General features: G+C 44.2%; 4 protein-coding genes across 7 annotated transcripts; 3 read left to right on the forward strand and 1 right to left on the reverse strand.

Moving 5' to 3' along the window:
- Window positions 1-19,055: 19,055 nt before the first annotated feature.
- Window positions 19,056-411,154, forward strand: PDSS2 (decaprenyl diphosphate synthase subunit 2). Of its 3 annotated transcripts, none has more exons than XM_077289618.1 (9): window positions 19,056-19,336; window positions 29,008-29,285; window positions 147,090-147,224; window positions 244,088-244,286; window positions 342,122-342,196; window positions 354,835-355,008; window positions 386,428-386,556; window positions 391,761-391,796; window positions 409,279-411,154. In XM_077289618.1, exons 1-9 carry the CDS (start codon window positions 19,208-19,210, stop codon window positions 409,435-409,437), a joined length of 1,314 nt encoding a protein of 437 aa, XP_077145733.1. In that variant the 5' UTR covers window positions 19,056-19,207; the 3' UTR covers window positions 409,438-411,154. The 3 variants fall into 3 exon arrangements, with proteins under 3 accessions (XP_077145733.1, XP_077145734.1, XP_077145736.1); XM_077289619.1 differs by lacking the exon at window positions 19,056-19,336 and adding an exon at window positions 19,604-19,729; XM_077289621.1 differs by lacking the exon at window positions 19,056-19,336 and adding an exon at window positions 19,769-19,939.
- Window positions 84,812-88,096, forward strand: LOC143809888 (uncharacterized). Its single transcript, XM_077292861.1, has 2 exons — window positions 84,812-87,017; window positions 87,110-88,096. The coding sequence occupies exon 1, from the start codon at window positions 85,761-85,763 to the stop codon at window positions 86,775-86,777; it is 1,017 nt and encodes a 338-aa protein (XP_077148976.1). The 5' UTR covers window positions 84,812-85,760; the 3' UTR covers window positions 86,778-87,017; window positions 87,110-88,096.
- Window positions 411,155-490,433: 79,279 nt separating the features above from the next.
- Window positions 490,434-518,379, forward strand: BEND3 (BEN domain containing 3). Of its 2 annotated transcripts, XM_077289613.1 has the most exons (4): window positions 490,434-490,696; window positions 507,414-507,470; window positions 512,419-512,612; window positions 515,783-518,379. In XM_077289613.1, the coding sequence occupies exons 2-4, from the start codon at window positions 507,431-507,433 to the stop codon at window positions 518,012-518,014; spliced, it is 2,466 nt and encodes an 821-aa protein (XP_077145728.1). In that variant the 5' UTR covers window positions 490,434-490,696; window positions 507,414-507,430; the 3' UTR covers window positions 518,015-518,379. The 2 variants fall into 2 exon arrangements, with proteins under 2 accessions (XP_077145728.1, XP_077145729.1); XM_077289614.1 differs by lacking the exon at window positions 507,414-507,470 and having other exon boundaries at window positions 490,445-490,696.
- Window positions 518,380-538,847: 20,468 nt separating this feature from the next.
- On the reverse strand, window positions 538,848-540,785 carry LOC143803943 (protein FAM200C-like). Its single transcript, XM_077281697.1, has one exon. The coding sequence runs from the start codon at window positions 540,783-540,785 to the stop codon at window positions 538,848-538,850; it is 1,938 nt and encodes a 645-aa protein (XP_077137812.1).
- Between the last annotated feature and the right edge of the window lie 2,361 nt (window positions 540,786-543,146).

Consider the following 543,146-nt stretch of genomic DNA (forward strand, 5'->3'; position numbering starts at 1 on the left):
CACACTATATAGCTGAAACCACCCCCATAAGTGGGCGGTGTATGTGTGGTTAATCATTCGCGGCCAGCTCTCCGACTAACCCTATAAGCCCCCCTATCATAACTAAGCAAAACTCATGGAACTACAAGTCCCAGCACAACAATATTATTTCGGGCTTACAGCACAGAGGACCTCTGCGACACATACCGGCCATTTACAATCCTGCCGGTCACTGTTTCACCATCATAATCACAGATACACCTGCAACTACCACGCCATCTCATGGGCCCAATACGCCTCCGTGTGTGGCAACCCAGAAGTCCGGTTGCCACAGCATTGCCTCCCTCACAGGCGATGATGACATGCCTGGAAGCAAGGAGGGTTTCCCTGACTAGATAACACTTACATCCAACATCCTTCCTACTTCAGACCAGAAGGGGAGCTCTAACACCTGATTTCAGAGGAGCTTCCTGATATAAGTTCTGGCCTGGAGGCAGAGTTAGTCTAAAGAAGACAGAGAGGAGAAAGGAAGTCAAGAAAGAACCTGAGGGGTTTGAGCTGCGACTGAGCTCACCCCAGGACTGAGCGCCAAAGACCAGACACCGGAGTCTGTGGTTGTGTGGGAACTGTAAGCCCCACAACTAAATCCAGAGGGCAGGGGACTGCAGGTCTCCTGGCCCATCATAATACCTGCAGGCACAGCAGCAGATGAGAGTCCGGAGCCACCATGAAGAGTGACACCTGTAAAAGGCTCAAGCTGCCTGCCATACAGGCAAGTACTACAGACCAATAAGGAACAGAGGACTGAGCATAGTTTTAGGCAGCAAGGACCTCAGAGTACAGCGCAGTAAGGAGGCCTCAAAATCCATCTGGTTAGCGGATCCTAAGTTACTTTCAGGCTCCCCGGACTTCCATTGTCACCTGTAACCAGTGCCCCGGCCTGCACTTCAAACTGTGAGTAAACTGTGGAAACTGCACCCTGCTGTGTCCTCTGAATTATTGCTGCGCCACCTGCACTATAACATTCACTTCTATCATTGACTTTAACAATGTAATTGCCCTGGGACTAAGCTCTACCTGTGGAGAGCTGTAACAACTCTGCTGCATCACCATCAGCCCCAGTGGTCCCCTTTAAGCAGCGTCAGCCATTCCTGTCCGAGTACCACAGGTGGGGGTCACGAACAATACCCCTATAAACTTTTATTTCCCCTTTCAATTTATTGACTCTTTTATTGGACGCTCAGGGCCACTGACCGGGTCACTGCTGCTGTGACCACATGCCTTTAAAAACCGACCCAGTACCGAGTATCCTCATGGCACTGGCGGGCGTTCCACGTGGGCATACACAGCGACCCCTAGCTACACCAGGGGTCACTGCCTCACACACAATACAAACTATTTTATAGAAAAAATATTATTTTTCCATTGCTTTATTCTGAGAGCTATAACATTTTTATTTTTCCACTGATGGAGCTGTATGGCAGCTTGTTTTTTTCCGGGACAAGATGGCGTTTTTCAGCAGTGCCATGTTTATTTATATCCGTCTTTTGGATCGCGCTTTATTCCACTTTTTGCTCGGCCATATGATGATAAAGCATTGTTTTTTGCCTTGTTTTTCACTTTGTTCACTAAAGGGGTTAACTAGTGGGACAGTTTTATAGGTCGCAGACGCAGCAATACCAAATATGTGTACTTTTATTAATTTTTTTTCATACAAATATTTATTTATGGATAAAATATCTTTAGATTTTTTTATTATTTTTTTAAAATATTTTTACAATTATTGAAAATTATTTTTTTACTTTATCCCACCATGGGACAATCATTTTTTTTGCAGGCAAACTGTTTTTAACGCCTTTCTGACATTTGAGGTACTATCCCGTCGAGGTGACCTGGGCCTGTATGACCATCGACGGGATAGTACGTCACGGGGGAGCGCAGCCGGGTGTTAGCTGATTATCACAGCTGACATCCGGCACTCTGTGCCAGGAGCGGTCATGGACCGCTCCCGGCACATAAACCCCTGGAACACTGCGATCAAACATGATTGCAGTGTTCCGGTGGTATAGGGAAGCATCGCGCAGGGAGGGGGCTCCCTGCGTGCTTCCCTGAGACCCTTGGTACAACGCGATGTGCTCGCGTTGTTCCGAGCGTCTCCTCCCTGCAGGCCCCCGAATCCAAGATGGCCACAGGGTCCTTCTGGGTCCTGCAGGGAGGTGGCTTGTCAGTGCCTGCTGAGAGCAGGTGCCGGCAAGCCTGTCAGATCGCTGATCTGACACAGTGCTGTGCAAAATGTCAGATCAGCGATCTGACACTATATAGTGATGTCCCACCCTGGGACAATGTAAAAAAGTTAAAAAAAATTACACTGTGTAAAAATATATATTTTTTAAATTCCTAAATAAAAAAAAATAAAATAGATATTGTTCCAATACATACATTTCTTTATGGAAATAAAACAAACAAACAATAGTACACATTTTTAGTATCGCCGCATCCATAATGACCTGACCTATAAAACTGTCCCACTAGTTAACCCCTTCAGTGAACACCGTAAAAAAATAAATAAAAAACGAGGCAAAAAATAATGCTTTATCATCATACCGCCGAACAAAAAGTGGAATAACATGAGTTCAAAAACACAGATATAAATAAACATGGTACCGCTGAAAACGTCATCTTGTCCCGCAAAAAATGGGCTGCCATACAGCGTCATCAGCGAAAAAATAAAAAAGTTATAGCCCTCACAATAAAGCAATGCAAAAATAATTATTTTTTATATAAAATAGTTTTCATTATATAGAAGCGCCAAAACATAAAAAATGATATAAATGAGGTATCGCTGTAATCGTACTGACCCGAAGAATAAAACTGCTTCATCAATTTTTACGAACGGGAACGGTATAAATGCCCCCCCAAAAGAAATTCATGAATTGCTGGTTTTTGTTCATTCTGCCTAACAAAAATCAGAATAAAAAGCGATCAAAAAATGTCATGTGCCCGAAAATAGTACAAATAAAAACGTCAACTTGTCCCGCAAAAAACAAGACCTCACATGACTCTGTGGACCAAAATATGGAAAAATTATCGCTTTCAAAATGTGGTGTCACAAAAACTATTTTTTGCAGTAAAAAGCGTATTTTAGTGTGTGACAGCTACCAAATATGAAACCCGCTATAAATAGTAAATCAAACCACCCTTTATCACCCCCTTAGTTAGGGAAAAATAATAAAATAAAAAATGTATTTATTTCCATTTTCCCATTAGGGTTAGGGCTCAAGTTAGGGTTGGGGTAAAGTTAGGGTTGGGACTAAAGTTAGGATTACATTTAGTTGGGTTTGGGGTGTGGTTAGGGTTATGTTTGGGATTAAGGGTGTGTAGGGGTTAGGGGTGTATTGTGGTTAGGGGTGTGGTTAGCGTTGGGATTAGGGTTAGGGGTGTGTTGGGGTTAGGGTTGGGGGGTTTCCACTGTTTAGGCACATCAGGGGCTCTGCAAACGCAATGTGACGCCCGCAGACCTTTCCATCAAAGTCTGCATTCCAAAACGCCACTTCTTATCTTTCGAGCCCTGACGTGCGCCCAGTGGTTTACCCCCACATATGAGGTATCAGAGTACTCAGGACAAATTGGACAACAACTTTTGGGGTCCAATTTCTACTGTTACCCTTGGAAAAATTTGGGGGCTACAAAATCATATTTGTAGGAAAAAAATGATTTTTTTATTTTTACGGCTCTGCGTTATAAACTTTAGTGAAACACTTGGGTACTCAAAGTTCTCACAACACATCTAGATAAGTTCCTTGGGGGTCTAGTTTCCAATATGGGGTCACTTGTGGGGGGTTTCTATTGTTTAAGTACATCAGGGGCTCTGCAAACGCAACGTGATGCCCGCAGACCATTCCATCAAAGTCTGCATTCCAAAACGCCACTTCATCCCTTCCGAGCCCCGACGTGTGCCCAAACAGTAGTTTTCTCCCACATATGGGGTATAAGCATACTCAGGACAAATTAGACCATTTTTGTGGTCCAATTTCTCCTGTTACATTTGGGAAAATACAAAACTGGGGGCTAAAAAAATCATTTTTGTGGAAAAAAAAAGATTTTTTATTTTCACAGCTATGAGTTATAAAGTATAGAGGAACACTTGGGAGTTCAACGTTCTCACAAAACATCTAGATAAGTTCCTTTGGGGGTCTAGTTTCTAATATGGGGTCACTTGTGGGGAGTTTCAACTGTTTAAACATCAGGGGCTCTGCAAACGCAACGTGACGCCCGCAGACCATTCCATCAAAGTCTGCATTCCAAAATGGCGCTCCTTCCCTTCCGAGCTCTGCCATGCGCCCAAACGGTGGTTCCCCCCACATATGGGGTATCAGCGTACTGAGGACAAATTGCACAACAACATTTGGGGTCCAATTTCTACCGATACCCTTGGGAAAATTAAAAAATGGAAGCGAAAAGATCATTTTTGTGGGAAAAATTTTTTTTTTTAATTTTCACGGCTCTATGTTATAAACTTTAGTGAAACAATTGGGGGTTCGAAGTGTACACCACACCTCTAGATAAGTTCCTTAGGTGGTCTAGTTTCCAAAATGGGGTACTTGTGGGGGATTTCCACTGTTTAGGCACATCAGGGGCTCTCCAAACGCGACATGGCATCTGATCACAATTCCAGCCGAATCTGCATTGAAAAAGTCAAACGGTGCTCCTTCCCTTCCGAGCTCTGCCAATGCGCCCAAACAGTGGTTTATCCCACATATGGGGTATCAGCGTACTCAGGACAAAATGCACAACAACTTTTGGGGTCCAATTTCTCCTGTTACCCTTGGGAAAATAAAAAATTGGGGGCGAAAAGATCAATTTTGTGAAAAAATATGATTTTTTTTTATTTTTACGGCTCTAAATGATAAACTTCTGTGAAGCACTTGGGGGTTCAAAGTGCTCACCTTACATCTAGATAAGTTCCTTAGGTGGTCTAGTTTCCAAAATGGGGTCATTTGTGGGGTTTTTCCCCTGTTTAGGCACATCAGGGTCTCTCCAAATGCGACATGGTGTCTTATCTCAAATCCAGCCAATTCTGCGTTGAAAAAGTCAAACGGTGCTCCTTCCATTTCGAGCTCTGCCATGCGCACAAACAGTGATTTACTCCCACATATGGGGTATCAGGGTACTCAGGACAAATTGCACAATAACTTTTGGGGTCTAATTTCTCCTGTTACCCTTGGGAAAATAAAAAAAATTGGGGGAGAAAAATCATTTAAAAAAAAATATTTTTTATTTTTACGGCTCTACATTGAAAACTTCTGTGAAGCACTTGGTGGGTCAAGTGCTCACCACACATCTAGATACGTTCCTTAGGGGTCTACTTTCCAAAATGGTGTCACTTGTGGGGGTTTCAATTTTAAGGCACATCAGGGGCTCTCCAAACCCGACATGGTGTCCCATCTCAATTCTAGTCAATTTTGCATTGAAAAGTCAAACGGCGCTCCTTCCCTTCCGAGCTCTGCCATGCGCCCAAACAGTGGTTTACCCCCACATAGGGGGTATCAGCGTACTCAGGACAAATTTTACAACAACTTTTACGGTCCAATTTCTCCTATTACCCTTGGTAAAATAAAACAAATTGGATCTGAAGTAATTTTTTTGTGAAAAAAGTTAAAATGTTCATTTTAAAAAAAAAAACATTCCAAAAATAACTGTGAAGCACGTGAAGGGTTAGTAAACTTCTTAAATGTGGTTTGGAGCACCTTGAAGGGTGCAGTTTTTAGAATGGTGTTACTTTTTGGTATTTTCTATGATATAGACCCCTCAAAGTGACTTCAAATGTGATGTGGCCCCTAACAAAAATGGTGTTGTAAAAATGAGAAATCGCTGGTCAACTTTTAACCCTTATAACTCCCTAACAAAAAAAAAATTAATCCCAAAATTATGCTTATGTAAAGTAGACATGTGGGAAATGTTACTTATTAAGTATTTTGTGTAACATATCTCTGTGATTTAAGGGCATGAAAATTGAAGTTGGAAAATTGGAAAATTTTCGCCAAATTTCCATTTTTTTCACAAATAAACGCAAGTCATAGCAAATAAATTTTACCACTATCATGAATTACAATATGTCACGAGAAAACATTGTCAGAATAACCGGGATCCCTTGAAGCGTTCCAGAGTTATAACCTCATAAAGGGACAGTGGTCAGAATTGTAAAAATTGGCCCGGTCATTAACCCCTTCATGACCCAGCCTATTTTGACCTTAATGACCTGGCCATTTTTTGCAATTCTGACCAGTGTCCCTTTATGAGGTAATAACTCAAGAATCCTTCAACGGATCCTAGCGATTCTGAGACTATTTTTTCGTGATATATTGGGCTTCATGTTAGTGGTAAATTTAGGTCAATAATTTTTTCGTTTATTTGGGAAAAAAACGGAAATTTGGCGAAAATTTTGAAAATTTCACAATTTTCTAATTTTGAATTTTTATTCTGTTAAACCAGAGAGTGACACAAAATAGTTAATAAATAACATTTCCAACATGTCTACTTTACATCAGCACAATTCTGGAACCAACATTTTTTTTTGCTAGGAAGTTACAAGGGTTACAATTTGACCAGCGATTTCTCATTTTTAGAACACAATTTACAAAACCATTTTTTTAGGAACCACCTCACATTTGAAGTCAGTTTGAGGGGTCTGTATGGCTGAAAATACCCAAAAGTGACACCAATCTAAAAACTTCACCCCTCAAGGTACTCAAAACCACATTCAAGAAGTTTATTAACCCTTCAGGTGTTTCACAGCAGCAGAAGCAACATGGAAGGAAAAAATGAACATTTAACTTTTTAGTCACAAAAATGATTTTTAGCAACAATTTTTTTATTTTCCCAAGGGTAAAAGGAGAAACTGGACCACGAACGTTGTTGTCCAATTTGTCCTGAGTACGCTGATACCTCATATGTGGAGGTAAACCACTGTTTTGGCTCCGAAGGGAAGGAGCGCCATTTGACTTTTTGAATGAAAAATTGGCTCCAATCTTTAGCGGACACCATGTCGCGTTTGGAGAGCCCCCGTGTGCCTAAACATTGGAGCTCCCCCACAAGTGACCCCATTTTGGAAACTAGACCCCCCCAAGGAACTTATCTAGAAGCATAGTGAGCACTTTAAACCCCCAGGTGCTTCACAAATTGATCTGTAAAAATGAAAAAGTACTTTTTTTTCCCCAAAAAATTATTTTAGCCTCAATTTTTTCATTTTCACATGGGCAACAGGATAAAATGGATCCTAAAATTTGTTGGACAATTTCTCCTGAGTATACCGATACCTCACATGTGGGGGTAAACAACTGTTTGGGCACATGGTAAGGCTCGGAAGGGAAGGATCGCCATTTGACTTTTTGAATGAAAAATTATCTCCATCGCTAGCGGACACCATGTCGCGTTTGGAGAGCCCCTGTGTGCCTAAACATTGGAGCTTCCCCACAAGAGACCCCATTTTGGAAACTAGACACAGCAAGGAACTTATGTAGATGCATAGTGAGCACTTTAAACCCCCAGGTGCTTCACAAATTGATCTGTAAAAATGAAAAAGTACTTTTTTTTCACAAAAAAGTTCTTTTAGCCTCAATTTTTTTCATTTTCACATGAGCAACAGGATAAAATGGATGCTAAAATTTGTTGGGCAATTTCTCCTGAGTACACCGATACCTAATATGTAGAGGTAAACAACTGTTTGGGTGCACGGCAAGGCTCGGAAGGGAAGGAGCGCCATTTGACTTTTTGAATGGAAAATTACCTCCAATCGTTAGCGGACACCATATCGCGTTTGGAAAGCCCCTGATGTGCCTAAACATTGGAGCTCCCCCACAAGTGACCCCATTTTGGAAACTAGACTCCCCAAGGAACTAATCTAGATGTGTGGTGAGCACTTTGAAACCCCAAGTGCTTCACAGAAGTTTATAATGCAGAGCCGTGAAAATAAAAAAATCATTTTTCTTTCCTCAAAAATAATTTTTTAGCCCGCAATTTTTTATTTTCACAAGGGTAACAGGAGAAATTGGATCCCAAACGTTGTTGTCCAGTTTGTCCTGAGCATGCTGGTACCCCATATGTGGAGGTAAACCACTGTTTGGGCACACTTTGGGGCTCGGAAGGGAGGGAGCGCCATTTGACTTTTTCAACGCAGAGTTGGCTGAAATCAATGGTGGCGCCATGTCGCGTTTGGAGACCCCCTGATGTGCCTAAACAGTGGAAACCCCTCAATTCTATCTCCAACACTAACCCCAACACACCCCTAACCCTAATCACAACCCTAACCACAACCCTAACCCCAACATACCCCTATCCCTAATCGCAACCCTAACCACAAGCCTAACCCTAACCCCAACACACCCCTAACCCTAATCTTAACCCTAATTCCAACCCTAACCCTATGTGCCCACGATACGGAATTGTGTGCGGATTTTTCAGAACCGTTTTTGAAAAAATCCACAGGTAAAACGCACTGCGTTTTACCTGCGTATGTACCGCAGATTTCCAGGTGTAAAACGTTGTGGAATCCGCACAAAGAATTGACATGCTGCGGAAAATACCGAGTGGTATTTTCAGTACCATGGGCACAGCAGATTTGGTTTTCCATAGGTTTACGTGGTACTGTAAACGTGATGGAAAACTGCTACGAATAAGCAGCGGCCAATCCGCTGTGGATCCACAGCCAAATCCCCACCGTGTGCACATAGCCTAATTCTAACCCTAATTCTAACCCTAATCCTAATTGCAAACCTAACCCTATTTCTAACCCTAATTGCAACCCTAACCCTAATTCTAACCCTAGTGGAAAAATTAAAATAAATATATTTTCTTTATTTTATTATGTTCCCTACCTATGGGGGTGATAAAAGGGGGGTTTATTTACTATTTTTTTTATTTTGATCACTGTGACAGGATCTATCACAGTGATTAAAATGAACGAATCTGCCGGCAGATTCGGGAGGCGCACTTGCGCATGCGCCCGCCATTTTGGAAGATGGCCGCGCCCATCCTAGAAGCCAGATGGACACCAGGAGAGACCCCGGGACGGTGGGATCGGACAGCGGGGGGGGGCCAAACAGGATAGATGGGAGATGATTATGGCGGGGGACATAACGGAGGGGAGGAAAGACTGACGGCGGAGGCAGATCTCCGCTGTCAGTCATGGGGGGGGTCAGATCGGGGTGTCCAGCCATGGCCGATGATATTGCAGCATCGGCCATGGCTGGATTGTAATATTTCACCAAGTTTCATTGGTGAAATATTACTAATTGCTCTGATTGGCTGTTTCACTTTCAACAGCCAATCAGAGCGATCTTAGCCACAGGGGGGCTAAGTACCACTCCCCCTGTTCCTGTAGGTTGGGTGAAATTGGAGTTAACCCTTTCACCCGACCTGCAGGAACGCGATCCCTCCATGACGTCACATAAGCGTCACAGGTTGGATTGGCACCGACTTTCATGACGCCTACGTGGCGTTACAGGTCGGGAAGGGGTTAACGTGCAAACCACCCTTGGGGGTAAAGGGGTTAAATAAAAAAGGAAAAGTGTTTTGGTTTTATTCCAAATAAAGACGCCTATCCATTACTAATCCGTGGGCTTGATGTCACTGGACAATACAAAAGTGACATCAACTCCACTTGCCACTGTTACAGGGCAAATGGGAAGAGACGGGCAAAGCGCCAAAGATGCACCTTTTCTGGGCAGCTGCTATTTTTAGGCGGGGGGGGGCAATATCCATGGCTTCTTACCAGCCTGAGAGTAACAGCCCCCAGCTGCTTGCTTTAGCAAGGCTAGTTGTCAAAAATCGGGGGACTCCATTTCATTTTTTTTTAATTATTTATTTAAATAATTAAAAAAAAAAAACAGTGTGGGGACTCCTCTATTCTTAATAACCAGCCTGGCTGACAAATGGGGGTTGCAGCCCACAGCTGTCAGTTTTGACTGGCTGGTTATCAAAAACACTGGGGAACCCACAAAGTTCTTTTTTATTTATTTTTATTTATTTATTAGATGGAGGCCCAATGATATCGAATCGGGAGGGCGGTAATGTCATGTTGGGGGCAGGCTTTGCATCATTGAGAATCTCTCCCCCCATGTATTCACCCACCTACCACTCTCTCTTTCCCCATGTGCTGACTTCTCCCGTCTGTGCTTTCTTCTTTGACCTGTCTACCCCTTGTGCTATCCCACTTGTCTGCTCCTTCCTGTGCTGTGTTCTCCCCTCATGTGCTGTCCCGTTTGAGCTGTCTCCCCCCCCCCGTGATGTCTCTCTCACCCCTGTGCGCTTTCTCTCTCCCCTATCTGCTGTCTTCTCTCATCTCTTCTTTGACCTGTGTAATACTGACATTACAGCAGATCACAGAGGATACATTTTGTGAGGTAAAATATTGTTTTAAACAGTCAATGAAATATTTTACCTGAAAAAAAAAAATCCTCTGTGGTTCCCTGCTGTAATGTCAGTATTGTCTTTTGCATCCTCCCCTACCAAGGACATGTGGTATGCTCTTTACACAGTCAGACAAAATTTTTAACATTAACTTTCGTTTGTGGGAAAACCCCTTTAATGTGACCGGCTTCCTCTGCCTGTAGACACGTCGCGCATCTGCCCCCGGGATCAGCTAAATAATTCACTGTGCTTGCATGGAATTCACGCAGGCACGGTAAATCAGACTGCCGCCATCTTTGTGCAGATAGCAGCGATCACATTAAAACTGAGCATGAGCTCCTCCTGTACAAAGATGGCGGTGGTCAGTGAATCATTCTGGATCGCTGGCAGGGTGAGACCGCTGCTTCCCAGATGTCATCAGTGTGCATGACGTTTTGCAGCCCGTGCTGCTGTTAAAAAAAAGGACAAATCAGCGTGTTTTGGCCACGGACACTCGGTCCGTGGAAACACACTAACATGTGCACACATTGACTTGAATGGGTCTACGTGCGTGTCTCCAGTACATGTGAAAACTGTCACCACACGTACCAGACACACTGAAGTGTGAACGCGCCCTTACACACACAGAAGTCACAGGCTGCCTTAGACAGACGGCAGCACAGCATCTGAGCAGACTAGTGGCAATCTAAGCTAGCTTGAATTGCTGTTGTCAACCCCTTAAACACCACTGTAAATAACTGAAAGCCTCAGCATCCTGCACCCGATTCCTCACCACATAACGAGATTGCAAGACGCCTATAGGTTACCCCTAGCAGATGAAGGCCGGTTGAAGGTACTCATGGCTTCCATGTTGGTACTCCTGCGAAGCCCGGGCTTTATAGGAAGATGTGATTGGACTATATACTGGAATATTTTGGAATGGCAGTATACAGAACAAGCAATAGCTGCTTCAACTCCTTATGGAGATAAAAAATAAAACTGAAAAAAAAAAATTCCAATTAGTAAAAATCAGATCAATGAAACTGAACCTGGAAAATTCTAACAGCTGCTGGATTGTTCAACCACAGACAGTTCCTACAAAAAAAATTGAAAAATAAGCTTTTTCTTACTGTTTGACACTAAAAAAAAAAACTAGTAACAAAAATAAAATTCACAATCACAACCCATCAGCTGACGCCCTGTAACCTATGCCCTACCCTATAGCCGATGCCCTACCCCATAACCTATACCCTATCCTATAGGCTATACCCTAACCTATAACCTATGCCCCACCCTATAGCCAATGCCCTACCCCATAACCTATACCCTATCCTATAGGCTATACCATAACCTATAACCTATGCCCCACCCTACAGCCAATGCCCTACCCCATAACCTATGCCCCACCCTATAGCCAATGCCCTACCCCATAACCTATGCCCCACCCTATAGCCAATGCCCTACCCCATAACCTGTGCCCCACCCTATAGCCGATGCCCTACCCTATAACCTATACCCTATCCTATAGGCCAGAGGTCCCCAACCGCCGGTCCACGGACCAGGACCGGGCCGTTGGGGTTTTTCAGCCGGTCCGCGGCGCCGCTGACAGCTACTTAGGCAGAGGGCACACACCCGCGGGCTGAGGCGGCTGTGGCAGGGGCTGTGTGCCCGGAGCGGCAGCTGCTGCTGAGAGAAGGTGGGCGCCTTAGCCGCGGGCTCCAGAAGGTAAACACCGGCCACGCCCCCCACAGCGCTCTCCCCAGCGTGCAGCATGGGGCCGGCCAGTACATTTCCAGCAGCCCGCTCTCCTCCACCTGGTGCTGCCCAGGGCACTGCCAGCCATGTTACGTGTGCCACACAAGTGCACATGGAGGGCGGGCTGCAGCAGCATGGAGCCAGCCTGTGCCCGGGCGCTGCACCGAGGATGACGGGGCAGGAGGTGCCCAGTGCCGCAGTCATTAATAAGGAGTTTAGCAGTAAACAAGCGTGTGCGGGAACAGCGGGCTGGGCCCCTCTGAATGAAGGTATTACCGGCGACTGTGCAGGGTCCATGTGTGGGGAGCTGGGGTATATGTAGCAGTGCTGAATATTTTTTTGTTGATAGGATTTCATGAAGTGGCCATGAAACTTAATAAATAACAAACTCAGCTCTGCTACATCAGTAAAAAACCAATTGATTAATCATTAATCAATTGGTTTTTTACTGATGTAGCAGAGCTGAGTTTGTTATTTACGGTTTGTTACTCATGTGCTCTCAAAAGAAGTTATCGGTCCACACTGCACTGATAAAAGTACCACAAAGCTTTAGCATGAGGCCAGATGTAGCAGAGAGGAATGTGTCACTTGTAGATTTCATACACAGAGTGATTCATTTGTCGGGTTTATGAAACACTGAACACAGATGTAGCAGAGCTGATGGTCTCACAGCAGAGTACATTCATTAATGATTAATGAATGTACTCTGCTGTGACACCATCAGCTCTGCTACATCTGTGTTCAGTGTTTCATAAACCCGACAAATGAATCACAGATGTATGGCCTCATGCTAAAGCTTTGTGGTACTTTTATCAGTGCAGTGTGGACCGATAACTTCTCTTGAGAGCACATGATCAATGACTAACACAGGTCTGCTACATCCGCACCGCCGTGCCGGAGGAAATGTTATGGAATGATCAGGAAACTGTCAAGGAGCGAAAGAAAAAGAACAAATCCAGCCCTGCTACATCTGAGTTACAATATTATTAGTGAACCATCACACAGCAGAGGGTTCGTCATAATGTATCAGTGCAGGATAGTTATAATATAAGCTCCATCCCTCCATAACCCCACCCCCATATGACCAAAGCTCCGCCCCTGCCCCACCCCCACCGGGCCATGGAAAACTGGTCTTGCTTAACCCCTTCCCGACCCATGACGCCTATGCGGCGTCATGGAATGATCGCATCCCTGCAGATCGGGTGAAAGGGTTAATTCCTATTTTACCCGATCTGCAGGGAGAGGGGGAGTTGTACTTCAGCCTAGGGGGGGTGGCTTTGCCCCCACGTGGCTACGATCGCTCTGATTGGCTGTTGAAAGTGCAACAGCCAATCAGAGCAATTTGCAATATTTCACCTATGAAAATGGTGAAATATTGCAATCCAGCCATGGCCGATGCTGCAATAGCATCTGCCATGGCTGGAAATCATGTACTGGCCCCCCCCACCGCCCCCGATCTCCTCCCCAGTCGTCCGTTCTGTCAGGTACCCCCCTCCGTCCCCCTGTTCGCTCCCCCGTGCTCCTGTCCGCTCCCCCGTGCTCCTGTCCGCTCCCCCCGTCCTCCGATCCCCCCCCCTGTGCTCCGATCCACCCCCCCACCACCCCCTCATACTTACCGATCCTCCCGGTGTCCGGCCGTCTCCTCGCTGGGCGCCGCCATCTTGGAAAATGGCGGGCGCATGCTCAGTACGCCCGCCGAATCTGCAGGCTGGCAGATTCGTTACAGGTACATTTTGATCGCTGTGGTAGGTTCTACCACAGCGATCAAAATAAAAAAATAATAAATAAACCCCCCCCTTTATCACCCCCATAGGTAGGGACAATAATAAAATAAAGAAAATATTTTTTTTTCTTTTACCACTAGGGTTAGGGTTAGAACTAGGGGTAGGGTTAGGGGTAGGGTTAGGGTTAGGGGTAGGGTTATGGCATGTGCACACAGAGCGGATCGGCCGCGGATCCGCAGCGGATCGGCCGCGGATCCGCCACGGATCGCAGCGGATCCGCAGCGGATCGGCCGCGGATCCGCAGCGGATCGGCCGCGGATCCGCAGTGGATCCGCAGCGGATTGGCCGCGGATCTGCAGCGGATTGGCCGCGGATCCGCCGCGGATCGGCAGCGGATCCGCAGCAGATTGGCCGCGGATCTGCAGCGGATTGGCAGCGGATTGGCCGCGGATCTGCAGCGGATTGGCCGCGGATCCGCAGCGGATCCGCAGCAGATTGGCCGCGGATCTGCAGCGGATTGGCAGCGGATTGACCGCGGATCCGCCGGGGATCCGCAGCGGATCGGCAGCGGATCCGCAGCAGATTGGCCGCGGATCTGCAGCGGATTGGCAGCGGATTGGCCGCGGATCTGCAGCGGATTGGCAGCGGATTGGCCGCGGATCCGCAGCGGATCGGCAGCGGATCCGCAGCAGATTGGCCGCGGATCTGCAGCGGATTGGCAGCGGATTGGCCGCGGATCTGCAGCGGATTGGCAGCGGATTGGCCGCGGATCCGCCGCGGATCGGCAGCGGATCCGCAGCAGATTGGCCGCGGATCTGCAGCGGATTGGCAGCGGATTGGCCGCGGATCTGCAGCGGATTGGCAGCGGATTGGCCGCGGATCCGCAGCGGATTGGCAGCGGATTGGCCGCGGATCCGCAGCGGATTGGCCGCTGCGAATTCGAAGCAGTTTTCCATCAGGTTTACAGTACCATGTACACCTAAGGAAAACCAAATCTGCTGTGCCCATGGTGCGGAAAATTCCGTGCAGAAACGCTGCATTGTATTTTCCGCAGCATGTCAATTCTTTGTGCGGATTCCGCAGCGGTTTACACCTGTTCCTCAATAGGAATCCGCAGGTGAAATCCGCACAAAAAAACACTGGAAATCTGCTGTAAATCCGCAGGCAAAACGCAGTGCCTTTTAGCTGCAGATTTTTCAAAAATCGTGCGGAAAAATCTCACACGAATCCGCAACGTGGGCACATACCCTTAGGGTTAGGGTTGGAATTAGGGCTAGGGTTGGAAATAGGGTTAAGAATAGGCTTGTGGTTAGGGTTACGGATAGGGTTAGGGGTGTGTTGGGGTTACAGTTGTGGTTAGGGTTGGGATTAGGGTTACGGTTGGGATTAGGGTTAGGATTAGGGTTGGAATTAGGGTTACGGTTGTGTTGCGGTTAGGGTTGTGGTTAGGGGTGTGTTGGGGTTAGGGTTGTGATTAGGGTTATGGCTACAGTTGGGATTAGGATTAGGGGTGTGTTGGGGTAAGTGTTGAAGTTAGAATTGAGGGGTTTCCACTGTTTTAGGCACATCAGGGGTCTCCAAACGCAACATGGCGCCACCATTGATTCCAGCCAATCTTGCGTTCAAAAAGTCAAATGGTGCTCCCGCCCTTCCAAGCCCCGACGTGCGCCCAAACAGTGGTTTACCCCCACATTTGGGGTACCAGCGTACTCAGGACAAACTGGGCAACAACTGTTGGGGTCCAATTTCTCCTGTTACCCTTGCAAAAATAAAAAATTACTTGCTAAAACATAATTTTTGAGGAAAGAACAATTATTTTTTATTTTCACGGCTCTGCGTTATAAACTTCTGTGAAGCACTTGGGGGTTGAAAGTGCTCACCACACATCTAGATAAGTTCCTTCGGGGGTCTAGTTTCCAAAATGGGGTCACTTGTGGGCTGTTTCTACTGTTTAGGCACATCAGGGGCTCTGCAAATGCAATGTGACGCCCGCAGACCATTCCATCAAAGTCTGCATTTCAAATGTCACTACTTCCCTTCCGAGCCCTGACGTGTGCCCAAACAGTGGTTTACCCCCACATATGGGGTATCAGCGTACTCACAACAAACTGGGCAACAAATATTGGGGTCCAAATTCTCCTGTTACCCTTGTGAAAATAAAAAATTGCTTGCTAAAACATCTTTTTTGAGGAAAGAAAAATGATTTTTTATTTTCACGGCTCTGCGTTGTAAACTTCTGTGAAGCACTTGGGGGTTGAACGTGCTCACCACACATCTAGATAAGTTCCTTGGGGGGTCTAGTTTCCAAAATGGGGTCACTTGTGGGGGGTTTCTACTGTTTAGGCATATCAGGGGCTCTGCAAACGTAACATGATGCCCGCAGACCATTCCATCAAAGTCTGCATTCCAAAACGTCACTACTTCCCTTCCGAGCCCCGGCATGTACCCAAACAGTGGTTTACCCCCACATATGGGGTATCAGCGTACTCAGGAGAAACTGGACAACAACTTTTGGGGTCCAATTTCTCCTGTTACTCTTGCAAAAATAAAAAAATTCTGGGCTAAAAAAATATTTTTGAGGAAAGGAAACACATTTTTTATTTTCACGGCTCTGCGTTATAAACTTCTGTGAAGCACTTGGGGGTTCAAAGTGCTCACTACACATCTAGATAAGTTCCCTTGGGGGTCTAGTTTCCAAAATGGAGTCAATTGTGGGGAGTTCCTACTGTTTAGGCACATCAGGGGCTCTGCAAACGCAACCTGACGCCCGCAGAGCATTCCATCAAAGTCTGCATTTCAAAACATCACTACTTCCCTTCCGAACCCCGACGTGTGCCAAAACAGTGGTTTACCCCCACATATGGGGTATCATCGTACTCAGGAGAAACTGGAAAACAACTTTTGGGGTCCAATTTCTCCTATTACCCTTGGGAAAATAAAAAATTGTGGGCTAAAAAATCATTTTTGAGAAAAGAAAAATTATTTTTTATTTTCATGGCTCTGCGTTATAAACTTCTGTGAAGCACTTGGGGGTTCAAAGTGCTCACCACACATCTAGATTAGTTCCTTGGGAGGTCTAGTTTCCAAAATGGGGCCACTTGTGCGGGAGCTCCAATGTTTAGGCACACAGGGGCTCTCCAAACGCGACATGGTGTCCGCTAATGATTGGAGCTAATTTTCCATTCAAAAAGCCAAATGGCGTGCCTTCCCTTCCGAGCCCTGCCGTGCGCCCAAACAGTGGTTTACCCCCACATATGGGGTATCATCGTACTCAGGACAAACTGGACAACAACATTTGGGGTCCAATTTCTCCTATTACCCTTGGGAAAATAAAAAATTCTGGGCTAAAAATCATTTTTGAGGAAAGAAAAATTATTTTTTTATTTTCACGGCTCTGCGTTATAAACTTCTGTGAAGCACCTGGGGGTTATAAGTGTTTACTATGCATCTAGATAAGTTCCTTGGGGGGTCTAGTTTCCAAAATGGGGTCACTTGTAGGGGAGCTCCAATGTTTAGGCACACAGGGGCTCTCCAAACGCGACATGGTGTCCGCTAACGATTGGAGCTAATTTTCCATTCAAAAAGTCAAATGGCACGCCTCCCCTTCCGAGCCTTGCCGTGCACCCAAACAGTGGTTTACCCCCACATATGAGGTATCGGCATACTCAGGAGAAATTGCCCAACAAATTTTAGGATCCATTTTATCCTGTTGCCCATGTGAAAATGAAAGAATTGAGGCTAAAAGAAATTTTGTGTGAAAAAAAAGTACTTTTTCATTTTTGCGGATCAATTTGTGAAGCACCTGGGGGTTTAAAGTGCTCACTATGCCTCTAGATGAGTTCCTTGGGGGGTCTAGTTTCCAAAATGGGGTCACTTGTAGGGGAGCTCCAATGTTTAGGCACACAGGGGCTTTCCAAACGCGACATGGTGTCCGCTAACGATGGAGATAATTTTTCATTCAAAAAGTCAAATGGCGCTCTTTCCCTTCCGAGCCTTACCATGTGCCCAAACAGTGGTTTACCCCCACATGTGAGGTATTGGTGTACTCAGGAGAAATTGCCCAACAAAATTTAGGATCCATTTTATCCTGTTGCCCATGTGAAAATGAAAAAATTGAGGCTAAAATAATTTTTTCGTGAAAAAAAAGTACTTTTTCATTTTTACGGATCAATTTGTGAAGCACCTGGGGGTTTAAAGTGCTCACTATGCTTCTAGATAAGTTCCTTGGGGGGTCTAGTTTCCAAAATGGGGTCACTTGTGGGGGAGCTCCAATGTTTAGGCACACGGGGGCTCTCCAAACGCGACATGGTGTCCGCTAAAGATTGGAGCCAATTTTTCATTGAAAAAGTCAAATGGCGCTCCTTCCCTTCCGAGCCCTGCCGTGCGCCCAAACAGTGGTTTACCCCCACATATGAGGTATCAGCGTACTCAGGACAAATTGGACAACAACGTCCGTGGTCCAGTTTCTCCTTTTACCCTTGGGAAAATAAAAAATTTTTTGCTAAAAGATCATTTTTGTGACTAAAAAGTTAAATGTTCATTTTTTACTTCCATGTTGCTTCTGCTGCTGTGAAACACCTGAAGGGTTAATAAACTTCTTGAATGTGGTTTTGAGCACCTTGAGGGGTGCAGTTTTTATAATGGTGTCACTTTTGGGTATTTTCAGCCATATAGAACCCTCAAACTGACTTCAAATGTGAGGTGATCCCTAAAAAAAATGGTTTTGTAAATTTTGTTGTAAAAATGAGAAATCACTGGTCAAATTTTAACCCTTATAACTTCCTAGCAAAAAAAAAATTTGTTTCCAAAATTGTGCTGATGTAAAGTAGACATGTGGGAAATGTTATTTATTAACTATTTTGTGTCACATAACTCTCTGGTTTAACAGAATAAAAATTCAAAATGTGAAAATTGCGAAATTTTCAAAATTTTTGCCAAATTTCCGTTTTTTTCACAAATAAACTCAGAAATTATCGACCTAAATTTACCACTAACATGAAGCCCAATATGTCACGAAAAAACAATCTCAGAATCGCTAGGATCCGTTGAAGCGTTCCTGAGTTATTACCTCATAAAGGGACACTGGTCAGAATTGCAAAAAACGGCAAGGTCATGAAGGGGTTAAAGCCGGTCCCTGGTGCAAAAAAGGTTGGGGACCTCTGCTATAGGCTATACCCTAACCTATAACCTATGCCCCACCCTATAGCCGATGCCCTACCCCATAACTTATACCCTATCCTATAGGCTATGCCCTAACCTATTACCTATGCCCCACCGCCCAGATGTCCCTTCTCTCACTGGACACAACCTCTCCTCCTTTCCTCATTCCGCTGCTGTTCTATTCTATGGCTGTTTAATTGCGCATGACTAAAGAATTCTTGTGGAAAGAACTCTACTACGCACGCTCCAGGAAATCCCGCGTCCTCCGGCGGGAAGAGATGTGGCGAGCTAAGCAATCTCGCGTTGCTACGTATTCTCCGAGCGCATGCGCGGTGAGTATAGTTCACGTGTGACAGATGCCGGTACGCCGCGAGTGTTCGGTTTGTTCGGAGAGTGTCACGTGTCTGCCGGGCTTTCTGTTATCTCCGGTGTAATAAAATAAGACTCTCCCGTTGCTTCCAGCAGCTTGTTAACCTCTTTGGCGGTGTGTCTGCATAGTGTGTACAGGGGCGGGCTGCCAATGGTAAAAGTGCGGAGGGATTGAGTAATGTGGACGTCTCCCAAATCTGCTCAGTGCGCATGTCTGTACACTTAGCTGCACGGTACTGACCTCGAGCACGTGGTGCTGGCACACATCAGCTGTGACCTTCATAGTCATGGCCTGCCCGGGCTTCTGTACACACGTGAGCCAGAGCCACCACCGTGTCCCATCGCCTTATACTCGGGTCTGTCATGTTCTCGTTTTGAGCTGTTCACAAATGGTGGAATCAATGTGTCCATAAAGCCAGTATAATGGAGCTGTCAGGTTTTCTTTTAACCATTTAAACTGGTCGTCCCTAGTTTGGCAGTTATCTGTTCTTAGGACAGAGGATGACTTCTTGATCGCTGGGACTCCAACCGATTCTGAGAAGAACCAGAGCTCTGTAGCACCCCAGGTGGGCAGAGCGGAGGTCCATCCTATGTACTGCAGTCCCATTCATTTGTAATAGGACCACCTAGACCAGAGGTGTCAAACTGCATTCCTCGAGGGCCGCCAACAGGTCATGTTTTCAGGATTTCCTTAGCATTCCACAAGGTGCTGGAATCATTCTGTGCAGGTGATTAAATTATCACCTGTGCAATACAAGGAAATCCTGAAAACATGACCTGTTGGCGGCCCTCGAGGAATGCAGTTTGACACCTCTGACCTAGACCGTCTCCGGCGGTGCGCATGAACGACCACTTCTCTATTCACAGTGAGCTCTTCAGAACCTCGGTCTCTGAATCAGAAAGCTATCCCCTATCACGTACCTGGAGGATGACTCCTAAACCTGGTACCACTTAAAATGAATGGGCGAGAGGCGCACACCTTCACTTTTTCCTCCCCCTTTTCCATTGACATATGAGTTCTTGCGGGATAAGTTGTAGTGTTATTTTACCAAATAAGAAAGCCCCTCCATAATTCCAACATTTTTTTTTTTTTTTATGACTTTCATTGTGCGGTAAAATGATCTGGCAATATGATTTTCTGGGTCACTATGGTTGTGACAATGCCAGATTTAGGCTACGTTCACATTTGCGTTGTTGTGTGTTGCGTCGGCGACGCGTCGGTGACGCAACGCACAACGCATGCAAAACGCATTGTTTTGTGACGCATGCGTCCTTTTTTTGCATGATTTTGGACGCAAAAAAAATGCAACTTGCTGCATCCTCTGCGCCCTGACGCGTGCGCCCAAAAAGACGCATGTGTCACAAAACGCAGCACAACGCATGTCCATGCGTCCCCATGTTAAATATATGGGCGCATGACGCATGCGGCGACGCTGCAGCGCCCGACGCTGCAGCGCACAACGCTAATGTGAACGTAGCCTTATAAGGTTTCTTTTTCTATTTCTGTGGTTAAAAAATATGTGCTGTATTAGAAAAAAACTAACTTGGTTTGTTTTTGTTATAGTCTGCATCCCATAATGTTTTCATTCTTTTGTCGGGATACCTGTGTGAGGGCGCGTAGTTTTGCATGCCGAGCTGTAGTGTTTATTGATACTAGCTTGTGGTGCATATGATGTGATAGCTGTTTGGCTATGTGCACACATTGTTTTGTTTACTATGTGCACACGTTGCGGATTGGTGTGCGGACTTTTTCACACTGTTTTTGCAAAATCCACAGGTAAACCGCACTGCGGATTACCCGCGCTTTTTGTGTGGATTCCACCTGCGTTTTTACGCCTGCGGATTCCTATTGAGGAGCAGGTGTAAATCGCTGCGGAATCCGCACAAAGAATTGACATGCTGCGGAAAAAACACTGCTGCGTTTTTGCGTGTTTTTTTCCACAGCATGGGCACTGCGGATTTTGTTTTCCATATGTTTACATGGTACTGTATACCGCATGGAAAACAGCTGCAGATCCGCAGCGTCAAATCCGCTGCGGATCTGCAGCAAAATCCACAACGTGTGCACATGGCTTTTTTCATCTTAAAGAAGGTAAACAAAAAAAAATTGTTTCAGTGTTAGTGAATTTTTAGATTTTATTACTTTGGGCAATTCTGCACATGGCAATAACAAATCTTTATTTGCATTCTGCTATTTATGTTTGTAATATATGGGGGTCATCTAAATTTTTATTTTTGTTTTTCATACATACTATATTTTTCGCTTTATAAGATGCACCTGATTATAAGACGCACCCCCAAATTTGGTGAAGAAATACAGAAAAAAATAATTTTATGTTAAATGGGGGTTTGTCTTATAATGCCAGTATCCGTCTTACAAATCATATATATGTCCCTCATCCTGGTATCTATATAACCCCCATCCTGGCACAACCCCCATCCTGGCACATTGCCCCCCTGTGCTGCTGGCACACTGCCCCCCATATCCCATCCTGCTGGCACGCACATGGCCCCCCCGGTCACTATATGCCCCCCTGCTGGCACGCACATGCTCCCCTGGTCATTCTATATGTTCCCTGCTGGCACTCACATGGCCCCCTGGTCACTATATGCCCCCCCCTGCTGGCATGCACATGGCCCCCCTCTCTCTATATGCCCCCTGCTGGCACGCACATGGCCCCCCGGTCGCTGTATGCCCCCCTACTGGCACGCACATGCTCCCCGGTCACTATATGCCCCCCTGCTGGCATGCACATGATAAAATAACAAACACTTACCGTAATTCACCTTCTGATGATGGATCCATGTCCCAGCTCGTCGTTTGTGCTTCCTGTTTTCCAGGCATCAGATCATGTGACCTGGGCACACAGTGATGACATCACTATGCTGTGCCAATCACATGATCGGATGTTGGCACGGACACAGGAAGAGCCATGGGGGAACTGGGAGCACGGAGCCATCATCAGAGGGCGAGTTAAAGGGAACCTGTCACCCCCTCCCCCGGCGGTTTTAACTAAAAGAGCCACCTTGTGCAGCACTAATGCTGCATTCTGTCAAGGTGGCTCTTTTAGTTGGGGTCCCTTCCAACGCTGAAATATTCGTTTTTATAATTTGCCTGCCTTACCTGTAGACTGTCCGGGGGGGCATGTCTTTTTTTGGGGGGAAAAGACATGCCTCCCGTACACAAACACCTCCCAACCATCCCTTAGCCCCTCTGCTTCCTTCATTAACGTCCCCGGCGCCTGCGCTGTAAGTTCCGATCATGTGATGTGAGTCGAAGGGCAGCGCAAACTGCGCATGCCGTAAAAAAAAAAACCTTACAGCGCAGACTGTAAAAAATCAAAGTGCGGTGAAATTGCAAAAGAAAAGAACAATTCCACAATTGTTTTTTAGGTTCTTTTTTTTTTTATCATGTTCACCAAATGCTATAACTGACATGTCATTATGATTCTCCAGGTCATTATGAGTTTGCACATGTCAAGCATGAAAAGGATAGGAGAAGCTTTGTAATTTTTCCTGATGAAACACTGATGGTAAAAACTAACAATGTCCAAACACTGATGAATCTGACATCCAAAATACTGATGACACTTGGACCATTTTTATGCGTATTTGAACAAACATGTCTGAGTGCGGCCTAGCTCCAATCACAAGTTACTCTCAGATTGAACCCAGTCCATATAGTGATGGCACACAGCTGCCATCCATCTACAGAGGCCCTTGCCAAGGTGTTAAAAGGTGTTTGCAAGAGATGTGACTGTCCGCACATCAAAATCCTGTTGCAATACTACTGTGGATTGGTGCATTTTTTGTGTTCTAGTTAGTAGATGCACTGTTTTTAGAGGTTAATGCAGCTATTTTAAATTTTTACCTGTAAAACCATATGGCTAAAATCTGCAGCAATTCACCATAAAACCTCTTGCTGTTTTTGATGCAGTGTTGAAATATGCAAATTGCCTCTTCCGAGAGGAAGAGGACAGGAACTCTAGCTCCACTTATTGAATGTAGCAATCTTAAAAGTCAATATCAATCCTTTAGGCCACTGTCACATTATCATTATTTGGTCAGTATTTTACATCAGTATTTGTAAGCCAAAATCAGGAGTGGAACAGTCGGAGGAAAAGTATAATAGAAACATATGCACCACTTCTGTATTTATCACCCACTCCTGGTTTTGGCTTACAGGTACTGAGGTAAAAAGCTCACCAAATACTGAGCATGTGAACGTGGCCTTAATGAGCCTTGCCACGTGACTTGGGATAAGAAGCAAAACCAGACACTCATTTGAAGACATGTTTTGGAGTGTTTTCCCCTCATCAGTGCAAAACGGGAGATCTAATGTGGCTGGGTTAGAGGCCTCTGACAAGTGGTCTGAGGGGTAAAGTTTCTGCTCATTCAGAGTGCCGAATTTGCATAAAGACTCTTAGGATTACTACATTCAATAGGTGGCACTAGAGTTCATGTCCTCTCTGAAGAGGCAAATTGCATATTTCAATTCCAAGAGGAGCTTTGCGTGTCGTAGAAATCTCCAGATGCCGAAAAGAAGAAAAGCACTACTGTAAGGCATGCATACTACACCAAAATAATAAAATATAATAATTTTATTGACCCACAATTACAGAAACAGAAAACACAAGTAAAAACATATGAGAACAGCCACTCAAACCCACTGCTATAAACAGCTACAATAAGTGTAATGCAATCTTATAACCCTGAGGCAATAGCTCCTAATAACTATTTATCCAATGCACCCTGGGATGTCAGTAATCAGGACATGTCAAAATTTGGACGATCCCTAGTATACCCTAAAAGGGACCAAATAAGGAAGAAAAAACTCTGTGTTGGAGAACCAGCACAGAGCATCGCTACAATTAGGGTAAATGTAAGAAACACCCAAAAACCTGGGTTTATACTATGAGCGCTGTGAGTAGCAGGTCAGTCAGATAGGATTGAGAATGATAACCAATGACTGATGAACAACTGAAGGAGTAATAGCCAAAAATGGCCAAATGTACCAGAAAAGACTCAGAGCAGGAAAGCCCGGAAAAAATGACCCAGGCAGGAACGTTCAAACAGCAGGGGATATGAGTGGGGGACCCCGGAATGACCCCACGCGTATCGCCGTAACCCGTACGGCTTCGTCAGTTGAAGTCTCCTTACGCCGACATAGCGTTTTCCACAGGTAGAAAAGATCTCCATGATGCAGTATTGAATGTGCAACAAAAAAGTCTCTTGTACATACAGTGGCATGTAAAGTTTGGGCACCCCTGGTCAAAATTACTGTTATGAAAAGTTAAGCAAGGTTGAAGATGAAAAGATCTCTAAAAGGTCTTAAGTTAAAGATAACACATCTCCTTTGTATTTTAGGAAAAAAATATTGTCTTTTTTTTTTTTTTTTTCATTTTAAAAATTACAAAAATGCAAATGTTTGTGCACCCTTGGAGATTTTTGTGCTCAAATAACTTTGACCAAGGTTTCCGACCTTAATTAGCTTGTAAGGGTATGTGCCCACGATCTGAAATAGCAGTTCACCTGCGCTGTGTCCAAAACCCTGTGTTAAGCCGGTTTCACACGTCAGTGGCTCCGGTACGTGAGGTGTCAGTTTTCTCACGTACCGGAGACACTGACACACGTAGACACATTAAAATCAATGTGTCTCTGCACATGTCATTGATTTTTTGCGGACCGTGTGTCCGTGTGCAAAACACGGAGACATGTCAGTGTTCGTGGGAGCGCACGGATCACACGGACCCATTAAAGTCAATGGGTCCATGTAAAACACCTACCGCACACGGATGCTGTCCGTGTGCAGTCCTTGTGCCGTGCAGGAGACAGCGCTACAGTAAGTACTGTCCCCCCAGCGAGGTGCTGAAGCCGCCATTCATTTCTTCTCTCCAGCAGCGTTCGCTGGAGAGAAGATATGAAAAATCATTTTTTTGTGTGTTTAAAATAAAGATCCCTGTCACCACCCCCCTCCCACCCCCTGTGCGCCCGCCCGCTGGAAGTAAAATACTCACCCGGCACCCTCGCTGCTTCCTCTCAGCGCCGCAGCTTCTTCCTGTATGAGCGGTCACGTGGTGCCGCTTATTACAGTGATGAATATGCGGCTCCACCTCCCATAGGGTTGGAGCCGCATATTCATCACTGTAATGAGCGGCACCACGTGACCGCTCATACAGGAAGAAGCAGCGAGGGAGCCGGGTGAGTATTTTATTTCCAGCGGGCGGGCGCACAGGTGGTGGGAGGGGGGTGGTGACAGGGATCTTTATTTTAAACACACACACAAAAAAATAATGATTTTTCATATCTTCTCTCCAGCGAACGCTGCTGGAGAGAAGAAATGAATGGCGGCTTCAGCACCAGATGCAGGGGACAGTGCTTATCTCTAGCTGTCTCCTGCACGGTCCGTGTGGTACCCAGTCGGCACACGGGCGGCACACGGCTGCCGCACGTGTGCCACACTGATGTGCCACGTGAGCACACGGACACGGATAACTCCGGTACCGATTTTTCCGGTACCGGAATTATCTGGACGTGTGGGACAGGCCTTATACAGTGCAAACACAGTGGATGAGATTTATAGAAATCCCATGCCCACTGTGCTTCGGTTTGATGCTGCGTAAACTCACCTGTGCTGTGGGTTTACAAGCTGCAGCATATCAATTTCCACAATAGGATGCATTGGATGTGATAAATCTGTGTGCTTCAATGAACACATGCAGATTTAACTGCGTGATTGAACTCGGCGAAAATACATTGCCTCCCTTTGGCTGTGTGCACACAATGCGGATTTAGTGCGGATCCGCAGCGGATTTTTCCGCGAAATCAATAGAAACAAAATAGCTGTGCTAATGGTGCGGAAAAATCCACATGAAAACCGCTGCGGAACAAAAGAAGTAGCATGTCACTTCTTTTGTGCGGAACTGCAGCATTTCTGACCCCTTCCATTATAGAAATCCGCAGGGGTAAAAAACGCATAATATCCGCAACAAAAACGCACAAAATCCGCATAAAAAAGACGTCAAATCACACACCTGCGTTTTCTGCCAGGAGATGCAGATTTTGTGCAGAAAATTCTGCAACCCAATCCGCAACGTGTGCACATAGCCATAGGTCTGGATCACACATACGTGAGATACGACCGAGTCTCGCAGGTGAAAACCCAGCTCTGGCGCTTGCACTCTGGAGCGGAGTGTGCAGCCGCACAGCAATACATGGAGCTGCACGCTCCGCTCCGGACTGCCCGGCGCCAGAGCTGGGTTTTCACCTGCGAGACACGGCCGTATCTCACGTATGTGTGATCCCGGCCTTATAGGGTTATGGTTTGTTCATTATCGTCGTTAGGAAAGGTCAGGTGATGCAAATTTCCCAGCTTTATAAAAACCCAGCCTCCTCTAACCTTGTGCCAAAAAAGCAGCTGAAGGTTTTCCAATGGCCCTCACAATTCCCTAATCTGAACATCATTGAAAATCTGTGGCCAGACCTTAAAAAAGCAGTGCATGCAAGACGACCCAGGAATCTCAGAGAAATGGAAGAAGTTTTCAAGGGATAATGGATGAAATGAAAATCACTCAAACAAGACATGAAAGACTCTTGGCTGGCTACAAAATGCAAATTACAAGCTGTGATAGTTTCAAAAGAGGTACTAACCATGCAGGGTGCCCAAACTTTTGCTTTAACCCATTTACCTTTTTGTAATTTTTAAAATGAAAAAAAAAAAGACTATATATATTTGATAGATGATGATTTCATCTTCAACTTAATTTTGACTAGGGGTGCTCAAACTTTTATATGCCACTGAACACCCAACTTGGTTGTAAAGAAATAAATCATACGAACAGAGTAACAGGGTATGTTCACATGTAACGTTTTTGATGCATTTTTTTCTGCAGATTGTGGCCAGAAATGCACTATGGAAATTAGACACATTTGTTTTGATGCAGGTCTGCGTTTTTGGGATAGGTTTTTTTTTGGTGCCATCCCATTTTGATCTCAATGGGTAATAACTATGGTAAAACGCTAATTGACATGCTGCATTTTTTTTAAAAACCGTACTGTATGTCAAAAACGCATGAAAGAAACACACACCTTGTGAATGTGATTTCAGAAGTTTCATTTATTTTGCCATCATTGTCAAACTGATGTAAGAATGAACAGACAAAAAAAAACACATCAAAAACATAGTGCCTATTTAGAAACTTTTCAGTGTGTTATTGTTAGACATTAATACAGTAGTTTGTTTTCCCATGCGCCATGCATTGGTTTAGGGCTTGATCACGGGACCGTAGTTTTGGTTCGAGTCTTGTTTGTGAAAACAAATGGGCTGCACTTGGACCAATGTTATTTACTGGGGCAGTGCAGATAACCGATTTTTTTTCACTGACCGAATTAGCATGTGAAAACAATCGCAGCATGCATTAGTTTCTTGTGTAAATCAGATGAGACTCCCTCATTCAGGTCTATGGGTGCGTAAAACTATCGGATGCCATATGGAGACGCACAGCATAACATCCAAGTTTTACAGATACAATTCTGTAACATAGGAAACTGAAAATGGTCCTGTAATTGATTAACACCTGCTGCTGTAAAAACAAAAACCGCAAAAGAAACACCACAAACAATCCCACTTGAAACACAAAAGCAATGGAAATGCGGTGGCTTCATTCTCCCGTCCTTGTACCGCAGTCCATGTATTGACCATGATTTGTGACTCTGGTTGCAGGCCTCTTAATTCAGTCTCTCCACATTCATATGTGACTATGAGGCTGCAAAGGTTGGTTCAGGAGACCCCGTGGTCAGTTTTTAATTCTCGGTCATCTGAATAATACAGCCTAATGAAAAGAATGAACGCTTCCAACCAAGTGTAGAATAAGCCATGTCTTTTTCTTACAGCATGAAATCGTGTGATCCACGATGGTCTCCTCTAACTTGTATTAGTTTGATTTAAAAAATCAAGACGAGCAACCAAGGAACCAAGTGAACACTTCTTCCTGTGCCCAGTTCTTTTTAATGCTAGGGCGGCAGCATTTCAGCTAAAAGTAACTAGAATGAGGGAGCCTGCTTGTCTTCTCTGTTGCCCATGTTTAGTAGCGTTTATCTGTCAGATTCACTCTGAATATATGAATGGTGCTGTTAATAGAACGCACACACAGATTGACAACATTCGTTTTCTTAAAGGAACTAAGGAATATAACAGATGCACTATACCTCCCAATGCCTGTCCTGGCAGGTATTTGTAGACACACAGTCATCAGCGCCCCTCACCTCTCAATGCTGAAATGAGCTGTGTCAGACAAACCCTTTAAGGGTATCTGCACAGGTTTAGTGCTTGCTCACTTTGCTAGCACTGTATAAAGCTGCTTTTCCCCCCACAGCAAAACTGCAATATTTCAACAAGTGCTCCAGGGGTAAGTGACGCAGCCAAGCCGCCACTGGGGTCAGTACTTCATCTATGCAGCAATTGGAGTAATTAATACAGAACGCACGCACAAATATGCATACCTGTATGTGTGTGTATATAAAATATAAAGATATATATATATATATATATATATATATATATATATATATATATATATATATACAGTACATATATATATATATAATGATTTGTACATGTTTCTGTTTTTGCCAGGTGCACAATACAATGTCTTTGATGAAGTGCGCTATATGGCCCCTGCGGATTTTTAGACACAGTACCAATGGTTTTTGCACAAGAAGGAAAATCAGCCTCTTTTCTGGCTCTCCTACAACGACACAGTGGAGCAAAGTTGTTTCTGATGCAGAAAAAATAGTGGGTTATCCAACGTCCTTTATGAGTCTCCGTTGCCTTCTGAGTGATGAACTCAGCAACATTGCAATGCAAGTCCGAAAACTGGTGGGAACTAAGCATCCTTTACTGAATACAGCCAGGTAAGTTACTGTGTTCTTACACTAGACTCAATACAGAAGCCTCGTCTAGATGAATATCTGCCGATGAGCTATTTTCTGTATAATATTTGTGGTGCCTTCACTTCTTATATTACCATATATACTCAAGTATAAGCAGAGCCAAGTATAAACCGAGGTACCTAATTTTACCTCAAAAACCAGGAAAACTTATTGACTTAAGTACACGCCGAGGGGGGGAGATGCAGCAGCTACTGGGTCCGGGAGTCTCCCCTCTCCCCATAGCGATTCTTCCCCTCCCCTGTTATCAGTGACAACAGACATTGGAGCAGTAGTCTCATCAACCCACGCCTGCTGACTTGTCACAGCTGCGGGGTGACGCTGACATCTGACAGCATGACCCCGCAGCCCTCTGACCGACAGTCTTATTGGCTGTAGCGTTACCGCAGGTCACAGCTGCGGGGTGACACTGACATCTGACAGCATGACCCCGCAGCGCTCTGACCGACAGTCTTATTGGCTGTAGCGTTACTGCAGGTCACAGCTGCGGGGTGACACTGACATCTGACAGCATGACCCCGCAGCGCTCTGACCGACAGTCTTATTGGCTGTAGCATTACCGCAGGTCACAGCTGCGGGGTGACACTGACATCTGAGAGCATGACCCCGCAGCACTCTGACCGACAGTCTTATTGGCTGTAGCGTTACCGCAGGTCACAGCTGCGGGGTGACACTGACATCTGACAGCATGACCCCGCAGCGCTCTGACCGACAGTCTTATTGGCTGTAGCGTTACTGCAGGTCACAGCTGCGGGGTGACACTGACATCTGACAGCATGACCCCGCAGCACTCTGACCGACAGTCTTATTGGCTGTAGCGTTACCGCAGGTCACAGCTGCGGGGTGACACTGACATCTGACAGCATGACCCCGCAGCGCTCTGACCGACAGTCTTATTGGCTGTAGCGTTACTGCAGGTCACAGCTGCGGGGTGACACTGACATCTGACAGCATGACCCCACAGTGCTCTGACCGACAGTGTTATTGGGTGTAGCGTTACCGCAGGTCACAGCTGCGGGGTGACTCTGACATCTGACAGCATGACCCCACAGAGCTCTGACCGACAGTCTTATTGGCTGTAGCATTAACGCAGGTCACAGCTGCGGGGTGATACTGACAGCATGACCCCACAGCTCTCTGACCGACAGTCTCATTGGCTGTAGCATTACCGCAGGTCACAGCTGCGGGGTGACACTGACATCTGAGAGCATGACCCCGCAGCACTCTGACCGATAGTCTTATTGGCTGTAGCGTTACCGCAGGTCACAGCTGCGGGGTGACACTGACATCTGACAGCATGACCCCACAGCGCTCTGACCGACAGTGTTATTGGGTGTAGCGTTACCGCAGGTCACAGCTGCGGGGTGACACTGACATCTGAGAGCATGACCCCGCAGCACTCTGACCGACAGTGTTATTGGGTGTAGCGTTACCGCAGGTCACAGCTGCGGGATGGAACTGACATCTGACAGCATGACCCCACAGCACTCTGACCGACAGTCTTATTGGCTGTAGCGTTACCGCTGCAGAAACAAATTGAATTGACATGTTGCAAAAGAAATGCATTACAAGTACTCATAGGAAATTTACTGATCATGTGCACAGCACTTCAGGATTGTCATTGAATTAACTTGCAGAAGGATTCCATAGCGTTTTTGGCCCATTTCGGTGCAGAAAAAAACGCCGCAAAAACGCATAGTGTGCACACAGTTTTACCTGTATGCCTCATAGCTGTGGTCTAGATGTTGAGAAAAGCAGTTATAATGTTTTATGTTAATGATTTCTTCTAGGCTCCGGGGCATACGATGCCTGGAAGAATTCTCTGCCGCCTCTCTTCATTATAATATCACCCCCTTCCCATGCACGTCACACTGGCCTGTGATGTGCAGTTGCGGCGCTGTAAGGCTATGTTCACACGCTGCGGATCCGCAGCGTTTTTCTGCAGCTGCGGGTCCGCAGCAGTTTCCCATGCGTTTACAGTACAATGTAAACCTATGGGAAACACAATCCGCAGTGCACATGCTGCGGAAACGCAGCGATTTACATTCCGCAGCCTGCCAATTCTTTGTGCGGAATCTGCAGCGGTTTTACACCTGCTCCATAATGTAAAACCGCAGTGGAATCCGTACAAAAACCGCGGTAATTCCGCAGGAAATCCGCAGGTAAAATGCAGTGCCTTTTAACTGCGGCTTTCACAAATCTGCTGCGGAAAAATCCGCAGACCTCAAGAATACGTGTGCACATACCCTAATTGCGTGCATGCGCCGTCCACTCGCACGGTTATGTGAACCTTATCCGCCCTTCTGCCTATGGGCAGAGACTTCATCCATCTTCTGCGCAGGCGAGTCTCATATTTGCAGCACTTTACAGACATTATCATCACTGTATAAGTATGCCTTTTGAATATGGGAGGAAACCGGAGAACCTGGAGGAACCCCACGCAAATACAGAAAACATACACACTGCTTGCAGATGTTGTCCTTGGTGGGATTTAAACCCAGGACTCCAATGCTGCAAAGGAACCAAGCTAAAACGTGTTGCCCCATATTTTTAGGATCCTGAAGCAGTTTAATGATGTTCAAAAACCTGACTATAGGCACAGCAAGTCATTTTTACATAGTAATGCATATTTTCAATCATCCATGCAGCGGTTTTAATGGCAGAATCCACCTACAAAGACGACTTTAGCACACACCCTAACACATTAGGGGGTCTAATGCAATGTATTGGGATACAGTCCTTTTATGAGATTGTTGTGAATACCACAAGCATCGATCATGCATCACATTCTTCATTATTAAACCACTCTGTATACTGGAGCATCCAAACAGTAATCTTATTTTATATCATATATTGGATGTGTCGCTTCTTAAATGGGTTGTTTGAAGCAGGGCTATGGAGTCGGTAAGCCAAATTTCTCTGACTCCCTACTACATGGCTCATGTTTAAGTGACACATTTACTGTAGTAAAATGGTAACATCAGGTTTTTAATCAACAATATGATATAATAATTAAGCTTTTTACATAAAACATAAAATATATTTATTGGAATACAACTTTAGAACACAAAAAGCTTTAATAAATTGTTAATATGCAATACACTATGTAGTAAGTTGATCGGTACTTTTTTGCTCTCATCTGTAGAGAAGGAGCTTTACTACTGAGCATGTGAATAAAGTGCAGCACAGATTCATCTCAACTGAAAGCCGAGATTCTTAGATCAGGAATAGAACAGACATTTATAGGACACTAGCTGAAGAGCCCGGCGTTGCCTGGGCATAGTAAATATCTGTGGTTAGTTATAGCACCTCACTTCTCTTATTTTCCCATCACGCCTCTCATTTTCCCCATCACATCTTTCATTTTCCCCCTCACATCTCTCATTTTCTCCCTCACACCTCTCATTTTCTCCCTCACACCTCTCATTTTCCCCCTCACTCCTCTTATTTTCCCCCTCACTCCTCTCATTCCCCCCTAACACTTGTCATTTCGACCTCACATCTGTCATTTTCCGATCACTCCACTATTTTCCCTCACCTCTCATTTTCACCTCAGTATATACATGTTTGTCATCTCCCTTATATATAGTATACACCTGTATGTCATCTCCTGTATATAGTATATACCTGTATGTCATCTCCCCTGTATATAGTATATACCTGTATGTCATCTCCTCCTATATATAGTATATACCTGTATGTAATCTCCTCCTGTATATAGTATATACCTGTGTGTCATCTCACCTATATATAGTATATATCTGTGTGTCATCTCCTCCTGTATATAGTATATACCTGTATGTCATCTCCTCCTATACATAGCATATACCTGTATGTCATCTCCTCCTGTATATACTATATACCTGTAGGTAATCTGCTCCTGTATATAGTATATACCTGTGTGTCATCTCCTCCTGTATATAGTATATACCTGTATGTCATCTCCTCCTGTATGTAGTATGTACCTGTATGTCATCTCCTCCTCTATATAGTATATACCTGTGTGTCATCTCTCCTGTATATAGTATATATCTGTGTGTCATCTCCTCCTGTATATAGTATATACCTGTGTGTCATCTCCCCTGTAAATAGTATATACCTGTGTGTCTTCTCCTCCTGTATATAGTATATATCTGTATGTCATCTCCTCCTGTATTAGACCTCGTTCACACGTTATTTGGTCAGTATTTTTACCTCAGTATTTGTAAGCTAAATTGGCAGCCTGATAAATCCCCAGCCAACAGTAAGCCCACTGGCAGTATATATTAGCTCACACACATAATAGACTGGTCATGTGACTGACAGCTGCCGGATTCCTATATGGTACATTTGTTGCTCTTGTAGTTTGTCTGCTTATTAATCAGATTTTTATTTTTGAAGGATAATACCAGACTTGTGTGTGTTTTAGGGCGAGTTTCGTGTGTCAAGTTGTGTGTGTTGAGTTGCGTGTGGCGACATGCGTGTAGCAACTTTTTGTGTCGAGTTGCATGTGACAGGTTAGTGTAGCAAGTTGTGTGCAGCAAGTTCTGCGCATGGCGAGTTTTGCGCGTGGCGAGTTTTATGTGTGGTGCCTTTTGAGTATGTGCAAGTTTTGTGTGAGGCAACTTTTGCATGTGTTGCAACTTTTGTGCATGTGGCAATTTTTCCGCGTGTGCAAGTTTTGCGTGTGGCGAGTTTTCCATGAGGTGAGTTTTGCACGTGTGGCGAGTTTTGCATGTGGAGAGTTTTGCGCGTGGCGAGTTTTGAGCGGCGACTTTTGTGTTTCGACTTTTATGTGGCGAGGTTGGTGTATGTGTGGTGAAATGTGCGCTGAGGGTGGTGTATGTGTTTGAGCACGTGGTAGTGTGTGGCGCATTTTGTGTGTGCGTTCATATCCCCGTGGTGGTGTGGTGATTATCCCATGTCGTGGCCCCACCTTAGCAACTGTACAGTATATACTCTTTGGCGCCATCGCTCTCATTCTTTAAGTCCCCCTTGTTCACATCTGGCAGCTGTTAATTTGCCTCCAACACTTTTCCTTTCATTTTTTCCCCATTATGTAGATAGGGGCAAAATTGTTTGGTGAATTGGAAAGCGCGGGGTTAAAATTTCACCTAACAACATAGCTTTGACGCTCTCGGGGTCCAGACGTGTGACTGTGCAAAATTTTGTGCCTGTAGCTGCGACGCCTCCAACACTTTTCCTTTCACTTTTTCCCCATTATGTAGATAGGGGCAAAATTGTTTGGTGAATTGGAAAGCGCGGGGTTAAAATTTCACCTCACAACATAGCCTACTAGCTGAACTATCCGGCTTCGCCCGGGTTAATGACTGCTGTTAGCAAAATAGAATGTGTTAACAAAAATTTATTCTGCACACAAAAAACACAAAACAAATAGATAGAAATGTAATTATTAAAAGGCAAAAACTAAGCTAATAGAAGAATTTCACAACATATATTAGCTTTGTTATACTGAGAATGTCTTTGTTGCCTATATTAACCAATCAGAGCTCAGGTTAATTAACTGTAGCAAAATAGAAGCTGAGCTGTGATTGGTTGCTATTGGCAGCCTGATAAATCCCCAGCCAACAGGAAGCCCTCCCCCCTGGCAGTATATATTAGCTCACACATACACATAATAGACAGGTCATGTGACTGACAGCTGCCGTATTTCCTATATGGTACATTTGTTGCTCTTGTAGTTTGTCTGCTTATTAATCAGATTTTTATTTTTGAAGGATAATACCAGACTTGTGTGTGTTTTAGGGCGAGTTTCATGTGTCAAATTGTGTGTGTTGAGTTGCGTGTGGCGACATGCATGTAGCGACTTTTGTGAGATGAGTTTTGTGTGGCGACATGCGTGTAGCAACATTTTGTGTGTCGAGTTGCATGTGACAGGTTAGTGTAGCAAGTTGTGTGCAGCAAGATTTGTCCGTGGCGAGTTTTGCGCGTGGCGAGTTTTATGTGTGGTGCGTTTTGAGTATGTGCAAGTTTTGTGTGAGGCAACTTTTGCATGTGGTGCAACTTTTGAACATGTGGAAATTTTTCCGTGTGTGCAAGTTTTGCATGAGGCGAGTTTTCCATGAGGTGAGTTTTGCACGTGTGGCGAGTTTTGCGTGAGCCTAGTTTTGCATATGGCGAGTTTTGCATGTAGTGAGTTTTGCGCGTTGCGAGTTTTGAGTGGTGACTTTTGTGTTTCGACTTTTATGTGGCGAGGTTGGTGTATGTGTGGTGAAATGTGTGCTGAGGGTCGTATATGTGTTCAAGCACGTGGTAGTGTGTGGCGCATTTTGTGTTTGTGTTCATATCCCCGTGTGTGGTGAGTATCCCATGTCGGGGCCCCACCTTAGCAACTGTACGGTATATACTCTTTGGCGCCATCGCTCTCATTCTTTAAGTCCTCATTGTTCACATCTGGCAGCTGTCAATTTTCCTCCAACACTTTTCCCTTCACTTTTTCCCCATTATGTAGATAGGGGCAAAATTGTTTGGTGAATTGGAACGCACGGGGTTAAAATTTCACCTCACAACATAGCCTATGACGCTCTCGGGGTCCAGACGTGTGACTGTGCAAAATTTTGTGGCTGTAGCTGCGACGGTGCAGATGCCAATCCCGGACATACACACATACATACATACACACATTCAGCTTTATATATTAGATATACCTGTATGTAATCTCCTGTATATAGTATATACCTGTGTGTCATCTCACCTATATATAGTATATATCTGTGTGTCATCTCCTCCTGTATATAGTATATACCTGTATGTCATCTCCTCCTATACATAGCAAATACCTGTATGTCATCTCCTCCTGTATATACTATATACCTGTAGGTAATCTGCTCCTGTATATAGTATATACCTGTGTGTCATCTCCTCCTGTATATAGTATATACCTGTATGTCATCTCCTCCTGTATGTAGTATGTACCTGTATGTCATCTCCTCCTCTATATAGTATATACCTGTGTGTCATCTTCTCCTGTATATAGTATATACCTGTATGTCATCTCCTCCTGTATGTAGTATGTACCTGTATGTCATCTCCTCCTCTATATAGTATATACCTGTGTGTCATCTCTCCTGTATATAGTATATATCTGTGTGTCATCTCCTCCTGTATATAGTATATACCTGTGTGTCATCTCCCCTGTAAATAGTATATACCTGTGTGTCATCTCCTCCTGTATATAGTATATATCTGTATGTCATCTCCTCCTGTATTAGCCCTCGTTCACACGTTATTTGGTCAGTATTTTTACCTCAGTATTTGTAAGCTAAAATGGCAGCCTGATAAATCCCCAGCCAACAGTAAGCCCACCCCCTGGCAGTATATATTAGCTCACACATACACATAATAGACATGTCATGTGACTGACAGCTGCCGGATTCCTATATGGTACATTTGTTGCTCTTGTAGTTTGTCTGCTTATTAATCAGATTTTTATTTTTGAAGGATAATACCAGACTTGTGTGTGTTTTAGGGCGAGTTTCATGTGTCAAGTTGTGTGTGTTGAGTTGCGTGTGGCGACATGCATGTAGGGACTTTTGTGAGATGAGTTTTGTGTGGCGACATGCGTGTAGCAACTTTTTGTGTGTCGAGTTGCATGTGACAGGTTAGTGTAGCAAGTTGTGTGCAGCAAGTTTTGCGCATGGCGAGTTTTGCGCGTGGCGAGTTTTATGTGTGGTGCCTTTTGAGTATGTGCAAGTTTTGTGTGAGGCAACTTTTGCATGTGTTGCAACTTTTGTGCATGTGGCAATTTTTCTGCGTGTGGCAATTTTTCTGCGTGTGCAAGTTTTGCGTGTGGCGAGTTTTCCATGAGGTGAGCTTTGCACGTGTGGCGAGTTTTGCATGTGGAGAGTTTTGAGCGTGGCGAGTATTGAGCGGCGACTTTTGTGTTTCTACTTTTATGTGGCGAGGTTGGTGTATGTGTGGTGAAATGTGCGCTGAGGGTGGTATATGTGTTCGAGCACGTGGTAGTGTGTGGCGCATTTTGTGTGTGTTCATATCCCCGTGGTGGTGTGGTGATTATCCCATGTTGGGGCCCCACCTTAGCAACTGTACAGTATATACTCTTTGGCGCCATCGCTGTCATTCTTTAAGTCCCCCTTGTTCACATCTGGCAGCTGTTAATTTGCCTCCAACACTTTTCCTTTCATTTTTTCCCCATTATGTAGATAGGGGCAAAATTGTTTGGTGAATTGGAAAGCGCGGGGTTAAAATTTCACCTCACAACATAGCCTATGACGCTCTCGGGGTCCAGACGTGTGACTGTGCAAAATTTTGTGGCTGTAGACGGTTCAGATGCCAATCCCGGACATACACACATACATACATACATACATACACACATACACACATTCAGCTTTATATATTAGATTTCATATCTTTCCCAATTATTCTGAAAAAATATTCAGCACATGCTGCATTGAACTACTGTACGGTACCCAATGTATTATATATTTTAGAAGTCTGAATATGTCCACATTATACCCATTCTGACTCCACCAAAATGGACACCGACTCCTACTTCACAGCCCTGGTTTGAAGTCATAACATTTATCTGGATGCAATTTTTGAAAAAAAACATTTTTTTGCTTTTTTTTAAAATATATATTGCAATCATATTCCGCAGCACTTTACAGCGCCTTATATACATTATCAGTTTCTACACCTGTTGGGACTCACAATTTAAAGGGAACTTGTCAGCAAGATTGTGCAGAGTTACCTACAGACAGTGTCAGGTTGGCGCCGTTATGCTGATTGAAATTATACCTTGGCTGATGAAATCTGTCTTGTGGTTGTTCTTTAGTCTTTATGCTCGTGCTCCGGGGCGGCCTGTGGGGGGTCTTCATGTGGTGCTCTGATCAGATATTCATAATGCAGACTGCTAACAGGTCACTGATCCCTCACTGACCTGCCCCCTAGTTTGCATAATGCATATCTGTACATACCGAAGGAAAAAAGAAAAACCCTTCTGCAGGAAGGTGAATATCTAAGCAGAGTCCTACATGAAGATGCACCACAGGCCACCCCGGAGCACGAGCATATCATTAACTCAAAACTGAAAATAAAGCTTAAACAACAACCACACAACGAATTTCATCAACCAAGGTATCATTGTAATCAGTATAATAGCGCCGACCTGACACTGTATGTAGGTTACTGTGCACAATCCTGCTGACATGTTCTCTTTAAATTTTTAAATTCCCTATCAGTTTGTCTTTAGAGTGTGGGAGCAAACTGGAGATTTGAATCCATGATCCCCCGGCACTGAAAAGCAACAGTGCTAACTACTGAGCCACCATGCTGCCCAGCTGTTAATATACTTTAACCCTTCACCCAGGGCTGTATTCACCTTCAGGACCACATTTTACAATTCTGACCAGTGTCACTTTATGAGGTTATAATACTTCCGTCTGATTCTGATATTACTTTTTTGTGATATATTGTACTTCATGATAGTGGTAAAATATATTCGTTATGACGTGTGTTTATTTGAGAAAAAATTAGAAATTTGGGGAAAGTTTTGAAATTTTCAAGCTTTTAATTTGTATGCCCTTAAACTAGTTAAGTCACACAAAATAGTTAATAAATAACATTTCACACAATTTTGGAAACATCCTTTTTTTTGTAAGGAAGTTAGAAGGGTTAAAAGTTTACCAACGATTTCTCATTTCTACAATAAAATTAGCAAAACCATTTTTTTTTAGGTACCACATTACATTTTAAGGGACTTTGAAGGGTCTGTATGACAGAAACTGCCCAAAAGTGACACCATTCTAAAAACTGCACCCCTCAAGGTGCTCAAAACCACATTCAATTAGTTTATTAACCTTTTAGGTGCTTCACATGATTTAATGGAATGTGGAAGGAAAAAATCAGCAATTAGCTTTTTTCCCCCCAAAATTATTTTAGACCCAATTTTAAGGGTAACAGGAGAAAATGAACTGCAAAATACGTTGTGCAATTTTTCCTGAGCACGCTGATGTCTCATTTGTGGGGGAAAACTACTGTTTGAGTGCACGACACGGCTCGGAAGGGAAGGAACACCATTTGACTTTTGGAGCGCAAAATTGGCTGGAATCGTTAGTCGACGTCATGTCCCGTTTGGAGAAACCCTAATGTGTCTAAACAGTGGAAGCCCCTGCAAGTCACCCCATTTTGGAAATTAGACCCCTCAAGTTATTTATTTAGACATGTGGTGAGCACCTTGAACCCACAGGGACTTCAACTAGTTTTGCAACGTTGATCTGTGAAAATGAAACAATATAAATAATTTTTTCCCCAAAAAATTTTGTTTTAGCCCCAAATGTTTTCATTTTCACAAGGATAACAAGAGAAAAAGGCCCCCAAATTTGTTGTGTAATTTCTCACGAGTACGCCAATACCCCATATGTGGGGGAATACTAGTGATCATATTGACACTCTAGTTGTATCACAGAATTTTCTAAAATTGGGCAGTGAAGAAATGTTAATTACATTTTTACCACCAAAATTTTACATTTTTACACTAGAAAATGAGTAAATTTACTCCAAAGTTAGTTCCACAATTTTTGCTCAATGTAGAAATACCCCATTTGTGGCTGTACTGTACTGCTTAGCCACACAGCGATACCCTGGAGGGACGGAGTGCTATTTGCCTCTTGGAGCCCAGATTTTCCAGAAATAGTTTAAGCACTCAATATACAGAGCCACTAAGTGCTAGTAGAGCAGAATCCCCCCCTCAAGTGACCCCATTTTTGTTAATTATTTCCTTTGGGGAATTTATCTACAGATGTAGTGACAATTTTGACTCCAAGGGTGTTTTCCAGAAACAATCAGTAGTGCCCAGTAAGGCTACTTTCACACTAGCGTTAACTGCATTCCGTCACAATGCGTCGTTTTGCCGAAAAAACGCATTCTGCAAAAGTGTTTGCAGGATGCGTTTTTTCACCATTGATTAACATGAAGCGACGCATTGTGACGGATTGCCACACGTCGCACCCGTCGTGCGACAGATGCGTCAGGCTGTGGCGGACCGTCGGGAGCAAAAAACGCTACATGTAACGTTTTTTGCTCACGACGGTCCGCTTTTTCCGACCGCGCATGCGCGGCCGGAACTCCGCCCCCACCTCCCCGCGCTTCCCCGCACCTCACAATGGGGCAGCGGATGCTCTGGAAAAATGCATCCGCTGCCCCCGTTGTGCGGCGGAGACAACGCTAGCGTCGGGAACGCCAGCCCGACGCACAGCGACGGGCCGAGCCCGACGCTAGTGTGAAAGTAGCCTAAGTTGTAGTCACCAGTACATTTGGCAGGCTCTTATCGCTATAGAAATTCCAAAAATGTGGATGCTAAATGTGGTTTATCCACACTGGGGCTCAGAAAGAGGTGGGGCGTTTGGATTTGGGAGAGCAGAATTTGCTGAATTTCTTTTGAGGGGTGAGGAGCCATTTCACTTTTCCAGAGTCTTTGTACCTACAGTAACATGGAAACCCCCTATATTTCCGTTAACAGATTACGGACCTGAGTGGGTGATTTGCTTTTTTTGTGGAATGAGTTGAAGCTTTTTTTTTTGGGAACATTTTACATTACATTTGGGATCACATTTATCATGTCGAAGTAACTCGATTTATATGAAGCCCCTGAGGGACCCATTCACCATAATGAGGCAGCAGAATTACTCTGGACTCTGTCTGGCCTCTTTTCAGCTGTGTCCTTCTTTTCAGCAGTACACAAAACTGTGGTCGACCGTGCTTTTATGCACACCTGAAAAGACTGATAGCGCTGGATCATAAGACAGACGGAGTCCACAGTGCCTCCTTCTTCCTCATAGGGAATCTTTCTCCAAGGGTTTCATCTGAATCTCATATTTCAGAGATTCTCACGGAAATTCGGTGTAACCGCTCAGTGCAGAATGCAGGATGAAGAATTGGTTTTTTTTTTTTTTTTTTACGCCGTTCCTCGTGCAGTAAAAGTGATTAGATGACGTTATTCTTCGGGTCGGTGCTATTACAGTGATACCAGATTTATATCTTTTTTTTTATGTTTGGCTGCTATCACACTCTAAAGGACACTTTTTTTTATTGCATCCCCATATTTTGATAGCTATAATTTCTCCATATTTCGGCCGACAGAGTCATGGGATGGCTTGTTTTTTTGTGAGATGAGTTGACGTTTTTTTCGTACCATTTTCCGGCTCGTGACTTTTTACCACTTTCTATTCCGATTTTTGGAATGCATAATGAACAAAAGCCAGCAATTCAAGAATTGTTTTTTTATGCCGTTCCACATGTGGTAAAATTGGTAAGGTAGCTTTATTCTTTGGGTCAGTAGAATTACCACAATACGACATTTACCATATTTTTCGGGCTATAAGACGCATCGGACCATAAGACACACTCCAAATTTTCAGAAGGAAAATAGGGGAAAAAAATATAATGTGTCAAATGGGGGTCCGTCTTACAGTCCGAATTCAGCTTACCAGGGGGGGTAGCGGCACAGGTGTAGGAGTGGTCACAAGGGTTGTTCGGTGGTCCAGGCTGGTGCAGTGGCCTCCGGGAAATCCCATCCCAGGCTGGTGCGGCGGTGGTGCTGTGTGGGGCGGCGGCAGTGGTGGTGCTCCTCTGTGAGGCGGCGGCGGTGGTGCTCCTCTGTGGGGCGGTGGTGGTGCTCTGTGGTGCGGCGGGGCTCCGCCGGCATTTCGTGAAAGCCTGGAGGCCCCCGCAGATCCAGTGCTGCAATGAGGTGGAAGTCATTTTCCCGGAGGCCACCTCATTGCAGTGCATGGTCAGATTCAGATCTCAGCAACGAAATTTTGTCCTGAGATCTCGGGACAAGATCTCGTTGCCGAAATATGAATCTGGGCATTTGGTGGCCTCCGGGAGAATGGCCTCCAGGGGTGGCGCATGCTCAGATTCGAGATCTGAATCTGAGCATGCACCGCCCCTGGCGACCATTTTCCCGGAGGCCACCGCATCACAGCACTGGATCTGTGGGGGCCTCCGGGCTTTCATGAAATGCCAGCGGAGCCCTGCCTCTCCACAGAGGAGTACCACCGCCGTACAGAGGAGCACCACAGCCCCACCAGCCTGGGAAGGGAGGCTGCATCACCCTGCAGCGCCGGACTGGGATCGCCGCCATAGTAATTGTAAGTATATTCTGAACATAAGTCGCACCCCTATTTTCCCCAAAATTTTTTCGGAAAAAAGTGCGTCTTATGGTCCAAAAAATGCAGTATATCGTTATTATATGTTTTGTTTTTTACCAAAAAATAGAATTAGTCTTACCGGTAATTCGGTTTCTAGGAACCTTCCATGACAGCTGTACAGGCCCTAATAGGGGGACAGGAAACACAAGAGGTTAAATACCCTACCCTTCCTGCAGCCTCCAGTGTTTTTTCTAGACACAGTAGCATGTATAATTACCACTTAGGTGCAGGAACCATTCAATAAGTATCGTTAATAGGGAGGGAAATTAGTGCTGTCGTGGAAGGTTCCTAGAAACCGAATTACCGGTAAGACTAATTTTATTTTCTCCAGTCACCTTCCACGACAGCGGTACAGGAGTAGTACCAACAATTTAATTTCTTAGGGGGGGGGGGGGGACAACAGCCTACAGAACTCTTCTGCCGAATGTTAAATCTCTGTTAAAGTCTAGTCTGTAGTGCGTGGTGAACATGTGAACCGAAGACCAGGTGGCAGCTCTGCATATCTGCTTCGTAGATGTGTCGCCTCCCTCTTCCCATGATGTTGACACTGACAGTGTAAAGTGGGCCTTTAGTGATGAAGGAGGAGATAGGTTTTGAGATGAGTATGCGAGTGATATGCTTGATCCAATTGGCGATTGTGTTTTTTGCCGCCTTTTTGCCTCTGTTCCTTCCTGAGTGTTGAATAAATAGGTTTCGATCAATCCTTCAACTCTCAGTCTGTTGAAGGTAATAAAGAACCACCCTTCGGACGTCCAGGTTGTGGAAGGACTCTTCCTTCCTGTTGCAAGGATCTGGGCAGAATGAGGGCAGCACTATGTCCTGACCTCTATGAAAGTCTGATGTTACCTTAGGTAAGAATGTAGGGTCTAGTCGGAGGACTATACTATCTGTTGTTATCTTTAAATAAGGCTCTTGCATGGATAGGGCCTGTAATTCTCCTATCCGTCTGGCGGAGGTAATGGCCACTAAAAAGACAGTTTTGAGGGTAAGAACCTTTAAAGAAGTTTCCGATAAAGGTTCGAATGGATCTTGTGTAAAGGTACCGTCACACTCAGCGACGCTGCGGCGATATAGACAACGAGCCGACCTAAACTAGATCGCTGGAGCGTCGCTGTTTAGGTCGCTGTAGAGACGTCAAACACAGCAACTCCAGAACGATGCAGGAGCGACCGAGTGACGTAACGGCGACTCACTTCTCGTTCTCGCTGGTTGTTAGCTCCATGTGAAACAGTTGGAGTGTACCGACTGGCTAGAAGGAGACGCTGCGACGCCCCCTATGCTCGTTGCTGGCGTAGTTGCTTTTGATGTCAAACATGACGATACACGCCGACCTGGCGACGAAATAAAGTTCTGGACTTCTAGCTCCAACCAGCGATTGCACAGCGGGATCCAGATCGCTGCTGCTTGTCAAACACAACGAGATCGCTATCCAGGACGCTGCAACGTCACGGATTGTTGTCGTTCTCTTTGCAAAGTTGCTGAGTGTGACGGTACCTTTAGACTATTAAGCACCAGATTTAGGTCCCAAGGGGGAATACGGTTATGAACTCTGGGACAGATCCTACTGGCTGAGGTTATGAAGCGTTTTATCCAACGATGATTGGCTAAGTTCTGGTCAAAATATGAACTAAGAGCTGAGACCTGAACCTTTAAGGTACTAGGTTTAAGCCCTAAATCTAGACCCCTCTGGAGGAAGTTTAAGATCTGGGCAATATTCGGATGGAATGGGTCTGGAGTGTTCAGAGAACACCAAGATGAGAATTTCTTCCAGACTTTGCCATAAATGCGTTATAGTTAGTTATCGGTTTCCTACTTCTCTGAAGAGTCTGAATTACTTCATAGGAAAGGCCTCTTGCTCTTTGTATCTCAGCTGTAGTAGCCATGCTGCGAGGTTCAACCTATGTAGGTTTGGATGTAATAAGGGACCCTGGTGAAGAAGGTCGCTCTTCTGAGGTAATCGTATTGGACCCTCCTGGGCCATGTCCAACAGTGCACTGAACCAACTCCTTCCCAGTCACATGGGGGCGATCAGAATTGTAGTGACCCATTCGGATCGGATTTTCTGTAGCGTTTTTGACAGAATCGGGATTGGAGGGAAAGCATAGGCGAGGTTGAACTCCCAGGGGTGTGAGAAAGCATCCATGCCCAGTGCTCTGTCTGTCATGTTTGTGAATAATATGCTTGTAGTTTGGTATTCTGGCTGCTGGCAAATAAGTCTACCTCCGGGATCCCCCATCGAGATACTAGGGAGAGGAAGACTTCCTGATCTATGCACCATTCCCCTGGATGTACATCCCTTCTGCTGAGAAAGTCTGCTTGAGTATTGGCAGGCCCCTTTAGATGGACCGGTGTGATAGGAGGACAGGAAAAAATTCTTGAAGCCAGAGATTTTAATTTTTCGAACTTCGTGCCCCCCCCCGATGACGAAGGTACGCTACAGTGGTCATGTTGTCGGAGTATATTCTCACATGGTGACCTTGGATGAGAGCTGATGCGGCCTTTAAGCCCTCTTCCACAGCCTTCAGTTCTCTGAAGTTTGATGAGCTGGCTCTGGTGTCTGGAGGCCATATTCCCTGCAAGTGAGTTTTCTCTACTATGGCTCCCCATCCCCTCCGACTGGCATCTGATGTGAGCATCTTTAGAGGGACCTGGTCCCAGCTAACCCCCTGTTGGAGGTTCCGGTGACACAGCCACCATGCCAGGGATATTCTGACATGGTTGGGGAGGAGAACTTTCTTAGATAGGGAGTTCTGCTGTCTGTCCCAAGAGGACAAAACATGTGTTTGAAGAACTCTTGTGTGCGCTTGGGCCCATGATACCATCTGGATACAAGATGTTAGGGACCCCAGAATGGACATGGAGTGTCGCAGAGTGGGAGCCTTCAGGGCTCTGAATTTCGTTATCTTCTATACCAGATCGAGCTGGCGCTCTCTGGGTAGGAAGGATTTCCTTAATTCTGAGTTCAGTAGGACCCCTAGGAATTTCTTCTTTGTGAAAGGCAGCAGATCCGATTTCTCTTGGTTCGGGATCCACCCCAAGGATTCTAGGATTTCTAGAGTCCTTGCTACGTCCTTATTTAGACGGGAGATGGATGGAGCGACAACGAGCAGGTCGTCTAAATATGCTATAATGCAAATCCCCTGAAGTCGTATGAAAATAACTGCCTCCGTCATGATCTTTGTGAACACTCGAGGTGCCGACGAGACTCCAAACGGGAGGGCGTTGAACTGATAATGTGTTATCAGCTGGTTCTGAGAAATTGCAAACTTTAGGAACTTTTTGAATTTTTGATGGATGGGGACGTGATAATATGCGTCCCTCAAATCCACCGTAGCCATCACCCAGTCCTGACCTATCAGGGGAATCACAGACCTAATTGATTCCATCTTGAATCTTCTGTATGTAATTTACCCAATTTAGGGGTTTTAGGTTGATAATTATTCTATGCTTCCCTGAAGGCTTTTTGATTAGAAATAGGCGAGAATAGTGTCCCCTGCCTATCTCCTGTTGAGGTACTGGGGAAATCACTCCTGCTTGGAGTAATTCCTGAAGGCCAGAAAAAAATGCATGCCGAGGACGGATATTTTGTAATGGGGTGACCCTTAGGCGGCAAGGGGGAGGACTCTCAACTCTAGTTTTAACCCATCCTGAATGGTACTGAGTACCCGCTGGTTTGAGGAGATTGACCTCCATTGGCTGATAAAGCTCGAGAGCCGACGCCCTGGGTGTAGTCACTGTTTGTCAGGAGTCTGCTGGGTTTGGGGGACGAGGATATTCCTGCCCTTTGCCCCTTTTGGATAGCTCCAGTGGCCCGATTTGCCTTTCCCCTTGAATTTTCTTTGAGAAGTCTGATCTTTTGAGGGACGAAAAAAACCGCTTTTTTGGATTCCTCTGTTCAGGAAGCGCTTTTTGTCTGTGGCCTTGTCTAATATATCATCCAGGGCCTGACCGAACAAATGGCGACCCTGAAACGGAATGGCGCAAAGCTTTGCTTTGGAAGTGATGTCGCCAATCCAGGATTTCAGCCATAGAGCTCTCCTGGCTGAGTTGGAAAGGACTGCAGACTTGGATGCCACTCTAACAGATTCTGCCGAGGCGTCGGCAAGGAATCCCGTGGCCTTCTGGAGAAGGGAAAGGGAATCAAGAATCACCTCCCTAGATGTTCCCTGGGTAAGGTGATCTAGAGTGCGGAGCCAGCTGAAACAGAGACCTAGCAACACAGGTAGATGCTATGTTTGATTTAAGGAGGTTCGTGGAGGTATCCCAAGATCTCCTTAGCAGACTTTCCATTTTCCTATCCATGGGGTCCCTGAGTTGGGATGAGTCCTCAAATGGCAGGGCTGTCTTTTTCGTCACTCTAGGCACCTGTACATCTACTCTCGGGGTATCCCACAGAGAGGTGTCTCCATCTGAAGGGAAGTGTTTTTTTAATTCAGATGGAACGCTAAGCCCCTTCTCAGGGGACTCCCATTCATGCAGAATGAGGCTCTGCACATTTTCATGCATCGGAAATCCCTTTAGTTTTCTAGGTTTTAGGCCCCCAAACATTTTGTCCTGCACTGACTGCTTCACCTCTTCTTCCTCAACACCCATTGTCCCCCCGACCCTACTAATTAACTCTCATATATCTTCAGCGGAAAAATAATATTTTTTATTATCCTCTTTGGGGGTAGAAGTTGAGCCCTCATTCTCCCACATATCATCTGAATCAGAAGAACGTAATTCACCAGAGTCTGAGTCAGACTCTATCCTCGATAATTTCCTCTTTTTTGGAGGAGGCAGCTGCGGTAATAGGGTCTGGGAAAGGGCCGATACTGAGGACTGTACTTCCTGTTTAATAAGGGATTTAATGCTTTCGAACAGAGATGGTTGTTCGGTGCGCAACACCTCATCAGTGCAGGATTGGCAAAGCTTCTTCTTGTATGAGGAAGGAAGCTTTGATGCACACACACAACACTTGCGGTCTTCCGTTTTCCTGGAAGTTTTATCTTTCTTAGGGCCAGGAGCCTTGTCTCCCTAAAAAAGAGAGAAAAGGGGACTAAGTCTAATTGCCACCTAGAAGTAAAAGGACCTTCGTCCGCTACTCACGGTAGGAGGGAGGACACTGGGCTCGACAGATGCAGAGAGGGGTCTGTCACCATCCATAGTCTCAGTCCGTCACAGTCACACACAGACAGGCAGTGGGCCTTACCTGGAGGTGAACCCTGACCAGGGTTAAATAACCGAGGTCACAGCGTCTGGAATAGCGTGCTCCTCCTCTCCCAGGTCCGCAGGTGTTGGGGGGAGAGGGGAACCCAGGTGGGAACGTCCCACGTGGCAGCCGGCTCCATTGTACCCGCAGCGGTGCTGGGCGTGTGTTAAAAAAAAAAAAAAAAAAGTTAAATGCAAAACTGTACTTACATCAAATGATGCGCCAAATAGGGATACCTGTAGTATGGTCAAAAAGGCCCAACGCGTTTCACCCAAACTTTGTCAGGGTGCTCCGGAATTGAGAAGTTGAGAATGAATGATCCATCCTGGAAGGGAAGAAACAGATTTCTCTTACTGAATAATTCATCAGGCTCGATTCCATCAAAGCCTGGAAGATGACATAGACATATGACTTACCATTACGTCCTATGTCGGTAAGGGGTTAATTATTGCTTTATATCCATTAAATGCAGATGCCATATAGATAATATCCGTATGACATTTACTTTTTTTTGCGCACCAATATAAATTGTAAATATATTTGCTAGTCTCTACCGAAAAAGTGGACATGTTGCAATTTTTTTTCTTGCACATTATTGTTAATCTGGGTAGAATATGTCATTGATATGGGTGTACCCATGCAATAGCATTGATCTGCGTGTGGTCCATTTTCCACATGGATAGCACTAGGAGCTAAAATAAGTGCTTTTGTATGTACCCTTAAAAATATCAGGAAGAATTTTCTTTAAGAAATTTAGCATTAGTTCACACACACACTTCTATAGCAAGAAATCAAGAAAGGGGCACTGCTTAACCTAGGATTAAAACAAAATGAGCACATACCCTGTAGTAAATAAATGGTAACAGCACATGTAAATAACATATAATTCTGTACGCATAAAGTACACAAAATAAGCAAAAGCAAAGAAATGAGCTGGGAACAGATTTTGGTATAAGCGAAATGTGTAGGTGCACGGGTTAAGAAAAATAGTTTAGGATAAAAACAAAATGAGCAAATACCCTGCAGTAAGTAGTAGTAGTACATGTAAATAACATGGGGTACTTAGTTGACACTATTTTGATCAAAATAGTATAAAAGCCGTCCCACTGCGTCAAGGTGTAACCAATCAGGATTGTCCTATCTCTAATATTAATCCTCTATGTACCAGCAGGCCTCAATAGACGGGGGCAGAGTAGGACCAAGGGTACCACTTTTTCACTTTTGTTCTTAGATATTTCTGAATTAATTAGGAAATATAACAAGATTTTTGGAACTCCAAAATATGTGATATGTATTTTATTAGCCAATCCAAAAAAAAGGGTCAGTGACATTTCTGCCCCTAGGCATGGGTCTTCATCAAAATCGAATTGCTGAAAAAATGTGATAGTCTCTTGAATAGCGGCACTACAGACGATGCTGAGCGCCACTGACTCCTTTTCTCCTATTGCCTAATAAAATGCATGTCACGTATTTTGAAGTGCAGAGGGTCGTGTTATATTTCCTGCACATAGAGTGGAACCCTTGCTCGAGCACCCACATCGCTTTTTGAGTGCTGTATATCTATTGATGTTTCTGAATGAATGTCAGGCTGTGTTCACATCTCCAATTATCTTTTCCTTTTGTCTAGTAGCATTTAGACAGACAGCGGAACTATAATTGGAATTAAGGTCTGGCTGCTTTCTGCTTGTTACTTATCAGACAGAAATATAAAGTGCGGCATGCAGAACTTTCTTCTGCTCTAAACATAAACCACTAACGGACAGCAGGCGCACTTCATATAAATCTATAGGGTCCCTCTGCTTCCATGTGATCCAGGAATGCACAGGACGGTAATTCCGTTTATTTGTTCCATTTGTCCGTTCTAAGCATAAGGGACAAACAGAAACGATACTGATAAACCACATGTTTACACAGTCTTGTTCCTGGAAACAAAAAGAAACATTGTTAAATTCCACTGACACTTTGTAAAACAGTTATTTAATTTTTTTAATCATTGTTTAATTTAAAGGTGTTTTCTGAAACCTGGAAAACCTCATCTCCCAGCTATAGTTTGTATTAAAGAAAATGCTTTCCTAATGTCCCGGGACCAATCATGAGTCTGCATTGCTGATCATGATGTTTGCTATTGTCTGCCAATAGCTAAAGTGATGGACTGCCTGAGAGGATGGCATGAGCTAGCTACTCAGAGCCGCTGAGCTCACTGATTGGCTGCAGCGCCGTCAACTTGACAATAGCTCTGCAGGCAGTAGCAAATACCGACAAGTCTACTGTAAAATATGCATGTTACATGCAGATTTACCCAAGCATTGCTAATGCATTTAAGTCCACATGAAAATATGCATGTTACACATAAGGATTTTCCCGTTAACGATTAGCAAAAATGAAAAATCCGTGTGAGTAAAAGATGAGAACTACTAAACTTTCAGGAAGATGCACCACACATACAGCGGCTTGCGAAAGTATTCACCCCTTTGCATTTTTCATCTTTTGCTACCTGACAACCTGGAATTTCACTGGTTTTTGAGGGTTTGCATCAGTTCATGTAAAGAACATGCCCATAACGTTGAACAATTGGTTTTCTTTTTATTGTGATGCAAACAACAAATGCGATAAAATAACTGAAAACTTCAGTGGGTATAACTATTCGCCCCTCTAAAGTCAGTACTTTATAGAGCCTCCTTTTTCAGCAGTTACAGCTGTAAGTCGCTTTGGATAAGTCTCTGAGCTTTTCCACATCTTGCAACTGGTATTTCTGCCCATTCCTCAAGGCAAAACTGCTCAAGCTCCTTCAAGTTAGATGGTTTCCTCTGGTGAACAGCAATCTTCAAGTCTGAGAACAGATTTTCAATTGGATTAAAGTCGTCTGGGCTTTGACTAGGCCACTCCCAAACATTTACATGTTTTACTTTAGCCCCTTCCGAACATTTAGGCTATGTGCACACATGAGGATTTCTTCTGGATTTTTCACATTTTTTCCCGCGTTTTTTCGCTATAAAAACGTGATAAAAACGCTTAAAATACGCATGCATATGCATCCCATCATTTAGAATGCATTCTGCAATTTTTGTGCATATATTTCTTTTTTTTCCGCGAAAAAACGCATCGCTGAAAAAAACGCAGCATGTTCATTATTTTGCAGATTTCCCACTATATTATTGCATCCCAGAACCTCTGGAAAAATCCACAAAAAAAAAAAAATCGCGAAAAATCCGCATGCGGATTTCTTGCAGAAAATGTCCGGTTTTGTTCAGGAAATTTCTGCAGGAACTTCCCGACCAATGCAGTACATATACACTATCGTTCAAAAGTTTAGGGTCACTTAGAAATGTTCTTATTTTTGAAAGAAAAGCACAGTTTTTTCCAATGAAGCTAACATTAAATGATTCAGAAATACACTCTATATATTGTTAATGTGGTAAATAACTATTCTAGCTGCAAATGTCTGGTTTGTAATGCAATATCTTCATAGGTGTATAGAGGCCCATTTCCAACTACCATCACTCCAGTGTTCTTCTGGTACTTTGTGTTTGCTAACTGTGTTAGAAGGCTAATGGATGGTTAGAATACCCTTGAAAACCCTTGTGCAAGTATGTTAGCACAGCTGAAAACAGTTTGGTTGATTAGAGAACCTGTAAACCTGACCTTCCTTTGAGCTAGTTGAGAATCTGGACCATTACATTTGTTGCTTTCATTAAACTCTCAAAATGGCCAAAAAAACACCTTTCATGTGAAACTCGACAGTCTATTCTTGTTCTTAGAAATGAAGGCTATTCCATGAGAGAAATTGCCAAGAAACTCAATATTTCCTACAATGGTGTGTACTACTCCCTTCAGAGGAGAGCACAAACAAGCTCTAACCAGAGTAGAAAGAGAAGTGGGAGGCCCCGCTGCACAACTGAGCAACAAAACAAGTGCATTAGAGTCTGAAGTTTGAGAAATCGACGCCTCACAGGTCCTCAACTGGCAGCTTCATTAAATAGTACACGCAAAACGCCAGCGTCAATGTCTACAGTGAAGAGGCAACTCCGGGATGCTGGCCTTCAGGGCAGAGTGGCAAAGGAAAAGCCTTATCTGAGACTGGCTAATAGAAGAAAAAGATTAATATGGGCAAAAGAACACAGACATTGGACAGAGGAAGATTGGAATAAAGTGTTATGGACAGACGAATCCAAGTTTGAGGTGTTTGGATCACACAGAAGAACATTTGTGAGATGCGGAACAACTGAAAAGATGCTGGAAGAGTACCTAACGCCATCTGTCAAGCATGGTGGAGGTAATGTGATGGTCTGGGGTTGCTTTGGTGCTGGTAAAGTGGGAGATTTGTACAAGGTAAAAGGGATTTTGAATAAGGAAGGCTATCACTCCATTTTGCAGTGCCATGCCATATCCTGTGGACAGCGCTTGATTGGAGCCAGTTTCATCCTACAACAGGACAATGACCCAAAGCACACCTCCAAATTATGCAAGAACTATTTAGGGAAGAAGCAGGCAGCTGGTATTCTACCTGTAATGGAGTGGCCAGCGCAGTCACCAGATCTCAACTCCATTGAGGTGTTGTGGGAGCAGCTTGACCGTATGGTACACAAAAAGTGCCCATCAAGCCAAACCAACTTGTGGGAGGGGCTTCTGGAAACATGGGGTGAAATTTCTCCAGATTATCTCAACAAATTAACTGCTAGAATGCCAAAGGTCTGCAATGATGTAATTGCAGCAAAGGGAGCATTGTTTGGTGAAAAGCAAAGTTAGAAGGAGAAAATTATTATTTCAAATGAAAATCTTTTTTTCGAAACCTTGTCATTGTCTGGACTAGACTTTCAATTCATTTGGCAACTCATTTGATTAATAAAAGTATAAGTTTTCATGGAAAAACAAAATTGTCTCGGTGACCCTAAACTTTTGAACAGTAGTGTACGTCATGTCGATCACACATGCATGGGGAATGTGTGCCGGTGATCGCCGCCGGGTGTCAGCTGATATTGACAGCTGTCATCCGGCTCTCAGTGCCATGAGCGGTGCACCGCTCCCAGCACTTTAACCCCCTGTGTTGTAATCGCAGCATTTACAGAGCAGACAGAGGGAAGAAAGCCCCTCTGCCCTTGGATCGGAGACCCTGTGACTCTTCGCGTGGTCCTCATCTTTGCCATGGTGACTTGATGACATCATAACCCTTTTAGTGAACACCATTTAAAAAAAGGGCAAAAAATGATGCTTTATCATCATACCACCGAACAATAAATGGAATAAAACGCGATAAAAAAGACAAATGTAAATAAAAATTGTAGCCTTCCTCTTGTACCACAAAAATCAAGCTGCCATACAGCTCCACCAGCCAAAAAATAAGTTATAGCTCTCAGATTAAAGTAATGCAAAAATAATCATTTTTTTCTATAAAATAATTTTTATTGTATAAAAACGCCAAAACATAAAAAACTATGTAAATGTGGTATCGTTGTAATCTTACAGACCCGAAGAATAAAGCTGCCATATCAATTTTACTATACTCAAAACGGCATTAAAAACCCCCAAAAAACAATTCCTGCGTTGTTGGTTTTTGTTCTGCCTCCCAAAAATCGGAATAGAAAGCTATAAAAAGTGTCATAAGCTCGAAAATGGTACCAATAAAAACATCACTTTGTCCCACAAAAAAACAAGCCTTCACATGACTTTGTCAGCAGAAATATGAAAACATTATAGCTCTCAAATTATGGTGAAGCAAAAAGATGGTATTTGAAAACAAAAAAAAAAGCCTTTTAGTGTGTGACAGCAGACATACATAAAAACCTGATATAAATCTGGTATCGCTGTAATCGCACCAACCCAAAGAATAAAGTTGTCTAATAACTCATACCGCACGAGGAACGGCGTAAAAAATAATTACCAATTCTTCACCTGCTGTTGATTTGTTCATTTTGCCTCCCAAAGATTGCAGTAAGGCTTGGCTCACATTTATCCTGCGCTCTAAGCTGAGAGCTTACACAGAGGTTTCTGTATAAATCTCTGAAATACGTGATTCAGACAGAGCCCCCAGTGAAAGATTCCCTATAATGAGGCAGATGGAGGCATTGTGAACTCTGTCTCGCCTGTGATCCGGCAGTGTCCGTCTTTTGTTAAGAGTGCATAAAAGTGCAGTCGGCCACAGTGTTGTGCACTGCTGAACAGAGGCCAGACTGAGCCCAGAGTAACCCGGCTGCCTCATTATAGTGAGTGACTCCCTTGGGGGTTTCATCTGGATTGCGACCCTGAAAGATTTATATGGCAATGCCAATGTAAGTTGTCAGTGTAGAGCGCCGGATAAATGTGATCCAAATTGTTATGTAAAATGCTCCCGATAAAAGCTTCAACCCAATCTACAAAAAAAGAAAGTCCCCACTCAGATCTGTCATCTGTTTAAGGAAATATAGAGGTCTTCCCCATTACTGAAACAACAAGGGCTTTGCAAAAGTGAAATGACTCCTCACTCCCCAAAAGAAATTCCGCACTAGCGGCTCTGTACATGCAGTCCACAACTATAGAAAATTCTGCTCTCCATGATGCCTCCTGTATAACAGTACTGCTTAGTTTTCGACCACTTTTGGGGTTTCGGCATACTCAGGAGAAATTTCACAACAAATTTTGGGCTCCATTTTCTCCTGCTATCCTTGTGAAAATAAAAAAAAGTTGGGGCTAAAATAACATATTTGTATGAAAAATGTGATATTTATTTTCACTTCTGTATGTTATAAACTTCTTTGAAGCCGTTGGGGGTTCAGTGCTATTGGCGATAGCTGCTATTGCATTGGCGCAGGCGGCGCCATTTTGGAGGACATTTTTTTTCTTTTCTAGCAAGATGACCTCGCCTGCCCAATAGCAGCTATCGTATCCCCTCTATACCCCAATAGCTGCTACTGCTTAGGCGCCATTTTCAAATTATTTTTTTTTATACTATCAGGATAACCTCAAGCAGATATATTATTAACACAGTAACCATGTGATTATGCTGCATGGCTGGCACCTGCCTGCAGAAGGTGTCGTTTGTTTTTCCTAGTATGTACATATATTTATAATGTTAACTAGGGGGCAGGTCAGTGAGGGATCAGTGACCTGTCTGCATTCTGCATTATGAGTAGCTAATCAGAGCACCACATGTAGACACCCCCCCCCTCCAGGCCTGTGGCACGAGCATATCAATAAACTAAAAACTGAAAATAAAGATTAAACAACAACCACAAGACGGATTTCATCAACCAAGGTGTCATTGTAATCAGTATAACGGCGCCGACCTGACACTGTGTGTAGGTTACTGTGCACAATCCTGCTGACAGGTTCCCTTTAAGGGATTGTATAATGCGTATATATAACTTGAGTTTGAGTAGGGAACATTTTACTTACTCCCAACTTCATAGTCCTTTGTTTTAGCTGAATGGATACAAAATTGGCTAACTCCATTAACCCCTTCCTGACATCAGACGTACTATCCCGTCGAGGTGGGGTGGGCCCGTATGACCACCGACGGGATAGTACGTCATACGCGATCGGCCGCGCTCACGGGGGGAGCGCGGCCGATCGCGGCCGGGTGTCAGCTGCCTATCGCAGCTGACATCCGGCACTATGTGCCAGGAGCGGTCATGGACCGCCCCCGGCACATTAACCCCCGGCACACCGCGATCAAACATGATCGCAGTGTACCGGCGGTATAGGGAAGCATCGCGCAGGGAGGGGCCTCCCTGCGGGCTTCCCTGAGACCCCCGGAGCAACGCGATGTGATCGCGTTGCTGCGAGGGTCTCCTACCTCCTTCCTGGCTGCAGGTCCCGGATCCAAGATGGCCGCGGCATCCGGGTCCTGCAGGGAAGGAGGTGGCTTACCGAGTGTCTGCTCAGAGCAGACACTTGGTAAGCCTGCAGCCCTGCACAGCAGATCGTCGATCTGGCAGAGTGCTGTGCACACTGCCAGACCAATGATCTGTATTGTCCCCCCCTGGGACAAAGTAAAAAAGTTAAAAAAAAAATTTTCCACATGTGTAAAAAAAAAAAAAAAAAATTCCTAAATAAATAATAAAAAAAAAATATATATTATTCCCATAAATACATTTCTTTATCTAAATAAAAAAACCAAAACAATAAAAGTACACATATTTAGTATCGCCGCGTCCGTAACGACCCAACCTATAAAACTGCCCCACTAGTTAACCCCTTCAGTAAACACCGTAAGAAAAAAAAAAAAAAAACGAGGCAAAAAACAACACTTTATTACCATACCGCCGAACAAAAAGTGGAATAACACGCGATCAAAAAGACTGATATAAATATCCATGGTACCGCTGAAAACGTCATCTTGTCCCGCAAAAAACAAGCCGCCATACAGCATCATCAGCAAAAAAATAAAAAAGTTATAGTCCTGAGAATAAAGCGATACCAAAATAATTATTTTTTCTATAAAATAGTTTTTATCGTATAAAAGCGCCAAAACATAAAAAAATGATATAAATGAGATATCGCTGTAATCGTACTGACCCGAAGAATAAAACTGCTTTATCAATTTTACCAAACGCGGAACGGTATAAACGCCTCTCCCAAAAGAAATTCATGAATAGCAGGTTTTTGGTCATTCTGCCTCACAAAAATCGGAATAAAAAGCGATCAAAAACGGTCACGTGTCCGAAAATGTTACCAATAAAAACGTCAACTCGTCCCGCAAAAAACAAGACCTCACATGACTCTGTGGAGCAAAATGTGGAAAAATTATAGGTCTCAAAATGTGGAGACGCAAAAACTTTTTTGCTATAAAAAGCGTCGCTGGTTTCACACTTTTTTGTCTGCAGCGTTTTTTGCACAAAAAAACGCATGCGTTTTTTCCCTATATTTAACATTGAAAACGCATGCGGTTTTTTTGTACGCGTTTGGTCGCGTTTTCAAACGCATGCGGTTTTTTCCTGCATGCGTTCATTTTCAGAAATACAACCTGCAGTATTTTCTTGCGTTTTTAAGCACATGCATTTTTATCGAAAAAAAACAGAAAACACACTGAAAAGCCACCCACCACCATCAAGGTGATAAAGGGATCCAAACCCTAACCCTAACTCTACCCCTAACCTCACCCCTAACCGTTTAATGAACATTTTCTGACAGTCATAGTGCCACGTATTTCAGTGCCACGTATTTCAGTGCCACGTATTTCAGTGGCATGTATTTCAGTGCCACGTATCACGTATTTCAGTGCCACGTGTTTCAGTGCCACGTATTTCAGTGCCACGTATCACGTATTTCAGTGCCACGTATCACGTATTTCAGTGCCACATATTTTAGTACCACGTATTTCAGTGCCACGTATTTCAGTGCCACGTATTTCAGTGCCATGTATTTCAGTGCCACGTATCACGTATTTCAGTGCCACGTGTTTCAGTGCCACGTATTTAAGTGCCACGTATCACATATTTCAGTGCCACGTATTTAAGTGCCACGTATTTAAGTGCCACGTATTTAAGTGCCACGTATCACATATTTCAGTGCCACGTATTTAAGTGCCACGTATTTCAGTGCCACGTATTTCAGTGCCACGTATTTCAGTGCCACGTATTTCAGTGCCACGTATTTCAGTGCCACGTATTTCAGTGCCACGTATGACGTATTTCAGTGCCACGTGTTTCAGTGCCACGTATTTAAGTGCCACGTATCACGTATTTCAGTGCCACGTATTTCAGTGCCACGTATTTCAGTGCCACGTATTTCAGTGCCACGTATTTCAGTGCCACGTATTTCAGTCACGTTTAGGGTTAGGGTTAGGGGTAGGGTTAGGGTTAGGGCTAGGGTTGGAGGTAAAGTTAGGGTTGGGGCTAAAGTTAGGGTTGGGGCTAAAGTTAGGGTTAGGGTTTGGATTACATTTACGTTTGGATTAGGGTTGGGATTAGAATTATGGGTGTGTCAGGGCTAGGGGTGTGGTTAGGGTTAACGTTGGGATTAGGGTTAGGGGTGTGTTTGGGTTAGGGTTTCAGGTAGAATTGGGGGCTTTCCACTGTCCAGGCACATCAGGGGCTCTCCAAGCGCGACATGGCGTCCAATCTCAATTCCAGCCAATTCTGCGTTGAAAAAGTAAAACAGTGCTCCTTCCCTTCCGAGCTCTCCCGTGCGCCCAAAAAGGGGTTTACCCCAACATATGGGGTATCAGCGTACTCGGGACAAATTGAACAACAACTTCTGGGGTCCAAGTTCTCTTGTTATCCTTAGGAAAATAAAAATTTGGGGGGCTAAAAATCATTTTTGTGGGAAAAAAAGATGTTTTATTTTCACGGCTCTGCGTTATAAACTGTAGTGAAACACTTGGGGGTTCAAAGTTCTCACAACACATCTAGATAAGTTCCTTGGGAGGTCTAGTTTCCAATATGGGGTCACTTGTGGGGGGTTTGTACTGTTTGGGTACATCAGGGGCTCTGCAAATGCAACGTGACGCCTGCAGACCAATCCATTTAAGGCTGCATTCCAAATGGCGCTCCTTCCCTTCCGAGCTCTGTCATGCACCCAAACAGTGGTTCCCCCCCACATATGGGGTATCAGCGTACTCAGGACAAATTGGACAACAACTTTTGGGGTCTAATTTATCCTGTTACCCTTGTGAAAATACAAAACTGGGGGCTAAAAAATCATTTTTGTGAAAAAAAAAAAGAATTTTTATTTTCACGGCTTTGCGCTATAAACTTTAGTGAAACACTTGGGGGTTCAAAGTTCTCAAAACACATCTAGATAAGTTCCTTGGGAGGTCTAGTTTCCAATATGGGGTCACTTGTGGGGGGTTTGTACTGTTTGGGTACATCAGGGGCTCTGCAAATGCAACGTGACGGCTGCTGACCAATCCATTTAAGTCTGCATTCCAAATGGCGCTCCTTCCCTTCCGAGCTCTGTCATGCGCCCAAACAGTGGTTCCCCCCACATATGGGGTATCAGCGTACTCAGGACAAATTGGAAAACAAATTTTGGGGTCCAATTTATTCTGTTACCCTTGTAAAAATACAAAGCTGGGGGCTAAAAAATCATTTTTGAGAAAAAAAAAAAAATTATTTTCACGGCTCTGCATTATAAACTTCTGTGAAGCACTTGGTGGGTCAAAGTGCTCACCACACATCTAGATAAGTTCCTTAGGGGGTCTACTTTCCAAAATGGTGTCACTTGTAGGGAGTTTCAATGTTTAGGCACATCAGGGGCTCTCCAAACGCAACATGGCATCCCATCTCAATTCCAGTCAATTTTGCATTGAAAAGTCAAATGGCGCTCCTTCCCTTCCAAGCTCTGCCATGCGCCCAAACAATGTTTTACACCCACATATGGGGTATCAGCGTACTCAGGACAAATTGCACAACATTTTTTGGGGTCCAATTTCTTCTCTTACCCTTGGGAAAATAAAAAATTGGGGGCGAAAAGATCATTTTTGTGAAAAAATATGATTTTTTATTTTTACGGCTCTGCATTATAAACTTCTGTGAAGCACTTGGTGGGTCAAAGTGCTCACCACACATCAAGATAAGTTCCTTAGGGGGTCTACTTTCCAAAATGGTGTCACTTGTAGGGGGTTTCAGTGTTTAGGCACATCAGGGGCTCTCCAAACGCAACATGGCGTCCCATCTCAATTCCAGTCAATTTTGCATTGAAAAGTCAAATGGCGCTCCTTTCCTTCCGAGCTCTGCCATACGCCCAAACAGTGGTTTACCCCCACATATGAGGTATCAGCGTACTCAGGACAAATTGTACAACAACTTTGGGGGTCCATTTTCTCCTGTTACCCTTGGTAAAATAAAACAAATTGGAGCTGAAATAAATTTTGTGTGAAAAAAAGTTAAATGTTCATTTTTATTTAAACATTCCAAAAATTCCTGTGAAACACCTGAAGGGTTAATAAACTTCTTGAATGTGGTTTTGAGCACCTTGAGGGGTGCAGTTTTTAGAATGGTGTCACACTTGAGTATTTTCTATCATATAGACCCCTCAAAATGACTTCAAATGAGATGTGGTCCCTAAAAAAAAATGGTGTTGTAAAAATGAGAAATTGCTGGTCAACTTTTAACCCTTATAACTCCGTCACAAAAAAAAATGTTGGTTCCAAAATTGTACTGATGTAAAGTAGACATGTGGGAAATGTTACTTATTAAGTATTTTGCGTGACATATGTCTGTGATTTAAGGGCATAAAAATTCAAAGTTGGAAAATTGCAAAATTTTCAAAATTTTCGCCAAATTTCCATTTTTTTCACAAATAAACGCAAGTTATATTGAATAAATTTTACCACTAACATGAAGTACAATATGTCACGAGAAAACAATGTCAGAATCGCCAAGATCCGTCAAAGCGTTCCAGAGTTATAGCCTCATAAAGGGACAGTGGTCAGAATTGTAAAAATTGGCCCGGTCATTAACGTGCAAACCACCCTTGGGGGTGAAGGGGTTAAAATAACTATTTTTCTTTTTTTATTTTTTGTATAGTAAATGAAAACCGTTTTGAAAATCATTTTGCATAGTGTTTATTTTAATTCCAGCATCCATGCTGCTTTTTTTAAATACTTATTCTTGGACTGAGAGGTAAATCTGTGACCCCCGAGCCTGAGCTTTTCTGTTGGTTAATGATTTGAATTGACATCACACGTTCATGTTGTCATGGTTACAGAAATGTAGAATGGATTTTCTTTTCCTTTAATCCATGGGGAATTTGTATCCCTTGGTACCTACACTATGTTCTAGTTTGTGACTTTCAAGCCTGTGAATCCCATTGGAGCTTATACCCTGAGCCATGTGTTACACATATCTTGCACCAGGGGCATTAGTGGCTGCTGTACCTGTGTTTGATAGTGTTCTTGTTTCTTCTCAATACCTAAGCTCACTTCAGAGATATTTAGGTTAAAGTATTGTCTACATTTTTTGCACTAAAAGAAACTCTAAAAAAAAGGCTTATATTTAAACATATTTCATATTTAAAGCTCAGTTTACATGGATCGACTGGTAGTACTAAGCAGCCAACGGTCAGTGAATAGTTCACTAATCGGTAGAGATGGGCGAACCTGAACAGTAAAGATTGGTGTCCGTACTGAACACCTACTGTTCGGGCACAAACACCAAACACGAACCTCACCAGGAAGTCTTTGTTACTGTTCGGGTTCCCCCCCCAAACTCTGGGTGCATGACAGCGCAGCAAACACTGCTTCTGATCGGCGGTAAAATCATTACTAGTGGTCAGACATCCGCGATACATGTATCTCTTTATAATCTAATCCACACGCTATTGACACACCACATGGCACATAGATTATATCAAAAGAAAGATAGCCCTAATAATAAGGGTACAGACAAAATTTGTCACGTCACGTCACATCCCACCCATCAGCGACCCTGTCGTGACCACGGGGCATCAATGGACTATCATGACAGCTGGCAGTCCAAAGAAGACCCCCGTGTCTGTCATTACGATCATACTGTGAACGCCGGCTAATGGCCGGCATTCATAGGAGATCGTGATTTCTGCTATTGCAGACTCGCTGCTATTTGCAGCACAAGCGATCGGACGGTCGCGGCTTCAAGTGTCCTACGGTAACTATTAAATAAAGTAAAAAAAAACAAAAGTTTTTTAAAAATGTGAAAAATAAAACCACAAAAGTTGAAATCATCTCCCATTTTGCATCAGTGAAAGTAAAACAATTTTTAAAAAAATACACGTATTTGGTATCGCTGCATTCAGAAATGTTCGATCTATCAAAATATTTTAAAAAAAGCCAATCAGTAAAAAGTGTAACCAGAAAGAAATTGAAACGCCAGAATTACGTTTTTTTTGGTCACCGCAACATTGCAATAAGAAGCGATCAAAACATTGTACCTAGCCCAAAATGTTATTAATGAAAACATCAGCTCAGTGCACGATATGAAAACCAATGGTGTCGTTCAAAAGTACAACTCATCCCGAGAAAACCCCAAGCCCTCATACTGCTATATTGACGTTAACATAAAAAAGTTATGGCTTTTGGAAGAAGGGGAGCAAAAAGTGAAAATGACAGAAAAACAGAAAATGACCCAATTGGGTGAAGGGGTTAATAAAGAATTTCTTTAATAAATAAACTGCACATTAAGGGAAATCCTTAATGGCACTAAAAGTAGTAGCACATTGCTTTGTTATATAGCCAAGACTGGCATTGACAGCTGTGATAAGGGATCTCTGAAGCGCAGGAGTCTCCAGCAGGCCGGCTGACAAAGCACAATCTGTGGGTGGTGAATGTGCTTTTTGCTCTCTAGTACTTAAGTGGCTTATCTATTTTGAATGTTTTTTCCATTGAACTTTTTCCTATATGTCTCTGATTTGTTTACACAATAACTGTAATTGAGGCCCCGTTCACACTACATTTTTACCATATCTGTAGCAAGAAAAGGCACATGCATCCTGAATGTGCCCATAGGGCTCCATCATTTGGAGGAGGGTACAAGTGTGTCTTTTTGGCTTGCGTCTGACTGCCATATGACATTATATCGAAAAATAGGCCTATGGAATAACATAGCAGGATATGGCACTAATTTCATAAAACATAAGCGCTTAATGGATGCCATAGTAGCTTATAGCTGTGAAACGTTTGACAGATTTACAGTGGCCTCTAGCACCTATAAACTATATATGACATACGTGTAGCATAAACATCACACATTGTATGGAAGCCATTGTAGCAGAAATCTACTGCCAGGTCAACTCCATATTCATGAACTAGGTATAACCCCGTCCACTGTTTGACAGCTTTCTGCCTATGCATAGTGTTCACAGAAAGCTGCCAATCAGTGGTGGGCGTGGAGTTATACAGAACTTAGCATTCATAGAAGTGGTCAGTCTGCAGCAGTGATTTTATTAAATGGAATCTGTCACCCCTTGGGACGTTTTTAACCTCTTAATATGGGTATACAGGTGATAGAACGGGTAAAATAGTCATCCCTGTATGCCCATATCTTTGATCTTGTTGATGAGAAATCGTCTTTTTTTTTTCTTTATGCTAATGATTTTTTTCCAGACTTGGGGGTGTGTAGTGCCTAGAAGAAAACTCTACCTCAGGTCTTCAATTGCGTACCACCCCCCATCAGAGGATAAGGAACGTTGAATCGCTCTATTGCAGGGTGCAGACGCAAGATTCTGGGGCCGTAATACGTGTCACTGGGCACTGACACGCTGATGAGGGGGTGGTACGCAAATGAATACCAGAGGCAGAGATTTGTTCCAGGCACTTCACTCCCCAGAACCTGGGAGAAATCATTAGCATAAATAAAAGACGATTTCTCAACAAGACCGAAGATATAGGCATACAGGTATAACTAGTTTTACCATTCCATCACCTGTATGCTCATATTGATAGGTTAAAGACGTCCCAGGGGGTGACAGATTCCATTTAAATCTGCAATATACAGTACATCGCTAGAATCGGGGTCTCTGTCCCTACATCATGCAGCTGTCAGATGAGGTAGGAAAAACCTGGTGACAGATTTCCTTTAAGCATCCATGATAGCCTTTGCTTACTGTATATATATATATGTATCTATATATATATATATATCTTTGACAACCCTTTTCGGCCAATGGATCATTACATATGGCACCGTAGAATTCTATGAACTTTGATTTCACTTACAAGTTGTTGGCATCAGCACACAGTAGTGAACTACAGACTTCAAGATAACAAACCATATATGTAGTCTGATGCTGCAGTTAGGCTACGTTCACATTTGCGGTCAGCGCCGCAGCGTCGGGCGCCGCAGCGGCGCCGCATGCGTCATGCGCCCCTATATTTAACATGGGGGCGCATGGACATGCGTTGTGCTGCGTTTTGCGCCGCATGGCCGCAAGCGTTGGACGCAAGAAACGCTTCAAGTTGCATTTTTTTTGCGTCCAACTTTCGGCCAAAAAGGACGCATGCGGCGCAAAACGCAGCGTTTTAGCGTGCGTTTTGCCGCGTTTTTGTTTGCGTTGTGCGCTGCGGCGCCGACGCTGCGGCGCACAACGCAAATGTGAACGTAGCCTATTCCTCACATTTATTTGTCCACTACTTTTTCATAGCATACACTTAATATATAAGCAAAAAGAAGGGGACAGAGCTAAGACTAGTTTCACATTTGCGGTTGAATCCGAAGCATATCTTCCGCAACCTGAAACGCACAATAAACCACATGCAAATGTGTGCAAACGCAGCGGTTTTTAGACGCATCAGCTTACGCATGCGGTCAAAAAAACGTAGCGTTTGTATGCTTTTTCATGCGTTTTGCATGTGTTTGCGTTTTTTTAAGCGCATGGTGGAACATTTTACAGGAGAAAAATTTAGATAAACAGACGCCAATGGGACAACAGTGGGCGTGTGTTATGGGATATCTTTATATAGACCCTTGAACAGCTGAAATCTTCAGATTTTTCTCCTGTATCACGATGGATCTTCGCATGGAGAGCTTTTATTTCAACCTGGATTTAAGTATAAAGCTGTTTCTTGCCTGTGCGTTTGCTTGTGAGCAACAAAGAAATAGAGAAAGACAGAGAAGAACACGGCGTCGGTGTTATCGGAGACACCCAATTATTGAAGTCCGGGAGAGCCGTGGAGCCTACCACACCCTATACATCGAGCTCAATGCCAACCCAAAAAATTTCTGGAATATACCAGGATGTCTCAAGAGACCTTTCGGGATTTGCTTGGTCGTGTCCTAGGAGCCACCCGGAGACAGGACACCCAGCTCCGTAGAGTGATTCCTGCAGAGGAATTTCTCCTGGCCACATTAAGGTACGTAATAATTGAAAACAAATGCCTGTCATAATTATTATTGTTCTGCATTGTATTAATTTTTTCTCCTTTATCTGTTTAGCTTCTTAATTTTTTTTCATTCTCTGTTTGGCAGATTCCTGGCTACCGGAGAAACCCCATCATCGCTCCATTTTCAGTACCGGCTAGGAATTTCCACCCTGTCTGGAATTGTTGCAGACACCTGCCGGGCTTTGTGTTACGTTCTCCAGGATGAATTTATCCCCCTACCCACCGCGGAAATGTGGCTGGAAATTGGCAACAAATTCTGGCGAGTGTGTAATTTCCCCAACTGTTTGGGAGCAGTGGATGGAAAGCACATACGGATTATCAAATCTGGATCGGAGTACTTTAACTACAAGAAATATTTTTCTGTAGTGCTCATGGCAATAGCAGATGCGGACTGTCGCTTTATCGCCGTGGACATTAGAGCTTTTGGCCGTGGCAATGACTCCCAGACTTTTAAGAACTCGGATATGGGCCGACTTTTGTATGGAAAAAATTTTAATTTCCCCCTGCCATGACCTCTCCCCAACACTCAAGGCCCACTGATGCCATTTGTTATGGTTGAGGATGAGGCCTTTCAGATGGGTGAAAATCTACTGAAGCAATATTCCAGTCGGGACTTGAACCACACTAAAAGGATTTTTAACTACAGACTGACCAGGGCCCGAAGAACTGTTGAGTGTGCCTTTGGGATTCTTGTCTCAAAATGGCGCATTCTTGGGACAGCCATTAATCTAAAAATGGAGACAGTCGATGAGGTTGTCAAAGCCTGTGTGGTTCTCCATTTTAGCCATTACATAATGGCTAAGGAGCGACCCAACATTGAACTGGATAAATTTGTTGCCAAACCCATTGCCTGATTACCAGCATCAACCTCTGCTGTCAACAGTTGAAGTTGCCCACACGAGGGACCAATTTGCTGCCTACTTTGTTTCTGACATCGGACTTGTGGAATAACAAGATGATATTGTGTAAAATGTTCTGTTGGGTTTGGGTCTGTACCAGTCATGTTTACAATGTTCCTAATGTTTGTTGTAAATAAACAACGTGTTTTGATACCTGTACCGAGTCTCCTATGTCTTTCCTCTCAAAACCACTTATGATGGTAGTTGACATCATTACATCCTGCGTCTCTTCTGCAGTATCTATTGGATGCAGACTGAGGAGAATATAGAGGTACTAGATTGTGGCCCGATTCTAACGCATCGGGTATTCTAGAATATGCATGTCCCCGTAGTATATGGACAATGATGATTCCAGAATTCGCGGCAGACTGTGCCCGTCGCCGATTGGTCGAGGCAACCTTTATGACATCATCGTCGCCATGGCAACCATTATGACATCTACGTTGATACTGTGCCCGTCGCTGATTGGTCGAGGCGAATTCGCGGCAGACTGTGCCCGTCGCTGATTGGTCGAGGCAACCTTTATGACATCATCGTCGCCATGCTGTGCCCGTCGCTGATTGGTCGAGGCCGTCAGACGCGGGATTTCCAGGACAGACAGACAGAAAAACCCTTAGACAATTATATATATATATAGATAATACAAAGCAGATCTATACTTACCAGGTCATGTGTCAGAAATAATGAGTTCATGATGCACCAAACCCAGCATCATGAATTCACTATTTCGGACACCTGTCCAGGTGAGTATAGATATGCCTTGTATGACCTCCATCATCTCTTCAGTTTGTGTGAAATAGATTACATAGACTGAAGAGAAAATGGAGGTAATACAAGGCATATCTATACTCACCATGCCATTTTTCAGAAATAGTGAGATCAGGATGCTGGGTTTTGTGCAAGTCATATTAGTTTGGTATGACTCATAGCTCCATACCAAACACAAGAAGCAAAGCTGCAGTGTTCTACTTGTCTCACTCCAGGAGCTATGAGGGGGCAAAAACACAAAGTATACGGCGCAGTGTGCGTAGTCGGCGCACGGTGTGTGTTGCCTGCGGCAAAATACACAAAGAACCAAACAGTATTTGGGGCAAATTTTTTTTTTTTTTTACAAAAATTAACTGCGGCGGCTTGGGGTTGAGTGACGGAACTGGGGGGTGTTGAGCTGTGAGGCCTGGTTGGCTAAAAAAGATGCAGGGGTTGCAGGAGAAGGGGCAATTAAACTAGTGGGGTTAAGGAGTTCAGGGATGGTACTGGAGGCGTGGGACGGGAGAGACACACTGGAAGGGCGAGACAAACCTGACATCACAGACTCATTGGGAGGTGAGGGGGAAGGGAGTGCAATAGTCCACGGTTTTTTTTTTTTTCGTTGCTGTGATCTGCGCTGCTGTGTGCCTGCGGCCCGGTGATGGTGGCCGGCCTGTCATGGTCCGGGTGCTGCTGCATGCTGGTGGTGAAGGGCATGCCAGGGTCCGGGTGCTGCTGCAGCTGGAACCTGGTGATTGTGGCCCGCCTGTCATGGTCCGGTTGCTGCTGCATGCTGGTGGTGAAGGGCATGCCAGGGTCTGGGTGCTGCTGCATGCTGGTGATGGTGGTGAAGGCCATGCCAGGGTCTGGGTACTGCTGCGGCAGCTGGGACCTGGTGATGGTGGCCAGCCTGTCATAGTCCGGGTGCTGCTGCTGCATGGAGGATGTCCAAGCCGGAGCAGCACTTGGCATGGTGGTAGCGATGGACTGTCCAACAGCACTCGGCATGGTGGTGGCGCTGTAGTGGTGTCCGGCAGGGCTTGGAAAATGGTGGTGGCCATGCAGTGGTATGCAGCAGAGCTCGGCATTGAGGTCAAGTGTGCCAGTGTTGGCACAGGTGGAAATGCCACCACTGGCTGCTAAAAATACAGAGTCTGCTGCATAGCCTGCACGTAAGCAGCATTGCTGGAGATCAGGAGTAAGGTGTTCCAACATGCCCTGTTCAATTTGATTGAAAAAATTATGTGCTGGCCTCTGGAGGACGGCTTTCACTTGGTCAAGCCTTCGGGTGACATCCTGGATAAGCGTATTCATAAGGTTAAAACCACTATCCTGTCTGTCTCCCATCGCCTTAAGTCCATCATGAAAGATTGAGCTCAAGTGCAAAAACTCGGGCATGAGTGACCTGTCCTAGGCCCTCTGCCGCTGGCGGGAAGAGCCCCCCAAAAAAGAGGACTGTGACAGGGGAACACCTGATGGACCAGCTTCCTGATCTCCAGTCTGTGTTTCAGGCCCACTTGCTGCTGCGCTGGTGGATGGCTGGGACGGATCCGTGGCTGTTCGATGAAGGACCGCTCCAGAACCAGGCTCAAGGGTGCTGCTCCAGGTGCTGTGAAAAGAAAAGAAAAACATTAGTACCAAACATTTACAATAGTAAAAGCGCCAACTCCTGTGGAATAGAAAAATACAGATTAGGCAATACAACACAATCCAATACACCACAAAAATACTTACGTTCTCTAGGCAAGGACCAGTCTCAAAAATGCCAGCATGCGGTGATGTTTATATTTTCTGATCCTTGCTACAGAACCACTGGGAACCCGCCTCTTGACGAAGGTCCTTGTTGAAGCGATCCTTCATTGAACGCCAACGTGTTCTGACTTTGAGCACTGTTTAAAAAAAAAAAATGGTTACACAATGCACTTTTGGCCGGGATCACACAACTGTGTGTGATGAGAGAAACTCTCAGGATTTTCTCGCATCGCACACAGTTGTGTGATCCCGGCCAATGTCACTGCTGCATCACACCACATTGCAATACTTACGAAATGCCTTGCGGACCCGAGCTGGGGCGTCGTCCCATCGATCCATCATCGCTTGAGCCACCTCATTCCATAGTCTCGCTCATGGACCAGGGATATGAGGATGTCATTATCAATGAGGTCTTCATCCCGTTCTGGAACCTAGAAAAGAAAGAAAGACATTAATGTTGGAGAGATTAAAATAAGGAAAAGAAAGAAAACAGAGACAGAAAACAGGCAAGAATAATTAAAGTCAACAATAAAAAAAGGAGTAAAGAACAAAAAGGTAAAGAAATAAGCAAAGTGAAGAAATGAACAGGCAAGAATAGTACAGTCAGGATACAATAAACAGAGTACAATCAGTCAGGTATACTTACACGCCGCCTTGCCACACAAACTTGTCCATGCTTGGCCTTTGCTGCAGTTAAAGAACTGTTCTAAAAAAAGAAAGAACTAAATTGTCACATGTGTAGATGTGACAGAGAATACTCACCAATCTGAAGAGGTGAGTACTCACTTCACTTTCGTGTCCACCATGTTCAGGACGACGTTCTGATGAATGCTACAAGAAAAAAGAGACAGATATTATTAGTACATATAAAGAGAGAAAAAAGAAAAGACAGACATTGGCTTTTATACTCACATTGTCCAAAGTGGAGATTCCTCACAGGTTCAGAGCTTCTTCTTCCCAGTCTCAGAGCTTCTTCTTCTTCCCAGTCTGCAGAGTTGTGGACTGCAAATGCCCACTCCCTCTTTTATCTGTCTGTGTGTGGGGGGTGGCTAATTAGTGTCTAGACAGGTTTACTCTGGAAAAACACATGCGTTCACAAACGCAAACAAACGCGTGTGCTTGTGAATGCATGCGTTCTCATAGACTGAAATGCATTATTTCAACGCATTCCTTCCGCAAACAACCGCATATGTTTCTAGGCGGCAAATTGACGCCTCCAAAATCGCAACATGTTGTGTTTACCGTGCCAAGCCGCAGACAACGAAACGACACTTGCATCGTCAAACGTGCCATAAAGCATCCAATCGCATGTACCTGCGTCCCCAATGTTAAAGATAGGAAAACACGACGCATGCAGAAGTATGCAGCATAAATGCTGCGGACACAACCGCAAATGTGAAACTAGCCTAAGCAAGGGCAACTGCAGAATTAGACTGCATATAATTTTGGCTTGCAGTCATTTCCATGACAATTGACAGTCTTCGGTAAGGCAGGAGGCCTCAAACTGTTCCTGGAACTGGGACCCTAACTATCCCTGTCCCGATGGTACTCTTGAAGGTGAAGGGGCCTGAGTGCTCCAGTTAACCCCTGATCTGTCCCCTCCACCGCCCCATGAGGCCTGGGAGAAAAATAAAAGGTAAACAAGACACAAAAACAAAACCGGGATAACAGAAAGCAACAAACACTCACCAAAGGTATATAGACAAGGATAGGAATGTACCAACCAAATGGGATTAGGACAATGGGGAAAGCATACACCCCAAAACAGCATGCAACAATCTCCAACAGCAACAATGATCTCCTATTCAGCACAGCGTCTCCAAGGAGCAAGGAAGCAAAGCTTTCACTATCAAAATAGAGAAGGTATATAGGGAGAGGTAATAGCCATATCAGAAGCAGCTGAAATAGAGCTGCAAGTTTCTGACCAGCATAAGAAGGGTCGTTAACCTTTTCAGGACCAAAGGAAACTAGATCCATTTAGTATGAGACAAAAACTCACATGCTAAATGGAAGATCTGCGATTCACAATACATAGTGATCTTCTAACCCCAGATCTCCCAGGAGGATGTGACACACTTGTGACAGCGATACATTGGTATGCATAGAAGGTGTAAAGACAGAACAGTAGAATATTTTCCAAGTTGTTTCATTTTTGTATCTAGGAGAAAAAAATGGTACCAAATAAACTGTTCATTTATCTAAAAAAAAAAAACAAACAAACTATAGTCATTGTTAGACAAAATAACTTGTGTTTTAATGACTAAAATAATCAGATTTTACATATTGCCTAATTAAGTGATCCCAAACACATCAATTGGAAAGATAACTTGGCTATTGTGTTAGGGATTCAGCCATGCAGACTTTAATATCTACAATTAAAATCTGTAAGACATCAAAACAGCAGAATCAAACATGTTTTTAGATGGTGGAAGCTTATAATCAAGTATAAGCAGACTAATAGCCCCACTTATCTACTGAAAGAACTTTATCCAGATTTATAGGAAGAACTCCAAGGGATGTCAAGTTGCCAAATATTAAGCAGGACCCTCTAAAGAGAAAAATGGTACTCTTGGGAATCTAGCGATATCGACTTCGTTTTATGTTACTTATTTCTTTGTGGGAACCAACAGGTGCAAAGATGGAGGAGTTAGGCCCCTTTCACACATCCGTTTTTTGCCATCAGTCGCAATCTGTCAATTTTTTTTTTTAAAAACTGATCCGGCGACTGATGCCACCGGATGTTTTTTTTTCTCATAGATTTGTATTAGCGACGGATTGACTCAGGTTTCATCAGTCGTTCGCTGGATCCGTCGAAAATTGTTTGACCGGCGGCCGGAGACAACGGACAAAGTAACGTTTTTTGTGTACGTCCAAAAAACGGCCAGCGACAGATCCGTCGCTGTCCGTCCTTTGCTAGATTGGAAGCCTATGGCGCTGGATCTGTCAAATGACGGAAACCGGCGACGGATTCCGTTTTTTTTAACTGGGCATGCTCCAATCCAATTAGCCAGATCCGTTAGTTGGATCCGTCCAAAAAACAAATCCGTCGCATCAGTTTTTCACAATCGTCGAGCTAACGGATTGTGACTAACGGCAAAAAACTGATGTGTGAAGGGGGCCTTACTGCTTACACAATGTGTCCCTGTCCTGGCAAACATCTGATTTTGCCAGGGAAGTCACAGCCACCAAGTCATAATATTTATATTATATTATGGCCATCAGTCAGACAGGGCTGTGCTTGTAATACAAAGATGGCTCAGGACCACCAGGATAGCTTTCTGATGGGCTTATAATGGGGTTTCCAAACAGAAGACTCATGAGACACCCCCTTTTTCTTCCTATAATTGTTAAAAAATGTATGGAAGTAATAAGCAAAGAAAAAAACACATTTTGGCAGCAGTGATGTTGATTCTTGAAATGATTGTGGGATCCTCTTGGGCAAAAGTTGTCATGTCGGACGCTGTTCAGACCAGGTCGTTCGACAGACAGCGGTAATTCCGCTTTTGACCATTATGTGCTCATTGGCGTCGGCTAGATTTTATCTAGCTGTTCCGGGGTTAATTTACCTGATCCTCGGATTGGAAGCTGGGCCATGCCCATTGCCTTTAAATAGTTCTCCTGATCATTGGGCGTCGCCGATTATAGCTTCTGTCTTGTGCGTTGTTATCTCGGTCTGGAGTAGAGAGCTGGTTGTTGGAGATTCGTTGCTGGTGGTGTATTTTCCTTTGTCTTATTTACTCCTTCCTATATTTGTATTTATTTTGCCCTGCACATTTATAGTGTATTCCTGAGTGACTGCGGCGTGGTGTATATTTTCCTTTATCCTTGTCTGTGCTAACTGTGGGTATTGGTGTATTACCTCTTCACTGGGTGGTGGGCGGAGGTTTCAGCCTAGGGTTGAAACAGGAGACAGGGTGAGGTTCGAGGCCTGGACATACACACCATCAGTGTAAACTCCAGGTAGAGGGTCAGTCAGGATTTCCCTAGTCTGAGGGAAATTGCAGGGGCCCGGGTTATTAGCTCTCGCTCACCTAGTCTCCCCGTGACATTATAATCGGCCCAACAACAAAAAAGAAAAAAAAAAGGGTTTCTTTTTTTTGTGTTTTGTCATGGATCCCATGACTTCCATAACCCGCCAGTTGGAGGCGCTGTCCCTACAGGTCACTGAGTTGAGGGGGGCAGTACAGCAACAGGGACTAGCAGTATCTAATGTGCAAGCTGGAGCGACAGGAAGAGTTGCTGAGCCTAAATTCCCTTTGCCTGAAAAATTTGCTGGGGAACGCAGTAAATTTGTTTCTTTTCGTGAAGCTTGCAAACTATATTTCCGTATGCGCCCGATCTCGGGTAATGAGGCTCAGCGTGTGGGCCTGGTGTTGTCATTGTTAAGCGGGGATCCCCAAGCATGGGCATTTTCTTTGCCATCTGATTCTGCTGCATTTGACTCTGTGGAGAGTTTTTTTTCCTTTCTTGGAAAAATCTACGATGAACCTGACAGAATGGCTCTAGCAGAATCTAAGATACACACTATTTGCCAGGGGGAGCGGGTTGCAGAGGATTACTGTTCTGAATTTCGTCGCTGGGCGATCGATATACAATGGAATGATCCAACATTGCGGAGTCAGTTTATTCATGGGGTTTCTGGAAGGGTTAAAAAAGCCCTTCTGATGTACGAGACTCCTGCTTCTCTAGATTCCGCAATGAGTCTGGTTGTCCGCATTGATCGCCGTTTGCGTCAGGGGGAGCATGAGACACCGCCTATGGGAGAGGGTTTAGGTTCACGTGAGGTTGCTGCAGGTGAGCCCATGGAGCCTATGCAAATCGCAGGGGTGTCACATGTGAAGCGTCGAGCCCCTGAGCTCAGGAAGCAGGGAGCCTGTTTTTACTGTGGTAAAACTGGTCATTTTATTAACATCTGTCCTCTGCTGTCTTAAGAGAAACGCAACGGCGGAAAACTAAGCTCAGAGGGTGTGGAGGAAACCAATCTGAGCTTATGTATATCCTCCATGGCGGTTTCTCAATGCATGCTCCCTGCTAAGGTTTTTATCGCTGGCAGTGAGCTGCCAATTACTGTTTTTGTGGATAGTGGTTCAGCCACAAATCTCATTAATGAGGAGTTTGCGCGCACAGCAGGTTTTAGGATTGAAAAACTGTCTCATCCTATCCGCGTGGTCACCATCAATGCTGCTCCTCTCTCTCAGGGGGAGATTACTGAATTTGTGGCTGAGGTGAAACTCCACATTGGGGTTCTACATTCCGAGCGGGTTACATGTAAGGTGCTCAGGAATCTTCCTGCTCAGGTGGTTTTGGGTTTTCCTTGGTTGTCTATGCACAACCCGGTAATTGACTGGAAAACTCAGGACATAATTCAATGGAGCGAGTTCTGCCAGGAGAATTGCCTGGCCACATGTGTGGCTGCGGTGACTTCAAGCGTTCCGGAGTCACTTCTGGATTTTGTGGATGTGTTCTCTGAGAAGGGTTGTTCAGAGTTGCCGCCACATCGTCCCTTTGACTGTTCTATCAGGTTTAAACCAGGGGCCAAGTTGCCTAAAGCAAGGATGTTTAACCTCTCCGGTCCGGATAGACAAGCGTTAAAAGATTATATTGCTGAAAGCTTGAGCAAAGGGCACATCAGGCCGTCATCCTCGCCGGTGGCAGCAGGGTTCTTCGTGAAGAAGAAAGATGGCGGATTACGCCCGTGTTTGGACTGCAGGGAGTTGAACCAGATTACGGTTCGTGATCCATACCCTATGCCACTGATACCAGATTTGTTCAACCAGGTGGCGGGTGCTAAGTGGTTTACCAAGCTTGACCTCAGGGGGGCGTACAACCTCATAAGAGTCCGTCAAGGTGATGAGTGGAAGACAGCTTTTAATACCCCTGAGGGTCATTTTGAAAATTTGGTGATGCCATTTGGGTTGACTAACGCACCAGCAGTGTTCCAACATTTCATCAATGATGTGTTCTCGCATGTTTTGGGGAAATTCGTTATCGTGTACCTAGATGACATTCTCATATATTCTTGCGACCGTGATGCTCATTTAGATCATGTCAGGCAGGTGTTACAGCTTCTCAGAGAGAATAAGCTGTATGCTAAACTTGAGAAATGTGTATTTTTTGTTCAGGAGTTGCCTTTCTTGGGTTATATTTTGTCTGCTTCTGATTTTAAAATGGACGTCGCTAAGGTGCAAGCGGTGCTGCATTGGGAACGTCCTGATAACCTGAAAGCACTTCAGCGGTTCCTTGGGTTTTCTAACTACTATAGGAAATTTATCAAGGATTTTTCCATCATTTCTAAACCGCTAACTGACATGACTAAAAAGGGTACCAATTTCTCCGTTTGGCCTGAGGCTGCTGTGCGCGCATTTGAATTTCTTAAGAACAGTTTTATTTCAGCCCCCATTCTTGTGCAGCCAGACGTATCAAAACCCTTTGTTGTGGAAGTCGATGCGTCTGAGGTTGGTGTGGGGGCGGTACTATCTCAAGGCTCATCTTTGAGTGGTTTGCGTCCGTGCGCCTATTTCTCCAAGAAACTGTCGTCCGCCGAACGTAACTACGATATCGGCAACAGGGAGTTGTTGGCTATTAAGTTGGCCTTTGAGGAATGGCGACACTTCTTGGAGGGGTCGGTATATCAGGTTACTGTTATTACCGATCATAAGAATCTGCTGTATTTGGAGTCAGCCAAGCGTCTGTCCACCAGGCAGGCTCGCTGGGCATTGTTTTTCACGCGGTTCAATTTTGTTATCACTTACAGACCGGGGTCTAAAAACACTAAGGCGGATGCTCTGTCCAGGTCTTTTCCGGGGGGAGAACCTCGGTAGGATCCAGTACCCATCCTCCAAAAGGGTGTTGTGGTTTCGGCTCTCACTACCGAGGTTGAGGCTGAGATTGCCGAGGCTCAGGAGGAGGTACCATCTGAGCTTCCCATCAACAAATCTTTTGTACCGCTTCATCTCCGCTTAAAGGTTTTGGCAGAGCATCATGATGCTGTCCTGGCTGGCCACCCAGGGGTTAGAGGTACCTTGGAGGTGGTGTCACGTCGGTTTTGGTGGCCCAAGATCCGACAGGACGTGGTCTCATACGTGTCAGCTTGTACCACGTGCGCTAGGGCTAAGACGCCCCGCTCCCGTCCTGTTGGCACACTACTTCCTCTTGAAGTACCTAGTAAGCCATGGACGGAAATATCCATGGATTTCATCACTGATTTGCCCTCATCAGCTGGGAACACGGTCATCTTGGTGATAGTTGATCGGTTTTCAAAAATGTCGCACTTTGTTTCTTTGCCTTCGTTGCCTAACGATAAGACTCTGGCTCAGGTATTTGTGCAGGAGGTGGTCAGACTTCATGGGGTTCCGTCTGACATCGTGTCTGATAGGGGGTCTCCGTTTGTGGCAAAATTTTGGAAAGCATTTTGCTCACGGCTGGGGATCAAGTTGTCTCATTCTTCGGCGTTTCATCCTCAGTCAAATGGTCAGACTGAGCGTATGAACCAAAATTTGGAACAGTACTTACGCTGCTTTGTCTCTGATAACCAGGAGGAGTGGTCGAAGTTCCTTCCTTTGGCTGAGTTTGCCATCAATAATCACCGCCAGGAGTCGTCTGGGGAGTCTCCGTTTTTTTGTGTTTACGGGCTACATCCTCAATTTTGTACTTTGAGTCAGAGGGGCTCTTCCGGCGTTCCGGAGGAGGACCAGTTAGGAGCACAATTGTCGTCAGTCTGGAGGAGAGTTAAACAGCGCCTGTTGAGTGTGGGTGCTAGGTACAAACATGTGGCTGACAGTAGGCGTGTGCCAGGTCCGGATCTGAGTGCGGATGACTAGGTGTGGTTATTCCCCAAAAACATAAGACTCAAAATACCGTCCCTTAAATTGGGTCCACGGTTTATTGGTCCATTTAAGGTCAACGCCGTCATTAACCCAGAAACACATGGGCCACTTGCACATTGAACAAGTCTGTAGGAACCTGTTCACACCACCAGAAAACTTGAAGACACAAAAGAGCACAGTGAGGTAAAAAATACTCTGTTGTAAAAAAATCACAGTAATCAGCAAGTGCTAGTCAAAAGATGTAAATAAAACAGGGTATTTAGTTGATACGTTTTTTTGCAAAAAAATGTATACTAAGCTGCTCCACCAAATCGTCAAGGTATACCCTTATAGAGCAGTCCTAACTAATGTATATAAAATCCCTATCTGATGTATTTAAAACCTGATCATCTGTATAGTACCTGTATAAGCAGGGTTCAGAGAAGGACTATCCTTGTGGACATGCAGGATGGAACAGCTTAAATGCAAATGACCCACAGAGGAGTGGTGGACTCCCCAGTCTTGTAGAAACAAGAGAACAATTATAGAACCAGAAACACATGGGCCACTTGCACATTGAACAAGTCTGTAGGAACCTGTTCACACCACCAGAAAACTTGAAGACCCAAAAGAGCACAGTGAGGTAAAAAATACTCTGTTGTAATAAAATCACAGTAATCAGCAAGTGCTAGTCAAAAGATGTAAATAAAACAGGGTATTTAGTTGATACGTTTTTTTGCAAAAACAGTATTTTTTACCTCACTGTGCTCTTTTGTGTCTTCAAGCTTTCTAATTGTTCTCTTGTTTCTACAAGACTGGTGAGTCCACCACTCCTCTGTGGGTCATTTGCATTTAAGCTGTTCCATCCTGCATGTCCACAAGGATAGTCCTTCTCTGAACCCTGCTTATACAGGTACTATACAGATGATCAGGTTTTAAATACATCAGATAGGGATTTTATATACATTAGTTAGGACTGCTCTATACGGGTATACCTTGACGATTTGGTGGAGCAGCTTAGTATAAATTTTTTTTGCAAAAAAACGTATCAACTAAATACCCTGTTTTATTTACACCTTTTGACTAGCACTTGCTGATTACTGTGATTTTTTTTACAACAGAGTATTTTTTACCTCACTGTGCTCTTTTGTGTCTGCCGTCATTAACCCAGTAGGGTACCGATTGGAGCTCCCTACGGTGTATAAGATACACAACGTGTTCCACAGGTCTCTTCTAAAGAAGGTGGTGGGTTCTGTGGACGCAGCGCCTATGCCACCTCCAGTCTTGGTGGATGGTAATTTGGAATTTGAAGTCTCCAAGGTGGTTGACTCTCGTGTAGTGCGCCGCACTTTACAGTACTTGGTTCACTGGCGTGGTTATGGGCCTGAGGAGAGGTCCTGGGTACCAGCCTCGGACATTCATGCGGATCGGCTGGTCAGGTTTTTTCATCGTCGCCATCCAGACAAGCCGGGTCCTATAAGCCGTGAGGGCCCTGGGGTCCCTCGTAGAAGGCGGGGTACTGTCATGTCGGACGCTGTTCAGACCAGGTCGTTCGACAGACAGCGGTAATTCCGCTTTTGACCACTATGTGCTCATTGGCGTCGGCTAGATTTTATCTAGCTATTCCGGGGTTAATTTACCTGATCCTCTGATTGGAAGCTGGGCCATGCCCATTGCCTTTAAATAGTTCTCCTGATCATTGGGCGTCCCCGATTATAGCTTCTGTCTTGTGCGTTGTTATCTCGGTCTGGAGTGGAGAGCTGGTTGTTGGAGATTCGTTGCTGGTGGTGTATTACCTCTTCACTGGGTGGTGGGCGGAGGTTTCAGCCTAGGGTTGAAACAGGAGACAGGGTGAGGTTCGAGGCCTGGACATGCACACCATCAGTGTAAACTCCAGGTAGAGGGTCAGTCAGGATTTCCCTAGTCTGAGGGAAATTGCAGGGGCCCGGGTTATTAGCTCTCGCTCACCTAGTCTCCCCGTGACAAAAGTATTTTGGGGTGAGGATGAAATAAAAAGCACTTATCAGTTCTGTCCTTCGTTTTATGGCACCCTGGTGTCCGTTTTCATTACCAATTAGAAAATCAGCAGTAAAATAGATCTACTCGCAGGAAAGGATATTGTAGGGTTTGATTAGCAGTTGAAGTGTTACGAAAAAATATATTTCTTTTTTTTCTCTGATTTTTTTTTTTGCATAAGCTTTATTCAGCAGACAGAAGGGAACTACAAACAGGCTGGATTCACACATCCATGTTTTGCAGTGACCTACCTGCTAATTAATTACTAAGGTCTATCAGTGCTGCATTGATATCTATAAAAAGACTTTGGCTGTGTAAGAAGAAGGACCGTGCCGCTGGTACCTTTTTTGTGCCAGCTCCGGAACTGTCCGGGCTATCTCCTCTGTTGGTCCGGTCTCTTAAGCTTTCCCCCGGACAATCATTGCAGACGGAAATAGGGGGAGTAGCTAAGGGCTTACAGGCTCAGTGCACGCGGAAACAGGCAGATTTGGCCGGAAGAGACAGCGCGCAGCAGGGGGACGTGAGTGCTCCGGCCCTTGAGCATCAGTATAGTGCAGGTCCGATCTCGAGCTTCCCCGCCACTGCTGACAGAGACTGTGAGGAGGGACGTGCAGTGTGCCCGTTGGTGACCACAAAGCGCGGTGTTGAGCATTCCGGGCTAGTGAGTACTGCACGCGTGCTGCCAGAGAGAGACCGGGTGCAGGACTGTCATCTGGGCCCTGATTCACCAGTGTATGTCTGCGGATCCCGTCGGCCTCAGACAGTGCCGTGGTCCACGCTCTTCCGGCCATATCAGTGCATGGACTAGGGGCTCAGCAGAAGGTAACGGAGACCAACCGCGGCCACCAGAAGATGGATCATCGTTACTTCCAGGACCATATTGGACAAGCGCCGCATCAGCCGTTGTTGGCGCCATCACCTGTTCCGGGACGACCACGTCTTGATGAATGTCTGACAGGATAAGTTAACCCCCCAAGAACTGTTAATACCTTTTTTCCACTGTTTCTTAACCCCTGCATCTTACCCATATTTTTGAACTGCCAACCCAACCCCCCAGGTTAACCTTTAACCTCCCTGTGTGGAGTATCCCAGTGTGAATTAAAATTGTTAACCCTTGCTCTGTCTCCTGTCCGTCACTGCATCCCGCAACATGCTCACAGCTGCATGGCCCTGTCCATTGGCATACCCATTGTTGTGTTTTTCTCAGTTTGTATTTAGGACTCCCTGGTAGCAGGAGTGGGTGATCATGTGACCGTAAGTATGCGATTTTCATACTTCTGGACACATTCCAACTTTACTTGTCCAGTCTCCTTCAATACACTTGAATTGAACACATCTAGTCAGCATGTGCTGTCACATACTTGCGGTCACGTGCCCGCCACTCCTGACCCATATGAATTCTTACAATGCACAGACTCAATTCTGAGGTAAAATCTGTATTAAGTGATGACACTTTCCCATTACTGATACATGAGATGGCGGCTGGAGAACATTATATGTAGATAGGAGGAGGGGGCGGAGCTCTGCCTACAGGTCCTCCCATCTACATAAAATTATATGCTTAGCAGCTCTCATCTCCTATCTCAGTCACAGAAAAGTCTATCTTCACTGAATACAGATTTTACTTCAGAATTGAGAATTTTGATAATGTCTGATCAGTCCTGGCTGAGAAAGAAGCAGATCTCTCTGATAAGACATAATACAACCTTAGTATAGGTCATGAATGTCTGATGATTGGGGGTGCAAAACCCGGCACCCCTGGCCATCAGCGGTTCCCGGTATTGTCGGTGGCTGGAATTGCTCAGTTATGTAGCTGCACAGCTCCATCGACTGTATAGTGGCCGTGGTCGCGTACTGCACATCCTACTACCATTCAAATTAATGTTAAAGCTTGGAGAGAGCTGAGTCTGCACAGAGAGCTGGCAGCATTCAGATACCAAATCAGCCCCGCCCACCCATGCAGCAAACCTCGCCCACCGACATCAGTTTCCAGAGCTGAGAATCTGACATCACAGGAAGCAGGAGATTCTCGGCCATAGATCATGCGGCCAGTATAGCCGCTCAGGTTACAGCAGGATTTGGCAAAGTATTTAGTGAATAACTTATCTATGGCAGTTAGTTCACATGAAAGGGGCCTGTAAGGTAGTGGCCAACCCCTTTAATAATGTGTAAGGATTTTTTTACTTTACTGTAGAAATTAGTTAATGTGAAAGTTTCCTAGAAATTCTAACAGCTGCTTAAGTATTTGGCTTACTCTCAGAACTGTTGAGATCATGGTCTTCATTTGGGCATTTCTCTGACTTCTCCACGGCTGGCAAAAGTTGTCCTCTTCCCAAATTGGCAGCTTAGTCAAGACAAACACCTTGATGGAAATTGGCTTTGAAAGCAAGAAGTATATATTTATGATATCTGGTGGATTGATTAATCCTTTTCAAACATACACTAAAATGAAGTACAATATAGTTGTAAAAAGAAGCACCGATTGTTCAAAATATGCATAGTAATGAATATAAAGCCAACGAGAGAATGTAGAGCAGGATCAGAGTAGGAAAGGACATCACCACATTTCATATATTAGGGATACAATCACTGAATCACTGGTTCATGGGACCCATACAAATGCTTTGTTTACACCACATTGAACTTAACCCCTTAACGACCGCCGATACGCCTTTTAATTAACGGCGCTGTGGAAAAAGTGAATAGCGCCCCCCAGAGTCGGATTTTCTCTGGGGCCTCGGTTAGCGGGGGTAGCCGAGACCCCAGAGAACATGATTCGGGGGTTTTTTATCGACCCCCCGAGTTGCGATCGCCGGTATTTAACCGTTTACCGGCAATCGCAAAAAACAAAACGCGATTTCCCATTTAATTTCTCTGTCCTCCGATGTGATCGCACATCAGAGGACAGAGAAATGGGGTCCCCGATGGCCCCCCGATGGCCCCCGATACTCCCCTGTCTCCCCCGGTGCTCCTCGTGGCTCCCGATGGGCGCCACCATCTTCTTCTGGCAAAAAAATGGCAGGCGCATGCGCAGTGCGCCCACCGGCCGGCACCCAGGAGATCTTTGGGGTCTCGGCTGCTGGGGGTAGCCGAGACCCCAAAGAACATGATCGGGGTCGGTTTTTACCGACCCGTGTTTTGCAATCGCTGGTAATTAACTGTTTACCGGCAACCGCAAAAAAAAAAAAGCGATGTGTAATTCTCTGTCCTCTGATGTGATCGCACATCAGAGGACCGAGAAATAGGGGTATTCGGGGACCCTATCATACTTACCGGTGTCCCTGGGTCCTCCTGTGTCCTCCCCTGCCCGCCGGCTTCTTGCTATGGAAAGAAGATGGCGGGCGCATGCACAGTGCGCCCGCTCTCTGCTGCCATCTGCCGGCCGGCAGGAGAGAGGAGTTGGGGCTAAAATTAGGGCTAGGGTTAGGGTTGGGGCTAAATTTAGGGTTAGGGTTGGGGCTAAATTTAGGGTTAGGGTTGGGGCTAAATTTAGGGTTAGGGCTGGGGCTAAATTTAGGGTTGGGGCTAAAGTTAGGGCTAGAGTTAGAGTTGGGGCTAAAGTTAGGGTTAGGGTAGCGGCTAAAGTTAGGGTTAGAGTTGAAATTAGGGTTTGGATTAGGGTTGGCATTAGGGTTACGTTTGGGATTAGGGTTAGGTTTGGGATTAGGGTTAAGGTTAGGGGTGTATTGGGATTAGGGTTAGGTTTGAGGTTAGTGTTGAGATTAGGATTAGGGGTGTGTTGGATTTAGGGTTCTGATTAGGGTTATGGTTGTTTTGGGGTTAGGGTTGCGATTATCCTTAGGGTTGTGATTAGGATTATGGATCGGGTTGGCATTAGGGTTAGGCCTCTTTCACACTTCAGTCTTTTGGCGTCAGTCTGAAACCACCATTTTCGTCAAATAGCGGATCCGCCATTTTTTTTTTGGCGGATCCGCTATTTTCCCATAGACATGCATTAGCGACGGATTGTGGCGGACGGTCGTCCGTTCCATCCGCCATGCGACGGATCCGTCGAGATTTGGCGGACGTAATCTAGACATTGACGGCCATTGTAACGGTTTTTTGTCTGCGCCGAAATGGCGGTTCGCGACGCATCCGTCATTCCATAGAATGTCCGCCTATGGGCGACGGATCCGTCGTTACCGTCATTTCGGCGGACCCGTCGCCCCAATCCGCTTTTTCAATTGCGCATGCTCCAAAAAGTAGATACTTTTCCCAGACAACCCCCAAGTAACGGATCCGTCAAAAAAAACGGATCCGTTAGAACCGTTTTCTCAACAATTGTGACGGATCCGTCGATCCGTCACTATGTCGGAGCTGACTGACGCCAAACAACTGAAGTGTGAAAGAAGCCTTATGGGTGTGTTGGGGTTAGGGTTGGAGTTAGATTTGGGGGGTTTCCACTGTTTAGGTACATCAGGGGGTCTCTAAACGCCACAGCCAATTTTGCGCTCAAAAAGTCAAATGGTGCTCCCTCCCTTCCGAGCTCTGCCGTGCACCCAAACAGTGGTACTCGGGATAAATTGGGGTCCAATTTCTCGTGTTACCCTTGTGAAAATAAAAACTTGGGGGCTAAAATATCTTTTTTGTGGAAAAAAAAATATTTTTTATTTTCACAACTCTGCATTATAAACTTCTGTGAAGCACTTGGGCATTCAAAGTTCTCACCACACATCTAGATAAGTTCATTGGGGGGTCTAGTTTCCAAAATGGGGTCACTTTTGGGGGGTTTCTACTGTTTAGGTACATCGGGGGCTCTGCAAACGCAACATAACGCCCGCAGACCATTCTATCAAAGTCTGCATTCCAAAACGGCGCTCCTTCCCTTCCGAACTCTGCCGTGCACCCAAACAGTGGTCCTCCCCCCACACATGGGGTATCAGTGTACTCAGGACAAATTGGAAAACAACTTTAGGCATCCAATTTCTCTTGTACCCTTGTGAAAAAAACTTGGGGGCTAAAAAAAAATTTTTGTGGAAAAAAAAATATTTTTTATTTTCATGACTCTGCATTATAAACTTCTGTGAAGCAGTTGGGCATTCAAAGTTGTCACCACACATTTAGATAAGTTCCTTGGGGGGTCTAGTTTCCAAAATGGGGTCACTTGTGGGGGGTATCTACTGTTCAGGTACATCAGTGGCTCTGCAAACGCAACATAATGCCCGCAGACCATTCTATCAAAGTCTGCATTCCAAAACGGCGCTCCTTCCCTTCCGAGCTCTGCCATGCGCCCAAACAGTGGTTTACCCCAACATATGGGGTATCAGCCTACTCAGCATAAATTGCACAATAAATTTTGGGGTCCAATTTCTCCTGTTACCCTTGAGAAAATAAAAAATTGCAGGCTAAAAAATCATTTTTGAGGAAAAAAAAAAGGATTTTCACGGCTCTACTTTATAAATTTCTGTGAAGCACTTGGGGGTTTAAAGTGCTCACCACACATCTAGATAAGTTCCTTAAGTGGTCTAGTTTCCAAAATGGGGTCACTTGTGGGGGGTTTCTACTGTTTAGGCACATCAGGGGCTCTCCAAACGCGACATGGTGTCCGATCTAAATTCCAGCCAATTCTACATTGAAAAAGTAAAACGGCACTCCTTCTCTTCCAAGCTCTGCGGTGCGCCTAAACAGTGGTTTACTCCCACATATGGGGTATCGACGTACTCAGGAGAAATTGCCCAACAACTTTTGTGGTCTAATTTCTCCTGTTACCCTTGTCAAAATAAAAATTTGGGGGCAAAAAGATCATTTCTGTAGAAAAAATGCGACTTTTTATTTTCACGGCTCTACGCTATAAACTTCCGTGAAGCACCTGTGAGTTTAAAGTGCTCACCACACATCTAGATAAGTTCCTTAAGGGGTCTAGTTTCCAAAATGGTGTCACTTGTGGGGGGTTTCTACTGTTTAGGCACATCAGGGGCTCTCCAAACGTGACATCGCGTCCGATCTCAATTCCAGTGAATTCTACATCGAAAAAGTCAAACGGCACTCCTTCTCTTCCAAGCTCTGCGGTGCGCCCAAACAGTGGTTCGTTTTAAGATTAACTCCTCCTGCTAAAATTCGTGTAATTTACATCCCTCTAGGATTTATTTGGGATGCCCCCTCCATCCTTCTGCCCCTCCATTTACCATATACCGTCTTCTCATTTGAGGTGGCTACCTTGGCTCCTCTTTTCTTGTATTCCTCACCTCCCTGTCCCTCGGGTGTCCGCTCCTGGCCCTCTGCGCGTGCGCTTCATTGCGCGCGTGCGCGGGGCCCGGGGTGGGCATCTTGGGACAGGGGATTATTACCTCAGGTGCATTACCACGCATGCGCCCATTCTCCGGCACCTGCCCTTGTATCTCTTGTCCCTCCATGCCCGCCTGCATATAGTGCGCGTGCGCACTCCAGCGCATGCACACTTGCGCCCCGGCACACGATCTATTATCAGCACTTTATTTCTACTGCGCAGCCGCCGGCGTTTGTGGGACACATCCGGCCCTGGACGTATGTGCACATCCTTAATCTAAAGCCCGGACACCTCCGGTTCCCAGCTGACCCCACTCTGACAGTTATTTTACAGGTATTTAACCACAGTCTAGGGACACTTCTGCTATCGCCCCTGAGGAAGCCAGTTCGCTGGCGACACGCGTTGGGCATCCTTGCCCGGTGCCACCTGCCCTTTTCTCCCCTTTTCTATTGCCTTGATATGCTCTAGTGGGAGGCCACTTGCGAGGCCTGGCATTTTCTATCAGGTAGTATGGTACATCCTTGGGTTTGACTGCTTGGTAGCTATGGGGGAATTCTCTATTTGACTCTGCAGGTGCTTTGTAGGGTGGCATTGTGGCTTGACCTTATCACAGGTCTAGTTTTCATGACTTGCTTTGTTATGCAATCTTTTAAGTGTTTTTAATAATCATGCTGTAGTGTATCTAAGGATTGTGGTTTAATAAAAGTGTTATTTTTTGGTAAATTACCCTGGTGATCCCTTTTTGTTTGCATACTACCCTTTTCTTTGTTTTTTCTAATGTGCCTTTTTGTAGTATGCTAGAGGTGATCCCTGACGGTGGTGCCTGCCTATACTACTTGGTGCAGACAGTTTTGTGTTGAGAGCCTTGCGGTCTCTCATTTCTTGGTGTGTGGCACACCGTGTGTAACTTATATCTATTGTGTTTATTGATACTTTTGGATCCATTTATTTCTATGGATCTACATACTAGGGAGTCGGCTTGGAGCCAGAGGACTCAGGGGCTTTTTGATATTGGTGACAAAGGTGTGATGGAAACAGCAAGTGTTGATGGGGGCTTCTCTAAAGTTTCTAATGAATTGACCAACTTACACAAAACTCTTACAAAGGTGTGGTGGAACATAAGAAGCCTAGAGGAATATAAGGTCACAGGCTTTGTTCCTCGAGGCCTCAGGGTGCAGATCTTCCCTGCATGGGAAGTGGACTCATCATTTCAGAATTCTTGGGAGGCTGGCTTATGAAATGCTCCTCCATTCTAATGGACATGTTAATAGCGCATGACCAGGCTCTCCTAATTAGACTCAAGGAGGATATTAAGGATAGAGAGGCTTTACTTGCTACCTTTGAAGCATCTTTAGTTGTTACGTTCAAACAACAACTCAAAAATAATATTGACAAATTTGAAAAAGAAATTATTGAGGGCAAACGACGCAAATTTCATAGGGACAAGATGGACTATACGGGTGGTCGGGCCTATAAATGGGGCCATCGGGGCAATAGAAGAGTCACATCCTCTGAGACAAAGACCCATACAAACACGCATACTAGACTAGAGGTTTCCTCTAGTGATTTTTTATCATCAGATCCGAGCGATCTAGAAGGGGCTGTAGGCGGGGCAGACGTAAGGCCAGGAGGAATTACAACCAAAAAACGCACCAGGGGGTTCAAGAACTCGTCCCCATCATACAAACGGGAAACGAGGTTCAATCACAGGAAACGGTAGACTTATCCCCTCAGTCTGCCCTTGAGCATCTGAACCAACACAATGGTCCAGGTAATGTACAAATTATTAATTTGTCTACACATGTACTGACTCCTGATGAAAAACATGTTCTGGAGAAGGGCCTTTCATTTGCTCCAATGAACGTCCTTGATAAGTTTACCCTGGTCAAAGATGTCTATCTATTCTGCCGCCAATTAACATACAAGCTTTTATATCACCACCCTTCCTCACTAGATCTGCTCCCGAATGATGAGCGACAGGTACTCAGAGACCTCATGGACCTCCTTCACGAGAACGAAATGGCACCTACGAGGAAACGGTTTGGTGGAAGACTACCTTCGCAGGCCACCCCCTCTTTCTCCCTCTTTCCGGCGGTCCAGATTTTCTTTAACCAAACGTGCAGAGAGATCCAGGCCCTGCATATGGACGGTAATCGTAATAACAATCTAAGTCTATCTGAACGCAGAGCTCTTAGGGATTTACAGAACAATAGAGAGTTCCTTGTACGTGAGGCGGATAAGGGGGGCAATATTGTTCTGTGGACTTATTCCCTCTATTTACAGGAGGTTGGACGACAACTTGGTGACTCCACTTGCTACTCCCGTCTTCCAGCAGACCCTACGGGCTTTTTTAAAGGAAAATTGGATCAACTTATTGGACAAGCAGCTGGCCGTGGCATATTGAACAAAAAAGAGGTGGACTTCTTGACAACGGACTTTCCTGTTGTGCCGACCTTCTACCTTCTTCCGAAGGTGCATAAGTCATTGATCAATCCTCCAGGTAGGCCAATAGTGTCTGGCATTAATGGCCTATTTGAGAAGCCATGTACCTATGTAGATTTTTTTCTACAACCATTTGCCATGAAACTTACATCATTCCTCAGGGACTCAACACATCTTATACAACTCCTTCAAGATCTCTGTTTACCACCTGGTACGATCTTGATCACTTTAGATGTTGAGTCCCTTTACACCAACATCAATCATGATGTTGGTCTAAAAGCTATTTCGTTTTTCCTAGATTCAAACACCACGGGGGACAGGGAGCATGACCAATTTCTTCTGGACCTTCTATTCTTTATCCTTGACAAAAACTATTTTGTTTTTGATAGGAGTTTTTACAGGCAAGTAAAGGGGACCGCCATGGGGGCATGATGTGCGCCCTCCTATGCGAATTTATTTTTAGGATGGTGGGAGGAGCTAGTAGTGTACAAACACGAAGCATTTGGAAAATGTTGTCCCAAATGGCTTCGTTATATTGACGACATTTTGATGTTTTGGACAGGCACCGAAGATGATTGTAACCGGTTCATTGCTGATCTTAACGAGAATTCTTTCAATATCAGGCTCACATCACATGTTTCATCTACTTCGGTGGAATTTCTGGATCTTAAAGTAAGCCTGGTAGATTCAAATGTTGTCACTACTCTTTATCGCAAACCGACAGCGACGAATAGTTTGTTACACTATTCAAGCTTCCACCCTAGGCACCTCAAGAATGGGATACCAACTGGCCAGTTTCTGCGCCTGAAGAGAAATTGCAGTCTGACCTTAGACTTCCAGGATGAAGCAAAACTACTAACGGATCGTTTCAGATATCGGGGTTACCCTAAGAAGATCATTTCCTCTGCATATCAGAGAGCCCGGAATAGCTCACGCCCAGACCTGCTTCAAAGACAAACACGTGAGTTGGATATGCCACTCGGCATTGTGACCACTTTTAATAATCAGTGGCAAGACATCTACAAGATCTTGGGCCGTAGCTGGGGTACTTTGTTGAGCGAACCCAGGCTGACACCATTTATTTCACCTACCCCTAAGCTAATAGCCCGTAGGGCTAAGAACCTGAAAGATATGCTCTGTCACAGTCACTTCACACGGCCTGTGGTTAGAATCAATAGGGGGTCTAGGGTTTTTGGTACATTTCCATGTGGGGGCTGCAATATCTGCCAATACATGGTGGCGCAAGATGGTCTTTCACTCACCATTTCTCCTTTTCAGATTATTCCAAATAAAGCCTATTTTAATTGCAAGACGCGTTTTCTCGTCTATGCCGTGGTTTGTGATTGCCCGAAAGTTTACGTGGGACAGACCACGCAAGAACTGCGTAGAAGAATACAACAACATCTATCAAATATTTCCACGGCATCCAGGGACCGTGACAAGGGCAAGAGCATCTCATCTGTTGCTGCGCATTTCCTGGACTTTCATAATGGACGGATTAGGGGACTAAAGGTCATGGGACTTGAGGCAATCCCGCACAATATCCGAGGTGGTGACGCCGCCCGAAAACTGTTAAGATGTGAATCAAAATGGATTCATAATCTAAATACCTTGACCCCACATGGACTGAATGAGGAATTGCTTTTTACTGGATACTATAAACAACTTTAAAAATATTCAGCTGTGGGATCACAGATGTGCATTACTTCATTGTAATTTTTCTTCCTTTTCTTAGGTCCTGAGTACTGCAATACCTTCTGTAATAATATTTAAATATATTATATATATATTATTATTTTTTTTTTTTATTTTTTTTTTTCCGGATGAACTAGTTTCTATCCGCTAAAAACCATGGTTTTTAAAACAAGAAATTTTTTTTTTTTTTTATTTTTTTTTTTATTTTTATATATGAGCTCCACTTAATATCTATAAAAAAATCTTTTTTGTTACACCTATTATCATGTCAGGTTTTGGTAGCCATCAGACTTGTACAGACATAGTATTTTTCAATCTTTAGTACTATGTTTATATATGTTTATTTATGATTATGTATGTAGCATCAAGTCTTTATTTCTCGTTTTTGTATTTTTTTCAGGTATTTTGCTATGTCATCACTTATCTAGGGACCTAAGTTAGGACTTTTGACCATTCATGTGCTTTTGTTTTTGTTTTTGTCTTCTTATGTTGACATTTTTCCATCATCTAGTAAACATCCCTTTCTTCGAGATTCTCTATCTCATTTTCTCAGGCTGTTTGTATATCCGCCCGTTTTAAGATTAACTCCTCCTGCTAAAATTCGTGTAATTTACATCCCTCTAGGATTTATTTGGGATGCCCCCCCCCCCTCCATCTTTCTGCCCCTCCATTTACCATATACCGTCTTCTCATTTGAGGTGGCTACCTTGGCTCCTCTTTTCTTGTATTCCTCACCTCCCTGTCCCTCGGGTGTCCGCTCCTGGCCCTCTGCGCGTGCGCTTCATTGCGCGCGTGCGCGGGGCCCGGGGCGGGCATCTTGGGACAGGGGATTATTACCTCAGGTGCATTACCACGCATGCGCCCATTCTCCGGCACCTGCCCTTGTATCTCTTGTCCCTCCATGCCCGCCTGCATATAGTGCGCGTGCGCACTCCAGCGCATGCGCACTTGCGCCCCGGCACACGATCTATTATCAGCACTTTATTTCTACTGCGCAGCCGCCGGCGTTTGTGGGACACATCCGGCCCTGGACGTATGTGCACATCCTTAATCTAAAGCCCGGACACCTCCGGTTCCCAGCTGACCCCACTCTGACAGTTATTTTACAGGTATTTAACCACAGTCTAGGGACACTTCTGCTATCGCCCCTGAGGAAGCCAGTTCGCTGGCGACACGCGTTGGGCATCCTTGCCCGGTGCCACCTGCCCTTTTCTCCCCTTTTCTATTGCCTTGATATGCTCTAGTGGGAGGCCACCTGCGAGGCCTGGCATTTTCTATCAGGTAGTATGGTACATCCTTGGATTTGACTGCTTGGTAGCTATGGGGGAATTCTCTATTTGACTCTGCAGGTGCTTTGTAGGGTGGCATTGTGGCTTGACCTTATCACAGGTCTAGTGTTCATGACTTGCTTTGTTATGCAATCTTTTAAGTGTTTTTAATAATCATGCTGTAGTGTATCTAAGGATTGTGGTTTAATAAAAGTGTTATTTTTTGGTAAATTACCCTGGTGATCCCTTTTTGTTTGCATACTACCCTTTTCTTTGTTTTTTCTAATGTGCCTTTTTGTAGTATGCTAGAGGTGATCCCTGACGGTGGTGCCTGCCTATACTTCTTGGTGCAAACAGTGGTTTACCCCCACATATGGGGTATCAACATACTCAGGAGAAATTGCACAACAACTTTTGTGGTCTAGTTTCTCCTCTTACCCTTGTGAAAATAAGAATTTGTGGGCAAAAAGATCATTTTTGTGTAAACAAATGCGATTTTTTTATTTTCACGGCTCTACTTTATAAACTTCTGTGAAGCACTTGGGGGCTCAAAGTGCTCACCACACATCTAGATAAGTTCCTTAAGGCGTCTAGTTTCCAAAATGGTGTCACTTGTGGGGGGTTTCCACTGTTTAGGCACATCAGGGGCTCTCTAAACGTGACATGGCATCCGATCTCAATTCCAGCCAATTCTGCATTGAAAAAGTCAAACGGCGCTCCTTCTCTTCCAAGCTCTGCGGTGCACCCAAACAGTGTTTTACCCCCACATATGGGGTATCGACGTATTCAGGAGAAATTGCACAACAACATTTATGGTTAAATTTCTGTTTTTACACTTGTGAAAATAAAAAAAAATGGTTCTGAAGTAAAATGTTTGCAAAAAAAAAGTTAAATGTTCATTTTTGCCTTCCACATTGTTTCAGTTCCTTTGAAGCACGTAAAGGGTTAATAAACTTCTTGAATGTGGTTTTGAGCACCTTGAGGGGTGCAGTTTTTAGAATGGTGTCACACTTGGTCATTTTCTATCATATAGACCCCTCAAAATGACTTCAAATGTGATGTGGTCCCTAAAAAAAAATGGTGTTGTAAAAATGAGAAATTGCTGGTCAAATTTTAACCCTTATAACTCCCTAACAAAAAAAATGTTGTTTCCAAAATTGTGCTGATGTAAAGTAGACATGTGGGAAATGTTATTTATTAACTATTTTTTGTGACATATCTCTCTGATTTAAGGGCATAAAAATACAAAGTTTGAAAATTGCAAAATTTTAAATTTTTTTTGCCATATTTCCATTTTTTTCATAAATAATCGCAAGTAATATTGAAGAAATGTTACCACTAACATGAAGTACAATATGTCACGAAAAAACATTCTCAGAATCAGTAGGATCCGTTGAAGCGTTCCAGAGTTATAACCTCACAAAGTGACAGTGGTCATAGTTGTAAAAATTGGCCTGGTCATTAAAGGGAACCTATCACCCCGTTTTTTAAAGATTAGATAAAAATAGTGTGAAATAGGGGCAGAGCTGGGCTTTACATTACTGCCTTTTTGGTGCCTTTACACCCCCGTTAGGCTGCCGAAATACCTTTGTGAAGTGGCCGTTTTCTGCTGTCACTCAAGTTGGTCAGGTCGGATGGGCGTGGTCACAGCGCTGTTTCTCCCCCAGATCAGGCTCATCATTACGTTGGTGGCGTAGTGGTGTGCGCATGTCCAAGGTCCCGAATCCTGCACAGGGGTGTGAAAATAGCAGCGATGTCCGTTATTCCATTGGTGGTCGGTGGGCGCGGCCATCTTGCTTTGGCCGCGCGTGCGCAGAAGTGGCGCTCTGCTGGCCGCGGCTTCAGGAAAATGGCCGCGGGCATCCGCGCGTGCGCAGATGGCTATCGCGGCGGCCATTTTCGTGAAGCTGAGATGCGAACTCTGCTTCACGAAAATGGCCGCCGCGATAGCCATCTGCGCACGCGCGGATGCCCGCGGCCATTTTCCTGAAGCCGCGGCCAGCAGAGCGCCGCTTCTGCGCACGCGCGGCCAAAGCAAGATGGCCGCGCCCACCGACCACCAATGGAATAACGGACATCGCTGCTATTTTCACACCCCTGTGCAGCATTCGGGACCTTGGACATGCGCACACCACTACGCCACCAACGTAATGATGAGCCTGATCTGGGGGAGAAACAGCGCTGTGACCACGCCCATCCGACCTGACCAACTAGAGTGACAGCAGAAAACGGCCACTTCACAAAGGTATTTCGGCAGCCTAACGGGGGTGTAAAGGCACCAAAAAGGCAGTAATGTAAAGCCCAGCTCTGCCCCTATTTCACACTATTTTTATCTAATCTTTAAAAAACGGGGTGATAGGTTCCCTTTAAGTACCAAATTGGCTCTGTCACTAAGGGGTTAAATTGTAGTACAGAAAGGCTGTTCAACATATAACAGAAGTTTTATGGAAATAATGGCATTCTATGTATCTACCATATTTTTCGGATTATAAGATGCACCCCAAATTTTGAGGAGAAAAAAAAAAAAATATTTTTTTAAATAAAATGGTGGTGCGTCTTATAATCCATGCATCTTATTGCTTACCAGGGGGTGGTGGCTGGTGGTTCCCAGGGTCGCTACTGGAGGAGGCAAGAGTGGGGTGATGCTGCATTCCACAGGCTGGGACGAGGTGTTCCGCAGACTGGGTGTTCCGATGTCCGGTGCTGCTGGGGGTGTCCTGCTTCTGCGGGTGCCCAGCGGTGCTGCGGGTGTCTGTTGTGCTTCGGGGGCTCTGCCGACATTTTGTGAAAGGCCAGAGCCCCCTGCAGTTCCATGGTTTGCTGTGCGGTGGACTCCGGGAAAATGACTGCTGGGGGTTGCACATGCGCAGATGGAGATCTCAGCACCAAGATCTCGGGCGCTGAGATCTCATCTCCCGAAATCTTGTTGCCGAGATCTCCATCTGCGCATACGCTGCCCTCCGGCGGCGATTTTCCCAGAGTCCACCGCACAGGAAACCATGGAACTCTGGGGGTGATCTCTTAAAGTGAGATCTAAATGATTGCCTGTACCTGACCTAAATATGAGCCGAGTGCGTGCATAAAAGAGAGATATCAGACACAGAGTTGGATATGCTCCTTACTCAGAGAAGGCTAGCACACGACTGCACCTTATTTTTTGGAACAAAAAACCATTCTACAGACAGGAAATGGGTGTTGCACAACTTCTGAATAGTAATGGTGTCGGTCTTTAACTGGTCCATTCCAACTTCACTTCCATATATGGTGTCTTCATCCAATGTTCAGTGACTTCATAACATTCCAAAAGTTCCTTCCAGATGCTGCTCAGGACATAAGACGCCATCTTTGCCACAACATATCTGAACTAGCTCATGTAAGGGTTCATAATCGATTTCATTAGCCTCTCTCTCCTTCACAGAACTACGGGGGCTCTGGCCTTTCACAAAATGTCGGCAGAGCCCCAGTAGCACCGGAGACACCGGCAGCACCGCTGTACACCCCCGCAGCACCGCTGGGCACCCCCTCATCCCAGCATGCAGCCTGCAGCAACTGTACCGGTAAATCTGTATTATAAGACGCACCGCCATTTCCCCAAAAAAAATTTTGGGGAAAAAAGTGCGTCGTATAATCCGAAAAATACGGTATTTAAGTTAACTAAATGCAATATCAGTCTAGTTGCTCATCTACATATATAACATATATGACATATACAGGTACTAGGTGATAGAAATGTTAAACTAGTCCTACCTGTATGCCTCACCTTATCGTTGCTCGCACCGGAGGTCACAGTGACTTGCAAGCGCAGAAGATCCCTGATTGTAGCGCCCATAGAAGGGAGGATGAGGTACGTATTGTGGAGAGGGCGCAGGATTTCAGCATCAGAACTGACGTGCATGGGAGGGGGATAGTATTATAATGAAGGCAGGACTTCATTCAGGCACCGCATGCCCCGGAACCTGGAAGATACATACAGAAAGAATTTAACTATTCTCAACAACAACGTAGGACTATTGTAACATTTCTATTACCTGTATGCCCATATTAATAGGTTATATACGTCCCGGGGGTGACAGATTCCATTTAATAGCTTGTTTCGACAGGTTGACTGCACTTTAATGCAAACAGAACGATCGTTAATAGGATGTGCATTGCTCTTGACAGCATATGTCTTTCCTAAGTAGAACATATGCTGCTGATAATGACGCTGCTGAGAATGATGATTTTTAAGCAGACTTTAAAAATAATTTCACCTAAAGAACGAGCACATTGCTTGTTCATCAAGGGATTGGCAGTCTCTTTAGATGGAGAAAATTGGGAAACAAGCATTCCTATGAACACTCGCTCCTGATAATGCACAATTTTTACAAAACCTACTTGACTGGGATGAGTTTTTTCAGCATCCCCTGCTTGATTTTTGATAAGAGACTTTTAGAGTACCGTCTTCAAAATGTTTCTTACAGCTTAGCTGATGCTTCCTACATTCATTTTCTGTGATTGAAAATAAGTGGCTGACAGTTACCATTGTCAGTAATGTTAGGCTCTGTTCCTGTCTGCGTTAAAGGCTACTTTCTGAACCTCTGTCATACATTAAGCCCCAAAATACCAGCCTGAATAATGCAGCATTCTGCGCTATTTTGTTTTGGCAAGGTGCCAGACACATTAATGGAAAACCAACTGCCCCCATGATTGTCATTTTGGGTCTGCTGAGCGCTGCTGATTTCTTGCATGACAGGTGACTCCTGTTAATTTTGTTGTTTTATTCCTGTAACGGAGCAGAACACCAAGTGGATTAAAAAAACCCCACAAACATTTATGTGATCAGAGTCTGTGCTCTTGTGTAGAGGGTGAAACGAGATTTTTGTATACTTATATTATACACTCTTTTCAAATCTAACCCATAAAAGAGCAGCACAGGTGAGCGTAGATCAGTGGTATTCTCAGTGAGGGAAGGTATGGGGCAGCACGGTGGCTCAGTGGTTAGCACTGCAGCCTTGCAGCGCTGGTGTCCTGGGTTCAAATCCCACCAAGGACAACATCTGCAAGGAGTTTGTATGTTCTCCCCCTGTTTGCATGGGTTTTCTCCGGTATCTCCGGTTTCTTCCCACATTCCAAAGACATAGGGAATCTAGATTGTGAGCCCCATCAGGGACAGCGATGACAATGTGTGCAAACTGTAAAGCGCTGTGGAATATGTTGGCGCTATATAAAGAGATTAGGCGCCTAATCCACGTTAGCACAATAGTGCATAGCAACGTAAGTCACATACATGAGCATATATTAAAGTCTGTAAAGATTAAAGATGCTGCTTCGTGATATACTTGAAAAAGGTTTAACCCCTTCCCGACCTTTGACGCATACGCTGCGTCATGAAAGTCGGTGCCAATCCGACCTGTGACGCAGCGTATGCGTCATGGAGGGATCGCGCTCCTGCAGATCGGGTGAAAGGGTTAACTCCAATTTCACCCGATCTCCAGGAACAGGGGGAGTGGTGCTTCAGCCCAGGGGGGGTGGCTTCACCCCCTCGTGGCTACGATCGCTCTGATTGGCTGTTGAAAGTGAAACTGCCAATCAGAGCGATTTGTAATATTTCACCGAAAAAAACGGTGAAATATTACAATCCAGCCATGGCCGATGCTGCAATATCATCGGCCATGGCTGGAAAACCTAATCTGTCCCCCCCCCACACCCACCGATCTCCTCCCCAGTGCTCCGTTACGTGGTCCGCCCCCCTAAGTCGTCCTGTCCGCTCCTCCGTCCTCCTGTCCGCTCCCCCCGTGCTCCGGTCCCCCCTCCCTGTGCTCCGGTCCCCCCCCCGTGATCCGATCACCCCCCTTTCATACTTACCAGGCCTCCCGGTGTCCGTCCGGCTTCTCCATGGGCGCCGCCATCTTCCAAAATGGCGGGCGCATGCGCACTGCGCCCGCCGAATCTGCCGTCTGGCAGATTCGTTTCAGATGTATTTTGATCACTGCGATATAGCCTATCACAGTGATCAAAATAAAAAAATAGTAAATGACCCCCCCTTTATCACCCCCATAGGGACAATAATAAAAATAAATAAAATATATATATATTTTTTTTCTACTAGGGTTAGGGTTAGAACTAGGGTTAGAATTAGGGTTAGAATTAGGGGTAGGTTTAGGGTTAGGGGTAGGGTTAGGGCATGTGCACACAGTGCGGATTTGGCTGCGAATCCGCAGCGGATTGGCCGCGGATCCGCAGCGGATTGGCCGCGGATCCGCAGCGGATTGGCCGCTGCGAATTCGTAGCAGTTTTCCATCAGGTTTACAGTACCATGTACACCTATGGAAAACCAAATCCGCTGTGCCCATGGTGCGGAAAATACCGTGCGGAAACGCTGTGTTGTATTTTCCGCAGCATGTCAATTTTGTGCGGATTCCGCAGCGTTTTACACCTGTTCCTCAATAGGAATCCGCAGGTGAAATCCGCACAAAAAAACACTAGAAATCCGCTGTAAATCCGTAGGTAAAACGCAGTGCCTTTTACCTGCGGATTTTTCAAAAATGGTGCGGAAAAATCTCACACGAATCCGCAAAGTGGGCACATAGCCTTAGGGTTAGGGTTGGAATTAGAGTTAGGGTACCGTCTCACAGTGGCACTTTTGTCGCTACGACGGTACGATCCGTGACGTTCCAGCGATATCCATACGATATCGCTGTGTCTGACATGCAGCAGCGATCAGGGACCCTGCTGAGAATCGTACGTCGTAGCAGATCGTTTGGAACTTTCTTTCGTCGCTGGATCTCCCGCTGTCATCGCTGGATCGTTGTGACAGCGATCCAGCGATGCGTTCGCTTGTAACCAGGGTAAACATCGGGTTACTAAGCGCAGGGCCGCGCTTAGTAACCCGATGTTTACCGTGGTTACCAGCGTAAAAGTTAAAAAAAAAAAACGTACATACTCACATTTCGGTGTCCTTCAGGTCCCTTGCCGTCTGCTTCCCGCTCTGACTGTCTGCCGGCCGGAAAGTGAGAGCACAGCACAGCAGTGACATCACCGCTGCGCTCTGCTCTCACTGTACGGCGGCACTCAGTCAGAGTGGGAAGCAGACGGCAAGGGACCTGAAGGACACCGAAATGTGAGTATGTACGTTTTTGGTTTTTTTACTTTTACGCTGGTAACCACGGTAAACATCGGGTTACTAAGCGCGGCCCTGCGCTTAGTAACCCGATGTTTACCCTGGTTACCCGGGACCTTGGCATCGTTGGTCGCTGGAGAGCGGTCTGTGTGACATCTCCCCAGCGACCACACAATGACTTTCCAACGATCACGGCCAGGTCGTATCGCTGGTCGAGATCGTTGGTAAATCGTTATGTGAGACGGTACCCTTAGGGTTGGAATTAGGGCTAGGGTTGGAAATAGGGTTAAGATTAGGCTTGTGGTTAGGGTTAAGGATAGGGTTAGGGTTGTGTTGGGGTTACAGTTGTGGGTAGGGTTGGGATTAGGGTTAGGATTAGGGTTAGGGTTGGATTTAGGGTTACGGGTGTGTTGGGGTTAGGGTTGTGGTTAGGGGTGTGTTGGGGTTAGGGTTGTGATTAGGGTTATGGCTACAGTTGGGATTAGGGTTAGGGGTGTGTTGGGGTTAGTGTTGAAGTTAGAATTGAGGGGTTTCCACTGTTTAGGCACATCAGGGGTCTCCAAACGCAACATGGCGCCACCATTGATTCCAGCCAATCTTGCTTTCAAAAAGTCAAATGGTGCGCCCTCCCTTCCAAGCCCCGACGTGCGCCCAAACAGTGGTTTACCCCCACATATGGGATACCAGCGTACTCAGGACAAACTGGGCAACAACTATTGGGGTCCAATTTCTCCTGTTACCCTTGCAAAAATAAAAAATTACTTGCTAAAACATAATTTTTGAGGAAAGAACAATTATTTTTTATTTTCACGGCTCTACGTTATAAACTTATGTGAAGCACTTGGGGGTTGAAAGTGCTCACCACACATCTAGATAAGATCCTTTTGGGGTCACTTGTGGGGTGTTTCTACTGTTTAGGCACATCAGGGGCTCTGCAAATGCAACGTGACGCCCGCAGACCATTCCATCAAAGTCTGCATTTCAAATGTCACTACTTCCCTTCCAAGCCCTGACGTGCGCCCAAACAGTGGTTTACCCCCACATATGGGGTACCAGCATACTCACAACAAACTGGGCAACAAATATTGGGGTCCAATTTCTCCTGCTACCCTTGTGAAAAAAAATTGCTTGCTAAAACATCTTTTTTGAGGACAGAAAAATGATTTTTAATTTTCACGGCTCTGCGTTGTAAACTTCTGTGAAGCACTTGGGGGTTGAATGTGCTCACCACACATCTAGATAAGTTCTTTGGGGGGTCTAGTTTCCAAAATGGGGTCACTTATGGGGTCTTTCTACTGTTTAGGCACATCAGGGGCTCTGCAAATACAATGTGACGCCCGAAGACCATTCCATCAAAGTCTGCATTTCAAATGTCACTACTTCCCTTCCGAGCCCTGACGTGCGCCCAAACAGTGGTTTACCCCCACATATGAGGTATCAGCGTACTCACAACAAACTGGGCAACAAATATTGGGGTCCAATTTCTCCTGTTACCCTTGTGAAAATAAACAATTGCTTGCTAAAACATCTTTTTTGAGGAAAGAAAAATGATTTTTTATTTTCATGGCTCTGCGTTGTAAACTTCTGTGAAGCACTTGGGGGTTGAACGTGCTCACCACACATCTAGATAAGTTCCTTGGGGGGTCTAGTTTCCAAAATGGGGTCACTTGTGGGGGGTTTCTACTGTTTAGGCACATCAGGGGCTCTGCAAACGTAACATGATTCCCGCAGACCATTCCATCAAAGTCTGCATTCCAAATCGTCACTACTTCCCTTCCGAGCCCCGGCATGTGCCCAAACAGTGGTTTACCCCCACATTAGGGGTATCAGCGTACTTAGGAGAAACTGGACAACAACTTTTGGGGTCAAATTTTTCCTGTTACCCTTGGGAAAATTAAAAAATTCTGGGCTAAAAAAATATTTTTGAGGAAAGAAAACACATTTATTATTTTCACGGCTCTGCGTTATAAACTTCTGTGAAGCACTTGGGGGTTCAAAGTGCTCATCACACATCTAGATAAGTTCCCTTGGGGGTCTAGTTTCCAAAGTGGGGTCACTTGTGGGGAGTTCCTACTGTTTAGGCACATCAGGGGCTCTGCAAACGCAACGTGATGCCCGCAGAGCATTCCATTAAAGTCTGCATTTCAAAACGTCACTACTTCCCTTCCGATCCCCAACGTGTGCCAAAACAGTGGTTTACCCCCACATATGGGGTATCAGCGTACTCAGGAGAAACTACACAACAACTTTTGGGGTCCAATTTCTCCTGTTACCCTTGGGAAAATAAAAAATTGTGGGTTAAAAAATCATTTTTGAGGAAAGAAAAATAATTTTTTATTTTCATGGCTCTGCGTTATAAACTTCTGTGAAGCACTTGGGGGTTCAAAGTGCTCACCACACATCTAGATTAGTTCCTTGGGAGGTCTAGTTTCCAAAATGGGGTCACTTGTGCGGGAGCTCTAATGTTTAGGCACACAGGGGCTCTCCAAACGCGACATGGTGTCCGCTAATGATTGAAGCTAATTTTCCATTCAAAAAGCCAAATGGCGTGCCTTCCCTTCCGAGCCCTGCCATGCACCCAAACAGTGGTTTACCCCCACATATGGGGTATCATCGTACTCAGGACAAACTGGACAACAACATTTGGGGTCCAATTTCTCCTATTATCCTTGGGAAAATAAAAAACTCCGGGCTAAAAATCATTTTTGAGGAAAGAAAAATAATTTTTTTGTTTTCATGGCTCTGCGTTATAAACTTCTGTGAAGCACCTGGGGGTTTTAAGTGCTCACTATGCATCTAGATTAGTTCATTGGGGTGTCTAGTTTCCAAAATGGGGTCACTTGTAGGGGAGCTCCAATGTTTAGGCACACAGGGGCTCTCCAAACGCGACATGGTGTCCACTAACGATTGGAGCTAATTTTCCATTCAAAAAGTCAAATGGCACGCCTTCCCTTCCGAGCCTTGCCGTGCACTCAAACAGTGGTTTACCCCCACATATGAGGTATCGGCGTACTCAGGAGAAATTGCCCAACAAATTTTAGGATCCATTTTATCCTGTTGCCCATGTGAAAATGAAAAAATTGAGGCTAAAATAAATTTTGTGTGAAAAAAAGTACTTTTTCATTTTTACGGATCAATTTGTGAAGCACCTGAGGCTTTAAAGTGCTCACTATGCATCTAGATAAGTTACTTGGGGGGTCTAGTTTCCAAAATGGGGTCACTTGTGGGGGAGCTCCAATGTTTAGGCACACAGGGGCTCTCCAAACCTGACATGGTGTCCGCTAACGATGGAGATAATTTTTCATTCAAAAAGTCAAATGGCGCTCCTTCCCTTCCGAGCCTTACCATGTGCCCAAACAGTAGTTTACCCCCACATATGAGGTATTGGCGTACTCAGGAGAAATTGCCCAACAAATTTTAGGATCCATTTTATCCTGTTGCCCATGTAAAAATGAAAAAATTGAGGCTAAAAGATATTTTGTGTGAAAAAAAAGTACTTTTTCATTTTTACGGATTAATTTGTGAAGCACCTGGGGGTTTAAAGTGCTCACTATGCTTCTAGATAAGTTCCTTGGGGGGTCTAGTTTCCAAAATGGGGTCACTTGTGGGGGAGCTCCAATGTTTAGGCACACGGGGGCTCTCCAAACGCGACATGGTGTCCGCTAAAGATTGGAGCCAATTTTTCATTCAAAAAGTCAAATGGCGCTCCTTCCCTTCCGAGCCCTGCCGTGCGCCCAAACAGTGGTTTACCCCCACATATGAGGTATCAGCGTACTCAGGCCAAATTGGACAATAACATTCGTGGTCCAGTTTCTCCTTTTACCCTTGGGAAAATAAAAAAATTGTTGCGAAATGATCATTTTTGTGACTAAAAAGTTAAATGTTAATTTTTCCCCTCCATGTTGCTTCTGCTGCTGTGAAACACCTGAAGGGTTAATAAACTTCTTGAATGTGGTTTTGAGCACCTTGAGGGGTGCAGTTTTTAGAATGGTGTCACTTTTGGGTATTTTCAGCCATATAGAACCCTCAAACTGACTTCAAATGTGAGGTGGTCCCTAAAAAAAATGGTTTTGTAAATTTTGTTGTAAAAATGAGAAATCACTGGTCAAATTTTAACCCTTATAACTTCCTAGCAAAAAAAAAATTTGTTTCCAAATTTGTGCTGATGTAAAGTAGACATGTGGGAAATGTTATTTATTAACTATTTTGTGTCACATAACTCTCTGGTTTAACAGAATAAAAATTCAAAATGTGAAAATTGCAAAATTTTCAAATTTTTCGCAAAATTTCCGTTTTTTTCACAAATAAACTCAGAAATTATCGACCTAAATTTACCACTATCATGAAGCCCAATATGTCACGAAAAAACAATCTCAGAACCGCAAGGATCCGTTGAAGCGTTCCTGAGTTATTACCTCATAAAGGGACACTGGTCAGAATTGCAAAAAATGGCAAGGTCATTAAGGCCAAAATAGGCTGGGTCATGAAGGGGTTAAAACAAAAATCACAATTGCAATACATTATAAAACATACTATTTAAAGGGGTAATCCCATCTCCAAGATCCTATCCCAACATATGCGGTAGGTGTAATATTAACCCCTTCCCGACCTGTGACACAGCGTATGCGTCTTGAAAGTCGGTGCCAATCCGACCTGTGACGCATATGCTGTGTCACAGAATGATCGCGTCCCTGCAGGTCGGGTGAAAGGGTTAACTCCAATCTCACCCGACCTACAGGGACAGGGGGAGTGGTACTTCAGCCCGGGGGGGGGGGGCTTCCCCCCCCCCCAACCCCCGTGGCTACGATCGCTCTGATTGGCTGTTGAAAGTGAAACAGAGCAATTTGTAATATTTCACCTATGAAATGTGGTGAAATATTACAATCCAGCCATGGCCGATGCTGCAATATCATCGGCCATGGCTTGAAACCCTGATCTGCCCCCGCCACCGCCACCGATCTCCCAAGTCCTCCGTTCTGTCCTGTACTCCCCTCTGTCCTCCTGTCCGCTCCCCCGTGCTCCGATCCACCCCCCCGTGCTCCGATCCCACCCCCTCATACTTACCGAGCCTCCCGGTGTCTGTCCGTCTTCTCCATGGGCGGATCTTCCAAAATGGCGGGCGTATGCGCAGTGCGCCCGCCGAATCGGCCGGCAGATTCGTTCCAGGTACATTTTGATCACTGTGATAAAACCTATCACAGTGATCAAAATAAAAAAAATAGTAAATGAACCCCCCCTTTATCACCCCCATAGGTAGGGACAATAATAAAATAAAGAAAATATATATATTTTTTCCACTAGGGTTAGGGCTAGGGTTAGAATTAGGGTTAGAACTAGGATTAGGGTTAGAATTAGGCTATGTGCACACGGTGTGGATTTGGCTGCGAATCCGCAGCGGATTGGCCGCTGCGGATTCGTAGCAGTTTTCCATCAGGTTTACAGCACCATGTAAACCTATGGAAAATCAAAGCCGCTGTGCCCATGGTGCGGAAAATACCGCGCAGAAACGCTGTGTTGTATTTTCCGCAGCATGTCAATTCTTTGTGCGGATTCCGCAGCGTTTTACACCTGTTCCTCAATAGGAATACGCAGGTGAAATCCCCACAAAAAAACACTGGAAATCCACGATAAATCTGCAGGTAAAACACAGTACCTTTTACCTGCGGATTTTTCAAAAATGGTGCGGAAAAATCTCACACGAATCCGCAACGTGGGCACATAGCCTTAGGGCTAGGGTTATAAATAGGGTTAAGAATAGGCTTGTGGTTAGGGTTATGGTTAGGGTTAGGGGTGTGTTGGGGTTAGGGTTGGGATTAGGGTTAGGATTAGGGTTGGGATTAGGGTTAGGGGTGTGTTGGGGTTAGGGTTGTGGTTAGGGGTGTGTTGGGTTTAGGGTTGTGATTAGGGTTATGGCTAGAGTTGGGATTAGGGCTATGGGTGTGTTGGGGTTAGTGTTGGAGTTTGAATTGAGGGGTTTCCACTTTTTAGGTATATCAGGGGTCTCCAAACGCAACATGGCGCCACCATTGATTCCAGCCAATCTTGTATTCAAAAAGTCAAATGGTGCTCCCTCCCTTCCGTGCCCCGACGTGCGCCCAAACAGTGGTTTACCCCCACATATCGGGTATCAGTATACTCAGGACAAACTGGGCAACAACTATTGGTGTCTAATTTCTCCTGTTACCCTTGTGAAAATAAAAAATTGCTTGCTAAAACATCATTTTTGAGGAAAGAAAAATGATTTTTTATTTTCACGGCTCTGCGTTGTAAACTTCTGTGAAGCACTTGGGGGTTCAAAGTGCTCACCATATATCTAGATAAGTTCCATGGGGGGTCTAGTTTCCAAAATGGGGTCACTTGTGGGGGGTTTCTACTGTTTAGGCACATCAGGGGCTCTGCAAACGCAACATGACGCCCGCAGACCATTCCATCAAAGTCTGCATTTCAAAAGTCACTACTTCCCTTCCAAGCCCCGACATGTGCCCAAACAGTGGTTTACCCCCACATATGGGGTATCAGTGTACTCGGGACAAACTGGGCAACAACTATTGGGGTCCAATTTCTCCTGTTACCCTTGTGAAAATAAAAAATTGCTTGCTAAAACATCATTTTTGAGGAAAGAAAAATGATTTTTTATTTTCACAGCTGTGCGTTATAAACTGCTGTGAAGCACTTGGGGGTTTAAAGTGGTCCCCACACATCTAGATTAGTTCCATGGGAGGTCTAGTTTCCAAAATGGGGTCACATGTGGGGAAACTCCAATGTTTAGGCACACAGGGGCTCTCCAAACGCGACGTGGTGTCCGCTAACGATTGGAGTTAATTTTTCATTCAAAAAGTCAAATGGCGCTCCTTCCCTTCCGAGCCCTGCTTTGTGCCCAAACAGTGGTTTACCCCCACATGTGAGGTATCAGTGTACTCAGGAGAAATTGCCCAATAAATTTTAGGATCCATTTTATCCTGTTGCCCATGTGGAAATGAACAAATTTAGGCTAAAAGAAATTTTTTTGTGAAAAAAAGTACTTTTTCATTTTTATGGATCAATTTGTGAAGCACCTGGGGGTTCAAAGTGCTCACTATGCATCTAGATAAGTTCCTTGAGGGGTCTAATTTCCAAAATGGGGTCACATGTGGGGGAGCTCCAATGTTTAGGCACACAGGGGCTCTCCAAACGCGACATGGTGTCCGCTAACGATTGGAGCTAATTTTTCATTCAAAAGTCAAATGGCGCTCTTTCCCTTCCGAGCCTTGCCGTGTGCACAAACAGTGGTTTGTTACCACATATGAGGTATCGGCGTACTCAGGAGAAATTTCCCAACACATTTTAGGATCCATTTTATTCTGTTGCCCATGTGAAAATGAAAAAATTGAGGATAAAAGAAATTTTTGGTGAAAAAAAAGTACTTTTTCATTTTTATGGATCAATTTGTGAAGCACCTGGGCGTTCATAGTGCTCACTATGCATCTAGATAAGCTCCTTGGGGGGGTCTAGTTTCCAAAATGGGGTCACTTGTGGGGGAGCTCCAATGTTTAGGCACACAGGGGCTCTCCAAACGCGACATGGTGTCCACTAAAGATTGGAGCCAATTTTTCATGGAAAAAGTCAAATGGCGCTCCTTCCCTTCCGAACCCCGTCGTGCATCCAAACAGTGGTTCCCCCCCCCACATATGGGGTATCAGCGTACTCAGGGCAAATTGTACAATAACTTTTGGGGTCCAGTTTCTCTTTTTACACTTGGGAAAATAAAAAAATTGTTGCTAAAAGATCATTTTTGTGACTAAAAAGTTAAATGTTCATTTTTTCCTTCCATGTTGCTTCTGCTGCTGTGAAGCACCTGAAGGGTTAATAAACTTCTTGAATGTGGTTTTGAGTACCTTGAGGGGTGCAGTTTTTAGAATGGTGTCACTTTTGGGTATTTTCAGCCATATAGACCCCTCAAACTGACTTCAAATGTGAGGTGGTCCCTAAAAAAAATGGTTTTGTAAATTTCAATGTAAAAATTAGAAATCGCTGGTAAAATTTTAACCATTATAGCTTCCTAGCAAAAAAAAAATTTGTTTCCAAAATTGTGCTGATGTAAAGTAGACATGTGGGTAATGTTATTTATTAACTATTTTGTGTCACATAACTCTCTCGTTTAACAGAATAAAAATTCAAAATTTGAAAATTGCAAAATTTTCAAAATTTTTTGCCAAATTTCCATTTTTTTCACAAATAAACGCAAAAATTATCAATCTAAATATACCACTAACATGAAGCCCAATATGTCACGAAAAAACAGGAACGCTTCAACGGATCCTAGCGGTTCTGAGACTGAGTTATTACCTCGTAAAGGGACACTGGTCAGAATTGCAAAAAACGGCCAGGTCATTAAGGTCAAAATAGGCTGGGTCATGAAGGGGTTAATAATATTAGCAAATACCTCCAAGTAGAAATGTATAGTTTTCCTGATTAGCTGCGCTGTTTACCCCATGTACAGGGCATTGCAGTAGCTTGGGTATCCATGATTACGACCACTAGCAACTAGCTAACTAGCTGTCATTATATGAGTGGATACCTAAGTTACTGCAATGTCTACTACATTTCTGAGCGTATGTTCTCACGGTCAGGAACCGTTTGGATGCAGCACATGTCCGCTCCATCTAAAACGCTGCCGGCTTTTGAACCCAGGTGACCTTGCATTTGTCCATTGTACCGTGCAGAATCAGCACGTCCAATACATTGTACAGGTGACATTTATCTTGCGAAGGCTCGCGTCTTTGCAAGCTAAATAGACATGCTGCGGTCTGGAAAGACACGCCACATGTCCTACTCTGCAGGGAAGCCACAGATGCCGGTGCACGCATAGTGGAGATGGGATTTCTTGAAATCCCATCCACTATGCTGTAACATCTGGACGCTGCGGATGTACACAGCGTCCAACCTGCAGCGTTTACTGATTGTGGGAACATACCCCAGTTGGAGGTATTTGCTAGCATTATTATTATTACACCTACTACATATTGGGATAGGATCTATGAGGCAGGAATACCCGTTGTTTAAGGCTTCATCTGATTTTTGTTAATCTTTAACTGTTTTGGTTTGTTTAACATATTCAGCATTTCTTTTTGTTAATGCTATATTAACCTAAACTAATCTACTAACCTAAAATGTATGTAAATCTAATACATAAAGCTGAATGTGTGTGTGTGTATGTGTGTATGTCCGGGATTGGCATCTGCACCATCGCAGCTACATCCACAAAATTTTGCACAGTCACACGTCTGGACCCTGAGAGCGTCATAGATATGTTGTGAGGCAAAATTTTAACCCAGCCCGTTCCAATTCACCAAACAATTTTGCCCCTATCTACATAATGGGGAAAAAGTGAAAGAAAAAGTGTTGGAGGCAAATTGACAGCCAGGAGGAGATGGCATACAGGTATGTACTATATACAGGGGAGATGATAAACACGTATATACTATATACAGGAGGAGATGACATACAGGTATATACTATATACAGGGGAGATGACATACACGTATATACTATATACAGGAGGAGATGACATACAGCTATATATTATATACAGGAGGAGATGACATACAGGTATATACTATATACAGGGGAGATGACATACAGGTATATACTATATACAGGGGAGATGACATACACGTATATAATATATACAGGGGAGATGACTTACAGGTATATACTATAAACAGGGAAGATGACATACAGGTATATACTATATACAGGAGATGACATACGGGTATATACTATATACAGGAGATGACATACAGGTATATACTATATACAGGGAGATGACATACAGGTATATAAAGGAGATGACATACAGGTATATGCTATATACAGGATAGATGACATACAGGTATATACTATATACAGGTGACATACAGGTATATACTATATACAGGAGATTACATACAGGCATATACTATATACAGGAGATGACATACAGGTATATACTATATACAGGGGAGATGACATACAGGTATATGCTATATACAGGATAGATGACATGCAGGTATATACAGGGGAGATGACGTACAGGTATATACAGGAGATGACATACAGCTATATATTATATACAGGAGGAGATGACATACAGGTATATACTATATACAGGGGAGATGACATACAGGTATATACTATATACAGGGGAGATGACATACACGTATATACTATATACAGGGGAGATGACTTACAGGTATATACTATAAACAGGGAAGATGACATACAGGTGTATACTATATACAGGAGATGACATACGGGTATATACTATATACAGGAGATGACATACAGGTATATACTATATACAGGGAGATGACGTACAGGTATATAAAGGAGATGACATACAGGTATATGCTATATACAGGATAGATGACATACGGGTATATACTATATACAGGTGACATACAGGTATATACTATATACAGGAGATTACATACAGGCATATACTATATACAGGAGATGACATACAGGTATATACTATATACAGGGGAGATGACATACAGGTATATGCTATATACAGGATAGATGACATGCAGGTATATACAGGGGAGATGACGTACAGGTATATACAGGAGATGACATACAGGTATATACTATATACAGGAGATGACATACAGGTATATACTATATACAGGGGAGATGACATACATGTATATACAGGAGGAGATGACATACAGCTATACAGTCATGGCCAAAAGTATTGACACCCCTGCAATTCTGTCAGATAATACTCAGTTTCTTCCTGAAAATGATTGCAAACACAAATTCTTCGGTATTATTATCTTCATTTAATTTGTCTTAAATGAAAAAACACAAAAGAGAATGAAGCAAAAAGCAAAACATTGGTCATTTCACACAAAACTCCAAAAATGGGCTAGACAAAAGTATTGGCACCCTCAGCCTAATACTTGGTTGCACAACCTTTAGGCAAAATAACTGCGACCAACCGCTTCCGGTAACCATCAATGAGTTTCTTACAATGCTCTTCTGGAATTTTAGACCATTCTTCTTTGGCAAACTGCTCCAGGTCCCTGATATTTGAAGGGTGCCTTCTCCAAACTGCCATTTTTAGATCTCTCCACAGGTGTTCTATGGGATTCAGGTCTGGACTCATTGCTGGCCACCATAGAAGTCTCCAGTGCTTTCTCTCAAACCATTTTCTAGTGCATTTTGAAGTGTGTTTTGGGTCATTGTCCTGCTGGAAGACCCATGACCTCTGAGAGAGACCCAGCTTTCTCACACTGGGCCCTACATTATGCTGCAAAATTTGTTGGTAGTCTTCAGACTTCATAATGCCACGCACACGGTCAAGCAGTCCTGTGCCAGAGGCAGCAAAGCAACCCCAAAACATCAGGGAACCTCCGCCATGTTTGACTGTAGGGACCGTGTTATTTTCTTTGAATGCCTCTTTTTTTTCTCCTGTAAACTGTATGTTGATGCCTTTGCCCAAAAAGCTCTACTTTTGTCTCATCTGACCAGAGAACATTCTTCCAAAACGTTTTAGGCTTTTTCAGGTAAGTTTTGGCAAACTCCAGCCTGGCTTTTTTATGTCTCGGGGTAAAACGTGGGGTCTTCCTGGGTCTCCTACCATACAATCCCTTTTCATTCAGATGCCGACGGATAGTACGGGTTGACACTGTTGTACCCTCGGACTGCAGGGCAGCTTGAACTTGTTTGGATGTTAGTCGAGGTTCATTATCCAACATCCGCACAATCTTGCGTTGAAATCTCTTGTCAATTTTTCTTTTCCGTCCACATCTAGGGAGGTTAGCCACAGTGCCATGGGCTTTAAACTTCTTGATGACACTGCGCACAGTAGACACAGGAACATTCAGGTCTTTGGAGATGGACTTGTAGCCTTTAGATTGCTCATGCTTCCTCACAATTTGGTTTCTCAAGTCCTCAGACAGTTCTTTGGTCTTCTTTCTTTTCTCCATGCTCAATGTGGTACACACAAGGACACAGGACAGAGGTTGAGTCAACTTTAATCCATGTCAACTTGCTGCAAGTGTGATTTAGTTATTGCCAACACCTGTTAGGTGCCACAGGTAAGTTACAGGTGCTGTTAATTACGCAAATTATAGAAGCATCACATGATTTTTCAAACGGTGCCAATACTTTTGTCCACCCCTTTTTATGTTTGGTGTGGAATTATATCCAATTTGGCTTTAGTACAATTCTTTTTGTGTTTTTGTCATTTAAGACAAATTAAATGAAGATAATAATACCAAAGAATTTGTGTTTGCAATCATTTTCAGGAAGAAACAGTATTATCTGACAGAATTGCAGGGGTGTCAATACTTTTGGCCATGACTGTTTATTATATACAGGAGGAGATGACATACAGGTATATACTATATACAGGGGAGATGACATACAGGTATATACTATATATAGGGGAGATGACATACAGGTACTGTATATACTATATACAGAGGAGATGACTTACAGGTATATACTATATACAGGAGATGACATACAGGTATATACTATATACAGGAGATGACATAGTTATATACTATATACAGGGAAGACGACATACGGGTATATACTATATACAGGACATGACATACAGGTATATACTATATACAGGGGAGATGACGTGCAGGTATATACAGGAGATGACATACAGGTATATCCTATATACAGGATAGATGACATACAGGTATATACTATATACAGGAGGTGACATACAGGTATATACTATATACAGGGGAGATAACATACAGGTATATACTCTATAAAGGGGGAGATGACATACAGTTATATACTATATACAAGGGAAATGACATACAGGTATATACTATATACAGGAGGTGACATACAGGTATATACTATTTACAGGGGGGATGATATACAGATATATACTATATACAGGGGAGATGACACAGGTGTATACTATATAGAGGATAGATGACATACAGGTATATACTATATACAGGAACAGACATACAGGTTTATACTATATACAGGAGGTGACATACAGGTATATACTATATACAGGGGAGATGACACACAGGTATATACTATATACAGGATAGATGACATACAGGTATATACTATATACAGGAGGTGACATACAGGTATATACTATATACAGGAGGTGACATACAGGTATATATATACAGGACGAGATGACTTACAGGTTTATACTCTATACAGGAGGAGATGACATACAGTTATATACTATATACAGGGGAAATGACATACAGGTATATACTATATACAGGAGGTGACATACAGGTATATACTATTTACAGGGGGATGATATACAGATATATACTATATACAGGGGAGATGACACAGGTATATACTATATACAGGATAGATGACATACAGGTATTTACTATATACAGGAGCTGACATACAGGTTTATACTATATACAGGAGGTGACATACAGGTATATACTATATACAGGGGAGATGACACACAGGTATATACTATATACAGGATAGATGACATACAGGTATATACTATATACAGGAGGTGACATACAGGTATATACTATATACAGGAGGTGACATACAGGTATATACTATATACAGGAGGTGACATACAGGTATATATACAGGAGGAGATGACTTACAGGTTTATACTCTATACAGGAGGAGATGACATACAGTTATATACTATATACAGGGGAAATTACATACAGTTATATACTATATACAGGGGAAATGACATACAGGTATATACTATATTCAGGAGGAGATGACATACAGGTATATACTATATACAGGAGCAGATGACATACAGGTATATACTGGGGAAAATAAGAGGTGTGAGGTGAAAATGAAAAGGTGTGAGTGCAAAAGGAGAGGAGTGAGGGGAAAATAGTGGAGTGATTGGAAAAAGACAGGTGTGAGGTCAAAATGACAGGTGTTAGGGGGGGAAATGAGAGAAGTGAGGGGAGAAAATGAGAGGTGTGAGGGGGAAAATGAGAGGAGTGATGGGAAAGTGAGAGAAGTGAGGTGCTATAACTAACAGTTAGTTACTATGCCTGGGCAACGCCGGGCTCTTCAGCTAGTCTAATATATAAAGCTGAATGTGTGTGTGTATGTCCGGGATTGGTATCTGCACCATCGCAGCTACAGCCACAAAATTTTGCACAGTCACACGTCTGGACCCTGAGAGCGTCATAGGCTATGTTGTGAGACGAAATTTTAACCCCGCGCGTTCCAATTCACCAAACAATTTTGCCCCTATCTACATAATGGGGAAAAAGTGAAAGGAAAAGTGTTAGGGCAAATTGACAGCTGCCAGATGTGAACAAGGGGAACTTAAAGAGTGAGAGCGATGGCGCCAAAGAGTATATACCGTACAGTTGCTAAGGTGAGGCCCCGACATGGGACACTCGCCACACACGGTGATATGAACACACACACAAAATGCGCCACACACTACCACGTGCTTGAACACATATGTCACCCTCAGCACACATTTCACCACACATACACCAACCTCGCCACATGAAAGTCGAAACACAAAAGTCGCCACTCAAAACTCGCCACGCTCAAAACTCGCCACATGCAAAACTAGGCTCATGCAAAACTAGGCTCATGCAAAACTCGCCACACGTGCAAAACTCACCTCATGGAAAACTCGCCACACGCGGAAAAATTGCCACATGCACAAAAGTTGCAACACATGCAAAAGTTGCCTCACACAAAACTTGCACATACTTATAACGCACCACACATAAAACTCGCCACGCGCAAAACTCGCCATGCGCAAAACTTGCTGCACACAACTTGCTACACTAACCTGTCACATGCAACTCGACACACAAAAAGTTGCTACACGCATGTCGCCACACAAAACTCATCTCACAAAAGTCGCTACATGCATGTCGCCACACACAACTCAACACACACAACTTGACACATGAAACTTGCCCTAAAACACACACAAGTCTGGTATTATCCTTCAAAAATAAAAATCTGATTAATAAGCAGACAAACTACAAGGGCAACAACTGTACCATATAGGATATACGGCAGCTGTCAGTCACATGACCTGTCTATTATGTGTATGTGTGGGCTAATATATACTGCCAGGGGGAGGGCTTCCTGTTGGCTGGGGATTTATCAGGCTGCCAATTTAGCTTACAAATACTGAGGTAAAAATACTGAGCAAATAACGTGTGAACGAGGTCTAATGGAGGAGATGACACACAGATATATACAGGAGAAGATGACACACAGGTATATACAGGGGAGATGACACACACACATATATACTATATACAGGGGAGATGACACACAGGTATATACTATATACAGGAGGAGATGACACACACATATACTGTACTATATACAGGGCAGATGACACACAGGTATATACTATATACAGGAGGAGATGACACACTGGTATATACTATATACAGGGGAGATGACACACAGGTACATACTATATACAGCGGAGATGACACACAGGTATATACTATATACAGGGGAGATGACACACAGGTATATACTGTATACAGGGGAGATGACACACAGGTATATACTATATACAGGAGGAGATGACACAGATGTATACTATATACAGGAGCAGATGACACACGTACATACTATATACAGGAGGACATGACATACAGTTATATACTATATACAGGAGGAGATGACACACAGGTAAATACTATATACAGGAGGAGATGACATACAGGTACATACTATATACAGGAGATGACACACAGGTATATACTATATACAGGAGCAGATGACACACGTACATACTATATACAGGAGGACATGACATACAGTTATATACTATATACAGGAGCAGATGACACACAGGCATATACTATATACAGGAGGAGATGACTTACAGGTATATACTATATACAGGAGGAGATGACATACAGGTATATACTATATAAAAGAGGAGATGAAACATAGGTATATAGAGGAGGAGATGACATACAGCAGGTATATAGTATTTACAGGGGAGATGACATACAGGTATATATTATATATAGGAGGAGATGACATACAGGTATATAATATATACAGAAGAGATGACATACAGGTATATACTATATGCAGGAGGAGATGACATACAGCAGGAATACACTATTTACAGGGGAAATGACATACAGGTATATACTATATACAGGAGATGACATACAGGTGTATACTATATATATAAGGGAGATGACAAACATGTATATACTGAGGGGAAAATGAGAGGTCTGAGGTGAAAATGAGGGGTGTGAGGGGAAAATGTGTGAGTGCAAAATGAGATGAGTGAGGGAAAATAGTGGAGTGATCGGAAAATGACAGATGTGAGGTCGAAATGACAAGTGTTAGGGGGGAATGAGAGGAGTGAGGGGGAAAATGAGAGGTGTAAGGGAGAAAATGAGAGATGTGAGGGGGAAAATGAGGTGTGATGGGAAAATAAGAGAAGTGAGGTGCTATAACTAACCACAGATATTTACTATGCCCAGGCAACGCCGGGCTCTTCAGCTAGTAGTATATAAAGCAATTAGCTTAGGAGCATACGTTAGTAGGAGCTGATCATGGCTCTGGCACTTTGATACCTAAGGCCATGTGCACACATTCAGTATTTGGTCATTATTTTACATCAGTATTAGTGTTGAGCATTCCGATACCGCAAGTATCGGGTATCGGCCGATACTTGCGGGTATCGGAATTCCGATACCGAGATCCGATACTTTTGTGGTATCGGGAATCGGTATCGGGATTAATATCAATGTGTAAAAGAAAGAATTAAAATAAAAAATAGGGATATACTCACCTCTCCGACGCAGCCTGGACTTTACCGCCGTAACCGGGAGCCGTTGTACCTAAGAATGCGCGCTTGAAGGGCCTTAGATGACGTCACGGCGTTCTGATTGGTCCGTAGCGGTCACGTGACCGCTGCGCGACCAATCACAAAGCAGTGACGTCACCTAAGGTCTTTCAAGCGCTTGAAATACCTTAGAAGACGTCACTGCTTTGTGATTGGTCGCGTAGCGGTCACGCGACCGCTACGCGACCAATCAGAAGCTGCGGACGTCTTCTAAGGTATTTCAAGCGCTTGAAAGACCTTAGATGACGTCACGGCGTTCTGATTGGTCCGTAGCGGTCACGTGACCGCTGCGCGACCAATCACAAAGCAGTGACGTCACCTAAGGTCTTTCAAGCGCTTGAAAGACCTTAGGTGACGTCACTGCTTTGTGATTGGTCGCATAGCGGTCACGCGACCGCTACGGACCAATCAGAGCGCCGTGACGTCATCTAAGGCCCTTCAAGCGCGCATTCTTAGGTACAACGGCTCCCGGTTACGGCGGTAAAGTCCAGGCTGCGTCGGAGAGGTGAGTATATCCCTATTTTTTATTTTAATTCTTTCTTTTACACATTGATATGGATCCCAGGGCCTGAAGGAGAGTTTCCTCTCCTTCAGACCCTGGGAACCATACAGGATACCGTCCGATACTTGGTGTCCCATTGACTTGTATTGGTATCGGGTATCGGATTAGATCCGATACTTTGCCGGTATCGGCCGATACTTTCCGATACCGATACTTTCAAGTATCGGACGGTATCGCTCAACACTAATCAGTATGTGTAAGCCAAAACCAGGAGTGGGTGATAAATACAGATGTGGTGCATATGTTTCCTTTATACTTTTCCTCTGATTGTTCCTCTCCTGGTTTTGGCTTACAAATACTGATGTAAAATACTAACCAAATGCTGATAATGTGAACGTAGTCGAAGGTTGTGTTTTTGTTTTTTTTGGGTTTTTTTTTCCCCCTGCCTGACCATGAGTCCTGTAGGTTTTGGCTCATAAGTCTTCAGAATTGTGAATGCAGTCCTGAAGGCTAGCATGCTTCACCCTGGTTTGCTTATCCTAGGAACTAGACAATAGTGCTTGCTGTGACCGAATTGATTTGTGCAGAAAAGCTTTTTGTGACCTAGGAAAGCCCCTGTGCTATGACATGTAATTTCCTCTGACTTTCGGCGTAAGAGCCATGTTTCCAAGCTACTTTTCTGTTATGTCAATTATAGTGGTTCTCGAGTCTAGGTTTTGCTTTTGGAAGTTAAGCAGTCTTGTTACCTTGAACAATTTATACTCTTAATTTTGTTTCCAGTATTTTTTTTTTTTTTGCAGAACTGTGCAGGATCGTACAGGGTGTTTGCTTTCTATAGAGAAAATGTAAATTAAGTATCAAAAATGTGTTCAATTATAATAGTTTGGAAACCTGGTGTATCCTGTCTCGTCAAAAGTTGATGTTACAAGGAATGCAAATTTAGATCAATATGTGGTCATTAATTTGTGGTTTTAACAGTTATACTCTTAGGGGGTCTGGCTTTTTATGTGCTGTATTAGTAAAGTTTATTGATTTTAGCATTTTTTGTGATCAAACATAACCGTGCAGGTATTCCAGAATGATGGTTCTTAGGAGCATATTGCAGACCCTCGCCTGTACGAACAGTGAATCTGGGATGTGTATGCATCTGTTGGTGGCTATCCACTGTTGCCACCGCTTCTGTGCCTTCCACATTAAAGCACCTTTTATTAAAAGACCATAGGTTATTTTTTGGATTTTTTCCCCCCCCGTTTGTTTTTGCATGTGTATGCATACATAGAGTCCTATTTGCACACTATGAAACCTGTTCCAAAAAGACGTTTTAGCTTGCCTATCAAAATCAATTGATTTTCCAAGGTGTTCTCTTCCCATTTCCCGTCTAGACTGGTGAAGAGGTGTTAAGTGGTTAGACCCCCCGAGTAATTAGAGATCAGATACCTTGTGTCCAGTGGGTAACCATCCAATGATGCCATATTGTGTTAGGAAGCTTAGGGCCTCATTCAGACCTCCATGCATATTTGTTGTATCAGTCTTTTTCATGGATAGAACACATACCCATTAAAGTCTGAGGCTGTTGTTGGCATTGCTATTTTTTTGCAAACAATGACAGAGAAAAATCCGATTTTGATCCAAGTCATAAAAATTTCCCATACAAGTCTTTGGGTTCCTAGAAGTTAAGGACATCACATAAATGGCATGAGTGTCAAATCCGTGTGCTGTTTACATTGTAATGGATTGAAGAAAACTGATGAAGCTCTAATGGTAAAAACTTACCAATGAAAGTCTGATTCAAAATACTGATGAACAATGAATGGTCTGTGTTTTTACATATGAGAAAAATCAAGATCTTGTGGTTAAAGCTCTGTGGCCCCAGTTCACCAAAATGTTTACACCAGAAAAGAGATGTGCAACACTTTCAAAAGCTGCAACACAGAGTTGCCCAAAAACATTACAATTTTTTTGTAATTTTTCTATCTTTCGGCAGCTTTGCCGGAATGGACTGAGTTGGGGAGGAGATGGGACATGGCTACCCTTGCCTATCAAAGTCTTCAGACGTCGCAGCACTTCTCACACAAGAAATGTTATTCCAGTCTCTGACTAGAGTAACGTTTCTGGTGAGGGACACTGGAGCATACGTCACTGATAAGATGCGTCATAAGAGACATGTGCCTTTTAATAAATTCAGCTTGTCTTTTTCCCCGCACACTCCTCATTTAGACCAATGTATAAAACACCAGTCTTTATCCACACTAAATACACACTGATGGAGCCGAATAGTCAGTCTCTACTGGGATCATTGCAGGGCAGGAAAAAGCGAGAACTGTGCTGTGATTTCCACATCACTGTCAGATCTGTACCATAGGAGACTCTCGTATATTGGGACCATGTCTAATTTCCCAGGTTTCCTTTCCCCTAATGCCCATCCTTCTCTTCTCTTCCAAGACGTAACTATTAGGAGCTACCACTTGAGAATAATTGTTAATGAACTGCTGGTAATAGTTTGCAAAATCGAACCCTTGAAGAGCACATTTTCTGTGGGCATAAATTTTGTCAACAAATGTAAATGCTATTTAGTACGAGTCAACTATTAGGGTATGTGTCCACGTTCAGGATTGCATCAGGATTTGGTCAGGATTTTATGCAAGTAAAATCCTGACCAAATCTGCGTTTTTTCTGCTATGTAAGGACATGCTGGGTTCTTAAAAGACGCGCCGCATGTGAGTTTTCTCGGGTGTGCTGCATGCGGTTTTTACCGCATAGTGGAGACGGGATTTCATGAAATCCCCTCCACTATGCTGTAACATCTGGACGCTGCGTTTTTGACGCTGCGGCTCAACGCTGCATTAAAAACGCAGCGTTTCCTGAACGTGGAAACATACCTTTAAAGTTCTTTCTCAAAATATGTTGTAATTTGTAGCATTGAATATTCATGCCTCACATTAAGCTTTAGATAGTGGAAATGTGTACGGGGCATCTAAAGTTATAAAACTAGAAGCTCCCAAATTATTATATAGTGTACCTAATTTGTGCTCCTGAACTTTTCAATTTTTAAAATGTTTTTTTATTTTATTTGATGAACTACTAATGTTTCAAGCTTCAACATAAATCACCTTAGGAAAAGGTGTCATGCGGGTTCCCATCTTAAAGTTTTATTTATTTTTTAAAAGAAAATGTATTCACAAAATATAAAGTTGAATACATTTGCAAATGTTTGATATTTACTTTTCACTTAATATTGGTCTACTTAGTTAAAGGCAGTGCAGGCACATTTGATTTTCACATATAAATTTATTTTCAGCAAACTTTGCAGTCATCAGTTCGGGCAAATTTAAGATATGCAGTGTATCTTTCAAAATATGTTTTTTTCCACTTACCCTAAAATGTTCAGTTTGAAGTTTTGACCCTACTGAGAGGGTATGAGATCCTATAAGTACGAGCTTTTTTTACCCCCATCAAGGGACTGATGTTAGGAGAAAGATATAAATTCCATCCAATAATACTAGGTCTTATAAAATCTTTAATTAAAATTATTGACTAAGGAGCGAAGTTCCTCCATTAACATAACTTAATTTATTTTTTAAAACCAGAGTGGAGCCTTTTATTCCAAAGCAGAAGGATGCATGCTCTTGCAGTCACGATTTAATGTCTTATTTTGAAATGTATTTATAGTCTTAGTCACGGTGATGGAGAAGGACAAAAGCAGAGTTTAAATCAAATGTAAGATCCATGATCGTACATATCACTAATTGCACTTTTTCCCAAAAAGGAGTAAGACATCTGCAAAAAAAATATGTAATAACTTATTTCTTGGCAACATTTCCAACACATGGCTTTTGGGAAGATAGGATGTAAGCTGATTGGGACTCTGTACCACGGAGACAGTAGTTTATAGCCAGCTTGATGAAAATGAGAGCAAATAGATGATTTGTGCAGATACACCTCCACTGAGAGAGAGCCCCAAGTTGTTTTCCCATTGAATTTGAAAATGGGTAGGTTGGTCTGGGAGATCTATGAGCCCAAAGTATGAAAAGGTGTCTTAATGGACACTTAATTGTGTCTTAATGGTATTCATGCTAGCAGTTTTGAAAGGAGTCTTGTTGCTATTTTAAAGAGCTCTGGGAGTGATTGCTTGAAACAAATGGGTACGTTGACCAACTCTCCAATCTTCCAGGGAGATGAAATGGAAATTTCGAGGAGGTGTTCCTTTTAGAAGGCCAATTTATGTTCATCCCCAAAATGAAATATTCTGAAGTAGCCACTGGTTTAGCCAATAGCAAAATACAGAATTCTCTAAACCAAAGGAAAAAGCAGATTACCCAAGATAGGATACATGGAGGAGGTTTGCAGTATATTTGGTTCGTACAACAGGCAAGGGTAGCACCAATTATCGGGTACGCTTTTAAGTATTTTAACCAAAATCAAGTCCAGCCAAGAAGCAGCTATTAGGGAATGTGCACACGGTGCGGATTTGCTGCGGATCCGCAGCGGATTTTACCACGCAGAAACGCTGCAGATCCGCACTGTGATGTACAGTACAATGTTAGTTAATGGGAAAAAAAAGATGTGCAGACGGTGTGGAAAAATCAGTGCAGAATTGCTGCGGATTTCAAAGAAGTGCATGTCACTTCTTTTGTGTGGATCTGCAGCGTTTCTGCACCCCTCCATGTTAAAAATCCACAGTGGCAAAATCTGCACAAAATCCACAGCAATTCCGCATAAAACCGCGGCAAATCCGCGGCTGCGGATTCTGCCAGGAGCTGCGGATTTTGTGCAGAAAATTCTGCACCTCTTTTCTTACGTGTGCACATAGCCTTGGAGGCCAAGAAGCAGCTATTAGAGGCAAAGAAGCAGCTATTAGAAGGATTTTTGTAAAGCTTTGCTCATTCCTAACCTGAGCTTACGCCTAACCTCTTTAAATGGAATCTGTCAGCAGGTTTTATTTATTAGTAAAATACATTGTAAAAAAAACAAAAAACAACACCATAAGAGGAAAAACCTCCACCAACTTCTAGAAAATAAACCAGTACACAGGTAAAGGTGCTTATCTGTCGCAGCCTCCAAACTAATGCACTATCAAGGCGCAGCGGACCCAAGTTAAGATGGCAACTGCACAGGTGCAATAATACCGATGAGGCAGCCAGCCTACAATCAGGTATTGGCCGCTTGGCACACCAGTGCAGACAAATAAACTGTATGTGGCATGTTCACTCGTTTTTTGTTTAGCGTGGGACCGGCAAGATACAAGGACCCTTGACGCGGGTTGCCGGTTTAAGTATTGTGGCCATAATATAAATCAATACCTTGCAAACATTATTATGCTTTGGTGCACTTTATATCTTTCAGGGTGCAGTTGGCTCTGTATACTGTGACCGCTGTTCACACAGGATGCATTAGTTAGCACTGATTAAGCCCGCCATATGGCGTCACTAATAGGCTTTGAGTCAGATGCTCTGCATTTCTGTGTGAACATGCCACATACAGTTTATTTGTCTGCACTGGTGTGCCAAGCGGCCAATCCCTGATTGTAGGCTGGCTGCCTCATCGGTATTATTGCACCTGTGTAGTTGCCATCTTATCTTGGGTCCGCTGCACCTTGATAGTGCAATTGTTTGGAGGCCGCGACAGGTAAGCACCTTTACCTGTGTACTGTTTTTTTTTTTTAATATACCTTGTAGGAAAGAAAAAGCTCAGATAGTGTCTTATCTCACAATTTGATGTAAAGGATTTGTGGGTTATGTACAATTGAACAGTGGTTTATGCTACACTTTTCGGAGTGCATATGACTCCTTCAGGAAAATACCACCTGGTGAAGAATCACTGTATACGTGATTAGACGACTTTATTCTTCGGCTTGGTGAAATTGCAATGATACCAGATTTATATAATTTTTCTATGATTGGCTACTATCACACACCAAAAGAAGCTTTTTTTTTTGCAAGAACAACATAGCTTTCTATTCCGTTTTTGGGAGGCAGAATGAACAAAAACCAGCAATTCGAGAATTGTTTTTTTTTGTCTTTTTATACAGTGATACATTTATATAATTTTTCCACGATAAAAACTATTTTATGGAAAAAAAAGTATTGTTTTTGCATCGCTGTATTCTGAGAGCTGTGGTATTTTTTTTCCCACTGATGTAGCTGTATAGTGGCTTTTTTTGCAAGACAACATGGCTCTTTTTTTTTTTTTTTTTTTTTTTACATCGATACCATTTTTCTTAAAATTTGTCGTTTTATTCCACTTTTTGTTCTGCAGTATGATAAAAAGGTTAATATTTTTGCCTTTTTTTTACGGTTTTCACTGAAGGTGTTAACTAGTATTACTGTTTTATAGGTCTGGTCATTCCAGACGCAGCGATACCAAATATGTGCTTTTTTTTTTGTTTTTACATTAAAAATACGTATTTATGAGTATAATAAATATATATATATATTTTTTTTACCTTTTTGCTTATGGAATTTTAACTTTCACCAGTTTGATCGCTGGTATATTGCATTGCAGTGCATCGGCATTGCAATGCTTTATACTTGTCAGTGCTGCACTGACAGAAGCCTATTAAAAACATACTCTGAGCACAGTCTAACAGGCTTTTCGTTGTTTGGTGACCCGGATGTCGTTGTGATGACCTCAAGTCACCATGGCAACGATCGGGCCCTCACGATGATGTCACACCGATCAGAAAGGAGCCCCCTCCCTTTCCCAAGCCTCCTAAATGTTGCGATCATTATCAATCGCAGCATTTAGGGTGATAAATAGCCGTAAGTGGTGCGAGCACCGCTATTGACTGTGAGAGCCGGGTGTCAGCGGTCATGTTAGCTTGAACAACAGGTGGTGAACAGGCACAGGAGCACAGCTCCAGTTCTGAAGACTGCAAAGCCATTGTTTTCCTTCTTTTGTCTGCTATTGGTCTAAATGCAGATTCCAAATTCTATATAATCTGAAAATTATATCTTCGTTTTTTTCTCCAGAAAATTCTCTCAAGCAGAATGGAATTACTCCATTGGTGATAAAAAAAATACTTTTTATAATTAGTTTGGAAGAGTGGCGATATCTTGTTGAAGACCTATGTTCTTAGTGACCATCCATATGGGCGATAAAATTCTGGAATATCTTCAGTCAGCCCAGTAATTTGACTTCATTTTGGCAACATTTATATTAGTAGACGAAATAGAAACAAGATGCCAAAGAGGACATCTTGTCCTCAGTGAACACAGTTCAGATGTTCTACTCGTGCTCCTCTTAGTCCTCTACTGCCTCGTCCTATTTCCAGCCATGGGGTGAAATTTCCATCGACTTACAGATATTCCTTTTTTTTTACTGAATCATATTTATTAAAAAATTTTCAGGTTAAACAGATAAACATAACAATTCCGCAAACAGAGCAGAGTAGATTAATAATACAATAAGAAAACGGCCATACCAACGCAAGGGAGGGGGGGGGGAAAGGGAGTAGGTACACATAGGTATACAACTGTAGATTATTTAGATCAAAGGTCTAAACATAAACTAACCTACTAAAATACAGGTTCCTGAAAGTCAAAGCGACATTTAAACTAGACAGCTAGGCACAGAGCAAGATTTTTCACGGGCCGGGAGTATCAGATCCCGGATCACAGTAGGACAAGCGTCTTCACGATGGGATAAAGGAAAAACGGCTATCAAGCCACGGCTTCCAGATCTGAGACTTTTTTGTTTTTGATGACGCAGATAACACCAGTGCCTGTTCGTATTGGCAATGAAGGTTCATCCTATCAATCACAGATTGTATGGTCGGTGCGCTAGTCACTCTCCATTTGGAAGCCACTGCCAGTCTAGCGGCTATAAACAAATGTGAGAACACACCTCTCAGCCCATGTGGGATCTCATCCAAACCAATATGCAATAAAACCATACTAGGTCGCAGGGCCACCCGAATCCCAGTCACCTCCACTATCACGTCCTCCAAACCAACCCAAAGATTTAGTAATTTCGGACACGACCACCACATATGGCTAAGCGTCCCCAACATACCGCAGCCTCTCCAGCACAATGGGGAGCATTGAGGGCCAAAATGGGCAACTTTAACTGGGTAATAGTACCAGCGTAAGTGGACTTTTTTTAATTGTTCCAGATGGTTTACACATGAGGATACTCTCCGAACCTCTAACACCGCTTCCAGCCACCCATCAGGCGCTAGGGTGACCTGCAAGTCATCCTCCCACTGGCTCATGAATTGCAACTTAACCTCTGGGTCAGGATCATTCAGGGCTCTATACAAAATAGATACATTGCGAGTACTAGGCCCAGGCACCAAGAAAAAAACATTTACTGTACGAACTAGGTTGGTATTAAAAAAGGGCGTCAGTTGAGTAGTGTGCATAAGATGTCTTAATTGTAAAAACTGATAAAATCTATGCCGAATATCAGGGTGTTTCGCAACTAGGCGATCAAACGGTTTAATCATTGTGTCATCAAGCAGCTGATGAAGTGATTTTACACCAGCCAGTACCCATGGCTGTAAATCTATATATGGAATATGTATTTCTAGCGCCTTCAGTGACACTTCAGTTAACGGAATTTTAATAAGAGACGGGACTGTCTGTCTCCAAAAATGCAGTACAGTAGACATGGTCGGTAGAGGGAGACTACCTGTCCGCGGCCCCAAAGCTTCAACCTCCAGCATGAATCGGGTGGAGCCTCTAGTTGCATAGAAATTTTCAATTTGCAACCATCTATGATCCTTATCAAGCTGCCACCAGTCCCGCAACCCTGCCACCACCGAGGCCTTATAGTACGCCATCAAATTTGGTAATCCCATTCCCCCCAACTCATAAGGATAGTACATAAGGGATTTAGCCACTCTAGGAGTTTTGTGGGCCCATATGTATCTATTTGTTAAGCGTTGAAAGTTTGTTATAATTTTGCTTGGAACCCTCAAAGGGAGACATCTAAAATAATATAATATCTTGGGGAGAATTTTCATTTTGAAAATGTTGATTCTGGCCACCCAGGATGTCATAAACATATGCAAGGTGTCTAACTCAGACTTAATCTCTCTGAATAGAGCAGAATAATTCACCTCTATAATATGTTGAGCACATGTAAGCTTTATACCAAGGAAAGGGATACCCTGATCAGTCCAACGAAAAGGAAACTTATTCTCTAATTCAATTCTGACGACCAAAGGGACCGCGACAGGGAATACCAAAGATTTGGATGCGTTCAGTTTGTAATAGGATACTGACGCAAAATCCTTTAGTTCAGCCATGACTGCCGAGAATGACCGCTCCAGATCCACACAAGTTATGATAACGTCATCCGCATATAGACCAATCTTATGAGCAGCCGGGCCCACCATCAGGCCTGAAATATCCGAGTTAAAACGGATTTTCTCCGCCAATGGCTCCATGCATAATGCAAATATAATGGGGGATAATGGACATCCCTGCCGTGTCCCATTGGTGATCAGAAAGGGGGCAGATACTACTCCAGAGGCGAGAACTCTGGCAGATGGAGTGGAATATACGGCCGAGATCGCTGATAGGATGGGGCCCTCCAAACCGAACCTCCGAAGAACACTTCCCAAATATGCCCAATGTACCCTATCAAAAGCCTTCTCAGCATCCAAGGACAGAAGGGCACTGGGAAGGCCCGACAGTTCCGCCACCGTGATGAGATTCAACATTCGGCGGGTACCATCCTTAGTTTCCCGGCCAGCCACAAAACCGACCTGGTCAGGAGAGACAAGAGAGGGGATTATCAAATGAAGGCGGGAGGCTAACAATTTGGTATATATCTTTAAATCACAATTCAATAAAGCAATGGGCCTAACATTTCCAGGACTATCAGGGGTCTTACCTGGCTTAGGGAGAGTGGTAATAATAGCTTCCAGATTGGAGGCAGCAACTTTGCCTGAATCCCTCCAACTAGAAAACAACCTCAATAGATATGGGGCCAGAAGATCCTGAAAAGTGCGATAATATTCATTTGATAGTCCATCCGGACCAGGTGCGGTGTGCAGCTTACTACTTTTAATGTTTTTTTTAATCTCCTCCTCTGTAAATGGGGCATTTAACAAGAGTAATTGTTCTTGGGATACGCATGGTAAATTAACTGACTGTAGATATGAGTCGATTGATACCTGGGTGGGTTGACGGGTCTGCTGGTCAGAATGTAAGTTATATAAATGGGAGTAATACTTTGCAAATGTCTCTGCGATTTCAATCGGATTCCTAACCAAACACCCATTCTGACCTAGCAAACCATCTAATCTGGATTTAGCCTCTCGCTTGCGTACCCTACGGGCCAGTGTAGCTCCCGCCCTATCTCCAGTGGCATAAAAGTGAGTTTTAAATTTATGTAAATTATGGGCATAGGTAGAAAGCAAATTCTCCCGCAATTTAAAGCGAACCCCGTATATCTCATCCGATACCGACTGAGAGGGTGAGGTTTTATTCAGTGATTCCAATTGATCAAGTCTAGTTAAGAGGTCGTCCCGTAACCCTCTATTGCGCTTCAGTATGGAGGCTTGTTGAATGAGATATCCCCGAATAACCACTTTATGTGCAGCCCATAGCGTTTCATCTGAAACTTCCCCATTATTGTTAATGTTGAAATAGTGGGTCAGCTCATTAGAAATACCACACGTCACCTTCTCATTTAGTAAGAGAGAAGGGTTCAGGCGCCATCTAAAGGCAGGATTCACATGATGTTTTAATGCTAACTGTAACACAATGGGGGCGTGGTCAGACCAGGTAATAAGTCCTATGTTGGAGGAGACGCATCTTGAAAGAACCGTAGTATCTACCAAAATATGGTCTATCCGAGAGTATGTACGGTGTCGGAAAGAATAGAAGGTATAATCTTTTTCGCTCGCATGGGAGTACCTCCAGAAATCATGTAGATGATATTCTTTGGTTAAGCCTTTCAACTCCCCCCTAGGCCGAACGCCACCTCGTGAGCAGTCTAAATCTCTATCCATGGGGAGATTAAAGTCTCCGCAATATAACTTTTCACCCTGTGCCAAACCATCCACTCTTTGTAATACCTTGCGGATAAATGGCTGTTGCGAATGATTTGGGGCATATAGGACTGTGATGGTGTGAAACTCGCCATTCAATGTGCATATGAGGATCAGAAATCTGCCCGCAGGATCTGCCACCCTCCGAATATATTTAACCCCTTCACCCCCAAGGGTGGTTTGCACGTTAATGACCGGGCCAATTTTTACAATTCTGACCACTGTCCCTTTAGGAGGTTATAACTCTGGAACGCTTCAACGGATCTTGGCGATTCTGACATTGTTTTCTTGTGACATATTGTACTTCATGATAGTGGTAAAATTTCTTCGATATAACTTGCGTTTATTTGTGAAAAAAACGGAAATTTGGCGAAAATTTTGAAAATTTTGCAATTTTCCAACTTTGAATTTTTATGCCCTTAAATCACAGACATATGTCACGCAAAATACTTAATAAGTAACATTTCCCACATGTCTACTTTACATCAGCACAATTTTGGAACCAAAATTTTTTTTTGTTAGGGAGTTATAAGGGTTAAAAGTTGACCAGAAATTTCTCATTTTTACAACACCATTTTTTTTTAGGGACCACATCTCATTTGAAGTCATTTTGAGGGGTCTGTATGATAGAAAATACCCAAGTGTGACACCATTCTAAAAACTGCACCCCTCAAGGTGCTCAAAACCACACTCAAGAAGTTTATTAACCCTTCAGGTGTTTCACAGGAATTTTTGGAATGTTTAAATAAAAATGAACATTTAATTTTTTTTCACACAAAATTTATTTCAGCTCCAATTTGTTTTATTTTACCAAGGGTAACAGGAGAAAATAGACTGCAAAAGTTGTTGTACAATTTGTCCTGAGTACGCTGATACCCCATATGTGGGTGTAAACCATTGTTTGGGCGCATGGCAGAGCTTGGAAGGGAAGGAGCGCCATTTGACTTTTCAATGCAAAATTGACTGGAATTGAGATGGGACGCCATGTTGCGTTTGGAGAGCCCCTGATGTGCCTAAACATTGAAACCCCCTACAAGTGACACCATTTTGGAAAGTAGACCCCCTAAGGAACTTATCTAGATGTGTGGTGAGCACTTTGACCCACCAAGTGCTTCACAGAAGTTTATAATGCAGAGCCGTAAAAATAAAAAATCATATTTTTTCACAAAAATGATCTTTTCGCCCCCAATTTTTTATTTTCCCAATGGTAAGAGAAGAAATTGGTCCCCAAAAAATGTTGTGCAATTTGTCCTGAGTACGCAGATACCCCATATGTTGGGGTAAACCACTGTTTGGGCGCATGGCAGAGCTTGGAAGGGAAGGAGCGCCATTTGACTTTTCAATGCAAAATTGACTGGAATTGAGATGGGACGCCATGTTGCGTTTGGAGAGCCCCTGATGTGCCTAAACATTGAAACCCCCTACAAGTGACACCATTTTGGAAAGTAGACCCCCTAAGGAACTTATCTAGATGTGTGGTGAGCACTTTGACCCACCAAGTGCTTCACAGAAGTTTATAATGCAGAGCCGTAAAAATAAAAAATCATATTTTTTCACAAAAATGATCTTTTCGCCCCCAATTTTTTATTTTCCCAAGGGTAAGAGAAGAAATTGGTCCCCAAAAAATGTTGTGCAATTTGTCCTGAGTACGCAGATACCCCATATGTTGGGGTAAACCACTGTTTGGGCGCATGGCAGAGCTCGGAAGTGAAGGAGCGCCATTTGACTTTTCAATGCAAAATTGACTGGAATTGAGATGGGACGCCATGTTGCGTTTGGAGAGCCCCTGATGTGCCTAAACATTGAAACCTCCTACAAGTGACACCATTTTGGAAAGTAGACCCCCTAAGGAACTTATCTAGATGTGTGGTGAGCACTTTGACCCACCAAGTGCTTCACAGAAGTTTATAATGCAGAGCCGTAAAAATAAAAAATCATATTTTTTCACAAAAATGATCTTTTCGCCCCCAATTTTTTATTTTCCCAAGGGTAAGAGAAGAAATTGGTCCCCAAAAAACGTTGTGCAATTTGTCCTGAGTACGCAGATACCCCATATGTTGGGGTAAACCACTGTTTGGGCGCATGGCAGAGCTTGGAAGGGAAGGAGCGCCATTTGACTTTTCAATGCAAAATTGACTGGAATTGAGATGGGACGCCATGTTGCGTTTGGAGAGCCCCTGATGTGCCTAAACATTGAAACCCCCCACAAATGACACCATTTTGGAAATTAGACCCCCTAAGGAACTTATCTAGATGTGTTTTGAGAGCTTTGCACCCCCAAGTGTTTCACTACAGATTATAACGCAGAGCCGTGAAAATAAAAATTCTTTTTTTTTTTTCACAAAAATGATTTTTTAGCCCCCAGCTTTTGTATTTTTACAAGAGTAACAGAATAAACTGGACCCCAAAAGTTGTTGTCCAATTTGTCCTGAGTACGCTGATACCCCATATATGGAGGGTAACCACTGTTTGGGCGCATGACAGAGCTCGGAAGGGAAGGAGCGCCATTTGGAATGCAGACTTAAATGGATTGGTCTGCAGGCGTCACGTTGCATTTGCAGAGCCCCTGATGTACCCAAACAGTACAAACCCCCCACAAGTGACCCCATATTGGAAACTAGACCTCCCAAGGAACTTATCTAGATGTGTTGTGAGAACTTTGAACCCCCAAGTGTTTCACTACAGTTTGTAACGCAAAGCCGTGAAAATAAAAATTCTTTTTTTTTTTCACAAAAATGATTTTTTAGCCCCCAGCTTTGTATTTTTACAAGGGTAACAGAATAAATTGGACCCTACAAGTTGTTGTCCAATTTGTCCTGAGTACGCTGATACCCCCTATGTGGGGGGTAACCACTGTTTGGGCACATGACAGAGCTCGGAAGGGAAGGAGCGCCATTTGGAATGCAGACTTAAATGGATTGGTCTGCAGGCGTCACGTTGCATTTGCAGAGCCCCTGATGTACCCAAACAGTACAAACCCCCCACAAGTGACCCCATATTGGAAACTAGACCTCCCAAGGAACTTATCTAGATGTGTTGTGAGAACTTTGAACCCCCAAGTGTTTCACTACAGTTTGTAACGCAAAGCCGTGAAAATAAAAATTCTTTTTTTTTTTCACAAAAATGATTTTTTAGCCCCCAGCTTTGTATTTTTACAAGGGTAACAGAATAAATTGGACCCTACAAGTTGTTGTCCAATTTGTCCTGAGTACGCTGATACCCCCTATGTGGGGGGTAACCACTGTTTGGGCACATGACAGAGCTCGGAAGGGAAGGAGCGCCATTTGGAATGCAGACTTAAATGGATTGGTCTGCAGGCGTCACGTTGCATTTGCAGAGCCCCTGATGTACCCAAACAGTACAAACCCCCCACAAGTGACCCCATATTGGAAACTAGACCTCCCAAGGAACTTATCTAGATGTGTTGTGAGAACTTTGAACCCCCAAGTGTTTCACTACAGTTTGTAACGCAAAGCCGTGAAAATAAAAATTCTTTTTTTTTTTCACAAAAATGATTTTTTAGCCCCCAGCTTTGTATTTTTACAAGGGTAACAGAATAAATTGGACCCTAAAAGTTGTTTTCCAATTTGTCCTGAGTACGCTGATACCCCCTATGTGGGGGGTAACCACTGTTTGGGCACATGACAGAGCTCGGAAGGGAAGGAGCGCCATTTGGAATGCAGACTTAAATGGATTGGTCTGCAGGCGTCACGTTGCATTTGCAGAGCCCCTGATGTACCCAAACAGTACAAACCCCCCACAAGTGACCCCATATTGGAAACTAGACCTCCCAAGGAACTTATCTAGATGTGTTGTGAGAACTTTGAACCCCCAAGTGTTTCACTACAGTTTACAACGCAGAGCCGTGAAAATAAAACATATTTTTTTCCCACAAAAATGATTTTTAGCCCCCAAAATTTTTATTTTCCCAAGGATAACAAGAGAACTTGGACCCCAGAAGTTGTTGTTCAATTTGTCCCGAGTACGCTGATAACCCATATGTTGGGATAAACCCCTTTTTGGACGCACGGGAGAGCTCGGAAGGGAAGGAGCACTGTTTTACTTTTTCAACGCAGAATTGGCTGGAATTGAGATCGGACGCCATGTCGCGTTTGGAGAGCCCCTGATGTGCCTGAACAGTGGAAACTCCCCAATTCTACCTGAAACCCTAACCCAAACACACCCCTAACCCTAATCCCAACGGTAACCCTAACCCTACCCCTAACCTCACCTCTAACCGTTTAATGAACATTTTCTGACAGTCATAAGTGCCACGTATTTAAGTGCCACGTATTTAAGTGCCACATATTTAAGTGCCACATATTTAAGTGCCACGTGTTTCAGTGCCACGTGTTTCAGTGCCACGTGTTTCAGTGCCACGATATTTCAGTGCCACGTATTTCAGTGCCACGTACTATAAATACTATAACTATGTGGTTATACGTGGCACTGAAATATCGTGGCACGTAAATACGTGGCACTTAAGTACGTGGCACTTAAGTACGTGGCACTTAAATACGTGGCACGTAAATACGTGGCACGTAAATACGTGGCACGTAAATACGTGGCACGTAAATACGTGGCACGTAAGTACGTGGCACGTAAGTACGTGGCACGTAAGTACGTGGCACGTAAGTACGTGGCACGTAAGTACGTGGCACTTAAGTACGTGGCACTTAAGTACGTGGCACTTAAGTACGTGGCACTTAAGTACGTGGCACTTAAGTACGTGGCACTTAAGTACGTGGCACTTAAGTACGTGGCACTTAAGTACGTGGCACTTAAGTACGTGGCACTTAAGTACGTGGCACTTAAGTACGTGGCACTTAAGTACGTGGCACTTAAGTACGTGGCACTTAAGTACGTGGCACTTATATACGTGGCACTTATATACGTGGCCACTGAAATATCGTGGCACTTATATACGTATATAAACGTATATTTTAGTGCCACGTATTTCAGGTTAGGGGTAGGGTTAGGGGTAGGGTTTTTTTTTTTGTTTGTTTTCTTGTGTTTTTCTATAAAAACGCATGCGTCTAAAAACGCATGCGTTTTACCACGTTTACATGCGTTTTTTCACACATGCGTTTTTTTAAAAAACGCATGCAGATAAAAACGCAAGTGTGAAACCAGCCTAAAAGACGCTTTTTATAGCAAAAAAGTTTTTGCGTCTCCACATTTTGAGACCTATAATTTTTCCACATTTTGGTCCACAGAGTCATGTGAGGTCTTGTTTTTTGTGGGACGAGTTGACGTTTTTATTGGTAACATTTTCGGACACGTGACCATTTTTTATCACTTTTTATTCCGATTTTTGTGAGGCAGAAGGACCAAAAACCAGCTATTCATGAATTTCTTTTGGGAGAGGCGTTTATACCGTTCCGCGTTTGGTAAAATTGATAAAGCAGTTTTATTCGTCGGGTCAGTACGATTACAGCGATATCTCATTTATATAATTTTTTTATGTTTTGGCGCTTTTATACGATAAAAACTATTTTATAGAAAAAATAATTATTTTGGTATCGCTTTATTCTCAGGACTATAACTTTTTTATTTTTTTGCTGATGATGCTGTATGGCGGCTCGTTTTTTGCGGGACAAGATGACGTTTTCAGCGGTACCATGGTTATTTATATCCGTCTTTTTGATCGCGTGTTATTCCACTTTTTGTTCGGCGGTATGGTAATAAAGCGTTGTTTTTTGCCTCGTTTTTTTTTTTTTTTTTCTTACGGTGTTTACTGAAGGGGTTAACTAGTGGGGCAATTTTATAGGTTGGGTCGTTACGGACGCGGCGATACTAAATATGTGTACTTTTATTGTTTTTTTTATTTTATTTAGATAAAGAAATGTATTTATGGGAATAATATTTTATTTTTTTTTTCATTATTTTGGAATATTTTTTATTTTTTTTTTTTTACACATTTGGAAAAAAATTTTTTTTACTTTTTTACTTTGCCCCAGGGGGGGACAATACAGATCGGTGATCTGCCAGTTTGCACAGCACTCTGACAGATCACTGATCTGCGAGAAGTACAGGCTGCTTCACAGTGCCTGCTCTGAGCAGGCGTCTGTGAAGCCACCTCCCTCCCTGCAGGACCCGGATCCGCGGCCATCTTGGATCCGGGTCTGGGAGCTGCAGGGAGGGAGGTAAGACCCTCGCAGCAACGCGATCACATCGCGTTGCTGCGGGGGGCTCAGGGAAGCCCGCAGGGAGCCCCCTCCCTGCGCGATGCTTCCCTGCACCGCCGGCACATCGCGATCATGTTTGATCGCGGTGTGCCGGGGGTTAATGTGCCGGGGGCGGTCCGTGACCGCTCCTGGCACATAGTGCCGGATGTCAGCTGTGATAATCAGCTGACACCCGGCCGCGATCGGCGGCGCTCCCCCCGTGAGCGCCGCTGATCGCGTATGACGTACTATCCCGTCGGCGGTCATACGGGCCCACCCCACCTCGACGGGATAGTACGTCAGATGTCAGGAAGGGGTTAAAGGCTAAAGTATTTTTAAAGATAATGCACACCCCAGCTTTTTTAGTCTTATTATTAGCGAAGTAGATATTAGAGAATTGCGGGTGACAAAGCCTAAAATTATCAGCTTCTATCAGATGTGTCTCCTGCAGGCAGATGATCTCCGCACCTGATTTTTTCACTTCTTTCCATAGGATGGACCTCTTACGGGGAGTTCAACCCCCTAACATTTAGAGACAAAATGGTAACACTCATAATTGAACATTCTAAACCTTGCTATCACACATACATCTTCATGAACCCACATCACCTGCATCAGTGCACCTGTGTTAGCCACATAAAAGATCACAGGAACCACATTAAAAAGACCCATCTCGGAGGTGTACCTAAAAAAGAAAGACAAGGGAAACAAAACACAAAGAAAACTAGAAGAACTTCTAAACACAAAGTCATGTAGCCACTAGGCCAAAGGCCAGGCTGGTCAGGCGATAAACACCTAAAAGGTCAGTCCTAGATCGTAGGTGGATGCCAGCTCAGGGCAATTCCAAGAGTCACTCCCAAACAGGTAAAAATAACCGGGAGTTATTTTGGACGGGGTGCTGGAGCAGAGAAAAAAAAGGTGGGGAGAAAAAGAGAAAAAAAAAAACAACAAAAATAGAGAAACAGAATATGAGATCCGTAGCACCCTCACAGCATAGTCCTGCATCCGGACAGCAACTCATTCTCCTCTTCAAGTTCGAAACCAGTCCTGAACAATTTTCTTTCCTGTCGGATTCTGATGGGGAGTGAAGGAAATCTTCCATTCAGTTAGCATGATCTCAGCCTGCTTGGGAGATTGGCAGACTAGACCACGACCTTCATAGGAAATTATCAGCTTGACAGGGTTGAATCCCCATTTGTATCGGATATGAACATCACGTAGTGCTTTACAGACATGAGCAAATTCTTGCCTCTTTGCCAGCGTGGGCGCTGATAAGTCCGGGAACACTTGTAAGCCATGGTATTCAGCAGGGAGCTCAGGGGTTTACCTCATCTTCTGCAGGAAGGCGTCTTTGGTAGAATAGAAATGTACGCGCGCCAAAGTGTCTCTGGGCAAGGCTGGGTTCACATGCCGTGGCTTAGGGAGTCTATGTATCCTATCAATTAGGAAATCCCTGGGGAGCAAGGAAGGGAGCACAGATTGCATGAACTTAAGTAAAAAGTCAGCTAGATCTTTGTCTGGAATGTTCTCTGGTATACCCCTGACGCGTACATTATTTCTCCGTGATCTATCTTCCAAGTCATGCATCTTATCTTGGACCATATCCATATCCTCCCTCAAAGCTTTGTTTTCATCCACTAGAGCATTTATAGCTGTGGCATATTCGGCCATCTTGCTCTCAACATGTGCAGTCCTCTCCCCCAAGGATGAGACTTCCCCCCCTAATCTCTTGCAGCATAGACTGCATGTCTTCCTTTAGAGAAGCACGGATGGAGGCTACAAATTCCTTCATGTCTCCTTTAGTAATAGGAGACAAGTTGCTGAGAGTCTCAGATGACTCCCTCCCTCCAGAGCCACCAGATGAGTGGGAGGAAGCCGAGGGGGAAGCTGCTGCCATTTTACCTGCCGCATGTGCAGACTGTCTTCTGGGGAAGAAATCCGGGAGCCTCGGTGGGGAACTGCGTTTCTGCGATCTCACTCGGGTCATCATGTGCCCAAGATCTTCCAGGAGCCGTTACAGTGCACAGAGAGGAGAAGAGATAATAAAAAGTGCTGATATTAGCCGGTTTAAGTCCGGAGTAGCAGGAGCCTGTGAGTTATGCTGCCTCTCTGGTCTGCATGCAGACCACGCCCCCGACTTACAGATATTCCTGATGCGCAAAGGTTTTTGCTATTAATTTCTCTGCTAGAAAATTTAGTTCAACAGTCCACCACATTTTTTAGTTTCTGACCATGGTGTGCAATTTGTTCCCAGTTTCTGGGGATCATTTCCCAAGTATCTCAAAATTTTCTTGGATTTCTCTTTTGCCTAGCTCTTACAAAGTCTAATGAACAATATCTTCAAAATTCCCAACAATAGAATTGGCTGCATATGTTTCCTTGGGACAAATTTGTCCAAGACAATTCAGTTTCAGAGTATTCTAGGTAATTTCCCTTGCCACAGTCTGTAGTCAAGAGCCTTATCTTCCTCTGCCAATTATATCCAAGAGTCAACATCATGCTGTGAATAGTGTCTCTTGGGATATTTATGACATCTTCAAGAAAGTGCAAGTCAATTCGGTGGTAGTTACAGCCAAAGCAAAGAAGATTGCTGATAAATATCATCACCCTGTTCCCAACATCTCTCTTGTTGATAATGTTTGGCTTTCCACCAAAAACATCCAATTAAAGACTCACTGCAAAATGCTCACTGCTACATGTGAATAAATCAAACCTGTTAGGCTACTTTCACACTAGCGTTGGTACGGGGCCGTCTCCATGCGTCGGCCCGACGTACTGTCGCATGCTGTGAAATAAATGCACAACGGGGGCAGCAGATTCAGTTTTTCAACGCATCCGCTGCCCCATTGTAATGTCCGGGGAGGAGGGGGAGGAGTTTCGGCCACGCATGTGCGGTCGAAAATGACGGACGCGACGTGTGACAATCCGTCGCAATACTTTGCTAATGCAAGTGTATGAAGAAAAAATTCATCCTGCGGGCAACTTTGCAGGATGCGTTTTTTTCTCCAAAACGACGCATTGCGACGAATGCCTGATAACGCTAGTGTGAAAGTAGCCTAAGGCCTCTTTCACACTTTCGTCTTTTCAGATCCGTTGCAATGCGTCGTTTTGGGAAAAAAAACGGATCCTGCAAATGTGGCCGCAGGATCCGTTTTTTCCCATACACTTGTATTAGCGACGGATCGCGATGGATCCGTCGTGTTTTGGTGGACCGTCGTCTGGAAACAATGTTCAATGTAACATTTTTTGTCTGCGTCGGGAAAATGTGTCGCGATGGATCCTGCAGCATACGTTGTTGACTAGAATGGAAGCCTATGGACGCAGGATCCGTTGCTGACCGTCACACACTGGAATCCAGCGACGGATCCAGTTTTTCCCCTCTGAGCATGCCCGGAAGGATTTTACACTGGATGCGTCGTACACGTTTTTCACTATTTTCATGACATCTGTCGATCCGTCATTTTGCTGCACTACGACGGACACAAGAAAACGGAAGTGTGAAAGAGGCCTTACTTTCCATTTGAAACAACCCTCCATTTTGAATATTTTGCTTTTCAGATCTCCTTATCTTATTTTAAATTACCGGTAATTCTCCTTTACCATCATGATAGTTCCTGCATCCACCACTGATTCTAATATGGAGTTTAATATTAACAAAATACTTTACCATAAGGATGTTCATGCAAATCTTTTCTACTTGATAGACTTGAAGTAAAACGGTCTGGAAGATGTCTTTTTAAAAAAAAAAAAAAAAATACATCAGTTCTCCAACTTTGCTCCAGAAGTTTCATGGCAAGCATTCTTTTTTTTTTTTTTTGATTATCTATTCTATGAAGGGCCCTAAAATAGGACACTGACTCTCCTGTCTCGGCTATAGTGTTGGCCTTTGCTTCTTCCTTCCTCTGCAGCTGGCCCTGTCTGTGCTAAAGTGTCAGGATTTTATAGTAACTTGGTGCACACCCCTGATGATGTGCGGCACCACTCGACTCTGCTTTTCCGCACTGCTGCAATAAGGTGCTAAACTGTCCACAATAGCTCTGCTATTCCTGAGGGATGTCTGCTTTGTTACAACCAGCTGCTTGCAAGTCTACTCATCTCTGCTATTCCAAGTTGCTGTCCAGACATACAATAGAGCTGCATTAAGGTACATGCCAGCCTCCTCGTCTTTGGTGTTTCAAATTGCTGTCTGCACCTTCATTTCTGCTGTTGTATCAAGGTTCCTGCTTGCTTAATAGTTTCTACTGATCCTAGATGCTGTCCACACACAGTCCGGCACTGCCCCATCAACATTTTCCATGCTGTTCACCCTGAATAATGGCTTAGCGAATCCACCTCACATTTGAGCCTATAACAAAGACACAAGTCAAGCACATTGCAAAAAATCCAATATTGGCTGATGTAGTTTGTGGCTTGTTTGTGACCATGGATAAAGCAAGTGTTCGTCAATTGATTTTCATTTATTGCGTGTTGCGTCCTTGAGGACTAATCTCTACAAGCACAATGTATCATGGATCCTATCCCTTCCCTATTTTACAGCACTCCCAGCCTTATGAAATATTTGATTCTCAATAGTTGAGAGGGAAACCTTATTATCTTTTTAGAGTGAGCAAAACTCTGGTTCTTTTTGTGTGCATGCACTTGTGGCTTTCTTTGGCTTAAGATATAAAGAACCTGGTGGTGGCTTGTTTTCTCTGTACTCGAAACAAGTGGTGACACCAATGATCTTCTAGATTGATTATTCCATCGCCTATTTCAGTATACGAGCCCACTAAATTATTAAAAGAAGTTAAACTCCACTTCACTGATCCGCCAGCTCCAGTTCCAACTCCTATTTAATATTCACTGGTCTCTACGTCCGGGACTCAGACGCACCAGAATTTTACTTAAAAAAAAAAATCCCTGCTCAGCCAGTCAATAGATAAGGTAGATCTCCGGTGTGTTGAGTCGGGACCTAAGAATGGGGAGTGCTAAGGCTTTGAAATGGCAGCTGCAATAGACTGGTGATTGTATCACTTCTTTTAGGGTACGTATCCACGTTCAGGATGGCCGACGGTTTGGACGGAGCGGCAAACCCGCTTCGCCCCCTTCTGTAAATGCGATGATGCCGGATGTGTTCATTGCACACATCCGGAATCATTGCACCCCACACATTGGGCCCTGTGTTTTACCTTGCGGCGTCGCCGCAAGGTAAACGGACATGCTGCGATCTAAAAAGACGCGCCGCATGTCCGGAACCGCAGGGCCGCCGGATGCGTGTTCCCACGTATAGTGGAGACAGGATTTCATAAAATCCCCTCCACTATGCTGTAACATCTGGACGCTGCGTGTTTGACGCTGCGGCTGTACGCAGCATCAAACACACAGCGTTTCCTGAACGTGGAAACATACCCTTATATATTAAAACCAGTCTATGCTATTTCAGAACAAATTTTTACTCACTCAACCAAAAACTTAAGACTTCTATAATTACAATACTACACACACACACACACACACACACACACACACACACACACACACACACACACACCTGTATCCGTTTCGTCCAGACCTTGACCCTCCACTGCAGATTGTAACGTCTGTATCCTTTTCAGAACTGTAGCTCTTTCTCCATTTGTTAAAAGCTTATGTAGAAATGAAGTACAACCCTTTTCACGCTTAGAGGAAAAAAACATCCATTCTTAATTTCCTATTTTTTTGCTTCCATATTTTATAAGCCCTTTTTTAAGCAAATGGGTTAATTATGTTTTTTTGTCACCCTACCAGGCAGAATCATATTTGCTGTGACGTGCCCTGCATAACAAGTAGTATGAAAACATTTGTAGGGACACCAGCCAAGTCAGCCTCGTTGACAGTGTAAGCTACAGAGAATTTAATGTGCAAATTCTCATTTTTGCTTTAAAAAGAGATAACTCATTGTAGTCATCTGGACTAGGAGTAGCTCTTGTTGCTAGTATACTTAAGTTATTTAACAAACACACCACTATTGCCGTTTTATTGATATGCTGGCAGGGAAACCAACATGACCACTTTTTACCATCTGTTTATAATGCTATATAAAGACAGTCGTACTGGTTACCATAGGAACTAACATTTCCAAAACCACTAGTGTTTGCACAAATTCTTCAACCTTTTCATATTAGTTTCTCTCTTTTTTTTATAACGGCTCTATAAAGAATAGAAACTTATATCGGGTTTGCCAATCTGCACATCTCTGTGAAAGTCGTTTAAAAATATGTTTTTTACCAAGTTTTGGAATTATTTTTTATTGAATGAAATTGTTCAACATGTTATGAGCCTGCTTGTTTCACTCGCGTGTGATAAATCCTTACATAACAAGAATTATTAAAGTTCTTAAATATATCTGGGAATACATTCAGCCGTAGTCACTTATAGGAAGCAGACATGTCTTTTCTGGGATTTAAAGAAATATCCGTTTCATGCCAAAACACTTGTGCTTAGTTGATCTAGTCATACTTAACATCTCAGAGTGGTCTGACCACATGTTTTTATATATACATTATATTTTTTCTTATAATAATGTCTTATCCTCGTTGGCTTTGCAATTTATGAACTGAAATGAGTCACTAGGAAAGTTGCGTCTAAAGACTTTCATATGATAGCTATGAGTATGCGATTTTCCTTAAGAGCACTTTCAGTAGAAAGAAACCCTGTCAAATTTTAAAATGTGGTAGCAGTGCCCATTTCAACCTCACAATAACTTCTAGCCCTTTCCCTTGTGCATTCAGGGCATTAAAACATCATTTGTCAGTGTTTTGAGTATTTGTAAATGTAATACTATGCTATTACTCACTACAAATATTCATTATTGACAGGGATTATTATTATTAACACCCTTCAGCTTGATCTTGACCCATGGCGACTTGATGGATGGACGTTCTGTAGGAAGATCGATTTTTGTGCAAGCTTAGATAGGTCCACCAGGGTCTTCTCCGCCATTATCTTGACTTTATCAAGCCATCGGGTTGCTGGTGTTCCTCTTCACCTTGTTCCTTCTATTCTTCCAACTATGATGTCCTTCTTCAGTGATTGCTCTTTTCATTTGATGTGTCCAAAGTAGGTAAGTCATAGCGTGGAGATGCTTCCTTCGAGTGACATGTCTGGCTTGATTTGTTCTAAAATTGATTTTTGTTCTTTCCATCCATGGTATTGATGGCATCCTTGTCCAGCACCACATTTCGAAGGTGTTGATTCTTCTTCTGTCTTGTTTCTTTATCGTCCAGGTTACCATATGTCACTACAGAAAAGACCAAACTATGTATGAGCCGTGCCTTAATCGCCAGTGAAATGTTCCTCAATTTGAAGACCTTGTCCAGTGACTTCATTGTTGATTTGCCCATAGCTATTCTCTTAGTTACTTCCGGTATTGTCGCTGCATCTTGAATCATCATTGATCCGAGTAGGTTGAAGTCGTTTACAACTTCCAGTTCATCACCGTCCATCTCAAATGTGTCCTGGTCGTACTTGGCAGTAGTCAATATCTTTGTCTTTCTTATATTGCGTAGGAGTTTCATGTTTGAGCCTTCCACCTTGACACTCCGTAATAAGGTCTTCATTCCATCTACGTTTGCTGCTATCAATGTTGCCAAAAAAAGAACAAGTCCAAACTTCCTGAAAATAGCTTCTGCATACAAATTGAAGATAAATGGTGACCGGATGCAGCCATATCTGATGCATTGCTCTACTTTGAATCATGCTTCCTGGTCAATGTTATTGTTCCTAATGATACTGATTAGATGGATCGGAACACCCATATTCCAAATTTTATTATGGTATTCCAAAGTTTCAGGGGAGCAACACAATCAAAGGCTTTGCTGTAATTGATGAAGCAAAAACAGATCTCCTTGTTTTATTATTTGGCCTTTTCCATTATCCACCTTCCGCCCCCAACCACTCTACCGAAAATGCCCTGACCAAAATTACTAATGACCTATTCACAGCCAAAGCTAACAGACAGTTCTCCATCCTGCTGCTTCTCGACCTGTCCTCTGCCTTCAACACAGTCGACCCCTGCCTACTGCTACAGATTCTTTCTTACCTTGGCATCAAAGACCTTGCCCTGTCCTGGATTCCCTCATACCTTTCTCACCGCACATTTAGTGTTTCCTACTCCCACACTACCTCCTCATCCCGCCCTCTCTTGGTGTCCCTCAAGGCTCTGTCCTGGGGCCCCAATTTTTTTTTTCCATCTATACCCTTGGCCTAGGACAACTCATAGTCCCATATCTTCCAGTACCACCTGTATGTGGAGGACACTCAGATCTACCTCTCTGTCCCAGATGTCACCTCTCTGCTGTCCAGAATCCTGGAGTGTCTATCAGCCATATCCTCCTTCTTCACCTCTCGCTTCCTAAAACTCAATGTAGACAAAACCGAACTTATCATCTTTCCTCCATCTCACATATCTCCCCTACCCTATCTATCTATTATAGTAAACGGCATCACGTTCTCTCACGCACCTGAAATCCGCTGCCTCGGAGTAACTCTCAACTCTGCCCTGTCCTTCAAACCACACGTCCAAACTCTTGCCACCTCCTGTTGCTTCCAACTCAAAAATATTGCCAGAATCCGTCCCTTCCTCAACCCTCAATCTACTAAAACTCTTGTGCATGCCCTCCTCATCTCCCGCCTCGATTACTGCAACACCCTCCTCTGTGGCCTCCCCGCTAACTCTCTTGCACCACTCCAGCCTGTCCTCAACTCTGCTGCGCTGCTAATCCACCTTTCTCCTCGCTACTCCCCTGTTTCTCCCCTCTGCAAATCCCTCCACTGGCTCTCAATTCCCCAACGAATTCAGTTCAAACTACAAACACTGAGCTACAAAGCCATCCACAACCTGTCCCCTCCCTATATCTCTGAACTAATCTCCCAATATCTTCCCTCACGTAATCTTCGATCCTCCCAAGACCTTCTACTCTCCTCCACACTTATTCGTTCCTCACACAACCACCTCCAAGATTTCTCCCGAATTTCCCCCATCCTCTGGAATTCCATGCCTCAACACGTCCGATTATCAACCACCCTCGGATCCTTCAGACGGAACCTTAAAACCCATCTCTTCAGGAAAGCCTACAGCCTGCAATAACCATTCTGCCGCCTCATCACCATCCAAGCTGCCGCCTCACCACCATCAGACCTGCTGCACCCCAACCTTCTGTCTCTTCCCCATTATCCCGTAGAATGTAAGTCTGCAAGGACAGGGTCCTCTCCCCTCTGTACCAGTCTGTCATCGAAAAGTTGTTCACTGTAAACGATATCTATAACTTTGTATGTAACCCCTTTCTCATGTACAGCACCATGGAATTAATGTTTCTATATAAATAAATAATAATAATCCATCTAATGTTAGCAATTACACCTCCTGTTCCTCTGCCTTTTCTGAATCCTGCTTGTTCCTCTGGCTGCTCTTTGTGAAAGTAAGGCTGTAGCTGTCATTGTAGGATTTCAGTAGTATTTTGTTGGCATGAGGTATGAGCGCAACAGTCCAATAGTTTCCACAGTCAGTAGCATCTCCCTTTTTCAGTATTTGAATAAACACGGATCTTGTCCAGTCCTCGGGCCATTGACCAATTGTCCATATCTGTTGACACAGGCTTGTAGTGACATCCACTGTTGCTTCAGAAGACTTTATTAGCTCTCTTGGAATGTCATGACATCCAAGTGCTTTGTTTCTTGACAGAAGCTTTATCGCAGCAACTTCGACTTTCAAGATGTTCGGTTCGCTATTGTTTCCAGTCTGTTATTGTGTATACGATCAATATATCTAGTTGTTAGATTGCGGTTATTTTCCAAGGGCCTCTTAAAATGAAAGATGGATTCTGATATTGTTACCAGTTGCAGCTCCAGGTCTTACTTCCTTTCCCTATGCCCAGCTTCCTCTGTGCTAAACTGTGATGGATTACTGTAATATCCTGAAAAGCACCATTGATCTCAGCAGCCAAGATCTTTTATTAAAGGGATTCTTTGGTCCAAATCGATAAATCTGCAGTCACTCTGTGTGACTGCAGTCTTATGAATCCTCCTTGCGCACACACTATGCGCTGTGAGGTTTTGCCGGTTTCTGACTCAGGACCGGAGGGTGTGCATGAGTTATAAATGCACCCAGCCAGGGTCTGTCTAGTGGGCGTGGCCTCTCCATACATTTGTATTGAGAGAGACCACGCCCCATCTAGTTACATGGGCGTGGACTAGAGGGCGCAGCCTCGCTCCATGCAAGTATATGGAGAGCGACCACTAGACGGACCCTGGCCGGGAGCATGTATAACTCATACATACCCAACGGTCCCAAGTCAGAAACTGGCGAATCGTCACAACGCACAAAGCTTGCACTGGGGGGATTCTTAAGTCTGCAGTCACCCACCACCTGAGTATTGAGGAAGTGTTGCACCCTGCTGCTTTGTACTTTTCCTGGAGTTAGCCTTCTCTTCCTGTTGATTCTGCTCTAGTAAGGTGTTTCATTATCTTCCCAGCTACTCCTGTCTCCAAGCCAACAACCAGCTACTACTGCCAAACTCAGTCCAGCAATTTCTAGCGCGATTGCACTCTCAGCTCTGCTGTGTCACCAGCTTGTCTTTGCGAACCTGATGCTCTCCACATTTGATACTCATCTATTCCTGTGAGTAACCATGTCTTAGCAAGTAAACTACCTGCTTCCTATACATCTCTGCTATTCCTGTGTGTAACTGCACTTCTCCAGCAGGATTCCAGTTGCATACACATCTTTGCTATTTGTATACTATTCATGCTCCACTTACCCACCTGCTGCCCAGATATCCTGCTGCTCTGGTCCTTGCTGATCCACATGTCATCTGGCAAGTCCAACCTCTGCATTATCTCCTCCAGTACCTGCTGTTCACCCTGACCTACTGTTCAAAGAATCCAACTGTTCATGTCAGCCTGTGTGCAACAGGTACATAAAAAGAGAATGGTAGTCCGTAGATGTTGCTAGTAAGGTGCAGGTCAGAATATGTTTCAAAGCCAATCAGTTCATCCCTGTGCCACCAGACCAAGCGATGATATTTACCAGCCTAGATGGAATTTACATCAATGTTATGAAGGCAGATAAAAGGATTAGGTAACGGGATAAGAACATGTAGACTGGAACACCTCAGAGGAAAGGAAAGAATATGCTTTAAGTAGCAATAATGAGTCGCAATCCTATGAACTGTTCAAAGTACAGTAAGGGAAAGTGAAGAAGACACACATTTCTTGCACTGATTTTTATTAATCTTTCTCAGTGTCTAGAATATCTATGGCCAGTAGTGGAAGTTGGAGTAATTACATCCCAACCCTATACACATGCTACAGAAAAGGTCTGCATTCATTCATTAATACAAAGTGAACATAAGAAAATTGGTGGAAAAAATAAGTAGTATGCTACCTATTCCCACATATTCTGCATGGAAACGGCAGGGAATTTTAAACCTGTAGATCAAACCCATTGCAAGGGGCTAATCCTCATGCAGATCCACAGCAGTTCAAATTGCACATCTGTAGCAGCCATGGATTTCTGCTGAGGATTATGAATATATGATTATATTTTATACCCCAAACTGCCACTATGTTCTAGTAAAGGACCGAGCAGCCTTTCCATGCTGTGTTTGGTTTTGTCACAATACACCTCACTGCATTGCTCATATACAGGGAGTATAGAGCAACGGCACATGTGTGAGATTTGGAGGAGTATGCTGGTTATCAATCAAGACTGTGAACTCCAGACTGCTAAACATTTTTTTTGCTTTACTGCGAGCCCCACAACTATTGTTGATAGTGTCATATAGAATATTACAAATATACTGTAAATCAGTAAGATCTTCATAAAACATCAAACCTTGTGAAACATGTCATGCAGTTTTGGATTTCAACATTGCTATTTTATATACTCATCTGCTATTTTCCGCTTTTGTTCTCTGCCGTAGCCATAATTTTGCCAAATGATCCCTGGCACCGCATATAGTCAGTCACCTGCTGCCCAGGGTTCTCATGTGCTACAGTTAGACGCCTAAATGTTCTCATCTGGTTGCAGAAAGAGTTCTTGAAAATAATCCAGTCTGATGTTTTGTGCTTATTTTTGTAAAATTTTTTGCTAATGTTGCTCTCCTCTTTCTCTCCAGGCGTCTCACTGCTGCCACATGCTCATCAAATATAATTGCTGCATCTGGGCTTTTTTTTTTGTTTCCACTTTTTTTTTTAATAGTTGGTTGATGTCTGTCCCTTGGAGGGCTCACTCAGGTACATATATTCTTTGGTCCCCTAAAGCAATGTCAACTGGTTGATGATGTCCTTGGGTTTCCTTGGGACAGGTCTCAATGATTCTACTGGTTAGATTATAAATATTCTGTAAATCAAGCTAAGCATTAGGCTGATATTGCTGCGGCATCAGATTTATATATAATTGTAATGTTTGATCCCATAGTGATTGCCATGCCATCCAATCTTGTGTTTTATGTAATAGGTTATGATTATGTCAGATAATGCCTTTAGGTTGAAGCTAGAGCTCCACTAGTGACTCCTGAAGGTGTCAGGCTTCTATGATGCTGTCAGTCGCGTAATGATGGCCGAGTCCAAAGAATATAACTTCTTATACAAACAGATGTGGGGATAAAAAGGATGTTTTTAATCCTTCTTCAAGGTGGTATTATCAGAGTCCATCTCTAATTTACATCCACTGACTTATTACCGTAAGTGAATTTAGTTTATCTTTATAGTCCACTGACTTGTTAAAAGTTTTGTACCAAACTTCTTCCCTCAAGCACAAGAAGTTATTCTAATCTGTCATCTGATGAAACTGTACTTCACACTGAAAAGGGCAGAATTAGGAAGCCATGAGAAATCCGTTGTATCCTCTGGGTGTTTGGACTTGAGTCCCCCAGGATCCTTCATCTACTGTTTCTGAAGCTACCACAGCAATTTAAAAGTTAATGACTTCACATTGCTAATGCTCTTAAATCAGCATGTGCTTGTGATCTAAATCCTTCCCTGCCAAGGAGTTGAGTTTGATTGTTAAAAACCTCGTCACAAATTGACATTGGCAATGTTTTTTGCTCTTTCATTTGTATTATAATAATTCTTTTCAATGTGATACTTTTTAGTGAAAAGGGTTTATATTATTATTTACTTTTTTTTTCATTATGTTGTATAACAATTCAAGAGCATCTTTTTAGAGACTGCCAGGGCTGTGGAGGTGGTAAGCCAAACCAGCGACTCCTCAATTTCCATGACTCCGACTCCACCAAAATGGGCTCCGACTCTGACTCCACAGCCCTTGCTAGCTCTAGGCCTAAATATCTTTCACAGCTTCGCATACACATGAACTCTCAGCTCAGCCTTGATGGCAAAGGGAGAGCAAGCTGCTCTCAGGCCTCCAGCACCTTCTTCTCCAATAGAGAACAAAAGGATCAGGTGTTTATATTTAAGGAGGTTGGACACTACCTTTTTATTGATGGCCTCTCCTTAGGAAAAGCCATCAGTATCTGATTGTGAAGGGACACTTGGAACTCCCACCTATCATCTGTTACCAGTATCGGCCGCAAGTTGTGCAATGCTGTCTGAACACCTCAGCTCTGTCATCTCTATAGCGGACGGGTACTGCAAACGAGTAGGGAATGGAGTTGTGGTTCATGTCCACTATAGTTTTTATGGAGCTGCTGTGTTCTGGCAGCATCTAAGAACTTCAGGCCAGCCCCGGGCAGCTGGGTGTCGCACCCTCACCAATCGGATATTGATGGCCTACCCTAAGGAGAGGCCACCCATAAAAAAGTAGGGGTCAATCTCTTTGTACTGATCAACCCTTTTGTCCTCCAACCTCTTCTGTTGGGAACTATGAGTAGGCCCACCTATACACATTAGATGGTTGGCAGTTTGAGCCAACTGTTGTATGTAGGAACCTTTAGAAAAGATACATTGCTTGTTTTTTGTTTTGTTTTTTTTTATCGAGAATGCAAGTATTTACTAACACAGACGTATAAGATTCCATCACATTCCGAACCTGCATGATAGCAATTTTTCTTCAAGTATACATGCCTTATTGTTTTACAAAAACTTGATATCTTAATTGTAAAGTGCTGCAGGATATGTTGGCGCTACATAAATACAAATTATTATTATTATAATTATTATTATATTTTAAAACAAAAAAAAATTAAACAAGAAATATTGAAATTTCACAACTGTACATTCAAATAGTCCTGGAAGTGCTGAATCTCTACATATATAGTGGAAGAAACTGGGGCTAATATGTTCATATATTGAAAATAATAAGTTCCTAATGTACACATTTCCAACAGTCACCACATGCTATGTATATAATGATGGTGGTTGTAGTGATAATACTAATGTAACAATGATCAGATAGCCTCAAAAGTGACAGTGACAGTGAAGGTAAAGCAGCTGGAAGCCACAGAGATTTACCTCCTTCTTTCTGTTTTTGACTGCTGCTCTGTTCATAATCTTGAAGATTGTGTGCCCCTTGGCTTTCTAGGCAAAAATAGCTTATCTTTATGTCAGGAGGGCAACATGCTCTAGGGGGAAAAGAAATGAATGATAGGTAAAATTTTCATTTAAGTACTTAGTACTTCTGATAAAGCTGTTCATCATTAGCTGCTGCCTAAGGTTACAGGGATCCAACCCAAAAACAAAACAAGATCTTGTGGACCGTCAATGTGAAAGTTCCTCTTGGGAACCATAGGAAGGATTGTTAATTGAGGCTTCAGACTGAAGTGCCAGGGAGGGTTTTATTATTTTGACTTCAGTTTGGAGTTTCACTGTATGGGTTTTTTTTAGCTTCCTTTGCAGACTTTTGTTTGTCCAAGTTGTTTCAAATTTTAGCTAGTAAATAACTTACAGAGGAGAAATGTGCATTCCTACAGTGTTGAAATATTATGTTCATGTCATTCATTGGAAAAAGGGTTTTCCGCCCATATTATTTTATATGTGGCTCAAGTGTGCTATAAAGAAATGTAATGGAATCTGTCAGCAGGATTTCACACCCCAAACTATTTATATGTGCATGTAGATATTTCAAGGACAAGTTTAGCAACACCATTACATGGCTAGTCAGTTCCTCCATTACTGAGAAGTCCATTCTTGAATTGCTATGCAAATCAGGCTGTAGATATGAAACCTCTGTTACTCCAGCTCTATTCTCTGGCGGCTGCTGCTGCCTCCTCCTACTTGACTGATAGTCTGTATACTATGTGACTTCAGGCAAAGGAACAGTCAGTCAAGTAAAAGGAGGCAGCGCTGGGTGGGGAATAGAGCTGGCCTTAGTTGTTACTTACTGACACATGACAACTGAGGCTGTGATATATTATCTCTACTGGACTAGCAGTGACACCCAATGGTTCTGAAGCAGAGGGGGCATTGAATAGGCACGTATTTGTTGTTTTGCTATTGTTATACATTTCTTGATATTTTCTCTTTTTTTAAACTCCCTGACACTTGTTCTGATCTCCTCTCAATGTTCATTTGTTTCTAACACATGTACAGCACCATGGAATTAATGGTGCTATATATATAAATAAATAAATAATAATAATAATAATAATAATAATAATAATAATAAAAAAGCAGGCCTAGAATAGCATTGGTTATGTACCAGTCTTCAGTAACACAAAACAAATATACATCTACAAGTTCTTCTCACGCTTTCTGTGCACCTTTTTCTATCACACTTTTTCCTTCCACTCAACTTTCCATTAATATGCCTGGATACAGCACTCTGTGAACAGCAAGCTTCTTTAGCAATGACCTTTTGTGGCTTACCTTACTTGTGGAGTGTCAATGACTTCCTTCTGGACATCAGTCAAGTCAGCAGTCTTCCCCATGATTGTGGAGTCTACTGAAACAGACTAAGGGACCTTTTTAAACACTTAGGAAACCTTTGCAGGTGTTTTTTGTTAATTATTCTAATTTACTGAGATAATGACTTTTGTGTTTTCATTGTCTGTAAGCCATAATCATCAACATTAACAGAAATAAACACTTGAAATAGATCACTGTGTTTGTAATGACTCTATATAATGAGTTTCACTTTTTGTATTGGAAGTAATGAAATAAATTAACTTTTGGATGATATTCTAATTTAGTGAGAAGCACTTGTATTTCACAGTGGTACAGTGTATGTTAATAGCGGCATGTTATACAATTTTACTATTTTTACTTGCAGGAACTTTGTGTATGACAGTCGCAACAATCTACAGATGAGAGGCCTGGTAGTGTTACTTATTTCCAAAGCGGCTGGGCCTAGTAAGTCAGCAGATGACACTCTCCAACATGACATGGTTAGCGGTATTTATGCAAGGTGAGAAATATGTTATTTTTACTGTCCACATGTAAAATATGTGTATGTATTCTGCATAACATGACTTTTGGTTTATCATGCTTTTTATAAATTTTCTTTAGCTTTACTAAAATAAAATCTTAAAAGGAGTCTGTCACCTCCAAATTGCAAATTAAACTAATTTTAACATTTATATACGGGACTTAGCCCTTAGAAAAATCATACCTTTATTACATATTTCATTGTCATAGTTTCTTTAGAAACTCTTCTTATTCTGTATGAAAATGATGGGACTTTGGGGCACCATTATGCCTCTAAATTTGCATCAAAGGCATATTGCCACCGCACGATTAGCCAGTTTAGTTCTGAGCTCAAACAACTGCCCACTGATGCTAAAGGAGACAACAGTACACCCACGCACTACACTGTACTCATCAGCAGCACGGTGGCTCAGTGGTTAGCACTGGTGCTTGGCAGCTCTGGGAACTTGGGTTCAAATCCCACCAAGGACAACATCTGCAAGGAGTTTGTATGTTGTTTTCATGTTTGTACTCTGGTTTCCTCCCACACCCCAAAGACAAACTCATAGGGAATTTAGATTGTGAGCTGCTGATGTCTATAAAGTACTGTGAATTTAATGGTGCTAGTGAGTAAAATAAATAAAATAAAAAATAACAGTGACACAAGTGTAGTCCTCATTGTTTCACAGAATAGGTCAACATCACTAATGCCAGTCACGTAGTTTAATTTTCTTTTTATGGAGTCAGACTCCCTTTAAGTGAAGTCGTATACATGTATAAATTAAAAAGCACATTTTTATACTGAATCTTTTTGGCAATACAATCTGACTTTATAGGTTTAATCTGTAAGTCAGGAAATAACCTAAGGCTATCTTATCCCATCTGTTTCAGTGTTTACATCCATCAAAAATGCACTGTTTTTCTTTTTTGTCATCTGTTTTGCCTCCGTTTTACTTCTATTTTTTCTCACCCATTTTTAAAAACTAAAGGAGTTAAAATGTCTGAACTTTTTCTTACATTAACACTTAGCATGGAATCAGTTGAAAACAAATGGAAAACTGACCATTGTGAAAATAATAATAATAATAATAATCTTTATTTTTATATAGCGCTAACATATTCCGCAGCGCTTTACAGGTTGCACACATTATTGTCGCTGTCCCCGTTGGGGCTCACAATCTAAATTCCCTATCAGTATGTCTTTGGAAAATTAAACATTTGGGACTAAAACATCATTTTAGTGGAAAAAAGCTAATTTTTTTGTATTCACAGCCCAATCTTATAAAATTCTGCAAAGCGCCTGTGGCTCAAAGTGCTCATTAAAATCGTGGATGAATTCTTTTTAAAGATGTATTTTACAAAATGGGATCACTTATTGAGGATTTCTGATGTTCTGGCACCTCAGGAACTCTGCAAATGCAACATCATGTCCACATTTTTTTCCAGCCAAAATTGCTCTCCAAACAAATAACGCTCCATCCCTTCCTATCTCTGCTTTGTGCCCAAACAGTAGTTTCTGTTCACACGTTGAGTATTGCAACGTTCAGGAGAAATTACAACATTTCGGGGTCCATTTTTTTTAATGTTAGCCTTTGTGAAAATATTTTTTTTTTTAGATTGCATCAGCATTTTCGTGGGAAAAATTAAATTTTTAATTTACATGGCCCAATGTTATAAAATTCCGTCAAGCACCTGGGCTTTCATAATGCTCCTTAAGGCCCAAGATGAATTTCTTGTGGGTTCATGTTTCCAAAGTGGGATAACTTTTGGGGGCTTTCTGTTGTTTTGTCAGGGGCCCTTCAAATGCAACCTGCTTCCAAATTCTATACCATGCAAATTTATGTTCTAAAAAAAGAACTCCTTCCCTTTTAAGCTCTGCTGTATGGTCAACTGAGAGTTTCCAACCACATCTGGGGTATTGCCACATTTGGAACAACTGTTTTGGTCCATGTTCACCTATTACCCATTGTTAAAATTAAAAATTTGAGGTTAAAGCAACATTTTAAAGGAAAAAATTTAATTTAAATTTTTTACATTCCACTTTGAATTAATTCTTGTAAAGCAAACTTCCTGAAAAGCGGTTTTGAATAATTTGAGGGGTGCAATTTTTACAATGAGGTTTTTCTTGGGGATTTTCTGATCTATAAACCTCTTAGTCACTTTAAAATAAAAATGGTCCATAATATAAATAGTTCATGTAAATTTTGTTGAAAACCCTATAGCGCACTAGTAAGGAGAAAAAACAGCCTTCAGTTGTAGCATCTGTCATGGAGCTGACCTACATCTGCAAACATAAAAGACACTTGATATTCTTCCTGAATACCCGGGAGATCTGCTACCAAAAAATATATAGTTTTTTCTTAGGCAAAACAAAAATTGCGATCAGCTGACAATCGACTGCTTCATTGTTGGATGATTGCTGCCATGTCTTCACAGGCTAATAATTGTGAACCAGTGTTCTTATAAATAGCCGTTCAGCAGAATACCTTTAGTATAGACTATTTAGGGCACAAGAATTTCCTAGTTCTTACTTGATCTTTTAAGTAGATGTTTTAAGTAACCTGTGATTTATAGTTTTGTAGGTAATGATTTTTTTTTGCAGTGGTTTCTTATTTTATGTTTTTTTCACATGTTAAATAACGTTTGTGAGAGTCCTTCCATTTAAATATATTTTAAATAACATTCATTTTTTTCTGTTTTATATCAAATTACACTTTTTCTTCTTTATAGTTAACTGCCAGCTTTAAATTTGATACTCAGGTTGGTCATATAAACATCAGTATTTTAGAGGGAAATGGAAAACTGTTTGGGATTAAGTAGCAGAGGCAATTTTTTCCTTTAGTGGATTGAACAGAACATCAGGTTACAAGTACAATTTGTGCCGCCCATCAGTATAGCATCCAATAAAATTTGGCCTTTATGTGAGAGAGCTATGTAGTGCTTGGCTTGATGGTGTGCAGTATTATGGTCCCATGGTAACCAAATGGATATCCATTAATCAAAGTCAAGAGTGTGGAAATCTACTTCTAGTTAATATACAACAAGGACAATATATTTGTTTCTCTATGGAACAAGACTCACTTCTGTTATTTGTTACACAGTATATACTGTATTTTTCGGACTATAAGATGCACCGTACCATAAGAAGCACCTAGGTTTTAGAGGAGGAAATTAGAAAAAAATTGAAGCAAAAAATGTGGTAAATTCCTGGTATGTATGGTCCCCTCATCCCTACCAATTGATGCATGGCTCCCTCATTCCTATCTTGATATGCATGGCCCCTTCATCCTTATCCTGGTATGCATGGCCTCCTCATCCCTATCCTGGTATGCATGGCCTCCTCATCCCTATCCTGATAAGCATAAAATCCTTTTATGCAGGGCCTCCCATCTCCATCCTGATATGCATGGCACCATCCTTATCTTGGTATGAATGGCTCCGATCCCCATCCTAGTATGTATTATCCCCATCAGAAAAACATTTAAAAAAAACCCATAAACCATTATACTTACTTTGCTGCGCTCTCTTGCATCGTCTTGTTCCAATGCCAGCAGCTGATGTCATGCGCTGCTTACAAGCTGAGGACAGCTGCTGGAATGCTCACGGCACCCCACGCCGGGACTGTGTGCATGTAGAGTAGTGAATATTCATTGCTTATTAATGGCGGGCACAGTGTTAGCCGAAGCCACCGGCTTCCTGCAGCTGCTGATCGTTCACGTGTGCCGGCTACTAAAGGGAATGAATATTCACTGCATTCCATGCCTATGGGAGTGGTGAGCAGTGAATATTCATTACCTTAAGTAGTGGGCACACGTGAAAGCCTGGCAGCTGCAGGAAGCTGGCTGCTGCGGCTAACAGAGTGTATGCTATTAAAGAGACATTACCTTATTTTTCGGACTATAAGACGCACCCCAGATTTTCAGAAGGAAAATGTGTCCAAAGGGGATCCATCTTACAGTCTGAATTCAGCTTACCGAGGAGGAAGGGGGGATTGGCAGCGCTGGTGGACCGTGGTCACAGGGGGTATTCGGTGGTCCAGTGATATGACTCCCATCCCAGACTGGTGGTGCAGGGGCTCCGCCGACATTTTCTGAAAGTCCGGAGCCCCCCACACATCCATTGCTGTGATGCGGTGGCCTCCGGGAAATCCCATCCCAGGCTGTTGTGGCAGGTTCGGCGGTGCTCTGTGGTGTGGGGGCCTCCGCCGGCATTTTGTGAAAGTTCAGAGCCCCGCGCACATCGATTACTGCGAAGCTATGGCCCCCGGGAAAATGGACGCCGGGGAAGGCGCTTACTCAGATTGAGATCTCGGCAGACGAGATTTCAGCACCCGAAATCTTGGGAAATCTGAGCATGCGCCGCCCCTGGTGGCCATTTTCCAGTAGGCCACCGCATCGCAGTAATGGATGTGTGGGGGGCTCCGGGCTTTCAAAAAATGCCGGCAGAGTCCCCTGCACCACAGAGCACCGCCAAACCTGCTGCATCTGCCTGGGAAGGGAGTGTGATCATCGCCCTGCAGCGTCGGGCTCCTGCTGCTGCCACACTACTTGTAAGTATATTCCGACTCTAAGACGCACCCCCAATTTCCCCAAAAATTTTTGGGGAAACTAGAGTGTCTTATAGTCCGAAAAATACTGTTATATTTACTGCTTTCCACTCCTGTGGGTATGGAGTGCAGCGAATATTCAGTTCTCTTTAGCAGCGGGCACAGGAGTTAGCCGCTGCTGCTGGCTCCTGCCTCCTGTGACCTGCTGCTCCACCGCTGACGCTCCTCCACCTCCCCATCCACAGCCAGTGCAGGGACATCTGGACTATAAGACGCACCCCCCATTTTCCTCCACATTTTTGGAGGAAAAAATTTCAACTTGCAGTCCGAAAAATACGGTATTCAGTTTTACTTTAGAAAAAAATATACTGTAATGACGTAATGTTACAGAATAAATGAGAATTGGGTCAAAAGCTCATAAATATTAAGCTTTCTTTTCTGCACAATATGCTTCATACTATATAACAAACACATTGTTTAGCATATAGGATTGAGACCCATATACTGCCAGATATTGAGATATGTCCCACCCACGAAGAATCTATCTAGAGAACAGAGCCCATGCTACTTTCAGTGAAGATGTGGTTGCCAAATGGCTGCAATAAAACAAAACATGAAAAATTTAAAGTGGTCTGAATACTTTCCGTACCCACTGTATAAACTGTAATCGTACTGACCTGAAGGAATATATTGCCTGGTCGTTTTTAGCGCACAGTTAACAATCAAGTTAAAAAAAAAAAGGTAGAATTGTATTTTTTTCATTATTTCACTGCACGGTTTTCCTATTATTTCAGTACATTATTTGATAATATAAGGGATGTCATTCAAAACTACAACTCATCCCTCGAAACTAAGGCCTTACATCATTACAGCCAAGAAAAAAATAGAAAAGTTATGACTCCTAAAAGAACAGAGGAAACTGAAAGCGCACAGAATGAAAATTTGCCACAGTGAAAAGTAGTAAAGAGGTTTTTCAGGACTTTGTTTATGTTGATTTCCTATTCTTAGGATTCAGATGAAAGAAAATAAAAAGGTATTTAGGACTTTCACATTACATCCTGCTTGGAAATGTGTACAATCCATAAATTTCTTTATATGCGTGTATAGTTTTTTCCTCCGTTACTTAATAAGAGAGGACAATCTGCTTAGTTTGCAAAGGCTGTTCTATTCTCTGTGGGGGGAAATGTAAAATGTAAAATTAATATTTAGTTTAGATCTCACAAAGAGAGCAATTAAGGGCAAATTATACATGTCGTCTTAAAATGTGGTCATTGCTCAGAATTCCCTATCTAATTACTGTCACAGAGAACATTCTCTAAAGCAAAATATTGGACCCTTGGTGGCCTCGACAATTTACATATTCTTACCATATACTGAGTCATTTACACATTCAGTGCAACAACAACAAAAACCTTTATCTCTTCTGCACAAAAAAATAAAAGTATCATGTAACTTAACATCTGCATAAAAAGCTACTTTTATGGATCGTTATTGATAATAAAGATCACCCTCCTCCTGGAAAACAAATACTTTTTTATTAGTGACAACTTGTACTACTTCTTCTTATCTTGTTTTATTTTAACAATGGCTGTCATTATCTGCATTGTTATACAATCTTTCTATGTAAAGAATTGTATGCCTGTGCCTTAAATATGTGCATCAAGAATGCTATCATTTAAAGAAAACGCTGGGTTGTAGGACGAGAAATATTACTATATTTTTAGTGGCCTTCAGCTTGTTTTTGAACCATGGATGAGCGCTCTGTAGGAACATTGCTCTTTTGCAAACCTAGATAGGTCCACCAGGGTCTTCTCTGCCATTAACTTGATAGTATCAACTCATCAGGTTGCTGGACTTCCTCTTCGCCTTGTTCCCTATATTCTTCCAACTATAATATTTTTCTCCAGTGATTGCTCCTCTCTTAGTATGATGTGTCCAAAGCAGGCAAGTCTAAAGTCTAAATAGTCCACGGTCATCAAAAGTTAAGTGCCATAAAAATTTTAAAAAAACTCTGAAAATTATAATTTTTATTAGATATGCTTTAAAATATATGAAAAGGACAGACAAGAATACGAATATATAAAAAAAAACAGATAACCACCCCGATAAGCCCTAGGTATTACCCCAGAGGCAGATATCTGCTAAAAGTAGATGACATGTAAGCTATAAAATAGCATAATAGAGACAAATGTCAGACAAATCACATAGAACGCTCTATGAGAATAAGATCCAAAAACAGGAAATGGGGAACGTTCCTGGACTGAACTACATATGAACCAAGAAGACCTTGATAAAATTCCCATGATAAGCAATATGTGAAAATGAACATAAACCTGTGTAGTAGCCAAAAGGAGCACCCCTGACTCGTGTTTCGCGTCCAGCTTCCTCCGAGGCTTTCTATGTGATTTGTTTGACATTTTTCTCTATTATGCTATTTTATAGCCTACATGTCATCTACTTTTCATAAACATCTGCCTCTGGGATACTTATCCTTATAAGTTTGGATCCTCTTTGCCTCATTGTGGTATATGATTTGTTGCATTTAGATAGGACTGTATTTGTTCCACCCTACACTTTTGAGGTGTAAATGCAATTCCTCTCTGCATATGAATGTAAAGAGTACTATTATTGCTCAAGTGACTATTGATATTTGTGTTTTCGGGCCCTGTGTGTGACTTGATTTTGTCTGATGTTCTCCTTTGTAATGTTTTTATATGTGCTGTGATTACGTAATAAAAAATTGTATTTTTATACATGGCTTGTGCTTGTAGGATTTTGTGGTTAATTATGTTGGAGAGCCCTTAATAGTTTTGGCCCATTGGGTAACTAATTAAATTAAAGGTGATTTAAACATTTTTTATTCAGAAAATGGCCCCAGTAAAAACTGCTGCTTTTCACATTCTTGAGTCAACATCAAAGTCAGAGAGCCAACATAAGACGTAATAGTACTAGACATGGGCAGACACCTGGATGTTCGGGTCCGGCGGGTTACGCCAAACTGTTACATAAAGTTCTGCTTCGGGAACCAGAACAGTACCCAGACTCCCTTGAATGGGAGGCCTGAACATCCAGTGTTTGCCATGCTGTCATGTGCATGATAGTGCGGCAAACACAGCTTCTGATCAGCCATGAAATCATCCCCGCCGGTCAGAGTGCCGCAGTTTCCATGCTGTCAAAAGCCAACGTGAGCGCTCATCTGTGATTCAAGGTATAAAGTTTACCTCCGGTCACTGGTGTCAGTGGATGGGACTACAGCTCACAACATCCAACACCTGCTGCCGCAAATAACAGAGAGAACAGGAGCGGCTGATGGGTGTATTTATTAGCCGGCTCCTGCGCTGTAAATAAATAATTTAAAAAAACCTGCCGTGGGTTCCCCTGTATTTTTGATAACCATCCAGGCAAAACTCACAGCTGGGGACTGCAACCCTCAGCTGTCAGCTTCAACAAGGCTGGTTATCAAGAATAGAAGGGTCCCCACGCCATATTTATTATTATTTAAATAAATTAAGAAAGCGGCGTGGGGTCTCCCCCCCCCATTTTTGACAACCAGCCTTGCTAAAGCAGACAGCTAGGGGCTGGTATTCTCAGGCTGGTAAGGGGCCATGGATATTGGCCCCCAGCCAAAAAATAGCAGTCCGCAGATGCCCAGAAAAGGCACATCTATTAGATTTGCCAATTCTGCCGCTTTGCCCTGCTCTTCCCACTTGCCTTGTAGCGGTGACAAGTGGGGTTAATATTTGTGGGGTTGATGTCACCTTTGTATTGCCCAGTGACAATACAAAAGACACCTCTCCATTACTAATACTATAGTTGTATGGTAAATAAACACACAGCAAGAATAAAGTCCTTTATTAGAAATAAAGCAAAAACACTTTTACTTTCTTATTTAAAAATAACAAACACAGTTATACTCACCAAACGCTTATATGGATTTTTTTTTACTTTATTGCAGGAGAACGAGGGCTTCGGTGGAATTAGGCTTTAGGTGAGTATAACTGTGTTTGTTATTTTTAATTAAAAAAGTAAAAGTGTGTTTTGTTTCTAATAAAAGACTTTATTCTTGATGTTTCTTTATTTACTATATAACTATACAATTAGTAATGGATAGGTGCCTTATAGACCCTTCTCCATTACTAAGCTGTGGGCTTGATGTCACCTGCTAATACAAAGGTGACATCAACCCCACAAATATTAACTCCACTTACCACTGTTAAAGGACAAGTGGGAAGAGCCGGGCAAAGTGCCGGAATTGGCGCATCTAGATGTGCCTTTTCTGGGCAGCTGAGGGCTGCTATTTTTAGGCTGTAGGGGGCCAATATCCATGGCCCCTTACCAGCCTAAGAATACCAGCCCCCAGCTGTCTGCTTTAGCAAGGCTGGTTGTCAAAAAAGGGGGGATCCCACGCCTTTTTTGTAAAATGATTTATTTAAATAATTTAAAAATATGGCGTGGGGATCCCTCTATTCTTGATAACCATCCTTGTTGAAGCTGACAGCTGAGGGTTGCAGCCCCCAGCTGTGAGTTTTGCCTGGCTGGTTATCAAAAATACAGGGGAACCTGTATTATTTATTTACAGCACAGGAGTCGGCTAATGAATAGACCCATCAGCCGCTCCTGCTCTCGCTGTTATTAGCAGCAGCAGGTGTCGGATGATGGAAGCTGTAGTCCCATCCTCTGACATCAGTGACTGGAGGTGTAAACTTTATACCTTGGATCATAGCTGCTGGCTTTCGCTGTCTTTTGACAGGGTGGGAACCGTGGCTCTCTGACCGTCAGGGATGAGTTCACCGCCGATCAGAAGCTGTGTTTGCTGCGCTGTCATTCACATGACAGCATAACAAACACCCGGCGTTCGGGCAGCTGAACCCGAACAGTAACACTTACTTCCTGAGTCGTTGTTTGATATCTGTGCCCAAACAGTAGGTGTTCGGTACGGATGCCGAACTTTACTGTTTGGGTTCACCCATCTCTAAATAGTACATTATATGTCTGTAGGGAATTGGTGAAAATAAACATCAAAAAGTGAGATAAGAAATCAAAAAGACGTATGTACCAGAAAATTCTGCTGCTGAAAACTACATCTCGACATGAAAATTGTAAAACATGGCTCTCAAAATGTCAAACCAAAAACAAATGATTTTTTTCTGTGTATTTTATTGTACAAAAGTAATAAAACTATAGAAATTAGTGTTGCCATAATTGTGCTGACCCACTAACAAGTTAACACCTTGTTAATGTTAAGTTAACACCTAAGGGTGCTTTCACATTGGGTTCTGAGTCCTCGTCAAGGCATATGTTCGAAATCCCCCACAAACCAGGGTCCGGACACGTGCCAGTGGGGCCATAGACTGTAATGGTGACGCAATGTGAAAGTACCATAATTTGTGTAGTATGTGAGTAATGAAAAAAACTCCAAACAAAAATCTCTTTTAGCTACGGCCAGAGTAACCAGTTTAAAATCATTGAATAATTATAATTCAATTTAAAATGTATTAAAAATCAGACAAAATACCACAGGTACAGAAAAATGGAAGCTGGTTATACCCGGGAATAAGTAAGAATCCTAACAATTTATAAACCTCCAAATAGTAGCTAGTGTCTGTTAATACAGGCACTAAATGGTAATTGATCACCACATTGTACACATGTAGATAGACATTTTTAGTATGAGTACAGCATTAGTCCGGTATACATAAATTCCCGAATATATGCAGGACATTATAATTACAGTCATAGGGATATTGAGGAGATAACCTCAGTAGGTCAGAAGGCGATAGATAGTAGAACAAGTCACATTGCACAATGCCCTATAATATAACCGCATAGTTGCAGAGATACATATAATATAACATGGATATAAGGCAGTGCAACACAGTCAAGAACCTATTATATAACTCAAGGATAAGAGGAGGTATAATTACCTGAGGGCAGTAACCGGAGACCCACCACACCCGACTCGCCTTTCGCTTAGAAATGCTTCGTCTCAGCGAAACGCACCTTTTGCAGCATCTTTTTGGTTGTTGATTGTGACATCTTTGCTGTCAGCACTTTTTTACACTGTGGATATAAACTAGTGAGCAGCTTCCAAGTGGAAACCACATGAAGAATGCAGGTCACTTCTTTTAACTGCTATGCATCTCTGGAAAGATCAAGTGGTTAAAAGAAGCTTCAAAGACTGAACAGATGTTCATTCTTTTTAGCATATAGTACTTTTTTTAGGTAGGCTATGGAGCGAAGTCGACTGAAAAATATATCCTGTGCACATACCCCGTTTGTGCTTGGGGGCAGCCTGTAGGCAGGTCTTTCCTTGGTTTCTCTGGCTTAGAGCAGGAAGATAAGTCTCTGCCTACAGTCCTGCCGCAGAGCATGGGCATATCATTATCTGAAATCTTCTAACACAGATTACACAAGAACCACAAGACGGATTTCTTCACCTCGGGTATCATTTTAATTAGTTTAACAGTGGCAACATGACAGTGTCTAGTTTACTTTAAAAGGAAACCTGTCTCCAGTTTTAGCCGTTATAAGTTACGGCCAATAAAAATTGTTTTTCTTCTCTGACAGGTCAGGTTGGCGGCAGATATACAGCATTATAGAATGCTGTATATCAGCCCTGAAAGGTGATGTCCATAACTTATATCGGCTAAAACTGGTAACAGGTTCCTTTTAAAGAGGATCCGTTATCAAGTCAAAAGGGGACAGTATTGCTGTCCTTTAATTCCTGCTGCTTACCTGATGGCAGTGATCAAAAACACTGATGGTACTTGCACCGTCTTTTGCATATGAGAAAAAGCACTGCGAAGAAGGCGTTATTCTGAAGCTTTTGTTACACTGAATTACACTCCCTTATCAGAAAGATGACTTTCTACTAAATTTAAGGAACTCTTTAGCACTACTTATTCTACAAGTAGTTTTTGTCTCTGGTTTTTGGCAATATACATTACTGCAGGCTCCGCTTAGCAGTGGGCAAATTGTAGTATGGTACATGTTTTCTTAGATGGCTGCCATATCTGGAAAAAAAAGATTGATTTTTGCTTATCCACATAGTTACATAGTTATTAAGGTTGAAGGAAGACTTTAAGTCCATCTAGTTCAACCCATAGCCTAACCTAACATGCCCTAACATGTTGATCCAGGGGAAGGCAAAAAAACCCCATGTGGTAAGAGTAAGCTCCATCATGGGGAAAAAAATTCCTTCCCGACCCCACATACGGCAATCAGACTAGTTCCCTGGATCAACGCCTTATCAAGGAATCTAATATATATACCCTGTAATATTATACTTTCCCAGAAAGGTATCCAGTCCCCTCTTAAATTGAAGCAATGAGTCACTCATTACAACATCATATGGCAGAGAGTTCCATAGTCTCACTGCTCTTACAGTAAAGAATCCGCGTCTGTTATTATGCTTAAACCTTTTTTCCTCCAGACGTAGAAGATGCCCCCTTGTCCCTGTCACCGGTCTATGATTAAAAAGATCAGCAGAAAGGTCTTTGTACTGTCCCCTCATATATTTATACATTAACATAAGATCACCCCTTAGTCTTCTTTTTTCCAAACTAAATAGTCCCAAGTGTAATAACCTATCTTGGTATGGCAGACCCCCCAGTCCTCTAATAACCTTGGTCGCTCTTCTCTGCACCCGCTCCAGTTCAGCTATGTCTTTCTTATACACCGGAGACCAGAACTGTGCACAGTATTCTAAGTGTGGTCGAACTAGTGACTTGTATAGAGGTAAAATTATGTTCTCCTCATGAGCATCTATGCCTCTTTTAATGCATCCCATTATTTTATTTGCCTTTGTAGCCGCTGCCTGACACTGGCCACTGAATATTAGTTTGTCATCCACCCATACACCCAGGTCTTTTTCATTGACGGTTTTGCCCAGAGTTTTAGAATTAAGCACATAGTTATACATCTTATTACTTCTACCCAAGTGCATGACCTTACATTTATCCCCATTAAAGCTCATTTGCCATTTATCAGCCCAAGCTTCTAGTTTACATAAATCAGCCTGTAATATAAAATTGTCCTCCCCTGTATTGATTACCCTGCAGAGTTTAGTGTCATCTGCAAATATTGAAATTCTACTCTGAATGCCCCCTACAAGGTCATTAATAAATATGTTAAAAAGAAGAGGGCCCAATACTGACCCCTGTGGTACCCCACTACTAACCGTGACCCAGTCCGAGTGTGCTCCATTAATAACCACCCTTTGTTTCCTATCCCTGAGCCAGCTCTCAACCCACTTGCACATATTTTCCCCTATCCCCATTATTCTCATTTTATGTATCAACCTTTTGTGTGGCACCGTATCAAAAGCTTTTGAAAAGTCCATATACACTACATCTACTGGGTTCCCTTGGTCCAGACCGGAACTTACCTCTTCATAGAAGCTGATCAAATTATCTGACATGATCGGTCCCTAGTAAACCCATGCTGATACTGGGTCATGAGGTTATTCCTCTTCAGATACTCCAGTATAGCATCCCTTAGAATGCCCTCCAGGATTTTACCCACAGTCGAGGTTAAACTTACTGGCCTATAATTTCCGAGTTCAGTTTTTGTCCTCTTTTTGAATATTGGCACCACATTTGCTATACACCAGTCCTGTGGTACAGACCCTGTTATTATGGACTCTTTAAAGATTAAAAATAATGGTCTATCAATGACTGTACTTAGTTCCTGCAGTACTCGGGGGTGTATCCCATCCGGGCCCGGAGATTTGTCAATTTTTGTGATTTTTAGACGCCGCCGTACTTCCCGCTGGGTTAAGCAGGTAACATTAAATTGGGAATTTTTATCACTAGTCATATTGGCTGCCATGGGATTTTCTTTTGTAAATACTGATGAAAAAAAGTCATTTAGCATATTGGCTTTTTCCTCATCCTCATCCACCATTTCACCCAGACTATTTTTAAGGGGGCCAACACTATCATTTTTTAGTTTCTTACTATTTATGTAGTTAAAGAATATTTTGGGGTTATTTTTGCTCTCTCTAGCAATGAGTCTCTCTGTCTCAATCTTTGCTGCCTTGATTTGCTTTTTACATAATTTATTTAATTTTTTGTATTTATTTAATGCCTCCTCACATAATTCTTCACATCAAAATAAAGATGACTGCGGAATATACTTATTCTGTCACTTATACAAATTGCAGTCTTGGCACATCAATTTTACATACTTGCGCCTTGGGAGCTGGGTCAGATTTGTTTTGTACTTACCTTGTTATTGAACCCTTAAGCGTTAAAACAGCAGTATATTCTCTTCTAATGTTACATACACACTCATTAGAGATAATATGTTTCAGGGAAACACTTGGCTGACTGGGCATCCATACATAGATTTGATGGTGTGTGGAGGAAACTGATACCACTTTGTAATTGAAATGTGTTACTCGTTTGCAATTTGTTTTAAAATATTCGTTGCAAATCACATTTTACATCGATGGGTATGCATAACGTTGAGGTTGAGCATGCAAGTGGAACATGAAACTTCTGCATATTCTACCCCGTTTTAGTACATACTTGCAGATTTTATGAAGCTGTCTGTAAATTGTTATCAGACTAGTAACAAGCAAATATGGTCATTTAAACTTAATTTTTCTCCTTCTCTGAATTGTGAAATCAAGTAGTGTTTTGCATATTCCATGATGAGCTGATCATGGGTAGGGAGAAAAAAAATTGTTTGAAATTGGGGAATTGGAGGGCTCCCTTTTAAAGTTTGTCTGATGGAAGGTTTTTTTGCCCCCCCAAAGCATCTCTGAAGATGGGAAACATCATCATAAGCCCCATCTTCATGAACGGCAACTAAGCCATGTAGGGCAGGAATATAACCTGGACAGATTGTCCTGACTTTGCAATATCTCCACCACATTGGTTTGATAGATCTAATTGGTATTTTACTACTGGAAATAGCCAAGCGCTGTACTTAGCAGTTTCCACCAGTTACATAGACAATAAATGGAGGGGGAAGTCAAGCATGTGCACATCCACTCCATTCAGTACGCTACTGCAGGACCCTATTCTATGGGTTCCAAAGTCTTAAACTCTGGATTGCTGTGGCTTATAGCGGTCAAGCCTCCAGTGATCAGCCAGATATTCCCTATTCCATTTCTTATGGTTACATAGGAAGTATGGTTGAAAAAAGACACATGTTCATCAAGTTTAACCTAGGCATGGGGCAGGACAATGGAACTGGGGTGTAGGTACATCCATAATAATTAATCCAGTCTGCCCTAAAGCGCAGACTTTAACTTCTTGATCTGAGTATCGAGTGGATCAACATGGAGGACAAACATTTTACACATGTACACAAGTATTTGTTATTTTCTTCTAAAAAAAAAAAAAGCATTGAAGCCTTTTTTTGAAACCATCAACAGTTCCCACGAAGACCATGGCAAAGATGGCTTGTCTCATCTGGAGATCTAATGTTCTTTTTTTTTTTTTTAAGACAGAATGAATGCTCTATTATCTTTTGAGGGGGTTTTATGTGAAACAGTTTTTGAATTTATTTTTTGTATAGACCATTTATGTGCCAAGTTGCCAAATTAATCATGTCACCTGTCTTCTCAAAATTAAATAATTGTAATTTATTCTCATGACTAAGGTCCTTCATGCCCCTTACTGGTTTTGAACTGAACTGAATTGGATATTTCAGATGGTTTCACTAATGCTGTATAAAGTGGTAATATTATGTCCCTGCCCCACAAGTTCATGCCTTTTAATACCTGACAGTGTCCTGCTGACCTTAGAAGCTATTGATTGTCTTTGCATGCTGTTATGTAGTCTGTGATCTACGAGTACACCCAGATCCTTCCCTACAAGTGACTTTACTCCACCTAGAACAGGGGTCTCAAACACATGGCCCACATGGGGCCCCTGATTTTGTTTCATGCATCCTGCAGGCATCGTAGACCCCTTGACGATCACGGCCTGTTTCTGGGGATCGCCGACGTCAGCACTTTATTTTACTTGAACTTGCGTCCTCGGATGCATATTCAGTTGAAATGTATTGCCACGCAGAGACAAGCTCTCTGCTCAGCAATACCAATTCCAGCTGCTGGCCAATCAGGCCAGCGGCTGACATCGGCGCGGTGGCGTATGACGTCATTGCCATGCGCCTGCACACCAATGTCAGCTGCTGGTCTTTGATTGGGTAGTTGATGACATTGCTATAGCGGTGCAGAGAGCTTGTTTCTGCGCAGCAATACATTTCAATTCAATGTGTGTCCGAGGACACACATTCAACTGAAATAATGCAATGCCGTTGTTTGACCCCTGGACCCGGTCGTGATCGGCAAGGGTTCTACAATACCAGCATGGTGCATGTGCAGAGAAGCGGACACCTATGGAACGGAGGAGAAGTGAAAAGAATCTTTTATTTTTTCTGTGTATGTAAAGAACAGCACAGTAGGGGACATTACTACAATATGGGGACCTGGATGGGGACTTTGCTACAAGATGGAGACCTAGATGGAGACATTATTTCAATATGGGGATCAGAATGGGGCGTACTTACAAGATGAAGACGTGGATGGTCACATTACTGCAAGAAGGGAACCAGGATGGGACATTAGTGCAAGATCAGAACAAAGATGGGCACATTACTACAAGATGGGGATATTGCTACAAGATGGGGAACAGAATGGGACATTACTATAAGAGGGGGGACATTACTACAAGCGGAAGACCAGGATGGAGACATTGCTACAAGAAGGGGACCAGGATACGGACATTACTCCAAGATGAGAACCAGGATGGGGCATTACTACAAAATGGGGGCATTACTACTATATTGGGACCTGGATAGTGACATTGCTACTATATGGAGACCTGGATGGGGACATTACTAAAAGAAGGGGACCAGGATGGGGCATTACTACAAGAAGTGGAACGGGTTAGGGCATTACTACAAGATGGGAGCCAGGATGGGGCACATTACTGCAAGACGTTTGCCAGAATTACTATATGATGGTAATTGAAAGACAATATTACTGTATGTTGACAATTGGGGAAAAGGAATTGTAAAAATTAAATTCAAAATAAAGCATGATAAAATGTTTTGCCACTAAAAATACTGTTTTATATATAAGCTAAAGCAAACAGAAAAAAAGTGTATGTTTGTTATCTCCACATCCATAACTATCCAAGCTATAAAACTGCACCATAATCCATACGATGAATGTCATTTAAAAATAAATAAACATGGCAAAAAATGTAAAAAAAAAAATCAAAAAATCAAAAGAGGTATAGAAAATAGTATCACTAAAAATGTCACCTTGTGACTTAACATTTATCCATTTTGAACCTCATTTCCCAAGTGGGTGCTAAACATTAGTTGCAATTCATCACAACTCTCTGGGTGCAGTCTTTGAGCCAGTTTTCAATCCAATTACAAACCTTAATTACAAAGCTAACTTTCAAAGTAAATATACCTTACACGCACTAGGCGTCTGTATGGGAGAGTGTTAAATGCCTTTGCAAAGTACAAAACCACTATGGGTCCGATTGACAAAATTAACACCTTTTAAATGCAAAAATTTTTGCAAAAAACTATGTTTCTCAAAAATATTTTAACTTTTGCCCAGCTCTGCAAGAGTGTCCGTTACCTGTGGCAGAACGGGGTGTGCAACAAATTCATGAAAAGACTTAAGCCATCCATTTAACGCCTTAAATTCCAACTATTTCTGCTGTGTTGCTCATGGTACAGGCAGTATTCCAGAAAATACCTTGCAAGTCCCAACTTTCAAGCTGCACACAGGTTGATAGCCCCATAAAATGCTCCATAGATTATGCCCCATATAATGCTGCACAAAGGTTGATGGCCCCATATAATGCTGCACAAAGGTTGATGGCCCCATAAGATGCTCCATAGATTATGCTCCATATAATGCTGCACAAAAGTTGATGGCCCCATATAATGCTGCAGAAAGGTTGATGGCCCCATAAGATGCTCCATAGATTATGCTCCATATAATGATGCAGAAAGGTTGATGGCCCCATAAGATGCTCCATAGATTATGCTCCATATAATGATGCACAAAGGTTGATGGCCCCATATAATGCTGCACAAAAGTTCATGGCACCATAAGATGTTCCATAGCATATTATGCCCCATACTCACCTCTCGTCGCTCAGGCCCCCAACACTTGCGATATTCACCTGTCCCCGTTCCACCACCGTGCGCCCCTGTGTCTTCCGTGTCTCTGCAGTGACTGTTCAGTCAGAGGGCGCACACTAACCACGTCATCGCGTCCTCTGACCTGAACGTCACAGCCATAGAACGCGGAAGATGGAGCCCAGCGGTGGAAGGGGGACAGATGAATATCGCATGGCTCACCCTCCTGGCACGGTCCCTGCTTCTCTGATGCGATGGTCTCTGGTGCCGGCAGCTTGTTCCTGTGTTCTGCAGTCACATGGTACCGCACATTAAAGTAATGAATATGCGCTCCACCCCTATAGGAGTGGAGTCGCGTCCATATTCATTACTTTAACCCCTTCATGACCCAGCCTATTTTGGCCTTAATGACCTTAGCGTTTTTTGCAATTCTGACCAGTGTCCCTTTATGAGGTAATAACTCAGGAACGCTTCAACGGATCCTAGCGATTCTGAGATTGTTTTTTCGTGACATATTGGGCTTCATGTTAGTGGTAAGTTTAGGTCGATAATTTCTGAGTTTATTTGTGAAAAAAACGGAAATTTGGTGAAAATTTTGAAAATTTCGCAATTTTCACATTTTGAATTTTTATTCTGTTAAACCAGAGAGTTATGTGACACAAAATAGTTAATAAATAACGTTTCCCACATGTCTACTTTACATCAGCACAATTTTGGAAACAAATTTTTTTTTGCTAGGAAGTTATAAGGGTTAAAATTTGACCAGTGATTTCTCATTTTTACAACAAAATTTACAAAACCATTTTTTTTAGGGACCACCTCACATTTGAAGTCATTTTGAGGGTTCTATATGGCTGAAAATACCCAAAAGTGACACCATTCTAAAAACTGCACCCCTCAAGGTGCTCAAAACCACATTCAAGAAGTTTATTAACCTTTCAGGTGTTTCACAGCAGCAGAAGCAACATGGACAGCATGTTGCAACACTTTTTAGTCACAAAAATGATCTTTTAGCAACAATTTTTTTATTTTCCCAAGGGTAAAAGGAGAAACTGGACCACGGACGTTGTTGTCCAAGTTGTCCTGAGTACGCTGATACCTCATATGTGGGGGTAAACCACTGTTTGGGCGCACGGCAGGGCTCGGAAGGGAAGGAGCGCCATTTGACTTTTTGAATGAAAAATTGGCTCCAATCTTTAGCGGACACCATGTCGCGTTTGGAGAGCCCCCGTGTGCCTAAACATTGGAGCTCCCCCACAAGTGACCCCATTTTGGAAACTAGACCCCCCAAGGAACTTATCTAGAGGCATAGTGAGCACTTTAAACCCCCAGGTGCTTCACAAATTGATCCGTAAAAATGAAAAAGTACTTTTTTTTCACAAAAAAATTATTTTAGCCTCAATTTTTTCATTTTCACGTGGGCAACAGGATAAAATGGATCCTAAATTTTGTTGGGCAATTTCTCCTGAGTACACCAATACCTCACATGTGGGGGTAAACCACTGTTTGGGCACATGGTAAGGCTCGGAAGGGAAGGAGCGCCATTTGACTTTTTGAATGAAAAATTATCTCCATCGTTAGCGGACACCATGTCGCGTTTGGAAAGCCCCTGTGTGCCTAAACATTGGAGCTTCTCCACAAGTGACCCCATTTTGGAAACTAGACCCCCCAAGGAACTTATCTAGAGGCATAGTGAGCACTTTAAACCCCCAGGTGCTTCACAAATTGATCCGCAAAAATGAAAAAGTACTTTTTTTTCACACAAAATTTCTTTTAGCCTAAATTCTATCATTTTCACATGGGCAACAGGATAAAATGGATCCTAAAATTTGTTGGGCAATTTCTCCTGAGTACGCTGATACCTCATATGTGGGGGTAAACCACTGTTTGGGTGCACGGCAAGGCTCGGAAGGGGAGGCGTGCCATTTGACTTTTTGAATGGAAAATTAGCTCCAATCGTTAGCGGACACCATGTCGCGTTTGGAGAGCCCCTGTGTGCCTAAACATTGGAGATCCCCTACAAGTGACCCCATTTTGGAAACTAGACCCCCCAAGGAACTTATCTAGATGCACAGTGAGCACTTATAACCCCCAGGTGCTTCACAGAAGTTTATAACGCAGAGCCGTGAAAATAAAAAATAATTTTTCTTTCCTCAAAAATGATTTTTAGCCCCGAATTTTTTATTTTCCCAAGGGTAATAGGAGAAATTGAACCCCAAATGTTGTTGTCCAGTTTGTCCTGAGTACGATGATACCCCATATGTGGGGGTAAACCACTGTTTGGGCGCACGGCAGGGCTCGGAAGGGAAGGCACGCCATTTGGCTTTTTGAATGGAAAATTAGCTGCAATCATTAGCAGACACCATGTCGCGTTTGGAGAGCCCCTGTGTGCCTAAACATTGGAGCTCCCGCACAAGTGACCCCATTTTGGAAACTAGACCTCCCAAGGAACTAATCTAGATGTGTGGTGAGCACTTTGAGCCCCCAAGTGCTTCACAGAAGTTTATAACGCAGAGCCATGAAAATAAAAAATAATTTTTATTTTCTCAAAAATGATTTTTTAGCCCACAATTTTTTATTTTCCCAAGGGTAACAGGAGAAATTGGACCCCAAAAGTTGTTGTCCAGTTTCTCCTGAGTACGCTGATGCCCCATATGTGGGGGTAAACCACTGTTTTGGCACACGTCGGGTTTCGGAAGGGAAGTAGTGACGTTTTGAAATGCAGACTTTGATGGAATGCTCTGCGGGCGTCAGGTTGCTTTTGCAGAGCCCCTGATGTGCCTAAACAGTAGGAACTCCCCACAAGTGACTCCATTTTGGAAACTAGACCCCCCAAGGAACTTATCTAGATGTGTGGTGAGCACGTTCAACCCCCAAGTGCTTCACAGAAGGTTACAACGCAGAGCCGTGAAAATAAAAAATCATTTTTCTTTCCTCAAAAAAGATGTTTTAGCAAGCAATTTTTTATTTTCACAAGAGTAACAGGAGAAATTGGACCCCAATATTTGTTGCCCAGTTTGTTGTGAGTGTGCTGGTACCCCATATGTGGGGGTAAACCACTGTTTTGGCGCACGTCAGGGCTCGGAAGGGAAGTAGTGACATTTGAAATGCAGACTTTGATGGAATGGTCTGCGGGCATCACGTTGCATTTGCAGAGCCCCTGATGTGCCTAAACAGTAGAAACACCCCACAAGTGACCCCATTTTGGAAACTAAACCCCCGAAGGAACTTATCTAGATGTGTGGTGAGCACTTTCAACCCCCAAGTGCTTCACAGAAGTTTATAACTCAGAGCCGTGAAAATAAAAAATAATTGTTCTTTCCTCAAAAATTATGTTTTAGCAAGTAATTTTTTATTTTTGCAAGGGTAACAGGAGAAATTGGACCCCAACAGTTGTTGCCCAGTTTGTCCTGAGTACGCTGGTACCCCAAATGTGGGGGTAAACCACTGTTTGGGCGCACGTCGGGGCTTGGAAGGGAGGGAGTACCATTTGACTTTTTGAACGCAAGATTGGCTGGAATCAATGGTGGCGCCATGTTGCGTTTGGAGACCCCTGATGTGCCTAAACAGTGGAAACCCCTCAATTCTAACTTCAACACTAACCCCAACACACCCCTAATCCTAATCCCCCCCCCTGTAGCCATAACCCTAATCACAACCCTAACCCCAACACACCCCTAACCACAACCCTAACCGCAACACACCCGTAACCCTAATTCCAACCCTAATCCCAACCCTAACCCTAATCCCAACCCTAACCACAACTGTAACCCCAACACACCCCTAACCCTATCCGTAACCCTAACCACAAGCCTAATCTTAACCCTATTTCCAACCCTAGCCCTAATTCCAACCCTAACTCTAATTCCAACCCTAACCCTAAGGCTATGTGCCCACGTTGCGGATTCGTGTGAGATTTTTCCGCACGATTTTTGAAAAATCTGCAGGTAAAAGGCACTACGTTTTATCTGCGGATTTACAGCAGATTTCCAGTGGTTTTTTGTGCGGATTTCACCTGCGGATTCCTATTGAGGAACAGGTGTAAAACGCTGCGGAATCCGCACAAAGAATTGACATGCTGCGGAAAATACAACACAGCGTTTCTGCACGGAATTTTCCGCACCATGGGCACAGCGGATTTGGTTTTCCATAGGTGTACATGGTACTGTAAACCTGATGGAAAACTGCTACGAATTCGCAGCGGCCAATCCGCTTCGGATCCGCGGCCAATCCGCTGCAGATCCCCGGCCAATCCGCTGCGGATCCGCGGCCAATCCGCTGCGGATCCGCGGCCAATCCGCTGCGGATCCGCAGCCAAATCCGCACTGTGTGCACATGTCATAACCCTACCCCTAACCCTACCCGTAACCCTAACCCTAACCCTACCCCTAGTTCTAACCCTAGTTCTAACCCTAACCCTAGTGGAAAAAGAAAAAAAAATATTTTCTTTTTTTTATTATTGTACCTACCTATGGGGGTGATAAAGGGGGGGGTTTATTTATTATTTTTTTTATTTTGATCGCTGTGATAGAACCTACCACAGCGATCAAAATGTACTTTGTAATGAATCTGCCGGCCGGCAGATTCGGCGGGCGCACTGAGCATGCGCCCGCCATTTTGGAAGATGGCGGCGCCCATGGAGGAGGCGGACGGGCACCGGGAGCCTCGGTAAGTATAAGGGGGGGGAGATCGGGGCACGGGGGGGGGGCATCGGAGCACGGGGGGGTGACATAGGAGCACGGGGGGAGCGGACAGGAGGACGGGGGAGCGGAGCACAGGACGGAGTGGACTACGGGACAGATCGGTGGCTTGGGGGGGCGATCGGTGGGGTGGGGGGGTCACTTCAGTATTTCCAGCCATGGCCGATGATATTGCAGCATCGGCCATGGCTGGATTGTAATATTTCACCAGTTTTTTAGGTGAAATATTACAAATCGCTCTGATTGGCAGTTTCACTTTCAACAGCCAATCAGAGCGATCGTAGCCACGGGGGGGTGAAGCCACCCCCCCTGGGCTGAAGTACCACTCCCCCTCTCCCTGCAGATCGAGTGAAATCGGAGTTAACCCTTTCACCCGCTCTGCAGGGACGCGATCATTCCATGACGCCACATAGGCGTCATGGGTCGGATTGGCACAGGTTTTCATGACGCCTACGTGGCGTCATGGGTCGGGAAGGGGTTAATGAAAATCAGGGACCGCGCAGGGAGCAGGTGAGTATGATGTGACAGCCGCCGCTCCCCCTCCCCCACCGACCCCCTGGCACAATGACTCGAGTATAAGCCGAGAGGGGCACTTTTAGCCTAAAAAAAAAATGGGCTGAAAATCTCTGCTTATACTCGAGTATATACGGTAAATGGTCGTCTACTTACCACTTATTCTGTCATTGTTTCCACCGTGGACCAGGTCTGCTGGATCATCACCATTTCCCATGGTAATTATGAACCCATTCCACAACATGCTAAACTGTGGCACCAGGTAGATGGCAGTTCGCTGTGGTGAGGCAGTCTTGGTGACAAATCAATTTTATCCATCTTTCTGATTGTATATCTAATATATAATTACCTTGTAATGTCTTCGAAGCCTGTTCCATCCAGATGTGTTCGGATCCCAGAACTCCAAGTGGCGGAAGTTCACCGACCGCCATATTGGGACACCCAAGTGATGGGTGTCTCAATATGGAAACTGCTAATGGTACGAGCCTCTTGCGGTGCCACAAGCAGAACACCGTCGCACCACACACAAACACACACTATATATGCTGTATGCATCACACACACACACTCTATACGCCGTCCTCTGCCTCTTGCACGGTACCACCAGCGGAACACTGTTGCGAACACACCGCCGGGATCAGCCAATTGATTCACTGGTCGCCTCCATCTTTGTACAGGAGGAGCGCATGCACAGTTTTTATGTGACCGCCGCTATCTGCACAAAGATGGCGACGGTCTGATTTGCTGTGCCTGCGCGAATTCAGCCCACGCGCAGTGAATCATTTGGCTGATCGCGGCAGCAGATGTGCGACGTGTCTACAGACAGAGGAAGCCGGTCACATTAAAGGGGTTTTCCCACGAACGAAAGTTCATTTTAAAAATTGTCTGTGTCTGACCATGTACGGAGCATAAGGAAAATGCACACGGCACTCAAGGTTCCTATGTGGTGCTCAAGTCAGGTTTCCAGCCCGTCAATCCAATAATCAAAATAACTTGGCACTCAGAAGATTATTTGCAAGATGATTATTCCATTTTATTTGTGCATCCAGTTAAAGAATAAACGTTTTCGGTCCATACATCAGACCTTCATCAGAAATTCCTTCTTATTAAACTGGAAAAATGCACGTAGATATATCAAGGCCAGATAGGCCTGAGCTGGGTAACCCGGGACCAAAGAGGAGAGAGGCCGAAACTCTCTATATTCCTGAAGAGGCTGTGCTGGGTGCAGGCGCAAATCCGCCGCTATGGATGGCGCTTACAATGCCAGCTATGTGGCGTGGAGACAGCGGTCCCCGGGAACCTCTGTCTCCATGCCACATAGCTGGCGTTGTAAGCGCCATCCATAGCGGCGGATTTGCGCCTGCACCCAGCACAGCCTCTTCAGGAATATAGAGAGTTTCTGCCTCTCTCCTCTTTGGTCCCGGGTTACCCAGCTCAGGCCTATCTGGCCTTGATATATCTACGTGCATTTTTCCAGTTTAATAAGAAGGAATTTCTGATGAAGGTCTGATGTATGGACCGAAAACGTTTATTCTTTAACTGGATGCACAAATAAAATGGAATAATCATCTTGCAAATAATCTTCTGAGTGCCAAGTTATTTTGATTATTGCATGTACGGAGCATACCACATCTTCTGGGCAGGGGAGGAAGAAAAAGACAATACTGACATTACAGCAGGGGATCACCTAGGATTCATTTTGTAAGGTAAAATATTTCACTGACTGTTTTTAACCAATATTTTACCTCACAAAATGTATCCTCTGCGATCTTTTGCTGTAATGTCAGTATTGTCTTTTGCTTCCTTCCCTGTCCAGGAGCTGTGGTATGTTCTGTAAACGGTCAGACACAGACAATTTTTAAAATAAAATTTAGTTCGTGGGAAAATCCCTTTTAAAAAGCAAATATCAACGCCAACATGGCTCCTCCTAAAAAGTACACCAATGACAATGAAAGGAAAGCAGCAAAGGCATAACGTTGAAGACAACAACGGGCAGATGAGACTCTTGAAGAGCAACAGCATCGCTGGGACAAAAACAATGCATATAAGCTTAGGCGTCAAGCACATGAGTCCCCTGATGCAAAAGTCATTAGATTATCACAGGATGCCACTAGGGAACAACAGCGCCGCAAACAGAAATCTGCAGTCTTATTTTAAATATACATATGACATAGACTTAGATAGGTGTGTAGATAGATGCACATACACATAGATAGATGTTTCATAGCTATGAGATGGATATAGATAGATTGTGTGATTAATAGACAGATATTTAATATTGTAAGGTGGTCACAGGGGAGATATGTGTCATCCAGTTTGTAAAACTTGGTGATATGAACCCGGATTTAATGCTCCAGTGTCACAGATGCTAAGAGACTTTAACAGGGTTGAGTTTTTTTGTGACCAGCTAAAGAGATGGGCGAGACGGCTGTTCACCATATCTCCACCTTAGGGTGTGGTCCATAAAGATAGATATATATAGACATATATAGATAGATAGCTAGATAGATGATAGATACATATAACATACATTGATAGATGATAGATACAGTATGTATGAGATACATCGATAATAAAAGGAGGAGGAGGAGACAGCAGATGGGGGAGAGAGAAAGCACACAGGGGTGAGAGAAACAGAGCACAGGGGGAGACAGCTCAAACGGGATAGCACATGAGGGGAGAACACACCACAGGAATGAGAGAGACACCAGACAAGGGGGATAGCACATGAGGTAGACAGGTCAAAGAAGAGAGCACAGACGGGAGAAGTCAGCACATGGGGAAAGAGAGCGGATAGGTGGGTGAGCTCATGGGGTTATAGAGATGCTGCAAAGCCTGCCCCCATCGTGACATTACCGCCCTACTGATGGATAGCATCGGGCCTCCATCTAGTTTTTCCATAACCAACAACTGTCTTTCCCTACCTACATCACCTTCTTCCTGGCTACTAGCTGGGTAGGTATCCCAGCTATTAGAAAAAATACTATCCACTATGGTTGCCATTTCTGAAACTGACCCCCTTGCATCATCACCAAATTTTAAAATTTTGCTAAGTACAAAAGACATCTTTCCACTTTTGTGACCTTTTGTGGCTTACCCTCCTTGTGGAGTGTTTCATTGACTGCCTTCTGGACATCTGTCAAGTCAGCAGTCTTCCCCATGATTGTGGAGCCTACTGAAACAGACTAAGGGACCTTTTGAAACACTTAGGAAACCTTTGCAGGTGTTTTTTGCTAACTATTCTAGCAGTTCATTATGGCCCCATAGATTCTCCATATAAAACTGTGCCACATATAATGCTCCATACAGTTCATTATTGCCCCATAGATGCTCCATATAAAACTGTGCCACATATAATGCTCCATACAATTCATTATTGCCCCATAGATGCCCCATATAATGCTCCATGAAGTTCATTATTGCCCCATAGATGCTCCATATAATGCTCCGTACAATCCATTATTGCCCCATAGATGCTCCATACAATTCATTATTGCCCCATAGATGCCCCATATAAAACTGCCACATTTAATGCTGCTGCTGTAATAAAAAAAAAAGTGACATACTCACCTCTCTTGCAGCCCGCTGCTCCTCGGCGTCCCGTCTCTCCGCACTGACTGTTCAGGCAGAGGGCGGCGCGCACACTAATACGTCATCGCGCCCTCTGACCTGAACAGTCACTGCAAGAGGATGGGAAGACAGAGCTGCGCCCAGCGGGTGGAATGAGGCAAGGTAAATATGGAATACTTACCTGCTCCGGCGCGGTCCCTGGCTCCTCCCAGACAGATGGTCTCCGGGCACGGCAGCTTCTAACTCTGTCTGCGGTCACTGGTACCATGTGACCGCTGAACAGAGGAAGATCTGCGGTACCCGAAGACCGTGGGACATGCGGGGACCGCGTCAGGAACGCCAGGAGCAGGTGAGTATGCAACAGTCCTCTCTCCCCCTCACCCGCCGACCCCGCCGCCGACCATGACTCGAGTATAAGCCGAGAGGGGCACTTTCAGCTAGGGTTGAGCGACTTTCATTTTTTTAAGATCGAGTCGGGTTTTGTGAAACCCGACTTAGTCCAGAGTCGAGTCGAGTGCAGTCGGCCGATTATCGCTAAAAGTCGGGGATCGACCGAAACACGAAACCCAATGCAAGTCAATGGGGAAGCATAGCCGGCAGTGAGTGGAGGCCAGGAAAACACCTACAGTGCCCATTTTAATGCCAAAAACATCCATTCTTGTTTTCTGAAGCTTGTCAATCTAAATTAACTTTATATTAATAGTTGGGCACTGGAAATTGGGGGTGATTTGGCAAAAGTTGTGGGGGGTAGGGCTGGTTCAAGGTTTTAGTGGGCACAGGAAACATGGACTACGTCACGGCGGTGGAGCAGTGAGAGGTAAGTATGTCAAGTTTGCAAGTGCTGTGATCCTAAGCAAGCAGGGGGGCCCACTCGTTGGTATTGGCACTGGCACAGGGCCCCTCAAAGTACAGCGGTGTGTTTGCACGGCGGGGGCGCCTCCCACCAGCAGCGACACTTTTGCGTACTCTGAGGGGCCATGTGCCAGTGACGTCGCCAACGAGTATGCCCCCCCCACCTGATGAAGGAACCTGCACTTTCATCTGCACCTTCCTCTTTGTCCCTGTGTAAGGTGGTATAACATGCGGGAAGGGGAACCTGACTTTCAGCAGGGTCAGATTCTGGCTGTGTAGAGTGCAAGGGGAATGTAGTGGTCTAGGTCAATGTACCAGCAGACTCATGTAGCAGTGGCTGGGCAGTGGGCAGGATGAAGAGGAAACAGATATAGGGCCAAAGAATAAAGTAGGCTAAATGCAGTTCAAAATTGGTAACAGGACTAAACAGGCGGCATTGCTTTGTTGAGTGGAGTAGCAAACCCAGGAGCAGCAGACACTGTTTTAAGGGCCCAAACACACTAATAGGCCAAATGCAGTTTAATATCTGATACTATAGGCCGAAAGCCATAAGGTTGAAGCTCAGCTTTTTTTAGTTGAGGACAAACACCAGGGAGGAGCAAACAGAGCTATTAGGCCCCATCCAGCAATTTAAAAAAAAAAAAAAAAAGAGCCAGAAGGTGGAAACTCAGCTTTGTTCAGTGGAGGACAACACCAGGCAGGGGCAGACACCGTTAGTAGGCCCTAACCACCAATTTTTAAAAACACAGCACTTAATGAGAGCAAGAAGGTTGAAGCTCAGCTGTATTCAGTTGAGGGCAACACCAGGGAGGGGCAGACACCGTTAGTAGGCCGTAACCAAAGTTGAAGGCCAAATGCAGTTTAATATCTGATACTATAGGCCGAAAGCCACAAGGTTGAAGCACAGCTTTATTCAGTTGAGGGCAACACCAGGGAGGGGCAGACACCGTTAGTAGGCCCTAACCACCATTTTGTTTTTTAAAAAACACTTAATGAGAGCCAGAAGGTTGAAGCTCAGCTTTATTCAGTTGAGGGCAACACCAGGGAGGGGCAGACACCGTTAGTAGGCCGTAACCAAAGTTGAAGGCCAAATGCAGTTTAATATCTGATACTATAGGCCGAAAGCCACAAGGTTGAAGCACAGCTTTATTCAGTTGAGGGCAACACCAGGGAGGGGCAGACACCGTTAGTAGGCCCTAACCACCATTTTGTTTTTTTAAAAACACTTAATGAGAGCCAGAAGGTTGAAGCTCAGCTTTATTCAGTTGAGGGCAACACCAGGGAGGGGCAGACACCGTTAGTAGTCCGTAACCAAAGTTGAAGGCCAAATGCAGTTTAATATCTGATACTATAGGCCGAAAGCCAGAAGGTTGAAGCACAGCTTTATTCAGTTGCAGCTTCTTTGCAATAATATAAAGAAGACGCGACAGGACAACACTCGGTGGATGCCATATCTGTGTTTTCAATGGAAAAAAACCTTTCAGTTAACTACTTGCAGGAGAAAGTTTTTGTAGCTGGTGGCCAATTTTGGTACTGTACCAGTTTTTGGTTGTATGTGTTTTTGTTTTTAATGTTAAAATGTATGCATTTGATATCTCTCCAGTATTTTCTTTATTATAAGCAAAATACTTATTTTTATATTTTCTGATGTTTTATACCGGAGTGTTCCTCGGGACACGCTTATAAACTTGATAATTGGTTCCAGGGGTACACGGGCAGCAGTGATCTGGTCAGTGGAGGCCTAGTGGAAGGAGGGACCGCAGACAGGCTTCGGAGGCCTAACACAATAAAATGGGCTGGCTGTAGGCACTTTAAAATAGGTTCCAGGGGTACACGGGCAGCAGTGGTCTGGTCAGTGGAGGCCTAGTGGAAGGAGGGACCGCAGACAGGCTTCGGAGGCCTAACACAATAAAATGGGCTGGCTGTAGGCACTTTATAATTGGTTCCAGGGGTACACGGGCAGCAGTGGTCTGGTCAGTGGAGGCCTAGTGGAAGGAAGGACCGCAGACAGGCTTCCAAGGCCTAACATAATAAAATGGGCTGGCTGTAGGCACTTTATAATTGGTTCCAGGGGTACACGGGCAGCAGTGGTCTGGTCAGTGGAGGCCTAGTGGAAGGAGGGACCGCAGACAGGCTTCGAAGGCCTAACATAATAAAATGGGCTGGCTGTAGGCACTTTATAATTGGTTCCAGGGGTACACGGGCAGCAGTGGTCTGGTCAGTGGAGGCCTAGTGGAAGGAGGGACCGCAGACAGGCTTCGAAGGCCTAACATAATAAAATGGGCTGGCTGTAGGCACTTTATAATTGGTTCCAGGGGTACACGGGCAGCAGTGGTCTGGTCAGTGGAGGCCTAGTGGAAGGAGGGACCGCAGACAGGCTTCGAAGGCCTAACATAATAAAATGGGCTGGCTGTAGGCACTTTATAATTGGTTCCAGGGGTACACGGGCAGCAGTGGTCTGGTCAGTGGAGGCCTAGTGGAAGGAGGGACCGCAGACAGGCTTCGAAGGCCTAACATAATAAAATGGGCTGGCTGTAGGCACTTTATAATTGGTTCCAGGGGTACACGGGCAGCAGTGGTCTGGTCAGTGGAGGCCTAGTGGAAGGAGGGACCGCAGACAGGCTTCGAAGGCCTAACATAATAAAATGGGCTGGCTGTAGGCACTTTATAATTGGTTCCAGGGGTACACGGGCAGCAGTGGTCTGGTCAGTGGAGGCCTAGTGGAAGGAGGGACCGCAGACAGGCTTCGAAGGCCTAACATAATAAAATGGGCTGGCTGTAGGCACTTTATAATTGGTTCCAGGGGTACACGGGCAGCAGTGGTCTGGTCAGTGGAGGCCTAGTGGAAGGAGGGACCGCAGACAGGCTTCGAAGGCCTAACATAATAAAATGGGCTGGCTGTAGGCACTTTATAATTGGTTCCAGGGGTACACGGGCAGCAGTGGTCTGGTCCGTGGAGGCCTAGTGGAAGGAAGGACCGCAGACAGGCTTCGAAGGCCTAACATAATAAAATGGGCTGGCTGTAGGCACTTTATAATTGGTTCCAGGGGTACACGGGCAGCAGTGGTCTTGTCAGTGGAGGCCTAGTGGAAGGAGGGACCGCAGACAGGCTTCGAAGGCCTAACATAATAAAATGGGCTGGCTGTAGGCACTTTATAATTGGTTCCAGGGGTACACGGGCAGCAGTGGTCTGGTCAGTGGAGGCCTAGTGGAAGGAGGGACCGCAGACAGGCTTCGAAGGCCTAACATAATAAAATGGGCTGGCTGTAGGCACTTTATAATTGGTTCCAGGGGTACACGGGCAGCAGTGGTCTGGTCAGTGGAGGCCTAGTGGAAGGAGGGACCGCAGACAGGCTTCGAAGGCCTAACATAATAAAATGGGCTGGCTGTAGGCACTTTATAATTGGTTCCAGGGGTACACGGGCAGCAGTGGTCTGGTCCGTGGAGGCCTAGTGGAAGGAGGGACCGCAGACAGGCTTCGAAGGCCTAACATAATAAAATGGGCTGGCTGTAGGCACTTTATAATTGGTTCCAGGGGTACACGGGCAGCAGTGGTCTGGTCAGTGGAGGCCTAGTGGAAGGAGGGACCGCAGACAGGCTTCGAAGGCCTAACATAATAAAATGGGCTGGCTGTAGGCACTTTATAATTGGTTCCAGGGGTACACGGGCAGCAGTGGTCTGGTCCGTGGAGGCCTAGTGGAAGGAGGGACCGCAGACAGGCTTCGAAGGCCTAACATAATAAAATGGGCTGGCTGTAGGCACTTTATAATTGGTTCCAGGGGTACACGGGCAGCAGTGGTCTGGTCCGTGGAGGCCTAGTGGAAGGAAGGACCGCAGACAGGCTTCGAAGGCCTAACATAATAAAATGGGCTGGCTGTAGGCACTTTATAATTGGTTCCAGGGGTACACGGGCAGCAGTGGTCTGGTCAGTGGAGGCCTAGTGGAAGGAGGGACCGCAGACAGGCTTCGAAGGCCTAACATAATAAAATGGGCTGGCTGTAGGCACTGTAAAATAGGTTCCAGGGGTACACGGGCAGCAGTGGTGTGGTCAACGGAGGCCGATTGTAATGAGTGTCTGCCAGTTAGTAGTCAAAAAACAACAAATAAATGTGAATGTCTCGCATTAAAACAAAGACACTAAAGGGTGCAATCATTAGGTTCAGGGGTGGGATCCTCTGCGTTGTTTCAGACCTACTAATTTAGCGCAAAGTATTTACTGTGGTAAATAGAGGACACTGCCCCTGACTATGTTATGTACCATCATACATGTCAACACAATGGTATTGTCAGTGGCAGGTATGGAAGGATGTCAGCGCATAGACTAAACATTGGTGGAAGTGTGAGAGATAACTGTGGAAGTGGTAGAGCAATGTTTGACCTGGGGGTGGGTGAACTCTCTTGTGGCCGGCGGTACAGGCCCAGGGCCCCTCATGTTACAACAGTGTGTCTGACGTTGGGTGCGCACCACCACCGCCAGAGACACTTTATTGTACTATGAGGGACCCAGTACCAATGCCGTCGACCAAAAGCGAGCACACCCACCTCTTCAGGCAAACAGCTGTCTCACGGGTGCTTGCGCCAAGTCGCGATACCACGGCCCCGTGTGGTGAGTTTGGCCATTTAGGGAGGTGTAAACATGTCATATGCCGGACAATCAGCTGCAGAAAATTAGACATTAGAAAAGTAATTCACAGTAGTCCACAGGCAAGAGCTTTTCATAGGAAAGCTAGGTGTCGGCCGGGCAAGGTGGGGCAAAAGATTTTGAAATCCAGTTGTGGTTCATTTTAATGAATGTTAGATCGTCAACATTTTGGGTAGCCAGACGAGTCCTTTTTTCGGTTAATATTGAACCTGCAGCACTGAATACTCTTTCTGATAGGACACTTGCTGCCGGGCAAGCAAGCTCCTGCAATGCATATTCTGCCAATTCTGGCCAGGTGTCTAATTTTGAGGCCCAGTAATCAAATGGGAATGACGGTTGAGGGAGAACATCGATAAGGGATGAAAAATAGTTAGTAACCATACTGGACAAATGTTGTCTCCTGTCACTTTCAATTGATGCAGCAGTACCTGTCCTGTCTGCGGTCATAGCAAAATCACTCCACAACCTGGTCAGAAAACCCCTTTGTCCAACGCCACTTCTGATGTGTGCACCCCTAACACTACTAATCTGCTGCCCCCTGGAGCTCGTGTGATAACGATCACGTGCGCTGTGTGCTGGGAATGCCTGAAGCAAACGGTCAACAAGAGTTGATTGTTTGGTTGCTAATATTAGTTCCAAGTTCTCATGTGGCATAATATTTTGCAATTTGCCTTTATAGCGTGGATCAAGGAGGCAGGCCAACCAGTAATCGTCATCGTTCATCATTTTCGTTATGCGTGTGTCCCTTTTTAGGATACGTAAGGCATAATCCGCCATGTGGGCCAAAGTTCCAGTTGTCAAATCTCCGGTTGTGATTGGTTGAGGGGCAGTTTCAGGCAAATCTACGTCACTTGTGTCCCTCAAAAAACTAGAACCCGGCCTTGCCACGCAACCAATTTCCAGTGCCCCCGGGAAAGCTTCCGCATTAAAAATATACTCATCCCCATCATCCTCCTCGTCCTCCACCTCCTCTTCGCCCGCTACCTCGTCCTGTACACTGCCCTGACCAGACAATGGCTGACTGTCATCAAGGCTTTCCTCTTCCTCTGGTGCAGACGCCTGCTCCTTTATGTGCGTCAAACTTTGCATCAGCAGACGCATTAGGGGGATGCTCATGCTTATTACGGCGTTGTCTGCACTAACCAGCCGTGTGCATTCCTCAAAACACTGAAGGACTTGACACATGTCTTGTATCTTGGACCACTGCACACCAGACAACTCCATGTCTGCCATCCTACTGCCTGCCCGTGTATGTGTATCCTCCCACAAAAACATAACAGCCCGCCTCTGTTGGCACAGTCTCTGAAGCATGTGCAGTGTTGAGTTCCACCTTGTTGCAACGTCTATGATTAGGCGATGCTGGGGAAGGTTCAAAGACCGCTGATAGGTCTGCATACGGCTGGAGTGTACAGGCGAACGTCGGATACGTGAGCAAAGTCCACGCACTTTGAGGAGCATGTCGGAGAACCCAGGATAAGTTTTCAATAAGCACTGCACCACCAGGTTTAAGGTGTGAGCCAGGCAAGGAATGTGTTTCAGTTGGGAAAGGGAGATGGCAGCCATGAAATTCCTTCCGTTATCACTCACTACCTTGCCTGCCTCAAGATCTACTGTGCCCAGCCACGACTGCGTTTCTTGTTGCAAGAACTCGGACAGAACTTCCGCGGTGTGTCTGTTGTCGCCCAAACACTTCATAGCCAATACAGCCTGCTGACTCTTGGCAGTAGCTGGCCCATAATGGGACAACTGGTGTGCAACAGTGTCATCTGCCGATGGAGTGGTTGGCCGACTGTGGTCTGTGGAAGAGCTGTAGCTTCTGCAGGAGGAGGAGGAGGTGGTGCGAACGCCTACAGCCAACTGTTTCCTAGACCGTGGGCTAGGCACAACTGTCCCGAAATTGATGTCCCCTGAGGACCCTGCATCCACCACATTCACCCAGTGTGCCATGATGGACACATAACGTCCCTGGCCATGCCTACTGGTCCATGCATCTGTAGTCAGGTGCACCTTTGTACTCACAGATTGCCTGAGTGCATGGACGATGCGCTGTTTAACATGCTGGTGCAGGGCCGGGATGGCTTTTCTGGAAAAAAAGTGTCGACTGGGTAGCTCGTATCGTGGTTCAGCGTACTCCATCAGGGCTTTGAAAGCTTCGCTTTCAACTAACCGGTAGGGCATCATCTCTAACGATATTAGTCTAGCTATGTGGGCGTTAAAACCCTGTGTACGCGGATGCGAGGATAAGTACTTCCTTTTTCTAACCAGAGTCTCATGTAGTGTGAGCTGAACTGGAGAGATGGAGATCGTGGAACTTGCGGGTGTGCCGGTGGACATGGCAGACTGCGAGACGGTTGGAGATGGTATTGTTTCCGCCGGTGACCTAGATGCAATATTTCCTCCTACAAAACTGGTGATTCCCTGACCCTGAGTGCTTTTGGCTGGCAAAGAAACCTGCACAGATACTGCCGGTGGTGCGGAAAATGGTGGCCTTACAGTGACGGAAGGGATGTTGCGTTGCTGACTAGCTTCATTGGCCGAGGGTGCTACAACGTTAAGGGACGTTTGGTAGTTAGTCCAGGCTTGAAAATGCATGGTGGTTAAGTGTCTATGCATGCAACTAGTATTGAGACATTTCAGATTCTGACCTCTGCTTAAGCTAGTTGAACATTTTTGACAGATGACTTTGCGCTGATCAATTGGATGTTGTTTAAAAAAATGCCAGACTGCACTCTTCCTAGCATCGGATCCCTTTTCAGGGATTGCAGACTGAGCTTTAACCGGATGGCCACGCTGTCCTCCAACAGGTTTTGGCTTTGACACGCGTTTTGGGCCAGATACGGGCCCGGCAGATGGAACCTGTTGCGATGTTGATGCCTGCTGTGGCCCCTCCTCCACCTCCGCTTCTGAACTACTGCCGCCTGCACCCTGTTCCCCCAATGGCTGCCAATCGGGGTCAATAACTGGGTCATCTATTAACTCCTCTTCGAGCTCGTGTGCAACTTCGTCTGTGTCACTGTGTCGGTCGGTGGTATAGCGTTCGTGGCGGGGCAACATAGTCTCATCAGGGTCTGATTGTGGATCAGTACCCTGAGAGGGCAATGTGGTGGTCTGAGTCAAAGGAGCAGCATAGTACTCTGGCTGTGGCTGTGCATCAGTGCACTCCATGTCAGAATCAACTTGTAATGGGCATGGCCTGTTAAGTGTTTCACTTTGTAAGCCAGGGACGGTATGTGTAAAGAGCTCCATGGAGTAACCCGTTGTGTCGCCTGCTGCATCCTTCTCTCTTGTTGTAGTTTTTGCTGAAGAGGACAAGGAAGCGACTTGTCCCTGACCGTGGACATCCACAAGCGACGCGCTGCTTTTACATTTACCAGTTTCAGAAGAGGAGGCAAAAGAGCTAGAGGCTGAGTCTGCAATGTAAGCCAAAACTTGCTGTTGCTGCTCCGCCTTTAAAAGCGGTTTTCCTACTCCCAGAAAAGAGAGCGTTCGAGGCCTTGTGTAGCCAGACGACGAAACTGGCTCCACAGCTCCAGACTTACGTGGAATATTTTTATCCCCACGACCACCTGATGCTCCACTACCACTACCATCATTACCAGCTGACAATGAACGCCCACGGCCACGACCTCTTGCACCAGACTTCCTCATTGTTTTAAAAACTTAACCAAAGTAACTTTATTTGTTGCTGTCAAACAACTTACACGGTGAGCTATAACTTCAATATGATTTCAATATCCCTTAACAGGTTGGTGAGACCACAAGGAAAATCAGGCACAATGTTACACACTGTTTTCTGTGGCACAAAATCACAGAGATGCCACACACGCAGGACTGTCACTCAAGCACAAATGTCAATATTAATCTCCCACCTATTTTTTTTTTTTTTTCCTCAGGGAGACTTTAGAAACCAAATAAGATAAATTGTTTTTTTCAGGGACAATTTAGAAACCAAATAATAATAATAATAAAAAAAAAAGCTTTCTATGGCCCAGTGCCCACTGAGTGAGAGATGGCACACACAGGAGTCAGGATAAGGAGTGGCACACAAGCCCTGAGGACAGTATTAATCTCCCACTGATGGATGTAGTGATTTTTTTTTCAGGTAGATTTTAGAACCCAAATCAAGCAAAAAAATAAATAGGCTTTCTATGGCCCACTGAGTGAGAGATGGCGCGCACAGGAGTCAGGATCAGGAGTGGCACACAAGCCCTGAGGACAGTATTAATCTCCCACTGATGGATGTAGTGATTTTTTTTTCAGGTAGATTTTAGAACCCAAATCAAGCAAAAAAATAAATAGGCTTTCTATGGCCCACTGAGTGAGAGATGGCGCGCACAGGAGTCAGGATCAGGAGTGGCACACAAGCCCTGAGGACAGTATTAATCTCCCACTGATGGATGTAGTGTTTTTTTTTTCAGGTAGATTTTAGAACCCAAATCAAGCAAAAAAATAAATAGGCTTTCTATGGCCCACAGAGTGAGAGATGGCGCTCACAGGAGTCAGGATCAGGAGTGGCACACAAGCCCTGAGGACAATATTAATCTCCCACTGATGGATGTAGTGTTTTTTTTTCAGGTAGATTTTAGAACCCAAATCAAGCAAAAAAATAAATAGGCTTTCTATGGCCCACTGAGTGAGAGATGGCGCTCACAGGAGTCAGGATCAGGAGTGGCACACAAGCCCTGAGGACAGTATTAATCTCCCACTGATGGATGTAGTGTTTTTTTTTTCAGGTAGATTTTAGAACCCAAATCAAGCAAAAAAATAAATAGGCTTTCTATGGCCCACTGAGTGAGAGATGGCGCGCACAGGAGTCAGGATCAGGAGTGGCACACAAGCCCTGAGGACAATATTAATCTCCCACTGATGGATGGTAGTGTTTTTTTTTCAGGTAGATTTTAGAACCCAAATCAAGCAAAAAAATAAATAGGCTTTCTATGGCCCACTGAGTGAGAGATGGCGCTCACAGGAGTCAGGATCAGGAGTGGCACACAAGCCCTGAGGACAGTATTAATGTCCCACTGATGGATGTAGTGTTTTTTTTTCAGGTAGATTTTAGAACCCAAATCAAGCAAAAAAATAAATAGGCTTTCTATGGCCCACTGAGTGAGAGATGGCGCGCACAGGAGTCAGGATCAGGAGTGGCACACAAGCCCTGAGGACAATATTAATCTCCCACTGATTGATGTAGTGTTTTTTTTTTCAGGTAGATTTTAGAACCCAAATCAAGCAAAAAAATAAATAGGCTTTCTATGGCCCACTGAGTGAGAGATGGCGCGCACAGGGGTCAGGATCAGGAGTGGCACACAAGCCCTGAGGACAGTATTAATCTCCCACTGATGGATGTAGTGATTTTTTTTTCAGGTAGATTTTAGAACCCAAATCAAGCAAAAAAATAAATAGGCTTTCTATGGTCCACTGAGTGAGAGATGGCGCGCATAGGAGTCAGGATCAGGAGTGGCACACAAGCCCTGAGGACAGTATTAATCTCCCACTGATGGATGTAGTGATTTTTTTTTCAGGTAGATTTTAGAACCCAAATCAAGTAAAAAAATAAACAGGCTTTCTATGGCCCACTGAGTGAGAGATGGCGCTCACAGGAGTCAGGATCAGGAGTGGCACACAAGCCCTGAGGACAGTATTAATCTCCCACTGATGGATGTAGTGATTTTTTTTTCAGGTAGATTTTAGAACCCAAATCAAGCAAAAAAATAAATAGGCTTTCTATGGCCCACTGAGTGAGAGATGGCGCGCACAGGAGTCAGGATCAGGAGTGGCACACAAGCCCTGAGGACAGTATTAATCTCCCACTGATGGATGTAGTGGTTTTTTTTTCAGGTAGATTTTAGAACCCAAATCAAGCAAAAAAATAAATAGGCTTTCTATGGCCCACTGAGTGAGAGATGGCGCGCACAGGAGTCAGGATCAGGAGTGGCACACAAGCCCTGAGGACAGTATTAATCTCCCACTGATGGATGTAGTGTTTTTTTTTTCAGGTAGATTTTAGAACCCAAATCAAGCAAAAAAATAAATAGGCTTTCTATGGCCCACTGAGTGAGAGATGGCGCTCACATGAGTCAGGATCAGGAGTGGCACACAAGCCCTGAGGACAGTATTAATCTCCCACTGATGGATGTAGTGATTTTTTTTCAGGTAGATTTTAGAACCCAAATCAAGCAAAAAAATAAATAGGCTTTCTATGGCCCACTGAGTGAGAGATGGCGCGCACAGGAGTCAGGATCAGGAGTGGCACACAAGCCCTGAGGACAGTATTAATCTCCCACTGATGGATGTAGTGATTTTTTTTTCAGTTAGATTTTAGAACCCAAATCAAGCAAAAAAATAAATAGGCTTTCTATGGCCCACAGAGTGAGAGATGGCGCTCACAGGAGTCAGGATCAGGAGTGGCACACAAGCCCTGAGGACAATATTAATCTCCCACTGATGAATGTAGTGTTTTTTTTTCAGGTAGATTTTAGAACCCAAATCAAGCAAAAAAAAAAATAGGCTTTCTATGGCCCACTGAGTGAGAGATGGCGCACACAGGGATGGCACACACACGGATGGCACTGTAGCAGAAATGCAAATCTTAATCTCCCACAAAAAAATAAATAGGCTTTCTATGGCCCACTGAGTGAGAGATGGCGCGCACAGGAGTCAGGATCAGGAGTGGCACACAAGCCCTGAGGACAGTATTAATCTCCCACTGATGGATGTAGTGATTTTTTTTTCAGTTAGATTTTAGAACCCAAATCAAGCAAAAAAATAAATAGGCTTTCTATGGCCCACTGAGTGAGAGATGGCGCGCACAGGAGTCAGGATCAGGAGTGGCACACAAGCACTGAGGACAGTATTAATCTCCCACTGATGGATGTAGTGATTTTTTTTTCAGGTAGATTTTAGAACCCAAATCAAGCAAAAAAATAAATAGGCTTTCTATGGCCCACTGAGTGAGAGATGGCGCGCACAGGAGTCAGGATCAGGAGTGGCACACAAGCCCTGAGGACAGTATTAATCTCCCACTGATGGATGTAGTGTTTTTTTTTTCAGGTAGATTTTAGAACCCAAATCAAGCAAAAAAATAAATAGGCTTTCTATGGCCCACAGAGTGAGAGATGGCGCTCACAGGAGTCAGGATCAGGAGTGGCACACAAGCCCTGAGGACAATATTAATCTCCCACTGATGGATGTAGTGTTTTTTTTTCAGGTAGATTTTAGAACCCAAATCAAGCAAAAAAAAAAATAGGCTTTCTATGGCCCACTGAGTGAGAGATGGCGCACACAGGGATGGCACACACACGGATGGCACTGTAGCAGAAATGCAAATCTTAATCTCCCACAAAAAAAAAAAAAAAAAACAGGGACTGTCCTACAATTACTATCTCCCTGCAGTAATCTCAGCCAGGTATGGCAGGCAGCAATAGGAGTGGACTGATGCACAAATTAAATAAAAAGTGTGGACAAACAAAAAAGATAGCTGTGCAGAAAGGAAGGAACAAGAGGATATGTGCTTTGAAAAAAGCAGTTGGTTTCCACAGTGGCGTACACACAGCAATACAGCTATCACGGAGCCTTCTAGGGCAGCCCAATGAGCTACAGCGCTGAGAGAAAAAAAAAAAAAATGTAGCTTCCACTGTCCCTGCACACCGAAGGTGGTGTTGGACAGTGGAAATCGCTACAGCACAAGCGGTTTGGTGGTTAGTGGACCCTGCCTAACGCTATCCCTGCTTCTGACGAAGCGGCAGCAACCTCTCCCTAAGCTCAGATCAGCAGCAGTGAGATGGCGGTCGGCGGGAACGCCCCTTTATAGCCCCTGTGACGCCGCAGACAGCAAGCCAATCACTGCAATGCCCTTCTCTAAGATGGTGGGGACCAGGACCTATGTCATCACGCTGCCCACACTCTGCGTTCACCTTCATTGGCTGAGAAATGGCGCTTTTAGCGTCATTGAAACGCGACTTTGGCGCGAAAGTCGCGTACCGCATGGCCGACAAGCACAGGGGTCGGATCGGGTTTCATGAGACGCCGACTTAGCCAAAAGTCGGCGACTTTTGAAAATGAACGACCCGTTTCGCTCAACCCTACTTTCAGCCCAAAAATTTGGGCTGAAAATCTTGGCTTATACTCGAGTTTATACGGTACTCAGATAATGACTTTTGGGTTTTCATTGGCTGTAAGCCATGATCATCAACATTAAAAGAAATAAACACTTGAAATAGATCACTCTGTAATGACTCTATATAATATGAGTTTCACTTTTTGTATTGAACTGAAATTAACTAACTTTTTGATAATATTGTAATTTTGTGAGAAGCACCTGTATCTGTAGTCACAGTTGAATATTCTATTATAGCCAACAACATGTATTAGATATTTTATTTCTATACTTGCACAGGTTTGCAGCTATTATATTTCTTGCGTGTGGAATATTTATTCATTCATTTAATTATATTTAATTTGTTGTATCTGGCAAATCATTTATTTACTTAGTACAATATTTATTAAACTGCTATTAACCGTCATTGTAGCCACTCTCGTCACACATGCTGTGAGTGGTCTCCTTAGTGTGCCATCTATCGTGTTTCTTTGCTATTTTTATACAATGTGTTTTTGGGTTTTGTTTTTTTTTTGCCCGGCAATACCTTTCTTGGTTCATTGGTCAGTTTTAACGCACCTACACACAGGGCCAGCAGGTTTGCCAGAAGCTTTAACTTTTCTAAGTGAGCTCTGCTGTTTTTACTTCTCATTGTTAGTTATTTCTCCCGCTGTATCTATATTTCAAAAGCATTTCCAGATGCTTTGACTAGTTTTTAAGTTTGAAGTAATACATTTTAAAGAAGCCACTTTTGATATGTAGGAACCCTAGTATGTTGACTAAATGTGCTTATACAGTTCCTCTAATACTCCAAGTTTACAGTTACTATAAAGTAACTACAGAGATATCGTCTTTTGGCTTTTAGCTATCGGGAAGCAGTGCTATTGCAAGAAGTTAGCAATCCAACCTGACGGACTCCTGTTCTGCTGATTACAGACATCAGTGGATCATGTAAAAGTTATCAGATTGTGGACAGAGCCTTTCAAAATCATTGGAATTCACAGGCAAAATTCTCATTACTACGCACAGCTTTTAAAGGTCTTATTTTCAGAGAACCTATATAGAAAAAAATATAGGGACACTTAATCATTGAATTCAGGTTTTTCATTCAGTCCCATTGCTACAGATGTATAAAATCCTGTGATTATAGCCATACACTCTGTTTTTACAAATATTTGTGAGAGACTGGGACTGTTACAGGAAGTCATCATTGTCCAAATCAGTTTGTGAACTTTCTTCCCTTCTAAATATTCACTTTTAGTTTGTGTGAGGTATTATTGATAAGTGGAACCGCATTAACTCAGCCATGAAGAAGACTACATAAAGTAACAGAGCAGGGTCCTTGTGCACTGAGGTGCATGTACGTCACCTACGTGATGGTCATTCAAAGGTTTCATGGCGTTGGTTACCATGACCAAACAGTTGCAGATAAACCTTGCCGTGACCAAGCACAATGCCAAGTGGTGGATGGAGTAGGGTAAAGCATGCCACCACTCAACTCTGGAAAAATGTAAATGTGTTCTCTGGATTGACAATGCTTATCTATCTGGCAGTGTTATATACAAGTCTGGAGTTGGGGATTGCGATAACGGTTGCCTGACTGCAATTTTCACATATATATTCCAAGATGTAGAAATTCTTCCCAGAAAAGCGGAAGTTATTTTAGCTGCATATGGGAAGTGGAACAACTTCATATTAATGTCTATGGATGTAGAATAGGATGCCATAAAAGCTCTTATAAGTGTAGTGTGTGTCCCAGTACTTTTGAGTATAATGCATGAATGATATATGATTTTTGTAGGGCAGAATGCCAGTCCTCTGTGTAAGAAACATTTTTATTCCACATACAGTACAGTGTTCAGCTCTGTGATACAGTGTGTTTCATGTTCCATTCATTTGACATGTCACATGGATATTTCATACATTGAAGGGAATCTGTCACCTCATTTTTCGCATATAAAGCTGTGGCCACCGCTATTAGGGGCTTATCTACAGCATTCTGTAATGCTGTAGATAAGCCCCCAATGTAACCTGAAAGATAAGAAAAACAAATTAGACTCACCCAGGGGCAGTCCCGATTCGGTTTGGTATACACACACACACACACACACACACACACACACACACACACACACACACACACACACACACACACACCGTATATATGCAGTACAGGTCAAAAGTTTGGACACACCTTCTCATTTAACCCTTCATGACCCAGCCTATTTTGACCTTAATGACCTGCACATTTTTTGCAATTCTGACCAGTGTACCTTTATGAGGTAATAACTCAGGAACACTTCAACGGATCGTAGCGATTCTGAGATCGTTTTTTCGTGACATATTGGGCTTCATGTTAGTGGTAAATTTAGGTCGATAATTTTTGCGTTTATTTGTGAAAAAAATGGAAATTTGGCAAAAAATTTCGCAGTTTTCAAATTTTGAATTTTTATTCTGTTCAACCAGAGAGTTATGTGACACAAAATAGTTAGTAAAAAACATTTCCCACATGTCTACTTTACACCAGCACAATTTTGGAAACAAATTTTTTTTTTGCTAGGAAGTTAAAAGGGTTAAAATTTGACCAGCAATTTCTCATTTTTACAACAAAATTTACAAAACCATTTTTTTAGGGACCACTTCACTTTTGAAGTCAGTTTGAGGGGTCTGTATGGCTGAAAATACCCAAAAGTAACACCATTCTAAAAACTGCACCCCTCAAGGTGCTCAAAACCACATTCAAGAAGTTTATTAACCCTTCAGGTGTTTCACAGCAGCAGAAGTAACATGGAAGGAAAAAATGAACGTTTAACTTTCTAGTCACAAAAATGATCTTTTAGCAACATTTTTTTTAAATTTTACCAAGGGTAAAAGGAGAAAGTGTACTGCAAAAGTTGTTGGCCAATTTGTCCTGAGTACGCTGATACCCCATATGTGGGGGGGAACCACTGTTTGGGCGCACGGCAAGGCTCAGAAGGGAAGGAGCGCCATTTGATTTTTTGAATGAAAAATTGGCCCCAATCTTTAGCGGAGACCATGTCGCATTTCGAGAGCCCCTGTGTGCCTAAAGATTGGAGCTCCCCCACAAGTGACCCCATTTTGGAAATTAGACCCCCCAAGGAACATATCTAGATGCATAGTGAGCACTTTGAACCCCCAGGTGCTTCACAAATTGATCTGTAAAAATGAAAAGTACTTTTTTTTCACAAAAAATTATTTTAGCCTCAATTTTTTCATTTTCACATGGGCAACAGGATAAAATGAATCCTAAAATTTGTTTGCCCATTTCTCCTGAGTACACCGATACCTCATGTGGGGGTAAACTACTGTTTGGGCGCACGGCAAGGCTCGGAAAGGAAGGAGCGCCATTTGACTTTTTGAATGAAAAATTAGCTCAAATCTTTAGTGGACACCATGTCGCGTTTGGAGATCCCCTGTGTGCCTAAACATTGGAGCTCCCCCACAAGTGACCCCATTTTGGAAACTAGACCTCCCAAGGAACTAATCTAGATGTTTGGTGAGCACTTTTTACCCCCAAGTGCTTCACAGAAGTTTATAACGCAGAGCTGTGAAAATAAAAAATCCTTTTTTTTCCTCAAAAATTATTTTTTAGTCCACAATTTTTTATTTTCTCAAGGGTAACAGGAGAAATTGGACCCCAAAAGGTGTTGTCCAGTTTGTCCTGAGTACGCTGGTACCCCATATGTGGGGGTAAACCACTATTTGGGCACACGTCAGGGCTCGGAAGGGAAGTAGTGACGTTTTGAAATGCAGACTTTGATGGAATGGTCTGCAGGCGTCACATTGCGTTTGCAGAGCCCCTGATGTGCCTAAACAGTAGAAACCCCCCACAAGTGACCCCATATTGGAAACTAGACCCCCCAAGGAACTTATCAAGATGTGTGGTGAGCACTTTGTACCCCGAAGTGCTTCACAGAAGTTTATAGCTCAGAGCCATGAAAATCAAAAATCATTTTTTTCCCACAAAAATTTTTTTTTAGCTCCCAATTTTTTATTTTCCCAAGAGTATCAGGAGAAATTAGACCCCGAAATTGGTTGTGCAATGTTTACTGAGTACGCTTATGCCCCATATGTTTGGGTAAACCACTGTTTGGGCACACGTCGGGGCTTGGAAGGGAGGGAGCAACATTTGACTTTTTGAATGCAAGAATGGCTGGAATCAATGGTGGCGCCATGTCGTTTGGGACCCCCTGATGTGCCTAAACAGTGGAAACCCCTCAATTCTAACTTCAACACTAACCCCAACACACCCCTAATCCTAATCATAACCCTAACCACAAGCCTAACCTTAACCCCAACACACCGCTAACCCTAATCTTAACTCTAATTTGAACCCCAACCCTAATCCCAACCCTAACTCTAATTCCAACCCTAACCCTAAGGCTATGTGCACACGTTGCGGATTCGTGTGCGGATTTTTCCGCACCGTTTTTGAAAAATCCGCAGGTAAAACGCACTGCATTTTACCTGCGGATTTTGCGCCGATTTTCTGCCTTTTTTGTGCAGATTTCACCTGCGGTTTTACACCTGCGGCTTCCCATTGAGGAGCAGGTGTAAAACTCTGCGGAATCCGCACAAAGAATTGACATGCTGCGAAAATACAACTCAGCGTTTCCGCGCGGTATTTTCCGCATTATGGGCACAGCGGATTTGGTTTTCCATAGGTTTACATGATACTGTACACCGCATGGAAAACTGCTGCGAATCTGCTGCCAAATCTGTACCGTGTGCACATACCCTAATTCTAACCCTAACCCTAGTTCTAACCCTTACCCTAGTTCTAACCCTAGTTCTAACCCTAACCCTAGTTCTAACCCTAACCCTAGTGGAGAAATAAAAATAAATATATTTTCTTTATTTTATGATGTTCCTTACCTATGGGGATGATAAAGGGGGGGGGCTATTTACTATTTTTTTTACTTTGATCACTGTGATAGAACCTATCACAGTGATCAAAATGAATGAACGAATCGGCCGGCAGATTCGGCGGGCTCACTGCGAATGCGCACGCCATTTCATTTTGGAAGATGGCGGTGCCCATCCTTGATGCTGGATGGACACCGGCAGGGACCCCGGGACTCCGGAGGTATGGGGGGGTGTGCCGGACAGGATGGAGGGGAGAGGAATGCAGCGGAGGACATAACGGAGGGGAGGAAAGACTGACTGCGGCGGCAGATCACTGCTGTCAGTCCGTGGTAAGTGCAGATCGGAGTCTGCAGCCATGGCCGATGATATTGCAGCATCGGCCATGGCTGGATTGTAATATTTCACCAAGTTTCATTGGTGAAATATTACAAATTACTCTGGCTGTTTCACTTTCAACAGCCAATCAGAGCGATCGTAGCCACGGTGGGGCAAAACCACCCCCCCGGCTGAAGTACCACTTCCCCTGTCCCTGCAGGTCAGGTGAAATTGGAGTTAACCCTTTCACCCGATCTGCAGGGACGCGATCTCTCCATGACGCCACATAGGCGTCAAAGGTCGGATTGGCGCCGACTTTCATGATGCCTACGTGGCGTCACAGGTCGGGAAGGGGTTAAAGATTTTTCTGTATTGTCATGACTATGAAAATTGTACATTCACACTGAAGGCATAAAAACTCTGAATTAACACATGCGGAATTACCGTATACAGTCATGGCCAAAAGTATTCACACCCCTGCAATTCTGTCAGAGAATAATCCGTTTCTTCCTGAAAATGATTGCAAACACAAATTCTCTGGTATTATTATCTTCATTTAATTTGTCTTAAATGAAAAAAACACAAAAAGAATTGTTCTAAAGCCAAATTGGATATAATTCCACACCAAACATAAAAAAGGGAGTGGACAAAAGTATTGGCACTGTTCGAAAAATCATGTGATGCTTCTCTAATTTGTGTAATTAACAGCACCTGTAACTTACCTGTGGCACCTAACAGGTGTTGGCAATAACTAAATCACACTTGCAGCCAGTTGACATGGATTAAAGTTGACTCAACCTCTGTCCTGTGTCCTTGTGTGTACCACATTAAGCATGGAGAAAAGAAAGAAGACCAAAGAACTGTCTGAGGACTTGAGAAACCAAATTGTGAGGAAGCCTGAGCAATCTCAAGGCTACAAGTCCATCTCCAAAGACCTGAATGTTCCTGTGTCTACCGTGCGCAGTGTCATCAAGAAGTTTAAAGCCCATGGCACTGTGGCTAACCTCCCTAGATGTGGACGGAAAAGAAAAATTGACAAGAGATTTCAACGCAAGATTGTGCGGATGTTGGATAAAGAACCTCGACTAACATCCAAACAAGTTCAAGCTGCCCTGCAGTCCGAGGGTACAACAGTGTCAACCCGTACTATCCGTCGGTGTCTGAATGAAAAGGGACTGTATGGTAGGAAACCCAGGAAGACCCCACTTCTTACCCCGAGACATAAAAAAGCCAGGCTGGAGTTTGCCAAAACTTACCTGAAAAAGCCTAAAATGTTTTGGAAGAATGTTCTCTGGTCAGATGAGACAAAAGTAGAGCTTTTTGGGCAAAAGCATCAACATAGAGTTTACAGGAGAAAAAAAGAGGCATTCAAAGAAAAGAACGCGGTCCCTACAGTCAAACATGGCGTAGGTTCCCTGATGTTTTGGGGTTGCTTTGTTGCCTCTGGCACTGGACTGCTTGACCGTGTGCATGGCATTATGAAGTCTGAAGACTACCAACAAATTTTGCAGCATAATGTAGGGCCCAGTGTGAGAAAGCTGGATCTCCCACAGAGGTCATGGGTTTTCCAGCAGGACAATGACCCAAAACACCTTTCAAAAAGCACTAGAAAATGGTTTGAGAGAAAGCACTGGAGACTTCTAAGGTGGCCAGCAATGAGTCCAGACCTGAATCCCATAGAACACCTGTGGAGAGATCTAAAAATGGCAGTTTGGAGAAGGCACCCTTCAAATATCAGGGACCTGGAGCAGTTTGCCAAAGAAGAATGGTCTAAAATTCCAGCAGAGCATTGTAAGAAACTCATTGATGGTTACCGGAAGCGGTTGGTCGCAGTTATTTTGGCTAAAGGTTGTGCAACCAAGTATTAGGCTGAGGGTGCCAATACTTTTGTCTGGCCCATTTTTGGAGATTTGTGTGAAATGATCAATGTTTTGCTTTTTGCTTCATTCTCTTTTGTGTTTTTTCATTTAAGACAAATTAAATGAAGATAATAATACCAAAGAATTTGTGATTGCAATCATTTTCAGGAAGAAACTGAGTATTATCTGACAGAATTGCAGGGGTGTGAATACTTTTGGCCATGACTGTATACTCGAGTATAAGCCGACCAGAGTATAAGCCGAGAGACCTAATTTTGCCACAAAAAGCTGGGAAAACTTAATGACTCGAGTATAAGCCTAGGGTAAGAAATGCAGCAGCTACCGGTAAATGTCAAAAATAAAATTAATTGAGACATCAGTAGGTTAAGTGTTTTTGAATATCCATATTGAATCAGGAGCCCCTTATAATGCTCCATACAGTTCATGATGGGCCCCATATAATGCTCCATACAAAATCCGCCCCATATAATGCTCCATACAGTTTGATGGGCCCCATAAGATGCTCCATATTAAAATATGCCCCATATAATGCTGCACAAATGTTGATTATGACACCATAAGATGCTTCTTAGAGACATTTGCCCCATACAATGCTGCATAAATGCTGATTATGGCCCCCATAAGATGCTCCATAGACACATTTGCCCCATATAATGCTGAACAAATGCTGATTATGGCCCCATAAGATGTTCCATACAGACATTTGCCCCATACAATGCTGCACAAATGCGGATTATGGCCCCATAAGATGCTCCATAGACACATTTGCCCCATATAATGCTACACAAATGCTGATTATGGCCCCATAAGATGTTCCATACAGACATTTTCCCCATACAATGCTGCACAAATGCGGATTATGGCCCCATAAGATGCTCCATAGACACATTTGTCCCATATAATGCTACACGAATGCTGATCATGGCCCCATAAGATGTTCCATACAGACATTTGCCTCATATAATGCTGCACAAATGCTGATTATGGCCCCATAAGATGCTCCATAGACACATTTGCCCCGTATAATGCTTCACAAATGCTGATTATGGTCCCATAAGAAGCTCCATAGAAATATTTGCCCCATATAACGCTGCACACGGCCCCATTAGATGCTCCATAGAAATATTTGCCCCATATAACGCTGCACATGGCCCCATAAGATGTTCCATAGAGATATTGGCCCCATGTGCTGTTGCTGCAATATAAAAAAAAAATAATCACATACCTCTCGTCGCTCAGGCCCCCGGCACTTGCTGTACTCGCCTTTCCCGTTCCACCGCTGAGCGCTGCTGTGTCTTCTGCCTCCTGTTCACTGACTGTTCAGGCAGAGGGCGGCGCACACACTAATCGTGTCATCGCGCCCTCTGATCTGAGCGTTACTGCAGAGGACACGGGAGATAGAGCGGCGCCGACGGAGGGACAGGTAGGTGAATATGCCCCCATTATACTCACCTGCTTCTGGCGCGGTCCCTGCTGGTCCCTGGTTCTCCGCTCAATACAGGAAGAAGCTGTCAGCGCCCAGAGAACCAGGGACCTGCAGGCATCGTGCCAGGAGCAGGTGAGTATTATTAGACAGCTGCTGCTCACCCTCGCTTGCCGACCCCTGGGAATGACTCGAGTATAAGCAGAGAGGGGCAATTTCAGCCTTAAAAAATTGACTGAATTTCTCAGCTTATACTTGAGTATATGCGGTATATACTTAACAAAAAAGTGTGAAACAACTGAAATTATGTCTTATATTCTAGGTTCTTCAAAGTAGCCACCTTTTGCTTTGATGACTGCTTTGCACACTCTTGGCATTCTCTTGATGAGCTTCAAGAGGTAGTTACCGGGAATGGTTTTCACTTCAAAGGTGTGCCCTGTCAGGTTTAATAAGAGGGATTTCTTGCCTTTTAAATGGGGTTGGGACCATCAGGTGTGTTGAGCAGAAGTCTGGTGGATACACAGCTGATAGTCATACTGAATATACTGTTAGAATTTGTATTATGGCAAGAAAAAAGCAGCTAAGTAAAGAAAAACGAGTGGCCATCATTACTTTAAAAAATGAAGGTCAGTCAGTCTGAAAAATTGGGAAAACTTTGAAAGTGTCCCCAAGTGCAGTGGGAAAAACCATCAAGCGCTACAAAACAACTGGCTCACATGAGGGCCACCCCAGGAAAGGAAGACCAAGAGTCACCTCTGCTTCTGAGGATAAGTTTATCCAAGTTACCAGCCTCAAAAATCGCAGGTTAGCAGCAGCTCAGATTAGAGACCAGACCAATACCACACAGAGTTCTAGCAGCAGATTATCTACAACAACTGTTAAAGGGACTCTGTCATCTGAATTTGGCGGGCTCTGTTTACGGTCCGATGGGCGGTGTTTTCTGTGCTTTAATTCACCCCTTCCTTTTGCGCTGGCCGCAATATTGTCTTGAATTGGATTAGGTTGCCTCCGTAGTACATTGCATTGCGCACGCGCAGTATGCTTTGCCCAACTGCGGGCAAAGCCGAAAAGCTTTAGTGCGCATGCGCCGCCGCACTATGTCCCGGAAGTATTTTGCTGTGTTCCGGGACATAACTTTTGACATCATCACCAACTATTGGTACTTTTGGACATTAACTGGCTGTGAACAGACTGGCTAATCTTTGGAAAAATAAAAAAGTTATTGGTCTCAGAAAATGGTGACACTTTATTTATTACCGTAATTGTATTGACCTGAAGAATCACCCCAAATGGAATCCCCTTTTTTCAGTACATGATACGGTAAAATTAATAAAGAAGTTATGGCTTTTGGAAGAAGTGAATATATGCAGTTAAATGTAGTACTGTATGTGCTTTTATATTTGATCCTCATACACTTCCTCTCACAGAGGATGGGTCTACAAGGTAGCATGATTATTTGTCACCCGGCACACTAAGGGTACCGTCTCACAGTGGCACTTTTGTCGCTACGACGTTACGATCCGTAACGTTCCAGCGATATCCATACGATATCGCTGTGTCTGTCACGCAGCAGCGGTCAGGGACCCTGCTGAGAATCGTACGTCGTAGCAGATCGTTTGGAACTTTCTTTCGTCGCTGGATCTCCCGCTGTCATCGTTGGATCGGTGTGTGTGACACCGATCCAACGATGCGTTCGCTTGTAACCAGGGTAAACATCGGGTTACTAAGCGCAGGGCCGCGCTTAGTAACCCGATATTTACCCTGGTTACCGTCGTAAATGTAAAAAAAAACAAACAGTACATACTCACATTCCGGTGTCCGTCAGGTCCCTTGCCGTCTGCTTCCCGCACTGACTGACTCCCGGCCGTAAAGTGAAAGCACAGCACAGCGGTGATGTCACCGCTGTGCTCTGCTTTCACTTTACGGCGGCACTCAGTCAGAGCGGGAAGCAGACGGCAAGGGACCTGACGGACACCGGAATGTGAGTATGTACTGTTTGTTTGTTTTTTTACATTTACAATGGTAACCAGGGTAAACATCGGGTTACTAAGCACGGCCCTGCGCTTAGTAACCCGATGTTTACCCTGGTTACCCGGGGACCTCGGCATCGTTGGTCGCTGGAGAGCTGTCTGTGTGACAGCTCCCCAGCGACCACACAATGACTTACCAACGATCACGGCCAGGTCGTCTCGCTGGTCGTGATCGTTGGTAAATCGTTTTGTGAGACGGTACCCTAAGCCAATGAGCAACAGCCTCAATGTTACAATATTCCCTGGACCCAAGACAGAAAGGAGCAACTTAAAAGTGGTTTTCCCCTTATACACTGTGTTCCAAATTATTATGCAAATTGGATTTAAGTGTCATAAAGATTTAATTGTTTTGTTTTTCAAATAAACTCGTGGATGGTATTGTGTCTCAGGGCTCAATGGATCACTGAAATCAATCTTAAACACATGTGATAATTGGTTTTCCAGGTGATTCTAATTAAAGGAAAACTACTTAAAAATGATGTTCCACATTATTAAGCAGGTCACAGTTTTCAAGTAACATGGGAAAGAAAAAGGATCTCTGCTGCTGAAAAGCATCAAATAGTGCAATGCCTTGGTGAAGGGATGAAAACATTAGAAATTTTCCAAAAACATAAGCGTGATCATCGTACTGTTAAGAGATTTGTGGCTGTATCTGAGCACAAATGTGTTTGTGCTGATAAAGGCATAATGAGGAAGATTTCTGCCAGGCAAGTTCATCGGATTAAGAGAGCAGCTGCTAAAAAGCCATTACAAAGCAGCAAACAGATATTTGAAGCTGCTGGTGCCTCTGGAGTCCCTCAAACCTCAAGGTGTAGGATCCTTCAAAGGCTTGCTGTGGTGCATAAACCTACTATTCGGCCACCCTTAAACAGTGTTCACAAGCAGAAATGATTGTATTGGGCCCACACATATATGAAGACTAATTTCCAAACAGTCTTGTTTACTGATAAGTGTTGAGCAACCCTGGATGGTCCAGATGGATGGAGTAGTGGATGGTTGGTGTATGGCCACCATGTCCCAACAAGGCTGCAACGTCAGCGAGGAGGTGGAGGAGTCATGTTTTGGGCCAGAATCATGGGAAACAGCTGGTAAGGCCCTTTAAAGTTCATGAAGGTGTGAAAATGACCTCTGCAAAGTATATAGAGTTTCTGACTGACAACTTTCTTCTATGGTCTAAAAAGCAGAAACGTGCCTTCAGGAGCAAAATCATCTTCATGCTGACAATGCCCCATCTCATACTGCAAAGAATACCTCTGAGTCATTGGCTGCTATAGGCATAAAAGGAGATAAACTCATGGTGTTGCCACCATCTTCCCCTGACCTCAACCCTATAGAGAACCTTTAGAGGATCATCAAGCAAAAGATCTATGAGGGTGGGAGGCAGTTCACATCCAAACAGCAGCTCTGGGAGGCTATTCCAACTTCATGCAAAGAAATACAAGCAGAAACTCTCCAAAAACTCACAAGTTCAATGGATGCAAGAATTGTGAAGGTGATATCAAAGAAGGGTCCTATGTTAACATGTAACTTGGCCTGTTGGGATGTTTTGGCGTTAAATAGGTTTTTTTGTTCAGTGGATGTGACCTCCTAATGCTGTAAATTCCATAATTGAGCATTTTCAGTTCTTTAAATCTCAAATGTTAAGAAATTCTACTGTGCATAATAATTTGGAACATTGCATTTTGAGTTTTTATTCATTTTGGAGATTATACTGTTATCATTGGGAGGTTTCTTCAATAAAATTCGATGTATAATCTAACTTGTGATGACTTTTATTAGACTGACTGTCATTTGCACCGACCGTTTAGGAAAATCTGATAAAAATGTAATTTGCATAATAATTTGGAACATAGTGTAAATGATATAAACCGTGTTATTCACCTTCCCTACTTCAGTGCCAGTTCTGTGCTGTTGTTACTGCTTTTTTTACAGGCTGCAGCGGTGATATTGTGTCTGTAGCACAAGTGACCGCTGTAGCAAATCACTGATTACATGCATCAATGCTGAGCTCAAAGATTGGCTGCAGCAGCCTCACGCACTACAGGCATGACGTCCCCAGGCCTCATTTATAACAAGGCACATGAGGGCACAAATATAAAATTTTGAGTCGTCCCCTTTTTCCCACGCTAAGAAAGAAATTAATAAAAATGATTTACCGTACTTTTATAGACACAAAAATATATCAAAATATAAAATTTAGTAAATGCTGCAAAGAGAAAAAAAATCAAAACACCAAATGTGTGGTTTTTCAGTCACCTCACCTCCCTAGAGAATGCACTAAAAGTGATCAAAATATTGTATGTACAGTACTCCAATTTCATAAATGAAACCGTTAGCTCACCACACAAAAAAACAGCTCTATTTATGGCAATAATAAAAATAAAGTGGGTCTTGGAAAATGACTACACAAACAAACAAAAAAATATTTAACAAAATTAAGATTTTATTTTAACTTCTTAACCCCTTCACGATCTTTGATGTTCCCGTTCGTCATTGTCAAGTAGGGGTTCCCGACCTTTTGACGTATGGGTACGTCATGGCAATCGTGCACTGCACAGGAGCTGTGCCTGTGTGATCGACACCGAGAGCTCAGCTTACATGATAGCGTGATCGGTGCCTACGCCACCCCAGCTGTTAAACATTATCGATTGCAGCATTTGGGAGGTTAGGAGACGGGGCTGCCTCTCCCGTCCGATCGCATGCCCGTGACGTAATTGCAAGGCCCCGATCATTGTCTAAGAGGCATCGGTCAGTGTAATGCGTGTCATACAACCGCACAAGAGCCTCGGGTGGTGACGCCGCCGGAACAGCACCGACACGGGAGGGGAGTATAATTTTTTTCTACTGAAGACACTCATGCTTGAGATCATAGTTCCCCCATAAGAGACCTTTATTTTTTACTTCATATTGCAATACTCTCATATTGCAATATACAGTATAAGTGAACAATTGCTGGTTCAATTAAATTTGTTTTTAAAGAAATGATTCTATAAAAAAAGTTTTTTGTTTTTTAAATTAAAAAGATGTAAAAATTTGAATTGACCACCTTTCCACCATTAAAATTAAATATATTAAATTTAAAAAAAAAATATATATATATATGTCATGCTGCTGCGGTGCAGTATAGCACAACCTCCACCAGAGGCAGCTTGAGAGGGAAGTGAGACTGCGTACACAGAGAAGCACCACAGAGCAGCACAAGCACCACCAAGTGGCGAGAGAGTGATCAGACAAGCCGAGTCAAAAAACAGGCAGAAGTAATAAAAGGATCAGAAGTATACGTGGTCAGGAACAAGCCAGGAGGTTCAGCAACAGTCAGGAGCAGATAAGACAAAGTCAGAAGGCAGAAGCAAGTCCGAATACAAGCCAAGTCAGAAACCAGAGAATCAAACTGACAAACAGGGAAACGCTGGGAAAAGGGCAGACAGAGGGAGTTAACAGACATGGGGTAAGTCAGGGATCACAGCAGGACAAATCAAGGGCTACCAGAGTCAGGTTCACACACCGAAGGCAGAACTATAGCTGACACCGCCAGCAGGATGCATAGGAGCTAAATAGCAAACCTGAACCCAGAATGAGGCAGAGCAAAGTTAACACTTGACATGATCCACCCGGAAAAAGGACAGACCAGATTAAACCCTGGAACGGATCATGACCGTACCCTCCTCTCAAGGGGGGGCACCAGACCCCCAGGCTTCCCAGGATAACGTGCGTGAAATGCCTGAACCAATCAATCAGCATGGACAGATCGCGCCGGGACTCAAGATCGATCCTCAGGACCGTAACCCCTCCAATGGACCAAATACTGAAGTGAACTACAGACCATGCGAGAATCCACAATCCGTTCCACTTCATACTTGGTCTGACAGAGACAGGAGGCGGTGGGGATTGAGGCCCAGAAGATGATGGTACAAATGGCTTAAGAAGCGCTTTATGGAAGACATGTTCTTGGTAGACAGCTAGACTTTATCTCCTACCAGGAATATAGGTCCTACAGACCGTCGCTTATCCACAAAAAGTTTGTTTGCCCTGAGTCTTCCTAATGTTCTTCTGGACCTCCCTCCACACATCCCCCAATCTTTGCACTGCCGTATCAGCCCCTGGACATCCTGAATCCATCCTAGAAAATTTGCCAAAATGGGAGTAAAAACCATAGTTACAGAAGAATGGACAGGTGCCCGTGGACTGGTTAATCCGATTGTTAAATGCAAACTTAGCCACGGGCAACGAAGAACTCCAATCATCCTGCTGAGACGTTGCAAGACACCTCAAAATCTGTTCAAGTGACTGATTGGTCCTCTCCGTCTGACCGTTGGTCTCAGGATGGTAAGCAGAGGAGAAGGTTAAGCAAATACCCAATCTTTTACAAAATGTCCTCCAAAATTTGGACACAAATTGTACCTCTATGAGAAACCACATTCAAAGGCACACCATGCAGCCATACAACGTGCTCAGCAGCTAAATGTTTCAGCATTAGGCAATCCTGCAGAGGTGCAAAATCCACCTGTTTACTGAATCTGCCAACCACTACTCAGATTACGGTTTTGCCATTAGAAGCAGGGAGATCAGTGATAAAATCCATGGACAAATGAGTCCAAGATCTATCCTGAATTGGCAATGGCACCAATTCCCCGGCCGGCCGGTTATGGGGAGCTCTTAGCTCGGGCACAGGTATCGCAAGCAGACACAAACACGGTGATATCAGAGGTCATGGAGGGCCACCAAAACAGCCTAGCAATGGCTTTCCAGGGTGCTGAGATCGCTGGGTGTCCACTGAGAGCAGAATCGTGGAACTCCCGGAGAACCCTCAACCAGTACTGAACCGGGACAAAGAGCTTATTACCAGGCAAAGAGGGAGGAGCAAGAGACTGAGCCTTCCGAATCTCCTGCTCCAATTCAGGGGATACCTCCGCAAAAACCACCCCGTGCTGAAGAATGGAGGGAGGAGATTTGGGGGTGATATCGGATCAAAGCTGCGAGATAAGGCATCAGCCTTGACATTCTTGGAACCAGGCCGAAAAGTGACTGAAATGTGAAAACGAGAAAAAAAATGACCCCCTAGCCTGTCTAGGAGTTAACTGTTTGGCAGATTCAATATAAGACAAGTTCTTGTGGTCTGTAATCAACGTGATCTGATGAACTGCCCCCTTCCAAAAAGTGCCTCCATTCTTCAAAAGCCAATTTTTTGGCCAATAACTCCCAGTTACCAACGTCATAGTTCCTCTCTGCAGAAGAAAGCATCCTGGAGAAAAAGGCAAATGGTCTTAAATTGGTCAAAGTAAAGGGTCCCTGAGACAACACCGCCCCTACTCCCACTTCTGATGTGTCCACCTCTACAATGAACGGTTCAGATGTAAAAACACTTCTTTAATGTAACAAATTCTTCAACTGCCAAGGGTGACCAAACTTTGAGATCAGCCCCCTTGCGAGTGAGATCAGTGAGTGGCTTGACCACCTGAGAAAACCTCTTGATGAATTTTTGATAATTGGTGAAACCTAGAAAACGCTGCAACCCCTTGAGGTCTCTGGGTTGCACATAATCAACAATGGCCTGTGCCTTTCTGGGATCCATCCGGAACCCATTGGCAGAAAGGATGATCCCCAGAAAGGAAAGCTCCTGGACACAAAACAAACATTTCTCGGGTTTAGCGAACAAAGAATTTCTCCTTAACCTGTGAAGAACAGCACGTAAATGACCAATGTGGGATTCCTTGTCAGGCGAGAAAACAAGGATATCATCCAGGTATACAACCATAAAGCACCCGATAAAATCAGAAAAGATATCATTCTTGAAGTTCTGAAACACCGCGGGCGCGTTCGTGAGACCGAAGGGCATGACCAAATTTTCAAACACACCCTCGGAAGTGAGAAATGCCGTTTTCCACTCATCCCCTTCCTGAATGCAGATAAGGTTATATGCTCCCCTGAGATCACGTTTGAAAAACCACTTCGCCCTGGACAATTGGTTATAGAGATCAGGAATGAGTGGGAGAGGCCAAGTATTTCTCACCGTAATTTTATTTAGTTCCCGGAAATCGAGGCACGGGCATAAACTACCATCTTTATTCTTTATAAAAAAGAATCCCGCGGCCCCTGGTGAGACAGGTGGACAGATGTGACCTTTGCGTAGACTATCAGAGATACAGTTTTTCATAGCAGTACGTTCCGGGCCAGAAGGATTGTACAAACGGGCTTTGGGCAATTTAGAACCCGGAATAAGATTAATGATACAATCATAAGGACGTTGGGGTGGTAAGACCTCAGCCTTTTTTTCGGAGAACACATCCCCAAATTCCTTTAGGTACTCCGAAATACCCTTTGGACTAATGGCAGACACAAAAACAGCAGAAAGATAACCATTGGAATGAATAGGACCCCGTTTAACAATATCACGAGATCCCCAGTCTAAAACAGGATTATGCCTCTGCAATCATGGGAACCTCAACACCAGTCCCGCAGGAAGATTATTCATAACATAACATGAAATTCGTTCCTGATGCAAGGAACCCACCTTGAGGGGGAACTCAGAGACAAACTTAAGGACATTTTGAGCCAACGGTGTCTTATCAATGGCAACGATATGGATGGGAGTCTCTAGCCTAACTGTCCCTAACTTTAACTTGGACACCAGACTAGAGTCAATGAAGTTCATTGAAGATCCACAGTCCACAAACGCTGAAGTGGATGCAAAACCACGTCCATAACACAGTTCCACCTTTAACAAAACTTTTTGAAATGATGAAAATGGTACATGTGAGTCTGGATGACCTCCTAGACCATCACCCAGACTCTGCAGCTTGTTACTCGATAGACAGGGGCAGTCCTTCTTCCAGTGTCCCGGATCTCCACAATAAAAACATAATTTCCCATCACGTCGTCGTTTCCTCTCCTTCTCCTTGAAGTTGGTGGCACCAACTTCCATAGTCTACTTGAATGACATCACCTCAGACTTGGCAGGCAATACAGGAATCTCACGCTGGATAATTCCTCTCTCCCGTAACCTCCGGTCCATACGAATGGCCTGGGTCATGGGCTCCTCCAGGGAACTGGGTGGCGTAGGAAGGGCCAGCGCGACCTTGAGATGATCAGAAAGTCCTCTCTCAAACAGGCATCTCAGAGCAGAGTCACCCCAAGACACCTCAACAGACCACCGCCTAAACTCAGAACAATACTGTTCAGTGAGTTCATTCTGGGAGAGGCCCATGATCATGTCCTCTGCTACCCTGACCCGGTCTGGTTCGTCATAAATCAGTCCCAAAGTCTCAAAGAATCTGTCCACAGACACACGTTCAGGGGCAGAAGCAGGTAAAGAGAAAGCCCACGACTGAGGTCCCTCCCGCAGTAAGGAAATTATTATCCCCACCCGCTGACTCTCATCTCCATAGCTTGCAACTCTCTTTAAAATTATGGAATCTCTCCCTCTCCCCGGAGAAGGTATCTGGGAGCTTGACTGTAGGTTCAGGAGAGTGCAATGAGACATCAACAGTGTTAGAGTTCTTAGTCAGTCTGCAACAATTTTACTGTGTCAGAAAGCTCCCTTTGCAGGTGGTTATGAAACGATGCCAAAGCCCTCTGTTCCACAAACAGGTCTTGTATCATCACTGTCAAACTGTCCATTTGATCTGCCAAGGTATGGAGCGGATCCATAGCAAACAGAGCAGAGAAAAAAATGCGGAAATCCCTTTAAGGCTTAGTGCACACACATTGCGGATTTTGCTGCGGATCCGCAGCGGATTTGACACTGCGGATCTGCAGCTGTTTTCCATGCGTTATACAGTAGCATGTAAACGTATGGAAAACAAAATCCGCAGTGCACATGCTGCAGGAAAACAACGAGCGGAAACGCAACTGTGATTTTTCCCGCAGCATGTAAGTTCTTTGTGCGGATTCTGCAGCGGTTTACACCTGCTCCTCAATAGGAATCCACAGAGGTGGAATCCGCACATAAACCGCGGCAAATCTGCAGGTAATCCGCAGTGCTGTTTACTTGCGGATTTTGCAAAAACTGTGGAAAAATCCGCACACCAATCCGCAAGGTGTGCGCATAGCCAAAATGTATTGGTCAGCTATAATGTCATGCTGCTGTGGTGCAGTGTAGCGCAACCTCCACCAGAGGGAGCTTGGGAGGGAAGTGAGACTGCGTATATAGAGAAGCACCACAGAGTAGCAGCACAGGCGCCACCAAGTGGCAAGAGAGTGGTCAGACAAGCCGAGTCAAAAATAGGCAGAAGTACTAAAGGGATCAGAGGTACACGTGGTCAGGAACAAGCCAGAGGAGGTTCAGCAACAGTCAGGAGTGGATAAGACAAAGTCAGTAGGCAGAAGCAAGTCCCAATACAAGCCACTTCAGAAACCATAGAATCAAACCGACAAACAGGGAAACGCTGGGAAAAGGGCAGACAGAGGGAGTCAACAGACACACGGGGCAAGTCAGGGATCACAACAGGACAAATCAAGGGCTACCAGAGTCAGGTTCACACGCAAAAGGCAGAACTATAGCTGACAGCGCCAGCAGGATGCATAGGAGCTAAATAGCAAACCTGAACCCAGAATGAGGCAGAGCAAAGTTAACCCTTGACATGATCCGCCCGGAAAAAGGGCAGACAGGATTAAACCCTGGAACGGATCATGACATATACTCTTGTTTGGAATTTCTATGTCTAGGCTTAAGTTCCTAGAATGTGTTTTTGTTGAGTTTTGACACCTCTCATTTTTTCGGCACAAAAAAAAATGCAGCGTCTTACAGATCCATCAAAGTGGATGGGATTTATAAATGTTTCATGCCCAATTGCATGTGCCACCAAGTGCGCCAGTGTGAAATTTCAAATAGAAGAGGTAGGTCACTGAAAATGTAGTGACCTGTGATTTAAAGACTGGATGCAGGCAGAGGGGTCGGGGAATCGCAGACATGTAGAAGACCATGTGGTCAGTTTGGCCCTGTGCACCCACATCTACTTACCAGAAAACTTCAAGCGGATATTACAGAAGAACAGCAAAGGCCGCCTTGTCACTTGTAAATGGGCACAGACACTTTGAACCAAACGAGTGTTGAGAACCTTACATTTTTTTCATGTGTTGAAATCATGTGATTTATGTAATATGTTTTTGAGTTTTACATTGTGTTTGTAATTCTGAGTAATGGTAATATAAATTGGTAATCTTTCAGTTACCATCTCTGCAGTTAATTTGTATACAGTCAGCCTTTCATTATAGGCAATGTGATCCTGGGGGCTGTGTGCTTCAATATTGAGTCAGCTGATTATTATTGATGAGACGGTGGGTTTATAGATTGCATGCCCACCCAAAAGACAAAGATTTTAATACTTGTACAGGCTGAATGAGAGTTGCTTTAACATATACCGTATTTTTTGGACTATAAGACGCAGCAGATGCAACTAGGTTTTAGAGGAGAAAAATAGAAGCAAGAAATGTGGTCATGACACACTTATGAGGGGGAACTGCTGCTGACACTGCTAATATCCCCAAGATGGGGCCATCTTGGTATATATACCATTCCCCCATCGTAAAATATCTGTCCCCATCCTGATATACATGCCGCCCCATCTTGGTATACATGGCCCCATTACACTGCACACACACAAAAAAATAAACAATTCTACTTGCCTTCTCCCCACTCCGTCGCAGCGGCGTCCTGTTCTGATGCCAGCAGCTGATTTTAGCGTGTAACAGCGCCTGACGTCGCTGCCATGCGCCCTCACACTCTGAGGTCAGCTGTCAAAATACTCACTGCCCTCCACGCCTGGGATTCTGGAATTGGAGAGCAATGAATATTAATATTCTTCACTAGCAAGCACAGTGTTGGCCGCAGTCTCCGGGCGATCACGTGTGCCCGCTATTAAAGAAAATGAATATTCACTGCTCTCCACTCCATTCTCTTTAAGCGCGGGCACACGTGATCACACAGCCGCTGCAGGAAGCCGGCGGCTGCTGCTAACACTGTGCCCGCTATTAAACAGAATGAATATTCACTGTTCTCCACAACCATGGAAGCGGACAGCAGTGAATATTCATTCATTTTAATAGCTGGCACACGTGATCACCCGGCATTTGGCAAATATTAATAATTATGGCAATCCCAATTGACTTAAAACGGGAAAGGTTTATACTGATTTCCTGTCATAAATTGAGAAAAACATGCACAGGTGTCTTTTTATATACAGTATAGTGTATGAAAACGTCTAGCTTCAACTGTATATAAGGTACACCCCCCACACTTTCCTCCCAAATTTAGGAGGCAAAAAGTGTGTCTTATAGCCTGAAAAATTCGGTACATGTTTTTCCTAACTGTGTATTGAAATTCCATCTTGTAGTGATATGCAGTACCAAATACATAATAAATTTCTTAAAGTAAAGTAAGATAAAATGTGTATAGATAGCTATACAGTATATTAAATGAGAAATGGAGGCAGTTACCAATATATTTCATGTATAAATTGTTTACAGCCCAGTAAATATTATGGCTGCATGTACTGCATGTACTGTTCAATGAAAGGTACGTATTTCCAGTTTTGCCAGCAAGGATTAAAAAGTTAGATTTTATTCAAACATATTTAAAACAACTATCATAAAAATAATTTAACAAAAATAATTTAGTTTGTTTCAGATAATACTCATGATGACATAAGTAACGGAAGTTCCTTAGATATTCTGTTTTATTATGGGTGTATCCCTCATTTTGTTTTAATTATGTCTAAATAAAATCCAAGTTTTTAGTCCTAGTTGGCAAAAGTAAAAATACATACTTTGCTTCCCTGCCTGCCACTAGAACGTGTGCTTATCCAGCATTATCCAGCATTTTCAGAAAGTCTAAGGCAGTGAGCTGATCCTATTTTGTTTTCCTCCTAGTTTAGATACAGGTCATGTATCTAAGGCTTCTTTCACACTTCAGTTGTTTGGCGTCAGTCTGCTCCGACATAGTGACGGATCCATCACATTTGTTGAGAAAACGGTTCTAACGGATCCGTTTTTTTTGACGGATCCGTTACTTGGGGGTTGTCTGGGAAAAGTATCTACTTATTGGAGCATGCGCAATTGAAAAAGCGGATTGGGGCGACGGATCCGCCGAAATGACGGTCGCGACGGATCCGTCGCCCATAGGCGCCCATTCTGTGGAATGGTGGACGCGACGGATCCATCGCGAACCTCCATTTCGGCGCAGACAAAAACGTTATAATGTCCGTCTATGTCCAGATGACGTCCGCCAAATATCGACGGATCCGTCACATGGCGGATGGAACGGACGACAATCCGCCACAATCCGTCGCTAATGCAAGTCTATGGGAAAATAGCGGATCCGCCAAAAAAAAATGGCGGATCCCCTATTTGATGAAAACGGCGGATTCAAACTGACGCCAAAAGACTGAAGTGTGAAAGAGGTTTAACACTGCATTACATTGACAAGTCCATATAACAAAGTGATGTACTCATGTGAACACATCCAGCATTAATTGTGCAAGTTAGTATTACATGTTGAAGCTGCTGAAAGATAGTTTGTTTTTAAGAGCTAAGGCCCCCATGTATATTATACAAATGTCGGCTGAACCCGCCAATATCAAAGGGTTGGGTCAGTAGTCTAATGCAGGACTGGGTAAACTGCTGCCCGTCGGCCATATCCAGCCCTTTGCCTGTGCCTCCAGCAGTGACAGCTCTCTGGAGTATGCAGGTCCGGTAGCAATTCAGCGTGTAGTGAGGAGTCTGAGCGGCCAAGGACTGCAGCAAGCATAAGGTTTTAGGGGGTGCGGAGCTGCCATGGACTGCAGCAAGGATAAGGTTTGGGGGGGGGGCGGTGCGGCCAGCATGGGAATATCAGTGGAGGGCGGAGAGGAGGCAGAGCGGAGGGCGGTGCTGTTCAAGGTCCTGAACATTACTGTGTGCATCTGACCTGCATAGAGATACCTAGAGACGCAGGTCAGATAACCACTGCACGCTGCCCTGGATTTGTCACAGTGAGTACTCCAGCCTCAGTACACCCCCACTATATAAATCTGCAGTTTTATTAAAGGCATGTCCCAGGTAAGAATATTGGGCTTCATACACATGTGACATGTAGAGTGCACGGATCCACGTGTGCATGAGGCCCTATATATTTTAATACAAGTTAAAGGGGTTGTTCAGAGTTGGAATTACAGTCTGTAGTCACTCTGTGTGACCTATAATTCTACATGTGAACCCTCACATAGCGCTGTGTGCACATTTCTCCAGGAGCGAGCAGGCAGTTGTGTGTCACAGGTTTGGGATTTTTGTACTCACATTAGACACAGCCTCGATTAATGCAAGTGTATTAAATGAGGCTGGACACGTCTACCCAAAATGTGGTCGGAGGAAAGCAAATCACGTACTTGCGGTCACACACCTGCCTGCTCACAGAGAATCCTCACAATGCATACTCCGTTACATAGAGTAACTGCAGACTTGCGCGAGGCCCAAGCCTGGATAACCCCTTTAAATAAGGCACATGTTTATAATTGACATTCATAATATGTAAATGCTATTAACCTGCATATAAAGGTTTAATCTGCAGGTTAATAGTGTTCTACAGCTGTGCAGCCACATTGACAGCTCCGCTATGGGAAGAAATGAACTTTAATCCTCCCGGCAGCCTCAGGCTGAGACACCGCTACAGTTATTGCTCAGTACATGGTGAGCAGCAGGTGTAGCATGTCTCGAAACTTTGACAGCTTGTTTTGCAGCGCATCAGTGCACACCTGGCTGTACTGCTTCCACCGCCGCTCGCCATGTACTGAGCAGTGACTGAAGCCGCGTCTGAATGTCAGATGCTGCCCGTAGGAATAAAGTAAATTTCTTCCCCGTTGCTGGGCTGTCATTGTAGCAGCCGAATGGCTTTCTAACGGTATGTGCCGACAGCCAGGAATTCCTGCGGGTTTGAAGTTGCGTACATGCGCAGTGTCAAAACCACAGCGGCTAGATGTTACACCATAGTGGATGGGATTTCAAGAAACCCCATGCTTACTATGCGTCCACAGACACTCGCAGCTCACCTGTGGACACTGACATGTGGCGCACCTTTCAGGACCACAATATGTCAATTTGTCTTGCGGAGATGCGAGCCTTCATAACAGAAATGACACCAATAGTCTAGTAGATTTTACTATAAAGCTTACTGTAACCTGTCTTCTTACCCATATATACATCTCATCAAAACCGTATTTTCAAAAACAATAAAATATTGAGCTCAATTAAATTCAGCCAATTGGTTCGGCCCTCCACAACTGTCCCAGTTCCTCATGTGGCCCCTTGGCAAAATTAAATACCCATCCCTGGTCTAATGTGTATCCCGGGGGCACCAGGTAACTGATGGTCTGGAGAGATGTTGATCCCGCATATCTGATTTTGGATTGATTGCATTGTTTTCTCTTAGGTGAGCCCCAGGCCGATATGTCATTCAGCAGGTTTCTCATAGAGAACCCTGGAGAGAGAACTCTTGTGTCTGGGAGAGTCGGCTGAGATGGCTGTTGGCCGAACTATTGGCTGGATCATCGTTTGATCAACAGCCATCTAATATATATGGCTGGCAATTTCTGACAGCGGCATTTAGCTCATGCTTACCGGAAGCGTGTGCTTTAATCGGCCCATTGGTGACCCTGTCACATGATCGCAAGTCACCAATGGGTCGGCATGACAACCATAGAGGCTGTCATAGCCAGATTGCTATGAGCGCCGCCCGGTGTTGGCGCTCATAGCAATAATAATAATCTTTATATAGTGCTGACATATTCCGCAGCGCTTTACAGGTTGCACACATTATCATCGCTGTCCCCGATGGTGCTCACAATCCAAATTCCCTATCAGTATGTCTTTGGAATGTGGGAGGAAACCGGAGGACCCGGAGGAAACCCACGCAAACACGGAGAGAACATACAAACTCTTTGCAGATGTTGTCCTTGGTGGGAAATGAACCCAGGACTCCAGTGCTGCAAGTGAGCATTTCTGATCATCGCCTGTGTGTAGCAGAGGCGATTGAAGTAGGGCAGCTTCCAGTCTCCCATGCAAAAAGTAAAAAAATAAAAAAATAAAAAAAATATATATATATATATATATATATAGTTCAAATCACTTCCCTTTAGCCCCATTCAATATAAAACAATTGAAAAATCAAACATACACATATTTCGTATAGCGTTCAGAATCGCCTGATCTATCAATATAGAAAAGAATTAACCTGGTAGCTAAATGGTGTAATGAGAAAAAAAAAAAAATTGCCAGAATTACATTTTTTGGGTTGGCACTCCATTGCAATAAAAAGCAATAACAGGCAATCAAAAGATTGTATCTACACCAAAATGATATCAATGAAAACACAATATGTTAAACCTAATGATGTCGTTCAAAAGTACAACATGTCCCCTCACATGGCCATATTGACCGAAAAATAAAGTTATGACTTTGGGAAGAAGGGGAGCAAAAAACAAAAATTACAAAACTGAAATACCCCTGGTCGTTAAGGGGTTACAGGGGATTTCCCACGAACAACATTTTTAATCAATAGATCTTAGAATAATAATAATTTCGACAATTGGATGTCTATAAATAAAATGATGAGATAATCTTATAAATGTGCCCCTGCTTTGTACTGTGTAATGACTGTGTCTAACTGTACAGGGACATGGTCTGATCATACCACAGCTCCTGGGCAGGGTTATTTTTGTGAGGTAAAATATTTCCCTTCCTATTTTAATAATATTTTACTTCAAAGAATCATTTGCGATCCCGTGCTGTAATGTCTGTATACTCTTTTGCTTTCCCCCCGCCCAAGAGCTGTGGTATGATCAGACCATGTCCCTGTACGGTCAGACACGGCCATTACACAGTACACAGCAGGGGCACATTTATAAGATTATCTCAGCACAGGGATATTTTATTTAAACACATCCAATTGTGGAACTTATTATTAACTTATTATTATGCTAAAATCTATAGATTAAAATCAACTTTTGTTTGTGGGAAACCTCTCTAAGTTATTCCGTAAACTGACTGTTGGAAGGCTCGCCATAATAATACTTACAGTATGTCTGTCAGCCTGAAATATACTATTATTGTCTTTCTTTTGAAGACATTATTTTTTAGTATTATTCTCATTCTTTGTTACAATACTGCCCACTTTTTTGTCTTCTGTAATGATTCTAACCTTGTGAACCAGCCTGACAAAGCTTGTAAAGTCAGAGCCTTTAATGAAACACAGGAGAAGCAAAAATGGCTAATGCCGCCTCTCTATATCTAATGAGTACTGTGTAATAAACCATAGCCTCTTCAGCATTTCTGAGGAAAATGGCGTGATTATTTTGGATGGCTGGCCCGTTGTGTATGGCTCATTACAGTCTGGCATAATGTGTATTGATATAACCGGTAATTGTCAACTCCTATTTGACATGCTGCCTCTAATAAATGTGAGGTGCTTGACTGGAGCCATCTCATGGTTATAAGGCAAACTATAATTAAAGACAATATTTTTGAGTTATTAAGCATAAATCTGAGGCAACACATATATGGACATTAGTAGAGATGTTACTGAGACATCAATATGATTTCCGTTGTCAAATCTGCACAGTGAAATGTAACCCTCTCGTATCATTATGTGCTACTTTCCATACTGCATTTTTTCACAGCTTGCTAAAACGGTTATCATAGGTATTCTTATAATAGGCGAAAAAATATGCAATACTTGGCATGCTAGAAAAGATGAATTATTTTGTGCTGGTGCTTAACCACCTGCTTTGAGCCGGCTTCCGATCCACCAGAGACATAGGAGGAGACACGATGCCAGGAGGGCACAGATTCAGCAAAGCTTGTAAGTGGTTTTTCCGATGCAGGAAGGAATATGTTGTGGTGAGTGTCTGTCGCTATTGTTCCACCCAATATTTTCTCTCTGTAGTTAGTGATATGTAAACAGTTGTCATCTCAGTGAACTAAAATATTTCATATATTATTTCTACAGCCATATTATATCAGTCTGAAATTATTTTGATGACCAGTAGGTTCCGGAATCCTCACACATGCTTTGGTTATTTTTTTTTTTTATCCCCTTTACCCCCAAGGGTGGTTTGCACGTTAATGACCGGGCCAATTTTTACAATTCTGACCACTGTCCCTTTATGAGGTTATAACTCTGGGAACGCTTCAACGGATCCTGATGATTCTGAGAATGTTTTCTCGTGACATATTGTACTTCGTGATAGTGGTAAAATTTCTCTGATATTACCTGCGTTTATTTGTGAAAAAAATAGAAGTTTGGCGAAAATTTTGAAAATTTCGCAATTTTCCAACTTTGAATTTTTATGCCCTTAAATCACAGAGATATGTCACACAAAATACTTAATAAGTAACATTTCCCACATGTCTGCTTTACATCAGCACAATTTTGGAACCCCAATTTTTTTTTGTTAGGGAGTTATAAGGGTTAAAAGTTGACCAGCAATTTCTAATTTTTACAACACCAATTTACAACACCATTTTTTTTAGGGACCACATCTCATTTGAAGTCATTTTGAGGGGTTTATATGATAGAAAATAACCAAGTGTGACAACATTCTAAAAACTGCACCCCTCAAGGTGCTCAAAACCACATTCAAGAAGTTTATTAACCCTTCAGGTGTTTCACAGGAATTTTTGGAATGTTTAAATAAAAATGAACATTTAACTTTTTTTCACAAAAAATTTACTTCAGCTCCAATTTGTTTTATTTTACCAAGGGTAACAGGAATAAATGGTCCTCAAAAGTTGTTGTACAATTTGTCCTGAGTACGCCGATACCCCATATGTGGGGGTAAACCACTGTTTGGGCGCATGGCAGAGCTCGGAAGCGAAGGAGCGCCATTTGACTTTTTAATGCAAAATTGACTGGAATTGAGATGGGAAGCCATGTTGCGTTTGGAGAGCCACTGATGTGCATAAACATTGAAACCCCGACAAGTGACACCATTTCGGAAAGTAGACCCCCTAAGGAACTCATCTAGATGTGTTGTGAGAGCTTTGAACCCCCAAGTGTTTCACTACAGTTTATAACGCAGAGCCGTGAAAATAAAAGTTTTTTTTTTTCACAAAAAATATTTACCATACCAGAGGTTACCTCTCAGGAGCTCCTGAAATATTTTTTAGCCCCCAGTTTTGTATTTTTCCAAGGGTAACAGTTGAAATTGGACCCCAAAAGTTGTTCTCCAATTTGTCCTGATACCCCATATGTGGGGGGAACCACCGTTTGAGCGCATGGCAGAGCTTGGAAGGGAAGGAGCGTCATTTGGAATGCAGACTTAGATGGATTGGTCTGCAGGCGTCACATTGCGTTTGCAGAGCCCCTAATGTACCAGTACAGTAGAAACCCCATATTGGAAACTAGACCCCCCAAGGAACTTATCTAGATGTGTTGTGAGAACTTTGAACCCCCAAGTGTTTCACTACAGTTTATAACGCAGAGCCGTGAAAATAAAAAATCTTTTCTTTTCCACTAAATTTATTTACCATACCAGAGGTTACCTCTCAGGAGCTCCTGCTCCACATGTTATTATTATTATTTATTATTATTATTTATTGTTATAGCGCCATTTATTCCATGGCGCTTTACAAGTGAGGAGGGGTATACATAATAAAAACAAGTACAATAATCTTGAACAATACAAGTCATAACTGGTACAGGAGGAGAGAGGACCCTGCCCGCGAAGGCTCACAATCTACATGTTGACTCTTTCAGTCCCAGGTCCTCAACACGGACTGTCCAGGTCGACGGTCCCTCAGTGCTTCCAGGATGTCTCCACTGCCAGGAGACTCCAACACACAAACCACTTAGTGTCAAAACCCAACCATGTGCTATTCAGGAATCCTATTCCCCAGGACTTCCAACACTAGCTTTCAGGGTCTTGCACTTGGACCATTCAGGTCCACCCACAGGAACCCACATAAACCACATGAACCACATTACATACCTGTAACCACCCCCCTGGGTGGGCGTGTGGGTGTGTGTGGCTAGTTTGACCCTCCCAACTCTCATAACTAGCCCTGCCAGTCTCCCATTAGAACTACACAATTACTTGTGGGACTACAGGTCCCAGAACACCACATAACTTTAGACTGACATCACAGAGTGTCTTCCTCTGCGACACACATACTGGCCATTTATAATCCGGCCGGACTTTGTCTCACGACTACAGTTATACATCCAAGTGCATCCTGCAGCGCACACACAGCACCCCCTGGCTGTAACATTAGTCACTGCACCACACCTAAAAGATGAGCGTTCCCACTGCTAGTCCGGTCCAATGGGCATCACAGTCCAGTCCGGCGCCTCCCATCTTCATCAGATGATGTCCTCTTCTGGTCTTGACGCTACGGCTCCGGCCCTGTTGAGGGCAGAGCAAAGTACTGCAGTGCGCAGGCGCCGGAAAAGGTCAGAGAGGCCCAGCACCTGCGCACTACAGTACTTTGCTCTGCCCTCAACAGGGAAGGCAAAGTACGCCTGCGCCAGAGCCAGAAGAGGACGTCATCTGATGAAGATAGGAGGCGCCGGATCGGACTGCCCGCCCAGGTGAGTATAATCTAACCTCTTTTTCTCATCTTTTAGGTTACATTGGGGGGCTTATCTACAGCATTCCATAATGCTGTAGGTAAGCCCCTGATGCCGGTGGGCTTAGCTCACAGTCGATTTTGGGGGTGACCGGTTCCCTTTAAGACAAAAATCTTGTATCTCCCTTATACCATACATCTACAGGTATGTCTTACAATTCACATGCATTGTTTTGTAAATTTATTCATGATGAAGACAGCTGAAGATCATTGATCTTCCAGTCTGGTATGTATTGCTTGTAGTATGAACCATCAGTCCAACCCCACTTTAGTGTTTGTGCAGATGTAGCATGCGGCCATATCTCCCATTATTGTAGAAGATGACCTCTTTCACTTTGGATGAGCACCACACTACATTATTGTCATAGCACGCTGAGGCCATGATATCATCTCCAAGTGTGCCAGGTTCTTCATTTGACTGTGTGCCCTTTTTCCAATGTTATTTCTAATTGTTCCACTTTACAGAAAGTTTGACTTCTGGACATTTCCCCCTATAGTTTATTCTTGGCTAGTACATATGTTCAAAGTAGCAAACTGGTCAATGTCTAGTTTGGTGAGATCCTATAATTATAGATAGCCTCATCTTGACTTCTTATATTCATGTTTCATGAGAACAACTTTGTTATCAAAATGACCCCATAATCAGCTGATCTCTTTAGGACCCAAAACTACCATCCAATCTGAGAGAAGCGTAGACCGGTTATACACTGTTCTTGCTGGAAAATAGTATTACATGCTGACCAGTCTATGAAATGTCTGTCCATAGAGTAGATTAATTGCAAAAAAGAGATTCGACCTTGCAGAGTGGATAATGACAGCAAGTGCAAAATAAAAGTATTCCTTGTTTTATGTCAATGATCTATATAATGGAACATTGGACAATTGGAGCTGGACACGACGCATACCTTGTGCCACCATATTAATACGCAAGATGCCAACAAAAAAGAAAACAAAGTATTTACTAGCCAATTGGCTGCCGTAAAACTAGTTTAGCACACAGACAGATAAAGTTGTTAGGACCTGGTATATAGGTAGTCATTTGTTTAAGATTTGTGGTCAATATTAATTTTACTGTATCACAGCAAAAAGAACAGTGAATCAATAAATGTTATTCACAAACAAACAGATTATTACCAATTCCATTTTGCAAGACAGGGATTATGGTATATTTCCCTTATTCTCTGGATCAACCAAATCTTTTGATTATGTCATCCAAAATGATGGCTTAGTTCATCCAAAAGGTCTGACCTAGCCATTGAAGACTTGACCAAAGGCACCAATATCATCATGTCTCGCTGTCAATAATACAGTGACATGTAAAAGTTTGGGCACCGCTGGTCAAAATTACTGTTATTGTGAAAAGTTAAGCAAATTGAAGATGAAATTATCTCTAAAAGGGCTAAAGTTAAAGATTATAGAATTCCCTTGTATTTTTTGCAAAATAAATATATATTTTCATCTTTTATAGTTTAAAAATTACAAAGAAGAAAGCAAATGTTGGGGCACCCTGCGTGGTTGTAACTAGTAGCACCCCCTTTAGAATGTATCACAGCTTGTAAATGCTTTTTCATGACTATGGATGGGCTGCTTATGGCTCCTTTCTGGTCAGGTCTGGGTTAAATTAGTCCACCTCTCTTTGGTTCTGGGGTGGCTATTTAATGCTGCTAGTTCCTGGGTTCTGAGTCGGTTATACCTCCGTCTACTCGGTTTGAGATAGCTGACCCAGGTTATTCATCTGTAATCGTTGTGCCTTGCTGTGTATGACCCAGTTTGCCCTCTGACTACTGCCCCTGTTTTCTGCTTGGTACTTCTCTTTCTGTCCTGGCTTTCTGACCCCTTGGCTTGTCTCTGACTAATCTACTGTTTTTCCCTTTGGTACCTCGCTCTCGTCTGACTCCCGACCCTCGGCTTGTCCTTTGACTACATCTCTGTCTTAGTACTCTGTGTCCTGCGTTTTTTAGTAGACCCTCCGTTCTTGCGCATTAGCTCCGCCGCCGCTGTCCCTGCAGTGATCACGTGACCTTCCTACTTCAGGTCCTTTGTGCACTGCATGCCTCATTCCTCCTTCTCTCTGCACTCCCGCTAGCGCCCCCTTAGGCTGCCTGTCTACAACATCAGGCAGCGTCATTACACGCTTTTTGTAGCCAGCCAAGAGTCTTTTAATTTTTGTCTGAGTTATTTTTATCCATTCTTCCTTGGAAAATTGATGTGAATTTACTAAAGCTGGAGTTTTATACAACAGCCTTAAATAGAAACTCGACGGTTTAAGATGCACAGTTCTAAGGACCCATACCATGTAATAAATTTGGTGCATCTTTGGCTCTCTGAGTGTCACATGCTTAAATCAACGGGAGCTTAGTGCTGCGAGCTTATATGCCAGTTTCAGAAGAAAATTACTGTAATTTTGGGAGACAATTGTTCTCAGTTCTCTTGATAAGCCCAACCCACTGTTCAGAAATGTGGTGAGAGTGGAGTAAAAATGAAAAAAATTGTTACAAATTTTGGAACTTTTTTTTTTTAATAGGTCAAGGCTTTCTAACTCAAACCTTTTGCCGAGACAATGAAAATGTACATAAATTCTTAATTGACACATGCATTCCATTTGTAAGAAAAGTTAACATTTTGAGCACACAAAGTGAACTTTTTGTATTAACAATCTTTTGGATCTTTAAACTTTGTTGCTGTCTCAACTGGACAACTTCATCATAGAAAGTTCTAGCTTCAAAAATGCCTAGGGATCAGTGAATGTCACCTCGGGGGAAGTCTATGAAGTCACAGATTTTTCCCTGTCTGAAAAACAGAACATCTTTGTCAAATTATACAGTAACTAGCTGGTGGCCCGATTCTAACTCATCGGGTATTCTAGAATATGTATGTATGTATTACAGCAGCCACATAGTATATAGCACAGGCCACGTAGTATATAGCAGACACGCAGTATATAACACAGCCACGTAGTATATAACACAGCCCAAGAAATATATAGCACAGCCCACGCAGTATTGAACACAGCCCACGCAGTATATAACACAGGCCATGCAGTATATAACACAGGCCACGCAGTATATAACACAGGCCACGCAGTATATAACACAGGCCACACAGTATATAACACAGGCCACGCAGTATATAACGCAGGCCACGCAGTATATAACGCAGGCCACGCAGTATATAACAGTGGCCACGCAGTGTATAACACTGCCTAAGTAGTATATAACACTGCCCACGTAGTATATAGCAGCCACGCAGTATATAACACAGCCCACGCAGTATATAACACAGCCCACGCAGTATATAGCACAGCCCACATAGTATATAGCACAGCCCACATAGTATATAACACTGGCCACGTAATATATAGCAGCCACGCAGTATATAACAGTGGCCACGCAGTATATAACAGTGGCCACGCAGTATATAACAGTGGCCACGCAGTATATAACAGTGGCCACGCAGTATATAACAGTGGCCGCGCAGTATATAACAAAGGCCACGCAGTATATAACACAAGCCACACAGTATATAACAGTGGCCACGCAGTATATAACACAGCCCACACAGTATATAACATTGCCCACGTAATATATAACACTGCCCATGTAGTATATAGCAGCCACGCAGTATATAACACTGCCCACGCAGTACATAACAGCCCACGCAGTATAACACTGGCCACATAGTATGTAGCAGCCACACAGTATATACACGTAGTATATAGCAGTGTGGGCACCATATCCCTGTTAAAAAAATTAATTAAAATAAAAAATAGTTATATACTCACCCACCGCCGTCCAGCGAAGCTGTCCTGATGCGCGCGCTGCTGCCGGCAGCTTCCGTTCCCAGCGATGCATTGCGAAATTACCAATATGACTTAGCGGTCTCGCGAGATCGCTAAGTCTTCTGGTTAATTTCGCAATGCATCTCTGGGAACTGAAGCTGGCGGCCGCCGTGTGCATCGGCGGACGATGGAAGTTGAGAATAGCAGTTTTTTTGTTTTTTTATTATTTTTAACATTAGATCTTTTTTCTATTGATGCTGCAAAAAGTTGGTCACACAGGGTTAATAGCAGCGATAACGGAGTACGTTACCCGTGGCATAACGTGGTCCGTTAACGCTGCCAATAACCCTGTGTCAGCGCTGACTGGAGGGGAGTATAGAGCGGGCGCCGGGCACTGACTGGATGGAAGTAGGGAGGGACTAATTCTCGGCCGGACTGTGCCCGTCTGTGCCTGGTGGCCGCGACCAATCAGCGACGCGTGATTTCTGTTACAGACAGACAGACGGAAGTACCCCTTAGACAATTATATATATAGAAATTTGTCTCAAGTTCAAGTTCTCAATGATCTACACAACTTTGTTTTTTTTATGCAGGAGTCAAGACCGTGAGGGATTAATTTCATACATGGTTTTCTATTTTTTATGTGTGTAGTAGTGACTATTCCCAGGAATGCCATTATTCTGTAAGAGTCATGTTTAGGAGATGTAGAGAAGTAGAAGGAATGGAGTGAAAGAGCGCTCTTCTCACATCCAAGCGTTTTACTCTGAGACAAATCCTTTATGAAATGAGCCTTATAACAATCCTCATTAGCAGACTGTTCTATAGCCTGCGCGCTGAAGAGTGGTATGGCTAGATAGTCTGCAGATGGTAATGCAGAGCTCGCTCTTACCCTAGTCCTGGCCGACTTAGCATTAGTGATGGAATTTTCTATCTGTTCATTAAAAGCTTATTAAGTAAAGAAATTATATAGTCACAGTTCTGCTTGAATAGCTAGGTCACGGAGGTGGAGCTGATCTCCTTGGGATATTGATGTTTCCTTCAACTGAGGAAATGAGCCGTTACCTAAATTAGCTGCTTCTTTTAGATCTCCGCACCAGGGATTCCCATTTATATTTGTATCTTCTTCACAAATGGAGAAAAAAAGCTAACATGAAGCTCTTCTCTTTATTTAGTATTCAGCACAGGTCCTCAGCCTTGCCCAGGGCAAGACTTTTTATTGTCTGTCAGCTGTCCATCGGATGTAGCTCTCTCCTATGGACATCTTCTCAGAGGGCTGGCTTGCCAGTTCCTATGAAAATGACATTTTCTTTATACATTTCAGCTTTATTTTATTGGATGGGATGAGAAATAGAACTGTGTATTGTTAGTAAATAAATAGCGGGAGATGAACAATTGTTTGTTTACATGATCTATTGTAATTTGCTCTTTTACCGCTTGTTCCCATAATTAAATACAACACTACGCTTATTTGCTGACATCCAAGATAATTGTTTTTTGAATCTGTAACCTTCCAGCAATTCTCTACTCCTGACCGAGAACAAAGCCGAGTTTCTTCACAATGATATCCACTCGGTGCACTCGAGAATGACAAAGTAGCTGCTTCTATTATTTGTATGAATCATTAAATCCACGCTATCAGTATATTGGAGGTGGCCATCTGCTTAATGATATAATGAAAATGTTTCCTGGGAAGATTGCTGGCCAGAGGAACCGACCTCTTGTAAAATGCAGGAATAGTACTAATGCAGATTTCAGAGAAGTACACAGCAATTTTTTACCATGATTACCTAACCACCCTTTAAAGGGAATCTGTCACCAGGTTGTTGCTAAATAATCTGAGAGCAGCTTAATGTAGGTGAAGAGACCCTGATTCTTTCACTGCATCAGTTGGTACTTAGTGTAGTTTTGATAAAATCACTGTTTTATGAGCAGGATGTTGTCACTAGAGGACTACTTGCCTGCTGCTTGCTAGTCCTTCCACACGCCTACCAATGATTGGCAGCTTTCACGGATAGCTTTCTGTCAAATCTGCCAATCAGTGGTGTGGGCTGGGTTATACAGAGCTCAGCTTTCAGAGAACTGGTAGATCTAGAGCAGATGAAACGTTTTTAATTAAAGCTGCAGCACCCTGGAAAGTAAGTGACACATTGCTGGAATCACAGTATCTGCCCCTACATTATTCTGCTCTGACAGTTCTGATTCAGTACCTTCGTCCTACAGCTCAGTCTATACTACTGTGACATGTTGGCAGCCTATCAGTGATTTGGAAAACTTTTGGAAGCTGCAGATACTGGGGACTGGAGGTTTTACAGTACTGATTACAGCATTTCGGTCAAGACCTGACCGGGACAGATAGGTGAGCAGCTAACTGCTATATAGAAATCATTAGGATGGAGAGAAGTGAACTGGTATCTCAGGAGTTAATTTCGTAACGTGAAGTGTAACTCCTACTCGACCAGTCTCTAGTTATCATCTCCTTGTCAGCAAGCTTTAAACTATGTCAGATAAAAGCTCTAATAGCAGGAGAATGACAGCAGATAGAATAAGCCACTTTTAACATTTGCTTATTTACATGCTAATTTAATTATACCACTTTCATAACATAACACTCCTGATAAAACCCTTTAATGTGGGATACTGGGACTTACTTCTCTATACCTTAAACATGAATGTTCCACCATTCTGAATATGCATGTGCTTGTTGTAGTTAGAAAACATAGTTGTTGGCCAAGACAGTATTTGACCGCTTTAAACCATTGACAGATGTTTTTTAACCCCTTTTCAACATATGTTCTGGTACATGATGTAATGGATCCCCATGTATGGAGCAGGCGGGGAACCATACCCAAGAGATGCTGGCTGTGGTGCACAGTGAACATCTTCAGATAACAGCAGCTGTTTGAGCTCTTTGTTTGCTGCTGTCTAACCATTTAAATGGCCCATTTGCTGGTGTACACATGCATCGGCTGCTGTCAACCAACTGCAACGCAATCACAGGAGTCCAATGGGTTGTCATTGCGGCCAGAGGCATTCTGAAAGCTGTCTGCCATCTTTGTCCTCCTGTGAAGGTGAGCCTCTGTGAGGGCTTCATAGTAGAACATCATTCTGTCTAGTACTAAATACAACCGTATTGCAGTATATAGAATAAGCTTTCAAACATTTGTAGGTTCCAGTATATAATAAAGTAAACAATTAAAAAACTGTAAAGAAAAAAAAAAAAACATGTACATTTCAAATCATCCCACTTTTCATCCATCAAAAATAAAGAAATGAAGGGTTAAAAAAAACCCACTGGTATTGGCTGTGTCCGTAAAATTAGATCTATCAAAATATAAAATTAATTAACCCGACTGGTAAACGACAAAAAAGGAAAGAAAAATTGAAATGCCAGAATTGCAGTTGTTCAGGGGGCCGCAATATTGTAAAAAATGCAATAAGAAGCGATTCAAACTTTGTATCTACCTCAAAAAGACATCAATGAAAATGGTTGCTCTTCACTCAAAAACAAGCCCCGACACAGCTACATTAATATAAAAATGAAAACGTCACAGGTTACCCTAGTAAAATAGTGACACAAGCAAAAAAAATAAATAAATAATAATTCTACAAATTTCTGAATTCTTTTTTACCACTTGAAAGTAAAAATTCATGCAAGTTTGGCATTGCCGTAATTGTTCTGACTTGGAGAATCATACGGCCAGATCACTTTTAAAGCAGAAAAGTGGAAAAGCGTCCGAACGTGGTTGATACTGAGCACAGGGGTACTTCTCTATGGTAGCCACATAGAATAGAAAGTTTGAGCTTCACTGTGAAATGAAGTAGACACATTTGGCCTCATAAGGATACTTTCTTGTACACTCACACACAAGTATCGCTAAGATAGTGGCTGATGAATATAATGAAGTGGCTTTAGTGTTCTAAAAAGTAAAATAATAGTGAAACTGTTACTTCTGATCCAGCATTGATATCAGAAGTATGAAGTAAGGATTGCTTACAGATAATGACCTCTAAAGTTGATTTTGATGACCTGTGCATTCCCAATAATTAGCTGATGTCAGTATTTCATTAACTAGTTTGCTCTAAGTCATTAAACTAATTAAATAATTTTGCTACTGCAGTAGTTTTCTGATTAATTGCTCTACTCAAGTATAGGAATTTGTCATAAAGTATTATTTTTTTTAAAAACTAAGTGCCTCTGGTTTTCAAGTAAAGAAAACAACATGATGTTATACCTTGATCAATTGCTACTGAAGCCTGATTTTCTTCATTGAATTAATTGTATTGCCTACAGAATACTATAGGTCAAGGCATTATATTAATATGCAGGTGCACATACATACACACTATTCAACAGCACCTGTCTCCACGTCTTACGTGGCCATTGTTTGCCCTTATTTTAGTACCGCTGCTCCTCTGAGAGTTCCACACACATATATATATATATATATATTTTTTAATCCAACATATGACCTCCGAGATAAACAGCAATGTATCTTTTTATTTAATGGCAATTTTTATGGTGTTTACTAAGGTGTCATAGGTTACAGGATTTTCTGGGGACATATCTTTAGGCTGCTCTGCATAATTATCATGTGAGCAGTGCCCTCTTAATCAAGGATCTACAATTAGGAGTAAATAACATATATGCCCATATCTCTGCAACCGACTGACAGATTTTACACAAAAAAAACCATAGAACACGCAGGGAAGCAGTTGGAATAGAAATACCAAAAACTGGCCACTTTTGACCTGTTCACAACTCCTTTTTAAAGGGAACCTGTCACCCCCAAAATCGAAGGTGAGCTAAGCCCACCAGCATCAGGGGCTTATCTGCAGCATTCTGGAATGGTGTAGATAAGCCCCCGATGTATCCTGAAAGATGAGAAAAAGAGGTTAGATTATACTCACCCAGGGGCGGTCCGGTCCGATGGGCATCGCGGTACGGTCCGGGGCCTCCCATCTTCTTACGAAGACGTCCTCTTCTTGTAGTCACACTGCGGCTCCGGTGTACTTTGTCCTGTTGAGGGCAGTGTAAAGTACTGCAGAGCGCAGGTGCTGGGCCTCTCTGACTTTTCCCGGCGCCTGCGCACTGCAGTACATTGCTCTGCTCTCAACAGGGCAAAGTACGCCTGCGCCAGAGCCGCAGCGTGACTACAAGAAGAGGACGTCATCATAAGAAGATGGGAGGCCCCGGACCGGACCGCAGCGGGGACCGCCCCTGGGTGAGTATAATCAAACCTCTTTTTCTCATCTTTCAGGTAACATCGGGGGCTTATCTACAGCATTTCAGAATGCTGTAGATAAGCCCCTAAAGCTGGTGGACTTAGCTCACCTTCGATTTTGGGGGTGACAGGTTCCCTTTAACCTTTTTTTTAATGAAAAAGTGTATGACATTCAGCAACAACAAGCTGACCTTATTGGGTGAACCCTAACCCTAGTGACTCACATCATGCGACTAATTTGGCCTCCCATGAACTGGGGAAAAATTAGGATCCAGCTTCGCTCTATTTGAAACATGTAAAGAGTGGGTAACAGGGTGAATAAGGGTGCACAGCCCAGGAAGAAATCCTCCGATACCCACATTGTTTAATACAAATTTAGAGCAGAGGCACTACTGCTATAGTATTACATTAATGTGCAGGTGAGTAGAGTTATAAAAGTGTGCTTGTTTGATTGATTTTCTCCAAATAACAGAAAGTTTGTAAATTTTGCTAATAATCCTAATTTGCAATGGGAGTCAATAGTTTTGATTGCAACTGGCATTGTGGGTTATAGATAATTTAGCGACAAAGAATTTAGAATTGGTGGAGAAAGATTGAACTTGATCTGAGTCTTTTTTCAACCTATGTAGCTATGTATGTACGGTACTTGTACAATCTCTCTTTGTCATGAAGCAAATTTTTTTCTTGTATGCTTTTGTCATATATAGGTCCAACATTTCATGTGGAGCTTTGGTTTTCTATTACAAATCTCTTGCATATACACAAATTGAAATAAAACATCCTGGCTGCTTAAAACGAGCTAGAGCGAGCCTAGAAGCTTACTGAATACTGTCATACAAGCTGATTTAAAAAAAAAAAAGGATGGACTCTGTAGTCATAACCGAGAGAACATAACAGAAGCTTATTAACATGAAAATACACACTATCCAAACCTTACCTATACACTACAAATGTTCAAAATTATTTCCATTGGTGAAAGGGAAGATGTCTAAGCAATAGTCCAGATGCTTGCCAGCACGGATAAGGACTTCACTGTTCAGTGATGCATTGTATCAGGTCAGTGCCATAACTAGAGTCTGATGGGCCCCAGTTTAGGATTTGGATATGTGTGTGTATATTATAATACAATTGTGCTCAAAAGTTTACATACCCCGGCAGAATTTTTGCTTTCTTGGCCTTTTTTCAGAGAATATAAATGATAACACAAAACTTTTTCTCCACTCATGGTTAGTGGTTGGGTGAAGCCATTTATTGTCAAACTACTGTGTTTTCTCTTTTTAAATCATAATGACAATCCAAAACATCCAAATGACCCTGATAAAAAGTTCACATACCTCATTTCTTAATACTGTGTATTGCCCCCTCTAACATTAATGACAGCTTGAGGTCTTTTGTGGTAGTTGTGGATGAGGTTCTTTATTTTCTCAGATGGTAAAGCTGTCAACTCTTCTTGGCAAAAAGACTCCAGTTCCTGTAAATTCCTGGGCTGTCGAGCATGAACTGCGCGCTTGAGATCTCCCCAGAGTGGCTCAATAATATTAAGGTCCGGAGACTGAAATGGCCACTCCAGAATCTTCACTTTGTTCTGCTGTAGCCAATGACACGTTGACTTGGGCTTGTGTATTGGATCATTTTCATGTTGGAGCGTCCAAGTACGTCCCATGCGCAGCTTCTGGGCTGATGAGTTCAAATTTTTCTCCAGTATTTGCTGATACCGTGCTGCATTCATCCTTCCTTCAACTTTGACCAAGTTTCCTGTGCCTTTGTAGCTCACACATCCCCAAAACATCAGCGATCCACCTCCGTGCTTTACAGTAGGAATGGTGTTCCTTTCATCATAGGCCTTGATGACCTCTCTGCAAATGTAACGTTTATGGTTGTGGCCAAAAAGTTCAATTTTGGCCTCATCACTCCAAATTAACTTGTTACAGAAGTTTGGAGGCTTTGCTTTGTGCTGTTTTGCGTATTGTAGGCAAGATACTTTGTGGCATTTGCACAGTAATGGCTTTCTTCTAACGACTCGACCATGCAGCCCATTTTTCAAGTGCCTCCTTATTGTGCATCTTGAAACAGCCACACCACTAGTTTTCAGAGAGTCCTGTATTTCAGCTGATGTTATTTGTGGGGTTTTCTTTGCATCCCAAACAATTTTCCTGACAGTTGTGGTATATATATGTTCCCCATCCTGTTGGAAATATTCCCCATCCTGGTATACATGTCCCTTATCCTTGGGCTGGCGTTGCCATGCCCCCCATCCACATGGGCTCGGTGGTGGTCGTGACCTTTGTGACCATGGTCGTTACGCTCCTATCTTGGGTCAATTCACCAATGTTGCTCTAGCCTCCAAGAACTCCCGTTCTGACATCCAGCAACTTCTCTTTGTGGGGCTACATTAAGGATGCAGTGTACAGGAAAAAGTAAATGTGACCTTACCACAATAGAGAAATCTTGGTAGCATGCATCGGTGGGTGCCGAATCCTGCTGGTGATAATCAGCAATTGCATAAATAAAAAGAAAAAAAGTGTTTTTTTTTAAGCTCAACCACTGGTAAAATCAAAATTGTTTTATTTGAAATCAATTAAAAAACCGAGTCCAACATGATCAGTAAAGCGCACTCTGGCGTGTTTCTGACATGCAAAGTCCCCTTTGTCATGGAAGGACTCTGCGCCCCCAGCCACAGGATCTGAATGACCTGAGACATGATTGAAAAAGTCCAAATCTGAGGTATCTGAGGTTATGCTAGCACGTGTCTGGACAGAACTAGACTACTAATTAGACATCTGCTGTGTCGCTAATGGAAATCACTTTGAACATTTATAGTATGTATATAAAACTTAGTGGTCTTATCATGTTAATAAATTTGGGTTATGTTCTCTCGGTTATGAATATTGTGGATATAATTTTGCACCATCATTTTTAAATCAACCTGTATATTGATTGAATGGTTAAGTTGTTTTATGATACTTAACTACAATGTAAATTCTTGTTTCCCTGTGGGACAAAAGCACGGCAGTGAGCATGGAACTTAAGGACTATAAGATACCCTGCTGCCCTGTAGTGCCATGAGATACTGTAGGTGATGCATTCAGGTGGAGTATTAGGCTATGTTCACACGATGCGGATTTGTAGCATTGCCGCAGTGTTTCTTCTGCACGGAAATGCTCCAAAAACGCAATGGATTACTTAAGCAATGATAATTAATAACATTCCTGAAGTGTTGTGCACATGTTCCTGAAATTTCCGTCCTTATTTGCAGCATTTTATTTTCTGCAGCATGTCAATTCTTTTTGCGGATCTGCAGCAATTCTGCACCCATTGACTTCCATTGAGCCAGTCAAATCCGCTGCAATTTGTCAAAGGGAAATTATGTCAGAAGGAGGAAGAGTGTGTGGGCGGAGAATATGGGTGTGTGTCTTTGTGTGTGGGCGGAGAATATGCGTGTGTCTGTTTTTCTGTGTGTGTGTACCCATGCAACGTGTGTACCCAGCCGTCATCTGATGGGACTACTACCCCCATCCAGCTACGTGTTGTCACATATAACAGAGACAGCATGAGCCGATGATGGGAGAATAGTCTCATCATCAGGCGCCTGTGTTCAATTGTAAAAAAAATCCAAAAAACGTATATATTCACATACACAATACATACTCACCAAATGCCTAATCCCCGATGCCCGTGTCTACTGCAATCAATAAAAAATAATAACCCAACATATACTCCCTGTCCGCCGTAGTCCATTTAATACCGAGTGTCCCACGTCGATCTCACCCGGCCTCCGGCGATAGACTGACAGGAAGTAATCGCTGTTATGACCCCAATGGCGAGGGTCTCAGAGGAACGTGGAAGTCTGCAGAATACAAAAATCCAGCTCATAGGGCAGTGGTAACTGGGTTGACCATATATCTACTCCTAACGCCAACACTAGAAGTAGCCGGGGATCATTCCTATGTTGATTCTAGATGACACGCGCCAGCCGGAGAATCTAGCTACCCCTAGTAGAGGAAAACAAAGACCTTTCTTGCCTCCAGAGAAGGGGACCCCAAAGCTGGATAGAAGCCCCCCACAAATAATGACGGTGAGGTAAGAGGAAATGACAAACACAGAAATGAACCAGGTTTAGCACAGAGAGGCCCGCTTACTGATAGCAGAATAAAGAAAGGTAACTTATATGGTCAACAAAAACCCTATCAAAATCCACACTGGAAATTCAAGAACCCCCGAACCGTCTAACGGTCCGGGGGGAGAACACCAGCCCCCTAGAGCTTCCAGCAAAGGTCAGGATATAGATTTGGAACAAGCTGGACAAAAATATAAAACCAAAACAAATAGCAAAAAGCAAAAGGCAGACTTAGCTGATATAACTGGAACCAGGATCAGTAGACAAGAGCACAGCAGACTAGCTCTGATAACTACGTTGCCAGGCATTGAACTGAAGGTCCAGGGAGCTTATATAGCAACACCCCTAACTAACGACCCAGGTGCGGATAAAAGGAATGACAGAAAAACCAGAGTCAAAAAACTAGTAACCACTAGAGGGAGCAAAAAGCAAATTCACAACAGTACCCCCCCTTAGTGAGGGGTCACCGAACCCTCACCACGACCACCAGGGCGATCAGGATGAGCGGCATGAAAGGCACGAACTAAATCGGCCGCATGAACATCAGAGGCGACCACCCAGGAATTATCCTCCTGACCATAGCCCTTCCACTTGACCAGGTACTGAAGCCTCCGCCTGGAGAGGCGAGAATCCAAGATCTTCTCCACCACGTACTCCAACTCGCCCTCAACCAACACCGGAGCAGGAGGCTCAGCAGAAGGAACTACAGGCACAATGTACCGCCGCAACAAGGACCTATGAAATACATTGTGAATAGCAAACGACACAGGAAGATCCAGACGAAAAGATACAGGATTAAGGATTTCCAATATCTTGTAAGGCCCAATAAAACGAGGTTTAAATTTGGGAGAGGAGACCTTCATAGGAACAAAGCGGGAAGAAAGCCATACCAAATCCCCAACGCGTAGTCGGGGACCCACACCGCGGCGGCGGTTGGCAAAGCGCTGAGCCTTCTCCTGTGACAACTTCAAGTTGTCCACCACATGATTCCAGATCTGCTGCAACCTATCCACCACAGAATCCACCCCAGGACAGTCAGAAGGCTCCACATGACCCGAAGAAAAGCGAGGATGGAAACCAGAGTTGCAGAAAAAAGGCGAAACCAAGGTGGCGGAACTAGCCCGATTATTAAGGGCAAACTCAGCCAACGGCAAGAATGTCACCCAATCGTCCTGATCAGCAGAGACAAAACACCTCAAATAAGCCTCCAAAGTCTGATTGGTTCGCTCCGTCTGTCCATTAGTCTGAGGATGGAAAGCAGACGAATACGACAAATCAATGCCCATCCTACTACAAAAGGATCGCCAGAACCTGGAAACGAACTGGGATCCTCTGTCTGACACAATATTCTCAGGGATGCCGTGCAAACGAACCACGTTCTGGAAAAACACAGGAACCAGATCGGAAGAGGAAGGCAGCTTAGGCAAGGGAACCAAATGGACCATCTTGGAGAAGCGATCACATATCACCCAGATAACGGACATGCCCTGAGATAGCGGAAGATCAGAAATGAAATCCATGGAGATATGTGTCCAAGGTCTCTTCGGGACAGGCAAGGGCAAGAGCAAACCGCTGGCACGAGAACAGCAAGGCTTAGCTCGAGCACAAGTCCCACAGGACTGCACAAATGACCGCACATCCCTTGACAAGGAAGGCCACCAAAAGGACCTGGCCACCAGATCTCTGGTGCCAAAAATTCCCGGGTGACCTGCCAACACCGAGGAATGAACCTCGGAAATGACTCTGCTGGTCCACTTATCCGGAACAAACAGTCTGTCAGGTGGACAAGACTCAGGCCTATCAGCCTGAAATCTCTGCAACACACGTCGCAGATCCGGAGAAATAGCTGACAAGATAACTCCATCTTTAAGAATACCAACAGGATCAGCGACTCCAGGAGCATCAGGCACAAAGCTCCTAGAAAGAGCATCGGCCTTCACATTCTTTGAACCTGGTAAATACGAGACAACAAAATCAAAGCGGGAGAAAAACAATGACCAGCGGGCCTGTCTCCGATTAAGGCGTTTAGCAGACTCGAGATACATCAGATTTTTGTGATCAGTCAAGACCACCACACGATGCTTAGCACCCTCGAGCCAATGACGCCACTCCTCAAATGCCCATTTCATGGCCAACAACTCCCGATTGCCCACATCATAATTTCGCTCGGCAGGCGAAAACTTCCTAGAGAAAAAGGCACAAGGTTTCATAACAGAGCAACCAGGGCCTCTCTGCGACAAAACGGCCCCTGCCCCAATCTCCGAAGCATCCACCTCAACCTGAAAGGGAAGTGAGACGTCAGGCTGGCACAAAACAGGCGCCGAAGTAAACCGGCGTTTCAACTCCTGGAAAGCCTCCACGGCAGCAGGAGCCCAGTTAGCTACATCGGAGCCCTTCTTGGTCATATCCGTCAAAGGTTTCACAATGCTAGAAAAATTAGCGATAAAACGACGGTAGAAGTTAGCGAAGCCCAAGAACTTCTGAAGACTCTTAACTGACGAGGGCTGAGTCCAATCAAGAATAGCTCGGACCTTGACTGGGTCCATCTCCACAGCAGAAGGGGAAAAAATGAACCCCAAAAAGGGAACCTTCTGCACACCAAAGAGACACTTTGAGCCCTTGACAAACAAAGAATTTTCACGCAAAATTTTAAAGACCAACCTGACCTGCTCCACATGCGAATCCCAATTATCAGAAAAAACCAAAATATCATCCAGATAAACAATCAAAAATTTATCCAGATACTTCCGGAAAATGTCATGCATAAAGGACTGAAAAACTGAAGGCGCATTGGAGAGCCCAAAAGGCATCACCAAGTACTCAAAATGACCTTCGGGCGTATTGAATGCGGTTTTCCATTCATCACCTTGCTTAATGCGCACAAGGTTGTACGCACCACGAAGGTCTATCTTGGTGAACCACTTGGCACCCTTAGTCCGGGCAAACAAGTCAGACAACAGCGGTAAAGGATACTGAAATTTGACAGTGATCTTATTTAAAAGCCGATAATCAATACAAGGTCTCAAAGATCCGTCATTTTTTGCCACAAAAAAGAATCCCGCACCAAGAGGGGAAGAAGACGGACGAATATGTCCCTTCTCCAGAGACTCCTTGATATATGAACGCATAGCGGTATGTTCAGGTACCGACAGATTAAACAGTCTCCCCTTAGGAAACTTACTGCCAGGAATCAAATCTATAGCACAGTCACAGTCCCTATGAGGAGGCAGTGCACTGGACTCAGACTCACTGAAGACATCCTGATAATCAGACAAATACTCCGGAACTTCCGAAGGCGTAGAAGAAGCAATAGACACAGGCAGGGAATCCCCATGAATACCACGACAGCCCCAACTTGAGACTGACATAGCCTTCCAGTCCAGGACTGGATTATGGGTCTGTAACCATGGCAGCCCTAAAACAACCAAATCATGCATTTTATGTAAAACCAGGAAACGTATCACCTCGCGGTGTTCAGGAGTCATGCACATGGTAACCTGTGTCCAATACTGCGGTTTATTTGCTGCCAATGGTGTAGCATCAATACCCCTAAGAGGAATAGGATTTTCTAATGGTTCAAGAGTAAAACCACAGCGCTTAGCAAATGAGAGATCCATGAGACTCAGGGCAGCACCTGAATCTACAAACGCCATGACAGGATAAGATGACAGTGAGCAAATCAAAGTTACAGACAGAATAAATTTAGGTTGCAAATTACCAACGGTGACAGGACTAACAACCTTAGCTATACGTTTAGAGCATGCTGAGATAACATGTGTAGAATCACCACAGTAGTAGCACAAGCCATTCCGGCGTCTATGAATTTTCCGCTCATTCCTAGTCAGGATTCTATCACATTGCATTAAATCAGGTGTCTGTTCAGACAACACCATGAGGGAATTTGCGGTTTTTCTATCACATTGCACCGAATTAGGTGTCTGTTCAGACAACACCATGAGGGAATTTGCGGTTTTGCGCTCCCGCAACCGCCGGTCAATTTGAATAGCCAGTGCCATAGTATCATTCAGACCTGTGGAAATGGGAAAACCCACCATAACATTCTTAATGGCTTCAGAAAGGCCATTTCTAAAATTAGCGGCCAGTGCACACTCGTTCCAATGTGTCAGCACGGACCATTTCCGAAATTTTTGGCAATACACTTCAGCCTCGTCCTGCCCCTGAGACATAGCCAGCAAGGCCTTTTCTGCCTGAATCTCAAGATTGGGTTCCTCATAAAGTAAACCGAGCGCCAGAAAAAACGCATCAAGATCAGCCAATGCCGGATCTCCTGGCGCCAGCTAAAAAGCCCAATCCTGAGGGTCGCCCCGTAAGAACGAAATAACAATTTTTACTTGCTGAGCAGAATCTCCAGATGAACAGGGTCTCAGGGACAAAAACAATTTACAATTATTCACGAAATTCCTAAACTTAAACCTGTCTCCGGAAAACAGTTCAGGAATCGGTATTTTAGGTTCTGACCTAGGATTTCTGATAACATAGTCTTGTATGCCCTGCACACGAGTAGCCAGCTGGTCCACACTTGTAATCAAGGTCTGGACATTCATGTCTGCAGCAAGCATAGCCACTCTGAGGTAAAGGGGAAGAAGAAAAAAAAACTCAGAATCTTCTTTCTTATAATCCCTCTTCTGCAATGCATTAAACATTTAATACTGGCCTGGCAAACTGTTATGACCCCAATGGCGAGGGTCTCAGAGGAACGTGGAAGTCTGCAGAATACAAAAATCCAGCTCATAGGGCAGTGGTAACTGGGTTGACCATATATCTACTCCTAACGCCAACACTAGAAGTAGCCGGGGATCATTCCTACGTTGATTCTAGATGACACGCGCCAGCCGGAGAATCTAGCTACCCCTAGTAGAGGAAAACAAAGACCTTTCTTGCCTCCAGAGAAGGGGACCCCAAAGCTGGATAGAAGCCCCCCACAAATAATGACGGTGAGGTAAGAGGAAATGACAAACACAGAAATGAACCAGGTTTAGCACAGAGAGGCCCGCTTACTGATAGCAGAATAAAGAAAGGTAACTTATATGGTCAACAAAAACCCTATCAAAATCCACACTGGAAATTCAAGAACCCCCGAACCGTCTAACGGTCCGGGGGGAGAACACCAGCCCCCTAGAGCTTCCAGCAAAGGTCAGGATATAGATTTGGAACAAGCTGGACAAAAATATAAAACCAAAACAAATAGCAAAAAGCAAAAGGCAGACTTAGCTGATATAACTGGAACCAGGATCAGTAGACAAGAGCACAGCAGACTAGCTCTGATAACTACGTTGCCAGGCATTGAACTGAAGGTCCAGGGAGCTTATATAGCAACACCCCTAACTAACGACCCAGGTGCGGATAAAAGGAATGACAGAAAAACCAGAGTCAAAAAACTAGTAACCACTAGAGGGAGCAAAAAGCAAATTCACAACAAATCGCTCCCACAGTGTATCACTGAGCCCCCGTGAGAGTTCACCGGAGTTCATCAGCTGATCAGCTCTGGTGCTCTCACGGCACTGCTGCATGGGAAAGTTCTCACACAGCGATAGTGCCATGAGAGCATCGGAGCTGATGAACTCCGGTGAACTCTCATGGCAGCTTAGTGATACACTGACAGGAGGTAATCGCTCCAGCAGTGTATCGCCGGATGCCGGGTAGAGCGGTCACACCACCTGATGTGACTGGTTTACACGTGAGATCGCCGTGGGGCACTCGGTATTAAATGGTCTACGTCAGACAGGATAGTATTATATATGTTGGTTTATTATTTTTTGCTGGAGACGAGGGCGTTGGGGATTAGGCGTTCAGTAAGTATTGTAAATTTAGATTCAATAAAGGAGTCTGTGATTATTTCAAATAAAGGACTTTATTCTGGCTGTGTCTTTATTTACCATGTAACTGTAGGATTAGTAATCGATAGGTGTCTTATAGACGCCTCTCCATTACTAAGCCGTGGGTTTGATGTCAGCTGACAATACAAAGGTGACATCAACCCCACAAATATGAACCCCACAATCTTTTTTGCAAGTTTTGCAGGGTGGCTTTCGAGGTGAATGTGTCTCTGCCCGTGTGCGCTAACAACGTGGGCCGTGTGGACAGAGCTTTGCGTGTGGAGTGGGTGTGGCTATGCAGAGTGGGAAGGGCTATGTGGAGTGGACATGGCTTGATACATACACATACATACACATACTATATATATATATATATACACTGTGTTACAAATTATTATGCAAATTGGATTTAAGTGTCATAAAGATTTAATTGTTTTGTTTTTAAAATAAGCTCGTGGATGTATTGTATCTCAGGGCTCAATGGATCACTGAAATCAATCTTAAGCACACGTGATAATTAGTTTTCCAGGTGATTCTAATTAAAGGAAAACTACTTAAAAATGATGATCCACATTATTAAGCAGGCCACAGGTTTCAAGCAATATGGGAAATGAAAAGGATCTCTCTGCTGCTGAAAAGCGTTAAATAGTACAATGCCTTGGACAAGGTATGAAAATATTAGATATTTCATGAAAACTTAAGAGTGATCATCATACTGTGAAGAGATTTGTGACTGAAACAGAGCAAAGACAGAGTTCATGCAGATAAAGGCATAATGAGGAAGGTTTCTGCCAGACAAATTCATTAGATTAAGAGCGCAACTGCCAAAATACCATTACAAACCAGCAGTTATTTGAAGCTGCTGGTGCCTCTGGAGTCCCTCAAACTTTAAGGGGTAGGATCCTTCAAAGGCTTTCTGTGGTGGATAGACCTACTATTTGGCCACCCCTAAACAGTGTTCACAAGCAGAAACGGTTGTAGTGGGCCCAAACATACATGAAGATTAATTTTCAAACAGTCTTGTTTACTGATATGTGTCGAGCAACCCTGGATGGTCCAGAGGGGTGGAGTAGTAGATGGTTGGTGGATGGCGACATGAGCAAGGAGGTGGAGGAGTCATCTTTTGGGCCGGAATCATAGGGAAACAGCTGGAAGGGCCCTTTAAGGTTCCTGAAGGTGTGAAAATGACCTTTGCAAAGTATATAGAGTTTCTGACTGACAACTTTCTTCCATGGTCTAAAAAGCAGAAACGTGCCTTCAGGAGCAAAATCATCTTCATGCTGACAATGCCCCATCTCATGCTGCAAAGAATACCTCTGAGTCATTGGCTGCTATGGGCAGAAAAGGAGACAAACTCATGGTGTGGCCACCATCTTCCCCTGTCCTCAACCCTATAGAGAACTTTTGGAGTATCATCAAGCAAAAGATCTATGAGGGTGGAAGGCAGTTCACATCAAAACAGCAGCTCTGGGAGGCTATTCTGACTTCATGCAAAGAAATACAAGCAGAAACTCTCCAAAAACTCACATCAAGAATGGATGCAAGAATTGTGAAGGTGACATCAAAGAAGGGTTCCTGTGTTAACATGTAACTTGGCCTGTTAGGAGGTTCTGGAGTTAAATAGCTTTTTTGTTCAGTGAATGTGACCTCCTAATGCTGCAAATTCCACAAATGAGCATTTTCAGTTCTAAAACAAATCAAATGTTTAGAAATTCTACTGTGCCTAATAATTTGGAACAGTGCATTTTAAGTTTTTGTTCATTTTGGAGATTATACTGTTATCATTGGGAGGTTTCTTCAATAAAATTCGATGTATAATCTAACGGGTGATGACTTTTATTAGACTGACTGTCATTTGCACCGACCATTTAGGAAAATCCGAGAAAAATTTAATTTGCATAATAATTTGGAACATGGTATATATATATAGAGAGAGAGAGAGATTAATGAGGGTTTCTGGCTGAAGAGGTTGAACAAGGAAATGACATCACAATTCTTTTCTTTTTTTTTAATAATAGATCTTTATTTAGCATTATAGATTTACAAAATCGTATGAAAAACCGCCTCAAAAAGTTTAAAGTCCGCATAAAAAAAATGTGCCGAAATTCCACCACGTTTTCTGCCAAGAGATGCAGAAAGCGCCTTGAAATTTCCACAAGCAAATCCGCAATGTGCGCACATAGCCTTAACGTCATGCAATAAAGATATTTCCATGGTATGTACAAGTACAGATACATTTTCCTTTATTCTTGCAGAACAAGTGCTTACAATTTCTAAATAATGATTCTAGCTATCTTGTTAAAGTGTGTGAGTCAACCTAGGACAGAGCTCTGTTGGGGCTAGAGCCAGACTGGTTGCAAAGTGTCCAGATTAATGGCCCCCTTGACATTGGTTATACAGAAAGGTCCCACATTTTGATTAATTCCTCTGGGAGTTTACTCACACCAAGATCAAGGTCATTTATATTTGTAAGATTTAGGCAAGACTTGCTGGTTAATGAGATAATACTCAATATTGCTTTTCACACTCATTTTTGGATTACAGTATGGTAGAATGAGGTGTAAATGTATTTAATTTATAAGCGGTAAACTAAGTCTTGTTTTTAACAATTTAAAAGCATTTGGACACAATAATCAATTGTTTGTTTTTTCAACATATGTATTTGTGATGTAGATTTAAATTGAACTGTTTTCTTTTAATCTGTTTTATAATCCGATAATGTTCTTTTAAAATTCACATGTCAAATGTATAAAACGAAGTGCACAATATTGTGTAATGTAGCAGGTTTAATTAAAGGGTTTGTTCAAGCTGTATAACATTTTTCAAGCATGCAGTTAATGGCATAAAATAATGACTAATGCTGTACTCTACTCATCAGCACAGACTTGAAATGATGGTATCCTGTTTTTAAGTCACTTTACTGCTTGTGATTAACTGCAGCAGTCAGATCACTGAAAGGGGACATCATTAATTGCACCACCAATTATGTCCAGTTTCAGTCACCTGAACTCTGAGGCATGTTTTTGGCCTTGTATTGAAGAACGATAAGTCATCACTTTCAATCCCAGGCAAAAGTACCATCGCAGACGGCACTGAATACATAGAGCGTTAAAAATAATGAGTATAGATAGATAGCATCATATGTTATTTTAGACTAATAAAATTGTAGTCTGGCGCTGCTCTTTCCTGCATGAGAAAGTCACTGGGGCTACTGACGTTGCATCTGCACATGCCTGCCTCTCCTAGAGAAGTGAGTGGTGCTACTGACGTGGCATCTGCACATGCCTGCCTCTCCTAGAGAAGTGAGTGCTGCTACTGACGTTGCATCTGCACATACCTGCCTCTCCTAGAGAAGTGAGTGGTGCTACTGACATTGCATCTGCACATGCCTGCCTCTCCTAGAGAAGTGAGTGCTGCTACTGACATTGCATCTGCACATGCCTGCCTCTCCTAGAGAAGTGAGTGGTGCTACTGACGTGGCATCTGCACATACCTGCCTCTCCTAGAGAAGTGAGTGGTGCTACTGACGTGGCATCTGCACATGCCTGCCTCTCCTAGAGAAGTGAGTGCTGCTACTGACGTTGCATCTGCACATACCTGCCTCTCCTAGAGAAGTGAGTGGTGCTACTGACGTGGCATCTGCACATGCCTGCCTCTCCTAGAGAAGTGAGTGGTGCTACTGACGTGGCATCTGCACATGCCTGCCTCTCCTAGAGAAGTGAGTGCTGCTACTGACGTTGCATCTGCACATACCTGCCTCTCCTAGAGAAGTGAGTGCTGCTACTGACGTGGCATCTGCACATGCCTGCCTCTCCTAGAGAAGTGAGTGCTGCTACTGACGTTGCATCTGCACATACCTGCCTCTCCTAGAGAAGTGAGTGGTGCTACTGACGTGGCATCTGCACATGCCTGCCTCTCCTAGAGAAGTGAGTGCTGCTACTGACGTGGCATCTGCACATACCTGCCTCTCCTAGAGAAGTGAGTGCTGCTACTGACGTTGCATCTGCACATACCTGCCTCTCCTAGAGAAGTGAGTGGTGCTACTGACGTGGCATCTGCACATGCCTGCCTCTCCTAGAGAAGTGAGTGGTGCTACTGACGTTGCATCTGCACATACCTGCCTCTCCTAGAGAAGTGAGTGCTGCTACTGACGTTGCATCTGCACATACCTGCCTCTCCTAGAGAAGTGAGTGGTGCTACTGACGTTGCATCTGCACATACCTGCCTCTCCTAGAGAAGTGAGTGCTGCTACTGACGTTGCATCTGCACATACCTGCCTCTCCTAGAGAAGTGAGTGGTGCTACTGACGTGGCATCTGCACATACCTGCCTCTCCTAGAGAAGTGAGTGCTGCTACTGACGTTGCATCTGCACATACCTGCCTCTCCTAGAGAAGTGAGTGGTGCTACTGACGTTGCATCTGCACATACCTGCCTCTCCTAGAGAAGTGAGTGCTGCTACTGACGTTGCATCTGCACATACCTGCCTCTCCTAGAGAAGTGAGTGATGCTGCTGACGTGGCATCTGCACATACCTGCCTCTCCTAGAGAAGTGAGTGGTGCTACTGACGTGGCATCTGCACATGCCTGCCTCTCCTAGAGAAGTGAGTGGTGCTACTGACGTTGCATCTGCACATACCTGCCTCTCCTAGAGAAGTTAGTGGAGCTGCTGACGTGGCATCTGCACATACCTGCCTCTCCTAGAGAAGTGAGTGCTGCTACTGACATTGCATCTGCACATACCTGCCTCTCCTAGAGAAGTGAGTGGTGCTACTGACGTTGCATCTGCACATACCTGCCTCTCCTAGAGAAGTGAGTGCTGCTACTGACGTTGCATCTGCACATACCTGCCTCTCCTAGAGAAGTGAGTGGTGCTACTGACGTTGCATCTGCACATACCTGCCTCTCCTAGAGAAGTGAGTGCTGCTACTGACGTTGCATCTGCACATACCTGCCTCTCCTAGAGAAGTGAGTGATGCTGCTGACGTGGCATCTGCACATACCTGCCTCTCCTAGAGAAGTGAGTGGTGCTACTGACGTGGCATCTGCACATGCCTGCCTCTCCTAGAGAAGTGAGTATGCTACTGACGTTGCATCTGCACATACCTGCCTCTCCTAGAGAAGTTAGTGGAGCTGCTGACGTGGCATCTGCACATACCTGCCTCTCCTAGAGAAGTGAGTGCTGCTACTGACATTGCATCTGCACATACCTGCCTCTCCTAGAGAAGTGAGTGGTGCTACTGACGTGGCATCTGCACATGCCTGCCTCTCCTAGAGAAGTGAGTGGTGCTACTGACGTTGCATCTGCACATACCTGCCTCTCCTAGAGAAGTTAGTGGAGCTACTGACGTGGCATCTGCACATACCTGCCTCTCCTAGAGAAGTGAGTGCTGCTACTGACATTGCATCTGCACATGCCTGCCTCTCCTAGAGAAGTGAGTGATGCTGCTGACGTGGCATCTGCACATACCTGCCTCTCCTAGAGAAGTGAGTGCTGCTACTGACGTGGCATCTGCACATGCCTGCCTCTCCTAGAGAAGTGAGTGCTGCTGCTGTCATTGCATCAGCACATACCTGCCTCTCCTAGAGAAGTGAGTGGTGCTACTGATGTTGCATCTGCACATACCTGCCTCTCCTAGAGAAGTGAGTGCTGCTACTGATGTTGCATCTGCACATGCCTGCCTCTCCTAGAGAAGTGAGTGGTGCTACTGACGTGGCATCTGCACATGCCTGCCTCTCCTAGAGAAGTGAGTGCTGCTACTGATGTTGCATCTGCACATACCTGCCTCTCCTAGAGAAGTGAGTGGTGCTACTGATGTTGCATCTGCACATACCTGCCTCTCCTAGAGAAGTGAGTGGTGCTACTGACATTGCATCTGCACATGCCTGCCTCTCCTAGAGAAGTGAGTGCTGCTACTGATGTTGCATCTGCACATGCCTGCCTCTCCTAGAGAAGTGAGTGGTGCTACTGATGTTGCATCTGCACATACCTGCCTCTTCTAGAGAAGTGAGTGCTGCTACTGATGTTGCATCTGCACATGCCTGCCTCTCCTAGAGAAGTGAGTGATGCTGCTGACGTGGCATCTGCACATACCTGCCTCTCCTAGAGAAGTGAGTGCTGCTGCTGACGTGGCATCTGCACATGCCTGCCTCTCCTAGAGAAGTGAGTGGTGCTACTGACATTGCATCTGCACATGCCTGCCTCTCCTAGAGAAGTGAGTGCTGCTACTGATGTTGCATCTGCACATGCCTGCCTCTCCTAGAGAAGTGAGTGGTGCTACTGACGTGGCATCTGCACATGCCTGCCTCTCCTAGAGAAGTGAGTGCTGCTACTGATGTTGCATCTGCACATACCTGCCTCTCCTAGAGAAGTGAGTGGTGCTACTGATGTTGCATCTGCACATACCTGCCTCTTCTAGAGAAGTGAGTGCTGCTGCTGACGTGGCATCTGCACATGCCTGCCTCTCCTAGAGAAGTGAGTGCTGCTACTGATGTTGCATCTGCACATACCTGCCTCTCCTAGAGAAGTGAGTGGTGCTACTGATGTTGCATCTGCACGTGCCTGCCTCTTCTAGAGAAGTGAATGCTGCTGCTGACGTGGCATCTGCACATACCTGCCTCTCCTAGAGAAGTGAGTGGTGCTGACGTGGCATCTGCACATGCCTGCCTCTCCTAGAGGAGTGAGTGCTGCTGCTGACGTGGCATCTGCACATGCCTGCCTCTCCTAGAGAAGTGAGTGCTGCAGCTGATGTTGCATCTTCACATACCTGCCTCTCCTAGAGAAGTGAGTGGTGCTACTGACGTGGCATCTGCACATACCTGCCTCTCCTAGAGAAGTGAGTGCTGCTGCTGACGTGGCATTTGCACATGCCTGCCTCTCCTAGAGAAGTGAGTGGTGCTGACGTGGCATCTGCACATGCCTGCCTCTCCTAGAGAAGTGAGTGCTGCTGCTGACGTGGCATCTGCACATACCTGCCTCTCCTAGAGAAGTGAGTGCTGCTGCTGACGTGGCATCTGCACATGCCTGCCTCTCCTAGAGAAGTGAGTGCTGCTGCTGACGTGGCATCTGCACATGCCTGCCTCTCCTAGAGAAGTGAGTGCTGCTACTGATGTTGCATCTGCACATACCTGCCTCTCCTAGAGAAGTGAGTGGTGCTACTGGCTTTGCATCTGCACATACCTGCCTCTCCTAGAGAAGTGAGTGCTGCTGCTGACATTGCATCTGCACATATCTGCCTCTCCTAGAGAAGTGAGTGGTGCTACTGACGTGGCATCTGCACATGCCTGCCTCTCCTAGAGAAGTGAGTGCTGCTGCTGATGTGGCATCTGCACATACCTGCCTCTCCTAGAGAAGTGAGTGGTGCTACTGGCTTTGCATCTGCACATACCTGCCTCTCCTAGAGAAGTGAGTGCTGCTGCTGACGTGGCATCTGCACATACCTGCCTCTCCTAGAGAAGTGAGTGGTGCTACTGGCTTTGCATCTGCACATACCTGCCTCTCCTAGAGAAGTGAGTGCTGCTGCTGACGTGGCATCTGCACATGCCTGCCTCTCCTAGAGAAGTGAGTGCTGTTGCTGACGTGGCATCTGCACATGCCTGCCTCTCCTAGAGAAGTGAGTGCTGCTGCTGACGTGGCATCTGCACATGCCTGCCTCTCCTAGAGAAGTGAGTGCTGCTACTGATGTTGCATCTGCACATACCTGCCTCTCCTAGAGAAGTGAGTGCTGCTGCTGACGTGGCATCTGCACATGCCTGCCTCTCCTAGAGAAGTGAGTGCTGCTGCTGACGTGGCATCTGCACATACCTGCCTCTCCTAGAGAAGTGAGTGGTGCTACTGGCTTTGCATCTGCACATACCTGCCTCTCCTAGAGAAGTGAGTGCTGCTACTGATGTTGCATCTGCACATACCTGCCTCTCCTAGAGAAGTGAGTGCTGCTGCTGGCGTGGCATCTGCACATACCTGCCTCTCCTAGAGAAGTGAGTGGTGCTACTGACTTTGCATCTGCACATACCTGCCTCTCCTAGAGAAGTGAGTTCTGCTGCTGGCGTGGCATCTGCACATACCTGCCTCTTCTAGAGAAGTGAGTGCTGCTGACGTGGCATCTGCACATACCTGCCTCTCCTAGAGAAGTGAGTTCTGCTGCTGACGTGGCATCTGCACATACCTGCCTCTCCTAGAGAAGTGAGTGCTGCTGCTGACGTGGCATCTGCACATACCTGCCTCTCCTAGAGAAGTGAGTTCTGCTGCTGACGTGGCATCTGCACATACCTGCCTCTTCTAGAGAAGTGAGTTCTGCTGCTGACGTGGCATCTGCACATGCCTGCCTCTCCTAGAGAAGTGAGTTCTGCTGCTGACGTGGCATCTGCACATACCTGCCTCTTCTAGAGAAGAGAGGTGCACATTTCTGTGTAATGTGCACAAGTCCTCATAGGGATGTACAGAGGCAGCGTCCGGCACTCATTCTTCCATTGCAAAAGTGGGCAGCACCAGACAACCCTTTTAACTGCCTGGCTGTAAATTTTTTTAATTAAATTTGGAAAACCCCTTAAAATAACAAAATAAGACTGTTATTCACGTACACGCCAAAATACTGAATCAATAGTAATTTCCATTTTTATTAAATAATGTTAAAATTAATTCAGAATTTTGTTTCAATGAATTCTAATGTGGACAGAGGATCTGGTAGGGTATGTTAGGACCTTGTAATACTGTCACTCATTGATGATAATTTTACTGTTTTCACAGCCAGAGAAACCTAGCTGAAATTACAGAGCTGATCCATACAGCTTTCCTGGTGCATCGTGGGATTGTGAATATTGAAGAGCTGAAGAGTTGTGATGGACCTCTTAAGGATATGCAATTTGGCAATAAAATGGCAATTCTAAGTGGAGACTTCCTCTTGGCAAATGCTTGCACTGGACTTGCACAACTACAAAACACAAAGGTAAAAAATAAATATTCATTTTTCCATACATTAAGCAACGTGCACACATTGAGTATTTGGTCAGTATTTTGCATCAGTATTTGTAAGCCAAAACCAGGATTGGGTGATAAATCCAGAAGTGGTGACCTGTTTCTATTATACTTTATCTCTGACTGTTCCACTCCTGGTTTTGGCTTACAAATACTGAGGTTAAAAACTGACCAAATACTCAACGTGTGAACGTTGCCTAACTAAGAGAAGGCTTGGTAAATGTGTATTCTTTCTGAGATGTATCCGTATATTGCATTTACTGTGAAGTCAGTTCAGCATGTCTGGATAGAATATAGAAGTGCTTCTAAAACTATGAGGTGTTTCCAGTAGAAAAAGTTTGAGAAATGCCAAAGTAGAGGAATACAGAACTGCAAACATAAAAATCTTTCCACATTCGCATATGATTCTCTCTGCTCAGTCTGGTCTCTGTGAGACCAAATCCCATTGTGGACCATCAAAACCCTTCATGAAAATATGTAGGAGAATCACCGCTATTCCATTTTAAAATGTTTTCTTTTTATTAAAAAATCCATTAACAACTCCATGTAATAATTTGTATTGCACCTGACATGCAGATTGATGCATTTCTGGCCTACAGAGTGCCTTTCGTCATAGTGAAATCACGGAATAATGGGAAAGCCTTTTAGAACCAATAACCTCCAATCATGTGTGAATACATCATAACCATATGAATTAATGACTTAAATGCCATCAACCTTGTGAACCATCACAGTATGAGTATGAACAATTATCAGTCCCACATCAATAGATGAATGAGAAATCATTCCTAATGCAGAACTGCATAATGTGCTTAACGTATCAATGCCGCCAAGTTCAGCTCCCGACGTCTGTTCCTATAAAATGCACAAGGTGACAGACATCCAATGAAAAGTAATGTCTTTTGACCATGACTGCTGATCTTATTATATAGGACGCATCTTTCATGGTGGTCACTAATTCATGCAAGTTTCTAGCAGCTTTACATCACATGAGCTTTACATCATCACCTACAAGTGCCATTGTCATAGGATACTGACTTCTAGATATAGATTTTTAGAGATTACTTAATGGTATGTTCCTGACATAGCACAAAAATTCCAACACAGATGGTGCTGTGAATAAGTGCCAATTCGGCAGCAGAATTTGCATGTTACATCAGATTTTGCTTAGGATTGTGCTCTGGATTCACTGTGACTTTTCCACAACATAATGAGTAGAGATGGGCCAACCTCTGGATGTTCAGGTTAGGCCGAACAGTTAAAAAAAAGTTTGGTTCTGGTACCAGAACATTACCCGAACCTAGACCCTATTAATTTGAATAGGGGTCCGAACATCCAGTGTTTGCCACACTGTCATCTGCATGACAGCACGGCAAGCATTGCCTCTGATCGGCGGTAAAATCATTACCATCAGTCAGAGAGCTGCGGTTCCCATGCTGTCAAATGACAGCGTGAGCCAGCAGCTGTGGTCGGAGAGTTATTCTACTCCCATCAGCCTATGCCAGCAAGAGCAGGCCGCTGCTGATGGGAGTATTCATCAGCTGGCTCCTGCGCTCTAAGTAAATAATAATAGTAAAAAACGGCATGGGTTCCCCTGTGTTTTTGATAACCAGCCAGGCAAAACTGACAGCTGCGGGCTGCAACCCTCAGCAATCAGCTTTAGCAAGGTTAGTTATCAAGAATAGGGGTCCCCATTCTGTTCTATAAAATTATTTAGAGAAATAATTTTTAAAAGGCGTTGGTTCCCCTCCATTTTTGACAACCAGCTTAAACGGCTTCGTAATGGAGAGGCATCTACAAGACACATCCATTACTAATCCTATAGTTATATTGTCACTTATCAAAAAATGATCCAGAAATAATAATGTGCTTCACATATCATCTAAATCCATCCGTTACATTATCTAGTCCAACCAGGAACTGAACAGAAATGCACAAATTCCAAAATTATAATAAAATCTAATTTTTATTAATTACCGTATTCTTTAAGATATCAAACAAACTACAATATAATAGCTATAAACCAATGAACCTCTGATGCGAGGGACTACCAGGCTACTAGCCTCATTAATCACACTGTAGACATCATTATACATGTAACTAAATATAGTTACAAATCAAAATTCAGATTATCAACACTTGTGCAAATAATTAACAGTTATCATTAGTGACCACTACAAAGTCTAAAGGGATAATAACCATCTATTGGGAGTGCATGAGCAGTCAATATGCAAAGTTCCTCATGTCACCTATGTATGCATAAGCTTCCCTTGCGATCCTTATGATACTGCTATAAACACTGACGCCCCCTGAAGAAGTGTGGACGAAACGCGCGTCGGGGTAGAGGGACACGGCACCAGCCTCACTCTCTGTAAGTAGCCTTCAAAATCATGTTGATATCACATGTCTAGTGTTTATAGCAGTATCATAAGGATCGCAAGGGAAGCTTATGCATACATAGGTGACATGAGGAATTTTGCATATTGACTGCTCATGCACTCCCAATAGATGGTTATTATCCCTTTAGACTTTGTAGTGGTCACTCGTGATAACTGTTAATTATTTGCACAAGTATTGATAATCTGAATTTTGATTTGTGACTATATTTAGTTACATGTATAATGATGTCTACAGTGTGATTAATGAGGCTAGTAGCCTGGTAGTCCCTCGCATCAGAGGTTCATTGGTTTATAGCTATTATATTGTAGTTTGTTTGATATCTTAAAGAATAATTACTAAAAATTAGATTTTATTATAATTTTGGAATTTGTGCATTTCTGTTCACTATAGATATATTGTACATAAACATACAGTCAGAATTAAGTCATTTATTTAAAATTAAACACACTTTTACTTTTTTGTTTAAAAATAACATACACAGTTATACTTACCTAATGCCCAATCCACTGATGCCATTGTCTCCTGTAAAAAATGTAAAAATAAACAACATTAAATAAGAAACAACTAAAATATTCACCCAATGCCCAATTCCACTGAAGCCAACGTCTCCTGTAAAAAAACAAAAATAAAAAAGCAACCATATCACTCACCTGTCTGTCGTTCTGTCCACGACGTAATCCATGAATGGGGATAAACAGTTTTCCACCTGGACAGTGATCGTCCAGGCTGAGAACCACTGAGGAATGAGCTGCTGTGAGCTCAGCCTCAGTGACCAGTGGTGAAAAGTCTCGCAGTGCAGCGGTTAGTTCACCGGGAGAAACTTCACCGCTGAAATGTGAGACTTCTTAATTCAGGGGACCGGCTGGGAACGCAGGCTCAGTGACCTGTAGTGACCACTATGATGTCACTGAGGCTGAGCTCGCAGCAGCTCATTTCTCAGTGGTTTTCAGTCTGGAAGATCGCATTTTGGCATCGTCCAGGTTGGAAACTGTTTATCCCATACATGGATTATGGTGTGGGACAGATGAGGGATATGGTTATTTTTGTATTTTTTTTACAGGAGATGTTGCCTTCAGTGGAATTGGGCATTAGTTGAGTATAGATCTGTATGTTATTTTTAAATGAAAAAAAAAGTGTTTTTTTTATTTGAAATAATGAACTTTAGTCTTGATGTGTGTTTATTTACAATACAACTATAGGATTTGACGTGGGCTTGATGTCACCGGACAATGGAAAGGTTACATCAACCCCACAATTATGAACGCCACTTGCCATTCCCACAGGGCAAGTGGGAAGAGTCGGGCAAAGTGTCAGAATTGGCACATCTAACAGATGCGACATTTCTGGGTGGCTAGGAGGGCCAATATCCATGGCCCCTTACCAGTCTGAGAATAGTAGCCCCCAGCTGTCTGCTTTAGCTTGGCTGGTTGTCAAAAATGAAGGGGGCATGCCTTTTTTTCTAAATTATTTATTTAAATAAAATAAAAAAATAAAAAACGCGTGAGGACCCCTCTACTCTTCATAACCAACCTTGCTTTATCTGACAGCTGAGGGTTGCAGTCCACAGCTGTCGGTTTTGCCTTGCTGATTGTCGAAAATACAGGGGAACCCACAGCAGTTTTTTATTTTTAATTATTTATTTAGAGCGCAGGCACTCCCATCAGCCGCCGCCTCCTCTCGCTGTTATTAGGGGCAATAGGCTTAGGCTGACTGGAGTAGTAGTCCCATCACCCCACACCACTGACCGTAGGTAAACATTTTACCTCCAGTTACAACTGCTGGTTCATTACGTCATCTGACAGCGTGGGAACCGTAGTGCTTTTGACCGGTGGTATTAATCTTATGGCCAATTAGCCACTGGTGTTTCTCACGCTGTCATGCAGATGACAGTGCGAGAAACACCTGGTGTTCGTGGGGGCCTGAACCAGAACAGTAAAATGGACTTCCTGGTGAAGTCCGTGTTCGGGGTCTGTGCCCGAACAGTAGGTGTTCGGTACGGCCCTGAACCTTACTGTTCGGGTTCAACCATCTATAATGAGCACTCTTGTTTTTCAGTGAATAGTGGAGTTTTTCCACTACGGGTTGTTTGGGTTTTTAAGATTTTGTCCACATGTTATTATACTGTAAATTGCTGTGGATTTGTAGTGCAGAAAGCTCATCTCATATCCAAAGAGGTTGGATCCAGCCAAAGTCATATGTCCATGGTCCTAAGTCATTCTAGCTGCTCCTATGATTAGGAGAGTGGCTGAGTGACAGATCCCTCTTCCAGAACCGCTGACGCTATTTACTTTTTAAAGGACTGCGCTTAGACACCTTTCCTGGCAGTAATCCTTCATACCTGGTTCATATGCGCAGAAGAGTGTGTCACTTTAGGTATAGGGGCTCCACAGAAGAGAACATTTTTTATGGGGCTTCCCCATTGTCAAACCTTTCGTAATATTTGTGTTGAGAAATTCTTATAACGCGATCAGTCCCTTACACAATCTGATACATTTTTTTTTACATGTAGCACAGTTCAAAGTTGAGCTCAAACACTAAGCAGCTACAGTATTCTAGTACAGTCTTTTATCGTGCTCCGTATGATTAACTTCTTTTAGGTCCACTCTTGGGACTAGCAATTAGTTGTGAATATCTAAAGCCATAATGAAAAGCAAAAGCTATTTTATGATTGTCTGCGGTAAAATTAGCAAAGTCAATTATTTCCCCTTAGGCATTTTTACTGTAGATATTAAGAGGATAAAAAATAATTGCCTTAGGTAGTACTTTGATTCTTAAGTAACAGAAATAACATGCTTCTAATTCTTCTAATTGCATTTTACTATGCTAAATATTTAGTCCAGAGGTAATTAAATTGTTTGTCTTTATATGTTAATAACCAATGAATAATGTAAGGGGAATAAGAGAAGTTGCAGATTTCAGAGATGCCATTTACCAGCTGGGTCTCTCTAAGTTACATAGTTTCATCGTTTGAACATAAAATGGAACTTGCCACGTACACTACTGTATAATAGGTGAGTAAAGGAAGATGAGTAGGGCAGCACGGTGGCTCAGTGGTTAGCACTGCAGCCTTGCAGCACTGAGTACAAATCCCACCAAGCACAACATCTGCAAGGAGTTTGTATGTTCTCCCGGTGTTTGCGTGGGTTTCCTCCCACACTCCAAAGACTTACTGCTAAGGAATCTAGATTGTGAGCCCCGATGGGGACAGTAATGATGATGATGTTTGTAAAGTGCTGTGGAATTAATGGTGCTGTACAAGCGAGTCAAATAAATGATTCTTAACCATCCTTTGTTATTGATGGAAATAGACTTCTAAACCAGCTTGTGCCGTTTGACTTATAAGTTCAGTTTACCCCACCTGTGAATCAACAGGTTGTCGATGCTGCCACCTTGGGACCCCAACTGTGCGGGAAAACAGGAGCAGTGGTTTTTATTACAGCGAATCGTGTACATCCTTGTATTGCTTAGATGATCATTTATTTACCATGTTACATGCTAAGTCATAAGCAAAATCGCTGCTGCACAACATGTCTAGGTAGTTCGTATCCCAGATATATACATCTGTGAGGTTGGGAGAATCCCTTTTGCCATTATGTGGCTCTTTAGTCATTGGACTCCCTTTCTCATATTCTATGTAAATCCTGCTGATAGGTTGGTTGCTCAGTGTTACATTTTCATATACAGTAGATTGTATATGTTAGTAAATAATAATTACGGTAGCACCATCTCTGTAAATAGAACAATCACCGCTTTGTTTTTGGTTCTCTGTTTTAAACTGATCACCCCATAAAAGGCCAAGAAGTAATTGTAATGTATAGTAGTCTTAGGCCAGGGTCACATTGCCGTATATTCTCTCACGCGGGAGAATCGGATCTATTATGCTAATGTCGCTCGGATCAAACTCTCAGAGTTTGAGCCAAGTATCGCCTTACATCCGATTCTTTTGCATGATATAATCACAGCACAGGTGTGGAGAAGATGAAGAACTTAATTTCTCCATCTTCTCCATTGTCTGTCTGCGAATGTCACACTGCACTCGAATGACATCCGAGTGCAGTCTGATGTGTTACACGCACCCATAGACTTGCTTTGATCTGCATGGTCCAATATTCAGAGCCACTAGCATGCTGCGATTATTCTAATGTCGATCGGCATGAGAAAACAATCACAGAACTGCCCTATAGAATAACATTGGGCCATAACACATTGGATAGCACTGGGCCGTGTTATACACTAGTGTGCGCGAACCCTACAGGAGAGAATTGTCCCACTATAAATCGATCTTCTGTGTTTGGGACATACAAACTTTGTCTCTTGACAAGCTTTAAAGGATGTTGATACTGATGGCAGCAATCACTGCTAATATTAAGAGGCATTATTGATCGCATTACACGCTTCATTTTCTTATTTGTTTGTCACTTCTGTCTCTGCCACTTTCTATTAGATAGAAACAAGCAGCTGAAAATAGAAGCAGCAGAACATGTTCCACCTAATTACTCGTTTCCAAATGCCTGGAAGATTTTCTTGCACTGTAAGGTACTAGAGTTCTAAGCATCAGACCTGCAGGCTAACAAGCCCAGGGATTGCAGAAAATAGCCATCTCATAAATATAGTCTGAGAATAAGACATTTATAGGTTGAATAGAGCAATCATTAAATGACAGGCTCCAATTCTAGACTGTTTTAACCCTTTTCGTTGCAGTTGTCTGACTCATTAATGGTGGTCAGGTGTCCAATCTATTTATGCATTTTATACTGAGAACTTTACTAACCACCATGACAACATGAGGCTTTGTTCACACTGCGTTTCTGCAGTGCATTTGAGGAATTTTGCCTAAATACCTGTAAAAACAGGATTCAACCTGCATTTCTGCAGCATTTTCTGGGGTTTCGCCTCAATTCCCTTAAAATAAGATTCAGACAAACCCTTGGGACATAGACTGCTATGATATGAACGGAGTTTAGCCAAAATCCTGTAGGTACTGCAGAAAGGCAGTTTGAACATAGCGTATCAGAAATCCCTGACCATAATTGGGCTTAGTAAATATATATCTACTAGATGATGGCCCGAGTCTAACGCGTCGGGTATTCTAGAATAAGTATGCGTAGTGTATAGCACAGCCCACGTAGTATATTGCGCAGCCCACGTAGTACATTGCGCAGCCCACGTAGTACATTGCGCAGCCCACGTAGTACATTGCGCAGCCCACGTAGTACATTGCGCAGCCCACGTACTACATTGCGCAGCCCACGTAGTACATTGCGCAGCCCACGTAGTATATTGCGCAGCCCACGTAGTATATTGTGCAGCCCACGTAGTATATTGCGCACCCTACGTAGTATATTGCGCACCCTACGTAGTATATTGCGCAGCCCACGTTGTATATTGCGCAGCCCACGTTGTATATTGCGCAGCCCATGTATATAGCAATGTGGGCATGATATCCCTGTTAAAAAAAGAATTAAAATAAAAAATAGTTATATACTCACCTTCCGTTGGCCCCTGGATCCAGGAAGCGGTTACCGACGCTCCTCGTGCGCTCCGGTCTGAAGAGTGCATTGCGGTCTCGCAAGATGATGACGTAGCAGTCTCGCGGGGAGGAAGGAGCGGTCATGTTGCCGTCGGACTGCGCCTGTCGCTGATTGGTCGTGGCAATGGTCATGGGCGTTTTGCCACGACCAATCAGCGACTTGGATTTCCATGACAGACAGAGGCCGTGACCAATGAATATCCGGGACAGACAGACAGACGGAAGTACCCCTTAGACAATTATATAGTAGATATATATAATTGTCTAAGGGGTACTTCCGTCTTTTTGTGCACAACTTCCGTAACAGAAATCCCGCGTCGCTGATTGCTCTCGCCAGCTGCCTGTCATGGCTGCCGCGACCAATCAGCGACAGGCACAGTCCGATTAGTCCCTCCCTACTCCCCTGCAGTCAGTGCCCGGCACCCGCATACTCCCCTCCAGTCACCGCTAACACAGGGTTAATGCCAGCGGTAACGGACTGCGTTATGCCGCCGGTAACGCACTTCGTTATCACTGCTATTAACCCTGTGTGTCCCCAACTTTTTACTATTGATGCTGCCTATGCAGCATCAATAGTAAAAAGATGTAATGTTATTCACAGGAAAGCCTTCATGGGATGGAAATACGAGGATGACATACGGGTTGGTGATATCTTACAGCGTGGCGAGATTCCCACCCTCTGTTCCCTCCAAACCCAATCTCCCTCCTCTAAACTTCTTTGGTGGGAGTACTTGCAGGTCTGGTCCTTCCTGGCCTCTTTGAATTTGCCAGGGGGTTCGAACTGTAGACTCTCTCCCTTGGAACTGTTGTTTGCCGGTGGAGACGCCCCGAGCAGGGGAATCTCTTCCCTCTACTCAATTTTTTCAACACCTGTCTCTGACGCAAGGCTCTATTTCCAGTCTGCTTGGGAGAAGGATTTGGGGCGGACTTTGTCGGATGAGGAATGGAAGCGTTGCTTCCTGATGAACCATAAACTCCCGAGTTCCAGTGAGGCCTCGGAGAAGGGGTATAAACTGCAATATAGGTGGTACCTCACACCTGACAGGTTACACAAATTTTCTCCCTCAATTTCAAACTGCTGCTGGAGGTGTGGAAATGGCATTGGCTCCCTTTTGCATATCTGGTGGGGCTGCCCCTTGATTAGAACATTCTGGGACCAAGTGTTCCGAAATTATGGTTTGATCACAGGCAAGCACATCACCGGTACTCCGGAGATGGCATTGCTCTCCATGATTCCCGGTTCGGTGGGATCCCAAAAAAAGGACATCCTTAAATTTTGCCTAGCGGCTGCTAGGACGGTGGTCCCCCGCCGATGGCGAGACCCGGTTCCCCCCGATGTTGTGGAGTGGTTTTCAGAATTTGAAACCATCTTTAGGATGGAGGAAATTGATGCAGACCTTTCACAGACAAGGGTCTCCTTTTTGGGTATCTGGACTGAATGGATTCTATTTAAAGATTCTACTCGTTTCCCTGACCTGTTTACCTGAATACACCTGTCTATTCTTCAGTCGATTACTAAGCTACTCTTCTTTTCTTTTCGGTTCTAATTTTATATTTCTTTTCTTGAGCCCCACCTACTTGGGCTCCCCCCTCTATTTCCTCTTTCTATCTCCCCCCTGGGTGAGCTGTTCACCTTCCACCAGTTCGGTGTGATAGGTCTGTACCATGATTTACCAGTTACTTTTATAATGTTACTATTTGCGTGCATGTCTCGCTCTAGGGGACATGGGCGAATTGATTTTAGGTATGCTTTTTTTTTTTATTCACGGTAATGAAAGTCCTCGCCTGTTGCGGGGGCAAGGAGTTATTGCTTATATGTTAAAGTTACCGTGGTCATTCTAGAGGGTTTACTCCCTCTAATTTTTTTCTTTTTTTTCTCTTTTATGTAAGATTTATGCAAGGTTTGTGAACGAGTGTTTTTTGTGTTACTCTTCTCGAATTGTATATTATAAGGAAAAGTACTTTGATCATTGTCGTAGTTTTCAACTACTGTTTTTCTTGTAAAATTCTTTTCTCTTTAATAAAAATATATTTACCTAAAAAAAAAAAAAAAGATGTAATGTTAAAAAAAATTAAAAACCTGCTATTCTTACCCTCCGTAGTCCGCCCAGGCGCGAGTGGCTGCCGCCATCTTCCGTTCCCAGAGATGCATTGCGAAATTACCCAGAAGACTTAGCGGTCTCGCAAGACCGCTAAGTCATGTGGGTAATTTAGCAATGCATCCTGGGAACGGAAGATGGCGGCAGCCGCACGCGCATAGCCAGAGCTTCGCTGGATCCCGGCAGGTGAGTATATAACTATTTTTTATTTTAATTATTTTTTGAAACAGGGATATGGTGCCCACACTGCTGTATACTACGTGGGCTGTGTTATATACCGTGTGGCTGCTATATACTACGTGGCCAGTGTTAGATACTATGTGGGCTGTGTTTTGTACTGCGTGGGCTGTGCTATATACTACGTGGCCAGTGTTAGATACTATGTGGGCTGTGTTTTGTACTGCGTGGGCTGTGCTATATATTACGTGGCCTGTGTTATGTACTACGTCGCCTGTGTTATATACTGCGTTGTTGCTCTATACTGCATGGGCTGTGTTATATAGTACGTGGGCTGTGTTATATACTGTTTGGGCTGTGTTATATACTGCGTGGCCACTGTTATATATTGCGTGGCCTGTATTAACGCATCGGATATTCTACAATATGTATGTATGTATATAGCAGCCACATAGTATATAGCACAGGCCACGTACTATTTGTCTGCTATATACTATATGGCTCCTATATACTATGTGGCCTGTGCTATATACTATGTGGCTGCTATATACATACATACATATTCTAGAATACCCGATGCGTTAGAATCGGGCCACCATTTAATATATATATATATATATATATATATATATATATATATACATATATATATATATATATATATATATATATATATATATATATATATATATATATATATATATATATATACATACACACATATATATACACACACAGTGCATGCTTCAAACATAAAGATAGCAAATGTAAATTTTTGGTAAAGAATCAACAACAAGTGGAGCACAATTGTGAAGTTGAACGAAATGTATGGCTTATTTTAAATTTTTGTGGAAATTCAAAAACTGAAAAGTGGGGCGTGCAATATTATTCGGCCCCTTTAGCTTAATACCTTGTTGTGCCACCTTTTGCTTCGATTACAGCTGTGATTACAGCTGCAAGTTGCTTGGGGTGTGTCTCTATCAGTTTTGTACATCGAGAGACTGAAATTCTTGCACATTCTTCCTTGGCAAACAGCTCGAGCTCAGTGAGGTTTGATGGAGATCGTTTGTGAACAGCAGATTTCAGCTCTTTCCACAGATTCTCGATTGGATTGAGGTCTGGACTTTGACTTGGCCATTCTAATACCTGGATACATTTATTTGTGGACCATTCCATTGTAGATTTTGCTTTATGTTTGGAATCATTGTCTTGTTGGAAGACAAATCTCCGTCCCAGTCTCAGGTCTTTTGTAGACTACAACAGGTTTTCTTCAAGAATGGTCCTGTATTTGGCTCCATCCATCTTCCTATCAATTTTAACCATCTTCCCTGTCCCTGCTGAAGAAAAGCAGGCCCAAACCATGATGCTGCCACCACCATGTTTGACAGTGGGGATGGTGTGTTCAGGGTGATGAGCTGTGTTGCCTTTACGCCAAACATATTGATTGGCATTGTTGACAAAATGTTCAATTTTGGTTTCATCTGACCAGAGCACCTTCTTCCACATGTTTGGTGTGTCTCCCAGGTGGCTTGTTGCAAACTTTAAACGACACTTTTTATGGATATCTTTGACAAATGGCTTTCTTCTTGCCACTCTTCCATAAAGGCCAGATTTGTGCAGTGTACGACTGATTGTTGTCCTATGGACAGACTGTCCCACCTCAGCTGTAGATCTCTGCGGTTCATCCAGTGTGATCATGGGCCTCTTGGCTGCATCTCTGATCAGTCTTCTCCTTGTTTGAGACGAAAGTTTAGAGGGACGGCCGGGTCTTGGTAGATTTGCAGTGGTATGATACTCCTTCCATTTCAATATGATCACTTGAACAGTGCTCCTTGAGATGTTTAAACCCTTAACGACCGCCAATACGCCTTTTAACGGCGGAAGTTAAGGGTACTTAAACCACAGCGCCGTTAATTAACGGCGCTGTGGAAAAAGTGAATAGCGCCCCCCAGAGTCGGATTTTCTCTGGGGTCTCGGTTACCGGGGGTAGCCGAGACCCCAGAGAACATGATTCGGGTTTTTTTTACCGACCCCCGAGTTGCGATCGCCGGTAATTAACCGTTTACCGGCGGTCGCAAAAAAACCCAAAAACCGCGATTTGCCATTTAATTTCTCTGTCCTCCGATATGATCGCACATCAGAGGACAGAGAAATGGGGTCCCCGATAGCCCCCCAATACTCACCTGTCTCCCCCGGCCTCCTTGTGGCTCCCGATGGGCGCCGCCATCTTCTTCTGGCCAAAAAATGGCGGGCGCAGTGCGCCCGCCGGCCGGCACCCAGGAGATCTTTGGGGTCTCGGCTGCCGGGGGTAGCCGAGACCCCAAAGAACATGATCGGGGTCAGTTTTTACCAACCCCTGTTTTGCGATCGCCGGTAATGAACTGTTTACCGGCAACCGCAAAAAAAAAAAAAAAAAAAGCGATGTGTATTTCTCTGTCCTCGGATGTGATCGCACATCAGAGGACATAGAAATAGGGGGATTCGGGGACCCTATCATACTGACCGGTGTCCCTGGGTCCTCCTGTGTCCTCTCCTGGCTGCCGGCTTCTTCCTTTGGTAAGAAAATGGCGGGCGCATGCGCAGTGCGCCTGCCATGATCTGCCGGCCGGCAGCTAGAGGAGTTGGGGCTAAATTTAGGGTTTGGGCTAGGGTTAGGGTTGGGGCTAAATTTCGAGTTAGGGTTAGGGTTGGGGCTAAATTTATGGTTAGTGTTAGGGTTGGGGCTAAATTTAGTGTTAGGGTTGGGGCTAAATTTAGGGTTATGGCTAGGGTTAGGGTTGGGGCTAAATTTAGGACTAGGGTTGCGGCTAAAGTTTGGGTTAGAGTTGGGAATAAGGTTGGCATTAGGGTTACGTTTGGGATTAGGGTTAGGTTTGGGATTAGGGTTAAGGTTAGGGTTGGGATTAGGGGTGTATTGGGATTAGGGTTAGGTTTGAGGTTAGGGTTCAGATTAGGATTAGGGGTGTGTTGGATTTAGGGTTATGATTAGGGTTATGGTTGTTTTGGGGTTAGGCTTGTGATCATCGTTAGGGTTGTGATTAGGATTATGGATCGGGTTGGCATTAGGGTTAGAGGTGTGTTGGGGTTAGAGTTGGAGTTAGATTTGGGGGGTTTCCTGTTGTGAATTTGCTTTTTGCTCCCTCTAGTGGTTACTAGTTTTTTGACTCTGGTTTTTCTGTCATTCCTTTTATCCGCACCTGGGTCGTTAGTTAGGGGTGTTGCTATATAAGCTCCCTGGACCTTCAGTTCTATGCCTGGCAACGTAGTTATCAGAGCTAGTCTGCTGTGCTCTTGTCTACTGATCCTGGTTCCAGTTATATCAGCTAAGTCTGCCTTTTGCTTTTTGCTATTTGTTTTGGTTTTGTATTTTTGTCCAGCTTGTTCCAAATCTATTTCCTGACCTTTGCTGGAAGCTCTAGGGGGCTGGTGTTCTCCCCCCGGACCGTTAGACGGTTCGGGGGTTCTTGAATTTCCAGTGTGGATTTTGATAGGGTTTTTGTTGACCATATAAGTTACCTTTCTTTATTCTGCTATCAGTAAGCGGGCCTCTCTGTGCTAAACCTGGTTCATTTCTGTGTTTGTCATTTCCTCTTACCTCACCGTCATTATTTGTGGGGGGCTTCTATCCAGCTTTGGGGTCCCCTTCTCTGGAGGCAAGAAAGGTCTTTGTTTTCCTCTACTAGGGGTAGCTAGATTCTCCGGCTGGCGCGTGTCATCTAGAATCAACGTAGGAATGATCCCTGGCTACTTCTAGTGTTGGCGTTAGGAGTAGATATATGGTCAACCCAGTTACCACTGCCCTATGAGCTGGATTTTTGTATTCTGCAGACTTCCACGTTCCTCTAAGACCCTCGCCATTGGGGTCATAACAGTTTGCCAGGCCAGTATTAAATGTTTAATGCATTGCAGAAGAGGGATTATAAGAAAGAAGATTCTGAGTTTTTTTTTTTTTTTTTCTTCTTCCCCTTTACCTCAGAGTGGCTATGCTTGCTGCAGACATGAATGTCCAGACCTTGATTACAAGTGTGGACCAGCTGGCTACTCGTGTGCAGGGCATACAAGACTATGTTATCAGAAATCCTAGGTCAGAACCTAAAATACCGATTCCTGAACTGTTTTCCGGAGACAGGTTTAAGTTTAGGAATTTCGTGAATAATTGTAAATTGTTTTTGTCCCTGAGACCCTGTTCATCTGGAGATTCTGCTCAGCAAGTAAAAATTGTGATTTCGTTCTTACGGGGCGACCCTCAGGATTGGGCTTTTTCGCTGGCGCCAGGAGATCCGGCATTGGCTGATCTTGATGCGTTTTTTCTGGCGCTCGGTTTACTTTATGAGGAACCCAATCTTGAGATTCAGGCAGAAAAGGCCTTGCTGGCTATGTCTCAGGGGCAGGACGAGGCTGAAGTGTATTGCCAAAAATTTCGGAAATGGTCCGTGCTGACACATTGGAACGAGTGTGCACTGGCCGCTAATTTTAGAAATGGCCTTTCTGAAGCCATTAAGAATGTTATGGTGGGTTTTCCCATTCCCACAGGTCTGAATGACACTATGGCACTGGCTATTCAAATTGACCGGCGGTTGCGGGAGCGCAAAACCGCAAATTCCCTCATGGTGTTGTCTGAACAGACACCTAATTCGGTGCAATGTGATAGAAAAACCGCAAATTCCCTCATGGTGTTGTCTGAACAGACACCTGATTTAATGCAATGTGATAGAATCCTGACTAGAAATGAGCGGAAAATTCATAGACGCCGGAATGGCTTGTGCTACTACTGTGGTGATTCTACACATGTTATCTCAGCATGCTCTAAACGTATAGCTAAGGTTGTTAGTCCTGTCACCGTTGGTAATTTGCAACCTAAATTTATTCTGTCTGTAACTTTGATTTGCTCACTGTCATCTTATCCTGTCATGGCGTTTGTAGATTCAGGTGCTGCCCTGAGTCTCATGGATCTCTCATTTGCTAAGCGCTGTGGTTTTACTCTTGAACCATTAGAAAATCCTATTCCTCTTAGGGGTATTGATGCTACACCATTGGCAGCAAATAAACCGCAGTATTGGACACAGGTTACCATGTGCATGACTCCTGAACACCGCGAGGTGATACGTTTCCTGGTTTTACATAAAATGCATGATTTGGTTGTTTTAGGGCTGCCATGGTTACAGACCCATAATCCAGTCCTGGACTGGAAGGCTATGTCAGTCTCAAGTTGGGGCTGTCGTGGTATTCATGGGGATTCCCTGCCTGTGTCTATTGCTTCTTCTACGCCTTCGGAAGTTCCGGAGTATTTGTCTGATTATCAGGATGTCTTCAGTGAGTCTGAGTCCAGTGCACTGCCTCCTCATAGGGACTGTGACTGTGCTATAGATTTGATCCCAGGCAGTAAATTTCCTAAGGGAAGACTGTTTAATCTGTCGGTACCTGAACATACCGCTATGCGTTCATATATCAAGGAGTCTCTGGAGAAAGGACATATTCGTCCGTCTTCGTCCCCTCTTGGTGCGGGATTCTTTTTTGTGGCAAAAAAGGACGGATCTTTGAGACCTTGTATTGATTATCGGCTTTTAAATAAGATCACTGTCAAATTTCAGTATCCTTTACCGCTGTTGTCTGACTTGTTTGCCCGGATTAAGGGTGCCAAGTGGTTCACCAAGATAGACCTTCGTGGTGCGTACAACCTTGTGCGCATTAAGCAAGGTGATGAATGGAAAACCGCATTCAATACGCCCGAAGGTCATTTTGAGTACTTGGTGATGCCTTTTGGGCTCTCCAATGCGCCTTCAGTTTTTCAGTCCTTTATGCTTGACATTTTCCGGAAGTATCTGGATAAATTTTTGATTGTTTATCTGGATGATATTTTGGTTTTTTCTGATAATTGGGATTCGCATGTGGAGCAGGTCAGGTTGGTCTTTAAAATTTTGCGTGAAAATTCTTTGTTTGTCAAGGGCTCAAAGTGTCTCTTTGGTGTACAGAAGGTTCCCTTTTTGGGGTTCATTTTTTCCCCTTCTGCTGTGGAGATGGACCCAGTCAAGGTCCGAGCTATTCTTGATTGGACTCAGCCCTCGTCAGTTAAGAGTCTTCAGAAGTTCTTGGGCTTCGCTAACTTCTACCGTCGTTTTATCGCTAATTTTTCTAGCATTGTGAAACCTTTGACGGATATGACCAAGAAGGGCTCCGATGTAGCTAACTGGGCTCCTGCTGCCGTGGAGGCTTTCCAGGAGTTGAAACGCCGGTTTACTTCGGCGCCTGTTTTGTGCCAGCCTGACGTCTCACTTCCCTTCCAGGTTGAGGTGGATGCTTCGGAGATTGGGGCAGGGGCCGTTTTGTCGCAGAGAGGCCCTGGTTGCTCTGTTATGAAACCTTGTGCCTTTTTCTCTAGGAAGTTTTCGCCTGCCGAGCGAAATTATGATGTGGGCAATCGGGAGTTGTTGGCCATGAAATGGGCATTTGAGGAGTGGCGTCATTGGCTCGAGGGTGCTAAGCATCGTGTGGTGGTCTTGACTGATCACAAAAATCTGATGTATCTCGAGTCTGCTAAACGCCTTAATCCGAGACAGGCCCGCTGGTCATTGTTTTTCTCCCGCTTTGATTTTGTTGTCTCGTATTTACCAGGTTCAAAGAATGTGAAGGCCGATGCTCTTTCTAGGAGCTTTGTGCCTGATGCTCCTGGAGTCGCTGATCCTGTTGGTATTCTTAAAGATGGAGTTATCTTGTCAGCTATTTCTCCGGATCTGCGACGTGTGTTGCAGAGATTTCAGGCTGATAGGCCTGAGTCTTGTCCACCTGACAGACTGTTTGTCCCGGATAAGTGGACCAGCAGAGTCATTTCCGAGGTTCATTCCTCGGTGTTGGCAGGTCACCCGGGAATTTTTGGCACCAGAGATCTGGTGGCCAGGTCCTTTTGGTGGCCTTCCTTGTCAAGGGATGTGCGGTCATTTGTGCAGTCCTGTGGGACTTGTGCTCGAGCTAAGCCTTGCTGTTCTCGTGCCAGCGGTTTGCTCTTGCCCTTGCCTGTCCCGAAGAGACCTTGGACACATATCTCCATGGATTTCATTTCTGATCTTCCGCTATCTCAGGGCATGTCCGTTATCTGGGTGATATGTGATCGCTTCTCCAAGATGGTCCATTTGGTTCCTTTGCCTAAGCTGCCTTCCTCTTCCGATCTGGTTCCTGTGTTTTTCCAGAACGTGGTTCGTTTGCACGGCATCCCTGAGAATATTGTGTCTGACAGAGGATCCCAGTTCGTTTCCAGGTTCTGGCGATCCTTTTGTAGTAGGATGGGCATTGATTTGTCGTTTTCGTCTGCTTTCCATCCTCAGACTAATGGACAGACGGAGCGAACCAATCAGACTTTGGAGGCTTATCTGAGGTGTTTTGTCTCTGCTGATCAGGACGATTGGGTGACATTCTTGCCGTTGGCTGAGTTTGCCCTTAATAATCGGGCTAGTTCCGCCACCTTGGTTTCGCCTTTTTTCTGCAACTCTGGTTTCCATCCTCGCTTTTCTTCGGGTCATGTGGAGCCTTCTGACTGTCCTGGGGTGGATTCTGTGGTGGATAGGTTGCAGCAGATCTGGAATCATGTGGTGGACAACTTGAAGTTGTCACAGGAGAAGGCTCAGCGCTTTGCCAACCGCCGCCGCGGTGTGGGTCCCCGACTACGCGTTGGGGATTTGGTATGGCTTTCTTCCTGCTTTGTTCCTATGAAGGTCTCCTCTCCCAAATTTAAACCTCGTTTTATTGGGCCTTACAAGATATTGGAAATCCTTAATCCTGTATCTTTTCGTCTGGATCTTCCTGTGTCGTTTGCTATTCACAATGTATTTCATAGGTCCTTGTTGCGGCGGTACATTGTGCCTGTAGTTCCTTCTGCTGAGCCTCCTGCTCCTGTGTTGGTTGAGGGCGAGTTGGAGTACGTGGTGGAGAAGATCTTGGATTCTCGCCTCTCCAGGCGGAGGCTTCAGTACCTGGTCAAGTGGAAGGGCTATGGTCAGGAGGATAATTCCTGGGTGGTCGCCTCTGATGTTCATGTGGCCGATTTAGTTCGTGCCTTTCATGCCGCTCATCCTGATCGCCCTGGTGGTCGTGGTGAGGGTTCGGTGACCCCTCACTAAGGGGGGGGTACTGTTGTGAATTTGCTTTTTGCTCCCTCTAGTGGTTACTAGTTTTTTGACTCTGGTTTTTCTGTCATTCCTTTTATCCGCACCTGGGTCGTTAGTTAGGGGTGTTGCTATATAAGCTCCCTGGACCTTCAGTTCTATGCCTGGCAACGTAGTTATCAGAGCTAGTCTGCTGTGCTCTTGTCTACTGATCCTGGTTCCAGTTATATCAGCTAAGTCTGCCTTTTGCTTTTTGCTATTTGTTTTGGTTTTGTATTTTTGTCCAGCTTGTTCCAAATCTATTTCCTGACCTTTGCTGGAAGCTCTAGGGGGCTGGTGTTCTCCCCCCGGACCGTTAGACGGTTCGGGGGTTCTTGAATTTCCAGTGTGGATTTTGATAGGGTTTTTGTTGACCATATAAGTTACCTTTCTTTATTCTGCTATCAGTAAGCGGGCCTCTCTGTGCTAAACCTGGTTCATTTCTGTGTTTGTCATTTCCTCTTACCTCACCGTCATTATTTGTGGGGGGCTTCTATCCAGCTTTGGGGTCCCCTTCTCTGGAGGCAAGAAAGGTCTTTGTTTTCCTCTACTAGGGGTAGCTAGGTTCTCCGGCTGGCGCGTGTCATCTAGAATCAACGTAGGAATGATCCCTGGCTACTTCTAGTGTTGGCGTTAGGAGTAGATATATGGTCAACCCAGTTACCACTGCCCTATGAGCTGGATTTTTGTATTCTGCAGACTTCCACGTTCCTCTAAGACCCTCGCCATTGGGGTCATAACAGTTTCCACTGTTTAGGTACATCAGGGGGTCTCTAAACGCCACAGCCAATTTTGCGCTCAAAAAGTCAAATGGTGCTCCCTCCCTTCCGAGCTCTGCTGTGCGCCCAAACAGTGGTTTACCCCCACATATGGGGCATCAACAACTTTTAGGGTCCAATTTCTCCTGTTACCCTTGTGAAAATAAAATCGTGGGGGCTAAAAAATCTTTTTTGTGGAAAAAAAAATATTTTTTATTTTCACAACTCTGCATTATAAACTTGTGTGAAGCCCTTGGGCATTCAACGTTCTCACCAAACATCTAGATAAGTTCCTTGGGGGGTCTAGTTTCCAAAATGGGGTCACTTGTAGGGGGTTTCTACTGTTTAGGTACATTAGGGTCTCTGCAAACGCAACATCATGCCCGCAGACCATTCTATCAAAGTCTGCATTCCAAAATGGCATTCCTTCCCTTCCGAGCTCTGCCATGCGCCCAAACAGTGGTCCCCCCCACACATGGGGTATCAGTGTACTCAGGACAAATTGGACAAGAACTTTTGGGGTCCAATTTCTCTTGTTATCCTTGTCAAAATAAAAATTTGTGGGCTAAAAAATCTTTTTTGTGGAAATTTTTTTATTTTTTTTATTTTTTTTTAAATTTTCACCACTCTGCATTATAAACTTCTGTGAAGCACTTGGGCATTCAAAGTTCTCACCCCACATCTAGATAAGTTCCTTGGGGGGTCTAGTTTCCAAAATGGGGTCACTTTTTATGGGTTTCTACTGTTTAGGTACATCAGGGGCTCTGCAAACGCAACATAACGCCCGCAGACCATTCTATCAAAGTCTGCTTTCCAAAACGGCGCTCCTTCCCTTCCGAGCTCTGCCATGCGCCCAAACAGTGGTTTACCCCCACATATGGGGTATCAGCCTACTCAGCATAAATTGCACAATACATTTTTTGGTCCAATTTCTCCTGTTACTCTTATGAACGTAAAAATTTGTGGGTGAAAAATCATTTTTGTGGAAAAAATATGATTTTTTTATTTTCATGGCTCTACATTATAAATTTCTGTGAAGCAGTTGGGGGGTCATAGTGCTCACAACACATCTAGATAAGTTCTTTGGGGGGTCTAGTTTCCAAAATGGGGTCACTTGTGGGGGGTTTCTACTGTTTAGGTACATCAGGAGCTCTGCAAACGCAACATGACGCCCGCAGACCATCCCATCAAAGTCTGCATTCCAAGCGGTGCTCCTTCCCTTCCGAGCCCCGATGGATGCCCAAACAGTGCCCCCCCCCACATATGGGGTATCAGCGTACTCAGGACAAACTGGTCAACAGATTTTGGGGTCCAATGTCTCCTGTTACCCTTGAAAAAAAAAAATTGCAGGCTAAAAAATCATTTTTGAGGGAAAAAAAAAGGATTTTTTATTTTCACGGCTCTACTTTATAAATTTCTGTGAAGCACTTGGGGTTTAAAGTGCTCACCACACATCTAGATAAGTTCCCTAAGGGGTCTAGTTTCCAAAATGGTGTCACTTGTGGGGGGTTTCCACTGTTTAGGCACATCAGGGGCTCTCCAAACGCGACATGGCGTCCGATCTCAATTCCAGCCAATTCTACATTGAAAAAGTAAAACGGCACTCCTTCTCTTCCAAGGTCTGCAGTGCGCCCAAACAGTGGTTTACCCCCACATATGGGGTATCGATGTACTCAGGAGAAATTGCACAACAACTTTTGTGGTCTAATTTCTCCTGTTACCCTTGTGAAAATAAAAATTTGGGGGCAAAAAGATCATTTTTGTAGAAAAAATGCGATTTTTTTTATTTTCACGGCTCTACGTTATAAACTTCTGTGAAGCACCTGGGGGTTTAAAGTGCTCACCACACATCTAGATAAGTTCCTTAAGGGGTCTAGTTTCCAAAATGGTGTCACTTGTGCAGCGTTTCCAGTGTTTAGGCACATCAGGGGCTCTCTAAACGTGATATGGCATCCGATCTCAATTCCAGCCAATTCTGCATTGAAAAAGTCAAACGGCGCTCCTTCTCTTCCAAGCTCTGCGGTGCGCCCAAACAGTGGTTTACCCCCACATATGGGGTATCGGCGTATTCAGGAGAAACTGCACAACAACATTTATGGTTAAATTTCTGTTTTTACACTTGTGAAAATAAAAAAAAAATGGTTCTGAAGTAAAATGTTTGCAAAAAAAAGTTAAATGTTCATTTTTGCCTTCCACATTGTTTCAGTTCCTGTGAAGCACGTAAAGGGTTAATAAACTTCTTGAATGTGGTTTTGAGCACCTTGAGGGGTGCAGTTTTTAGAATGGTGTCACACTTGGTTATTTTCTATCATATAGACCCCTCAAAATGACTTCAAATGTGATGTGGTCCCTAAAAAAAAATGGTGTTGTAAAAATGAGAAATTGATGGTCAATTTTTAACCCTTATAACTCCCTAACAAAAAAAAATTTGTTTCCAAAATTGTGCTGATGTAAAGTAGACATGTGGGAAATGTTATTTATTAACTATTTTTTGTGACATATCTCTCTGATTTAAGGGCATAAAAATACAAAGTTTGAAAATTGCAAAATTTTAAAAATTTTCGCCATATTTCCGTTTTTTTCATAAATAATCGCCAGTAATATCGAAGAAATGTTACCACTAACATGAAGTACAATATGTCAGAATCAGCAGGATTTCTTGAAGCGTTCCAGAGTTATAACCTCATAAAGTGACAGTGGTCAGAATTGTAAAAATTGTCTCGTCATTAAGTACCAAATTGGCTCTGTCACTAAGGGGTTAAAGTTTTGGAAATCATTTTGTATCCAAATCCGGCTTTAAACTTCTCCACAACAGTATCACGGACCTGCCTGTTGTGTTCCTTGGTCTTCATGATGCTCTCTGTGCTTCAAACAGAACCCTGAGGCTATGTGCACACGATGCAGATTTAGTGCAGATCTGCAGCGTTTTTTTCTGCTGCAGAAACGCTGCAGATCTGCACTGTGATGTACAGTACAATGTAAATCAATGTGAAAAAAAAAAAGCTATGCACATGGTGCAGAAAAATTTGCGCAGAAACGCTGCAGATTTCAAAGAAGTGCATGTCACTTCTTTTGTGTGTTTCTGCAGTGTTTCTGCACCCCTCCATTAATAGAAATCCGCAGTGGTAAAAACTGCATAAAATCCGCGCAAAAAACGCATCAAAAACGCATCTAAAACGCAGCTGCATTTTCTGCCAGGAGATGCAGATTTTGTGCAGAAAATTCTGCACCCAAATCTGCAACGTGTGCACACAGCCTGAGACTATCACAGAGCAGGTGCATTTATACGGAGCCTTGATTACACACAGGTGGATTATATTTATCATCATTAGGCATTTAGGACAACATTTGATCATTCAGAGATCCACAATGAACTTCTGGAGTAAGTTTGCTGCACTGAAAGTAAAGTGGCCGAATAATATTGCACGCCCCACTTTTCAGTTTTTGAATATCCACATTTATCCACAGTTAGCCATTAAAAGGTATCAACCACTGAGGACTCTCAATTCTAAATATTTTTGAATATCCACAAAAATTAAAAATAACCAATACATTTCGTTCAACTTCACAATTGTGTTCCACTTGTTGATTCTTCACCAAAAATTTACATTTGGTATCTTTGTTTGAAGCGTGATATGTGGGAAAAGACTGAAAGGTTCCAGGGGGCCGAAGACTTTCGCAAGGCACTGTGTGTATATATATAGATATATATATATATATATATATATATATATATATATATATATATATATATATATATATATATATATATATATATATATAATAATGGTCAATGGTAAAATGATTGGTGTCGATTAATAATAATAATCTTTATTTTTATATAGCGCTATCATATTCTGATGTATGTAAATATTCATATTTACATACATTATCATCGCTGTCCCCGATGGGACTCACAATCTAGATTCCCTATGTCTTTGGATTGTGGGAGGAAACCCACACGAACAAGGGGAGAACATACAAACTCTTTGCAGATGATGTCCTTGATGGGATTTGAACCCAGTACTCCAGCGCTGCAAGGCCACCGTGCTGCCCTAGCTACATGTGCTGAAAAAAAAAAGTATGACTCTGGGAAGAGGGGGAGGAAACAAGTTAAAGTTCAAAAATGGAAATGCTGCGGGAAGGTGTAATTACAGAGATATTGGCATTTGTTGCTAAAATGAGAAAATCAAAATACTTCCTGATAACATGTCATCTTGTAGCTGGAGCTATACCCTGTGCTAATGAAGAGGTTGTCATCACTTTCTGAGAAGCAAATCTGCCACTCCAATATATAAGATAAAGCAAGGCAGACTAAACTAAAGGTACTGTCACACTCTGCAACTTTCCAACGATCACGACCAGCGATACGACCTGGCCGTGATCGTTGGAAAGTCGTCGTGTGGTCGCTGGAGAGCTGTCACACAGACAGCTCTCCAGCGACCAACGATGCCGAAGTCCCCGGGTAACCAGGGTAAACATCGGGTTACTAAGCGCAGAGCCGCGCTTAGTAACCCGATGTTTACCCTGGTTACCATTGTAAATGTAAAAAAAAAAACCACATACTCACATTCCGGTGCCGGGCGTCCGCTTCCCTGCACTCCTCCTGCATCCTGTGTAAGCGCGGCCATAAAGCAGAGCGGTGACGTCACCGCTGTGCTCTGATGTACGGCCGGCCGGTGCTGACACAGGATGCAGGAGGAGTGCAGGGAAGCGGACGCCCGGGGACGTGACAGGCACCGGAATGTAAGTATGTAGTGTTTTTTTTTTTTACATTTACAATGGTAACCAGGGTAAACATCGGGTTACTAAGCGCGGCCCTGCGCTTAGTAACCCGATATTTACCCTGGTTACCAGTGAAGACATCGCTGCATCGGCGTCACACACGCCGATGCAGCGATGTCAGCGGGTGATCCAGCAACTAAATAAAGTTTCAAACGATCTGCTACGACATACGATTCTCAGCAGGGTCCCTGATCGCAGTAGCGTGTCAGACACAGCGAGATCGTAACGATATCGCTGGAACTTCACGGATCGTGCCGTCGTAACGACCAAAGTGCCACTGTGAGACAGTACCCTAAGAGATTTACTTATTTGACCATTTTTAGGTTTTGATTACAGCCTTTTTCTTATATCGGAAATGTACCTAGCTATTTCTATATAGTATCAATATAGTACACCACATATAAGATACACAGATTGTAATTCTCACTCATTAGTTGTTTCTCAAAATAAAATATCATAATCCCATATTCTATTGGCAATTCCATAGGACGTTATTTGCTCGTAGTCAGATTCAGACTCTGATCCTGAACTGCTCGCCAACATATGGTATAATCTCTTCACAATTGTTGCCACTTTGCACATGACCTTATTGATTGTGGATAAATGATCACAGTTCTTTAAATGAATGCAAATACATTGCGTGATTATTTCCTCTGAGTAGAAATAGGATTGGCCTTGCTGCCAGAATGTGCTCTATTCTGTTTTGTCAATGTTATCTGACATGTTGTGAATTCTGCTCTTGGGCTCCCTCCGGTGGTTGTAAGTGGTAGCGCTGCTGTCTCTGAGTCGCAGCATTTGTCAGGTGTGTTCACTTTTTGCAAATCTGACTGGGCTATTTAGTATTGCTTCACCCTTTAGTCAGTGCCAGTTGTCCATTGTTCCTGTAGGATTCACATCTCTGCCTGGTCTCTCCTGCTTTGCAGTTCTTTTCAACAAAGATAAGTTCTGGCCTTGATTTTTTGCTGCCCACATGCTGTGGCCTTATTGTTCAGTTCTTTTCCATGTTTTTGTCTTGTCCAGCTTGGTCTGTATAAGGATTTGTTTAGCCAAGCTGGTATCTCTGGAGATGCAGATATACCCTCCATATCTTTAGTTAGCTGTGGAGTTTTTGTATTTTCTGTGGTGGATATTTTCTAGTGTTTTAATACTGACCGCATAGTACTCTGTCCTATCCTTTCTAAAAGTGGCCTCCTTTGCTAAATTCTGATTTCAGTCTGTGTATGTTTTTTCCCTCTCCTCTCACAGTCAATATTTGTGGGGGGCTGCCTATCCTTTGGGAATTTTCTCTGAGGCAAGATAGTTTTCCCTTTTCTATCTTTAGGGGTAATTAGTCCTTCGGCTGTGTCGAGATGTCCAGGGAGCGCTAGGTACATTCCACGGCTACTTCTAGTAGCGGTGTTAGGTTCAGGGTCTGCGGTCAGTACAGGTACCACCTTCTCCAGAGTACGTCTCATGCTGCTCTTAGGCCACCATATCATAACAGTACAACTGGCCCACAATGAGTTAACCGCATCTCAGAAGAAAGGAAGGAAAGTGCTGAGCCATTTTTTTTTCTGTAGTCTGTTGTGGTTTTTTTTCTTCCCTCTTTACCTCTGGGTGGCTCAGGAGTTCAGCGCTGGTATGGATGTTCAGGGATTGGCTTCTCGTGTGGATCAACTTGCTGCTAGAGTACAGGGTATTTCCGATTATATTGTTCAGACTCCGGTTTTAGAGCCTAGAATTCCAACTCCTGATTTGTTTTTTGGGAATAGGTCCAAATTTCTGAGCTTTAAAAATAACTGTAAACTGTTTTTGCTCTGAAACCCCGTTCCTCTGGTGATCCCATCCAGCAGGTTAAAATTGTTATATCTCTGCTGCGTGGTGACCCCCAGGATTGGGCATTTGCCCTGGAACCTGGGAATCCGGCGTTGCTTAATGTAGACACCTTTTTTCAGGCGCTTGGGTTATTGTATGACGAACCTAATTCAGTGGATCATGCTGAGAAGACCTTGTTGGCCCTGTCTCAGGGTCAAGAAGCGGCAGAATCATATTGCCGGAAGTTTAGAAAATGGTCTGTACTGACTAAATGGAATGAGGATGCCTTGGCGGCAATCTTCAGAAAGGGTCTTTCTGAATCCGTTAAAGATGTTATGGTGGGTTCCCCACGCCTGCTGGTCTGAGTGATTCTATGTCTCTGGCCATTCAGATTGATCGGCGCTTGCGCGAGCGCAGAGTTGTGCGCACTAGGGCATTGTCTTCCGAGTGGAGTCCTGAGCCTATGCAGTGTGATAGGATTGTGTCTAGAGCTGAACGACAAGGATTCAGACGTCAGAATAGGTTGTGTTTTTACTGCGGCGATTCTGCTCATGTTATTTCTGATTGCCCTAAGCGTACCAAGAGAATCGCTAGTTCTGTTACCATCAGTACTGTACAACCTAAATTTCTGTTATCTGTGAACCTGATCTGCTCATTATCGTCATTTTCTGTCATGGCATTTGTGGATTCAGGCGCCGCTCTAAACTTAATGGACTTAGAATTTGTCAGACGTTGTGGTTTCCCCTTGCAGCCTTTGCAGAGTCCTATTCCTTTGAGGGGCATTGATGCTACACCGTTGGCTAAAAATAAACCTCAGTTTTGGACACAGCTGACCATGTGCATGGCGCCAGCCCATCAGGAAGATTGTCGTTTTCTGGTGTTGCATAATTTGCATGATGCTATTGTGCTGGGTTTCCCATGGTTACAGGTGCATAATCCGGTATTAGATTGGAAATCTATGTCTGTGACTAGTTGGGGTTGTCAGGGGGTTCATGGTGACTTTCCTTTGATGTAAATTGCCTCCTCCCCCTCTTCTGAAATTCCTGAGTTTTTGTCAGATTTCCAGGATGTATTCGATGAGCCCAAGTCCAGTTCCCTTCCACCGCATAGGGACTGTGATTGTGCTATTGACTTGATTCCAGGCTGTAAGTTCCCTAAGGGCCGACTTTTCAACCTGTCTGTGCCAGAACATACCGCCATGCGGAGCTATGTTAAGGAATCCTTGGAGAAGGGGCATATTCGGCCATCTTCTTCACCATTGGGAGCAGATTTTTTTTTTGTTGCCAAAAAAGATGGCTCCTTGAGACCTTGTATTGATTATCGCCTCTTGAATAAGATCACGGTCAAATTCCAATACCCTTTGCCTTTGCTTTCTGATCTGTTTGCTAGGATTAAGGGGGCTAGTTGGTTTACTAAGATTGACCTTCGAGGGGCATATAATCTTGTTCGTATTAAGCAGGGTGACGAATGGAAAACTGCGTTTAATACGCCCGAAGGCCATTTTGAATACCTTGTGATGCCATTCGGACTCTCTAATGCTCCATCTGTGTTTCAGTCCTTTATGCATGATATATTTCGGAATTATCTTGATAAATTCATGTTTGTATATTTGGATGATATTTAGATTTTTTCAGATGATTGGGAGTCTCATGTGAAACAAGTCAGGATGGTATTTCAGATCCTTCATGATAATGCCTTGTTTGTGAAGGGGTCTAAGTGCCTCTTTGGAGTACAGAAGATTTCTTTTTTGGGCTTCATTTTTTCTCCCTCATCTATAGAAATGGATCCGGTTAAGGTTCAGGCCATTCATGATTGGATCCAGCCCACATCCGTGAAGAGCCTTCAGAAATTTTTGGGCTTTGCTAATTTTTATCGCCGTTTCATTGCCAACTTCTCCAGTGTGGTTAAACCCCTGACCGATTTGACGAAGAAAGGCGCTGATGTGACGAATTGGTCCTCTGCAGCTGTTTCTGCCTTTCAGGAGCTTAAACGCCGATTTACTTCTGCCCCTGTGTTGCATCAGCCGGATGTTTCTCTTCCTTTTCAGGTTGAGGTTGACGCTTCTGAGATTGGGGCAGGGGCCGTTTTGTCTCAGAGGAATTCTGATGGTTCCTTGATGAAACCGTGTGCCTTCTTTTCTCGAAAGTTTTCGCCTGCGGAACGCAATTATGATGTCGGCAATCGTGAGTTGTTGGCTATGAAGTGGGCATTTGAGGAGTGGCAACATTTGCTTGAGGGGGCCAAGCACCATATTGTGGTCTTGACCGATCATAAGAATCTGATTTATCTCGAGTCTGCCAAACGGCTGAATCCTAGACAGGCCCGATGGTCCCTGTTTTTCTCCCGTTTTGATTTTGTGGTCTCGTATCTTCCGGGTTCTAAGAATGTTAAGGCTGATGCCCTCTCTAGGAGCTTTTTGCCTGATTCTCCTGGGGTCCTTGAGCCGGTCGGTATTCTGAAGGAAGGGGTGATTCTTTCTGCCATCTCCCCTGATTTACGACGAGTTCTTCAGGAATTTCATGCTGATAAACCTGACCGCTGTCCAGTGGGGAAATTGTTTGTTCCTGACAGATGAACTAGTAAAGTGATTTCGGAGGTTCATTGTTCTGTGTTAGCTGGTCATCTGGGGATTTTTGGTACCAGAGATTTGGTTGGTAGGTCCTTTTGGTGGCCTTCTTTGTCACGGGATGTGCGTTCTTTTGTGCAGTCCTGTGGGACTTGTGCGCGGGCCAAGCCTTGCTGTTCCCGCGCTAGTGGGTTGCTTTTGTCTTTGCTGGTCCCTGAGAGGCCTTGGACGCATATTTCTATGGATTTTATTTCGGATCTTCCGGTTTCCCAGAGGATGTCAGTTATCTGGGTGGTTTGTGACCGGTTTTCTAAGATGGTTCATTTGGTACCTTTGCCTAAGTTGCCTTCCTCTTCTGATTTGGTTCCGTTGTTTTTTTCAGCATGTGGTTCGTTTGCATGGCATTCCGGAGAATATTGTGTCCGATAGAGGTTCCCAGTTTGTTTCTAGGTTTTGGCGGGCCTTTTGTGCAAGGCTGGTCATTGATTTATCTTTTTCTTCCGCATTTCATCCTCAGGCAAATGGCCAAACCGAGCGAACTAATCAGACTTTGGAAACTTATTTGAGATGCTTTGTGTCTGCTGATCAGGATGATTGGGTGGCTTTCTTGCCATTGGCCGAGTTTGCCCTTAATAATCGGGCTAGTTCTGCTGCCTTGGTTTCACCCTTCTTTTGTAACTCTGGTTTTCATCCTCGTTTTTCTTCGGGGCAGGTTGAGCCTTCTGATTGTCCTGGGGTGGACTCTGTGGTTGACAGGTTGCAGCAAATTTGGGCTCATGTTGTTGACAATTTGGTGTTGTCTCAGGAGGGGGCTCAGCGTTTTGCTAACCGTCGTCGGTGTGTTGGTTCCCGGCTTCGGGTTGGGGATTTGGTCTGGTTGTCTTCCCGTCATGTCCCTATGAAGGTTTCTTCCCCTAAGTTTAAGCCTCGGTTTATTGGCCCTTATAGGATTTCTGAGATTATCAATCCAGTGTCCTTTCGTTTGGCCCTTCCAGACTCTTTTTCCATCCATAATGTTTTTCATAGATCTTTGTTGCGGAAATATGTGGTGCCCGTTATTCCCTCTGTTGATCCTCCTGCCCCAGTGTTGATTGCTTGGGAGTTGGAGTATGTGGTTGAGAAGATTTTGGATTCTCGTTTTTCGAGGCGGAAGCTTCAGTATCTTGTCAAATGGAAGGGTTATGGCCAGGAGGATAATTCTTGGGTTGTTGCCTCCGATGTTCATGCTAATGATTTGGTTTGTGCCTTTCATTTCGCTCGTCCGGATTGGCCTGGGGGCTCTGGTGAGGGTTCGGTAACCCCTCCTCAAGGGGGGGGTACTGTTGTGAATTCTGCTCTTGGGCTCCCTCCGGTGGTTGTGAGTGATAGCGCTGCTGTCTCTGAGTCGCAGCATTTGTCAGGTGTGTTCACTTTTTGCAAATCTGACTGGGCTATTTAGTCTTGCTTCACCCTTTAGTCAGTGCCAGTTGTCCATTGTTCCTGGAGGATTCACATCTCTGCCTGGTCTCTCCTGCTTTGCAGTTCTTTTCAACAAGCATAAGTTCTGGCCTTGATTTTTTGCTGTCCACATGCTGTGGCCTTATTGTTCAGTTCTTTTCCATGTTTTTTTGTCTTGTCCAGCTTGGTCTGTATAAGGATTTGTTTAGCCAAGCTGGTATCTCTGGAGATGCAGATATACCCTCCATATCTTTAGTTAGCTGTGGAGTTTTTGTATTTTCTGTGGTGGATATTTTCTAGTGTTTTAATACTGACCGCATAGTACTCTGTCCTATCCTTTCTATTTAGCTAGAAGTGGCCTCCTTTGCTAAATTCTGATTTCAGTCTGTGTATGTTTTTTCCCTCTCCTCTCACAGTCAATATTTGTGGGGGGCTGCCTATCCTATGGGAATTTTCTCTGAGGCAAGATAGTTTTCCCTTTTCTATCTTTAGGGGTAATTAGTCCTCCGGCTGTGTCGAGATGTCCAGGGAGCGCTAGGTACATTCCACGGCTACTTCTAGTTGCGGTGTTAGGTTCAGGGTCTGCGGTCAGTACAGGCACCACCTTCTCCAGAGTACGTCTCATGCTGCTCTTAGGCCACCAGATCATAACACTGACAGTTGTTAAATGGCTTTTACAATGGTACAAGTAAATGGTCTGTAAGGAATTGTGAGCTCCAAAGATCACAAACCATGTCAATTTGTGCTTTACAACCTTGACTGATTTCATTCACGAACCAATTTGTCTGTATTTAATTTATACATATATTTGATTTAAAGAGTAACCATCATTCTATTTTTTTCTCACTAACCATTAGGATATATGGAAATAAGTAGGTAACTTTAAATATTTTATTGGATAAATCCACTTTTACTTCCTCCTGGACTAATCTTTCATTCTCAAATAACAAGTAAAATCTGTCTTCAGTGAATACAGCCTTTCCAATAATTGAGATATGAGACAACAGTTTGTGCTCATAAAGGCCTATGGAGAACTGTAACTGATGTTTCTGTAGGACTTGCAGCAAAATGTTTGTCTGCCTCTAGCTCCTCCCTTTTCTACTCTGAATAGAGTGGCATGAGTTGCAGCCAGGGACATACACAGAAGAAGTTCTAATTGTTCCCCCCCCCCCCAAAAAAAAAAAAAAAAAAAGGGAAATCCCACCACCACCGAACCAGTAAACTGAGACAAACCTGCACCATAGTAGTGAATAGGGCCCCTACAAACTAAGTCTGTGAAAAGATAAGAGAGAAAACAAAAAGTAATGACATTATATGGTATCAAACTCCGTATGACTTAATGCTACACAATGGAATCTTATAAATGTAATAATTCATTATACAAAAAAGTATATCCCAGGGTCACCTGTGTGTATAGCCCGATGGTACCAGAGATCGCGAAGAAAATAAATAACACAGTGAGAGACTGTTAATATTACAAATCTATATATATAATTATACATCCAAAAAAAGGAGAAAGAGCTATAGCTTTAAAAGTATGAATACTTTATTTGAATCAATAATAAAAACATAAATGAAAAAAGAAACAAAAGAACAACAAGAGATTGTTCTGTGTGTGTGGAGACACTGTGCACACTATAGACGGACCAGCCTATGGAGGATAAAGTGTTGGGGGTTCTAATAATAAAGATCAAATGCGTTGATAATTGTTACAAAAAATGTGATAAGTAAGGAGCAAGTGCAACTTCAATAGAAATAAAGGGTTAAATAACCTAAGTATGTAGAATCCCCAAAGAAAATAATGGTAAAATTGCTCAGTGGCATGGGCACATTACCTCCGTAGGTGTGGACCGGTTCCCCGACGCGCGTTTCGCGTGTAGCTTTATCGAGGGGTGAGTACTCGATAAGTACTCACCCCTCGATAAAGCTACACGCGAAACGCGCGTCGGGGAACCGGTCCACACCTACGGAGGTAATGTGCCCATGCCACTGAGCAATTTTACCATTATTTTCTTTGGGGATTCTACATACTTAGGTTATTTAACCCTTTATTTCTATTGAAGTTGCACTTGCTCCTTACTTATCACATTTTTTGTAACAATTATCAACGCATTTGATCTTTATTATTAGAACCCCCAACACTTTATCCTCCATAGGCTGGTCCGTCTATAGTGTGCACAGTGTCTCCACACACACAGAACAATCTCTTGTTGTTCTTTTGTTTCTTTTTTCATTTATGTTTTTATTATTGATTCAAATAAAGTATTCATACTTTTAAAGCTATAGCTCTTTCTCCTTTTTTTGGATGTATATGTGTTACATGAGCTGGCTGTACCTAGGCATGATATTATTCTGAGGTCACTATATATATAATTGTCTAAGGGGTACTTCCGTCTTTCTGTCGGCAACTTCCGTCACGGAAATCCCGCTTCGCTGATTGGTCTCTCCAGCTGCCTGTCCTGGCTGCCGCGACCAATCAGCGACGGGCACACGAGAATTAGTCCCCCCCCCTACTCCCGTCCAGTCAGTGCCCAGCGCCCGCTCCATACTCCCCTTCAGTCAGCGCTGACAAAGAGTTAATGACAGCATTAACAGACCGCGTTATGCCGCGGGTAACGCACTCCGTTAACGCTGCTATTAACCCTATGTGACTAACTTTTTACTATTGATGCTGCCTATGCAGCATCAATAGTAAAAAGATCTAATGTTAAAAATAATTAAAAAAAGCAAAAAACATGCTATTCTCACCTTCCGTCGAGGCGCGCGCGGCTGCTGCCAGCTTCCGTTCCCAGAGATGCTTTTCAAAATTACCCAGAAGACTTAGCGGTCTCGCGAGACCGCTACGTCATCTGGGTAATTTCGCAATGCATCCTGGGAACGGAAGATGGCGCCAGCCGCGCGCGCATCAACAGAGCTTCGCTGGACGATGGAGGGTGAGTATAGAACTATTTTGTATTTTAATTATTTTTTTAAACAGGGTATGGTGCTCACACTGCTAAATACTACGTGGGCTGTGTTATATACTGCGTGGGCTGCGTTATATACTACATGGCTGCTATTGTCTACGTGGGCAATGTTATATACTGCGTGGGCTGTGTTATATACTACGTGAGCTGCGTAATATACTACATGGCTGCTATATACTACATGGCTGCTATATACTACATGGGCAGTGTTATATACTATGTGGGCAATGTTATGTATTGCGTGGGCTGTGTTATATACTGCGTGGCTGCTATATACTACGTGGGCAATGTTATATACTATGTGGGCAATGTTATATACTATGTGGGCAGTGTTATATACTGCGTGGCCTGTATTACCGCATCGGGTATTCTACAATATGTCGTGGCCTGTGCTATATACTATGTGGCTGCTATATACATACATACATACATATTCTAGAATACCCGATGCTTTAGAATCGGGCCACCATCTAGTGTTTAATAAAAGACTTCATATTCCCTGTTCAGGCCATGAGGTTCTAACGTTTGTAAAGAATAAATCCAAAACGCCTCTCTCTCTTTGAGTTTCTGAATTCTATTACCACCCCTCCTCATCTGTGGTACGTGCTCAATAACCTTGTAGCATAGCTGGGAAATGTTATGATTATGGGAGATAGTGTGCAGGAATAGGAAGCATTACTCTTTTACATCGAATAGAGGACTTGTGTTGTGATATGCGGTCTCGGGTATGTTGGGTGGTCTCACCAACATATCCGGGAATGCGAGGACATGATCTCTGGTACCATCGGGCTATACACACAGGTGACCCTGGGATATACTTCTTTGTATAATGAATTATTACATTTATAAGATTCCATTGTGTAGCATTACGTCATATGGAGTTTGATACCATATTATGTCCTTACTTTTTGTTTTCTCTTATCTTTTCACAGACTTAGTTTGTAGGGGCCCTATTCACTACTATGGTGTAGGTTTGTCTCAGTATACTGGTTCGGTGGTGGTGGGATTTGCCTATATATCATATTTCCTATTGTCTATAATCCTGATGTATATTGGCTATTTATATACAGTTACATCCATATATATTTGGACAGAGACAACATTTTTCTAATTTTGGTTATAGACATTACCACAATGAATTTTAAACAAAACAATTCAGATGCAGTTGAAGTTCAGACTTTCAGCTTTCATTTGAGGGTATCCACATTTAAATTGGTTGAAGGGTTTAGTAGTTTCAGCTCCTTAACTTGTGACACCCTGTTTTTAAAGGGACCAAAAGTAATTGGACAATTGACTCCAAGGCTATTTCATGGACAGGTGTGGGCAATCCCTTCGTTATGTCATTCTTAATTAAGCAGATAAAAGGCCTGGAGTTGATTTGAGGTGTGGTGCTTGCATTTGGTTTGGCTGTGAAGTTAAAGTGAACCTGTCACCTGAATTTGGCGGGACAGGTTTGCGGTCATATGGGCGGGGTTTTCGGGTGTTTGATTCACCCTTTCCTTACCCGCTGGCTGCATGCTGGCCGCAAAATTTGATTGAAGTTCATGCTCTGTCCTCCGTAGTAGACGCCTGCGCAAGGCAATCTTGCCTTGCGCACGCGCAGTATGCTTTGCCCAGCTGCGGATTAGTGCGCATGCGCCGGCGCACTATGTCCCGGAAAACAGCTAAATACTTCCGGGACATAGTGCGCCGGCGCATGCGCACTAATGCTTTTCGGTTTTGCCCGCAGATGGGCAAAGCAAGATTGCCTTGCGCAGGCCTCTACTACGGAGGACAGAGCATGAACTTCAATCAAATATTGCCACCAGTATGCAGCCAGCGGGTAAGGAAAGGGTGAATCAAACACCCGAAAACCTCGCCCATATGACCGCAAACCTGTCCCGCCAAATTCAGGTGACAGGTTCCCTTTAACATGCAGTCAAATGAGCTCTCCATGCAGGTGAAACAAGCCATCCTTAAGCTGCGAAAACAGAAAAAACCTATCTGAGAAATTGCTACAATATTAGGAGTGGCAAAATCTACAGTTTGGTACATCTTGAGAAAGAAAGAAAGCACTGGTGATCTCATCAATGCAAAAAGACCTGGGCGCCCATGGAATACAACAGTGGTGGATGATCGCAGAATAATCTCCATGGTGAAGAGAAACCCCTTCACAACAGCCAACCAAGTGAACAACGCTCTCCAGGAGGTAGGCGTATCAATATCCAAATCTACCATAGAGAGAAGACTGCATGAAAGTAAATACAGAGGGTTCACTGCACGGTGCAAGCCACTCATAAGCATCAAGAATAAAAAGGCTAGACTGGACTTTGCTAAAAAACATCTAAAAAAGCCAGCACAGTTCTGGAAGAACATTCTTTGGACAGATGAAACCAAGATCAACCTCTACCAGAATGATGGAAAGAGAAAAGTATGGCGAAGGCGTGGTACAGCTCATGATCCAAAGCATACCACATCATCTGTAAAACACGGCGGAGGCAGTGTGATGGCTTGGGCATGCATGGCTGCCAGTGGTACTGGGTCACTAGTGTTTATTGATGATGTGACACAGGACAGAAGCAGCCGAATGAATTCTGAGGTATTCAGAGCCATACTGTGTGCTCAGATCCAGCCAAATGCAGCCAAACTGATTGGTCGCCGTTTCATACTACAGATGGACAACGACTCAAAACATAAAGCCAAAGCAACCCAGGGGTTTATTAAAGCAAAGAAGTGGAATATTCTTGAATGGCCAAGTCAGTCACCTGATCTCAACCCAATTGAGCATGCATTTCACTTGTTAAAGACTAAACTTCAGACAGAAAGGCCCATAAACAAACAGCAACTGAAAACCACCGCAGTGAAGGCTTGGCAGAGCATCAAAAAGGAGGAAACACAGCGTCTGGTGATGTCCATGAGTTCAAGACTTCAGGCAGTCATTGCCAACAAAGGGTTTCCAACCAAGTACTAAAAATGAACATTTTATTTAAAATCATTGAATCTGTCCAATTACTTTTGGTCCCTTAAAAACAGGGTGGCACATGTTAAGGAGCTGAAACTCCTAAACCCTTCATCCAATTTTAATGTGGATACCCTCAAATGAAAGCTGAACGTCTGAACTTCAACTGCATCTGAATTGTTTTGTTTAAAATTCATTGTGGTAATGTCTATAACCAAAATTAGAAAAATGTTGTCTCTGTCCAAATATATATGGATGTAACTGTACATTGTACTGTAGGGACCGCCACTTTATCTTCCCCTTTCTCAGCTATGTCTTCCTCTCTCATTCTAATTGGCACTTTAACCTTTGCGGTCATGCCCCACTTCCGGTTTCTGGTTAGACACTGACACACGTCCGTCCATATGGACGATGTGCGCACGCTCCTTTTTTGAGCTTTGACGCATGAGCCTCTTCACCTCTCATGTTTTGACGCGCTGCCACACTTCCGGTTCGCCAGCATAAAACGGTGCTTCCGCCATCTCCGTTACACAGAGGTTAATCCCTGCCTCGTGACACAACTTTACCAGGTATGGTCTCTTTGTGTTTTATCCGTTTTTGCTGCAGCTTACTTATAGTTCTTTATGGCTGCGTTATTTTTGTTCACAGTTAGTTAATACAGCCCAACATACAGGTAATTATCCTGAGCCTTTTACCCTTTTCACTTTCTTGGCATGAGCGGCGGTGGGTCTTTTCCATCTTTCATTTTTACATCTCCTCTTCTGGTGCTTTAGGGCGTACCCCTCATCGTTTATTTTACATGTTTTTGTGTATGCTTTAACCGTTGGTGTGTAGTCTACCTGTGTATTGTGTTTATATTATTTTTCTTTTTTTTTTCTTTTCAGCTCACATTGGTCTTAGATTGAGGACTCTTCTTTGATTTTGTATTCCTGGCATATGATATGGATATGTCTTTGTGATTAATTTTGTTGGTTGTCATTATGGTCTTGTTTTTCATATGACCAATCATGTGTTTACTTTATTGGGTTCATTTTTCTGATGTTATATTTCCATGTCATTTTGTCTACAGATACCAACATTGACAAAGGCCGTACGGTCGAAACGTCGGTCCTGTATGATTGGTCGTAATAAAATTACATTTTTTTGTCAATCTTTTCAGTATTTGCCTCAGGTTTATCCATTGATTCTGCCCTGTAATATGGCGCTCCTTCCCTTCTGAGCTTTGTACTGTGCATCAAAAGTAGTTTTAGACCACTTATTGGGTATTGATGTACTCGGGAGAAATTGTGTAACAAAATTATACTGTTTTTTTCCTATTACCCCTTCTGAAAATAGCAAACTTGGGGTCAAAGCAACATTTTAGTGCTAAAAATAGAAATATTTAATTTACTCAGCCCATTGTTATACAAGTTTGTGAATCACATGAGGGTTAAAAATACTCACTACTCCCCTAGATCCATACAGTATTAGGGGCCCCACATAGTCCTACGTGCATAAAAAATGAATACTCACCTGTCCCGTTTCCCCACTGCTCTGTTCTCTGCAGCAGGTGTTCTGACCCACTACTCTGCGCTGCACAGAGGGCGTGCTGTAGTGATGTCATCGCACCCTTTGTGCTAAGACGTCACAGAGCTCAGACACAGAAGGGAATGATGGGAGAGAGATCGTCAGCGTCCAGGACCAGGATGCCAATACAGCTGAAAGTACGATGAAGTAGGGAGGGGGGGTGCCAGCACTGACATCGGGCCTCCCCGACTCACATGGCCCATAGCGGCCTTGTGGTCTGCCGCCCTTGGGGGTACGCGACTGCTTGGACCATATCTGTGCACAATGGCATAACTAGAGTTCGATGGTCCCTGCTGCAGAATTTGGACCTGGGCCCCCACCTACATGATGGTCAGATGTATTAGTCCTTGTGGCATTCTAAATCTTATAAAGACATAGGTGTTGACCCCACTGTAATGTAGTAATGTACCCCATTCTTTACTAATGTCACCCACCCTGGGCCCATTCTTGGTATAATTTCTTCCATCCTTTGCCCCTTCCAGTAAGAATGTTCCCCATTCTGGACCCTTTCCAGTATTAGTGGAACATCCTGATCAGCTAAGAGAAGGGAATATTTTATTTAATTTATGCCAGAGCAGAGATGCGTCCCACGCCCCAAGGATGAGGAACCATGGAGCAACAATGACTTTGGAGAGAGGCAAGTATTAAAAATGGCATGACTAAGCACACAAATCGGGATAGCCCTGCTGAATCTGGGACATTTGGGAGCTATGGCATATCCCACACCCCTTTCCTGTGTTTGTGAGAAATGCCTACAGCTGACATGCGCAGTGGAATTCAGCCAGGGGATAAATGCAGGGTGGCAAAAGCATCAGGCATACTTATGACCATGTGATATTTCAGTTTTTCTTTTTTAATAATTTTGCAAAAAATACTACAATTCTGTTTTTTTTTCGGTCAAGATGGGGTGCAGAGTGTACATTAATGAGAAAAAAATGAACTTTTTGGAATTTATCGGATGGATGCAATGATACAAAGAGTGAAAAATATAAAGGGTATGAATACTTTCTGTTCCCACTGTATATGGTTTGTCTTCTGTAAATGACGCTCCACATAATTCCTAGTTCTACTTGTGGAATATTGACAGTAGTAGTGATCACTCCCATCATTGTAACTGGGTGAAAAAAAAGTCAAGACAAAAACTCACATGATACTTTTATGTTGTTTCTTTTTTTTTATTTATTGGAATAGCAATAAGCAACATTGTAATAAAAATATTACCGGCCCTTTAAGAAATTAAACCATGATCACAGTGACTTTCAGATCAGACCCGATGGAGACCACAGAACTAGCTACGGTCATTGAGGACCATCTGAGAGCCACTGGGCCTTAAGATCCAGAGGAAGGCGAAGAAACCCCCCGGAGAGTTCTGCCTCAGGGGGGGGAAAAAATTCCTTCCTGACCCCATTTGTGGCGATCGGATATTTCCCTGGATCACATCTGTCCTGCTGCATATTGCTGTATATCTGCATGTATTATAAGCTCAGAAGAGCCGACCCTAGGAAAGAAAAGACAAATACACCGTTCTAGGAGTTTACAATCTTATATACACTATACAGGCTGCTGAGAATTTACAGAATAATCGACACCCTGCTCCTGGGAGCTTACAATCTGATATATAATATGCAGACATCCGAGAGCATACAGACTAATCTATACCCTGCTCCTAGGAGCTTACAATCTGATATATAATATACAGACATCTGAGAGCATACAGACAAATCTACACCCTACTCCTAGGAGCTTACAATCTGATATATAATATACAGACATCTGAGTGCATGCAGACTAATCTAACACCCTGCTCCTAGGAGCCTACAATCTGATATATAATATACAGACATCTGAGTGCATACAGACTAATCTAACACCCTGCTCCTATGAGCTTACAATCTGATATATAATATACAGACATCTGAGAGCATTCAGACCAATCTACACCCTGCTCCTAGGATATTACAATCTGATAAATAATATACAGACATCTGAGAGCATACAGACTAATCTATCACCCTGCTCCTAGGAGCTTACAATCTGATATAAAATATACAGACATCTGAGAGCATACAGACTAATCTACACCCTGCTCCTGTGAGTAATTCAAAGTAGTTTAATGCACCCATAATAAGAATCATATAAAGTATAATGCACCCTCATAGTCATCCATAGTAGTATAATGCACCCCTTAGTCATCCATAGTAATGTAATGCTCCCCCACAGTCATATATAGAAGTATAATGCACCCCATAGTCATATACAGTAGTATAATGCACCCCTATAGTCATCCATAGTAGTAAAATGCACCCCCATTGTCATATATAGTAGTATAATGCACCCCTATAGTCATACATATTAGTATAATTCACCCTCATAGTCATATATAGTAGTATAATGCACCCCCAAAGTCATATATAGTAGTATAATGCACCCCTATAGTCATCCATAGTAGTATAATGCACGCTCATAATCATATATACTAACTAGCTATTGAACCCGTTCTACACCCGGGTGGCGAGCATTTATATTGGTATATGGTCTCCATCCTGGTATGTGCTGCTCCCATCTTGCTCCCCCATCCTGTCATGTGCTACTCCATCCTGAGTCCCCATCCTGTCATGTGCTGCTCCATCCTGCGCCCCCATCCTGTCATGTGCTGCTCCGTCCTGCGTCCCCATCCTGTAATGTGCTGCTCCATCCTGCACCCCCATCCTGTCATGTGCTGCTCCAACCTGCATCCCCTTCCTGTCATGTGCTGCTCCATCCTGCGTCCCCATCCTGTCATGTGCTCCTATCCTGCGCCCCCGTCTTGTCATGTGTTGCTCCCATCCTGCACCTCCATCCTGTCATGTGCTGCTCCCATCCTGCGCAACCATTCTGTCATGTGCTGCTCCCATCCTGCGCCCCCATTTTGTCATGTGGTGCTCCCATCCTGCGCAACCATTCTGTCACGTGCTGCTCCCATCCTGTGCCCCCATTCTGTTGTAATGTGCTGCACCCATTCTGCCTGTTCTTGTTTCCATTCTGCCATATGTTGCTCCCATCTTTCTCTCTCCGGCTCTACCGCCCGAGTGCGGCTGTGCTGAGTGCGGCTGTGCTGGGTGCGGCTGTGCTGAGTGCGACTGTGATGATTGCGGCTATACTGCCTGAGTGCAGCTATACTGCCTGAGTGCGGCTATACTGCCTGAGTGCGGCTATACTGCCTGAGTGCGGCTATACTGCCTGAGTGCGGCTATACTGCCTGAGTGTGGCTATACTGAGTGCAGTTGAACTGCCTGAGTGCGTCTTTAGTGCTTGAGTGTGGCTATACTGAGTGCGGCTATACTGCCTGAGTGTGGCTATACTGAGTGCAGTTGAACTGCCTGAGTGTGGCTATACTGAGTGTGGCTATCCTGCCTGAGTGCGGCTATCCTGCCTGAGTGCGGCTATACTGCCTGAGCGCGGCTATACTGAGTGCAGTTGAACTGCCTGGGTGCGGCTATACTGAGCGCGGCTGTACTGCCTGAGTGCGGCTATACTGAGCGTGACTGTACTGCCTGACTGGGGCTATACTGAGCGCGCTTGTACTGCCTGAGTGCGGCTATACTGAACGCGGCTGTACTGCCTGAGTGCGGCTATACAGAGCGCGGCTTTACTGCCTGAGTGCGGCTACACTGAGCGCGGCTGTACTGCCTGAGTGCGGCTACACTGAGCGCGGCTGTACTGCCTGAGTGCGGCTATACTGAGCGCGGCTGTACTGCATGAGTGCGGCTATACTGAGCGCGGCTGTACTGCCTGAGTGCGGCTATACTGAGAGCGGCCGTACTGCCGGAGTGCGGCTATACTGAGCATGGATGTACTGCATGAGTGCGGCAGAGTGTGGCTATATTGCGCGACTGCGGCTGAGTGTGGCTGTACTGCGTGAGTGTGGCTGTACTGCGCGAGTGCTGCTGAGTGTGGCTGTACTGCGCGAGTGCAGCTGAGTGTGGCTGTACTGCGTGAGTGTGGCTGTACTGTGAGTGCGGCTGAGTGTGGCTGTACTGCATGAGTGCGGCTGTGTGGCTGTACTGTGTGAGTGTGGCTGTACTGTGTGAGTGTGGCTGAGTGAGGCTGTACTGCGTGAGTGCGGCTGAGTGTGGCTGTACTGCGTGAGTGCGGCTTTACTGTGTGAGTGCGGCTGAGTGTGGATGTACTGCGTGTGTGCGGCTGCGTGTGGCTCTACTGTGTGAGTGTGGCTGAGTGTGGCTCTACTGCGTGAGTGCGGCTGAGTGTGGCTGTACTGTGTGAGTGTGGCTGAGTGTGGCTGTCCTGCGTGAGTGCGGCTGAGTGTGGCTGTACTGCGTGAGTGCGGCTGAGTGTGGGTCTACTATGCAAGTGTGGCTGTACTGTGTGAGTGTGGCTGTACTGTGTGAGTGTGGCTGTACTGTGTGAGTGTGGCTGTACTGTGTGAGTGTGGCTGTACTGCAGGTGGCTGAGTGTGCCTGTACTGTGTGAGTGCGGCTGAGTGTGGCTGTACTGTGTGAGTGCGGCTGCGTGTGGCTGTACTGCGTGAGTGTGGCTGTACTGTGTGAGTGCAGCTGAGTGTGGATGTACTGCGTGCGTGCGGCTGAGTGTGGCTCTACTGTGTGAGTGCGGCTGAGTGTGGCTGTACCGCGTGTGTGTGAGTGTGGCTGTGCTGTGTGTGTGGCTGTACTGTGTGTGTGCAGCTGAGTGTGGCTGTACTGCGTACGTGCGGGTGTGTGGCTGTTCTGCGTGAGTGTGTCTGCACTGTGTGAGTGTGGCTGTACTGCGTGAGTGTGGCTTAGTGTGGCTGTACTGTCTTGAGTGCGGCTATACTGAGCGTGGCTGTACAGCGTGAGTGCGGCTGATTGCGGCTGTACTGCGTGAGTGCGACTGAGTGTGGCTGTACTGTGTGAGTGCGGCTCAGTGTTTCTGTACTGTGCGAGTGTGGCTGAGTGTGGCTCTACTGCGTGAGTGCGGCTGAGTGTGGCTCTACTGCGTGAGTGGGGTTGAGTGTGGCTGTACTGTGTGAGTGCGGCTGAGTGTGGCCCTACTGCGTGAATGCGGCTGAGTGTTGCTGTACTGTGTGGCTGTACTGTGTGAGTGAGGCTGAGTGTGGCTGTGCTGCGTGAGTGCAGCTGAGTGTGGCTGTACTGCGTGAGTGTGGCTATACTGCGTGAGTGCGGCTGAGTGTGGCTGTACTGTGTGAGTGCGGCTGTGCTGCGTGTGGCTGTACTGCGCGAGTGCGGCTGAGTGTGGCTCTACTGTGTGAGTGTGGCTGTACTGTGTGAGTGCTGCTGTACTGCGTGTGGCTGAGTGTGGCTGTACTGTGTGAGTGTGGCTGTACTGTGTGAGTGTGGCTGTACTGTGTGAGTGTGGCTGTACTGTGTGAGTGTGGCTGTACTGTGTGAGTGTGGCTGTACTGTGTGAGTGTGGCTGTACTGCGTGAGAGTGGCTGTACTGTGTGAGTGCGGCTCAGTGTGGATATGCTGCGTGAGTTCGGCTGAGTGTGGCTCTACTGCGTCAGTGCGGCTGAGTGTGGCTCTACTGTGCGAGTGTGGCTGTGCTGTGAGTGCGGCTGAGTGTGGCTGTACTGTGTGAGTGTGGCTATCTTGTGCGAGTGTGGCTGTACTGTGCGAGTGTGGCGGTACTGTGTGAGTGTGGCTGTGCTGTGTGAGTGCGACTGAGTGTGGCTGTACTGCGTGAGTGTGGCTGTACTGGGTGAGTGTGGCTGTACTGGGTGAGTGCGACTGAGTGCGGCTGAGTGTGGCTGTACTGTGTGAGTGTGGCTGTACTGTGTGAGTGCGGCTGAGTGTGGCTGTACTGTGTGAGTGTGGCTGTCCTGTGTGGCTGTACTGTGTGAGTGAGGCTGAGTGTGGCTCTACTGCTTGATTGCGGCTGACTGTGGCTGTACTGTGTGAGTGTGGCTGTACTGTGTGAGTGCGACTGAGTGTGGCTGTACTGCGTGTGGCTGTACTGTATGAGTGTGGCTGTACTGTATGAGTGTGGCTGTACTGTGTGAGTGTGGCTGTACTGCGTGTGGCTGTACTGTGTGACTGTGGCTGAGTGTGGCTGTACTGTGTGAGTGTGGCTGTCCTATGTGAGTGCGGCTGAGTATGGCTGTACTGTGTGAGTGTGGCTGTACTGTGTGAGTGCAGCTGAGTGTGGCTGTACTGTGTGAGTGTGGCTGTACTGCGTGTGGCTGTACTGTGTGAGTGCGGCTGAGTGTGGCTGTACTGTGTGTGTGTGAGTGTGGCTGTACTGTGTGTGTGCAGCTGAGTGTGGCTGTACTGCGTACGTGCGGGTGTGTGTCTGTTCTGCGTGAGTGTGTCTGCACTGTGTGAGTGTGGCTGTACTGCGTGAGTGTGGCTTAGTGTGGCTGTACTGTCTTGAGTGCGGCTATACTGAGCGTGGCTGTACAGCGTGAGTGCGGCTGATTGCGGCTGTACTGCGTGAGTGCGGCTGAGTGTGGCTGTACTGTGTGAGTGTGGCTGTACTGCGTGAGTGTGGCTTAGTGTGGCTGTACTGTCTTGAGTGCGGCTATACTGAGCGTGGCTGTACAGCGTGAGTGCGGCTGATTGCGGCTGTACTGCGTGAGTGCGACTGAGTGTGGCTGTACTGTGTGAGTGCGGCTCAGTGTTTCTGTACTGTGCGAGTGTGGCTGAGTGTGGCTCTACTGCGTGAGTGCGGCTGAGTGTGGCTCTACTGCGTGAGTGGGGTTGAGTGTGGCTGTACTGTGTGAGTGTGGCTATACTGCGTGAGTGCGGCTGAGTGTGGCTGTACTGTGTGAGTGCGGCTGTGCTGCGTGTGGCTGTACTGCGCGAGTGCGGCTGAGTGTGGCTCTACTGTGTGAGTGTGGCTGTACTGTGTGAGTGCTGCTGTACTGCGTGTGGCTGAGTGTGGCTGTACTGTGTGAGTGCGGCTGAGTGTGGCTGTACTGTGTGAGTGTGGCTGTACTGCGTGAGAGTGGCTGTACTGTGTGAGTGCGGCTCAGTGTGGATATACTGCGTGAGTTCGGCTGAGTGTGGCTCTACTGCGTCAGTGCGGCTGAGTGTGGCTCTACTGTGCGAGTGTGGCTGTACTGTGTGAGTGCGGCTGAGTGTGGCTGTACTGCGTGTGGTTGAACTTTGTGAATGCGACTGAGTGTGGCTGTGCTGTGAGTGCGGCTGAGTGTGGCTGTACTGTGTGAGTGTGGCTATCTTGTGCGAGTGTGGCTGTACTGTGCGAGTGTGGCGGTACTGTGTGAGTGTGGCTGTGCTGTGTGAGTGCGACTGAGTGTGGCTGTACTGCGTGAGTGCGGCTGAGTGTGGCTGTACTGGGTGAGTGTGGCTGTACTGGGTGAGTGCGACTGAGTGCGGCTGAGTGTGGCTGTACTGTGTGAGTGTGGCTGTACTGTGTGAGTGCGGCTGAGTGTGGCTGTACTGTGTGAGTGTGGCTGTCCTGTGTGGCTGTACTGTGTGAGTGAGGCTGAGTGTGGCTCTACTGCTTGATTGCGGCTGACTGTGGCTGTACTGTGTGAGTGTGGCTGTACTGTGTGAGTGCGACTGAGTGTGGCTGTACTGCGTGTGGCTGTACTGTGTGAGTGTGGCTGTACTGTATGAGTGTGGCTGTACTGTATGAGTGTGGCTGTACTGTGTGAGTGTGGCTGTACTGCGTGTGGCTGTACTGTGTGACTGTGGCTGAGTGTGGCTGTACTGTGTGAGTGTGGCTGTCCTATGTGAGTGCGGCTGAGTATGGCTGTACTGTGTGAGTGTGGCTGTACTGTGTGAGTGCAGCTGAGTGTGGCTGTACTGTGTGAGTGTGGCTGTACTGCGTGTGGCTGTACTGTGTGAGTGCGGCTGAGTGTGGCTGTACTGTGTGTGTGTGAGTGTGGCTGTACTGTGTGTGTGCAGCTGAGTGTGGCTGTACTGCGTACGTGCGGGTGTGTGGCTGTTCTGCGTGAGTGTGTCTGCACTGTGTGAGTGTGGCTGTACTGTTTGAGTGCGGCTGAGTGTGGCTGTACTGTGTGAGTGTGGCTGTACTGCGTGAGTGTGGCTTAGTGTGGCTGTACTGTCTTGAGTGCGGCTATACTGAGCGTGGCTGTACAGCGTGAGTGCGGCTGATTGCGGCTGTACTGCGTGAGTGCGACTGAGTGTGGCTGTACTGTGTGAGTGCGGCTCAGTGTTTCTGTACTGTGCGAGTGTGGCTGAGTGTGGCTCTACTGCGTGAGTGCGGCTGAGTGTGGCTCTACTGCGTGAGTGGGGTTGAGTGTGGCTGTACTGTGTGAGTGTGGCTATACTGCGTGAGTGCGGCTGAGTGTGGCTGTACTGTGTGAGTGCGGCTGTGCTGCGTGTGGCTGTACTGCGCGAGTGCGGCTGAGTGTGGCTCTACTGTGTGAGTGTGGCTGTACTGTGTGAGTGCTGCTGTACTGCGTGTGGCTGAGTGTGGCTGTACTGTGTGAGTGCGGCTGAGTGTGGCTGTACTGTGTGAGTGTGGCTGTACTGCGTGAGAGTGGCTGTACTGTGTGAGTGCGGCTCAGTGTGGATATACTGCGTGAGTTCGGCTGAGTGTGGCTCTACTGCGTCAGTGCGGCTGAGTGTGGCTCTACTGTGCGAGTGTGGCTGTACTGTGTGAGTGCGGCTGAGTGTGGCTGTACTGCGTGTGGTTGAACTTTGTGAATGCGACTGAGTGTGGCTGTGCTGTGAGTGCGGCTGAGTGTGGCTGTACTGTGTGAGTGTGGCTATCTTGTGCGAGTGTGGCTGTACTGTGCGAGTGTGGCGGTACTGTGTGAGTGTGGCTGTGCTGTGTGAGTGCGACTGAGTGTGGCTGTACTGCGTGAGTGCGGCTGAGTGTGGCTGTACTGGGTGAGTGTGGCTGTACTGGGTGAGTGCGACTGAGTGTGGCTGTACTGTGTGAGTGCGGCTGAGTGTGGCTGTACTGTGTGAGTGTGGCTGTACAGTATGAGTGCGGCTGAGTGTGGCTGTATTGTGTGAGTGTGGCTGTATTGTGTGAGTGTGGCTGTATTGTGTGAGTGTGGCTGTACTGTGTGAGTGCGGCTGAGTGTGGCTGTACTTACTGCCTGAGTGCGGCGCTGGCTATAATGGATACGGCACCCCTGAAGCCAGCACAGCGAGGGCTGACTCAGCCCACTCGCGTCATTGGTCACATGCTGGTGACATCATCGAAGGTCCTGGAGCTCCGCTGGGCTCTACATCTACCCTGACCGGAGCTGCAGAGCACGGAGCCCACATGGCCACTATATTAGTATATTGAAGGGGGAATAAGTACGTTCGGCTGCGTCACTCTGGTCCAGACTGCGCAGGTGCGAGTGTGAGTGTGGCTCTACTGCGTGAGTGCGGCTGAGTGTGGCTGTACTGTGTGAGTGTGGCTGAGTGTGGCTGTCCTGCATGAGTGCGGCTGAGTGTGGCTGTACTGCGTGAGTGCGGCTGAGTGTGGGTCTACTATGCAAGTGTGGCTGTACTGTGTGAGTGTGGCTGTACTGTGTGAGTGTGGCTGTACTGTGTGAGTGTGGCTGTACTGCAGGTGGCTGAGTGTGCCTGTACTGTGTGAGTGCGGCTGAGTGTGGCTGTACTGTGTGAGTGCGGCTGCGTGTGGCTGTACTGCGTGAGTGTGGCTGTACTGTGTGAGTGCAGCTGAGTGTGGATGTACTGCGTGCGTGCGGCTGAGTGTGGCTCTACTGTGTGAGTGCGGCTGAGTGTGGCTGTACCGCGTGTGTGTGAGTGTGGCTGTGCTGTGTGTGTGGCTGTACTGTGTGTGTGCAGCTGAGTGTGGCTGTACTGCGTACGTGCGGGTGTGTGGCTGTTCTGCGTGAGTGTGTCTGCACTGTGTGAGTGTGTCTGCACTGTGTGAGTGTGGCTGTACTGTTTGAGTGCGGCTGAGTGTGGCTGTACTGTGTGAGTGTGGCTGTACTGCGTGAGTGTGGCTTAGTGTGGCTGTACTGTCTTGAGTGCGGCTATACTGAGCGTGGCTGTACAGCGTGAGTGCGGCTGATTGCGGCTGTACTGCGTGAGTGCGACTGAGTGTGGCTGTACTGTGTGAGTGCGGCTCAGTGTTTCTGTACTGTGCGAGTGTGGCTGAGTGTGGCTCTACTGCGTGAGTGCGGCTGAGTGTGGCTCTACTGCGTGAGTGGGGTTGAGTGTGGCTGTACTGTGTGAGTGCGGCTGAGTGTGGCCCTACTGCGTGAATGCGGCTGAGTGTTGCTGTACTGTGTGGCTGTACTGTGTGAGTGAGGCTGAGTGTGGCTGTGCTGCGTGAGTGCAGCTGAGTGTGGCTGTACTGCGTGAGTGTGGCTATACTGCGTGAGTGCGGCTGAGTGTGGCTGTACTGTGTGAGTGCGGCTGTGCTGCGTGTGGCTGTACTGCGCGAGTGCGGCTGAGTGTGGCTCTACTGTGTGAGTGTGGCTGTACTGTGTGAGTGCTGCTGTACTGCGTGTGGCTGAGTGTGGCTGTACTGTGTGAGTGTGGCTGTACTGTGTGAGTGTGGCTGTACTGTGTGAGTGTGGCTGTACTGTGTGAGTGTGGCTGTACTGTGTGAGTGTGGCTGTACTGTGTGAGTGTGGCTGTACTGCGTGAGAGTGGCTGTACTGTGTGAGTGCGGCTCAGTGTGGATATACTGCGTGAGTTCGGCTGAGTGTGGCTCTACTGCGTCAGTGCGGCTGAGTGTGGCTCTACTGTGCGAGTGTGGCTGTACTGTGTGAGTGCGGCTGAGTGTGGCTGTACTGCGTGTGGTTGAACTTTGTGAATGCGACTGAGTGTGGCTGTGCTGTGAGTGCGGCTGAGTGTGGCTGTACTGTGTGAGTGTGGCTATCTTGTGCGAGTGTGGCTGTACTGTGCGAGTGTGGCGGTACTGTGTGAGTGTGGCTGTGCTGTGTGAGTGCGACTGAGTGTGGCTGTACTGCGTGAGTGTGGCTGTACTGGGTGAGTGTGGCTGTACTGGGTGATTGCGACTGAGTGTGGCTGTACTGCGTGAGTGCGGCTGAGTGTGGCTGTACTGTGTGAGTGTGGCTGTACTGTGTGAGTGCGGCTGAGTGTGGCTGTAGTGTGTGAGTGTGGCTGTCCTGTGTGGCTGTACTGTGTGAGTGAGGCTGAGTGTGGCTCTACTGCTTGATTGCGGCTGACTGTGGCTGTACTGTGTGAGTGCGACTGAGTGTGGCTGTACTGCGTGTGGCTGTACTGTGTGAGTGTGGCTGTACTGTATGAGTGTGGCTGTACTGTATGAGTGTGGCTGTACTGTGTGAGTGTGGCTGTACTGCGTGTGGCTGTACTGTGTGACTGTGGCTGAGTGTGGCTGTACTGTGTGAGTGTGGCTATCCTATGTGAGTGCGGCTGAGTATGGCTGTACTGCGTGAGTGTGGCTGTACTGTGTGAGTGCAGCTGAGTGTGGATGTACTGCGTGCGTGCGGCTGAGTGTGGCTCTACTGTGTGAGTGCGGCTGAGTGTGGCTGTACCGCGTGTGTGTGAGTGTGGCTGTGCTGTGTGTGTGGCTGTACTGTGTGTGTGCAGCTGAGTGTGGCTGTACTGCGTACGTGCGGGTGTGTGGCTGTTCTGCGTGAGTGTGTCTGCACTGTGTGAGTGTGTCTGCACTGTGTGAGTGTGGCTGTACTGTTTGAGTGCGGCTGTACTGTGTGAGTGTGGCTGTACTGCGTGAGTGTGGCTTAGTGTGGCTGTACTGTCTTGAGTGCGGCTATACTGAGCGTGGCTGTACAGCGTGAGTGCGGCTGATTGCGGCTGTACTGCGTGAGTGCGACTGAGTGTGGCTGTACTGTGTGAGTGCGGCTCAGTGTTTCTGTACTGTGCGAGTGTGGCTGAGTGTGGCTCTACTGCGTGAGTGCGGCTGAGTGTGGCTCTACTGCGTGAGTGGGGTTGAGTGTGGCTGTACTGTGTGAGTGCGGCTGAGTGTGGCCCTACTGCGTGAATGCGGCTGAGTGTTGCTGTACTGTGTGGCTGTACTGTGTGAGTGAGGCTGAGTGTGGCTGTGCTGCGTGAGTGCAGCTGAGTGTGGCTGTACTGCGTGAGTGTGGCTATACTGCGTGAGTGCGGCTGAGTGTGGCTGTACTGTGTGAGTGCGGCTGTGCTGCGTGTGGCTGTACTGCGCGAGTGCGGCTGAGTGTGGCTCTACTGTGTGAGTGTGGCTGTACTGTGTGAGTGCTGCTGTACTGCGTGTGGCTGAGTGTGGCTGTACTGTGTGAGTGTGGCTGTACTGTGTGAGTGTGGCTGTACTGTGTGAGTGTGGCTGTACTGTGTGAGTGTGGCTGTACTGTGTGAGTGTGGCTGTACTGTGTGAGTGTGGCTGTACTGTGTGAGTGTGGCTGTACTGTGTGAGTGTGGCTGTACTGTGTGAGTGTGGCTGTACTGCGTGAGAGTGGCTGTACTGTGTGAGTGCGGCTCAGTGTGGATATACTGCGTGAGTTCGGCTGAGTGTGGCTCTACTGCGTCAGTGCGGCTGAGTGTGGCTCTACTGTGCGAGTGTGGCTGTACTGTGTGAGTGCGGCTGAGTGTGGCTGTACTGCGTGTGGTTGAACTTTGTGAATGCGACTGAGTGTGGCTGTGCTGTGAGTGCGGCTGAGTGTGGCTGTACTGTGTGAGTGTGGCTATCTTGTGCGAGTGTGGCTGTACTGTGCGAGTGTGGCGGTACTGTGTGAGTGTGGCTGTGCTGTGTGAGTGCGACTGAGTGTGGCTGTACTGCGTGAGTGTGGCTGTACTGGGTGAGTGGCTGTACTGGGTGAGTGCGGCTGAGTGTGGCTGTACTGTGTGAGTGTGGCTGTACTGTGTGAGTGCGGCTGAGTGTGGCTGTACTGTGCGAGTGTGGCGGTACTGTGTGAGTGTGGCTGTGCTGTGTGAGTGCGACTGAGTGTGGCTGTACTGCGTGAGTGTGGCTGTACTGTGTGAGTGTGGCTGTACTGCGTGAGTGCGGCTGAGTGTGGCTGTACTGTGTGAGTGTGGCTGTACTGTGTGAGTGCGGCTGAGTGTGGCTGTAGTGTGTGAGTGTGGCTGTCCTGTGTGGCTGTACTGTGTGAGTGAGGCTGAGTGTGGCTCTACTGCTTGATTGCGGCTGACTGTGGCTGTACTGTGTGAGTGTGGCTGTACTGTGTGAGTGCGACTGAGTGTGGCTGTACTGCGTGTGGCTGTACTGTGTGAGTGTGGCTGTATTGTATGAGTGTGGCTGTACTGTATGAGTGTGGCTGTACTGTGTGAGTGTGGCTGTACTGCGTGTGGCTGTACTGTGTGACTGTGGCTGAGTGTGGCTGTACTGTGTGAGTGTGGCTGTCCTATGTGAGTGCGGCTGAGTATGGCTGTACTGTGTGAGTGTGGCTGTACTGTGTGAGTGCAGCTGAGTGTGGCTGTACTGTGTGAGTGTGGCTGTACTGCGTGTGGCTGTACTGTGTGAGTGCGGCTGAGTGTGGCTGTACTTACTGCCTGAGTGCGGCGCTGGCTATAATGGATACGGCACCCCTGAAGCCAGCACAGCGAGGGCTGACTCAGCCCACTCGCGTCATTGGTCACATGCTGGTGACATCATCGAAGGTCCTGGAGCTCCGCTGGGCTCTACATCTACCCTGACCGGAGCTGCAGAGCACGGAGCCCACATGGCCACTATATTAGTATATTGAAGGGGGAATAAGTACGTTCGGCTGCGTCACTCTGGTCCAGACTGCGCAGGTGCGAGTGTGAGTGTGGCTCTACTGCGTGAGTGCGGCTGAGTGTGGCTGTACTGTGTGAGTGTGGCTGAGTGTGGCTGTCCTGCATGAGTGCGGCTGAGTGTGGCTGTACTGCGTGAGTGCGGCTGAGTGTGGGTCTACTATGCAAGTGTGGCTGTACTGTGTGAGTGTGGCTGTACTGTGTGAGTGTGGCTGTACTGTGTGAGTGTGGCTGTACTGCAGGTGGCTGAGTGTGCCTGTACTGTGTGAGTGCGGCTGAGTGTGGCTGTACTGTGTGAGTGCGGCTGCGTGTGGCTGTACTGCGTGAGTGTGGCTGTACTGTGTGAGTGCAGCTGAGTGTGGATGTACTGCGTGCGTGCGGCTGAGTGTGGCTCTACTGTGTGAGTGCGGCTGAGTGTGGCTGTACCGCGTGTGTGTGAGTGTGGCTGTGCTGTGTGTGTGGCTGTACTGTGTGTGTGCAGCTGAGTGTGGCTGTACTGCGTACGTGCGGGTGTGTGGCTGTTCTGCGTGAGTGTGTCTGCACTGTGTGAGTGTGGCTGTACTGTTTGAGTGCGGCTGAGTGTGGCTGTACTGTGTGAGTGTGGCTGTACTGCGTGAGTGTGGCTTAGTGTGGCTGTACTGTCTTGAGTGCGGCTATACTGAGCGTGGCTGTACAGCGTGAGTGCGGCTGATTGCGGCTGTACTGCGTGAGTGCGACTGAGTGTGGCTGTACTGTGTGAGTGCGGCTGAGTGTGGCTCTACTGCGTGAGTGCGGCTGAGTGTGGCTCTACTGCGTGAGTGGGGTTGAGTGTGGCTGTACTGTGTGAGTGCGGCTGAGTGTGGCCCTACTGCGTGAATGCGGCTGAGTGTTGCTGTACTGTGTGGCTGTACTGTGTGAGTGAGGCTGAGTGTGGCTGTGCTGCGTGAGTGCAGCTGAGTGTGGCTGTACTGCGTGAGTGTGGCTATACTGCGTGAGTGCGGCTGAGTGTGGCTGTACTGTGTGAGTGCGGCTGTGCTGCGTGTGGCTGTACTGCGCGAGGCTGTACTGCGCGAGTGCGGCTGAGTGTGGCTCTACTGTGTGAGTGTGGCTGTACTGTGTGAGTGCTGCTGTACTGCGTGTGGCTGAGTGTGGCTGTACTGTGTGAGTGTGGCTGTACTGTGTGAGTGTGGCTGTACTGTGTGAGTGTGGCTGTACTGTGTGAGTGTGGCTGTACTGTGTGAGTGTGGCTGTACTGTGTGAGTGTGGCTGTACTGTGTGAGTGTGGCTGTACTGTGTGAGTGTGGCTGTACTGTGTGAGTGTGGCTGTACTGTGTGAGTGTGGCTGTACTGCGTGAGAGTGGCTGTACTGTGTGAGTGCGGCTCAGTGTGGATATACTGCGTGAGTTCGGCTGAGTGTGGCTCTACTGCGTCAGTGCGGCTGAGTGTGGCTCTACTGTGCGAGTGTGGCTGTACTGTGTGAGTGCGGCTGAGTGTGGCTGTACTGCGTGTGGTTGAACTTTGTGAATGCGACTGAGTGTGGCTGTGCTGTGAGTGCGGCTGAGTGTGGCTGTACTGTGTGAGTGTGGCTATCTTGTGCGAGTGTGGCTGTACTGTGCGAGTGTGGCGGTACTGTGTGAGTGTGGCTGTGCTGGGTGAGTGCGACTGAGTGTGGCTGTACTGCGTGAGTGCGGCTGAGTGTGGCTGTACTGTGTGAGTGTGGCTGTACTGTGTGAGTGCGGCTGAGTGTGGCTGTACTGTGTGAGTGTGGCTGTCCTGTGTGGCTGTACTGTGTGAGTGAGGCTGAGTGTGGCTCTACTGCTTGATTGCGGCTGACTGTGGCTGTACTGTGTGAGTGTGGCTGTACTGTATGAGTGTGGCTGTACTGTGTGAGTGCGACTGAGTGTGGCTGTACTGCGTGAGTGCGGCTGAGTGTGGCTGTACTGTGTGAGTGTGGCTGTCCTGTGTGGCTGTACTGTGTGAGTGAGGCTGAGTGTGGCTCTACTGCTTGATTGCGGCTGACTGTGGCTGTACTGTGTGAGTGTGGCTGTACTGCGTGTGGCTGTACTGTGCTGCGTTTGGCTGTACTGTGTGAGTGCGGCTGAGTGTGGCTGTACTGTGTGAGTGTGGCTGTCCTGTGTGGCTGTACTGTGTGAGTGAGGCTGAGTGTGGCTCTACTGCTTGATTGCGGCTGACTGTGGCTGTACTGTGTGAGTGCGACTGAGTGTGGCTGTACTGTGTGTGGCTGTACTGTGTGAGTGTGGCTGTACTGTATGAGTGTGGCTGTACTGTGTGAGTGCGACTGAGTGTGGCTGTACTGCGTGAGTGCGGCTGAGTGTGGCTGTACTGTGTGAGTGTGGCTGTACTGTGTGAGTGCGGCTGAGTGTGGCTGTACTGTGTGAGTGTGGCTGTCCTGTGTGGCTGTACTGTGTGAGTGAGGCTGAGTGTGGCTCTACTGCTTGATTGCGGCTGACTGTGGCTGTACTGTGTGAGTGTGGCTGTACTGTGTGAGTGCGACTGAGTGTGGCTGTACTGCGTGTGGCTGTACTGTGTGAGTGCGGCTGAGTGTGGCTGTACTGTGTGAGTGCGGCTCAGTGTGGATATACTGCGTGAGTTCGGCTGAGTGTGGCTCTACTGCGTCAGTGCGGCTGAGTGTGGCTCTACTGTGCGAGTGTGGCTGTACTCTGTGAGTGCGGCTGAGTGTGGCTGTACTGCGTGTGGTTGAACTTTGTGAATGCGACTGAGTGTGGCTGTGCTGTGAGTGCGGCTGAGTGTGGCTGTACTGTGTGAGTGTGGCTATCTTGTGCGAGTGTGGCTGTACTGTGCGAGTGTGGCGGTACTGTGTGAGTGTGGCTGTGCTGTGTGAGTGCGACTGAGTGTGGCTGTACTGCGTGAGTGCGGCTGAGTGTGGCTGTACTGGGTGAGTGTGGCTGTACTGGGTGAGTGCGACTGAGTGTGGCTGTACTGCGTGAGTGCGGCTGAGTGTGGCTGTACTGTGTGAGTGTGGCTGTACTGTGTGAGTGCGGCTGAGTGTGGCTGTACTGTGAGTGTAGCTGAGTGTGGCTGTACTGTGTGAGTGTGGCTGTCCTGTGTGGCTGTACTGTGTGAGTGAGGCTGAGTGTGGCTCTACTGCTTGATTGCGGCTGACTGTGGCTGTACTGTGTGAGTGTGGCTGTACTGTGTGAGTGTGGCTGTACTGTGTGAGTGTGGCTGTACTGCGTGTGGCTGTACTGTGTGACTGTGGCTGAGTGTGGCTGTACTGTGTGAGTGTGGCTGTCCTATGTGAGTGCGGCTGAGTATGGCTGTACTGTGTGAGTGCGGGTGAGTGGCTGTACTGTGTGAGTGTGGCTGTACTGTGTGAGTGCAGCTGAGTGTGGCTGTACTGTGTGAGTGTGGCTGTACTGCGTGTGGCTGTACTGTGTGAGTGCGGCTGAGTGTGGCTGTACTGTTTGAGTGGCTGTACTGCGTGAGTGCGGGTGAGTGTGGCTGTACTGTGTGAGTGTGGCTGTACTGTGTGAGTGCAGCTGAGTGTGGCTGTACTGTGTGAGTGTGGCTGTACTGCGTGTGGCTGTACTGTGTGAGTGCGGCTGAGTGTGGCTGTACTGTGTGTGTGTGAGTGTGGCTGTACTGTGTGTGTGGCTGTACTGTGTGTGTGCAGCTGAGTGTGGCTGTACTGCGTACGTGCGGGTGTGTGGCTGTTCTGCGTGAGTGTGTCTGCACTGTGTGAGTGTGGCTGTACTGCGTGAGTGTGGCTTAGTGTGGCTGTACTGTCTTGAGTGCGGCTATACTGAGCGTGGCTGTACAGCGTGAGTGCGGCTGATTGCGGCTGTACTGCGTGAGTGCGACTGAGTGTGGCTGTACTGTGTGAGTGCGGCTCAGTGTTTCTGTACTGTGCGAGTGTGGCTGAGTGTGGCTCTACTGCGTGAGTGCGGCTGAGTGTGGCTGTACTGTGTGAGTGCGGCTGAGTGTGGCTCTACTGCGTGAATGCGGCTGAGTGTGGCTGTACTGTGTGAGTGTGGCTGTACTGCGTGAGTGTGGCTTAGTGTGGCTGTACTGTCTTGAGTGCGGCTATACTGAGCGTGGCTGTACAGCGTGAGTGCGGCTGATTGCGGCTGTACTGCGTGAGTGCGACTGAGTGTGGCTGTACTGTGTGAGTGCGGCTCAGTGTTTCTGTACTGTGCGAGTGTGGCTGAGTGTGGCTCTACTGCGTGAGTGCGGCTGAGTGTGGCTGTACTGTGTGAGTGCGGCTGAGTGTGGCTCTACTGCGTGAATGCGGCTGAGTGTGGCTGTACTGTGTGGCTGTACTGTGTGAGTGAGGCTGAGTGTGGCTGTGCTGCGTGAGTGCAGCTGAGTGTGGCTGTACTGCGTGAGTGTGGCTATACTGCGTGAGTGCGGCTGAGTGTGGCTGTACTGTGTGAGTGCGGCTGTGCTGCGTGTGGCTGTACTGCGCGAGTGCGGCTGAGTGTGGCTCTACTGTGTGAGTGTGGCTGTACTGTGTGAGTGCTGCTGTACTGCGTGTGGCTGAGTGTGGCTGTACTGTGTGAGTGCGGCTGAGTGTGGCTGTACTGTGTGAGTGTGGCTGTACTGCGTGAGAGTGGCTGTACTGTGTGAGTGCGGCTCAGTGTGGATATACTGCGTGAGTTCGGCTGAGTGTGGCTCTACTGCGTCAGTGCGGCTGAGTGTGGCTCTACTGTGCGAGTGTGGCTGTACTGTGTGAGTGCGGCTGAGTGTGGCTGTACTGCGTGTGGTTGAACTTTGTGAATGCGACTGAGTGTGGCTGTGCTGTGAGTGCGGCTGAGTGTGGCTGTACTGTGTGAGTGTGGCTATCTTGTGCGAGTGTGGCTGTACTGTGCGAGTGTGGCGGTACTGTGTGAGTGTGGCTGTGCTGGGTGAGTGCGACTGAGTGTGGCTGTACTGCGTGAGTGCGGCTGAGTGTGGCTGTACTGTGTGAGTGTGGCTGTACTGTGTGAGTGCGGCTGAGTGTGGCTGTACTGTGTGAGTGTGGCTGTCCTGTGTGGCTGTACTGTGTGAGTGAGGCTGAGTGTGGCTCTACTGCTTGATTGCGGCTGACTGTGGCTGTACTGTGTGAGTGTGGCTGTACTGTATGAGTGTGGCTGTACTGTGTGAGTGCGACTGAGTGTGGCTGTACTGCGTGAGTGCGGCTGAGTGTGGCTGTACTGTGTGAGTGTGGCTGTCCTGTGTGGCTGTACTGTGTGAGTGAGGCTGAGTGTGGCTCTACTGCTTGATTGCGGCTGACTGTGGCTGTACTGTGTGAGTGTGGCTGTACTGCGTGTGGCTGTACTGTGCTGCGTTTGGCTGTACTGTGTGAGTGCGGCTGAGTGTGGCTGTACTGTGTGAGTGTGGCTGTCCTGTGTGGCTGTACTGTGTGAGTGAGGCTGAGTGTGGCTCTACTGCTTGATTGCGGCTGACTGTGGCTGTACTGTGTGAGTGCGACTGAGTGTGGCTGTACTGTGTGTGGCTGTACTGTGTGAGTGTGGCTGTACTGTATGAGTGTGGCTGTACTGTGTGAGTGCGACTGAGTGTGGCTGTACTGCGTGAGTGCGGCTGAGTGTGGCTGTACTGTGTGAGTGTGGCTGTACTGTGTGAGTGCGGCTGAGTGTGGCTGTACTGTGTGAGTGTGGCTGTCCTGTGTGGCTGTACTGTGTGAGTGAGGCTGAGTGTGGCTCTACTGCTTGATTGCGGCTGACTGTGGCTGTACTGTGTGAGTGTGGCTGTACTGTGTGAGTGCGACTGAGTGTGGCTGTACTGCGTGTGGCTGTACTGTGTGAGTGCGGCTGAGTGTGGCTGTACTGTGTGAGTGCGGCTCAGTGTGGATATACTGCGTGAGTTCGGCTGAGTGTGGCTCTACTGCGTCAGTGCGGCTGAGTGTGGCTCTACTGTGCGAGTGTGGCTGTACTCTGTGAGTGCGGCTGAGTGTGGCTGTACTGCGTGTGGTTGAACTTTGTGAATGCGACTGAGTGTGGCTGTGCTGTGAGTGCGGCTGAGTGTGGCTGTACTGTGTGAGTGTGGCTATCTTGTGCGAGTGTGGCTGTACTGTGCGAGTGTGGCGGTACTGTGTGAGTGTGGCTGTGCTGTGTGAGTGCGACTGAGTGTGGCTGTACTGCGTGAGTGCGGCTGAGTGTGGCTGTACTGGGTGAGTGTGGCTGTACTGGGTGAGTGCGACTGAGTGTGGCTGTACTGCGTGAGTGCGGCTGAGTGTGGCTGTACTGTGTGAGTGTGGCTGTACTGTGTGAGTGCGGCTGAGTGTGGCTGTACTGTGAGTGTAGCTGAGTGTGGCTGTACTGTGTGAGTGTGGCTGTCCTGTGTGGCTGTACTGTGTGAGTGAGGCTGAGTGTGGCTCTACTGCTTGATTGCGGCTGACTGTGGCTGTACTGTGTGAGTGTGGCTGTACTGTGTGAGTGTGGCTGTACTGTGTGAGTGTGGCTGTACTGCGTGTGGCTGTACTGTGTGACTGTGGCTGAGTGTGGCTGTACTGTGTGAGTGTGGCTGTCCTATGTGAGTGCGGCTGAGTATGGCTGTACTGTGTGAGTGCGGGTGAGTGGCTGTACTGTGTGAGTGTGGCTGTACTGTGTGAGTGCAGCTGAGTGTGGCTGTACTGTGTGAGTGTGGCTGTACTGCGTGTGGCTGTACTGTGTGAGTGCGGCTGAGTGTGGCTGTACTGTTTGAGTGGCTGTACTGCGTGAGTGCGGGTGAGTGTGGCTGTACTGTGTGAGTGTGGCTGTACTGTGTGAGTGCAGCTGAGTGTGGCTGTACTGTGTGAGTGTGGCTGTACTGCGTGTGGCTGTACTGTGTGAGTGCGGCTGAGTGTGGCTGTACTGTGTGTGTGTGAGTGTGGCTGTACTGTGTGTGTGGCTGTACTGTGTGTGTGCAGCTGAGTGTGGCTGTACTGCGTACGTGCGGGTGTGTGGCTGTTCTGCGTGAGTGTGTCTGCACTGTGTGAGTGTGGCTGTACTGCGTGAGTGTGGCTTAGTGTGGCTGTACTGTCTTGAGTGCGGCTATACTGAGCGTGGCTGTACAGCGTGAGTGCGGCTGATTGCGGCTGTACTGCGTGAGTGCGACTGAGTGTGGCTGTACTGTGTGAGTGCGGCTCAGTGTTTCTGTACTGTGCGAGTGTGGCTGAGTGTGGCTCTACTGCGTGAGTGCGGCTGAGTGTGGCTGTACTGTGTGAGTGCGGCTGAGTGTGGCTCTACTGCGTGAATGCGGCTGAGTGTGGCTGTACTGTGTGAGTGTGGCTGTACTGCGTGAGTGTGGCTTAGTGTGGCTGTACTGTCTTGAGTGCGGCTATACTGAGCGTGGCTGTACAGCGTGAGTGCGGCTGATTGCGGCTGTACTGCGTGAGTGCGACTGAGTGTGGCTGTACTGTGTGAGTGCGGCTCAGTGTTTCTGTACTGTGCGAGTGTGGCTGAGTGTGGCTCTACTGCGTGAGTGCGGCTGAGTGTGGCTGTACTGTGTGAGTGCGGCTGAGTGTGGCTCTACTGCGTGAATGCGGCTGAGTGTGGCTGTACTGTGTGGCTGTACTGTGTGAGTGAGGCTGAGTGTGGCTGTGCTGCGTGAGTGCAGCTGAGTGTGGCTGTACTGCGTGAGTGTGGCTATACTGCGTGAGTGCGGCTGAGTGTGGCTGTACTGTGTGAGTGCGGCTGTGCTGCGTGTGGCTGTACTGCGCGAGTGCGGCTGAGTGTGGCTCTACTGTGTGAGTGTGGCTGTACTGTGTGAGTGCTGCTGTACTGCGTGTGGCTGAGTGTGGCTGTACTGTGTGAGTGCGGCTGAGTGTGGCTGTACTGTGTGAGTGTGGCTGTACTGCGTGAGAGTGGCTGTACTGTGTGAGTGCGGCTCAGTGTGGATATACTGCGTGAGTTCGGCTGAGTGTGGCTCTACTGCGTCAGTGCGGCTGAGTGTGGCTCTACTGTGCGAGTGTGGCTGTACTGTGTGAGTGCGGCTGAGTGTGGCTGTACTGCGTGTGGTTGAACTTTGTGAATGCGACTGAGTGTGGCTGTGCTGTGAGTGCGGCTGAGTGTGGCTGTACTGTGTGAGTGTGGCTATCTTGTGCGAGTGTGGCTGTACTGTGCGAGTGTGGCGGTACTGTGTGAGTGTGGCTGTGCTGTGTGAGTGCGACTGAGTGTGGCTGTACTGCGTGAGTGCGGCTGAGTGTGGCTGTACTGGGTGAGTGTGGCTGTACTGGGTGAGTGCGACTGAGTGTGGCTGTATTGCGTGAGTGCGGCTGAGTGTGGCTGTACTGGGTGAGTGTGGCTGTACTGTGTGAGTGCGCTGAGTGTGGCTGTACTGTGAGTGTAGCTGAGTGTGGCTGTACTGTGTGAGTGTGGCTGTCCTGTGTGGCTGTACTGTGTGAGTGAGGCTGAGTGTGGCTCTACTGCTTGATTGCGGCTGACTGTGGCTGTACTGTGTGAGTGTGGCTGTACTGTGTGAGTGCGACTGAGTGTGGCTGTACTGCGTGTGGCTGTACTGTGTGAGTGTGGCTGTACTGTATGAGTGTGGCTGTACTGTGTGAGTGTGGCTGAGTGTGGCTGTACTGCGTGTGGCTGTACTGTGTGACTGTGGCTGAGTGTGGCTGTACTGTGTGAGTGTGGCTGTCCTATGTGAGTGCGGCTGAGTGTGGCTGTACTGCGTGAGTGCGGGTGAGTGTGGCTGTACTGTGTGAGTGTAGCTGTACTGTGTGAGTGCAGCTGAGTGTGGCTGTACTGTGTGAGTGTGGCTGTACTGCGTGTGGCTGTACTGTGTGAGTGCGGCTGAGTGTGGCTGTACTGTTTGAGTGGCTGTACTGCGTGAGTGCGGGTGAGTGTGGCTGTACTGTGTGAGTGTGGCTGTACTGTGTGAGTGCAGCTGAGTGTGGCTGTACTGTGTGAGTGTGGCTGTACTGCGTGTGGCTGTACTGTGTGAGTGCGGCTGAGTGTGGCTGTACTGTTTGAGTGGCTGTACTGTGTGAGTGCGGCTGAGTGTGGCTGTACTGTGTGAGTGTGGCTGTACAGTATGAGTGCGGCTGAGTGTGGCTGTATTGTGTGAGTGTGGCTGTATTGTGTGAGTGTGGCTGTATTGTGTGTGTGGCTGTACTGTGTGAGTGCGGCTGAGTGTGGCTGTACTTACTGCCTGAGTGCGGCGCTGGCTATAATGGATACGGCACCCCTGAAGCCAGCACAGCGAGGGCTGACTCAGCCCACTCGCGTCATTGGTCACATGCTGGTGACATCATCGAAGGTCCTGGAGCTCCGCTGGGCTCTACATCTACCCTGACCGGAGCTGCAGAGCACAGAGCCCACATGGCCACTGTATTAGTATATTGAAGGGGGAATAAGTACGTTCGGCTGCGTCACTCTGGTCCAGACTGCGCAGGTGCGGTGTGTCGCGCTTGCACAGTCTATAAAGGCTTCGGACAGAGTGACGCTCCCACTGTTATATTATAGATATAATGCACCCCTATAGTCATACAAAGTAGTATAATGCACCCCTATAGTCATACATAGTAGTATAATGCATGCTCTTAATTATATATAGTAATATAATGCACCCTCATAGTCATATATAGTAGTATAATGCACCCCTATAGTCCTATAGTAGTATAATGCACCCCATAGTCATATATAGTAGTATAATGCACCCCCTATAGTCATCCATAGTAGTATAATGGACGCTCATAATCATATATAGTAGTATAATGCACCCCTATAGTCATACATAGTAGTATAATGCACCCTTATAGTCATACATAGGAGTATAATGCACCCCTATAGTCATACATAGTAGTAGTATAATTCACATCTATAGTCATACATAGTAGTATAATGCACCCCTATAGTCATACATAGTGGTATAATGCACCCCTATAGTCATACATAGTGGTATAATGCACCCCCTATAGTCATCCATTGTAGTATAATGCACCCTCATAATCATATATAGTAATATAATGCACCCCTATAGTCATACATAGTAATACAATGCACCCCTATAGTCATATATAGTAATATAACGCACCCCCATAGTCATATATAGTAATATAATGCACCCTTATAGTCATATATAGTAGTATAAGTGTCGGATAAAAATTGGTAATGCAAGTCTATGGGTTTGTGAAAAAATTGGACCGCACTTTGATGACATCCGAGTGCGGTCCAATTTTCACATACTGACGGAATGGAGCAGGTGGAGAAGCCTTTTTTCTCCTCTCCCTGTCCAAGACAAACTGATACCACTCTGATCAGAGTCTGTAACTCTATGACGCCTCAGTTCTGCTCATGAAACCCTGTGGTTCCAGTTCTGGCCCTTCTGCGTCCATCATGATGCTACATTCTCCGTTGTTTCTTCTCGGCCATACTGCTGCGCCACCATCATCTGTCCGTGCTTCATTACAGCTGCTCATCTGAAATAGATGAGACATAACACCTATCATTACAAAATAGAGATTAAATGATAGGTTCTATTTAATGAATGATCCTGATACACGAGAGAGAACACGTCACTCGGAGATGTTTGCTGACATGTTTGGGGGGTACATGGTGCAGTCCTGAGCTTCACCACAAACACCCCATAACTACACAGTGTGTGATTGGGGCCTTAGTGCTTAGTGAGGCAGCTACCTACCTGGACTTGTCTTCCTCCAGCTGCTGCCTCTGGGGACACTACGCGGTTCAGGATTAGAACTGTTTACATTCTCTACCAATTGTGATATCTATGATGTCATGGCCCCTGTGATGTCATAGTAACTGCTGTATTATGTATCTAGGTTCCAACATCATGGAAGAGTTGGTTTAATGAAACAAATGACGGGCTGCAGATAACCACCAGCCTCATTTTTTATTGAGTCATGACGCACCTTAAAACCTAAACATTTCCACCCTCTTCCTCTAATCCGTATCACCTACTGCTCTATGAACTGTAGGAAAACACAGGACGCCATACTGCAGACCCTGATCACGATAAACCGTCAGCTCCAGGCCACCCCTGATCCCACAGGACCCACAATGGAGACCTGTAGCAGTCTGTCATTAAAGGAATGTTATGAAAATGCTTGGTTTTGACAACATTATGGCAAAGCTACCCCAAAATGGAGCCAAATGGAGTGGTGTCATCTGGCCGACCCTTTCTATATGCTTTTGTTAGAGCACATAGGTGTCATAGAGGGCAAACCCAGCCGATTGCTGAGGGTCTTCAAGACCAGTGACACATGATCAGTTGATTGCCAACGTGTCCTCACTTAGGGAAGGGATGTCCAGATTGGTAGCTCCAGTTAGGCCGGACTCACACTGGCTTACTAAAATAAACTACTGTGCAGATTTTCCGTCGAATCTATTCCTTTTTTTATTAATTATATTATGATGATTGCAATCACAGCAAGGGCCACATTATACAGCGCTCTTTGCTGAGCTTTTCCTGTGAATGATGCGGTTCTGAATCCCACTACTAACCCCCCACCCATACAATGTATGAGTGAGGGCGTAAGTGAAGAGTTCCTTACCTGGACTTGTTCCTTTCAAGCTGTCAGGCTCTAATGAAACAAGATGGCTCAGGGGTTGCACTTCGTACATTCTATTCCAGTTGTGACATCATATGATGTCTGTGATGGTGGCGTGCTTTGTGATGTCATCAGTGCTGCCTGTTTAACCCCTTTAATAGAGTGGATGTGGGTGTATGGTAGCCGATGGGTTGCCATGGTATAGAGTACATGCGATCAAACGATTGCAGGCTCAAGACCACTACGGGGATAAAAATCATAGTGAAAAATATCTTTAACAAAGTAAAAAAATGTTTTTAATGGTTATGCATATCTGCTATTACTGTATTCGTACTAACCTGGAAAATCATGTTGGCAGGTCATATTTACTGCAAAATTTTCTTTGCATAAACAAAACCCAAAAACAGACAACATTACTGTGAAAATTGCCCCCTCCCCCGCTAACACTAATAACTGGATGGCGCCACACAGTTGGAGAAACATTACCGGACACTGCGGTATTAGGCCAATTCCATGGTATCTTCACCTGGAGCTTTTTTCAGGTATTTTTGGAGTGTGTAGTGCAGGGCCAGATTCATTTCAGGCAGCACTCGCTCCAGCCATTGTCATCTCCTTACAGACTTTTCTGTTGGTTGCATCGTTTGGGGAATAATTGCTTTTAATTCTACTGGTGTATTATATTAGACCCCAGTCAGACCCCAATCAGAGGACAATAAAACATTCCTTATCTAAGAACTGGCCCAACATTTATGGACATAACTGTTTATCATTCATGGTAATCCTGCTTCATGCCACCTGTCTTATCCATGGGGTTTTTTTTTTCTGTGCTTGGCTAACACGGTACCAAGATATATATCTTTCCTGTATTGTATTAGAATGGTGATTCCTGACACATTTGTGCCACTACCTTTTGTCTTTCTTTTTCTACACATGCGAACAAATGCTGTCACTTAAAGGGGTGGTCTAAAACAAAAAATAAATATTGATCCAGAATGCCCATCTATATAATGCCAAAATCAGATCTATTTTCTAGTATACTTTAATAATTCTCCACCATTCCCTCATTACACTATCAAACTGCTTTATTTTATTTTTTTTACTATCTATTCTTTTGATGATGCTTTGTTTGAGAATCTCAGTGCTTGCAGCTATATTCAAACAAAGCTTACAAAACCTACAAGAAACAAAATGAGCAAAAACCCTGCTGTAACTAAATAAGGAAAAGCAAAAGTGGATCTAAATAACACAGAGTTCTTAGCAATACTGTTTTTGATCAAAAATAGCATAAAAACTATCCCACAGTCTACAAGGAGACTCTGATCGGGATGGTCCTACACTGTCTACTATTAAAGACCTGACCTTTTGTCAGAGTTGACCTCAGTGTGTGAATAAGGGCAGACAAAAGGACCGGGTCCCAACCAGTGGACACCAGTCTGGGAATCCTTTAAGTGTAATTTCCAGCTCAGGATAGTTTTTGTTGTGTCAAAGCGGTAAAACATAAGAAAGCGATATAAATGTAGTATCGCTGTAATCGTATTCACCCAAAGAAAAAGGTTGCTGTATCAATTTTACAACATGCGGAATGGCAATAAAAAAGAAAAATAAATCCTACATGTACTTCTTGAAACATGCAGGGTGAGAGACCGGAATCAGTAAATGGAAATGTAAAGACTCGCTCTGTCCAAGTATGGGATTATTTTTCTACTGGGACACGCCATGGTGAGAGGAAGGAGGATCAGGTTGACAACTATGTGTTCCAGACTCTAGGTTAGTGAGACTGGACCCTGTGGGAGACAGGGTGGTGCTGGGAAACATACTGGAAGCATTACCTACCATCCAACCAACCACCTGTTCTGGCTTCATCTTCCCCATGCTATTCCCATTCCATTTGAGAACTTTTTCATCAATTCAGCAGTTTTACTGCCCCTCAGACCTCCTGGGATGATCTCCCAGAAAAATGCTTCCCATTGACTTCCATTATACTCATTACTCGAGTCGAGCACCCAAGCAGTCCAACATGCTCTTTTCGAGTAACGAGCACCTGAGCATATTAATGCTACCTCATCACTAGAAAACACCCATGGAGTCAAAATCATCACTTCAGCTGTAGATTAATTCCCAGAGTGGTGCAATTTCCAAAATGGGGTCACTTGAGGGGGATTCTGCTCTTCTGGGCTCGGTATATGGAATCTACAAACTATTCTAGGAAAATCTGTCCTCCAAGAGTCAAGTAGTGCTCCTTCCCTCCTGAGTCTCTCTGTGTGGCTAAGCAGTACTGTACAGACACATATGGGGTATGAGCACGTTCAGCAGAAATTGTGTAAGAAATTTTCAAGCTATTGTTATCTATTTCCCCTTGTGAAAATGTAAGATATGGAGCTTAAACAATTTTTTGTGGTAATGTAATTATTTCTTTATTCACCACCAAATGGTACAAGGTTCTGTGACATTCATGTGTTGTCAATATGGTCACTGCACCCTTAGATACATTCACTAAGGAGTGTTTGCAAAATGTGGTCACTTTTGACCGCTTTCTGCTGTTCTGGCACATCAGGGGCTCTGTAAATGTGACATGGCGTCCACTGTCTGTCTCAACCAATGTTTCACTTCAAAAGTCAAATTCCTTTCCCTTCCGAGCTCTGCCGTGTGCCCAAACAGTAGTTTTCTACCACATATGGGGTATCAGCGTACTTGGGATATATTACACAACAAATTTTGATGTACATTTTCTCCTGTTACCCTTGTGAAAATAAAAAATTGGGGCTAAGACAACATTTTTGTGGGAAAATTTAAGATTTTAATTTTTTTCCTTCTACAATAATTACTGTGAAGCATTTGAAGGTTTAATAAACCTCTTGAATGTGGTTCTGAGCACTTTCAGGGCTGCAGTTTTTTAAAATGGTGTCACTTTGGGGTATTGTCTGTGACATAGGCCCCTCAAAGACACTTCAAATGGGATGGTTTTGTAAATGTTGTTATAAAAATGAGAAATTGCTAATAAATGTTTAACCCTTCTATCTTACTAACGAAAAAACATAGTTTTAAAAATGATGGTGATATAAAGTATACATGTGGCAATTGTTAAAATAAACTACCGATTATACACTCGAGTATAAGCCGAGACCCCTACTTTTGCCATAAAAAACTGGGAAAACTTATTGACTTGAGTATAAGCCTAGGGTGGGAAATGCAGGAGCTTATTTCAAAAATAAAAATAGATACCAATTAAAGTAAAATTGATTGAGACATGAGTAGGTTAAGTGTTTTTGAATGATGGGCCCATATAATGCTCCATAAAGTTCATTATGGGCCCATATAATGCTCCATAAAGTTCATGATGGGCCCATATAATGCTCCATAAATTTGATTATGGCCCCAAAAGATGCTCCATATAAAAATGTGACACATGTAATGCTGCATTAAAGTTCATTATGGCCCCTTAAGATGCTCCGTATAAAAATGTGCCCCATATAATGCTCCATACAGTTCATTATGGCCCCATAGGATGCTCCATATAAAAATGTGCCACATTTAATGCTGCAATAAAGTTCATTATGGCCCCATAAGATGCTCCATATAAAAATGTGCCACATATAATGCTCCATACAGTTCATTATGACCCCATAAGATGCTCCATATAAAAATGTGCCACATATAATGCTCCATACAGTTCATTATGGCCCCATAAGATACTCCATATAAAAATGTGCCACATATAATGCTCCATACAGTTCATTATGGTCCCATAAGATGCTCCATATAAAAATGTGCCACATGTAATGCCCCATAAGATGCTCCATATAAAAATGTGCCACATGTAATGCTCCATACAGTTCATTATGGCCCCATAAGATGCTCCATATAACAATGTGCCACATATAATGCTCCATACAGTTCATTATGGCCCCATAAGATGCTCCATATAAAAATGTGCCACATGTAATGCTCCATACAGTCCATTATGGCCCCATAAGATGCTCCATATAACAATGTGCCACATGTAATGGTGCTGCAATAAAAAAAATGACATACTCCCCTCTCATCGCTGCCCGCTGCTCCTCAGCGTCCCGTCTCTCCGCACTCACTGTTCAGGCAAAGGGCGGCGCGCACACTAATACGTCATCGCGCCCTCTGACCTGAGCAGTCACTATAGAGGATGCGGAAGACGGAACGGCGGTGGAACGGGGAAAGGTGAATGTGAAATACTCACAGATGGTCTCCAGGAGCCGGCAGCTTCTTCCTCTGTTCAGCGGTCACTGGTACCGCTCATTACAGTAATGAATATGCGGCTCCACCCCTATGGGAGTGGAGTCCATATTCATTACTGTAATGAGCGGTACCTGTGACAGCTGATCAGAGGAAGAGCTGTGGGCACCGGAGACCATGGGACAGGCAGGGACCGCGTCAGGAGCAGGTGAGTATGTGACGGTCATCACTCCCTATCACCCGCCAACCATGACTTGAGTATAAGCCGAGAGGGGCACTTTCAGCCCAAAAAAATGGGCAGAAAATATCTGCTTATACTCGAGTATATACGGTATGTTATATGATTTAACTCTCTGGTTTAAGGGCAGAAAAAGCAAAAGTTTTAAAATTGCAACATTTTTGCCAAATTTCCGATATTTTCACAAACGTCAAAAATGTAACCTAAATTTACCAATACCATAAAGTACAATGTGTTGTGAAAAAAATTGAAGATAAAGTTGAATATGGTTCAGCATAATTTGCTATATACCGTATATACTCGAGTATAAGCCGACCCGAGTATAAGCCGACCCCCCTAATTTTGCCACAAAAAACTGGGAAAACTTATTGACTCGAGTATAAGCCTAGGGTGGAAAATGCAGCAGCTACCGGTGAATTTCAAAAATAAAAATAGATGCTCCATACCGTTCATTATGGCCCCATAGATGCTCCATATAAAGCTGTGCCACATATAATGCTGTGCACCGTTCATTATGGCCCCATAGATGCTCCACATAAAGCTGTGCCACAAATAATGCTCTGCACCGTTCATTATGGTCCCATAGATGCTCCACATAAAGCTGTGCCATATATAATGCTCTGCACCGTTCATTATGGCCCCATAGATGCTCCATATAAAGCTGTGCCACATATAATGCTCTGCACCGTTCATTATGGCCCCATAGATGCTCCACATAAAGCTGTGCCACAAATAATGCTCTGCACCGTTCATTATGGTCCCATAGATGCTCCACATAAAGCTGTGCCGTATATAATGCTCTGCACCGTTCAGTATGGCCCCATAGATGCTCCATAGAAAGCTGTGCCATATACAATGCTCTGCACCGTTCATTATGGCCCCATAAATGCTCCATAGAAAGCTGTGCCATATACAATGCTCTGCACCGTTCATTATGGCCCCATAGATACTCCATAGAAAGCTCTGCCACATACAATGCTCTGCACCGTTCATTATGGCCCCATAGATGCTCCATATAAAGTTGTGCCATATATAATGCTCTGCACCGTTCATTATGGCCCCATAGATGTGCCATATATAATGCTCTGCACCGTTCATTATGGCCCCATAGATGCTCCACATAAAGCTGTGCCATATATAATGCTCTGCACCGTTCATTATGGCCCCATAGATGCTCCACATAAAGCTGTGCCATATATAATGCTCTGCACCGTTCATTATGGTCCCATAGATGCTCCACATAAAGCTGTGCCATATAGAATGCTCTGCACCGTTCATTGTTGCCCCATAGATGTGCCATAGAAAGCTGTGCCCCATATACAATGCTCTGCACCATTCATTGTTGCCCCATAGATGTGCCATAGAAAGCTGTGCCCCATGTATAATGCTGCTGCTGCTGCAATAAAAAAAAAAAAATGACATGCTCACCTCTCTTGCTGCCCGCAGCTCCTCAGCGTCCCGTCTCGGCGTCTCTCTGCACTGATTGTTCAGGCAGAGGGCGGCGCGCACACTAGTACGTCATCGCGCCCTCTGACCTGAACAGTCAGAGCAAGAGGACGGGAAGACAGAGCGGCGCCCGGCGTGTGGAACGCGGACAGGTGACTATGACATACTTACCTGCTCCCGGCGTCCCTGGCTCCTTATCCCGGACAGCTGGTCTCCGGGTGCCGCAGCCTCTTCCTCTGTCAGCGGTCACCGTTACCGTCATTAGAGGAATGAATATGCGGCTCCACCCCTATGGGAGTGGAGTCCATATTCATAACTTTAATATGCGGTCCCACGTGACCGCTGAACAGGGGAAGAGCTGCAGCACCGAAGACCGTGGGACGGGCAGGGGGAGCGCCAGGAGCGCCGGGACTAGGTGAGTATGCAACAGTCCTCTCTCCCCCTCACCCGCCGACCCCACCGCCGATCATGACTCGAGTATAAGCCGAGAGGGGCACTTTCAGCCCTAAAATTTGGGCTGAAAATCTCAGCTTATACTCGAGTATATACGGTATTCTCCCTCTCAAATCCTTCACTGCTCCCAGCTCCATGAAGATCTTTAGTTTTAGTGGCAACTCTGTGGTAGCCAATTGCTCTTACATTGGTGATATCAGTCAGGTCAACATGTGCTAGTCATACACTGTTGTGTGATAATGTGGGAATATATTTGGTAAGCTATTAGACTTTTACAATATTTAATGGCTAAAGGCTAGGACATCCAAATAATACAAAACTGTATGTTTATTGATCCCGGGGCTATGCTGTCTTTACTGGATCTCAGGTACCAATACATCTTCATTCCTGATTTTTCCTTCTGCAGCCCATGAGAAGGTTTTCTTCTTTCCACAGAAAACTGAGTGTGTAATTCTCTTTCCCTCCTCCCAGAGAAACATACCAATCTTTGTACACTGATAAACAGCCGGTATGATTCCTTTGGAGCCCTGCAGTTTCATGATGTGCTTTCCTTCTTATCTATATTTTGAAATAGGACAACTTGTGTTCTCTGGCCTCCCAGTACATCCAGGGATTTTGTCTGAAAACCCATGAAAACGGGATACATATGGAACCTCTGATGGCGCCATAGACTGAGCTCTTTTTGTTTCTGAAAGTGTTTGTCTTTTCATACGGGCACAAGAACATATAAGACTTTTCCATGTCCTTAGAAAAAGATAGACTATGTAATTAATCTGATGTAAGGGGTCATTCCATTCCAGAAACGCGTAGTTTTTATGTTTCAAAAAAGACTCTTCATTGCTATCAAACAATTTATTTTCCTGACTAGATGGTGGCCCGATTCTAATGCATCGGGTATTCTAGAATATGTATGTATGTATGTATATAGCAGCCACATAGTATATAGCACAGGCCACATAGTATATAGGAGCCATGTAGTATATAGCAGACAAATAGTACGTGGCCTGTGCTATATACCATATGGCTGCTATATACATACATACATACATATTCTAGAATACCCGATGCGTTATTACGGGCCATGCAGTATATAACACAGCCCACATACTATATAACACCGCCCACGCAGTATATAACACAGCCCACGCAGTATATAACACTGCCCATGTAGTATATAGCACAGCCCCCACAGTATCACACAGCCCATGTAGTATATAACACTGCCCATGTAGTATATAGCACAGCCCCCGCAGTATATCACACAGCCAATGCAGTATATCACACTGCCCATGTAGTATATAGCACAGCCCCCGCAGTATATCACACAGCCCATGCAGTATATCACACTGCCCATGTAGTATATAGCACAGCCCCCGCAGTATATGACCCAGCCCCCGCAGTATATCACACTGCCCATGTAGTATATCGCACAGCCCCCGCAGTATATCTCACTGCCCATGTAGTATGTAGCACAGCCCCGCAGTATATCACACAGCCCACGCAGTATTTAGCAGTGTGGGCACCATATCCCTGTTAAAAAAAATAATTAAAATAAAAAATAGCTATATACTCACCCCCCGGGATCCACCGAAGCTGTCCCGATGCGCGCGCCTGCCGCCATCTTCCGTTCCCAGGATGCATTGCGAAATTACCCAGAAGACTTAGCGGTCTCGGGAGACCGCTAAGTCTTCTGGGTAATTTCGCAATGCATCTCTGGGAACGGAAGATGGCGGCAGCCGCGTGCAGCTCGGCGGACTACGGAGGGTGAGAATAGCAGGTTTTTTTAATTATTTTTAACATTACATTTTTTTACTATTGATGCTGCATAGCTGATGCTGCAGCTGGCGAGACCAATCAGCGACGCCGGATTTCCGTTACAGAAGTTGAGGACAGAAAGACGGAAGTACCCCTTAGACAATTATATATATAGATGCCATGAGTTCAGCCGTTATATCCAGCATTCCTCTGCCCCACACATCTGAAAAGACACATCGGAAAAGAACAAAAATGTAGATTATTTCAACTCAATTTGTGTGAGAGCAGTAGTTTTTATGGGAATTCATACAATCATAGAATGTCAGAGTTAGAAGGGACTTCCAGGGTTATCGTATCCAACCCCCTGCTCAATGCAGGATTCACTAAACCATCTCTGACAGATGTCTCTCCAGCCTCTGTTTGAAGACTTCCATTGAGGTAGAACTCACCACCTCTCGAGGCAGCCTGTTCAACTCATTGATCACTGTCAAAAAAGATTTTTCTTATATCTATTCTGTATCTTCTCCATTTCAGTTTCATTCCATTGCTTCTCGTGTTCCCATGTTCAAATGAGAATAAGGATGATCACTATACACTTTGACATCCCTTCAGATATTTGTAGACAGCTATTAAGTTTCCTTTAACCGTTCCTCAGAGGACATACTTTGCAGTCCGCTCATCATCCTCGTAGCTTTTCTCTGAACTTGCTTCATTTTTTCAATATCTTTTTTAAAATGTGCCCAGAACTGGATACAGTATTCCAGATGAGGCCTGACCAAGGAGGAGTAGAGGGGGATTATTACTTCACATGATCTAGACTCTATACTTCTCTTAATGCATCCTAGAACTGTGTTTGCCTTGTTTGCTGCTGCATCACACTGTTGAGTATTGTGCTGTCTGTGATCTATTAGTATACCCAAGTCTTTTTCACACGTGCTGTTGCTTAGTTCTATTCCTCCCATTCTGTAGATGTAATTTACTAATTTTCATTTTTCTTGCCAAGATGTAAAATCTTGCATTTCTGACTGTTAAATCTATTCTATTAAATGGAACTCATTGATACAGCACATAAATGCAATATTGCCTTGCGCAGACGTGTACTCCGGAGGACAGAGAATGAACTTCAATCCAATATTGCGGCCAGCATGCAGCCAGCGGGTAAGGAAAGGGTGAATCAAACACCCGAAAACCCCGCCCATATGACCCAAAACTGGTCCCGCCAAATTCAGGTGACAGGTTCCCTTTAACTGCGGGAGAACAGAGAGCAGACTCAGCCAAGATCAGTAGATTGCAGAAACTTTGATGCAACCGCACCACCATCTATATACAAGAGTTGCACAGACTGTACAGTAGCAGAATGGTAGGAAAATTGTAATAAAACCTATGATTTTAATCTGGTACTTTCTATATGACTTCTATTTTTTACTTTCCGTTGTTTTCTGGCTCAGTGATTAGCACTGCAGCCTTGCAGTGCTGGAGTCCTGGGTTCAAATCCCATCAACGACAACATCTGCAAGGAGTTTGTATGTTCTCCCTGTGTTTGCGTTGGTTTCCTCTTGGCACTCCGGTTTCCTCCCACATTCCAAAGACATACTGATAGGGAATTTAGATTGTGAGCCCCATCAGGGACAGCGATGATAATGTGTTACAACTGTAAAGCGCTGCAGAATATGTTAGCGCTATATAAAAATAAAGATTATTTATTATTATTTAATGATTAGAAGCGCTATTCTGTTCATCAAAATCAATACCTGAACATGATTGAAAAAAAATCTGACTGATGGTGTACTAACCCCCTTAAAATCAATGAGGAGGCTAACAAACGGTTTTCTACTTTTTTTCGGTGGAATTAAAAAAACATAGACAAAAATCGCTACTGTAAAAAAAAATCTGCATGGCAAAGGATACTGCAACTTCAGCAATGGACTTTGTTTTTTCTGTAAATAATAATAATAAAATAATAATACTCTTTATATAGCGCCAACATATTCCGCAGCGCTTTACAGTTTAACAGTTTCAAACAACAATCATAGGTAACAATGTTAACAATACAATAATAAAGCAAAATAAGATGACCCTGCCCGTGAGAGCTTACAATCTACAATGAGGTGGGGGAGATACAAAGTACAGGTGTGTATTTACAATTATGTATTTACAATGATGGTCCAGCCATCTTCAGGGGGTGGGGATAGATGGAGATAGTAAAAGGGCTACACACACACAAACATAAAATGACCTTTATTAGTTAATGTGGTAGGCAGCTCTGAACAAATGTGTTTTGAGGGATCCTAAAACTATGCAAGTTGTGGATGGTCCTAATATCTTGTGGTAGAGCATTCCAGAGGATTGGCGCAGCACTGGAGAAGTCTTGAAGTTGGGAGTGGGAGGTACGGATTAATGCCGAGGTTAGTCGAAAGACATTTGCAGAGTGCAGCGGTCGGTTAGGGCGATAGACCGAAATGAGGGAGGAGATGTATGGGGGTGTCGCACTGTGGAGAGATTTGTGGGTGAGAACAAGAACTTTGAATTGTATCCTGTAATGAATGGGCAGCCAGTGTAATGACTGGCGAAGAGCGGATGCATCTGAGTAACGATTAGCCTGATGGACAACCCTGGCTGCTGCATTAAGGATGGACTGGAGAGGGGAAAGTCGAGTAAGGGGGAGGCCAATTAATAGAGCATTGCAATAGTCCAGGTGGGAGTGGATCAGGGCAACAGTGAGGGTTTTTTTTGTCTCCATGGTAAGAAAAGGGCGGATTCTAGAGATGTTCTTTAGGAGTAAGCGGCACGAGCGGGCAAGAGATTGTATATGGGATGTGAAGGAGAGATCTGAGTCAAACAAAACACCCAGACAGTGCGCCTGCTGCCAGGGTGTTATTATGGTGCCACCCACGGAGAGGGAAATGTCAGATTTAGGGAGGTTAGTAGATGGCGGGAGCAGAAGAAGTTCAGTTTTGGAGAGGTTGAGTTTCAGATAGAGAGCGGACATGATGTTGGAGACTGCGGACAGACAGTCAGTGGCGTTCTGTAGTACAGCGGGGGTAAGGTCAGGGGATGATGTGTATAGTTGTGTGTCATCAGCATAAAGATGGTACTGAAAGCCAAATCTGCTGATGGTCTGTCCAATTGGGGCTATGTAGAGGGAGAAGAGAAGGGGGCCAAGGACTGAGCCCTGGGGTACCCCGACAGTGAGAGGAAGAGGAGATGAAGTGGAACCAGAGAACAGAACACTGAAGGAGCGGTCAGAAAGATAGGAGGAGAACCAGGAGAGAGCAGTGTCCTTAATGCCTAGTGACTGGAGCCTAGAGAGTAGGAGAGGGTGGTCAACAGTGTCAAAAGCTGCAAAAACGTCGAGAAGAATGAGCAGAGAGTGGTCACCGTTACATTCTGCTGTCAGAAGGTCATTGGTCACCTTGATGAGTGCAGTTTCTGTCGAATGTAGGGGGCGGAAACCGGACTGTGAAGGGTCTAGGAGGGAATGAGTGGAGAGGTAACGGGTAAGGCGGGAGTAGATCAGGCGCTCCAAGAGTTTAGAGATGAAGGGGAGATTGGATACCGGTCTGTAGTTGTTTGTGCAGGATGGGTCGAGGGTGGGTTTTTTTTAGTAATGGAGTAATGATAGAGTGTTTGAAGGAGGAGGGGAAAATGCCAGAGGAGAGGGAGAGATTAAAGATTGTGGTTAGGTGAGTTGTGACAACTGGAGAGAGAGACTGGAGAGAGAGACTGGAGGAGGTGTGAGGTAATGGGGTCGGTAGTTAGTGCATGTAGTCGGACGAGAAGAGGAGAGGAGCTTGGAGACTTCTTCTTCTGTGATGGGATCGAATGTGGAGAGTGAGCCAGGGGAGATGCAGGGAGGGATGGGAGTCATTGCACTTGGTGTCTGGGAGCGGATTTCCTGATGGATATTGTCTATTTTCTCTATAAAGTGGGAGGCCAGGTCATCAGCACAAATGTCTGTGATAGGATCTTGAGCTTTTGACCTGAGGAGGGAGTGAAAGGTGTTAAAAAGTTTCTTGGGGTTGCTGGATAGTGAGGAGATCAGGGTGGTGTAGTAGGTCTGTTTGGCGAGGTGAAGGGCAGAGTTATAGGTTCTTAACATAAATTTGAAGTGTGTGAAGTCTTCTGGTGTGCGTGTTTTCCTCCATAAGCGTTCAGCACTCCTAGAGCATCGCTGGAGAAATCGGGTTTGTGTTGTGAGCCAGGGCTGTTTCACTCTGTGTTTGGAGGTTCTGAGGGTGAGGGGAGCTACTTGTTCAACGGTGCTTCTAAGAGTGTCGTTGTAGTGATGTACAGCCAGATCAGGACATGAAAAAGAAGAGATTGGGGACAATGATGAGTGTAGGGAGTCTGAAAGTGTATGAGGGTTAATGGCATGTAGATTTCTGAATGTGTTGTAGGTAGGAGAGTGCTGGGGTGGGGGTGGAATTTTGAGTGTGAAGGATAGAATGTTGTGGTCAGAGAAGGGAAGCGGTGAGTTATCTAGGTAGGAGATTGAACAGAGCCGGAAAAAGACCAGGTCCAGGGTATTACCGTCTTTGTGTATTTCAGAGGTTGAGAGCTGTGAGAGGCCTAGAGAAGTGGTTAGTGATAGAAGCTGGGATGCCGATGTGGAAGTGGGGCTGTTAATGGGGATGTTGAAGTCTCCCAGGATAAGGGTTGGAAGTTCTGAGGACATGAAGTGCGGCAGCCAGGCTGAGAAGTGGTCCAGGAAGTGGGTGGGTGAGCCTGGGGGCCGGTATATGACCGCTACTCTGAGGGAGAGGGGACGAAAGAGCCTGGTGGTGTGGACCTCAAAAGAAGGGAATGAGAGTGATGGAACTGGGGGTATAATCCGGAACGTGCATTGTGGGGACAGGAGTATGCCGACTCCACCACCAGGTCTGTTTGTGGGTCTCGGGGAATGGGAGAATTGTAAGCCACCATGAGAAATGGCAGTGGGGGAGACAGTGTCAGAGTCCTGGATCCAGGTTTCAGTGAGGGTCAACAGATTCAGAGAGTTGTTCACAAAGTAGTTGTGCAGGAAAGGAAGTAAATGACAGCATATTAGGCTTTCTAAGAATCCGACTGATATATTCTTCCATTTCTTGGTCACACTTAGGAGTGGAGATGATTCTGATTATATTTTGAGCCTGCACAGAATGTATTTAACCTTGTGGTGGTGGAATAGTTTGTTTGAAGTAGAAAGATAATCTGTACTGTGTCTCATGTTTCAGCAGAGGGAGGAAGAAGGCTGGATCTCCACTGCTAGATGCATTGTTAAAAGTTCATTCTATCACTTTGACATTTAGATCAGGACTTTGTACATTCCTCTTCATATTACCAGTACCAGCTTTGAGACTTAGACCCCTTACTAACTATATGATTTTCTACTGAGTGATTGACCCCTATGACGTCTCAGCCTTCAGAATAATTTGGGGATTCTTCTTGCATGTATCGTTATCTAGTATGAGGAGTGATGACATTTGATTTCGGTTTGTTCCAAACCTATAGGCGAAATGCAACACTTCAAAATGTGGGAGTCGGGTCTTATCTAATATCATTTGGGAATATTCTGAGGAAGAAAGGCACCTCATTTTACCCAGTTAAATAACTCAACACATCTGGTAACACTGTAGATACATTGTCCTTTTAGTTTCTTCGGGGCTCTGGTTACAGCAATATTTCCAATATATCCTATTACAAGTCTTTGGGGCAGGCGAGCATAGCGTAGGCTACATGACAGATCATCAAGATTAAGGAAAGACTACTGTATTAGTTTATTTGTAATTTTTTCAACTTTTTTCAACACTAAAGATTACGTTTTTAAAAATTCAGCTATCTACACCCCACCGTATGCTAATATTTTGGGTTAAAACATAATTTTCTGTTTGGCTTCTTTTGAGGTCTTATCAGTAATGAATGTGTTAATCGAGGGACGAGGAAAGAATAACTGAAACACAATAGGTCTTTAGGAAGTTTTATTATCAAATAAAGACAGACTGTGATACTGAGAGGTATAGGGTTATTTAGGGCTACATCCTTCAGCTTGATGTCTTCAATTACAAGAATGATAAAGACTGAAACAAAATCCCTTAATTCAATCAGAACTAGGCAGAGTTATAGGAAGGATCAGATGTCCTGTGAAGTGCATGCATAGGAAATTAAACATTCAAGAAGCGAAAAGTTTGAGAGCAGCTGAAGGGATAGCCTTCAGCTATACTTGTTTGAAATCAGTATGTTAAGTTTACAGTCAGCCATAGATCTGTTTTGAATCCTATTTTTATTTATGCAAGTGAAGAGTGTCGCCACCTAGAGGGAAATTGTGCACTTATATTTCTGCTGATTGCGATAATCAAAGCAATACAGAAATTTACTCCAGTTTAAGTGTAAAGGACCCAAGTTATCCATGATTGCTATATAACAAGTATGCACATTAATATCCAATGTCCTCAAAAATTACAGAATTCACAAGACATAGACAGTTGGCCATAGCGACGTACAGCTTTACTTTTAGTATTCACTTAAATGGATTGTCCCCTTTCAGAACAGCTTTTCCTATAAGCTGTTAGTAAGAAGACATACTTTTTAGTAGTAAGAAAAGCCCGGTTTCAGTACGGAGTCTCCACTCTGCTGCTCCTGGTTAATGTTGTCTGCAACGCTGACGTTCTGTTGAAAGAACTGCAGACATTTGAACAAAAAACTACAGCAGCAAAGAGCCCGTGCTAGACCTGGGCAGGGTAAATAGAGCGCAGTTTTTAATTTTTTTTATCCATTAACGAAATTCATAAGAAAAACCTAGATCAGTTTACTACCACATTTGGCGCATGTGTTCATCTAGTTTTTTTTTATTGGAAAAATAGAAGGATAGAAAATGTTACAAACTGAGTCTCCTATTAGGCATAACTTTGTCTGGATGCATTCATTACTTTTTATGACCTTATTTTCTGGATTACTTTGATTGCAAATATCTTATGTTGCAAAAAAAAGTAGTATTTCTTTTCATCACAGTAAGTCAAGTCAGTCATAGCGAATACAAGCACTTTCACCTGATGTCAGCTAAAAAATTATCAAGTGAAGAGTTGTGACCTTTCCTGCATGACACTACCTAGTTTTCAAAGTGGTCCATCAAAATAGCTGAATGGCACTGTCCGTTCACTGTGAGCTATTTTTGTTGGCTGCTCTGCAATGAACATGCATAGAACTGACTAAGCATCTGTGACCAACTGTATTTGAAATATTAAATGAGCCTTCATGTTTCTGTATACTTTAAAATCGAAGTGGTGATATATTCTGCAAAAACACTGCATAACTTTGTTGGTTCAACTTCAGTAATACTGTGACGACACATCATTTAATATTAATTATGCCAGACTTGTCTTTCATTGGTGGGTCTGGAAAAATAGGCCATTGTTCATATGAGCCTAAACATTGACTCTTGAATTGCTTATTGTGTTGCTATCCTTGGAGGACAGGGATGAAGGGTCATTCAACAATCAGTTTGCAAGTATGATTACCAATTGTATGAGTCCATGCAGCTTGTTGATCTGCAAATAATAAAAACTGTGCAGATTGATTACATTGTGAAACAATGAGAGTTGATAACACCCCACCTTTCCCCTGACCTGTGTATGATGGCCTGAAGAACAGTTGTGAACTATGAAAGAGGGATCTGCCTTTTTTTCAGAAGAGACTCTACAGTACTACAGCCAAGGCCCCATGGCTCCATCAACAGGAATACATATTTAACCCTCTACAGGATGACAACTTAAGGGACTATGGCCCTAGCTGGAGGAGTACAGATCTGCTCCATTGACCAGCACTGAACCCAATGAGCCGTTCAGAGAAACCAGGTTGGGACCATCCGGTCACTTGGCCACGTACCTTAATGGACTGTCAGCTTCCTAAGCTTGTCCTTACTTCCTCTCTGTGGGTGGCCACCAAAATATAATAATTGAAAAGATTACACACTGAACAAAGCAAAAAAATATATTATTTTGTAAAAGTACCCATCAAGTGATGACCAAAAAATAATAATACATGAAGCTTAATTCTGGAGTGGTTGACAGACCATTCGGAAGGTTAAATTGTAGTGATGAGCGAATATACTCGTTACTCGAGATTTCCCGAGCACGCTCGGGGGTCCTCCAAGTATTTTTTAGTGCTTGGAGATTGTTTTCTTCACCGCAGCTGAATGATTTACATCTGTTAGCCAGCTTGATTACATGTAGGGATTCCCTAGCAACCAGGCAACCCCCATATGTACTTATGCTGGCTAACAGATGTAAATCATTCAGCTGCGGCGAAGAAAACTAAATCTCCGAGCACTAAAAAATACTCGGAGGACCCCCGAGCGTGCTCGGGAAATCTTGAGTAACGAGTATATTCACTCACCACTATTAGGCTGCTTTCACACTAGCATCGGTACGGGCCCGTCGCAGTGCGTCGGGCCAATGTACCGACGCATGCTGTAAAATAAATGCCCAACGTGGGCAGCGGAAGCAGTCTTACGACGCTTCCGCTGCCCCATTGCAAGGTCCGGGGAGGAGGGGGTGGAGTTTCGGCCGCGCATGCGCGGTCAAAAATGGCGGACTCGACGCACAAAAAAACGTTACATATAATGTTTTTTTGTGCCGACGGTCCGCCAAAACACGGCGCAACCGTTGCACGATGGTTGCGACGTGTGGCAATACGTCGCAATGCGTCGGGAATGTAAGCCTATGGGGAAAAAACTCATCCTGCGGACAACTTTGCAGGACGCGTTTTTTCTCCTGAACGACGCATTGCGACGTATTGCAAACGACGCTAGTGTGAAAGTAGCCTTAAATTGTAAATAGGTGGAAGAACCAAACTACAAGATCCCATGAGCAACAATCAAGACCAAAAGGTGGTTGAAGTACAAAACTGTTTATTTAAGACAAAAAAGAGGGAAGCACAAAATGATAACAGGATGCTAACAACACAAGATATATGTCTGCCAAGTACACACGATATGACCACACATGCTTACATGAAGAAGTACATAGCAAAGAAAAAAACACTACGTGTGATAAAAGGAGTCAATGTACACATAAAAAATGAATAAAATACATATATAAATAATTATATGTCTAAATATAAGGACTAGTGTGCAAAGGTAAAATGGAGAGACCCCACGTAAAAAGATATCAGAAAAACTATTAAGTCTATATCAAAATGCATATAGTAGATGTCAGTTTGACAACCACAAATATTATAAAAAGGTAATATTATGAAAAGGTAAAGAATGCATTGCGAGTCGTATATATGCAAAATTGGCAAGTACAAAAATTAATGATAATGGTGCTAAAAATGCATGTGGTACAAAAGTGGTCTACCCGCAATATGTCACCAGGCTGAAAAGAAAAGTACAAGCAATAGTCCTCATGCTGCAGAATAGGAGACCTAAATGCTATACAGGTGATAAATCAGGGAGAGTACAAGGCAAGGGTCAGATCACAATGGTCTGGAGAAACTAAATATTGCCATATGCACTAATTACGTGGTCATGGCAGTGTAGGCAGACACGAGCCCCGATGCGCGTTTCTGATAGAGATCCTTTGTCGGGGAGTGGCGTCCATGTCACAAGATGGGGTTTAAAAGGAGAGATGCGGCCAATGAAAGTGGACCAAACAAGTGTGCCGCATGCGCCGTCTAGCGCTGTGGTGGTATAGTCCCTTACGGCTTAAAGCTCCACATAAGGTCCTCACAGATGTTATCTCTCTCTCTCTGTCCCCTGGATAGGATAGGACATAACCCATATGACTGGTGGCTTGAGGCTGTTTATAGGGACTCTAGCACGCCCCGGCCTCTGAGGGGTGCCACCGTGCCTCCTGGGTGTTAGGTCGGACAGGTAACGTAGAGTTCAGCTGTCCTGCCGGTCTCTGATGTAAGTCATAGAGGTCCTTACAACCTCGGTGTTCTGGCTGCCGGTCTCTGCGCCTCAGAAGGATGCAGCCTGCTCGGGGCTGGTCTTCCCCTGATATTCTCTCCTGTGCTTTGCTCTCCTGCACGCTCTCTGTAATGTATTCGGCTTTCTTAGTGTCTCTTTCCAGGAGCTGCTGCACTGTGGCGGCACAGCTCCGTAAGACCTTCTGCTGCCTCTGACTGATCCAGTCCATCTCCTGACTGGACCTTCCTGGAACTGACTCACTCTCCCTACAGACTACCAGTTATATATATGTATATGTGGGGAGTCACCTAGCAAGTAGGATCAAAAGCTCCCCCTGGTGGCCTGGAGTGTGAATGTGTTGCATGTTTGTGGTACCTGGTTACAGTTATCCCTTCTTGCCTTCAAGCATAACATCACTCTCTTCGTGAGGAAAGCAATGCTACTGTGACGACCAGGACCCTGGGGCGCCACAACAGCATAGCTGTTCTCTGGGACATGTCTACAATCAAACTGCTCATGTGAGGGAAGAAGGAAAGGGGCAGAGCCCCTGGAGAAAGTTCAAACCAGGAAGCAACAGTGTACCTGGTAGCTAAGAGGATTGATGCCCTGCAGATTGGGGCTGAAGATTGATATGCTGCAGGATGGGGCTGTATATAAAGGCTCTGGAAGGAGAGATATGCTGCAGGATGGGGCTGTATATAAAGGCTCTTGGAGAGATATACTGCATGATGGGGCTGCATATATGGGGCTGACAGAAGTGATAATCTGTATTATGGGGCTTCATATATTGAGGGCTGAGAGAAGAAATACATTCCACAGAATGGGGCTCTGCATATAAAGGGGGCTGTTTGTTTTTCCTCAGTCTATTATTTGATTGACTGCTCTGGCTTCATAGAGCTAGAGAAGGGTGGAGATAGGTGGGAAGGTGTAAATAAATGATTGGTTCTACCATGATGCACCGAGCACCTGTATTTGGCATGAACAGTCATTCTGTCCATAGAGTTCTTTTAAGGCTAAAGGCTTGCTTACATGAGCACATAACACGGCAGAGTGCTATCTGAAGTTTTATCAGATAGCACTCGAACCAATGTTAGGGCAGTGCGGATCTGTTTTTTCTTTAGCAGTTCTCAGTTTCTCTACACCAATTTGACTTGTCTTCCTCAATGTCTGTCTCTGATTCAGCTGGCCAACATGCTCCTTGACTGCTGACTAGGTCCTTCTATTCTAATTCAAAGACAGATACATATAGTACTCACCCTTCCTAGATGCAGCGCAGACTCTCCTCTGTTTATCTGGTTTTGTTGTTTAAGTTCAGTGGCTTGTGCGATCTACCTCAAAATCTAAGCTTAGTAATTGAAGGCAGTGGTGATGTGTGCTGTAGTCATGACGTCAACACTATAACCAGTAAACAAACTGATCAGTGAAGGAGAGCCGATGCTGAACCTGGGGAGGATGAGTTCTATGTGTGCCTGTTGTTTTACAAGTAAAAAAGTATTTAGGTATTGTCATAGAGAGAAATTGAAATCCATAAGACATCACCAGAGAGGGGACATATCACCCTCACAATGAACATATGGAACTAATTAGAAATAGGGAAGAGACAAAACTAATTAAAACATGAAAAGTGGCCGAGAAAGACCTAACACTTCAACCGCCATTGAAGTAGCAATGACCTGCAGTGACCATGTAATAACAGCAGGGAGATTTTCTGGGGAAAAAAACACCAGGATATAAATACTGCCTAACTTTCTAGATTAAATATATAAAATTAAATAGTTCTGTTCCTCTTGTTCTGTAAACTGCACCCCTGAAGCCAAATGCTACCTGTAACGGTTGTCCAATCGGCCTGTATAAATGATTGGTGGTGGCAACTAGTAGTGGTTCCTTTTTCTGTTATTGTGGAGCTGGCAGTGACCGTAACGAGATATATATAGTCCATGTGTTGGAATCGGAGGTGAATGTACCATACGCTCACTGTGAGTTCCCCCAATAATTGGCCTAGTAGTGGAAGCAGCCATGTCCTCGTCCATACCTCGTCAGTTAATTGGGTAATTGTCCTGACGATTGAAGGCAGCAGAGTTGTGTTCTCTTAACTGGTATGATCTGTGGTACCCCCGGTTATGGGATCCATCCTGAATTTGGCTGCCAGGATCGTATTTCTATCCAGCTACTTCACTGATGCCTCCACCTTGTGCCAGTCATTACACTGGTTGCCCAGTCATTACAGGGTCCAATATAAACTAATCTCTTTCACCCGCAAAGCTGTTCATATATCTGCCCCCTCGTCTCTTTCTATCACTGTACCCATGCCCTTCTTTTTGCAAATATCCTAAGACTAATATCCTCCATAATGCGAACCTCGCACCTCTGTTTCCAACATCTCTTGTTCTGCGCCAGTTCTCTTGAATGCAGTTCCCCAGATTATCCGACTAATACCTAGCCCCCACGTTTTTAAACGTACTTTAAAAATCCATCTCTTTAAGCAAGTCTATCACTTCAACTCACTAAACTAACGCTCCCCTGTTCCCTCATTCTAAACATTATTCAGAATATGCTCCCTCCTATTCATCTGTCTCCACACACTCCATGCACATGATAATTACACTTAAACATATTGACTGACCAGATCATTTAGCTTTATATGAAAATTCCTGTTTATTATAATTGCTGGACCTGAAATAACAAGCACTTTTCACCAATTCCCCCCCCCCTTCCATTTTGCTGTAGATTATAAGCTTGTCTTACTGACTTACCTTGTACTGAATTTATTGATTGTATATGTCACCACTTAATTGTAAAGTGCTGCGGAATATGTTGGTTCTATAGAAGTAAAATTATTATCTGTGTGACTGTTCGATTGTGGAAAACTCCTTTACCTTCAATATGAGTAAAAATGTTTTTCAGCAGGACATGTTCATACACTTTGTGAGAGAAAAATGTGGGTTACTTATATTCCATCCCTGTTACATGCTTTTTGTGCTTCATGACGAAAAATATATAGGCTCCAATTGAGTAGGCCAGACATTGAAAGCCATCCATTGTATACGGTAATTATAGCTGTGCCACTACTCACAAACATTGGAAGTACATGCATGTTAAGTGTTTTCATGAATATAATCTTACGCAGTACTGGTCAAAAGTTTGGACACACCTGTTCTTGCTATGCTATTCCTTTTTCTTATTGGAATGGACACATTGTAAATTCAGACTGAAGGCAGCAAAATAAAAAAAGAAACCATATGGAAACAAGGAGTAAAGAATAGTGTAAACAAATGAGAATGATGTTAAGTCTTAGATTTCTCAAAGGTACCCCCCTTTTCCTCTGATCGCAGCTTCACACACCCTTGCCATTCTCTCAAGCAGCTTTATCGAGTAGTCACCGGGAACAGCTTTCAACAGTCTTGAAGGAGTTCCCTGAAGTTCTAAGCACTTGTTTACATTTCCTCCACTTTGTGGTTCATCTCATCTCAATCCTTTGGTTGATTGTGGTGGCCATATCAACTGACGTAGCACTCCATCCCTCTCCTTCTTGGTGATACCGCTCTTACATAGCCTTGCAGTGTGTTTTATGCCGTTATCTTGTTACAACATAAATAATATTCCCAATAAGTGCAAAATATGTGGGTTAGCCTATCATTGCAGAATGCTGTGGTGGCCATGCTGGGTGTGTGCCTTGAATTGGAATAAATCACACCTCAACCTTCATTCTTCTTGGTGGGAACCACATATGTAAAAATCATCCACTCAGCTTTTCTGCACCTCACAAATACATGTCTGTTTTGACTAAAAATCTCAAGTTTTGACTCAGCATCCCACAGTACAGCTTTCCGCTCATCTATTGACCAGTTCTTGTGTTGTTTAACCCAAACAATTTTTTTCTTCTTGTTTATGGTCTTCAGTATTGTGTTCTTTAAATCAATTTAGCCATAAAGACCTTCTCAGTCTCATCTGCACAGTTATATATTATGCTAGACACTTCTCACAGACGGCCCCCCAAAGAAGCCTACGCGAAATGCGCGTAGGAGCTGGCAGTCCCTTGACACACTGCGACCATGACGGGTGAGAACCTATCTTTGACTAGCCAATTTACTTGCTGCACTTAAAGGTGTACATACGTGGTTACTCCATGGTCTATCTGTGGAAAGAATTTTAGTTCTCTGGTCGGATCCTTTACTAGCAGCGTTTCTCATGGGACTCTTTTTTTACCTGTGTCCTTCAATTTTTTGTTTTAATGATCAGTGTATCTATATATTGGTACATTTTATACTTAATTGTTATTGTTGTATTTATGATCAATAAATTGCTTTTGTTTATATGATATCATTTTGACTCCAATTGTTCTAATTTGTCACACTTCTCACAGACAAGCTGTGAAACAGGGAAGTCAAACGTTTCAGGGTCTGATACCAAGAGAGCACGTCGTAAACTAAAGGGGAAAGTCACAGGTTTAGTCAGGTCACAGTACGAGGTCAGAATACCAGGAAGACTGCGGATCAGAGAATATGGGCTAGGCAAATGAATTCTCAGAACTAGGTCCAAGGTCAGTCAGCAAAACATCAACACACAGATCACAGGAATACAAGGCAAACATCCACCACCGAGCAAATGCCACGATTGGCAGAGATCAGCGACTGACACCTTCGCTTAGTAGCTGGGTAATAACTCAGAACAGTGAACACCTGTAGGAAGCTCAGCACCTCCCGGTCTCAGATTGTACGGCTGAGCTGTTTGTCAAGATACCGCCAGCTCAGCACGCCCCTGCACTAGATTCGACGACTGACCTCTCACTAACTGCATCCAAGACACGCTGAGCGGATGAATCATGACATTATGTTGAGATATGCCTGCTACTTTGTCTGTGCTTAATTCGAGGACTTTTAGCTGAGGTGCTGTCGATTTACGTTTTCTGAGACTGATAACCCTGATAAACTAATTTTCTGCATCAGAGGTAATCCTTGGTCGTCCTTTCTGGGAGCAGTGCTTGTGAGAGTTAACTTCAGCGTAGCAAATGATGGCTTTCATGACTGCACTAGAGGATACCTACTAATTTTCCAGATTGACTGACCTTCTTGTTATAAAGTCACGTCTTTACTTAGTTGAATGGTTCTTGCAATACCCCACAACTGATAACCTAATCACAAGGAGTATCAGTGCCGGGTCCTCTGTATTCATGTGTTCATATTCCCTGCATTGCTACCACTGTAGAAATTGGTTATTGCACAGATTTTATTGTCATTTTTGTTGTGGACACCATCTCCTTTATTTAATAAAATAATTATTTTAATAGGTTTATAGGAAAATGCTTTAATATTTATTGTTAATAAAGCAGAGTTAGTAATCAATTATTACTAAAGCGCTTTATTTCCCCCTCGTTATAATGGGTTCCTGTATGAATTGATAGACGGATACCCTTCGGTTTTTTTACCTTCCCCTGATGATTATGATAAACGAAACGCGTTGGGAAGCAATAGTTTTGGGGTTACGGTATGAGTCCTAGCTGGTGATTCATTGTGGGGTATTGTACGGACAAAAAAGTGCCTCCCCCTTATAAATGATACCAGTAATTATGGTCCCGGACTTATCTGATGAACAAAGGAATATGAGGTGAGATTGTTCCTTTATTATAGTTTGGACATTATTTTGGTCTGCTATGATTTTTCACATATGAGCAATATACAGAACTATTTACATTGATTTTTGCTCTTTGTCCACAATATCATTGACTTATGATTTTCCAAATGTTGGTTCCTACGTGAGTCCTCATACTGGAGCATTATTAGGAACTAATATGTGGTAATTTGATTCTTGGACTTTTTGAATAATATCGGACTGTGGATTAATGTATCCAGTTTTTATGTCGGCATACAGCTGAGTGTTATTCTTGTGAGTCTAGTTGTTTATATATATTGAAAGTTATATTTTTACTTATTAGTTTCACCCTGCTTTTTATACTATGAAAAAAATGTCAAAGAATTGTATGAATCTACAATCTCCGAATTGAGGGTTTTGGGTTAGTGTTTAGAATGCAATGGTAATATTTTTTGTTGTGAGGTAATCTGCCTTTTGTAAAGGCCTGGATATGCTAAGCATTGGTTATGGGATCAGGTTAGTTAGTGCTATTGTACTGGCTTTGGATCTGTTGTCCTACTACTAAGAGAGACGGCAGAAGGCAACAAATGATCTTCAGATGGCTGGCATCACCCTGCAGCAAACACTACCATATTAGAGCAGATGCAGTTGCCTAAGGGCATTTTTATTAATTGCATTCAGCACTTATGTATACTGTCCCTTTCCCACATGAACAGAAATAATTATCTTTCTTAACGCTTTTATGTGTTTTTTAGAGTGCTGGGCTGTTAAACATTTGAATTAAAGTTAACCATAAAATTTGCATGTCCTGTTGTATTTCTCAATAGATGCCGTTGAGCAATTATTCATAATGGATTTTTAAACAGTTACATCTCCTTTAAGATAAATAAAATTATCAGTCAATGGTATAAAATAAATGGATGAGGGTTTGGATTCGGACTCTCACATTACAATAGGCATATTTTGTATACTATTTCAAACAAGAGTCCTATGAGTGTTTCATTGGTTGGGATCTATTTCTCTACCGGTATAGATACTGAAGTAGAAAAACAATAAAAACTTAAACCTATATCAAAATAAGCCAAAAAAGGAATGCTTTCCAAAAATATGATAACACTAGATGGTGGCCCGATTCTAACGTATCGGGTATTCTAGAATATGCATGTCCACGTAGTATATTGCCCAGCCCACGTAGTATATTGCCCAGCCACGTAGTATATTGCCCAGCTCACGTAGTATATGGCACAGCCACGTAGTATATTGCCCAGCCCACGTAGTATATTGCCCAGCTCACGTAGTATATTGCCCAGCCCACGTAGTATATTGCCCAGCCACGTAGTATATTGCCCAGCCACGTAGTATATTGCCCAGTTAAGTAGTATATTGCCCAGTGACGTAGTATATTGCCCAGCCACGTAGTATATTGCACAGCGACGTAGTATACAGCACAGAGCCACATAGTATATTGCCCAGTTACGTAGTTTATTGCCCAGTGACGTAGTATACAGCACAGAGCCACGTAGTATATTGCACAGCAACGTAGTATACAGCACAGAGCAACGTAGTAAATTGCCTAGCCACGTAGTGTATTGGCCAGTCACGTAGTATATTGCCCAGCTATGTAGTATTATACCCAGCCACGTATGTCACAGGTTAAAAAATTAAAAATAAACATATACTCACCTTCCGAGGGTACCCTTGTAGTTCTGTTTCCTCCCTCTCACGCAGGCGCGCAGGACTTGTGATGACGTCGCGGTCACATGACCGTGACGTCACGGCAGTTCCTTCTCGCGCAGGACCTGTGATGACGTCACGGTCACATGACCGTGTCGCGACGGCAGGTCCTTGCGCAGGCGCGCAAGACCTGTGATGACGTCGCGGTCACATGACCGTGACGTCATGGCAGGTCCTTTTCGCAGACCATCCTTCCACCGGAACCTGCCTGGAGCGTCGCGAGGAGCGGGAATGGCGGCGTAGGTGAGTATATAATGATTTTTTATTTTTTTTATTATTATTACCATTAGATGTTTTTACAATTGACGCTGCATAGGCAGCATCAGTAGTAAAAACTTGGTCACACAGGGTTAATAGCAGCGCTAACGGAGTGAGTTACCCGCAGCATAACGCGGTTCGCCGGCATTAACCCTGTGTGAGCGGTGACTGCGGGGAGTATGGAACGGGCGCCGGGTATTGACTGCTGACTGCAGGGGAGTAGGGAGGGACTAATCGGACTGTGGCCGTCGCTGATTGTTTGCAGCAGCCATGACAGGCAGCTGCCGAGACCAATCAGCGACTTGGATTCCATGACAGACAGAGGCCGCGACCAATGAATATCCGTGACAGAAAGACAGAAGGACAGATAGACGGAAGTGACCCTTAGACAATTATATATATAGATATGGCGACCATGGTTAGATTATCTGCGTATTGCATCTAGAAACAGTTTTCAACAAAGTGGGTACAAAAGTTTAAAGTGGGACCCTAAATGCTAACATGTTGCACCCTCTCACTCAAACATTTAGGGTGCAGTGAGGTCATATCGAATATTATTGAAAGGGGTAGTTTGGGGGAATATTTTGGAGAGGATCAGCATAGAGAGGTATATTATGGAATGGGGCACTAGGCTATGTGCGCATGTTGCGTATTTGCTTGCAGAAAATTCTGCAAAGTTTTTGCATCTCTTGGCAGAAAAACGCAGCTGGAAATATGCGTGTTTTGTACGCGTTTTTGCATGCGTTTTGTCATGCGTTTTTGTAAATCCATAGATCTAGATAAAGATATATTATTAAAAAAAAGAATTGTGATGTCATTTCCTTGTTCAATCATTTCAGCCAGATACCCTCATTAATATTAAATAAAGGCACACACACCAGCCTATGTAGGAGCATTAAAATAAGTAACCTACATGTGCTGTAACTAAAAAAGCAACTGTCATAAATCTGCATGAAATGCAATATATGTTTATTTTTCAAAAAATTGCGTGGGCTCCCACATAATTTTAATAACCAGCAGAGGGAAAGCCGATGGCTGAGGGCAGATGTTAATATTCTGGGAAGGAGCCAATAGCCAAAGTTCCCAGGCTATTAAAATCAGCTCACAGCTGTTTGCTTAGCCTTTACTGGCTAGTTTACAGGGGAACCCCAGAAAAAAATTGACATGGTTCCCCCTATAAAATAGAACCAGCAAAGGCTAGGCAGACAGCTGCAGGCTGATATTAATAGCCTAGGAAAGGGCCATGGATATTGGTATCCCCCAGGCTAAAAACATCAGCTCTCAGCCGCCCCAGAAATGGCACATCTTATAGATGCGCCAATTCTGGCACTTAGCCTCGCTCTTCCCACTTGCCTTGTAGCAATGGCAAGTGGGGTTCATATTTGTGGGGTTGATGTCACCTTTGTATAGTACGGTGACATCAAGCCCACAGGTAAGTAATGGAGAGGCGTCTTTAAGACACCTATCCATTACTAATCCTATAGTTACATGGTAAATAAAGACACGGCAAGAATAAAGTCCTTTATTTGAAATAATCACAGACTCCTTTATTGAATCTAAATTTACCATACTTACTTGAATGCCTGATCCCCGATGCCCTCGTCTCCTGCAAACAATCAAAAAATAATAAACCAACTTATAATACTGTCCTGTCTGACGTAGTCCATTTAATACCAAGTGTCCCATGACAATCTCACTTGTAGAACAATGATGTGACCGCTCTATCTGGCTTCTGGCGATACACTGACAGGAGGTAATCGCTCCCGCAGTGTATCACTGAGCCACCGTGACAGTTCACCGGAGTTCATCAGCTCAGGTGCTCATGGCACTACCACTGTGTGAGAACTTTTCCACGCAGCTGTGCCAAAAGTGAGAGCATCGGAGCTGATGAACTCTGGTGAACTACCACGGCGGCTCAGTGATACACTGCGGGAGCGATCACTCCTGTTAGTGTATCGCCAGCGGCCGAGTGAGATCGACATGGGACACTCGGTATTAGGACAGAGATAGACTGACGTATTTCTCGTGCGAGAATCGCATTGTAAACCTTGTACTGGCTGACGACTCTCCTGACCTGAGATTGACACCTGCATAGTAATCCATCACGCTTTCTTGCTCATATCAGGGGAGGCGCCAGGCCAGTCCGTGCAGTGCTATGCAATTCTCGCACGAGAAATACAGCAGTCTGTCTTTGCCCTTAAATGGACTACGGCGGAAAGGTAAGTACCGTATATGTTGGTTTATTATTTTTGATTGTTTGCAGGAGACACAGGCATCGGGGATTAGGTGTTTGGTGAGTATGTATTTTGTATTAGTCCATGAGCCAAGAACCAAATTTGACGATATCGGTACCAAGCGGAGTGACTAATTCTCTTTGGTATTTTTAGGTAGATGCATGTCTGTAGTTTATTTTTTGATATGATAGCCCTTACATATACGTAGCTTATTAACCCCTTCAGCCCTAGGCCTATTTGTACCCAAGTGCCTAAGCCAATCTGACCTGTGCCACTTCATGGGCTAATAACTTTGGAACGCTTTCACCTATCCAAGCCATTCTGAGATTGTTTTCTCGTGACATATTGTACTTCACGTCAGTGCTAAATGGGAGTCAATATATTTTACCTTTCTATATAAAAAAATGCTAAATATTCGGAAATTTTGGAAAAATCGGCAATTTTTTAACTTTGAAATTCTCTGCTTTTTACAAAAATACTGATACCCCCCATAATAGTTATTAATTTACACTCCCCACATGTTTACTTCATATTGGCATCATTTTGAAAATGAAACCTTATTGTTTTACGACGTAATAGGGCTTATAGTTTTATGCGCAATTTTTCACATTTACAGCAAAACCCACTTTTCAAAGGACCAAGTCACTTCTGAAGTCACTTTAAGGGGCTTACATAACAGAAACCACCCATAAATTACCCCATTTTGCAAACTACACCCCTCAAGCTGTTCAAAACTCATTTTTAAAAACTGTTAACCCTTTAGGTGTTCCACAGGAATTTTAGCATGAGCCAAGAACCAAATATGACGATATCGGTACCACCCGGAGTGACTAGATGTAGTATTTGTAACAAAATTTAATCCAAGTTATGTAAATACACACTGAACATGTCATGTGCATATATATATATATATATATATATATATATATATATATATATATATATATATGTTACTCCATAATATCTTCAACATCGGACTCTGAATCTGACTGTTGTTCTACTGGCTCGTCTTCAGTACCCTTGTTCTGGCATGTCTGTAATCTGCACATGTCTGTGCACTTCAGGCCATTGCTGAGGCAAGTACACTGAGGAAGTTCACATGACCGCACACACTTGCAGGACAGTAGCTGTATAATAGCTTCTGGTGCTGGTGCCCCTTGCATCCACTTGACAACAAGCTTTCCGTCGTTATCTATCATCCAACCGCAGTCTGTTGGGTTTGCAACCCATGGCTGGCTCTGCAGACTTCTCCTCCAGATCGCAGCCTGGTAGTTTGCACGCAGTGCATGCATGAAAAGGCAGTCCTGGCAAGGAGGGAGTTGACTTGACTCTACCACTCCACGTCTGGCACAGAACAGCTGATAACGGAGCCTGTTTACCTCAGTTGTTTGGGTAGTTGGCAGGTACATGTGGCAGGTGATTTCCTGTAACTTCTCAAAAAGTTCGGTAGACACTTCCCATGAACGACCAACTTCCTGAAAGGCATCCTGGTATGTCTTGTTCATCTTCAACTGCTTGAGTGTCGTCATCTTCCCACGGCCAGCGAATGCACTGACGGTGTCACAGCCTGTAAATGCATGCATACCAATCAATGAATCACATACGCTGCCTCCCAATGTTCGGCTCAGAGTGGTGATATCCAGGAATCTTGTCCGGTTCTGTGTACCGCATTTCTGGAACAGGTGGGATGGGATTTTGTGGCACATGCCCAGACACAGGACCATGACATCAGTATCCTCCGAAGTGATGATGACCGACTTGTAACCAGATTCTGCTGCATGAAGAGCATGGAGAAGGAGGCGTGTGTCTGCTTCTTCTTGATTTGACTTAAGGTCAGCAGCCTCTTCCCACTGTTCTTTGGTGATCTTAAAGCAGAGCTGCTCACATGTGACATACAGCTCCTTCTCCTCAAGCTTCTCCCTGTGGTGTTTCGCCTTCCATTCTTCTACCAGAAACTTTATGAGACTTGCCTTGTTGGAGGAACTACTTAGAAGCTTTTTCCACTGCTGGATGTTGTGCCCATGTTGAATGTTCTTGAAATGGATCCCTGTGCCTTCATATCTGTTGACTCTTTCTGTATCTTTGATGGATGTCTCCTTGTAGACGTCAAAGACAATATCAATGCGCTTGCTCTTAGCACCCTCATGGATAGCGCGACTCATTGCTGTGCCTGCTAGCTGGCCAAATGTTGCATTGTTTCCCTTCAGTTTCTGAACCAGGCTCATCCCATCAATGATGGTTGCAGAGGGCTCGGGGATCACTTCTGCAGGACGAGCATTCCTCTCCAACTCCCTTGCGAGGGCAGCCTTGTTGGTCTTGCGGATAGACCCATCACCATTGGCAAGTGCCCATGGCAATGGACCCAGGGGATGAGTCAAGACATCACTCATTTGTAGCTTTCTGTTCTCAGCTACAAGTATCATCTGGCCAAATAGGTTTCTGTCAGCCTTCAAAATTACCTCCTTGCCAAGACCTTGTCTGCGTGTCTTCATTTGGATGTTAGAGAACGTTTTAAGTTTGTTCTTCGTCATCTTGTCATGAAACAATGTAGTTGGCTTATCGGTACCCAAACGCTCATCCTTGAATGTTTGATATGCATCCTCTCCTATACTGTATGCCCCTTGAAGGTCTTTGGCTACATCTGGTGGTGCTACAGTCGCTGTTGACAAACTGATAAGTTCACCATTATGCTCTTTGTTGAAGGGGTTCACCCAACCTGTCTCCAGCAGTTGAACGAAAGATTGGACATCGGCTTCATCTCTTCTAATCCTAGACACCTGTAGGTCTGAATGGCTGAAGTCAGTATATTGTTGGCCTACCAGGGCCCTCAGCTGCCTCAAGTACATACTGCGGTACTCTGATGTCAGGTAGAACCTGGAAACAGCTCCAACTTTGAGGCTGAAGCCTTTTGTGCCCCCTGGTGTCTGGGTGTCTTTGTTGATTGTCTCTTCAATGGTCTGGTCCACAGGAATTCGTCCAAAAGGATTCTTGCTACCGATCTGGACCGAAAAGCCACCTTGCATGAAGTATTCATGGACCTCTGGGTGTTCTATGGGCAGCCGAGACATTGTGGCATAGTAATAGGTTAGGTATCGGGCATAGTTGACCTTGTCATAGGCAAAACACCATGGTATCATCTGTCGGATTGCTCCTAGGTGAAGCATCCAGTTGCCTTCTCTTGAAGCTCGAACCAGGGCCAGCATGGTCTCGACCATGTATGTGTCAGTGTGTACGTGTATGTGTCAGTGTGTGTGCGTGTGTTGGGGCACCTCAGGGTGTCTTCAAATGTGACATAGCCCCCTAGATTTCTTCCAGTAAAATTTGCACTCCAAAAGTCATTTGGCGCTCCTTCCCTTCCGAGGCCTGCCGTTCCCCAATACTGCAGTGTACGACAACATATCGGGTGTTGTTGTGTTCGGGAGAGATTGGTGAACAAATAGTGGGGTGCATTTTTTGCTGGTACACCTCTTAAAAATAAAAAAATGAGCCTAAAATGACACCTTCATGTAAAAAATGCACTTTTTCCATTTTCTCAACCAAGTGTTTCCAACTACTGTGAAACACTGGTTGGGTCAAAGTGGTCACTATACCCCCTAAAAGATTCCTTGGGGGTGTAGTTTCCAAAATAGGGTCACTTTTTGGTGTTTCCACTGTGGGGGTACCTCAGGCAGCCTTCAAATGTGACATGGCCCCCTAGATTTCTTCCAGTGAATCCGCCACCCAAAAACCACATAGCGCTCCTTCCGTGTTGAGCTGTGCTGTGTGCCCATACTTTAGTTTACGAGTACATGTGGGGTGTTTCTATAAACTGCAGAATTAGGGTAACCAAGTTTGGGTTTGCCGTTAACCCTTGCTAGGTTGCAGGTAAAATTGGATTACAATGTAATATCTGGAAAAAAAATGAAATTTTGAAATTTCGCCTTCATTCTGCTAAAATTCCTGTGGAACACCTAAAGGGTTAACAGTTTTTAAAAATGAGTTTTGAACAGCTTGAGGGGTGTAGTTTGCAAAATGGGGTAATTTATGGGTGGTTTCTGTTATGTAAGCCCCTTAAAGTGACTTCAGAAGTGACTTGGTCCTTTGAAAAGTGGGTTTTGCTGTAAATGTGAAAAATTGCGCATAAAACTATAAGCCCTATTACGTCGTAAAACAATAAGGTTTCATTTTCAAAATGATGCCAATATGAAGTAAACATGTGGGGAGTGTAAATTAATAACTATTATGGGGGGTATCAGTATTTTTGTAAAAAGCAGAGAATTTCAAAGTTAAAAAATTGCCGATTTTTCCAAAATTTCCGAATATTTAGCATTTTTTTATATAGAAAGGTAAAATATATTGACTCCCATTTAGCACTGACGTGAAGTACAATATGTCACGAGAAAACAATCTCAGAATGGCTTGGATAGGTGAAAGCGTTCCAAAGTTATTAGCCCATGAAGTGGCACAGGTCAGATTGGCTTAGGCACTTGGGTACAAATAGGCCTAGGGCTGAAGGGGTTAATAAGCTACGTATATGTAAGGGCTATCATATCAAAAAATAAACTACAGACATGCATCTACCTAAAAATACCAAAGAAAATTAGTCACTCCGGGTGGTACCGATATCTGGCCCGGCTCATGGACTAATGTGAATATGTAAATGGTTTGATTTTTTTTTTTTTTTACAGTTGAACACAGGCGCCGGATAATGAAACTATTCTCCCATCATCGGCTCATGCTGTCTCTGTTATATGTGACAAAACACATAGCCGGATGGGAGTAGTAGTTCCATCAGACGACGCCTAGGCACACACGTCGCATGGGTACACACTCACAGACAGACAGACACACACATATTCTCCACCCACACACAGACACACACACAGACAGCCAGACACACGCACATATTTCCCACCTCCACACACAGACAGACAGACACGCACATTCCCTGCCCACACACAGAAACACACGCACATATTCTCCGCACACACACACTTCCTCTGTCTGCCTCTTTCCCTTTGACAAATTGCAGCGTTTTTGGCAGCAAATCTGCAGCAAATTAGCAAACCTTTTACACGTGTGTTTTTGCTGCAGATTTGACTGACTCAATTGAAGTCAATGAGTCAAAATCGCTGCAAATACAGCTGGAAATTTACAGATCATGTGCACAACACTTCAGGATTGACATTGAATTACCTTGCTTTAGTATTCCAGTGCATTTTGGAGCATTTACGTGTATAAAAAAACGCTGCGAAAACACATCATGTGCACATAGCCTTACTGTTCGGGTTCACCCATCTCTACCTATGAACTCTTGTCTGTGCAGCTGGGATTTATAAATGGATGGTACATACACACAGTATTTGACTCAACCACTGTATGTGATACCCCCAGAAGAAGGCACTACGCCGAAACGCACGTTGGAGTGGGTGGCACCACGGTCTTTCAGGTTATCCCACAGGCATATATGTATTTTACCTTCACGGTCTCTGCTCTGTACCCTTTCTTTCCTATTGTGGCGGTCAGCCTCTAGGGATCTTTACTGTGCTTCCGGTGTAGATTTACCTTTGGATTTATTTTTTATACACACTACCTACACTGGCATACCTTTTAGCACAATGTATTTGCACTTTTGAGCAGTCTCTTATTGTTACAATTACTTATTTGGCCTTTGGTTCCCTTTACCTGTCTGTATACCGTGGTTCCATCAACTGGTTTACCACTGTCATCTCCCTGTAATATTTCATATTTTTATACTATGTTTTATTGTTATTTCAATAAAGTTTTTCACTTATTAGTACTTTGGTTCTTGTTGGTGCTTTCCTTTGTATGATTTTCACTGTATGTTAATGTTACAGACAGACACAGCACATTCACATGTGTTCACTGGGCACATGCATACAAGTACATATACAGTATGTATACACACAGCACATACACATATGTATACAGGGTGTACATGCATATAAATGTATACAGAGCACATACATAGACATGTATGTATACACTTACACACATGTAGACCCAGAGCACATATACACAAACACGTGCATGCACGGAGCACATACATACATATAAACATATGTGTATACACAGAGTACCTTCATACAGATACATGCATGCAAAGAGGACATATATACCTATCAGGAGCCCATACATTCTAATATCTTCACTAATATATACCACCAGAAGCCCATACATCCTGATGTATTCACGAATATATACCGAATATATATATATATACGAATATATACCCATCATGAGCCCATACATTCTGATGTCTTCACTAACATATACTCCCCTAGAGCCCATACATTCTGATGTATTCACTAATATATACCCACCTGGAGCCCATACATTCTGATGTCTTCACTAATAAATGCTTCCCAGTTACCTATACATTCGGATGTCCTCGCTAATATATACCACCAGGAACCCATACATTCTGGTGTCCTCACTAAGGCTATCTTCACACGTCAGTGTGTCTGGTACATGTGGTGACCATTTTCACACGTACCAGAGAGCCTTACATGCACCCATTAAAATCCATGTGACCACGCACATGTCCGTGTGTTCACATGGAACGTGTGTCCATGTGACCCACATGTGGACATGTCTGTTTTTTTCTAGCAGCACGGCTGTCAATACGTCCCGCATAAAGTGTGACATCTTGTGTGCCCATCCGTGTGACGCATACCAGAATATGATGCAGAATAGGAATGACAGATGTTTAGGTGTTAGATGTGCAAAGATTAGATATAGATAGCAAGATAGATGTTTGTGAGATATCTAATTAGTTTCTTACATATGTATTTTACTGTACTTGTATTACAATAATAAAAAAATTATTGAAAAAGAAAGTTGGTCCCCCCTATTTTTGATAACCAGCAAAGGTAAATCTGACAGCTATGGGCTTATATTATCAGGCTAGGAAGGTCTGTGGTTGTTGGGCCACTCCCAGCCTAAAAATACAAGCCTGCAGCCGCACATCCATTAGATGTGCCAATTCTGGCACTTTGCCTGTCACTTCCCGATTGCCCTGGTGTGGTCACAATCGGGATAATGGTATTTAGGCTTGATGACAATCCCTGGGGTTTGTAATGGAGGGGTGTCTATCAGACACCCCCATTTCTAAGTCGGTAGTAAAAAATAAAAACACACAGAAAATAAACACTTTATTTGGATAAAGACTCCCCCACACTATCCCTTGTTCACCAATTTATTGAAAGAAAAAAAAACCCAGGTCCGACGTAATCCAAGGAATCCGACGTAGTCCCGAAATGGAAACCTGAGAAACAAAAAAAACACTACACCCTCGTTCATCAATGTATTCATAAAAATGTTGCCACAAAGGTCCATGGTAGTCCATATTCCTTCTTTCTATGAAGTCCATATGTCTTAAAAAGACATCCATGCAGGGGTTGTTTGCATACGATTCTTGGAGGACTGAGTTTGAAATTTGCTGTTTTTCAATTTCTCTAAGGCTGCAGACAGCAACATTACTAACTTCTTTTTATGCTTCTTTTAATGCTATACTATATTTAGAAGAAAAATTCTAAGATAAATTGAGATAACTTTTAAAAACGCTTCATTCCATTAGTATGAGGGGGTTGTTTGTAATTGAGATCATCAAAAAAATAGGTCCAAAGCCGTACAGAGGTTACAAAAAAAAAGAATTAAGCCACACTGTTACTTTTCATATGTAGGCTCAAACTATAGGTAATACCATTTCTTCAACGTAATTTATTACTAATGTATTTTGATGTTTGATCTCATGAGCTCATCATATTCATCTTATTGCAGGTTGTAGAGTTAGTATCTAGTGCCATTGGTGACCTGGTGCAAGGTATATACTATGAAAATTCATATTTGCCAGAGGTGAGTATCAAATTATGTTCGTAAGATATGTTCATTATGTGCAGTGGTTCTACTGTACCTTTAAGTTCCCAGCATTAAAGTGCTGACAATGCTTTACAAGAGTGTGCGTTTTTTGTAATGTATGTTTTTCTTCAAAGTGAATCTGTTATTAACATAAATCCCCTCCCCCCAAATCACATACATGGGTATGCAGATCTTTGAAATGTACTGTATATCTTCAATCTGCATTTCCCAGTAATTACCATTTTAATTTACATGCAAATTAGGTGCTAAGTGTTTTGGGCATGATAAAACTATTGCCTCCAGAGCCTCTTTCCTTGCCCAGCATCAGCTTCTTAAGCTTTATAGGTATCTCACTGCCTGCTTTCTTTGCATGGGGCCTGAAGTCGCAGTCAACGAGCTATCAAGCTAAAGAGGCTGGTTCTGGGTGGGGAAACAAGTCCTGGAGGCAGTGACTCCTTAAGTGCTCTATCACACCTAGAGCACTGAACACCTCATTCGCATATTTAAAATTCGAATTACTCTGTATTGCAGCAACTGTACTAGTGTAGTACAGTTATAAAAACTGTACATACTTCTATTAAAAAAAATGCTAGGTTTTTGTCATGTTGAAAAAAAATCATACCAAGAAGAATCGTTTCAAATATTTTTTCGACCTTTAAGCCGGGGTCACATTAGCTATTGACACTCGGCTCAAACTCTGCTGCAAGCGTGAGCCAAATAGACAACATCCATGGCCTTAGCTTGGTCTAGCCTGGAACTTCATAGAAGCTGATTAGATAAATCTGACAGGACCGATCCCTCATAAGTCCAATATTCCATGGTAGCATTTCTTAGAACAGTATTTCTCAACTCTCATCTCCAAGTACCTCACAATAAGTACGGTACATTTTTAAAGGATTTCTTTAATATTATACAGGTACAGTTATATGAAAAAGTTTGGGCACCCCTATTAATCTTAAGCTTAATGTTTTATAAAAATAGTTTTTTTTGCAACAGCTATTTCAGTTTCATATATCTAATAACTGTTGGACACAGTAATGTTTCTGCCTTGAAATGAGGTTTATTGTACTAACAGAAAATGTGCAATCTGCACTCAAACAAATGTTGACAGGTGCATAAGTATGGGCACCCTTATCATTTTCTTGTTTTAAATACTCCTACCTACTTTTTACTGACTTACTAAAGCACTTTTTTTGGTTTTGTAACCTCACTGAGCTTTGAACTTCATAGCCAGGTGTTTGCAATCATGAGAAAAGCTACTTAAAGTGGCCACTTGCAAGTTGTTCTCCTGTTTGAATCTCCTCTGAAGAGTGGCATCATGGGCTCCTCAAAACAACTGCAAATGATCTGAAAACAAAGATTATTCAACATAGTTGTTCAGGGGAAGGATACAAAAAGCTGTCTCAGAGATTTAACCTGTCAATTTCCACTGTGAGGAACATAGTAAGGAAATGGAAGAACACAGGTACAGTTCTTGTTAAGGCCAGAAGTGCCAGGCCAAGAAAAACATCAGAAGGGCAGAGAAGAAGAATGGTGAGATCAGTCAAGGACAATCCTCAGACCACCTCCAGAGAGCTGCAGCATCAACTTGCTGCAGATGGTGTCACTGTGCATCGGTCAACTATACAACGCACTTTGCGCAAGGAGAAGCTGTATGGGAGAGTGATGCGAAAGAAGCCGTTTCTGCAAGCACGCCACAAACAGAGTCGGCTGAGGTATGCAAAAGCACATTTGGAGAAGCCAATTTCTTTTTGGAAGAAGGTCCTGTGGACTGATGAAACCAAGATTGAGTTGTTTGGTCATACAAAAAGGCGTTATGCATGGCGGCAAAAAAACACAACATTCCAAGAAAAACACTTGCTACCCACAGTTAAATTTGGTGGAGGTTCCATCATGCTTTGGGGCTGTGTGGCCAATGCCGGCACCAGGAATCTTGTTAAAGTTGAGGGACGCATGGATTCCTCTCAGTATCAGCAGATTCTTGACAATAATGTTCATGAATCAGTGACAAAGTTGAAGTTACGCAGGGAATGGATCTTTCAGCAAGACAATGATCCAAAACACCGCTCCAAATCTACTCAGGCATTCATGCAGAGGAACAATTACACTGTTCTGGAATGGCCATCCCAGTCCCCAGACCTGAATATCATTGAACATCTGTGGGATCATTTGAAGAGGGCTGTCCATGCTCGGCGACCATCAAACTTAACTGAACAGGAAATGTTTTGTAAAGAGGAATGGTCAAAAATACCTTCATCCAGGATCCAGGAACTCATTAAAAGCTACAGGAAGCGACTAGAAGCTGTTATTTTTGCAAAAGGAGGATCTTCTAAATATTAATGTCACTTTTCTGGTGAGGTGCCCATACTTATGCACCTGTCAAATTTTGTTTGAATGCAGAATGCACATTTTCTGTTAGTACAATAAACCTCATTTCAAGGCAGAAACATTACTGTGTATCAGGACTGAGGTAGTGGACCCTCTGGGTCACGGCTTCAGAGCCCCCGAGGATGAGTGAACCAGATGAGGCCTCCCCCTATACAGGGAGAGTTTGGGACAGATCCAAGGAGGATGAAGCCGCAACTGCCGGAGCCAAAGGGACGACTGGTGATAGCCCAAATACACAACGAAGGACGGGGAAAAGACAGAGCTACAGAAGAGACTAGAATGGCGGGAGTACTGAACAGATGGCAGAAGCTAGGACAAAGTACTGACCGGTATAATGGAAGTACAGGCACGAGGGAACCAAGGAGACTCTAGACTGGCAGGAACGGCAAACACGCAGGACTGGTAAGACACGGCAGGAACACTGGACTGGCAGGAACACAGGACTGGCAGGAACACGGCAGGAACACAGGACTGGCAGGAACACAGGACTGGCAGGAACACGGCAGGAACACAGGACTGGCAGGAACACAGCAGGAACACAAGACTGGCAGGAACACAGGACTGGCAGGAACACAGGACTGGCAGGAACACAGGACTGGCAGGAACACAGGACTGGCAGGAACAAGGCAGGAACACAGGACTGGCTAGGACACGGCAGGAGCACAGGACTGGCAGGAACACAGGACTGGCAGGAACACGGTAGGAACACAGACGGGTAGAGTCACAGATCAGGAAACGAGAAACGGAGCCTAGGAACCTAAGGTGACACTGGCATAAGACCAGTGAACGCAATAGACGCAAAGGCGTCAGAGCAGGGCAGATGCTGGGAAGAAGTACCCGACGGGCGCCGCCATATTAGAGGCGGAGCCGCCGGGTCACGACCTCCCAGAAGCCCTAGCGACGAGGGGAGCTCATCTGCACATGCGCGGACCGGCAAAGGGACGAGCGCCGGAGAAGCAGGAAGACAGAGAGCAGGAGGGAGCATCGGGAGCGCGCCGGCCGGACAGGTAAGTATATGAAGGCGGCGTGACAGTACCCCCTCTCTTACCCCCCCTCTCTTTAAAACTGGAAAGGAATCTTTTCAAGATTACAGGAGCATTGATATTTTCCAGAGGTTCCTAAGATCGTTCCTCAGGACTAAAGCCTTTCCAATCAATTGAGAAAAAGGCCTTACCCTTAACAAACTTCCTAGCGAGAATATCCTTAACCTCAAAAGAATCTTCAGAAGAGACAGGTAAATGAGAAGGCGACGGAGCAGAATGATAATGATTAAAAATTGCGGGTTTGAGGAGTGACACGTGAAAAGAGTTAGGAATACGTAACGAGGTGGGCAACTTCAACTTGTAGGCTACATCATTAATTTGGCTAGAAATTTCAAAGGGACTGATGTAACGTGGACCTAATTTATGAGAGGGAATCTTGAGTCTAATGTAGCGAGAAGATAACCAGACCTTGTCACCCGGTTGATACTTAGGAGCATCTAAACGCCTCTTGTCAGCATGCTTTTTCATTCTGCAACTGTCCTTCAGAAGTGCCTCCTGCCAAATTTTAGAGAACTCTAAAGACAAGGAATCCGCCGCCGGTACACCTGAGGTGGGGGAAACAGGGAGAGGAATGCCGGGATGTTGCCCAAAAACAATAAAAAAAGGAGATTTGGAAGAAGATTCACTAGTATTGTTATTGTAAGCGAATTCAGCCCAAGGAAGAAGAGACACCCAGTCATCGTGATGAGCATTAGTAAAATGACGAAGATAAGATGTGAGAATCTGATTCACACGCTCCACTTGCCCGTTGGACTGGGGGTGGTATGCAGAAGAAAAATTTAACGATACCTTCATAAGTCCACAAAGAGCTCTCCAGAAACGAGAGGTAAACTGAACTCCACGATCGGATACAATATGCTGAGGGAATCCATGAAGTCGAAACACTTGATGAAGAAAGACCTTCGCGAGTTCAGGAGCAGAAGGCAAACCAGGTAGGGAGATGAAATGAGCCATCTTGGAAAATCTATCCACTACCACCAAGATTACTGTGCAGTTAGAAGATTTCGGTAAATCGGTGATGAAATCCATTGCAATATGACTCCAGGGAACCGAGAGCACAGGAAGTGGATGCAGTGGTCCAGAAGGTAGCTGACGAGGAACTTTGTTCCTGCACATGAAGAACATGAGGCAACGAAATCCAGAACATCTTGGCGAAGCGAAGGCCACCAGTAATGGCGAGAAAATAGAGTAAGAGTTTTCTTGCCTTCAACATGTCCAGCGAAGCGGGAAAAATGACCCCAATGTAAAACCTTTAATTTGTCATGATTTGACACAAGGGTTTTTCCCGGAGGTGTAGTTACCACCTTTAGCGGAGCCAATGAAATAATCCTAGCAGGATCAAGGATATGCGCTGGTCTTTCCTCCACATCCAGAGGTTGAAAAGATCTTGACAGAGCGTCAGCTTTAATGTTCTTATTCCCGGGTCGGAAATGTAACTCGAAGTCGAAACGACCAAAGAACAAAGACCATCTGGCTTGTCGCGGATTTAGTCTTTGGGCGGTCTGGACATAGGACAGATTCTTGTGATCTGTAAAAATAACGAAAGGATGTACAGCCCCTTCTAGGAGGTACCGCCACTCCTCTAGGGCCAATTTTATGGCCAGTAATTCCTTGTCACCAATGGAATAATTTCGCTCCGGAGGAGAGAAAGCCTTTGAGAAAAAGCCACAGGTGACTAACCGACCCGAATTGGATCTTTGGAGTAGGACCGCTCCAGCTCCAATAGAGGAAGCATCCACCTCCAGAATGAACGGTTTGTTGGAGTCCGGTCGATGAAGCACTGGTGCTGAAGCAAACTCTTGCTTCAGAGTCTGAAAAGCAGCTTCGGCCTCCAGAGGCCAGAGATTAGAGTTAGCCCCCTTGCGTACCAGAGCCGAGATTGGTTTGGTCAAAGAAGAGAAATGAGGGATAAATTGTCTATAATAGTTGGCGAAGCCAAGGAATCGCTGAATAGCCTTTTCTCCCGAAGGACGGGGCCAATTTAGGACCGCCGAGACTTTCTCAGGATCCATTTTCAGACCATCCTCTGAGACAATATACCCCAGAAAGGGTACCGAAGCCTGTTCAAAGACACACTTCTCAATCTTTGCGAAGAGATGATTCTGTCTCAAACGTAGTAAGACTCGACGGACATCTCGTCGATGAGTGGACAAATCTGGAGAAAAGACGAGGATGTCATCCAAGTAGACTACGACACTGGTGTAGAGGCAATCTCGAAAGATATCATTGACGAACTCTTGGAACACTGCGGGAGCATTACAAAGTCCAAAAGTCATTACCAAATACTCGTAGTGACCATCCCGAGTATTGAACGCGGTTTTCCATTCGTCCCCCGCACGGATACGAATCAAGTTGTAGGCTCCTCGGAGATCCAGCTTAGTAAAAATTCGTGCCCCCCTCAGGCGGTCGAAGAGTTCTGAAATAAGAGGCAAGGGGTATTTATTCTTCACAGTGATGTTATTTAACCCTCTGTAGTCAATACAAGGACGAAGGGTACCATCCTTCTTCACAAAAAAGAAACCTGCCCCTGCTGGAGACGAAGATTTTCGAATAAAACCTTTGGCAAGGTTTTCTTGGATATAGTCCGACATGGCTTGAGTCTCTGCAGGCGAGAGCGGATAAATTCTTCCTCTAGGGCGAGTGGTACTAAGTACAAGATCTACAGGACAGTCGTAGGGACGATGCGGCGGAAGAGTATCCGCCTCCTTCTTATCAAAAACATCTGCAAAAGAGGCGTAAACTGAAGGCAACCTGGAAGGGATGGAGAGGGAACAGGGAACACCAACAGGATGCACCGGCAGCAGACAACGAGTCCGACAAGAATCTCCCCAACGAAGAATGTTACCCCTATGCCAATCTAAGATGGGTTCGTGGAGCCGTAACCACGGAAGCCCGAGGAGAATGGGATGAGAGATGTTGGCTAAAACAAGAAACGAGATTCTCTCCCTATGAAGAGCCCCTACCTGAAGCTCAACTAACTGAGTAACTTGAGTAACAGTCTCTTGCAGAGGTCTACCGTCTACGGAAGCAAGGAGAAGAGGACTCTCTAAAGACCTAACAGGAACAGAAAACTTAATAACCTCCTCCAACCTAATAAAATTTCCCGCTGCCCCGGGAGTCTACATAAGCCTCAAGAGAGATATGCCTATCATGAGAGTGCAGCAAAACTGGTAAAGTGAGGGGTAGAGAGGTTTCACATGCACCTAGGGAGGCCTCTCTTACCTGACCTAGGTGGAGGAGTTTTCCGGACGATCTGGGCAGGCTCTGAGAAGATGAGAAGAGCTTCCACAGTAAAAACAAAGACCTTGGGCGCGTCTCTCTCTCCGACGTTATCCGGAGAGTTTAAGACGATCCACTTGCATCGGTTCTGGGACAGGAACCGAAGTAGAGACTCTGGGCCGAGGACTGAGAGGTCTACGAGAAGGCGTAGAAGAACGAGGAAATTTCTTCTCCCGAGCTCGCTCCTGAAAGCGTAGGTCTATGCGAGTAGCCAAGGCAATTAAGTCCTCCAAATTAGTTGGAGTATCTCGACCTGCTAACTCATCTTTAATACGACTAGAAAGTCCCCGCCAGAAAGCCCCTACTAAGGCCTCGTTATTCCAACCCAAGTCAGAAGATAAGGTCCGAAACTGGATGGCGTATTGCCCTACCGTTAAAGACCCTTGTAGTAAATTAAACAAAGCCTCAGTAGTTGAGGCCAAGCGACCTGGTTCGTCAAATACCCGACGAAAGGTCTCTAAAAATGGAGTGAGCTGAAGAACCACTGGATCATCCCACTCCCAAAGAGGATTAACCCATGCTAAGGCATCCCCCTCCAAATGCGAAACCATAAACGCCACCTTGGCCCGATCCGTGGGATACTGCAAAGGAAGGAGCTCAAAGTGAAGACTGCACTGGTTGAGAAATCCCCGACATTGTTTGGGATCTCCATTAAAGCGAGGGGGTTTAGCCAAACGGGGAGTGGGATGAGGAGCTAGAGCTAGTGAGGGAACGGACGCGGCAGCCTGGAGAGAAAGAAGGCGACTATCAACGGAAGCCATATACCCCAAAATATGGGACTGAGCGTCGCGCTGCTGTGCCTGTTCTTGTTGCAAACTGGCCAGCTGAGAGGCATTTCCCGGATCAGAGAACTGGAGAGCAGAGAGACGGGAGTCCATAGACTTCATGAAGGACATCATCCGAGACTGATTCTCCCGCAAGAAAACAAGCTCTTTCTGAGCCGCTGTGGCTCCAGCGGGATCCATGGCCTTTGCATACTATCAGGGCTGAGGTAGTGGACCCTCTGGGTCACGGCTTCAGAGCCCCCGAGGATGAGTGAACCAGATGAGGCCTCCCCCTATACAGTGAGAGTTTGGGACAGACCCAAGGAGGATGAAGTCGCAACTGCCAGAGCCAAAGGGACGACTGGTGATAGCCCAAATACACAATGAAGGACGGGGAAAAGACAGAGCTACAGAAGAGACTAGAATGGCAGGAGTACTGAACAGATGGCAGAAGCTAGGACAAAGTACTGACCGGTATAATGGAAGTACAGGCACGAGGGAACCAAGGAGACTCTAGACTGGCAGGAACGGCAAACACGCAGGACTGGTAAGACACGGCAGGAACACTGGACTGGCAGGAACACAGGACTGGCAGGAACACGGCAGGAACACAGGACTTGCAGGAACACGGCAGGAACACAGGACTGGCATGAACACAGGATTGGCAGGAACACGGCAGGAACACAGGACTGGCAGGAACAAGGCAGGAACACAGGACTGGCTAGGACACGGCAGGAGCACAGGACTGGCAGGAACACAGGACTGGTAGGAATACGGTAGGAACACAGACAGGCAGAGTCACAGATCAGGAAACGAGAAACGGAGCCTAGGAACCTAAGGTGACACTGGCATAAGACCAGTGAACGCAATAGATGCAAAGGCGTCAGAGCAGGGCAGATGCTGGGAAGAAGTACCCAACAGGCGCCGCCATATTGGAGGCGGAGCCGCCGGGTCACGACCTCCCAGAAGCCCTAGCGACGAGGGGACCACGTCTGCGCATGCGCGGACCGGCAAAGAGACGAGCGCCGGAGAAGCAGGAAGACAGAGAGCAGGAGGTAGCATCGGGAGCGCGCCGGCCGGACAGGTAAGTATATGATGGCGGCGTGACACTGTGTCCAACAGTTATTAGATATATGAAACTGAAATAGATAGCTGTTGCAAAAAAAACTATTTTTATAAAACACTAAGCTTAAGATTAATAGGGGTGCCCAAACTTTTTCATATAACTGTAATATAATTATTCTTAATGCTTCAGAAATTGCCATATATGTTCCTTTTATAGCATATGCAGAACTCAGGACCTGTCATGAGTTCTTGTAGAGTAAACTTAAAGGGATTGTCAACTACTTAGGGCATGTGAAATAAAAATAGCATATTCTTATCTACCGGAGCAGTGCTGTTTTAGATGGGCCACAGTTTAATTTAAGAAGGGGTTGTCTAAATAACGGCCAACCATTTTATCCGCTTCCTGACATTTGCTGTACATGGAGCTCAGAGGCTCAGCCCACTCCATTCGTGATCTGTTATAATTTTTTTCACATTTAAAAAAAATATAAAAAAGTACATGTTTTATATCACTGCTTCTGTAAAGTCCCATACATAAAACTAATCAACCTAATCCATAAATACCGTAAAGAGAAGAAATTGTAAAAATTTAGATTTTCTTTTCTCTAGGCCAAAAAAATGCAATGAGAAGTGATTAAAATGTATCTATCCCAAATGGGTGTCAATAAAAATATCAACTTGACCTGCAAAAAAAACATTCCCTCATACAGCTGTGAATATAAAAAATAATACCAACAAAAAACAATGAAAAAAAATCACAATTAAAAAAAAATGTTCAACACTAAAATAATAATAATAAAAAAATTAGAAAAGTTTGATATTGCCATAATCACACTGATCTGGAGAAACAGAATTCTAGTCCTTTTTTACAACACAATAAACTTCCTAAGAATAAAATCTAAGAAGTAATGTTGGAATTCTGGGGAGGGGTTACAATTTCACTGGACATGGATTATTTTTTTCCTGTCCTGTACTGATTTGGCTTTTTTCCTAAGTCATATTGCACGACTCGTTAAAGGGTTGATTGTGACTTGTAGGATCGCTACTTCCTACAGGTGGCGCTATAGAGTTTAAGTCCTCTTATTTTCAAAAGAGGCAATTTGCATTTTTTTTTTTTCCAGTTGTCATTCAATATTAGTCCTGTGGAAAAATAAAGTTATGACTCTTGTAAAAAAAGGAGGGGAAGAAACAAAAAAATATTGCATCATGAAGGGGTTAAAAAACACCTTCTTAGGCTAGGTTCACATTGCGTTATGGCTGTACGTTAAACGGACTGCGTTACACCGCGGTATAACGCGGTGTAACGTAGTCCGTTAACGCCGCCATTGAAAGCAATGTCGGACGCATCGCTAGCGCACACCCACAATGGGCGTGCGCTAGGCGATGTGCCGTCATGGAGTGACGGACCCAAGACGCGGGCTGCAGCGTTTCCCGGGTCCGTCACTGCTAGCACAGATTGAGCTAGCAGATGCTCCATCTGCGCTAGCGCTGTGCCAAAGTCAGCACTTGCATTAGCGCAGTCCGTTAGCGTATGCGCTGAACGGACTGCACTAACACAATGTGAACCTAGCCTTAGAAATTTTTTATTTGACATTTTACCAACACTAGAGGCTAAACTTACGGGCCTGCAGTTTACGTTTTCAAGCTCACATTTTGACCCGGTTTTGAATATTGCCACCACATTGCCTGTGCACCAGTCCTGTGGGGTAAGAACCAAGAGATAGGATGGGTTCTTATTCTTTATCCTTATGAGTTATCTCTGAGGTGCAATAGAAATGGATTAACTGGTATGGTATAACTCTTTCTTTTATTGTTTTCCCTTTTTATAGGTTAATTTACAGTAGATTTGCTGTTGAATTAATGAACATTTGATATATTTTCACTATATTTTTGTATGAACAATAGGAATGCTTACAAACATCAAGCTTAGTCCTGCTTATGGACATAATGCTCATCCTATCGTTCATGAAGTTCTGAACTGTCATTATGTTACCTTCTTACCATTCCTGAATTAATAGTCTGTCTGTGCATGGTGAATTTTGATATGACGCTTTCTTGCTACAAAAGATATTGTTTCTTTTCAAATCAGTCTCCAATTTTGTGATCCCTCCTCTCCATGTAACATTGCACGTCTTGGCACGTGCTCAAGTTAGTAAGATTAGAGTCTGCTGCTGGAATTTGATTTAGTCTCTGGTTTTGATTTCTAGAAAGATGATACCTCATAAGAGTGAGATGGGCTTAAATTTCATTCTTTTCTAGGCATATCATGTGTTGCATATTCTACAGTGGGCAACAGTTCAACAAGAATATTTTTTTCAGAAAGTAATGAGGCCATTAACATAAAATCTGTTTATTTTTAAACACGGCATATAAAATAGGTAACTGCATTTCTCAAAATTTGCATTAATATGATCAGAAAGGTGACTATTTCCCAGCCTTGTAAAGCAATGACCTCAATACAGTTCAGAAATGTAATTGGAATTGTGTGTCACGTTTATCACCAAGAAAATTCACGTATTGCAGCATGAATAGTCTGCATCAGTTCTGTCCCTTTGATGGAAATCATTTGTGCCAACACATTGGTTCCTTTCATTTAAAGGGTGTTCTTTACTTGTCATACCACATCTCGATCAGCACTAGCCTTAGAGGTTATGATGTGATGTTAAGGCCACTGGACGATAGTCTTGTAGGAAAGTTGGAAAAGTGGTCTTAGGAACCCACACTAGGCAGGTGGTCTTCCACAGTTCAGTTCTGGTACACCCTGTGATTGAAGGCTCCAGTTAAACAGGTGCTGGAAGACAGTACACAGTTGGTTTGCACACACTCTGAGGACACGTGGGCTGAGGCCATCGGGGCCAGCTGCTTTGCCAATAACTAGTCTACTAAACTGTTTTCTCACGTCGCTTTGGGAGATGGTGAAAGCAGGCAGTTTATCCCCCAATGTCAATGCTGCCGATCGTTTCCCAGCTCCGTCCCCCATTCCTGATGACGCTGTGCTTGTGTTGGTGAATCAGTTGAAAACCTCATTCATTTCATTATCCAAGGGCAGATCCACTTCCCCACGCTCCAGCTTTGCCTAAAACCCAGTTAGCTGTTTCATGCCCGACCACACCTCCAAGGAATTGTTGTGTGACAATTTATTTTCTAATTTAATTCGGAACACCTCACGGGCATTCTTAATTTTCCCCTTTAAATCTCTTAGTATCAATTTAAATTTCTTTGTATCCTTCATTTTAAATGCCAGTTTTTTCTTGTTTAGTAAGTGTTTCAATTCTTTTGTAATCCAAGGCTTGTTATTTGCATAACATCTAATATTTTTAGCTGGTACAACAGTGTGTTATTTATTAACTATTTTATGTGACCTACAGTAACTCACCGATTTAAAAATTAAAAGTTTGAAAATTGCAAAAATGCTTCAAAATTTCTGTTTTTGTTTTTTTTTATAAATGAATGCAAGTCATTTCAAATAAATTTTACCACTATAATGAAGTACAATATGTCACAAAAAAAACAATCTTAGAATCAGTGGGATCCATTGAAGTGTTCCAGAGTTACTACCTCATATAGTGACAGTGGTCAAAATTGTAAAAATTGGCCTGGTCTTGAAGGTGAAAACAGGTTTGAGGGTAAAGGGGTGTTCCAGTGAGGGCTAATTCTTAGTGATCATTGTATTAGGCCTAATCCTATCAACGTGATATAAACACTGTTTGGATTTGAGAGGTCATTGAAAGACTGCTCGTATGTGATTTGCATGCTTGATGTCACATGCTGCCAAGCACTAATATTGTTAGTGTACTGCATGCTACAGTGCCAGGAAAAATAGTCTTGGCCTGGAAAACCCCTTTCACCTGACTTATGTACAATGGAAAATGTTGTTTATCTGACTAAATTGTATAGTTTTACTTATAAAAGTGTATTTTGAGAGAGATTCTTAATTTGTTCAGTTTGGTAATTGTGCTTTAATTGTACTTTATATCATGTGCACATTGCTTTTGTGTATAGTCAGGTTTGTAGTAACACAGTAATTAGTATTGATTAAGAAAATTATGGAAGTTTCAGCGAGACAACCACATTTTCATATCGATGTTTATTTCAGAAAAATGCCTTTACTGATGACATGGGAATTGCCAATTGGAAGGAGCACATTTTCCTTTCTCACGGTGCACTGCTGGCTAAGAGCTGTCAATCGGCAATGGAACTAGCAAAGCATGATCCAGACGTCCAGTCCATGGCTTACCAATATGGAAAGCACATGTCTTTGAGCTATAAGGTACATTTACTGTAATACTCTTGGTATATATTAATATTATTATTTGTTACTAATATTAGTTTCACAATTTAGAAATATCTTGTTCCCAATGTCATAACTGGAGTCCTATGGGTGCCAGGGCAACATTTTGAGCTTGGCCCTTCCACCCTGACCTTCGAACACACTAGCATCTTGCTCAGCTGAGTGGCATCAGTACCATGGATTGTATTAGCACCCCGTAAAAAAATATAAATACAGTATATAAGTGTGACAAAAAAAACAGAGGACAAATAAGATAATGTTCTAATTAACACAGTCATATAATTCATAGAATGTTAGAGTTGGAAGGGACCTCCTGGGTCATCTGGTCCAATCCCCTGCTCAAAGCAGGATTCACTAAGTCATCCCAGATAGGTGTCTGTCCAGCCTCTGTTTGAAGACTTCCACTGAAGGAGAACTCACCACCTCTCGTGGCAGCCTGTTCCACTCACTGATCACCCTAACTGTCAAAAAGTTTTTTCTAATACCTAGTCTGTGTCTCCTCCCATTCAGTTTCATCCCATTGCTTCTAGTCTTTCCTTGTGCAAATGAGAATAAAGATGATCCTTCTACAATGTGACAGCCCTTGAGATATTTGTAGACAGCTATTAAGTCTCCTCTCAGTCTTCTTTTTGCAAGCTAAACATTCCCAAATTCTGTAAATATTCCTCATAGGACATGGTTTGCAGAACAGTCACCATTCTGGTTGCTCTTCTCTGAACTTACTCCAGTTTGTTGATGTCTTTTTTAAAATGTGCAAAAAATTGGACACAGTATTCCAGATGAGGTCTGACCAAAGAGGAGTAAGAGGGCAATAATGACTTCACGTGATCTGGACTGTATGCTTCTGTTAATACATCCCAGAATTCTATTTGCCCTTTTTGCTGCTGCATCACACTGTTAACTCATGTTCAGTCTGTGATCTATTAGTATACCCAAGTCTTTTTCACATGTGCTGTTGCTTAGCCCTATTCCTCCCATTCTGTAAATGCTTTTTTCACTTTTTTTACCCAGATGTAGTACTTTACATTTTTCTCTGTTAAAATCATTCTGTTAGTTGCTGCCCACTGCTCCAGTTTATTTATATCTTTTTTTTAATCCTCTCTCTCTTCTCTACTATTAGCTATCTCTCCTAGCTTTTTGTCGTCAGCAAATTTAATCAGTTTACCCTCAATTCCTTCATCTAAATCATTGATAAAGATGTTGAACAATACAGGGCCCAGGACAGAGCCCTGTGGTACCCCACTTAACAATTAACAAATAACAAATGTTATCCCCATACTATTACAGAATAAAACCCACTTGAACGTAATACCATATTCAGGGATGAATAATACTGCAATATCTTGACCCTAACATATATTACCACCACATAGTGTATGAATAATAAAACCACACTGATTATTAATAAAACCTGCAGTACTAACACTAATATTACCCCCATGCATTGACTGTATAGTGGATGATATTGGTATATGCAGCACAGGTAACTCTAAACACTCACCAGTGACATCTCCAATTGAAGTCATTATTTTCTCCTTTTCTTATTCACTAGACAGGATTCATCTCTGCAAAATGTTAGACATTTGTAGTTGATCTCCTTAAGAGTACCCTCCCCACAGTTTATTCCAATTCTACAATAACAATACCTCCCTATTGTTCCACAGTAACAGTATACCCATAAATAAAATATAATACAGTAATGATGCTCCCCTATGTGGCCCCGTACATTAGCAATGGCCCCCATACATTTATTAATGTTCCCCTATGTGCCCCCCCTTATATTGTCCCCCTTTTCTTTAATATTGGCCCATTTGTGGCCACTCATTTTGCCCATATGGTCTGTTCTCACAGTACTGTACTATTTAAAAGAAAAGAAACAACAACCGAATATCTTACCTGTCCCCGTCCTCATGTAGAGCATCTCTGTCCTCTTCCTCCATCTCCCAGCTTACTCCCTTCCCCACACTTACTGTATACATGCAGGTTTATTAGAGGCCTGCAGCTGCAGAGCACCACGGCGTCTTGGCGCCAAAGGTGCCATAATGACAAGATTCCTGAGCCTCCTCACAGGCCCACGTAACTTCATTATGTTGAAGTGCTCTGCATCTGCGGGTATCTGATAGGCCCGCAGCTGTAGAGTAAACACAGAGCAGGGAGCCTTTGGTTCTCTACTCCACATTAGTTGTCAACTGGAGTTTCATCTGAAAACACACCTTCAATTGAAAATACCACTAGTACCGATGGCCCCCCCCCCTCACCAAACGTCTCACACTGTATGACCATGGTCATTGCACCATTACTTGTTCTATAGATTAAATTTTAATGTAGGAGTCTGATGGGCTTTTGGTATTTGACAGTCACAGAAAAATGAAACAACACAATTTTCATTATTGTTCCATTTACACTATGTTCTAACAATATACTACAGTACTGTACAAAGGTTTGTGTTTAAAAAGGTCTGCAAAGTAAGAATACTTACAACTAAAAATGTTATTAGTTCAACAAAATGCAAAGTTAATGAGCAAACGAGAAATCTAAACCAAATTAATATGTTGTGTGACCACCCATTTGCTACAAAACCACATAAGAGAATTAATTGTTATAGGTACATTTGCACACATTTTTTTGAGCGAGCTCGACAGGAAGGTTGTTCCAAACAAGTTGCCGTACTAACACCAGATCCTCTATTGATGATTGCTTGTGTGAATCCATCTGTCTCTTCATGGAATCCCAGACAGAGTTGAGATCAGGCTGTGTGAGGGCTTTAGTATTATTTTATTATTATTATACATTTTTATAGCACCATTTATTCCATGGCGCTTTACATGTGAAAGGGGCACACATAGAGAACAACAATAAGCATGAGCAAAGCAAGGCACACACAAATACAGAAGGAGAGAGGACCCTGCCCGTGAGGGCTCACAGTCTACAGGGGATGGGTGAGAATACACTAGAAGAGAGTAGAGCTGGTCGTGCGGCAGCTCAGCAGACTAAGAATAAGGATCACTGCAGATTGTAGGCTTGTCAGAAGAGGTGGGCCTTCAGGTTCTTTTTGAAGGTTTCCGTGGTAGGGCGACAGTCTGATGCGTTGGGGTAGAGAGTTTCAGAGTATGGGGGAAGCACGGGAGAAGTCTTGGATGTGGTTGTGGGAAGAAGAGGGGAGTAGAGAAGGAGATCTTGTGAGGATCGAAGGTTGCATGTAGGTAACTCCGGGAGACCATGTCACAGATGTATGGCGGAGACAGGTTGTGGATGGCTTTGTATGTTATAGTTAGGGTTTTGAACTGGATCCTCTGGACAATAGGAACCAAGTGAAGGGCTTGGCACAGAGGAGAGGCTGGGGAATAACAGGGAGACAGGTGGATTAGTCGGTCAGCAGAGTGGATGGATTGGAGTGGTGCCAGAGTCCTAGAGGGTAGGCCAGAGAGTAGGAGGTTGCAGTAATCAAGGCGGGAGATGATAAGCGCATTCACTAGTGTTTTTGTGGTTTCATGATCAAGGAATGCACGGATCCGGGAAATATTTTTGAGTTTGAGTCGGCAGGAGGAGGCAAGGGCTTGGATATGAGGCTTGAAAGAGAGGGCAGTGTTGAGGATCACCCCGAGGCACCGAGCATGCGGGACTGGGGAAAGTGAGCAGCCATTGACGGCTAGGTCTGGTGGAGGGGCAGAGTGAGATGGGGGAAAGATGATGAATTCTGTTTTGTCCATGTTCAGTTTTAGAAAGTGAGCAGAAAAGAAAGCTGAAATAGCAGACAGACGTTGTGGGATTTTGGTCAGTAAGGACATGAGGTCTTGTCCAGATAGGTAGATCTGCGTGTCATCGGTGTAGACATGATACTGCAAACCGTGGAATTCTATGAGCTGTCCCAGGCTGAAGGTGTAGATGGAGAAGAGCAGGGGCCCTAGGACTGAGCCTTGGGGAACACTGACAGACAGGGCGCGAGGTGGTGTGGGAGAGGGAGACTCTGAATGTTCAGTCTGTTAGATATGACAAGATCCAGGATAGGGCCAAGTCTGTAATGCCAAGAGATGAGAGAATCTGTAGCAGGAGGGAATGGTCGACAGTGTCGAAGGCAGAACACAGGTCCAGGAGAAGAAGGAGAGAGTAGTGTCACTTGCTCTTGGCGGTTAGTTGGTCATTGGTGACTTTAGTTAGGGCAGTTTCAGTTGAGTGATGCTGTCGGATGCCAGATTGTAACCGGTCAAAGAGGGAGCAGGAGGAGAGGAAGGAGGACAGTTCAAGATGGACATGCTGTTCCAGTAGTTTTGAGGCATAAGGGAGAAGAGATATTGGGTGATAGCTAGACACAGAGGATGCGTCGAGGGAGGGCTTTTGAGGATGGGTGTGATCGAGGCATGCTTGAAGAAAGGGGAACACACCAGTTGTGAGTGAGAGGTTGAAGAGGTGTGTTAGGGTTGGGAGGAAGACTGTGGCAAGGTTGGGGATGAGGTGAGACGGGAGCGGGTCAAGCGTGCAAGTGGTGAGATGTGATCTTGACAGGAGGTTGGAGAGTTCATCTTCTGTCATCACTTACAGGATTCTGTCTTCCTCTTTACACTGAAGATGGTTGTTAGTAATATTGGCTGTATTCTTGGGGTCGTTGCCCTACTGCAGAATACATTTGGAGCCAATCCGACACCTCCCTGATCGTATTTCATGAGGGATAAGAATTCTCCTTTATTTCTCAGTACAGAGAATGCAGTGTATGCACTGGGGTTGGCCAATGAAACTTGGTGCAGCAGATGAAATCGTTATCATGCTTACGCCTCTTTAACAAAGGAAGATGTCCAGCAGTGCCTTCAATTCAGAACTGGCAGTAACCAGTTGGACACAGCTACACCTAACCACTTTCAACATGGAAAAGAGCACCCTGCCAATGACCTTCAAAAACTGCGTGCAAGTGTACCAAGAAGAACTGATGCTGTATTTGAACACAAAGAATGGTGTGACTAGTGATGAGAGAACATGCTCGGATAGGGTGTTATACGAATATACAAGCATGCTTGGGTGCTAACCGAGTGTCTTCTGTGTGCTCGAAAAATATGTTTGAGTCCCTGCACCTATATGTCCTGCGGTTGTTCAACAGCTGCAACACATGCAGTGATTGCCTAATAAACAGACCACCACTGCATGTGTTGCGATTGTCGAACAGCTGCGAGTCATACAGACGTAGGGACTCTGTTAGCATCTGAGCACATCGCTAATGATGATACCAAATATTGATCTGACTATATATTTCTCTTTTGTGCACTCAATTTGCATGTTGTTTACTTTACTTTTTAATATTCTAACTTTGCAGCAATTTTTACACACCTGCCTAAAACTTTTACACAGTACTGTATATTGCAGTGAGATTAATGCATAAGGTGGACTTTCCCATATACAGCTTGTATTTGCATTTATACTTCTGGAATAGTCTACTCTTCTAAAATAAATTCCTCCAAATACCCACTGGTATTGGCAGGCAGGTAATGTAGAAATTCAAGATCCCATCCTCCAAATAACGTGTAGTTCATACAAGGTAAAATATAAGTGGAGGAACTGAATTATCAGTTTGCTTTGGCCTTAAATGCAGAATTGCCTTTTTGGGTCAAATATGTAACTAAATCCCCTTCCTTTGAATGAAAAAACCATGAAGGAATTATTTGATTTAGGATTAGAGAGTTATTTCTGATGTAGGAACGACTAGACAGCGACTGCCTGTTTAGCTGTCCTCTTTAGTTAAGTAAATCATAAGATGTCGCCTATATTTACCCCACATGAAGGGGAATAGGCAAACACATATAACAATTTCAACAAGGTTATGTATAAAAATAATATATTTTATTAATTAAATTATTAATAGACAGATCAACAAATTATAATAAATTAGAAAGTGCCTCTTTTGTGAAGGACTGCATAATAAATATCCTCTCCTTACATCAACAATAGTGAATTGGTTCACAGGTTTTTATGTAAAATTCAAAAAAGTTGAAAAGCTCAACAGGCAATATATAAAGTGGTTATATAATGATAACCAGAATCATCAGAATATATTTGTAGTATAGCTTCTAGATATCCTCATATTAGAAAGTTCAAGTGCATGGAAGCAGGGATTTTAACTTATCCCCAAAATAAAAGCCAAATGGCCACTACTGTATGGAATATGAAGAGCTTACCCAATATTGCCAGGGACTGTAGGGATCCTATGAGCTGTAGCAGAGTCTATTTGTGCTTCCCTCAGCCCCTCATGGGCAATATGGCAATATTGGGTAAGGTCTCATTTTAGAACCTCACTTACAGGTATATACAGAGGATATAGGGGGGGGGGGGGTGTTACGCAGTATGTACAGGGGCTATATGGGGGCTCACACTTTGTATACTGAGGCTATGTGGGGCTCACATTGTATATACAGATGGTATGTGGGGCTCACACTGTATATACAGAGGCTTTGTGGGGCTCATACTGTATATATGGGAGGCTATGTGGGGCTCACACTGTATATATTGAAGTCTGTGGGGCTCACACTATATATTGAAGTCTATGTGGGACTCATACTGAATATATAGGAGGCTATTTGGGGCTCACACAGTCTATGGGAGGCTATATGAGGGCTCAAGCTTTATATGGGAGGCTATGTGGGGCACAAGCTGTTTATGGGAGCCTATGTGGGGGTTCATGCTGTATATAGGAGGCTATGTGGAGGTTGATACTGTATATAGGAGGCTATGTGTGGGCTTATGCGTTATTTGGACAAACAAGCCATAGAGAGATTTTGGTGACTGTAGTAATCATTTTTAGTATTGAAAGCAGTTAAAATAAAAGTAGCCACTCTCCTACTGTTTAAATCTGGATTTCATGTTAAATTTATTTATTTGTTGTTGGGTTTTTTTAGGTAAAAATTTGAATTTTTTGCACACTGGCCAGTTGGAATTTTGTTACTCACTCTTCCTGTCTTTTGAGGAAATGCACATGTATTTTAACAGCAATAGACTGACTTAAACCTTATCTTTTGCATTGAAGCATCTAATGAGTGTGTGCAAAGGGTCATTATAAAGGGACTGGAGTAGGGGGAGCTTTGACATATTAGTTGTGCACATATAGCTAGCTATGTACAGTTGAAACCAAAAGATTACATACACTATCTAAAAAGACACATATGCATGTTTTTCTCAATATTAGGTCAATTAGGATTAGCATAATTATTAATATTTGCCAAAGGCCAGAATAACGAGAAGGAATGTTTTAAGGTATTTTTATTACTTACTGCAAAGTCAAAAGTTTACATACATTTCATTAGTATTTGGTACTATTGCCCTTAAACTGAATGACTTGGGTTAAACGTTTGGGATATCCTTCCACGAGCTTCTCACTATAGTTGGTTGGAATTTGGGCTCAATCCTCCAGACAAAACTGGTGTAACTGATGCAGGTTTGTAGGTCGCCATGCTCGCACCTGCCTTGTCAACTTTGCCCTTAAATTTTCAATAGGATTGAGATCAGGGCTTTGTGATGGCCCCTTCAAAACATTAACTTTGTTATCCTTAAAGGGAACCTGTCACCCCCAAAATCAAGGGTGAGCTAAGCCCACCGGCATCAGGGGCTTATCTACAGCATTCTGTAATGCTGTAGATAAGCCCCCGATGTTACCTGAAAGATGAGAAAAAGAGGTTAGATTATACTCACCCAGGGGCGGTCCTATCTGGTGGGCATCGCGGTCCAGTCCGGCGCCTCCCATCTTCATAGGATGACGTCCTCTGATAGTCTTCACGCTGTGGCTCCGGCGCAGGCGTACTTTGTCTGCCCTGTTGAGGGCAGAGCAAAGTACTGCAGTGCGCAGGTGCCGGGAAAGGTCAGAGAGGCCCAGCGCCTGCGCACTGCAGTACTTTGCCGGAGCCGCAGCGTGAAGACCAGAAGAGGACGTCATCTAATGAAGATGGGAGGCGCCGGACCCGGACCGCCCCTGGGTGAGTATAATCTAACCTCTTTTTCTCATCTTTTAGGATACATTGGGGGCTTATCTACAGCATTACAGAATGCTGTAGATAAGCCCCTGATGCCGGTGGGCTTAGCTCATCCTTGATTTTGGGGGTGACAGGTTCCCTTTAACCCCTTTCTGTCATTAGACGTACTATTCCGTCCATGTGGGGTGGGCCCTACTTCCCAAGGACGGAATAGTACGTCATACGCGATCGGCCGCGCTCACGGGGGGAGCGCGGCCGATCGCGGCCGGGTGTCAGCTGACTATCGCAGCTGACATCCGGCACTATGTGCCAGGAGCGGTCACGGACCGCCCCCGGCACATTAACCCCCGGCACACCGCGATCAAACATGATCGCGGTGTGCCGGCGGTATAGGGAAGCATCGCGCAGGGAGGGGGCTCCCTGCGGGCTTCCCTGAGACCCCCGGAGCAACGCGATGTGATCGCGTTGCTCGGAGGGTCTCCTACCTCCCTCCTCGCCGCAGGTCCCGGATCCATGATGGCCGCGGCATCCGGGTCCTGCAGGGAGGGAGGTGGCTTACCGAGTGTCTGCTCAGAGCAGACACTTGGTAAGCCTGCAGCCCTGCACAGCAGATCGTCGATCTGACAGAGTGCTGTGCACACTGCCAGATCAATGATCTGTAATGCCCCCCCCGGGACAAAATAAAAAAGTTAAAAAAAAATGTCCACATGTGTAAAAAAAAAATTCCTAAATAAATAAATAAAAAAAAAATATTATTCCCATAAATACATTTCTTTATCTAAATAAAAAAAATCAAACAATAAAAGTACACATATTTAGTATCGCCACGTCCGTAACGACCCCACCTATAAAACTATATCACTAGTTAACCCCTTCAGTGAACACCGTAAAAAAAAAAAAAAAAAAAACGAGGCAAAAAACAACGCTTTATTCTCATACCGCCAAACAAAAAGTGGAATAACACGCGCTCAAAAAGACGGATATAAATAACCATGGTACCGCTGAAAACGTCATCTTGTCCCGCAAAAAACGAGCCGCCATACACCATCATGTGCGAAAAAATAAAAAAGTTATAGTCCTCAGAATAAAGCGATGCCAAAATAATTATTTTTTCTATAAAATAGTTTTTATCGTATAAAAGCGCCAAAACAAAAAAAAATTATATAAATGGGGTATCGCTGTAATCGTACTGACCCGAAGAATAAAACTGCTTTATCAATTTTACCAGACGCGGAACGGTATAAATGCCTCCCCCAAAAGAAATTCATGAATAGCTGGTTTTTGGTCATTCTGCCTCACAAAAATCGGAATAAAAAGCGATCAAAAAAATATCCCGTGCCCGAACATGTTACCAATAAAAACGTCAACTCGTCCCACAAAAAACAAGACCTCACATGACTCTGTGGTCTCAAATATGTAAAAATTATAGCTCTCAAAATGTGGTAACGCAAAAAATATTTTTTGCAATAAAAAGCGTCTTTCATGTGTGATGGCTGCCAATCATAAAAATCCTCTAAATAACCCGCTATAAAAGTAAATCAAACCCCCCTTCATCACCCGCTTAGTTAGGGAAAAATTAAAAAAATGTAAAAAATGTATTTATTTCCATTTTCCCATTAGGGTTAGGGCTAGGGTTAGGGTTAGGGCTAGAGTTGGGGCTAAAGTTAGGGTTAGGGTTTGGATTACATTTACGGTTGGGAATAGGGTTGGGATTAGGGTTAGGGGTGTGTCTGGGTTAGAGGTGTGGTTAGGGTTACCGTTGGGATTAGGGTTAGGGGTGTGTTTGGATTAGGGTTTCAGTTATAATTGGGGGGTTTCCACTGTTTAGGCACATCAGGGGCTCTCCAAACGTGACATGGCGTCCGATTTCAATTCCAGCCAATTCTGCGTTGAAAAAGTAAAACAGTGCTTCTTCCCTTCCAAGCTCTCCCGTGCGCCCAAACAGGGGTTTACCCCAACATATGGGGTATCAGCGTACTCGGAACACATTGGAGAACAACTTTTGGGGTCCAATTTCTCCTGTTACCCTTGGGAAAATACAAAACTAGGGGCTAAAAAATAATTTTTGTGGAAAAAAAAAAAAAATTTTATTTGCATGGATCTGCGTTATAAACTGTAGTGAAACACTTGGGGGTTCAAAGCTCTCACAACACATCTAGATGAGTTCCTTAGGGGTTCTACTTTCCAAAATGGTGTCACTTGTGGGGGGTTTCTACTGTTTAGGTACATTAGAGGCTCTGCAAACGCAATGTGACGCCTGCAGACCATTCCATCTAAGTCTGCGTTCCAAATGGCGCTCCTTCCTTTCCGAGCTCTCCCATGCACCCAAACGGTCTTTCCCCCCCACATATGGGGTATCAGCGTACTCAAGACAAATTGGACAACAACTTTTGGGGTCCAATTTCTCCTGTTACCATTGGGAAAATACAAAACTGGGGGCTAAAAAATAATTTTTTGGGGAAATTTTTTATTTTTTTTATCTTCACGGCTCTGCGTTCTAAACTGTAGTGAAACGCTTGGGGGTTCAAAGTTCTCACAACACAACTAGATAAGTTCCTTGGGGGGTCTAGTTTCCAATATTGGGTCACTTGTGGGGGGTTTATACTGTTTAGGTACATTAGGGGCTCTGCAAACGCAATGTGACGCCTGTAGACCAATCCATCTAAGTCTGCATTGCAAATGATGATCCTTCCCTTCCGAGCTCTGCCATGCGCTCAAACGGTGGTTCCCCCCCAGATATCAGGTATCAGCGTACTCAGGACAAATTGGACAACAATATATAGGGTCCAATTTCTCCTGTTACCCTTGGAAAAATACAAAACTGGGGGCTAAAAAATAATTTTTGTGGAAAAAAAATATTTTTTATTTGCACGGCTCTGCGTTATAAACTGTAGTGAAACACTTGGGGGTTCAAAGCTCTCACAACACATCTAGATGAGTTCCTTAGGGGGTCTACTTTCCAAAATGGTGTCACTTGTGGGGGGGTTTTACTGTTTAGGTACATTAGGGGCTCTGCAAACGCAATGTGATGCCTGCAGACCATTCCATCTAAGTCTGCATTCCAAATGGCGCTCCATCCCTTCCGAGCCCTCCCATGCGCCCAAACGGTGGTTCCCCCCCACATATGGGGTATCAGCGTACTCAGGACAAATTGGACAACAACTATTGGGGTCCAATTTCTCCTGTTACCCTTGGGAAAATACAAAACTGGGGGCTAAAAAATAATTTTTGTGGGAAAAAAATTTTGTTTTATTTTTACGGCTCTGCATTATAAACTTCTGTGAAGCACTTGGTGGGTCAAAGTGCTCACCACAGCTCTAGATAAGTTCCTTAGGGGGTCTACTTTCCAAAATGGTGTCACTTGTGGGGGGGCTTCAATGTTTAGGCACATCAGTGGCTCTCCAAACGCAACATGGCGTCCCATCTCAATTCCTGTCAATTTTGCAGTGAAAAGTCAAACGGCGCTTCTTCCCTTCCGAGCTCTCCCATGCGCCCAAACAGTGGTTTACCCCCACATATGGGGTATCAGCGTACTCAGGACAAATTGTACAACAACTTTTGGGGTCCAATTTCTTCTCTTACCCTTGGGAAAATAAAAAATTGGGGGCGAAAAGATCATTTTTGTGAAAAAATATGATTTTTTATTTTTACGGTTCTGCATTATAAACTTCTGTGAAGCACTTGGTGGGTCAAAGTGCTCACCACACATCTAGATAAGTTCCTTAGGGGGTCTACTTTCCAAAATGGTGTCACTTGTGGGGGGTTTCAATGTTTAGGCACATCAGTGGCTCTCCAAACGCAACATGGCGTCCCATCTCAATTCCTGTCAATTTTGCAGTGAAAAGTCAAACGGCGCTCCTTCCCTTCCGAGCTCTCCCATGCGCCCAAACAGTGGTTTACCCCCACATATGGGGTATCAGCGTACTCAGGACAAATTGTACAACAACTTTTGGGGTCCAATTTCTTCTCTTACCCTTGGGAAAATAAAAAATTGGGGGCGAAAAGATCATTTTTGTGAAAAAATATGATTTTTTATTTTTACGGTTCTGCATTATAAACTTCTGTGAAGCACTTGGTGGGTCAAAGTGCTCACCACACATCTAGATAAGTTCCTTAGGGGGTCTACTTTCCAAAATGGTGTCACTTGTGGGGGGTTTCAATGTTTAGGCACATCAGTGGCTCTCCAAACGCAACATGGCGTCCCATCTCAATTCCAGTCAATTTTGCATTGAAAAGTCAAATGGCGCTCCTTCGCTTCCGAGCTCTGTCATGCGCCCAAACAGTGGTTTACCCCCACATATGGGGTATCAGCGTACTCAGGACAAATTGTAGAACAACTTTTGGGGTCCATTTTTTCCTGTTACCCTTGGTAAAATAAAACAAATTGGAGCTGAAGTAAATTTTGTGTGAAAAAAAGTTAAATGTTCATTTTTATTTAAACATTCCAAAAATTCCTGTGAAACACCTGAAGGGTTAATAAACTTCTTGAATGTGGTTTTGAGCAGCTTGAGGGGTGCAGTTTTTAGAATGGTGTCACACTTGGTTATTTTCTATCATATAGACCCCTCAAAATGACTTCAAATGAGATGTGGTCCCTAAAAAAAAATGGTGTTGTAAAAATGAGAAATTGCTGGTCAACTTTTAACCCTTATAACTCCCTAACAAAAAAAAATTTTGGTTCCAAAATGGTGCTGATGTAAAGTAGACATGTGGGAAATGTTACTTATTAAGTATTTTGTGTGACATATCACTGTGATTTAATTGCATAAAAATTCAAATTTGGAAAATTGCGAAATTTTCAAAATTTTCGCCAAATTTCCATTTTTTTCACAAATAAACGCAGGTAATATCAAAGAAATTTTACCACTATCATGAAGTACAATATGTCATGAGAAAACAATGTCAGAATCACCAGGATCCGTTCAAGCGTTCCAGAGTTATAACCTCATAAAGGGACAGTGGTCAGAATTGTAAAAATTGGCCCGGTCCATAACGTGCAAACCACCCTTGGGGGTGAAGGGGTTAAGCCACTTTGCCATTTTGGCAGCATGCTTCAGGTCATTGTCCATTTGCAGGCCCATTTCTGCCCAAGCTTTAACTTTCTGGCTGATGTCTTGAGATGTTGCTTTAGTATTGCCACATAGTATTTTCTCATGATGCCATCTATTTTGTGAAGGGCACAGTTCCTGTAACTCACTCTTCTTAATTTACTCTTTCACTGCCATACCAATTTGTTGACACACAAAAATAAAAAAAATGCACAAAATTGGCTTTACATTCTCTGTAATGGCCGAAACCTATCACATTATTTATTTCTTTATGAAAACTCTTAAGAAAAAAAATTACCAGAGTTTTTTGTTATGTATGTTTCTCTCAAAATATAATAAAAAATTATCAAAAAGTGCTATGTAGCTCAAGCAGGTGGCAATGAACATTTCATCGTATCCCGAAAAAAAGAAGACTTAAGCAGCTACATCAATTAAAAATTATAGCTCTCAGAATACAGCAATGCTAAAATGTTGTGTTTTTTCTTTTACAAATGTTATTATTAGTTCAAAAGTAGTCAACAATTAAACAAAAACTGCATACATTTGGAATCACTATACTCAAACTGACCCAAAGAACAAAGTTCTCTCGGCTATCTGCCATCTTGGTGCATTACCACCAGGTTTAGCAAACAGTGATGATGAGGAGGTCTTCAAATGGACATTTTGGTGACTAGCCCAACATAAAAGAGCAGGTCTGGATTCATCTATACTGGTGTGAGGGGAGGATAGGATGATACTGGCATTTACAGGGACGCTTGAAGCTTGGTGTGATAGTATGAATAATGTGCTTAATGCACGAAGAAGAGGAAAAATGAAAATGGAACATTGCCCATCAGGAAAAGGAGTTAAAGGGAATCTGTCACCAGCTTCTTACTATGTAATCTGAGGGCAGCAGGAGGTAAAGGTTAAAACACAGAATTCAGGGATGTGTTACATGTCAGGCCGTGTGCTTTTTTTTTTACTTATACTGAAGGTTTTATCACTAGCACATTATCATTGCTGTGACCAGCTGGCGCATAGTTGGAAGACCGACACCACCTCCTCCTCCAATGAGCTGCTCTCTAAATAGACTTTGTACATAGGGAGCCTGGTGTAGGCGGGGTTAGCTTTCTCAGCTCAACTTCATGCTAAATCTGAAAACTGATGTGTCAGAACCACTGCACTCAGTAATATAAGGGATTCATCATTGGATTCAGGGTCTCTGCCTACATCAGGCTGCTTTGATGAGGTAGCAAAAACCTGCTGACAGATGCATTTTAAAGGGGTTAGCTTGAATATTTTTTTTTACCATGTGACTAAGCATTCCAGGCACAGGTTGCTAACTACCTGCCTATTCTGCCCACCGATCTCTGCTGACTCAGAGCCTGTCACAAGCTTGCTCCTACTGGCAATTCTGCGGCTTCCACTGACGTCACGTTGACAAGCAGCTGCTTCTCTTCTGCTCTGCACTTTTAATGAGGCATAACTGCTCATGTCATGCTGATTGACAGCAAGCTCCCCACTGTCTAACTGCGGGAAGCTGTCAATGAACATGACACTGGCAGCCATGCCCAGAGCAGCCCAGAAGAGGAAGAGCTACTCTGTTGATGTAGGGCAGCTGAATTTGAGCCGGCGCTGGTAGAACAGACAGGTAGTTATCAACTACCTGCCTGTTAGTTCTTAGGCCCATATTAAAAGAAAAACAAATAAAAAAGTCCTATCAAACCCATTTTAGTGGTATTGACCTTTTAATAAATGTGGTGCAAATCACTATTTTCTTTATTCATTCTGGTGTAATATACACTGTGTTCCAAATTATTATGCAAATTGGATTTAAGTGTCATAAAGATTTAATTGTTTTGTTTTTCAAATAAACTCGTGGATGGTATTGTGTCTCAGGGCTCAATGAATCACTGAAATCAATCTTAAACACATGTGATAATTAGTTTTCCAGGTGATTCTAATTAAAGGAAAACTACTCAAAAATGATGTTCCACATTATTATGCAGGTCACAGGTTTCAAACAATATGGGAAATAAAAAGGATCTCTCTGCTGCTGAAAAGCGTTAAATAGTGCAATGCCTTGGACAAGGTATGAAAAAATTAGATATTTAATGAAAACTTAACAGTGATCATCATACTCTGATGAGATTTGTGACTGAAGCAGAGCACAGACAGAGTTCATGCAAATAAAGGCATAATGAGGAAGTTTTCTGCCAGACAAATTCATTGGATTAAGAGAGCAGCTGCCAAAATACCATTACAAAGCAGCAAACAGTTATTTGAAGCTGCTGGTGCGTCTGGAGTCCCTCGAACCTCAAGGTGTAGGATCCTTCAAAGGCTTGCTGTGGTGCATAAACCTACTATTCGGCCACCCCTAAACAGTGTTCACAAGCAGAAACGGTTGCAGTGGGCCCAGACATACTTGAAGACTAATTTTCAAATAGTCTTGTTTACTGATGAGTGTCGAGCAACCCTGGATGGTCCAGATGGATGGAGTAGTGGATGGTTGGTGGATGGCCACCATGTCCCAACAAGGCTGCGACGTCAGCAAGGAGGTGGAGGAGTCATGTTTTGGGCTGGAATCATGGGCAACCAGCTGGTAGGGCCCTTTAAGGTTCCTGAAGGTGTGAAAATGACCTCAGCAAAGTAAATAGAGTTTCTGACTGACAACTTTCTTCCATGGTCTAAAAAGCAGAAACGTGCCTTCAGGAACAAAATCATCTTCATGCATGACAATGAATACCTCTGAGTAATTGGCTGCTATGGGCATAAAAGGAGATAAACTCATGGTGTGGCCACCATCTTCCCCTGACCTCAACCCTATAGAGAACCTTTGGAGTATCATCAAGCAAAAGATCTATGAGGGTGGGAGGCAGTTCACACCAAAACAGCAGCTCTGGGAGGCTATTCTGACTTCATGCAAAGAAATACAAGCAGAAACTCTCCAAAAACTCACAAGTTCAATGGATGCAAGAATTGTGAAGGTGATATCAATGAAGGGCTCCTATGTTAACATGTAACTTGGCCTGTTAGGATGTTTTGGAGTTAAATAGCTTTTTTGTTCAGTGAATGTGACCTCCTAATGCTGCAAATTCAACAAATGAGCATTTTCAGTTCTTTAAAACATATCAAATGTTTAGAAATACTACTGTGCCTAATAATTTGGAACAGTGCATTTTGAGTTTTTATTTATTTTGGAGATTATACTGTTATTATTGGGAGGTTTCTTCAATAAAATTCTATGTATACTCTATCGGGTGATGACTTTTATTAGACTGACTGTCATTTGCACCGACCATTTAGGAAAATCCGAGAAAAATGTCATTTGCATAATAATTTGGAACATAGTGTATAGTTAAAATCTTTATAGAATGAATGTATGAGGAATGTGGAGCATGTACATTACATCACACATTGCAATGCACATATTTCACTTTCTAACTGTTGTGGACCTTAGTCATATTCTTAGGTTATTCTTGAGCATATGATTGTTTTTGCTTTCTTTTTCCAATTAAAACAGAGGAAATCAATAAAGGAATCTATGCAAGTTTGTCAGGAGTTGACTATTCTTTTAGGTTGAAGACTGAAGATAAAAAAAAATGTTATGCTTCTTGTGTTAATGGGAAACAACAGATTTTGCATTCATAATTTAATAGTATTTTTCATGTACACTGCACTCTAGTGATGTATTCCCTGATGCTTAACTCCTGCCCAGGAGCACCATACAGTCCTCTGGGTAACCGCAATGACTTTTTCTTGTTATATTGCAAACTGTTGGTGACTTGGGGGAATTTAGCAGGTAAATATAATGCACAGATTACCGTATGTATAGCAAAGTAATAGACATTCTGCTGTAGAACCACTGCAGTGTGAATTGTTATTGTTAAAGGGAACCTGTCAGCAGGAACTCACATGCCAAACTATTTATACAGGTGCTTCTCACAAAATTAGAATATCATCAAAAAGTTGTATTATTTCAGTTCTGCATTACGAAAATTGAAACTCATATATTATAAGGAGTCATTACAAACAGAGTGATCTATTTCAAGTGTTTATTTCTGTTAATGTGGATGATTATGGCTTACAGCCAATGAAAACCCAAAAGTCATTATCTAAGTAAATTAGAAAACTTTATTACACCAGCTTGAAAAATGATTTTAAAACCCGAATTGTTTGCCTACTGAAATGTATGTTCAGTAAATGCACTCAATACTCAGTCGGGCAAACTTTTGCATCAATTGCTGCATCAATGCGGCATGGCATGGAGGCGATCAGCCTGTGGCACTACTGAGGTGTTATGGAAGCCCAGGTTGCTTTGATAGCAGCCTTCAGCTCGTCTGCATTGTTGTCTCTGGTGTCTCTCATCTTCCTCTTGACGATACCCCATAGATTCTCTATGGGGTTAAGGTCAGGCGAGTTTGCTGGCCAATAAGGCACAGGTATTGGTACTTTTTGCAGTGTAGACAGGTGCCAAGTCCTGCTGGAGAGTGAAATTTCCATCTCCATCACTGTGTCAAGCCATTCATGACCAATAGACAACGCAGAAGCGTCTTACCTGGGCCAAGGAGAAAAAGAACTGGACTATTGCTCAGTGGTCCAAGGTGTTGTTTTCAGATGAAAGTAAATTTTGCATTTCATTTGGAAATCAAAGTCCCAGAGTCTGGAGGAAGAGTGGAGAGGTGTTATGGTTCCCAATGGCAGGGGAACATCAGAAACATAGAAAAACGGACAAGCTCTCGGGTGATGGAAACTAGAGCTGACCGCGATGCTAAACCTATACACACAACTAATAGTAGCCAGGGAACGTGCCTACGTTTTCGCTAGACGTCTCGCACCAGCCGGAGGACTAACTACCCCTAATAGATGAAACACAGTCCTGGCTTGCCTCCAGAGGAAAATTCCCCACAGGAGATAGTAGCCCCCCACATATAATAACGATGAGTTAAGGTGAAAAGACAAACGTAGTATGAAAACAGATTTAGCACAGCGAGGCCCACTAACTAGATAGCAGAAGGATACAATAGTGGACTTCGCAGTCAGCTACAAAACCCTATCAAAAACCATCCTGAAATTACCTTAAACTCATGTGCCAACTCATGGCACCGGAGTGGCAATTTCAGCCCACAAGAGCTTCCAGCTGCAGAGAATCACATAACTGCAAACTGGACAAAACGTACAAAAATAGACTAAGGACAGAAATGTCCAACTTAGCTGGTCAGCAGACTGGGAGCAGGTACATGCAACAGAAAGACTCTGGTTACATTGATGGCCGGCATTGGAATGACTGAGGAACAAGGCTAAATAGGAAACTCCCACATCCTGATAGAAACAGGTGAAAAGCTCACAAGACACCAGTACCACAAGCGACCACTGGGGGAGCCAAATAACCGAATCACAACAGTACCCCCCCCTTAAGGAGGGGGCACCGAACCCTCACAAGAACCACCAGGGCGATCTGGATGAGCCCTATGAAAGGCACGGACCAAATCAGAGGCATGAACATCTGAAGCTGAAACCCAAGAATTATCCTCCTGACCGTAGCCCTTCCACTTAACCAGATATTGAAGTCTCCGTCTGGAAACACGGGAGTCCAAGATTTTCTCCACCACGTACTCCAATTCACCCTCAACCAGCACAGGAGCAGGAGGCTCAACAGAAGGCACAACTGGCACCTCATACCTCCGCAATAACGACCGATGGAAAACATTATGGATAGCAAAGGATGCTGGGAGGTCCAAACGAAAAGACACAGGGTTAAGAATTTCCAAAATCCTATAAGGACCGATGAACCGAGGCTTAAACTTAGGAGAAGAGACCCTCATAGGGACAAAACGGGAAGACAACCACACCAAGTCCCCAACACGAAGACGAGGACCAACACGACGATGGCGATTAGCAAAATGCTGAGTCCTCTCCTGGGACAACTTTAAATTGTCCACCACCTGACCCCAAATACGATGCAACCTGTCCACCATAGTATCCACTCCAGGACAATCCGAAGATTCCACCTGACCAGATGAAAAACGAGGATGGAACCCCGAATTGCAAAAGAAAGGGGAAACCAAAGTGGCAGAACTGGCCCGATTATTAAGGGCAAACTCTGCCAACGGCAAAAAGGTGACCCAGTCATCCTGATCAGCAGACACAAAACACCTCAAATAAGTCTCCAAGGTCTGATTAGTACGCTCCGTCTGGCCATTCGTCTGAGGATGAAATGCAGACGAAAAAGACAAATCAATGCCCATCCTGGCACAAAACGCCCGCCAAAATCTGGACACAAACTGAGATCCCCTGTCAGAAACTATATTCTCCGGGATACCATGCAACCGAACCACATTCTGAAAAAACAGAGGCACCAACTCAGATGAGGAAGGCAACTTGGGCAAAGGTACCAAATGAACCATCTTAGAAAAACGGTCACACACCACCCAGATGACAGACATTTTCTGAGAAACAGGGAGATCAGAAATAAAATCCATAGAGATGTGTGTCCAAGGCCTCTTAGGAATAGGCAAGGACAACAACAATCCACTAGCCCGAGAACAACAAGGCTTGGCCCGAGCACAAACATCACAAGACTGCACAAAAGTACGCACGTCCCGAGACAGGGAAGGCCACCAGAAGGACCTAGCCACCAAATCCCTGGTACCAAAAATTCCCGGATGACCTGCCAACGCAGAAGAATGAACCTCCGAGATGACTCTACTGGTCCACTCATCCGGCACAAACAATCTACCAGGCGGACAACGATCAGGCCGATCCGCCTGAAACTCTTGTAAAGCACGTCGCAGGTCAGGGGAGACAGCAGACAATATCACCCCATCCTTAAGGATACCCGTAGGTTTGGAATCACCAGGGAAATCAGGTTCAAAACTCCTAGAAAGGGCATCAGCCTTCACATTTTTAGAACCTGGCAGATACGAGACCACAAAATTAAACCGAGAGAAAAACAACGACCAGCGCGCCTGTCTAGGATTCAGACGTCTGGCCGACTCAAGATAAATCAAATTCTTGTGATCAGTCAAGACCACCACCTGATGTCTAGCACCCTCAAGCCAATGACGCCACTCCTCGAATGCCCATTTCATCGCCAAAAGCTCCCGATTACCAACATCATAGTTTCGCTCGGCGGGCGAAAATTTTCGAGAAAAGAACGCACAAGGTCTCATCACTGAACCATCTGAACTTTTCTGTGACAAAACCGCCCCCGCTCCAATCTCGGAAGCATCAACTTCCACCTGAAAAGGAAGTGAAACATCAGGCTGGCGCAACACAGGGGCAGAAGAAAAGCGGCGTTTAAGCTCTCGAAAGGCCTCCAGAGCAGCAGGAGACCAATCGGCAACATCAGCACCTTTTTTAGTCAAATCAGTCAAAGGCTTGACCACGCTAGAAAAACCAGTTATGAATCGACGATAAAAATTAGCAAAGCCCAAAAATTTCTGAAGGCTCTTAAGAGAAGTCGGCTGCGTCCAGTCACAAATTGCCCGAACCTTAACAGGATCCATCTCAATAGAAGAAGGGGAAAAAATGTACCCCAGAAAAGAAATCTTCTGAACCCCAAAAACACACTTTGCACCCTTTACAAACAGAGAATTGGTCCGCAAAACCTGAAAAACCTTCCTAACCTGTTGAACATGAGACTCCCAGTCATCCGAAAAAATCAAAACATCATCCAGATACACAACCATGAATTTATCCAGATATTCACGGAAAATATTGTGCATAAAAGACTGAAAGACCGAAGGGGCATTTGACAAACTAAAAGGCATTACCAAATACTCAAAATGGCCCTCGGGCGTATTAAATGCGGTTTTCCACTCATCCCCCTGCTTAATTCGCACCAAATTATACGCACCGCGAAGATCAATCTTAGAGAACCACTTAGCTCCCTTAATGCGAGCAAATAAATCTGTCAGCAATGGCAAAGGATACTGATATTTGACTGTGATCTTATTTAGGAGTCGATAATCAATACAAGGTCTCAAAGAACCATCTCTTTTGGCTACAAAAAAGAACCCTGCTCCTAAAGGAGACGAAGAAGGACGAATATGTCCTTTTTCCAAGGACTCCCTAATATACTCTCGCATAGCAGCATGTTCAGGTACAGACAGATTGAATAAACGACCCTTAGGAAATTTACTGCCAGGAATCAAATCTATGGCGCAATCACAATCTCTGTGAGGGGGAAGAGAATTAAGAGTAGACTCCTCAAAAACATCACAATAATCAGACAAAAAAGCCGGGATCTCAGAGGGAATAGATGAAGCAATGGAAACCAAAGGTGCGCCCCCATGATTTCCCTGACATCCCCAGCTTAGTACAGACACTGTTTTCCAGTCAAGGACTGGGTTATGGGTTTGCAACCATGGCAATCCCAGCACTAATACATCATGTAGATTAAACAACACAAGGAAGCGAATCACCTCCTGATGGTCTGGAGTCATACGCATAGTCACTTGTGTCCAGTATTGTGGTTTATTACTAGCCAGTGGTGTAGAATCAATACCCTTTAAAGGTATAGGGACTTCCAGAGGCTCTAGATCAAACCCACAGCGTCTGGCAAAGGACCAATCCATAAGACTCAAAGCGGCACCAGAATCCACATAAGCATCCGCGACAATAGAAGATAACGAACAAATTAAAGTCACAGACAAAATAAACTTGGACTGCAAAGTGCCAATAGCAGAGGATTTAGCAACTTTGTTTGTTCGTTTTGAGCATGCTGATATAACATGAGTTGAATTCCCACAATAAAAGCACAACTTATTTTTGCGCCTATAATTCTGTCGTTCGCTTCTGGACAGAAAACTATCACATTGCATACTCTCTGGTACCCTCTCAGAAGACACCGCCAAATGGTGCACAGGTTTGCGTTCCCGTAAACGCCGATCAATCTGAATAGCCATTGTCATGGACTCATTCAGACCCGCAGGCGTAGGAAACCCCACCATGACGTCTTTTATGGCATCAGAGAGACCTTCTCTGAAATTTGCCGCCAGAGCGCACTCATTCCACTGAGTAAGCACAGACCATTTTCGAAATTTTTGGCAATATATTTCGGCTTCATCTTGCCCCTGAGAGAGGGCTATCAAGGCCTTTTCAGCCTGTATCTCTAAATTAGGTTCCTCATAAAGCAACCCTAAGGCCAGAAAAAACGCATCCACATTGAGCAACGCAGGATCCCCTGGCGCCAATGAAAATGCCCAATTTTGAGGGTCACCCCGCAATAATGAAATCACTATTTTAACCTGCTGTGCAGGATCTCCTGCAGAGTGAGATCTCAGAGAAAGAAACAATTTACAATTGTATTTAAAATTCAGAAAACAAGATCGATCTCCGGAGAAAAACTCTGGTAAAGGAATTTTAGGTACAGACCGAGGAGCATGTATAACAAAATCTTGTATATTCTGAACTTTAGCAGCAAGATTATTCAAATTTGTAGCCAGACTCTGGAGATCCATATTTCAACAGATAAAATCTGAGCCATTCAGGGGTTAAGAGGAGAGGAAAGCAGGAGACTGCAATTAGAGCTGGAGTGCAACTTCAGAGAAAAAAAAAAAAAAAAATTCCACACAGTTCCTTTTTCTCTCCTGCTTCAGCCCATGGATTAAACATGTTGGCCGGCCATACTGTTATGGTTCCCAATGGCAGGGGAACATCAGAAACATAGAAAAACGGACAAGCTCTCGGGTGATGGAAACTAGAGCTGACCGCGATGCTAAACCTATACACACAACTAATAGTAGCCAGGGAACGTGCCTACGTTTTCGCTAGACGTCTCGCACCAGCCGGAGGACTAACTACCCCTAATAGATGAAACACAGTCCTGGCTTGCCTCCAGAGGAAAATTCCCCACAGGAGATAGTAGCCCCCCACATATAATAACGGTGAGTTAAGGTGAAAAGACAAACGTAGTATGAAAACAGATTTAGCACAGCGAGGCCCACTAACTAGATAGCAGAAGGATACAATAGTGGACTTCGCAGTCAGCTACAAAACCCTATCAAAAACCATCCTGAAATTACCTTAAACTCATGTGCCAACTCATGGCACCGGAGTGGCAATTTCAGCCCACAAGAGCTTCCAGCTGCAGAGAATCACATAACTGCAAACTGGACAAAACATACAAAAATAGACTAAGGACAGAAATGTCCAACTTAGCTGGTCAGCAGACTGGGAGCAGGTACATGCAACAGAAAGACTCTGGTTACATTGATGGCCGGCATTGGAATGACTGAGGAACAAGGCTAAATAGGAAACTCCCACATCCTGATAGAAACAGGTGAAAAGCTCACAAGACACCAGTACCACAAGCGACCACTGGGGGAGCCAAATAACCGAATCACAACAGAGAGGCACACAATCCAAGCTGCTTGAGGTCTAGTGTGAAGTTTCCACAATCAGTGATGGTTTGGGGAGCCATGTCATCTGCTGGTGTAGGTCCACAGTGTTTTATCAAGACCAAAGTCAGTACAGCCGTCTAACAGGAAACTTTAGAGCACTGCATGCTTCCCTCTGCCGACAAGCTTTTTGGAGATGGAAATTTCATTCTCCAGCAGGACTTGACACCTGTCCACACTGCCAAAAGTACCAATACCTGGTTTATGAACAACAGTATCACTGTGCTTGCTTCGCCAGCAAACCATGTCTGTTCTTGGTTACATAGCCAACAGATGTGTTTGGGTTATTGTTACACAAATCAGGGTCCCTCTAAGTGTAAACCAATTTGGATGGCATGTCATTGCAGATTGCTGTGGTAGCCATTTTGGGTAAGTGTGCCTCGAATTCAGAATCAACCGTCAACAGCAAACCACGTCCACACCATGACACCTCCACCCTTCATGCTTCATGGTGGGCACCACACCTGTAGAAACCATCTGCTCACCTTTTCTGCAAATCACAAAGACATGGCTGTTATTACCAAAAGTTTTAACTTATTAGACCCTTCTACAAATGTCTACTGATCTAATGTTTAACCCCTTCCCGACCTGTGACGCCACGTAGGCGTCATGAAAGTCAGTGCCAATCCGACCTGTGACGCCTATGTGGCGTCATGGAGGGATCGCGTCCTTCAGATCGGGTGAAAGGGTTACCTCCAATTTCACCCGATCTGCAGGGACAGGGGGAGTGGTACTTCAGCCCAGGGCCCCCCCCCCCCCCCGTGGCTATGATCGCTCTGATTGGCTGTTTCACTTTCAACAGCCAATCAGAGCGATTTGTAATATTTCACCTATGAAAACTGGTGAAATATTACAATCCAGCCATGGCCGATGCTGCAATACCATCGGCCATGGCTGGAAACCCTGATCTGCCCCCCCCCCCCCCCCGATCGCCTCCCCAGTCCTCTGTCCTTGCTCCGATCCCCCCCCATGCTCCGATCCCCCCTCATACTTACCGAGCCTCCCGGTGTTCCTCTTGTCTGCTCCATGGGCGCCGCCATCTTCCAAAATGGCGTGCGCATGCACAGTGCGCCCGCCAAATCTGCCGGCCGGCAGATTCGTTCCAGGTACATTTTAATCACTGTAATAAAACCTAGTAAATGAACCCCCCCTTTATCATCCCCATAGGTAGGGATAATAATAAAATAAAGAAAATATATTTACTTTTATTTTTCCACTAGGGTTAGAGTTAGGGTTAGAACTAGGGTTAGGGTTAGGGTTAGAATTAGGGTTAGGGTTAGAATTAGACTATGTGCACATGGTGCGGATTTGACTGCGGATCCGCGGCACATTGGCCGCTGCGGATTCGTAGCAGTTTTCCATCAGGTTTACAGTACCATGTAAACCTATGGAAAACCAAATCCGCTGTGCCCATGGTGTGGAAAATACAGCGCGGAAACGCTGCATTGTATTTTCCACAGCATGTCAATTCTTTGTGCGGATTCCACAGCGTTTTACACCTGTTCCTCAATAGGAAACCGCAGGTGAAATCCGCACAAAAAATACTGGAAATCCGCTGTAAATCCGCAGATAAAACGCAGTGCATTTTACCTGTGGATTTTTCAAAAATGGTGCAGAAAAATCTCACATGAATCCGCAACCCCGCAAAGGGTTGGAAATAGGGTTAAGATTAGGCTTGTGGTTAGGGTTATGGTTAGTGTTTGGGGTGTGTTGGAGTTAGGGTTGTGGTTAGGGTTGTGATTAGGGTTATGGCTAGAGTTGGGATTAGGGTTAGGGGTGTGTTGGGGTTAGTGTTGGTGTTAGAATTGAGGGGTTTCTACTGTTGAGGCACATCAGGGGTCTCCAAACGCAACATGGCACCACCATTGATTCCAACCAATCTTGCGTTCAAAAAGTCAAATGGTGCTCCCTCCCTTCCGAGCCCTGACGTGCGCCCCAAACAGTGGTTTACCCCCACATATGAGGTACCAGCATACTCAGGACAAACTGGGCAACAACTATTGGTGTCCAATTTCTCCTGTTACCCTTGCGAAAATAAAACATAATTTTTGAGGAAAGAAAAATGATTTTTTATTTTCACGGCTCTGCCTTATAAACTTCTGTGAAGCACTTGGGCATTCAAAGTGCTCACCACACATCTAGATAAGTTCCTTGGGGGGTCTAGTTTCCAAAATGGGGTCACTTGTGGGGGTTTTCTACTGTTTAGGCACATCAGGGGCTCTGCAAACGCAACGTGATGCCCGCAGACCATTCCATCAAAGTCTTCATTCCAAAACGTCACTACTTCCCTTCCGAGCCCCGACGTGTGCCCAAACAGTGGTTCCTCCCCACATATGGGGTATCAGCGTATTCAGGACAAACTGGACAACAACTTTTGGGGTCCAATTTCTCCTGTTACTCTTGTGAAAATAAAAAATTTAGGGCTAAAAATAATTTTTGAGGAAACAAAAATTATTTTTTATTTTCACGGCTCTGCGTTATAAACTTCTGTGAAGCACTTGGGGGTTTAAAGGTCACCACACATCTAGATTAGTTCCATGAAAGGTTTAGTTTCCAAAATGGGGTCACATGTGGGGGAGCTCCAATGTTTAGGCACACGGGCTCTCCAAACGCGACATGGTGTCCGCTAACGATTGGAGCTAATTTTTCATTCAAAAAGTCAAATGGCGCTCCTTCCCTTCCAAGAACTGCCGTGTGCCCAAACAGTGGTTTACCCCCCACATGTGAGGTATCAGTGTACTCAGGAGAAATTGCCCAATAAATTTTAGGATCCATTTTATCCTGTTGCCCATGTGGAAATGAACAAATTGAGGCTAAAAGAAATTTTTTTGTGAAAAAAAAAAGTACTTTTTCATTTTTACGGATCAATTTGTGAAGCACCTGGGGGTTCAAAATGCTCACTATACATCTAGATAAGTTCCTTGAGGGGTCTAGTTTCCAAAATGGTGTCACTTGTGGGGGAGCTCCAATCTTTAGGTACACAGGGGCTCTCCAAACGCGACATGGTGTCCGCTAACGATTGGAGCTAATTTTTCATTCAAAAGTCAAATGGCGTTCCTTCCCTTCCGAGCCTTGCCGTGTGCACAAACAGTGGTTTGTGACCACATATGAGGTATCCGTGTACTCAGGAGACATTGCCCAACACATTTTAGGATCCAATTTATCCTGTTGCCCATGTAAAAATAAAAAAATTGAGGCTAAAAGAAATTTTTGGGGAAAAAAAAGTACTTTTTCATTTTTACGGATCAATTTGTGAAGCACCTGGGGGTTCAAAATGCTCACTATGCATCTAGATAAGCTCCCTGGGGGGTCTAGTTTCCAAAATGGGGTCACTTGTGGGGGAGCTCCAATGTTAAGGCACACCGGGGCTCTCCAAACGCGACATGGTGTCCGCTAAAGATTGGAGCCAATTTTTCATTGAAAAAGTCAAATGGCGCTCCTTCCCTTCCGAGCCCTGTCGTGCGCCCAAACAGTGGTTCCCTCCCCCCCATATGGGGTATCGGCGTACTCAGGACAAATTGCACAATAACTACTGGGGCCAAGTTTCTCTTTTTACCCTTGGGAAAATAAAAAAATTGTTGCTAAAAGATCATTTTTGTGACTAAAAAGTTAAATGTTCATTTTTTCCCTCCATGTTGCTTCTGCTTCTGTGAAGCACCTGAAGGGTTAATACACTTTTTGAATGTGGTTTTGAGCACCTTGAGGGGTGCAGTTTTTAGAATGGTGTCACTTTTGGTTATTTTCAGCCATATAGATCCCTCAAACTGACTTCAAATGTGAGGTGGTCCCTAAAAAAAAATGGACCTGCCCCCATCCCTCTGGATCACTGCGTTGAGAAACACGTGATGGTGTCTCCGCGGTGTTGGATGTTTTGATCTCCCCGAGGTCATTCATCCTTATGTTTATAGACTTTTCACTAGGCACTGCTCCTAATAGCCAGTTTCCTACTCCACACTGATGAGCGGCAAATACCCCGAAACAGCTGTCTGTGGATGGATACCATGTTTTGGCATAGGTGGTTTTCCTTTATTGGATGCTGCCCTTCCCGTGAAAGACCTGGCTATTTATTGCTTGCGTTGAGAAACACGTGATGGTGTCTCCTCGGCTTTTCTACATGCATTTGCATATTTCCCTTTAGGGATGGGGGCAGTGTTCTGGATCACTGCGTTGAGAAACACGTGATGGTGTCTCCGCGGTGTTGGATGTTTTGATCTTCCCGAGGTCATTCATCCTTATGTTTATATTACCTCATAAAGGGACACTGGTCAGAATTGTAAAAAACGGCCAGGTCATTAAGGTCAAAATAGGCTGGGTCATGAAGGGGTTAATCCATGTGTTGGTTACCCCAAACGTGTCTCTTTTTGTTTGTTGTTTTTAGTAGTGGTTTCTTGTCACGATTCACACCGTGCTCATGGATCCCAGCAGTATGTCAGGGATCCCGGGGAGGATACCTTTATCGTCCCCACTACTCACACCAATTTGTCACGAACTGGGGTTGTTTGGTTGCCCCTGGTTCCTTCTGAAGGGGATTTATCTATAACCCACTTCCCAGTTCCAGTTTGGAACTTGCAGCTCTCTGGCGCCCCCTTTACCCTCAGGTCAGATTAGGTCCTGCACCTAGGGTAATTAGTCGCCAGAAAGGCGGCCTGCTATGTACTGGCTATTGGGCACGATGCAGCGAGGGCGATGTAACTACTCCCACTTAGGCAGGAACAATAATTATCAATGCGGTCCATCGCTACAACGATTCCCAATTCCACAGAACAAGTATGCTGCCACCAGCTCCCCTTAAACGGGTCCGAAGCCAACCCAAATAAGTAGTGCAATTCACTTCAGAGGACACAGTTCGTAATGGAGCAGAAGAGACAAGCTAGCAATTAAATATTTTACTCCATTAAAAAGATAGGCAGTGTTTATAAAAAGATATTATAAAGGAGAGACGATCATATGTACAGTACAGATTACAAAATAAAATAGGGATTAAAATAGAAGATTACACTCACATTTTGCTTAAGTCATTGCGGGCTAACCATGCTGGTTGAGGATCCAGACATCACAGTGCATGACCAAGGGTCTTCATGGATTAAGGTCCCGGGCAAGAATGCAAGCCAGGCTAAATGCTAAAGGACTGGTTAATGATATGCACTGAGGCTCAGAGATATTTACATTTTCCAAGGTCTGAGACAAAAGAAATTCCTGAGTGAGAAGGGAGGGACAATGGGTGGCTTTGCAGGATTGGTCACCTGCAGTTTAAAGCCACACCCTGCTCACACACTAGCTTCAGGTTACCCAGTGTCTTGGCCATATGGCTTGTTTGTTGTTTTTCAGGGGGGAGAGAGAGAGAGGGGTGTCAAAGCTGCTGTGTGCATTCAGGACCATGGTCACATGTGCAAAAATCCCTCAGCTATGGTATTTTACATTATCGTGACAATTCTTTACAGCAATTTGACTTTAAACTTTTGCTTCTCCCAGCCTCCTCTGAAAAGTTGACCTTGAGATGTGTGTGCTAGTTGACGTCTGTGGATCATTTTATAAGAGCTGTTATCAGGAGTTCTGTCAATTTGTGTCTTCTTAGGCTGATAACTCTTATTAACTGCTGTGATATCCACTGCAGCTGAAATATTGCTTGGTCATTTTTCTGCTGGCAGTCCTCACAAGGGCCAGTTTCATGAGAGTAACTTAACAATACCTTCAAGGTTCTAGCAATTTTCCGGATTGACTGCGCATCATGTCTTGAAATAATGATTGACGGTTTTTCTCTTCCATTAGTTGAGTGGTTCTTGTCATATTCTGACTTATAACAGATGTGGAAGAAGACTCAGAACTATGTGAAGCTGTGTACTCTCACTGCCTCTTGAAAACACACAAAACACACCTGATAGTCACAAACACTTTCTGAAGGCGTGTGATTCCACAAATGAACACATGACTAGACAAACCTGTTGATTGTAAGCCATGTCAGGTGATTAACTGATGAAGGTACTTAAGATGAGTAATCCTGTCATTAGTGTGAAAGTACATTGAGGAATCTAAGGTATAAAACACATTCTGGTTTGTTTCATATGTTTCTTTACTTCTTTATGTTCCTTTGTGATTGTGCTGCCTTCATTATTAATTTATTATGTATACAATCCAATAAAAACTAAGAAAACAATTGCATTAATAGGTACTGCCAAACTTTCGACCAGTACTGTATGTTACTCAATTTTTTTTAGAAGTATGAAAATATTTTTGGGGGTTTTACAGTCTGTATGAAGTTTCAACCAACATCATTGCTAAGAAATCGTAACAGTACATGGCGAATATAGAAATGAGAAATGTCCTCCATAGCAAGTCTCAATATATACTTACAGTGTTTTGCTCTTTCAGGATTGCTGTTCAATTTACCACAAGAATTGCAAGCTTTCTTAAGGTACCTTCACACGAAACGACATCGCTAGCGATCCGTGACGTTGCAGCGTCCTGGCTAGCGATATCGTTTCGTTTGACACGCAGCAGCGATCAGGATCCTGCTGTGATGTCGCTGGTGGCTGAATAAAGTCCAGAACTTTATTTGGTCGTCCGATCGCTGTGTATCGTTGTGTTTGAAAGCAAAAGCAACGATACCAGCGATATTTTACACTGGTAACCAGGGTAAACATCGGGTTACCAAGCGCAGGGCCGCGCTTAGTAACCCGATGTTTACCCTGGTTACCAGCGTAAAAGTAAAAAAAACAAACAGCACATACTTACATGCGTCCCCCAGCGTCTGCTTCCTGACACTTACTGAGCGCCGGCACCTAAAGTGAAAGTGAAAGCACAGCGGTGACGTCACCGCTGTGCTGTTAGGGCCGGAGCTCAGTCAGTGTCAGGAAGAAGATGCTGGGGGACGCGCAGGTGAGCATGTACTGTTTGTTTTTTTTACTTTTACGCTGGTAACCAGGGTAAACATCGGGTTACTAAGCGCGGCCCTGCGCTTAGTAACCCGATGTTTACCCTGGTTACCCGGGGACCTCGGCATCGTTGGTCGCTGGAGAGCGGTCTGTGTGACAGCTCTCCAGCGATCAAACAGCGACGCTGCAGCGATCAGCATAGTTGTCGCTATCGCTGCAGCGTCGCTTCGTGTGAAGGTACCTTTAGTAATATTTTTAAAAAATAAAAATGAATTAAGGTACCGTCACACTAAGCAACGTCGCCAGCGATCTGTGACGTTGCAGCGTCCTAGGGAGCGATATCGCTGTATTTGACACGCAGCAGCGATCAGAATCCCGCTGTGAAATTGCTGGTCGCTGCTAGAAGGTCTGCACATTATTTGGTCGCTAGGTCGCCGTGTATCGCCGTGTTTGACAGCAAAAGCAACCATACCAGCGATATTTTACACTGGTAACCAGGGTAAACATCGGGTTACTAAGCGCAGGGCCGCGCTTAGTAACCCGATGTTTACCCTGGTTACCAGCGTAAAAGTTAAAAAAACAAACAGCACATACTCACCAGCGCGTCCCCCAGCCTCTGCTTCCTGACACTGACTGAGCGCCGGCCCTAAACTGAAAGTGAAAGCACAGCGGTGACGTCACCGCTGTGCTGTTAGGGCCGGAGCTCAGTCAGTGTCAGGAAGCAGAGGCTGGGGGACGCGCTGGTGAGTATGTGCTGTTTGTTTTTTTAACTTTTACGCTGGTAACCAGGGTAAACATCGGGTTACTAAGCGCGGCCCTGCGCTTAGCAACCCGATGCTTACCCTGGTTACCCGGGGACCTCGGCATCGTTGGTCGCTGGAGAGCGGTCTGTGTGACAGCTCTCCAGCGACCAAACAGCGACGCTGCAGCGATCGGCATCGCTGTCGCTATCGCTGCAGCGTCGCTTAATGTGACGGTACCTTTAGTCTGCTTCAAGTTCCCAAGTCTCTTGCAATGTTTGCTAACATTTCAGATTGAAGGGTCTATTACAATGGTGCTTGATGTTCAGGCAATGCACCCAGTACTTTGTTAAATTTGACAAGATGGATTGTGATCATGACTGGAACCTTGTTTGGTAATTGTATTTCAGCTGAATTCAGACTTGCAACCGTTTGTGAATGGGAAGCACAGTGGCACATCTTTCAGCTTGAACTCTGCCCCGGCTGTCCTCCACCAGGAGTTTATAGGAAGAGAGGTGTGGATGGAGCAGGTCAAACAGGTAACTGTTTCTGGTTGTGTGATGCTCCTGTTGAAACTGACAGCATTTACCTCTTCATGTCTTACATAAATAATTGAAAGAATTGATCTCATCTGTTATATTATTTACCAGCATAAATGATTTATATAGCGCGCACATTTCTGTTTCGGCTAACAAAGTTGTAATTGCATAAAAGGTAGTAACAACAGCATGAGTAATTACATAAAAGGTAGTAACAACAGCATGAGTAATTACATAAAAGGTAGTAACAACAGCATGAGTAAACCACTTAAAACCTTGGTCTTTGCAACCAATTATTTTCTAAAAATTAAGCAACTTAAAATGTATTTATTAAAAATGACCAGTTGCATTGTGCCCCCAGGTCTTACACATCCCCATGCTAACATTCTGCAGTCACACTGTTTTTGTTCGTACTCAGATTCCTATTAAATAAAGTACCGGTAAGTGAATTACTGCTGCTTGACCTATGGGCAGTAAGAATCAGAGCCTGACTGCACGATTGCAATCCGGTATGTTTTTATAACATAGAGTAAAGAATTGGATTTATCAAACATTGCACTGGTTAATTTACACGTCACTCCCATGTGTGTTCAAAGGGAGAAACCTGTCAATCACATGGAGTGATGTGAGATGAAGTTGTCCGGGGCAGTGCCAAACTAGTCCGATCTTTGGCCCTGATTCATCAACGTGTTTACCCCAGAATTCTGGTGTAAAACACCTTCACATGTTGCACAATGAAGTTGCAAAAACAAATTGCAACTTTTGGCATTTTTTATTTTACAGCAATTTCACATCAGTTTTTGCCAGCTTTACCAAAATCGGCATCCATATGAAACATTAAAAGTTGCAGTGTACATAATGCCTTGACTGGAGGAATGTTTCTGGTGAGGTGCACGGAGGCGAACACCAGTGATAAGATTTGTCACATTCATTAGGTGGAGTGCACCCCCTAATGAATTCAATGCATCTTATTTCGGGCATGCATGTCATTTAAACTGGCATACGAAATGCCAGTCTAAATGAATCAGGGACCATTTTTTCCTCTGAAGCACCAGAGCACTTCAGAGAAAAACATGTCTTGCTGCAGTCATGCAGCCAGGCTCTAGTTCATTCTGCCCATGGCCTGGGCAGCAAGAATTAGCTGACAGGTTTCCCTTAACATACATTTAATCAGAAGTAGGGCACAGATGGAAGTGAGCATAGCCACAAAATCAAATACACAGGGTCTGTTACTGTCACGGGTGTGTCAGAAGCTGCAGATAGTCACACAGCATCTGGCTGCAGAAGGTCTCTGCGGTTTGCTTTGCAGACGCCTTCCTAGTCCTTCTGACTCTTGGACCCAGTGGCAATCTCCCCCCTGCTCTAATTGACACACCTGGACCTGGGTGTTTATAGACTTCCTGGCTGCTTCTGGGACTCGCCGATGATATTTCCATTTCCCCCTGTTGAGGCTTGTAGCTATAGCAGTCGGCTATCTTCCTTTTTCGTGCTGTTGGAGGACTGTATTTGGTGCTATAGTATCTCTCTGAGTCTACTCAAGATAAGTGTCAGGCAGGGATAACGTTCCTGCTTGGCGATAGGTGCAGAACCTATATAGGGACGTTTAGGGCAGACAAGGTGACTTTAGATCTGCCTAGGGGTCTCAACTCCCCTCTTCCTTAGTGTTGGGCTCCCTTCCCCTCATCCCTTCGTGTTACACTTTCCCACATTTTGCGTGACAATTACCATGGCAACACATAGATCTCCTTAGGAACTGAAAACATAAAACGATGCTATTAAGGCTTTGGAATAGTTGTCAACTTTAATATTAGATGCATTTAACTTCCAATGTACATCATAATTGAAGCTGTGCACTGGTAAGTATATGTTAATAATATAGTTCATAATAACCACAGGAAGGTTGTTCTGCCTGCTATAAGAATTTATGCACTTGTATTATAATTAATTATATGTGTGTGTATATGTATTAATATACTCCTCTACCGCCTCTTTCCGGGAACCAGTGCCATCCTTCTCTTCTGAGTGTCACCTTCGCTCTGCAGACTCCTCCAGGTCACACTGCGCTCTGGGTGATCCGGAAGTGATTTTTACCATGTAAGTCTATGGATCGTAAGAGCGAGGCTCAATAGACTTCCAATGTACAGTCATGGACAAAAATTTTGAGAATGAGACAAATATTAATTTTTCCAAAGTCTACTGCTTCATTTTTTCTAATGGCAATTTGCATATACTCCTGAATGTCAGAGTGATCAGCTTAACAGCAATTACTGTACTTGCAAAGTCAATATTTGCCCAGAAAATGAACTTTAACCCCCAAAACACATTTCAACATCATTGCAGTCCTGCCTTAAAAGGAGCAGCTAACATCGTTTTAGTGATTGATCCATTAACACAGGTGTGGGTGTTGATGAGGACAGGGCTGGCGATCAATCAGTCATGATTAAGAAAGAATGACATCACTGGACACTTTAAAAGGAGGCTGGTGCTTGGTATCATTGTTTCTCTTCAGTTAACCATGGTTATCTCTAAAGAAACACGTGCAGCCATCATTGCACTGCACAAAAATGGCCTAACAGGGAAGAGTATCGCAGCTACAAAGATTGCACCTCAGTCAACAATCTATCGCATCATCAAGAACTTCAAGGAGAGAGCTTCCATTGTTGTCAAAAAGGCTCCAGGGCGCCCAAGAAAGACCAGCAAGCCCCAGGACCGTATCTTAAAACTGTTTCAGCTGCGGGATCGGACTACCAGCAGTGCCGAGCTTGCTCAGGAATGGCAGCAGGCTGGTGTGAGTGCTTCTGCATGCACTGTGAGGCGGAGACTCTTTGAGCAAGGCCTGGTTTCAAGGAGGGCAGCAAAGAAGCCACTTCTCTCCCGAAAAAACATCAGGGACCGACTGATATTCTGCAAAAGGTACAGGGAGTGGACTGCTGAGGACTGGGGCAAAGTCATTTTCTCTGATGAATCCCCTTTTCGATTGTTTGGGACATCTGGAAAACAGCTTATTCGGAGAAGAAGAGGTGAGCGCTACCACCAGTCTTGTCTCATGCCAACTGTAAAGCATCCTGAAACCATTCATGTGTGGGGTTGCTTCTCAGCCAAGGGAATCGGCTCACTCACAGTCTTGCCTAAAAACACAGCCATGAATAAAGAATGGTACCAGAATGTCCTCCAAGAGGAACTTCTCCCAACCGTCCAAGAGCAGTTTGGCGCCCAACAATGCCTTTTCCAGCATGATGGAGCACCTTGCCATAAAGCAAAGGTGATAACTAAATGGCTCATGGAACAAAACATAGAGATTTTGGGTCCATGGCCTGGAATCTCCCCAGATCTTAATCCCATTGAGAACTTGTGGTCAATCATCAAGAGACGGGTGGACAAACAAAAACCAAAAAATTCTGGCAAAATGCAAGCATTGATTATGCAAGAATGGACTGCTATCAGTCAGGATTTGGTCCAGAAGTTGATTGAGAGCATGCCAGGGAGAATTGCAGAGGTCTTGAAGAAGAAGGGTCAACACTGCAAATATTGACTTGCTGCATTAACTCATTCTAACTGTCAATATAACCTATTGGTACTCATAATATGATTGCAATTATATTTCTGTATGTGATATAAACATCAGACAAACACTAATAAAAACCAGAGGGCAGCAGATCATGTGAAAATATAATTTTGGTGTCATTCTCAAAACTTTTGGCCATGACTGTAGAAGAGACTTCCTGTTCACATTTAGAGTGTAGAATGAGTCAGACTGAAGAGAGGTGACGACATTTTAGAAGAGAAGAATGGCTCTTGATTTCGTAGAGAGCAGCAGGAGGTGAGTGTATTAATACATTCACACTATTCTACATGCAAATATACACACACAGTCAATATATTAAAAAATAACTTAGTGGGAGTGCATCTTTAACAAGCCAACTCCAATCTCTTTTGTATTGCTGTCATATAAAAAGTATGAATTTTATGTAGTTTATAAATTGATTGTAAAAACATGTTTTTTTTATTTATTTTTTTAGTTATCTGAAAGCAAACTAATAATGGCCCATAAAGGACTTTAAGCATGATATATAAATTTATCAGGCATCTAAAACATCCTTGATCTCAACTGCTGTGTTCAAATTATTGAGTTTATTTTTCTATTTTTAAATCATCCACTTTAGTTGCATTTTAAAATAATAAGGCTCTGTTCACACTGTACGCAGTGTGCTGTCACCAATCACAGCATACACTCACCGGCCACTTTATTAGGTACACCATGCTAGTAACGGGTTGGACCCCCTTTTGCCTACAGAACTGCCTCAATTCTTCGTGGCATAGATTCAACAAGGTGCTGGAAGCATTCCTCAGAGATTTTGGTCCATATTGACATGATGGCATCACACAGTTGCCGCAGATTTGTCGGCTGCACATCCCAAAGATGCTCCATACAAGGCAGGATGGATCCATGCTTTCATGTTGTTTACGCCAAATTCTGACCCTACCATCCGAATGTCGCAGCAGAAATCGAGACTCATCAGACCAAGCAACGTTTTTCCAATCTTCTACTGTCCAATTTCGATGAGCTTGTACAAATTGTAGCCTCAGTTTCCTGTTCTTAGCTGAAAGGAGTGGTACCCGGTGTGGTCTTCTGCTGCTGTAGCCCATCTTCCTCAAAGTTCGACGCACTGTGTGTTCAGAGATGCTCTTAGGCCTACCTTGGTTGTAACGGGTGGCGATTTGAGTCACTGTTGCCTTTCTATCAGCTCAAACCAGTCTGCCCATTCTCCTCTGACCTCTGGCATCAACAAGGCATTTCCGCCCACAGAACTGCCGCTCACTGGATTTTTTTTCTTTTTCGGACCATTCTCTGTAAACCCTAGAGATGGTTGTGCGTGAAAATCCCAGTAGATCAGCAGTTTCTGAAATACTCAGACCAGCCCTTCTGGCACCAACAACCATGCCACGTTCAAAGGCACTCAAATCACCTTTCTTCCCCATACTGATGCTCGGTTTGAACTGCAGGAGATTGTCTTGACCATGTCTACATGCCTAAATGCACTGAGTTGCCGCCATGTGATTGGCTGATTAGAAATTAAGTGTTAACAAGAAGTTGGACAGGTGTACCTAATAAAGTGGCCAGTGAGTGTAGATGTACACTTCTGACAACTCTGTTCACATTTAAATACAATGTTTTCTAATATAACTTGTCTTCTTTTTTTTAGGCTCAACTAAAAGGAAACCTGATTGATTTAGCAAAGGTTAGTATATGTAAAAATCCTACTTATTCACTTAAATAATAATTTACCTGAAACAAACTCCAACAAAGTGTCACCCTGTTATATATTATTATTATTATTTTTTGTTATAGCGCCATTTATTCCATGGCGCTTTACATGTGAGGAGGGGTATACATAATAAAAACAAGTACAATAATCTTAAACAATACAAGTCATAACTGGTACAGGAGGAGAGAGGACCCTGCCCGCGAAGGCTCACAATCTACAAGGGATGGGTGAGAATACAGTAGGTGAGGATAGAGCTGGTCATGCAGCGGTTTGGTCGATCGGTGGTTACTGCAGGTTGTAGGCTTGTCGGAAGAGGTGGGTCTTCAGGTTCTTTTTGAAGATTTTGATGGTAGGCGAGAGTCTGATGTGTTGTGGTAGAGGGTTCCAGAGTAGGGGTGATACGCGAGAGAAATCTTGTATACGATTGTGGGAAGAGGAGATAAGAGGGAAGTAGAGAAGGAGATCTTGTGAGGATCGGAGGTTGCATGTAAGTAAGTACCGGGAGACGAGATCACAGATGTATGGAGGAGACAGGTTGTGGATGGCTTTGTACGTCATGGTTAGGGTTTTGTACTAGAGTCTCTGGGCAATGGGGAGCCAGTGAAGGGATTGACAGAGGGGAGAGGCCGGTGAATAGCGGGGGGACAGGTGGATTAATCGGGCAGCAGAGTTTAGAATAGATTGGAGGGGTGCGAGAGTGTTCAAGGGGAGGCCACAGAGCAGGAGGTTGCAGTAGTCAAGGCGAGAGATGATGAGGGCATGAACTAGGGTTTTTGCAGATTCTTGGTTGAGGAATGAACGGATTCGTGAAATATTTTTGAGTTGAAGTTGGCAGGAAGTGAAAAGGGCTTGGATATGTGGTTTGAAGGAGAGATCAGCGTCAAGGATTACCTCGAGGCAGCGAGCTTGTGGGACTGGGGAGAGTGGGCAGCCATTTACTGTAATGGTTAGGTTCGTTGGGGGGGTCGCGTGAGATGGGGGAAAGATGATTAATTCTGTTTTGTCCATGTTAAGTTTCAGAAATCTAGCGGAGAAGAAGGATGAAATAGTGGACAGACATTGAGGGATTCTGGTTAGTAGGGAGGTGATATCCGGTCCAGAGATGTAGATCTGTTTGTCATCAGCATAGAGGTGATACTGAAAGCCATGAGATTCTATGAGCTGTCCCAGGCCAAAGGTGTAAATGGAGAAGGGCAGGGGCCCAAGGACTGAACCTTGTGGGACTCCGACAGATAGGGGGCGAGGTGAGGAGGTGGTGTGTGAGTGGGAGACGCTGAATGTCCGGTCTGTCAGGTATGATGAGATCCAGGATAGGGCCAAGTCTGTGATGCCAAGGGATGAGAGGGTCTGTAATAATAGGGAATGGTCCACTGTGTCAAAGGCAGCTGACAGGTCGAGGAGGAGGAGGACAGAGTAGTGTCGCTTGCTCAGAGGGAGCAAGAAGAGAGATGGGAGGACAGTTCAAGGTAAACGTGTTGTACCAGTAGTTTGGAGGCATAAGGGAGAAGTGATATAGGGCGATAGCTAGATACAGAGGATGGGTCAAGAGAGGGCTTTTTGAGGATAGGTGTGATGGAGGCATGTTTAAAGCTTGAGGGGAAAACACCAGTTGTTAGTGATAGATTGAAGAGATGGGTTAGGGTTGGGATGAAGACTGTGGTGAGGTTTGGGATGAGGTGGGATGGGAGTGGGTCAAGTGCACAGGTGGTGAGATGCGATCTTGAGAGTAGAGTGGAGAGTTGATCTTCTGTAATGGTGGAGAAGTTGGTTTTGGAGGTGGAGGGCTGGGAAGTCGGGAGGAAGGGCTCTGGGGGTTGTTGACCAAAACTGTCTCTGATGCTATCAATCTTCTGCTTGAAAAATGAGGCAAAGTCTTCAGCGGAGATAAGTGGGGAGGGAGGAGGTGCTGGGGGACGGAGGAGAGAATTGAAGGTGTTGAATAACGGTTTAGGGTTGTGAGACGGAGGATATGAGAGATGAGAAGTAGGTTTGTTTAGCTGTGGCGAGTGTGGTCTTGAAAGTAGTGAGGGACTGTTTGAATACGATGAAGTGCTCGTTGGAGTGGGATCTTTTCCATCTGCGCTCAGCAGCCCTGGAAGCTCGCCTCAGTTCTTTGGTCAAGCTGGTGTGCCAGGGCTGTCTGTTGATTTTGCGAGCTTTGGTATGTGTAAGTGGGGCAGCAGATTCCAAAGCTACAGCTATTGTGGTGTTATATAGAGCGGCAGCGTCATCCGCATTGTGTATGGAACTTATGTCTGTGAGAGGGAGGAGGGATTCAGAGAATGAATGTAGGTCAAGATGTTTAAGATTTCTGCGAGGGTGTGAAAGTTTGTGGGGTGGGGATTGTAGACATGGAGTGGAGAGAGATGAGAATGTGAGAAGGTTGTGGTCAGAGAGTGGAAGAGGTGAGTTAGAGAGGTTAGATAGGGAGCAGAGGCAGGTGAAGATGAGGTCCAGTGTGTGACTATCTTTGTGAGTGGCTGCAGAAGACCATTGAGTGAGGCCGAAGGAGGAAGTGAGAGATAGAAGTTTAGTGGCAGCTGAGAGGGAAGTGTCAATGGGGATGTTGAAATCGCCCATGATGATAGTGGGGATGTCCGTAGAAAGGAAATGAAGTAGCCAGGTGGTGAAGTGGTCAAAGAAAGTGGTGGCTGGCCCTGGGGGGCAGTAAATGGCAGCCAGTTGGAGGTTGGAGGGGGAGTAGATGCGCACAGAGTGCACCTCAAAGGAAGGGAGGGTAACAGAGGGTGGCAGTGGGATTGGGGTGAAGGAGCAGTTATCTGACAGGAGAAAACCAACTCCTCCGCCATGCTTGCTGCTGGGGCGGGGTGTGTGAGAAAGGTGGAAGCCACCGTAAGAGAGTGCAGCAGGGGAGGCTGTGTCAGAAGGGGTGAGCCAGGTTTCGGTGATGGCAATATATAAATATGATGCCTATGCAGCATCAATAGTAAAAGATAGAATGTTAAAAATAATTTTAAAAAATATATATATATATGGTTGTTCTCACCTTCCGACAGCCCCCGATCTCCTCAGCGGTGCTCCCGGTACGTTCCGTTCGCGCTTTGCGCGAAGAACCTTTGTGACGTTACGGTCGCGTGACCGCGGCGTCATCTCAGGTGATTCGCGCAATGCATCCCTGGGAACGGAAGCCGCTGCGTGCACCGCTGAGAGGCGGGAGGACTCCGGGGGCCATCAGATGGTAAGTATATCCTTATTTTTTATTTTCATTGTTTTTTTTACAGGGGTATTGTGGGAGAGTTTCCTCTCCTCCAGACCCTGGGTACCATCCGCACATGAAGCGCTCACTTTACGCATGGTGGGCAAAGCCACATGCGTAAAGTGAGCGTTACAATGCAATCCTATGGTGGCGGAATCGCCGTGATTCTGCAGAAATAATGAACATGCTGCGGATTTTAAAGCTATGTGATTCCGCAGCGGGAAAATCCACAGCATTGGCACAGCAACTGCGGAATCCCATAGGATTGCATGGGAATGCGTTTTTAAGCGTTTCTGCTGTGGCAAAAAACGCGGCAGAAATGCATAAAAAGCGCAACGTGGGCACACAGCCTAAAGATGCACTCCTATTAAGTTTTTCATTCATTAAGTGTGTATACTGTGTATGCATGTAATGTAGTGTGCATGTGCTCTCTTCAAGATGTGGAGCCGTTCTTCTACTCTTCTCAGTGATGTCTCCGCTCTTTAGACTAGCCGCTCACTGTATGATCCATGTGTGAGCCAGAAGTTTCTCTTACAATAAAAGTCTATGGAGCCTCATTCTGACGCTCCATAGACTTACATTGTGAAAGTCACTTATGTGTCTCGCTGCAATCTGTATGACCCAGACAGTTTGCAGATCGGTGACATCAGTCAGAAGAGTAGAAGAACGGCGCTAAATCCTGGAGATCCATCCATACATACCCCCCGGTCCAGGGTCAGAAACTGGTGAATCCCTGCAGCGCACAGTATGTGCTCTGGGGAGATTCATCAGTCTGCAGTCACACAGAGTGACTGCAGACTAATCAGTTTGGACTGGACAATCCCTTTAACTATAGCCAGGCCTTATAAACAACATGTATCATTTATCCACAGTGCAAGTGATAAATGTGTGATCACTGGGAGTCTGATACTGTGACCCTCACCAATTATGAGAAAAGCAGTTCCAAAATCCCATATGAATGTACAACATGCTTTAAGATAGCAACGTGACTCCTTCTCCAGTCTGTAGTTTTCTCTCCGATTCTATTATAAATCACAATTACCGTATCTTTATTGGAGAAAAGTTCTATGAAGATAACATTTGTAAAGTAGTAGACAGAGCAACAAATTCCACTGTGCGCAATGCTGTAGCTACAGTGCTACAATGACCAAGATCTCTTTCTACAAATGTAGTGTTTAACCCCTTCATGACCGCCGACTGTAAAAAATAAAAAAAAAAGGTGGTGGTTGCTGGACTTTGCACAGGGCCGAAGTTTACCTATGGCCAGCGGTCTTGCAGTGACGTTCCATACAGGAACAAGGTTTAAAGCAAAAATTGAAAATATTTTTTTTTAAAAAGTCACAAAATAAATAAAAAAATTTAAAAAAATATTAAACAAATGAAGTGTATTTCTGTAAAAACAAAATTAAACCAAGTGCATATATCTGGGACCACCTAATCTATAAAACAGTCACACTAGTTAACCCTTTCAGTGAATGCTGTAAAAAAAAAAAAAGTGCCCAAAAAATATGCTTTTTCATCATACCGCCGAACAAAAAGTTGCATAAAACACGATTAAAATGACAAATGTACGGTATATAAAACCGAAAAAAGAAATGGGCAACTGAGCTGAGTAAAAGATGTCAAATTTTTATTCATACAATATTATTTCCATAAATACACAAATACAATAAGACACAATTAAAAAAGGGGGAGCGACACCATAGTGCCACGTCCGTTAAGGAATAAATTATAGATGTAAATAAAGGTCAATTAAATTGAAAAAGGCAGCTCAATTGGGACAGGGCATACACTCTAAATAGACACTATTCAAAGAGATTATTCCATAAAAAGCACTCATTAATGACATAATCATGCCCATGTATACAGTCTCAGTACCATAATATTAGTCAAAAGAGGCTACACCTAGTTAAATAGTATAAATAATAAGTGGTAAGAATAATTTCTAAAATAAGTTGCAAAGTCAATAATTTACAATGAAATGCCTAGTGCTATAGTGCAAGCCGAGCATATATGCAGGTACATACCTAAACCGTGTATACATACTCAGTAATCACCATGTCAGTAAGAATAGGTATATATGTATAATCAATGGGGTAGTAGATAATGTAGCAAGACAATAATTTACAATAAAGTGCCTAGTGCCATAGTGCAAACTAAAAGTTCATATCTAAACCGTATGGATATATACAGAAAGACCACTATACTGATGTAGGATACATGTATATATAATCAATGATACAATCAATGGTATATCTGCCAAAATGCTGTTTGGATTGACCAAACTGTTAAAGATGTGGGAGAACGGAAACCCCGACGCACGTTTCGCACTCTGCTTCCTCGGGTATATAAAACTGGTATCACTGAAAATCTTGTCCAGCAAAAAAGCAAGCTGCCATACAGCTTCATCAACTGAGAAATAAAGCAGTTATACCGCTCAGAATATAAAGATGCAAAAACAATTGTTCTTTCTATAAAATAGTTTTAATTGTGTAATAGAGGGTAAACATAAAAAAATGATACAAATGTGGAAACACTGTAATCGTACTGACCCAAAGAATAAAGCTGCTTTATCAAGTTTACCACACGGTGAACTGCATTTAAAAAAAAAAAAAAAACTCAAAAAAACAATTCCTGAATTGCTGGTTTTTGCTCATTGTGCCTCCCAAAGATCGCAGTAAGGCTCGGCGTACGTTTATCCTGCGCTGAGTGCTAACACCTGGGTTCTGAATAGAAAGAGATCCAAAAATATTATGTGTCTGAATATGTTAGCAATAAAAACATCAACTCATCCCAATAAAAACAAGCCCTCAAGTTACTCTGGCTGCAGAAATGTAGAAAAATTATAGCTCTCAAAATATGGAGATGCAAAAAAAAAATTTTTTCTATAAAAAGTGATTTTTTTAGTGTGTGATAGCAGCCAATCAGAAAAAAAAATGAATCTGATATCGCTGTCATCGCACTGAACTGGAAAATAAAGTAGTATAATCACTTATGCCATACGAAAAATGGTGTAAAAAATAAATACAACCAATTATTGACCTGCTGTTGATTTGTTCATTCTGCCTCCAGCTTACAACGGAGTTTCCATGTAAATCTGTGAAATACATGATTCAGATGGAACTCCCAATGGGAAACTACCTACAGTCATGGCCAAAATTTTTGAGAATGACACCAAAATTATATTTTCACATGATCTGCTGCCCTCTGGTTTTTATTAGTGTTTGTCTGATGTTTATATCACATACAGAAATATAATTGCAATCATATTATGAGTACCAATAGGTTATATTGACAGTTAGAATGAGTTAATGCAGCAAGTCAATATTTGCAGTGTTGACCCTTCTTCTTCAAGACCTCTGCAATTCTCCCTGGCATGCTCTCAATCAACTTCTGGACCAAATCCTGACTGATAGCAGTCCATTCTTGCATAATCAATGCTTGCATTTTGCCTGAATTTGTTGTTTTTTGTTTGTCCACCCATTTCTTGATGATTGACCACAAGTTCTCAATGGGATTAAGATCTGGGGAGTTTCCAGGCCATGGACCCAAAATCTCTCTGTTTTGTTCCATGAGCCATTTAGTTATTACCTTTGCTTTATGGCAAGGTGCTCCATCATGCTGGAAAAGGCAATGTTGGGCGCCAAACTGCTCTTGGACGGTTGGGAGAAGTTGCTCTTGGAGGACATTCTGGTACCATTCCTTATTCATGGCTGTGTTTTTAGGCAAGACTGTGAGTGAGCCGATTCCCTTGGCTGAGAAGCAACCCCACACATGAATGGTTTCAGGATGCTTTACAGTTGGCATGAGACAAGACTGGTGGTAGCGCTCACCTCTTCTTCTCCGAATAAGCTGTTTTCCAGATGTCCCAAACTATCGAAAAGGGGATTCATCAGAGAAAACGACTTTGCCCCAGTCCTCAGCAGTCCACTCCCTGTACCTTTTGCAGAATATCAGTCGGTCCCTGATGTTTTTTCGGGAGAGAAGTGGCTTCTTTGCTGCCCTCCTTGAAACCAGGCCTTGCTCAAAGAGTCTCCGCCTCACAGTGCGTGCAGAAGCACTCACACCAGCCTGCTGCCATTCCTGAGCAAGCTCGGCACTGCTGGTAGTCCGATCCCGCAGCTGAAACAGTTTTAAGATACGGTCCTGGCGCGTTCTGGTCTTTCTTGGGCGCCCTGGAGCCGTTTGACAACAATGGAAGCTCTCTCCTTGAAGTTCTTGATGATGCGATAGATTGTTGACTGAGGTGCAATCTTTGTAGCTGCGATACTCTTCCCTGTTAGGCCATTTTTGTGCAGTGCAATGATGGCTGCACGTGTTTCTTTAGAGATAACCATGGTTAACTGAAGAGAAACAATGATACCAAGCACCAGCCTCCTTTTAAAGTGTCCAGTGATGTCATTCTTACTTAATCATGACTGATTGATCGCTAGCCCTGTCCTCATCAACACCCACACCTGTGTTAATGGATCAATCACTAAAACGATGTTAGCTGCTCCTTTTAAGGCAGGACTGCAATGATGTTGAAATGTGTTTTGGGGGTTAAAGTTCATTTTCTGGGCAAATATTGACTTTGCAAGTACAGTAATTGCTGTTAAGCTGCTCACTCTGACATTCAGGAGTATATGCAAATTGCCATTAGAAAAAATGAAGCAGTAGACTTTTGAAAAATGAATATTTGTCTCATTCTCAAAATTTTTGTCCATGACTGTATAATGAGGTAGTCATCTTGGATGTTGCCTGGCTTATCATCTGGTGGTATCAGTCTTTTAAGCTTGCATAAAAGCGCAGTCCGCCACAGTTTTGTGCACCTCTAAAAAGAAGGACACTGCTGAACAGATGAAATACAGATTAACTCTGCTGCTTCATTATAGTGAATGGATCCCTCATGGATTTCCTCTGCATCATGTCATTTGGAGATTTAGATGGAAACACCAATGTAAGTGCTCAGCGTTAGAGCATAGGATAAATGTGATCCAAAATTATACTAATAAAAGCTTCAACTCTGTCCACAAAAAAAGTCCCAAAATCTGTCAATGGAAACATAGGGGGCTTTCACTTTACTGGTGGTAGCACAACGGCTCTGGAAAAGTGCTACTGCTCCCCCGCCCACCCCCAAAAAGTAAAATTAAAATTTAGAAAATTAAGCACTCCCAAATCAAAATTCTCCTCTCCTTTTTGAACACCACAGTGTGCCTAAACCATATTTAACGTCCATATGTTTGGCATTTCTGTAGCGATGAGAGCCCGCTTAATTTCTGGGGTGCATATCACCAGAAGTAAGAGCTGGGCATAATGTATGGGAACTACAACGTACTGGGCACTACAATGTACTGACACTACAATGGCAGATTTGCAATTTTCACTCAGCAGCATCCATAGCTGCTTATTTCTAGAAAACACTCATGGAATCAAAATCGTCACTATACCTGGAGATAAATTCCCAAAAGGGGTGTACTTGGCATGGGGTTCTGCTCTTCTGGCACTTAGGGCCTCTGTATATGGAGTACACAAAGTATTCGATGAAATTTGTTTTTCAAAAGTCAAATAGTGCTGCTTCCCTCCCAAGTCTCCCCATGTGGCCATGCAGTATTGTACAGCCGCATATGGGTATTGCCATGTTTAGCTGAAATTGTGTGACAAATTTTGGTGCCATTTTTACCCATTCGCCCTTGTGAGAATACAAAATCGAGGGCTAAAGCATATTTTTGTGTTGTAAATATGTAATTATTTTTTCTTCACTGCCCATTAGTATTTAAATTCTGTGACACTCTGTGATGATTTCATCACTGCTCCTTAGATGAATTGAGAGGTGTAGTTTGTGAAATGAGGTAACTTATGGGGAATTCTGCTGTTCTGGGATCTCAGGGGCTCTGCCAATGTGTCATAGAACCCGCAAACCATAACAGCAAAATCTGCATTCCGATATGGTGCTCCTTCCCTGCTGAACTTTGCATTGTGTCTCAAAAGTAGTTTTCGACTGCTTACGAGGTATTGATGTACTCAGGAAAAATCGCATAACAAATTGTTCTATTTATTTTCTCTTATTACCCCTTTTGAAAATTACAAACTTGGGACCAAAGCAACATTTTAGTGGAAAAAAAATGTAATATTTCATTTACTCAGCCCAAAGTTATACAATTATGTGAATCGCCTGAAGGTTAAAAATACTTACTACTCCCCTAGATTAATTCCTCGAGAAGTGTAGTTACCAAAATGGGGTCACTCATGGGGGTTTCTGCTTTTTTGGCATGGCAGGTGCTCTTCAAGTATGGCTTGATGTCCGCAACCTATTCCAGCCAAAGTGGCATTTCTTCCCTTCCGAGCCCTGACATGCACCTAAGCAGTAGCTTTCTACCACATGTGGGGTATTAGCGTACTTAGGAGAAATTGCACAACAAATTGTACAGTCCATTTTGTCTTGTTACCCTGCTGAACATGAAAATTTTGGGGCAAAATATTTTATTAATATTTTGGTAGGAAAAATGTGATTTTTTTTGGGGGGGGGTTGTTTTCACGGCTCAATATTATTAAATTCTGTGAAGCACCAGCGGGTTCAAGGTGCTCTCCACACATCTAGATAAATTCCTTGAGGGGTGTAGTTTCCAAAAAGGAGTCACTTGTTGTGGGGTTGCCACTGCTTAGGCACATTAGGGGCTCTGCAAACATGACAGGGTGTTTTGCTATCTATTCCATCCAATTTTGCGTTCCAAAAGTCAAATTTTGCTCCTACCCTTCGTAGCTCTGTTGTGTACCCAAACAGTAGTTTTCCCCCACATATAGGGAATCTGCATACTCAAGAGAAATTGCACAACAAATTGTATGGTGCAATTTCTTCCGTTACCCTTGTGAAAATGCAAAATTTGTGGCTAAAGTTAAATTTTGCAGAAAAAAGTGAAATTTAAAATTTTTCCTTCCATATTACTTTAATTCCTCTAAAGCACCTGAAGAGTTAATAAACTTATTGAATGTGGTTTTGAACAGTTTCGGGGTGCGGTTTTTAAAATGGTGTCACTTTTGGGTATTTTCTATACATAGGACCCTCAAATTCACTTCAAATGCGATGTTGTCTCTAAAAATTGGTTTTGTAAATTTTGTTGTAAAAATGAGAAATTGCTCATAAACTTTTAACCCTTCCAACTTCAACCACAAAAAAATGATGTTTCAGAAATGATGGGGGTGTAAAGTAGACATGTTGACAATGTTATTTATTAAATTTTGTATCATATAACTCTCTGATTTATCCCCTTAGTGACCGGGCCAAATTTTTTAAATCTGACCTGTGTCACTTTATGTAGTAATAACTCTGGAATGTTTAAACAAATCCCAGTGATTTTGAGATTTTTTTTTTGTGGCACATTATAATTTATGATAATGGTAAATTAACCCCTTAACGACCGCCGATACGCCTTTTAACGGCGGCCGCTGTGGAAAAAGTGAATAGCGCCCCCCAGAGTCGGATTTTCTCTGGGGTCTCGGTTGCCGAGGGTAGCCGAGACCCCAGAGAACATGATTCGGGGGGGTTTTACCGACCCCCGAGTTGCGATCGCCGGTAATTAACCGTTTACCGGCGGTCGCAACAAAAAAAAACAAAACGCGATTTGCCGTTTAATTTCTCTGTCCTCCGATGTGATCGCACATCGGAGGACGGAGAAATGTGGTCCCCGATGGCCCCCAATAGCCCCCCAATACTCACCTACCTCCCCCGGTGCTCCTCGTGTCTCCCCATGGGCGCCGCCATCTTTTTTCCGGGAAAAAATGGCGGGCGCACACACAGTGCGCCCGCCGCCCGGCACCCGGAAGATCTTTGGGGTCTCGGCTGCCGGGGGTAGCCGAGACCCCAAAGAACATGATCGGGGTCGGTTTGCACCGACCCCTGCTTTGCGATCGCCGGTAATTAACAGTTTACCGGCGACCGCAAAAAAAAAAAAAAAAAAAAAAAAAGCGATCAGTTATTTCTCTGTCCTCTGATGTGATCGCACATCAGAGGACAGAGAAATAGGGGGATTCGGGGACCCTATCATACTCACCCGGGGTCCCTGGGTCCTCTTCTGTCTTCTCCATGGCGCAGTGCGCCCGCCATCTGCTGCCATCTGCCGGCCAGCAGGAGAAGACAAGTTGGGGCTAAAATTAGGGTTAGGGTTAGGGTTAGAGTTAGGGTTAGAGTTAGGGTTAGGGTTAGAGTTAGGGTTAGAGTTAGGGTTAGGGTTAGAGTTAGGGTTAGGGTTGGGGCTAAATTTAGGGTTAGGGCTAGGGTTAGGGTTAGGCTACTTTCACACTAGCGTTTTTTGGCTTCCGTCGCAATGCGTCGTTGGAGAAAAAACGCATCCTGCAAAAGTGCTTGCAGGATGCGTTTTTTCTCCATTGGCTTGCATTAGCGACGCATTGCGACGGATTGCCACATGTCGCATCCGTCGTGCGACGGATGCGTCGTGCTTTGGCGGACCGTCGACACAAAAAAAACTACATGTAACTTTTTTGTGCGACGTGTCCGCCATTTCCGACCGCGCATGCGTGGCCGGAACTCCGCCCCCGCCTCCCCGCACCTCACAATGGGGCAGCGGATGCGTTGAAAAAACAGCATCCGCTGCACCCGTTGTGCGGCGCTTACAACGCTAGCGTCGGTACGTCGGCCCGACACACTGCGATGGGCCGAGTACGACGCTAGTGTGAAAGTAGCCTTAGGCTTCTTTCACACTTGCGTCGGTACGGGGCGGTCGCAATGCGTCGGCCCGATGTACCGACGCACGTTGTGAAAATTGTGCACAACGTGGGCAGCGGATGCAGTTTTTCAACGCATCCGCTGCCCAGTCTATGTCCTGGGGAGGAGGGGGCAGAGTTACGGCCACGCATGCGCGGAAATGGTGGACGCGACGTACAAAAAAAAGGTTACATTGAACTTTTTTTGTGACGACGGGGGCTAAAGTTATGGTTAGGGTTGGGGCTAAAGTTAGGGTTGGGGCTAAAGTTAGGGTTAGAGTTGGGATTAGGGTTAGAGTTTGGATTAGGGTTGGGATTAGTGTTACGTTTGGGATTAGGGTTGGGATTAGGGTTAGGGTTGGGATTAGGGTTAGGGGTGTGTTGGATTTAGGGTTTTGATTAGGGTTATGGTTAGGGTTGAGATTAGGGCTGTTTTGGGGTTAGGGTTGTGATTATCGTTAGGGTTGTGATTAGGATTATGGATCGGGTTGAGATTAGGGTTAGGGGTGTGTTGGGGTTAGGGTTGGAGTTAGAATTGGGGGGTTTCCACTGTTTAGGTACATCAGGGGGTCTCCAAACACGACAGCCAATTTTGCGCTAAAAAAGTCAAATGGTACTCCCTCCCTTCTGAGCTCTGCCGTGCGCCCAAACAGTGGTTTACCCCCACATATGGGGCATCAGCGTACTCGGGATAAATTGGACAACAACTTTTGGGGTCCAATTTCTCGTGTTACCCTTGTGAAAATAAAAACTTGGGGGCTAAAAATCTTTTTTGTTGGAAAAAAAAATATTTTTTTATTTTCACTACTCTGCATTATAAACTTCTGTGAAGCACTTGAGCTTTCAAAGTTCTCACCACATATCTAGATAAGTTCCTTAGGGGGTCTAGTTTCCAAAATTTGGTCACTTGTGGGGGTTTCTACTGTTTAGGTACATTAGGGGTCTGCAAACGCAACATAACGCCCGCAGACAATTCTATCAAAGTCTGCATTCCAAAATGGCGCTCCTTCCCTTCCGAGCTCTGCCGTGCGCCCAAACAGTGGTTTACCCCCACATATGGGGTACCAGCATACTCAGGACAATTTGGACAACAACTTTTGGGGTCCAATTTCTCTTGTTACCCTTGTGAAGATAAAAATTTGGGGGCTAAAAAAATCTTTTTTGTGGGAAAAAAAATATTTTTTATTTTCACTACTCTGCATTATAAACTTCTGTGAAGCACTTGGGCATTCAAAGTTCTCACCACATATCTAGATAAGTTCCTTGGGGGGTCTATTTTCCAAAATGGGGTCACTTGTTGGGGGTTTCTACTGTTTAGGTACATTAGGGGTCTGCAAACGCAACATAACGCCCGCAGACAATTCTATCAAAGTCTGCATTCCAAAATGGCGCTCCTTCCCTTCCGAGCTCTGCCGTGCGCCCAAACAGTGGTTTACCCCCACATATGGGGTACCAGCATACTCAGGACAAATTGGACAACAACTTTTGGGGTCCAATTTCTCTTGTTACCCTTGTGAAAATAAAAACTTGGGGGCTAAAATATCTTTATTGTTAAAAAATATATATTTTTTATTTTCACGACTCTGCATTATAAACTTCTGTGATGCACTTGGGCATTCAAAGTTCTCACTACACATCTAGATAAGTTCCATGGGGGGTCTAGTTTCCAAAATGGGGTCACTTTTGGGGGGTTTCTACTGTTTAGGCACATCAGGGGCTCTCCAAACGCGACATGGCGTCCGATCTCAATTCCAGTCAATTTTGCATTGAAAAGTCAAATGGCGCTCCTTTGCTTCCGAGCTCAGCCATGCGCCCAAACAGTGGTTTACCCCCACATATGGGGTGTCGGCGTACTCAAGACAAATTGTACAACAGCTTCTGGGGTCCATTTTCTCCTGTTACCCTTGGTAAAATAAAAATTTGGAGGCAAAAAGATCATTTTTGTAGAAAAAATGCGATTTTTTTATTTTCACGGCTCTACGTTATAAACTTCTGTGAAGCACCTGGGGGTTTAAAGTGCTCACCACACATCTAGATAAGTTCCTTAAGGGGTCTAGTTTCCAAAATGGTGTCATATGTGGGGGGTCTCTACTGTTTAGGCACATCAGCGGCTCTCCAAACGTGACATGGCGTCCGATCTCAATTCCAGCCAATTCTACATTGAAAAAGTAAAACGACACTCCTCCTCTTCCAAGCTCTGCGGTGCGCCCAAACAGTGGTTTACCCCCATATATGGGGTATCGACGTACTCAGGAGAAATTGCACAACAACTTTTGTGGTCTAATTTCTCCTGTTACCCTTGTGAAAATAAAAATTTGGGGGCAAAAAGATCATTTTTGTAGAAAAAATTAGATTTTTTATTTTCACGGCTCTACGTTATAAACTTCTGTGAAGCACTTGGGGGTTCAAAGTGCTCACCACACATCTAGATAAGTTCCTTAAGGGGTCTAGTTTCCAAAATGGTATCACTTGTGGGGGGTTTCCACTGTTTAGGCACATCAGGGACTCTCCAAACGCGACATGGCATCCGATCTCAATTCCAGCCAATTCTGCATTGAAAAAGTCAAACGGTGCTCCTTCACTTCCAAGCTCTGCGGTGCGCCCAAACAGTGGTTTACCTCCACATATGGGGTATCGACGTACTCAGGAGAAATTGCACAACAACTTTTGTGGTCTAATTTCTCCTGTTACCCTTGTGAAAATAAGAATTTGTGGGCGAAAAAATCATTTTTGTGAAAACAAATGCGATTTTTTATTTTCACGGCTCTACGTTATAAACTTCTGTGAAGCACTTGGGGGTTCAAAGTGCTCACCACACATCTAGATAAGTTCCTTGGGGGGTCTAGTTTCCAAAATGGTGTCACTTGTGGGGGGTTTCCACTGTTTAGGCACATTAGGGGCTCTCCAAACGCGACATGGCGTCCGATCTCAATTCCAGCCAATTCTGCATTGAAACAGTCAAACGGTGCTCCTTCACTTCCAAGCTCTGCGGTGCGCCCAAACAGTGGTTTACCTCCACATATGGGGTATCGGCGTACTCAGGAAAAATTGCACAACAAAATTTGTGGTTAAATTTCTGTTTTTACACTTGTGAAAATTAAAAAAAATGGTTCTGAAGTAAAATGTTTGCAAAAAAAAGTTAAATGTTCATTTTTTTCTTCCACATTGTTTTAGTTCCTGTGAAGTACGTAAAGGGTTAATAAACTTCTTGAATGTGGTTTTGAGCAGCTTGAGGGGTGCAGTTTTTAGAATGGTGTCACACTTGGTTATTTTCTATCATATAGACCCCTCAAAATCACTTCAAAGGTGATGTGGTCCCTAAAAAAAACATGGTGTTGTAAAAATGAGAAATTGCTGGTCAACTTTTAACCCTTATAACGCCCTAACAAAAAAAAAAATTGTTTCCAAAATTGTGCTGATGTAAAGTAGACATGTGAGAAATGTTATTTATTAACTATTTTTTGTGACATATCTCTCTGATTTAAGGGCATAAAAATACAAAGTTTGAAAATTGCAAAATTTTAAAAATTTTCGCCATATTTCCATTTTTTTCTTAAATAATCGCAAGTAATATCGAAGAAATGTTACCACTAACTTGAAGTACAACATGTCACGAAAAAACAATCTCAGAATCAGCGGGATCCGATAAAGCGTTCCAGAGTTATAACCTCATAAAGTGACACTGGTCAGAATTGTAAAAATTGGCTCGGTCATTAAGTACCAAATTGGCTCTGTCACTAAGGCTACGTTCACATCTGCGTTGTGCGCCGCAGCGTCGGCGCCGCAGCGCACAACACAAACAAAAACGCAGCAAAACGCATGCACAACGCTGCGTTTTGCGCCGCATGCGTCCTTTTTTTAATTGATTTTGGACGCAGCAAAAATGCAACTTGCTGCGTCCTCTGCGCCCGGATGCGGGCGCCGCAGCGACGCATGCGGCGCAAAACGCAAGTGCGACGCATGTCCATGCGCCCCCATGTTAAATATAGGGGCGCATGACGCATGCGGCGCCGCTGCGGCGCCCGCCGCTAATGTGAACGTAGCCTAAGGGGTTAAGGACAATATGTTTTGTGTTTATTTATAAAAAATGTCAAAAATTTCACAAAAAATGTGCAATTTTCAAACTCTAATTATCCCTTTAATCCAAACAGTGTTACCACAGAAAAACATTAATAAATAACATTTCTCTCATGTCTGCTTTACATCATTTACCATTTGTAAAATGTGTTTTATCTTGTTAGCATTTTGGGAGGTTTAAAATTGTAGCAGTCATTTTTCATTTTTTCAAGGAAATTAACATTTATTTTTTTAGGGACCTATCAAGGTTTGATGTGACTTTGAGGGTCCTATATATTGGAAACCCCCAAAAGTGATACTATTTTAAAAACTGCACCCCTCGACATAATGAAAACTGCTGACAGGTAGTTTATTAACCCTTCAAGTGATATTCAGGAATTAATCAAAAGTGGCATGATAGAAATGAAAAAGTGTATTTTTACCACCTAAATGCCGCTAACTTCTGAACAGGTCATTATAGTCGGCAGACTATCTAAGGCCGCTATTTGGCTGTAAAGTGCCATGGCAAACATCAGGACCACACAATCATGATCTCTGATTGCCGTTTAAATAGAAAGCCCTCACACTCTGTTAACCATTTGTATGATGTAGTCACTATTGACAGCAGCATCTAAGGGGTTAAACAGATATGGACGGAGCCAACACTGATCGTGGCTGATGCAGCAAGTTGTCAGCTATAGTGTACAGCCGACAGCTGCTGGATTGTCACCTGTATGGAGATGCTCTTCTCTTATATCTCAGGTCAGTAAAAAGACGTATTGTCGACCATTAAGGTGTTAAGGATGTGAAAATTAAACGTTTGACATTTTCTATTTCAAAATTTTCACCAAAATTCTGCTATTTACACAAGTAAACAAAAAATATTGACCTAAATTTACCACTAACATTAAGTACAGTGTCACCAAAAAACATCCTCAGAATCGATGGGATCTGTTGAAGCGTTCCAGAGTTATTACCGCATAGAGGGACACTGGTCAGAATTGTAAAACTCATCCTGGTCAGGAAGGTGGAAACAGGCGTGAAAGGGCTAAAGCAGGGTGTTGTCTCAGGAGCGGTCTCACTGTTACATGATGGTGACCTGTGGAGGTGTGCGCTATCACCCATAGGAAGGGTGTTCTTAGGAGGTTACATTTTCCGCTTTCTACTGAAGATGTCTGTATACCGTACAGCTATTGGTAGGAAAGAAAAGCGCCTTAGGTAGCAATTTTAACTTTGCAGCTTCCAGACTGAGAAGACCATAACGTCCCCCATCACTTAACTAAACAAAACAAGCTGTCTCAGGTTGGTTCAGCGTGATGTCTTTATGCCGTCATCGTCACAGCCGTGAGTTATAGCGGTGATGGCTTTTCTCTTTGTGGAGAACAATAGGGGTGAGATTCTTATTCATCATGTGTAATAAAAGTATTGTGTGCCATGTGGCAGTGTGCCACGCATTTCATGTATGCCTGTGCTTTCTGACAGTTGCAAGAGGCAATCAAGGCTGGCAAAGGTGTGACTGCAGCGATTGACCTGTGCCGTTACCATGGAAACAAAGCTCTGGAGAACCTACATTGCTTCCCTCCTTCGAAGGCCAGATCTGCCTTAGAGAACATCGTATATGCTGTGACCAGATTTCCGTGACATTGTCAGCAGACCATTCCTGCTGCTTAGTTTTATTTTCTTTTTCATTTCCTTTCCATTCATAACCCTGATCATCCAGCAAAGTATGGGGTAGTCACCATCGGACTTGTTTTCTTTCCTTTTCTCATTCATTACATTGAGCAGTGGATGTACTGCCTGTTTTTTTATCTTGTTTGGATTGCTTCTGATAAAAATAGAATAAGAGGAAAAAAAAAGGTCAAATCATTTTCTCTTGTCATGCCAGAAGCACACTTGAGGCTGAACTAGTAGAAATAATTAATGAGGTTTGCTGCTGTGACCTCAGCAAATGGCCAGGAAATAAGTTGTTATTGATTGGACATAGCCGGGGATGGCGCCAGCGTGGTGGCCTGTGGTTTTCCTGCTCCTGGGAGGACAGAAGGGGTGGGATTCTGCAGGTGTCAATAGGAAATCTCCCCCCCACACTGAGCTCCACAGTACCATGCAGTGTATGCCCACATCAAGGACACTCCTCATTAGCATGAAATGTGACGCTCTTCAGCCGCTATTCGTGCCCTGGACTTTCTACAGCGATGGCAATTCAGTTTAATTCTAAGACACTATTAAAAAAAGGAGCCTTTTCCAGTTTATGTATTATGTAATGTGCTGCTAGTTAATAATGATGTCTAATGGAAGGAATAAATTATATGCACTCATTTAAAGGAAATCTGTCATCAGGTTTTTGATACCACTTTTGAGAGCAGTATTATGTAGGGGCAGAGACCCTGATTCCAGCAGTGTATCACTTACTTTACTGCTGGCAGTTTTGATAAATCACAGTTATATCTGCTGCATATCTAACAGTTCTCTGAATGCTGAGCTCTGTACAACCCCGCCCACACCGCTGTGTAAACTGTGCATAGGCAGAAAGCTGCTAACAGTGGCGAAAGTGGGGGTTTCCAGAGCTCATGAATATGGAGGACTGCATTGCTGCAGATTTACGAACCCACTAGTGATCGTCTCCTGCTAATAAAACAGACATTTTATAAAAACTACAGCAAGCAAGCCAGTAAGTGACACAGCGTGGAATTAGAGTATCTGGACCCAATTAATTAACGTTTATACTCCAGAACTGGGTCATAAAATTCTTGGAAAATTTGCCAAATTTTGGTGCAACTTGAAGCTGTGCTAAAATTTTGAGACTTTTTTGCACAGCTGACAAAATATGTGGAGTTGGGCGCAGCAATGCTTGCTCATCAAATTGAATCCATGGCAAGCGGCATCATTCCTTACGCCACAAATCTTGCTCCAGTCCCCATGTGCACTCTTAATGGACCAGAAGCCTCTGACTCCCAGCATGTCTCCCCATCAGGCCTGTGCCTCTGTATTATGCTGCTCTCAGATTAGGTGGCCAAAACCTGGTAACAGATTAGGTGGCCAGAAGGTATCAGCATTGCCTAGATGCTTTGCTTTGGTGTAACTCCCTGATGGCAGCTGATGCATTTCCGTTACTGTTACCGCACAACTCTTCTCCAACGTGTTTACCAGAACGTCTGAAATGGAAAGAATATTTTTTACATTTTATGATTTTTTTAAAAAATTTGTCTCTGTTTAAATTGTCAATGTATTTCCCGCACTGGATGTGACCAGTAGGAACATACAATGTCTTGTGGGTATATTATTTTCTAATTTCACCTTTTGTTAGGGTGAACAACAGAGGAAAATATATCATTTATATAATAAATTGATCTTTGTTTTATTTCATCTTGTTTTTTAATGACATCTGTAAAATAATTCATTTTTATCGGAAACATATCATTCTAAAGCACGTTCTAATAAATTATGTTTTTACAAATACAAACCGTATAGGATTACCAGCTGGAGCGGCGTTTGTATACAATGAATGGATTTCCTCTGCTATGTGCGGTTATCCAGTATCTGAATGGGTTTCTTTCCTAACCTTAGTTTGTCAGATGAAACAACTCTGAAAACTTCAGTGACAGAATATAAGGTAATCACAAGCCTGGAACTCGAGCCTGTCTCTGTTTTGTTCATTGGAGATGATTTTTGTGGTTTGCATGCATGCAACGTGAGAACATCGTTGACAAGAAGGCTGAGTTTACACAAATGATCGAGATTGAGACTCAGCTACCTTTCTTCCTTCTGTGGTGTAATTACAGCCCAATCCGGAGACAGCTAGCACAGCAAACAGATTTCATTACATCGCTCACTTAGACACTTGAAGTAAAGTTATTTCAGTTAAGTTATCCTTTAGCTGTCTCACCTAGCCGGAAAATATGTCAGAAAGTTATCGCAGAAGAGCTTGTTGCGTTATTCTGAGCAGGAAGAGCATTTTGTTTTATTCTTTTTTCTTAAGCTTTTTGAAAAACCTGCAGCTTTTTTTTGTTTTAGGGAAACCTGTGCTTATTCCATTCTGCAACATACAACTTTTTTTTTTATATTCATCACAAGAAATGCACAACCCTATAAAATAGCTGCCAATGTTATAAAATAAGAAAAGTAGTAATACTCAATTTATGCACGTAAATGTCGAATAGTATTTGCGTTAGGAATCTTACCCGGGAGGGAGATAGGGCAGAACGAATAATGCACCTAAAGATGAATAATACTAATAATAAAGAGTCACAACCAAAAAATAAGCAGGATATGGGCATCGGGGTGACAAACAAGCAGAGCGTCCAACAATAAATAGTCAGTCAGTGATGGGCAGTTTAGTTAGGAGTGCTGGAAGAGGTAGCCCCAAAGAGGGGAAGGGTGCAGAGTCCCCCCACAGCTCCAGCTGAAAACCTCCGATGGAGGACAAAAAGTCAAAAGAAAGGGGTTATATAGCTTGGTCTCTGACTCTGGTGTCAGAGTTTTCTTTCGGCGCTCCTTGGACCAAGCTATATAACCCTTTTCTTTCAACAATAAATAGTGGCACACGTGCGCGTGGGATACTTGGGGACCCCGACAAGTCTTTAATTGCATGTATCAGTTCAACGCCTGTTGGTTGCAGAATGCCTAAATCAATATGAGAAGGGCTCCACTAAATCATAATCTTATTCACTAGGTTAAAAACAGTTAATTACCTTTCACCTGTTGGAAAAGTTGCCTCATCACAGGTACGACGGCGAGAGGAGTGTCGCTTGCTTATTGCTCGGTGGATGTGTGAGGACAGGTAGGGGAGCGGAGCGCTGTCCTGGCCGGTGACAGACGCCACGTGCGGCTCTTCCAGTCGGATGTGGGCGTCCAAGCGCTGCAGTGGAATCCTGTGCATGGATGGAGGCCAGTAGTTGCAGGACCTGTGTGACGTAGGTGGTCACGTGTAGCCTGCGTGACTTATGGTAAGAGGCGCTGAGAGGACCACTGTTTCCTACTCATTTCTGAAATCTGTGGTTTCCTTTATCAGGGATGGTCCTCCTCATGGTGTGGTTCCTAACTAATGCTTTTCAGGTGTGGGTTAGTAGAAGTCAAATAATTCAACCTCGCTGTTTAACCCTTTCGATTTTAAAGAATCCAGTAAGAATATCCAACGTCTCTCAGCCCGTGACATCTGCTTTATAAAATCGCCTTTTCTCCAATGTTTCTTAACCAGTTCTATGCCAGTTACTGTTATATCTTTCACTAAACCTCCGTGGTGTTCCATAAAATGTTTGGACAAGGAGTGTCCAACAAATTTCTTTTTGATGTTCCGTATGTGTTAGTTGATTCTTACGTTCAGGGGGCGTTCAGTGGGTACATACTTTTGGGTGCATGGATGATGTGGAGACAGATAAACTTAAAAATGTGGGGGTTAGATATTAATCAGATCGTCTGGGGTAGTGCATTCCAGAAAACTGGTGCAGCACAAGAGAAGTCTTGGACACGGAGGTGGGAGGTTCGGATTATGGCGAATGTTAGTCTTAGATCCGTTGCACAATGGATAGCACGGGTACTGTTATAGACAGAGATGAGGGAGGAGATGTATAGGGTGGTGCAGGACTGTGGAGAGATTTGTGGGAGAGAGAGATAAATTTGTATTCTATGCTGTAGTGAATGTGTAACAAGTGCAATGAATGTCGCAAGGTGGAGGCAACGGTGAAGAGGCTGGACAAAAATACGACCCTGGCTGTCGCATTCAGGACAGAATACAGAGGAGAAAGTTTGGTAAGAGGGAGACCAATCAGTAGATCATTTCAATAGTCCAAACAAGACTGGATTAGGCTGCTTTCACACATCAGTTTTTTTGGCACAATCTGGCGAATTTTGAAAAAAACGGAGAGAGAGAGAGACTCCAGAATGGAAAATGCATGATTTGTTTAAAAAAATGGAATCCGTCGCCGGATTCCATCATTTGACCACACATTTCATCCGTTTTTCGCCGGATCCGTCGCTGTCCGGTTTTTCGACATACAGAAAAAACGTTCCTATGTCCGTTTTCTCCGGCCGCCGGAAAATGAATTTTCAACGGATCCTGCAAAAAACAGATGAAACGTGAGGCCATACGTTGCAATCCGGCACTAATACAAGTCTACGAGAAAAAAAACGGATCCGTTTTTTTCAAAATTCGCCGGATTGTGCCTGACGGCAAAAACCTGATGTGTGAAAGTAGCCTTAGCGTAACAGAGTTTTTGCACTTTCAAAGGTGAGGAAAGGTCAGATTCTGGAGATGTTTTTAAGATGTTGATAACATGGGCAAGTTAATGATTGGATGTAGGGAAAGTTCTATGTCAAATACGACTATGTGGTGTTAATTGTGTGCACTATTTGTCCGAATGGAGTTCTCTATGTTGGAGAAATAGGACAGAAAGCAAAGATAAGATCTCATCGCCACAGGAATACAGACAAAACAAAACCATCAACCTGTGGCTAAATATTTCTGTGATCTAGGACACAACATAAACAATATGAAAGTTATTATATTAAAAGGCTGCTTCAAATCACAAAATCACACCTAGGGGTCTGTGAGCAAAAGTTTGAACAAAAATGTATGCCAATCTATCTACAAAATCTGAGGAATCTGCTCCAGAGACAGTGAGGCCTTCATGTCTGCGACAATAAATCTTTCACACCACTTATCTAAGCTAGTGAAGGATTCAGTCTCTGAGCTCAGTTTTTGTTAAATGTCCATTTAATATGTCATGTCTCTTTTTGTGTATATAGTGGGTACAGAAAGTATTCAGACCCCTTTACATTTTTCACTCTTTGTTTCATTACAGCCATTTGGTAAATTCAAAAAAGTTCATTTTTTTCACATTAATGTACACTCTACACCCCAGCTTGACTGAAAAAAAGACAAAAATAGAAAATAACTTGGCACTCAAATAGTATTGTGGCTTGAAAAAACAAATTATTTATTGTGCATCCGTAAAGCAAAAGGTTTGAATCTTTTCGGTCCACATCCGGACCTTCATCAGAACAATTTAACTGGCATAGTGGATATTATCAATATCGTGCCGTTTGCAGATCCAAAGGTTTTAAGTGGCCTGGAGGGGAGAGCCCTGACTTAAACTCAATTGAGTATCTCTGGAGAGACCTGAAAATGGCTGTCCACCAACGTTCACCATCCAACCTGATGGAACTGGAGAGGATCTGCAACGACGAATGGCAGAGGATCACCAAATCCAGGTGTGAACAACTTGTTGCATCATTCCCAAGAAGACTCATGGCTGTACTAGCTCAAAAGGGTGCTTCTACTCAGTACTGAGCAAAGGGTCTGAATACTTATGACCATGTGATATTTCAGTTTTTCTTTTTTAATAATTTGCAAAAATTACTATATTTCTGTTTTTTTTCAGTCAAGATGGGGTGCAGAGTGTACATTAATGAGAAAAAAATGAACTTTTTTGAATTTACCAAATGGCTGCAATGAAACAGAGTGAAAAATTTAAAGGGGTCTGAATACTTTCTGTACCCACTGTATATTTGTGTTTCTTCAGATACTTTGTTATACCATTCCTGACAAAGAGATCTAAGAAGTCCAGAAAGCTTACTTTGTAACATAATTTATTTTATTTTTGTTAGCCATTTAAAGGTATCATAACTGCAAGATTATTATTTTGTTTCTGCCATTGAGAACAATTATTTTTTTTTCAACTGGCTGACCTGGTATCAAAACCTTTTTTTCTTTTAAATATGACTCCAAGACAACGAGCATGCTGTTTGGGAGTTATGGTTGAACCACACAAGGCAATTGCAATATCTGGTACAGATAGTTGAATAAAGAGGAAAAACGAGGAGTTCAGTTTTGAAGAGATTCCGTTTTGGATGGTGGAAGGATATGATGTTAGAGATAGCAGACATACTTTCCCTGGTATAAAATGGGCTAAAAAGTTCTTCAGATTTATAAAAGTAAATAAATTTGTGGGAAACTAGGTGGTGTCTCTTGTCTGGAACTTGTGTCTTTAAATAATCTGTAACATTTATGTTAAGACAGCCCCCAAACAGAATTATGGGATTTTGTCATGAGAAACAGGTGTGATCCTTCATATATCATAGTCATTTTCTTCATTCAGAACCTAGAGAAAAAGTACATTTCAGTTAGCAAAACTGTGATTAGTCAGAAAAAACCCATGTTACTGTTCGGGTTTGGCAGCTCAAACAAAGCTTGTTGAAAGGCTGCAGCGCAGCCAATCAAGAAGCTTTTCCTGTGTGGGCACTTCCGGCCTCATTCCAGCCATGTCAAGTATTGAGGTCTGGGAAATGCGGTGGTCAATCCAGCACCTCTACTTCATTGCCATTGAACTATTTTTCCCCAATCTCGACGTACACTTCGGGTTGTTGTCCTGCTGGAACACTGTTGTCCTTTTCATACTCATAGTACTCAAGTATACAAAGTAAATTGTCTTGGATGATACTCACATGTCACTCAGCATTGAAACCACCATATGTCTTGGTCAAGTTTTCAACGAGTTTTGCTGTGAAACAACCCCATATCGTCAGACTTCCGCCACCAAAATTGCCAGTTCCTTCAATTTATCGATCTGTTAGTCCTTTTTTTCCATTTTCTTTCAGACACGTTTGCACCCATAGGAGCCTAGTCTATTGACTTTCATCTCATCGCTACGAATCACCTGTTTCCCATTTTCTTCTGTCCACTTTTCATACATTTTTGCAAACTCAAGTCTACGCTTCTTATGACGATATTGAAGTCGAGGCTTCTTCACCTCTTTCCTGGCCACCATTCCAGACTTATGTAACGTGCATCTCGTAGTGCTTGCATGGACGTCTGTAATCTCACTGTAACGAAGCATAAGAGCCACCTCCACTGCAGTGTTTGTCACGCCAGAACTGATAGCCCTTATGATGATATTTTGCATAGATGTCCACCTCTTGACTTCATTTCATATTCTTCCAACTGTCAAGCACTCACATGATGCAGTTTGTCAATTTTCTTGGCCAAGAGACCGCTATCGATTAGCTGCATGAGGCTGTTTCTCTTTCCTTGGGACATCTTCATGGCTGCTCCACAATTCGAACCAGTGACCTTTCAATTGCGAATCAACTAATAATACACTGAGCAATTAGGGAATGTGAGAACAGGTTGTAATTTGTAGTATACAGGAAGAAAAAGTTTTTCCCGCCACTAAAAGCAAAATGGTAATAATGCAGTGACATAACAACGAATCTGCATGACTAATCGTATGCTAAATATTTGCAAGTCAAATTTATGTATGAGATAGCCAAAGATGATATCTATAAAATGATTATAGTCTCATGTTAAAAGCTGTAGTCTATGGTGAGAACCTGAAAGTCAAAAGTTCAAAACATTGTTACCCTTTTAATTGTCAGTGTAAGTATTCAGCATTAGAGATGGGCAAAACTCAACTATAAAGTTTGGGGTTCGTACCGGACACCTAGCGGCCTTGCTCATACTCGAACTTGGACTTCTCCCGGAAGTCCGTGTTACTGTTCGAGTTTGGCAGCTCAAAAAACTTGTTGCAAGGCTGCATGGCAGCCTATCAAGAAGCCTTTCCTGTGTGGGCACTTCCAGCCTCATTCCAGCCATGTCAAGTATTGGCATGGCTGTAATTGGTTGGTGAACCGTGTAAAAAATAATAAAAAAAAGACGTGGGGTTCCCTCTTATTTGTAACAAGCACAGCTAAAACAGACAGCTGCTGGCTGCAGCCCTCAGCTATCTGGTTTATCTTGGCTTGTTATCAAAAACAGAGTTGCCCCATGTGTTTTTTTTTTATTATTTAAATAGCTAATTGAAAAAATGTGGCCCCCCCCCCTACATTTTTGATTACCTGCCAAGCTAAAGCAGACAGCTGAGGACTGGTATTCTCATGTTGGGAAGGCCCATGAATATTTGGCCCTCTTCAGCCAATTCTGGCGCTTTGTTCGGCTCTTCCTGCTTGCCCTGGTGTTTTGGAAAGCAGGGTGTTAGGTGTCGAGTTCCCGCCTCTGCACAGGGGGGATCTCAAACCATCTCCGCTGCGGTCTCCCATTCTTCTCCAGCCGCAGTGGAGTCTGCTCAGCGGAGATGTCGGTCCCAGCGTCTAGCTCAGGCGGATACTGGACGACTGGTTACTACTGCCCGTCCAGGCTCTGTCCTTGTAGCCAGCAATGTTCAGCAGTGAGCAGATCTTTCTGGGACTAACTCCTGCTTTTCCCCTTCTGAGCGTGCCCAAAGGAAGACCTCTCAGTGGGGGTCTGGGGTCACATGCTCAGGTACTGCAGTAGCTCCTATTGGTCCTCTAGGAAGGTCCTGAAGTTGCTCAGTTACTGTAGCATTCTCATTGGTCCTTTAGGAAGGTCCTTAACTTGCTGCAGCTATAAAAGGTTCGCATGGCCGCACGGCCATGTGCTAGTGTATACTTGAAATCGTGTGTGTTGATGTGTGAAAGTCGCTCATTAATCATTCCCTGCCTTGTGTATGACTGCTCGCGCAAGGTGGATGTTTGCTATCTAGCGCCCGACAGAGCCATCAGTACTAAACACACGATACAGCGTCAATTGCTGTGACCGCCAGTGCGGCGTTATTAGAGCGCTTTCCTATCCCAAGTCTGGGTGGTTAGTGGCGTCCGCCAAAGCGGCACAGCACGTACTCTTGTGCATTTAAATTATATTTTCAGTTACTCTGACACCCCAGTTGCGGTGTGGAGCGCAAGTGGTCTGAATGTACTCTAATCCTGTGTCTTGGGATGGAGTCCTGAGACTCCTTGCTTGCGCTCTTGGTGCGGTACCGCGGCCCTGTGACGCAACAGGGTTTGCTTCCTTCACACAGGGTGAAGTTAAGCCGTGTGTGTATCCACATTGTACCGCCATATAGTCCGTTATTACTCAGCAGCAGGTTCCATCTCTGCACGGTGGACCCCGGGCTGCGAACGCACCTTATACCATCTCTCTTATAATTTGGTGCTTTCCGCTAGCCCTAACATTACACTAGCGCCAGGGTCTGGCTAGTAATGACGGACAAACAGCAATCCTTGCTGTACATCCAGCAGCTGGAGGGTAGGTTGGCGGCTCTCGAGCGCACAACCTCATCTGTGGATGTAACCGCAGTTGCTGTTCAGGCTGCTAGCGTGGCTGCAGCAACCTTGTCCACTGCCACCGCTGTTCCGACTCTATCTCGCCTCCCGCTGCCAGAAAAATTTTCTGGTGATAGTAAGTCTTGTAGGGGTTTTGTGAGTCGGTGCTCTATACATCTCGAGCTTCTGGCCACTCGTTTCCCCACAGAGCAGGCTAAGGTGGGATTTATTGTGTCTCTCCTGTCGGACAGGGCGTTGGAGTGGGCTACGCTTCTGTGGGAGCGTGGCGATCATGTGGTGCAGAGTGCTTCGTTGTTCCTGAGCACTCTGAAACAGGTCTTTTTAGGACCTCGTGACACCCATGATACGGCGCTCCAACTGTTGGCATTGACTCAGGGCTCGTCCTTGGTCAGCCATTTTGCCGTCCACTTTCGCACCCTAGCATCTGAGCTGGAGTGGTCGGATAAAGCCCTTATTCCGATATTTTGGAGGGGGCTGGCTGACCACGTGAAGGACGCTCTGGCCACTAGGGAGATTCCCGCCACACTGGAGGAGTTAATAGCTGTGTCCACTCGTATTGACCTCCGTTTTCACGAGCGGAAGTTAGAGCGAGCCCAGTGTAGGCAGAGGTTTCGGCTGGCTCCCACCTTCACCAAACCTTTGGAATCTCCAGTCCAGGGCCCTGAGTCACATGAGGCCATGGAAGTGTCACGAGCGGGATCTAAGTCCCGGACCGCTCGTGCACTCCAGGTTTGTCATGTTTGCCAGCAGTCAGGACATCTTGCCACCAGATGTCCCCAGCGGTCGAGGAAACGTCAGCGTCTAGTGGTAGTAGGTGGAGGTACACTAGACACGGTGAAGTTTGCCTCCAAATTGTCCTTTAAGGGGACAATTACTATTGGCTCATTTACCCACTCAGTGGAGGTCTGCGTGGATTCTGGGGCTGAGGGCAATTTTATGTCTTCTGCCTTCGCCCAACGTCACGCAATTCCCCTGGTAATGTTAACTCAACCAGTAACCGTACGAGTGGTAAATGGGTCGACACTGCCCTCACAGATAACACACCAGACCATCAATTTTTCTCTGTCCATATCGCCATCTCATCAGGAAACCATATCTCTGCTCGTCATTCCTGAGGGAATTGATGAGGTCCTGTTAGGTATACCTTGGCTACGGGACCACTCTCCTCATATTGAGTGGTCCACAGGCAGAATTTTGGGATGGGGTGAAGCTTGTGGGGGTAGATGTCAGAGGGAATGTGTTCAGATTGCTACTACTGAGGTACCCACACATCTATCCTCTCTCCCCAAGCAATATTGGCCCTATGCGGACATGTTCTCCAAAAGGGCTGCGGAGACCCTTCCGCGTCACCGCCCCTATGACTGTCCTATTGATCTCTTGCCTGGTGCTGAGCCTCCCCGGGGTCGAGTCTATCCGTTATCTCTCCCGGAGATGGAGGCAATGTCACAGTACATCCAGGAAAATCTTTCAAGAGGATTCATTAGGAAGTTAGTGTCACCTGCAGGGGCTGGGTTCTTCTTTGTGCAGAAGAACGGGGAACTACGTCCATGCTTAGATTACAGGGGTCTTAACGCCATCACCGTTAAGAACAAGTATCCCCTGCCCCTGATATCTGAGCTCTTTGATAGGCTTCGGGGAGCAAGGATATTTACTAAACTAGATCTGCGGGGTGCTTACAACCAGATTCGCATCCGTGAGGGGGACGAATGGAAGACGGCTTTTAACACCAGGGATGGGCACTATGAATATCTGGTGATGCCCTTTGGGCTCTGTAATGCCCCAGCCGTTTTCCAAGACTTTGTGAATGACATCTTCCGGGATTTGCTCTCCACCTCGGTCGTAGTCTATCTGGATGATATTCTCATCTATTCTCCAGATATTGACTCCCACCGGAGAGATGTTTGCAGAGTCTTCGATCTCCCACGGGCAAATTCCCTCTACGCAAAGTTGGAGAAATGTGTGTTTGAGCAGGAGTCCTTACCTTTCCTGGGCTATATCATCTCCGCCCAGGGATTGGCTATGGATCCTGCCAAACTACAGGCTGTGATGGACTGGCAGGAACCCCATTCTCTTAAAGCGGTGCAGCGCTTTATGGGGTTCATTAATTACTATCGCCAGTTCATTCCACACTTCTCAACTTTGGTAGCTCCCTTGGTTGCCCTCACCAAGAAGGGAGCAAATCCCAAATTGTGGTCTGAGGAGGTCTCTAAGGCCTTTCACTCCATTAAGTCACACTTCGCTAGCGCTCCCATCCTATCGCCTGGCGAGAGGAATTATTCCATCGGGGACAGGGAGTTGCTAGCCATGAAGTTGGCCTTCTCAGAGTGGAGACATCTCTTGGAGGGGGCTCGTTTTCCCTTCCAAGTCTTCACAGACCACAAGAATTTGGTGTACTTGCAAACAGCCCAGCGGTTAAATTCTCGCCAGGCCAGATGGTCCTTGTTCTTCTCCCGGTTCCATTTCACCCTCCATTTTCTTTCCGGGGAGAAGAACATTCGCGCCGACGCTCTCGTTCCGTTGTATCATCTGAGGCGGAAGAAGAGGAGCCTCGGCTTATTGTCCCCACCGAGAGCCTGAGAACTGTGGCCCCGGTTTCTCTAGAGTCTGTGCCTCCGGGCAAGACTTTTGTACCATCCAGTCTGTGTCTGGAGGTTCTCTCTTGGGCTCACTCGTCCAGGGTGGGTGGACATTTTGGGTCCAAAGGGACATCTGAACTACTGACGAGGACATACTGGTGGCCGCATATGGCTCGTGACGTCGCAGACTATGTTTGGGCGTGTGTCTCCTGCGCCAAGAACAAGTCTCCTCGGCAACGGCCAGCTGGGTTGCTTTGCCCCCTGCCGGTGGTGGACAGGCCCTGGGAGATGGTCGGGATGGATTTTGTGGTGGGCTTACCCAAGTCTTGTAGCTGCACCATCATCTGGGTGATCACCGACCATTTTTCCAAAATAGTGCACTTGGTGCCTCTTCCACGGCTACCTTCTGCACGGGCTCTGGCAGCGTTGTTCATCAAACATATCTTTCGCATACACGGTATGCCGGACAAAATTGTCAGTGACCGGGGTCCCCAGTTTGCGTCTCGATTCTGGAGAGAGCTTTGTCGTCTACTCAGTATTGAGTTGATTCTCTCCTCGGCATATCATCCCGAGATGAATGGGTTGGTAGAGAGGGCCAACCAGACTCTGGTCACATATCTACGTCATTTTGTTTCTGCCTGGCAGGATGACTGGGCATCCTTGCTACCATGGGCAGAGTTTGCGCTTAACGCCGTAGCCGACTCCACCGGTCAGACTCCATTCCTCCTTAATTACGGCCAGCATCCATGTGTCCCTGTGCCCATGCCCGTGTTTTCTGCCGACTCCAGGGTGGCAGACTGGGCTGTAGAGGCACGGGATATTTGGGACCGCACTCAGGATGCCATTCGGGCCTCCAAGGAGAGAATGAGGTCCTCCACCGATGCACATCGGCGCCCCGCTCCGACCTTTGCTCCTGGCGACTTAGTGTGGCTCTCCGCCTGTAACATCAGGCTGCTTGTTGAGTCCACTAAGTTTGCACCTCGCTACTTGGGTCCCTTCAAGGTTCTCAAACAGGTTAGCCCTGTGGTCTACCATCTGGCCCTTCCTCCATGCCTAGGTATTACTGACACCTTTCATGTGTCCCTCTTGAAGCCCGTATACATGTCCCGGTTTTCTGAGTCATCTGCCGGGACATCGGGTTCGTCTACGGACGTTTACGAGGTGAACGCTATTTTGGGGTGCAAGGTGGTACATGGCAAGAAATTTTATTTGGTGGACTGGAAGGGTTATGGCCCAGAGGACAGGTCTTGGGAGCCTGCTGAGCACATTCGAGCTCTACAGCTCATTGCGGCCTTCGAGTGTAGCGAGGTCCAAGGAGGGGGGTAATGTTAGGTGTCGAGTTCCCGCCTCTGCACAGGGGGAATCTCGAACCATCTCCGCTGTGGTTTCCCATTCTTCTCCAGCCACAGTGGAGTCTGCTCAGCGGAGACGTCGGTCCCAGCATCTAGCTCAGGCTGATACTGGACGACTGGTTACTACTGCCCTTCCAGGCTCTGTCCTTGTAGCCAGCAATGTTCAGCAGCGAGCAGGTCTTTCTGGGACTAAGTCCTGCTTTTCCCCTTCTGAGCATGCCCAAAGGAAGACCTCTCAGTGGAGGTCTGGGGTCACATGCTCAGGTACTGCAGTAGCTCCTATTGGTCCTCTAGGAAGGTCCTGAAGTTGCTCAGTTACTGTAGCAGTTCTCATTGGTCCTCTAGGAAGGTCCTTAACTTGCTGCAGCTATAAAAGGTTCGCATGGCCATGCGCTAGTGTATACTTGAAATCGTGTGTGTGTTGATGTGTGAAAGTCGCTCATTAATTATCCCCTCCCTTGTGTATGACTGCTCGCGTAAGGTGGATGACAGAGCCATCAGTTCTAAACACACGATACAGCGTCAATGGCTGTGGCAGCCAGTGCGGCGCCGTGCGCTATTAGAGCGCTTTCCTATCTCAAGTCTGGGTGGTTAGTGGCGTCCGCCAAAGCGCCACAGCACGCACTCTTGTGCATTTAAATTATATTTTCAGTTACTCTGACACCTCATTTGCAGTGTGGAGCGCAAGTGGTCTGAACGTACTCTAATCCTGTGTCTTGGGATAGAGTCCTGAGACTCCTTGCTTGCGCTCTTGGTGCGGTACCGCGACCCTGTGACGCAACAGGGTTTGCTTCCTTCACACAGGGTGAAGTTAACCCGTGTGTGTATCCACATTGTACCACCATATAGTCCGTCATTACTCAGCAGCAGGTTCCATCTCTGCACGGTGGACCCCAGGCTGCGAACGCACCTTATACCATCTCTCTTATAATTTGGTGCGTTCCGCTAGCCCTAACACAGGGTAATATTTTGGGGTTGACATCAGCTTTGTAATGTCAGCTGACATAAAGCCCTGGGGTTAGTAATGGAGAGGCGTCTATAAGACATTCCCATTACTAATCCATAGTCAAAAGTAAGAAAGACACACACAAAGAAAAGTCCTTTAACCCCTTAATGACCAAGCCAAACTTAAATCTGACCAGTGTCACTCTGTGGTAATAACTCTGGAACGATTCAACATATCTTATTGATTTTGAGATTGTTTTTTCGTGACACATTGTACTTTATGATGATGGTAAATTTAGGTCTATTTGTTTTTTATTTGTTTATAAAAAATATCAGAAATTTTACAAAAATTAAAAGAAATAACAATTTTCATACTTTAAATGATTAATCCTTTAATCCATATAGTCAAACAACACAAAAACATTAATAAATAACATTTCACATATGTCTGCTTTACATCAGTAGAATTTGTAATATGTTCTTTTATTTTGTTAGCATTTTAGAAGGTTTAACAATGTAGCAGAAATTTTTCATTTTTTGAAGGAAATTTAGAAAACTAATTTTTTTGGGACCTGTTTAGTTTTGAAGTGACTTTGGGAGTCCAATATTTTGGAAACCCACAAAAGTTTTACCATTTTTAAAACAGCACCCCTCAAAGTAATTAAAATTGCTTCCAAGTAGTTCAGGAATTAATGCAAAGGACAGGAATGAGGAAACTTATTTTTACCATTTAAATGCTGATAACTTCTGAACAGGTCGCTATAGCAGGCAGACTCTACGGCCATTATTTGACCAGGGATTGACATGGCAAAAATCAGCAGCACCACGATCAAGATCTCAGGGTGCCGATGGGGTTAAAGAGGGAGTCTCCACACTCTGTTAACCATCTAGATGGTGAAGTCATTATTGACAGCAGCATTTAAGGGGTTAATTAGCTATAGTCGGTACCAACAATGATCGACTGCTGCTGGATTGTCACCCGTCGTGGTGACAGGTCATTAAAAAGATGTATTGATAGTCACTAAGGGGTTAATTGAACAAAATACCCCCCCAACAAATCCCTCTTTTACCCATTTGTTAAGATAAAATAAAAAATCTAAATAAAGCTCATCTGTTTGCCGTTAATCCATAATAATGACGTCCCATGATGATTCATGCTGACATATGGTGACATGAGGAACATCACTGCTCAGCTCGACTTCCGAGGTTAGTGTGAGAACCGCCAGCTTTAGTGACGAGTGGTGACGTACTGTATTTTTTGGACTATAAGATGCACCTAGGTTTTAGAGAAGGAATGTAGAAAAAAATGTAAGCAAAAAAATATGATCATGACACACTGTTATGGGGAGGGGATCTGCTGCTGACACTGTTATAGGGATAATGTCCTCCAATTCTGTACTAATATCCCCCTTTCTGGTATATATATGACCCCCAATCCATGTATATATAGCCCCCAATCCAGGTATACATGGCCCTTCATCCTGGTATACATGGCACCCCTTCCTGGTATATATGGCACCCCATCCTGGGATACTTGGCTCTCATCCCCATTCTGGTATACATGCCCTCCATCCAGGTATGTATAGCCACCCTTCCTGGTATACATGGCCCCCATCCTCATCTTGGTATATATGGCCCCTATCCCTATCCTGGTATTAATGCACAATTCTTTTAGTGTGTGACTGCTGCCAATCATACAAATCCGCTAAAAAAACAGATATAAAAGTAAATCAAATCCCCTTTCATCACCCCCTTAGTTAGGGAAAAATAATACAATTTTTAAAAATGTATTTATTTCCATTTCCCCATTAGGGTTAGGGTTGGGGCTAAAGTTAGGGTTATGGTTGGGGTTAGGGTTGGGGCTAAAGTTAGGGTTGAGGCTAAAGTTAGGGTTAGGGTTGGGGCTAAAGTTAGGGTTTGGATTACATTTACGGTTGGGATTAGGGTTAGGGGTGTTTTTGGGTTAGGGTTTCAGTTAGAATTGGGGGGTTTCCACTGTTTAGGCACATCAGGGGCTCTCCAAACGCGGCATGGCGTCCGATCTCAATTCCAGCCAATTCTGCGTTGAAAAAGTAAAATAGTGCTCCTTCCCTTCTGATCTCTCCCATGCGCCCAAACAGGGGTTTACCCCAACATATGGGGTATCAGCGTACTCAGGACAAATTGGACAACAACTTTTGGGGTCCAATTTCTCCTGTTACCCTTGGGAAAATACAAAACCGGGGGTTAAAAATGATTTTTTATTTTCAAGGCTCTGTGCTATAAACTGTAGTGAAACACTTGGGGGTTCAAAGTTCTCACACCACATCTAGATAAGTTCCTTGGGGGGGTCTAGTTTCCAATATGGGGTCACTTGTGGGGGGTTTGTACTGTTTGGGTACATCAGGGGCTCTGCAAATGCAACGTGATGCCTGCAGACCAATCCATCTAAGTCTGCATTCCAAACGTGCTCCTTCCCTTCCGAGCTCTGCCATGTGCCCAAACAGTGGTTTACCCCCACATATGGGGTATCAGCGTACTCAGGACAAATTGCACAACAACTTTTAGGGTCCAGTTTCTTCTGTTACCCTTGGGACAATAAAAAATTGGGGGCGAAAAGATCATTTTTGTGAAAAAATATTTTTTATTTTTACGGTTCTGCATTATAAACTTCTGTGAAGCACTTGGTGGGTCAAAGTGCTCACCACACATCTAGATAAGTTCCTTAGGGGGTCTACTTTCCAAAATGGTGTCACTTGTGGGGGGTTTCAATATTTAGGCACATCAGGGGCTCTCCAAACGTGACATGGTGTCCCATCTGAATTCCAGTCAATTTTGCATTGAAAAGTCAAACGGCGCTCCTTCCCTTCTGAGCTCTGCCATGCACCCAAACAGTGGTTTACCCCCACATATGGGGTATCAGTGTACTCAGGACAAATTGGATAACCACTTTTGAGGTCTAATTTCTCCTGTTACCCTTGGTAAAATAAAACAAATTGGAGCTGAAGTAAATTTTTTGTGAAAAAAAGTTAAATGTTCATTATTTTTTTTAAACATTTAAAAAATTCCTGTGAAACACCTGAAGGGTTAATAAACTTCTTGAATGTGGTTTTGAGGACCTTGAGATGTACAGTTTTTAGAATGGTGTCACACTTGGGTATTTTCTATCATATAGACCCCTCAAAGTGACTTCAAATGTGATGTGGTCCCTAAAAAAAAATGGTGTTGTAAAAATGAGAAATTGCTGGTCAACTTTTAACCCTTATAACTGCCTAACAAAAAAAAAAATTGGTTCCAAAATTGTGCTGATGTAAAGTAGACATGTGGGAAATGTTACTTATTACCGTATATACTCGAGTATAAGCCGAGATTTTCAGCCCAAATTTTTGGGCTGAAAGTGCCCCTCTCGGCTTATACTCGAGTCATGATTGGTGGTGGGGTCGGCGGGTGAGGACTGTCATATACTCACCTAGTTCCGGCGTTCCTGTCGCTCCCCCTGCCCGTCCCACGGTCTCCGGGTGCCACAGCTCTTCCCCTGAGCGGTCACGTGGGACCGCTCATTAGAGAAATGAATATGGACTCCACTCCCATAGGGGCGGAGCTGCCTATTCATTCCTCTAATGACAGTGCCGGTGACCGCTGATAGAGGAAGAGGCTGCGGCACCGAAGACCAGCTGTCTGGGGGAAGGAGCGGGACGCCGGGAGCAGGTAAGTATGTCATATTTACCTTCCCTCGTTCCACACGCCGGGCGCCGCGCCATCTTCCCGGCATCTCTCCGCACTGACTGTGCAGGTCAGAGGGTGCGATGACGCATATAGTGTGCGCACCGCCCTCTGCCTGATCAGTCAGTGCGGAAAGACGCCGGGACGGGACGCTGAGGAGCTGCAAGCAAGAGAGGTGAGTATGTGTTTTTTTTTTAATTGCAGCAGCAGCAATGGCACAGATTTATGTGGAGTATCTATGGGGCAACGGTGCAGAGCACTATATGGCACAGCTATGGGGCAATGGTGCAGAGCATTATATATATGGGGCAACGGTGCAGAGCACTATATATATGGCACAGCTATGGGGCAATGGTGCAGAGCATTATATATATGGCACAGTTATGGGGCAACGGTGCAGAGCACTATATGGCACAGCTATGGGGCAACGGTGCAGAGCACTATATATATGGCACAGCTATGGGGCAACGGTGCAGAGCACTATATGGCACAGCTATGGGGCAGCGGTGCAGAGCATTATATGGCACAGCTATGGGGCAATGGTGCAGAGCATTATATATATGGCACAGCTATGGGGCAACGGTGCAGAGCACTATATATATGCCACAGCTATGGGGCAATGGTGCAGAGCATTAAATATATGGCACAGCTATGGGGCAACGGTGCAGAGCACTATATGGCACAGCTATGGGGCAATGGTGCAGAGCATTATATATATGGCACAGCTATGGGGCAACGGTGCAGAGCACTATATATATGGCACAGCTATGGGGCAACGGTGCAGAGCATTATATATATGGCACAGCTATGGGGCAACGGTACTCGAGTCAATAAGTTTTCCCAGTTTTTTGTGGCAAAATTAGGGGGGTCGGCTTATACTCGGGTCGGCTTATACTCGAGTATATACGGTAAGTATTTTGTGTGACATATGTCTGTGATTTAAGGGCATAAAAATTAAAAGTTGGAAAATTTCGAAATTTTCAAAATTTTCGCCAAACTTCTGTTTTTTTCACAAATAAACGCAGGTAATATCAGAGAAGTTTTACCACTATCACGAAGTACAATATGTCACGAGAAAACAGTCTCAGAATCATCAGGATCCGTTGAAGCATTCCAGAGTTATAACCTCATAAAGGGACAGTGGTCAGAATTGTAAAAATTGGCCCGGTCATTAACGTGCAAACCACCCTTGGGGGTTAAGGGGTTAAATACCGTTCTGCGTGTGGTACAATTGCTAAGGCATCTTTATTTTCCAGGTCAGTTTGATTACAGCAATACTCCACTTATATCTTTTTTATGTTTTGGTTCTTGTACACATTAAAAACTATTTTATAGAAAAAATTATTATTTGCATCGCTTTATTCTGAGAGGTATAACTTTTTTATTTTTCCACTAACGGAGCTTTGTTGCAGCTTGTTATTTGCAGGATAAGATGGCGTTTTCAGCAGTACCATTTTTATTTAGACTCGTCTTTTTGAACTCATTTTATTGCACTTTTTGTTCGACAGTGTGATGATAAAACATTTTTTTTTATACGGCGTTAACCCCAACTAGTGGGACAGTTTTATAGATTGGGTGGTTCCGGACTTGGCAATTTCAAATATATATACTTTTTTTTTTTTTTTTTTTTTTTTTTAAACTTACAAAAATGTATGTACATTTTTTTTAAAACATTTTTTACATAAATAAATGTATTGGAATAATATTTTTTTATTTTTTTCTGTTCTTTATTTGAGGATTTTTTTAAATATTTTTACACTTTTTAATAAAAACTTTTTTTTACATTGTCTCACTATGGGACATCATCTTTATACTGACAGTTCTGCAATGCAGGGCATCAGAGCAGCATCTGACAGGCATGGGATGAGGCGTGTCAGCTTCTGCTCTTGGCAGGTGCTCACAAGCCACCTTCCCTGAAGGACCCCACGGTCCGATGGCATCGCATTGTGCTGATGGGAGCAGATAGAGAGCTTACTCCCTGTTCGATTCTTCTCGATGTTGCTGCCACTATTGACAGCGGCATCAGAGGGGTAAAGCATCAGCAATCGGTGTTAGCGCTGATTGTGGGCATTGCTGCAGGGTGTCAGTTCTCACATAGATCGCGCCGCCGTACATATACTGTGGTTTGCGAGAGCGCAGCGGTGCATAATGGTAAGGGGTTAACATATTATTATTAAATTTATTTTTTGCTTATCATTGAGAATATGAAACCCATATAATAATTTACTGCTTTTTAAAGTTTATAAAAGGTAGTAAATCATACTGCTTCTTTATTCAGCCCTTCCCCAAAACAGTATCATGCCCCCACAGTCCCCAACACATTACGATGGTTGCACAGCTCCTGACACAATATGCTGGACTTCATGCCCCCACAAAATGATGCTTTCACAGTCCCACCTAAAACAATATGATAGCCCCCAGAGCCTCTAATACAATATGATCCCAAACAGCCCCCCAAAAGGTATACAATATAATTGCTCCCACATAGTATGATCCCTCCACCATAGTATGATCCCCCACAGCCGCCAAATACAGTATAATGGCTCCCACTGCTCCCCAACACAGTACAGTGACTCCTGCAGCTCCCCAAAAAATATGATTCCACACACAGAATCAGGACCACCATGCAGTATGATCCCTTACAGCTCCCTCTATACAAAATGATTACCCCTACAGTATGCTCCCCCTTAGTCCCTCAAACATTGTGATAGCCCCCTATACAAAGTTTAATGGTACCTATGGTCCCTCACATAGTCCCCAAACGTTGAACGATAACACAAAAAATATGATCCCCAACACATTATGATCACCCTTCCAAGCAGCAGAAACCCCCCAAGTTTGGAAACTACTGCTCTCAAGGCAAGGATTTTAGCCAGGGGTATAGTGACCATTTTGAACCTACAGGTACAACACAGAATTTGAGAGCTTTATGTCGTCATACTGAACATTTACATTTTTGTCCCAAATGTTGCTTTGGCACCAAATTTTTTACTTTTCCAAGAGGTTAAACAAAAAATGGACCCCACAGTTTGTTTCCCACATGTAGTTAAAAATTTCTGTTTGGACACGCAGCAGGGTTCGGAAGGAAGGAGAGAATGGATATTTGGTATCTAGAATGTAAATTTGGCTGGAATAGATTGCAGACACCATGTCTCATTTGTAGAGCCCCTGAGGTACCAAAACAGCAGAAACCCCCACAAGTGACCTCGTTTTGGAAACTAGACTCATCAAGAAATTCATTATATCAGTGGTCATAACCAAGGATATCTAATGACCACTGATATAGTGACAGCTAGATGCTAGTGGTCGTAACCATGGATACCTAAGGTCCTGCAATGCATGGACATGAGGAAAGAGACATAGGAATCAGAAAAACTATACTACATTTCTAATTGGAGGTATTTGCTAATATTCTTATTATTAAACCTACTATATATTGGGATAGGCTCAAGGAGGTGAGAATACCCCTTTAAGTACACCTTCCCATCTGCTTGCGTTTGATTTATATCCACCCTTCTCTGGCTTTATCAATTCAGAGCTGTCAATCAAAAAAGGGAGGTGGAAAACAATCAGATGGGAAGGTGTAGTTAAATGATTGATCCCCCCATGATGCACTGATCACCTGTACTTAGTTTGAACAGTCATTCTTTGTTGATATAGTCCCATTCATAGACTTCCACTGGTGATAACCTATTAATCAGTAAGAGTCTGATCCTTGTAACCTATACCAATCTGCAGAGCGGGAAACTTATCTCTGTTAGAATGGAGTACATGACTATGACTAAGGGCGCCGTGGTGCGCCAGAAACAAGTCAGGCAGAGAGTCTCCTTCTGTTTTAAAATAGTTTTTTAAAATGTTCAAATAAAATTGAAATTTTACTAAAACTGGATGGACGTGCTGGAAACTCCCTTCCTTCTTCCCTACATTGAACATGCTCTGCCGCTGGTTCATACATTCCCTATGGGGCTGCTGTGTTGTGCTTAACTTTTTTCAGCAGCTCCATAAAGAATGAAGGATAAGGCAGTTGGGCATCCAACCTACCACTCCACATTGTAATGGGGACTAAAGTTCCCCGTTAGGTATAAAAAAAAATTCTCTGCTCTGCTTACTGATGTAGGTACCCGCAGTGGGACACCCACTGGTCAGATAGGTATTACTTATCCTATGGAAGGTGAGAAGTCATTTTCTCTGGTGACAGGTACTTTTAAAATAGTATCTGTACTTTGAAGTATCTTTTCAGAATAAACTGTGTATATGAACAATACCACTACAGTATAACTGGCCATTATATGACTTATGTCCTGCTTTCTTGCCAGTTTTCCCACCTGCATGGTCTATCTCGATTCCTGCTCTTTGTTCACTTTTTAGCACACAAAGACAACTTGCAGCAGCATGTAGGAAATTATAAAGTAAGACTGTGAATCAGCCTTGGGATGAGGTAAATGACTTGTTTGAAAGCTCACCACGTTCTTTCTATTTCTCCATATACCTAGTTCCTCTCTCTGCTCCTCACTCCTCTGAAAAGGGTGAGAGAAGATGATTTAAATTTTAAAGTTATATTTCAAAGTTTCCAATATTCACTTGTAATATTGATTTATGCAAAATGTGTGGAAAGGACGGTTATTATTATTATTATTATACATTTTTATAGCGCCATTTATTCCATGGCGCTTTACATGTGAACAGGGCAAATATAGACAAGTACAATAAACATGAGTAAAACAAGGCACACAAAAGTACAGGAGGAGAGAGGACCCTGCCCGCGAGGGCTCACAGTCTACAGGGGATGGGTAAGGATACACTAGTTGAAGGTAGAGTAGGTCATGCAGCGGTTCAGCAAACAGAGGATCACTGCAGGTTGTATGCTTGACAGAAGAGGTGGGTCTTCAGGTTCCTTTTGTAGGTTTCCGTGGTAGGCGAGAGCCTGATGTGTTGGGGTAGAGAGTTCCAGAGTATAGGGGAAGCACGGGAGAAGTCTTGTATGCGGTTGTAGGAGGAAGAGATAAGATGGGAGTAGAGAAGGAGATCATGAGAGGATCGAAGGTTGCGTGTAGGTAGGTACCGGGAGACCATGTCACAGATGTATGGAGGAGACAGGTTGTGATTGGCTTGGTATGTCATTGTTAGTGTTTTGAACTGTAGGCTCTGGGCAATAGGAAGCCAATGAAGGGCCTGGCAGAGAGGAGAGGCTGGGGAATAACGGGGAGACAGGTGGATTAGTCGGGCAGCAGAGTTTAGGATGGATTGGAATGGTGCCAGAGTGCTAGAGGGGAGGCCAGAGAGTAGGAGGTTGCAGTAATCAAGGTGGGAGATGATAAGGGCATGCACTAGGGTTTTTGTAGTTTCATGGTCAAGGAATGCACGGATACGGGAAATGTTTTTGAGTTGGAGGAGGCAAGGGCTTGGATATGTGGCTTGAAAGAGGGCAGGGTCAAGGATCACCCCGAGGCACCGAGCATGCGGGACTGGGGAAAGAGAGCAGCCATTGACATTGATGGATAGGTCGGGTGGAGGGGCAGAGTGAGGTGGGGGAAAGATGATGAATTCTGTTTTCTCCATGTTCAGTTCCATATAAAGTGTATATGGCTGATATAGACCTAACAATTAGGACATCTACATTGATCTTCAAACCAAAGAAGCCCTGATGATTTGAGATAAGCTGGACCAGTCTCCAGGATCCCAGAGAATCTCACCTATACTGAAGCAACTTTGGTAGGCTAACACTGATCCTATTATGTGATTCTTTCCATAACTTTTTAATGCTCAGCAATGTATTGCACTATGTATATGCATGAAATTACACAGCAAAAATTAACCGTTATTCATTTTCAAGGGTTGCACATTTCCATTTCATACATGTAATTCATGTTTCATCTTTGTGTATTTATACAAAAGATTATCTTGTTGTAAATGGCAGAAAAGAGTTTGGTACTAAAGTGACCTCTTGTGGTAAGAACAAGAATCATATTTTCCACAATCCAGTATCAGGACAGGCACACTGCTTGGAGATCTTAACAATTTATAATAAAACTTGTCAATACAATCATGTGAGTGTAACTTGTATAAATCACTGTATAAAAAAGACAACATTTAACCCCTCAATGACCACCAATATGCCTATTTACTGACCTGCGATATTACAGAAAGGCATCCCCGATGGGTTCAAATGCAGCAGCTATCGGCTGTATAATATAGCTGACATACTGCTGCATCAGCCATGATCAATGTTGGCACCGACTTTGGCTGTTTGACCCACTAAATGCTGCTGTCAATAGTGACAGTGGCATCTAGATGGTTCACAGGGCATGAGGGCTTCCTCTTTCACCCCATCGGCAACCTGAGATTGCGATTGTGGGGTCCTGATGGTTGCCATAGCAATCTAAGACCAAATAATTGCCTTAGAGCAGGGATTGAGATCCTTTTTCTGCCAGGGGCCATTTGGATATCATCGTTTGGGGGTCGTACAAAATTATCAACTTGAAATTTATCCTGCTATATTTGCACAAAAAATTAACTCACGGCTGGAACTGGTTCTCTTTGGTGCAATGTATGATGTTAGGTGGTATTGATGATGTTGCTATTCGCAGCTGCTTTTCCAGGTTTGGGTTGGTCTGGACTCTTTGTCATGAATTTTGAAAAGAACTTGCAGCAGTAAGACAGATGTATATTACATTGCATGTCTCCTCCCGGTGGGAAATTCATCACTGCTCTCGTTACATTTTTAGAACTCAAGCAATAGGGTTCTACAGTATATACAAGTACTTCTCTCAAAAATAGAATATCATCAAAAAGTTAATTTATTTCAGTTCTTCAATACAAAAAGTGAAACTCATGTTTGATAGTCTTGACAAACAGAGTGATCTATTTCAAGTGTTTATTTCTGTTAATGTTGATGATTATGGCTTACAGTCAATGAAAACCCAAAAGTCATTATCTTAGTAAATTAGAATAATTGACAAAAAACACCTGCAAAGGCTTCCTAAGCGTTTAAAAAGGTCGCTTAGTCTGTTTCAGTAGACTCCACAATCATGGGGAAGACTGCTGACTTGACAGATGTTCAGAAGGCAGTCATTGGCACACTTCACAAGGAGGGTAAGCTGTTGTGAAATTGGATTTTGGGCTCCCCCGGTGGCCACTGGTGGAATTGAACTGGTGTGCATCATCCTCTCTGTTCACCTGTTTCCATCAGGATGTGGGAGTCGCTATTTAGCCTTGCTCCTCTGTCACTTCCATGCCGGTCAACATTGTAATCAGAAGCCTTTCTGTGCATGTTCCTGCTGCTAGACAACTCCCAGCTAAGTTGGACTTAGTCCTTGTTTGTTTTTGCATTTTGTTCCAGTTCACAGCTGTAGTTTCGTTTCTGTGTCTGGAAAGCTCTTGTGATCTGAAATTGCCACTCTGATGTTATGAGTTAATACTAGAGTCTTAAAGTAATTTCAGGATGGTATTTTGATAGGGTTTTCAGCTGACCATGAAAGTGCCCTTTCTGTCTTCCTGCTATCTAGTAAGCGGACCTCAATTTTGCTAAACCTATTTTCATACTACGTTTGTCATTTCGTCTAAAATCACCGCCAATATTTGTGGGGGCCTCTGTCTGCCTTTCGGGGAAATTTCTTTAGAGGTGAGCCAGGACTATATTTTCCTCTGCCGGGATTAGTTAGTCCTCCGGCCGGCGCTGGGCGTCTAGGGATAAAACGCAGGCTACGCTACCCGGCTACTGTTAGTTGTGCGGCAGGTTTAGTTCATGGTCAGTTTAGTTTCCATCCTTCCAAGAGCTAGTTCGTATGTTTGCTGGGCTATGTTCTCTTGCCATTGAGAACCATAACAGTTTGACCGGCCCAAAAGGGTTAAATTAATTGACAGAGAAAGGAGAGAAAAGAGAAGTCTGCTGAAGATTTTTTTTTTTTTTTTCTCAGTTCTGAGTGTGCTTGTAATTGAATCTCTTGCAAGTCTGCCTATATTGCAGCCTTTCTCTCTCTCTCTCCTTCTAATCCTGGAATGGCTCTGTGTTCACCTGTTTAAAATGGATATTCAGAGTTTAGCTGCAGGTTTGAATAATCTCACCACGAAAGTTCAAAACTTACAAGATTTTGTTGTTCATGTTCCTATATCTGAACCTAGAATTCCTTTGCCTGAATTTTTCTCGGGGAATAGATCTTGCTTTCAAAATTTCAAAAATAATTGCAAGTTGTTTTTGTCCCTGAAATCTCGCTCTGCTGGAGATCCTGCTCAGCAGGTCAGGATTGTGATTTCTTTGCTCCGGGGCGACCCTCAGGATTGGGCTTTTGCATTGGCTCCAGGGGATCCTGCGTTGCTCAATGTGGATGCGTTTTTTCTGGCCTTGGGGTTGCTTTATGAGGAACCTCAGTTAGAACTTCAGGCGGAAAAGGCCTTGATGTCCCTATCTCAGGGGCAAGACGAAGCTGAAATATACTGCCAGAAATTCCGTAAATGGGCTGTGCTTACTCAGTGGAATGAGTGCGCCCTGGCGGCGAATTTCAGAGAGGGTCTCTCTGATGCCATTAAGGATGTTATGGTGGGGTTCCCTGTGCCTGCGGGTCTGAATGAGTCCATGACAATGGCTATCCAGATCGATAGGCGTCTGCGGGAGCGCAAACCTGTGCACCATTTGGCGGGGTCTACTGAGAAGACGCCAGAGAATATGCAATGTGATAGAATTCTGTCCAGAAGTGAACGGCAGAATTTTAGACGAAAAAATGGGTTGTGCTTCTATTGCGGTGATTCAACTCATGTTATATCAGCATGCTCTAAGCGTACTAAGAAGCTTGATAAGTCTGTTTCAATTGGCACTTTACAGTCTAAGTTTAATCTATCTGTGACCCTGATTTGTTCTTTATCATCTATTACCGCGGATGCCTATGTCGACTCTGGCGCCGCTTTGAGTCTTATGGATTGGTCCTTTGCCAAACGCTGTGGGTATGATTTGGAGCCTCTTGAAACTCCTATACCCCTGAAGGGGATTGACTCCACCCCATTGGCTAGCAATAAACCACAATACTGGACACAAGTAACTATGCGGATTAATCCGGATCACCAGGAGATTATTCGCTTTCTTGTGCTGTATAACCTACATGATGTGTTGGTGCTTGGATTGCCATGGCTGCAATCTCATAACCCAGTCCTTGACTGGAAAGCTATGTCTGTGTTAAGCTGGGGATGTAAGGGGACGCATGGGGACGTACCTGTGGTTTCCATTTTATCATCTATTCCCTCTGAGATTCCTGAATTCTTGACTGAATATCGTGACGTTTTTGAAGAACCTAAGCTTGGTTCATTACCTCCGCACCGGGAGTGCGATTGTGTCATTGATTTGATTCCGGGTAGTAAATACCCTAAGGGTCGTTTATTTAATCTGTCTGTGCCTGAACATGCTGCTATGCGAGAATATATAAAGGAGTCCTTGGAAAAGGGACATATTCGTCCTTCGTCATCTCCCTTAGGAGCCGGTTTTTTCTTTGTGGCTAAGAAAGATGGCTCTTTGAGGCCGTGCATTGATTATCGGCTTTTGAATAAAATCACGGTTAAATATCAATATCCGTTGCCACTGCTGACTGATTTGTTTGCTCGCATAAAGGGGGCCAAGTGGTTCTCTAAGATAGATCTTCGTGGGGCGTATAATTTGGTGCGAATTAAGCAGGGGGATGAGTGGAAAACCGCATTTAATACGCCCGAGGGCCACTTTGAGTATTTGGTGATGCCTTTTGGTCTTTCAAATGCCCCTTCAGTCTTTCAGTCCTTTATGCATGACATTTTCCGTGATTATTTGGATAAATTTATGATTGTGTATCTGGATGATATTTTGATTTTTTCGGATGACTGGGACTCTCATGTCCAGCAGGTCAGGAGGGTTTTTCAGGTTTTGCGGTCTAATTCCTTGTGTGTGAAGGGTTCTAAGTGCGTTTTTGGGGTTCAAAAGATTTCCTTTTTGGGATATATTTTTTCCCCCTCTTCCATCGAGATGGATCCTGTCAAGGTTCAGGCTATTTGTGATTGGACGCAACCCTCTTCTCTTAAGAGTCTTCAGAAATTTTTGGGCTTTGCTAACTTTTATCGTCGATTTATTGCTAGTTTTTCTGATGTTGTTAAACCATTGACTGATTTGACTAAGAAGGGTGCTGATGTTGCTGATTGGTCCCCTGCTGCTGTGGAGGCCTTTCGGGAGCTTAAGCGCCGCTTTTCTTCCGCCCCTGTGTTGCGTCAGCCTGATGTTGCTCTTCCTTTTCAGGTTGAGGTCGACGCTTCTGAAATCGGAGCTGGGGCGGTTTTGTCGCAGAGAAGTTCCGATTGCTCCGTGATGAGACCTTGTGCTTTTTTCTCGCGTAAATTTTCGCCCGCCGAGCGGAATTATGATGTTGGGAATCGGGAGCTTTTGGCCATGAAGTGGGCTTTTGAGGAGTGGCGTCATTGGCTTGAGGGGGCTAGACATTAGGTGGTGGTATTGACTGACCACAAAAATCTAATTTATCTTGAGTCCGCCATACGCCTGAATCCTAGACAGGCGCGCTGGTCGTTGTTTTTCTCTCGGTTTAATTTTGTGGTGTCCTACCTGCCGGTTTCTAAGAATGTTAAGGCGGATGCCCTTTCTAGGAGTTTTGAGCCTGACTCCCCTGGTAATTCTGAACCTACAGGTATCCTTAAGGATGGAGTGATATTGTCTGCCGTTTCTCCAGACCTGCGGCGGGCCTTGCAGGAGTTTCAGGCGGATAGACCTGATCGTTGCCCACCTGGTAGACTGTTTGTTCCTGATGATTGGACCAGTAAAGTCATTTCTGAGGTTCATTCTTCTGCGTTGGCAGGTCATCCTGGAATCTTTGGTACCAGGGATTTGGTGGCAAGGTCCTTCTGGTGGCCTTCCCTGTCTCGAGATGTGCGAGGCTTCGTGCAGTCTTGTGACGTTTGTGCTCGGGCCAAGCCTTGTTGTTCTCGGGCTAGTGGATTGTTGTTGCCTTTGCCTATCCCGAAGAGGCCCTGGACGCACATCTCGATGGATTTTATTTCGGATCTTCCTGTTTCTCAGAAGATGTCTGTCATCTGGGTGGTGTGTGATCGTTTCTCTAAGATGGTCCATTTGGTTCTCCTGCCTAAGTTGCCTTCTTCTTCCGAGTTGGTTCCTCTGTTTTTTCAAAATGTGGTCCGTTTGCATGGTATTCCGGAGAATATCGTTTCTGACAGAGGTACCCAATTCGTGTCTAGATTTTGGCGAGCATTCTGTGCTAGGATGGGCATAGATTTGTCTTTCTCGTCTGCTTTCCATCCTCAGACTAATGGCCAGACCGAGCGGACGAATCAGACCTTGGAGACATATTTGAGGTGTTTTGTGTCTGCAGATCAGGATGATTGGGTTGCTTTTTTGCCTTTAGCGGAGTTTGCCCTCAATAATCGGGCCAGTTCTGCCACCTTGGTGTCTCCCTTTTTCTGTAATTCGGGGTTTCATCCTCGATTTTCTTCTGGTCAGGTGGAATCTTCGGATTGTCCTGGAGTGGATGCTGTGGTGGAGAGGTTGCATCAGATTTGGGGGCAGGTGGTGGACAATTTGAAGTTGTCCCAGGAGAAGACTCAGCTTTTTGCCAACCGCCGGCGTCGGGTTGGTCCTCGGCTTTGTGTTGGGGACTTGGTGTGGTTGTCTTCTCGTTTTGTCCCTATGAGGGTTTCTTCTCCCAAGTTTAAGCCTTGGTTCATCGGCCCGTACAAGATATTGGAGATTCTTAACCCTGTTTCCTTCCGTTTGGACCTCCCTGCATCTTTTTCTATTCATAATGTTTTTCATCGGTCATTATTGCGCAGGTATGAGGTACCGGTTGTGCCTTCCGTTGAGCCTCCTGCTCCGGTGTTGGTTGAGGGCGAGTTGGAGTACGTTGTGGAAAAAATCTTGGACTCCCGTGTTTCCAGACGGAAACTCCAGTATCTGGTCAAATGGAAGGGATACGGTCAGGAGGATAATTCTTGGGTGACTGCCTCTGATGTTCATGCCTCCGATTTGGTCCGTGCCTTTCATAGGGCTCATCCTGATCGCCCTGGTGGTTCTGGTGAGGGTTCGGTGCCCCCTCCTTGAGGGGGGGGTACTGTTGTGAAATTGGATTTTGGGCTCCCCCGGTGGCCACTGGTGGAATTGAACTGGTGTGCATCATCCTCTCTGTTCACCTGTTTCCATCAGGATGTGGGAGTCGCTATTTAGCCTTGCTCCTCTGTCACTTCCATGCCGGTCAACATTGTAATCAGAAGCCTTTCTGTGCATGTTCCTGCTGCTAGACAACTCCCAGCTAAGTTGGACTTAGTCCTTGTTTGTTTTTGCATTTTGTTCCAGTTCACAGCTGTAGTTTCGTTTCTGTGTCTGGAAAGCTCTTGTGATCTGAAATTGCCACTCTGATGTTATGAGTTAATACTAGAGTCTTAAAGTAATTTCAGGATGGTATTTTGATAGGGTTTTCAGCTGACCATGAAAGTGCCCTTTCTGTCTTCCTGCTATCTAGTAAGCGGACCTCAATTTTGCTAAACCTATTTTCATACTACGTTTGTCATTTCGTCTAAAATCACCGCCAATATTTGTGGGGGCCTCTGTCTGCCTTTCGGGGAAATTTCTCTAGAGGTGAGCCAGGACTATATTTTCCTCTGCCGGGATTAGTTAGTCCTCCGGCCGGCGCTGGGCGTCTAGGGATAAAACGCAGGCTACGCTACCCGGCTACTGTTAGTTGTGCGGCAGGTTTAGTTCATGGTCAGTTTAGTTTCCATCCTTCCAAGAGCTAGTTCGTATGTTTGCTGGGCTATGTTCTCTTGCCATTGAGAACCATAACAGCGCCCAAACAGTGGTTCCCCCCCACATATCGGGTATCAGCATACTCAGGACAAATTGGACAACAAATTTTGGAGTCCAATTTATCCTGTTACCCTTGTGAAAATACAAAACTGGGGGCTAAAAAATCATTTTTGTGAAAAAAAAAAAGAATTTATTTTCACGGCTCTGCGTTATTAACTGTAGTGAAACACTTGGGGGTTCAAAGCTCTCAAAAGACATCTAGATAAGTTCCTTAGGGGGTCTACTTTCCAAAATGGTGTCACTTGTGGGGGGTTTTAATGTTTAGGCACATCAGGGGCTCTGCAAACGCAACATGGCATCCCATCTTAATTCCAGTCAATTTTGCATTGAAAAGTAAAATAGCGCTCCTTCCCTTCCGAGCTCTGCTATGCGCCCAAACAGTGGTTTACCCCCACATATGGGGTATCGTCGTACTCAGGACAAATTGCACAACAACTTTTGTGCTCTAATTTCTTCTCTTACCCTTGGGGAAATAAAAAAATGGGGGCGAAAAGATCATTTTTGTGAAAAAATATGATTTTTTATTTTTACGGCTCTGCATTATAAACTTCTGTGAAGCACTTGTTGGGTCAAAGTGCTCACCACACATCTAGATAAGTTCCTTAGGGGGTCTACTTTCCAAAATGGTGTCACTTGTAGGGGGTTTCAATGTTTAGGCACATCAGGGGCTCTCCAAATGCAACATGGCATCCCATCTCAATTCCAGTCAATTTTGCATTGAAAAGTCAAATGGCGCTCCTTTCCTTCCGAGCTCTGCCATGCGCCCAAACAGTGGATTACCCCCACATATGGGGTATCAGCATACTCAGGACAAATTGTACAACAAATTTTGGGGTCTATTTTCTCCTGTTACCCTTGGTAAAATAAAACAAATTGGATCTGAAATAAATTTTGTGTGAAAAAAAGTTAAATGTTCATTTTTATTTAAACATTCCAAAAATTCCTGTGAAACACCTGAAGGGTTAATAAACTTCTTGAAAGTGGTTTTGAGTACCTTGAGGGGTGCAGTTTTTAGAATGGTGTCACACTTGGGTATTTTCTATCATATAGACCCCTCAAAATGACTTCAAATGAGATGTGGTCCCTAAAAAAAATGGTGTTGTAAAAATGAGAAATTGCTGGTCAACTTTTAACCCTTATAACTCCGTCACAAAAAAAAATTTTGGTTCCAAAATTGTGCTGATGTAAAGTAGACATGTGGGAAATGTTACTTATTAAGTATTTTGCGTGACATATGTCTGTGATTTAAGGGCATAAAAATTAAAAGTTGGAAAATTGCGAAATTTTCAAAATTTTCGCCAAATATTCGTTTTTTTCACAAATAAACACAACTTATATCGAAGAAATTTTACCACTATCATGAAGTACAATATGTCACGAGAAAACAGTGTCAGAATCGCCAAGATCCGTTGAAGCGTTCCAGAGTTATAACCTCATAAAGGGACAGTGATCAGAATTGTAAAAATTGGCCCGGTCATTAACGTGCAAACCACCCTTGGGGGTGAAGGGGTTAAAATGGAGCAGAATTAATTTTGGCCTATTGGTTCGGCCCTCCACAGCAGCCACGGTCTCATGTTGCCCCTTCGGAAAATTAATTGCCCACCAGTGGTCTATATGGACATAAAAATAAAAATGATGGCTCTTGGAAAAAAAAGGAAGCACAAAACTAGAGCTCAAAGCTGAAAAATTTCCCCATCATGAAAGGGTTAACAAAATTAATAAAGGGGATGGGGGAACTACAATACCCAGAGAGATTAGTAAATTAGGATTATTTAGTCTAGAAAAAAGACGCTGAGGGACGATCTAATAACCATGTATAAGTATATAAGGGGACAATACAAATATCTCTCCGAGGATCTGTTTATACCAAGGAAGGTGATGGTCACAAGGGGGCATACTCTGCGTCTGGAGGAGAGAAGGTTTTTCCACCAACATAGAAGAGGATGAAGAAAGCCCCCACTATCTTTGTATGGGGTGGTATATGAGATGGTACAAAGATAGTGGGGCCATTCTTCATCAATGGAAACCTAAATGCCACTGGATATCTGAAATTGCTACATGATGATATGTTGCCCTCTTTATGCACTGAAGATGGCACGTTCCCTGAGTTTTTCCAGCAAGATCGTGCACCACCACATTATGGGTGTCAGGTCCGAGCATTCCTATATGAACAGTGTCCTGGAAAGTGGATTGGTCGTCATGGGCCAGGTGAATTGCCACCAAGGTCTCCAGATCTGACCCCCTTAAGGTACCTTCACATTAAGCGACGCTGCAGCGATAGCGACAACGATGCCGATCGCTGCAGCGTCGCTGTTTGATCGCTGGAGAGCTGTCACACAGACCGCTCTCCAGCGACCAACGATGCCGAGGTCCCCGGGTAACCAGGGTAAACATCGGGTTGCTAAGCACACGGCCGCGCTTAGTAACCCGATGTTTACCCTGATTACCATCCTAAAAGTAAAAAAAACAAACAGTACATACTCACCTGCGCGTCCCCCGGCGTCCGCTTCCCTGCACTGTGTGAGCGCCGGCCCTAACAGCAGAGCGGTGACGTCACCGCTGTGCTTTTACTTTCACTTTAGGGCCGGCGCTCAGTCAGAGCAGGAAGCGCAGGTGAGTATGTACTGTTTGTTTTTTTTACTTTTAGGATGGTAACCAGGGTAAACATCGGGTTACTAAGCGCTGCCCTGCGCTTAGTAACCCGATATTTACCCTGGTTACCAGCGTAAAACATCGCTGGTATCGTTGCTTTTGGTGTCAAACCTGACGATAAACGCCGATCTGACGACCAAATAAAGTTCTGAACTTTATTCAACGACCAGCGATATCACAGCAGGATCCTGATCGCTGCTGCGTGTCAAACTAAACGATATCGCTAGCCAGGACGCTGCAACGTCACGGATCGCTAGCGATATCGTTTAGTGTGAAGGTACCTTTAGACTTTTATCTTTGGGGTCATCTAAAGGCAATTGTCTATGCTGTGAAGATACGAGATGGGCAGCATCTGAAACAACGGATACTGGAAGCCTGTGCTAGCATTTCCTCTGAGGTGTTGCTACCAGTGTGTCAAGAGTGGGAGAAAAGTTTTCCCCCTCCCATACACTAATGTGCCACAAACAGGAAGTTGATATCACCATCCATTCCCATTTTATTTATGTGTATCCATATAAATGGCCCGCCCTGTATAGGACGCCTAATGTCATTATGTCAGGAGCTTGACCTGTATTTTGTTTTCTGCTCACTTCTATCTTTTTCTTGCCATAGTAAGCCGACACCAGACAATCTAACGGGTGAGTTCAATTTTGAGATCTCAGCCTCAGAATTGTGAGTAGTGCCCCTGTTTCCATTATTAATAATGATCATTCATGTTTTTATAGATGGGATGTCATTGTTTTCTTGATGTTCACATTTAGGAACAGGGTTCTCTACATCTTCAATCATGTGAGATTTAGGGTTCATTCACACGGCCATCAATTCTGTCATGCAAAAGAATTGGTCCGACTCAAACTCTCCCCGCTCTGTCGCAGAGTTTAACTGTAATGGCGCGCTGTGCACACCGATAGTTAAAATGTAGTGTAGCTCCAGGTGGGATCCTCAGAGCGCGGGGCCCAGGCCAACAGCACCCTCTGACCCCTATCCTTAGTTACACTACTGCATGCACCTATAGACTTGTATGGGTACGTGTCATCCGAATATCAGATACACTTGCACCTTGCTGCCATAATTGCACATCTGCACTATCCCATAGTAGAACACTGGGCCTAGTGCTATCCGATACAACATCACATAGCTCTCGGCTATGTCATACGCTCGTGTGAGCGAACCCATAAAATATAGTTCCTGGTCTGTGCGGTGAGCTGCTTATTAGGCCTCATCTGCACTGACATGTTTTCGTCAGTAATTTGAAGAATTAAATGTGAATCTTTCTATTATATTCTGTGTGGGTTCAGCTCTGAGTTTTGTCTTACAAATCCCAATGCTGAATGGTGACCAAAATACGAAAGTGTGAATGAGGCCTAACTCTGCATTAGTCTTGTAGTTTGGGGTATTTTTTATTTCACCACCAGAGTGGTATCAGTAATGTAAGTTCCCTGTGTGTAATAAAAAACGTAACAGTCACTGTCTTCTGCCACTGTGTCGTAGTTTTGGTCCTCTTAGTTGCCAGAAGCAGTGGAATATATTCAGTGGGATATAGAGGACCTCCTGTGCTGTGCATTATATAGAGGATGTGTCCTGTGCTGTGCAGTTTAAAGAGGATGTGTCCTATGTAGTGTAGTATATGGGTGATGTGTCCTGTGCTGTGTAGTATATAGAGGATGTGTCCCGTGTGGTGTAGTATATAGAGGATGTGTCCCGTGTGGTGCAGTATATAGAGGATGTGTCCCGTGTGGTGCAGTTTAAAGAGGATGTGTCCTATGTAGTGTAGTATATGGGTGATGTGTCCTGTGCTGTGTAGTATATAGAGGATGTGTCCCGTGTGGTGTAGTATATAGAGGATGTGTCCCGTGTGGTGCAGTATATAGAGGATGTGTCCCGTGTGGTGTAGTATATAGAGGATGTGTCCCGTGTGGTGTAGTATATAGAGGATGTGTCCCGTGTGGTGCAGTATATAGAGGATGTGTCCCGTGTGGTGCAGTATATAGAAGATGTGTCCCGTGTGGTGTAGTATATAGAGGATGTGTCCCGTGTGGTGCAGTATATAGAGGATGTGTCCCGTGTGGTGCAGTATATAGAGGATGTGTCCCGTGTGGTGTAGTATATAGAGGATGTGTCCCGTGTGGTGTAGTATATAGAGGATGTGTCCCGTGTGGTGTAGTATATAGAGGATGTGTCCCATGTGGTGCAGTATATAGAGGATGTGTCCCGTGTGGTGTAGTATATAGAGGATGTGTCCCGTGTGGTGTATATACAGGATGTGTCCCGTGTGGTGTAGTATATAGAGGATGTGTCCCGTGTGGTGCAGTATATAGATGTGTCCCGTGTGGTGTAGTATATAGAGGATGTGTCCCGTGTGGTGTAGTATATAGAGGATGTGTCCCATGTGGTGCAGTATATAGAGGTGTCCTGTGTGGTACAGTATATAGAGGATGTGTCCTCTGTGGTGCAGTATATAGAGGATGTGTCCCGTGTGGTGCAGTATATAGAGGATGTGTCCCGTGTGGTGTAGTATATAGAGGATGTGTGGTGTAGTATATAGAGGATGTGTCCCGTGTGGTGTAGTATATAGAGGATGTGTCCCGTGTGGTGCAGTATATAGAGGTGTCCTGTGTGGTACAGTATATAGAGGATGTGTCCTCTGTGGTGCAGTATATAGAGGATGTGTCCCATGTGGTGCAGTATATAGAGGTGTCCTGTGTGGTACAGTATATAGAGGATGTGTCCTCTGTGGTGCAGTATATAGAGGATGTGTCCCGTGTGGTGCAGTATATAGAAGATGTGTCCCGTGTGGTGTAGTATATAGAGGATGTGTCCCGTGTGGTGCAGTATATAGAGGATGTGTCCCGTGTGGTGTAGTATATAGAGGATGTGTCCCGTGTGGTGTAGTATATAGAGGATGTGTCCCGTGTGGTGCAGTATATAGAGGATGTGTCCCGTGTGGTGTAGTATATAGAGGATGTGTCCCGTGTGGTGCAGTATATAGAGGTGTCCTGTGTGGTACAGTATATAGAGGATGTGTCCTCTGTGGTGCAGTATATAGAGGATGTGTCCCGTGTGGTGTAGTATATAGAGGATGTGTCCCATGTGGTGTAGTATATAGAGGATGTGTCCTGTGTGGTGTAGTATATAGTGGATCTGTCAGCTCTCCAGTGTAGTTCTGTAAGTTGTACCCATTTTCTCACCTGACACCATACATGTAAGCAGACAGGTCTCCCTATTGAAGCAACATGCTGATCTAGAAGCAATGCAGTGTCTTGTGTAGGACCCATTTTACGAAACCTGGAGTAAGTTTGGTTGCATATTCTGCAGCAATACTGATTCCATATGCTGCAAAATAAGCTTGACATGGCTATGTAAAGTACAAGTGCATAGGCTCATATGCAAGGATTGTAGTTAGAAGTTTTATTAGAGGTCATGCACTAAGTTTAATTAGCTAATACTCAGATTACAATTTTTTCTATAGGAAGGAGATAGCACAATGTCTTCTAAAATAAATCCAGATTTAAAAGACAACCCAGAAGAAGCTGTTGCAAAAAAGAAAAAGTATAAGTCTGGTGCAGTTAAGAGGCTAGAGATATCAAGAAAGGGGTTAGCCAAAGCTGGTTCAGCATCAGGCCAGCAAAAATTATGGCAACCAAGAGGAATTGCCAGTGAAAGATTTGGGCAGCCAAGTGCCTCAACCTCGGAAGCTGCTAGTGCGGAGCGCCCCCACACCGCCGCAGGGCCGAGGGGTACCCGGAGCCGGGCCTCTGAGTCTCAGTCCTGGGGTTGTCACGGTGGCTAGACCCGGTCCGTGGCCCTGTCTGTCAGTGGGGGACGTCCGGTGCAATAAGTCGTGTTGTAACGGTGCAGTTGTGGGGTGCAGGTCGCGGTAAATAACGAGGACACCAGGTTGCAGTCTCTTTACCTCTTTACTGGAGATCTCTGAGTCCTCAGTCCAGAATACGGTTCACCAAGCTGCGCAAGTCCGGCCGGTCCAATGGCACCTCCAGAGTTCACTTCACAGGTGGAAATCGGTGCCTTCCTTCTTAGCGCTATGTGTTGTAGTCCTTCCCTGCTGTGCTTACGGAAAGTACCCCACAACCGTTGTGTCTGTTTCTTAAGTTCCCTCACAACTCGATTAAATGGTGTTCTTCTAATCTTCCGTCCCTTCCTGATGTTACAGTTAGAACGGCACCCGTTTGTCGGATAGGCCTGGAGTTCTTCCGGGACCCTAGAGACGCCCCTCTCCCGCAATTGCCTCCCAAGACTTCATAGGTGATATGTGTTAGACAGCCCGCCTTAAACTGACTGTCCTGCCGCTGTTTAGAGTATTGCTTGAAGCTGAATGTTATAATACTCCCTCGGCGTTCCGGCCACCGGTAGTGCGCCTCAGCAGGGTGTTGCTCCGGTCTTACAGCATGACCCCTACTGGAATTCTCCTATTGCTTGATCTCGTTTCTCACTCAGCACAATCTATCTCGCTTCTCGTCCTTTCTTGGGTCCCGCCGCTTCCCGGAGCTGGCGCGGACCCGTTACGTTCTTTCCAATGCCAAGCCTCTGTCAGGATCCCACCCCTGACAGAGACCCTACTGTCTCTTCCTCCACAACACCCTCTGCCACAAGGTGTTGCTTCGTTCAATCCAGTCAGCCTTCTCTGATCTAACTTCCTGCCTGACCCCCAGTTTACCCACTATGGTGGGGGAGTGGCCTAATGAATAGCACCCTTAGCTCCCCCCCGGAGGCCCAGCTGTGAAATGTATTGGTGTCTGTGATACCTGATCAGATGAACTCCTTCAGTGCCATCGGACGCACCATGGCTCCCCATAGTGGCGGAGCCACAGTACTGCAACGACCAGGACTCTGGGGCGCTGCACTCCCCCCTGGTTAAACACAGTACTCCGGGACTGGGAAGAAAAACAACAATACAAGTTAGCAAAAAGACATACAATTTTGTTGAGTGCAAACAACAATAAGCATACTTGAACAGGCTTCCCTTTATGGGAGGTGAGGACACTTGAACGTTACAAACAGAGTTAAATATTCAAACATTATAAATTACAGGCTATAAATAACTCCTGTTACCCAACCGGGTATTCTACTAAGTGCAAACATTATTGAACAATAATTTAACTTTGCCTTTAAGGACATACACTCTTCATCCACTAAAGACCTTCCTATAATCACATTATAAGGCATTTTAACTTTCTCATTCTCCTTCTTTGAACCTGCAGGACCGCCTGTCCCTATGGCACCAGACCTACTGCCTCTCCTTTCTTTTACAGGACCGCCCCGTTCAGCCAGGGCCTACTGCCTTTCTCTACTATACATGGTATAGACATAACATTCCTTTCAATTAGAGAACATGGAGCCGGCTCTACTTGGCTCCTATTAGGACTCACTCACTAACCCCTACGGGTTCACTTTCTGTCCTTAGTAACACATTATTAACTTTCTATGGGGACTCAGGGTTTACCTTCTATCCTCACCTTCATTATTACTTTCTTATATGCAAAACAGTTACATTTCTTCCAGGGCATCATCATCAGTATTTCTTTACATTTAACTAGTTAAAACACATACAACTTTTCTCATTCCAACATTATCATGGCATTACTGTTCTTAAAACAGTATCTCTCGTAAGTACGCTGTTGGACATCCCCTTTAAAAGAGGATCAAGTCTTTCTGAGGTAGCTCGTCTTCTCAGCCTACCAGTCTTTGTTCAGCAAAGGTTCCAGAACGGTATCTTCGCAAAGAGTCTTTAAATAAAACCAGTAGGAAGCGCCTTTAATAAGGTGCAAACTATTTACAAGAAAGTTTGGATCATGCACTGTTCATGATTTCTCAGTTTGTAAAACTTGTGCAAAACTGTAGAAAAACAAACAATAAGTATCCCGGGTCAACTAAGGGATCCCTTTAAGAGTTTACCCTGAACGGGTTTAGCAGAACACAGGAAACAAACAGTTAATACGAAGAACTATTTACATTTTCAGGTTTCCGAGGTTTATTCTTATTCAGGCGGCCTTGGCCCCTGGGCCCCGTCCACGGTGGCACGGATTCCAGCGGCAAGCCCCGCAGGGGCCACCAGGTCACTCGGTGTCTGGATTTGAAGATTAACCCGGCGGGCAAGCTCGGGAGCTACTACAAAGCGCACAGTGGAGACAGTAACAAGATCCGGCAACTCGGGATCATTCATGATCGGAGCAACAGGGGGCGCTCTTTCAGGCCCACACCGTCGAACGTTCCGGGCACACCATCCCTGTGCACTCCGATGGCGGGTGTAGGTCACCTGATCTCCCCTCTGTAACGGATCACCATTTCGGCTGCAGCAGGGGGTCTTCACGTTATAGCTAGTAACAAAAACATCAGTTGGTAGCCCCGGTTCTTGTATGGAACCCCATCCCCTCTTCGGGTGGTAGGCCAGCACGGTTCCCCGCTTTATCACGTCTTTCCTACCGGGACCAGACTTCTTACGTTGTGTGTCAGGCGATTCGGTCTCGTCTCGATCTTTCCAGTGTTGAATCAAACATTGCTTATACTGTTCCCAGGTAAGTACCGCAAGGGTGAGGCCCTCTTCCCGGGTCCCATCCGGCCCGGTCCAGGGGGTGTCCCACCGAAGGATCAACCCGTCTAAGCCCACATCTAGGGGTTCTCCCATCTTGGTTGGTAGTGGGGGCACTAGCTTCCCCATCGCGTTAGAGGTGAGGATCACCCGCTCCACCAAGAAGGAACGATCATTGCTAGGGTGAGGAGCGGTCACAGGAGCGGGATCGATCGGAGGAACCGGATCGGTCGGGGGAGTAGAATCGACCGGGGGAGTAGGGGCGCTTTCCATACCTGCGCCTGATGTGATTCCACCGGTGTCGATCCGCTCCGCCGACAAGGACACTGGAGTCAGCTGCTGCTCGGACCGCGGCTCCTCCAATGCGGACTCCGAACGCTGCTCCACTCGCTGGGGTTCCTCCTCTGCTGACTCCAAGGCCAGGATTGAGTGACTCGGCTCCGCTATCTGTTCCAAAGGCTTCGGATCTGCCGGCTGTAGAGGACACGGGTCCACCTCTAGTGAACGAGGGTAAGCCGGGACTGCTCCTTCCCCGTTCCGGCACTCGCTGTTCTTCATCATGATCTGTTGATCGGTGGCAATGCATGCATCTGACTCCGCCATTTCTCCGAGGTCGGGCTTCTCCGTCTCCTGCTTCCCGCCGTTGCAAATCAGGGGGTTGTCCTCTGCTTTGGGGCAGGTCATCTCCTTGCAGCCAGAAGCGCAGGGGGCGGTATCCATTTCTCGCGCCATTCTGGTAGTCTCCTCCCATAGCACGCCCTCCTTCTTTTCCGAAGTAGCAATGGCGGTGGCTTTTGGCGGGAACTTCTCTTGGTCAATGATAGCACGCAGTCTTCTTAATAAAGTACAGTCCAAGCACAACAAATCACAGTCTCTAGGCACACATGACCTGATTCTTCAGGCTTAAGTAGATCCTGTTCGTGACGCCAAGTTGCAAAGCGCCCCCACACCGCCGCAGGGCCGAGGGGTACCCGGAGCCGGGCCTCTGAGTCTCAGTCCTGGGGTTGTCACGGTGGCTAGACCCGGTCCGTGGCCCTGTCTGTCAGTGGGGGACGTCCGGTGCAATAAGTCGTGTTGTAACGGTGCAGTTGTGGGGTGCAGGTCGCGGTAAATAACGAGGACACCAGGTTGCAGTCTCTTTACCTCTTTACTGGAGATCTCTGAGTCCTCAGTCCAGAATACGGTTCACCAAGCTGCGCAAGTCCGGCCGGTCCAATGGCACCTCCAGAGTTCACTTCACAGGTGGAAATCGGTGCCTTCCTTCTTAGCGCTATGTGTTGTAGTCCTTCCCTGCTGTGCTTACGGAAAGTACCCCACAACCGTTGTGTCTGTTTCTTAAGTTCCCTCACAACTCGATTAAATGATGTTCTTCTAATCTTCCGTCCCTTCCTGATGTTACAGTTAGAACGGCACCCGTTTGTCGGATAGGCCTGGAGTTCTTCCGGGACCCTAGAGACGCCCCTCTCCCGCAATTGCCTCCCAAGACTTCATAGGTGATATGTGTTAGACAGCCCGCCTTAAACTGACTGTCCTGCCGCTGTTTAGAGTATTGCTTGAAGCTGAATGTTATAATACTCCCTCGGCGTTCCGGCCACCGGTAGTGCGCCTCAGCAGGGTGTTGCTCCGGTCTTACAGCATGACCCCTACTGGAATTCTCCTATTGCTTGATCTCGTTTCTCACTCAGCACAATCTATCTCGCTTCTCGTCCTTTCTTGGGTCCCGCCGCTTCCCGGAGCTGGCGCGGACCCGTTACGTTCTTTCCAATGCCAAGCCTCTGTCAGGATCCCCCCCCTGACAGAGACCCTACTGTCTCTTCCTCCACAACACCCTCTGCCACAAGGTGTTGCTTCGTTCAATCCAGTCAGCCTTCTCTGATCTAACTTCCTGCCTGACCCCCAGTTTACCCACTATGGTGGGGGAGTGGCCTAATGAATAGCACCCTTAGCTCCCCCCCGGAGGCCCAGCTGTGAAATGTATTGGTGTCTGTGATACCTGATCAGATGAACTCCTTCAGTGCCATCGGACGCACCATGGCTCCCCATAGTGGCGGAGCCACAGTACTGCAACGACCAGGACTCTGGGGCGCTGCACTAGTGCTACTCAACCTGAGTTAGTACCAGATGACTCTACTTCTGTAAATATAACATGTGATGCCAGAGAGCCATACACATCACATACCATTGAACAGGATTGTGAGTCAGAGAAGATAAGTGACTCCGATTCAGAAAGTTCAGTCTATGATGTATAGTGTTGAGCATTCCGATACCGCAAGTATCGGGTATCGGCCGATACTTGCGGTATCGGAATTCCGATACCGGGATTCCGATACTTGCCGCGTATCGGATACCGGAATCGGAAGTTCCAAGATTCAAAATTCAGAAATTCAGCCAATGAGAATGATTCCAAGTGTGGGCACATCCTGTTTAGCATGGAGGGCATGAAAGTACTGGCAAGGCTGTGATTGGCTGCTGAAATGATGTCATGATGCAGTTTAAAAGTCGCTGGCGCCATTTTGCGATCACTCTGCTGTGAATTCAGTTAGTGACAGGACGCTGTTTGCTGACTGAGGGACAGTTTAGAGATAGCGATTTGCTTCTTTGTGCTTTCCAAAGGCTAATTTAGCAACCGCTGTGTTCACCTACTATTCACCTTGCTTTTGCCTTGTAGCGCTGTTTTCACAGCGATCTGCAAGGTCTGTGTGTGTGTGTGTGTGAGTGCAGCCCACTCTCTAGTCTGAGTGCAGCCACATAGGCCATCCATAGCTGGTTGTATTCAGTTCAGGGAGGGTGGTTCATTGCCTCATACTGTTCTTTTTTTTTTTTTTTTTTTTTCAAGTAGTGTAGTTTGCTGCTAATTTATTCAAAAAAATCCTATTAGTGTCTTTCCACCCGTCTCCAGCTAATTTGTGGAAAAACACTACATAGGATAAAGTAGAGGAGGGTTTTTGGGCCTTGCAGCGCCGTTTACGGCTGTCTGCACGGTCTCCGTGTGACTGCAGCTCGCCCTGTAGTCTGTGAGCAGCTATAGCCTGGTTGTCTCCAGCTCAGGGTTGTTCACTGCGTCATACCGCCAAATCAATTTTCATTTTGTTTTAAGTAGTGCAGGCTGCTGCACATTTTTTCAAAAAATTCCTATTAGTGTCTTTCCACCCGTCTCCAGCTAATTTGTGGAAAAACACTACATAGGATAACGTAGAGGAGGGTTTTTTGGCCTTGCAGCGCCGTTTACGGCTGTCTGCACGGTCTCCGTGTGACTGCAGCTCGCCCTGTAGTCTGTGAGCAGCCGTAGCCTGGTTGTCTCCAGCTCAGGGTTGTTCACTGCGTCATACCGCCAAATCAATTTTCATTTTTTTTCAAGTAGTGTAGTCTGCTGCTAATTTATTCAAAAAAATCCTATTAGTGTCTTTCCACCCGTCTCCAGCTAATTTGTGGAAAAACACTACATAGGATAAAGTAAAGGAGGGTTTTTGGGCCTTGCAGCGCCGTTTACGGCTGTCTGCACGGTCTCCGTGTGACTGCAGCTCGCCCTGTAGTCTGTGAGCAGCTATAGCCTGGTTGTCTCCAGCTCAGGGTTGTTCACTGCGTCATACCGCCAAATCAATTTTCATTTTGTTTTAAGTAGTGCAGGCTGCTGCACATTTTTTCAAAAAATTCCTATTAGTGTCTTTCCACCCGTCTCCAGCTAATTTGTGGAAAAACACTACATAGGATAACGTAGAGGAGGGTTTTTTGGCCTTGCAGCGCCGTTTACGGCTGTCTGCACGGTCTCCGTGTGACTGCAGCTCGCCCTGTAGTCTGTGAGCAGCCGTAGCCTGGTTGTCTCCAGCTCAGGGTTGTTCACTGCGCATACCGCCAAATCAATTTTCATTTTTTTTCAAGTAGTGTAGTCTGCTGCTAATTTATTCAAAAAAATCCTATTAGTGTCTTTCCACCCGTCTCCAGCTAATTTGTGGAAAAACACTACATAGGATAACGTAGAGGAGGGTTTTTTGGCCTTGCAGCGCCGTTTACGGCTGTCTGCACGGTCTCCGTGTGACTGCAGCTCGCCCTGTAGTCTGTGAGCAGCCGTAGCCTGGTTGTCTCCAGCTCAGGGTTGTTCACTGCGTCATACCGCCAAATCAATTTTCATTTTTTTTCAAGTAGTGTAGTCTGCTGCTAATTTATTCAAAAAAATCCTATTAGTGTCTTTCCACCCGTCTCCAGCTAATTTGTGGAAAAACACTACATAGGATAAAGTAGAGGAGGGTTTTTGGGCCTTGCAGCGCCGTTTACGGCTGTCTGCACGGTCTCCGTGTGACTGCAGCTCGCCCTGTAGTCTGTGAGCAGCCGTAGCCTGGTTGTCTCCAGCTCAGGGTTGTTCACTGCGTCATACCGCCAAATCAATTTTCATTTTTTTTCAAGTAGTGTAGTCTGCTGCTAATTTATTCAAAAAAAATCCTATTAGTGTCTTTCCACCCGTCTCCAGCTAATTTGTGGAAAAACACTACATAGGATAACGTAGAGGAGGGTTTTTGGGCCTTGTAGCGCCGTTTACGTCTGTCTGCACGGTCTCCGTGTGACTGCAGCTCTATCTGTTGTCAGTTCAGCCCCCAAAAAATAAATAAATAATAAAGTTCACCAAACACACCAGTTACACCACTTTACATTTGTGTAGGCCACATTAGCTCATATTAAAGTCTAGTCCACACTTTAGAAAATTAGTGTTTCTTATACCTGTTAGGAGGAGTTGCTCAGGAATAAGCACACAAATCCGTTTTTTCTGCTTATCTTTATCAGTCAACCAAGATGAAGAAGGCAGTGAGTAAGGCACGTGGGCGTGGGAGCCGTCGCGGAGCAGGGAGGGGACGTGGGGATTCTGTGCCTGCTGCGGGCACCGGTGACTCATCAGCACCCACTTTCACCAGGCAACAGTCATTCATGCGTAGCTTTGTGTCAGAGCGCCGTACACCGCTGCTGCGTGAAGAACAAATTGAAGCTGTTGTCGGATGGATGGCAGCTAATGCATCAACTTCCATTAGTGCCACATCCTCTCAGACACAGAGCACTGGAGAGCAGCCATCTGTCTCTTCACCACCTGCCAAATTGCCCAGGCAGACAGAGAGCCCAGGACAGGAGCCGTCTCTACTTCTGTTCTCTGAATCTCTTGGCTTGGAAACAGGGGGCCAGCCAAGCAGCATTGGAGAAATGGAAGAAGAGGCAGGGTGCAGTGATGCCCAACAGCTTTTTCTGTCTTCCTCTGAAGAGGCGGGTGGGCCAGTGGCTCCGGTCACCACATCGCAGGCCGCATCAGCTGATGATGACACTCAGGTGCCACTTACTGGTGCGTGCTCTGCTGCTGAGACTACCCAGGAGGAGCAGTTGGGGGCAGAGGGTAGTGTAGATGATGAGGTCCTCGACCCATCTTGGCGTGAGGGACAGGAAGGTGGTGGGAGCAGCTCTGAGGAAGAGATTCCCCGTACGGCCCAAAGAGGGAGAGGGAGGGGGAAGACTGCGGATCCTGCAGCCTCCGCTTTGGCACCCGTTAGGAGCATGTCTCTTCCAAAAGCCAAAAAGGGCGCTCCCAAGACTTGCAGTGCCTGGTCCTTTTTTGACACAGTTGCAGATGACATTTGCTATGTCAGATGCAACGTGTGTCATCAAAAAGTCAAAAGAGGTCGAAATGTCAGCAACCTCAATACCTCCAACATGTGGAAACATGTGCGCAACAGGCACCCGGCGGAGTTAGAAAAACACACTGAAGAGGTAGGCCAACCAACAGCGGCAGCTACCACCTCTTCAGCTCGTGTTGCCTCTTCCTCTAGCTCACACGCAGCTGGTTCGGCTTCCTCCCAGGATCGCCGTGGAAGAACCTCTGGTCCTGTTGTCCAGAGACCCGCTGTAATTCCACCCGCAGCGCCACTTTCCCAGTCATCCACACACTCCCAGCCCAGTCTACAGCCATCGGTAGTACAGGCATGGGAGAAAAGGCGGCCTTTCTCGTCAAACCACCCACGAGCACAGGCTCTGACTGCAGGCATTGCCAAACTTCTGTCACTGGAAATGCTGTCATTCAGGCTGGTGGAGACTGACAGCTTCCGTGACTTGATGTCATTGGCAGTCCCACAGTACAATGTGCCCAGCCGCTTTTACTTCAGCAGGCAAGCCGTCCCTGCCCTGCACAAGCATGTGGAGGGACACATAAAACACGCGCTACTGAACGCCGTCAGTAGCAAGGTCCACCTCACCACCGATGCGTGGACCAGTCAACATGGACAGGGGCGATACCTTTCCCTCACTGCCCATTGGGTTAATGTTGTTGAGCCAGGTACAGACCGTGCGAGTGGCGCAGGACGTGTCCTGCCCACTCCAAGGATTGCAGGAATCCATTCTGTACGCATTGACTCCTCCTCTTACACCAGTTCCTCAGAATCATCGCTGCAGGAGCCGTCACAGTCCACCTCCACATGGACCCGTGATGAACGTGTACCTGTTACGACCGACATGAGCACAGCCGTGGCCAAACGTCAACAGGCCGTCTTGAAATTAATTTTTTTGGGGAATCGTAGCCACACAGCGCAGGAGCTCTGGAATGCCATCAAGCAGGAGAGCGATGTGTGGTTTGTGCCAGCGAATCTCCAGCCAGGCATGGTAGTGTGTGATAATGGCCGAAATCTGGTGGCAGCTCTGGGCCTCGGCAACCTCACTCACATCCCATGTCTTGCACATGTGCTCAATTTGGTCGTGCAGAGCTTTTTGAGGGACTATCCGGATCTTGATGCACTGCTGCACAAGGTGCGCCTAGAGTGTGCTCACTTGCGGCGTTCCAGCACGGCAAAAGCGCGCATTGCGGCTCTGCAGCGCCGACACCGCCTGCCGGAACATCGCATCATATGTGACCTACCTACCACGTGGAATTCCACGTTACATATGTTGGAGCGGTTGTGTGAGCAGCAGCAAGCTGTAATGGAGTACCAGCTGCTTCAGGCGCAAAAAAGTCGCAGTCAGCGCCGTACAGACTTCACAACCACAGAGTGGGCCACTATGAATGACGTCTGCCAGGTTTTGCGTCCCTTTGATTATTCCACGCGGATGGCGAGTGCAGATGATGCACTAGTCAGCATGACTGTCCCCCTTATCTGCCTGCTTGAAAAATCACTGCAAGCGCTAAGGGATGATGTTGTGGAAGAGGTGGAGGATGAGGATTCACCATTTCCATCATCTTCTGGACAGTCAGCGCCACGTGGTTCCTCACAAACGCGTAGGCAGGGGACAGTTTGTGAGGAGGAGTCAATGGAGGAGGAAGACATCCGTCCAGAGGAGGGAGTTACCGAATTGTCCAGTACTCAGTGTGTACAGCGAGGGTGGGGTGATGACGAGCGGGCAGATATCACGCCGCCAGCAGGGGACAGCGTTTCTTGGGCAGTTGGCAGTCTGCAGCACATGGTGGATTACATGCTGCAGTGCCTGAGAAACGACCGCCGCATCGCCCACATTCTCAACATGTCTGATTATTGGGTGTTCACCCTCCTCGATCCTCGCTACCGGGACAACGTAGAAAGCCTCATCACACCGTTGAACCGGGAGCGAAAAATGTGGGAGTACCAAGACACACTGGTCAATTCCATCATCTTCTCCATTCCAACTGAGAGAAGTGCTGCTAGTGCATTCCAAAGCAGCTCAGTGCGTCCAGGCAGTGGTGGAGGCTCTGCACAAAGAGGGAGCAGAAGCAGTGCCTCTGCCCAAGGCAAGACCAGTATGGCCCAACTGTGGCACAGTTTTCTGTGCCCCCCACAAAAGTCTACACCATCACAGACGGCTCCAGTCAGCAGGAGGCAACGGTTCCGTCAGATGGTGACAGACTACATGTCTTGCCCTCTTGCTGTACTCCCAGACGGCTCTTCCCCTTTCAAGTTTTGGGTCTCAAAGCTGGATACATGGCCAGAGCTAAGCCAGTATGCATTGGAGGTGCTGTCTTGCCCTGCGGCCAGTGTATTATCGGAACGTGTCTTTAGTGCTGCAGGTGGTGTACTAACTGACCGTCGCATGCGACTATCCTCCGATAACGTTGACCGGCTTACTTTCCTGAAAATGAACAAGGCCTGGATCTCGCAGGAATTTGCCACTCCTCCTCCTGATTAAATAATTAGGTCACTGTATACGTTATCCAGGTCTCCTGTTGTGTTCATCTTTCTACCACCTGAACTTAAATTCCTGGGCTCCAACACCGCCAGTTGAGGCTCAGAAGTGCCGTCTGCACAGTCAAAACATACGACCCAGTGTTATTGGGTTTCAGTAACGTCAGCTGATCCCCAGCTGTGTAGCCGGCAATGTGTCATGCGACCGCCACGCTGACACAACAACTGAAATGTAAGGGAATCTGTCCCCCCCCCCCAAGGCGTTTGTTACTGAAAGAGCCACCTTGTACAGCAGTAATGCTGCACAAGGAAAAAGGTAGCTATTTTGGTTTTGCTCCTTGCACACGCAAAACTTAACACTTATAAAATGTGTCCACTGATACCGTAAAACCGTCCCGGAGGTGGGACTTTCCTTCGTAATATGACGCAGCACAGCCGTCATTCCTACCCCCCCCCCGGCGCCGCGCCCCGGCTCATCAGCGTTGTTTGATTCCGTCCCGGAGCCTGCGCTGTTATGTTATCCCGTGGCCAGGCACACTTAGCGCTGCCCGTCTTCTGGCATCATTTGGTGTCAGGCTGGCTGCGCCTGTGCGGCCGCGCTGGCCGAGAGCCCGCCTCTCAGTGTCTTCTGATTTAATCCCACTGGGGGCCTGGGATCCATGGACATGCGCAGTGCATATCTGAACCTCCACCTCTCACTCATCTCCCTATGGCTTCTTCAGACTGTTCGGTGTCAGCTGGTCCCTAATAGCATGCCACGGCCGTGACACCGCACAGTCTTAAGAAGCCATAGGGAGGGGAGTGAGAGGTTCAGATATGCACTGCGCATGTCCATGGATCCCAGGCCCCCAGTGGGATTAAATCAGAAGACACTGCGAGGCGGGCTCTCGGCCAGCGCGGCCGCACAGGCGCAGCCAGCCTGCAACCAAATGATGTCAGAAGACGGGCAGCGCTAAGTGTGCCTGGCCACGGGATAACATAACAGCGCAGGCTCCGGGACGGAATCAAACAACGCTGAGGAGCCGGGGCACGGCGGCGGGGGGGTTGGAATGACGGCTGTGCTGCGTCATATTACGAAGGAAAGTCCCACCTCCGGGACGGTTTCACGGCTTCAGGGGACACATTTTATAAGTGTTTAGTTCTGTGTTTGCAAGGAGCATGATGAAAAGAGCCACCTTTTCCTTTTGCATCTTTTGTGCTGCACAAGCTGGCTCTTTCAGCTACAAACGCCTTGGGGGGGGGTTAAAGGTTCCCTTTCGACTTTCTCAGGCTTCGGCCTACATTGTGTTCCTCTGCTTTTCCACCTGCCCCTGGGCTCCAACACCGCCAGTTGCCGTCCAGAAGTGCTGTACGCACAGTCAACAGTCGCTCCTCTGTTATTGGGGTTCAGTAACGTCAGCTGTTCCCCTGCTGTGTGTGTGGCAATCCCTCCTACCTCCTCCAACCTCCTCCTCCTCCACCTGTCCCTGGGCTCCAACACCGCCAGTTGCCGTCCAGAAGTGCTGTACGCACAGTCAACAGTCCCTCCTCTGTTATTGGGGTTCAGTAACGTCAGCTGTTCCCCTGCTGTGTGTGTGGCAATCCCTCCTACCTCCTCCAACCTCCTCCTCCTCCACCTGTCCCTGGGCTCCAACACCGCCAGTTGCCGTCCAGAAGTGCTGTACGCACAGTCAACAGTCGCTCCTCTGTTATTGGGGTTCAGTAACGTCAGCTGTTCCCCTGCTGTGTGTGTGTGGCAATCCCTCCTACCTCCTCCAACCTCCTCCTCCTCCACCTGTCCCTGGGCTCCAACACCGCCAGTTGCCGTCCAGAAGTGCTGTACGCACAGTCAACAGTCCCTCCTCTGTTATTGGGGTTCAGTAACGTCAGCTGTTCCCCTGCTGTGTGTGTGGCAATCCCTCCTACCTCCTCCAACCTCCTCCTCCTCCACCTGTCCCTGGGCTCCAACACCGCCAGTTGCCGTCCAGAAGTGCTGTACGCACAGTCAACAGTCCCTCCTCTGTTATTGGGGTTCAGTAACGTCAGCTGTTCCCCTGCTGTGTGTGTGGCAATCCCTCCCACCTCCTCCAACCTCCTCCTCCTCCACCTGTCCCTGGGCTCCAACACCGCCAGTTGCCGTCCAGAAGTGCTGTACGCACAGTCAACAGTCGCTCCTCTGTTATTGGGGTTCAGTAACGTCAGCTGTTCCCCTGCTGTGTGTGTGGCAATCCCTCCTACCTCCTCCAACCTCCTCCTCCTCCACCTGTCCCTGGGCTCCAACACCACCAGTTGCCGTCCAGAAGTGCTGTACGCACAGTCAACAGTCCCTCCTCTGTTATTGGGGTTCAGTAACGTCAGCTGTTCCCCTGCTGTGTGTGTGGCAATCCCTCCTACCTCCTCCAACCTCCTCCTCCTCCACCTGTCCCTGGGCTCCAACACCGCCAGTTGCCGTCCAGAAGTGCTGTACGCACAGTCAACAGTCGCTCCTCTGTTATTGGGGTTCAGTAACGTCAGCTGTTCCCCTGCTGTGTGTGTGGCAATCCCTCCTACCTCCTCCAACCTCCTCCTCCTCCACCTGTCCCTGGGCTCCAACACCGCCAGTTGCCGTCCAGAAGTGCTGTACGCACAGTCAACAGTCCCTCCTCTGTTATTGGGGTTCAGTAACGTCAGCTGTTCCCCTGCTGTGTGTGTGGCAATCCCTCCTACCTCCTCCACCTGTCCCTGGGCTCCAACACCGCCAGTTGCTGTCCAGAAGTGCTGTACGCACAGTCAACAGTCGCTCCTCTGTTATTGGGGTTCAGTGACGTCAGCTGTTCCCCTGCTGTGTGTGTGGCAATCCCTCCTACCTCCTCCAACCTCCTCCTCCTCCACCTGTCCCTGGGCTCCAACACCGCCAGTTGCCGTCCAGAAGTGCTGTACGCACAGTCAACAGTCCCTCCTCTGTTATTGGGGTTCAGTAACGTCAGCTGTTCCCCTGCTGTGTGTGTGGCATTCCCTCCTACCTCCTCCAACCTCCTCCTCCTCCACCTGTCCCTGGGCTCCAACACCGCCAGTTGCCGTCCAGAAGTGCTGTACGCACAGTCAACAGTCCCTCCTCTGTTATTGGGGTTCAGTAACGTCAGCTGTTCCCCTGCTGTGTGTGTGGCAATCCCTCCTACCTCCTCCAACCTCCTCCTCCTCCACCTGTCCCTGGGCTCCAACACCGCCAGTTGCCGTCCAGAAGTGCTGTACGCACAGTCAACAGTCCCTCCTCTGTTATTGGGGTTCAGTAACGTCAGCTGTTCCCCTGCTGTGTGTGTGGCAATCCCTCCTATCTCCTCCACCTCCTCCTCCACCTGTCCCTGGGCTCCAACACCGCTAGTTGTTGCCTGGTAGTGCTGTACGCACAGTCAACAGTCCCTCCTCTGTTATTGGGGTTCAGTAATGTCAGCTGTTCCCCTGCTGTGTGTGTGGCAATCCCTCCTATCTCCTCCACCTCCTCCTCCTCCACCTGTCCCTGGGCTCCAACACCGCTAGTTGTTGCCTGGTAGTGCTGTACGCACAGTCAACAGTCCCTCCTCTGTTATTGGGGTTCAGTAACGTCAGCTGTTCCCCTGCTGTGTGTGTGGCAATCCCTCCTATCTCCTCCACCTCCTCCTCCTCCACCTGTCCCTGGGCTCCAACACCGCTAGTTGCCGTCCAGAAGTGCTGTCCGCACAGAGCCAAACACCTCGCCAATGTGTTAGTGGGGTTCAGCACCGCCAGCTGTTCCCCTGCTGTGTAGCCGGCAACGTGTACTGCGACCGCCACGCAGGCACAACAAGTTAAATTTAAGGGTACCTGTCCCCCCCCCCCAGGCGTTTGTTACTGAAGGAGCCACCTTGTGCAGCAGTAATGATGCAAAGGGAAAAAGTGCCTCTTTTCGTGGTGCTCCTTGCACATGCTGAACCTAACACTTATGAAAAGTGTCCCCTCCTACCGTGATACCGTCCGGTAGGTGGAACTTTCCTTTGTGATGTGACGCAGCACAGCCGTCATTCTTACCCCCTTGGCGCCGTGCGCCGCCTCCTCAGCGTTGTTTGAATTAGTCCCGGAGCCTGCGCTGTTAGGTTAGCCCTTGGCCATGCACACATTTTGCGCTGCCCGTCTTCTGACATCATTTGGTGTCAGGCTGGCTGCGCCTGTGCGGCCGCGCTGGCCGAGATCCCGCCTCGTACTGTCTTCTGATTTCATCCCACTGGAGGCCTGAGATCCGTGGACATGCGCAGTGCATATCTGAACCTCCACCTCTCACTCATCTCCCTACGGCTTCTTCAAACTGTGCGGTGTCAGCTGGTCCCTAATAGCATGCCACGGCCGTGACACCGCACAGTCTGAAAAAGCCGTAGGGAGGGGAGTGAGAGGCGAGGATATGCACTGCGCATGGCCACGGATCTCAGGCCCCCAGTGGGATGAAATCAGAAGACAGTACGAGGCGGGATCTCGGCCAGCGCGGCCGCACAGGCGCAGCCAGCCTGACACCAAATGATGTCAGAAGACGGGCAGCGCAAAATGTGTGCATGGCCAAGGGCTAACCTAACAGCGCAGGCTCCGGGACTGATTCAAACAACGCTGAGGAGGCGGCGCACGGCGCCAAGGGGGTAAGAATGACGGCTGTGCTGCGTCACATCACAAAGGAAAGTTCCACCTACCGGACGGTATCACGGTAGGAGGGGACACTTTTCATAAGTGTTAGGTTCAGCATGTGCAAGGACCATAATTAAAAGAGCTAAGTTTACCTTTTCCAGCATTAGTGCTGTACACGATGGCTCTTTCAGCTACAAACGCCTGGGGGGGGGTTAAAGTTTCCCTTTCAACTTGCTCCAGTGCAGGCTTCGGCCTACACTCTGCTCCCTCTCCTCCTCCTGCTGACCCTGGGCTCCAACACCGCCAGTTAGGGCCCGGTACTGCTAGCTGCACAGAGAAAAACACCTCGCCAATGTGTCAGTGGGGTTCAGCACCGCCAGCTGTTCCCCTGCTGTGCAGCCGGCAACGTGTCCTGCAACTGCCACGCAGGCACAACAGACCCAAAAGCTGCCGCCAGTGCAGGCTTCGGCCTACACTCTGCTCCATCTCCTCCTCCTGCTGACCCCGGGCTCTAACACCGCCAGTTAGGGCCCGGTACTGCTAGCTGCACAGAGAAAAACACCAGCCAATGTGTCAGTGGGGTTCAGCACCGCCAGCTGTTCCCCTGCTGTGCAGCCAGCATCGTGTCCTGCAAAAGCCACGCAGACACCAGAACTGAAATTGAAGGGAACCTGTCCCCCCTCCCCCAGGCGTTTTTACGTTATCCAGCCACCTTGTACAGCGGTAATGCTGCATGTGTGCAAGGTGGCTCATAAACGTATTCTCCTCGCACATGTGGAACTGAAAACACGCCTGAAATGTGTCCTCTGTGTGACCATTTAACCGTCCCGGTGGTGTGACTTTCCTTTGTAATGACACGCTGCAACCCCCTTGGTAGCGCTGCCCGTCTTCTGGCATCATTGTTTGGCTGGCTGCGCCTCTGCGGCCGCCCTGACCCACACAACGCCCCTCGGTGTCTTATTTATTGGGACTGCGAGGGTGTGATTGATGGGCATGATCAGTGCATCAGTTCGCCTGTCCCTCCTCTCCTTCCGCCTTCTTCGGACTGTGCGGCTTCATGGCCGTGGCATGCGATAAGGGATCAGATGACGCCGCACAGTCTGAAGCGGGTGTAAGGACCCGAGTGTGAGAGGCGAACATATGTGCTGCGCCAGGCCCTGAATCCCAGCCCCGCAGTGTTTTAACAATGTTAAGACACTGCGGGGCTGGGATTCATGGTCATCGCGAACCGCACCGGCCGACATTAAATGATGTCAGAAGATGGGCAGCGCTAACAGCGCTAGGCCAGGGGATAACACGACAGCGCAGACTCCTGTACAGCAAATAACAACGCTCAGGAGGCTGCACCCAGCACCAAGGTGGGATTCTTGACATCTGTGCTGCGTCTCATTACAAAGGGAACTCGCGCCTCCAACACAGTTTGACTGTATAAAGGGCTAAATGTTAGACGTGTTTCATTCAGCGTGTGCAAGGAGCGAAATTAAAAGAGCAACCTTTGACTTGTGCAGCACTACTGCTGCATAAGCTGTGGCTCTTCTACTTTGTAACCCCTGAGGGGGGGTTAAAGGTTACCTTTGAAATTGGTTCAATTAGGCTTCGGCCTACACTCTGCTCCCCCTGCAGAGCCCGGGCTCCAACACCGCCAGTTGGGGCCCGGTACTGCTAGCTGCACAGAGAAAAACACCTCGCCAATGTGTCAGTGGGGTTCAGCACCGCCAGCTGTTCCCCTGCTGTGCAGCCGGCAACGTGTCCTGCAACTGCCACGCAGGCACAACAGACCCAAAAGCTGCCGCCAGTGCAGGCTTCGGCCTACACTCTGCTCCATCTCCTCCTCCTGCTGACCCCGGGCTCTAACACCGCCAGTTGGGGCCCGGTACTGCTAGCTGCACAGAGAAAAACACCAGCCAATGTGTCAGTGGGGTTCAGCACCGCCAGCTGTTCCCCTGCTGTGCAGCCGGCATCGTGTCCTGCAAAAGCCACGCAGACACTTGCTCTTGTACCTTCTGCTCCCCATCCTGGTTCCAGTACCGTCAGCTGGTTCCGGGCAGAGCCTTTGGCTTAGGTGCCTCCCTCTGGGTATCCGAGTTCCACCAACGTCAGGTGGTCCTTGGTAGTGCTTTCAGGCACGGGTACCTCCTGCTTAGTAACCGGGTTCCAGTAACGTCAGCTGGTCCTCGGTAGTTCCATTGGCTCTTGGACCTTCGGCTACCCATCCGGGTTCCAGCAACGTCAGCTGGTTCTCGGCAGTGTCTTTTGCTCTTGTACCTTCTGCTCCCCATCCTGGTTCCAGTACCGTCAGCTGGTTCCGGGCAGAGCCTTTGGCTTAGGTGCCTCCCTCTGGGTATCCGAGTTCCACCAACGTCAGGTGGTCCTTGGTAGTGCTTTCAGGCACGGGTACCTCCTGCTTAGTAACCGGGTTCCAGTAACGTCAGCTGGTCCTCGGTAGTTCCATTGGCTCTTGGACCTTCGGGTAGCCATCCGAGTTCCAGTTCCATCAGCTGGTTCTCGTCATTTTCTCAGCCTTCTTGTACCTTCTGCTACATTGCCAAGTTCAAGAGACTAAACACGATGACCCGGAAGACCACCCCTAAGATGACGACGACACCAGAGACGACAACCACCGTGATGACGACGACCCTGAAGACCACCCGATGACGACGACCCCGGAGACGACGACCCTGGAGACGACGACGACCTGGAAGACCGAGAAGCAGAAGAACAAGAGGCTGCAGAACAAAGAGCAGAAGAACATTAAGCATAACACTAAATATCAGAGCAAAAAATATTATCTAAATTATAAGCAGAAGAAGACTAAGCAGTGTATGGGGGTGAGTCCGTTCCTCCTCGTGGTGCCCCTGGATAAAGCCTGATGCTGCAGGCCAAACTGAACGCGGACAAATGTAACTGTTTTGTGACAGGCAGAACGGAAGGTGTAATCTTCAAACTTTTATAGATAACAACTACGGGAATGCCTGTCACAAATAAGAATATGATGAAGAAGTAGAATATGATGAAGATAATAGTAAAATAAAAAGAATATGAACAATGTAACCCAAAAAATAATAGGTAGAAGATGAAGAAGAAGATGAATAAGGTGAAGAAGTTGATGTCAAAGAAGCTGATGATGAGGATAATGAAGAAGAAAGCGTGGGAGAAGTAAAAAAGAAGGTGAAGGGCGTGGAAGTAGTGAAACATCAATATCTGACATAAAAAAAAAAAAAAATTAACATAGTCAAATTCTTTCTAACGCCGAACGTCATAAAAAAAAAAAAAATCCTGCTATTCTATTACATTGGGCTAAACCTCTGTGCCTTTAATATCTCCGCCACGTCCCCCAATACATCCTACATTATTCTTAGTTGTTTTCCTTCATGTAGAATGAACCTACAAGTTTATAAAGGGTTTATTTTAATTCCGATATTTTCGTCCCATTGACTTGCATTGGGATCGGGTATCGGTATCGGATTGGATCCGATATTTTGACGGTATCGGCCGATACTTTCCGATACCGATACTTTCCGATATCGGAAGGTATCGCTCAACACTAATGATGTAACATGTGATGAGCCTTCAACACTAGACACTTGCATTGCATTTAGAGTACCAGATCAAATGTGCAATTTAACTACAAAGTTGGAGTTTATGAAAAAACATCCAATTCAAAAATCATCTGATGGTACCCATACATTGCCATTCCATGCACACAAAGTGTACTTCAGGGCTGTGCCCGGTGGTAGTGCCATTCAAAGAAAATGGCTGTCCTATTGTGTGCAAACTCAAAAGCTATTTTGCTTTACATGCATGGCATTTTGTAGTAACAGAAGAAGCCATTTCATTAATGGCTGGACAGTTGATAAAACACATGTGTATGCTCGCATAAAGGAACATGAGGAATCAATCCAACATCAGTCATCTGCAACAGCTTATTTGTCTGCTGAAAAAAAAAATGACATTGAAACGATGATCAATATAAATTTAGTCAATAAAAAGAAAGAAAAAATACAACAAAATCGCACTGTTGTTAAAAGAGTTATTGACATTATATTGTGCATAGCCAAGCTTAGCCTTGCATATAGAGGAAAGGATGAAGCTGCTCATTCTTTGCTAAATCCTGATCTCAATCATGGAAATTTTCTGGAGACAGCATTGCTTCTTAGCAAGTGTGATAGCACGCTGAAAAAACATGTAGATGATGTTGTGGCAATTAGTGAGAAAAAAAAGAAAGCACATCCACATAGCAAAGGACGTGGTGGTTTGGTGATATTTTTAAGTAAAACTTCAGTTAACCGTCTAATTGTAATAATGGGAAAAATGGTGAAAGACCAAATAAGTCAGGAAGTAAAAAATGCTGTTAAATTCAGTGTGGAAATGGACAGCACACAAGATATTTCTGTTCAAGAACAGTGCAGGATAATTTTGCGTTATGTGAAGGACAGGACTGTCTATGAATGACTTTTTTCTCTAATTAATGTCAGTAGCACAACTGGGCAAGAGCTGTTCTCAGAGTTGAAAGAACAATTACCGGTAGATAAATTTTCATTGAGTGTTACCAGTATTATTGGTTGTTCTTTTGATGGAGCTGCTAACATGAGTGGATGCTACAATGGTGTTCAGGCCCATATAAAGACCATGTCATGCAACTCTGTGTTTACTTGGTGTTATGCGCACATACTTAAGCTGGTCATTGTTGATGCTACAAAATCTGCCTATCAGGTAAAATCGTTCTTTGGCATTTTAGAGAAGACAGCAGTATTTTTCTCAGAATCATATAAAAGATCTGCTGTATAGACTCAACATGTTAGATCACAGACTGAAGGTCATGACAGATGGGCTAGACTTAAGAAAATTGGTGACACTCGCTGGTGGAGCAAACCAAGGGCCTTACATACAATTTTTGGATCCTTCCATGACCAATCAAAGCAACTCTACAGCACACTATTGTACTGCTTGCATTACATTTCAACATGCCCAACTTTTGATGACAAAGCAATAACTGAGGCAAATAACCTACTTCATTGCTGGACAAAGTATGAAACCTTGCTTGTTGCATTTTTGTTTATTAAAATTTTCGAAATTGCTACTCCCATTTCAGACTACCTCCAGACACGTGAACTGGATGTTTTACAGGCATGGCACATGATCGAAAGTGCCATAATCCAGATTCTTAGGCTCAGGGGTACGTTCTCTGATCTTATTAAAACAGTCAATTCATTTATTGAAAAGATGGATTCTACACTTGACGAACACTCAATAAATGTAATTATTGAAAAAGCCTTACCACAGAAAAGAATAGCTAGAAAAAAACAATGCCTGGTGAGTTAGCAAAGGATGAGCTTTCTTCTGACCCCCTGAAAAGTTTTCAGCATCAGGTTTTTTATAGAATGAAAAAAAGTAAGCGACTATAAAAGTCGCAGCCAGCTCACCAACCAGACCATTCACCACGAAGCACGGAGACCCGTCCTGATCACGACGTCCAGCAGTAGTACTTGAAACAAATGTAGATACTCCAGCTCCAGTGGAATAGGTAAAATAGTATAAGCTTTATTCGTCCATAATGGTAGTAAAAACAGAAAAAATATTCCTTACATAGGTGAATCAAAACAGGGAATTGTGCATATACGGCTACGCGTTTCGACCTGTAGCGGTCTTACTCATGCCTATATCACTCTAGGAATGAGTGAGATATATATCCTTGATTGGCCCAAAAAAAAAAAAAAAAAAGGCCCGCCCCCATGTCACATGACAGATTTGTAAGGTCCTAGAGCTACATATAAAGAGTCATTTTAAAATATTAGAAAAAACATGTTAAAACATTAACAATAATGATACATAATTTCATTTTTCTTGTTCATGTCTGCAGGATAGCGCGTATTTAGGTTATAGATCCAAAACGCCTCTCTCGTGAGTAGGCGTCTCCTTGAATCTCCTCCTCTGTGCGACATATATACTTTCTCAATACCATGTACCTTTAGATTAGTAATATCCCCGTTGTGTTGTATGTTAAAATGTTTTGATACCATGGAAATGTTTTTATTTCTCATATTGAGATTAGTGGCATCTCTAATGTGTTCAGTTATACGGGTTTTTAATTTTCGTGACGTACATCCTATATATGAGATGCGGCATTCCATACAATCCACTTTATATATTACGTTTTTTGTGTGGCAGTTTATAAAACTATTTATTTTATACTCTTTAGTGTTATTTGAGTTTTGAAAACTATTACCGGGTTGTATATGTGCGCACGTACTACATGCCTGGGTGCCACATTTAAAAAAACCTTTGCATTCAAGCCATGTATTGGATTTTACTTTAGTTTTGTTGTGGCTGGAATTTGGGGCAATAAAATCACCAATAGTACGAGCCCTTCTTGCTACCACATTTACTCCATCTTTTAGAATATCTGATAATATGTCATCCTCACACAAAATAGATAATCTCTTGTTGATAATACCTTTAATTTGGTTAAATTGGGAGGAGAACTGTAGACAGACAAACGGTTTTCTGTCAAACTTTTTCTTTTTTATTGAATTATTCATAGTTGGAACTAATAGCTCCTTTCTCTGTTTTTTATCGACCAGGTTTTTTGCTCTGTTTATAGTCCAGTTTGGGTATTTACGAATTTTTAACCTATCACTTATTTTATCAGATTCACTTTGTTTGTCTTCTTCCCTACTGCAGTTACGTTTAGATCTAATATACTCCCCTACCGGTATTGATTTAATTGTATGAGCCGGATGACTGCTTTTTGCGTGCAATAAAGTGTTTCCGCTAATTGGCTTTATGTGTGTCTTACTAATGATTTTTTCACCAACGCATCCGCGTAAATCTAGATCTAAAAACGAAATTTGAAATTGATCTTGCACATAGGTGAACCTAATGCCACAATCGTTGGAATTGATATATTCTATAAATTCTGGTATGGCAGATACATCGCCCCCCCAAATGATGAGGGTGTCGTCGATGTATCTGCCATACCAGAAAATGCATTCAGTGAAAGGATTAATGACAGAAAACATATATTTTTGCTCCCAATATGCCATGGTGAGGTTTGCCAATGAAGGCGAATATTTTGCGCCCATAGGAACTCCCGACTTCTGGACGTATATATCCTTGTCAAAGGAAAAAATGTTATTTTGCATAAGAAAAGACAAAACCTGTAAAGAAAAATTTATAAGGTCCTCAGAGTATTCGCCATAATCTCTTAGATGGAACTCAATGGCTTTCGCTGCCACATCATGCGGTATATTCATATATAAGGACACGACGTCACAGCTTAACCAGCTGTGTTCTTGTGTCCAAGTCCAGTCTGAGAGCATTTTTAAAACTGCTCTAGAGTCTTTGATATATCCTGGTGTTGTCAGAACTATTGGCTGTAGCAGTGAGTCCATCCACTCGCATAGATGCTCAAGCATGGATCCGATTCCTGATATTATTGGGCGCATGTTAGGAAACCCCTCACCCTTATGTAATTTGGGGAGACCATACATGATAGGTAGTATAGGGAACTCTACATATAGATAGTCTGCTTGTTTTTTATTTATTACCGCTAGATTTAGTCCTTCCTCAATGAGGCTAGCGATTTTACTGTTGATTTCTTTAGTTGGATTTCTTTCAAGTTTTTTATAGGTGGATTTATCCGATAATAATTCATAGATTTTTTCTTTGTAGTCATTTTCATTCATGACTACTATTAGGCCACCTTTATCACTTCTTTTGATAACAATATTATTTGTAGATTTTAGTTCGTTTAATGCCTTTCGTTGATTGAAGGATAAATTATTGTGATTTTTCTTTTTATGTTCCTCATATAGCATTTTTAGATCCCTTTTAATTGCTTCTTGGAATCTGTCCATGCATTCAGCTCTTGTCTGTAAAGGATAAAAAAAAGGATTTTTTGTTTTGAATTTTTTGGAAATACTCAAGAGGTCTTCAGTAGGCTCCAACTGCTGTTCTTTTGAAAGTTTCATAAGGCAGTTTAGCGTTACTTGTTCCTTAAAATTTAAGCCTTCAAATTCATTTATTTCTACAGTAGCCTCAGGACTGAGTATAGGATTTTCGTCTGAAAAAAAATGTTTTTTTATGGTCAGATTTCTGATGAATTTATTAATATCTAGAATAGTCATGAATAAATTAAAATCTGCATCAGGTACAAAATTTAAGCCTAAGGATAATAAATTTATTTGTTCTTGTGTTAGGGTATGAGAGGATAAATTTACCACATTGTTCATATCTATTGTTTCTGTCTTTTTTTGTATCGGGTCATTATTCCTGGCAGATTTTTTATGCTTCCTTCCTCCGCGTCTTCTCCGTTTTTTGATACTTTTTAAAAATGCTCTCAGACTGGACTTGGACACAAGAATACAGCTGGTTAAGCTGTGACGTCGTGTCCTTATATCCGAATATACCGCATGACGTGGCAGCGAAAGCCATTGAGTTCCATCTAAGAGATTATGGCGAATACTCTGAGGACCTTATAAATTTTTCTTTACAGGTTTTGTCTTTTCTTATGCAAAATTACATTTTTTCCTTTGACAAGGATATATACGTCCAGAAGTCGGGAGTTCCTATGGGCGCAAAATATTCGCCTTCATTGGCAAACCTCACCATGGCATATTGGGAGCAAAAATATATGTTTTCTGTCATTAATCCTTTCACTGAATGCATTTTCTGGTATGGCAGATACATCGACGACACCCTCATCATTTGGGGGGGTGATGTATCTGCCATACCAGAATTTATAGAATATATCAATTCCAACGATTGTGGCATTAGGTTCACCTATGTGCAAGATCAATTTAAAATTTCGTTTTTAGATCTAGATTTACGCGGATGCGTTGGTGAAAAAATCATTAGTAAGACACACATAAAGCCAATTAGCGGAAACACTTTATTGCACGCAAAAAGCAGTCATCCGGCTCATACAATTAAATCAATACCGGTAGGGGAGTATATTAGATCTAAACGTAACTGCAGTAGGGAAGAAGACAAACAAAGTGAATCTGATAAAATAAGTGATAGGTTAAAAATTCGTAAATACCCGAACTGGACTATAAACAGAGCAAAAAACCTGGTCGATAAAAAACAGAGAAAGGAGCTATTAGTTCCAACTATGAATAATTCAATAAAAAAGAAAAAGTTTGACAGAAAACCGTTTGTCTGTCTACAGTTCTCCTCCCAATTTAACCAAATTAAAAGGTATTATCAACAAGAGATTATCTATTTTGTGTGAGGATGACATATTATCAGATATTCTAAAAGATGGAGTAAATGTGGTAGCAAGAAGGGCTCGTACTATTGGTGATTTTATTGCCCCAAATTCCAGCCACAACAAAACTAAAGTAAAATCCAATACATGGCTTGAATGCAAAGGTTTTTTTAAATGTGGCACCCAGGCATGTAGTACGTGCGCACATATACAACCCGGTAATAGTTTTCAAAACTCAAATAACACTAAAGAGTATAAAATAAATAGTTTTATAAACTGCCACACAAAAAACGTAATATATAAAGTGGATTGTATGGAATGCCGCATCTCATATATAGGATGTACGTCACGAAAATTAAAAACCCGTATAACTGAACACATTAGAGATGCCACTAATCTCAATATGAGAAATAAAAACATTTCCATGGTATCAAAACATTTTAACATACAACACAACGGGGATATTACTAATCTAAAGGTACATGGTATTGAGAAAGTATATATGTCGCACAGAGGAGGAGATTCAAGGAGACGCCTACTCACGAGAGAGGCGTTTTGGATCTATAACCTAAATACGCGCTATCCTGCAGGCATGAACAAGAAAAATGAAATTATGTATCATTATTGTTAATGTTTTAACATGTTTTTTCTAATATTTTAAAATGACTCTTTATATGTAGCTCTAGGACCTTACAAATCTGTCATGTGACATGGGGGCGGGCCTTTTTTTTTTTTTTTTTGGGCCAATCAAGGATATATATCTCGCTCATTCCTAGAGTGATATAGGCATGAGTAAGACCGCTACAGGTCGAAACGCGTAGCCGTATATGCACAATTCCCTGTTTTGATTCACCTATGTAAGGAATATTTTTTCTGTTTTTACTACCATTATGGACGAATAAAGCTTATACTATTTTACCTATTCCGCTGGAGCTGGAGTATCTACATTTGTTTCAAGTATCAGGTTTTTTATGTCATCATTGACCAGGCAGCAATGAGCATTGAAAAAAAAATTCTCAAAAAACAAAAACCTTATCCAAGATCTAACGTACTTTGACCCCAGACAGTTTGACCAAATGAGCTATACTGACATTCCATCCGAGGCTATGAAGACTGTAGCTGAACTGGCTGATGTCGATATTATTCAACTTAAAGCTGAGCTAACTAGTTTTAAAGACAACTATTCCGTTCTCAAAAATCCATGCCCTCCTGTGGTTGAAATCACAGAAGAATTAGAGGAGGATGAAGAGGAAGCCACTGATACCAAAAAGTTAGCATGTGAAAACTGTCTTTCCTGTTGCTACACACATATATGTGTCTACAATTTACATTCTGCTGCATATACAGTACAAACCTTTTTGCAGTTTACACTTCTTACACTTGCTTGCACCCAAGTTTCATGCGAGTGCTCTCAAAGCTGAAAATTGTAAAAAATCGTCTGAGGTCTTTAATTGGACAGGAACTTTTAGAGTCACTTCTTCTGTTGAACATTGAGCGTGACATTTCAAGGAACTTAGACTATGATGACATTATTAATACTTATGCAATGTCATCTTCTGTTCTGAAAAAAATGCTTTTGTAAGTTTGCTGCTGCATGATTATTAGTGTACGTTCACTTTGCTATCATAGGTCTTATCATTAACAATTGAATGATATTGTATTAAAGAGGGGAAGGAAACATGCAAAACTAAAGTTCACAATGTTCATATAATTTTTAAACTTTTTCCAGTGGGGCAAGTTTGATGTGCTGCTTCAATGGTGCTGCTGGGTGATCCCAGCTTATTCTCAACATGCTTTGAGCTAATGTTGTGTATTTGCATTACTGAGTAAATTCTAAGAATATGCTGAGAAGGCCTGTAGGCAAATTTGATTTCCAATTTTTAAAATTGGGAAAAGTGAAATTCCTATTTCTTTGGGAATGATACATTTTGTTTAGTAAAATCTGTTTTACATCATATTTATTTTTATCTAATAAACAATACTCATTTTTTGTTGTTGCACTTTAATGGGTGCTCCCATATTTCCAGGATGTGCCAGAATAGTAGATGTGGTCCTCACAAATGGAACAGGCATCTGTTTTGCGGTTAGTGGAGAGATGGCCAGAATTTTGTCTACCTCACCACTTACATCACTGTGTGACAGGGCCCTGTGCTCAAATTAGATGCAAGTTCCATTTGTGGGACTTCTATTTTAAGGAAATGTACCTTGAAAGTATTTATTGTTGTCAAAGTATTGGAGTGTTTCTTTAGTTTATTATTTATACATTAAGTTAAATTGGTTATTTATTGGTTAATAAACACTTCGTTTGATATTACATCATTTTGCAACATAATTGGTATTATTTCTATATAACTGCAAGGTGGGCCCCAAGAATGATTTTTCTCTGGTGGGCCCAAGGTACTCCAGTCCGACGCTGCCCAGGGTATAGGGTTAGATTCTGGGGCTGCTGCTGGAGTTTCTCTTACGCGCCGTATCTCTCCTCTAATTTCTCTTATCTCTTGCTGTGAGTTACCCCGGGGTATGGGATTGAACTTCAAAGCAGCAGCAAGGGCTTCCTGTAGGCTCCCTATTTCTGCCCACATTTTTTGCATTTCTGCCATAATTTGTGGGACCACTCTGGTTCTGCTGCATTCGGGGTAGGTACTTTGTGGCTCCGAAGCATCACTGCCAAGGCTGCGTTCCCCTGCTCTTGTTCTCTTATGCATGCTTCGGCCCTAATTTCTAAGAAAGTCATACGCGGCCTAGAACGCAGGGGCTCCTGCAAAGCTTGTTTAAGCGGCATGTCTCTGAGGCCCGCCACGAACTGGTCTCTCAATATCACGTCAGGGGACAGCACTACAATTACCTCCACATATTCCCGGCGGGGGCGATAAACACTTGTGTCTCCTGCAGTGCATTAATGTACTGCGTCACGGACTCCCCCTCCCTTTGGACATGGCGGAACAAGCGCATCCGCAGTTCCCCAACATCAGTGGGATCTCCATGCATTTCCTCTAGGATCTGGAATACCTTGGTCAACGTATCCCATTCATGAGGGGGACAGAACCTTACAGAATACCAGGCCTCACCACCTAGGGACAATAACGCTATCTCTGCCTGCAGCGCAGGGGCCATAGGGTACATCCGCAGCATGCTCTTAACTCTTTCAGTCCAGTCTCACAACATCATGTTGCTCTCCGTGAACTTTGGGAGGTAACTAAGCATCGCCCCCAACAGCAAGCTGGCCCTTGGGACCCCCACAGCCATTTGGTCTGCCTCCTCTGTGCTTGTGGACTGCATCCTGCCGACTACGCCAAGTGTAAGCAGGTTGCAGGATGCAGTGACAGGCAGGAGGCAGAGCAAGGGTTAACAAAGTGTAACAATTTAATGGAACAAGGTATTCACTCCTCGCAGGGAGGTTAATGGTTAAAGGAGGGATAATAGGTGTAGTAACTGTAAGACAATAGCAGTCCAATGAAAGAACTTATCGTGTCCTGTATGGTCCTCTGCAGCAGATGATCCCACAGGGGTGTTGTAGAACCGGCAACAACAGGGCGATGTTATCGGTTGGGGTCCTTTAAGCGATGGTCCGTCTTCTGGCGGCAGCGGTCGGTCTTCAATACCTTCTGCTGAGCCCCTAGTCCATAAGCACATGTGGCTGAAACAAACAAGGCCGCGGCACTCTCAGAGTCAAATGTAAATGGGTGGGAAGCAAGTGGCGAGTTAGGCCGCAAAAGTCTGTCCTGTACTCGGCCTTTTCTCCTCTGCACATGCGCGGTACTCAGTCACTGAGCGTATGGCACTTCTGTCTCTGGCAGCTACTGAGCGCACGGCACTTCTCCTTGCAGCAGTCCCACTAGAGGTGGCGGGGTCTAAACTAAGCAGCACATCGTGGCGCCGGTGCTCAGAGGATGGAGCACGCTGCTCACTCGACTGCGTGCTGCTGCTGATTTACGCCAGACTGACTGGCACGCGCTGTTCTGTGCGTCCCCCGATACCAGAAAGTCTCTCACACAGCCGTTTACATTCAGCAACAGAAAAAATTAGAATTTTTTTAAATGCGCGTTAGGTCTGCAGACAGGTTCATATCACCGCCACAACATGACAATGTGTGATACGGCGGGCTGTATCACATTCAGCAAGAGAAAAAAATATATTTTTTTAATGCGTTATGTCTGAAGACAGGTTCTTATCACCGCCACATGACAATGTGGGATACGGCAGGCTGTATCACATTCATCAACAGAAAAAAATATTCTTTTTTTGTAATGTGCCTTAGGTCTGAAGACAGTTTCAAATCACCACAGCAATAAATGACAAGGTGGGATACAGCAGGCTTTTTCACATTTAGCTAGTGAAAAGATATTACTATGCTATACTTGTGCATGAAGCACAATAGAAGCAGTGCATAACACACTTGGAGGACTTGTGCCCTGCCGGCTTTGTCTGAGAACAATCAGAAATGCCCCCCTAAAAAAAAAAAATGGAAGGTAAATTTTACAGCCACACTGGACACTATCTAGCTACACTATCTGACTGATATGCAACCACCTATCTTACTAGCTAAAATGCGGGATACAGCAGGCTTTTCCACATTTAGCTACTGAAATATCATTTAGAATGCTATACTCGTGCATGCAGCACAATGGAAGCAGTGCACAACACACTTGTAGGACATGTGCCCTGCCAGCTTTGTCTGAAAACCATCAGAAATGCCACAAAAAAAATATTTCCAGAAGGTAAATTTTACAGCCACACTGGACACTATCTGATGTACAATCGCCTAACTAAATAGCTGAAATCTTGCTAATAACAGTGGCAGCATCAGAAGCAGCCTCTTTGCGTTGTATCAGTGTCAAAATGGCGCTAAAACCACATAAGATATTTATATGGACAGGGACATGTGATTTCAGCAGTCAATGACACAAGCCGTGGTGTCAGGACTTTGTGGATGTTTCCTGCACCCTGATTGGCTAGCTGCAATGTGCACACATAAAGTTAGGGGGAAAAAATGACTGCTGTGCTGTGCTTCCAAGAACGCGGCGCCTGAGCTTTGAAAACCCTTGCGTTGTGGCAACGCAAATATTTTCCCGCACTTTTACCAAATGTTACCGATTTTACAAAATTTTGCTCGGGTCTCCGATCACGAATCCGAATGTGCCATATTTGTGCCGAATTTATGTTTGGCGATCGTTTTCTGATCAAATTCGCTCATCTCTAGTCATGAACACTGACTTTAACGGAGGAACGTGAGGTCTGCAGTTATTTGGATATTGTTATGGTGTCTTTTGTGACCTCTCAGATGAATCGTCACTGCGCTCTTGGGGTATTTTGGTCGAGCAGCTACTCTTGGGAAGGTTCATCACTGTTCCATGTTTTTGCTATTTGTGAATGATAGGTCTCACTACTGTTCTCTGAGAGATCTCAATCACTTTGTTTCTCACTTGATCCAGAATTTCTTTGGATCGCGATATGATGTCTAGCTTTTGAGGATCTTTTGGTCTATTTCACTTTGTCAGGCAGGTCATATTTTAAGTGATTTTTTTAATTGAGAACAGGTCTGGCAGTAATCGGGCCTACATGTGGCTATTGAATTTTAACTCAGCTTCCCAAAGATGTGATAAACCACAGTTAATTTATGTTTTAAGGGGGTTGGGGGGAGCAACCACTTTTTCACCCAGGACCCTGTAGGTTTGAATTTTTTTCCCTTAATAATAAAGACCTTCATTTAAACTGCATTTTATGTTACTTGTGTTATCTTTGTCTAATATTTAAATTTGTTTGGTGATCTGAAACATTTAAGTGTGACAAACATGCAAAAGAATAGGAAATCGGGAGGGGGCAAACACTTTTTCACACAACTGTAAGTGGTTAAACAACAGCAATCGGGGATAGCTCTGATCAATTTAGAAGCAGGTGCCAGCTGTATAACACAGACATCACTCATGGTGCATGGAGCAGGCTCAGCTGATAAGGCTGTTTCATACAACTCTACCAGACAAAATTACATTAGAGTACATCATGCATACTGTACTTTGCAGACGGGGTTAAGCTTTGTATTGCTTTTGTATTCCTGTTCATGCCACATCAGAGCCTTTATGTAGAAGACTTAATTTTTTCCCATGGTATAAGCTTTAAGGCCACATTCACACATCCCTGTGAAATGTAAGTGTGCTGTTCAATTTTTCCTGACAGCACCTAAACCCATAGTTTTATTGATCCATATGTACAGTTGAAACCAGAAGTTTACATACACTACATAAAAAGACACATATGCATGTTTTTCTTAATATCTGACATGAAATCAGAATAAACCCTTCCTGTTTTAAGTCAATTACGATTACTATAATTATTAATATTTGCCAAATGCCAGAATGAGAGAGAATATTTTAAGGCATTTTTATTATTTACTGCAAAGTCAAAAGTTTACATACACTAAGATTACCATGCCTTTAAACAACTCTCGACTGCCCATATGATGATGTAATGTTTGGAACCTTTTTTGGCAACATCTGAGTTAATTAGAGACACACCTGTGTTTGTGTTTTAATCCACACCTGAAACACACTACTTCTTTGTGTAGCATCGTGGGAAAGTCTCAAGAAATCAGTCATAATATCAGGAAGAGAATTGTGGACTTGCACAAGTCTGGCTCCTCCTTGGGTACAATTTCAAGATGCCTGAAGGTGCCTCCTTCATCTGTACAAACAATTTTACGCAAGTACAAACGAGATGGGAGTGTCCAGCCATCATACCGCTCAGGAAGGAGACGGGTTCTGTGTCCCAGAGATGAATATGCTTTGGTCCGGCATGTGCATGTCAACTCAAGGACAAAAGCAAAAGACCTTGTGAAGATGATAGCGCAATCTGGTAAGATTGTGTTAATATCCAAAGTGAAACGTGTACTGTATCAACATGGGCTGAAAGGCCACTATGCCAGATTAATGTTTGCAAATGCACACAGAAACAAAGACCTTAATTTTTGGAGACATAGCTCGTGGTCTGATTAAACTAAAATTGAACTCTTTGGGCATAATGACCATCATTGCGTTTGGAGGAAAAAGGGAGAAGCTTGGAAGCCTAAGAACACCATCCGAACTGTGAAACACTGGGGTGGCAGCATCATGTTGTGGGGTTGTATTGCTGCAGGAGGGACTGTGTACTTCACAAAGTAGATGGCAACATGAGAAAGGAAGATTATGTGGCAATACTGAAGCAACATCTCAAGACATCAACCAGGAAGTTAAAGCTTGGGCGGAAATGGGTCTTCCAAATGGACAATGACCCAAAGCATACTGCCAAAATGGTAACATATTGGCTTAAGGATAATAAAAGCAATATTTTGGAGTGGCCATTACAAAGCCCTGATCTTAATCTTATTGAAAATGTATGGGCAAAGTGGAAAAGGCATGTGCGAGCAAGGCAACCTACAAACCTGGATCAGTTACACCAGTTTTGTCAGGAGGAATGGGCCCAAATTCACCAAATATTGTGAGAAGCTTGTGGAAGGCTATCCCAAATGTTTGACCCAAGTCATTCAGTTTATCCCCTTAGGGTATGTGTCCACGTTCAGGCTTGCTTCAGGCTTTGGTCAGGATTTTATGCAAGTAAAATCCTGACCAAAACTGCACCTGAGGTCACTGGCAGGTCACCTGCGGTGTGCCTGCGTGTTTTGCTCATTGTAGCAACATGCTGCGTTTTGAAAAAACGCACCGCATGTGCGTTTTCGCGGCAAAAACGCATGCGTTTTTTAACGCATAGTGGAGTCGGGATTTCATGAAATCCCCTCCACTATGCTGTAACATCTGGACACTGCGTTTTTGACGCTGCGGAAAAACGCAGCGTCAAAAACGCAGCGTTTCCTGAACGTGGACACATACCCTTAGTGACAGAGCTAATTTTGTACTTAGTGACCAAGCTATTTTTTGCAATTCTGACCACTGTCACTTTATGAGGTTATAGCTCTGGAACGCTTCAACAGATCCCACTGATTCTGAGACTGTTATTTCGTGACATATTATACATCATCTTAGTGGTAAAATTTATTCGCTATGACTTGCGTTTATTTATAAAAGAAATGGAAATTGTGGAAAAAATTTTAAACTTTTGCAATTTTCAAACTTTTAATTTTTGTGCCCTTAAATTGGAGTCATATTGCACAATAACAGTTAACAAATAACATTTCTCACATGTCTACTTTACATCAGCACAATTTTTTTTTGTTAAGACGTTATAAGCGTTAAAAGTTGACCAGCCATTTCTAATCTTTCCAACAAAATTTACAAAATTATTTTCTTTAGGCACTACCTCACATTTGAAGTGAGTTTGTGGGGTCAGTATAACAGAAAATACTCAAAAGTGACACCATTTTAACCCCTTTCTGACCTCGGATGGGATAGTACGTCCGAGGTCAGAACCCCCGCTTTGATGCAGGGCTCCGGCGGTGAGCCCGCATCAAAGCCGGGACATGTCAGCTGTTTTGAACAGCTGACATGTGCCCGCAATAGCGGCGGGTGAAATCGCGATTCACCCGCCGCTATTAACTAGTTAAATGCCGCTGTCAAACGCAGACAGCGGTATTTAACCGGTCCTTGAGACCTCTATGGTTACTGATCACCGGTAGCTGTGAGTGCCACCCTGTGGTCGGCGCTCATAGCACACCTGCATTTCTGCTGCATAGCAGCGATCTGATGATCGCTGCTATGTAGCAGAGGCGATCGAGTTGTGCCAGCTTCTAGCGTCCCATTAAGGCTATTGAAGCATGGCAAAAGTAAAAAAAAAAAGTAAAAAAAAATGTTAAAAAAAATATAAAAGTTTAAATCACCCCCTTTCGCCCCATTCAAAATAAATCAATAAAAAAAAATCAAACCTACACATATTTGGTATCGCCGCGTTCAGAATCGCCCGATCTATCAATAAAAAAAAAGCATTAACCTGATCGCTAAACGGCGTAGCGAGAAAAAAAATTGAAAATCCAGAATTACGTTTTTTGGTCGCCGCGACATTGCATTAAAATGTAATAACGGGCGATCAAAAGAACGTATCTGCACCAAAATGCTATCATTAAAAACGCCAGCTCGGCACGCAAAAAATAAGCCCTCAACCGACCCCAGATCATGAAAAATGGAGACGCTATGAGTATCGGAAAATGGCGCAATTGTTTGTTGTTTTTTTTTAGCAAAGTTTGGAATTTTTTTTCACCACTTAGATAAAAAATAACCTAGTCATGTTAGGTGTCTATGAACTCGTACTGACCTGGAGAATCATAATGGCACGTCAGTTTTAGCATTTAGTGAACCTAGCAAAAAAGCCAAACAAAAAACAAGTGTGGGACTGCACTTTTTTGCAAATTCACCGCACTTGGAATTTTTTCCCCGTTTTCTAGTACACGACATGCAAAAAATAAGCCCTCACATGGCCATATTGATGGAAAAATAAAAAAGTTATGGCTCTGGGAAGGAGGGGAGCGAAAAACGAAAATGGAAAACTGGAAAATCCCAAGGTCATGAAGGGGTTAAAAACTGCACCCCTCAAGGTGCGCACAACCACATTCAAGAAGTTTATTAACCCTTCAGGTGCTTCACGAGAACTAAAGAAATGTGGTAGGAAAAAATGAACATTTTACTTTTTCCTCCAATAAATGATTTGGAACAAAACGAGAAAATGGACAAAAAAATTTGTTGTGCAATTTATCCTGAGTATGCTGATACCCCGTATTTGGGGGAAAGCCACTGTTTGGGCGCATGGCAGGGCTCAGAAGGGAGGGAGCACTGTGTGACTTTTTGAACGCAAAATTGGCTGGAATCAATGGCAGGCGTCATGTTGCCTTTGGAGACCTGTCATGATTCTCAATGGCGAGAGAACATAGCCCAGCATATATGAGAACTAGCTCTTGGAAGATGGAAACTATACTGACCATGAACTAAACCTGCCGCACAACTAGAAGTGGCCGGGTAGCATGCCTACGTTTTTTATCCCTAGATGCCCAGCGCCAGCCGGAGAACTACCTAATCCTAGCAGAGGAAAAGACAGTCCTGGCTCACCTCTAGAGAAATTTTCCCAAAAGGCAGACAGAGGCCCCCACATATATTGGCGGTGATTTTAGATGAAATGACAAACGTAGTATGAAAATAGGTTTAGCAAAATCGAGGTCCGCTTACTAGATAGCATGAAGACAGAAAGGGCACTTTCATGGTCAGCAGAAAACCCTATCAAAACACCATCCAGAAATTACTTTAAGACTCTAGCATTAACTCATAACACCAGAGTGGCAATTTCCGCTCACAAGAGCTTTCCAGACACAGTAACGAAACAGCAGCTGTGAACAGGAACAAAATGCAAAAACACACAAGGACAAAAGTCCAACTTAGCTAGGAGTTGTCTAGTAGCAGGAACATGCACAGAAGGCTTCTGATTACATTGTTGACCGGCATGAAACTGACAGAGGAGCAAGGTTATATAGCGACTCCCACATCCTGATAGGAGCAGGTGAACAGAGGGGATGATGCACACAAGTACAATTCCACAAGTGGCCACCGGGGGAGCCCAGAATCCAATTTCACAACAGTACCCCCCCCTCAAGGAGGGGGCACCGAACCCTCACCAGAACCACCAGGGCGATCAGGATGAGCCCTATGAAAGGCACGGACAAGATCGGAGGCATGAACATCAGAGGCAGTGACCCAAGAATTATCCTCCTGACCGTATCCCTTCCATTTGACCAGATACTGGAGTTTCCGTCTGGAAACACGAGAGTCTAAGATCTTTTCCACAACGTACTCCAACTCACCCTCAACCAACACCGGAGCAGGAGGCTCAACGGAAGGCACAGCCGGTACCTCATACCTGCGCAACAATGACCGATGAAAAACATTATGAATCGAAAAGGATGCAGGGAGGTCCAAACGGAAGGACACAGGGTTAAGAATCTCCAATATCTTGTACGGGCCGATGAACCGAGGCTTAAACTTAGGAGAAGAAACCCTCATAGGGACAAAACGAGAAGACAACCACACCAAGTCCCCAACACAAAGCCGAGGACCAACACGACGACGGCGGTTGGCAAAAAGCTGAGTCTTCTCCTGGGACAACTTCAAATTGTCCACCACCTGCCCCCAAATCTGATGCAACCTCTCCACCACAGCATCCACTCCAGGACAATCCGAAGATTCCACTTGACCGGAGGAAAATCGAGGATGAAACCCCGAATTACAGAAAAACGGGGACACCAAGGTGGCAGAGCTGGCCCGATTATTGAGGGCGAACTCCGCCAAAGGCAAAAAAGCAACCCAATCATCCTGATCCGCAGACACAAAACACCTCAAATATGTCTCCAAGGTCTGATTAGTCCGCTCGGTCTGGCCATTAGTCTGAGGATGGAAAGCAGACGAAAAAGACAAATCTATGCCCATCCTAGCACAGAATGCCCGCCAAAATCTAGACACGAATTGGGTCCCTCTGTCAGAAACGATATTCTCCGGAATACCATGCAAACGAACAACATTTTGAAAAAACAGAGGAACCAACTCGGAAGAAGAAGGCAACTTAGGCAAGGGAACCAGATGGACCATCTTAGAGAAACGGTCACACACCACCCAGATGACAGACATCTTCTGAGAAACAGGCAGATCCGAAATAAAATCCATCGAGATGTGCGTCCAAGGCCTCTTCGGGATAGGCAAGGGTAACAACAATCCACTAGCCCGAGAACAACAAGGCTTGGCCCGAGCACAAACGTCACAAGACTGCACAAAGCCTCGCACATCTCGTGACAGGGAAGGCCACCAGAAGGACCTTGCCACCAAATCCCTGGTACCAAAGATTCCAGGATGACCTGCCAACGCAGAAGAATGAACCTCAGAGATGACTCTACTGGTCCAATCATCAGGAACAAACAGTCTACCAGGTGGGCAACGATCAGGTCTATCCGCCTGAAACTCCTGCAAGGCCCGCCGCAGGTCTGGAGAAACGGCAGACAATATCACTCCATCTTTAAGGATACCTGTGGGCTCAGAATTACCAGGGGAGTCAGGCTCAAAACTCCTAGAAAGGGCATCCGCCTTAACATTCTTAGAACCCGGTAGGTAAGACACCACAAAATTAAACCGAGAGAAAAACAACGACCAGCGCGCCTGTCTAGGATTCAGGCGCCTGGCAGACTCAAGGTAAATTAAATTTTTGTGGTCAGTCAATACCACCACCTGATGTCTGGCCCCCTCAAGCCAGTGACGCCACTCCTCAAAAGCCCACTTCATGGCCAAAAGCTCCCGATTCCCAATATCATAATTCCGCTCGGCGGGCGAAAATTTACGGGAAAAAAAAGGCACAAGGTCTCATCACGGAGCAGTCGGAACTTCTCTGCGACAACACCGCCCCAGCTCCGATTTCAGAAGCGTCGACCTCAACCTGAAAAGGAAGAGCAACATCAGGCTGACGCAACACTGGGGCGGAAGAAAAGCGGCGCTTGAGCTCCCGAAAGGCCTCCACAGCATCAGGGAACCAATCAGCAACATCAGCACCCTTCTTAGTCAAATCAGTCAATGGTTTTACAACATCAGAAAAACCAGCAATAAATCGACGATAAAAGTTAGCAAAGCCCAAAAATTTCTGAAGACTCTTAAGAGAAGAGGGTTGCGTCCAATCACCAATAGCCTGAACCTTGACAGGATCCATCTCGATGGAAGAGGGGGAAAAAATGTATCCCAAGAAGGAAATCTTTTGAACCCCAAAAACACACTTAGAACCCTTCACACACAAGGAATTAGACCGCAAAACCTGAAAAACCCTCCTGACCTGCTGGACATGAGAGTCCCAGTCATCCGAAAAAATCAGAATATCATCCAGATACACAATCATAAATTTATCCAAATAATCGCGGAAAATGTCATGCATAAAGGACTGGAAGACTGAAGGGGCATTTGAAAGACCAAAAGGCATCACCAAATACTCAAAATGGCCCTCGGGCGTATTAAATGCGGTTTTCCACTCATCCCCCTGCTTGATTCGCACCAAATTATACGCCCCACGGAGATCAATCTTAGAGAACCACTTGGCCCCCTTTATACGAGCAAACAAATCAGTAAGCAGTGGTAACGGATATTGATATTTAACCGTGATTTTATTCAAAAGTCGATAATCAATACACGGCCTCAAAGAGCCGTCTTTCTTAGACACAAAGAAAAAACCGGCTCCTAAGGGAGATGACGAAGGACGAATATGTCCCTTTTCCAAGGACTCCTTTATATATTCTCGCATAGCCGCGTGTTCAGGCACAGACAGATTAAATAAACGACCCTTAGGGTATTTACTACCCGGGATCAAGTCTATGGCACAATCGCACTCCCGGTGCGGAGGTAGTGAACCAACCTTGGGTTCTTCAAAAACGTCACGAAAGTCAGACAAGAATTCAGGAACCTCAGAGGGAATAGATGATGAAATGGAAACCAAAGGTACGTCCCCATGAGTTCCTTTACATCCCCAGCTTAACACAGACATAGCTCTCCAGTCGAGGACTGGGTTATGAGATTGCAGCCATGGCAATCCCAGCACCAAAACATCATGTAGATTATACAGCACCAGAAAGCGAATAACCTCCTGGTGATCCGGATTAACACGCATAGTCACTTGTGTCCAGTATTGTGGTTTATTACTAGCCAATGGGGTGGAGTCAATCCCTTTCAGAGGTATCGGAGCCTCCAATGGCTCCAAATCATACCCACAGCGTTTGGCAAAGGACCAATCCATAAGACTCAAAGCAGCGCCAGAGTCGACATAGGCGTCCGCGGTAATAGATGACAAAGAACAAATCAGGGTCACAGATAGAATAAACTTAGACTGTAAAGTGCTAATTGAAACAGACTTGTCAGGCTTCTTAGTACGCTTAGAGCATGCTGATATAACATGAGTTGAATCACCACAATAGAAGCACAACCCATTTTTTCGTCTAAAATTCTGCCGCTCGCTTCTGGACAGAATTCTATCACATTGCATATTTTCTGGCGTTTTCTCAGTAGACACCGCCAAATGGTGCACAGGTTTGCGCTCCCGCAGACGCCTATCGATCTGAATAGCCATCGTCATGGACTCATTCAGACTCGCAGGCACAGGGAACCCCACCATAACATCCTTAATGGCATCAGAGAGACCTTCTCTGAAAATCGCCGCCAGGGCGCACTCATTCCACTGAGTAAGCACAGACCATTTGCGGAATTTTTGGCAGTATATTTCAGCTTCATCTTGCCCCTGAGACAAGGACATCAAGGCCTTTTCCGCCTGAAGCTCTAAATGAGGTTCCTCATAAAGCAACCCCAAGGCCAGAAAAAACGCATCCACATTGAGCAACGCAGGATCCCCTGGTGCCAATGCAAAAGCCCAGTCCTGAGGGTCGCCCCGGAGCAAGGAAATTACAATCCTGACCTGCTGTGCAGGGTCTCCGGCAGAGCGAGACTTCAGGGACAAAAACAATTTGCAATTATTTTTAAAATTTTGAAAGTGAGATCTATTCCCCGAGAAGAATTCAGGCAAAGGAATTCTAGGCTCAGACATAGGTGGATGAACAACAAAATCTTGCAAATTTTGTACCTTTGTGGCGAGATTATTCAAACCTGTAGCTACACTCTGAAGATCCATTTGAAACAGGTGAACACAGAGCCATTCAAGGATTAGAAGGAGAGAAAGAGAGGAAGGCTGCAGCATAGGCAAACTAGCAAGTGATTCAATTAAGAGCACACTCAGAACTAGAGGGAAAAAAAAAAAAAAAATTGTAGCAGACTTCTTTTTTCTCTCCTTTCTCAGCCAGTAATTTAACCCTTTTTTGGGCCGGTCAAACTGTCATGATTCTCAATGGCGAGAGAACATAGCCCAGCATATATGAGAACTAGCTCTTGGAAGATGGAAACTATACTGACCATGAACTAAACCTGCCGCACAACTAGAAGTGGCCGGGTAGCATGCCTACGTTTTTTATCCCTAGATGCCCAGCGCCAGCCGGAGAACTACCTAATCCTAGCAGAGGAAAAGACTGTCCTGGCTCACCTCTAGAGAAATTTTCCCAAAAGGCAGACAGAGGCCCCCACATATATTGGCGGTGATTTTAGATGAAATGACAAACGTAGTATGAAAATAGGTTTAGCAAAATCGAGGTCCGCTTACTAGATAGCATGAAGACAGAAAGGGCACTTTCATGGTCAGCAGAAAACCCTATCAAAACACCATCCAGAAATTACTTTAAGACTCTAGCATTAACTCATAACACCAGAGTGGCAATTTCCGCTCACAAGAGCTTTCCAGACACAGTAACGAAACAGCAGCTGTGAACAGGAACAAAATGCAAAAACACACAAGGACAAAAGTCCAACTTAGCTAGGAGTTGTCTAGTAGCAGGAACATGCACAGAAGGCTTCTGATTACATTGTTGACCGGCATGAAACTGACAGAGGAGCAAGGTTATATAGCGACTCCCACATCCTGATAGGAGCAGGTGAACAGAGGGGATGATGCACACAAGTACAATTCCACAAGTGGCCACCGGGGGAGCCCAGAATCCAATTTCACAACAGAGACCCCCTGATATACCTAAACAGTGGAAACCCCCCCAATTCTAACTCCAACCCTAACCCCAACACACCCCTAACCCTATTCCCAACCCTAACCCTAACACCACTCTAACCCCAACACAACCCTAACCCTAGCTCTAACCCCAACCTTAACCCTAGCCACAACCCTAACCCTAATGGAAAAAAAATACATTTTTTTAATTTTATTATTTTTACGTAACTAAGGGGGTTATAAAGGGGGTTTGATTTACTATTTTTTTAATTTTGATCACTGTGATAGGGTCTATCAGTGATCAAAATGAACCAATAGGAAAAATCTCCTATTGTTGCTGGGTGCCGGTCGGCAAATCTCAGTGGGCGCACTGCGCATATGCCCGCCTTTTTGTTCCCGAATACAGAGCCGGAGGATGCCGGGGGAACCCATTTTTCTCTCCTCTGGTATGCTAGATCATATCAGAGGAGAAATAAATGGGAAATCTGACTTTTTTTTGGCAGTCGCCGTTACTTGGTAAATAACGGTGATCACAACACTAGGGTCGGTAAAAACCAAACCGAATCATGTTCTCCGGGGTCTCAGCTACCCCGCGAGCCGAAACCCTGGAGATTTTCCAACACTGGGGGCATTCTAACCTCATTTCTCAGCGCCGTTAAAAAGCGGCGCTGAGGAATAAGTACGCTTAACTGCTGCCGTTAAAGGTGTATCGTCGGTTGTTAAGAGGTTAAGGGCAATGATACCAAATACTAATGAAATGTATGTCAACTTTTGACTTTGCAGTAATAAAAATGCCTTAAACATTCTCTTTCTCTCATTTTTCTGGCATTTGGCAAATATTAATAATTATGGTAATCCTAATTGACCTAAAACGGGAAAGGTTTATTCTGATTTCATTTAAAAAAAACTGACCGTCACATCCAAACAGACTAAGTGTGAACAGGTGCTGAACCTAGAGTAACCAACTCATATACAGTCAAGTAAATAAGGCAGCACACTGCAGAGCTGAAACATGCAAACATGAAAACTGAACTGCATTACTGCACTAGAAATATGAAAAATTAGAGCGTTTAGGGCATAAAAATGGCCAATTTTATGTGTACCTGATAGCCACTTTAGGGCATCTCTCGTATACCAGGTCCTACGCTTTCCTTTCCTCGCTGAGAATAAACGTCTCCATCTGAATGGGTACCTGTGAAAACCTCTTCTTAGACTAAAGGCCCCGTCACACATAGCGAGATCGCTGCTGAGTCACAAGTTTTGTGACGCAACAGCGACCTCAGTAGCGATCTCGCTATGTGTGACACGTACCAGCGATCAGGCCCCTGCTGCGAGATCGCTGGTCGTGTCGGAATGGCCTGGACCTTTTTTTGGTCATTGAGGTCCCGCTGACATCGCTGAATCGGTGTGTGTGACACCGATCCAGCGATGTCTTCACTGGTAACCAGGGTAAACATCGGGTTACTAAGCGCAGGGCCGCGCTTAGTAACCCGATGTTTACCCTGGTTACCAGCGTAAATGTAAAAAAAAACAAACAGTACATACTCACCATCTGATGTCCGTCAGGTCCCTTGCCGTCTGCTTCCCACACTGACTGAGCGCCGCAAAGTGAAAGTGAAAGTACAGCACAGCGGTGACGTCACCGCTGCGCTCTGCTCTCACTGTACGGCGGCACTCAGTCAGAGCAGGAAGCAGACAGCAAGGGACCTGACGGACATCAGATGGTGAGTATGTACTGTTTGTTTTTTTTTACATTTACGCTGGTAACCAGGGTAAACATCGGGTTACTAAGCGCGGCCCTGCGCTTAGTAACCCGATGTTTACCCTGGTTACCTGGGTGCTGCAGGGGGACTTCGGCATCGTTGAAGACAGTTTCAACGATGCCGAAGTCGTTCCCCTGATCGTTGGTCGCTGGAGAGCGGTCTGTGTGACAGCTCCCCAGCGACCACACAGCGACAAAACAGCGACGCTGCAGCGATCAGCATCGTTGTCTGTATCGCTGCAGCGTCGCTGTGTGTGACGGGGCCTTAACATTCTCTCTCTCTGTGGAGGGGTAATGGACCTGTTGCGATAAAAACACCTGTGGCTAGGAGGCGGAGTGCTCGGTCAGAAGGCTAAAGAATACATTTAAAAAAACTGACCGTCACATCCATCACAATTTGGCGGGACCGGTTTTGGGTCATATGGGCGGGGTTTTCGGGTGTTTAATTCACCCTTTCCTTACCCGCTGGCTGCATGCTGACGCAATATTGAAGTTCATTCTCTGTCCTCCGGAGTACACGCCAGCGCAAGGCAATATTGCATGCAGCCAGCGGGTAAGGAAAGGGTGAATCAAACACCCGAAAACCCCACCCATATGACCCAAAACTGGTCCCGCCAAATTCAGGTGACAGGTTCCCTTTAACATTGAGTACACAGGCCATGCGGATGCCTCCGCATGCGTCGTTTTCATGCTGTGCCGAACGCAACGTTACATTTTGTTGCGGTCGGCACAGCGTGAATACGACGCATGAGGAGGCATCCACATACATCTGCATGGCCCGAGTACCCAATGTTAAAGATAGGGTATGCAGGACGCATGCAGCCGTAGGCACAGCTGAATGAAGAGGTGCGGCGGCGGGCGGGCTTCACGGAGGAAGTCCGCGGCCCTGCCAAACATTAGTGTGAAACTAGCCTAAGAAAAGAAACTATATGCATGAGACTCGCAGCATGTCCCATTTTCGTCCATTTGGCGGATCAGGCTATTCCATTAAAGTCTATAGGGATTTGTATAAAACAGATGAAATACAGAATACATACTTTGTACGTCAGTGTTTCATCTGTATTCCATCAGTTTTTCACTAATGTGTTGCCAAAAGCCAATGGATAATTAAACGTTTAGTTTTCCACCTTCAGCTTTTAAAAACAGGATGCAAAAAAAACACATGCAACACGTGGGCAATATGAATGACAGAGAAAAACTGCCCGTTTTATGGAAGCATAAAAATGGACACAGATGTGTGACTGTCGTAAAGAATACTTTGATGACTGCCAAACATTAACGTTTTAGGTTTGTACTAAAAGTGGGATGCTGAGAAGTGGGAGCCTTGGTTTCTTGAGGTGGTGTGGTTGGTGGTCAAAAACGTCTGAGGCAGATGCACAGCTAATCTTACCAGACTTCTATTGTTGTGTTTTTTTAAGTAAAAAGTATTTTAAGTACTTTAAGTAAAAGTATAGTGTGGTACACAGGTGCTATGTCTACATCCACTATTTAGCTATAGAGCCAGGAGAAGGCTGACATCTAATGGGAGCACAGAATGTACAGAAAAGGATGTCTGAGGGCTCCATGTCCTGCCCGGGGCATCCAGCCCATCCAGGAGATGTGTCTGTGGGGCGGGAAAGTGTGGGCCGCACAACAACTCTGCTTCTGAGAGGAAAGTTTGCAGCGAGTCATGTGAGAGCTGCGTGTAACTCCAGGGCTCCAGTGGGCAATCTACGCGTGACTGTGTCCTTGAGAAGTGATTCCCCATCCCCCGCCGTGTCTCGCCTGAGTGGAGAGCGGGCAGGGGGCTGTTCCCACCGCAGCCTTGGTCTCTCTGCTGTGTCCTTCTGCGGAAATGACACACGCGGAGTCCCGTCACGTCACGCGAGAGCGCACGGACACGCAGCACACAAAGACACGCCGGGGGAGGCAGTGGGGAAAGCACCCGACAACAAGCTGAGGCGGCGGCTTCCCCCTCAGTCTGAGCCTCTATAACGGAGTCCACATCACACACGCAGCTTCACAGCTGACTGGTCCCCACATGAGGTGAGTGGGAGCACGCAGCGCGACGTGAAACACGGGGGTGACGCGGCTCCACGGGTGGCAGGATGGGCACATTGATTCTCCTAGCTACAGCCAGACGCAGAAACAAAGCCACCGAGGCAGAAAGACCCCAGTCCAGCCCGCCATTGGGTGCAGGGATGAGGAGACTCCGCCGTCACCTCACACACTGCCGCGGTGACGTCATGGCCCGCGAACTGCCGCTGTGGAAACTCCGGTACCGCCTGCCGCTCCGGTGACTCTGAGTAACTTTCTGCCATTGGTGGGAGGAAGGTCTGGCCCCTGCAGGAGATGCCTTTTTCTGGCTACTGGTGTGGCGAGCCTTACTCGTGAGCTGCTCTGTAATGGAAACTTGTGCACGTTTTTATTATAGTTGCCCATGCCAAGAAATCAGAGCTCTCCTTTGGCACATAGTTACCAACAGCCATGATTTTGTCACCGTCCCCCTTCCAACTTTCCTTACACCTCATGGTACTGCTAAACTAATAGCATCTGCAGATCCTCACCTTCCCTGGGTCCTGTGCTGCGTCTCTGCAGCCAGTCATTGGATTCAGTGGCTTGCGCCATCTAAAGTAACAGATCCGCTTTGCCTGGTGATTGGCTGCAGCGCTGTTGTCGTGATATCACCACTACAGCTACAAATATGTAGTTCTGGACTCAAGGAGGCAGAGTACAAGCTGATTGTATTATACTTAAAGGGGTTGTCTGGGTCCATCAATGTGTGATCATCGGGGGTGCGGCACCCCTGCCAATCCGCTGTTGTCAGTGGTGGCGGGAACTGCAGGGCCCAGGTGTGGAGTTGCACAACTCTGTTGATGGAATGGTGACTGCGGTCTGGTACTCCACATCCACACCCTATTGATATGAATAGGGGGATGACGTTACAGTACCCAGTCACAACCCCTCTTCTGTCGATGGAGCTGTGCTATGCAGTTTCAGCCAACACCAGGATCATCTAATCACCGAGGTCGATGGGTGTCACACCCCCACTGATCGGACATTGATGACTTATCCTAAGGAGGCCATCAATGTTAAAGTCCCAGACAACCTCTTTAACGGAGCTGTGACGTGTGAGTAAAGAAAGTTGAAAGGGAAAAAAAAACCCTTAGACCAGTGTTTCTCAACTCCAGTCCTCAAGACCTCACAACAGGTCATGTTTTCAGGATTTCCTTAGTATTGCAAAGGCGATGGAATTAATGCTTGAGCAGGTGATGAAATTATCACCTGTGCAATACTAAGGAAATCCTGAAAACATGACCTGTTGTGAGGTCTTGAGGACTGGAGTTGAGATACACTGCCTTAGACCATGTTCACAAGTAGAGAAAATACTGAGTTTCCTCTATGTCGGTTTTTGTGCAGAAAATCTGCTTTTAACTATCCATGAAAAATTTATGCAATTTCATGAATCTCCTGCTCACTGCACCTTTTGTTGCCTTTTATTTGCTTTGTTTACAGCACACTTGGGTATTTTCTATCATATAGACCCCTCAAAGTGACTTCAAATGTGATGTGGTCCCTAAAAAAAAAATGGTGTTGTAAAAATGAGAAATTGCTGGTTAAATTTTAACCCTTATTACTCCCTAACAAATAAAAATTTTGGTTCCAAAATTGTGCTGATGTAAAGTAGACATGTGGGAAATGTTGCTAGTTAAGTATTTTGTGTGACATATCTCTGTGATTTAAGGGCATAAAAATTAAAAGTTGGAAAATTGCGAAATTTTCGCCAAATGTCTGTGTTTTATACAAATAAACGCAGGTAATATCAAAGAAATTTCACTACTATCATGAAGTACAATATGTCACGAGAAAACAGTGTCAGAATCATCAGGATCCGTTGAAGCGTTCCAGAGTTATAACCTCATAAAGGGACAGTGGTCAGAATTGTAAAAATTGGCCCGGTCATTAACATGCAAACCACCCTGGGGGGTAAAGGGGTTAATGGCTCTGAGGAATAAGAGTATTAATCAGAACGTGGCCGATTGACAACAGTATTTTAGGGGTTAATCTCAACTGTGGTATTTAAGTGGTTGTAAGGGGTCACAAGACCCCCTTTGCAACCATGAGCATCGCGGGTGCCGATCGTTACCATGACACCCTGAGGTCATGTGATGGTCATATAGCTGTGAGATCATATAGCTGTGAGATCCACCTATAAGCTGGGTCTCACAGGCTGTCAGTAACTCACTGATTGCTCTCATGCACTACAGTTTATTACATCAGTTATCAAAGTAAAAGATATACCTGTCCCACATTGAAACTACGTAAAAGAAGTGAAACTAAATATGTGAAAAAGTTTTTAAAAAATGCGCACACAAATCGCAAAAAGCCATTTTGCCACAAAAAACACAGCGCTTGTGATAAAACAAAAAAAATCCAAACATATAATTGGTATCGCCGCGTCCATAATGACCCGGTCTAGAAAACTGGCACATTATTTCTTTCATATGGCAAACGCCCAAAAAATAAAAATGCCAAAAATCTTGCTTTTTCAGCATACTAATTCACAAAAAAGTGAATAAAAAGCGATCAAAAAGTCCTATGTAAAAAAAAAAATAAAAAAATGGTATAAATGAAAACGCCAAACTGTCCCGCAAAAAGAAGCACTAATTTCGATAATTCGGCAAAAAAATGATATGATGATGCAAAATCAAATTACCGGTAATTTTCGTAAAATGTAACATAGTAACATAGTATTTAAAAATGAAGGAAGACTTTAAGTCCATCTAGTTCAACCTATAGCCTAACATGTTGATCCAGAGGAAGGCAAAAAAAAAACCCATGCGGCAAATACTAAGCTCCACATTGGGAGAAAAAATTCCTTCCCGACTGTACGTACTGCAATCAGACTAGTTCCCTGGATCAAAAATATTGTTTTTTAGTGTGTAAAAATAGCAAAGCATAAAAAAATCTAAATCTAGCATTGCTGTAATCTTACTAACCTGACAAATAAATGACCGTAGTCTTATCACTTTTACCGCACAGCGTATGGCATAAAAAATAAAACCAATACCTTACCTGAATTGCTGTTTTTTTTGTTAATTCTGTGTTTGAAAAATCTAAATAAAAAGCGATCAAAAAATATTGTCCCAAATATTATGTGTCCTGCAAAAAATAAGTGCTCATACAGCTGTTTGCCAAAATATAAAAAAGTTACAGCTCTCATAATATGGTGACGAAAAAAAAACAAAACACTTTTTATAAAAAGCATTTTTACTGTGATAGCAGCAAAACCTAAAAAAAACACTATAAATCTGGTATCTCTGTAATCACACCGACTCAAAGAATAAGCCCGCCTTTTCACTTATATGGCACGAGGAACGCCAGAAAAATAAGAACTATTCTTGTACTGCTGTCTATTTGTTCATTCTACCTCCCAAAAATCAGAATAAGGCTCGGCTCACATTTATCCTGCTCTCTCCGCTGAGTGCTTACGTCAGGGTTGCCTTGTAAATTCCCCAAAACCGACAAAACACCCGAAGGAACCACTCACTTTTGAGGCAGATAGTCACTCTGGAGTCATGATGGACTGGTCTGTGTTTCGACGGTGTCCCATCATTTTAGGTATCTTTTTCCCGCACAAGCATGGGCGACCACAGATCTGTACATGTCTAAAAAGATGGATACCACCAGAGCAGACGCCAAACCAGGGACGGACTGGGACTGAAATTCAGCCCTGGCATTTGAAATCACATAGGCTTATGCTCTGCCTGCCACCAACTCCCAGATGGAGATATATTACTAATATTACCCTGCTTATGGGAAATCAACATTTTTTACAAGACCAGTATTTATAATCCAATAATATTGCTATATAAGATTAAATAATTATATAAAAATATGATTTCAATATGCCAGACAAATTCTAACAAATCATAACCAAATATTACAAGCTTATGCAGTATTCATAATACCACCATACTGATTGTTAAAGGGGTTGAGGTTAAAGTCTATGTGATATCAGACATCTGAATACTCATAGCACGCACTCTGAAGATTCTCCAGTGTTGCCAGTGGGAAAGTGTCCATCATGTGACCTCATGTATGGGATTTTCAAACCTCTGGCCACATTTTGACTAATTGTACTCGGCTTTGCTGATTTCACTTGTATTGAGCGAGGCCGTGCACGTCTAGTCAGCACGTGACCACATGTATGCAAATCTCATAACATGATCAGGGGCGTAACTACAGTAGGTGCAAGGTTTGCAATTGCACCCTGGCCCTGGAGGCTAGGAGGCCCCAAAAGTCCCTTTGGCCTATATAAAAAGACCAATGCTATTAAAAACTTGCAATAATTGAGAGCACCATTAGATTTTTTGCTTTGGGGCCCATTCTGTTCAAGTTACTCCACTGCACCTGATCACCAATTCCCGGCACCGGAGAGTCCTCATAGCACGCAAGCCCTGTGAGGATTCAGAAGTCCGCAGTCACATAGTCACTGGAGACTTTAACTTCAAGCTTGGACAACTACTTTAACCAAAACCCCTGTACTAGGAATGATATTACCGTCATACAGTGACCATATAATGGTAATATCATATCTACACCAGTGCTCTGCAGACCATATATGTGTATATTGAGAAGGTTCTCACCAGTGACATCTCGCTAATTGTTGTTGTTCATTTTCCCCTTTCCTTTGCATTTGGTTCAGACCACCATGATCTGCTTCCATCCAAAACTCATCCCTGCAAAATGTAACACACAAACATCTTCAATTCACTGATTTTCCATGACCCTCCTCACATCCTACCACCTCTACACAAACCTCAACTTGTGATACCTTATAGTAATTCCCATGTGCCTCCTTTAATAATGCCCACAATGACCTCTTATAATAATGACCCTGTACCTCCTTATAATAAAAATATACCCTATGCTTTCTTATATTGATAATAATAATTATGACTCCTTGCTTCCCTTAAAAATGATAACAATCCCCCCCATGTGCCTCCTTATAATAAAGACCCTCAATGCCTCTATTGTAATAATGCTCCTGAGCAATGGCGTAAATAGAAATAACAGGCCCCATAGAAAAGGTCTGATCACGTCACAGTCAAAGAAGAGCATAGAGCATATCTCCCAACATTTTAGGAAACATAGAAGGAAATGTATTGCCGCACTTAGACAGTTATTTTGCCCGTACTGAAGCCCCTAAGTGGTCTCACTCACTATGATACCCCGTTCATGGCCCCCGTACAGTATTATGCCCCACAAAGTATGATTGCCCCACAAACCTTACACAAAGTATGATGCCCCACATCACCCCACACAGTAAGGGTGCGTGTCCATGGTCCATAAAGACGGCGCTTTGGACGGAGCAGAAAACCCGCGCCGCCCCTTTCTGTACGCATGGTGATTCCGTGTGTGTTCATTGCACACATCTGGAATCTCCGCACCCCATGCATAGGGCCCTGTGAGTTAGGCTAGGTTCAGATTGCGTTAGTGCAATCCGTTTAGCGCAAGCGCTAGCGGATTGCGCTAACGCAATGTCTTTTTCGGGGCCGCGTTCAGGGGTCGCGTTAACGTCCCCGCTCTCGCAGATCCCCGATCTGCGAGAGCGGGGAACGGACCTCTGGCGCGCCGCGGACGCTGCAAGCAGCGTCCGAGGCGCGCTACAAAAGACCGGCACATCGCTAGCGCGTGCCGAAAATGACACGCGCTAGCAATGCGCTCTAACATTGCCGGCAATGGGAGCGCTAACGGACGCGGTGCACGGCGTTAATTTCGCCGTGCAACGCTGTCCGTTAGCGCTATCCCATTAACGCAATGGGAACCTAGCCTTACTGTCGCCGCAAGGTAAACAGATATGCTGCGTTCTAAAAAGGCCCGCCGCATGTCCGTAAACGCAGGGCCGCCGGATGCGTGTTCGCACGCATAGTGGAGACGGGATTTCAAAAAATCCCCTCCACTATGCTGTAACATCTGGAGGCTGCGGGTTGAACGCTGCGGCTGTGCGCAGCATTCAATCCTCAGCTAATCCGGGTGTAATCCTGAACATGGACACATACCCTTAGAGAGTCACCATAGACTGCCATACAGTAAAGTATCCACCACAGACCCCCACACAGTATGATGTCCAGCACAGGCCCATATATAAAGTATGATGTCCAACAAAGCTCCCTATACAGTACTGTGACATCACAACCTCCATATAGTATGATGTCCCCCATGACCATGTCATACAGTATGGTGATCACCACAGCCTCCAAAATAGTGTAATGTACCCCATAGACCACCAGACAGTATAATTTCCACAACAGCCACCCCACACAGTATGATGTCCACCACAACCACCCTACACAGTAAGCTGGTCCCCCCACAGTCACCCCACATAGTATGATAGATCCCCCATACAGTATGAAGTTCCCCGATGGCTCCAATACTGTATTAGCCCCCTATATAGTATGATGGTCCATGTCACAGCCCCCATATAGTATGATGTTTCTCCCAACACCCCCCATATAGTATGATGGTACAACCCACAGCTCCTTATATATTGAGATGGTACACCTCACAGCTCCTATGTAGTATGATGGTACCCCCAACAGCCCCCCATGTAGTATGAGGGTTCATCTCTTAGCCCTCTATATAGTATGATAGTCTAACTCACAATTCTCCATATTGTATGGTGGGTCCACCCCACAGCCCCTTATATGCAATGTTGGTCCATCTCGCAGTGCCCTATATATTGTGATGGTCCCCCACAACCCCCAAAAATAAAAAAAATCCCTATACTCACCTAATCCAGGCACCTCATCCTCCTCTCTGTCTGACTGCTTTTCTATCCATTCTCGCAGTGGATGCTGGTGGCGAAATGCAGTGACGTTATTGCACGTCACTAGTGATCAGCGTTGAACACAAGAATGTGATCGACACTATGATTTTGTTTTTTATTAATTTATTTGTATTTCATGTTAATAAAATTCATATTTTGGTATAAAATGCTCCGTTTCCTCTTTGCTTGAATTAGCTGTTAGGGGTTGTGTATAAACATCAAAAACTCACCAAACGTAGCCTAAGATAGCAAACCACCTAGCCTAGAAAGTACAGTATTTGACATACCGTATACACCTATAAAAATGAAGAGACTGTCTAAAACCTGATGTGAAGGATGGCACCAGAGAGATCACACAGAATCCCATCGCTGCCACCAGGGCTGTGGAGTCGTGGAGTCAGAGTTAGTTTTGGTTGGAGTCGGAGTCAGTAGAAATGTACCGACTCCGATTCCAGCTTTAAAAAAAATTTATTAATATTTCATAATTGAACTTTCATATGAATTTTATAAATGTTACTCAAATATACATGTTCTATCAAACTATGAACCACAGTGATAAGCAGTTCTGCTGGATATAGAGACATTTCTTACTTCTTGTGTGTCACTGTTCTCCACTGCCCTTATCTAATCTTATACTTGGTTAACCTCATGCTGCCCCAACCCCCCTACTTACAATGTATGAAACTGAAAGTGAAAATGTGTTGCAAATTTTTAGTAGTAAAGCTCCTCCTCTAGACTAGATGTTTACTAGGTGTGCGTCTTCCAAGCATCTCACAGCTGCTACTCAGAAGAGGAAGACTGTAAGAAGTATTATCCTTTCAACAAACTTTGCATCAGTTAACTGTGAGTACATGAGGAGTAACAGTATTACTGACCACTATATCAGTTGTACGACCTGGCAATAATTTTGTACAATTGTTTTTAGGAAAAACAATTGTTATTTGGATTGTGAATGCAGAATTAAAAACCTGAGAATGTCAAAGAAGCGTCACATTAAATCAGCTGTATTTGAACATTTCACCATCACTCAAGATAGAAAACATTATGTCTGTCAGTGTATGACAAATGATCCAGACGAAAACAAATGCTGTGAAGCCAAGATCAGTGCATATTCAGGCAAAGATAAAAATCCTCCTACCAGAGCTTCTAATCTAAAGAGACATTTACAGCGCTTTCATCCAGAAGTACTGAAAGCAGTGGATGAGAGAGACTGCATCCAAACCAATGAACCAGTGCCCAGCTCTTCCAGCCAAACAAAGGAGCAGAGAACTTTGCAGCCATCAGTTGCAAGATATTTTGTCAGTGACAAAGTTACTGTGACAATGACAGATACGTTTAAAAAACAGATCATAGAGCTTGTTGTAAAGGATAGTGTGCCTATTTCATTATTTTCACGACCAGCTTTTATGTGTCTGAATGCGGAAATGGCCCGCAAGCTTGGTGTTTCTCTGGAGAGAGAGAGTATTAGAAAATTAGTAATCGAAGAAGCTTTTAAACAAAAGGAAGAACTTAAAAAAACTCTCAAGGGACGCTTTCTGTTTCTTAAAATGGATGCCTGCACACGTCACAGAGTGAACTATTTTGCCATCAATGTCCGATTTGTTTGTGACAAAAATGAAATAGTTACCAAAACATTGGCAGTAAAAAACACCAAAGCTCATCACACCAGTGAGTTTCTCCAGGTCTTGGTGGAAAAGGTTCTGCAAGACTATGAACTTAAAAAAGAGCAAGTTCTTTCTGTCGTAACTGACAATGCTTCAAATATGATAAGTACTATTAAGCTAATGAATGAGAGTAATGATGGTGACCAGCAGCTAGAAGAACATTCTGGGTCCACAGACAGAAATGTTTGAAATAGAGGAACACAGTCTTGTAACTGAGGAGCAAACTGAAGTTGCTTCAGATGAACAGCAACATGATAGTTTAGATCAGAGGTCCCCAACCGCCGGTCCGCGGACCAGGACCGGGCCGTTGGGGTTTTTCAGCCGGTCCGCGGCGCCCCTGTTCAGCGGTCACGTGGGACCGCTCATTAGAGAAATGAATAGGCGGCTCCACCTCCCATAGGGGCGGAGCCGCATAATTCATTTCTCTAATCAGCGGTGCCGGTGACCGCTGACAGAGGAAGAGGCTGCGGCACCGAAGACCAGCTGTCCGGGGGAAGGAGCGGGACGCCGGGAGCAGGTAAGTATCGCATATTTACCTGTCCTCGTTCCACACGCCGGGCGCTGTCTCCATCTTCCCGGCGTCTCTCCGCACTGACTGCAGGCAGAGGGCGCGATGACGCATATAGTGTGCGCGCCGCCCTCTGCCTGATCAGTCAGTGCAGAGAGACGCCGGGAAGATGGCGCCGAGGAGCTGCAAGCAAGAGAGGTGAGTATGTGTTTTATTATTTTTATTGCAGCAGCAGCAGCACAGCTATGGGGCAATAATGGACGGTGCAGAGCACTATATGGCACAGCTATGGGGCAATAATGGTGCAGAGCACTATATGGCACAGCTATGGGGCAATAATGGTGCAGAGCACTGTATGGCACAGCTATGGGGCAATTATGAACGGTGCAGAGCACTATATGGCACAGCTATGGGGCAATTATGAACGGTGCAGAGCACTATATGGCACAGCTATGGGGCAATTATGAACGGTGCAGAGCACTGTATGGCACAGCTATGGGGCAATAATAAACGGTGCAGAGCACTGTATGGCACAGCTATGGGGCAATAATGGTGCAGAGCACTATATGGCACAGCTATGGGGCAATAATGGTGCAAAGCACCAGGGAAACAAGCATGGTGCTCCCACTCATTCTGAACCTATGGTAAGTTGAATCACATTCTCATTATAAATGTCATAATTATATGATAAGTATGCACTAAGCTCCATCCCTCCATAACCCCACCCCCATATGACCAAAGCCCCGCCCCTGCCCAACCCCCACCGGGCCATGGAAAACTGGTCTTGCTTAAAGCCGGTCCCTGGTGCAAAAAAGGTTGGGGACCTCTGGTTTAGATGATCTTGTTGAAACTATGTCAATACGTTCTTTCATTCATCACATGCGCTGTGTTATGCATACGCTACAGCTGGCTATAAGAGGCAGTCTGCAAGAAGGACATGCTGCTGCACTGATTGGCAAGGTGAGAAAATTGGCTACTGTTGCCAGAACCCCTAAAGTTGACTCAATTTTGAAGAGATGTGCTGGAAAAGGGGCAATTATTGATCAAGCCACACGATGGGGCAGTACTTAATGATTCAGCGCTTGGTTGAACTGAAAACCTTTCTTGTAGACATGGCTAACCCTCAACTGACGCTAAATGAAAGTCAGTGGAATCAGGTGACTGAGCTGGAAAAATTGCTAGAGCACCCATTTACAGTGACTAAAAAATTACAAGCAGAGGACTTAACTCCAGGTATTTTCTTAAAGGAGTGGAAGACCCTGATGTTTCGCCTGTCCCAAAGAGGAGGGTTAATTGCAAGTGGCATTGTTACATCAATGAAACGGAGAGAGGAGCTACTATTACAAAATAACATTCTTTTGGCAGCTGTTTATGTAGACCCAATGCATCGGATTCGTCTAGATGATCAACAGCTAACTAAAGGAAAAGAAGCTCTGTTTGAAATAGCAGTAAGGATGAAAGGGTTGCAGAACAGTCAGGAGGAACAAGAAGAATTTGGTCGTCCTGCCACATCTTCACCCTCATCAACTGATGAAGAATTTAATTTAAAAAAATATTTGGATCACAAGGAATGTGCAAAGCGTTCCTGCATAGAAGGAGTCATCCCCATCAAAGAACACAGCCAGTACATTTCAGCAGAATTTTTCATGTGCTCTAAAAGAAATTGAGAAATTTGACCGTTCATCAAAAATAACAGTGCAACAAGCGATTCCTCTGTATCCTGACAGTGTCAGAGATGTTGCCCGAGTGGTTACTGCTTTGCCACCAACCCAAGTTAGTGTAGAGAGGTTCTCTGCTCTCAAAATAATTAGATCAGATTTGAGGGCATCCATAAAGGAGGATCTGACAGTGGCAATACTTTTTCTGAGGACAAATTTATAGATTTCTTATTAACTGCATAACAGTGTTTATTGCATATTTACTTACAAGAGTTTAGAAAAGTTATTTGCTATATTCTAATTATATTCTAATAAATATAGTTTTTGCTCTAAGTGGTCTGATTACTTATATGATGGTGAGAAACTGAATAAGCAGGATGTTAATATTTTACAACAGTAAATTTATTGTTACGTATTGGCCATTTATGAAGGAGCCGGAGTCGGAACCTGATAAAATCCAGGAGTCGGAGTCGCAACTGTGGCTTTCCGACTCCACAGCCCTGGCTGCCACCACATGTAATGAAGTCACACCTCGCCACCTGCCTGATGCCACTATTACGTAAGATGGATCACATAATGTGGTCTCCCCACTATCACCAATGTGACATTCTGCACCCCCTGGGGACATGTAAAGTCAGCTTTGTACAGTTTTACACAGACACCCCTTGTTCACACGGGACCAGGGAGGCATGGGGAATGAGAGGATGTGGCCCATGCAGTCACTGATGTGGCACCACACTTGCTCACAACCCTGACAGGATGAGAGGCTTTTTTTTACCAGTAAAGCAAAGCCCTGCCAGCCCGGTAGGACTGCCACCAGTTCCTCGTTAGATACAGTGGGAACGGAAAGTATTCAGACCCTTTACATTTTTCACTCTTTGTTTCATTGCAGCCATTTGGTAAATTCAAAAATTCATTTTTTTTTCTCATTAATGTACACTCTGCACCCCATCTTGACTGAAAAAAAAAAACAAATGTAGAAATTTTTGCAAATTTATTAAAAGGAAAACTGAAATATCACATGGTTATAAGTATTCAGACCCTTTGCTCAGACACTCATATTTAAGTCACATGCTGTCCATTTCCTTGTGATCCTCCTTGAGATGGTTCTACTCCTTCATTGGAGTCCAGTTGTGTTTCATTAAACTGATAGGACATGAAAGGCACACACCAGTCTATATAAGACCTCACAGCTCACAGTGAATGTCAGACCAAATGAGAATCATGAGGTCAAAGGAACTGGCCAAGGACCTCAGAGACAGAATTGTGACAAGACATAGATCTGGCGAAGGTTACTAAAGAATTTCTGCAGTACTCAAGGTTCCTAAGCGCACAGTGGCCTACATAATCCTTAAATGGAAGAAGTTTGGGACCACCTGAATTCTTCCTAGACCTGGCCGTCCAGCTAAACTGAGCAATTATGGGAGAAGAGCCTTGGTGAGAGAGGTAAATAAGAACCCCAAGATCACTGTGGCCGAGCTCCAGAGATACAGTAGGGAGATGGGAGAAAGTTCCACAAAGTCAACTATCACTGCAGCCCTCCACCAGTCGGGCCTTAATGGCAGAGTGGCCCGACGGAAGCCTCTCCTCAGTGCAAGACATATGAAAGCCCTCATAGAGTTTGCTAAAAAACAAACAAAGGACTCCCAGACTATGAGAAATAAGATTCTCTGGTCTGATGAGACGAAGATAGACCTTTTTGGTGATAATTCTAAGCGTTATGTGTGGAGAAAACCAGGCACTGCTTATCACCTGCCCAACACAATCCCGACAGTGAAACACGGTGGTGGAAGCATCATGCTATATGGGTGTTTTTCAGCTGCAGGGACAGGACGACTGGTTGTCATTGAAAGAAACATGAATGCCAAGTAAAGAGATCCTGGATTAAAAAATCTTCCAGAGTGCTCTGGACCTCAGACTTGGCCGAAGGTTCACCGTCCAACAAAACAATGACCCTAAGCACACAGTTAAAATAACAAAGGAGTAGCTTAAGAACAACTTTGTGACCATTCTTGACTGGCCCAGCCAGAGCCCTGAACTAAACCCAATTGAGTATCTCTGGAGAGAACTGAAAATGGCTGTCCACCAAAGTTCAACATCAAACCTGACGGAACTGGAGTGGATCTGCAAGGAAGAATGGCAGAGGATCCCCAAATCCAGGTGTGAAAAACTTGTTGCATCATTCCCAAGAAGACTCATGGCTGTACTAGCTCAAAATGGTGCTTCTTGTCAATACTGAGCAAATGGTCTGAATACTTATGACCATGTGATATTTCAGTGTTTCTTTTTTAATAAATTTGCAAAAATTTCTACCTTTTTTTTTTTCAGTCAAGATGGGGGTGAAGAGTGAACATTAATGAGAAAAAAATGAACTTTGTTTCATTGCAGCCATTTGGCAAATTCAAAAAAGTTTGAAAAATTTAAAGGGGTCTGAATACTTTCCGTACCCACTGTATAATCCGTTTAACGGACCGGGCTTATATCTGGCTAGAAACCAGCCCCTGTAGCATGGGAAGTTAAAACGGAAAATGGACGTGTGGATCGAGATAAAAGAGCATCCCAAGGTTGAATTATATATTTAATTGCCTTAACCCCTTTCTGCCAGCTGACGGAATAGTACGTCAGCTGGCAGAACCCCCGCTTTGAGGTGGGCCCACCTCAAAGCCGCGACATGTCAGCTGTTTTGAACAGCTGACATGTGCGCGCAATGAGCGTGAGCGGAATCGAGATCCGCCCGCGCCCATTAACTAGTTAAATGCTGCTGTCAAGCGCTGATAGCGGCATTTAACTAGCGCTCCCGGCCGCGCGGCCGGAGGTGCTCACTCCGCTGACCCCCGTCACATGATCGGGGGTTATTGGTGCATTGCCATAACAACCAGAGGTCTCCTTGAGACCTATGGTTGTTGATGGCCGATTGCTTTGAGCACCACCCTGTGGTCGGCGTTCAAAGCAACCCTGCATTTCTGCTACATAGAGATGATCTGTGCTTCACCTCTATGTAGCAGAGGCGATCGAGTTGTGCATGCTTCTAGCCTCCTATGGAGGCTATTGAAGCATGCCAAAGTAAAAAAAAAAGTGTTTAAAAAAATAAAAAATATATAAAAGTTCAAATCACCCCCCCCCCCTTTCACCCCAATCAAAATAAAACAATAAAAAAAAAAAAAATCAAACCTGCACATATTTGGTATCGCCGCTTTCAGAATCGCCCGATCTATTAATAAAAACAAAGGATTAACCTGATCGCTAAATGGCGTAGCGAGAAAAAAAATCAAAACGACAAAATTACGTTTTTTTGGTCGCCGCAACATTGCATTAAAATGCAATAACGGGCGATCAAAAGAATGAATCTGCACCAAAATGGTATTATTAAAAACACCAGCTCGGCACGCAAAAAATAAGCCCTCACCCGACCCCAGATCATGAAAATTGGAGACGCTACGGGTATCGTAAAATGGCGTTTTTTGGTTTTTTTTAAGCAAACTTTGGATTTTTTTTTTTACCACTTAGACAAAAGAGAACCTAGACATGTTTGGTGTCTATGATTCTCCAGGTCATTACGAGTTCATAATGGCAGGTTAGTTTTAGCATTTCGTGAACCTAGCAAAAAAGCCAAACAAAAACAAGTGTGAGATAGCACTTTTTTTGCAATTTCATCGCACTTGGAATTTTTTTCCCGTTTTCTGTTACACGGCATGGTAAAACCAATGGTATTGTTTAAAAGTACATCTCGTCCTGCAAAAAATAAGCCCTCACATGGCCATATTGACGGAAAAATAAAAAAGTTATGACTCTGGGAAGGAGGGGAGCAAAAAACGGAAAAAGCTCCGGGGGTGAAGGAGTTAAAGTGAACCTGTCTGCAGGATTTTGCCAAGTAAGGCTGTTTTCACATTTGCGTTTCAAAACGCAGCGTTTAAAAAAAAAACGCATGCAAACGCTGCGTTTTTTAGACGCATGCTGAGAAGTGTGTGACAGCTGCCAATCATCAAAATCAACTAGAAAACCCACTATAAATAGAAATAGCTAGGGTTAGGGTTAGGATCCCTAGTAACCCTAGGGTTCCTAACCCTAACCCTAGGGACCCTAACCCTAAGGGTTAGGATCCTAACCCTAAGGGTTAGGGTTAGGATCCCTAGGGTTAGGATCCCTAGGGTTACTAGGGATCCTAACCTTAGGGTTAGGGTTAGGATCCCTAGTAACCCTAGGGATAGGGTTAGGGTTTTCTTGTTTTTTCTTGTGTTTTCTTGTGTTTTTCTCTAAAAACGCATGCGTTTTTAACGCAAGCAAACGCATGTGCTTAAAAACGCATGCGTTTACATAGCAATACATTTTTTTGCCGCAAGAAAACGCATGCGTTTTTTGCGGCAAAAAAACGCCCACAGAAATTACGACAGGTTGCATTTCTGCAACAAAACGCAAGCATAAAAAAACGCATGCGTTGCCAAAAACGCGTCAATACGCATGCGTTTTTAATGTTAAGTATAGAAAAAAAACACATGCGTTTTTCAGCGCTAAAACGCAAGTGTGAAACCAGCCTAACCTACAGACACTGTCAGGTTGGTAGTGTTAAACTGATTAAAATGATACATGGGGTGAAGAAATCGTTTTGTGGTTCTTGTTTAATCAGTGAGAAGTTTGCCCTTAATTATATGTTTGTGCTCTGGGGCGGAACTGTAGGCAGAGTGTTATCTTCCTGCTCTAAGCCAGAGAAACCAAGGCGAGATCTGCCCACAGACTGCCCCGAAGCACAGTTATATTCCTGCTCTTAGGGTACCGTCTCACAGTGGCACTTTGGTCGCTACGACGGCACGATCCGTGACGCTCCAGCGTCGCTCCAATATCGCTCCAGCGTCGTAGACCGCAGTCACACGTTGCAATGCACGACGCTGGAGCGATAATTTCATGACGTATTTGCGATGTAGAAGCCGTTGGTTACTGTGCGCACATCGTATACAACCTTTGTTACACGATGCGATCATGCCGCCACAGCGGGAGACTTGACGACGAAAGAAAGTTTCAAACGATCTGCTACGACGTACGATTCTCAGCGGGGTCCCTGATCGCAGTAGCGTGTCAGACACAGCGATATCGTATGGATATCGCTGGAACGTCACGGATCGTGCCGTCGTAGCGACCAAAGTGCCACTGTGAGACAGTACCCTAAGACAGACTGCCCCGAAGCACAAACAGTCTGTCTTTATGATGAGGAACATGTTTGTGCTTGGGTTCGGCCTGTGGGCAGGTTTCGCATTGGTTTCTCTTGCTTTAGAGCAGGAAGATAAGACTCTGCCTACAGTTCCGCCCCGGAGCTCCAGCATATCGTTAGCTGCAAACTTCTCACTGACGTGAAACTCTGCTTCTCGTAGGGTACTTTGAAAGTGTTTGTGCCAAGTTGGCCAACATTCCACAGGTCAAGACCGCAGAACTCATTGATTTCATGCCTGACCAGGTTAAGGCTTTGAAGAAAGCAAGTGGTGGGACAACAGGGTTTAATATGCATATTTGGAATTTGTATCAAGCGAATACTGTGAAATAAAACACCGTCTCGGAGTCCCTCAATAAGTATACTCTGTCTTGACGTATACTTTTTTTTTTTTTTTTTACTGCATGGCATAAAATTCTATTGATTTGACCTCATGAAAGCTTGCGTAGCCTAGCACAATTAAAGAAAAGTTAAGAGTTTTCCACTTTGTTTAAAAAAAAAAAAAAAAAAATCATCCCCAAACTATTGCAGTTATGTAAAATAACAAAATTAAGTTGTGTCTACCCTTCCAATGTTTTATTCACCAAAATGTAGCAAAAACACAGCAAAATCTTTATTAGCTTTCTATTAGTGAAAACACGATGCAAAAACACTGAAAGAATTGACATGCTGATTTAAAAAGCAGTACAGTTCTCAAATTAAGTCGGGAAAGAGAAAAGCGTGTGCATGAGATTTCTAACGTTGTATAGCTTTTACTGGTACATGGTAACTTTTCTGTACAAAAAAACTGCAGAAAAAAAAGCTGTAAAAATGAACCTCTTTTAAAGGGTTTTATTAAAAAGTATTACCTAGTTACGGTAATTTACGCTTTACCACACTATTTTTTTATTTTTGATGCAGGAAAAGTAAAAAAGAAAATGAGTTCAGTTGAATTCCGAGACGAAGATGAAACTGAAGGTTTGTCCTTTTTTGTTGTTTTTTTTTAGAGCTAAACTTTGATTGGTTGCCTTGCTGTGGATAACAAAGGCTTTTTTTAAAAGTTGGTTTATGATTTGAAGCTGACACTCGGATTCTTGAGAAGACTAAATTGAGCTGTGCAGTATACATTTGTACAAAATACATTATGACCTTGGATAATTCTTCTTGAGGTTCAGTGTTGTTGTATTTTTCTCATAGTATAGTTGCTTCATTTCAAAAAGATAATTAAAATGGGGTTTTAAGATAGATAGAAAGTTGTTTCAATGTATTTGAAAATGATTAAAACTAGGAATGAGCGAATATCTTCGGATAACCTATTATCCGACTAGTTATAGCGCATACCGAATAGCTGCATCGGGAACCCGGATACCTGGAGCGCTCCCGATAATCAGCTGTTCGGCGCTGAAGCTGCATGTGTCACGGCTGTGTGACAGTCACAACACATGCATGGAGAGCCTGTGTGTTGGACTCTCCATGCATGTGTTGTGACTGACACACAGTCGCGACACATGCAGCTGCGGCGCCGAACAGCTGACTATCTGGAGCGCTCCAGGTATCCGGGTTCCCGATGCAGCTATTCGGTAAGCGCTATAGCTATTGGGATAAGGAGTTATCCGACGCTATTCGCTTATTCCTAATTATAACCTCTAGGACCAGACCTAATTTGGCTTCAATGTCCACACATTTTTTTTTTTTTTCTTTCGGTTTTTTTTTTTTTTTTTTTACATTCCAGGAGCTTTTTTTTTTTGTAGCTGACAACTTTTTTTTTTTTTTTGCGGGTTAAGGTGTACCTGTTAGTGGAAACATGGAAACATTTTGGCCTATATATAACCTAACACCTTACTTTTACTAACTCTTTTTGGGAAGAAATTGAAAAAAAACACCTATTCTGAGATTGTTTTTTGACATTTTATTTTAAATACTATGCTATTCACGTGCTGCACAAATAAAGTATTAACTTTCTTTTTTTGTGTCAGCATAATTGCCAATATCAAATTTATGCTGTTTTTTTGTTTATTACTTTTCTTCAATAAATACTGTTTTAAAAAAGTTTTTTATCCTCTTCTGAGAGTAAGGCTATGTGTACACAGTTCACTTTTGATGTGTTTTCTCTGTGCGGAAATGGGCCAAGAAAGTTATCGAATCCTTATGCAAGCTTATTCAATGACAATCCTGAAGTGTTGTGCACATGATCAGTAAATTTCCGTGCGTATTTGCAGTGTTTTTTTTTTTTTTTTTTCTGTAGCATGTTTCTGCACCCATTGACTTCAATTGAGTCAGTCAAATTCACAGCAAAAACGCAGGTATAAAAATGTTTGCGGATTTGCTGAGTATTTGTTTTGCATTTTACTATCTTCCTATGGTGTTTCCCACGCTCTCATCTGTGTGACAGCATGGGAAACACCGGCGCGGTGGTTCTTATCAGCGGTAACGCAAGCGCCGGTAAGACCATCGGTCAGAGCGCTGCGGGATCATGCAGTCGTGGGTCAATGAGACTACTGCTCCCATTAGGCTATTTCTGCTGTCACTGATAACATTGACAGCAGGTGCTGCTGATGGGAGACATAGTCTCATCTGCCGGCGCCTGTGCTCACAGTTAAAAAAAAAAAATAATAATAATTAAAATTACATACACATTCAAATAAAAAAAATTATGCTCACCTTAATGCCCAATGCCCTCGTCTCCTAGAAGTAATATAAAATAATAAACCAACATATACTCACCTGTCTGCCATAGTCCACGTAATCCCAAGTGTCCCACGCGATCTCACATGTAGAACAGTCACATCGGAAGATATGACTGCTCTACCCGGCCGCCGGCGATACACGGACAGGAGGTAAGTGCTCCCGCAGTGTATCACTGAGCTGCCGTGAGAGTTCACTGGAGCTCATCAGCTCCAGTGCTCTCACTTATGGCACTTCTGCTTGAGAACTTTCCCACGCAGCAGTGGTGCCGTAAAGGAGATTACCGGATCTGACCAGCTGATAAACTCCGGTGAACTCTCTCACGGCAGCTAAGTGCTACACTGACAGGAGGTAATCGCTTCCGCAGTGTATCGCCGGCTGTCTTTGAGAGCAGTCACATCAGTAACTGCTCTCAAAGTGATCAGGATCATCGTGGGACATTATGGATTACGTCGGCGGACAGGTGAGGAATATTGTGGTTTATTGTATTTTTGTTGCAGGAGACTTTGGCTTCGGTGGATCAGGCGTTCGGTAAGTATGGTTTAATTAAGATTATTAATGGAGTCTGTGTCATTATTTCAAATAAAGGACTTGATTCTGGGTGTCAGCGTTTTTATACAATATCACTATGGGGTTACTAATGGATAGGTGTCTTATAGACGCCTCTCCATTACTTACCTGTGGGCTTGATGTCACCTGACAGTACAAAGGTGACATCAACCCCACAAATATGAACCCTACTTGCCACCGCTACGGGGCAAGTGGGAAGAGTGAGGCTAAGCGCCAGATTGGGCGCATCTTATAGATGCGCCTTTTCTGGGGTGGCTGAGAGCTGATGTTTTTAGTCTGGGAAGGGCCAATATCCCTGGCCCCTGCCCAGGCTGTTAATATCAGTCCGCAGCTATCTGGCTTGCCTTTGCTGGTTAGATTTTATAGGGGGAACCTATGTCAATTTTTTTCTGGGGTCCCCTGTAAACTAGCTAGTAAAGGCTAAGCAAACAGCTGAGAGTTGATTAATAGCCCGGGAACCTTTATGGCTATTGGGTCCTTCCCAGAATATTAACGTCCGCCTTCAGCTGTCTACTTTCTCTCTGCTGGCTGTTAAAATTACGCGGGAGCCCACACAAATTTTTTTTTTCTTTAAAAGTAACTTTCTGTCTGGTTACAGCCTATGTATGTTCCTTCTGGTGACAATGTGTGTGTTTGTGTTTACTTATCGACTTAGTGATGATGGTGTTGGGCTGACACCTTTTCAATACTAATCCTAGAGCTAGGTGTCAATGACAGGTGCTGACAACAAGCCCTACTACTGCATCAGCATGAAAAAGGTTTTGAACCAAGAAATTACATCACAACTTTTTTTTAAAATATCTTTATCTAGGTCAAAAAAGCAATCATTATTGTACAAAACGCATACAAAATGAGATGCAGAAACCTTGCAGAAATTTCTCCAAGCAAATACTTAAAGTGCGCACATAGCCTAACAAGTTTAACATTTTTCCAGCAACTGTATGAGGGTTTTTTTTATGTCACAAGATGTAGTTTTCACTGGTCCAATTTTTGGGTAATTATGCATTTTTTTATAACCTTTTCTTACCTTTTCTTACACTGGAATGGTCAGAAAATCATTAATTCTAGGGTTTTTTGCATTTATCATACACTACTTACCATTCAGTATAATTAACATGCCACTTCTCTTTAGGTTGACATTATGATAATGAGAAAAACAAATTGAATTAGGGGTTTTAATGTTTTAATAATTTTGCTATAAAAAAGCCTTTCTGAGAACCACAAATGTTTTACTTTTTCTGTAGACTAATTTGTGTGAAGGCTTATTTTTGTGAGACAAGTTGCTGCTTTCACTGTTACTATTTTTTGGGTACTTCTGACTGCCTGCAATTCTTACATTGTTAATGTTTCATTCCTTGTGCAGGATAACTAATTTTTAATGTTTTATAGTATGAGTTGATACAATTACAGTGATATCCAATTTATAACTTTTTCTATGTTTCACCACATTTGAATATGATTATCACTTAAAAAATGTTTTTATTTTATTTGGTGTCATAACTTTCTAATTTTTCATAACATTGTTTTTATGAGGCTTATTATTCTTGAGTAATGAACTGTTTTTATTGGTACCATTTTGAGATGCATATGACGTTTAGATTTTTTTTTTATTTAATTTTATGTGAGGATAAGTGAACAAAAATAACTATTGTAGTCTTTTGTAGCTTGAACATACCATCCTTTTGATCGCATTAAAATACACTACACTACTTTTGTGGTGTAGAGCATTATTGTGTTAGTGTTATACTAAAAGGCAGGCTGGTAGGCTTTGACCTATACTAGACATAAAAGCCATTGTAAAGCCTCAGGTTGCCATAGGAATCACCAGCGCCCTGCGATTGTCCTGCGGGAAGCTGATGAAGTGACAGAGGAGAGCGCTTTCTCGACCACTAATGACTATGGCATCTAAAATTTTATTGGGCATCTGAAAACACTGACCGCACTCAATTTCCTCTTCAATATCTTTGCTATTAGGGGAAATTCAACTCTGGTAGGTCATTGGATCACAATCCTGAGGTGAAGATTCAGTGGCTTTACATGTCCTAATGTAAAGCGACACATTAATTATGATGTGAAAAGCCAGTAGGGTGATGGAATGAGGTTAAACACCACACCAATTCACGGTTCATTTCAGCACAAAAAGGGAGTACTACTATCACCACTGACATGTTTGAGTGGTGCTGGCTATAAGGCTTATAAGATTCAATAATGGCGAATAACAGTTTTCTTCGCCATTACAGTTGATGCAGAGACGGGAGCTAGCTTACTAAACTGAGGCAGACGGCCAACTTTCTTCAAACACGTTACTATTCATGTGCCAACACAGAGGGGAAGCTCCCTTTTTTTGTTATAACGGACCCGTATGTGAAGTTTTCTGGACTATGGAACTCCTCTGACATTGAAACAATGGGGCAGCTATTATCATGAAAGTATATTAATAGGTGCAATCAATTAAAAAAAATACTTTTATCTGATTAGATATTACATTTAAAACTTCCTTTGAAGCCATTTTAAATATAAAACCCAACCAACTCCATTGTTTTCAAAAGCACCTTACTCGGTGCAGGGAGGGAGACTGTTGGTAATTTTGGCCAGCATCTACTGTTACCTGCATTCTATATCTCAGTAATTATATTACATTTTTGATATTAATGTTTTCTGAACTTTACAGTCAAAGTTGTAAAAGTGGAATTACCGTGTGAAGAGGATCAACTGGTTTGTTCCCGTTCCATTTCAGTACGGAAGTTAATTCCAGAATCTACTGTCAACTGTCAGTCCAGTAAAAGGAAACAAGCCCTTAATACGTATGAAACTTCAAACAACGATGCTGAAATTATTGTAAAGAAAAGAAGACTTGTCCCAGAGGTGATGAATTAGATAATTTTTAGTTTCCAAGCAAATCTTGTTTAAATAGGGTTGTCCCCATTCAGAAAACTTTGGGCTTTAAGTTGCAGCAGTTATAATAAAACAAATCGAGTGTCACTTATCCCTCCCCTAAGGTCCAGCAATGGCTCTCCGCCGCTGCCCTTTCTCTGTTTGTCTGAAGGGTTGGTTTAACATTGACAGCACTGCAGCCAAGCTGAATTTTAACTGTTTAGAGCATCAATGATCCTATAAAAATCATGCTGGCATTGTAGCTTTTAATCAATGAATAAATGTGGTTAAAGGGAACCTGTCACCCCCAAAATCGAGGGTGAGCTAAGCCCGCCGGCATCAGGGGCTTATCTACAGCATGCTCTAATGCTGTAGATAAGCCGCCGATGTATCCTAAAAGATAAGAAAAAGAGGTTAGATTATACGCACCCAGGGGCGGTCCCGCTGCTGGTCCGGTCCGATGGGTGTCGCGGTCCGGTTCGGCGCCTCCTATCTTCATCAGATTACGTCCTCTTCATGCTTCGGCACAGGCGTACTTTGTCTGCCCTGTTAAGGGCAGAGCAAAGTACTGCATTGCGCAGGCGCCGGGAAAGGTCAGAGAGGCCCAGCGCCTGCGCACTGCAGTACTTTACTCTGCCCTCAACAGGACAGGCAAAGTACGCCGGAGCCGCAGCGTGAAGACCAGAAGAGGACGTCATCTGATGAAGATAGGAGGCGCCGGACCGGATCGCAACACCCATCGGACCGGACCAGCAGCGGGACCACCCCTGGGTGAGTATAATCTAACCTCTTTTTCTCATCTTTTAGGATACATCGGGGGCTTATCTACAGCATTCCAGAATGCTGTTGATAAGCCCCTGATGCTGGTGGGCTTACCTCACCCTCGATTTTGGGGGTGACAGGTTCCCTTTAAGAGAAAAAGTTTTATTACATATGGAAATGAGGGGGCCACCCTACACACTTGGCATGGCCAAGGGATCGTTGCACCTTTGTGCTGCCTCAATTACAGTATTTTTCCCTTTGCCACATGGTGATTGGCAGTGCTCTCTTTGGAGCATTGACTCATTTAATAGCCAGCCCTGTAGATACTGACACTGGAGCCGCCAAATGCATGCATAGATAGTGTTAGTGTGCAGTGGCAGAGTTCTCATCCTCCTCTCCTATGTATAGCATTCATTTGCTGCGCAGAGGAATGACGAGGAGCACTCAACAGCACAGAAGCCAATCATTTAGCTTGGCGGCTTTGAAGGATCCGTACCATCTACATTGGCAGAGCCGCTTAGCTCACTTTAACAAACTGCTGGCAGTACTGAACATTTTCTGAAAGGGAACAATCCCTTTTAAAGTGGTATTCCCATCTTCAAGATCCTATCCCAATATGTAGTACGTATAGTAGTACCGTGTTTCCCCGATAGTAAGACACCCCCGATAGTAAGACGTAGTGGGGGTTTTAGCGGGGTCGGCTAATGTAAGACGCACCCCCGAAAGTAAGACATAGTACTGTACGTTGTAAAAATATAAGCCGTACCGGTACCTTTTGCTGCATTAACTGCAGGATGCGGACGATTCAGCCACTGGTAACCAGGGTAAACATCGGGTTACTAAGCGCAGGGCCGCGTTTAGTAACCCGATGTTTACCCTGGTTACCAGTGTAAATGTTTAAAAAAAAAAAAAAAAAGTGAGGTGTCATATCTTGTTTTTTCTAGAGGTGATTTTGGAGTTTTTGGGCTGTCGGGACAGAATACAGTGGCTCTTCCTTTGCCTTTTGGTGTTTTTAATCCTTCAGAAAGATACTGTTGACTTCCATCTCCAAGTTCTAATCGTCGCTTCGCCGGAGGGCGCCCCAGTGCAGGCTGCAGTAGGCCGGCTCTGGCGGCGGGTCCATGCGGGGTGGAGTAGATGAAGCTGGCCGCTGTAGGTCGGAGCTGGGGCCCCGAGCACACACAGCCGTACAATCCGCCTCACAAGGAGAAGGCGGCGGCTCCGTACCATGAGAAAGGGAAGCCACCTCGGGCACGACCAGCTGCTGCTCCCCGACAAATGCTCCAGCTTCTCCGGGGGGTTCGTGGCCGGGGGCGGTGCTGTGGTTGGCGCAGGAGGCGGCGGATACTTGCATGTCCTGTCCTCCCCCGGCCCGGTGCACCATCCCCCGCACGGACTGTGCGCTCCGGAGCAGCAAGCAGCGGCCAGCTTCATCTACTCCACCCCGCATGGACCCGCCGCCAGAACCCGCCTACTGCAGCCTGCACTGGGGCGCCCTCCGGCGAAGCGACGATTAGAACTTGGAGATGGAAGTCAACAGTATCTTTCTGAAGGATTAAAAACACCAAAAGGCAAAGGAAGAGCCACTGTATTCTGTCCCGACAGCCCAAACCCTCCAAAATCACCTCTGGAAAAAACAAGATATGACACCTCACTTTTTTTCTTTTTTTTTTTACATTTACACTGGTAACCAGGGTAAACATCGGGTTACTAAGCGCGGCCCTGCGCTTAGTAACCCGATGTTTACCCTGGTTACCAGGGGACTTCGCATAGTTGGTCGCTGGAGAGCTGTCTGTGTGACAGCTCTCCAGCGACCACACAGGTTTTTTTCCCAATGTAAGACACCCCCCCGAAAGTAAGACATAGTGGGACTTTTGAGTGGTAAAAGAAAGTAAGACGCTGTCTTACTATCGGGGAAACACGGTAGTAGTAATAATATTAGCAAATACCTCCAGTTAGAAATGTATAGTTTTTCTGATTTGCTTTGTCTCTTTTCTCATGCGCAGGCATTGCAGGACCTTAGCTAGTTGCTAGTGGTCATAACCATGGATATCTATGATGCTGCAATGCCCTGCACATGAGAAAAGAGACGTAGGGAACCAGAAAAACTATACCACATTTCCAATTGGAGATATTTGCTAATATTATTACATCTACTACGTATTGCGATAAAATCTTGGAGATGGGAATACCCCTTAAGATTTATGAGTCTTCATTCAGTATGCTCATCACAACACAAGAGTGTAGGTTGTTTGACATATATCAATTTATGTTTTGTGTATAGTAAAGTATAATTTCAGCAAGTATCAGAACAGACCTGACTTTTTAACTTTTTTAATATTTTCGTCATTTCTAAGCTTTGCTTCTAATACTCGTGTTAATTATCTTTTGTATTTTAGACTTTTCTTTCATGTATGAGAAACAGAGAACCTGAGCCTTCAAACTTGGAGTTAAGAAATAATTCTGTACCTCACAGTGCTTCTTCTGATGAAGGAGACGAAATGTTCAATGAAATTACCTCTTCTCATAAGAAGCCTTTATATGGGATTTCACATAAAATCACAGAGAAAAGAAATCCTTTTACTTCGGATCTCACATTATCTAATGACATTTATGACAGAGGAAATCAGATCAGCACTTCAAATATTCGCATATTTACTGACTTGCGTAAACGCGATTCTAGCAGTAATGGTATGAGTTCCCAAACGAGTGATGACTCAAACATTTACTCCTTAATACAAAAAATGTTTTTCACTCTTAACACCCTTAATTCCAATATGACACAGCTCCACAGTAAAGTTGACCTTCTGTCTCTTGAGGTAAATAGAATAAAGAAAAAAGTGAGTCCTCATGAAATGGTGGCAGAATTTCACCCACCACCTGAGTATCAGCTAACTAGCACTGAACTTAAGCAAGTCTTAGATCAAAGTTCCTCAGCAGGTGATCTTGCATGTCGGCTATTGGTTCAACTGTTTCCCGAACTGTTTGGAAGTAATACATTGCCTAGAAACTGTAACACTTGTGGGTTCTCCAGTAAAAACAAACTTGAATCCCTTCATCTCCAGCTCATTAGAAACTATGTAGAAGCATGCTATCCTGCTGTTAAGAACACTACTGTATGGCAAGTTGATGTCTTACCTCAGATAAATGACTTCTTTAATCGATTTTGGGCTGAAAGAGAAATGGAGAGCACTCGTGAAATGCAGACCACTAATTTTTTTGAAAGTTCACCAAGTGAAAATGTTCACTTTATTGAAAATAAGGAGCAAGAGGAAAACGAGTGTCAAGAGAGGGCCAATGCCCTTGTCTCAGAGTTTTCTGTCAATTCACAGGACTTAAATGAGTATTTAGAAGAGGCTTCATCTCCTGGTGAATTTGCTGTGTTTTTGTTTCACCGATTATTTCCTGAAATTTTTAACCAAAGAAAATTCGGAGACAGATATTTTGTAGATCCTGAAGGTTTTAATCTAGATCCACATCGGTTGCAAATGATCCGCCAATATACGGAGATATATTTTCCAGACGTGCACGAAGAAGAGGTTTGGCTGCAGCAGTGTGTACATAGAATAAATGATGAGCTTGAAAGCATGTTTTTGGATGGGAGTGAATGTGATGATGCTAGAGATGACTGTTTTGAGTCAAACTTGCCTGATGATTTGACTGGAATAAAGGTAGAAGATGGTGCAGATCCTGAAAAGCCAGGAAGGAGATCTAAAAAAATATGGCTTGTTCCATTTGACTTTGATAAGGTTGACCTTCCCCAACCAGACTTTGAGGTTCCTTTTCCACAATTCCTGCTTAGCAAAGAGCAAGTTAAAAATATATATGAGACTAGCTTGTCAATTGGCAATTTTGCTTCGCGTCTTCTAGTTCGTTTGTTTCCTGAGCTTTTCACACATGAGAACCTAAGAAAACAATATAACTGCAGTGGATCTTTAGGAAAGAAACCACTTGATCCTGTTCGCATAAAACTTATCCGACATTATGTTCAGATACTGTATCCCAGAGCAAAGAATGACAGAGTTTGGACTCTGGAATTTGTAGGAAAGCTGGATGAGCGGTGTCGTAGAAGGGATACCGAACAAAGGAGATCTTACCAGCAGCAGAGGAAGATCTACGTTCCAATGCCTGAGAGGCAAGACTTTGTGTCTTTTGACTTGAACACTGAAAGATATAGAGATCTTATTGAAGGACCACCTCTCCCTCCTGAAAGAAGCACAAAGGACTTTTGCAAAATACCACTAGATAAGATTGCGGTTCCATCTCCAGACTTCCCAGTGCCTTCGGTGTATCTGTTAAGTGACAAAGAAATTAGGGACATTGTTCAGCAGAGTCTTTCTGTTGGAAATTTTGCTGCCAGGTTACTGGTAAGACTTTTTCCAGAATTATTTACTCCAGAGAATTTAAGACTTCAATACAACCACTCAGGTGCATGCAATAAGAAGCAGCTTGATCCTCTAAGACTGAGGCTAATTCGACATTATGTGGAGGCCGTGTACCCTGTGGACAAGATGGAGGAAGTATGGCATTACGAATGTATTCCTAGTATTGATGAAAGGTGCAGACGCCCAAACAGAAAGAAATGTGACATACTTAAAAAAGCTACAAAAAGTCAAAATAGTAACTGCTGAAGAAAACTTAGTAAAATATTCTGATGGGTTTTTTTTTTGTAATTTTTTTCTAGCGCTGCTTTAACATGTCTTCTTCTGAGTATTACAGTTGTAGGACAATGTTACTAGTACTTTCCAGAATGTGAGACCGATTGCATATTTGCACTCCATTATTATAATTTTTATTTTTTTTCTTGTATTTTATGCTGTTGGGTTTCTTGATATTGTCATTTTTTTTTTGCATTTTTGTTTTATATTTTGCCTTATTTTAGAAGGTATAATATTTTTGTAGCCAATGTTTCGTAGGCTCCTATGGTATTGTTGAATAGTATTTTTATTGCTGAGCTGAGACTTATTGCGCTCATGAATACATCATAAGAACTTTCTTTACGGTTTTGTTTTTCATACATTCCCTTGAAAATTGTTTTTTCTCACAGAACAATGCTTAAACCCAGATGGTAATAGTTTCATTTTTTGTTTTTAAATGTTTACTAGAAATACTATATTTTTTTAATTAAAAGTACCGTAATAATGTTGCTGAGAAAAATAAGGTAATATAAAAAGTCTACTTGAAAAAGAAGATAACAAAAATGTCTCATGAATCTTAAATTTTAGATTTTATATATCTAGATGTGACATGTCAGAGCTTAGGCTTTTACTTGTAATAGACAACATTATGTAAGAGCTGTCTGATGTGGTGTATGTAGTGAGTAGCACTAGGGGCTTGGTTACACAAACCTATTTCAGGCCTGTAATGGCTTCCATATCTTAGATTTCAACAAACGCAGGATTGGATCTCAGCAAACCTTAGTGGTTAATCCTATTGGTATAGTTCTCGCTTACATTTTTTATGCAGATTTTTTTTTTTTTTTTGCCGAGTGGGGCCTGAAAAAAGAAGTATAATTTATATTTGTATATATTTTTGTGAATCTATTTCCAGTGTGTATGCAGGCAAAGTGTGAGATTGCCTGATTAAGAAAAAAATCATTTATTTCAAAGGTTACTTTTAAGACCCCAAGCGATCACAATGTACTATGTATAGGAACTTGGTAGTAAGTGTTCAGTTCTTGTGCAGCGCCGCCAAAGGGGAAGCATTTCACATTGTGTGCTTATAATCACTTGGCTATCCATGTAATGCAGGCGTGCACTCGCTGTAATCCGCAATGCCGTTCTGTGCGACATTGGGACTCAAACGTTCTTGTCTGTGACTTCTTATGCAGAGAAATGAGTTGCATTATTACATGTTAGTCCCATTTTGACTTCCCCGCACAAATCAAAAATTTCAATGCAGGTGTTGCTGCTAAAATCGATTTTTCATATCTGCATCATATAAAAGTACAAAAAGGTAAACTCTAGAAGCCTTGGAAACCAATTGGTACCCTGTGATCTCTAGTATCCGCAGCACTATGTTATCAGTGTGTCACTTGTATGTTACAGCACACATTGCTGATGAAAATACTTACATTTCATAAATGTACAAAGGCATAAAGGCATATACTATTAATGTCATAAAACTTTCAAATGGGAAATAGTGTACCTTATTCAAGTTTTTTTCTCTGTTATATATCCTTAAGGTACCGTCACACTAGGCGATATCGCCAGCGATCCGTGACGTTGCAGCGACCTGGATAGCGATATCGCTGTATTTGACACGCAGCAGCGATCTGGATCCCGCTGTGAAATTGCTGGTCGCTGCTAGAAGGTCTGCACTTTATTTGGTCGCTAGGTCGCCGTGTATCGCCGTGTTTGACAGCAAAAGCAAGGATACCAGCGATATTTTACACTGGTAACCAGGGTAAACATCGGGTTACTAAGCGCAGGGCCGCGCTTAGTAACCCGATGTTTACCCTGGTTACCAGCGTAAAAGTTAAAAAAACAAACAGCACATACTCACCAGCGCGTCCCCCAGCCTCTGCTTCCTGACACTGACTGAGCGCCGGCCCTAAACTGAAAGTGAAAGCACAGCGGTGACGTCACCGCTGTGCTGTTAGGGCCGGAGCTCAGTCAGTGTCAGGAAGCAGAGGCTGGGGGACGCGCTGGTGAGTATGTGCTGTTTGTTTTTTTAACTTTTACGCTGGTAACCAGGGTAAACATCGGGTTACTAAGCGCGGCCCTGCGCTTAGCAACCCGATGCTTACCCTGGTTACCCGGGGACCTCGGCATCGTTGGTCGCTGGAGAGCGGTCTGTGTGACAGCTCTCCAGCGACCAAACAGCGACGCTGCAGCGATCGGCATCGCTGTCGCTATCGCTGCAGCGTCGCTTAATGTGACGGTACCTTTAGAGGTTTAAATGTCCCTCAGGTCTGAAACCCCCCCCCCCCCACACACACACACACACACACACACCCACACACCGATTTCTTAAGAGTATTTAGAAACGCCTGTGGAAGTACTGAGGTTAGAAGACTGCACGCATTTAGTAATGTGGCAGCTCAGTAGCACATCTATGGGTTCATACGTCGCTCTGTGCACACACATGAAGTGAGGGCTTCTAAACGTTTTCTTCTTAAAGTATCGCGGGTGTAGGAGTCTCAGGGCCAGAACAGTCCCTATTACATCTGACAAAACTTGTGAAAATATACATATTGTTGTGAAAAATAAGCGTGCTATGTTAGCTGGAGGGTAGTTTTCAACCCTTTTCCACTTTCTTTTTTATTATTTCTCCTGGAGTCTCACAGGCAAAACAGGGTAAAAACGTAAATAATTTTATAAATTCTCTAAAGTGGTCTTAAAGCAGATCTAACACAATTTTCCACTATACAAACTACATACATTATTAATACATTAGATCTGATGACGCTGGTGTATTTGCTTTGAAAATCTGTCATAATGACTATTATCCTTTTTGGAAGTTTTCCACTGAGCTATTAATTGAAGTCCAGTTGGGCATGTTTATACTGTTCTACATATTTTCAAAAGTTGTCAGGGGAAGTTATATATGCAAATTGCGAGGAGCATTGCACGGCGAATAAGCCTCCTTACCTTGACATGCCAGATCTGGTATGTCACTCTCCACAAGGAGCCCAGGTTCAGTTATGAAAGTATCTATGTCTTAATGGTTTTACCTCCTGAACTCTAATCTGACAATGAAAATTTTTAGTTGGCTCTTGTTTCTATGATAAAGTGTTTTCTTTTTACTGCTACATATAATGCATAAAAGCCTCAGTACTTTAAAACATTATTTTTGCAAATATAAAAATGCAGAATATTTTGTTATGCCAATTTTCAAATATTTTTTTTTAAAAAGAAAGTTGGCAAACAATTCAAATAACAAAAACCTGTCTAAACACTATTGCAATTATAAACGGTTATCAAAATTGCACTGCAAAATTTGGTCCTCATTCAGTGTCAAATCTTTTTTGCTTGTCTCTTGTACTCCTGCATCAGATAATCTCTTCCATTTGTTCAACAGTAATCTGCAAGAATTGATGGATTCCATTTTTCTTGATATCTTTTCACCATAGCCGCACTATCTTGGTGCAATCTCTCACTGTGCTCGTCGCTCACTGCTCTGCAGTATGTTGGGAAAAAAAAGTCTAAATGTGAATGTAAGAAATTAATCTTCAAAGGGAATCTGTCCCCACATTTGACCTATCTAAACTAACAATATGGGCATACAGGTTATAGAACACTGAAAAGTCATCCCTGTATGCCTCCTATCAGATGCCTTGTTGTTGATAAAAGATGATTGATCACTTTAAGTAAATGGGTTCTTCTAAGCTATGGGGAGGATGTTGACCAAAAGATAGCCGTACAGCTTATTTTACATGAAGGGGACATTACCAGTGTATGACAACTAAGGCCGGGGTCACACATGCGTGTTTTACGGACGTAAGAGCGCAGAAACTACGTCCGTAAAACTTGCATTACACACGGCACAATTATTCTCAATGGGGCTGCTCCTATCAGCCGTATATTACGGATACGTAATATACGGCTTTCTACGGCCGTACAAAATCGCAGCATGCTGCGTTTGTCAGCGTATTGCGCAAAAAAATCGCCAATGAAAGTCTATGGGGGCGAGAAAAATACGGATTCCACACGGACCAGCAGTGTGACTTGCGAGAAATACGCAGCGGTGTTAGTGAAAAGTCGGTAATTCAATTGCCGGCTTTTCATTTCTCCTGCACAAACCCGACAGGATATGAGACATGGTTTACATATAGTAAACCATCTCATATCCCCATTTTTTTGGCATATTCCACACTACTAATGTTAGTAGTGTGTATGTGCAAAATTTCAGCGCTGTAGCTGCTAAAATAAAGGGTTAAATGGCGGAAAAAATTGGCGTGGTTTCCCGCGCAATTTTCTCCGCCAGAGTGGTAAAGCCAGTGACTGACGGCAGATATTAATAGCCAGGAGAGGGTCCATGGTTATTGGCCCCCCCGTGGCTAAAAACATCTGCCCCCAGCCACCCCAGAAAAGGCACATCTGGAAGATGCGCCTGTTCTGGCACTTGGCCACTCTCTTCCCACTCCCTGTAGCGGTGGGATATGGGGTAATGAAGGGTTAATGCCACCTTGCTATTGTAAGGTGACATTAAGCCAGATTAATAATGGAGAGGCGTCAATTATGACACCTATCCATTATTAATCCAATTGTTTGAAAGGGTTAAAAAACACACACATGATTTAAAAGTATTTTAATGAAATAAACACAGCGGTTGTTTTAATAATTTATTGCTCTCTCAATCCATCAGCAACACCCTCGCTTGGCAAAATAATAAACGCACAAGATACATACCTTCTGATGTCCTATCACGTCCAACGAGGTAATCCATCTGAAGGGGTTAACTAATATTACAGGCACGAGCTGCGATAAACCACTCGCTCGTGCCTGTAATCCCCGGGTGCTGAAAGGAAAGCAGAGTGATCTATACTTACATTGAGTCGCGGTGATGCGCCCCTGCTGGATGTTCTCATGAACTGCAGCCTGGGAACTTTTTCCCACGCTCCAGGTCATATGAGGACATCCACCAGGGGGCGCATCACCGCGACTGAAGGAAATGTAGGTCAATGACCTACATTTCATTCATTCGCCGGGGATTACAGGCACGGAGCACAGCTGCATTTGCAGGGCTCCTGCCTGTAAAATATTTTAACCCCTTCAGATGGATTACCTCGTGGGACGTGACGGTTCAGCTGAGGGTATGTATCTTGTGCGTTTATTATTTTGCCAAGCGAGGGCCTGCAAATGGATTGAGAGAGCAATAAATTATTAAAGCAACCGCTGTGTTTATTTCATTAAAATACTTTTAAATCATGTGTGTGTGTTTTTTAACCCTTTCATACAATTGGATTAATAATGGATAGGTGTCATAATTGACGCCTCTCCATTATTAATCTGGCTTAATGTCACCTTACAATAGCAAGGTGGCATTAACCCTTCATTACCCCATATCCCACCGCTACACCGGAGTGGGAAGAGAGTGGCCAAGTGCCAGAATAGGCGCATCTTCCAGATGTGCCTTTTCTGGGGTGGCTGGGGGCAGATGTTTTTAGCCACGGGGGGGCCAATAACCATGGACCCTCTCCTGGCTATTAATATCTGCCCTCAGTCACTGGCTTTACCATTCTGGCGGAGAAAATTGCGCGGGAGCCCACGCCAATTTTTTCCGCCATTTAACCCTTTATTTTAGCAGCTACAGCGCTGAAATTTTGCACATATACACTACTAACATTAGTAGTGTGGAATATGCCAAAAAAATGGGGATATGAGATGGTTTACTGTATGTAAACCATGTCTCATATCATGTCGGGTTTGTGCAGGAGAAATGAAAAGCCGGCAATTGAATTACCGACTTTTCACATATATCGCGCTGAATGAAATCTAAATACAGAATATATATGTGTCTCAATGACATATATATATATATACTGTATATATGTTTTAATGAACATTTGAGCACATAAATCCATTAGATGTCGGTTTTGCAAGCCTGCGCGAAAATCTCGCAGTACGGATGCCATACGGATTACATACGGAGGATGCCATGCGCAAAATACGCTGACACACCCTGACTACGGATCAATATTTTGGGAACATTTCTCCGTATTACGGCCGTAGTACGGACGTATAATACGTGGCGTATTGTCTTACGCCAAGTGTGACCCCAGCCTAAGACAGAGCAGGAGAACTGAAGTTTGTCTTCTTGCAAATACCTTTTCGGCTTTTATCTGGGCTCAACTATATTGCAACAATACCCTGTAACCCTGTCTGCCTGTGAGATGGAAGCTGAGAGGAATCTGCAGATGTGTCATTTATAATCACACACAGCTCTGCAGTGAGAGGTCATTACTAGTGTTGAGCGATACCGTCCGATACTTGAAAGTATCGGTATCGGAAAGTATCGGCCGATACCGGCAAAATATCGGATCCAATCCGATACCGATACCCGATACCAATACAAGTCAATGGGACTCAAGTATCGGACGGTATCCCTGATGGTTCCCAGGGTCTGAAGGAGAGGAAACTCTCCTTCAGGCCCTGGGAACCATATAAATGTGTAAAAGAAAGAATTAAAATAAAAAATATCGCTATACTCACCTGTCCGACGCAGCCGGGACTTCAGCGAGGGAACCGGCAGCGTTGTTTGTTTAAAAATCGCGCTATTACTTGGTTACGTGAATTCCCGGCTTGTGATTGGTCAGGTCGGCCATGTTGCCGGGACGCGGACCAATCACAGCAAGCCGTGACGAAATTACGTCACGGCTTGCTGTGATTGGTCCGCGTCCCGGCAATATGGCCGCCCTGACCAATCACAAGCCGGGACGTCACGGGAGGCTGGACACGCGCTCATTTTAAAATGGGCGCGTGTCCAGCCTCCCGTGACGTCACGGCTTGTGATTGGTTGCGCCGCGATCAACCAATCACAAGCCGGGAGGCTGGACGCGCTCATTTTGAAATGGGCGCGTGTCCAGCCTCCCGTGACGTCACGGCTTGTGATTGGTTGCGCCGCGATCAACCAATCACAAGCCGGGAGGCTGGACGCGCTCATTTTGAAATGGGCGCGTGTCCAGCCTCCCGGCTTGTGATTGGTTGACCGCGACGCAACCAATCACAAGCCGTGACGTCACGGGAGGCTGGACACGCGCCCTTTTTAAAATGAGCGCGTTTCCAGCCTCCCGTGACGTCACGGCTTGTGATTGGTTAATGGCGGCCATGTTGCCGGGACGCGGACCAATCACAGCAAGCCGTGACGTATTTTCGTCACGGCTTGCTGTGATTGGTCCGCGGCCCGGCAACATGGCCGCCCTGACCAATCACAAGCCGGGACTTTGCGTAACCATGTAAAAGCGGGAATTTTAAACAAACAACGCTGCCGGTTCCTGCGCTGAGGTCCCGGCTGCGTCGGACAGGTGAGTATAGCGATATTTTTTATTTTAATTCTCTATTTTACACATTTTAACATTAATGTTGTTCCGATACCCGATACCACAAGAGTATCGGAATCCCGGTATCGGAATTCCGATACAGCAAGTATCGGCCGATACCCGATACTTGCAGCATCGGAATGCTCAACACTAGTCATTACACATCACACTAATAACTCCCCCTTCCTGTAAAATGAAGAAAAAAAGAGAGAGAGGAAAGCGCACCTTGCACAAATCACACTGGGAGACACTAAGCCACAGTGTAAAAGGTTCTCCCCTGAGGCACAACCCTGAGAAGAATGTGCTGCAAGTCCAAACGGCTGCTGCTCCACCCACTGGACTCTTAAAAATCCAAGAGAGGGAAATAAGGATGGTGGGTTGGTTCATCTCTGCCACTGATGTGAATTGAGTAATGTTAAAAACTTTATTCAGAGCCGTTCTGGTTCCTTCATCAGGCAGGTTGATAATCAGTTATAACTTTATCTAAATGGCATCAACAACAAGGCATCTGATATGAGGCATACAGGGATGACTTTTTTCAGCAGTCTAGAACCTGTATTCCCATATCCATAGTTTAAATAGGTAAAATGTGCTGACAGATTCTCTTTAAGGACGTTACAGGCAAGATCTTTATATGTTTTGAGATTTTTCACAAACCCTTCATAATTTTCTGCTCTTGAGTTTCCAAAAATATTAGTTGCTACCCATGCAGCCTTTTCCTTCCAACAAACGGAGAAACTCTTCATCTTGAAGAAGCTTACGAATCTGAGGTCCAATAAAGACTGCTTCCTTTATCTTTGCTTCACTCAACATTGGAACTTTTTCAACGAGATACTTTAATGCGTTTTAATTATTTTTAGCCATTGGCTTTACATAGTTTTTCATTAGATCCAACTTGATATACAATGGTGGTAACAAAATCTTATGTGGGTAAACAAGTGCAGAATGCAGGACATTTTTACTCCCTAGCCGAAGTGAATGTCGGAGAGGCCAGTCTCTTTTTTTTTTTTTTTTTTTTTTATAGTGATATTCTCTTGCACTGCTATTCCACTCACAGAACGCAGCAGTATTTTGCGTATCCACCCTGGAGACCAAGTAAGAGGGCAAGAACCTGTCACCATATCACCATAGAGGGGCCACAAATGTTGGTAATAGTTCAATATTTAGAATTGAGAGTCCTCAGTGGTTGATACCTTTTAATGGCTAACTGAAAAGATGGTAACAAATTGCAAGCTTTCGAGACTACATACGTCTCTTCATCAGGCAAAGACTAAAACAAATTCTGAAGAATCACATATTTATGCACAACATAGTATAGGAAAAAAAACAAAGGGAGAGGGGAAAAAAAACCATGGATAAGTCAGGTGACATGAAGCAGAATTACCATGGGTGATAAACAGTTACGTCCATAAATATTGGGCCAATTCTTAGATAAGGATTGTTTTATTGTCCTGTGACTAGGGTCTGTTGTGATGACCCCACAATAGTTCATAGGTATATAGGTAATAGTGCATGCATCTCAACAGCTGTTTCATGTCATAGGTTTCTTTCATGTGGACTGCATAACTAACTGGAATTGGCATGACACATTGCCATTATGAAGCAGCAGAACAGGTTTTAGACATGTTTTGGATGAATCGATGAAGAGACTCCATTCCTCTGGATTATGACTTATCTTCAGTGCTTCCATTAAACTGTTGCATGCCACAAGATCACCCTCCATGAAGAGGTATTGGACAAGTTCTTTATCGCGGTTGAGGAACAAAGAAATCCAAACATTACCCCCTAGGAGTTTTTACTGCTGTGGCCTGGAACCTGAGAGCTGATCCTTTCCATTGGGCAGATCCAAATCTCTAACAAGATCGTTCAGTTCACTTTGTATTAGATGTGTAATTCAGTTGAGGTTACTGACAAAGTCTGGGTCATGAAAGTAAGATGCTTCATGACACCAGGCGCATTCTTCTTCCTCACTTCACTCTATTGAAAATGTTTCTGGTGATTTTGGAACTGGCAATTTTTTGTATGTGGTACTGAGTGTATTGCAGATAGAATGTTTGGATACTGTAATGTCCACTTCTTCCTTGAATCTTTTCAATGGGGGGGGGGGGGGGGGGGCACAATGCAGCCATGGCAATTGGTATTGGGATCAGTTAGCTCTTTCCAGATCATTGGGACTGCAGGATGTATCAATTGCCTCTTCCCATACAACCACCGGGATAGATGTGATGCACATTAGTGATGAGCGAGTGTACTCGTTGCTCGGGTGATCTCCGAGTATTTGTTGGTGTACGGAGATCAAGTTTTCATCGCCTCAGCTGAATGATTTACAGCTACTACCCTGAGTACATGTGGGGGTTGCCTGGTTGCTAGGAAATCCTCACATGTAATCAAGCTGGCTAGTGGCTGTAAATCATTCAGCTGTGGCGATGAAAACTTAATCTCCGAACACTAACAAATACTCGAAGATCACCCGAGCAACGAGTACACTCGCTCATCACTAATGCACATCTATTGCAGCATATGTGTGGAGCTCAACTCTTGTCCGGATATATTCTGCAGCCAAAATACAGGTAGTAGGTTTTCCTTATCATGGTAGTCAAATTTCGCCTTTGTGACGCAAAAGTGACTTCTCTGCATATGTACCAAAGCTATCCACTTTGTTAATGCAAGAACGATGCAAATCTAAAAAAACATAGAAATTTGGAGCCAATCAGCAGATTTAAGCATCATATTAGTTTTCAGCACAAAATTAATTGAGTTCAACTGTTTTCGTCTCAACCAATTTTGGCTGTAGAGCAGTATCAGTCTCTCTGCCTAAGGGCTGACCCACACGTCCAGATAATTCCGGTACCGGAATAAATCGGTACCGGAGTTGTCCGTGTGCCTGGGAACTCACGGAGGCCATACCTGCGGCACACGTGTGCCACCCGTATGGCGAGTGGGTACCACACGGAGCGTGTGGTACCCACTCTGCATGGTGCTGAAGCTGCGATTCATATGTTCCCTGTAGCAACGTTTGCTGCAGGGAAAATATGAAGAATAGTGTTTAAAATAAAGATCCATGTGTCCGCCGCCCCCCCACCCCCTGTGCGCCCCCCCCGCTGGTCAGAAAATACTCACCCGGATCCCCCGTCGGCAGTCGCTCCTTCCTGGTCTGGCCGCGGCTTACTGTATGCGGTCACGTGGGGCCGCTCATTTACACTCATGAATAGGCGGCTCCGCCCCTATTGGAGGTGGAGCCACATATTCATGAGTGTAATCGGCCGCATACAGTAGAGAAGCCGCGGCCAGACCAGGAAGGAGCGACTGCCGACGGGGGATCCGGGTGAGTATTTGCTGACCAGCGGGGGGGGCGCACAGGGGGTGGGGGGGCGGCGGACACATGGATCTTTATTTTAAACACTATCATTCATATTTTCTCTGTAGCAAACGGTGCTACAGGGAAGATATGAATGGCGGCTTCAGCACCATGTGGGGGGGACAGCGCTTACTGTAGCGCTGTCTCCGGCACGCCACACGGACCCCAGACGGAGAATGTCCGTGTGAGGTCCGTGTTTTACACGGACCCATTGACTCTATTGGGTCCGTGTAATCCGTGCGCTCCCACGAACACTGACATGTCTCCGTGTTTGGCACACGGAGACACGGTCCGCACACGGTCCGCACAAAATCAATGACATCTGAACAGATGCATTGATTTTTATGGGTCTACGTGTGTCAGTGTCTCCGGTACGGGAGGAAAATGTCACCTCACGTACCGGAGCCACTGACGTGTGAAACCGGCCTTAGGCCGGAGACACACTGGTGCGAGAGACGGCCGAGTCTCGCTGGTTAAAAGCAAGCTGTGGCACCTGCACTCCGGAGCGGAGCGTGCGGCTCCATAGCAATACATGGAGCTGCACGCTCAGCTCCGGAATGCAGGTGCCACAGCTTGCTTTTAACCAGCGAGACTCGGCCGTCTCTCGCACCAGTGTGTCTCCGGCCTAATAGATGGAGTCATAAATGGTAAGGTATTTGAAAATTGGGTTTCTAAACCAGGATTCATCCCAAATAAGTTGTGCTTACAAGCGGTGAACACACTTTGTCACTGGCAATCTTTTTGTAAGTTCATAATTATAATATAGACAACCACAGCTAGCTCTTAAGATGAACGTTTTCTTTAACATTCTAGGAGAATCCTGCTAACACCTTTTTTTTTTTTTTTTTAAATCTTCACCTCAACCAGTTTCTTATATCACTTATTCAAAATGTAGTAGGGATAAAAAGTTGCTTTGCAAATTCACCAAATCACATTTTCTACCACCTTCATGCCTAGCATCATAATTGAGGTGTTCCTGCCCTGTTCTATTACTATTTTTATTATGGTCAGGTCTAAACTCAAAAGGTCCCTGAAACCAGAAGTGGTGCCACTTGATTGACCAATTCTGACGGACGTATGTTACTTGGAACTGAAGGTACTAAAAACTTGCAGGAAAAAGAAAAGCACAAATAGGGTCTTATCTCACGATTTACAAGTGTTGTATTGGCAAAGAGCTGCTCACCTGATCGTGGTGTAGTGAAAGCGTGTATATGCCAGCTGCCGCAGATCCACGGGTCGACACGCGACCATAACAGGAGTGTTATAAAGGAAGATTTGTGGATTATATCCGCGCTGCTAACCACTTTGAAGCCAGACGTAGTGAAGGAATTAATGGTGGTTTATTCAACATGTTTCAGAGTCTATATTATGACTCATTCAACATTGTTGATGTGGCATTTCCTGAAGGAGTCATATAGACTGAAACGTGTTGAATAAACCACCATTAATTCCATCACTACTTCTGGCTTCGAAGTGGTTAGCAGCGTAGACATAATCCACAAATGTTCCTCTATAACATACTTGGAACTGAAGAAAATATCAGATATGAAACGTATAACAAGTATGACTGACTGATCTTTTAAATATAATTGTAAGCATAAAATTTCCTTTGTGTTGATTTTTTACTCCATTATTGACTCATTGTCTATTGCTGCATGGTAAGAAGAAAAAAAGACTTGAGCCAAGTTCACCTGTTATAGATTTGTTTCAGATTCACAATCAAATACAGCCCAAAACAATTGATTGGAATTACAAAAAGCCTATTTTTATGTTGTGGATTTGGTTATGCTTGTGGTCCAATTGTGGATTTTCAGTAAACTCTAGCAATTAACATCACTGTATTTGTTAATCTGCAAATTTGGATTTAAATTGCAGATGTAACGTGGATCAAATATGTAGCGTGAACTTAGTGTAGACTGTTGTTCGGCCCGCCAATCTTGATGAATGGTGTGCTGGAATAAAATGCATTGACTTCATTGAGGTGTGTAAGGCTATGTGCACACGTTGCAGATTTGTCTGTGGAATTTTCTGTGCAGATTCTGCATCTCTTGGCAGAAAACGCAGGTCAGAATCTGCGCCTTTTTTTGGTATGTGCACACGTTGCAGATTTTTATGCAGATTTCTTCCTTTTTTTTACCCCTGCAGATTTCTATTATGGAATGGGTGCAGAAACGCAGCAGATATGCACAAAGAATTGACATGGTCCTTTTTTTGAATCTGCTGCGTTTTCTGTGCAGATTTTTCTGCACCATTAGCACAGCATTTTCTTTTTGCCATTGATATACATTGTACTGTAATTCACTTGCAGATCTGCTGCTTTTCTGTGTGGAAAAAAAAGCTGCAGTTCTGCAGGAAATCTGCAGCGTTTTCTTCATACCCTAACTCTTCAAGAAGTTGGAGAATTTTCCAGTTGTCCTGTGTATTCCAGGAAATGGTGTCCAGTCAGCGACTGAAATACATTTATTTTGTCATTCACGTCACTTTTGTGGCGTAATGTATGATAAATCATGGCCCAGCTCCACGCACTTTCCAAAAAGTTGGCCGTGACCGGCGTAAAAAAAAAAAGAGGCAAAATTAGAAATATCTGCCCTTTTTCTAAATACAAATTGCACCAAACTGTTGTAACAATTCAGAATTTTGTGCAAAACTGTTTTAGGAACCAGTCCCTAAGAGTATGTTGTTTCAAAGTTTAAATTGACTAAGGCTGCAAATTTGAAATCTGCAGGATGAAAATGTATACTGTGGATATCTGTGTATTATACCCTTTGCAACGCAGCTCTCCAGTACGTTTTTCCAATTATGTCTGCTGGAGATTACATTTTGGCATCTTTCCCATGGCAGGACTATAGCAAGAAAGCGAAATACTGGGTGTAGCTTTGTCATATGTGCCAGGAAAACCTCCATTTCGCCTCTACAGGTAGGTTTTTTAAGCTGTTTGGTATAGCACAGAAGAAGGCACCATTCCATACAGAAGCATTCAGTAACACAAAGCATACTGTGTGATATCTATAGTTTTCTTTTTACCTTGGAACTCATACATACGCAGTAGAGGATCCCATTGGTAGAGCGCTGGGTAAAAGGACCCTAACTAAAACTGATACACAGATTAGTTTGTCTGTTACCATGGAGACATAGGATAGTAAAGGAGCTCTACAGAGATAGTTGCTTCATATGTTTTTAGGGGTCTTTTTTGCACTAGCAAGTAGAATAGGTAATACTTATTTAAATAAGACTTCATAAGTCCAAAAAAAATAAATCTGTTTTATATTGTTGCAGAGGAAATATATCACACCATGGCCATTTACATGGATGACCACCTTAGTAATACTTGGCTATCGCTTTGGTGGTTCCTCTTTTATTCTTTGTTAGTGGCTTTCGGATTATTAAGTAGGGGTCGAAGATTGCAGATGGGAAATATTCTGTGATGTCCATTTTCACTTAACAGATTGCATGAAATGGGATTGTCTTCATGTGACCACTTTAAACTCCCCAATTTTTAAATAAAAAAAAAAAAAAAGTTTAAAAATAAAATTGTCAGCAATATCCACTAGTTTATTTTCATATCACAGAAAAACAGTATTATATTTTAGATGTAGGATAAAAAATCATACCAGAAATATGTGTATCAGTCTGCATTCGATGTAAAGGCATATTCTGGCTCCACGCACTTCTGGATTGTTGACGTTACATCTGTTAATACGTGCTGACTGTACATGTGTACCGGCAGATGATATATGTAATGTCACCCAATTAACCGTTCAAGCTGCATTTTTGTTTTTTTAATCCCCTCATCATCATCATCTACCTGAAGGAAGTGGCACAATTTTCGCTTTGATGTGGACCGACATTCCTGTTGCTAAGTTTCATTAGTGTGATTTCTACTGAATTACTATAGTGTACAAATATGATATAATGAGATGTCATATTTACATCTCTAAGAAAGTTTTGTTTTTTGATAATGTCCATGTCAAATACAGTAGCAGTTGTGCTATTTGCACTGAATGCTGTGCGACCTACATCTCAGGTTAGATATTCAATATGCAGACTATTACTTATACATATAGTGTCACGTATGTCATCTTTTTGTTATCTAACATTTAATATCTTATGTTGATGTTTTACTATTAGTAGTAAGTGTAAATGCACCAATGTTGGTAACCTATACTAGGGTTAATAAACATTTTTTTTTTTTACCAAAGGATACACTGTTTATTTCATACTGAACACTGCTGAAGGGCGTTCTTTGGTTTTTACAACCTGTAATGTGTAACCAAACACTAAATGTGCAGCGTCTATAGCATTTACTTTGTTCTCTGTCCTCGTTTACATGGCCAATCTACACAACATCTACTACTACTAGCATAAAGCAATAAGGGAAAAAGGCACGCTACTGTTTCCAAGATTTTCACTGCAATGTATTAATTAAATTACCAAAGAAAATGTCATGTTCAAGTAAAAATAAGACGCACCCCAAATTTTGAGGAGAAAAATAGGGGAAAAAAAACACAACTTTTTTTTTATAAAGTTATAAAGTGCGGTGAAGCGAGGTCCCAGGGTCGCTGCTGAAGGAGGCAACAGTGGAGCGTTGCTGCAGGCTGGGAGGAAGGGGTGTTCCGATGTTCGGTGGTGCGGGGGCTCTGCCGACATTTTCTGAAAGCCCAGAGCCCCCGCACTTACATCTTGGCACTGAGATTTCGTCTCCTGAGATCTTGGTGCCGAGATCTCCATCTGCGCATGCGCCACCCCGGCAGCCATTTTCCCGGAATCCACCGCATAGTAAACCATGTAAGTGCAGAGGCTCTAGGCTTTCACAAAATGTTGGCAGAGCCCCCGCAGCTGCACACATCCGAACACCCCTTCATCCAAGCCTGCAGCAACGCTCCACTCTTGCCTCCTCCAGCAGCGACCCTGCGCCAACGCAGTCGGTAAGGTATATCCACATTATAAGACGCACCCCCATTTTCCCCCCAAATTTGGGAGAAAAAAAAGTGCATCTTATAATCCAAAAAATACGGTCAGTGGGTGGTGTGTATCCGCTGTAATAGTTAAATCTATAAATAAGACATTACTAGCGTATTTAAATAAATCAGTTTTATTAATCACATATAATAAATATATTAAACAATGAGGGAAAATTGTCCTCAACTAGATAAAAAGCAGGCCATGGCGGTGTTAATCACAATGTAACATTCCCAAACATGTAGAAAATATAACACCAATGGATTACAAAATATCACTGACAGAGGTTGCTGTAGCATTCTAAAATGTAATTATAGTCAACAATCATATTAAAGGGAACCTGTCACCCCCAAAATCGAAGGTGCTCATTATACATTTCACCCAGCTAACCCTTGTTTTCTCTGCTCTATGTAGAAACAAAAGTTTCTTGTCCCTGCAGAAATCATTCCCCTCAACTACAGACCCAGCTGCTGCACCCCCTTGCAGTGATTGATGCATACAGGGAAAATTGACCCCCTGTTTCTATATAGAACTTAGAAGAATTCAGCTAGTCAGATTTTAATCATGTGATGTCATAGGCCTAATGGAAAAGAGAAGAATTAGCTGGGTAGAAAGGCAAAATGAGCAATTGTAAGTAAACAGTGCTATATGAGGATCACAATATATTAACAGGCTAAAAATGTTGATGGGAGTGCTTCTTTAACAACTATGCTAAGAACTATTCAGTGATTTACCCTCTGGTAGAGGCTATTGTGCATTTATGTATGCAACAAAATTGCTTAAGGCATACTTTTTCTCCAAAATTAAACCGAACACAACTAAATGAGGGCAGAGGTGTCCAGCAGCACTTGAGTTTTTAAAAAGAATAAATAGCTTGTACAACCTCTGGCAAAAATTAGGGAATCACCGGCCTTGGAGGATGTTCATTCAGTTGTTTAATTTTGTAGAAAAAAAGCAGATCACAGACATGGCACAAAACTAAAGTAATTTCAAATGGCAACTTTCTGGCTTTAATAAACAATAAAAGAAATCAAGAACAAAAAATGTGGTAGTCAGTAATGGTTACTTTTTTAAACCAAGCATAGTGGAAAAATTATGGAATCACTCAAGTCTGAGGAAAAAATTTATGGAATCATGAAAAACAAACAAAAAAACACCACTAGTATTTTGTTGCACCACCTCTGGCTTTTATAACAGCTTGCAGTCTCCGAGGCATGGACTTAATGAGTGTCACAGTACTCTTCATCAATCTGGCTCCAACTTTCTCTGTTTGCTGTTGCCAGATCAGCTTTGCAGGTTGGGCCTGGTCATGGACCATTTTCTTCAACTTCCACCAAAGATTTTCAATTGGAATGAGATCCGGACTATTTGCAGACCATGACATTGACCTTATGTGTCTTTTTTCAAGGAATGTTTTCACAATTTTTGCTCTATGGCAGGATGCATTATCATCTTGAAAAATGATTTCACCATCCTCAAACATCCTTTCAATTGATGGGATAAGAAAAGTGTCCAAAATATCAACATAAACGTGTGCATTTATTGAAGATGTAATGACAGCCATCTCCCCAGTGCCTTTACCTGACATACAGCCCCATATCATCAATGACTGGAAATTTGCATGTTCTCTTCAGGCAATCATCTTTATAAATCTCATTGGAAGGGCACCAAACAAAAGTTCCAGGATCATCACCTTGCCCAATGCAGATTTGCGATTCATCACTGAATATGAGTCATCCACAGTCCACGATTGCTTTTCCTTAAGCCCCCGTCACATTAAGCGAGGTCGCTAGCGAGATCGCTGCTGAGTCACAAGTTTTGTGACGCGACCTCAGTAGCGATCTCGCTATGTTTAACACGTAGCAGCGACCAGGCCCCTGCTGTGAGATCGCTGGTCGTGTCGGAATGGCCTGGACCTTTTTTTGATCGTTGAGGTCCCGCTGGGTAGCACACATTGCTGTGTTTGACACCTTACCAACGACCTCGTTGACTACAACGTCACACAGGACGTCCCTCATCGAGGTCTGAATCATAATAGCTGCCATGTGACAGGGTCACAACGACATCGTTGTACAGGTCGCTACAGGTCGCCGCATCACTGCTGCGTCATTGGGAAGATCTCACTGTTTGACATCTCACCAGCGACCTCATAGCGACGCAGCAACGATCCCTGACAGGTCGTATCGTTGTCGGGATCGCTTTAGCCTCGCTAAGTGTGACGGGGCCTTTAGCCCATTGTAACCTTGTTTTTTTCTGTTTAGGTGTTAATGATGGCTTTCGTTTAGCTTTTCTGTATGTAAATCCCATTTATTTTAGGCGGTTTATTACAGTTTGGTCACAGACGTTGACTCCAGTTTCCACCCATTCGTTCCTCATTTGTTTTGTTGTGCATTTCCTATTTTGGAGACATATTCCTTGAAGTTTCCGGTCTTGACGTTTCGATGTCTGCCTTGGTCTACCAGTATGTTTGCCTTTAACAACCTTCCCATGTTGTTTGTATTTGGTCCAGATTTTAGACACAGCTGACTGTGAACAACCAACATCTTTTGCAACATTGTGTGATAATTTGATAATCCTTTCCTTTGTTTCATGTGCAAAAAAAGAGAGAAAAAAAGAAAATAATCCACACTAACAGATATAGAGAAACGAGTTTTTCTGCTGTGTGTTAATCAGTTCCATCAGAGCTGAGGGACGGGGTGCACTTCTGAAAAAAGTATAGTCCGTGAATATCAGAATGCAACAATGGAAAAAGAAGGCACTCACCGTCCGTTATTCATTTCTATCCTTTATTGTGGCATAAAACGTAGTTGTGGAAGCAGGTCTTACAGGAGAATGCAGGTGTCAAAACGACGGCCCGTTTCGCGCAAGTGCGCTTCTACAGGTCTACCCGCGCGCAAAACAGCTGACATGTCGCGACTTTAATATGGGCTCACCGCCGGAGCCCACATCAAAGGGGGAGACACGACATGCGCAGTACTAGTACGGCGCATGTCGTAAAGGGGTTAAAGCCAGAAATTTGCTGTTTGAAATTACTTTAGTTTTTGTGCCATGTGTGTGATCTGCTTTTTTTCTACAAAATTAAACAACTGAATGAACATCATCCTCCAAGGCCGGAGATTCCATAATTTTTGCCAGGGGTTGTAGTAAGGGTAATAGTCCATGTGTATTTTACATTTTTGTGTATTTCTACTTCGCAGTAAGTATAATTACAGGGAATATGAGAACTTTTGGTTTTAACAGCTCCTTCTGAATATGGCAACAAATAGGTACAAGGATAGATTCACATGCATTTTTTAAGGCTTTTCCTTTTTTCTTAAACTAAAGACAGATATTCCTCAATAGCTACGACTCACATTAAATTGAGTGGTCTAAAGGTACCTTCACACTAAACGACTTTGCAACGAGAACGACAACGATCCGTGACGTTGCAGCGTCCTGGATAGCGATATCGTTGTGTTTGACACGCAGCAGCGATCTGGATCCCGCTGTGATATCGCTGGTCGTTGCTGAAAGTCCAGAACTTTATTTGGTCGTCAGATCGGCGTGTATCGTCGTGTTTGACAGCAAAAGCAACGATGCCAGCGATGTTTTACAATGGTAACCAGGGTAAATATCGGGTTACTAAGCGCAGGGCCGCGCTTAGTAACCCAATGTTTACCCTGGTTACCATTGTAAATGTAAAAAAAACAGGACATACTCACCTTCTGATGTCCGTCAGGTCCCTGGCCGTCTGCTTCCCGCACTGACTGTGAGCGCCGGCCGTAAAGCATAGCACAGCGGTGACGTGGTGCTTTTACTTTACGGCCGGCCGGAGCTCAGTCAGTGCGGGAAGCAGACGGCCAGGGACCTGACGGACATCAGAAGGTGAGTATGTCCTGTTTTTTTTTTTTACATTTACAATGGTAACCAGGGTAAACATCGGGTTACTAAGCGCGTCCCTGCGCTTAGTAACCCGATGTTTACCCTGGTTACCCGGGGACTTCGGCATCGTTGGTCGCTGGAGAGCGGTCTGTGTGACAGCTCTCCAGCGACGCTGCAGCGATCGGCATCGTTGTCGATATCGCTGCAGCGTCGCTTAATGTGACGGTACCTTAAGGGACTCTATCACCAGGTGTTTGCTACCCCATCTCAATTACTCCTCATCCCCATTTTGGGATTTTTTTTGGCATTGAGTCCAAAGCTCTGTCTTAAAGTTTTAGACATATTTCGTGGAATTTTGCACTAACAATAATGATGACCCTATTGCTTGATGCAGGTGAGGCTAAGCAGAGCTGTAATTGTGACCAAATTTGTTATTGAGATCTTAAAGAGAGTGTCCTCTAGCAAGGTACATCAAATCTATCGCACAGCACACCATCATCTACAGCAGGGGTCAGGAACCTTTTTGGCTAAGAGAGCCGTAAACGCCACATATTTTGAAATATAATTCCGCGAGAGCCGTACAATATGTTTAAAGGGCCATTGACAGATCAATCGCTCCAATGTTCACTTAGTACAGCAAGGAATGCTCCTCCCTACTGTATAAAGCCACAACTGGACTGAAACAATGGTAATTAGCAGTAAAAAAATTAAATAAATAACTTACATTGTGAGCTTGCGATGCATGACATCAGTCCAGCAGTCTGGCTTCTTCTTTTTCCAGCGCATGACTGGAAGCTGGCATTCTTCCCACCTGATGTTGAGAGAATGCCAGCTTTGAGGCATTCGCAGAAGAAAGAAGCTGGAATGTTGGACATGTCACACAACGCATTGTCAGTTATGTCAATTATCTATTTTATTATTTTACAGCGAATTATTGTTTAGGTCCAGCGGTGGCTTAGTGCAGCAGAGAGGAACACTCCTTTGTGTACTAAGTGACCGCTGGAGCAATTGTATCTGTCAGTGGCCCTTTTAAAAGTGTTGGTCTTACAGAAAATGAACAAAAAAAGAGAGGCTCAGACCCATAGGGAACTAAAGCATTTACTACTTAAAGTGGTACATACAAGCAGGCACACCCAGCGTAATAAATAATTGAACTTTATTAAATAGTCTCACTGTACATAAAGTGCACACATTGACTTGTATTTAATTTTAAAGAACAACAAATCTCCGAACTCTTTTTTTTATAACATAATAACGTTTTAATGCTGTTGCTAACCAACGATGAATAGAATACTTCCTACCATTAATGTGACTTCTGGTGCTGCATGGATTTGCTGATGGCTTTGTAATCTGGTTCATACGTGGTGAGGTTTAGCTTCATGCAGGCGTTGAGACTTCCATCCGTTAAACGTGAACGTATGTTAGTCTTGATGTGCTTTAGATGTGAGAAAGACTGCTCGCATGCATAGGTAGAGCCAAACATTGTCAGTACAGCAATACCCACACGCTGCAGTGTTTGGTATGTGACAGGAAGTGCATTCCAAGTTTTGACAATCAGCTGGTCTGCATGTTGGAGTTGTTTCATTTCTCTCCACTTGTGTTTGCTTGCCAACTCTGCTTGCTGTCGTGCAAGTTTTTCCAAATCTTCATTAAGTGATTTAAACTTATTCACCCACATGTCTGAAGCCTTCAGGTCAGCAGCTTGTAGCTCAAAATCTCTGATGGAGACACCAGGGATATAACTCAGGTCAGTGCTGTCCAGTGCACACTCATGTGGATGAGTGATGAACTTAAAAAGACGAGTGTGCTCACGAAATTCTCCAAAGCGCGCTTTGAATGATTGCAGGAGATTGGATGTAAAGCCTGCTAGCTGCTGAATATCAAGATGTTGTGCAGGGTCATTTGCTGTGCATGCATCTTTAAACTCTCCCAGTTTTTCAAAGTGTATTAAACGACCTGTTTCAATGTCTGCGATAAACAGTTCCAGCTTATTTTCAAATGCAAACACAGCTTGTTGAAGCGATAAAACTGTATTACCAACGCCTTGCATTTTCACATTGAGCTGGTTCAGATGTTCAGTCAGATCTACAAGATAGAAGAACTTCAGGAGCCACTCAGTGTTGGACAACTCAGGATGGTCAACGTTTTTCATTTCAAGAAAAGTTCGTATTTCACTCAGACAAGCTGCGAAACGGCTGAGCACCTTCCCTCTTGACAGCCAGCGCACGTTGCTGTGCAGAAGCAGACCAGGATAATTATTCCCAACTTCATCCAGGAGTGTTTTAAACTGGCGATCATTTAAAGCACGGGCAACAATAAAGTTGACCACCTGAATGACAAGTGACATCACCTCACCAAGCTGCTCACCAAACATCTGAGCACAAAGTGCCTCCTGATGTAGGATGCAGTGAAAACTAAGGATAGGTCTTTTTTCATGTTCACGAAGAAGCGCTACAAATCCTTTGTTTTTTCCTACCATGCATGGAGCACCATCAGTACACACTGAAATAAGTTTATGCATTGGTAGATTTTTTTCTTTAGTGAACTCAGTGAATGACTTGAACAAATCACCCCCTCTTGTTGTCCCTTTCAGAGGCAAAACAGCAAGACTTTCCTCATGTAACGTGTCACCGACAGCATACCTTGCAATGATGCTGAACTGAGATATATGGCTTACGTCAGTTGATTCATCCAAAGCAAGAGAAAAGAACAGAGCTGTATTTATGTCCTTCACTTGGGATGCCTCAATCTGATTTGCCATCATGATGGCACGGTCATGAACTGTTCTTGCTGACAGAGGCATGTCTTTTATCCGTTTGATAATCTTGGCTTTATCCAGAAAATCATCAAAAAGTTCATTGGCAACATCAAGCATAAATGTTTTGGCATACTCCCCATCTGTGAATGGTTTTCCGTTTCTGACAATTGCCAAAGCACCAACAAAGCTAGCCGAATTTAAGTCACCTTGTTGGGTCCAAACTCGAAGTTGCTGCTGACTAGCTTGCACTTTGCACAGCAGCTCTTGACAGGCTTTCTTCCTGCTGTCCCCTGCAGGATATTTCGATGCAAATGAAGCATGGCGTGTGTCAAAGTGGCGCTTTATATTTGACCGCTTCATGGATGCAATTTTATCATTGCATATAAGACAAACTGGTGAACCTGCTCTCTCCACAAAGGCAAATTCGTCTGTCCACTCCTGCTGAAAAGTACGATACTCCTCATCCTTCTTTCTTTTAGCCATCTTCTTCAATAAAGGGCAGTACTGTGGGGGTGAATAGAAGGCTCTGAGTCATTATTTCTTTAATTTGTGGATTTGTCTGCAAGCAGGGCCAACTCCAGGTTTCTTTTGGTCCTTGTGCTATAGAACTTTAGTAGACCTCTAGAAGAGCTGTCTTCTTTTCGTCACGGGTTAGTCGGGTGCTGACGCCGGCCGTGTTCAGCTGTCACTTTCAATACCCCAGCATGGCCCACCATATGGGTAAGATGTCAGCTGTAGGGATACCTACTACACCCCAGTAGCCCCCCCCCCCCCATCCAGTGACTACAGGTGGTGTGCCCTTACCCATACCTATTACACCCAGTGACTACAAGCAACATCACCCACCCCTGCCCACGTACCTATTACATTCAAAACATCATAATTTTATCTAATAAAGCCCCATTTGTGTTTAGATATTTTCTTACCTCAAATTTTATCCTTGGGGGGAGTCTGCAATTTGATTGAAGGTCGCTTCTTCTCAACTTAGTGTTCTTCACCAATATGGCGCAGATAGCTTCACAACTTCCAGTCTTTCCGAGGAAAAAACAGTCACTGAGCAAAGAAGAGACACTGTGACAGGAACAGTCAAAACTCCTCTTCTGGGACATAAATCTGAGGTCAGAACAATAGGTAAGTATAAAGGGGCTTTATTAGCTAAAAGGAGCAAGTACTTCAGCAGTGAATGTAGCTCATTGCTGAACTAATAACTCTGTTTTTGTATCAAAGTGACATTCATTTTAATTTAACACAGCTTATCTTGATCACTTTATTGAGAGTTTGTCACACAAGCTTATTGTTTCTCAAATTTTCCCATATATAGAATAACCCACATTCACACAGAGTAATACAGCACAGAAAATTGCACTCCTCAGTGCTGCCTGCGTGAGGCTAGAAGCACAAGGGCTGTGTATACTGCCCAATTTCAGTCCAGAAATGCTGCAGCATTCCTCCTGCCACTGAGCTCCTATTGACATAAAGACCCTGACAATAAATGTTGCAGGTCTGCGCTGACCTCCTGTTATGCTCAAGAGGAGCTCAATGGGAGCCCACAGGACTCGCAGAAGCATTTCTGCACTCAAATTGGGCAGTATACACAGCCCATGTTCATCGCGCCAACACTGAAGAATGAAGTACAATTTTCAGTGCTTCATTCCTCAGTGTGAATAGGAGCCTAAGTGTGCCAAAAATCTAGTTTCTCTGAGAATAAGACAGTCTTATATTACTGTCACCCAAAAACGTGGGGTGTCTTAGAAAACACCTGGTGGAAGCGGTGGGCTTCTAACAGTAGAGGACCACCACTGATGTCACAGTCCCATCACTGCTATCCGCTGCCTGTATACCGCTGCTTGGAATAGTGGAGGCTGCAGCGCTGGCTGTGATAGGATTGTGCAAGATGTCACATCCTATCACCTCCACCGCAATCCTGGAAAGCACAGGGGTATCACTGCCTTAAGTGCTGTATACAGGCATCAGTTAGCGGTGATTGGCCTGTGACACTATTAGGCTATTATAATTACTATTATAATGTTCACCTTCAAAGCAGCAGCACAGCCAGGGGTTTCTGGAACGTCCAAGGGAGACACAAGGGAGGAGGCAGATGCCGCTTCACTAGGGGACGCAGGTGCGTGCTTGCAGACGGCGTGGCTATGCAGGGAGTTATGGGAAATGTAGTCCATGCTCCCTGCCGCTCACCACTGCCGCCAATGCTTATCAGGCCATCAAAGAACTACCAATATCAGCGTGCACCGCGGCCTGATGGAGCGCGGTGCATGCATCCTTCCCATAGACAGGTAGGAGCCCTGTCTGCGAGCCAGATACGGCCATCAAAAGAGCCATATCTGGCTCGCGAGCCATAGGTTCCCGACCCCTGATCTACAGAGTGTGCCATTTATATGGATAAACCTAAAAACAAATGGGAATGGTTGAGGATATCAGCTTCCTGTCTGTGGCACATTAGTATATGGGAGGGGGAAAACTTTTCAAGATGGGTGGTGACCATGGTGGCCATTTTGAATCCAACTTTATTTTTTTCCAATAGGAAGAGGGTCATGTGACACATTAAACTTATTGAGAATTTCACAAGAAAAACAATGGTGTGCTTGGTTTTAACGCAACTTTATTCTTTCAGGAGTTATTTACAAGTTTATGACCACTTATAAAATGTGTTCAAAGTGCTGCCCATTGTGTTTGTCAATGCAACCCTCTTCTCCCACTCTTGACACACTGATAGCAACACCGCAGAAGAAATGCTAGCACAGGCTTCCAGTATCCGTTGTTTCAGATGCTGGGGTCATCTGAAGGGAACTGTCTATGCTGTCAAGATACGAGATGTTCAGCATCTGA

This window comes from Ranitomeya variabilis, chromosome 2 (assembly GCF_051348905.1).
Source record: "Ranitomeya variabilis isolate aRanVar5 chromosome 2, aRanVar5.hap1, whole genome shotgun sequence".
Classification (NCBI taxonomy): Eukaryota; Metazoa; Chordata; class Amphibia; order Anura; family Dendrobatidae; genus Ranitomeya; species Ranitomeya variabilis.

What these genes read in the sequence shown, in the direction of transcription:
- PDSS2 (XM_077289618.1), top strand. Translation starts at nt 19,208, where the DNA reads ATGACTAAAGAATTCTTGTGGAAAGAACTCTACTACGCACGCTCCAGG. An exon ending in CCTTTACTGAATACAGCCAG is followed by an intron (nt 29,286 to 147,089) that starts GTAAGTTACTGT and finishes TTTTACTTGCAG; the next exon opens with GAACTTTGTGTATGACAGTC. An exon ending in CACAACTACAAAACACAAAG is followed by an intron (nt 244,287 to 342,121) that starts GTAAAAAATAAA and finishes ATCTTATTGCAG; the next exon opens with GTTGTAGAGTTAGTATCTAG.
- LOC143809888 (XM_077292861.1), top strand. Translation starts at nt 85,761, where the DNA reads ATGAACGTCCTTGATAAGTTTACCCTGGTCAAAGATGTCTATCTATTC.
- BEND3 (XM_077289613.1), top strand. Translation starts at nt 507,431, where the DNA reads ATGAGTTCAGTTGAATTCCGAGACGAAGATGAAACTGAAG. An exon ending in AGACGAAGATGAAACTGAAG is followed by an intron (nt 507,471 to 512,418) that starts GTTTGTCCTTTT and finishes TGAACTTTACAG; the next exon opens with TCAAAGTTGTAAAAGTGGAA. An exon ending in AAAGAAGACTTGTCCCAGAG is followed by an intron (nt 512,613 to 515,782) that starts GTGATGAATTAG and finishes TTTGTATTTTAG; the next exon opens with ACTTTTCTTTCATGTATGAG.
- LOC143803943 (XM_077281697.1), bottom strand. Translation starts at nt 540,785, where the DNA reads ATGGCTAAAAGAAAGAAGGATGAGGAGTATCGTACTTTTCAGCAGGAG.